This window comes from Athene noctua, chromosome 22 (genome assembly GCF_965140245.1).
Source record: "Athene noctua chromosome 22, bAthNoc1.hap1.1, whole genome shotgun sequence".
NCBI lineage: Eukaryota > Metazoa > Chordata > Aves > Strigiformes > Strigidae > Athene > Athene noctua.
The window spans coordinates 7,572,704-8,081,373 of NC_134058.1; the positions used below are offsets into that span (position 1 = coordinate 7,572,704).

General features: G+C 51.1%; 24 protein-coding genes and 1 long non-coding RNA gene across 51 annotated transcripts; 10 read left to right on the forward strand and 15 right to left on the reverse strand.

Moving 5' to 3' along the window:
- Positions 1-20,276: 20,276 nt before the first annotated feature.
- On the reverse strand, positions 20,277-25,116 carry KLHDC7A (kelch domain containing 7A). The gene is made up of 2 exons (XM_074924805.1): positions 22,323-25,116; positions 20,277-22,244 (listed from the first exon to the last, which is right to left on the reverse strand). Exons 1-2 carry the CDS (start codon positions 23,269-23,271, stop codon positions 20,863-20,865), a joined length of 2,331 nt encoding a protein of 776 aa, XP_074780906.1. The 5' UTR covers positions 23,272-25,116; the 3' UTR covers positions 20,277-20,862.
- A 3,233-nt stretch (positions 25,117-28,349) lies between these two features.
- Positions 28,350-66,609, reverse strand: IGSF21 (immunoglobin superfamily member 21). Of its 2 annotated transcripts, none has more exons than XM_074924807.1 (10): positions 66,367-66,609; positions 45,370-45,482; positions 37,780-37,901; positions 33,970-34,088; positions 33,629-33,744; positions 32,908-33,355; positions 29,536-29,621; positions 29,115-29,307; positions 28,981-29,019; positions 28,350-28,429 (listed from the first exon to the last, which is right to left on the reverse strand). In XM_074924807.1, the coding sequence occupies exons 1-10, from the start codon at positions 66,422-66,424 to the stop codon at positions 28,380-28,382; spliced, it is 1,344 nt and encodes a 447-aa protein (XP_074780908.1). In that variant the 5' UTR covers positions 66,425-66,609; the 3' UTR covers positions 28,350-28,379. The 2 variants fall into 2 exon arrangements, with proteins under 2 accessions (XP_074780908.1, XP_074780907.1); XM_074924806.1 differs by lacking the exon at positions 28,350-28,429 and adding an exon at positions 28,441-28,639 and having other exon boundaries at positions 66,367-66,606.
- A 58,599-nt stretch (positions 66,610-125,208) lies between these two features.
- Positions 125,209-146,237, reverse strand: ARHGEF10L (Rho guanine nucleotide exchange factor 10 like). 5 transcript variants are annotated; one of them, XM_074925081.1, is made up of 28 exons: positions 146,119-146,237; positions 141,255-141,339; positions 140,797-140,964; positions 140,641-140,668; positions 139,756-139,841; positions 139,547-139,630; positions 139,101-139,276; positions 138,521-138,637; positions 137,608-137,716; positions 136,175-136,281; positions 135,877-135,954; positions 135,601-135,780; positions 135,262-135,378; positions 135,078-135,170; positions 134,657-134,830; positions 133,894-134,039; positions 133,174-133,358; positions 132,962-133,077; positions 132,647-132,774; positions 132,461-132,561; positions 131,471-131,592; positions 131,110-131,196; positions 130,766-130,995; positions 130,507-130,661; positions 128,881-129,026; positions 127,308-127,482; positions 126,318-126,440; positions 125,209-126,226 (listed from the first exon to the last, which is right to left on the reverse strand). In XM_074925081.1, the coding sequence occupies exons 2-28, from the start codon at positions 141,289-141,291 to the stop codon at positions 125,742-125,744; spliced, it is 3,753 nt and encodes a 1,250-aa protein (XP_074781182.1). In that variant the 5' UTR covers positions 141,292-141,339; positions 146,119-146,237; the 3' UTR covers positions 125,209-125,741. The 5 variants fall into 5 exon arrangements, with proteins under 5 accessions (XP_074781182.1, XP_074781183.1, XP_074781184.1 ...); XM_074925082.1 differs by lacking the exon at positions 138,521-138,637; XM_074925083.1 differs by lacking the exons at positions 139,101-139,276; positions 139,547-139,630; positions 139,756-139,841; ... (2 more) ...; positions 141,255-141,339; positions 146,119-146,237 and adding an exon at positions 138,216-138,295 and having other exon boundaries at positions 138,521-138,555.
- Positions 146,238-151,728: 5,491 nt separating this feature from the next.
- Positions 151,729-163,926, forward strand: RCC2 (regulator of chromosome condensation 2). Its single transcript, XM_074925086.1, has 14 exons — positions 151,729-151,825; positions 153,725-153,862; positions 153,908-154,113; positions 156,412-156,505; positions 158,525-158,668; positions 158,808-158,939; positions 159,052-159,140; positions 159,443-159,557; positions 159,780-159,946; positions 161,177-161,357; positions 161,459-161,564; positions 161,693-161,765; positions 161,861-161,938; positions 162,392-163,926. Exons 2-14 carry the CDS (start codon positions 153,730-153,732, stop codon positions 162,494-162,496), a joined length of 1,623 nt encoding a protein of 540 aa, XP_074781187.1. The 5' UTR covers positions 151,729-151,825; positions 153,725-153,729; the 3' UTR covers positions 162,497-163,926.
- A 735-nt stretch (positions 163,927-164,661) lies between these two features.
- Positions 164,662-171,376, reverse strand: LOC141969149 (protein-arginine deiminase type-1-like). The gene is made up of 16 exons (XM_074924626.1): positions 171,106-171,376; positions 168,948-169,128; positions 168,805-168,877; positions 168,663-168,724; positions 168,450-168,567; positions 168,234-168,359; positions 167,781-167,959; positions 167,602-167,705; positions 167,419-167,530; positions 167,226-167,333; positions 166,855-167,003; positions 166,569-166,713; positions 166,392-166,485; positions 166,006-166,085; positions 165,090-165,218; positions 164,662-164,999 (listed from the first exon to the last, which is right to left on the reverse strand). The coding sequence occupies exons 1-16, from the start codon at positions 171,195-171,197 to the stop codon at positions 164,766-164,768; spliced, it is 1,986 nt and encodes a 661-aa protein (XP_074780727.1). The 5' UTR covers positions 171,198-171,376; the 3' UTR covers positions 164,662-164,765.
- Positions 171,377-172,788: 1,412 nt separating this feature from the next.
- On the reverse strand, positions 172,789-182,930 carry LOC141969207 (protein-arginine deiminase type-1-like). The gene is made up of 16 exons (XM_074924757.1): positions 182,839-182,930; positions 180,765-180,939; positions 180,218-180,287; positions 178,926-178,987; positions 178,105-178,222; positions 177,861-177,986; positions 177,079-177,254; positions 176,891-176,994; positions 176,506-176,629; positions 175,608-175,715; positions 175,369-175,520; positions 174,172-174,316; positions 173,763-173,856; positions 173,589-173,668; positions 173,132-173,257; positions 172,789-173,022 (listed from the first exon to the last, which is right to left on the reverse strand). The coding sequence occupies exons 1-16, from the start codon at positions 182,928-182,930 to the stop codon at positions 172,789-172,791; spliced, it is 1,986 nt and encodes a 661-aa protein (XP_074780858.1).
- Positions 182,931-188,678: 5,748 nt separating this feature from the next.
- Positions 188,679-198,982, forward strand: LOC141969214 (protein-arginine deiminase type-2-like). Of its 2 annotated transcripts, none has more exons than XM_074924766.1 (16): positions 188,679-188,770; positions 190,219-190,405; positions 190,486-190,555; positions 190,723-190,784; positions 190,868-190,985; positions 191,598-191,723; positions 192,481-192,659; positions 192,834-192,937; positions 193,113-193,224; positions 193,303-193,410; positions 195,365-195,516; positions 195,795-195,939; positions 197,032-197,140; positions 197,973-198,043; positions 198,216-198,344; positions 198,749-198,982. In XM_074924766.1, the coding sequence occupies exons 1-16, from the start codon at positions 188,679-188,681 to the stop codon at positions 198,980-198,982; spliced, it is 1,998 nt and encodes a 665-aa protein (XP_074780867.1). The 2 variants fall into 2 exon arrangements, with proteins under 2 accessions (XP_074780867.1, XP_074780868.1); XM_074924767.1 differs by having other exon boundaries at positions 197,032-197,125; positions 197,958-198,043.
- Positions 198,983-199,480: 498 nt separating this feature from the next.
- SDHB (succinate dehydrogenase complex iron sulfur subunit B) lies at positions 199,481-209,396 on the forward strand. 2 transcript variants are annotated; one of them, XM_074924800.1, is made up of 8 exons: positions 199,481-199,619; positions 200,482-200,609; positions 201,892-201,977; positions 203,997-204,133; positions 204,444-204,560; positions 206,747-206,848; positions 207,059-207,181; positions 209,171-209,396. In XM_074924800.1, the coding sequence occupies exons 1-8, from the start codon at positions 199,509-199,511 to the stop codon at positions 209,246-209,248; spliced, it is 882 nt and encodes a 293-aa protein (XP_074780901.1). In that variant the 5' UTR covers positions 199,481-199,508; the 3' UTR covers positions 209,249-209,396. The 2 variants fall into 2 exon arrangements, with proteins under 2 accessions (XP_074780901.1, XP_074780903.1); XM_074924802.1 differs by having other exon boundaries at positions 199,489-199,583.
- Positions 209,397-211,888: 2,492 nt separating this feature from the next.
- ATP13A2 (ATPase cation transporting 13A2) lies at positions 211,889-231,226 on the forward strand. Of its 4 annotated transcripts, none has more exons than XM_074924751.1 (29): positions 211,889-212,065; positions 218,016-218,089; positions 218,347-218,514; positions 218,938-218,996; positions 219,134-219,245; positions 219,356-219,432; positions 219,943-220,020; positions 220,286-220,355; positions 220,794-220,928; positions 221,636-221,702; positions 221,802-221,933; positions 222,680-222,847; positions 222,937-223,047; positions 223,159-223,205; positions 223,327-223,515; positions 223,597-223,803; positions 223,944-224,057; positions 225,075-225,231; positions 225,530-225,650; positions 225,858-225,982; positions 226,607-226,767; positions 227,227-227,307; positions 227,534-227,613; positions 228,519-228,671; positions 228,810-228,906; positions 229,035-229,258; positions 229,444-229,595; positions 229,678-229,850; positions 230,041-231,226. In XM_074924751.1, the coding sequence occupies exons 1-29, from the start codon at positions 212,056-212,058 to the stop codon at positions 230,209-230,211; spliced, it is 3,513 nt and encodes a 1,170-aa protein (XP_074780852.1). In that variant the 5' UTR covers positions 211,889-212,055; the 3' UTR covers positions 230,212-231,226. The 4 variants fall into 4 exon arrangements, with proteins under 4 accessions (XP_074780852.1, XP_074780850.1, XP_074780849.1 ...); XM_074924749.1 differs by having other exon boundaries at positions 211,892-212,065; positions 227,197-227,307; XM_074924748.1 differs by having other exon boundaries at positions 211,961-212,065; positions 219,353-219,432; positions 227,197-227,307.
- Positions 231,227-231,378: 152 nt separating this feature from the next.
- MFAP2 (microfibril associated protein 2) lies at positions 231,379-239,712 on the forward strand. Its single transcript, XM_074925134.1, has 10 exons — positions 231,379-231,567; positions 232,942-233,087; positions 236,386-236,474; positions 237,631-237,717; positions 238,176-238,202; positions 238,284-238,370; positions 238,590-238,631; positions 238,837-238,924; positions 239,034-239,107; positions 239,372-239,712. Exons 1-10 carry the CDS (start codon positions 231,478-231,480, stop codon positions 239,473-239,475), a joined length of 834 nt encoding a protein of 277 aa, XP_074781235.1. The 5' UTR covers positions 231,379-231,477; the 3' UTR covers positions 239,476-239,712.
- Positions 239,713-241,774: 2,062 nt separating this feature from the next.
- Positions 241,775-262,933, reverse strand: CROCC (ciliary rootlet coiled-coil, rootletin). Of its 3 annotated transcripts, none has more exons than XM_074924780.1 (36): positions 262,822-262,933; positions 261,501-261,643; positions 259,757-259,867; positions 258,729-258,914; positions 258,569-258,652; positions 258,393-258,484; positions 258,139-258,304; positions 257,563-257,669; positions 257,272-257,478; positions 257,071-257,167; positions 256,708-256,803; positions 256,464-256,610; positions 256,176-256,375; positions 255,743-255,904; positions 255,129-255,273; positions 254,014-254,382; positions 253,235-253,428; positions 253,015-253,142; positions 251,911-252,062; positions 251,716-251,817; positions 251,500-251,634; positions 250,834-250,965; positions 250,514-250,752; positions 249,851-250,010; positions 249,600-249,767; positions 248,772-249,108; positions 248,069-248,196; positions 247,874-247,994; positions 246,482-246,639; positions 246,199-246,402; positions 245,902-246,096; positions 245,659-245,808; positions 244,905-245,063; positions 243,823-243,954; positions 242,645-242,803; positions 241,775-242,547 (listed from the first exon to the last, which is right to left on the reverse strand). In XM_074924780.1, the coding sequence occupies exons 2-36, from the start codon at positions 261,537-261,539 to the stop codon at positions 242,497-242,499; spliced, it is 5,412 nt and encodes a 1,803-aa protein (XP_074780881.1). In that variant the 5' UTR covers positions 261,540-261,643; positions 262,822-262,933; the 3' UTR covers positions 241,775-242,496. The 3 variants fall into 3 exon arrangements, with proteins under 3 accessions (XP_074780881.1, XP_074780882.1, XP_074780883.1); XM_074924781.1 differs by lacking the exon at positions 262,822-262,933 and adding an exon at positions 261,968-262,011 and having other exon boundaries at positions 259,757-259,908; XM_074924782.1 differs by lacking the exons at positions 261,501-261,643; positions 262,822-262,933 and adding an exon at positions 261,968-261,979 and having other exon boundaries at positions 259,757-259,908.
- Positions 262,771-267,175, reverse strand: NECAP2 (NECAP endocytosis associated 2). Its single transcript, XM_074924783.1, has 8 exons — positions 267,054-267,175; positions 266,295-266,395; positions 266,086-266,190; positions 265,533-265,614; positions 264,848-264,956; positions 264,283-264,460; positions 264,089-264,173; positions 262,771-263,780 (listed from the first exon to the last, which is right to left on the reverse strand). Exons 1-8 carry the CDS (start codon positions 267,158-267,160, stop codon positions 263,732-263,734), a joined length of 816 nt encoding a protein of 271 aa, XP_074780884.1. The 5' UTR covers positions 267,161-267,175; the 3' UTR covers positions 262,771-263,731.
- Positions 267,176-268,047: 872 nt separating this feature from the next.
- On the reverse strand, positions 268,048-284,946 carry SZRD1 (SUZ RNA binding domain containing 1). Of its 2 annotated transcripts, XM_074925000.1 has the most exons (5): positions 284,611-284,946; positions 284,379-284,505; positions 272,847-272,896; positions 271,605-271,859; positions 268,048-270,260 (listed from the first exon to the last, which is right to left on the reverse strand). In XM_074925000.1, the coding sequence occupies exons 2-5, from the start codon at positions 284,397-284,399 to the stop codon at positions 270,158-270,160; spliced, it is 429 nt and encodes a 142-aa protein (XP_074781101.1). In that variant the 5' UTR covers positions 284,400-284,505; positions 284,611-284,946; the 3' UTR covers positions 268,048-270,157. The 2 variants fall into 2 exon arrangements, with proteins under 2 accessions (XP_074781101.1, XP_074781100.1); XM_074924999.1 differs by lacking the exons at positions 284,379-284,505; positions 284,611-284,946 and adding an exon at positions 282,781-282,889.
- A 295-nt stretch (positions 284,947-285,241) lies between these two features.
- On the forward strand, positions 285,242-333,811 carry FBXO42 (F-box protein 42). Its single transcript, XM_074924983.1, has 10 exons — positions 285,242-285,368; positions 300,828-301,094; positions 303,532-303,648; positions 310,379-310,513; positions 328,426-328,579; positions 329,631-329,741; positions 330,019-330,115; positions 331,148-331,204; positions 331,676-331,792; positions 332,566-333,811. Exons 2-10 carry the CDS (start codon positions 300,845-300,847, stop codon positions 333,661-333,663), a joined length of 2,136 nt encoding a protein of 711 aa, XP_074781084.1. The 5' UTR covers positions 285,242-285,368; positions 300,828-300,844; the 3' UTR covers positions 333,664-333,811.
- A 2,523-nt stretch (positions 333,812-336,334) lies between these two features.
- Positions 336,335-338,405, forward strand: CPLANE2 (ciliogenesis and planar polarity effector complex subunit 2). 2 transcript variants are annotated; one of them, XM_074924891.1, is made up of 6 exons: positions 336,335-336,371; positions 336,864-336,984; positions 337,081-337,233; positions 337,326-337,450; positions 337,556-337,695; positions 338,088-338,405. In XM_074924891.1, exons 2-6 carry the CDS (start codon positions 336,879-336,881, stop codon positions 338,314-338,316), a joined length of 753 nt encoding a protein of 250 aa, XP_074780992.1. In that variant the 5' UTR covers positions 336,335-336,371; positions 336,864-336,878; the 3' UTR covers positions 338,317-338,405. The 2 variants fall into 2 exon arrangements, with proteins under 2 accessions (XP_074780992.1, XP_074780991.1); XM_074924890.1 differs by having other exon boundaries at positions 337,361-337,450.
- Positions 338,406-339,509: 1,104 nt separating this feature from the next.
- Positions 339,510-352,935, forward strand: EPHA2 (EPH receptor A2). The gene is made up of 17 exons (XM_074925171.1): positions 339,510-339,672; positions 342,964-343,031; positions 343,633-344,296; positions 345,232-345,387; positions 345,503-345,835; positions 345,944-346,068; positions 346,287-346,446; positions 346,538-346,637; positions 346,754-346,809; positions 346,890-347,015; positions 347,105-347,287; positions 347,642-347,703; positions 347,816-348,025; positions 348,112-348,261; positions 348,854-349,047; positions 350,989-351,144; positions 352,106-352,935. Exons 1-17 carry the CDS (start codon positions 339,510-339,512, stop codon positions 352,209-352,211), a joined length of 3,012 nt encoding a protein of 1,003 aa, XP_074781272.1. The 3' UTR covers positions 352,212-352,935.
- Positions 352,936-354,783: 1,848 nt separating this feature from the next.
- LOC141969310 (chloride channel protein ClC-Kb-like) lies at positions 354,784-360,001 on the reverse strand. 3 transcript variants are annotated; one of them, XM_074924936.1, is made up of 19 exons: positions 359,596-360,001; positions 359,368-359,496; positions 359,135-359,263; positions 358,894-359,033; positions 358,703-358,780; positions 358,518-358,596; positions 358,297-358,422; positions 358,086-358,170; positions 357,904-358,005; positions 357,196-357,280; positions 356,926-357,102; positions 356,765-356,834; positions 356,194-356,304; positions 355,880-356,093; positions 355,656-355,789; positions 355,480-355,571; positions 355,300-355,383; positions 355,104-355,190; positions 354,784-355,014 (listed from the first exon to the last, which is right to left on the reverse strand). In XM_074924936.1, exons 1-19 carry the CDS (start codon positions 359,702-359,704, stop codon positions 354,976-354,978), a joined length of 2,070 nt encoding a protein of 689 aa, XP_074781037.1. In that variant the 5' UTR covers positions 359,705-360,001; the 3' UTR covers positions 354,784-354,975. The 3 variants fall into 3 exon arrangements, with proteins under 3 accessions (XP_074781037.1, XP_074781038.1, XP_074781039.1); XM_074924937.1 differs by lacking the exon at positions 357,904-358,005; XM_074924938.1 differs by lacking the exons at positions 358,518-358,596; positions 358,703-358,780; positions 358,894-359,033.
- Positions 360,002-360,133: 132 nt separating this feature from the next.
- On the forward strand, positions 360,134-361,703 carry HSPB7 (heat shock protein family B (small) member 7). Of its 2 annotated transcripts, none has more exons than XM_074924939.1 (3): positions 360,134-360,379; positions 360,623-360,759; positions 361,182-361,703. In XM_074924939.1, the coding sequence occupies exons 1-3, from the start codon at positions 360,253-360,255 to the stop codon at positions 361,365-361,367; spliced, it is 450 nt and encodes a 149-aa protein (XP_074781040.1). In that variant the 5' UTR covers positions 360,134-360,252; the 3' UTR covers positions 361,368-361,703. The 2 variants fall into 2 exon arrangements, with proteins under 2 accessions (XP_074781040.1, XP_074781042.1); XM_074924941.1 differs by having other exon boundaries at positions 360,137-360,379; positions 360,626-360,759.
- Positions 361,704-363,432: 1,729 nt separating this feature from the next.
- Positions 363,433-373,492, forward strand: ZBTB17 (zinc finger and BTB domain containing 17). Its single transcript, XM_074925075.1, has 17 exons — positions 363,433-363,539; positions 364,854-364,952; positions 365,431-365,548; positions 367,767-367,973; positions 368,142-368,330; positions 368,584-368,751; positions 368,888-369,010; positions 369,444-369,682; positions 369,767-369,909; positions 370,251-370,551; positions 370,658-370,745; positions 371,239-371,355; positions 371,472-371,592; positions 371,726-371,856; positions 372,032-372,247; positions 372,983-373,072; positions 373,167-373,492. Exons 2-17 carry the CDS (start codon positions 364,947-364,949, stop codon positions 373,451-373,453), a joined length of 2,544 nt encoding a protein of 847 aa, XP_074781176.1. The 5' UTR covers positions 363,433-363,539; positions 364,854-364,946; the 3' UTR covers positions 373,454-373,492.
- A 2,709-nt stretch (positions 373,493-376,201) lies between these two features.
- Positions 376,202-447,793, reverse strand: SPEN (spen family transcriptional repressor). Of its 5 annotated transcripts, none has more exons than XM_074925032.1 (15): positions 447,606-447,793; positions 425,448-425,768; positions 421,626-422,102; positions 400,759-400,916; positions 399,345-399,545; positions 398,338-398,489; positions 395,892-396,017; positions 395,198-395,311; positions 393,871-393,984; positions 392,075-392,175; positions 381,501-389,424; positions 380,505-380,918; positions 379,417-379,611; positions 378,288-378,446; positions 376,202-377,551 (listed from the first exon to the last, which is right to left on the reverse strand). In XM_074925032.1, exons 1-15 carry the CDS (start codon positions 447,686-447,688, stop codon positions 377,420-377,422), a joined length of 10,671 nt encoding a protein of 3,556 aa, XP_074781133.1. In that variant the 5' UTR covers positions 447,689-447,793; the 3' UTR covers positions 376,202-377,419. The 5 variants fall into 5 exon arrangements, with proteins under 5 accessions (XP_074781133.1, XP_074781132.1, XP_074781131.1 ...); XM_074925031.1 differs by having other exon boundaries at positions 376,203-377,551; positions 381,501-389,421; positions 400,759-400,919; XM_074925030.1 differs by having other exon boundaries at positions 376,203-377,551; positions 400,759-400,919.
- A 5,596-nt stretch (positions 447,794-453,389) lies between these two features.
- Positions 453,390-460,177, reverse strand: LOC141969365 (uncharacterized). Of its 2 annotated transcripts, XR_012635042.1 has the most exons (6): positions 459,608-460,177; positions 458,877-459,189; positions 456,242-456,292; positions 455,625-455,734; positions 454,640-454,915; positions 453,390-454,466 (listed from the first exon to the last, which is right to left on the reverse strand). It is a non-coding gene; the product is annotated as an uncharacterized LOC141969365 (long non-coding RNA). The 2 variants fall into 2 exon arrangements; XR_012635043.1 differs by lacking the exons at positions 458,877-459,189; positions 459,608-460,177 and adding an exon at positions 456,388-456,818.
- Positions 460,178-463,840: 3,663 nt separating this feature from the next.
- FBLIM1 (filamin binding LIM protein 1) lies at positions 463,841-468,394 on the reverse strand. Its single transcript, XM_074925035.1, has 9 exons — positions 468,382-468,394; positions 467,047-467,376; positions 466,059-466,267; positions 465,563-465,696; positions 465,364-465,475; positions 465,101-465,270; positions 464,845-465,023; positions 464,625-464,742; positions 463,841-464,350 (listed from the first exon to the last, which is right to left on the reverse strand). Exons 2-9 carry the CDS (start codon positions 467,070-467,072, stop codon positions 464,237-464,239), a joined length of 1,062 nt encoding a protein of 353 aa, XP_074781136.1. The 5' UTR covers positions 467,073-467,376; positions 468,382-468,394; the 3' UTR covers positions 463,841-464,236.
- A 986-nt stretch (positions 468,395-469,380) lies between these two features.
- TMEM82 (transmembrane protein 82) lies at positions 469,381-472,647 on the reverse strand. The gene is made up of 6 exons (XM_074924746.1): positions 472,411-472,647; positions 472,253-472,325; positions 471,852-472,026; positions 470,865-471,273; positions 469,932-470,119; positions 469,381-469,827 (listed from the first exon to the last, which is right to left on the reverse strand). The coding sequence occupies exons 1-6, from the start codon at positions 472,487-472,489 to the stop codon at positions 469,765-469,767; spliced, it is 987 nt and encodes a 328-aa protein (XP_074780847.1). The 5' UTR covers positions 472,490-472,647; the 3' UTR covers positions 469,381-469,764.
- SLC25A34 (solute carrier family 25 member 34) lies at positions 472,543-475,126 on the reverse strand. 2 transcript variants are annotated; one of them, XM_074924745.1, is made up of 5 exons: positions 474,610-475,126; positions 473,968-474,033; positions 473,436-473,588; positions 473,188-473,322; positions 472,543-472,759 (listed from the first exon to the last, which is right to left on the reverse strand). In XM_074924745.1, the coding sequence occupies exons 1-5, from the start codon at positions 475,096-475,098 to the stop codon at positions 472,655-472,657; spliced, it is 948 nt and encodes a 315-aa protein (XP_074780846.1). In that variant the 5' UTR covers positions 475,099-475,126; the 3' UTR covers positions 472,543-472,654. The 2 variants fall into 2 exon arrangements, with proteins under 2 accessions (XP_074780846.1, XP_074780845.1); XM_074924744.1 differs by lacking the exon at positions 472,543-472,759 and adding an exon at positions 472,866-473,095.
- A 1,038-nt stretch (positions 475,127-476,164) lies between these two features.
- Positions 476,165-505,779, reverse strand: PLEKHM2 (pleckstrin homology and RUN domain containing M2). Of its 4 annotated transcripts, XM_074924926.1 has the most exons (20): positions 505,645-505,779; positions 493,909-494,015; positions 493,662-493,771; positions 491,572-491,671; positions 490,932-491,019; positions 489,763-489,949; positions 487,704-487,763; positions 484,925-485,159; positions 482,575-483,354; positions 482,255-482,324; positions 482,081-482,171; positions 481,686-481,750; positions 481,233-481,321; positions 480,446-480,578; positions 480,165-480,355; positions 479,828-479,893; positions 479,174-479,333; positions 478,768-478,947; positions 478,566-478,682; positions 476,165-477,315 (listed from the first exon to the last, which is right to left on the reverse strand). In XM_074924926.1, exons 1-20 carry the CDS (start codon positions 505,702-505,704, stop codon positions 477,178-477,180), a joined length of 3,027 nt encoding a protein of 1,008 aa, XP_074781027.1. In that variant the 5' UTR covers positions 505,705-505,779; the 3' UTR covers positions 476,165-477,177. The 4 variants fall into 4 exon arrangements, with proteins under 4 accessions (XP_074781027.1, XP_074781028.1, XP_074781029.1 ...); XM_074924927.1 differs by lacking the exon at positions 487,704-487,763; XM_074924928.1 differs by lacking the exons at positions 493,662-493,771; positions 493,909-494,015; positions 505,645-505,779 and adding an exon at positions 492,092-492,457.
- Positions 505,780-508,670: the final 2,891 nt, after the last annotated feature.

The following is a 508,670-nucleotide window of genomic DNA, read 5'->3' on the forward strand; positions in this document are numbered from 1 at the left end:
TGGAGCCAGAGGCTTGAACAGTTTTGAGGTGCTGCAGTGAGGACATCAAACACCAGTTTACAGTGTCTTGGGTAGGAAACCAGCTGGAGCTGGGCTAGGGCAGTCAAACTAGTTGAGAGTAGCTGGTATACAAATGTCACATCTGTGGCTTTTTCCTCCCCCTGGTCTGTTGCTGGATCATGAAAGCCTCTGAGATGTTTGCCCTTAATTAAGCACACTGCCTGTTGAACAAACAACCGTTGAGCTCATGGGTCTCTCCTGGATTGCGCTGCGCAGCCTCCAGCTAAGGGGTGTGAGAGACGAACATCTATCAAATGAAATGGTTTCTGGTTCAGTCTCAGAGGTAGCTGGGGTTGGCTCCAAGTCACGGCCAGGGATGCATGGCAGGTACATGGCCACTGAAATGCAGTCCACCACGGTTAAGCATCATGGGTGCTGTGCTGCCACTCGAAACGCTGTTGTGTCCAGAGGAATCAACAGCAGAAGCTGTCGACAAGGATCTCTGAGACTGTGTGTGAGCTTATTTCATGCCCATGAACTCTAATGGCACAAAGAGGAGAAGCAGTCGCCGTGTTCACATCTGTTCTGCGGCTGCCCTGTGGAAATCAGCTGATTTATCTGTATGATAGAAGTTATATACGTAAATGAGAATAACTCCAGTCATTGTCTGTCTCGAATTTCTTTAAGCCATGATTCAGTAAGTAAGTACGTGTGCTTAGCTTGAAGTAAGCAGCACTACTTGTGAGCTTAGCGGAGTATTTGCAGGATTGGAGCAGAAAACCTGCCTAAAACCTGCTGCGGTGATGCAAGAGCACTGATTTGTGCTCAAGCACTTCATCACTAGCAAGGGACAAACACAAGACCTGTACTCAAAGCCTGTGGCGTAGACATTGATATTCAGGTAGTTTCATTAATGCCACAAGACCTGCTCTTTACGTAAGTACTTGTTGCTGTGTGGGTGTTTCAGCAGTCAGAGATTCTGAAGGAAGTCTTGTGTTGCTGCTTATGGGACAGACTTGCATGGGCCAGTTGTGATAAAAGCTCCGTGTCAGTGACTGGATATAGATCATGCATGTCACGAGGGCACACCATGTGATGAGGAGAAATAGCTCCATAGGAAAAGGTTGTCCCCCCTCTTGTTACTCAAGGCTATAAAAAGTAGTCCTGACCCAAGTTTTTCCTTGTGTGTAGCCTTTGGTCTGGTGTCTGGCTTGGATATATGGAGCTTGCATATACATAAGGGTAAAGAAGAGGAATAATTAGCAATCTGAAGATATTTATAATGACTTAGCTCTTCATCTCCTCTCCCTGCAGCCATGCATGTGACCCAGCCTCTGCACCGGATAGACTTGTTATTGTAGTGCCTTGGTCACGGTGGATGCTGCTGACACATGATGGAAAGATGTCAGGGAGACCATCAAAGCTGGTTTTTCACAAGGAGCCCTTGTCTGCATGGAGTCCTTTGGACTGACATGAAATGAATTTGGGTCAGCAGGGGGAAAGCCTTAAATGGGCAAGATAAATTAGAAAGCCTTCTGGTCATTAGACAAATTAGAGTAGTAGAAAAAACCCCATGAACACAGGGGCCTTTGCTAGATGATGAGGTGGGTTATTAGGCTGACACGTGCACAGGGATGCACATGATGGGGCGTAGAGGGATAACAGACCACGTCTTGCAGGCACTTGGGGTGGAGGCAGATGGGGTGAAGCCCCTCTCCCTGTGTGGTTTTAGGCAAAGCCCTTCCCTTCAAGAGAAAACACTGGGCATCGACAGCTAAACCCCTAAATTCCAGTATGTCTCTAAGTGTGGCCTCATGTGACTCCAGGAAACCTAATTTTATTATTTATGACCATATTTTCCACCTGGGTGCTGGAATATTTGCTTTTTCCTCCTACTCTGGGCATCTCTGTGTACTCTTGTCCACATCCAGCAGTAATGTCCATCTCAAGTCCACCCAAATAAGTGGGAAGACTGATTTTTATATACTTCTCAGCACACTACAGCTTTCTACCCTATTTCTGACCCCTTCCTCAGGGCCAGATCACTTTGCTGTGCATTTCTTAAGGTTCATATCCAGGCAATAAAATACTTTTCCCTCTAAAAAAAGTTAAAATGGGGAGAAAGATGTCTTTATATCTCCTGTTCAGTTGGAGAGCGTGAGATGCCCACACCTCCTGGATCCCTGTGTGAGATGCCCACACCTCCTGGATCCCTGTGTGAGATGCCCACACCTCCTGGATCCCTGTGTGAGATGCCCACACCTCCTGGATCCCTGTGTGAGATGCCCACACCTCCTGGATCCCTGTGTGAGATGCCCACACCTCCTGGATCCCTGTGTGAGATGCCCACACCTCCTGGATCCCTGTGTGAGATGCCCACACCTCCTGGATCCCTGTGTGAGGCTCTTTATTGCAGCATGCTGTTACACATATGGCTGGTGGAGATTGATTGTTGTAGACAAGATAAGGAGCAGAGTCTCAGGGGCTGTAAATTATAGCTGTGCTTGCAAACTGGCTGACTGGTGAAGCAGTGTACTCGAATATGTGAACTGGAGCCAGGCAGATTTATGCCGCAGCCTGAGGGTGCTGGATTTGCTCGCTTTTGCTCTGGTGTCACCAAGGCATGGCTAGGAGCAGAAGAAAAGCTCTTCAACAGCTCCCTGGCCTTTAAATTTCCAAGGTCAGCCATGTGCTGCCACCCTTGCTTGAATCCTGCTTTCACTTGGGTGGTTAGTGATAAATGTCAAGTGAAGAAGTTGCCAGCTGTGCTTTTGGGCAGGAAGGCTTTGTCCAGTGCAGGAAAAACCTTCTGGATGGTGCTCAGGATATAGGGCATAGTTATCCTTGTATAGGAGACCTTTTCCTTTGGTTAGGAGCAGAACTGCACTGCTTTATAGGGAAAAGGGTGGGAAAAAGCTGTCTATTCATGCAGGCTTTTAAATCCTGATTATTTTTGAGTGCTCTGCTGCTGTAGCTCCTGTGTAAGTACTGGGTCCCTCTGTGCTTGGAGGAAGAACTCTGTAAAGGAAGCAGAAGTAGATGTCTAACTGATGGATCACTTAAGAGTTAGCTGGTTAAGAAGTGCTCCAAGCAAGTTACTCCTTGTAGGCAGTAGTGCTGAGGCAACGCAGCTGCTGGTTTCCATAAGCATGGAACTCTCTAACCTTTAAAATACGTAGCTTGGTTAAATATAATACTGCTGGCATCACTTTCCCAGCTTGTAACATGCTTTTTCATCTCTTCAAACGATCTCACATTAAAGGCACACCAGGAGGCACATGTCCTCCCTGGGGGAGGATGGGGAGTTCTCTGAGCTATTTCAGATGCCACTGTTAGAAGCCTATATATAGATATTTTGGATCCTCCTGACATAAATGGTCCTCCTGTATCCAGCAGTGATTCTCCAGATCTGTCCTGTCACTGGTGGAGATTTGCAGTTGATGCTACAGTAGAAGCTGCTGGCCACAAGACCTTATGGATGTCAAGCTGGGTCTCCATAATCCTCAGGAAGAGAAGTTTGCCTCAAAAGCTTGGGGTTAGTAATAAAGATCAATGTTAGCTTAAGATCTATTGTGAAGTGGAGGGGTTTTAGAGGTCTGGGTGTCTAGATCTGGTACTGGAGTTGCTCATCTGACAGTTTAGAGCCTGGAAGCCAAAGGGTAGGTGGGACACTGGAGACGACTGTTTTAACAAGATGAGGTGACTCTCTCAATATAGCCTGTGTGTTGAGCTCAGAGCAAAGAAATAGCACAGCAGTTGCCTGACCACATACTCCTGAATAATCTGCAGGACCCCTTGACCCAAGGGAGGAGATGGGGATTTCTTTGCTTGCAAAAGCATTGATGTGGCTCCCACAGCTTGTGTTTGGCCAGCTCAGTGCAAATTTATCCCCACACCAGGCAGGTGTGTCTGCCCTCGGGAAGAGCTTACAGCACTGTGCACTGTCCTGCTCAAGCTCTTGTTTTGCAAACAAGTCAGGACTGAAGACAGAAGCTACAATATTTGGCTCCACTGCTCTCTTCCCCATCTGTATGCCCTTGTCTTCAAGAAAACACAACTGGACCTAAAACTTCTCCCTGGGCTTACCTTAAAAGCCACTTCATTGCAGCACTGAGAAGAGCTATTACTGCCTTCAGTGTTACTTCTGAAATTAGGAAAGTCTGTTGTATAGACACTCAAGGGAGTGCAGAAGGAGCTTATAGGAGCATCTCTTCTCTCTCCTGGTTCTCTTTAGGCTGCAGTCACTGTTCCTCCTGGCTTGCTGGAGCAGACCAAGATGTACTTTCCATCACTGCATCCTAGCCGGGGTTAACATGTCTACATAGCCTTGGCTAATGGGGTGATCTTGTTTGTAGCAGCTTATCTGAGGTTTCTTCTCTAGGCTGCTCTGAAGAGTCTTCTGCTTCTCTTTCCAGTGACCTCCTCTGCACTGGGCAAGCACAGAGACATGCCACAACCTGTCCTGACCCGCTGCTCTGCCAGAGGCTTGGTTTCCACTGGAGGTTCCTATCAAGCCATAAAAAAGCCAGTGTGACCGTTGCCTTCAAGATGACCAGTAACTTAATATTTGGGCCATTTCCTAGCCCTGGCAATTCAAAAGAGGAAGGATGTGAGGAGAGATGGCTTTAGAAATCTCCAGATGAGATGGGCTGGAGGTTTTTTCCTCCCTCTTGCCTTCCCCAGTATGTCACGAGATTTCCCCCTGTACCCCCCAACTATCCCAGGTGATACCATCTCTCCTTTCATGCTGCATAGAGATGCCCTTTGATTCTCATTTATCTGGCTGTGCCTCATCAATCTGCTAAGCTGCACTTTTCTCTAAGCTTTCCGTTCCTTGTATTTATTTTAGTGCTTGTTTTCCTTCTAGAGAACAACATTGTCTTATCTTTCCCCATGCAACAGCTTTGGAAGATGAGTGTAAGGGGTTAACTGTTTTCTGGCTGCTTAAAAATGAAAATACACAGAGAAATGAGCAGAGAGATACATCACACCAAGGAGGAGGAGTATTCCTGCATGCTCACTTAACAGCAGCAACTATTATCTTGTTCCTAAACATGGTTTTGAGTGGGTTGATAGGAAGAATATGCCACTGAGTAAGCACTGAGCCTTGTCAAATAGTGATTTCCAATACAATCTACATGATGGCAGACTAAGGCAAGCTATTGCCTGTGAAAAAGCTTATTAGTATGCTGTGAAGTGCTCTTTCTGACAACTTCTGGGCTGAACGGGGCTCTTGGGAAGGATGAAATCACATAACACACTGTACATGGAGTCTCATGGTCCTTTAAATCAGCCTTACCCTGCTAGAGGCAAGGGTCAGATCATAAATTGGCCAAAATCCACTGAAATGATGGCGGGTTTTTTACAGCTGTACTCTGCCCTTTCCTTTGTATATGGGCTGAAGAGCATTAAGAATTGAGTGTCCTTCTCCACCAGAGTGGAAGAGGGAATAAGGGTCTTGGTGTGCTCAAGCATTTGGGAGCTGTGGTGGGACACAAAAATTACTGTGTGGCTTAAAAGATTTTTTTGGCAATACAGTTTTATGGCCCAAACTGAGCCTCAAGGGTGTCCTTTTGTACCTTTAAGTTTTTCCTGTGGAAATACGCAATCCTTTTTCTAAGGTTTATTACTGCCACAGCAAACACTGGCTATAGTAAGATTGAAAGGAGAAAACTTCTGAAGGATCCAAGTTGCAAATAAAGTAGGAGAAAATGCAGATGGAAAAGCAAAAACATTATGTGTCCTCTGGTCTCACGCCGCTTAAAAATGGAAATAGTGGAGGGAGATGGGGGGGGGCTGGAAATCCCCCTTTTTGGTGTTTGCACTCACGTGAGGAGCCACTAGATGGCAAGAACACCCTGCCAGCAGCTGGGCTGCACTGCCAGGATGCTCAGAATGGTGAATTTTGGGGGGATCCTGAGCCACATTTGATGTCTGGATGTGTCTTCCCCTCCAGCGCTGTCTTTGAGTGCATCCAGCACATTGCTGCGACATTTCGCTTAGGGCTGTGGTATTTTTAGTGTCTTTAACAAGTGCATGGAAGGGCTGGGGCAAAGTGGTGGTTTAACTTCTCTGCTCAATCAAACTTATCTGGGCAGGCAGAAATTTTCATCTGATGCTGCACTTTGTCATAGTCACCGACAAAAAAGCTGCTTGAAGGAAGATGCTGAGATCCTGCAGGCTTGCTGTCACCGCTGCAGCAGGCAGAGGCTGCAGTGATGGAGGGATGGTCCGTGACTTGGCCAGTGGTCTCAGCAAACTTTAAAACCTCTTTTCATGCTTATCCCTGGGTTGCCCAGTTATTTTTCCTTTCCTCCTTCGACTATTTTTTATGTCTTAGGGGAAGATTCCCCGTTTAAATCACAAATGCCATGCTGCTAATGAATCTAGTCCTGGTAAAGGCTTTGGGAGCACCTGGGACAAGATGAAGGTCAAGAGGGTTGTGGCCTTCTGCAGGAGACCTCCTGACAGAGCTGGGCTGGCTTTATTCAGTGTTATACCCTGTTTATAAAGTCTAGTTCCCCTGAGGGAGGAAAAGAGCATCAGCCCAGGTCTTCCAGCCTTGTCTGCTGGCTCCAAAAGTCCCATGGCAGAGTGCTTCAAAAGTAAAAGAGTTTGGTTAAAAAAATGCCTTGAGATTGTTAGTTCTTTCTCTAGGCCCCGTGTTACTCTGGGAACAGGATCTCAAGCACTTCTGCATGTAGTGAACCACAGCGGGTATCTGCTTCTCTGGGGAAGGAAGACTTGTGGCTTTGTTTTTGCCAATGCCCCTTGCAGGAAAGTGTTCTGCAGCCCCCCCCCCCCCCCCCCCCCCCGAGGATACACTCCAAGCTGGGTCGCTCTTCTGCACCACCCTGTATCCCTGGGGAAACACAGGGATGCTCGGAGTTTGTTCTTTGTTTTCAGGACCACTGGGAGCAATTGAATTTTCAGGCATCTCCTCTTGAAGGCACATTCATTTTCCACCGAGTGCAAGCGCTGATGTGTGGAAGGGGATGGTGCAGGTTTATGTGTTTATAAACTACTGAAGACATCTCTGATCAGTGCTTCGTGCTTTTTATTGGCCATAAATTCCCACTACTGCATCACTTTATTGCACCATAAGCAGACAGGTGGCTGCCCCTTTTACAACCCTTAAAATACCCTGTTTCTCACCAGCTCTTGGCCTTCATCCTTTTACACGCCTCCAAGGGATGGAAATGCAGGTGTTGGCTTAAAGCAGATTCGTCCAAATGCTAATAAATGGCAACTGGGAGAAACCTCTGAGGGCTTGGTCTTGAACTGGGAGTGTATGGAGAAGAAAATGGGTTGCTGTACATGGAGGTGACAAACACCTGCACTGCTCAACTGCTTTGCCATCCCTCGTGTTGGCTGCGGGAGAGGGAGATGAGGTCATTGCAGAACTCGTGGGGCACCAGGGTTGGGAGGAGGGAAGCAAAGCAGCTGTGTTTGGGAGGGCTCCAGGTCTGAGAGAGGATTGTGGTGCCCATGGGGAGCAACCTGGGGGTTTGGGCTTCCCTGTGATGCATGTGAGACATCTGTCCTCCCCTGGCACTCATCTGTCAGGATCTCCAGGTAGCTGCTTAGCTGCTGGGCATCCAGCTGATACTAAATTACCTCTGCAAGCAGCAGTTCACTGGTGAGTGCAGAAAGGCTGCAGGTATGGATTTAAACTACTTCTGTAACTGATCTCTGAAGTCCGGTACTCGCTTTTAATGATTTCTCTAGCAGCCGCAGTTAGAGCTCTTGTTGAAGTGCTGCTTCTCTCTGTGCTGCACCGGGAGTTCATTATCTCGCTGGAGGGTAATGACTGAGACGAGGGAAGCAGCAGTGGGTGGTCTTGGGAGATGGAAACTGCCTGTGTGCCGGTAACTTCTACATCTTTCTAGCATCTGTCTGCTTCATGCTGTAGAGGCCACAGTCCCCCCTGAACTGATGCTCATTCAGGACTGCCCAGCATCTGGTGTTGGTTTTGGTGGGATGTGGCCCAGGGCCGTTATCAGTGGATGCTCTTCTCCTATTCTTCCTTTTATTATTGCTTTGGGAAGGGGGAGATAGAAAACCTGATGAACATCTCGCCCACCCCATAGTCTTCCCGATGTTTTTGTTGGGCAAAGGGCTCTCCAGCCGTCCCTGGGATGTGGCCAGCAAGCTGAGAGCATCCAGGCTGAGCAGTGGATGGTTGCCTCGGCCTGAAGGCAGCCCCTGGGTGCTGTCTGAAGAGAGGGGAAGCGCTTTTGGGAGCAGGTTGGGACGCGTTCTCGTTTCTAGTGGGAAGGAGAAGCTGCTGCTTGTGCAGGCTGCAGCCCAGGAGAGGTCAGCACAGTCCAAGGATTGGGAGGGGAGCAGGCAGGGGATGCCCGGGCAAGGAACTGGGAGAAGCGGGGACCACAGAGCACTCGCTGCTCCACCATCACTCAGAGCATCCCTTGCACCAACCTCAGTGGCACGAAGTGCGGGGCGGTGGCCTTGGTGACCACATCGGTACCTTAAGGATGGTTAAGATGAGGACTATCAGCTTTCCCTGGAGAGCTCCCCCATCCCTCTGGTCCTGTGATGAAATAATTCAGTGATGGGCAAAGATGTTAATTCATAGCAGAGGCGGTGTGGGGGAGCATGGTGATAGGAATGCTCAGCTGCTAGCTGATATTCTGCTAAACCAGCCAGCATAAGAGTTTCAAAATGCCACTACCTTCTAGCATCGTGGTTGTGACACTGGTGCTGTTAATTGCTAATTGCTGGGGAGTCCTCAGCTGCCCTGGATGAATCTTCTTGTGGTGCTGCCTGCCCCAGACAGTGCTTCCCTCTGCCAACTCCAGCAAAGCTTCAGGATGCAAATCTCAATCGCTGAAGCATCCAGCAGCAGGAGAGGGAGAAGGCTGGGAGAGAGATGTTTCCCATCTGTCTGCCGCCCGTCTGTCCTTCTGCAGGGTGGAGGGGTTGAGTGCAAAGGTGGCTCTTTCTTTTTCCTCCCCTGCAGAAATGGGAAGCACTGGTGCTGAGTTCGGGGCCTGAACAGATGGCTTGGACCATGCCAGACCTTCACACCAGTGCTGGCTGGCGAGGGCAGGGAAGTGACACAAACCAGTTGCTAATTAGTAATTAATCAGTGAACTGTGCTGAAAGCAGGAGGCTGCAGCAGATGACAGGGATGGGGAGGGGGGTGGACAAATGAATGGTGCCCCTGGGAAGATGCAGATCAGGTGTTTGTAGCCTCCACTGATAAACCAGACCTGGGATTTGCTGCTCCACATTTTCCTCCTGTCCTGCTGGGTGTTTGCCCAAGTGGCTGATTTTTAGGAGCACAGTCTGGGTCCCTTGCGCGGAGCTTCGGCAAAGACCTGGGGGCTGGTTTGGAGCAAACATCCTCCTGCTATGGCACCCATCCTTTCTCTGGGGTCATGTGTGAGGGTTGTCAGCAGCACAGAGGAAGTTTTCCTTCCTTTTGGTGAAGAGAAACCCTGAAGGCCACATCTGGGAATAGGAAATGAGTAAATAACTCCAGACATGACCATCCAGATAGAGGCACAGCCATTGCAGGTGCCTTAGTGGTGGAAGAAAGTGTTGGAGGTGGTTTTGCCCATGTCCAGCTTTCTCTGTGGAGCTCTTTCAGTGCTTGGTGAATCTCCGTGAGATATGCGTTAGCCTGTCAGGATGGAGATGGAAATATCTACCTTCCTCATGTCCTGGTGTAGCGCATTTGGAAATGCCTCACCCATTCAATTTCCTGCTCTGCTTCCAGCAGCTCATTTGCAAAGAAGGATGACAACCCTCCAAGGCTGGCTCTTGCTGCAAGCTGCTGGTTTGGGTACTCAGGGATGGAGCCGGTAATGGATGAGAGGGGGATGTAGCAGTGACCGGGTACCCTGACACCCCCTGAGCATCCACCCAGACCTTTTTCATGAGCAGTGGGGATGCAGAGCCACATCCTTACCCTGCAAAACTTCAGGTTAGCCTGGAGCCAGCTCAGCCTTTCTTCCACTCTTCAGGTTTTGGTTCTGGTGATGTTTCCCAAGAGGCAACTTTGCACCTTCCCCACAGCAGAGCAAGGAAAAATAAAGCGGAAGGATTGGTGCTGAGAAAGCAAAATGAAAAAAAGGCTGTAAAGAAGTGACTGGAGTGCTGAGGTAGCTCTGAGTGTTTTGCTGCTATTTAAGGGCAGAAGTGCCTTAAGGCATTTGGACAGGGCTGGTGATGCTCCTGCTGCTGGTGGCTATGGGGGCCCCTTCCTACATCTCTGCCCCAGCCAAAATTAATTTCTCCTTGGTCCAGAAGTAACTTTACACCAGAAGCTGCCTGGGCTCCCTGGTTCCCAGCTTTTGGAAGCCCTAGCAGCCCCCCCAGCCCAACAGGTAAGGGGCTAGGGAATAAAACATGAGGCCCCAAGGGATGAGATGAGGTTTTCAGGTCCCATTTACTGAGTCAAGTTGGGGACTCTCCATCTTTCAGGGCTCCTGAGATGCCAAAACTCTGTATCCATCGCTCTCCTGCATCTAGGTGGCTGTTTCTGGCCTTTTTTCTTGGGATTTGGTGGCTTGAATTGGCCAGGCTTTCTCTGGGGCAGGAGCAGACCACAAAAGTGTCAAATTCCCTTTTTTTCATTACCTGTAGTGTCTTTGTTCTGGAGCAGGAAAAAAAAAAAAAGAGGAATATCTCCCCAGCTGATGCAGTTACACAGTCAGTTAATCCAGTCAGTGCTGGGGTCGGTGTCAGAAGTCTGCAGTAATAGCCTAGAGTGACATATAAGCAAAAAGGGCAGCGACCTTGCGGTTCTGCTCTCCTGATTGGGGTCTGGGCTTTGCTCCCCACCCAGCTGCTAAATCACAGCGAGGTGCTGTGACTTACTGAGGATGCTGGAAGCAAACGGGGCCTGTTGCTCTCTGCCATCCACCTGGCTCACCCCAGATCATCTCCCATCTCCTCTCCCTGCATATGCTTACCCCAAATCTTGGCCCAGAATTTGTGTTTGTGGAAGTGGCTGCTGGCTGCAGGCTTCTCCCTGCCTGTCCTGGCAGGGAATTGCCCGTCTGCTGCCATTCTTTACCCATCCAAATAACCCTTGCAAGCAGTTGAATGCTGCAATGCGTCACTTTTTTAGCTCAGTGGCCCTTTTTACGAGCTGGATGTTCTGGGATAAAGGTGGGAAAGGTGGAAAACTTCCCCTATTCCACAGGGAACCAGCGGGCTGGTGGCTCAAAGGAGTTGGGATGGCTGCAAACGCCCTGGCTCGTGGGGAGCCACGCTGTTAGGCAGCCGTTTCTATGTTACTCCTGTTTATTATCTTTCAAGCCAATGCTCTGGAGAGCTAAGTTTCTTTCCCGATGCGGATTAAGGTATTTGCAGCACCTGGTGATGATAGAGTGGCTTAAACAGCCTGGTGCCCTCGCTTTGCTGATGGAAACATCAAGGCAGACAGGCCCCTGTTAATGAGTCACCCTGCCCTAACAAGCTCGTGTTTACAGGCTGGAGAAAGGGAAAAAAAAAAAAAAAAGAGAAAAGAAAGTCAGAAGAAAGTACAGCCATGCATCATCAAGACATGATTCTCCTTTATGAAGGGTTGGTTTTATTATGGGTGCTTTTCCCAGCCATCCCAACCTGCTATTTCAGCCTCGTCTATCATCCTAAATAAGGAAGGGAGGTTAAAAAAAAAAAAAAAAAAATTAGCTGGAAACAAAATACTTGTAATGGCTGCATTTTTAATTACAAATAAAAAGCTCTCCAAATAGGCCTATCATGCAGAAGTAAAAAATTTCGGATGCTTGGCTTGGTGCAGATGCTTTTCTTTGTGCAAATGGCTGTTAGGGCTTCATCTCTGCTTATTTGGTTGCAAAGAAAAGCGGGGAGAGCAGCTGCGTAGCAACCCGGGAGATCTCCACACAGCACATCTGGTCCCGGAGTGGCCGTATCTTCGCCTTGTCAGGCTGGCAGCCCTGGGCTGGGGGGCTCTGGGGGTGCAAACTGAGGGGGTTAAAGCTGATGTGAGGAGCAGGAGCTGGGGCATCCAACTGCCCAGGTGCATCTTCCTTGCTCCTGGGGACAGGCCCTGGGCAGGGCTGGAGGTTATGTGTCCCGCATGGGCGAGGAGGGTAGTAATGAAAATGGAGCAGGATGAGTGTCTGGGTACTAGAGAGATGCTGCCGAGCTGTGAAAGCTGCAGCCTCCTGGCTCCAGGTGTCAAAATTGGGTGCAGCAGGCAGGATGCTCCCCTGGAGTTGGTGCCTGTATCCATAGGGGATTGCTTTCCCAAGGCAGAGCATGCAAACGTGCTCTTCCCAGTCTGGGCAAGCTCAGGTTTCAGAACCCATGAAAAATTTTTACAACCTACAGCAGCGTGGAGTCAAACCTCCTTGAATTTAACTGTTATTTGAAGGAATCTGATTTCTAGATGGAACGTGCAGGGATGGTTTGGTGTTCCAGGTGTCCAGAATTCTCCATGTGTGCTTCTCTTCTGTATCTGTCAAATTATTTTTAATGAGGAGGTGCCAGTTAGTGGGTTTGTGGTGCAGGTATGACATTTCCAGGCTAGAGGGGGAGCGAAGGGTGAGTGTGATTGGTGATGGGGATGCTGGCATCTCACATCCACATCCTTGTGAAACTGTGCAAGGAGGGAGCGGGGGGGACAGGGTACCACAATAGCAGGGATGGAGGTGGCTGTGTTGGTGTTGGTCACCCAAAGCATCCTCCATCCTTGCTGGTGGGATGTCTGGGGCAAGATCCACGTATAAACAAATCCTCCAGGATGTGCCACATCCAAGCAGAGCGTCTGGAAAGGCCAGGCCAGAGACTTCGCAGCTGTGAATCGATAGCACATACTGGGGCTTGCAGAAAGTTTCAGTCTTAAATGAAATGTGATTAATTCACTGCAAATTCAAGCGGTGGAAAATCAGGAGGGCTTCCCTTTAACCTCACTGACTTCTTGAATTTCATGTTGATTTTCTCACCAGGAATTGGAAAGGAGGAAAAAGGAAGAATTTTTTTTTTTTTTTTTTAACCCGGTTTGATGAATAATTTGACCCACAGTAAGATAGACTTTGATGTTTTAGAACAGTTTGCAGTGGTAGCAGTGTCCTTTGGAAGTGAAAATGGTGATGATTTGTGATGGAAATGATATTTTGGTAAAGTTTCGGGGGGGGGGGGGGGGTTGAGGGGAAAACAAGAAAAGAGGCTTTGTTGTCACTGAACCAAGTGCAAACCTGTTTCCAGCCTGAGGTTTTTAATTCTCCCTGTGAATATTTTGATTGTTTCTCTACCACATGCTGTAAAAAAGCCCCTTCGCTGGCATTTTGTCCTGCTCTTACAGAGGGAGGCGTAAACCTGGATGCCTCCCACTGAAACTGAGGGGGTGGCGTGAAACCAGTGTACACCTTTTTACTGAAGATTTAAACAAAAAAGAAAAAACAACCAAAACCGAGCGGCAGAGTTGGGAAGCCTCAGCCATGAGCAAAATGATGGATCGAATTTGTGTGTCACTGAGATTCAGTGAACTGCTATTGTGTTGATTTTTCTAAAGATCTGCAGCCATCAGAGAAATGCAACATAATTACTGTCCTGTTTATCGACTGTGGGCACCGAAAATCCATCGCTGTGGCAAATTAACCCACTTGCTGCCAAAAATGGAGCCAAGATGAAACGCTCCTGCCTCCGCTTCTGATGGCTTTTAGCTCTCAGGCTACACCGGGATGTTATTCCCCACAACATCCAATCACTCAGTTCCTTCCTGACATGGAAGGCATGTCTATTGATTCATAATTATATTAATTTTATCTTTTTTTCAGCTTTCCAGCTCCTTTCTTAGCAGTGTCAGGTATCAATAGGTATTGCTATAAATGCAATGTCCCCACCACATCCTCCAGCATCTTCTTTCTCCCCCCAGGAGAGGAAGAGGAGAAGAGCTCCCCAAGTGTGTGCTGTTGGGAAGGGAAACCCAGGACAAAGCGGAGCTGCTGCAGGCTTGGGTTTTCCATGGGATGCCTGGGATGGAGCCAGTGTTCCCCCTCCTGGGACCCTTCCCGGAGCCTTGCTGGCTCTTGGCACCAGCCCTAAGCCCTTTATCAGCTGTGGCCAGTCTAAGCACCTTCGAGCTCGGCTGCATTACGGGCTGATGCCGAGGATGGTGTCATGCCTCCTGCCCACAGATAAGGTAGAAGAGTGGGTGGAGCGGGTGAAAAATCCTCCCAGGCCTGGAGCTGAGGTCTTAAACAGCAGGTATGGGGAGGTGACATGAAAAGGACGACAGTGGGGATGCAAAATGCCTGCAGGAGCTGGAGGAGTTGGAGGTGATGAAGCTAAGGGGTTTTCAAGCCGGGTGCTTTTCTGCTACAAGCATCACATTGACCTCGCGTGGCTTGCCAGTGAATTTCCTCGCTGTTATATACAGGGGCTGCCGGTGCAGCTGGTGCCTCCTAACCAGTAATGACGTCTTCAAAATCCCTCACTGAAACTAAGCTGGACTAAACCCGGGACTTGTGGCAATGGCAGCTACATTGGGGATCTGCAAAGGGTGGCTCCTGTGGGCTGTCTGGTGGGGTTGGTGACTCCAGACCTGCCATGAAGTTGGAGGATGTAGCTCACTGCAGGTGCGTGAGTCCCTGAGACCTCATTGGTCTTGTGTCCAGTCTGCTTTTTCCTGGAGCCGATGTTGGACATGGCCCTGGGCAGCCCCAACAACCTTTGCAAGCAAAGTAAGATGGGGATGGGGCCACAACATCCTTGCAATATTAACTAGGGACCGCAGCATCCCTGCAGTGTCAACCAGGGACTGCAGCATTAACCAGGGACTGCAGCATCCCCACAGCATTAACCAGGGACTGCAGCATCCCTGCAATGTTAACCAAGCTGCCTGTTCTGAGCTGTTTCGGAGGGAGACAGCCCCTTGTTTGGGCTTCTCTTGGCCATCTCATCCCTGCATGGCTGATATGCTTTGCTGCTCCCATCTGCCCTGGATCGCTCGTGGAATGGACGGCCCTCACGCTTGGCTCTGATGTGAGATAGCAGATGAGGCTGAATGGTCTTCCCAGCCACCCACACATGTGGCACAGTCTGCTCTGTCTCCTCTTAGCCTCACAAGGATGCTTCCAGCGTGATGCTGTCCTTTGCTTAAAGACACCATAAATTAAGCAGAAATTTAATGAAAGAACAACAGCAAGCTGGGAGGAGTCTGAGATCCTGAGCTGGAAGGATTTAAGGGATAGGCTTCACCTTGGCTTGAGATGGGGCATTTTGTTGGGTGATCCCTTGGCCATGAAGAAATCAAACATCCTGTACTGCTGTGGTGCCCATTGTCTCCTTGGGGCTGGATCCAGGATGACCTATGTCCTCCTTTCCACCATCCTTGATGGGTCTTGGTGGGGTGCCTTGTTGCCCCATGATTGGTTAAGGAGTTCTTGGGGGGCAAGGGGAGGCTCTTGTGGGCAGGGTTTGGGTGATGCAAATGCAGTGATCCATGGGAGGTGTGTTGCTGCTCGCTCCCTGAGCAGGCACTTCAAGCTGGGACTGAATAAAATACTAAATTTAAAATATCACTATTTCTTGGTGAAGGTAGGCAGCCCCGGCACCAGCATAAACCCTGCCCTGCCTTGCCAGGCAACTCATTTCAGGACAAAAAGGTAATTTCTTCCAGAAACCAAGCCTGGCATTCAGGAGGTGTGAATGGCACAAACCATGTTGATTTGGAGCATCTTGAGCATTGCCCAAAATCCTCCCCTTCAGAAAACTGTGATGAACTAAAAGATTATTTGCCCTGGTGGGAATTGAAGTATTTTGGGGGCAGTGACCTGGCACAGAGTCTGTTGTTCCCAAACCACATGCTCACCCCCTCCCTGTGTCCAGGACTTGTTGTAGGAAAGCAATGAACCAAAATAGCTGATATAATAATAAATCTGGTTTTATTCAGCTAGATGGTAGCTTCCTGAGAGGTAACATCTCCCCAGGTTGCCTTGGGGCGAGGGATTTGACCCCAGGGTTGGCACCTCTAAGGGATCTGGGGACATTTTTGGTAAGGTACATGAAAGAAAACTGAGAAGAGACCAGCTGCTGCTTTTTGCTTTGAAATCACTGCCCAGTGCTTTGTGCTTTTGGCTGAAAACTGTAACGGTTGAAAACTGTAAACACCCCTATCCTCCTTCTGCAGCTCGAGGAGTTTTCCCTTCTCCCCCTCTTTGGCTCTTCTGTAAATAAAAATGAGCTTTATTGATTTTATTTCAGTAACGGAGAAATAATTTGCCTTTGGCCTGAGCTTGCAGGATGCTAAACTCCAGCCAGGAGTGTGGTTTTGGGTTTTTTTTCCTCCTTTTATAGCGTTTCTGATCTGTGTTTATGATGCCAGTGCTGACACATCCTAAACTACAGCATGGCTATAACCCCCGGAAAAAACTCCCGGCGGGATTGAAATAGTGGTTGGCAAATGTTCCCTCCTCGCTGGAGCTTGTGAATCAAAAACCATCAACGGTTTAAGCAAAAGCTTGTGCTGAGGAGAGAGAACTTATGCTGGAGTCGATGTATATTTTATCACCGCGCTTATTCACTCGCAGCCCTTCTCCCTTCGAATGCCGTGCGGGTTTTAATTAAATAGTCATTGGCAAGGCTGTTATTCTAGCTTGGAAGGCCTCCAAATGGCCGTGTTTTTTCCCCAAAACGATCACAAGGGGATGTGCTCCCATCCCCCCTGTCCTCGCCAAGGTTTGTCTTCTGCAAATACTGCTAATTATGTTTGTCTGGCCGGACGCCGGCTCTGCGATAGCATCTTTCATTAGCACTGACCTCTCCGCGCTCGCAAGGAGCTGGCTGACGTTCCCAGAGTAGTTCCTTGTGGATGCTGCCAAGAAATGTCCCTTTGGCACCAGGCAGGCAGCTCTGGGTATTGCAAGCGGTGGGGTCTGCGGAGCGCTGCTTCGTTAGTGTCTGTTTGCAGACGAGGTTCTGCAGCTTGGGTGCAGCTCCCTGTCTACACAACTGGGTTGGTCCTGGTTGCAAACCAGAATGGAGAAAGGCTGAGGTTGGTGTCTCCAGGATCTGCTCTGCCAAGGGGTTGCTGGTGGCCATGTGTGGGTGGTCAGCTTGGGTTAGGTGCAGGAGGGGTGAAGAAATGAGTGGGAGAGGACAGAACATCTCTGCTTGGCTTTAAATATCGCATGGAGGCTCTCTTGATGGCAACGCAACCTGTAGAAGTGTAGAAGTTGCTGTAGGTAACTCTCTAGAGGGTCTAGGAGAAACCATGACCAGGGGTTGAGAGGTTCCACCTCCATTACCAGCACCTAGAGATGCTGCAGTGGGTCCTTCCCTTTCCCTGCCTTTAAATTCCCACCTGGCTCCTCAACCACTGATACTGAATTTGCTCCCACTTGTCAGGAACGAGATACTTAATTTGTCAGTTCGCTACGCTTAATATTTCTTTCATGTATCACATCGGTTTTAAATGCAAAACATGTCTGGATAAGCTCACTTTTTTGCTTTTTGGTTTTTTAATATTTTTTTTTTTCCCACCCTGCTGTAGCCGACACATTGAAGGTAACCGTGTTTAACTAATAAAAAAGATTTTAAAATGCTGGTTTTGCACTTCTTTAATTGACTTCCAATTTCCATTCGCATGCAGCCTGGCACATTGCAAAGGAAAAAAAAAGAGCACTGAGCAAATAAGAAATGCGTCACTCCCTGGTTTTTTATCATAATCAAAAATGTAAAAATTAAGAATCTGAATCAATGTACATTAAGCTATGTAATTGCCTAAATAAACATGGCGGGGGTAGATAATGGGTCTTCTTGATTAGAAAAAAATACCAAATTTAGTGCAAAGGTTATATTTGGTTGCAGAGCAGCACGGTTTAGTAGTCACACCCTTCTTTTGGGAGATAAACCAGTCATGGGGGGCTCAGAGGGCAGAGATGGGTCTAGGTGCTGGTGATGAAGAGCTCTCTGCTGGGGAGTATCCTTGGTGGCACCCTTGAGGGAATTGTAGGGATGGAAGAACTGCTAGTGGATGCTGGAAATTTGTTTTCCCAGCTCTCCCAAGGCCAGTGGTGGTTGTATTTTCCCTTCCCACACCCAGTCCTGGTGGTCCCTGACCCAGTGAGGGTCCTGGCTTGCAGTGACCAGTATTGCAGCAAGAGAAGAGGCTCCCTAGAGCAGGATCTTCCAGATAAACCCCCAGCCCTGCTGGGTTTATTGCAATCTCTAAGTATTTGTCATTACTTGAACTTGCTTGGGGTGGTTTGTAGCTCCATGGGGGCATGCTGTAGAGTTTTATTAGGATTCACTGTGTGCCTCCCAACACTTTTTCCTGTAAATTGTGGTAGCTTTGCCAACCCGATCGGTGAAAATAAATAATATCCTAATGTCGCAAGCTGCACTGAAACTACCTGATGGGCCTTATGGTCATCCTGAGAGCTGCAAGTCCATGATGTGAAGTTGTTGCCTGTTAGCAGAAACACAGAGGTGGGTGTCCAGCACAGTTGGAAATCAACGGCTGGCATCTGGTGGTAGTGGCAGGAGTTGGCTGGTGACACTGCTATTGCCACCACCCCTGCCAGCCCTCCAAAGGCTCCTCCCCTGCACAGGTATTTGGGAGCAAAAAAAATCATCCAGGTCTGAGTATCAGTTTGCATTTGTCCTTTCCCTTAACTGCAGCCAGTCATTTCACCTTCAACCACAGGATCGCTGCATGTTTTTTTGCTCCAAACCTGGTTGTCCTTCCCTGTAGAACAAGCAGTGCTCTGGCACAGGATGTCCTCTGTGCTTTTAATCTCCAAAATGCCTCCCCAGGCAAATCATGTTAATATTGGAGAGTGCAGGAGCTAGGGGAGAGCTGCCCACCCTTGGTCCTTGTTATTCATCGCTCACAGTCAGGCTGGGGAATGAAGAAAAGCTGCTGGGTTTTGAGGCTGGAGCCTGGCAGCAAGGAGTTAAAGAAAAGGTGAAATATTAAGAGGAAGCAAAGAGGCACCGTGAGAAGGGCAGGATCCCAGGAAAGCTTTACTGGGGATGAAAAAAAAAAAAAAAAAGCTGTCACCTGGAAGGGCTCCAGCTGCCCAGCTCCCACCCAGTCAGCGTGTCCTCTGCTCCCCAGCACACAGCCTGCTGTGGCCGGGATGCCGAAGGGCATGAAGCCAGAATGCTGATGTGGCCAAGAGGCTTTTGCAGGTTACAAAGGGTCTGAGCTGCTCAGGTGAAACATCCAGTACCTGGGTTTTGCCAGGGAAGAAACAGAAGTGTGTTGCAACATGCGTGAGTTTATCTTGTTGAGCTTGCAGCTCCGAGTGCTGGCTATGGAGGTAGCTAAATAACAAGGAGTTAATAATAATAATAACAATAATAAATAATAATGAGGTTTTTTGACTCGTAAAGTTTACCAGCCCAAGCACCCGCGCATAGAGAGATGCTGGGGTGCAGGAGTCTGCAGCCCTGGCATGTCGATGGGGTGGTCCTCCTGGGGTAGGAAGAGGTGGCCCCCGGGTGGATGAAAAAGGCTGGACCGTGACAGCTTTTAACACAGGGACAGGCTGCGTCACCGTCAGCAGAAGCAACATGCTACAGATAATAAGCAAACCTTGGAGGCAGGGTTAATTAACTCAGCCTCCCAAGGTTTCCTAACATGGGTGGATGTCACTGACCTTCGTAGGAAGCCCTTGAAGGCAGAAACATGAGGCTTCCAAGCAGTGACTGAGAGAAGTAATAAATACTTTCATGAGCACTGTAAGAGAACATTAACTTAAGCGCTCCTAAACCCTATGCAAGGTGTAAATGGTGATACCATGGACTGCTGCAGCACCTCTCTTACCTTCAGGTACATCCATGACTTCATACTCATGACATGCTGCCACTGAGGAGGCAGGTACAGGAGGGTTTTGTCTGTCTGGGAGCTGGTTTTGTCCATCTGGGGCTGACAGATGATGGATGACAAGTCGTTTGAGGGGAAGAAAATGCAATTACCCAAAGTAGGCTTTTGGCAGGACATGGAGACAGCAGAGTGAGGTCGGGGAAAAGGGGATGAAAGACTGGCTGCTCACATTCAGGGCCCTGGTTTGCTTTTGGTTGCCTCCTCAGAGATGTTGTCTGTGCAGTAATTAGCAATGTAAAACATGCATCGGCCTCTTTGTTCCCATTAGGCTTGGCTACGGCTTGAAATGATGCGCAACAGTAGCCCGTGGTTAATTTTACCAAATGTTCACTTTAATTTCATTTAATACCAGCTGTCTATAAATCTATGGTGCCTGTTTACATTGCATGCATATAAATATAAATAAATATATATATATATATATAAATAAAATTCTGTGCTGAAGAGAAGGTAGTGGTAGGAGCAGTGCACCCTCTGGCCCCCAGCCTCCAGCCCTGGGATGATATGTGAGCCTAAGGCTCAATGTTGACTTGATGCCGATGGAGTTGACTCTTGGGTGATACCTCCTTAGGGATACCTCCCTGCTGTGTTCCTCCACGTTAAAATCCCCTGTGTGTTGCATGTTCAGGTCAACACCATGTTAAACACCTGGTGCGTAAGGCAGCTACTTATTGGGTAGTGCACAGCTGGGAGCCTGCAGCGAGCCGTGGTTTATTTGCATCCAAGCAAGCACGCCTATGTTTAAATACCTCTAAGTAAATAAGTCCACCCAGCTCCTGCTTTGCTCTTCCTTGTGTCTTCAAGGCTGAGTTTACTGGCAGTATCCAAGGGCAGTTTGTCTCCTTCCTTACTTATGGGGACTGAAAGGAAACCTACTTGATGGTAGGTATGGGTAACACTGCCCTGGTAGTGTTGGTCCCATGCTATGTAGTCCAGTGTGGGCTGGTGGCTTCTTCTACTAGCTTTCACCATCATGTCATGTCTGAGCTAGCATATCACCACTGTTGCATGAGACCCCCAGCATGGATCCCTCAAACCTGCGTTTGGGCCATCCCTCCCTCTGGCAGCACCAGGACGGCCAGGTGGAGGCTGCCACGGGGTGATGGGAAGGGCTGCAGCTCCCTGGTCCCGAAGCGTGGTGAGATGTGGTCAGCCAAGAAGCGTATGTGGAAGTGTCGGCCAACACAGTGGACCAGGCTTCCCACCACGGCGCACTGGAAGCTGGATGGGTTGGGCATAGTGTAGGTGGCACACTCATACCATAGCTTGGCCTTGGCACTGCAGCGGTAGACACTGATGCCCGTGCTGCGGTGGATGTCAAAGCGGTAGATGAAGCCGTTGGAGCTCACCATCTCAGCCATCCTGTCCTTGCTGCTGACGACCGGGCTGACCCTCCAGCTGTCGGAGCGAGCAGAGTAACGCAGCAGCACGTAGCGCAAGGTGCCCCCCGTCACATAGATCTCCCCATCGCACACCGTGGCTGTGTGGGCCACGGCGAAGGTGTCATGGGGCAGGGGTGCGGTGAAGGTCCAGCGGTCCTGCCGGGGGTCGTAGCGCTCCACCGTGTAGAGGCACTCGCCGCCGATGGCGTAGAGGTGGCCGTCCAAGGCCACGAGCTTGCAGTGTGGCCGTGCTTGGTTCAGGGGGCAGATCTCCCTCCAGATGTTGGTCAAGGGGTCGTAGCAGAAGACACGGTTGGAGGGTCTTTGCATCCGACCCGCGCCCTCACAGCCTGCCACCACAAAGAGGTAGTTGAACATGCTGCACATGGCGCACCCCTGGGAGACCACTTCTGGCGGCACGTGGCAGAGGCGATGCCAGCAGTCCCCTCCATCATCGTAGTAGCAGAGGCGGCTGGTGTGGAGGCCAGGCTCCTGCACGTTGACATCTGCCACAGCCATATACATCTTCCCCTTCATCCTCCACCGCAGGATGAGCTCTCTCTCGCCAGCATTGAGATGTCCATAGATGGAGGGTGTCCTCAGCACCTGCAGGTAGTTGTCACTCATCACCTTGTAGGCAGCCTCCTGGAGATGGCTGAGCTTCTGCGCCTTGGCTGTGCAGAGCACCTCGTAGCAGTTTCCCAGGTCCAGGTGAGCGGGTGGTGGTATTTGGAAGAGGTCAGCACTGGCCACCAGCCCTGGCTGGGGGCTTGCAGGCAGTGTGCTGGCTGGTGCTGTGACCCCAGAACCCTCCATGGTCAGCTGGAGGTGGGGGCTGTTTGCAATCTGGAGGATGCTGTCTTTGCGGCCAGGAGATGGTGTCTCAGGGGAGATCCCCAAGCTTCCCGTAGGTGGTGGAACTGTGGCGGAGGTGGTGGGAGCCTGCACTGATGAAGCTGGGTCCAACTCCTGGGTTGCAAAGCTCTGCAGCTCTTTATTGACCTGCTCCAAGCTGCGGCGGCAGGATGTTCCTGGAGCAATGTAGGGGAGACACCTCTTCTTAGACACTGACTGGGAGATGGACTGGACGTAGTAGTCATAGACTTTACCTTTGAGCCCAGGGACCAGCTGCCCAGCCCCGTCCTTTGCCCGCCGCTCAGCGATGTAGTTCTCCTCCACCTGGATCTTTGCAACCGAGGAGAAAGAATAGGAGGCATCTGACCCTGCGTTGCTTGCCATCATCGTTAGACCCAGGTCCGAGGTGACGCTGAGGGTTTGGATTGTCCGGTTGCACACCTCAGCCTCCCGCTTCATCCCTCTGACAGCCAAATCCTGCTCCATGCTTTCAGCATGTCCATCCCCCGCCAGCTGGGCATTTGCAATCCTGGGGGAAAGCCCAGTGCCTGGGGCAAGTGTGTCGTCCTCACTGTGGCTGCTCAGTGTTTCAGCTGCATCCCCAGGGTCATAAGAGCTCAGCTCGCTTGCCATCTTACTTCCCAGCTCGCTTCCTAGCTCACTTCCCACCTTGCTTCCTGGCTTGTTTCCCAGATCACTTTCCAGCTCGATTCCTGGCTCACTTCCTAACTTACTTCCCTTCCCACTTCCCATCCTACTTCCCAGCTCACTTCCAAGCTCACTTCCTCTCCCGGCCATCCCTGCTCTCCCACGAGTCAGCCCCAGTTCAGAAACCATCTCCTCTCCTCCCTCCTCCGCCTCCTCACCCCTTGGCAGACTTGGATCCCCCTGGGGATCCGTACGCTGTGTCCCAGGGACACTCGCGTGACCGCTCACTTGTCTGTCCCCACCATCCCTCCTCGCCTCCCCACCAAACACCCTTCTCCGTCGCAGACCCGCTGCACCGTCCCCATCCCCATCCTGGGCAGCATTTTCCCTCTGCTCTCCTCCCGTATCAGCCGGTGGGATTTTGCCCCCGGCAAGCGAGCGGGACTTATAAAACCTGTACGCCAAAGTCAGGAGGAGTAGAGCGGCGGCGGAGAGGACCAGCTTGCCGGCCAGCTGCATGTCGGACTGCCAGAGCAGGGTTACCCGCTGGGGCATTTTTCCATGCCAGGAATGCGAAGACGATTAATGATTGCTGAGCAAGTCTGGAGTGTGGAGCTGAAGGTTTGGGGCAAGGTGACTTTGAGCGGGCAAAGCTGACTGGAGATTTCCGGACAAGTTTTGCATGTTTGGGATGGGCTGGGCTCCGGGGAAAAGGTGCAGCCCAGAACTGGCAGCACAGAGCCAGCTTTATTAGCCTGGTAAACAGAGAGGCTCAGAGAAAAGCAAGAGGAAGCACAAAAGGAGGAAAAGTATCTCCTCCGAGCAGCCTGATGGTGCTACCTCCTTGTTTCTTTTGCTATGTAAAAGAGATCATGCAATGCAAGTGAAAATAAATTGTTTTGTCCAGGAAAGTTCCCTCATCCCTTGGTGTAGGAGCGGGGAAGGGAGGGAGAAGCAGCCTAGGGCCGGGTAGACCTTTGGTCTGACACTGAGCGGCTGCTCTGTGGCAGAGGCAGGTGACTAACTCGGTAGCTTTCGTTTGCAGTGTTCTAGCTAACGAAGGGTGACGGGAAATAGCCTGAAAGCTTCTGGGGTCTCTTTGAGGTCAGCTTGGAAGTGGCAGGGAAATTAAGAGCTGGTGGAAAGGAGCTGAGGGCTTTGGGAGGGGGAAAAGTTCAGCACTGAAGAGAAAATTAAGGCAGGAGTTAAACTGCAGCTGGTGGCTGCCGTGTTCAGAGACCTGCGTCCGTGTGCATGGGGAGAGGGGTGAACTAAGGAAAGTAAACCAAAGTACTGGGACCAGGAAGAAATTTGGAATGGGAAGGGAGAGATGCGAGTCATCGGTTAGAAGTGATGTGCTGCTGCATGTGGGATGTCCATGGAGATTGGAGTCACTGTGGGGGAACTGAGGCACAGAGGATGCCAGACAGTGTCACACTAGTTTCTTTCCCCCCCTGGAACTGTGTCAGTGATGCATCTGGTCCTGATCTGAATTTCAAAGATTTAGGGGAATTGTTGTCCCTGTCATTCCCAAGGCAGCTGGGTCCCCGTGCCTGGACTGCGGCGGGGGTTGGGGGAGAGGAGGAGGCCTGGGGAATGACATCCCTCTGCAATCGCTGCTAAGCGAGCTGAATTCAAAGGGATAAAATTAATTTCCTTTTCCCTGAGGGGAATGTCTCGCATGCTGAGAGATGCATAAAGAAATGAGGCCTTACCAGGCGTCAAAGAAACAGCCAAAATGTGGGTGGGGGTGGGCGGCTGCTCCTGTTTGTATGCAGGGACTCACTCCCTGCTAGCTTGATCCCAGTCCGGTGGGATTTTCCAGAGGAATGAACCCAAGTGATGCTAAAACCACTCCTTGTGTGATGTGTGGGTGTGATGGGTCCCAGCTGCATGGGTCATGGGTGTGTGTGGTAGGAGGAGGTCTTGCCACGGGTCTTTAATGGGTGGTGGATGCTCATGAGCTCATACCCGGTGTCCACTGCCTCCCAAACCACCTCCCATGCAGCAGCTGATCTTCACCAGCCATTGCGTGAGCTTGGACACTGCTTTTTGTGATGGGGAGGAGCATCTGAACCTCCTTGGGGCACGTTCCCCACCATAACCAGCATCTGCAAGTGCCGAGATGTCCCCCTGCCAAAGCTGGGATGTTGAATTTCACCTGATGGCTTTGCACAGGGATTGTGGTAGTGCTGAAGGGATGGGGATGGTTGTATATCTGTCACTAGACTTGCCAGGGATGTTTGTTAGGTGGCGGACCACATGCTAAATAGCATAATACTTGTATATATATAGAAAGAGGCTGGTAAGGAAGCAGGGGGATAAACTCCCCATACTGGCTTGCCACTTGGGGACCCCTGTGCACATCCCTGTTATGAACAGGGAGAGCCCACCAGCAGTTTTTAGGGGGTTTGTTCAGCAAGTTGTCACCTTGTATGGGTGCAGCATGGGGAAATGCATCAAAGAAGAGGCTGGGGGAATGAGGATATTTAGAAAACAAGCCGGATTTTGGAGCAGGGCAAGAGCTGGTGTGATGCATCCCACAGGTGCATCTTGAGCTTGCACCAGGGGCCAAAGCAGAACCAGCCAAAACCCACCTAGTCGCTCTCTCCATCCCATGTGACATGGGGACCCAAAATCTACCACTGGAGGGCTTGATCTGGCCAAAACCTCCGTGAAAGGGGCATCCCTCCTGCCTGCAAACAGAGAGTCCTGAAGCCGAGGCTGGAACTGGTGTAACAGGGATGTGCATCGAGGCTGGGCACGTGTTTCAGGGCTCAGCTAATTGGCAAAGTGTCTGGCCACCTGTGCACGGCCATGACCCCCAGGTTCTTCATCTCTTACTGCCACGGTTTTTAATCTGCAAGTAGACCTGTGAAGATCCTTGCTTTCGTGCGCTGGGAAGTATGAATTATGCATGTACTTGGTGGCCCTGTGAACCCAGCCATGGCAGTATCTGTGCCCAGTAATGAGGTGGAGGAGGCCGGGGAAGCACTGAGCAAAGCCCACCATTTCTCCCGCCAGCATTCCCAGCCCCATCATGCTGGAGCATCCCTGGCTTTGTGCCCCTCACCCTAATATCCCAAAAGTCTGGGAGCCTGTGTCACACCCTTGAGAGACGCAGGGCTGGGCTGCCAAAACCCTGACTCTGGGTACGAGCCAGGATGAGTGTGATTATCCTTGTCACCTGTGGGGTTTTGTGAATGTTGGGAGCGCAAAACATGGAGCGTTGGGAGGGCAAAACAAGGAGTGCGGGGGGAGGTGAGGGTGTTTTTGGCAGGCAGAGTGCTCCGGGTGCTGTTGCCTTCACAAATGGCAGGATGGGGTGACCAGAGCACAACTGCTGAGCTTGAGCTGTGCGGGATGATGTTGGGAAGGAAGGATCCTCACGGCAAAAATGCAAGTCCAGTGTATAAATGTATATTTATCTATGCCTTGCGGTAAGAAGGACGAGGGGCCATGTAGAGGAGCAGGGGATGCAGCCGCAGCATCTCTGAGCAGCTCTGACGTCTCGGTGCTTGTGACTCTAATTGAATGTAATTGCCTCTTCCAAATTTTGCTAAAACCTTTTCAAAGTCCCCTGAAATTAGGGAACATCGATAACGCCGCTCCTTGGGGTTTTCAGCTCGCGTCATCCCTAAGAAGCACGATTAATTTTTTACAAGCTAATCATATCTCTTAGGCAGGTTGTCAGCCGCGGATCTGTCATCTCTCATCAATAATGAAAGAACCTGAGCAGCTCTTTCCCCCTCCAGCCTCCTGCATTATTCACTGCCAGGTCCTCGAACAACAGGGTGTGTGGTAGGGGGGGGTTATGGATTTAACTGATGTCCTTCGTTAATTACCTGTAGGAAGGTGCCCACAATGAGGAGAGGTTTCTGCATCCCCTCACTCATCGTTGTGGTTGTGCTGGTCCCAGCCTATAGCCTGATCCATCACCATGCCAGCATCCCTGGGGAAGGATCTCATGGAGGGGTGGATTTGGGACACAGGGCCCCTGAGCCCACCGGTCCCCTCACAGCCACTGGATGGGGAGATCCTGTCGCTCCTGAGATGGCATCTAGCAGAGCCGAATGATGGCGGCACTGCTGCTGTAATGCTCCTCATTTCCATGGTTCCGGGCTAAACCCACCACATTTGCATTTAAATGGAGGTTTGGGCGTCTGTAAATCCTCATTTTTTGAAGCGAGAAGGCCTAATGGTTGTTTAATCACGTTGGGATGAGGCTCCCAGAGCATCTCCAATCCAGATTGGAGGGTGAGAAGCATCCACGCCGTGGTGGTGGTGGGGTTCTGCCTGCTTGGTAGTGTGGGGGTAAACAGAGTCATGTGGGTTCCCCTAAAAAATAAAGGTTCCCCTAAAAAATAAAGGTTCCCTTCTCACCCAGAGAGGTGCAATGGGCTGGAGCAGTGAAAGCAGCTGGAGAGGAAGCAGGAGTTTGGGCAGCTGGTCTGAAGGGATCCAGATGCTCAGATGCTGTTGTTGGGATGAAAGTGAAGCCACTGATCCTCCTACATCCCAGCCAGCCCCAATCTGTCCCTGCGTTGCTTCCAGCCCAGATTATAAAACTGTGTGCTTTTGTGTCTGGGCAGAAACTCCTGAGCTGCTGTGTGTTTGTTCAGTCCTTTGAGGCTGAGAAAGCACTCGCAGAGAGGTTGGCAATGGAGCATGGTAGGGACTGAATCTGCTTAATAATAATTAATCATAATAGTAATAATAATGCTTAGCACTTGTACGGGGCTTTGGAAAGATGAAGCACCACACACTGCTGGCTAATCCTCTAGGATTAAGAGTTCCCGGAGGAAAAGGCAGGGGAGTGCCCCATCCACAGGCTCCTCTCCCCACCCCTTCCACTCCCCAGGGATCCTGGCGCTGGGCTGGATGCTCTCGAGGCACCAGAGGGAGGGAAAACCACCAGACAAGCCTCCGGCATCCCCCAGCACTGGGCGGGATTGGGACAAAACCATCAGGTTTTTGCAAAGAGCTGTCCTGCAGCAGGGTTAATGCTGTACCAGGATGTGCCCAGCGGCATGGGGTACCATAGGAATGGCCAGGATCTGGCTGTGCTGGACCATTATCTGTTTCCATGGCAACAATTAGCCAAGAGGGATGGAGAGGGGTGGCACAGACCAAATACAGGTGCAGCGCTTTAAACTCGGCTGGTGCCTCCACACCGGCGCTGCCTGACGGGACGTGTGCTGCTCGCTCATGTGTGAGCGCTGACATTTTGGTTTGGGAGCTGCCTGTCACTAGAGATTGACGGCCCAGCCCAGGACAAGTGTTGTGCATGGCACCCGGCTTCTAGCAAAGCCGATTTGCCCTGACCGAGGTCCAGATATGGCCGGTGATCCACAGCTTTTGGGCTCTCAGTGCCGCCGTCCGTGTGTGTGCAGGATGAGTGGAGCTTGTCCCCAGTGTCTTTCATGCTGGGGATACATGTGGTCCTTACCCTGAGGAGCTGAGACCTGAAGCAGCTCGGTGCAGTGGTAGTGGTGTAAATGGATTTTTTCCAGGGGAAATCTGGTCCTTGCATCATAGACAGGGCCCCTCCCCCTCCAAGACCTTGTAAAGCCTCTGGGTCCCCTAAGACAGTGCTGGGTACCCCAGTACAAGGTAAAAGATTAAGCACAGCCTTCTACCGGGGGAGATTTTTCTTTTTCCTTTTAATTAAATTGTCTGAGGAAGCCAAGACACAGACAGAAAGAGACTGAGACTGTAAATAGTATAGAAAAAAAAAAAAAAAAAAAAGAGAGAAAGAGAGAGAGAGAGAACTGATTGACGGAGGTGTAAATGCCGGGTGGAGCAGTACGGAGGAAGAGGAGGAGGAGGAGGAAGAGGCAGGCGAAGCTTCACGTTAGCTCCAGGATCACTGTTAGGGTGAGCGCCAAAACTAGTCTGAAGCCGCAGTGGCCGGTAAGTGAACCTAGGCAGGAGGAGAAAAGGGACGGGGAGTTTAGGGAGCCGCGTCTCGTCACTCGGGTTCAAAGCAGGATGGGATCACTACTGTTTTTTGGGGGGGGGATCCCCCTCCTAAACTTGCACTATAGAGCTTGTGCAGGGTAGGCAGCAGGTCGGGAATGCTTCGGGGAGCATCTGCGGGGCCTGTTTTGGTGCAAGGACATCCCTGCTGCCAAGGGCAAGGGCTTGGGGCGATGCAAGGAGAGATGGCCAAGAGCTTGGGGTGATGCAAGCAGAGATGCTCTCTGCACGGTCCTTCCCTCCCTGGGGAGTTTCGGTTGAAATACCAGTGCCATCACCACTCACCGTTGGAGTCCTCTGTTCCTCTGGGAATATTTGGGTTTTCTAATAGGAAAGAAGTAGCAGAGAAACAGTTTTACTGGGGGAGAGATGAGTGAGGGTTTGTGGAGGGATGGGTGACCTCTGTGGTGCTGCCATACCAAAAACGATGAGCCGGGTGTGGGTGTCGGTGGAGCCCAGGGGGTTCTGGGCGGTGCAGCGGTACATGGAGCCGTTGAGTTCGGCTGGCACCCGCTCCAGCACCAGCTCCTTGCCATCATGCTCAGCGCTGCCGTCGAGGAGCCGGCTCCCCACCCGTGTCCAGGTGAAGAGGGGCTCGGGGAAGACTTCATTCTGTGGGGAGATGGGGGGCTGTGAGATGGGTGTAGGGGATGAGCAAGCACTGTCTTGCACCTGGAGCAAGGACAGGGCACAGCAGAAATGCCCAGAGGTGCACCAGTGTGGGGAACATGATGCAACCCAAGACCACCAAGCCAACCCCATAAAGCACTGGTGCAGATTTAAGGCTGTGGGTCGGCACGGCATCACCCCACAGTGATGGGGATGGATGAGGATGCTGACCTGGAAGCCCTGCACCAAAATCCGCACAGTGTCTCCGACGCGGGCTCTTGTCGGGGTCATCGTGATCTTCGGGCCCTTGGGAGCAACTGCAAGGAAAGGGAATGACAAGGGATGTCATCCAAGGGTTTCCAGTGCCTGTGGGTGCCCTTGGCTGGGGTTAATGGTAGTTTGACAAACGATCATGGTAGGGGGGGGTTGCATGGCCTGTGCCAGCCACGGGTGGGGGTGCTGATGGCTGGGTGATTGATGGACAGGCTGATGGATGTCCAAATGACTGATAGACAGGTAGACAAGGACCCTGCAGGCAGATGAACGGGAAGACTGGGAGACTGATGGATGGCTGTAATGAGATGCACTGATGGTGAAGAACATATTTTCTAATCAAAACCCTCACTGCTCAGAAGCAGGGGTCAAGAGGGGTCAGGTTGGTTTGAAGCCAAGGAGATGGACACCTCAGAAAAGCATCCCCAGGACAAGGTGGCCTCGGTGAGTCGTGCACAAGTGCTGTTAGCATGGGAGACAGCCACAAAGCCTTGCTGGCACAAAATGCCGAAAAGCACAGCCCTGTAAAGAGGATGGGACCCCTTTTCCCATGCCAGACACCAGGTGCCCTTCCGTGCCGGGTCTGCTCTTCACTCCCAGCTGGGTTGGGGCTGTGTGGATGTCCTTCCTGGCCATGGGTGGGATGGGACAGGCCCAGGAGCTGCCTGGAGTCTTTGCATGGAAGGAGCCTTTTGCAGACTCAAAGGGGAAAATGGGAAGGAGGGAGGTTGTGCTTTGGCAAAAGCAGGTGCGTCTTCCTTTGTACCTTCAAGCACTGCTTCTAGGACAGGCTGAGCCTCGATGGCACCCCTGCATGACACAAAGGGACAAACAGCCACCAGAAAGCACATCGGTCTGCAGTGATGGACATTAGCCTCTGGAAAGGGCATCCACACCCCAGGATGCTCTGCACAGAGACACACCAGAGACCACGGTTGTGCACCTGGACATCAATGTCCATGCAGGATCCAGCCCTCCGGTGTTGGAGCAGGGGTGATAGGCTGCAGGTGATTACACCATGGTCTGTACCTAAATATCTTTTGGCACTGAAGCAAGTGGTTTGTCTTTGTTTCAGTATGACTTTTATTGAGAGGGTATATATAGCATATATATATTTCGATATAGGGAGGGGGTTAATGGGGGATGTGCCGTGATGGTGTCAAAAAACTAGCTGTGGATGGTGGTGGTGGGGCACCCAGTGCATAGGCCTGGAGGCATCTTAGGGGATGAGGAGGGCTGTGGATTCAGGGGGCAATGTGGGGTGAGCTTTGCTATTACAGGTATTGGAGTTACTGGGGACAAAGTAGCAAGTCATCAAGGTCTTGGCCTCATGGGGAGGTCCAGAGAGTGGGCACCTAAACCTGATGAGCTGCAGAAGATGTGAAAATGCAGGACTTTTAGGTTATTTTCTGTCCAGTCATATTCTGGGAAAGAGCTTTAATACTCAGTAGGGAGGAACAGATAATGAAGGGTTTTCTATTAGCAAGAGAGCGGCTGCCCTCCTTGTTGACTGCCAACCTCCTGTTGACCTCCTCATTGCCGCCAACCTCCCACTAATTGAGGTGGTTGATGAGCTGATGAGACAGAGCACCAGCACTGAGAGGCTTGTGCACACTGAAGCCCGTGCCAAAGATGGGTGGAAAGCCAACGAGGTGAAGCTCTCCAGGAGATGGTGCATCACTGCTGATGCAGCAAGCCAAGTGCCCTACTTGGCCAGGAGCAAAGCCCAGACCTCTCCATCCAGCTTGAGGGGAGGAAGGCTGGAGCAGCCTGCCCAGGAGGATGCCCTGAAGCTGGGGCAACCCCAGTGGAGAGCTCAGCCTCTTCTGACAGGGAACCAGGAGAAGGTAGGGGAGACCCAGCTTTAGCCAGAGGCAAGTTGCCCAGCCAGGGTGGGACACTGTGGGGCAAAAGGGAGGGACCTCCACTAACCAATCTGTTCACTGGCTCCCATGGTCCCTTGAGGAGTTTTTGCTCTTCTAGTGTCCTGGGCATGCTGGGAGCCAACAGGGAGGCCCTGGCTTCAATCCCACCACCCTATTGCCTCTGGGGCCTCACCAGCCCCACAGGCTGTCCCTGTGCAGGGGCCAGCCTGGCCCATCCCCAGCAATCCCCATGGGGATGAGTTGGGTGGTGATGGCCAACAAGGGTTGTGGCATGTCCTTGGATCTTCCAGGACTGGGTATAGGTGGCTGGAGGTGACAGCACTATGGGGTGAAGGTGTATGTGTCCTCTGCAACATGACCCTGGTCTAGAGGTGCTCGTCTGTCCCATCAATTCCCAGAGTTACACCTCATAGGAGGTAACATTAAGGGGCTGCCAACTTCCTCACCTGCCCTGCAGGCAACCAAGGTCTTTACCAAAGCCACCAAACACCAGATACCCCGACACCTTCCCCCCCCCCCCCCCCGCCCCTCATCCCTACACCCAGCACAACTCTGGCTCCCCCCCAAAACCAGGCCCTGGTTGTCCCCCCTGACCTGGTCCTGTGCCTCCCCCCTACATGCAAGCACCCATCTCCTTCTCACCAAGGGAGCTTCTCCTAGCACAGTCCCCCCAGACCTAAGGCTGTGCTCACATTACCCCTTGCCACTGACATTGCTGCCTTGCTCCGATACACCAGGAACCTCAATCCCCCCTTCCAGCCCCACCCATCACCCCAAATCCTCACTGCCTGAGTCCACAGCTCCCTCCCAACTCCAGCACTATGTCAACCCAGCAAACCCTACCCTAGAGCATCCCCCATGGCTGGGGGGCCCCCTGCACCCCCCCCCCCACATAGTCAGGGCTTGCTCCCCTTTACAAAGCACTCTGAGGCGATGAGGTCTTGGGGGTGCAGCAGCCCCACAGCCTCTTTCTTCACCTCCTCTATGCACGAGGGGCTCTGCACCTCATAGACTCCATGGACCACCCACCCCCCCAGCACCCCTATTGCTAACACCCAGCCCTGGCTCCCCCACTCCCCCAAACTGCCCTTGTCCTCCTGCTTCCTGCACCCCCTCCTGCCCCACACAGCCCCACATTCTCTGACTCCCCTACAACACAAATTAAACCTTTTCTCTTGCCTCATGGACACCCCCCAAAAACCCACTGCCCTCACCCTTACTTTTGGGGAGCCCCAACATCGCTTCCAACCATTGTGCAGCCCTACCTAGAACCCTGCTTTGGCTCACAGGTGCCTGAAAACCCCCCAAAGGAAAAGTGCAAAAAGTGGAGAAAAAAAGCCCCCCCCCAAAAAAAGGCAAAAAAAATGAAAAAAAAATAAATAAAAAAAAAAAGCAAAATGTGCAAAAAAGCCACACACACCCCCAATGTGGTGGCCATGCTTACCAAGTGTCACCTCGGACTGCATGGGCATGGACAGCGCTGGGTGCTTCACCTCACAGCTGAAGAGCGCCTCATTGTCGATTTGGGGGTTCAGGGTCCAGGTGAGGGTGGCCCGCGCCTCCACCGTCCCATCGCTGACAGGCGCGTGCGTGTGGCGGAAATAGTAGATGGGCTCCGCCACGTGCACCCATCGCGGGAATTCCCGGCTCACCACCGTTTCGGGGATGGTTTCGGTGACAGGATCCCGCTCGGCTGCCAGTCCCCGCGGGGGGTCCACAGTGGCCGTGAGTCGCCCGCCTCCTACCTCCGCTTCGGCCGCCAGCGATTTTGGCACCTTGGTGTCATCCAGGTCACGGTGAAGGAGGTTACGGGGTGCCCAGCTCCCGGCGCCGGCCGGCGGCTCCGGCAGTGGGGTGGCCTCGATGGGCTCCCCATCCCGCTTGAAGTACACCTGTGTGGGGACAAAAGGGAGGGTGAGCTCAGTGGGGACAGCCACCACCCTGGACATCCCCAGCATCTCACCCCTTGGGGACCTTTGGATGGAGCTTCTTCCCCAGGGCTCCACAGAAAGATTTTGTAGGGCATGATTTGGGTCGCAGGCAGCTATTTGCCTTATTTTGTTCCCCAAAGCAGCACATATATATTATGTATTTCATATATTTATATTTTTATGTTTTCTGGAGATATATATATATATGAAAGATAAAACCCCCCAGGGGCTCACCAGCGGGGCAGGCTTGCCACCAGAGACCACACACACCAGGGTGAAGTTCTGCGCCTGGTAGCGGCTGAAGGGCGCTGGCGTGTCGGCGGCGAGCACTGAGATGGACGTCGGAGGAGCTGCCAGGGAGCAGAGCCAGGGTGCTAGCACGGTGTCCTCGACCCTCACCCATCCCTGTCCCAATCCTTATCTCCATGCCCATCCTCATTCCCATGCCCATCATCTCCATCCTGATGTCCATCATCTCCATCCCAATCACCTCCATCCCTATCCCTGCTGCCCTCCACCCTGAGACCTCGCAGTTGTTTCCCCTCTGGTCCCACCCAGCCAGGGGCTGCACTCACCCATCACATTGAGGAATATATTCCCGGAGGCCAGGACCACTTTCTCCCGCGTGGCTCGGTCGTAAATCCCCACGTGACACTCATAGGGACCGTTGTCCGAAATGCGAACCTCGGGGAGGCTGGGGAGGAGAGATAGGGCTCACCGCTTGCTCCCTGCTCCATCCCAATCCCATTTTCCTGGGGGATGCAGCGGTCAGCATCCGGATATCAAGGCGTCGGATGGGGTTGCTTTTCACCAGCGACAGGGATCAATAAACTATTAATAACTGCAAAGGTTGCAGGAGAGAGCTGTGTAATGCGGTTTAGCAGCTGGAGTTTACGGGCACTGACAGCTCCTCGGGAGGGTAAGTAATTGCATTATTGAAAGGAGAAGTGTATGGGAGGTAAAGGCACTGGTGAGACAAAAAAACCCTCAAAGTACAGACCTTAAATGCCTGTGAAATGCTGATGTTATAGGCTCGGCACCGGACGTTACAGACTCCTTGGGCGAGGGAATGGCTGTAGCAAAGTGTGGTGGATAAAAAGCATAGAAAGCCCAAACTCCAAGCAAACCCGGAGTACACTTCAAGAGATATATTACCTATTTTTTTTCATACAGACAAAAAAAAATCAAGAGAGGAAGAGATGTGCAAAAGGATCGGTGCTACTGGAAGTGGAAAATTTCACACCGGCTGCAAAGGAGCCACTTTGCTGACTGGCAGCATCCTGCCTTGCTGGTCGGCAGCATCATCCCTCCTTGCCAGTTGGCAGCATCCCGCCTTGCTGGGTAGCAGCACCCCACCTTGACAGCCGGGAGCACCTCACCTTGCCAGCCACCAGCATCCCGCCTCACCAGCTGCCAGCATCCCACCATGGCAATAAGGATGAGGGCAATTCTCACACGGAGCACCTGGCAAGACACCCCCAGCTTAACCTCCCCCTTACTTCTCCAGCAAAACGCAGGCACACACCTCGCAGGGCTTCCCCAGCCAGGGGAAAAATCCGACACTGGTTTGCCAGATCCTTTCCAAAAGCCCCTTCCCACGCCTCCTCCTCGTTGTGAGAGCCCCCCACCAGCACAAACAAGCCCCCATCGAAGAAACAGTCACTTGGCAGCGCTTTTTAATGGCCGCAATGCTTTCAACTAAGCCTCTGCCATCTGTTCCAGCCTCTAATTACCCATGCATGGAGCGGGAAATTATCCACACCCTTCGTTAGCAACATGCAGGAGCAGTTTTGGTCCCTGCCAAGCTGGGGACCCTCTCCATCCTGGCGGCTGCCCCTCGCCATGAAGGACAAGGCCTTTGGGTTTGCATGTGGATTTGGGTGTAAAAGAGTCCTAATTCCGTCGGTTTGATGTTTCTACGATAGGTAGGAACGGGAGAGAGGGGACCCCCAGCCCTGCAAACTAAAACACTGTCCATCATGTCCTTTGCGTCCTCTAAGCATGCTGGAAATAAGGCAAAAATTATACAGATATTCATAAAGCAGTGCCTTACTCGACGAGGGTGGGTTTTTAATCAGAGGAGGGGAAAAAAAAAATCCAGGGTTGGATATCTCCCGGCTTTGCTCTTCACATCTGAGCAGGCGGCGTTCAAAGCCGGTATGAAAAGAGGCAGCCCCGGCAGCCCTCTGCGCCGTGCAGATAAGAGCTGCGCCGCCCGGGATAACGCTCCGTGGGACGGCACTGACGTGACCGTGCCATTACAAAGATTAAAAAATAAAAAAAAAAAGAAAAAGAAAAAGAAGAAAATACAGAAGGGTAAAATGAAAGGGAGAAAAGGGAGAGAAAAACTGAGTGGAAACAGCCAGGAAGCAACTGACCCATCATCAAACCCTTCCCAATATTGCTCCCTTTCCCCAGAGTCTGAAATAAGGCAGGACACCCCCCCCCCCCAAAAAAAAAAACCCAACCATCAAGCCAACAGTTCTTTCCATACCCTCCGAAAAATATCTCCTCTCTCCCCCAGGCAAGTTGCTGTTTTCCTCTGAAAAGAGGCAACTGCGTGAAAAGACTTTTACCACGAACATCCCCAGCTCCACAGACGATTTGCCGGTGCCGTGCCGACAATTACCGATGCTTTTAAGCACTTGGTCCTAGGGCGGTGAAATTTTCTGCTTGCAAATTCTATTAGTTCTACAATATGCGGTGAAAAGGAGAAAAATGGAGGGTTTTGAGCCAAAAAAAGCAGCTGCTTTGCCTCGCCGGGACAGTGCAATGTGCCATAACCGGGTGAACATGGCGTGTCCTTGTCCCTTGCTCAAGGGATGCTCATGATCTCTTGTTCTGTGCACAGGGGGATGTTTTATTCTGGTTTAATTCCCCAACTTTTCTGGTGCTCCCTGCTAAAGGAGAGCCATGGCTAAATTCAGCGCCGAGCAAAACTGCTGGGTTTATGGCAGGAAAGCAAGGTTGTTGAGTTAGGGAATGTGTAATCTCTTCGTGAAGCTGCCAAAATGTCCTCTAAACAATAATTAGTCATGTCAGAAATTTGTACAACATCCGAGCAAGCGGCTGAGCAGAGCCTGTGCTACGTGGGGAAACAAAACTCAAGGAGTGAAGCAGTCCCTGAGCATCTCCTGAACATCTCCCTGAGCAACCTCTGATCATTGCCTGAGCATCCTCTAACCATCCCCCTGGGCATCCCCGGACCCTCCTGCGCATCCTCTGAACATCTCCTGACCTTCCTGAGCATCCTCTGAGCAACCCCGAGCATCTGCTGATCCTCCTGAGAATCCTCTGAGCATCTCCTGAACATATCCTGAGCATCTCCTGAGCATGCCCTGCACACCCTCCTGAGCAACCCCTGAGCAACCCCTGAGCATCCCAAGCAACTCCCAAGCCTCCCCTAAGCAAGCTCCACGCATCCTCCTGAGCAACTCTTGAGCATCCTCTGAGCATCTCCTGAGCAATCCCTGATCATCTCCTCTCCAGCCCTGATTTCCTGCTGCTTCTCCACTCTATATTCACACTTATTCCCCTGCAGCCACCTAACACAACTGCTCTTGCTTACAATAAGAAATAGCTCTGAGTGTAGCAGAAAAAAAAAAAAAAAAAACAAAAAAAACAAAAAAGCCACCAAGAATTTAAGTTTGAAAGAATTTCACACTTGCACACATGTTCATCTGACAGGATGCTGAGCCCTTTCCAACCCATACACGGACATTTGCAGGTGCAAAGCATCACATCACATCAAGGAAACAACTGTATTCCCCACTATACACAGAATTTTTATTACCCCACGCTGGGAAAAACGAGCTTTGAAATCCGATTAGCAAATTCTAATTTAAAAAGGAAACAAAGACAAAAAAAATTGTGAAAAATAAATACTTCACCCCAGCCTCTTTGCCTTGAATTAAGTCTCCTCCTGACATTTTTTTCAGGCTCCAGTTTTGTTTTTATAACACCAGCAATAAAGCAAGTGTGTAATTAGTAATAAAGCTGACACTCCTGCAAGTGATTTCGCACTTGGAAGAAAAGCAAAGACAAGCTTCCACACCGCTTTTTGTTTTTATATATATATATATATTTTTTTTTTTCCCCTCCCAAGCCTTGTTTTCCTCTGCCCATTTTCACTGCTTGAAATCTGCACTGATGTCACCTTTTCCCTAGGGAGAAGCAGGATCATGGGGGCAGACCTCGGATATTTGGTGAGGGCACAGTAAGGGACGATAATTTCTTTGCAGTGCAGTGAATCTCCACAGACAGCCAAAGAGGACCTTAAGTATCATCAGAATACCCTCAACTGCCCCGAAATGGGAAACAATTCCTAAAAATAGGCATTAAAAAGCAGTCAGCATGCCAAAGATGACAATATCGGGGTGACTTACCGCACAGTGGACTGGTAGACCAGATCCTCCCTCTTCCGATAATTCTCCATGTGCGAGAAATTGGTGGAGAACATGGCATCGAAGGTGAAGATCTTCTGCTTGATGGTGCCACCGTCGGTGACCTGTAGAAAAAAAAACCCAACATATATGAGATCCCGTGGGCATGTTTGCAAATACACAAGCAGATTTGCACCCGTTTTTAAATTTTTAAAATAATTTTATTTTTTAGATTTTTACTTTAATTCTTTTTAATATTAATCAAGATTTAATAAATATTATTTATTTATTTATTTATTATGAGCCTGCCGAGATTAAAAGCAAAACCCAAGCGTTTCTGTCCAGTTATTGCGTAGCCAACTCCTATCTCCAGTGGCTCTCTGGGGTTGTAATTTTTAAGTGGAAAAAGGCTCTTTTTAGGACCGGGGAGGACTCGTTTCTTCCCAGTGCCTTCAGATTTATCTCCCTCTCTTGCAAGAAGCAAGGTTTAGTACAAAATTAAGGAGGAAAAGGCAGAGGAAAGCAATGCAGATGGGAGATGGGCATTTTGGGACTAGAACAGCTCAGATCAATCCATCAGAGGGCTAGAACAGTCTTTATAGTCTTTTTTTTTTTTTTTAAAGGCCAGGCACGGGAGAAAGGGATTTGGGTATTTACCCCCCAAAATCAGCATCTTTCAGAAGGACACCCCACTCTTTCCATCCAGCTTTCACTCCAAATTTTCTCTTTTCCCCCTTTTTTTTAATGGTAAAAAGGAAGAGGGAAAAAAAATAGCCGTCACTAAAACCAACTCTTCAAATTTATTCACCAGGGCTGAGGGTTTTATTGCAAAGAAAATACACGCTGGCACGGACGCGGAATAAAGAACTGCAAGAAGAATTATCGGAGTTGTAAATCTCCGGCCTTGGGAATGAGGGGAAGTTTTCAAGGACGCGTCCGATTTTTCCTGACTTTTATTTATGCCCTGGGGTGGGTTTGGGGAGAAACCTTGGAGCTGCTCCTGGATCAAGAAGCTCTTCATATATCAGGCTTTCCCAAGATTATTTTGGGGATGCAGCAGAGCGGTTGCTGCAAGGAGGGATGCTCAGGGCAAGGGGACGGGGAGCGGTGGAGGTGATGCCCGTGGACCAGGAGTTTGCAGCCACAGGAGTTCCCCAGCACATCTGGACAGATGTGGGCAAAGCAGGAAAGCACCAGATTAGATCTGATGATGGAAACAGGAAAATCACAGCTCAAAGCATCCCTCACACTACTGCTTGGCCCCCAGGACCCTTCGCATCCCCCTGAGGATGCGCAGCAAGGGAAGATGCCGCAGCCCAGTCACATCCTCAGGGGATTACAGGCAGTTAATAGGCTCCTATGAAAAGGCACATAGAATATAGTCTCTCTCCAGGGATTAGACCTACTTTCAGCCTTTTATCTGTGCCCTGGGTTCAATTTTTTTGGAGAGGAGCTACATATATAGTTGCTGGTAAACCCACAGGGATGCGGGAGCAGCCAAGACCAATGCTTCTTGCTGGGGAAAAAAAGGATAATTCGGTAGCATCTGATGTTGATGACCCCAAATTATGTGCCCACACTGAGGAGCAGGAGGAAAAGGGGCACAGGGAGAGGAAAAGGCACTTTTAAGAGACCGGAGCCAAGCTCAGTCAGCCCGAGGCTGCCTACTGCATTATTTATAAACCCCAGTAAAAATCTTATTCCTGACAAAAACCCAGCGATTGCCACTGCGCAGGGAGACATTAACCTCCTGCTCCTTCCCACTGTCACAGAGGCAGCCCCCTCCTGCCTCTCCCTCCATCACTCTCACCTCGCTGGTGACCTGGCAGTTTGCTGTCCCCAAAATATGCTGGTACCATTAATATTGCTGGAGCCTCTCACCAGGATGCTCGGTGAGTTAGATAAGTATCGGGGAGTGATGGATGGGGGACCAAGGGGATGGGGGGGAAGGGATTTTGGAGGACAAAGTGGGTTGTAAAGGGACAGGAGGTCTCTGTAGCACCTTGGACATCACTGGGCTCTGGTCCAGACTCCTCCAACCACCCTCGTCCTGGGGCTGAATTTACACCCTTTCTCCAAGCAAATGCAACAAGCCCTTGCTATGGCACGAGGGAAAACACCCTAAAGGGGCTGCAAGGGGTGACTGCAATGCTCAGCGTGTTTCAGGGGGTAGCACCCGGGTTTGCAGCATCCCCAGGCTGTGTCCAAGCCCACATTGCAGCTGTTGGGAGAAATAGATCATGCTGGAAAACCCCATTTTTAGCTTTTTTTTCCTGTGTCCCCCCCCAGTTTTAAGCATTTACCTTTAGCTCAGCTGACTGAAATCCCTCCTTCCTCCTCCAGAGCCTTCTGGAGCTCTCGGTCCTACCTTACTCAAATGCCACCACTGGCAAATCTGTCTTCCAAAAATAGAGAGTAGTTGACTTACTTGCCCAAACTGAGATGGTTTGATCCCAGAATGAGCATTGCAACCCATCTCCATCCCCCAAAAGGGAGCACCCATGCTGGTATTCCCCTTTCTGACATCACTAAACCACATGCACGATCAAATCATTATTGCAAGTGCGTCACATAATTTTGAGAGGTGCAGCCCGGGCTCCCCACTGTCTCCCTGGAGCCGGAGCGATGCCCTCACCCAGTGGTAATAGAGAGTTCAATAAACTGCGCTGATGCTTCTGACCTTCTCTCCCCCCCCGAGCATGAGGAATTAAAAGAGTTCCCTGTACTGACATTTAAATTATCATCTCCGAGGCATGGAGACAACCCAGCCGGCGTGTAGATGAATGGCACGAGTCAGACCTCTCGCAGTTACCGGCCCAAGATCTCTCCATCAGCAGCTTTGCTCCGATTTGAGAGAATTTCTCTGCAGCTGTAAAACTTGAGATTTTTCCCTAAAGGAAAACAGGTTTATAAGTCAGAGGCACAACCTGCTGTGAACTGGGTTGGCTTGAAAATTTGGAGGGAACTACAAATATCTGGGAGATGCTTTCCAGGAGTGAGAGGTAAAAAACAGCATCCAGGTGCCTCCATCCCAGCACTTCCCGGCCATCCTCAAACCAGCATCCCCAAATTTGCCGAGGCTCTGGGCTTTCCCAGCAGCGTCATACGGTGTAGGAAGGATTTGCAAGAGCCTCAGCACGTCGGGTGCCCTTTGCTTGGCTCCTCCACCCTGACTTCCCTCTCCCCTGGAGCCGAGGCTGCTACGAGCAGTGACTTTATCACTGTCACCAGCAACATTTCCCGCTCGGAGACACTGTGGGAGCCGCCGGACGGGGCTGTAACATCTCATTTCTCCTAATGGGCAGTGGCAGAGGAAGCCTCCGCAGGGACTGTGCTTTGTCACCATCGATCAGGCGGCTTTAAGCGGCACCGCCAACATCTGTAATGCATCAGCCCCCACTTGCTGTGGCCACAGGTTTTAAAGCCCCGCTGGACTTTGCTGGGCGGGGACCAGCCCGATGAGCCTCTCAATGGAACAAATGCTTTGTAATCCCTGTGCACCGAACCAGGGAACTTAAAAACAAGTTGTTGCATGAAGAGTGGGGGGAACAGCTTGCAGAAGGGATGAAGGAGATCCACAGGGACAGGGTGTATGTCCCCCTGCCTGCAAAGGCCACGTTAATGGGTGCTATGGGGAGAAGCACTCGTGCATGGGTGCTACGGAGAGCAATGCCCGCGCAGAGGTGCTGCAGACAGCGACACCAGCCACGGCTCTGAGTTATTCTCCTTCTTGCTAATTAGACTGAGCACCAAACTAATTAATCAAGGCAGAATGACTCCCCCCAGACCCGAGGGCTCCCCTCTATCCCCAGCTCTCTCTGCTGTACATCCCCAGGCCAAGCCCCTGGTCCCTGCCGGGCAGAGGGACTGTGAGCGTGGGAGTGCTGCTCTCCCCAGGGAATCACGCCTGGCCCTCGGCTGCCACCAAAAATCTGCAAAACACTTTTTTGCAATTACCATCATCTCATCCGAGCCCCCGGCTGTGTGTACAGGCTGGCTTCTGCCGGCTGCCTGCATCCCCCGCCACTGCCAGATGTCTGTACAGAGCCAGAACAGACTCAGAGGATTTTCCCTCCCTCTTCTGCTTCTGGGGTTTTTTTTGGTTTTGTTTTTTTTTTTTTGAGCTCTGCACTGCTGCAAAAAGTAATTTTCTCCCTCCCCAGCCCTTGCTGCGGTGTGGCAGTGACCATACTAATCAGGTCTTGAGCACGACCCCCGAGACGCCTGCGATGGGAGCCAGCGAGCAGCTTGACAGCTTCGTGTCTTCCTGGACTCATTACAAGCTCGTTTGCAAGGATGCCACCGCCCTCGTCTTCTGCAAGGGTTTTTGGGCGCTCGCCTAATGTGCAAGGGGTTCGGACCCATGTTTGCACATGTTCTTGGGCAAATCACACCTTCTGGAGATGAATTTACTGCGCAGGGGGGCGGTTGGATATTAATTAACACCTCTACAGATGGTGCATGTTCCTGTTTATGCCGTGAAAAATCCCCTTTGCTCATCTCAGGTCTCCTCGAGTCTCCTGCATTTCAAGCGACCCAGAGAGGCAGCTCATGCCGAGGGGCTTTCAGACCTGAGAAAAATGTTGTCCCTTGTTGTCACCCCTGCTCGCCATCCCTCAGCCACGGGAGCTCCTCAGCCTCCTGGGAGCTCCCAGGAGAGTTGCTGGAAAGGGGGCCTGGGGGTGCTGGTTTGCAGCTCAGTGCTTCTCAGTGGGGTTTTACCTGCCTGACCCGTGGTACGAAACTCCTTTACGCCTCACAGACTTCAGCCTCGGGGTGCACCCACCTCATGGGTTATAACCCCACCCCAATGGGTTACGCACGCACCCCACAGGTTACGCACCCACCTTGATGAATTACGCACCCACCTCATGGGTTATGCACCCACTCTGATGGGTTACACACACACCCCATGGGTTACGCACCCACCCCGTTGGGTTATGCACCCACGCCATGGGTTATGCACCCACCCCGACGGGTTACGCACTCTCTTGACAAGTTATGCATGCACACCAAGGGGTTACACATGCATCCCATACCCCGATGGGTTACGCATACACCTGGCAGGTTTTGTGTGCACCCCGATGGGTTATACCCACTCACAACAGGTTATGTGTGCACACTGATGGGTTATACATGCACCCAGATGAGTTATACCCACTCATGACAGGTTATGTGTGTACCCTGATGGGTTATACCCACTCACGACAGGTTATGTGTGCACCCTGATGGGTTATACCCGCTCATGACAGGTTACGTGTGCCCCCTGATGGGTTATACCCGCTCACAGAGGGTTATGTGTGCACCCTGATGGGTTATACCCGCTCATAACAGGTTATGCGTGCTCCCTGATGCACTATGCACACACCTCGATGGGTTATACATGCACCCTGACTGGTTGTGCACACACTCCATGGGTTACCCACGCTCCCAGTGGGTTATGCGCCCACCCCACAGGTTATTCTCACACCCTGATGGGTTATGCACGTTTCTGATGAGTAATGCACACACCCCAACAGGTTATGCATGCACCCCATGGGTCATGCATGCTCCTGATGAGTTGCACACGCACCCCATGGGTTATGCACCCACTCCACGAGTTATACACCCACCCCATGCCCTACACCAAACTGCTGCCATTGAGTTTGCTGCTGTGCTCCCCCTCTTTTGCCTTCCTCCTCCACAACCTGACAGGTATCCCTGGAGCAGCTCTGCATCCTAAAACTCAACTAGCTTGCTCTTCTCCCTGTAAAATAAACCAAGGGAAACGGGAGCCCCAGTGAGTCCCCACATCACCCCACTTCACTGCTCTGGTGCCATGCACAAAGATGGTGTTAGGATGATTTAAAATTGGTATAAATATAGTTCTGCAGGCCCAGCATCATCCAAGATCATTTGTCATCTCCTGCATGAAGGAGCTGTGACTGGGGGTTTGGGCAGCTGCAAAAGTCTGTGAATGAGACAAGATGGGGAGAAAGAAGGGGAAAACCCCATAAAATCAGGAGGCAATTTGGGAAATCCCAAGATGCTCTATGAAAACCCAATTTTCTGACTGTGGGAAACTCCCTGGGAAAAGAGAAAAAGGGAAGGGGGGGTGGGGTAAAAAACCTGGAAGAAAGGGGATTTGTGGTGATAAAAGCTGGGTTATTTTTTCCCCTCCCACTCTCTCTGTGGTTTCTCAGACCGTAATTCACTCGGCCGCCCTGGCGCGCCATCCTCTCACCGAGGGCTCCAGCATCCTTCTGCGCAGGGGGGGATTATGCAAATCCAGCCCCAGCTTGCGAGAAAGTGGGTTAATCCAATATTACTGAGTGGAAAAGGGAAGGAAAAACCTGGTGAGATGGCAGCGTCAGCGGAAGGAGCACTGTGCAAAAAGCTTCTTCCACAAAATAAGGGGGAGATGAAGCCAACTGCAAGCTACAATTTAGGGTTTGGGACAGGTTTTGGTTTATATTTTGATATTTCTCTGCTTGCATTCCCTACATACCTAAATACACATATTTCTAGCAAATAACAGCCAGGACTCAATGTGCATTCACAATGCTCTGGCAACTGAATATGTATCAGTCCGGAGAGCACCTTTTCCTATTTATAAACCTGCCTGGGTACAAAGAAGAACTTGAAGGCAGAGATGCTCCTTGTTCGGGGAGCAAAAGCAAGATGGTAAAACCAAGAAAAAATATCCTCTGGTGAAGGGTGGCTGCTTCATCAGATGCCACCAGCCCAATTAGCTCTTTCTTTGCCTCTTCCACAGGCAAATGTGCAAGCAAAAAGCTGAGTTATTCCCATCCTGGAAAACTGAGCTTTCTCTGATCAAACCAATGTGGGGGTTTTACTTGTGTTTGGCAGCTTATCTTGAAATTCCCCAGACAAAGACAAAATCACTGTTCTGGACGGTTATTTTTGAGGCTGGATCCAGGCTCGGTGCAGATGGGAGTGATGCTGGTAAGGGGAAAAGCTACAGCCTCCAAATCCCCCCTCCTGAAATAATACCAGATGCTCTAAGTCTTGCTTTGCTCCCGAGCAGCATCGTACATCCATGAGTATTTTGGAGATAGTGATGGGAAGGGGAAAGGTTTTTGGGGGAGCCTTGAAGAGCCCAGTGTGAAGAGCCCAGCAGCTCTCCCCAAGCTCTGAACACCCTCAATTTTGCATAATTTCCCATGCAGTATGAAAACCACCCTCTTTTTTGCATCATTTCACACCCAACACGCAAATCCTCTTTGCACAGCAGTGCTGACCTGAGTCCCTGGCTCCCAAACCCCGACCGGCACCAACCCTCAGCGCAAAGCTCCCAGCATTGAACTGAGCCTGCCAACCCCAAATCCACCCAGAAAACGTAACAAAATGCCTGGAGAAAGCCTCATGGAGCCCTCAGGATGATTGCATAGCCACTTTACATCTCTCCTGCCCAGGTTTTCAAAGGCCAGCCTGCCTGCCTGCTTCACTGAATCGATATTCCCATCAGCGAGAGCGCCGTCTGCCTTTCTCTCTGCCATCCAGCCTTGACCTTCTGTTGTACAGGAGTAAAGCAGCCGGGTGGCTTCATGTCCCCGTCCCCAAGGGCAGGGAAGAGGCACTGGCGCCACTTACCCGGTACCAGACGATCTCCCGCATCTTCCCATCCGTCTTGAAGTTGCATTTCAGGGTGACAGCATCTCCCACCACCACGGGCGGCAGCGGCTCAATGCTGACCGTCAGGTAGGCTGAAAAAGTTAAAAAAAGGAGAAAAAGAGATGTGAGCTGCTGGGGAAGAATGGGGAAGGGGATTAAAATACTGTTCTCAAATGGTGTTATGGTATTAAACGTTGGCTGCATCCCACACAGGGATAACGCATGGGCAAGTCCATCAGCGTGGCACCCTGAGCCCTTGCAGTGATGAATTTTGGCTGCTCCCAGTGCACCCAAAAAGTATAAACTGGGGAAAATCCTTCCTGACCTTATTAACCAGTTTATGGCACCAAAATATTTCTTCTCTCCCCAGCTTTGCAAAACTGCTCGTGTTTGCCCAAATAAACCCTGGGTGCTTAGGTTTTGAGGCTTGCCTTGGTCCATGCACAAAGCCCCAATCCCACTGGCAACCTTTCCTACCTGCAAACTCAAGTCCATCCTTTCTGCGAAGATATTGGCTTTGACTTTGTCTCCACCATCCTCTGCCCCACAGTGGTTCTCTCCCCACTGCAGACCAAGTTCCTCTGCCCTGTGCTTATTTTAAAATCCTCTAAATTCATCTTTTCTTATGGGAATGGGTCCAACGGATTATTCAGAGGATTTGCAACGCCCAACCTGTGGCTTTAGAGCCCAGCCTTGGCTGACAGCCTGCTTCTGCCCCATCTCCCCCACAGCTGGATGCAGGATTTATACTCATAGCAGGGAGGAAATCAGAGCATGGGCAGCTCCATCTGACCATTTTTTCCCTGTTTCCCCTCGATTTGTTGCAAAACTATTGCAGGAGCATGGAGCAGCCAGGGTCAGGAGGGCAGGCAATTGCATTTCTATTTTATTTTCCACTATTTCCTCCGGCTACTGGAAGATGTCAGATTGACAGCCCATCAGATACGAGCCTTTCTTTAGCATCCTTGCCCTGACAGCACCCATTTGACCCTGCCTGCAACCAGGGCACCTCAAAACAGCCCTTAACATACTGCAAAAATCCATTCTTTTTTAATTACTGCTTGTGTCAGGTAGAAAAGCAACATAGAAGAAATCCAGAGCACCTGGAAAATGGGAATGGGTTTGGAAATGGGGCTGCAGCAACAGACTCCTTTGCAGAAGATCCCCCAAAAGAGGGGAAGGTGATTTTCTGTGTCCCATCGCCAGCCATTTGAGGCTTGCATCACTTGTAAAACAAGTTGCTGGTGTTTTTGCAATAGATCTCAGCCACGACCTGCGGGAGAGCACGCTGCACGCACACGTGCCTGCTGCAATAGCAAGGCAGCGTGGCCCAGCATATTGAGCATGGGGCTCTCAAATTCAAGAAACCTTCTTTGTGCTGCTTTTTGCAGGGGTGCAAAAGCAGGTTTGCTGCTGCAATCATCTGGATGCAAGAAAATTTGGGCAAAAGTGGATTTTTGGGGTGGTGGTAAGTACTGGAGAGTGCTTTGCAGCGTCGCACAGCAGGTGCATGGGAGGCAGCAGCACTGAGGAGGGCTGGGGGCTAAATTAAGGCTTGTTTCCAGCCTTGAAATGGTGCACAGCAAGATAGATTTTAATATTGCACCTCTGCAACCCCAGCTCGATGCCTCTCTCCTTGCTGACGGCGACCCAAATCCTCGCCAGCAGCCACACTCATTCAGGGACGGCTTCTTTCCAGCCTCTCTCCTTGCCCAGACAGGGTTTATTTTAGCACGCTAAAGCGGGGATTAATTCCTTGCGGCTGCCAATGCAGCACGCGGTCCTCTCGAATTTGGGGCTTTGCTGATATAGAGAGGCAGCGATGAGAGAGGGAGGAGGAGGAGGAGGAGGAGGAGGAGGAGGAGGAGGAGGAGGAGGAGGGATGCGAGGAAGGTCAGGTGAGGTTTTGCAGCAGGTGCCCCAATTCCCCCTGCTTTGCTTTTGACATTTCCAAAAGCGAGATGAGCAACAGGCATGAAAGCAAAGGGAGGGGGATGAGCAAATGTTTTGCAGCACAGTGGCATCTGCCCAGAAGAAAATGGGGATGGATTCGTGCTGGGGATGGAGCCTTCACACATGCGGAAAAGCTCTGCCTCTTCATCAACCGGTGCTGGGAGCCTCCGGGTAAGATTACATCTCCCTCCAGCCCCCGGCACGGATCAACGGGGCGATTAAATAAAGCCGACGACAGAACCGATGGGTGACAAAGAGAGAGTTAAGATTGCATTTTCCCTCGCGCCCACGAATTATTGAGATACAGGAGTTCCTGGCTCATAACCACAGCATCTCTGGGTGGTTTTTCACCCCTCTTCCCATAACACTGTGTTTCAAGCCCTGAGCTGGAGCATCCCCATCCCAGTCCAGCCAGGCGTTTTGGTGTGGTGGTGCTGAGACTAGTTCTGGGGGGATGGGGAAGGACCCCACAGAGGGCTGATGCTGGAGCCCCAGCAATGCCTGGAAGGGGAGGGAAGGCAAAAACCTACTCACTCAAAGAGCAACAGCTGCTAAAATTCAAAGTAAAATCACCCCAGAAGATGGGGAAAAGGAGGGAAAGAGCATGAGTGAGAGGGTGAGCACAGAGAAACAGATGCAGAGTCCCTGGAGGAGCCAGCTCCCAAAATGCTAAGGATGTGTGTAGGGGAGAGGGAAAAAAAAGGCAGGCACCAAAAAAATAAAGCAGGAATCCAGATGGAGCCATCCAAAACCTGCAGTTTTGCTGTGTTTGACGTGTGACTCTCATCCATCGTCCCCCCTTCCCTTTGCTTTCCGACTGTGGAGGACAACAAAGTGTGACTAGTCCTCAAAGTCTCTGGTTTGGACCTTTTTTTTGGATTTACTGGGGAGAAGAAACCAGTGGTGACAGGTATTGCTGAATTTTAAGGACTATTTAAACAGGGCTGAACATCAGATCTGCACCTCCAAAGGAGGAGCCCAGCCCAACATCTCCATCATCCTCTGCATTAACAGCATCCCAAAGGCAGCTCTGAACCCCCAGGCTCCTTTCCTTCCCATTTGCTCTTTTTAAATAAGACATATTTCATAGCAAAAGCTGTGCCAGGCCACCCTCTGATTAGATTCTCACCTATGGAAATTCAGCCCTCTGATTAGATCGCATCCCTGGGGAGAAAAGAGTATTTTTGCTAGCAAGTGGTGGGAATTCTTGCAACATCCAGTTTAAGGGGAAAAAAAAAAAAAAAAAAAAACAAAGGGAGGGGGAAGGGAGAGATAAATGAAATGTCCTTTTAAATCAGGAGTGACACGTTAATAAAAGGAGCACATTGTAACATGCTCAGCGCTTTCAATTACAAAATAGCTGCGAGGGAGGAGGCAGGTTTCACCCCGGCCCTGCAAGTGGAGGACGTGGCTGGATGCTTCCACCAAGACGCTGGCAGAAAGCCCCATTTCTGCCCCATTTGAGCATCCCACTGAGGTTGTTCGCACACAAAAGCAGCCGGTCGCCCCATGGAAATCTCTTGGGATGCAGCACGTGTGGCTGAACCCCCCCCAAATAGGATGAGAACCCCCTGTCTTCTTGAGGAGGAGGAGGAAGAGAGTGGCTGGCTGGGTGGTTGGCAGCCACCCAAGGGCAACCCAACACAGCACCCCTGGGTGAAAACCTCAGGGTGATGGAACCTTTCAGTGTGCCCCAGCAGCACAAAGCAACCCCTCCACGCCTTCCCCACATGCATGACATTTTAAAAATCTACATCTAAATTAAAGATTAATTTATTAATATTGACCATCACTACCCTTCCCTGATTTCTCACCTCCCAGCACTTCCCAGAAAGGTAACGTCAAACCTATGATGGACTTTACCCCTTCGGGACATGTCCCCAGGGTTCAGCCTGTCCCCACCCTTGCCTTTGGGGATGGGCGTTTGGAGCACCTGTGGCGCTTCCAGGGATCAGAGTGGAGCGGTGCCTCAGGATGGAGCCGGAGAAGAGGACACATGGGGATGCAGCTGCCCCATCTACCCCCACTGTGTCCCCCCCATTCCTTCAGGTGCTGATACATCCCCCTCAGTGGAGGCGATGGGGAGAGATAATATTAACACATCATCATTTTAATCAGCCTGTGATTAGAGGGACTTAGACATAATTCACACCAACTCCTCCACCACCTTCCAGCATCCACTTTTCCAAGCCAGGGCCAGGATGGTATTTTGGGGTGCACATACAAGGAGTGGGGGAGGAGGGTACCACAACCCCCCTAACCAGCACAGGTCCAATTTTCATCATTTTCCATGATTTAAGGCATTTGTGGCTCGAGTTCCTTGCAAAAGAGCCAGCTGGGGTGATAAAGGATTGAAAACAACCCCCCCAAAAAAGTAGGGAGTGATCCTGCTCACCATTCTCAACCAGGGGAAGATAATGGCTGGCACTATGGGAGGTGCAAGGGTTGATGGCCATGCATGATGTCACCCACCACACGCCGGGGCTGAGGAGCATTAAGCAAACACACTTTGACTGGAAGCACTTTGCAACATCTTGTTCATTAAAGATTAAATGCCAGCAGTTGCTTCCATTCCCGTGAGCACAGCAAATACCTTCTCCCTTCCACCCCAGTTCTGGTGATGCCTTATTTATGGTGTTCCAGGACAATTTACAATTCTAATTTGTTTCAGCCTCTCCTTGCTGACACGGGAGGGGTCCAAGGGGCAAGAACCAGTGAAGGAGTCACATCTGTCCCAATGAAGAGTGTCCAAATTTTGCTGAATCTTGAGATTTCCCTCCTAGAAAGCTGTTGCATTGGGTTTTTTCTATTTTTTTTAATGGGGGAGTGTTTTAACACAGGTTTAACAACAGCAAGTAGAACGGGATATGACAGATGGAGCCAGCATCACTCTTCCAAAGAGGATGATCCTTTTGCAAAGGAAAAAATCGGTTGGGGGCAGCTTGTTTGTGTTTCTAAAGGCATGAACCGCTTGAATTTTCCTTGAATTTTCAGTTTTGTCTTCAAGAAAACCAAAAGCTGAGCACCAGCAGGGCTGAGCATCCCCAAACCCACTCAAAAAATGTGCTGGCTTTGGCAAAACAGGGGCTGTTTCGTGAAATAAACCCACGAAACCCAGCATCACCTGCCGCGAGGAAGAGCCCTGCTGGCAGAGAGCAAATTGTATTAATACTGTGTAAATAGGATATTAACGGGCCGACCAAACAATTAAAAGCCGGTAATTAAAATTCATCTTCCTTCACACCGCGGTGTATTAAAGTACAAACATTTAATTAGATGCCTCTTACCTCATCCATTTGCATAAGTGGGAGGAAACACCTTGCAGCTGTACTTCCAATTATTCTTTATGGGGGTTGCTGGACCAAACCAGCCCCTAAATCCTTATATATTGCAGAACCAGCAAGAAGACATATAGAATACAGGGAGGACATATGGAATATGGTTTGGTCCATTTTCCTCTAACTAAATAGGATTCAGTAGGCGCACTGAAGCTGACAGATCCTATGGATGCATCTTGTTAGCTCTTTGTAATGTAAATCAATAATTTTAATCAATACATTGATTGAGCACGGCCAGTTTGGCCTTTCAACCCTTTCTAAATCAAGATTAACTGAGAAACCACTTCACTGGGGCTGCTGGGAACCCTAAGGGGTCTGCTTCAGTTAGGACTTCATGATAAAAATGTGTCAAAAACACAAAATGATGAGCTTTACTGGTCAAATTTTATCAAGTCCCAATCCAAAGCTTTTTATAGTGCATAAGTATAATGCAAAACCCAACACCAGCTCCCAACTATTTCAATGCTGGTGCCAAAATCCAGTCGAGATGGGACTTTTGAAGCCTGTCCACAGCTTTTCTTTTTTCCTTAAATCCTGGCTTCCTCCTGGAAAAAAAAAATATATATCCTAGACAAAATGAAAAAGAAATAACGTCTAATTTTGTGTCATGCCATGGTACCCAGCAACACTTGTGTGCAGCTGTCCTAGCATCACAAAGAGCATCTTCAACACTGCGCAATCATGTAAGGGCTTCCCAAAGAGTTATGTCAATAAATCTTAAGAAAAATCAATTTTTAGACCAGTTTTGTCCTCATTATGAACACTACAGTCATTGTTACATTCTTAAGGGCACAGATTGGATCTTACACACTAGTACCTATAGCTAAGCCCTGGTATGGTGCAGCAACACCGTAGGCTGCAGAGAAACAAAGAGCGAGGCTCAAAATGGATCATGCTGGGCTAAAAACATGTTACAAATACTTTGGCTCCGTGGGGATTTTGTGCACATCAGCACAACCTCGGCACGGTAAATGGCCTTGGACACAGAAAGGGAGAGTTTGGGCCACTTTGGGCATGCAAATGCAATGGGTGATCTGGGTCATGGGAGCCTTGAGGTGCTGCAGTGTCTCCTTCTCCCTCTCCAGTGCCCATCTCCTGCCTCTTTTCCCTCTCCTCCTTACAGCATTTCCACCTTTCCCTCTCCCATTTCCTTCTATCACTACTCAAGCACCAGCTCTATCCATCACCAAGCGCAAGCTAATAAAATAGATGTAAACACCAGCTTTTTACAAGCTCATCGCCACCTTTGGTGCGTGTCTCCTGACAAACAAATCCATGGCAGATAGACCCATCCATATCAGCTACGCGGCTTGGGCACGGACTGAAACAAAACTCGCTTTAACGTCTTCATCGTGCCTTTTCTAAGAGAAGGCTCATCGGCAAGGCTGTTCCAGCTCACTGGAGCACAAGATGAGAAAGCCCATTTCTAGCTCAGCTTCTTTTACTCATGACGCCAAGTTAGTGCTTGTACTACATCTCCGTCAAGGCATTTGCCCAGAATCCTCATGAATTCAGTCGTTCCAGTAAAAAGATGGAAGTTTTGAGGCAAAACAACCAGAGCATTCAGCTGGAGCAAGCTCATGCCCTGCTACAAACACTCAGGATGACCTTGGATGCATCATTTGGATGCTCAGTGGATCCCTCAACCTAAAAATCAGGTGATTTCCCAGACAGAAACTCAGAGACACAACACTGGCAGCGTAAATTCTGAAGTCATGAAGCCAAGGGATGAATCCTGCTCACCCCAAGAGATGTGAGCCACTGCAAAGCCAAACCCATCAACTACAAAATGAGAGATGGTGAAGAAGTGCCAGTTTGGGGGTGAACGCAAGAAAAAGGAGGTTTGAAGGGAAGCAACAGGCACGGGGCAACTGGGAGCAGAGGGATTTTTGGGGTACCTTACTGGAATGAATGGGAAATATCTTCCATTTGGGTAATATTTCAACATCCCCAAGGCCGAAGACTGACATTACCCCTAGATGAGCATTTCTCTACATGCACACATGTGGAGAAAGATCAGAGACTCAACCAAAACTAACAGCCACTTGGGAAACACCCACCCAACCCCAAACCCCCATAAATCAACCCCAAAAAAGAGCAGTCAACATGAAGAAGATGGGTCTCACAGTCCCACACAGATTATCAGCAGGGTTGTGCTTGCTGCATTGATAAGTCTTCTTGATATATTGTATTTTATTAGCTGCTACCAGACCCGCCCTGCACAGGCTGGGAAGCCATGTACATAAATTATAGATTGAATATTTATCTCTTGCCGCCACGCAGACGTGAAGTATGTTTAGAAGCATTTACTCTAGCGCAGTAAAGTTTTATTTATAATTTCTCCCCCCCACGCTGCTGGCGTGCTCAGTGCATCACCGTAAAGCCAACAGCTTCCGACGCACACCTCCATGTCCTAACGATGCTGGAGGGGGGAAGGAGTAAGTATATTTTACTACCGCATCTTCACACTACTGATATTGCCATTAAAATATAATGTTTTAGCACAGCGCTGAAGCGCCCAGCTGCAGTTTATAGCTGCTAAAATGGGTGGCCGTGACCTGTGATGGGTCGTTGGGTTTGGTTTTTTTGGAAGGGGAGGATGTTTGTCATCATTATCATTGTTCCTTTATCCCCATTTAGGGTTATTTAAGGATTTGGCCATCCTGGGTACCTTTTTGGGATTTCAGAGTTTTAAACGATGTCTTGTCCTGGGAGAGGAGAGAGACCAAGTCAATCAGAGCCAAATTCCCCCCAAACCCAAGTAGCATCGCTGATTTGGAGCAATGGCTTTGCCGGCACCTCTTGGCCTCTCCCCAGCTGTGCAAGCAGCAACTGATGCCAAAATGAAGCCCCAAAACATCCTCAGGTCAACCAGGGCCTCTGATGCCCCGTTTTTTAAATTGAGATCGTGCTCTTAATTTGCATGTATGCATATATGCAAATAGGGGCTGATTGCCTGCAGCGCAGCCTGCCATTCATACTGTTTGAAAAAACCCACGCCAGCTACTTAAGGCAGACTCCTTGAAACCAATTGCACCCCAATATCATTCCCATCCCACGAGCCAAAGCCGTCAGATTTTGGCAAGACAAGGTGCAACGAGTGGGAGATGCCACCCATCCCCGTGCATGTTGCGTTGCACCAGCTCTAAGCACTCATCCCTCCCCCCTTGCCCCAAATTTTCCCTTCCCCAATTAAGCAAACCCAGTTCCTGCAGGATTTCTTGCTCTCCTGCAGATTTCCTCCACAGCAGCTGGATGTTCCTTAAAGCTTTCCACTCAAAACTGCTGCCACCCTCCAGCCTCAATACAGGGCAATAATTCCCTCCTCCATGCCACTTCTCCTAATAACTCCCAGGAGAGATTTGTTTTCTCCTTTTTCTAGTAGTACGTCATTTCAGATCCTAATTAACATTGAGACCTGCTAAAAACCCCCAAATCTTTCTTATTTTGTGCTGTTATCGCTTTACCAGCTCTCTCCCATAATGCACTCTAGACCACTCCTCCAAGCGTAGTAATTGTATGTATTTGTACCAAGACTTACAGCGGGGTCTTGTCTTTCCCCAGCAAATCCTGAGCTCACGGGACAAGAAATTCTCCTACAATCCCACTTTTGCAGAGCAGGAACATTCACTGGCCACCAATTTCAACGCAGCGCCTCTGGGATGGTGCAGTGTCCCCCCAAAAACCTTGCAATAGAGCACAGTGCCTCCCCGACACCTGGGCACGATGTGGGTTAATGTTCGGGGTTGGGATGCCCAGGTACCCTGCTGCAACCTTAGCAGCTTCCCCAGTGCTTGTGTGTGCTAAAAATTCACGCCCCCTCTGCTTTTTCATTACTTTTAGTCAAGCGGCACCACAGTGAGGGCGGCGGGATCTGCTAATCTCCAGCAAACCCCCCAGTGCAGATGCGGGGTTTAATCTGGAATTAAGTGTAACAGGAGGAGACACTGTATTGTAATTCCGCTCTGCAAAGGACTGGAAATGGGTGTTTTCCCCCACCAGCAAACTCCCAGACCCCCTTTTCCAGCAACAGGCTCAGCTTTCTATCCCGACACAGGAGAGATTCCCCATCAGCTGGATCCCTTCTGGCATCTCTCCCCATGTTGGCATCAGGAAGACACAACACCTGGATGCTGCCCCCAAGCATGGGAGATTATGAAAAACCTCACCTGGGATCAAGGGTCTTGTCTCCAGTCAGCATTGAAAGCGCCGCCGAGCAAAAACCATCCCAAAGATGCAATTTGGGAGTAAAAAAGCAAATTATTTGTACCCAGCCTGGTTTGTCAGAGTTCCAAACTGAAGATGATGGATCAGATACAGATGTTGAAACCTGGGAAAAAAGGTGCTGAGCCCCTGGCACAACCCAATCCACTTCTTGGGTGAACTGGGGAGGGACCTGCTGGCAGCAGCTGATGGTTTTGCCGCTGCTTTGCCCTCCGCTGGGGTGAAGATTACGTCACTGGCAGCTAATTATTTGAAACCATGGCTCGTGGTGTTAATCTAGTCTGGAGCATAATCCCAGCCAGGACTAATTAGTGGAGCTGGAAGCAGCTCGAAGGATGCCTTTTGGGGCGAGTTCAGCTCTGTGTCTCAGTTTCCCCACTTGCAAGGGGGAAAGCAAGATCCTTACAAACCCACCTGAGATCTAGCAAAAATCCCATCCTGCAGTAATAACAAGGGGTTATTAGAGATGCTGCTCCTCAAAAAATAAGAACAGTTTTGAATTTTTCCATCTGTAACCTCACCATCCTCCTTAAACCTTCTCTTCTTCCAGCTTTAGCAGAAGATACACAGGCTTGGGGTGGGTAGAAGAGGGAAAAAAAATTAATTTCACCAAAGAATAAGTATGAGGATTTAGGTTCAGATGATGCTGTTGGGTTTCCCACCAAGTTAAGAGTCGTGGTGAGGTGCTGGTGGGGTTTTGCCGTGCCAAGGTGGCCAACGTGGCCCAGGAGAAGTAGGTGACTGTGATCCAGATGATGAATTTGCTTATTTATTTCTCTATTTGCAGGAAATCCAGTTATCCCATATTTTTGATTGGTGACAAACAAGGCAGCCATCAATTCTCCCCCTCCCTCCCCAGCTGTCTGCTGTGAGCAATCTCTGCCCGCACCATCGATTCCTGCACTGGGTAACTGGAAAGGGATTATTATTATTATTATTTTTTCCTATTTTCCTTCTGAACAACTTCTCCACAGGCACAACCTCAGGCAGAAGAAGGGAAGAAATAAAGCCTGTTGACAGGCAGAAGTCCCAAGTGCTACAAAATCCACTTTTTTTTTTTTTTTTCAATTTAGAGTCTGATGTGCAGCTTTTTACCCGAAAAACAACCTTGGGGGAGCCTGGGGGAGCCAGATCAGCAGTGTCATTAGCTGAGTTGGGTGCTAAAAAGCAGTCAAAGCCACACTGCACCTTTTCTCCACTGAGGGATGAAGGGATGGATGGAGGGATGATGGAAGGGATGAAGGGATGAATGGAGAGAGGGAGGGAGGGAGGGACAGACAGACGAGTTGATGGAACAAGTACCTGTGTATGCTACATTATAACAGACATAACCTACAGCGATTTTCAGGTCTGGGCTTTGGTGCTGCCCAGAGACACGTCTCTCAGGTACCAATTTGGCTGAGGTGAGGGACAGCCATATCCTGATTTCACCCTCATCCCCTGGCACAGGTTTTTTGCCCTCTCCCTTGGTACCTCCCCCTGACTCAGCCTCCATCCGCTGCCTTTTCTCCTCCACCTCCACTACCCTTCTCACCGTACAAAGCAGGATTGCTAATCTGAAGCTACCCTCTTCTCCCCGATTTACGCTCCATGATTAATAATCCCTTTGCTCTCTCGGTAATGCCGCGCCGCTAATAAGATTAAAAAATATCTCCCTCTTACAGCACCGATTCATAACACTGATTTACCGTTACTTCACCGCTCTCACAGAGAGGATGCACATGGCTGTTACCTTAATCCCTATCCATCTCCACACCGTTGAGTAATAACTGCTAATTAATACCTTTCTGTCTCCCCAACTGCTTCCAGATATGCCTGGCTATCAATATTTGTCTGGCTTTTTGCTGCTGATCTCGAAGACTGATATAGCAAACTCCCAGCCTTGTTCACTACTTTACCTCTGCAGAGGGGATGTTGGCATTTTTTGGGGATCTTTTCCCCCAAAACAGGGGGGGGCCTCCTACCCTGGGCTTGACTGACCTGAAATGGTGTGAAACCAAAAAAATGGGGGGAGGGTTTTCCAAGCATCTTTTGACAGGGATGTGCTCATGTCCATCCATGACTCAAACACCTCCATGGGGTGACATCTCCCTGTGACCCCGCTTTCCTATGTCCATCCTTATTCCTGCAACCACCAGCTATTTCAGCAGCATGACTCCACATCCTTAAGCCCATTTGGATATGGAGCATCCTTAAATAAACCAAAGAGCCACATTTTTCACCTCATTGTGTATTTTCATCCTCTGCCAGGAGACCCTAGACTGGCCCTAAAGCCAACCCAAGCAGTCGGATGCTTTGGGAACAACAGCCACAGCAGCAAGTGCTTGGGAGGGAGGAGAAAAAAAAGACCCAGCAGAGCCTCTGATCTGATGAATGTGGCAGGGGAGGCCGATGCTCTGCTTTTAATAAAACATAACGAAGCGTAGGATCATAAAATATTTCCTTTAATTCAGTGCTCCCACGAGGGTGGGTAATAGAGGCTGGGTAATGCGGTAGGCTTTCCTCGCAGCTCGCCAGCGGGGAGAGCACTGCTGGGGTTGTTAAACAGCCCATTTGCAAACCCGTAAAGTGCTCTCCTTCCCATCCCCATCCTGTTTTGGATGTAGAAAGACAGGGGGGCTCTGCACACCCCTATAGAGCCAAAGCACATCCCTCATGCTGCGTGTTTCAGGGGGTCTCCAGCTCCCAGAGCTGCATCACTTCACCCTGCTGGAATGGGCTTTCCAGGGTGGAAAAAGGTCAAAAAGCAAATCAAGGAGAAATGTTCAACTCGCATCCTCAGCAAGTACACGGGTGTCTGAGCACATGCGTGTTGCATATATATAAAAAACCATATATATATATATATATATATATACACATTTCCAAGGCGGTGTGGCGTAAGTGATTAACATTCCCGCGTTAAAAATCTCTCTGCATCTGCTTTGTCCTACACCCGGCACTAAATATAACCATTCAATATGCTCTCTTCCTTCACAAGAGAGATAACATTGTTTAAATAAGCCCTTTCAATTTTAAAGAGTTGGGTTGTTTTCTCGAGGTGGGGAGCTTTTAGCAGATCAGGAGGTGGAGGAGGCTGGTCCATGCAAACAAACCCAGAGGCACGAGCATCCCTACCATCCAAGTGCCCAAATCCTGCCCCCTCCAAATCATTTCCCACCAAGAAGTCACCCAGATACGGTTTCCTGCTCTAAAAAAAAAAAAAAAAAAATTAAAAAATAAAGACACATTTCTAGAAGCAGAAGGGTTTAATTTGGAAACTAGGCTCGCCTGCACTTCCTTGAGCACCGCTTCTCTCCCACGCTGCTGCTATAATTACAGTGGCGTAAATTCGCTCTCCGTCAGGAGGAAACCCAACTATCTCCAGCCTGTTTGCATACATCAACTGCTTGCAAAGATCTTCCTTAGAGAAGGAAAAAAAAAAAAAAAAAAAAAGAGAAAGCCGTAATAACGCAACAAGCCACATATATAGCGTAAAAAGTGCCACCTGGGCAGCACTTACGGAAAATATCTCATTATCGAGTTGCAATGGGAGGATGGCCCCAGCAGAGTTGAAGAGCTGGAGGTTTTTCTCCATGAATGATGGTCTGTCTGGAAGCCGAACCAGCAGCATTATCATCCAGTCTTGCTCCTGATGGCTATACATCTTTTGCATCCATTCTGGGCAATATCTACCCATTATATGGTGCTTCTCCATCAGCAGATCTAGTCTGTTATCCATCCTACATGGAAAAAACCTTGCTCCCCAACAGCTTGCTGTATATATTTCGGGGTGCCGGGCAAGGCGAAGTTGCTCAAATCCTCCCACCCTGCTCTGAGTCACCACATCCTTCTGCAATACAACTTGGCAGGTATATCTTTAGGAGAAAAGCAGGAAAACCAGCCAAATTCAAACACCGGCTCTTGGGATGTTCTCAGTGCTGCAAGCAGGGTACAGGGTTGGGATGGCAAAGCCTGTGCGTGTGGTCCTCCTCTTCTAATAGCTTGTGCAGAAACTAAATCTGCAGGGAAGGGGGCTTTTCTGGGCTTAAAAATACAAAAAAGATGCTTGATGGAGGAGAAAAATTATCTCAGATCATGGTACATCAAGGGACTGCCTGAATTCAGGCTGGAAATCTTCCTAAGCATGACTTAGAGCCAAGCTTTGAACCCTGCTCTCCAGAGGTGCAAAGCTGGGATGGAAATCTAAATCACTTGGCTGTTAAAATCCCCTTTCAGGCCATTTCCAATCAAACCAAGGATTTTTTGTTGCAGAAGGAAAGACACAGCCAACAGCCAACTTGTCATAAAGAAGACTTGCTTATGAGAGGGCTCGCTGGGGTACAGGGAGCTCAGCTTGCCCTCATCACCCACCCACCCCCACCCCCCTGAAATTGGGGTGATTCTGGTGCTTTTGGTGATACCTTCTGGTATATTTTTTTCCCCTCGGGGGAAAGGAGCTGGAGCCTTTTTCTCCCTCTCTTGCTGTCATGGTCCATCTCAGCCCCCCAGTGAGGAACCAGCAGCTCCCAAAGCCATTGCTTGGCACCCATGACGATGACAACTGCCAGCCAAAATTGACTCTTTCATCATCTTCCTCTTTTCAAGTACTATCAGCACCAAGGGCAAAACACACCTTGGGGATCAGCCGGGTGTCCTCACCAGCACAAGCACCATCAAAAGCAATGCTGCTACCAGCAAATCCAGAGTTATCCATGAAACACATCCCCCAAAAAAGCATTTCCATGGATGGCAGTCCACCTAGAAACAAACCCAAGTGTGACCCACCATGTCCCCCCACCGCCCTGCATCTCTCCCATCACTTTGCTCCCCTGTGAAAAAGCAAACCCCCATCATGGAGTGTCTCTGCATTGTTCCATCCCATCCCCATAGAAATACACGTGCGAAGCGGATGCATCCCAAATGAGGGTTCTCCAGCTTCCATTTTCCCTGCTCTGGCCAAATAGGATGCTGTATCAGGATTTATCTACAAGCACAGGGAGGTGGAGCGAGGCTGAAATAACTGCTGCTAATCCCCTTCGTCCTCCCCTCCGAAGTATATTGTTGAAGGCATTATATAAACTGGAAATTATACAGAGGTTTGGACAGGAGACAAACCAAATCCCTGCCTCCCCTGCTCTGTTTTGCAATGCCTCTGAGACACCCAGTCTTCCAGCCAAGAAGGCTTTTGCAGATGGAGATGTGCTCCCAGCACCAGAAGAGACGAAATGTGTGGTCTGGAGGCTGGGAAGGGCTCAATGATGCCACATTTCCACCTCCACAACCCCTTTGAGTTGTAACATCCCTCCACTGGGAAATGTGTTTTTTCCTGACCTTCCCCAAACCTCCTTGGAGTGGAGGGCTAAACCTCTGCGAAGCCAGCAGCCAAAGTCTCTGCCGGGTGGTCTCCAGCAGGCAGTGCTTTGCTGAGGATACAGCCCAGCGCTGGAAAAACCTCCTTCCCTGCTTCAAACCTCCCTGCCAGCGCTGGCAGGACCCTATTAATGATAGTTTTGCTTCTAGCTGATAGAAGCTCTAATTGCATTTCAAAGGAGGGGCTCCAGGGCTGGCGTCTGTTGCAAACACACGTGTACCCCAGGTGTTAACCCTGCGAGACTGCAGGGGCGCAGCAAGAAGGGTCACCCCGAAAGGGCTCACAGTCAGCCCACTAGACAAGCACAAGAGGAAGGCTCTGATGCAGTGTTTAGGGGGCAGGAACCCCATTTCTCAGCCAGCTGAGAGTGGAAACCAGCAGGGCACGCACCTTCCCTGGTCCAAATAGATTTGCAGACCCTAAAAACCTAATTTTCTACAATAACTCCATAGAGGGAACCACAGTGGTGGGTTATTGTCCCTGCACTTTGCTATGAGCCCGCCTGCCCTTGGCATTCACGGTGAATCCAGTCCCAAAAGCGCTGAAAACAAGCCTGTGATTGACGGTTTATTTTAGGAAGGAGACGGGAAAAGTGGGAAGGAGATAATGCTGGGGAGAGATAATGTGAGCGCCAGTCATTAGTTAAAAACAAGCCCATCAGTACTCCAAGTGCCTCGGCAGAAAGCAAACAAAAGGGCAAAGAGAGCAGCTTGGCAAGGGAACAAAACCAGCCACATCAGCTGCATCCTCCCCGCTCGGCTCTTTGCAGCGGGATTTACGAGCGGGGAAGTTTGCAAGGCGAGAGCTGCACCTCCTGCCTCTGAAAAATAGGGGGTTGGGGGCTCCTTCCCTTGATTTTCCTCTTCGCTGATGTCTGAGCAGAGACTGACTTGGCATCAATTAAATCAGTTTTCTCTTAGAAAATAGGGGAAAAAAAAACAAAACAAAACCTTGAGAAAATCCCATCACCGGTGGGTCCCAATGGGGTGATGCTTCATCCTCCCTGTGCGTGGTCCCGGGCAGGTCCTGGTCAGCTCCATCCTTGCCAGGGTGAGGTTTTGGCTCCATTCCCACCATTCTGGAAGGCTTTTCCCTCGGCAAGTGCTGCAGGAGCCTTAGCTTGATCCTTGCCCCTGTCTCAGCCTCATTCCCGAACCATTAGCACATCTGGATTAAATAAAACCTGCTCTCATCCCGACACTGCGGAGAGCTTTTCATCAACAGATCTTAAACCACTTGTCGAAGTGCCGGTCAAGCATTCCCAGTCAAAGATTTTCTGACAGAAAAGACCATTTCTGCAATGAGAACCAGGAGAAAAAAAAAAAAAAAAAAAAAAAAGGCAGGTGGGGCACGTGAAGCCCTGAAACGTCTCCATGGGAAGGGGAAGCTTGTGAGAGTGTGGTTCACGTCATGTCTGAATGCTCCATAAAAACCCATCGATGCAGGAGCTGAGCTGCATTTCAATGTTGCTTGAGCCTGGACACCACGCCGGGGTAGACATTGCCTGGAAGTGCTTGGAGGCATCAGAGAAGCCACAGGGCATATACAAGGGCTGTGATGTATATAGCATATTGCATATAGCATTAGGCACCTTGCATTTAGCATGCTGCATACAGCCGGGGCTGCTTAGCTCAAGAAGCAAACCCAGGACCCATAACACAAGTCCTTATTTCAGCAGACAGGGGAGCAAAATCCCCAACCCAACTCCTACAGCATCCCTGGGCTTTTTGGGGGGGATGTGCTAATAATACCGAGGGATTACTTGTTGCAGCAAGGGAATCTGGGAGGCAAGTACCCCAAACCTGAGCTCTGACATATAGGGGAGCTTTGGAAACGCTCATGAACCAGCCACAATTTAATTCATGAGGGTTTCCACAGAGAAATGAAGCCCAGGATATCTCCTCACCGCGAAGATGCTTATTAGCTGGGAAAAGTACAAGGCAAAGGGAAGATCCTTGCCTGTGTTAAAAGCTTTTTTAAAGAGCTCTGGATTCAAACTGGCAGCTCTAAACCTCTACAAAACGCAGCTGGTGGGAAGAGAAAAATTGGGCTAATTGGGTAAGGGCAATTAGCACTGTTAGGAGGATTTTCAGAAGGGGCTTCGGCCGCCTGCGTGGCCTGGATTTACCCAGAGAGCAAAGCACATGCTTCATGGAAACACAGAATTCATGGAAATAGTAGGAAAGGATTAAAAAAGGAGGTGACCCTAAGCTGAATGCAAGATTTGTTGGGGAAAAAGCGTGAGTAGAGAAGGAGGGGGGAAGTGTGGGACAGCTTTCCGGGTCGGTGCTGTGCATTTGCAGGTGAATTAGAAAAAGATTTTGCTCCCACATGGTGCAGAGGATGCTCCTCCTTTCCCCTCACCCCCCCAGCACAAACTCCTACCAAAATCTCTTTTCTTTAAATGACCTCAGCAGAGATGCAAGCAGGTGGCTCTCATCACCCCAGCAAAAAGATGTACGCTGTTATTTTCCTACGGGAAGGATCAAAATGAGCTTTCCAGGCTTGCAAGGAGGAGCTGCCCTGAGGGTTGCCTGCAAGCTGGGAAAATCCCTTCGAGAAAAAGCCTCGGGGGGGTCCCTGAGAATGGAGAGGGGTGAGAAATTCAGCATGCTGATAAAAATGACAGCTGTAAGGGGATTTTTTCCAAGCTGTTTTTTGGCTTGGAGAAGCAGCACAGGGATATCCCTAAGGGCAGGTCCCTGCAAAGCCCAGCCCCAGCAAACTTGCCCTTTTGGGGCAAAGCCCAGAAAATCTGTAAGCAGCTTCAAATAAGAAGCTACACTTGAATTTTCCCCTTTTTTCCCATCACAGGAGTTGCCGTGGAGGGGAAATACAGAAGCTAAAGCAAACCACGCAGATAAGGACTATAGAAATATCTTGCCGAGATCAAAACTCGACATATTTAGCCCTCCCTTTCATGTTTGCAAAACACAGCTCTGATTTTACACGGCTGTAAAACAAACCCAGATGAACATTTTATGGGAACATATTTCAGGCCACAAGCTGAGTGCCGGCTAATCAGCCAGCCCTGATTTTGGCGATGCCAAGAAGCCATCGCCCGACTTGCAGATGGGGCTTCCCAGCTTTCCAAAACTGTGAGGGGGCCCGGGGCTACGGCTCCATCATTATCCGTGGTCCAGCCGCTCGCCTCCTCCGCATGCCCTCATTTTTTCATCTTGACGGCTCCTTAACCCACTTAGCCCTGCTCTAGGCAGCTTTTTCTGGCCAAGGGGAAAGATTGAGCTTGTTATAAGGAAAAAAGCCGTATTACAAGGGGTGATACTCCCCACAGGGACATGTAACACATTGGGAAGGATCCAGCTGACCTGCCACACAGCGAGGAAGCAAGCAGCTTCCTTTGGGTAAATAAAAGGGCTTTTCAGTCCAAGGTGACGGATGGAAACCCCCAAAACACTCCTGTGAAGGTGCAGATGCTTTCCAGGATGGGAAACGCTTCTGATAGATCCCCGGTGCTCTCCTCCATGCCGACAGCAGGACTTTGTTGCTGCTCCTGGATGCGGCAACGATGGGGGCAGGAGCCCGCAGAGCTGGCACCATGCAGTATATAAGGTGACAATAAAAATAGGCAAGATTCCCCCCAAAATGGCTGTGGAGACATAGAGCAGAGGCCGAGGGCAAACGTACTTGTAGGGAAGAGCAGCGGGAATTTGGGCACATGCCCCCCTGCATCTTCCCAGGCGACGTGGCCGGATCCTACTTGATCCCTTGCAAGTGAAGCGCTGGGACAGCGAGGGGATGGACCTCTGCGGGCACGTCCTCCCTCACCGCCACCCCGCCGGCAGCTCCAGCCAAGGATGCCGTCAGCCATGGAAAAGCCATCTGCCCACTGAATTTTGGGAGCAGCACTCGGTCTCCGCAGCCTTCTGCTGCCCAGACCAAAGGGAGGCATCAGGATGGGTGCACCCACCCCAGACAGGCTTTTTGCAGTGATTTTTTAGCCATTTGCTGAAAAAGCAGAGCGCAAATTGGCTTTTTTGGGACAATATTTCTCTGCCAAGGGCTAGAAGATACTTAAAGCAGCTGATGCTCAGGATACAGGAAGGCAGCAAAGTCCCAGCGTGGTTTTAAGAGCCAAAACCCGACTCATGGGTGTCCAAACCCAAGGGCTGCCCATCAGCCTGCCTGCGAGACCCTGCCAGACACTGGGATCCTCCTCCGGCATCACTTTATGATCCACAACCCCTTCCCCAGGGCCGCCAGCTTCCTCTAGAGCCCCCACAGAAAAACTTTTACCTCTTCCCCCCCCCCCCCCAAAAAAAATACACACTTCAAACACAGATTTACCCATAACCACTTGCCTGCTCCCACAAATGAGCAGCAGAAGAGCAATCGCCCGATTTGCCGCCATAAAAAATAAGAGGAAGGAAGGAAAAATGATCCACATGCTGGTGACAGAGAGCTTGTCCCTGGGGAAAAAGCGGGGGGACATGTTCCTTGAAAATTATCTACCCATGACCTTAAAACCATGGTGGAGGTGGAGAGGAGATGCAGGGGGGAAGCAGGACTGGCTTTAGCACAAGTTTCCCCCCACCCTGAGCCACACAGGTTTTATTATAAACCGTGTGTTCGGCAGTACGATGCCGGTGGGATGCTTGGGATGCACGGAGCAAACCGGGGAAGGGGGAAAAGAGCAGCAACCGCAGCCCGAGAGCAGATAAAACCCATCGGGGGATGGCAAAGAGGGATGCAGGAGAGGCATGGTGCCTTCCCAACCCCGGTTCAGCCAAATCCAAGCCGGGCTCTGGCTAGCCTCAGTGGTCATCCCCGGGGGATGATTTTGGAGCTGCTCGTGATGCCGGGGAAGAATCGACTCCTTTGTGTCAACCTCTCCCCGCTCAATCCCGCAGAGCGCGGCCGCCGCTCCCCCTCCCTGCGCCCTGCAGCAGCTGACGGCGGCTTTCCGGAGAGGAAAAAGTACATTATAAATAAAAAAAAATTTAAAAAAAAAAAAAAAAGGAGATATCAAGCAAGCTCTGCTCGTCTCTCCATCGCCCAGCGCTCGGCAAAGCCTCTCAGCCTCTGGAGACCCCCCAGGTTTTGCTGTGCTCATTAAAGAGTGGCCATCTGAGACCCCACAGTGGGTGATTTGGGGGGACACAGAGAGGGGGATGCGTGGGGAAAAGGGGGAAAGAAGAGGGAGATTGCCATCAACTGCACAAGAAATTCAATCGTACAGCTATCCCTCAGCCTCCGAGATGCGAGGAGGGGAAAGTTTCCTGCCCAGTTAATTTTCACCTCCTGGGAGCCTCGTTTTTGGGGACAGGGAAGGGGAGGCTCGTATTAAAACCTCTGCGGAGTGAAGCGGGGAGTCAAGAGGTGCATTTAGGAGCTCAAACAGCTGCAAACCCCTGGGACGGCAGGTTTGGGGGGCTGCTTCTCCCTGCTGGGTACCCCCAGGGTTTGGGGCATACATACCCAACATACCCAAAGGACAGGGGGGGCTGGGGTGCCTCTGGGTGCTGCAACACTCCCCCCCAAACAAAGCTGTAGCTCATGGGGGTCCCCAGCACACAGAAACCCCCCCCGCCCTTGCACGGAGTGAGCCCGGCTGGGACTCGCAGCCAAAGCCCGCGCACGGAGCAGCAGGGAAGGGGGCTCAGGGTGCCCCCCCGCGATGCTGGCTCAGGGGTGAGGGACGAGCATCCCCCCACCTTCTCACCCTGTACCCCATTACCAGGTCCAAAGCAGGTGTCTTTATCACAGCTGCCCTACTATCCGCTCCCTTGTTAATGGCTGCCCCACCAACGGCTCCAACACCAGTACCCTGCTGGTGGGTTTAAAACCAGTTCCCTGCCAGGGGGTGCCCCAATAACGGCTCCAACCCGGGTACCCCATTAACAAGTGCCCTATTACCGCCTCCAAAACCGGTGTCCTATTAACGGGTGCCCCATTACCGGGTCCAAACGGGGAGCCTGCCCCCCAGCCTGCACCATCTGGAGCCCCCCCCATCACCCCTCAAGCCCCGGGGAGGGGCAGAGCCCAGAGCCACCGCAGGCTTACCGGGGTGCAGGTGGGCACCCCGTTATTTCAGGGGCTGAGGGAATGGGTCCCTGTCCGCGGGGAAGGGGGGGGGATGACACTCACCCAGCGCCAGGTCGAGGAGGTCCCAGAGCAGCAGCCAGAGGGGCAGGGGACTCGTCATGATGTCCGCGGGGGGGGCAGCCCCATGGGGTTCACCGGCACCCCAGCCCCCTATTCGGGGGGCAGGCGGGCATCGCGCTGGAGGTGGGGTGGGGGGGTGGGGGGGTTCAACCCGGCTCCGTGTCCCCCCCGCCCCAGCTCCCGCCGCTGATCCCGTCGAGCTGCCGCCCTAAGCCGATTTATTGCAGCGGGAGCGGAGCGAGCTGGCGGCCGCCCACCCCCGTCCCCCCCCCGCTGCTGAGCCCGCCCCGGCCCGGCCCCCGGGAAGTGCTGGAGGGGGCGGGAGCGCTGGACGGGGGTGCGGGAGGGAGGGCGCGGGGCGGGGGGGGGCGAATGATGCGGAGGGGGATGCAGGAGGGGGTACAGGATGGAGAAGGGGATGCACGGTCAGGGAGGGGGGGTGAAGGACGGTGTCGGGGGAGGGGGGGTAACGCGGTATATGGAGGGGGTGCGCGGTGTTTGGGGGTGCGGGGTGGAGAAAGCGATGCACGGTCCGGGAGGGGGGAGCAGGACCGGTTGTGGGGTGTATGGGGTAGTAATGCGGTATGGGGAGGGGGGGCGCGGTTTATTGGGGGGGTGACGGGGCGCGGGAGGAGGGGGGCACTGTACGGGGGGTGCAGGGTGCGGGAGGAGGTGCGCGGTTTAAGGTGGGGGTGCGGGAAGGGGAGCGAGGCGTTTGGGAGGGTGCAGGAGGGGAAGGGCGATTTAGGGAGGGGGTCCACGGCAGTGGGGGGACATAGGAAGGATGCTGGGTGCAGGCAGGGAGGTAGGGTGCAGGCAGAAGTGTGGGGTGCAAGCAGGGGGAGGATGCAGGCAGGGATGTGGGGTGCAGGCAGGGATGTGGATTCCAGGAGAGGGTGGGATGCGGGCAGGGGGAGGGGATGCGGGCAGGCGGATGGGATGCAGGCAGCGATGTGGGGTGCTGGCACCAGGTAGCCAGAGGGAGCCGTGGGGCAGCACTTTCCATGTGACCCCCGTTCCTTCAGCAATTCCCCTCTCCCTGCCCCCCCAGCAGCAGGATCCAGCCCCGGAGCCATCCAGTCCCCGACAAAATCACCCACTGGCCAGGGATGTACATTCCTCCATGGCCCTGCTTTGCAGATGACCTTGTTTTCCTCCAACTCCCCAGATTTAATTCGTTCCTGGACATAGGGGAAGATGCGAGTATTATTTATGAAGAGCTCAGGTAGGGAGTGGGATGGCCTGGGGCTTGCAGACAGCCACGGCAGAAGAGATTGGGGGGCTGAAGGAAGATTTTCCTTGAGGTCGGAGGCCTCTTTCTGTTACTATTCCACCTTAGAAGCAGCGCTTCCCAAAACCACACCTCTTTTCTTTGCAAAATCAACTTTTTTGCAATTGTTTTGATTTTTTTCTGGTCCCGTGTGGTTAACTTGTCTCCCCAAGACCTTTTCTTACAGCCCTCAAACCCAGTTTAAACCTACAGCTTCCCAAAATCAAGCAAATGTTCCTCATCTCCAGCAGCACAAAGCCATCCCCATGCAAAAAAACCCAAACAACCCAGCATCCTCTTTTGGGGTTTATATTTGCCAAAAAAAGCTTTAGGGTAAAAGATTTCCCGGGAATGAAGATGGGGAACAGCCCCTGTGCTGAGACTTTGGCACAACCAGTGACACCAGTCTGACAAAAACTGGTGGGTTATGGCTTGTTTCTTAGATAACCAGCCTGAAAGCAATCAGGCTCTGAGTAGATCAGTGCTAAAAAAAAAAAAAAATTTAAATAAAATCAATTAGTTGCTGAAATTCCTTTGAGCGAGCTGGATTTTCTTTCCCTTTTCCCTCTGCCTTTCATCCACTGGGAAAAGCCACGCTTCGTTCTTGCACGGAGATGTCTGGAAATCAAATCTTGCTCTATTTGATCACGGATTTGAAAGACACCCCCCCAAGAGATATCGCCTTCTCTTTACTCTTCTGGGAATAGAATTGATAGGGTAGGAAAAACTGGCGCTTGCAGGGCCATATCCCAGCAAACCCAGTGGACCCTAAAAAAGCTTTAGCCTAACTAACCAGCCCCGAGGTAAAACTGAGTTCAGCCAAGCCAAGCACACGGCTGTTGTTTTAAAGCTGGTCTGCTGGGTTAACAGCCCTCGCTCGACCCAAATGGTGCTGTCAGCTTCTGTAAGAGCCGCTGCTCCGAGATGCCTCCACTGAGATGTGTTTTTTTTCCTCTTTTTTCTTTGCCGTGATGAGCCACAACCCTCCGGCTCCATTGCTCACCGTTGTCTTTTTCACTCCCATGCCAAACAAACTGGAATATTTTTCTTTGGAGGTGCATGGAGCAATTTTTTTTCCATCCTTGGATGCAGTAACCCATAGGTGAAGTGCATAAAGAGGTGAAGATTTTAGGCTGGGAAGTGGAGAAAGGTTGTCCAGAGAAAAGGGAAGTTTGATAGATGCACTCTGAGATACCTCCTTGCAAAATAAACATTCAAATTTAAAACAATCCTATGCCTTTTCAACCTGAATTTTGTCTCCTTGTAGCTCCAGCTCCGACTTTTTGCTGCACAGCCTTCCCCGAGAGCAAAAGTGATGACCCAATGGGAGAAGCATAAATTAAATATCCCAAAACATTTAGAGCAGGACTTGTTTTCCCATGGCAAAGCATCTTTGGCAGCCTCCAGATTTAGTATTTGAGCACAGGGAAACCCAGAGAGAAGCATGCGGGCCATCAGCTGGATCCCAGGACATTGAAGGAGACAGTAAGTGATGTAAATTGTTGGATAAAAATATTGCCGTTTGTACTGGGTGTCTGGCTTGGTTGGGTTTTGCCTGGGTTTTAATTTCGTGCGAAATCAGCGGCTGGTAAAAGCTACTCAGTTGACGGCCCTGGGGGTTTCGGTCCCCTGGAAAGGCATGAAATGAGCTGAGCCAATGGGGACCGATGCTCCTTTCCCAGCTAAACGCAGCCATCTGGACTGTGAGGGGGGTTATTCCATCTTTTTTTTTAATAAATAAGGGTTTTCCCGTGGCCCCATCCCATTGCCAAAAGCTAGATTGCTTCCTCCAGACATCATACCCTGAAAAAAAATCACTATTTTGGGATGGAGCTGTCATCCTCCTGTCCTTCTCATCCTTGTGAAGGATGGATCCAACCTGGAAAACTAGGTCCAAAGCCTCATCCCTGACATCCTTTGGGAGCAGCTTAAAATCCAGGGCAGAGCATTGCAGGCAAGCGTCCTCTGCCTGTCCTCCGTGACGCCGATCTGGCACAAAAAAGGCTCCAAAAGGCAAAATTTCTCAGCTCCTCTCTCCTGACCTTTCCAGAAGAAGCCCATGTACTAATTAGCCGAGTAATAACGTGGCGAGGATGCGATTCCTCATTAGCTTTTGAGAGATTCCCGGCTACATGACTGATACGCATCTACAAGAAAATTAACTTGGGTGTGAGGGCTCCGTAATCAAGATTAATGAGGAAACAGGCAAAGAGCAGCACGTGGCTCCCCTCTGCCCTTCATGGGGAGCTAAGCACCTCCCAAAATGGGGCAAATCCCAAATTGGGGGGATGCTTCTCAGCAAAGCAAGTTGGTGGAGAAAGTCCCCATTAAGCCTGGAAATAACCCAGATTTTCCCCTTAGGTGGGAAATCTCTATGTAACGCGTCCAGAATCTCAGCTGGTCCCTAACACCCGGCTCCTGCAACATCCCTAGTGCTGGAAAATACTTGCTCAGAGCTAAAATAATAAGTTAACGTGTGCGATAAAGGGTGACACGGAGAGTGCTCGTCTCTGGTCCCCCCTCTGTAGCATTCTGTTGCTTATGAGCTAAAACGACATCGATTCAACCCAAGAGCATCAGCACCCTTTGGCATCCCAGCGCCCACTCTCAGCCGCATCCCGTGGTCCCGATTGTGAAGCCACTGGGAGGGAGAGGAGATATTCCCCACATTGTCTGGAGAGCAAAACCTCTCCCATCTGCTTTGCCATTATCGAAGTGACGGTGCAAAGGGGTAATTAGCAGCAGGTCATTCCCATTAGCGTTATCCTTGGCTAATTACCCCATGGAAAAATGTACCCCGCTCCAGTGTTCCCAGACCCCAGCTCATCCCTCTTTGCATCCCCTGATGTCTTGAAACCTGGGGCAAAATTAAATCAAGTCACAGGTGGCTGACTTCAAATAATCCATTTTCCTCCTCACAAGCAGTTTTCCATCAAAAACAGAAATGCCAGCAGTCAAAAAGCAAAAAAACATCATCATGGGATGACCCAACACGCTGCATTTAACCCAAAACATTTTGCTACGCCGCAGTAGCCCAAAGTCTGGCTTTTCCCACCCGCAACATCCATTTTTCAACAATAAAAACCCATTGTAAAATGAAACAACCACGTTTCTGAAATGCAGCTTTTCTGGCACTCCTGCCAGAAGTTTTTCTTAGCAAAGCAGCTGGAGCCAAAGCGCCGTTTCCCTGGTTAAAAAATCTCATTGCGTTTATTTTTAGTGTATCATTGAGCGCTGAATGTCCTCAACTGAGCCTGCTCCAGCCAGGTAATGTGAAGTATCCAAGCCCTGTGATGAAGGAGGGAATTAAAGCAATTTTTTCAATGCTTTCTCCTCCCTTGACAAGCTGAGTGGTGGAAAAGCACGAGGAGCAAAAGAGCATCATCATTTTAGCAAGGGGCTTTTCACAGCATGCACGCAGTAATTAATAAACTATAATTAACACTCTCTGGCATCAATGCAGAAGGGCAGGAGCAAACCCCAGAGCCCCTAAACCCGCAGCCTGAATGTGCATAAACGTGCTTTTATCCCCAAATCTCTCAAAATTAAGGTATTATTCAACCCAGCCTCTTGCTTCAGCTCCACCATGCCTTGACTAATTCCCAGGGCTGCTGTTTGGAGCTATAATTATTCCATTATTATTTATGACAATGATTATAAATCCATGTTGGTGGGTAATACATTTTAAAAGTCCTTATTTCATTCATCTATGCACCGAAATGGAATCCTATAGCTAAATATATGGTCACACGAGAGGGAGAAATATCCTCTCTATATGGGCAAAATTCAGAATATAGATCCCCATATGTTCAGTCCTGTCCTTCTCCTGAGCCTGTGAGTCAATAGCAAGGCTGGATTTGCTGTTTTCCACCAAAATGAAGATCTGGGGGAGTGAAAAAAACCCTCATTCTTTAAAAACACTGCAGTATTTCATGCCTGTAAGTCAGTTAGGGAGGGTTTTGGGGCTTGAATGTCATGTTTTTAGAAAAATTGGGAGTATTTTGAAGAGATTAACGTGGCCTTTCTCTCCCTCCCTATAAATGGAGGGTTTCAGTTTTTCAGCTGGAAAGAACATTTTGTTACAGAAATCCCTTCACTTCTGCCTTAGAAAAAAAACAAAATTGAAACATTTCAGCTGCCTTTGAGACCAAATATCTCAGCCGCTCGTGTTTTTCCCCCAAACCCATGATTTGCCAGGAACCTTAATATTTTCTTTCTATCCTAGAATAACTCCTTTTCCCCAAATTTGTCCCCAAATTTATTTGCTGTGTTTGGGGGCTGTGCTGTAACCAGTGTACCTGATGCTCCTGCAGCATTTCCAAATTGGAAGGGAAAAAAATTGCTTTAACACCAACCACCATCGGAAATATTTTGGGTTTTTTAATAGTATGCTCATCCTCAAAACGCTTCGATCAGCCCACAACCCTAAATTTCCTCTGAACACCTCCAAGAAACATCTCCCATCGCTAAATGAATCCTCCTAGGAGCTATATAAATATAAAAGTGCACATGCATAGATATATATACATATAAGACGTTTGAGAGGACGTCTTCGCAGCTGTATAAATAGGCTGATGACAGCCACAGGGTGCATATAAATAAGATTAAAAGTTGCAGGCACCCTTTCCTTGGCTTTTTTCCCACCTCCATCCCCACACATCTTGCAGAGGGGATAGAAAATACCATTCTCCAGTCTCTCCCAAACCCCATTTTTGCACTAAAACGATTCTGTTTGCAAATAGATGGGTTAAATGGCCTCAAAACCCACTCAGTACCAGCCTCAAGGCTTTTTTTTTTTTTTTTCTTAGGCTGCTGGGGGTTACATCCATCCTCAATTTCACCAAATTAATTGCCACTGAACAATGTTATATACAGACAAAAATGCTTCTTTTCTCCCCTTTTTCCCCAATATTCCCAATTCAAAAAAACCCACTAATGCTCAGTCAGGGCCCCTCAGCCTTGAAAATGGGTTAAAAAAATATTAAGCATAAATTTTAGGATCTTTTCCTGATGCTGGCAGCCATGCTGAACAATCGCTTCAGTTTTTTCCCTGATGGGACTTGTATAAAAAAAGAAAATTACTATAAAAATGAGCAAGTGGAGAAATAAGAGCTGTCACTCGCTTCCCCCATCGTCCCTCTGTGTCTGGGACAAGGGGACAGGCGATCACACTGTGAAGTGATGCCCAAAACCCTGCTGGCTTTTGGGGTCCAAAAGCCCACAGTGTCCAGCGGATGGGGCACAGCACAGATGTCACGGCGTCTGTCCCGTTGGCTCCATCCCTCTTTCAAGCCCTTACAAATTTACAGCAAACCTCCCACCACAAGCTGGGTTTCCCTTGCAGTGACCAAATCCAGAGCAGCACCCTCTGTTCCATCAGCAGGTTGGAAGAAAACCACCCCAAAAGCTCAGGGTTTTTCAAAAAGAGCTAGCATGCCTTCCTGCTGCCTTCATCCTGAGCACCCCTCCTTGAACAAATAACAGGGAGTTGGAAACAGAGCATCTCTTCTTGAACAAATAACAGGGGGTTTGCAACAGAGCATCCCCCTGAAAAAAAATAATGGGAGTTTGCAATGGAGCGTCACCTTGATGAGCAAGTAACGAGGGGTTTGCAATGGAGAGTCCCTCTACTGAACAAATAGCAGGGGAGTTGCAATGAAACATGACCTTGGCGAACAAATAACGGGGGGTTTGCAACAGAGCATCACTTCGATGATCAAATAACGGGGAGTTTACAAGGAGCATCCCTCCACTGAACAAATAATGGAGGGTTTGCAATGGAGCAACCCTCTGCTGAACAAATAACAGGGAGTTTACAATGGATCATCCCTCTGTTGAACAAATAACGGGGAGGGGGGTTGCAAAGGAGCACCCCCCCTAGCAAAAAAATAACGAGGGATTTTCAATGGAGCATCCCTCTGGTGAACAAATAACAGGGGGGTTCACCAGCAATACCCAACACAAAGAGTGAGGGGAGGGTGGGAATACCCTCCCAAGCCGAGCTTGTCGCCGTCTTTAGCAACTGGAACAAATCCGAAGTGTCGACCGAGACTGTGTTAAGCATTCAGGGAGACAAATGCCAGGCCCGGGAATAAAGATCGGCTGCTCCCGTTTATTTCCATAAGGCAATAATAACCCACGCCTTTGCTTTATGAAGTCGAATTTGTTACGGTGGATGAGCTGTAAAAAATCGTGGAGTTGAGGGGGGAGGAAAAAATAGAGGCTATAAATAAATTTGTAATTTTAACATGCATTACCATGTAATTGAGAGGGTAAAGGATGGAGCCGGCACCGAGTTGGAGCTACCTACAGCCTCCCATGGGGTTTTTTGGCCAAGTTACGAGCCCCTGGGGATGGATCCTGTTTGAGTCTGATGGTGGCTTTGGCAGGGCATGGAGGAGCCCAGAAAAAGAGTAGGAAAAGGGGTAAACAATATTTCCCAGTTGTGACAAGGCACAGTGAGCTATTAGCAAGAAAGCAGCACCAAACAGCCAAGCCTCAAAGATCTTGTGCTGATGAGGAAGGTGGATTTGGGATTTAAACATATATATCTGTAATTTGGGGGCTGGGGAATAATTGCAAATTTATCCTCGAGACGCATTGAGGGCTCCAGGAGAGCACTGGGGATTGATTTCTGCTTGGAGAGAAGGGACTGAAGTGCTGGTGTGGGGATGTTGGGGATAAAATGGGGCCGGTACATGGATGCAGCATCCTTTGGGATGGCAGAATCGCGGGGAGGAGGGACAGTGGTCCCAAGTGTTTGCAGAGCCCCAGACTGATTCTGTAGAGCTGGCAACTGGTAGCTGTTAAAAAGACATAAATCTCCTTGTCTTAATGGTCAGGGCCACTTTCATGGGGGAATTTTTTAGTGCAAAGCCAGAAAAACCCAGATGCTGCTCCACACAATGGGGAAAAATCCTCTAAACATCTTTCCAGCCAGAAATCCAACGTGTTTCAAGCAGCAGCAGAAGACAGATGGACATGTAAACAGAGGGACAACCATCTTTTAAAAACAGAGGGCAGCTGTCCACCAGCTCAGGGCTGCTGCACGTGGCCATAAGCCATTGGGATTTTAATATATTTTGCTCAAATATATGTTGGGAGCATCTCCCCTGTTGCGGCTTCACTCACACTCACATTTTGAGGCTGTTTGCTTTGCAGATGGAGTGAGCAGTGACTTGGGGGGCACATGGACCTCCCTCCTCTCATGCTGTCCATCTTATTGTTTCATTTTTCCCTTCAGGCAGCAAAACCACCAGAGTCAGCAGAACCCAACCCCGCTGCCATCTCAGGCATTGAGATCTCTTTTTTCTTTTTTTTACTGATGTCCATCATTATCTCTTACAGAAGGCTGTCAGGTCTTTTTTGCATCTGGTGCCTTGCTCTGCAGTGCCTGAGCTTGCTTGTATTTTGGGGGCCTGATCTGGGGCTTATTCAACACCATTTGTGGGTTTATGGGACATTAATATATATATTTTAACTTATATTTTTGCATGGAAAAGTCATTTAATAAAACAGCTGTGTCTTGGGGAATAAGGGGAGCTCATACCCAGAGCAGTGTTTCCTCTCCAAATAGGAACCGAGGAGGGATGCTGATGGTAGCAGGAATCTTTCCAGCTCTGCCTGCACCCTCTTTTGACCTCAGCTCCACCGTGGATGCCCTAAATCTTGGGAAAAGCCAGGGCTATGAAGGCAGGTCTCACCGGGCCCCAGCCAAATGTGATAAGACAGGTTCCCTCCAGCCCTCTCCTGTCTCCCTGGCACGGCAGGAACAGGGGGGTGGCTGACTCCTGTCTCCCCCTTCTTCGTTTCCTCACCCGCAGCAAGGCAAATACATCCCCAATACATCTGCAGAGGGATTTCCATGGTGGAGGAGCTCGTCTCTGGGCAATCCTGGCTAGCACCGGGGCAGGCAGCATCTCGACACTTCTCATCGCCCAACTCCACAGGAGCAAACAGCAGCCGACGTCTGTTTAAACAGAGATGCCGTCGGGTGCGTCGCCTGGCTGTTTACACTCCTGCAAAAGCAATATCACCCAAGCCTCTCTTGGCTGTCATGTCGTTTCACATCTCACCCGTGCCTCCTAAAAATTCTCTTCGCATCCCGTATTACAAGGTTTACGTCCCTTTGCAGTTCAACTCCTAGCAACCATAGCTTGAAGGGATTGTCCTGGCCACCCAGCCTGACCTTTGCCAGGGGAAAAGATTGTATTTTTTCTAACAAATTCACTGAAATTCCTACGCACCTCTGCTCCAAGGCACCCTCTGTATTAACACCACCGGAACAGACCTACAGCAGCTGCATCATCCAGACTGTCCCCCTCCTCAGTCACTTCCAGCATCCCTATACCCACTTTGCTTTCACATAGCTTTACCTCCCCAGCCCATAAATCTGCAGGTTTGAAGCAACTATAAATTTTTTACATATTGTCAAGGGAGCTCTTACAATGTCTGTATCACCTTGGGCACGTAAGATGTTTTGTGGAGCGGCGAACATCCATTCATCTCGGAAGAGAACGTGTGTTTTCTGCTCTAGATGCTGACTTTAAGCACTGTCCATCACTCAGCAAGAAATACAGATAACAGACACCACACACCGATGCAAACAGGTGAAATTCAGGCACGGGGGAAGCTTTCAGCCAAGTTTTCCATTTAATTCCACAGGTTTGAGGCTCCTTCCCAAAGGTGTAAATGGCATTTGCTTGTTTGCATGCTTTTCACCCCCACCAGCAGCAATGTATTTGCTTTCTGCTTCGGAAGAAAGATGAATTATGCAATTTTTCCTGGCAGCTGGGTTAGCAGGCACAACCCCAAGCAGGAGAGCAGAAAAACCTCAGTTTTGACCCAAATTCAAGACATGTAGGTTGACTGCTTGACGTTCAGGTAAGCAAGACAAGCCCATGATGGGGACTGTAGCATCACTTTAGTGCATGCCCTTCTTAGTGGTGAGGGAGGAGTGAGGGAAAGGGACAAGATGTTTTTTGGCTCAAAAGCCTCAAAATGGGGTTTCTGAGATGGCACACCCAGTTGGCCCCAAATTTCAGGCTTTGGGCACAAGGAGGGACAAGGAGGAGTCACACAAGATGGGTTTACTTAGGGGAAATGGATTAAAACAAGCTGTCCGACAGTCCCGCTCTGGACCTGTTAAATACCTTATGGGATGGCTCATTGCTTACTGAGACTGAAGCAAAAAAGAAAATAAAAGTATGCTTTTTTTGGGGAAGCCCAAGGGGACTCGGTGGTTCACTGCTGCTGCACCAGAATATAGAAACTGCTGCCAAATCTGGGAGAAAAAAAAAAAAAAATCTTCTCACCCTGGGGGCTGCCCATCTCCTTTGCCCGCGGCAGATGCAAAAGCAGCCGGAGGATGAGCTCAGATGCGAAGCATCCGCGTGGCAGGCGTCAAAAATTCAGTGAGATGAATCACGCTCTGATCTCCAAGAGCATCCCATCACCACAGGTGCTCTCCTTCTTCATTAAGGCCACGTTAAGCAATGCATTTCAAGCGCAGCACAGGCCTTTCGAGCTTAAAAACAAGACCCCAAGTGCTTTCCGCACCGCCTGTCTACGTCTGCTCTGACTCCAGACGACTCCTTAGGGAGCACCAGGATGGTTTTGCTGCTTAAGATTTAGCAAAAAGGGGAAAATAATGGATTAAAAAAGAGATTCCGACTTCTCAAGCACCCCTGCCTTTTTTACTGTCAATATTTTTTAACGTGCTCTTCCATGATGGGTTTCCCCCCTCCTCCCATTGCTGCTTCACCTCCCAGCATCACAAGCGAGATGTAGCAATGCGGCTTGTGTATACTACTAAAAGATATTTAATAAATATGCAAATCACTCCCTGCATCTCCTCGGGCAGGTGAGGTGCGCGAATAGGCTGTAGTTAAGTATTAAATCCATCCACCGCCAAGTACCTGGAGAAGAGCAGAATAAACCAGAGCTGAAGTTTGCATGGAAACAGGGTAAAGAAATGCATCTGATGGTAGCAGGGAAGCTTTTCTCATTGAAAAACAAATCCAATACATAGTACCGTAGCACCCACCGGTCCAAATTTAAGTGAGCTGGAAGAGAAAACAGTTAAAACCACAGCGTATACTCTCATTGCGGACCAGACACATGAAATTTTCCTTTTATCAAGTCAAGTTTTCCCCGTTGGGTTTCTGCAGCATTTCTCAGCCCTTGACTTTTATTCCAGGACCGCTGGTACCTGATTTCTCATCTTTACCCTATTCTGTATTTTCCAGACCCATAATACACTTCCTACCAGGCTCTTCTCTTGGATAAATAAGTCCAATCTTCGTGATCGCTCTTCAGAGGCAAGTTTTTCCAAGGCAGGCAGACTTTATAAATGCTTCCCCCTAGGAATAAATCACTATTTTCCCCCGCAGGCTAACCGAAATAAATACAACACTGAGCAAACCTGGAGATGGGAACAGGCAAGCAAGTACGTGTTGGTGTCTTATCATGCTCTTGAGCACGCTGTTATTTTCCCTTATTTTTCACCCAAAACCTCCCAAACCCAAGGAAAGTTGTCATCCATACAGAGGGCAGGAATAGGAACACAGCTCAGATTTGAAGCCAGACCATCAATTTACAGGGTTATTCCATAAAATGCTGAAATCAGTTACCACACTTGGTATTTTTTCCCCTCTAAATATTAGGGCAAAGGTTGTAAGAAAATGCTTCCACCAACCCAGTATAAACACTGGACTTTCCAGCCTGCAAACTTCACAAGTATGATTCAAATGCCTTTTTATTCCCCCTTTCTTTGAAAGCACTGAGCTTTCCCCTTGCCAGCTACCTGCCTGCACACAAAGCCCTGCCAGATGGCCCATCGCTGCCTGCAGCCGGCTCCTGCCTGTACCTGCCGGCACTGGAGAGCAGACCCACACAGCCATGCTCCTGCCAGATTGCTCCTATGGGAGCAAACCCTAAAAAAAAACCCCTGATCTTCTAGAAAATCATAGAAGCAGCGATGCTTTGCATTGGGATGGAAACACATTTGTGCATCAGAGCTAGCAGCAATTTGGGAGAAGCCACATTTTGCATCACATGGGGCGAGGAACCTGAAAATGACCTCAAAAAAGAGCTAGACGTTTCCAGAGAAAAACAACAGTGTTGTCAAGACAGGAGGGGTTTGGTCGACTGGATGCACAACTCAGCATCAGCTCAAGCTGTGGTGCTGGCAGCCAAATATTGCAAGTGAAAATGTACAGAGTTGACCTTAAAGGATGCAAAATATCAGCCAGGTCCCGTGCATCTCCCCCACCAAGCAGAGAAACAACCAGTATTTTTGGTTTTTTTCAGAGCAAAAGAAAAAAAGTTATTTTTCACAAAAACTGTTTTAAAGAAAAATAAATTTGGGCGCTGCTTGGAGCTTTCTCTCCTTCTCTGGCCCTGGTAAAAAAGGAGCAGGAGTACCACATTCCCTGGTGCTTTTGAACAAACCCAGCAATAATAAATCAAAGCCAATCGCCACAACCTGCCGTGAAGCAACAAGGAGGCAAAAGGAAAAGAGCACGACCCAGCTCGTGCAGTGAAAAAGCCAAGAGGAGACGAGAGCCAGTTGTTTTGCTTGAGCTTGAGGTGACAGCCGAGAGAGAATTTTGCTTTTTTAAGGTTTTTCTGAGCCTTTCAGAGGAGACCTTGTCCTCCTCATGCACGTTTACAGGGAGCATCATGCTCAGCACCTGTCTCAATTCTGGGCACATCCACAACCCTGCCCAGCACACGACTATTTTCTTTGGAGACCTGACCTTGGTCGGTAACGGGCAGTTTTATGAAGAGGAAAAGTACCTTGAGGAATCTGCAGGAAACTGACTTTTAGCAAGGTTTTCTTTTGCTTTCTTTATTTATGAGCTCTTTGGAGATTTGGCTAGATATCTGCTCACAAAGGGGCAGCTTTAAGGGATGTTGCAACATGATGGCAAGCAAAGAGTCACAGACAACACCTGACCCGGATCCTTTCTGCTCCTTTACACCAGCAAAGGGATTCCTTCAAAATAAACCTTTTCCCAAGAGGATTTCCAGCTAAAGAAGTAGGGGGGGGAAAGGTACTATGGCTGGAAGAGGTGGGGATGAAAGACGTAGCAAAAAGCAAGAGAGAAGCAGCTGAATTTTAATGATATTTACTTTATTTAAAAGGGGGAAAAAAACCCCAAGCCCTAAACCTCAGGCATTTGCATCAAAGTGCCTGGCTGTAACACTGCCAGGAGAAGGCGGCTGGAAAAAGGCCACAAAAGGAGCTGCCCCTTTGCATTTCGGCTCCGTGCATGAGTTACGGTGCGCTTCCCGAGGACGCTGGGCTTATCACTCCCGATAAGCTTCTTTTTATAGGTCTGGCAGCAAGATGCGAGAAAGCAGTAATTAAATTTTCACGCGGAAGAAGGTTTCTGCTTTGCGCCCGCATTGGGAGAAGTCAGCATAAAACGTCAGGGTGGGCCAACAATGAGGGGATTGCAATTGTATTTAGGGCAAGGCAATAATACTAGAAAAATGTAACACTTCTCAGATCAAAAAACAAGTGAAAACCCCAGAGCACCTGCTTCCCCAGATATTAATCCAGCTGCCAACTTTTTACCCACCAAACATGCACAGAGACCCTGAGAAGTACACGAGTGGTGCAAACTCAACCGACATACACCAGGCAGAGACACTTGTAGCGAGGTAGTAAAGCCAATACATGCCTGAAAATCAGCTTGGAGATGTGGGTAGACCTGTCACGATCTTGAAAATGGGTCTGTTGAAGACTTCCAACCCCTCTAGAGAAGCTCAAGGACATGGGCAAGCAACAGGACGTGGTGACCTAGATGCTTCCCAGAGCTCTTCCTGTAGTCAACCCACCAAAGCCACTACTTCTATGAGCCTCCACCAATACCTGACACTACCAAATTTCATGGGTGACCACCACTGAGCTGCCATCGTGGCTGGTCCAGGTCTAGCCACCCCACATCCCAGGAGAAACGTCTTTTCCCAAGACACAAAGATGAAAAAGAGATTATGAAATACAGGGAGACCAACACAAGAAGAGCAGCGTCTCCTTCCACAATGAAACCCAAGGCCGACATAAGCCCATTAGTTCCAAAGAGACGAAAAGCAGGGGAGAACAAGGGATAATAAGTTATTTTCAGGTGGGAGATGCAATGTGATGCCCTACTTAAGCAGGTGCTTCATCAGCCAGAGGAAAGAACTTGACTCGTGTCTATTTTATGAGGTCTTTTACTCCATTCTGCTGAGTGCTTGGCTGTCTCAAGGCTCCAGACTTCCAGTCGTTAGAGGCATTTATCTCTATGCAATTTAATTAAAGTCTAGTGTTTAATGACACAATGTGCTGCTAATTATTTTTCACTGGTTGTCAGGAGGCTTTTTTTTTTTTTAGTGGTTGCAAAGCAAAATTTAATTATGGCAAAGAAAGCGTGGGGGTACTATCTTGAGGGCTTTTGGAAACAAAGAGATTTGGGTGGGCAAGTGGAGCATCTAGCCCTGCTCAGCAAGGACTAAGAACAAGAAATATTATCTGAAGAAAATCACCACCGCATAGGAACAAGAAATGGGGACCTGAGGTACACCCCTGGCTTTGTGCACTCTTACTTGGCCAACATGGCCATGGAGAGCCATGAATAAGCCAGCATGTGGATGCATCTTAAATTTCCATGTCATATTGGAGACATGGTCTATGGAGGTGCCATACCAAGGCAGCAAGCAGGAGTTCTGGGGTGAGGTAGAGCCTACAGAATGCAAACAGCTTGAGTCACCCCAAATCATAGCATGAAAACTGGAGACAAACTTTGTTCACGTAGGACAGGGGTCCTTGGATCAACACTGACAAATACTGACTTTTCTCCTTAAAATGGTTTCCCACTCAACAAGTCAAGTTCCCTCTTTCAAGCTCTCATTTTTTGGGGGAGAATCTGTTTGCATCTCAATCCGTTTCTTCTTTCAAGCCCCATTATTCCCCTGTTGGAGCCTTCATCATTTGTAGGCTACCAAACATGTTCACCGGTAATTTTAGCACTCCACAGTTTCGCCTCATCAGCAGAAGGGGGATTTGGGAATCCTGTTTTCCCCTCCCCGCCTCCAGACTTTGTCTGCTGGGAGATTTCCCCTCTCTAAGCCTCAGTTTCCCTGTAAAGTCGAGATAATGACGCATATTTATTTTGCAAATTGCTTTGATCTCCACTGTCGAAGGGTGTTCGGCAAGACTTAATTACATGTGTCACCACCAGCCTTTGCAGCACACATTGAAGTATCTTAAGCTGCCTAGCAATGCAGAGGAGATCTGTGCAGAGAGAATTAAATGTGCAATATGCTCATCTGAGAGCAGAGTTTTGCAGTTTTGAAGAGGGCTGATGAAGTTTTACAGTTGATAAGTAGCTTTGAGAAACTGCCCGGCATTTTTGCATACGTTATTATGGTTTTTCCCTTCGATATTAAAATATATCTGTTCGGCACTACACTTAGGAGTTGGCAGTGGGTCTAGAAGCAAGAGTTTCTTCTAGCAAGAAAACAAGCAGATCCCATTTTGCTGCAAATAAGCCCAACTTTTGAAAGTTAAACCCCCACTGGAAATTGTTATTTTCTTCAGATCTTTGAAACGCCTACGCGCTCGAATGGCAAAAGCAGCACACGGTGACACGCAATAATTACAGCTGGTCAAAACATGGAATTTCAATCCCAGGAGAAATTCTGACATCCTGAAATTTGTAGGTTTGTTCCAGCTGACGGAGAAGATATTATTTCAAAACTGCCCACGGATGCGGGGGGGTTTCTGTTTTGGAGTAGCATCTCCAGAAAAGTCTGGGTGATGTTACAAAACACTTTTTGCAGAGCTTTAATATTTTGTTAGCAGTGATGTGATACCAGCCGAGACGTTAGAAGTGTTGCAAAAGCATAAAATATTCATTAAATACCCCAAAATCCAGGTGATTGAGGGGAAGAACCTGCAACAAGCCAAGCTGGATGATGCATTTCCCCAGCAGCACGACCTTGACGAGATGAATATTGCAAAGACATCCAAGATCATTTGCATCCTTCTGCCCACGACTTTCCTCCTCATCAGCCATCTGCTACCCTTGAAGGGCTCACGCTCTTTGGGGAGAGGTTTAGTTTCCAAGGCTGGAAACAGTGAGAGGAGCTGGAATGAGAGCAGCAAAAAGTCCAGGAGGAATTTGGAGGTCAAGGATGGAGCCAACCCATCGTGCCCCAAACATCCTTTTCCTAAGGGCTTGCAGCAGACTTTGCACACACAATAGCAAAGAGAAAAGGAGGGAAAAGGCTCAAAATGGGGAAAAAACAAAAGGTGGTGGGGGGAATGAGGAAGGGAGGGGAGAAGCAAAACACTTCCCAGGGAGAAGCATCCCATCCCCAGTTCCCACCAGCATGGCAGTGGGCAGGTTAGCGAGTGGCACTGGCAAAAGCTGGGCGAGAATCACCGGTGCAATAATTTTGGGGAGAGGAGTGTGGCTTGAGAAACTCCTTGCCATCCTTTGTGGATCTGTAATGAACCTTTAAACACGCAAAAAAAAAAAACAAAACAAAAAAAACCAAAACAAAAACCAACCAAAAAAAACCAAAGAGGAAGGGAAGTGAAAAGCTCTCATTAAGGCTTTTGGCAGATCTGATTAGAGGTTTTAGAGCCCTTAACAACCGTTTAATTGGTAAATCCTCCAGCAGCCAAAAAAAGAGAAAGGGCTGGGCACAAAAGCAGACTGTTTTCCTTGTTGTTGTTGAACTGCTCCCTTCCTCCCCAGGGGAAAGGGCAGCACTAGGCAATGGCATTGCTAAAAAAAAAAAAAGAAATATCCAGCAGAAACTCCCCATTTCTCCCTTTGACCCTGCTGTCTCTGTAAGTGTTACATCAGACGTTGCATTTCTCCATCTCGTCAGGCCAAGATGCTTCATATTGCAGTAACAGAAAGGCCATCGAGCAAGGACCTCACCTAAAACCAGGTTTTTAGTGTTTGGGGGTAACATGGGCTGATGGTGAGGGTTGTGGCCGCATCTGCAAATGGCCAGTTGCAGCTCATTTCTGGTCCTGTTTCCAGCTCTCAGAAACTTTACAATAAAGTAAAATAATTCTAAAACCAGACAGAAATAACCAACCCACAGCCGTACAGCCTGAAAATGAGGCCAGCTCAAAGTTATCCTTCTGCACATCTCCTCTTGGAGATCGCCGGCACATTTCTTCTTCTCTTAATCTTTGGTAACCCGGAGAAATCAAACTTTTCCAAGGCTGCTGAGCAAGTCCCTCGTGCTGTGACTCATCCGTCAGCCTGATTTAGCTGCTCTCCCCCATGCACACCATGTACCCCAGCACACAGCAACTCGCCCCATTTTCCTATGACTCAGGGTCCCTCCACGTTTTGACGCTCCCTTTGCGACTCAACTCTCCGCAGCACCGCGTTGGCAGAAAAAACTGATCGAGGTCACTATGAGCAGACGCATGAAAGTCGGGGTTGTGGTGGTGTTCTCTGGAAAAGTGGGGTTTGCAAGGGAGCTCCCCATCTCCCTCTGCCTCCCCCCAAAACCACTGCAAGGCTGCAACAGCATCCTGGGCAGAGGGATCTCTTGCAGCAGGGTTTTCACTCCATCTCCTGCACAGCTCAAGCACCACCAGCTTTGACCTTTTATTTCCCCGATTCACGATCCTCTTTGCTATTTCAGCTCCATTTTACCATCTCTATCCTTTACAGCCCTATTCCCAGCTCACGCTGTGCCTTGCTGCAAGAGTATTGCCATCACCACGATCAAAACAATCTTTAGATTGGATGCTGCTTGAACCAGCATCACTAGAACCCAGGGACACACAGGTTTGCTGCTGGACCACAGCCGACGGGAGCAGCAGCAGAGCACCACGGCCGAGCATCCCTCCATGTTTCTACTCCTCCTTTGCCCTGGAAATATTTCCATGCAAACTGTTCTCCAGGGAATTTGGGAACCCCAGCTCCTCCCTGCCTCCTTTGACTTCAGTGTCATGCTGCCTGCCTTCACCAGAGTCCGTAACATTGCGCCGGGGATTAATTTGGCCCCGTGCCTTCATTTCCACCCTTGGCCTTGAATGTCCTTTGAGCTCCTCTTAAAAAGAGATTGATTAATATGAAATTACTCAAAGTCCTTTTAGCTAGCGCCAGTTTTGACACCAAGAAGGAAAGGGTAGGATGACTGTGCCCAAGTCAAACATTTGCCAGATTAATTCCTCTACTAGAAATTGTTTCAGATTTTGAGTATTTTTTTAAAAATCCATCATGCAGTAATTTTGTAATTAGCTTGGCATTGCTTGGGTGAGGGCACACCGATCTGATTTATGAGGAGGGAAAATATCTTAGGTAAATGTCTTTTTACATGCATCCTAGAACAAAGGGGAAGAAAGAAACCTGACTGGGTGCGGGAGACCTCTGCAAGCTAAGAAATGCCTCTTAAACTTCATCAGAGCATGGAGTTAGAGGAAATTTGGTCTTGGGTCTCTGAAAGCAGGCAGGGATGGGGTGTGGGCAGGATGGGCAGCAGTGCCTGTGCCCGCTGGCTGCTGGCCACAGCCTTGGGAAATTGCATTAGGGCTGCTGCTTCTTCTCCGCAGAACTGCTGCTAATGCATTAATGCTCCATTTAGGATCAGGGCCCATCGATTCCTCATCTCTGAATAACTAATTCAAGCCCCTGGTGGGTTAATATAATTTCTCCACACTTGGAAATCTTCCTATTACTAGCAGCTCTCTGCATCCCCATTTGTGTGATGAAGGCATCGGGGCTCAGCACCCCATCTCCCCTCCAGCTCTGCATCGCTGCCCTTTACTCCTGGCAGAGCATCATCGTTGCCAAGGGCTCGATGCCGAAAGTTTGAAGTCTCAAAACCCAGAAAGCCCAAACACTTCCTAAGGATGCTGAATCAGCAGGACACTTCTCCCCTGCAACACTTGCTCTCAATTTTGCTCAGGTTAATTAAAGGAAGAAGAAGATCCTATCTTTGGTGTTCTCAAATTTACAGTAACATAAGATCTGTCATCGCTCCAGCTCAAATTAGTTGCTTTGCTCATGCAAAAAAAAAAACAACCTAATTTTCTACAAAACTTCTCCTTTCCTGCTTTTCCATGTCAGCAATGTTAACCCTACCCCTTGCCCTGGCTTTGCTGGGGATGGATCACCTCATTCTGGGGAAAGTTAACTCTACCCCACAACACACACTACGTTGGCAGAAATCTCCCCAAAACGCTCACTTGCAGCATCCCGGCTGCTCACTGCATGCTGAGGAGCTTCCCACTCCCACAGCAAATCCTTTTCACTGGTGGGTGAAGCCATTCCCACCTTATCAAGTACTTTGCTACTCAGAGCATTATATAACCCCACAATAGTAAGATTTTTCCCGCCCCCATAGGATGCCTATAAATAAAGATAAGAGGGGGGGAATAATCCCATTACGACCTGGTGATGGATGCATCCACCTCCTGCACCCACATGCAGCTAAAACTCCCTGGTGGAAGAGAGAGGGGGTCCATGCTTGGCTTGAATTCAGCCCAGTGCATAAAAAAAACTCCCCAGGATTTCACTGCCATGAACTGGGTAAGAAGCGGCCCCCCAAAACTCTGCAAGCTTGGGTTCAGCTGCCTTTCTGCTCCCCAAGATGAAGTTGCATTGCCCACCCTGCTCAGGAGCTGTATCTGATGATAAGCATGGGAAAAAAAAACACCCAGAACCTTCCTATCTCTCCCAAATCCTCCTTCCGGAGCCAAAAAGCCTCTTTCTGAACCCCAAAAGCCTCACTCCAAACCCAAAACCACCCCAACATTGTCATGCAGTTGGTGGAGAAGCCATGAGAGAGAATGGGTAGATTGGGGGGGGGGGGGAAGACAAAAAAAAAAAAAAGATGGATTTGGCCTCTGGGAGGGTAAGGGGAGACAGGAGGAAGATGCTGAGGAAACCTTCGAAGCTAAATTTTGCATAAATTGGGGCTGAGCTGAACCAAGTCCACAGGGACACACTGCAGTATGTGACTTCATCCCAGACAGCAAAATTGCATTTATTTTGCCCCACTCCTTTGTATTTCTTTGGGATTCATTTATTTAAGGTTGAAATCCATAAATGGCATTTTTCTCCCCCTCCCTGCCCCTTCCTGTCTCCTCCTAAGTTGCTTTAATGTCCCAACGAGATTTATTCTGGCTACTTTCTCTCCTGTTACTGATGATCCTGGGCTTGGGAATTGTCACCAAAGGATTTGCTCTCCTTTCACTGCTCCACAAGCACAGCGGGCAAAAGTGGCTGGTAGAGGCAAAGAAATTCTTCCGACTTTAAAAAAATCCCATCTTTCCACAAATTACCGATGTCCCCCTGTTACTGAGGCCTCAAAGGTGGTTGCGGTCATCAATTCTGCAGTGATTTTCCCAATTTTCCTCCAATATCTGCTTTGGCATGTTATGTTTGGCAATGGAAGAGCACCAAAAGCTGCTACTGGTTGGTAATTCGGGGTAAAAATTCACATTTTAAAGGAAAAAATGCTAAGGCAAAGAGGGGGTTCAAACACAGCCAGTCCCGGCAAATCCTTTTAATAGAGACTCAACGTTGTCTTTAATGGAATTTAAAAAAAAAAATGTTGGGGAAAAACCATATAGGTGATAGAAAATAGTTCAGGGGTATAAATGTTGTGTATCTCCCAAATTTTGGGATAAAAGTGTCCCCACATCACTAAATGCCACTGGTTTCTGCTTCCTAAAGCCCAGCTTTGCCCCAGGAGGATGGGACTGGGGGAGCACTTTCTTCGCAGGGTATCGGTAAATGCTTCTGCTCTGAATCAGGTGGAATATTATAAAAACAATCTCCAAAAAGTCTGAAAGCTATTGAAAAATTATGGGTTTGATCAACGCATTTCACTGTAGCTTTAAGAATTTCATGCTTCCCTTCTCTCCCTTGCCTTTTTTTTTTTTTTTTTTTTAGTTTTTCAGAGAAAAAAAAAATCCTTAATTGTTTTGGTTTTTTATTTTTCCCCAAGTTTGGAAGGTCCCTCGACCTTCAACCTTCATTGCCCCCACGCTCCACCTCTTCCTCCCCCCGCAGCTACCAGGGTGATGCTGAGCCCATTAAGAGAGCCGCAGGCTGTAAATCATCCTGTTTCAGCCTGCTGAAATGCCTGGTCAAAAAGGGGGAAGACTGATGGAAGTCTTATTTAAACATTTTGGAAGTCATTTGGGGGCGTTTAAGTCTTTCTTCATTTGCCGTCGGTCCCTCTCCGGCAAGCTGAGGGCCTGAAAGGAAGACGGATAGCTGAAATAAAGCTTCTAATTGGCACCTTTTTCCCTGTCTTTGGCCAATTTTGAGGCTTAATCATGATGAATAAGAAGATGATGAGTGCTGAGAGGGTGCTGGGGCACGGGAGAAGGTGGCAGGGTGGGAGCATCCCCCTTCCATCCTAATTTCCCATATTTCCATTGGCACCTGCTGCCTTTTATCTGCCATGTATCAGTGGGGATACTGCATTTTGTTCCAAATCTCTACATCCCAGGGAAGGCAATATCTCACCAGGCATGAGCCGAAGTCTGCAAGCACCTTTGCACACTAAAAATCCTATTTTTTTATTTTTATTTTTAACAAGTCTTGGGAGATTCGGCTGAGCAAGCGTCTGGCAGGACATGGCAACAGGCTCCATCCTCAGTCTTGATCTGACACAAAATCCCAATGTGCCCATTCCTCGTTGGGACATTTTGTCATTTTGGGGTGGTTTTTATGGGAAAAAATGCAACATGCCACTATTTCCCAGGAGCTAAACCTCATGCAACCAATTTTCCACATGGATTCAGGGTGGATTTCCTTAAAATAAGCCTTTCTGCAAGCTCGCAGCAACCTCCCCCGATACATGGCAGCACCCCACACCTGCTTGCAAACCACAGCCAGATCTATGAATATTTTGGTTATTTTGGCTATTTCCAGGAAAAAAAAGAAAAAAAAAAAAAACAAAAATAACCAAAAACCAAAAAACCACACAATGCTTTGCTAGCATCCTTGCAGCTCCATCCCAAGAGTGCAGACGAGGCAGCACATTAAGAATTTTGGGGCTAAAGAGCAGGAAATCAGGGCTGAAAGCTGTAGGAACTGTTTCACCTAAAAAAAATCCCATCTGTTGGGTTCAGTCTCAATTTCTCAGGGATGAGCTGAGGTAGGGATGTGATTTTTGGGGCTGAGCATCACACTCTATCCCCAGACTGGTCCCCAAAACCCCTTCCTCCAAGCACAATATGCCCTTGGATGGCTTTGATCCCTCTCTTATTTTTTTTCTACACCATGCTATTGCTTGATTCACAGAGATTTGCACCAATTTTGCCATAAAACATTATTAACTCTGCTTGGGGAAAAAATAAACAAACGTTGATCTGTTGTTTAATTCAGCACCAAGCTGCGAGACCCCCTAACAGCTCAACAGCTCACCCCAGGATTTAATCTGAGGTTTCAAGAGCTCAGCCTTCTTTTTTTTTTTTTTTTGGCTTTTTAAGAATTACTTTTTATGAAAGTCGCTGCTGGTGTTTGGGAGGTCCCATCTCCCCGGGCTATGCAATGGGTTGAGATTTTTTTGCGTGTACCTCCCACCATGGGCACCAAAGGGGCATTGCAGAGCCCCTTTATCCCAGACAGCATCATTCAGGCTCTTATTTCAGGCTCAGCCACCCTCGTAACCCAATTTTTATTGGAATCCAGTGGTCCCTCCACCCCCTGATACCCTTAAGAGAAGCACAGCTTAATTCAACACCCATCCACATTGGGCAAATTGTTCAAGAACCAACATTTCTGGGCAACTCAAGAAAAAAAAACAGTTTCCCCTCCCTATCTCTGCACACACTGCTATGGAGCAGGGTGCAAAACTCCATGTAAAATATTAAAAAAATAGTCAATTTTGGTGTGCTGTGGGTGTTCTCAGCAGCTGGTGTAAATGTCCCCAAGTCCCACTGACTGCCAAGGAGCGACACCAATTTACACCCGCTGCGGGAACAGCTCCTCTATATTTACCACCTGCCTTTGGCAGATCGCAGTCTATCAATAAATACCAATAAATCCCAAATCCATAATAAATCAAAGTGGGCATTAGTCCCAATAAGAGGAACAGAAACTGGCTTTTATTTAATTTTGGATAGCAACGAGATGAGCCGAAGTTGTTCTTCATGGTGCAAATGCATCTGGGAACTGTTCCCTGAGTGAAGACAAAATGTGAAGAAAAAAAGAAAAAATCTGATTTATCTCATGCAAAAAAAAAATATTAGGGCTGGGCACAGAGGAAAAAAGCTCAGGAGCTGGTTATCTTTTCTTCAGGGAGGATTTTTCCACCTGCCCCTTGCAGGGTGACCTGTATTGCTATAAATTCCTTGGGGTACCTGTAATCTCCTGTGTGCAGCAGGCAGCACAAAGAAGTCTAGGGTTTTTTTGAGCAACGAATAACACCTATCCCAGGCAGATAACTGCCAAGTTCAGAAACTCACGCCCTGCAAACATGAAAATTGGATTTCACTGATGTCCTCAAAGAAAAAAAAAAAAAAATCAAAGCAAAATCCAGATTTCCCAGTCTCTCCAGAGGAAAACTCCTCCAAAAGCATCGGTTTAGGCTTTTCTGAAACGTCAGCTTATGTATTTCAAAACCAAATTGAAAACCCAAACGCTTCAAAGTGGGGGAAATAAATAAATAATGTGTTAAGGTTTTGAAAAAAAAAAAAAAAAAGATGAAACAAAACATTTTTGCTCTCTCTGGACCTTTCTTCCCCAAACAGGATTCTGGCAAAACCCTCACCATTTTTGCAACGTGTGGGGACTTTTTTTTTTTAATAGATTATAATTCAATTGAGATGTCTCCTGTTAGATGTACCAGCCCTCTGCCACCTCCATGGAAGTCTGTCTCCAAGGCTGGATTTGACATGAATTGCCTAGAGACCCAAACACGTCTTTAGAAACCAGCGCCTTGATTTTGCAAATCTGAATTCTAATATATTAACACACCTGAGGGATGCTTTTTAGAAATGGGATCTTCTCACAGCACCTGCATGAAGAGGGGGTGGGTCCAATGATGGGGACAAGCTCTGTCCCTTGATTTTTGCTCTGACTCCATGCCACCCAACAGTGGCCCCAGTGCTGCCCGCCATCAATACATACAATTTTGGGGTGAGATATGGCATTTCTCCTGCTGGCAGGTGACTATTTCCCAGCCTGTCAGGTGTAAATGAGATGTTCAACGCAACCTTCTCCATGAGCATCTTCTGGTGAGATGTCATTGCCTTGGAAACAGGCATCTTGCTGCTGTGACAGCAGCATTTCTCCTGGTGGAGAGTCCCACGCTTTCCCCAGCTGCCAGTACTCACAGCTGGAGTAGCTCCCACGGGTCCCACAGCCACCCCGGTGCTGACATCGGGGTCCTCCAAACACTTGGGGACAGCCCCAAACTCCTTGAGCTTTGACCAGCTGGGCTCTTCCATGACCTGGGGTCTGGAGACAGGACACCACCACATCACAGGGTCCTTTGTGGGAGGGGAACGGTTAAATTTTCCATGGTCCAAAGGCAACATTACCATTGAATATTCCCAGGAGATGCCAAGATGCACGTCTTGGCCATGCTTCTCATCCTGAACAACTCCACACACGCAACAGAGATGTGCAACTGCTTTTTGTTGCATCCCACCGGCCACATAGCACCGGCTTTCCTACGGGGCCAATTATCTCAGGGCAAGCGAGCAGAAGAGTCCTCCTGAAACGTTGATTGCAAAATCAATAGGCGTTTCATTTTAATTGAATTTCTGAGCTCTGGCAGGAAAACCAGAGCCGCTTCTGCCTCTCTTCTTGCACGGGGACTGTGGTGTAGACAGACAAACGGACCATCCCGTCACGGTCAGATGAGCCAATGACTCAAGTTGATCTGGTCTCTGGTGAGCCTAACAGCCTGTGAACTTGATGCTTTCATCAATGACAATAGTTTAGAGTCACCCAAATCTCACTTTTCTTCTCCTACCCCATCCTTTTTCTGTTCTCTTGCCACCAGCTTTGACACATCCAGTGAGTCCAGGCGCTTCTTGCAAGAAGAGGTAGAGCTGGGACAACCCATGAGTTATTTATTTTTTGAAGGCAGAATGAGGGGGTTTACATGATTTGATGGATGCACATGACCCAGGAGGGTCCAGCCAGTGGTATATCCCTTAAATAACCATCATCACTGGCTCTTGGCTCCAAAAGTTTCCAAGGAAATAGTCCTTGGTTATGTCAAAGAGGTTTTTGGAGGGATGCATTTTTGCTTTCCCCATACAAACCCTGTAGAGCATCCACCAGCATACCCAGACATCATTGCTGATGATATTACCAACTAAACGCCCGAATTTTCCTATCTGCATCTGCCTTCATGGACCAGCACGTGAAATTTTAGATGCATAAAGTGGATCGATACCAGCTTGTTTGACCGCCCGCATTAATTTGCAATTTGAATGCAGAAACTGCTCGTGCGTAGGCAAAAAGAGAAAGCAGAAAGCAGTTGGGGAGCAGCCCCTGGTGCTTTGAGGTCTTGGGGAGGGAGGGTGGAGAGATGTGAATGGCTATCAGGGAAGATGAGCAAGACCTCAACCAAACCCAACCTTAATTTGGGCTCTGGATTTAGCAAGGGCTGCTAAATGCCGCCATATTTTGTAGGAACACTACACAGCTCTGCATCCCCCCATCTCTGCTCTAATACCCATCAGTTCAGCAGGGCAAGGAAAACCGATGAGGAAGAACTCAGAACAAAGCAGCATTGCACAACTGCAAGCAAAAATGATGTGCAAATCCCCCTTTTTCTCTATTTTCTGTGTTTCCCACAGCACCAAAACCCAGGTTTTGGTGCAAAGCAGCCACTCAGTAGGAATTTCAGAGGAATATATATATATAACCCAAAGGGACATTATCCAATATCACCCTGCCTCTCTCCCCTTTCCAGGGCAAATGCACTTCATCAGTGCCTACAAAAAAGATGATTTGAGGTTGAGGGGGGTTTTTTTGAACCTCCAACCCCACAACCCCCATTAATTCTTCCTAAGGGAAACACATTTGCATGGCAGAGGTATCCTGTTTGGAAAAGCCAGACATCTACCTTCAGGCTTATAAAGAAATTAGAAGATGGAGAGATGTGAAAGGAGGCAAATAGACCCCAAAATAAAGTTTAAAAACTCCACTGGGCTAGTGATGAGTATGAGCTGCTCCGCATCCTCATTCCAGTTGCTCCTGTAAAGGGCTCTTTGTGGTCCATGTCCCCAGGAACATGGCTTCTGGGGCAGCCCCATGCACTTCAAGTTCTTTCCCCCCCTTATTTTAGAAATTTGACCCATTCACTAATTGCTTTATCACTGCAGAAATCAAGTTTTTGCAGCAAACTGGCCAAAAATGACGAATTCAGCTACTCCTGGGAATAGGAGATGCTGGGGAGATGGCTGCTGCTGCCAGGTGCTGAGATGGGTGACCCCAAAACTCAGCCATGTTTGCTTGTTAAATGGCCTTTTAAAAGGTATTTTGGAACTTGAATCTCCAAGGGATGCTCAATGAAAGTTAAACCAGGTCCCCCAGATATACCAAGTCCAAAGGGACTTGTGCGTGGAGGTGCCTTGGAAAGATTCACCCATCCCCACAGGGACAGCGACGAGCAGAGCCCATCCCTGCTGCAAAACTGCTTCACTCACACAAAAAAAAATAATATAATGACATTATAATTGTAAGTTAATTAAAGCAGAAGAGATCAAAGGCACTTTAGACAGATTAATGATACGATGAGTGCCAGAAATTTTCCCCGGTTTATGCATCAACTGCATAGCTAGTGCCTTTTTCCAGGCTCTGGTGCTTTCGTGCATGCCGGGTGGCTTTTTCATTCCCTGCCTAGTCCCCCCCCACCCTTTTTCCTTGCCTCTCTTGATGGATGAAGTATTTGAAGTCCTAACAGCTGCGGGGATTTGTGACGGAAAGAGAGGCGATATTCAAAGGATTATCAGGCGAAAAAATCAACTTGCTTTTTAAAAAAAAAAAAAAAAAGAGAGGGTTGGAGAAATTGCAGGCACACATGTAGAGATGTGTGTGTATATATATTTATATATAATTATTTTTTTATATATTTAGCTATATATATTTAGTTACATTCTTTTTATATTTATAAAGAAATAAAGACCAAAAGAAAAACAGGGAGGGCAAGTTCAGGAATAAGCCAACATCATACAAACTAAGGGGGAATGGGGTAGTCTTAGGGATATGAGCACAGCAACATGCAAAAAATAAAAAGGGTATTTTCAAGCTTTCAGCTCGTCACCCCTTGTTTTCTCTCTGTTGGCTGAAGGTGACGGTTTTCTCTTTCTTTTTCTCCCCATGGGATGCTCTTTTCTGTGTTGGGGTGGTGTGTGCACCCAGGGGACTGTGGGGAGAATTACAGGGAGGTGTCCCTAAAAATCTCATTTTCTCTCTGCCGTTGTCTCCAAGGACCACCACGTTTCTGCAGGGAAAAGCAAACTCAAACCCAGATTTAAAAAAAAAAAAAAAAAAAAAAAGGAAAAAAAAAAATCTCTATAAACATCCCCAAATTGGCAGTCCAAATTAAAATTTCCTGGGGAAGGAGAAAAATTCATCCTGGAAAACCACAGGAGAGCTGGTAAAATGCTCCAGCGCTTCCCCAAAACATCTCAGAAGGGGACAAAGACCAGAAAAACCATCTCTAGAAATATTTCTACCCTTGTCCCCAAAGGACATCCCTCCATCACAGGATGAGCAAGCGCTGGGGGAAGCCGACTTCTGTAATTGCTGTCTCTAAATGTCTACAGGCAAGGGCCTGACCAGGCAGCAAAAACCCGATGTCAGGTTCACCGTCTTTCACTGAGGTCATTTAAAAGAAGAAAATGGCATTTACATGCGATTTTAAGTAAAAACTCATTCAGACGTGTCAGCTAAATTGGCTTTCTGGGAATTTCTTCCTCTTCGGTGAGAGCAGATTGAGTCCTAGTGCTCCTATAATAACTCCTCAAATCCAGTTATATGTTTCAGCTGTTTTACACGTCTCCCATCCTCAAAATAGACTAAAATACATAAACCATAACTTTTGAACCACTGGTAATCTTGCAGATTTAATTCTGTCTCAAGGATGCTGCTGAGACGGGGGCTGAGCAAGAGCTCAGGGGTTTTTGACGTGACTACGCGCCTGATCAGCGTCATCATAAATCACTGCAAGCCATTCATTATCCCCCCAAATATTGTGAGCAGATTTGATGTCACCTCCACGCACCCGTCCATCACACCTACATAATCAGGACAGTTGATTGACGGCTCGGGATAAGGGAGTAAACAGATACACTGCAGATAGCGCTTTCCACCCGTAAAGTGTTTTTTTAAAATATATATTGAAGTGAACAAATAGCACAATGGTTTTAAGACAAAGGAAACAAGGAGATGGCTTATTCAGTGCCATCCTTCTCCCAAAGCTACTCCGCATCCATCTCTACCCAAAAAAACAGTTGGGTTTTGACAATGAGGTGGGCCACGGGACATTTTTCTCATTGGGGATGGAAGACCCTCTGAGCTGCTCTTCTGCAAGTGGTTTTCGCCAGGACATCCAAATAACAACCAGTGAAACATCTCAGAAGTGTTACAGGGGATTTAGATATGGGATTTAGGAGGTGTACTCCGGTCCATCACCATCAAGCCTTTAGATGTGCAGAGATGCATCACCTATAGGCAGCTGATGGCAATGGACAGGCTCTAAGGGATGGGGACAAGAATCATCCCAACATCTCCTTAACGCCAAGCCCTCTCTCCCAGCAATTAAACCCTAGAAACCACCATCAGGAGGAAGACTACCCAAAAATCCATGCACATCCAGCTCTGCCTTGCACAGTTCACTGCTGGGTTGCAAAGCAGCTGGAAGGACCCATAAAAGCAGCAACTGTAAATATTTTTGCTATTGCGAACAAAGCGACCACATTCTTCCAGAGAAGTGTCAACTGCTGATGTACCTTCTCCAGCCTAAGGCCCAGAAATTGGAGACCAAGGGACTTGATGAAGCCACAGGGCTGAGTATAGCACATCCTCACTCTGTAATTACAGTGTAGGTGCTTCACAGACCAAGAATAAAAAGAAAAATTCCTAGATCTTGATGGTCCTCTGTCACCAGCAATTAGCCGTGAAATCTTCCAGCAAAGCAGGTCACCTTCGCAACGATATTAAATAGCGCTTTTTTTTTTATTAAGGTCAGGACAGAGCAGATATGGGATTCAACCTTCCTCACCTGTCCAAACCTAGATATTAAGTAATTTTTATTCCATATATACCCAATGCAGATAAACCTGACTTGTCGAACTCACATTAACCAAATGCACATCTGAGATGGGACTGTCATGGTCCTCGATGCTCAGCATTCTCCCCTCCACCTGAGTGGTACTCACATGATGGGGCTTCACGTAAATCCCTGGTACAAGCCACTCTGGAAGCAAAATGAGCCTCCAAAGCCACAGGTTGCATTGTATCCCATCCTCAGAGCTCAACTTCAGGGGTGCCAGAGGGGTTTTCCTCACTCCAAAACACCCAGGAGCTTTGAGCTGACATTTCCCTGGCGCAGAAAAGCCAGAGAGCAGTGGATTCTCCCCACGAAAAAAAAAAAAAAAAAAAAAAAAACACCAAACCAAGGAATTAGCGGCTGTCGTGCAGATCATATTTTATATTTGTGTTCAGATAAACACAGATTTTGGCACCCTGCCCAGGCTGGTGAAAGCTTTTATCTCCCAAGAAACACCAGGGACCGGGTGAACTTTAAAAAAAAAAAAAAAAACCACAAAAAACATCATCATTTCCCACCTCCTCCTGCCACCTCCCTCCTCCAGCTGGGGAGCGTTGTTGTTTCTTTCTCTGTAGCAAGTTCATTGCTTAAAAATACCATTTTTTTTCCCCAGCTTTTTTATTTTTTTCCCCTTCTCTCCCCCCCCCCCCCCCAAATTCTTCATGCTAATTTATGGAAATCAAACAGCGCCTGTTCCCAGCCAGGGATAATAAAGGAGAGGTATTAAGAGAGGGAGGAAACACAGCAAAGGGGGGGCTGTAAATACTAATTGTTCTATAAGGAGAAGGCGGTTTATTTTCTTGTTAAAGGGAAGGTTATGTTTAATTAAATCTGCTTGTTCTCTGCTTTTAAATGAGCTCTGAGCCTCCATTATCAGGTGGGGGGAGGATGCTGTGATGTGCCCTCCTTCCCCAGGGACTGTAGTTGCAAGGGAGAACGGGGAGTGTGCTGGCTGGATCCTGGTTGTCCCAAGCATGTTGGTGCGTGGGTGATCACCCATATGTGAAAGGTGCTGGATTGGGTGTAGATTTGATGAAGTATTTTTTGCTGGGAAACTCGAGCAACCCCCATGCTTAAGCATCGTATTTCCCAAACATGCCACTTTTGGACCGCGCACCGGGATGCAAACATGCCCGAGGACCACTCAGAGAGGAGCATGGAGGCAAAGCCAGCCAGAAATTGGAGAAAAAGCTCCTTTGCCATCAAGTTTGGAGAGATGCAGACTATGAAAAGCTGGAGAAGCTCCAGAGACCCCATTTACACGTTTCAGTTGCTGCATCCCTGCTCAACCCAGTATCACCACTGCAGATGATGGTCCCTCCTCTCTCATCCTCCTCAAGTCTGGATTTGGGGGCGGTGGGTTTATACCTTTTATTCTCTTCCAGGTAATTAAATACATGCTGCTTGGTGCTGCGAGGCGAGGCATTCCTGCCCTCTCCGATAACATCTCGGATCGTTCAATTCTCATTGCTCCAATAATCCAGATCTAATTTGCTGGGAGCCTGGCGCCGAGTCTTTCGGCACTTCATTAGGGCACGTGAGCAGCATTTCATTACTGCAACCCCCGCCACCATCCTCAGCAAATTTCCCTTTGGAAAAGTCCAAAGTAAATTCCCAAGAGCTTTGGCTGATTTCCCAAACAGATTCTCAGTGGCATGGGGTGCAAAGTTTCCATTCTCCAGACCTGGATTTATCTTCGTGCTCCCACAGTTCAGGCTCAGTTCAAGCTTGTTTTAGCTTTTCCCAATGGGCCCAAGAATTACCACACTTTCATCAGGGAAATTTTTACTTCTTGAAGCTTTATGCATTCATCTGGACCCAGCGATTATTTCTGTAAATACATATTCCCATGGGCCAAGAGACCCTGTTCATAATCCGTGTGCAGCTCTTTCCCCCATCATCTATTTGAACCAGGCTCTGTTGTGCACAGAAAAGACTGAAAAACATCATTACAAGCATTTTCCTTCAGGAAAACCTCACCTTCATGGGGGTTTTTTTGGGTGGAAAACCAGGCAATTACATGGATGGGGGGAAATATTAAGGGAGAAGCTGCCTAGATTTGGGAGCATCAGAGAGGATAGAAAGTAAAATCAATCCCATATACAAATCGATCATTATGGGGGTTTGGGGAGAAAATTAGGGTAGGTTATCCTGCATATAAACCAATTACAGGGTATCCGCTGTGTGCCTTAGATGCAGCTGATTTAAGGGCTCATTGGGGTGTTGGATAAGATGAATCCCCGCTCCAGGCTCTTACAGCATCTCGTCTCCACAAGTGAAGGGACAGACAAGGCAAGGAGAAAGGAAGATGGAGCGATACGAAGGAGGGGGGAGTGAGCACGAGCGCAGGCTGGAGTTATTTATAGGACATGGTTTTCTGCGGGAGGAGATAGTGATGCCAAAAAGAGATGGTAAAAATAATCCCAGAGACAGGTGCTGCTGCCTTGGGGAGGAGGCTGCTACCCGTGACAGCTTGGGGGAAGTACAAGGTATTTTGGAAAGTCGGGGGGGGAATAAAAATTTACATTTCTCTACATCATCTCTCACGCATGTACAGAGAAACCCCATCCTTTGCAAACCTGTTGGGGGACAAAATTCGAGGCTGGACTTGGTGGACTTTCCTTCCTGCTGTAAAATTGGGGTGCACTGATGCTTTTGGCTCAGGTTTTAGGGAGTCAAGAGTCAGCCCCCTGAAACCCAGACAAAGGACCCAGGAGAGGATTAGACACAGGGCACAACAGCCTACCGAGTTCCACGAGAAGGGTAGGGAAAACCCCCCAGATTCAACTGTGATTCCCAGCGCACTGTGCCCCACAGATGGAAACCAGAGTCCTGAAAACCATTTACCATTTTCCACAGCCAAGCTTCTGGTAAAAACTGTATTATTAATAAAAACCCCAAAAACTTTATTAACTCAGCCTGCAAAGCTCTTACACTCTCCATGAGGGAAAAAAAACCCCAAACACCCACATTATTTTAAGAAAAAGATCCATTTTGTTTGGTATTTTGCCATCAGCAGCCCTCCCAGAGATATATTTGTGCTGCGTTATGGCTGCAGGTTTGACATGGGAAAGGGACAACCCCAGACCCAGGTTTGTCCTTCCGCATCCTCGTTGCATGGATGCAGCTGGCATTGAGATGACTCTTGTTTTTATACACATATATAAATATATATATACAATATATGACTATATAAAAATATATAAATAAAAATAGGGAAAAACACCAGAAACCTAGGAGGCGATTAATCACGCTGCATGAGGAGGGAGGCGGCACGCACTCCAGCTCCGAAGAGCCGCAATCGGATAATCAAGGCAAGCGCTGGCAGCGAAGTGGCATCTCGACATCTTGTTATTCCTTCCGCGACCTCCTCCCCTCCCCATTCTTCCTTTTTTTTTTTCCCTGCACGAATCCATCTCCTCGCCCTCTTTCCGGAGCAGCTTTCATCAACTTGTCACCCAGAGACAACAAGCCGGGCTGTGAGTGTGATAAAAAAAAAAAAAACATCAGCAAGAAGAGGGGGGGGAAAAAAATAAATAAATAAACACACCCAAATCTTGATGCTCCATCCCAATGACATGAAACCTGGGAAGATATCCCTAAGCTGGCAGCATTTTTGGCTGGAAGAGCTAACGGCAGCTTCTTGCACCAAAGTCAGCAAAGGCAAAAACAGAAGCAGGCAAGAATACGAGACAAGCCTTGCTGCAAGCGTGCAAGACATGATGGGCTCAGCTTGCATCAAAAAGAAAAAGCCAAGCCAGGCTCTAGCACATGCTGGGATGGAATTAATTTTGTTTGCAAAGTAAAACAACAAAAAACAACTTGCTTTTATTTTCCTTTCCTTATTTTCTGTTGGCCTGGGAAACGCAGAGGGATGAGGCCAGGAGGGATCTCCACTGCGTTGGCTGCACAGTCCCACGCCTTGGCTGACAAGGGGAGGACAAATGAGAGCGTTTAGGCAGTAATTAGGCAGTAATGACCTACTTGGAGGTCTCTACCGTGCAGGAAATAACCTGAGCCGGGAGTCGGGCAAAGCGAGCTTGAGTGTACTCAGCAATTTATCAGGTTATTGCTGGCTCGCGGGAACCAGCAACTGAGTCATTAACCCCATTATGGACTTCTGCTCCTCACAGATACCTCTTAAATAAAAAAGATTTTTTATGAAGTTCAAACCCACAGTTACCCTAAACTGGGAGCTTCTGGGCTCCTTTAGCCTCTTATAGCAAAGCAAAGGAGCATCACCACAGGCACTAGAGGATGCACAGCCACCTTTGCAGAGCCAGTGTGAAAAAAAAGGGGTCTTTAGCCCCAAAGCTCCAGCTTTTCTTCATGCCTGGTTAATGCACCCACCCCCTAAACAGAGCCTTTTTACAATACTTAAGCATCTTCCCATTGCTATATATAGACGTTCGTACTTAGACTGAAGGAATTGATTGTACTTCGGGGGAAGAACCACATCTTTGTCCAAGTTCCATATTTTTATACTGCCAAACTCATGCAATTTTAATGAGGGTTTTGGCATGCTGGCTGATCTGGAGCAAAAGCACATGTTGGCTCCTCAAATCCCTCTTTGTCAGGTATGGAGCTCACCTGGCTCCGAGAGACCCCCAAACCCAACTGGGAGATGCTCAACAAGGCTCTGGTTGCTGGTGAGGGTGTTGAATGAGATCCCATCCTCCTGCAAAGGAGCTGGAAATAACATGAGCCTGTGTGCGGTTTCTAGTAATCCTGGAGGTTTTTTTGGCAGGGAAGGCTGCAAAGACAAACCCCCATACTGTGACAGAAGCAAGTGTTTCCAAGCCAGGCACCAACAGAGCTTAGTTTCTGCTTTGAATCCAAGTTCAAGATTTTGCTTCCTTCCAGTTGACTCACTCCTCAAAGATGCCAGTAGGATACAGACAGTTTGCAAGCAGCAAGGGGAGCAGACCTTTAACACTGAATTTTTGGCCATCCAACCAAAAGAGAAACCCAAACCAGGCTTCACCTTTGCTATCTGAGATGTCTTTAGATAGTCACATCTGGGCCATGACCATGCTCTTAATAGTCAACCAGGAAAAAAGGAGATATTTGAGCAAGAAAGTAAAGAAAAAGGACACTAGTCCAAGATAACAGCACCCTAAGGGCACTTATTTCTCTCTGTTGATCCTTAAGAGAAGGTCCACAACCTGCTCTGGTACCAATATCTTCACTGCAGGGACCTAAACCCAGGCAGAGTGCGTCCTCCTCCCGCAGCATCCCCTTTCCCAAAGCTTCAGGGATCGGATCCCCACCAGGATTTAACAGAGTGTGGCCATCAGAGATGCCTGCAGTGCAGAGCAGCCTTAATTACCACTACACCTCATTTACTCTCCGGGGTGGTATCACCTTTGCAGCATCTCTGCAATGCCTCATCGCAGTGTTAACACACTGTGACTTACACAACATCTTCTCTGCCACGCTGCCGTGCTACACGCCCGTGTATTAACGCAACCGATCCAGTCCTCGACCTGTCACGACGTCTTAAAATCAACAGCAGGACTACTCCGGGTTGCACAAGACAGCCTGCAAATGGCGTGAATAATTCATGAGCAAGACGTGGAGAGCGATGCGACATCGCTGGCATGTGCGACGGGGATCCCGTGGGGTCCAGCAGCAGAGCTGGAGCAGAGCAGGATGAAAAGCACTTGGCAAATAGATCAGTTGCCAAAGAAGTATGGAAGGAAAAGATTAAACAATGATAAACTAATAAATATATATAATAAAGCAGGTTTTGGCATGGAGAAGTGTTCACACTGGTTCCCAGAGGTGCATCCTCGTGTCTGGAAGCAATGATCTGGGATGAGCAAAGCTTTCCCTTCTCACAGGGAAATCACTCTTATTTTTGTGGTATGATGAGAATCAAGTGTAGCAGCGGGGGGGGGGGGGGGGATGTTGCAAAAAACTCACCTAAACCCCAGAAATAAGGGGTGCTGCAGAGAGGAGAGACCCGGCACATGATGGGGCAGGACCTCAGGCAGCACAAGCCCTACACTGAGTGATTATTCACCAAAAATACGTTTCACCCTGAATGTTTCCTCCCCCCAAAACCATTTAAATCCACACGATGCAGAGCATGTAAAGCAAGCAACCATGCAAATCCCACCCACTCGAGACAGGAGGAAAACAGCCTTGGACAGGGGCTTTACCTCATGCTGCTTGTATTCAAGAGCCTCCCAGTTTAATTTCATTTTCCCCATTTTTTCAGCATCTGCAACCAGGAGGTTACATATAAAGCATCATTAATGACCACAGCGCAGGCAGGGATGGGGTTTGAATCACATCCCACAAGCATACCAGGGGCTACTTGGGTCCTCCTGAAGCCTCCAACTGTGTTAATGGGTTTATCCCTAAATTACAGAGGATTATTTCTCCCCTCCTTTCCTTCCCAGATGCCAAATAAGAGGCTGAGCAGGAGAGGGAGATGAACAAGGTCACCCAGGAGCCTTTCTAAGGGTTGAACATTAAATCAACGCTCTTGAGCTCGGTTGCACAAAGTTTTTTTAGGATGCTGGGACTTCGGGCAAAACACAAGCTGGTAGATCATTGAGTTACCCAGCTACACCTTTTTCAGGTGTATATCATAATCATAAAGAAAGCAGTTTCTGCTCTATGAGCACCAGGAAACCTCCTTCTGTTGGAAAAAAAAGGAAAGGAGAAAGAGTACTGTGGGCAAAGTCCCAGCGGAGGAGGTAAGTGCCTGGCTACCTCTTTGCCACAAACAGAAATGTCCCCAGGCTGGGACATAAATAATGGGGCTGGTTGTGCAACCAGGAGCCAGCAGCTCCCTGCAGCCTCCCTAGGACTTTCATCATCAGCACTGTCACCAAGGGAGATCAGAAGGCCATGGACAAGCCACATCACAGCTTTTGGGGTCATGAAAACCCCCTCATCAGCTGAAGCATCCCCAAGAAGAGGGCGAAGAGTTGCTCCTGAGACAACAGGTAAACCCAGACTTGCATTAAAAGACCATGACAGATGACGGGTTTGCAACAGTTAGAGGCACACCGGCTCCCAGACGTGTTTCTGCTCATTCCTGATTTCAATTTCCTCCCATCACCGGCTTCGTTTTCCAAAGCAAATCATTTGCAACTACAAAGCTGCTCCATTTTGACAATTTCAGAACATAAAAACCTATTGCAATCACTCCGAAACATCTTCAAAGCGGCGCTGCTGTCAGTCAATCACCCTTCCCTTACCTCCACAAAGGCAATCCACAGAAAAAAAGGTTCATCCAAAACCACTGACAGAATTTAAGCTGCTCTTCTGTCTCCCAAATCAAAAGATCTTTTATGAAAACTGAACCACTTATGAGTCTATATTTGAGGGGGGGGGGGGGGTGTATATCAAGGGGTCGTTTGGCTCTGTAGCTAAACTTCTCCTTGCGACCACAAAGACTAGAAAAAAACCCTATGGCTTAATAATCCCCCCAAACCTAGGTTTTTTCCCTCCTGACCATGTGCCATTTCATCTCAGCTCTCTGCTCCTGTGTTGGTGACGAAGAAAAACATCGGTCCCTGGAGCACCAGGCAGGTGTAGAACAGGCTGCAAGCAGAGCCAGTCACAATCAATCCAATCTCTTTTTTTTTTTGGTATGAAAAATTGTGTTAAGCTAAAATTTGCGCAGAATTGGGAACCCTCCACGCTTGTAATTACTTACTTTAATGTGCTGTTTGACAGCTCTCGTGATTACTGTAGTTTTAAGGCTCCCGGCATCTCATCATAGCGCGAGCAGCTCAAGCTTTGGGAAGAGAAATGCCAATTTCTCCCCCTTGTGATTGCGCAGAAAATCTTGGGAATTCAACCAAAATGTGCCCAAGCTAGAAGATAAACAGGGAGACCCTCCGCGTGCCACGATTCCTCCTGTTATCTCTGAGCCCAGCTAATTCTCACCAAGCCGTTGCTAAACCATTTACTGCGTGAAACGGCACGTCCAAAGGGACTGTTTAGTTCTTTCCCCTCTAACCAGATTAGGCAAAGCAGTTCTTGGGCATGCCAGTAATCCCAGTTGGCATTCACCAGGTCCGGCACCCCCTGTGCCAAGCTGGTGACCCACAGCCGATGACTTACTCCAGTTTTGAAAAGAGATATTTAAGGTTAAGAAAAAAAAACTTGCATCCCCAGCTCTGAGCATCGAAGCCAAGAGGAGCTTTGTGATCTCTCCAATGGGGCACCCAAACCCACTTCCCGAGTCCCCCGAGACCTCAATTTCTCCATCCAGATGGACAGAAGACCAAGCCACATGTCCACCACTTCAGTTCAAGCCCCTCCAAAGCCCCTGGCCCCTTGCAAAACCATTAATCCCTTATTTCTTTTTCAGAGCACCAGGAAAACCCCACCGGGGGTCCAGCAAAGCACAGCAGCATGGAAATATCCGTCTTTTCCCAAAATATACAGCCCCAGCAGGACCAGCAACAGCTTCATCTCATGCAACTCCCATTCCCCTGCCCCAGGCACGTGCAGACCTCCAGATAAAGATGTTTTCATATTTAAGAGTCTCCTTTGCCTTGTCTGCACTTTTCCTACTGATAATGAAAATGTATTTACATTGGTGGATTTTAATTTAATGAAACGATGCTTCCTTTTCCCTCTTTAAAAGCCTGGTTCTTACATTTATTTCCTGCCATCGCCTGGTAACACTTGAAGTGAGCAATTCAACCCGGGAACCAAGGACATTAGTATAAAACTCTTAAACTATAGGTAGGGGGGAAAGAAAAAAAAAAACAGACAACAATAGAAGATTGCAAGTTATATGGTACAAGCAAGGGAGTGCCAATAGAAATGCTCACGGTCAAGGGTGAGATGAGAAAGGCTGTCTATAAATTAACTCCACCTGTGTCTATATATACCTGTGCTGATGTAGCAGCAAGCAAAGTACACGGTGTTCTGGTGAAATGAAAGAGAAGACAAGGAAAGAAAAGTGCAGAGGGATAAGTGGGCAGTGACAGGGATAAATACGATGGAAACGGGTCCGGCAGCAATTCTGCCGTCCCTTCCCAGCATCTCCCAGCTCCAAGAGTTGGTGCGAGGATGGGAAATAAGAGTGAAAAAGTAGGTATAGAACACAGATATGGACAGAAGCTTTGGCAGACAGAGTAGATGGGGAGATGCTTTGGCACAAGAGGCAGCACGTCTCCTGGAGCAATAAAAATCACACCTGTCTCTGGAAACTCGTGCCTATTTTCCCTGCATAGCCTGAATTTGGGGTCTGCAAATTTGAAAAAAATCCTTCTGAGGAAGCAAATATCCAGCCTTGGATCTGGGAAACTCAAGCATTGGAAAGTCATCCCCCATCTCATCCCATCTCAGTGCTTGGAGGAAAGAAAATTGCACTGAAAAGCCAAGTTGTGGCACGCTTGGAGTGGGAGGTCAGTGGAGGACACACAGACAACATCAAAAAAGGGTGGTTACCCTTTCAGTAAATCAGGATTCTTATCTCAAAATATGGCCCCTAAGCCAGGCCGTGTAGCTTAGACATGTTTGGTGGTAGGTCCTCAACATACCCAGTTCCACACCAGCATCCTGCCATTTAATAGGCCAACTTTGCAGCTATTTCAGGAAAAACGGCCTGATTTCACTCAAGTCCTAAATGAGCACATCATGCCATAACGCCTCCATTAGCCAGCTTACAAATCCCTCAAAACTATCCCATTAATTACTCTTTCCTCCTGATTTATAGAAGCCCCGTGACTTTTCTGCTGCAAACCCACACCATTCCATTGCTTTCCATTTACCTTCACACCCATTAGCAAAATGAATTAAGCTTTTAGCCATGGTTCTAAATGGCACAACCGATTCCTGTTCGTCTACTCCCCGGGATGTTTTGTATTTAGGAGGAACCTAAATTTGCAGAAAATGCATCATTTTCCTCATTTGCAGAAAAAAAAAATATATTGGAGGTTGCATGGAATCTTTGTTTCCTTGCCCTGAGATGAGCTTCAGGGAAAAATTTTGCTCCATTGAACCTCCGCCAGCACCGGTGTTTCACCCACATTCAGGGTGGTGGGAATAGGGCAAAAAAGGGCTGATTTAAATTTTTTTTCCCCACATCTGGTTTGGTTTTTTTTTTTTTTTCACAAACTGGTGCAATGCAGCACAGTTGGCTCATGGGAGGCTGCACACAGGAGGCAGCCAAAGGGACATGATGCATCCTCAGAGAGCGGACACCAAGCAGCATTTCCCAGCTCCCAGATAAATGCTCTAATTACAGGGAACACTAATTAAACTGCTTCTTGGGCCAGAGGAAAGACGAAATAGAGCAGCGCCCAAAAACCAGGACATCACTGTCATGGGGAAGACCCCAAAAAGCAGGTCCGGACGTCAAACATGCCCCCAGGGATGTGTCCCCTATGCCAGGCACTGCAGCTGATGAATTTATCCCAGCAGCTCGGAAAAGCTCCGGACCAGGCTGGGATATATGGAGCAGCTCAAGCAGATGATTCAAATCCCCCCCTCAGTGGAACATGCAGCCAGTGCAAAACCCATCATAGTGAGGAAAGCCCGTGAGATAAGGCCAAAAAAACCCTTTCTGAAGCCCTACAAAGCACAAACCCTCCTGTACCAAAAGACATAATAAAAAAAAAATATTTTTCTTAAAAATCATAATTTCCAGAAGAGTGCAGGTTGAAATCACATTAGGAACATACCATGATTCCTTCAGTGCAGGAGGTGAAGAGATGCAGGACAAGCCCCAGCTTTCCTTCTCCAAAATCAGCATCTTGGCTCCTCCAGGCACAAGGTCACAACCAGACAAAGCAAACTGTAAAAATTAGGTTGAGTTGAACCACTTTTTTCTCTGGTTTAGGGGGAAAATAAAAAGGACCAGCAGCAAGAACCCACACAACCTCTCCAGCCCAGGAACCATCACAGGCACCACCTGCTCCTGATAAACTACAGGTGATGCCCCATCTGGAGCAAATAAACTTCTGCCTCCCCACTTACATTCGGCTGCAAAATTTAAGGGGAAACTGCAAAATTTAAGGGGAAACTGCAAAATTTATGGGGAAACTGCAAATATTATAGGGAAACTGCAAAAAGCAGCTCTTTCTTGCAGGAGCAAACCCATCCTTTTGCAAATGCCCCTTGGGGAAGGATTTCCAGCTCCTGCTGAGGTCAAACCCAGCACCTTAATCCAACCTAGGCTGAATTTAGCTCCTTGCCCCCCTATTCATGCTCTTCCCCTGTAACAAAACTCTCCTTCCTTATTGCATTTAAAAAAGATTAAGTTTAAAATGTTAGGGAGGGGGAAGCAGAATGGCATGACGGTGCACGTGTTCAAGGTGCCCATCGCATCTCTAAAAGGGGCAGATTTCGGTATTATAAAAATCTCAGTATTATAAAGGGGAGGAGGGAAAATACAGAATTATTTGGCAATAAATGGATTTTTCTCCTTGTGTCCTACTGCAAATCAAAGTATACCATATTGCAACATGCTGCTGAAATAAAGACAAGGTTTTAGCAGAGCCTGGGCCATCCTCAGCATGCCCAGTGCTTTATTAATAAAGATCTTTTTTTCATTTCCCCGGGCTGGCTCTGACTTGTGTCACCGCCTCAGTGACACCATGCAAATAGGAGAGGGATGTTCACATGGCGCGATGGATGGAAACAAATAGGTCAGGCTGTAAAACAAGGACTGGCTGTCACCTGGGCATGGGTACTTGCTCCCACGGTGCTTGCTTCATCTCTCAGCAGCTGCAAAGGAGCTGGATCTGGCCAAAATTTAAGCACTTAGTCCTTGCTAATCACAGCAGCAATGTTAGCATCACCACGGAGGTGCTTAAGTGCTTTGCTGGCTGGGTTTGAGTGGGTTTTTTCTGCATTTATGTGTCTTTTGGGAGTTCGGGTTTTTTTTTTTTTTTTCCCCTTGTATGTGTAATGGGAACATTACAGATGGGGTAAATATAGGGACAATTTAAAGCAAGTCATTAAGCAGAAAAGCCCTTAAAGTAAATAAATCCAGCGTGGGGGGATGAATCCAGCGGTAGGAGAAGCTCAGAGCAAGGTAAGGAAGGTAAAAACAGGTTGTTTGGGGGCTGAGATACACCTCAGCTACTAAATATACGCCCCAAAAGTGCTTATTTCATCCCACTGCAGCATCCTGTCCCATCAGGACTTGCACTGTTCTGTGTTGGGGTATTATAGACTTAGAGAGAGAGAAAAATGGCTTTTTTCTACTCCTTGCAGCTTTTCTCTTTTTCTCCTTCCTTGTTAAGGTCTCAGTTACAAATTTACTCAGAAAACGGGGGGAGGGTTTTTTTTATGCAGAGGACAGGCCAACTCATGAGCAGAGTGGAGAACCTCAGTATCCTCTTTTTTAACCCACAAAGGGTTAATCCATCTAAGAAAGGGAGAGGAAAAGGAAGTCAAATAAAGCCATTACATCCCATCCCCACCCAGCCTGGGCAAGGCGGATAAATGGGGGAAAATTGCAAGAAGGTGCATAATGACCCCGAGTTATTTCCGAGCGATTATGGAGGATAACAGTTATTACAGGCAAGAACGGGGAAGGTCAAACGGCCTGATCCTGGCACAACGCAGCCGTGCTGCTGTGCTTAGTGCCGTACAGCTGTTTTCACAGGGAATGGGGGATTTTGAGCCTCTGAAAATATCCTCTTGGTGAAGAGCAATTTTCTAAACCCCTGTTGGTGCGGGAAAAAACGAGCCTCGGTCATGCGAAGGGGAAAACTGCCTGAATTAAGGGTGTTTAGGGGCTTGTAGCGCTGGAAATGTGCTACCATGGACTGATGCTCTGCTACAGCATTTCCTGAGTGACCCTGGGCAAGTTCTTTAACCTCTGTTGCAGACCCGCTTCCGGCTGATTCAATAAAAATCATCATTTCTTTTCAATCAAATGCCTTTTCCTAGAGAAGATCTCAGCAAAGACACCAGTTTTTAACCTTTCCCTGGAGAAATATCTGAAAAGCTCACTGTATCCAAGCCCACGGAGCAAGATGCTGGGAGGATGCAGCCATGGGACAGGGATAAGCAGGGAAATAAGGGAAACCACAAGAGACATGAAATCTGGGAGCACCGACCTCCCTCCCCGTTCCTGCCAATGACACGTTATTCGGCTTCTCCCATGAGAGACAGTAATTTTTATGGTGGAGCACACTCGTCTCCCTATTATAGGAATAATTTAATTAACTTGGAGAAATGTAATTAATTTTAATTGTTCGTGATAATTCATTGTTTAATACGATATTAATAATTATTAAAAAAATCATAATGCCCAGTAACTGTCCTATAATGTGCTAATTAAACTCTCATATAGGAAGCACTTAATTTAAAGCACTGAGAAATTGTTTCTGGCCTCCAGAGCCTGAGTCAGTGACCCAAGAAGCTGGAGTGAGGCTAGAAGGGAGGTAGGGCTGCGCCCACCACACCCCCAACCCCAAATCCCCCTGCAGCCGTTGGGCTGGGCGGGGATGAACCTGGATACTCCTTTTCCCTGGGATTTTTGACTTCCTGAAATTATCTGCGTGGGGTTCATCCCTCTTCTCCAGCAGCTCTCTGCACCCCAAGAACAATGCTCTGTTGAACTTTGCAAGGTGGAAAATGGTTGTTTCCGCGTCCTCTGCTGTTCTCATAACCATCTTAAGTACTTAAATATACAATTTCCATCAAGGAATTACATGCTGCTGGCAGCCTTTTAAACCAGAGAAAGGACCCCCCGTGGAACTGTTTGCTTTCTTGGAGTGGTATCATCTTCGACGAAGGATTTGTCCTCTAATTGCACCATCTGTGCGTTGGGAAGATGCAATTGCATCCCTTGTTTTGCTAATTTTTTTCCTCTCTTTTTTTTTTTTTTTTTTTTTCCCTGCCTTGGAGAAAAGCTCTGCAATTTCAAGACCCAATTTCCCCCCCCAGCCCAGGGCTTGGATGCTCAGACTCGCCATGTCCCAATGTCCCCTCTGGTCCTAATGACCCCCCAGCCCAGAACTTTGGTGCTCAGACCCACCAGCCACAAGACTCCAACTTTAGGGTAGTTTAGTGGGAAATAGGTAATGTGTACCAAAGCAGCACCCAACAGGGTGTGGGACCCTGTTACACCAGCTGTGTGTGTGTCCCCCCCACACACATGATCCCCCTGTGTCACACACAGACCCACAAACCCATCAGGATGATCCCAAGCTGCGAGGCTAAAACAGGGACAGAAACAACAAATCTGGGTCAAGGAGGTGATACCTGCTGCCAGCTGGGCACACATTTACTCACAAAGTGCCTGGCTCATGATGGTGATTTGAAGATGGAGGAGTTGGGGGGCTTTGCTGCACTCTCAAGAGTCGGTGCTCCGAAAAGCATCAATTAAATCCTCAGTGGAGGTGTCAAAAAGCACCTCCATCCTCCCTCCCCCACAGCCCGCAGTGGCAAAGCTGCATTTTCCCGCATAGTGTGGTTAGGACCTCAAAAACCTTATTTTTTTACCCATTAAGGGCTTGATCTCTGAATATCTCTTACAAAAAAGAGCTGGGGGGGGCGGGGGGAACACACGCAACATCTCTTGTTCTTCCCACGATGTTTCAGATGTTTCAGTCACAGTGCCAGCGCAAAACCTTTGCTAAAAATACCTCCGCCTGCTTTGATGAGGCAGGAGACAGCGGCTCCCCGCGCCTTCGGCAGCCGTCATTAGCAGCTCGCATCTGCCTGGCTGGCAGCAAACGGCTCCTTTTCCATGCGGAGGTGTTTAAAAAAAAAAAAAAAATTAAAAAAAAAAAAAAAATAAATAAACCCGCGTCATTTGTTTTATTTGCCAGCCCCAGAGCAATGGGAGATCTGCTGCAAAGCACCTGTTTGCTGCTTTCCCATCTCCCTTGCAGGTGGGTTTTGAACAGCTTGGGAAGAAAAAAAGAGCATGTGGGAGAGGAAAGAGCTGCCTCTGTGTAAAATAGCAGGGGATGGAGCTAAGCAGGGGGAAAAAAAACCCTTAAACCAAGTGGGGTGGTGGAAAAGCAGGACCTTGGATATCTGCAAGCTGGAAGAGGCTCGTAGGCACCACCCAAGTCTCCATCTCGGCAGGCCCAAGGAGAAAAAAAATTATTTGTTGGACTAGACCAGTCTTCAACATGTCCCCAAGCAATCCACCATCCCACACTGCAAACTATTTATCTATTGCAAGGACAATTTTGGCGGAGCAGATCCTCATGGACGGTCGCCTCGAGAAGACAGCAATGGGCTGAGGACCAGCTGTCTGCAGAAGTCAGTTGCCCCCCTAAACATTCACAGCATCCTCCTATCCCTCCGACACATCAAGCAGCAATTAGCGCCAGAAGAAGAAGAAGTCTCGCCGTAATTAGTGTCATTTACTTAAAACACTCGACCTTGAGGAGGTTTCGCATCGATCTTAGCTCAGGCGTTGGAGGATTTGATAGCAGCGGCATCTCCCACGTGTGCATAAACCCCCCTGTCTTGCTACTAACCCTACAAAACCGTATTGAGCTACAAGCGTTGGGTCTCCAAATTAATTAGGGGGGTTTGTTTTGCTTGGGGAACAGGAAGAAAGTGGAAGCAGACGGCTGCTGGCCAGGCACCAGCGTTGCAAAGGGTACTCAGAGCCTTAATTACTCCTTTCCCTTAACCTCATTGCACCTTGAGGTATTTCAACATCCCTGTTGCTGGTGGTGGGGATTGATCGATCGTCCCTCCTTTGGCATCCAGACGGCCTGATTAATGTAAAACTAACCAGTTGCTTCCAACCCTGGGGAATTAATCACTTAAATGTGGGAATTACTCAATAAACTGTTCAAACCCACAATAAACCAAGCCATTAAAAATTAATCGCTTGACATCCCTGCCATATAAACATAGCTAATAAGGCTGGGGTAGGGAGTGGAGAGGGGGAAACTGTTCCAAATCACCTGTCTTTCCCCATTCTTGCCCTAAAAATATAATCAGAAAGCCCAGCAAAGGACTGATCTCATCCAGCCACGTTCACAGACTCAGCCAAGCCAAGGACCGGCAGCTCAACACCGATGAACCGGCTTCATCTCCCACAGGAGAAAGGCGAGGGGTTTTATTTTAAATCCCTTTCCTCCCATAATACATCTGACACTAATCAGGGTTCCAGCCCCATGGGAATCAATGATTAATGATGTTAAATATAGCAGGAGATTGCGAGGGTAAAATTAGGCACCATGCATAAAACATCACAGCTCCTTGTTAGATAGTCAAATTAGACTAATGGTTTGATGTTCACGCAGGCTCTGGCCCTGTAATTATGAATGGACCGGCTAACCTCCTCCCCAGCTGCACATGGCTCAGATGCTAGGGCTGAGAAATAGCCCTGGCTTGAGCCTTAATGAGAACACCACAATCATAATTAGAGCACAAGGGTATGCAAGGGTAGGGCTGAAGGTGGACCTGGACATCCTGAAGGTCGACGTTGTGGTGGGGACAACATTGTCCCACTGACCAGCCATTTTGCATCCCTGAGAGTCCACTGCTGCACGTGGTCCTGTGCCATGATGGGATGGCTGGGGTCGACATTGTTATGGGCTTGCCATGGGGTCAGCTTTGCTCTGGGTTGGCTCTGCCCAGCAGCATGGCCATCGATCCAACATCCCTGAGGCTTGGAGTGAGGGTTTGCACATGATCCCATACCCCAGTGGGGTGGTTGGAGTCAGCATCGTTATGGGTTGACTTTAGTCACGGGCATGTCCATCACTCCAACATCCCCTACCAGCATCGCAAGAGATTTTGCTCAGCATGATTTGCAAAAATACCCCCCAGCCTCGCAGATTTACACCATCATCTTCCACCCTTCTGGTCACTAATTAGCTCCAAGCAAAGCTATGAAGGATCCCAAACCCAGGAAAGAAGGAGTTCCTCCAAAACGAGTGCAAAGAACACAAATCTGGCTGTAATTAATCTCATTATCTAGGAAAGAGAGAGTCGTGAGCAGTTGCGTGGCTTGAAAGGGTTGTCAAAAATGGGAGTATGGGAGGGATAAGCCTTTGTGAGAGTTTAAGCTTGGACAACCACCAGCGTTAAAGCTGGTTTCAAAGGAGATCAGAGCGACAGGAAAATAAAGATGGGAGGAAACCAGCCTGGAGAAAGGAAATTCAATAGCGTCTTTTTCCATGGCCCTTTTGCATAAAAAGTGAGACAAAAATAGCCCAAAAAGGCCAAAGCAGCCACTCGTCACCGCCGCCACTGCATCGTTGCATCCCCTGCAAAGCCCAAGCAAGTGGCCAGGCGTGGGATGGGAGCACCCGCGCTCATCCTCCAGCCCAAAGGGCGGCATCCTGCCCCACAGAGCTGCACCAGGACCCCATCCAAAGCATTCTTCAGGAGAGGCATTTTGGGGCAAGAGAGCCTTTTCCAGCAAGCCAAAGGGGATGAGGTTGGATTCCACAACCCAGAGCAGGGCTTGGAGCTGGAATCTACTGACTGATACCCCCCAAAACCATTATAAACCAGTTAAACAAACATGGGACAGCGGATGCGTACGCCTCCCCAGGCTTCAGTGCACAGCAAGTCCCCTTCCAGCAAACAGCCATTTTGGGGGAAAAAAGGGGAAAATTCCCCCTCGTGGCACTGGCAGCAGCTGGCAGAGGAGAAAAAGCCCCCCGAAAGTTGCAGATGGCTATTTTGTGCCGTTTCAAAGATTGTCAATTGTTTGGAGAAGAGGAGATTATAGCCTGTCAGGCAACCTGAAACCAAGCCAGGCGGGATCTTTGCAGCCTTAAACTCCTGAAAACGAGTCAGCAGATTAAAGAAGGCAGTTACCAAAATAAAAAAAAAAAAAGCACTTTTTTCCCTCCCCCATCTGCAGAGAAGGGGGAGACAGAGTCTCAAACCCAATGCTGCCTCCATCATCCCCATGCTGGGGAATTAACACCAGCCTTGATGAGTTTTTTCCTATTGCCTTAGCATCTTTGTTTGCTCCTCTAGCTTTAATTGCAGAGCGTTGGAAGGAGGCAAAGCCACGATGCTCAGCCCTGAGATCAAGTTCCCATTAGCCTCTGGCCTGAACGTAGGTTAATAGGAAGGAGAAGGAGATATCAGGGGGGCAACCCAGGCACGCTTCAACCCCAAACGTGGGCGCAGCATCACCATTAGCAAAGGGCAAAGGATCCGGCCACTCGCAAATGAGGTTGTTTTTTTTTCCCCACCTCGAGCAGGATTTGACCTTCCCAGGCTTTCAAATCCCCTGCCGAGAAGGTGCCTGCCCTGCTGCATCCCAACTCAGCCTGGGCACATCCTCACCCCAGGCTCTCCATGCTTTCCTGGGGATTGCTTTTGTGTGTGTGCGTCCCCCCAACCTTTTAAAACCACTTTCCCCCCAAAGTTCCCACCACACAGCATGACCCGGTGTCACTGGCAGCATTTTGCTGCAGCGAAGGCGTTCGGCGTTCAGCGCCGACAGTGGATCAAAATGGTTTTGTCGAGGCGGACGGGAAAGGACATGTCCACTTGACAGATTGGGGTTTGTCGGAGGGGGGTTTTGGCTAACAACCTGAAAATTGTCATTTTTGACAAGGACTTCAAAAAAGCTCTGACACAAAGAGCGTTTAAGCCTTGTTTCTGCGAGAGGCTCCTGTGAGAGCACTTTTTCCCTCGCCACTCGCAGGCTACAATCCTATTAGGATGGTTTACATCCCTGAGCTGGGGATGAGACCACAGTGAGCAACCCAGGACCCCCAAATCCGCACCCAAGGGGGTTAACCCCACCACGCAAGGCACCGCGGTCCCCATCCCATCCTCCCTGATCAGGGCCATGCCCATCCCCTCTCCCCGCAGACCCCCAAAGCTCTGCCGCCCTTTGAATCAGCACCACGGTCCAAAAGCAAAGCCACGGCCACCGCCACTGCGCTCCCAGGGGACAGACAGATCCAACCCAGCGAGGAACGGCAACCGATTGACTCTTATTAAGAGTCCAATAATGTCTGGGAGATTGTAGCTTTGATAAGTACTCTGCTGCACAGCTGGGGTCAACTGCATTAGGAAAATGTAATTAGACTAATAAATTCTTGAGTTTTTTCTTCCTTGTCGGGGGTACCAGGAACTCACTGAGCCTTGTTAGCCAGGGAAGCCACAAATCCCTGTTACCAGCCAGGAGAGACTTGGCTTGGGTGGAATTAAGCCCTCAAATCCAGCGTTTTGGGGTTGCAAGCTCAGCAAACAGGGAGTTATCATGAAGATCTCCAGCCCAGTTCTCCAGCCTTACTGGTCCCAGTTGTGTCCATCCATGAGTGCAATGACCCCCCATGGGGTTAAAGCACAGGAGCTGGTCCTGCAGAAGACGCAACCAGTCCTGCCACAGATCCCCAAACATCTTTGCACCTCTTTGGGTGAGACCGCCAGGACCCTGGGTCACATCCGCACCCCCAGCAATAGAGGAGCTCACTGAGAGCCATGATGAAAGAGTTGGCTTCACCCTCCCCGTTGCCTCCCTTCCCATTTCCCAAACATCTGCCTGTAGCAAAGCTCCCCAAAAGCAGCAGCTACTTCTCAGCTCACCCAACTTCTCTTCTTGGCAACCTTTGCTGGCAGAGCCCTATCACCAAGAATAGCAGCGCATGCAGAGGTCCAGCTCTTGTATACAATGACGCCTGATTAAGGCAGCTGCCTAATATCCTACCCTGGGAAGGAGAAACTCTTCCCAGCAGCTCCAGCTCCCGTTGAAACAAGATGTGAAGCATCTCAGGTCCGTCTTTCCCTTCCCTGCATGCCCACTGGCACAGTGGATGGCGTCAGAAAGGTGTTTGCGTGGCAAGCGCATCCTCCAAAAGAGCAGCCAGGAGCACGACAGCCCATGGACTCTGCTCAGCATCCCCAGATCGCTGCTAAAAAAAGTGCAGGACGAGACCACACAAGTTGCATACGCTGCAGCTATTGCACCGTCCTCCAATCCCCTCCTTGCATGGAAGGTACTGAAGCAACTGCTTCATAGAGACATCATGAATCAGCCTTTAATATAGCGTACGTTGCATTATTTTTAGCCAGGGACACTATTGTATTGTGCTTGTGCGCAGGAATCAGACCATGAAATTGGCTGGATGCAGACTAGTCGTGTTTGTCAGCATGAACGAGCAAACAAGCAGCTGAGCCGTGCCAGGGTGAAATGTTAAAAGCATTTAAGTGCCATTTAATGGCACCTGATATTAGCAAGCTGGGCATTCAAAAAGATGCGTGGTTATTAAACGGCATCCTCGGCGGTTGGCCCCGATAGCCCCGGTCAAGTCAGGAGCAAGGGTTGCCCTAAAATTAACCTGCCAACCCAAATTCAGAGCCTGGCAGGGCGCCTATAGCAAGCCCACAATATACAGTGGCTGTAGGAAAGGCAGCGCTGCCCTCGCAGTGAAATACAGACAGCTATAAGCACCGGGCCCCTAGCTCAGCAAACCAGGGCATTGCAAGCAAGCGTGGGAGCAGGAAAACCTCTTTTTTAGGATAATTTAAGCCCCTGGGGCTGGATCACCCCCTTTGAGGTTGCAGTCACCACCAATGCAATTAGTAGTTGCTCAATCCCAGTGATACTGCGAGAGGCATCTCCCAGCCATGCAAGGGCTGGGGACAAAGCTAAAGCAGGGTGAAATATCCCTAATGAGCATCCAAGTTGGTCACGGAGACTTCAGCATCTTGATTTGTTGTCTAAAGAGGGAAGAAACTGGGGTTCCTTTCCTCCCCCCTCTGCAGTTTCAGAGGAAGAGGAGTTCGAAACCAAAATCCTGCTTGGAGGGCATCAAGCCAGGAGGAAAAACAAACCCATCCAAGACATCTGAAGAGGGCAATCACGGCTCTTCTCACAGCCCAAATTGTTAGTTTAGCAAATTACTTTTGAACAGCCCGTGTTTTGACATTTCTCAAGTGTTTTGCTTCCTTTCTGCCCAACCCAAGGTGACTGTTTCCAAGCTCAAACACTCGGCCAAGAGCAAAATCAGAACTTTGGAGCTTGGCTTCCCCTTGCTTTGAGAAGCAGCTGGTCAAGGCACCAAAAATGATGGGAATAGGGACAACCCCCCTCACCTCCATCCCTCCCTTGGAGCCACTTATGGGGCTGCAAAACCCACATTACCTGGGACAGGACAACCAGAGGAGAAAACCACCAGTGCACAGGATGGGAACTCATTTCTGCCTCTGTTCTGCACCAGTTACTGCACTTAATTAAATTAAGACCAGTAGAAGTCACAAGAGCTGGGGAAGGGTTATTATTGGCAGTCAGGTGTCCCTAAAAATTGATGGTGAGGATAAAATGAGAGCCATCAGCTAAGGTCACGCTGAAGATGCTCCTTCAATGCCTTATTTATGGCAGGAGTCAACTGGGAGCAGAGGTCAGGTCTGTCCCGCTGGCTCTGGCGTTAGTCACTTCATTAAGGTTTAGATACAAGTATTGAACTGCAGAGGCAATTAGCAGATGATATTTATTTTGCCTGCAGCAGAGGATGCTCTGAAATGCTCAGACCTAGCTGAAAAATGGGGGGAAAAGGTCAAGATTTAGTGTTTGGAGCCTCTATCTCCATCTGTGATGCTCTTGCAGTGGATCTGTATGGCAGCTTTGCTAAGCCTGAACCCAAACTCCGTTTCAAGCCTCACAAAAGCTTATTTCCTCTGCTCCGCTCCTCTCTGCTGTTATATTTGATGTCTCTCAGTCGCCGGCTCCCCAGGGGTAGAGCCTGGAGGAAAGCTTGCAAATGAACATGAAATTCTGGAGGGGTTTTTTTATCATCACTCCCAGGATCGAGATGGCTGCTCTCTGTGCCAGAGCCATGTAGCTGGGCTTTGATACCGAAAGCCGCAGCCCGGCGGGTCGCTAGCTCCCCTGCTTGCTTTAGAAGCCCGAGACAAAGATACCACAGGGGATATTTTGCGTCTGAAATTCATCTACATTTGCTCCCGGCGATGCCTGCGGCTGGTTTCAGTGGGCAGCACTAGGAGAGCACACTCACCCCGTGCAAGCTGCACTTGGCCTTGCCTTAACCCTAACAGCAGGCACAAAAGGCAGCAAGAACTGCAAAAGTGTTGAGCAAAGCTCCGGGTCATCCCTCAGCAAAGGGGATTTCGGTGTTCACAACACTGGGACTTGCAAACGCTGGTGATAGGGGTCAGCTTTTAACAAAACCTCTTCCAGTCTGGCTCCCCAGCTCTGATCCACCTAAAAACCAGCCTCTGCCTTTGCTCCTTCCCCCCTAAATTGCTCCTTGCCGTTTCCCACAGAGCAGTAATGCACCTCCACACAGGGAAACACCCCCATTGCCCACGAGGAGGTAAATTAAAAAATAAAAAGCTTGCCTTAAATGGGTTTTGGAAATGTCCCTGGCAGGGCAATGGCAAGATGAAGAGCCATTTGGGTGTCAGAAGCACGTTAAAGCTCAAATAAATACCTTGCTGAGATGCCAGCAGAGCTGATAGCTCAGCAGAGAAGGTGGAAGGATTTTTTTCCAAATTTTCCGAGGGTTTATTATCCCTTTTTTTCCTCTTTTCCTCAGCTCCCTTTGGGTTCAAACCTCAAATCCCAGCCTGGGTTGAGCCCCAGGTGCTTTTCTATCCCCAGCAAAAGCAACACATGTGGCACAGCTGAAGGAAATAGGGCATTTTGGGCGGGACATGGCTCCTTTGGAGAAGCAAAGCCCAGCTCAAGAGGGAGGATAAAGCCAGTTTTGAGGCAATTAGAGTGCGTTGAGCAGGGTCTGAATGCCATCCCGGCTAAGCTGGGCTCCGGGCTGGCAGCCAAACCCAAACCAAGTTAACACCGAGACACAGTGTGGCTTTTGCAAGCCTCCAAGCTGCCAAAATGCCTCCTAGGCAGGGTTGGGGGATGAACCCCAAATCCCACACCCCTTTGCTGTCCCTCTTGCAATGCCAAACACCACCACCCCCCCAGCCATGCTGCACGGATGCTGCCGCAGCATCTTTGCCCTTCAGCAATTGCAAAGGTGAGAAAATAAAGGTGTAGATGTAGAAATTGCTCCCCATCGCAGCTAAATCTCAAGGAATAAACAGCATCCTGGGGAATTTAAGCGTCCCCAGGTGAGCTGCCACCCAGCTCCTGTCTGCTAGCAAACCGAGATGCAACATGCCTACTTTGGCGATGCCCTGGGCAGGGGAAAGCTCTCGCTTGCCCAGCTGAGGACGCAGCCAGCCACCGGCTGGTTAAGCATTCGACAGCATCGGGATTATTACCTGCTGTTCAGTTGGGTTTAATCCTTCCAAATTGCCGAGAGAAAATTCACTTGGAGGAATTAAAAGGGCACAAATATTGCTTGTTAGCCGCAGGAGGTGACTCCATCCCGCTGCTCTCTGTCAGTGTGCATCCCCCCTCCCAGCTTTGTTTTGCTGAAGGGTTTTTTTATCCAAACACCCCCCGACAGTTTTTTTTACAAGCTGAAACGATGCAACCTGGGCATGGCTCGACGCTTGCAGCAGCCGGCCACACGTGTGAGGGAAAATAAACCGGAGATGCAGCTGCATTTTGAAATATCCTTTTATTTTTCAGCAGGGCAGCAAATCCCCCTGCGATACAGCTGAGTTTAGCATCCACCTGCAACAGGCTCTGCACCTTGGCACCCACCCTGCTGCATGCGATCCTTCCTCCTCCCTTACAAAGGCTTTACAGGAGCATCCAGTCACCCTTCTGGGGCATCACATTTTGCTACCCAGCTAGTTTAGAGCAAGAAGAGATTGGAAAAACCAGTTCTGCATCCCATCTTTTTTAAGCAGGCAGCCATTTCCCCGCCGGGAGAGCGTGCAAAGACCGCAGCCGTTAACCCTCCGCTTCAATTAAGAGAAGGGGGAGGATTTGCACGTCCAACCCCAGCAGCTTCAATCACGTCAGATAAGGGATGAGCGAAGGACGCCGGCTCCTTGAGTTGTTTTGAAGGGAAACGAGATTTAGGGGGTGAAATGATGCTCGTGGGCAGGTGTGTGAGCTCCGGTCCCAAAAGGCGCCGCATCCCGAGGGAGCCCAGAGCTGCAGAAGCATCCCAGTACCCAAAAGCTCCTCCACCAAGCTGGAGCAATTAATTCCTCTGATTTATCCAGCCCAGCTAACCTGGGAAAGCTATTCCCAGTGGGATTTTCCCAAGGATTTAGGGGATGCCCCTTACAGGCCATCCAGAATAGGCTTTTTCAGGCTCATAAGGAAGCCCATAACCTTATTTAAAAGTCACTTTTGCTTGTAATGGAGGCACTTACCCCTCAGATACATCATTCGCCTCACATGGGTTTTATTGCTGGTAATAACTCCCGAAAAGTCCTCGACAGATGGAAATTTTATTTGGCTAAATCATTGCAGTTTGAGTTACGGTAGGGAAGACACGGTGGGTGTGAACAGCTTGGGGGGGTCGGGGCTGTGACCCACCAAAGGAGCCAGACAAGGGCATAAATTAGGGATGCTGCAACTTTCCTGACCTATTTTTATAAGATTGAGGATGAGGGAGAGGAGAGAAAATGCTGTTTCTTCCTATTCAGCAGAGCTCCCATTGCAGGAAAAATAAGGAAAAAAGAAGGATTTTTTTTATTTTTTTTTCCCTAGTTAAACTAGTCTCTCTGTGCTCTTCTGCCTGGAAATGACAATTGCCAGCCTATTCATTTGTGCATTATGGCCATGGGATATATACATAGAGAGGGAGGTAGTGCTGCATAAGCCTTTCTAGCACTGCTTTACACATGTAAGCACACCTCAGATATGCTTTTTTTTAAAAAAAACCCCAGCTGGTTCCCATGTAAACCGCTCCAAATCCCCATTTCCCCGTGAGGAGGACACGTGTGACAATGCCCTTACCACCAGGATTGCAGCAAAAAGCAGGTTGGAGCCTCTGTTGCTGCAGAGGCCATCCCAAGGGGGGTTTATGGTCCAGATCCTGAAGAATTTGCACCAAATTTGGTGAATTTTGAAGGAATATATCCCAAATGGAGGGTTTTGCATAAATATATATAATTATAGATGTGTATATACCAGCTCCAGGCTCCTTGCCCTGAGGAGGATGGGGGAGAAGGACTGATTGAAAACCAGACCCAAGATGAACTTATTGCTGTAATTAAGGTCTAATTAGTGCAAAGAGAGCCTTGAAAATAAAGAGATAGGGTTGCACCCCCAAAAAACAGGGATAGAGGGAAATGTGGAGCCTCTGCTGTCCTATAGCCTGGAGAGGGTGCACTCAAACTGCAAGAAAAAAATAATAAAAAATATAACCAGAAAGGATTTTAATAGCAAGCAAATATCTTCATCCCTAAATTTCTTCCATGCCCAGCAAGGGGGAAATACCATCCTTCAGAGGGTGCTCAATGAGGTGGCATCCACCAAGCAGGGAGGGAAACTGAACCCAAGGGACTTCACTGCTTGCTGCAGCAAGAAAAACATTTACAGATCGGGTCTGGTTTGTCAAGTATTTATTGTTAAGCAAAGCTTATTTCATCCCGCCTGGCAGCCACTTGTTGTGTTTGATGGAATAATTTCCACTTCGAAAGCCCTCCGGTCACCACACTTCCTCAGGACTTAATAACCAAACACCTTCAGAAAGACCTTAACTTCATCCCATGGAAATAATATTCTTCTACCCTGCCGTGCATGCACATATATATACACACACATATAATTTTTTGTATATATGTATAGATATAAAATATATAATGCATATACATGCGGTATTTGAGCGCTCCTAAACTCAGAAGCAAGGAACGTTGCCAGGGATGCAGCACCCAGTGCAAACCCCCAGCCCTCTCCATCCCACCCCAGCTCCTGAACCCCACTTTTCTGCAGCAATTTAATTGCTTTCCTCTTTTAATTGCTCCTTTCAAGGCAGGTTTCTCATCCCAACTCTCAAGCGAGCCCATCTTCAGAGCGGTCTTGCCTTTGCAGCTCAAAGCAATTTCTTCTTTGCTCCTTTCCCCCCCGGGCTCCCACGCTGCTTGTTATGATGATTATTATTATTATTATAAATTTATTTCTATGGTTTTTTTCCACCCGCAGCTTGCAAGGAGGAGGGGGGGAAATCCATGAGGAATCAAACTGTCTTGATTAAAGGCGACAGAGGGGAATGATGGGCAGTGAGGGAGGGAATGGGCTTCGCTTGTGTCTCCTGGGGAAGAAGGGGGAAAGAACAGCAAAGCTGCTTTCCCTTTGCAAGTTCACAGCTGGACCACATACCCCTCCTAGAAACCTTTCAGATTTGATTTCTACACCCAAATATCAGGGAATAAAGGAAATTTCTCCTCCTATGGCTGTGGCCAGCTCAGGCACCTCATAACTCTGCTTATTCCCCACGCAGGTACCATCTGCTTGAAGGACACGGCTGCTACAGCCATGCTTTTTCCTTTGCAGTGGGACATCCAGTTTGCAGAGCAGGTTCTTTAAGATGAGGAAAAAAGCCACAGAGATCCCATCAACCACAGCCTGGCATGTCCATCCTCTCCAGGCACCTTTTTGGGACATAGCAACATGGCACATCTGTGGAGATGCAACCAGGGCTCCTCTTTGGGGGCATGCTACCATGGAAACCCTTGGAGATACCACCATGGCACCTTTGGGACATATCACCACAGCAGCCCTGGGAAATGGCACCAGGGCACCCTGTTGGGACACAAAACCACAGCATCCCTCGGACATGCTACCACAGCATCTTTGGGACATGCCACCACAGCAACCCTCAGAGATGCCACCATGGCACTTCTGAGACACATCAGCACGGCACACCCTGAGGACATGTCCTCCCCACAGCAGCTCTCCAGAGGAGCCAAGGGACCCCACCTAGCTCTCCCCATCTTTTCCCACAGTAAGAACTCATCCTGAGGGCCTACAACTGCCCTCCAGTCTGGTGGTCAGGCCACAGTCCCACCACAAGACCTGGACCACAGCACATCCATGGCCCTATGCCCACCTGCACCCCACTCCAAGGTGGAAAGCATAACCACACATAATTCATCCCCTGACCTTCAGCAAGGAGCACGACTGGAACATCTTTAATCTCCTGGCCAGTGGGAGCCACGTGGCGTCAGCCACCAGCCAGCCCAAACCAGGAGGAGTTTTTCAATCACTTGGAGGGGCTTTAGGACAAGGGGTGCTGATGGAGCCATGGCTCTCTGTCCTCTTTGCAACACAGATGAGGGCTGAAGGCTATCGGCCACCAAGGTCTGGGCAGGACTCGGTGGCAACCAAAGAGAATGGGGGAAGGTGGGAAAGAATAACTTAAACAGCAAAGAGCCTGATTTGGGTGGAGGCTTCTGCATCCTTAGGGGTTAAAAGCACAATGGAAGAGGCTCTCCATTGTCCATACCTGGGTTTGGACATGCTGGCACAGCAAAAGCCTCTTCTCCTCCTCCGTGGACCATTGCAAAAGCAACTACAAGGTTGCTTGCATGTGAGATGCTCTGTGCATGATGCATCCCCCCAGGACAAGGGTCATGAGCTTGTTTATCCTTAAACTTACCTGAAAGAAAAAAAACAACACCCCCCCCAACCAATTCTAACCTTCCAAGGTAGCAAAAAATCTCCATTTTAAGTCTTAACTACCCCTCCCAGCAAGTTCTCTGAAGCCAGGGGGCTGCTCCAAGCCCCTTAGCAGCATCTTTCAGAGAATAAGCAAAAAAAAAAAAAAAAAAAAAAAAAAAAAAATCTTTCTCAAACCAGAGCCCCAGGGTTTTATATATTCCCTTTTGTCAGCACAGTCGTTAAAGAGAGCCTTCTGCTAAATAGCATTTGCTGGGTGTTTGCAAACATCGTCTCCGACAAGCTCACCGGCTGCCCTGGCACATTAGCATCCGGGCGAGATAATGAGGCTGGAGGAAGGGATCGATACAGTGAATAACAGAATGAAAAGGGAAATAATAAATAAAAATAAAAATATAATACCGATAATAATAGGCAGCATCAGCATGGAAAGGTGAGTCTTGGTGGAGGACACCCATCCACAGCTTGTATGAGGGGGAACGGGCTCAAAAGCGTATTCTAAGGGGCACCAGCATAGAAGTGTTTGCATTCAATGCACATTGTGGTTGAAACAGAAAATATTTTCTACCTGTGCGTAGAAAAAGGTGACGACCATGCCCAGGGCTGTCCCCGAATGGGGTGGGATGGGGGTCAGACTGTACTTGGGTTAATAACACGGCAGCAACGAACCCCTTTGATGGTTCCCCTCTTCCTTCAGGAGTGCAATACCCACCGTTAGCAGGCAGCATGAGAAACATCTTCATCAGCTAAAGGACATTAATTTGGGACAAGGAAAAAAAAAACACATCTAAGGGAGTAAAGCCAAGCCTGTTCCCAGTGCTGTCAGGCCATGCACAGGGGGAAAACATCTGTAGTGGCATCTCCTCCAGGCTTCAAAAGCAGCAGCACTGCTCAGTGTAGCTTCCTGATTTGGGGGTATTTTAAGTGAAACTGTAGCTCAAGTGGCTGGTGAGCCCATAGGGACAGTGTCTAGGGTCCCACAAATTGATTTTATAACATCCTTTTGCTAAATAAAATGCAAACTCCACGGTTGGCATTACATCCAGAATTATTTTTTAACTGTGTGGTTGCAATCGCATAGCATGGGAACTCCCTACCCTGTCATGGAGTGATATCCCTTGAGAACCAGCTGCTTTCCCACATGCTGACCCCTAAAGGTGGCAAAAGTGCAAAGGAAAAGAGGAAAAACAGGTGGAAAAAGTCATGAGCTCCTCAACCCCCTTCCCACAGGCATCGCTGATGCACGTGAGGATGCTCATGCTGCTTCAGCTGCAGCGTGCCCCATGGCTGTCCAGAGATTTTGCCACCCTCTTCATGCCGTTTCACACAGCTGAGACAAGGAGAAAACTTAATCAGAAAAGACTTTAAGGGCAAAGAAAGAAAAACCTAGCAAAGCACATTTGATGGCTAATTAGAAAAATACTCAGAAATTGGTGCAAGGCGGATAATCCTCGCTCCCCAGCAGCAGGAGCCACGCCGTCCCATTTCAAGGTTGAACGGTCGGGAATATCAATCTGATAATTGTAATGCTACAAATGAAAATCAAATTGAAGCCAGTTAGAGGATCACATTATAAATTGATTTAGTCCTCGGACAAGTTTCCACCTCCCTGGCCCCAGGATTTGCTGCCGCGGATAGGGAGTGCTCTGTGTGCCAGAGATGCATCCTGCCCATTTTCCCTCCATCCTGCATCATTTCTGGGAGGGGGAAAAAAGGTCATTTTAGGGCTTCCTATTGCTTTTTGAGGATGTACAGCTCCAAGGGGGTATATTAACCCCTTGGGATGCTGTCCCTGAAGCAAGGGAAAGAGAACATTTGCACCTAAAGCCAAACCCAGTTATAAAATACTGCGAGGAAACACACCGATTCCTATAGGATTTATTTCCACGCTCCCAAAATCTCCTTTCCTCCAGAAACTGCGCGTACTCAGCTCCCCAAAACAGGGGATTTTTGTACCAAATATCCTTGATTCACAGTCAAAAAATGTCTATTTCAGCAAAATCCCCATTTTGGAGCAGCTGGCACCCACTGAGTGCTCCCACCACTACTTCTGCATCTCCACATGCCCCAATATATACAGATTCCTTCTTTATACAGGTAATAATATACATCATTTATATATATATTTTTATATATATATATATTCACACACAGACACACAGACGTCTTCGGCCAAAGAGCCAGCACCTCCAAAGCCCGCAGGGAGGTCACCGTTCCTGCCGTTAAAAACTCCCCTCTCCCCATGCACAAAGCTGTATTTCAGGGGGAAAAAAAAAAAAAGCTCATTTTTCAGTTTTTTCCTTCTTAATAAAAAATAAAGGGTGCTGCACTCAGTGCAAGACCACCCCCGGCAGCTTTTGGGTGGCTTTTTGAGGTAGGTGCCGGGTGGGGGGGGGTCCTGGGGTGCTATAGCATCAGTGGGACCTGCCAGATGAGCAGGGTGCTGTCGGCATCGCTGCCCCGGCGCGGTGACTCGGTGTTGAAGTTGCGGTAGCCCCGACCCCCCGAAATGATGGCCACCGAGGAGATCTCCTTGCGTGGGGTGTCACGGGCGCAGGGTCGGCTCCGCACCCAGACGTCGGGGTCGTCGGCCATCTCGTAGATGGAGCCGTCCTCCTCGGTGTGCGCCGGCGAGTCTCCGACCGGCGCTTCCCGCACCGACAGCAGCTGCCCAGGGAGGTGGGAGGTGGATCGGAGGCGATACTGTAATAAAATCCCTTTTTTTCTCATTTCCCGAGGTGGGGGGCCATCCAGTTCAGGGGGTTTCTCTTCCTGACCTTCCTCTTCCTCCTCCTGGTCACCTTTCAGCACATCGGGAGCCAGGGTGCTCAATGCAACCGCCAAAAACTCCACGGGGCCACCGTGCCCATTGAGGGACACCATGCCTTTTCCTGCCAAAAAAAAAAAAAAGTGGCTTTGCTAAAAACGAGCCCCAAAATAACGTTGCATCCACATAGGGATGGAGTTTTTTTGGGTGCTCACCTGTGATTTTGGGGATGCCCTCCAAGCGGGGCACAGGCAGCAGCACGATGATGCCCTGGTCAGTGCCCACCCAGAGCGAACCCTGGCAGATGAGGAGGCTGGTGACACGAACATGTTTTTGACCTGCAAGAGGAGAAAAAAAAAAAAGAGGGCGAGGGATGATTTTGCATCAATATCTTCCCAGATAACCCACCATCAGTGCATTTTTCATGGGGAACACACTTCAGAGCTTGCCCCAAAACCAAGCAGCATCTTTGCACGAAGGTTTCCGTGCCAGAGAGAGCGCTACAAATATAAATAAATAAAAAGAAGAGGAGGGGGGGAAGTAGTGAGACTTCTAATGGCAAATGAATATTTTATCGCCGGGACTTAGCGCTGCACGGCGTCGGACTCAGCGAAGCAATATATCTGCGGAGATACAACTCTGATTTCTCCGGGAGGACTTTATTAATGACCTGTCGAGTTAAAAAGGATGAGGGAGCGCAAGTTCAAAAACGCATTAATACCCAACGCTCACTCGCCCAGGAAGAAAAGGAAGTGATAAATATTTTAACATGCCCTAAGAAAAAAAAAAAAGAAAAAGTGACTTACATGAGTATCGTGCTTATAACTAATTACGCAATTATGTTGCTTGGTAGCTGGAACAAGGGGGGAGACAACCTGGCAAACCCAGGGTGGATAAGAGCTGGATGGGTGGATGCGGCTGGGAGATGGTGCTGGGAAAAAAGGGGGTGCACCGGGCAGTGACAGTGGGGTGCAGGCATGGATGAATGCATGGGTGCAAGGATGCACGCATAGCGATGAGGATAGGCACAGGGATGGGGTGCAAAGATGCATGAATGGGGATGCACATGGGTGCAAGGATGCACAGGCATGTGTAAGCACGGGGTGCACGGATGGGATGCATAAAGCAAAGCAGCACATCCGTGGGGTGATGCCCCGGTTTGCCCATTAATCACAATGAAGAGCCAGAGGGAAAGGGGAGCTCACCCGGGAGGACGAAGGTGGTCCTGGTGGCGATGTTGATCTCCTGCAGATGCTCCAGCGTTTCGGTGTGAAAGAGGCGGATGGAGGAGCCCGAGGCAAAGGCCATCCAGACCCCGCTGCCCGCCTTGATCATATGTGTGACACTGGCCTCCGCGTCCGGGTGGGCCTCGAATGTTTGCTGCCAAAAGGGGAATTGCAGAAAGGAAATCAAAGGGTTGCTCCCTAAAGTTGCCGCTAGCTCAGGCTCTCTCCAGGAGCTGCTTTAGGGCTGCAAAGCTGCACAGGGAGGGGACCAAAGTGACGCTGAGGTCCCATCCCTCCTCACCAGCTCCAGTCTGGGCAGAGGACACCAAAACCAACCCATCACCAAAGCCCTCTTGGGTTGGCTTTTTTTTGGGTAACACAGCCTTTCCCACCCCTCCAGGTTTTTTCTCTTTAAGACTCATTTGCTAGACTAGATACATCCGCAAAATCCATCCCAAGTTGGGACGAGACTTTCCTGCTTCTCTCCTACCCTAAAAATCAGCAATCAAAGGCTCAGCCGCCCCCCTGCAAGAGCTTATTTGGGGATCACAGGCTGGTCCATCTGCTTCCCAAGCTCCCTGCTGGAGCATCTTCCTATCAGACACAGGATGCAAACTGCAGGAAAAACACCTTTTTGCACCAAAAAAAAAAAAAAAATCATCACCCCTGCTGCAGATTTCCCAAAATAAAAACTCATCTTTAGCATCGAAGGATTAAACCACTGGGGGAGAAACCTGCATGCAGCAACTTCACCTTCATTTCTCCTATGGCTTTAAAATCTCACTTTTTTACTTCAAAATTTTAATTGCATTTAAAATAGGAAAAGAAAAAAAAAAAAATGAGGCGGTGTTGATCCCCTTCCCAAAGAGGACCAGCATAGAGCATCCCCCAAAAAACCTTGTACAAAATGGGGGCAGATAGAGACTTTTAGGTGATCTCCCCCCTTGTTCCCCACCCCACAAGGGGTTTATTCCCAAGTCCCTGGTCCCATCCAGGCAGACCCAGGACCATCAAATGCTATTTATACCATTCCCCAGCATCCCGCCTCCCCCCTCCGCTACTTTTTTCCTCCCCCATCACTTTTCTTCTGCAAAAATTCCCACCCGGCTCCTGTCATAAATAAAATCGGAGATGGAAAACGAACCCAGTCCCTGATGCATTATTCATTCCCGGCACTGCCGTTAGGCTGGATTTACGACAGCTAATACATGCAAACTAAGTTTGGGCACTAAATGTGAAAATTAAAGGTGGGAGAAAGGTGTTTGTTTGGTGGGTTTTTTTAAAAAAACAGGAACTATTCAGCATTCCCTGTTTATGCAGCTGCAGGAGATGTCTCCGCATCTTCCTCCTGTGACCTGGTATCAGGGGAAGGGTCCCAAAAGTGATGAAAGCCAGAAAAAAGCAGCAATAAAAGGGTTTTTTGGGCATTGCACAGCCAGCGATGTGCCTGTACATGTGCACCTTTTGGGGTTCAAACCATTGTGACCCCCCCAAAGCCAACGCTGTGGCCCTGCCGTGGATGCAGCGCAAGGGTCCCGGTGATGCTCCTTACCTGGGTGCAGAGGCTGGTGGCATCGAGGACAGTGACCTGGTTGGCACAGCTGGCCCAGAGGGTCTCATCCAGCGTCAGGAGAGCTCGCACGGGGCCGGTACCCACGGCCAGACGCGTGGGCTGCTCCGCCAGGTCCCACAGCCCCCCTAGAGCAGAGATGCCAGGATGGAGGGGGGGGCAAAAAGGTGCTCAGCAAAAAGTAAAAGCATCTTTTGATGCAGCTGAAGCCCCCCTAAAATGGTTGCTGGGGTCAGCTGCAAAGCCCTCGCGTCCCCAGGATGCCTCCAAGCACCTTAATGCCACAATCAAAAGAATGGGGGAAGGACACACCCCCAACTTCAACCCCCCCCAAAGCCCCTTTGCCCCAGTACAAACAGCTTTATAGCAGCAGACATCTGGCCACCTGCAACGCTCGGGTATGATCCTTGCTGCAAAAGCCAAAAACTCACTTTTTTTTTTTTTTTTTAATTTATTTCCTCTTGAAGCCACATTCCAGAGCTGATTCATCCAGGGCCGATCTGGAGTATCTCTGTGAACAGCATCCAATCTGGATTTGGATGAATTCACCACCAGCAGTGGCTGAGCAACTTCAATAGATAATTGCTCTCCTTTTCTTATTTCCAATGCATTTTTTAAAAAAATAAAACCATAGGATCAGAGGGATAAAAGAGCCCTTTGGGCGCTCGGACCTCTGCTCCCATCAGCAGGAGTTTGCAACCGAGCCGCCTTTCAGCAAATCCCAATTTTCACGTTAAAGCGAGCTATTTTGGGAAAGCTTTCTCCTTATAAAAAGATGGGGATAAGATTAAAAACCCCACCCTGCAGTCCTGCCAGCAGCTTGCTGCCTTCAACATGCATTTATGCAATGGAGATTAAACTAAAGCCACTTTATTAAATAGTTTGCACGGTTCCCATAAGGTGGGAAAGGGGATACGCAGTACCCCAAAATGCAATTTAAGTGGCGCCGGGTTGACTTGGGTGCTGCTCGCTGCAGGGTATCTCAGAGCAAATAAGGGGTTTTGTCCAAAAATAGGCCAATGGAACACATTATTTGAGGCTCTTTCCTACCCTCTAGCGATGAAGCAAAGGTATTTAACAGCCCAGGCGAGGAGTCCCCGGGGGAGGAAGGCTCTCAGCAAGCTGCAGCCTTGGCCTGAGCTGCAGCCAGGGAAAATAAACCCCAAACCAAGGTAATAAATGAGAGGGCTTTTGCATGGATGAAGTTTGCAGGGGGACAGCTCAGTTTATACTTCCAAAAAGGTGGGTTTTTGAAGGCAAAAGCTCCAAGTCCTTGTGCATCCTGGCAGTGGACTCTCCCTGTAGCCCCTGACCACAACCACCCTCCAAGCAAACCCTTTGCTGCAGCACCAACCCCTCACCAGGACTGTTTTCCACATATTTTCCCCCAAACCTCTTGCATTCATCCTGGCAATGTAAATTTATTTTTTTTTAACCCTTGGGCTGCAAGGGAGGGATGAAATAATGGGGAAAAAAAAGAAAAATAGTGCTTTTATCACCATTTTATCAGCCAGAACATCTTGCTAGTGTGAAAAACCACCTGTTCCATGTTTTTTAGGGTGTCCCACCAAGAAGCCTGTTCGAAAGCATGCGTGGGGGTGCCCTCACCATTGTTCCTGGGGTAGGCAGCCACGGTCCCATCCTGCAACCCCGCAAACAGGTACTCAGGGCTGTGCCTCAAGCAGAGGACAGGCTGCATGCCCGGGCTTTTGCAGGTCAGCAAGCACTGTGTCCCTGTGTCCACGCTGCCGTAGACCGCAATGCTGGGGAGGGAACAGGGAGGGGGAGATGCAGGAGATTGTGCCGGTGCTCGAGGTTTGGTGCTGGCGGTCGCACCGAGGGAGGGATGCAGAAGATGAGGGCTCACCTGCCATCTCGTAAGCCCAAGCACACGGTGGGATGTGGGGATGCAGGCTGCTGTTCAGTGGTCGGTCGGGGCTCCTGGGTGCCTGCCAGTTCCCCCTCATCCACCTCGGGGATGTACTCCATGCACAGCACCGGCGAAGCCACCGGGAAAGATTTCACCGTCCGTGGCACGGCACGGTTGAGGGAGAAAATCTCCACCTGCCCCCCTGCGCCTTCCTGCCCCCCCCCAACCTGTGGGGACCAGAAAATGGGTCTTAGCACCAGCCACGAGCACTGGAGAGGGGGTTTGGAGCCAGCGTGACCCAAACTCGGCAGGTTTTGCCCCGTTTTGGAGCGGTAGCTCACCCAGAGGTAGCCCTGTGGCAGCGAGGTGCTGACGGCGGAGAAGCCCAGCAGCGAGGACTGCACGGGGTTGTGCACTGCAGCGCCAAGCTGGGGGAGAGACGGGGGTACTGGGGGGTCCACAACACCCCCAAATTACCCCAATGCATGCAAGGTATTGCTGCACACCCCCAAAATAAGGATCCAGCCACAGCCCAGCCTGGTTTTGCAGTTTGCCAGGGTGAATTGCACCAATTTCTGCAACCAGCTTGGCCATCCCACCCAGTTCATCCACTATGGGATTTCTGCCTTTATTCCCCAAAATGATGGATGAAAAGGGGAAGGAGGTACTGAGGGGGCTGAAGAGGTTAGCTGTCACCCTTACCTGCAGATCAAGGGCCTTGGAGGAGAAGGCAGGCATGTGGCAGGAGAGGATGGGGCACCAGAAAGGAGCTTTGCTCTTCTTGTCTTCGTCAGGACAGAGCCAGCCCGGCTGGTTCTCCTCCCCTGCGGTGAGCAGAGGCGATTGAGGACAGCTGAGACACCCCCCAGCATCCCTCCCCTCCCCAATGGAACCTCAAAATTAGTAATTTGAAGTGCAGGGCTCTTATCTCCAACCCCAAACCACCATCATCTGGTGACCTGGGGCACAACTCTCTCCCTTCTTCTAAACTATTGCACCCCACCGCAGCGTGCAGCCAAGCAACCGCCTCGAGTAGAGGCAAAAAAAGCCCTAATAAACCAGGTAAGTTTATATATAAAGGGGGAAAAAAGGTACACCCTAATGTGTTTCTTCACATTAGGCTTTAATGTGTTTTTATTTCTAACTCATGGATACAGGATTATCCCCTAGGCATCCCAGATTTTAAAAAATCCACATAAACTGTTAAAAACAAGAGAATCAGAAATTGTTCCAGCCCGGGGGGATCCAAGCACTCAAATAGGATTGCAAATGATTATTTTTTTTTTCTTCCATTAAACTTTTTTTTTTTCTGCAGTGGCTGGTGGAGTTAAATAGGAATAGGGAAGCAGCAGGAGAGATGGCTCTTCCCTTGCTTATTCATCCAATTTCACAGAAAACGGGTCAGCTCCAACACCATCAGCACGGGAGCCAACAGAAATCCATCACCACACAATGCCAACCTGGAGATGCCACCCAAGAGCACCAAAATGCAAAGCATTTTGAGCCAGAACTCCTGATTCCCATAATTTCCAACGTGAAAACACCCAAAATGTTCTCCATCGTCTTGCTCTGAATTTCTGCTCCATTTCATGTCAGGATGCTCAGAGCGATGGAGCACCCCACCCCCTTACTCCAAATTTTGGCTTTTCAAAGCAAGGGTGATGGCAAGCAACACGTCACGGGGCTACTCACGCAGTCCTATCTTGGCCAAGTGCAGGCGGTTCACCCAGGAGATCTTGCTCAGGGGGTTTGGAGTGATGAAGACCACCATGACGCTGATGGGGCGGCCAGACCTGTGTAGGGAAAGAATCGCCAGGTTGGTCTTTAGCCTCCTCCTCCCCAGGGTGGGAAGAACCCACCCCTGATCCACAAACTCACTTGTCCGGCTTCCCGGGCAGCAGGAGACGGAGGCGGCACTTGTTGGCGGAGTGGATCTCCTCCTCCTTTACCTTCATCATCCTCTGCAGGGCCAAGCACCAGTCCTGAGCCACTGTCATGTTCAAGTTCTGGGGGAAAAGTCAGAAATCATGGAAGCGCCTCCAAAACAAGCCTGAATCATCCCCAAATTTCATCTGTGAGGCGCACAAGGATGAGATGTCCAGCTGTCCCCGAGGAACCGCATGGTTATTGCAAAGCACCTAAGCTTGGTTCTACCCAAATCCCGAGTTTGACCATGCTTTGCCCCGTAGATACCTGGTAGGTGCCATGCAAGGTGCTGATGAGAAGGGTGATCTGCTCCACCACCGCCAGGTCCTTCTGCAGGTCCTGCAGCTCCTGGAAGAGCCGCGGTGGCCCCAGGTAGACTTTATCTTGAGTAGGGAAATGGAGAAATGAGGTCAATGGAGAGTGCCCCATCCAACCCCACCAAAACCAGCCCAACACTGGATCAAAGGATGGGTGCTCACTGTGCGAAGCCTGCCCGGACGGCGCGTGCTTCTTGGCACCAGCATTGTGGATGACAATGTTGTCCTTGTCATAGGCGCCGCTCTCCTGCCCCACCTCCACCACCTGCACCTGCGGGAGGGCCGTGCTCCACTTCAGCACGTATTTGGGACCCAGGGGCACCAGGCTGCTAATTTCCAGCTGGCCTCTGCCGAGGGAGGATGCAAAAATATATATAAATAAATCAGCAGGCACCGTGGCTTGCCCTGCAAGCCCTTGCAAAATGCATTTTGCAAGGCAGGTCCCATTTGCAAGCCCACACCATGCCTGCACCCCCAAACATGGGGCACACAACCACAGCAGACCACACTCAGCACCTACCCTGGGTTCACTGGCCTGGAAGAGGGGAAAAAGAATTAATAAAGAGGTATTATGGGGAACTCAAGAAAGGTTTTTTCCATTTGCAGCATTAACCTCCACCGAGCCCTGAGGTCCCAGCAGGCTCCCAGACCCCACAGCACCAGGGGATGGAGGCTTTGCATGGAGGCATGCCAAAAACGTGAGGCAAATAAACCCTAACCCAGGTGGGTTCTCCCTCTGAAACAAGGTGAGGTGGTTTCAAAGGTCCTTGGGTTAGAGACAGAAAAACCCACTTAGCCCAATAACTGAGGTGGGGAAGGGGGGAGGTCGCTACGTCAGCACTTTGCAAAGTGATTTTGGGGTCAGCGGCCATCAGCACGTACTTGAAGTTGATGTTGGCGCAGACCAGCATGTCATTGAGCAGGAAAACTTTCCGTTCCTTCGACTTGATGAGCTGCCCCCGGTCGCCATACACCGTCTCTGTCAGCGTCTCACAGAGCAGGAGCTGCTGCTGCCCCGAGCTCAGCAGCTGCAAAGGGGATGGAGCAGGAAAGGGGCTCAGCCTGGGGGCTCTCACAAGCCTCCTGCCCCAAAATCTGGTTTCCTTTTTTCTTATTGCAAGGATTTTCCTCTGACCAGCCCCAAGTTCTCCAGACATGCAACATGCTTTGAGGCTGCACAATGAAATAATCCTTTGCACCCTGTATGTCCAACCACTGAGAGAGTAGAGCCCTGAAAGACCAACGTGGCCCCTTCACAGCCCCTTTTGGGTCTCTCTTCATCCCCTGGCCCTAAATCCTGATCCCAGGGCTGAGGCTGGTGGGTGCCCCACTGCAGTTTTTGCCACCATGGCCATCCCCAGCCCAGGATGTGTCGCAAGAGCTTCATTTAAGGTTGTTTTTTTCCACCAACGGTTGCAAAATCAGACACATGAGACAAAGCAGCTCGTCCTTGCTTTTGCCTGAAGGGGAATTTCCCTGTGTCAGCCTCCAGCTTTGTTTTCACTCAACATCCTTTCAGAGAAAAAACGGATCCTGGCTTCCTGAAACCCTCGATGCGGAGAGGAAGGTGGAAGATGCAGAGCTCAACCACCAGCTCCAAAACCCACCCATCATGAGGATGAGGAGGTGAGACTGAAGGACGCACCTTGTTGAGGCTGCTGCGGTCACTGATGCTCTTGCTGAGCTGCTGGATTTCAGCCACTTGGTCGGCCAAGCGCTTCTGCTCATTGAGCTTCTCCGCCAACGTCTCCAGCTCGGTGAGGGCCAGCTGGAGGGACAGGCGGTCCGCATGGCCCTTGGGGGTGTTTTTCAGCATATCCTGGGGTGGCAGAAGGGATGGGAGGCAAAAATCACCCCAGGAAAATCAGCCCTGTTGGGGACACTACAATTGGAAGTGCTTTCAGCACCTCCAAAATCAAAGCTTGGAGGATGATCCTTGGGATAGTCCCCAAAGCTGCAACCAAGCTGCTAACGCAGAAACGTGTCCCCTGCTAAACCCTTTCCTGCAGCACCCAAGCTGCAAAAAATAAGGTGCAAAGGTGGGTACAGGTACCCCTTGCCCCTACCTGCAGGAGCAGGATGAACTGAGGGAACCTCTGTATGGGCTTCACCATCAGCCCATAGAGTGTGACTCGGTCGGCACTGGCCATCTGCCTCTTCTGCAAAGGGAAGAAAAAAAAAAAAAAAGAGTAGTTTTCACCCACAGTGGTGACCAGCAGTACCACGTGCCTGTGTTTGGGTCCTTCTGACCTTGAGGAAGTCGAGGAAGGCAGGTTTGGTGAGACAAGCCTTCTTGATGAGGGACATGGCAGTGGTGAAGTTGTTGACGTAGTCACTGTAGACGTCCAGCACCATCGACTTGGAGAACTGGGGAGAGGGCAGGAGGAGAGCCACAATGGCGTGGGGCTCCCCCAAAAGTGGGGGGGTCAGCAAAACGTGGGAGTGCTTGTGTATTTCTGGAGTGATGCTGAGGATGCTGGTGGTACCCCAGATTGGGGTTACACCACTTAAATCCTCCAAACCCCCCCCTTATCATCAAGAGGGGTTCAGGGGGAAGTTTGTCAGTGATCCCCTGACTTTTCCTCCTACCGAGGCCACGAAGAGGTCCCCGATCTTCTCTGCTGAGTCCCACTCAGCCACGCGGGAGGCGAGGGCGATCTGGAACATGGAGTGGCACTGCAGGATCTCCTTCAGGCGAAAAAACACCACCTGACACTTCCTAGCGCTCAGCACCTTTGGCTCCATCTCCATCAGCGGGTTCCTGTAATCCTGTGGGAGATGCTGGTACATCAGCATCCCCACATCCCTGCACCCCACCCAGAAACACCCCACCCCACCCCCCAGAAAAAAAAGGGGGTCCCCCACCTGCAGGATGCGTTTCAAGGAGTCCACGTAGCTCCGCTCACTCTGCACGATGGAGCCCAGGATGTGCCTCCGAACCACCTGTAACGATGCCAGGGCTCAGCTTTGGTCCCCCTCGCTCCCAAATAATGGGATCGGGAGCAGGGGGGGACACACAATGCAGGCGTGGTGAGCTGCAGAAGTGCTGACATGGCAGCATCGCTTTCTGCTGACTCCCCTTTTTTTCCCTGCTTGCTCAATCATGGGACCAAGGGGAAGCCATGCCCCTTCCTCCCAAACCCCCAATCCACCCCACACCGACCTGCTGAGGGCTCAGTCCCTCAGGCATGGGGCCCAGCTCTGGTGGCGGGTGCTTCATGTCAGAGACAGTGACCTCCAAAAAACCCGTGTCCTCCTCCTCCGAGTCCCCTGCAGGAAAAGAAAAACAAAACCAAAAGCCAAAAAATCCCCAATTTTAGACGCTATTGGGTCTAAAGAAGAGCCCGTAGCCCCATCAGCTGCTTGGCTGAGGATGCATTCGGGTTTAGAGCTGCGACCAGAGATGGACCCCAGCGTCCTCCCAGCATCGCGTGTCCCTCCTGGAGCCCCAGCCACTGTCACCGGACACCGGCATGAGTCAGGCTGCGAGCAGAGACCGAGCCAGCTCCCAGCAGGGAGGGGACAAAAAGGGTCCCCGTCCCCAAAAAGCCACACTGGTTGGGGGAAAAGCTCCCTGTCCTCACTCCCAAGGGTGGGCACAAGCAGGGAAAATGGGGAAAAAGGAAGGCAAAAGCAGACGCAGAAGAAAATGGGGAAGGAGACAGGCGAGCACCCACCGGGCAGCGTGGTGATCCCTTACCCGAGGCCGAAGCAGCTGAGGAGGAGGAGGGTGAGCGAGCCAAGGCGGACTCGCAATGCAGGGACGGCCGCTTCTTCCACATGGCCGCAACGCCCCGCTACGGCCACCCCAGCCCCATCCCCGTCGCCTATAAACAGCCGGTAACAGGGAGGACCGGCCGGGCTGGAGGGGAGGGCGCTGGCAGCCGGGTGACCTTTTTCCTTCCCTAATTTTGGCAGAGAGGATCGCTGCCCTTGGCTGCCAGCTCTTCAAGCTCCTTCTCCCCATCTCCATGCCCTGGGGACGGGATGCTCTGCAGCACCCTGGGGATGGGATGCCTTCCAGCACCCCTGGGAACCCTCAAAAGCATTTAAGCCACAACCTCTGCAAAGTTAAGCTGAGTCGGGGACATGCAGTGAGGCCAGGACACACACGCCAGATCCCCCGGGCAGCCCCGGCCGAGGCCGCCCGCCAGGATCCTACCTCCCCCGCGATGCTCCAGGGAGACCCTCGAGCTCCAGCGGGCAGGCGGCCACTTTTCCGCCTCCACCGCCCTCCTTCTCCGCTCCCTATCCCCTACGTGACAGCAGGAAGGTTAGGAAAACACCCCAAAACCCGGTATTTCAGGGCAGATCCTGCTCTGTGTCCAAGGGGAGCAACCCATTGGTGCTGGCACGGTGGGTTCAGTGTCCTGATCCCAAAAGGACGTGGGTGCTTGGAGCAAGGAGCAAGCTGAACTGATGGAGCTTGCACAGGGATGCAAAGAGGGGGGGGGGGGGGGAACAAACCCAACGTAAAATGCAGAAAAGAAATCAGCAAAAGGAAAAGCTGAAAGCCATAAGGATTTCTTTAAAGAGGCCCTCAAGAAGACTTTTTTTCCCCCCTCTCAAAAGCAAGGTGGGGTTTTCCCCACTTACCCGGCACTTCTTTCCGGTGTAGGAAAGTCACCTTCCTCATCACCGCGATCTTGGTCTTCTCCAAACCATCCTTGGTGCCGCTTTTGGCTGCTTTCATCAGCTGCGTCATCTGGGCAGGGGGACAAGGGGGACCGGGAGGCTCGAGGCCGCACCAGGACCCCGTTTTGGGTCCGGATACAGCAGTGCCATCCCTTTGGGGTCATGCCCTCCGAGCATCATCCCCATTTTCTCACACAGCCCGACGGGGAGGAAGAGGAGACACATGGCTGAGGAAGAAGGATGCTCCAGCATCTCTCCTTCCTCTGCAGGGACACGGCCATGGGCAAGCAGGTGCAGGCAAAGCAGAAGCATGCAGCAAAAGCAAATGAGGGAGCAAAGGGAGGTGCAAGTGCATCCATCCCCTCCTTGCATTAGGGCTTTACATGAGAGAGAGCAAAGGGTGGGGGGTGTTGGCCTTTCACACCTCAAACCGCAGCATTTTTAGCCCAAGCTGACATTGGCATCACCTTCCCAGACCAAACTGGCCATAAACTGCCAACCTGGATGGTTTGGGGCTGGGAATGGCTTTGCACTAAGTTTCTACACCTCCCAAGAATCTCCTTCCCCACCTGATTTCCACCCTGTATCAGGGGAAAAACCTTCTCAGATCCATCTATCCCGCGGGCAACCTCGCTTCGTCCAAACGCCCCTTAAAAAAAACAAACACCCAAAAAGCAAATAGATCGGGCAGCTGAAGGACGGGGAGCTGCAAGACAGATGGACATGCAGCTTTGCGGTGCTTAACTCCATTTTTTTTTTTCTCTTCTGGGGATACAATGGGATGAATTCAGCCTGGATAAACTCCAGGAGGGCTTTTTTCCCCTCCCTGGGAAATTTGGGGGAAAAGGGACAAGCAACGGAGGAGGGACAGTACCTTCCAATCGTACTTCTGCTTCAGCTCCTGCATGTCTCTCCCCCCAACTCTTAAAGCCAGGATGTCCCTCTTAGTCCTGGCGTATCTCTCCTTTAGTCTATTCAGGTCTGGAGAAAGCTGAGCCCAAAGCAAACCAGGCAGGAGGAGAAGGCAGAGGAGGCGAGAAAAAGCAGAGAAGAGATCCAGGTAAGCAGCCAAAAAAAAAAAAAAAAAAAAGAGAGGAGGAGAAATCATCCCAAAGCAGCACAGTACAGGCAGCATCTTCCCAAAAATCTGTCTTTGCTTGAGCAGGTAAGGGAGCAAGCACAGGGAAAGGCAGCAGCCATGCTCCAGCAATGCCAAAATGCAAAAGGAAAGGAGAAAATAAAAAAAGGGGAAGGAAGAAAAAAAACAAGAAAGAAATGAAACCCCCAAAGTTTCAGCCTGGCTTTGCACTGGGTGACCCCAGGAACCGCAGCATCCTCTCCTTCACCATCTGCAGGAGCAGCTGGGCTTGATGCTCCAGTGCCTTTACACAAGTAAACCCAGGGGAAAAAAAAAAGGAAAATAACAATAATAAAAACATAAATTCAACCATTACCTTGGGCTGGAAGGATGCCCGCTGCTTGGCCGGCTCGGCCTCTGGCTTGGTTTCCTCGCCTGAATCCTCACTGTAGCTCTCAAACTCGCTGGAGCTCCAGCCCAAATCCTCGCCCGCCCGCGGCCCCTCGCCACGCTGCACCTCCTCGTAGATCAGGCCGTGCTCCGTCCCGGGGCCTAGCAAACAAAAAACAGCTCCTTTTCCTCCCTGAAAGGCAATTTCCCTGCCCCAGGGACACACAGGAGAAGCCCCAAATCCTCAGGGTCTTGCAACCCCTCTGGGAACACATCTGTCTTCATCTCTCCCAAATCCCAGGGGTTTTTCCCCCTTTGCATCCCCTTCTAGGATGAGCGTCTCCTTCCCAGAGCGTGCCTCAGTTTGCCCTGGTGGAAAATGGGCTCGTGGTCCCTGGGGAAGCAGGGAGGAGGGGCAAGGTCTGTCCCTACCGTCCTGCTCAGCATCGAGGGTTTCACAGGGGACATCATCATAGATCACATCATCCTCCACCGCCGGGAACTCGAAGCGCTCACCTTTGTGTGGGACAAAAAAAAAAAAACCCCAGGGACTCACAGGTCAGCACCCAAGGATCAAGCCAGGATGGAGAAATCCTTCCCAAACCTTGGCAGGGATTTTTTTTTCTGGCATTCTAACCCACCTTGGTGGCTGCTTCTCCTCTTCCAGGTCTGGGCACCGATGTGGGGGTCTCCACCAGCCTCCCCATTGCTCACCCCCACTGGCAGCCTGCAGGGAAGGGGGTCAAAGAGCACCCCAGGGTGCAAACCCCACAGGACTTGGTGCAAATCCCCCAGGATTGGGTGCACCCAAGCCCCTCACCTCCTAGCACCCCCAGTTCCTATTACCTGGGTTCACAAGCACAGAATAAAGACTATATTTGTGCCCCCTCCCCCCCCATCACATCTCTGCTCTTCATGGATTTGGGGGGTCCTGGGTTTTAGGGTCACGATAGCTCTTTTAAGTGGGTCCAGGCAACCCACACAGGGATGATGCTAAAGACTCAAAAATGGCTTTTTTTATCCTCAAGTCTGCATGCTGCTGCAGGGCAAGAGGATGCGCCAGCATCAGGGAGCACGGGGAGAGGGTCCCCAACCCTGGTGGGGGTCCTGCCCCTCTCACTGTGCCCTGTGCATGCTCTGCTGGGGGGGGGGGACAAGCCCTCCCTGCAGCCAAATTTGCATCTTTTCCCCCCAAATCTGCAGCTGGGGTGAACACCAGCCCCCTTCAAATACCCATCTCAGGGGATTTGTCCCTCATCTCCTTGGTCGGGGGGCTGGAGGAAGCCCCCACCACCCACTTAATCACAGACCCCGATGGCAGCTAAAGCCTCCACAGATCCCCAGGGCTGCACTCCAGAAGCTCAGGGCTCTGCTGCTTTCACAAGCAACCGGGAGAAGTTGGGGAAACTGAGGCACGGCACCAGGCTGCAACATGTCAAACAGAGGGGCGCAAACCCCCAAATTGTGCTTTCTCCTTCAAGTGACTCAAAACCCCCACAAAATCCCCCCCCCAACACCCCACATACCCTTCCTGGGTCTCTGGCACCAGCCCGTCTGTGGACAGAAAAAGCAAACAGAAACAACCTTGGCGCCTGGACTTACAGCGGTGCCACCCTGGGCACCCAAAGGGGACACAGTGGGGACATCAGAGATACTGGGGACCCCCCGCCTGCGCTCCTCACCGATGCCGGAGCTGGCAGCACGTCGCCTGCGAGGGGGTGCCCGGAGGACAGCTTCGCCGCCCGGCTCAGCCGCCGAATCCTCTTCCTCTTCCTCCTCTTCCTCGCTGTCCTCAAAGTCGAAGGCTTCGCCGAGGTCCTCCTCCCCGTGGGGCAGGGCGCTGGGGGTCTCTGGGGCGAGCAGAAGCCCTGTCACTCAGTGTCCCCACCCTCGCGGTGCTGCTGTACCCCAGAGGGATGGAGGGATGCAGGGGAGGGGACAGAAGAGAGCATCCCCCCAAAAAACCTGCAAGATGCAACAAGCCCTTCGTGTTTTCACAACCCCAAGAGGCTCCGATGGGGATGTGTGGGATGCCCCCAGGTGACGCACCCCCCTTGCTGCCCAAGGGTGGATGTCCCCGTCCGTCCCTCCCCCCCCCAAATAATAAAAAAACAAAACAGCTCGAGCGGATTGACAGTACCTACTGCAGGGTTGGGGGGCAGCTCAGACGAAGCCATGGCACGGGGGGTCTGGATGCTCCGCCTGGGCCCTTCCCCAAGGCTTTCCTGCAGGAGAGAAGGAGAAATGGGTTGAGAGGGGGAGATCAGCCCCCCGAATCCATCCCCAGGAGAGGAGGCAATGTGAGGAACCCCCAGGTGTGATGGATCCCGCTCCAGCAAAACTTTGCGGGGGAGCAGAAAAGCTGCTCCCAGGTCCCAGTTTGGCATGGCAAATCCAGCTCGTGCACGGTAAATCCACCCTGTGCATGGCAAATCCAGCCCCTGCATGGTAAATCCAGCTCCAAGCATCAAGTCTGAAGGTCTCGGAGGGTGGGAAGCACCAAGCATCCTCCTTCGATCAATGGCTCATCCGCTCCGGTAACCAGAGACGCCCGGCACGACGCCCTGAAAGGTCGCCAAGAGGAAGAGGAAGGACAGAGCAGGGACACCCCCCCCACACCCACACCCCCTGTGCCCAAGGGACGATGCAGCAGAGAAACAACACCCGAGAGGTTGCAACGAGCAAAACGGGACCAAACTTTGTTCATTTGGTCCTTCTGGAAGCAGAAACTGGCACATGACAGATGCCACCACCCTGTTCCGCAGAGCTGTGACCCCCTACCCCAGCGACCATTTCTCCCTCGCCTGGATCCTCATGTCCCCTGGGAGGTGGATATAGGGGATGCACAGACCCTGGATGATCCCCAAAATAAAGGATCTCTTTATTCCCCCTGTGCCAAAACCCCTCGGAGCTGCAGCACAGCGTGGGTGCACTTGCTCCACGTGGGTTTGCAGCCAGTCATACAGCTCCAGGGCCACATGTATATATATACATATATATAAGTAGGTCTAGAGCACAGCAGGAGGGAGTTGAGGTCTGGGATCACCTCCCAGATTTCCATTTATCCCTGGAAAACAAGTTATAAACCGCTTGAAATCACAGCACGTGCACAAGCCGATGCTGCAACCCAGCCAGGCTGCAAAGTGCTCAACAACCCCAACCCCATCCCGCTGCAATATCCCCCCTACAGCATCGAGCTAAAACCCATCCAACCCCTTCCCAGATATATATAAAAAACCCAAAATAAACTTCTTCTTCCCTTCCTTGTCCTGCATTGCCACCACAAATATCCTCTTCCAGCCACTTTTGCAACAAGCCTCCATAAACACATTAATAGGGATTTATCGGGGCGGGGGGAGGACCCAGGGACACTTTTTTTTTTCTCCTTGAACTCTTTTCCTGGCCCTCAAAACAGAAAGTGGTTGGCAGCCAAGGCTGCTCTCACATGTTGCCTAATCTGCTTCCCATTAGCATGGGTGCAGGCGATTCCCTTCTCTCCCTCTTTCGCAAGCTCCAGGTTTTATCCCTATGGATGCGATGCCAACCCAGCCATAAATCCACAAAAAAACCAGCCCCACCAGGAGATGCGATGGAGCCGAGTACCACAGGGGAAAAAAAGCCATATTTCTGCAGCGATGCCTCAAAAAAAAACCCCAAAACCCCAACGAAGTAAGGAGAAAATAGCAACACCTGGGTAGAATAAACCCAGAAAAGCGATGCTGATGGTTTTATCCAGAAACCAGTTTGTTCACTGGTTTGCTTCACTTTTCCAGTGATCTCATGGCTTCTGTGTTTGGAGAGGGAAGCGGGAGGATGATGCACAGCTGGGTCCTGTGGCTCCGTCCCGATTTTATCCCGCTAGCGAGGCAGAAGAAGGTCACTTCCCATTTTGACAGTTGACATAAGCTCCCATCCGCCCAATTTGTCCCATGGCTGGTTATTTTTCCGGCTGCAAGCACGCCTGCCACTGAAGAGACTTACCAGCTCTCCAAAACAACCGCCGCAACTTTTGATTTGGTCTTGCTAAATTTAAAAGAAAAAAAGAAAGAAAAGGCTCTTTTGCATAATTTTTCATAGCAAAACTGCTCTCAGGGGTAGGAGCATCCCAGAAGCAAAATGCATCCCATGAGATTGGGGAAAAGCTGGCAGGGACAAGCTGCCCTGCCAGGGAGATGCCCCCAAACCAGACTGGGATAGCAAAATGGGGATGCAGAATAATCCAAGGAGGAGGCAGGGATGCAATGTAATCCCAGAAGGATGTAGGGATACAATATCTTTGGAAATAAGGATTTAAAGCCTGCAGGAGCTGCTGGGTCCTCACCCTGCCACCAGTGAACAGCTTGAGGCAGCATCACGAGCCACGGTTCAGCCCCGTCTCCCTCCCAACACAGGCGGGGAGGAAAAATAAATAGAGCTCGATCTAAATAAAGGCAGAGAAGCAGGGCCATCTGCTAAACCCGGCCCGACCCTTTGCCTAGCAAGCTGGCAACTATTTGGCTTTATTTTGTTTATTTTTAGCTGCCACGATGGAGCGACAGGTCCCAGCTGGAGGGGACGGCTGCCAGGCCCAGGGGACAGGTCCCTGGTTAAAGCATCCTCTGCCCCATCTCACCAACCCCCTTTTTTCATAAATATAGGGGTTTTGAAGAAAAAAAATATTAAAAAAATATATCTGTAATATCACAGCAGGGATGCAGCCAGGATTTACACTGGGAATCCCTCCTGCTTGTCTCTGCATCCCCACCATGTTAATCTCTCCTTATAAATAACCCTGGCTCTATTTATAAGGGATGGGGGGTGGGGTAGAAATAAGAATTAGCTTTTATCTCCCAAGAATTTCCTCCAACTTCTTATTAACTCCTCCAGCCGACGGTCCCACATCCCAACTGCGGTTTCAAGGCATATTTCACCACCTGGATGATTTTCCACCATCACCTTGGCCAAAAAATAGAATTAATTCAGATTATTTCCAGTGTGCAGGATGCCAGGGAGGAGTGGCATGGTCCCTTGAGCAAAGCTTTTTCTCCCCCAAAGCCCAGTCCTTTAAAATAATATTTAAAAAAAAAAAAAAAAACACAAAAAAACCAGCAAATATTTGCTGCAATGTAGTGGGGTTTTTTCCTAGCCCTAACTGTGTCTGCGTGGTGTGTTATCAGTGTTTTAAGGGCCAAGTGGTTTATTTGCCAATTTTCTAAGAAATTAATTGCAGATATTTGAAGGCATCAGTGCAAGAATGAGGGCTCCAAAGAAGAGAAATTATCCTGATGAAAGATTATCCCACATCTTCAAAATTCCCCCAAATTGGGTGTTTTGATGCAGTTGTGGTTGGAGGTGGCAAAAAGGGGCGGCTTGTGGGAATGGAACAATAGCAAAAAGATGGAGTTTTCCCCTAAAAAAGTGCCAATTTTAAAAAAAATAATAATTTAAAGAGGGTTTTCATGGAAAAAAAGACAAAAGGGTGGGTTTTCCCCCTGGAAAAAAAGAATCCATGAAAATTCAAAATTCAAGTCATTTTTTTGATTATATTTTAAATAAACTCTTGCCAAAAGGCATCATCTTATAGGAAAAGCTTTTTCTGAACATGGTGTTTCCCTCTTTCACCTCAAAACGGTTCTTCTGGGCAAATATCCCACAAATATTCCAGCTAAAAACCCAAGACCTGGAAAACTGCCGCCGTTTTCCTTTTTATTTCCCTTTTCAACATCTCTGACGAACTGGAAAAAATCCACCCCTTGTCCAGCTCGCACCGTGAGAAGTGCAAATGCAGGGGAAAAAAAGGGGGGGGAAAAAGAATCAGTTTTAAAAAAAAAAAATCAGTTATAGCACTTGAATTAAAAAAAAGAGAGCCTGTTCTGCAAAGATTCCTTGCAAAGAGACTCAAAAAGCAACAAAAAAGCCTTATTTATTGCCCAAAACCTCCCCAATTCAATGCTTTCCAAAGCAATTGCAAAGTTCACCCACTGCAAAACTACCCTGGAAAGAAATTTGAAGGAAGAATTTTGAATCAGAAATAACAAGAAAAAAGTTTTTTAAAAAGGTTTTTTTTTCCCCATTAGTGTTTCCAGATCAAAATTTCCAACAATTTTGGTGTCTTCTTCATTGCAAAGCTCCAAATTAAAACCTCCCCCACCCTTTGCAAGTGATTTTTCCTCCTGCCAGTGCTCTGAGGTCACCATATTTTGGCTGAAAAGTGACTCGGAAATCAGCATCAGGTGGTGACACCGATGAATTAGGGATCACCCTCCCCAACATTCTTAATTTCTCTCCATTTTGCAAACACCTATTCAAGCACTGCATAAAATACTGCTTTTTTTCTACCCCACATATGCATCACTTTACTTTTTTTGCTGGTATTTTGGGGCAAAAACCTGCTCTTTGCAACCTGGCATCTCACTAAAACACACTTATTACATTAAAAAAGGAAAACCAAACTGGTACAAACAGAGGGAAAAAAAATATTGCAGCGACTCCAGTCCCTTTGCAACCCTTGCAGCATGCAATGCAACCTCACACGCCGATGCAACCCATGTCCAAAAAATTTTTTAAAAAAAATCACTAAAAGGGGGGAAATTGCCATTTTTTGCTGTCAAAATTATCCTGGGGGAAGCTCTTACGCCTTCACAAGAAATTACAGTTTCCTGCAGGTGCTGCAAATCCCAGCTGGGAAAACCCAGGAGGGATTTGCAACCGTCACAGTTTGCAAGAAAATAGGGTGAAAAAGCCCAGGAATGGGTGCAGAATAAGCTCGATACACCGCAGCCCACCTCCTCCCTCCCCACTGCTTCTTCTTCTTGCTTATATATTTTAAAGCAATTTTAAAAAATATGATATATATATATATATATATATAACAAAAGCCCTGATCGGCCCTGGCAGCGGCAGGGTGGTGAAGGGTGACCTCTTCCCCCTGCAAGAGGATGGAATAACCTATAGATATAGATTATAAATATATATATGGATGGATTTATGGGCAAGGAGGGGAGGGGAGATGGGTTTTTGCTGACCTGGGAAGGCCGCGTCTCCTCCGGCTTTGTATCCGCATCGGCCGAGCAGGCCCCCGGCGGGGAGGCAACGTCGGGAAAAAAAAAGCCAACCCTCAACCCGATGGGAATGAATCCCACCGTCGGCTGCAATGGGGTGCCCAGGGTGGGTGACACCCAGCTGGCACCCACCCCGACACCCCCAGATCCCAGCGGCCGAGGGCTCGCAGCCGGATGGGAGCCGCGGTCCAGCGGCTGCACCGAGGGATGCCGGGATTTTGGGCAGCATCTCCCCCGCCTCCCCCTCCTCCTCTTCTTCTTCTTCTTCCCAAGCAGCACTGATTTACACCCCTGGTGTCCCCAGTCCTAATAAATAACCCCCCAAGCAGGATTTGGCCCCCTCCTTGCCTTTTAACCCCCTGTGTGCCAGGGCGACCTATTAACCCTCTCGCCACCAAGAGCATCGCCCGTATAAAAACAGCCCCAGGATTTGCAGCAGGAGCTTTCAAAATATCCAGGCAAAGAGGATTTTCTCTGGGATATTTTACATCCAAGGCACTGGCTGCAAGGCCAGCAGTCCCAAGACACAGCTCCACATCCCCATTCAAGGGTATTTCCCCCACGACAGCTTTTCAGGCCCTAAACCCACCCCACCCACCCCCCAAAATACTCTCTACAGAAAAAAAAAAAAAAAAAGGTTAAAGCAGTGCAAGGACCCCACGCGTGCATTTATTTAAATGCAACATCCTCACTACAAAATGCACCCGTCTTACCTATCTCATCAATGTTTGGGACTGTGTTTTTCTTGCTGGGAAAGAGTTTTCTGTCGCCGTCACGGCTATACCTGCCGGCACACCCAGGTTGCTGCTACCCAGCCCTGCTGGAAAACACCCCTTGCAAATAAACTAAATAGCTGCCAGGTTTAATCCAGTTCAAAACCCGCCGAACAAGCCCGGCAAAAGGAAAAAAAAAAAAAAATCTCCCAGTGCCCTTCGGATGACTCGCAGGCAGCTAAAAAAACCCACCTTTTCCTTTGCGTAATGGTATTGCTGCCCTGCCAGGTATTGCTGCCCGTGGAGGTGCTGAGCCCTGCCAGGAAAACCTCACTGCAAGAAGGAACAGGACCCGAGCATCATGGTGGAGAGGACTTTATCCTCGCTGCCCCAATATGTGGAAGGGGGAGACCCTCCACAGCCCATTTCAGCCAAAGCATCTCCGCAGCAATCACGGAAATAGAAGTTCTTTTTCTGGTTTTTCAGGTCACATTTCAGTCATGAATCAACACTGCGTTCCCCACCCCAAAAACTTCACAGCAAGGAGTTAAAGACACACAAAAAGACAGTCAAAGACTGAGGGGCTGTTGCACCCCTAAAACAGCTCTGCAAAGGCCACAGCAAAGAGAAAAGGGAGCAAAGAGCACCCAAAGCAGCCACACCTTCGCAGGCTGATTCCATTTTTCTCTGCAGCCAAGCAGGCATCCATGGGGTGCAGGCAGCACCCAGCAGAAAGGTCCTGGTGCACCCACAACCAGGGCCTTGGGACCCGGGGCCGGCTCTGTATAGCCCTGCCATCCATCCACGTGGATGTATAGGGACTAACTAACCCTCCCGGTGAGTCAGTACTAGGTGGCGATTACAGTTTGCCAGCACGGTTGCGTTGGCAAAGGGGCTGAGTTTGTTCACATGCCGAATGACACGCACCAGGCACCCAACAGCGATTTGCAACCCCCCCCTTGCAAGGGTGCACCAATGTACCCCTGCATATTAGCCTCGCTGGCACCCATAGGGTGCCCCTGGCCCCAAAAAACTCACCATGTGCTCCGTAAAAATAGGGAGCAACGAGAGATTTGCTCGCTTGTGGCCGGCGTGTTGGCACCGGTGCGGGGCAGCGGCACTGACTCAGCCGGGGCTGGGTGCCGGCGTCAGCAGGGTTGGGCCACCCTGGGGTCCTGGGAGTGGAAACAACCCTCAAAAAGAAATAAGTTAAAAATAAATTAAAAATAAAGCATCACCCCATAGACCCTCTCCTCTGAAAGTCAAGGGGGCTCCTGGCTGCAGCAACCAAACCCTCCTTGCAAGGTGCAGGGCTGCATTTTCGCAGCAGGATTGCAAGCACCTGCAAGGGTAAAGGATGCTTTCCCAGCTCCTTGCTTGGAAACAATCTCATGCACCCCCTGCTTACATGCAGAGCAACCTCCATTTAGAAAAAAAAAAAAAAAAAAAAATCCATCAACTTCAGTAACGTGGTTTTATTCACCCACAAAAGATCAGGGATGCAGGATGGGGGTCACCCACCCGTAGTCACAGTGATTTAATCCTGCCTGACTGAGATATTGGTTTTTGCATCAAGGATCCAGACCTTCACTCCTCCAGGGAAAGACTCACAGGATATTTGGGCAAGCAAACAGCTTGTACCCCTGCTCAGCCCTTAAATAAGCAGCTGCCTCCTTCTCTCCTTGTGATGCTGATTGAACCCAACTGGTCTCATCCTGCACCGCCCCCTACAAAAGCCACCGACACTGCGGTTTAAAATGCAAACCCCAAGCCAAATCCTGCCCTAGCAAAAATTTAAAACCACTCCCCGTGCAGATTTACGCCCTCCCCATAAAGCTTTACAATATGTAAAGCAGCAGGAACTCAATAAACCTGTTTTTATGGGCGTGAATGGAGACTTTTTCAAAAAACTTTAAATAATTGGCATTTAAATATCTGTATATTTATTTATGTTATGTATATTGATGTGATGTGATGTGATACGGAGTAGAAGTGATGTGCATGGAGGGTGTTTATCTAAATACAACCATTCTGTGCAAAAATATCTATGTATTTATAGAGATCTATGTGGCTGGGGTGATGGAGCCGGTCCGGGGATGCCCTCTGCTGGCATCCTCCTGGGCAAGGCTTTGGGACACCTTCTCTAAGAGCTGTCCCGACTTCTCCACAGGTTTAGGGTCTTTTTTTTGGAAAAGACCTTGCAGGGAGGTGCCTAAAGCTGCTGTCTGTGGCATCTTGGCATTGCTAGAAACCCCGGACAAAGATGCAGTGCATGATGCAAGGACGACAGTGAGCAGCTGGGCTGGTTTTGCTCACTGGTATCCTGACCAAAAACCCCTCAGATGTGCACAAAGCTGCCCACTGCAAATATGCAAGCTCTTTTTAAACTCATCCTTTGCTTCTTCCACATCTCCCGGCCATGCGATTCCCAGCAAAACAGGGCTCTTGGCAGCAAAACCCTCCCGAGACTCCATCTGCCCGCAACACCCCGCCGGTCGGAGGTAAACCAGACCTTAAATTCCCCTCACTTGCACTAAATGCTTGGGAAAATTCAATGTATTGGAGGATAAACTCGCTTAAAAACTCTGGCGGTGCAACTGGGCTGCTAAAGAGCATGAAAAGGGAGTTGTTTGCACCCTCGCTGCAGGTAGGGCATGCAAATACCCCCAGCACCCATTCCCACACTGCACCCAGAGCCGCCCTCTCTCAGGGACAGGGTGACTTTTGCACAGGGTCTTACTGCAAACCCCCTTTTTCCAATTGCTACGGGTGTATCCCAAATATCCCCATCCCCAGGGATCCCCCAAATATATCATCGGCCGGGGATGCAAACCCCACGGCCAGATCCAGGACTGGGGAAGGCCGAGCAAGGCCAAGGTTATCCGAGGTGAGTCTCTCCCCATCCCAGACGCCCTCAGGAATTAACAGGTAAGACCAGTTTTTCCTTATCCCAAGAAAAACCAGTTTAACCCACAGCCTGATGCAACCTGCCGAATTTTTCCCATCCACCCTGTATAACCCAGGGGGGCATTTTGAGGGAAAAAAAAATACATTTTTAGGGCCAACCAGCTGCATTCCAGTCCTGGCAGCATTTTAATTACATCATGTTGCTATCGGTATCTTGGAAAACCCCTAAATAAACCAAGTTCCCCCCCCCCCTCCCCCCGCCAGCTCCTGGAAGCAATGCTTAATTTTTCATTTTTACCCGAATTAGGGTAAAAATCTGCAGAACGCCCCCCCCCCAATACCCCAAATTTTAAGAGAAAACCTGCCATTTATAGAGGCAAGCAGGTAAATGGGATGGGAATTTGGCCTGGGTGCTCGGGCTGCACGCTGAAACCCATCCCGGCAGCGAGGGGAATCGTCACCGCCAAATTATTCCTCCGCAGCAAAAGCCCTTTTAAAACCCCGGCGTTGCACCAGCTTTTTTTTTTTGGGTGCTGATGGTCCGAGGCCACGGTGCCTCTTTCCCTCCTTCCCAGGCGGATTTTTCTCCATCCAACCTCTGATCTCCCAAATCCAGCCAGAGCATTAGCAGGATGGGAGGTCTCCCCGCCGAGATGCTTCGCAGATGATTCAGTAAGTCATATATTCCTTTTTTTTTTTTTTTTAAATTCCGTTTAAACCACCAAGGAGCTTTATTTTTCTTAAATAACGCCAAGGTTTTGCCAGCAGCTTGGCTTTTTGCGCTGTTTTTGCAGAGGATGCCCACCAGCATTCCGTGGGCCCAGGTCCCCACACCGCAAACGCATCACGTACTGGGGTTGCATCACGTACTGCAAACACAATCAAAAATTGCAAATGAATCCAAAAATTGCAAATGAATCCTGTCCCGGTGTGCCTGGATGGGACAGCACGGGGACAGCAGAACTGAACCTCAAAGGAGGGTCGGAGTAAATGCACGAGGCTTCCCCTCCTGCAAAATCTCTCTTTGCAACAAAGGGAAGCTTCTCCTCGTCAAAAAAAAAAAAAAAAAATCTGCAATAAGAAGAGAGCGTGTCTTCCCCCTCCTGAAAAAAAAAATTAAAAAATTCTAATTTTTTGAGACAGAACGTTTCTTCCCTCTGGGATAAAACTTGCTTTGCAAGAAGGGGAGTGTGTCTGCTCCCGCAAAAATCTTGCTTTGCAGAAAGGGGAGGGAGTGCACCTTTCCTTTGCAAAAACTCTGTGCAATAAAGGCGATACGTGCATTTATTTCTTGGGGAAAATAAACACTTTGCAATAAAGGTGATATGTGCGTTTATTTCTTTAGGGGAAAAAAAAAGCCACTTTGCAATGGAGGCGATATGTGCGTTTATTTATTGGGGAAAAAAACCCGCTTTGCAATAAAGGCGATATGTGTATTTATTTCTCGGGGAAAAAAGCACTTTGCAATCAAGGAAATATGTGTATTTATTTCTTGGGGGGAAAGCACTTTGGAATAAAGGCTACATGTGCATTTATTTCTTGGGGAAAAAAAAACAACTTTTACAACTAGGGGAGCGAGCGCAAAAAATTCTTCTTTGCGATGAGAATTTTGTGCATTTTCTTTTACAAAAAAATAAATCCCTTAGCAAGAAGGGGAGCGTGTGCATCCTGGCTGCTGCAGAAGGGGAATCCCTTTGCACTATTTCTTTGCTCTCACCCTCCCCAAGTCTTCCTGTCCTAAAGATGGAGCTGTGTGTGCAGAGCTGGACTTTGCAGCCTCTTCCTCTCCAAAGCAAGATGATTTTTTTTTTTTTTTTTTCCCCTTTCCTGCCCATACATGTGTTTCTGTTTTGTATTGTAGCATTTGTTCTGGCGGCTCATATTTACATTTTAAGTGCATCTGGTGGGTGGGCGCTAAGGGAGGAAAGGGAAAAAAAAAAAAAAAAAAAAAAATTACCTCCTTTTTTCTGCAACAGGAAACACCACCAAAAATATTGCAAAGGCCCCGAGTTGTTGCTTTCTTTATGCTGCACCCTTCGCCCTAAAATCAGGTTTGCATTTGGGGGGGGGGGGGGGGCGAGGGGGGGGGGCAGGGAATTGGGGGGAGGAGGAGGAGGGGAAAGGGGATGGGGGGGGGCTTAAAAAGCCTAAAAAAAAAAAAAAAAAAAAAAGGCAGGCGGATCCACGTGGTTTAATGGGGCCAGACAGAGATCCCATTGTTCACCAGCAATAATAAAGGGGAAATTAAAAAAAAAAAAAAAGGGGGGGGGGCAGACGGAGGGAGAGGGATGGAGCCGGGGGGGCGGCCCCAGCCGCGCAGGGGGCTGGGATTTATCTTGCAGCCCCCCCCTCAAATATCATTCCCCCCCCCCCCGAAAAAAAAAAAAAAAGCCCCCCCCCAACAAACAAGCAAATAAAAAAGGCCAGAGGCAGCAGGAGCACAAGCGGGGCCCCCCCGAGATCAGGTGTGGGGGTGCGGGGGGGGGAGGAGGGGGGGGCCGGTACCCCCCCGGTGCGCAGCTCCCCCCACTTCCCTTTGGGGGGGGGCGGGGCGGGCTTTTTGTCTCCGGGCCGGTTTCTTGCCGTGCAGCCCCCCCGGTTTGTGATTCCCCTCCCGCAACCCCCCCTTTGCGAATCGTCCCTTGCAACCCCCCCCCTTCTTTGCACCCCCCCTCCCCGCGGAAACCTCCTTTACACCCTCCCCTCGTGCCCCCCCCGCGAATCGCCCCTTTGCAACCCCCCCATCCACCCCCCCCCTTTGCAAATAGTCTTTGTCGCCCCACCGCGCACCCCCCCCCTTTTGTAGCCCCCTGTGCGCCCCCCACAAACCCTTTCCAACCCCCCCGCAACCTCCCCCTTCCTCAAACCTCCCTTTGCACCACCACCCCCCCCCCCCGGCAAATCGTCTCCTTGCAATCCCCCCCCCCTTGTAAATCGTCCCTTTGCCAATTGCCCCTTTGCACCCCCACTTTTGCAAACCCCCCCCTTTGGCAAATTGCCCCTTTGCAACCCCACTTTTGCGCCCCCCCTCTACTCCTCCCTTTGCACCCCCCCTTTTAACCTCACTTTTACAACCCCCCCGTTTGCAAATCATCCCCTTGCACCCCCACTTTTACACACACCCCCTTTGCACCCCCCCTTTCAACCCCGTTTTTACACCCCCCCCTCCCTTTGCACCTCCCCTTGTCAACTCCCCCTTTGTACCCCCCTTTTCAGCTCCACTTTTACGACCCCCCCTTTGCAACCCCATTTTCGCACCCCCACTTCTACAAACCCCCCCCTTTGCACCCCCCCTTACACCCCTCCTTTACAAGTTTTCCCTTTGCACCCCCCTTCGCCACCCCACTTTTATGACCCCCCCCTTTGCAAATCGCCGCTTTGCACCCCCCCCTTTTCAACCCCACTTTTACAACCTCCCCTTTGCACCCCCCTTTTCTACCCCTCCCTTTGCACCCCCCCTTTGCAAGTCGCCCTTTTGCACCCCCACTTTTCAACTCAATTTTTACAACCCCCCCCTTTGCACCCCCCTTTCCTACCCCTCCCTTTTTAACCCCACTTTTACACCACCCCCCCCTTTGCACCCCCTTTTTGGTACCCCCCTTTGCAAACTGTCCCTTTTTAACCCCCCTTTTTCAACCCCACTTTTCCACACCCCCCCCGTGTACCCCCCTTTACACCCCTCCTTTACACCTTTTCCCTTCGCCACCCCACTTTTACGACCCCCCCGTTTGCAAATCGCCCCCTTCCCCCCCCATTTTCCCCCTTTTAAACTTTCTCCAAGTGCACTCAAGGGCCGGGGGGGGGGGGTGGGATGGGGGGGGGGGTCACCCCGCGCTCCCCTCTCCCCCCCCCCGCCCGCCCCCCGGGGGCTTTTGTGTCCCCCGGGTGTGGGGGGGCCGGGGGGGCCGGGCCGCGGGCGGGCGGGTGACACGGCCCGTCGCTGTCCCCAGGCGCCATGCCCCGGCGGAAAGCGGCGGGGCCGCCCTGGGAAGCGGCTCCGGGCAACGGGGCGGCGGCGGCGGCGGCGGGAGGGAGGCGGCGGCCCGGCCCCGCGGCGGCGGGAGGGAGGCGGCGGCCGCGGCCCGAGCGCGGCGGAGGAGGAGGAGGAGGTGGCGGAGGAGGAGGAGGAGGAGGAGGAGGAGGGAGCAGCGGAGGAAGCAGCGATGAAGAAGCGCCTCGGGAGCGGCGGCCGCGGGACGGCAGCCCCGGGGGGAGGCGGCCCGGCAGGCCCGGGGGGGCCGGGAGCGGAGCGGCCGCTGGAGGAGGAGGAGGAGGAGGAGGAGCGGCGAGGGGACAGAGCGTCGTGATCTGCGAGCCCGAGCACAGCAAGGAGCGCGTCGTGAGTGGGGCGGCGGGAGGGCACCCCCCGCTGCACCCCCCCATTACATCCCCCCAAGGCACCGCCCCAATGAACCCCCCAGTGAAACCCCCCACTGTACCCCCATTGCGCCCCCCAGTGAACCCCCATTGGACCCCTCCTTGAACCCCCCATTGCACCCCTGATGAACCACCCCGCATCCCTCCTTGAACCCCAATGAACCCCCCTAATGCGCCCCCCCAATGAACCCCCCATTGCACCCCCAATGAACCCCCCATTGCACCCCAATGAACCCCCCGTTGCACCCCCAATGAAGCCCCCCGCACCCCTCCTTGAACCTCAATGTGCTCCCCAATGAACCCCCCAATGTGCCCCCCCAGTGAATCCCCCCGTGCCCCTCCTTGAACCCCCCCCATTGCACCCCTCACCGCACCCCCAGTGGGCCCCAGCTGCACCCCCAGTGCACCCTGGCTTTGCACCCCCACATTGCACCTCTCTCCCCTTATTGCACCCCCACTGCACCCCTCATGCACCCCCTCTTACACCCCCACATCGCGACCCCCAGTGTACCCCAACTGCACCCCTCATTGCACCCCCACATCACCCCCCACTGCACCCCTTAACATTCCCTCTCACCGTGTCCCCGCTGCACCCCTTTAACGCCCCCCCCCCATTGTACCCCTAAATGCCCCCCGACACCCCAATGCACCCCCCCCCACCTCTTGGCGAACCCCTTCACTCCATGTCCCAGGCCCCCCCCCCCCCCGTTGTACCCCCAAACTGCACCCCCCCTGCCCCCTGATCTCAGACACCCCCCCAACTTCTTGCAAGCGCCGGCACATTTTGGGGTCCCAGAGCACCCCCCCCCATTTCCCGGCCCTTCTTTGCTTTGCAAGGGGAGCACTTGGCTTTGGGGGGGCACGGGGGCTTCTTCAGAGGGGTGACACTGCAGAATGTCCCCCCTGGGTCCCCCCGGGTCCCCCTCATCCCCAATGTCCCTGATGTCCCCAGTGTCCCCCACATCTCCCATGTCCCCAGTGTCCCCTGTCCCCCATGACCCCCATGTCCCTGATGGCCCCCACGTCCCCAGTGTCCCCCATGTCTCTGACGTCCTCCATGTCCCCCACATTTCCAATGTCCCTGGTGTTCCTGATGTCCCCCATGTCCCTGATGTCCCCCACAGCCGTGATGTCCTCCACGTCCATCACATCCCTAATGTCCCCCATGACCTGCATGTCCCCTGTGTCCCCAGTGTCCCCCATGTCCCTGATGTCCCCCACAGCCCTGATGTCCTCCACGTCCATCACATCCCTAATGTCCCCCATGACCTGCATGTCCCCTGTGTCCCCAGTGTCCCCTGTGTCCCCAGTGTCCCCCATGTCCCTGATGTCCCCCACAGCCCTGATGTCCTCCACGTCCATCACATCCCTAATGTCCCCCATGACCTGCATGTCCTCTGTGTCCCCAGTGTCCCCTGTGTCCCCAGTGTCCCCCATGTCCCTGATGTCCCCCACAGCCCTGATGTCCTCCACGTCCATCACATCCCTAATGTCCCCCATGACCTGCATGTCCCCTGTGTCCCCAGTGTCCCCTGTGTCCCCAGTGTCCCCCATGTCCCTGATGTCCCCCACAGCCCTGATGTCCTCCACGTCCATCACATCCCTAATGTCCCCCATGACCTGCATGTCCTCTGTGTCCCCAGTGTCCTCTGTGTCCCCAGTGTCCCCCATGTCCCTGATGTCCCCCACAGCCCTGATGTCCTCCACGTCCATCACATCCCTAATGTCCCCCATGACCTGCATGTCCCCTGTGTCCCCAGTGTCCCCTGTGTCCCCAGTGTCCCCCATGTCCCTGATGTCCCCCACAGCCCTGATGTCCTCCACGTCCATCACATCCCTAATGTCCCCCATGATCTGCATGTCCCCTGTGTCCCCAGTGTCCCCTGTGTCCCCAGTGTTCCCCATGTCCCTGATGTCCCCAACAGCCCTGATGTCCTCCACGTCCATCACATCCCTAATGTCCCCCATGACCTGCATGTCCCCTGTGTCCCCAGTGTCCCCTGTGTCCCCAGTGTCCCCTGTGTCCCTGATGTCCCCAACAGCCCTGATGACCTCCATGTCCATCACATCCCTAATGTCCCCCATGATCTGCATGTCCCCTGTGTCCCCAGTGTCCCCCATGTCCCTGATGTCCCCCACATCTCCAGTGTCCCCCATGTCTCTGATGTCCTCCACATCCATCACATCCCTAATGTCCCCCAGTGTCCCCCAGTGTCCCCCGTGTCCCCGATGTCCCCCTGACGGTGTTGGCTCCCCGCAGAAGCTGGAGGGTTCCCGGTGCCGGGGGCAGCTCCTCATCTTCGGAGCCACCAACTGGGACCTGATCGGCCGCAAAGAAGTGCCTAAGCAGCAAGGTGGGGGCACCCAGGGCATCACTGGGGGGGTGTTTTTGTGCATTTACGTTTAATTTATGTTTAATTTTTATTTATATTGAATTAATATTTGCGGGGTTTGTTTTTTTAAACCAGTTGCATATCGTAACCTGAGATGTGGAGCTGTGCTGGGGCTGCAGCAAAGCAAAATAAACGCGCTGCTTATTTTTTAGGTGTTTGTATTTTATTAATTTTTCTGCTTATTTTTATTCATTTACATTTAATTAATTGGGGGGGGGGGGGTGGTGTTACAGTTACATATCAGAATCTAGGCCAGAACTTGGGGGTGCACCAGGTCTCCTGCAAAGCAAAATAAACGCACTGCTTATTTTTTATGCCTTTAATTATTTTTTTTCTGCTTATTTTTAATGCATTAATATTTTACTATTATTTTTATCAATTAACATTTTTTTACAGTTGCAGAACATAATCTGGGCCAGAACTTGGGGCGTGCTGGATTTCCTGCAAAGCCAAATAAACACGCTGCTTATTTTTGATGCATTTATGTGCAGTGTTTTTTCTATGTATTTTAAATGCATTTAATTAATTTTTTATTAATTAATATTTTGGGGGTTGTTTTTTTATAGTTGAATGTTGTCATCAGGGCCATAACTTGGGGTGCACCAGATCTCCTGCAAAGCAAAATAAATGCGCTGCTTATTTTTGATGCATTTATATTTCATTATTTTTTCTGCCTATTTTTGTGTATTTAACATTTCATTATTTTTCTTAATTAATTAATTGGGCAACGGAGTTACAGTTGCATGTTAGAGCCTGGGCCAGAACTTGTGGGTGCGCTTGATCTTCTGCAAAGCAAAATAACCACGCTGCTTCCTTATTATGCTTTTATATTCAATTAATTTATTTCTGCTTATTTTTTATGCGTTTATATTTAATTAATTGTTATTTATTTATTAATTTGGGAGGCAGTTACAGTTGCATAGTGTACTCTTGGGCCAGAACTTGGGGGTGCCCTGGATCTACTGCAAAATAAAACAACAGTGCTGCTTACATTTTATGCATTTATATTTGGGGGGTTTTATGCATTTATATTTAATTTTAATTTTTATTAATTAATATTATTAATATTTTTTAGTGTGGGGTGGGGGTTTTTTTTTTACAGTTGTATATTTTAATCTGTTCCAGAACTTGGGGTATGCTGAGTCTTCTACAAAGCAAAATAACTGCGCTGCTTCCTTTTTATGCATTTATATTCAGGGGTTTTTTTTCTGCTTATTTTTTCTGCATTTATATTTAATTACATTTTTGTTTATTAATTTGGGGGGGCGGTTGCAGTTGTATATTGTAGCCTGGGCCAGAACCTGGGGGGCTCTGGATCTCCTGCAAAGCAAAACAACAACTCTGCTTCCTTTTTATGCATTTATTTTCAGTTATTTCTTCTGCTTATTTTTTAATGCATGTATATTTAATTATTATTTTTATTAATTAATATTTTCTCAGGGTTTCTTTTTTTTTACAGTCACATAGCATAATCTGGGCCAGAACTTGGGGTGCACTGGATCTCCTGCAAAGCAAAACAACAGCACTGCTTCCTTTTTATGCATTTATATTCAGTTATTTTTTCTGCATGTATATTTAATTATTTTTATTAATTAATATTTTTGGAGGGGGTATTTTTTACGGTTGCGTAGCGTGATCAGGGCCAGAACTTGGAGTGCACTGGATCTCCTGCAAAGCAAAACGGCAACGCTGCTTCCCTTTTATGCATTTGCATTCAGTTATTTTTTCTGCTTATTTTTTCTGCATGTATATTTAATTATTACTTTTATTAATTAATATATTTTGAGGTGGTCTTTTTTACAGTTGCATAGCATAATCAGGGCCAGAACTTAGGGTGTGCTGGATCCCCTGCGAAGCAAAATAACAGCGCTGCTTCATTTTCATGCATTTGCATTCAGTTCATTTTTTCTGCTTCGCTTTTACGCGTTTCTATTTAATAACTTTTTTTTTTTTTTTTTTTTTTTTTTGTTGTTGCTGCAGTTGCATATCGTAATCTGGGCCAGAACTTGTGGGGGCCGCACAGGTACGGGTGTCTCTCAGGTATTCAGGTGCGGAGCGTGGTGTCGGGACCCTGCGCTGCGCACAGCCTGCTCATCACCGCCGAGGGCAAGCTCTGGAGTTGGGGTGAGCGGCGAGGGGGGGAGCAACCCCCACAAAAAAAAAAAAAAAAAAAAAAAAAAAATCCCAATGTGATGCCAGGAGGCTTCGTCCTCTCGTTTTACTGCCAAAAAAAAAAAAAAAAAAAATCACGATTTTTGGCTAGGGCGCAATGAAAAAGGGCAACTGGGCCACGGGGACACGAAGCGGGTGGAAGCCCCGAAGCTCATCGAGGTGTTGGGGGGTGAAGCCATCGTGCTGGCAGCCTGCGGCCGGAACCACACCCTGGCACTTACAGGTATTAAGGGGGGGAACTCACTTTTTTTGGGGCTGAAATTGTCTGAAATGACCTCATTTTGCCCTAAAACACCACTCGTTTGTTTTGTTTTGGTTTTTTTTTTGCATGGCAGAGAGTGGCTCAGTGTTTGCCTTCGGCGAGAATAAAATGGGGCAGCTGGGGTTGGGGAACCAGACCGACGCTGTACCCAGCCCTACACAGGTATCACGGCGCCTTTCCCTGCTTCCCCTCATGTTTTTTTGGGGAAAACCCAGCAGATTTGGGGTTTTCTCATGGAAAAAAAAAATCCCTAGCAGAGCCCAAACCTCCTGAGGATGCAAGAGCATCCGTCTTAGGGGTGCTGCTTTATTTGGTGCAAATAAATGCAAAGAGGAATTTGAAATAAAACCCCAGATTTGAGGATTTTGTGGTTTCCCCTGGGAAATTCAGCTTTTTCCCTTTTTGCTTGTTTTTTTTTTCATTTTGTTTTTTTTTTTTAATGCCTTTTTCTGCTTCTCCTGCAGATCATGTACAACGGGCAGCCCATCACCAAGCTGGCCTGCGGGGCCGAGTTCAGCATGATCATGGATTGCAAAGGAAACCTCTACTCCTTTGGGTGCCCCGAGTACGGGCAGCTGGGTACGGTGCTGTTTTGGGGTGATTTGCTAAAATTTTGAGCTGTTACAGGATTGGGGGAGGGGAAAAGTTCCCTGCCTCAGTTTCCCCATCTGGGCAACCTTTACCTCCAGCAAAAAGAGCTGCAAATAAATAGGGTTTTGCAAGAGGAGAGGGGATTTCTGGCTTGGAAATAACGGGGGGCGGGCAGGGACACCCCGTTTTCATCCCGGTGCTTGTCCACAGGGCATAATTCGGATGGGAAGTTCATCGCCCGGGCGCAGCGGATAGAGTACGACTGCGAGCTGGTGCCACGCCGCGTGGCCATCTTCATCGAGAAGACCAAAGATGGGCAGATCCTGCCTGTCCCCAACGTGGTGGTGCGGGACGTGGCGTGCGGGGCCAACCACACGGTACGGGGGGGGGTGTGTTTGAACCCCTGAACCCCTGCGGCGGGAGAGGTTTGCACCTTGCTTTATGGGGTAAAGACCTGCAGGAGGATTTGAGGGTAAAGATTTGCAGCCTGCGTGGAAGGTTAGACATCTGCAGGGTGCCTGTAAGGGTAAAGATCTTCAGGGTGCATTTAAATATCAAAATTTGCAGCTTGTGTGTAAGGATAAATATTTGCAGCTTGCATTTAGGGATAGAAGTTTTGCAGCGTGCATTTATGGATAGAGATTTGCCTTGTGCATATAAAGATAAATACTTGCAGCGTGCATGTAAAGAGAAATACTTGGAGCGTGCATTTAAGAATAGAGGTTTGCAGGGTGAGTGTAAGGATAAAGATTTTCAGGGGCTTTTCAAGTATCAAAATTTGCAGTATGTGTATAAGGATAACTATTTGCAGCCTACATTTATGGGCCAAGATTTGCAGCGTGCATCTAAGTATAAAGATTTGCACTGTGCATATAAGGATAAATACTTGCAGCGTGCATTTAAGAATAGAGATTTGCAGGGTGAGTGTAAGGATAAAGATCTTCAGGGGCTTTTCAAGTATCAAAATTTGCAGTATGTGTATAAGGATAAATATTTGCAGCCTTCATTTAGGGATAAAAGTTTTGCGGTGTGAATTTATGGGTAGAGATTTGCATTGTTGCATATAAAGATAAATACTTGGCAGCGTGCATTTAAGAGTAGAGGTTTGCAGGGTGCGTGTAAGGATAAAGATCTTCGGGGGCTTTTTGAGTGTCAAAATTGGCAAGCATGTGTAAAAATCTGCAGCCTGCATTTAAGGGTAAAGTTTTACAGCGTGCATTTAATACAGAGATTTGCACTGTGCATATAAGGATAAATACTTGCAGCATGTGTTTAAGAATAGAGGTTTGCAGCATGCGTATCAGGATAAATATTTGCAGTGTGTGTTTAAGGATAAGTACTTGTAGCGTGCATTTAAGGCTAAAGATTTGCAGCCTGCGTTTAAGGGTTGAGGTTTGCAGCGTACATTTAAGGAGAAATATTTGCAGGGTGCATTTAAGGCTAAAAATTTGAAGTGTGGAATTAAGGATAAATATTTGCAGGGCGCATTTAGCATTTGCAGTGCACACGGCAGTGACCATTTATTGTGGCCGCTGCGGCTTTCCCTGCGCCGAGCTGGTCAGGTCTCAGCTGCTCATGGTTGCGGGGGGACATTTCTTGGCCCCCAGCTCGTCCTGGACTCGCAGAAGCGCGTTTTCTCCTGGGGGTTTGGGGGTTACGGGCGGCTGGGCCACGCCGAGCAGAAGGACGAGATGGTGCCTCGGCTGGTCAAGCTCTTCGACTTCCCGGGGCGCGGGGCGGCGCAGATCTACGCCGGCTACACGTGCTCCTTCGCCGTCAGCGAGACAGGTCAGGATTTTGGCTTTTTGAAGCAAATCCATCGTTATTTGGGGTGTTTTGAGGATGCTTGGGGGGTGCCGTAGCTTGATGGGTGATGTCGGGGTTTGCAGGCGGCTTGTTTTTTTGGGGTGCCACCAACACCTCCCGGGAGTCCACCATGTACCCCAAAGCTGTGCAGGACCTCTGTGGCTGGAAAATCCGCAGCCTGGCCTGTGGGTAAGTCCAAGCTCTGCCCTCCCTCCCCTCCAAACCCACCCCAATTTCCTGCTTTTTTGGGGTTCAGCCACCTGCAGGGTGGTTTGGGGGGGGGGCATGGGGTCACTCTGCCTTGCACCTCGCTGCAGGAAGAGCAGCATCATCGTGGCAGCAGATGAGAGCACCATCAGCTGGGGCCCCTCGCCCACCTTCGGGGAGCTGGTAAGGATTTACTGAGGCCCCCCAACCCCTTGACACCCCAAATTACCCCCCCACCCCACTGATCTTCCCCCCTGTCCATGGGATGCACTTGGCAGGGCTATGGGGACCACAAGCCCAAGTCCTCGACGGCCGCCCAGGAGGTGAAGACCCTGGATGGGATCTACACGGAGCAGGTGAGCGGGGGAGCACACTGGAGGGAGGGTGCGTGGATCCCCCCTTGAATAAACACGGCAGCCGATGCCGTATGCAACTTATTGCACCCATGGGATGCCAGAGGAAGGGCGTGTGGGCCCCCCCTTTAAATAAATACAGTGGCTGAGGCTGTGCACAGCTCATCACACCCGTGGGATGCTGGAGGGAGGGTGCGTGGACACCCCCCGCTTATATAAATCTGGCGACTGAGGCCGTACACAATTCATCACACCCGTGGGATGCTGGAGGGAGGGTGCATGGGGTTCCCCCCGCCCCTTAAATAGATTGAGCAGCTGAGGCTGTACACAACTCGTCACACCCATGGGATGCGAAACGTGGTCCCGGATAAAAGTAGGTGGGGGGGAAAAAGCAGCAGGGATGAGGCGCGTGGCCCCGTGCCTCAGTTTCCGCCCCCCCCTCTGCCCCCCTCCCAGGTGGCCATGGGCTATGCCCACTCGCTGGTGATCGCCCGCGACGAGACCGACGCCGAAAAAGAGAAACTCCGCAAGCTGCCCGAGTACAACCCCCGCACCATCTGAGGGGCTCCCCCCCCCACCGCCGGGACCCCCCCAAAACCCCGCTTTTCCAAGCCAGCCGTGGTTTTAACTACCTGTTCTCCCGTTTCCAAAGCCTTGGGGGGGGTTTTATTTTGCCCCCTCCTCCCCTCCCCACGGCTTTTTGAGTTCCCAACCGTAGCAGGATCTTTTGGCGCATCCAGGCTTGTTTTTTGGGGGTTGTTTTTTTAATTGTTTTAATTTTATTTGTATTTTTCTGCATCACTTTTTATTATTTCCCCTTTTTCTAGCCACAAATACCCCCAGCTGTGGGCTCGGGGTAAATTTGGGGACCTGAAAAGCAGCTGCAAAACGCCTCTTTTCCCCCAGTATTCCAGGTTTTTTGGCATTTTTCCCAAATACCCCCCATTTTGGGTGCTGTAGTTTTGGGGGTTCCCCCCCTCCTCCAGCATCCCTTTTTCCCAGCCGGATTCAGGATATCCCACGTTATCCCACATCCCCCAAGGGCCAAACCCCTCCCCAGCATCATGTTGGGGCTCCCCTCCCCGCTATCCCAGCCCTCGCCCACCCCAGGGAGATCTCAGGTATGAAGAGGGGAGCCCGAAAGCATCACGTAAGCTTTTTCTTGGAATTATTCTTAATTTGTTTTAACTATTATTAATTATTTCCGCCTGGTATCAGCCCAAAGTCCCTCCTACAACGCTGTGCACTGTGCTGGAGAAACGAGGTGCCTTTTAGAGCAGAGCCCAGCTCTGCCTCCACGCAACCCAAGGGTGACTTTTTTTTTTTTTTTTTTAATTTTTATCTTTGAATTTGTAGGGTTTATTCTGAATTTTTAATATTTTTTTGTAAGTCCTTTCCGCTCCCCTCCGAGGGGCCGCGCTGGGTGCTTGGGGGGTGGTGTTTGCCACATTCGCACCCATTTCGGGAGTTTTGCAGTAAAAAAAAAAAAAAGAAGGGTGGTTTTTTTTTTCATTTGAGTTGGGGTTGGGGGATATTTTGGGGTTTTTCGGGGGTGTGTTAGAAATAAAATATCCAGGACAGGGAGAGCAGCTGGGTGGAAAAGTCAAATATTCCACTTTTTTAGCAATACTAGTTTTTTAGGGGTTGTGGTATGAGCAGATGCTGCAACCCCAATAAAACGGGGTGGAAAAAAATCACCAAAAACCCACTTTTACCCCTCAAAAAAAGCATCATTTCAGTTCATCCTGCCCGCCAGCAAAGTATTTTTAGCCTGATGAAACTTCTCCCACCTTGGCTGCCACGTGCTGGCTGCGGGCAAGGGAAGGAGGAGGCTCGAGGAAAAAAATAATCCAAAACCACGAGGATCTCAAAACAACTCGTCCTTTAGCAGAGAGGGTCCTGGGTTAGTGCTGTAATTGTCTTCTTCATGGTTTGTTTTTTTTTTTATATTTCTTGGAGTAAATGTTTAAATAAACGACGTCATTGTGTAACCCCCTTTTGCTCCGCTTGCTTTATCCACCCCAATTTTTTTTTTTTTCATTTTTATTTATAATTATTAATTTTTCATTTAATTTTTATTTTTGCTTTTCCATTTATTTGACATTTTTTAAACTTGATTTTTAAATTTTAAAATTAAAAAAAATTAAATTTAATTCATTTAACCAAAGGGCTATGTGCAGGGGATGCTTTTTCCTCCCCATGATGCACACCCAGCATACCCCAAAGCCAATCCACAGCCATGGGAGGGCACCATCCTGCTGCCGACAGCATCCTCCATCCCAAAACAACCCCCCCACCCCATTATTTAATATTTTGCAGGCAGGGTACAAACCCAGAGCAGTACATACATTTAGGAGTATTTCAGTGCACTGTGGTTTTGTGCTTTTTTTGCACGGCTGTGCACGATTTTGTGCACGCATGTGGATTTTTGTGCACGCACCTGCCCTTAGGGTCACGCTCGCTCGCTTTTCCGCGGGCACGTGTGGTGGTTTTTGCAGGTGCATCACTGCAGCAAGACGGGAGGATTCTACAACCCCACTCACCCTTTCCCCCCCACCTCCTCACCTTTAACCATTTTAATTTGAACCGCTGTGCTGGCAGAGCAATACCCACGTACCGTACCACCACAAAGTGTCACCCAGAGATGAAAAAAACACCTTCCCGTCTAAAACAAACCTTCAAACCTTGCACCCAGCAAGAAGGGAGACCAGGAAAAACCTGCAGCCCTTTTTTATTTCAAAATAAAGCCAATGGCCACCACCGCTGAAGGCACTTTGCAAGAATGGGGAGAGGGATTTGGGGAGGAGGAACGTTTGGTGCTGAAGCTGCTTCAGGGCACCATGTGCCACCATTTGAAGGCGAAGGGCTTGCGCCGGACGTTGGTGCCGCAGTGGACCTCCCCGGAGAGGATGTGGTAGGAGAAATAGTCGTCGATGAAGGTGCAGGTGAGGCCCAGGGGCTCCAGCAGCGCCCGCACCCGCTGCTCCAGGCAGCACTGCCCACCCACCAGTGGTCCGAAGGGCTTGGGGATGCCCAAGTGCCTGCCCAGCACCAGCATGTTCACCTGCAGCACGGGGGTGCTGGTGAGGGTGCAAATCCCACCTCAGATTCATGCCCCAGGGGGTTGGGGCTGAGGGAGGATGCTGAGAGTTACCATGTCGGGGAAAAAGGCTTCGGCGCCGGAGGCCACGTCGCCATGGAAGAGCTGGGGGATGTCGAGGATGTCCGGCTCGGCCAGCCCCAGCGCCCGCTTCAGGATGTCCCTGTTCCAGCTGATGCAGCTCTGGTGGGAGCAGGGGGAGAGGTGTCAGTGGGGGACCAGGGGGAGGGATGGAGAGATGGGTGATTGGAGGGACAGAGGGACAGATGGGGGAATGGAAGGATGGACAGAAGGAGGGTGGGGATGGGTGGGGAGACAGGGACAAAGGGATGAGTGAGCAGATAGAGGGACAGAGGGATGGACAAAGGGACAGAGGGAGGGGTGGAGGGACATGGAGGGAGGGAAGGACACAGGGATGGGCAGAGAATTGGGTGGATGGACACAGGGATGGAGGAAGGGGTGAATTGACAGAGGGATGGACAGAGGGATGGGTGGATGGACACATGGAAAGGGAGGGAGGGACAGAGGGAGGGACAGAGGGAGGGAGGGACAGAGGGTTGGGTGGATGGACATGGATGGACAGAGGGATGAGTGGACACAGGAGTGGACAGGGATGGGTGAATGGACACAAGGATGGACATAGAGATGGATGGAGAGCAGGATGGAGGGACACAGGGATGGACAGAGATTGGAATGGGTGGAGGGATGGACAGAGGGATGGGTGGATGGATGGATGGATCTGGGATGGATGGACACGGGTGGACAGAGGGTGGAATGGGTGAAGAGATGGAGGGACAGCAGCAGAGGGGTGAAGGGATGGACAGAGGGATGGGTGGACAGATGGAGGGAGGGGTGGGTGGACAGACAGAGGGACAAAGGGGCAGGTGGATGGATGGATGACTGGACAGAGGGTTGGAGAAATGGAAGGACAGGGAAGGCTGGAAAGGAGCCCTCTGCCCCCCTGCCTCACCTGGACATAATTATTGAATTTCCGGAGGCCTTCGTTAGCCAGAATCTCGTTTATCGTGGGCTTGGGCACCCCCTCCAGTCCTGCAGCACAGATAACCCGCAGGAAGTCTTCCCCCAGCACGTGTGGGACGAGACTGCCAGGTCTGAGCCAGGAGCTCCCCCATTTCAGGGGTCGCGGGCAGTGAGCTCCATCCCAACCCAGGATATCAGATCTGTGCGGCTTTTTAATTAATTCTGCTTAGTTCTACCTCCCATCCTTTCTGCAGGCAGCACTTTCCAGCCATTAGCTGGGTTTCAGGGTGTTGTATATTTACCCGCCCTGTTGCATTTTGCAGGAAAAAGGGAAAATGAACCCATTGAGCCCCATTTTTCATCGCCCCCCCCTACCCTCGAACATTACTGCCTCGCCAAACCCCTCCTCTTGCTTCTCCTTCAGGAGCTGGTAGCAGGCGCTGGGGCTGGCCAGGAGCAGCCGAAAACTCTGGGGAGGGAGAAAGGGATGATTTGGGGGGGGGGGGAGTGTAGAATTTTCACCCCACTTTTTCCCTCCCTGGGACTTATTACCTTCCGATCAGGTGCAGGGACAAAGCTGAGAAACTCATCTACGTGGCCGACCTGGAGCCAGTCTGAAAATAGCTCCACCGGTGCCTGCACTTGTTGGGCGACCAGAAAATCCTTGACAGCTTTTGCCATCCTCCGGCCGCCGAATCTGAAGGGGCACAAGGGGAGGGCTGCCATTTTAGGGTGACCTATGGTGATGCTCTGCTTGCAACCAACCTCAAATGGTGCATAAAAATCCTTTTTTGGAGTTTTTTTTCCGTGCTCTTACCCCCTCCATCCTTCATCTCACCTGGGGAAGCTGCTGCCGATCAGGATGCGGCCCAAGGGGTACTCCTTGCCCCGCACTGTCACGGGGGGGCTCACCTCCAAATTCCCAAAGGAATCGAGGCTGGAAGCACCCTCTGGTGCTTGCCGGGCCACATAACCAAAATCAGGGCCCTGGATGGGGAAAAAAAAGGTGATAATGGTTTAAAAAAAAAAGTGAAAATGGCTTTTAAAAAAGCCTTAAGCACCTAAAAGTCCAGCGTGTCCAAATCACCCTCTGTGCTGGCTCTTCCCTTCCCAAAAAATACAAGGAAAAAAATAGATGTAATCTAATTTTTTATGGGTTTCTAAAGCTTTACGCCTTGCTGGGGGAGGGAGAAGGAAGGGGTAGGGTACCAGGATGCTCTTGACAGGGAAATCCTTCAGCCCCCGGTCGCGGGGCGAGTCGAAGACAACGGGGAAGGTCTTGTGGGGGGCTTGCACGTAGCCAAATTCAACCTCATCCTGGAGAAGAGATGGAGAAGATGAGGGGGAGCTCCCCCAGGAGCTGCTGCAGCAAGGATGGGGCTGGGCATCATCCTGCACCCACCTGGATCCAGCGGTCCTGGCGGTTCTCCAGCAGTGGGCAGACCGTGAGCGGACACTTGGCTTTCTCGGCCACGGCGCCCACGGCTGCCACGAAATCCTCGTTGTCATCCACGCTGGGGAGAAAAATGGGATATGGGAGCTGATCCAGCACCGGGCAGGATGAGGCCACCCACCCAGCACCCACCTGCAGACAAAGACCTCCAGCGGTGCTGCCGTGTTGGGGGTCATGATCCACGGAGCCACGCGGAAAACCACTGTGTCAGTGAATATCGGAGTCTCCAGCAAACCCTGGGGGGGGGGGACAGTTTTTGGGCTCTGCTCCCCCCAGTTATGACTCACCCCGACCCCCCCCACAGCCAGTACCTTCTCAGGGCTCTCCAGCAGCGTGATGTGGAAAGCCACCAGCCCGGAAAAGCCAACATCGGGGAAGGCGAGTCCCTCCACATAGAAGATGCTCTCCTCCTGATGCCGGCTGGGTTTGACAGTGTAGGCCAGCTTCGAGCCCCCCAGCACGTGCTTGTACTCCTCCAGCGCGATGCTGTCTGCAGGTATAAGCACCATGCAACCCTCTTAAACAGCCGATCTCTTTTCCGCAGCATTTCAGCCCTTTTTTTTTTTTTTCTAAAACCTTGCAAAAAAGGCAAGAGCATGCACAGGAGGAGAAAAATCACCCAGCCCATCAGATAAAACCCCACCATAGGATGTAGGTGGGATGCTGCAGAAGTGGTACCCGCTCTGCTGCAAGCATTTGGCTTGAACTGCAATAATTTGGGGTGTCTTTCCCCCCCTGCCCAAACCCCGGCATCGGGCACTCACTGCCGCCGTAGAAAACACCAACTTTATCAGCGTCGCCAAAGTCCACATGGAGCACGAGGCGGTGGCCGGTGAAGATGGTGCGGGGACCTCGGGTCCGCAGCACCATCTGTGACATGTCCTTCAGGTCTGGGGTGGAAAAGGGGTGTAAGAAAGGAAAAATTTTGGGGAAAAAAAAAATAGGAAAACGGGGGTTTCTTGTATGGGATGTGCTGGTACCGGCGTAGGAGCGGATGGCGGTGTCACGGTTATCTGGTGTCTCAGCTTTGGGATCGTCGCGGTCGCAGTTGACCAGCAGGATGGCCCCGTGGCCATCGGGACCCCATGTCCATGTCGTCTAGTTGGGGGGGACACACCGAAGCAGGGCTGGGAGTGTCAGCCATCACCCCACCCCCATTCCACAGTAGTCCCAGGGGCTCCCACCCTTTCTACCTTATCCAGCAGCGTCCTGCTCACCGCCCCGCTGCGGGTAGTGTCAGCATCCAGCGAGACCTCTGCGGGGAGAGGGATGCTGGCGGAGGGGGGGGCATCCCCACGGGTGCCACAGTTTGGGGGTTCCCCCCGTGCCACTTACCCACACAGGTGAGGTACAGCATGGCTCTGCCCACGGGCACCCCGCCAGCCTCCCTGAAATAAGAAATCCTGACCTGCAACAAGGAGTGGGTTCTCGTCACCGCGCAAAGAAGGGCCGGATCCCTCCGGCAGGCCAGCACCCACCTTTTCATCGCCCACGTCCTTGCTGAGAGCATCCATGGCCAGCAGCACCTCTGCACCGGCGGCCAGGGGCCATCGGCCCACACTGGAGGGCAACTTGACGCTCTGCGTCTCATGCACCACGTAGAGCTTCACACCCGGCGTCCCCTGAACGTGGAAGGCTATGGCATCTTTGGGTGCAGATCTGGGGAGGGGGGAAAAGTGCGGTGAGAGCCCGGGGTGGGGGGTATTGCTGGAATAATATAGTGTATGGCCTATAGGGGATGAAAATCCTGCCGTGTGTGAGGAATTTTGCAATGTCCAAGGAATTACTTGAGCCTGTCCAGAGAAGGGCAACGGAGCTGGGGCAGGGTCTGGAGCACAGGTCTGCTGGGGAGCGGCTGGGGGAACTGGGGGGGTTCAGTCTGGAGAAGAGCAGGCTGAGGGGAGACCTCCTGGCCCTCTGCAACTCCCTGCCAGGAGGGTGCAGAGAGGGGGGATGAGTCTCTGGAGCCAAGGAGCCAGCGCCAGGCCCCGAGGGAATGGCCTCAAGCTGCCCAGGGCAGGGTCAGGCTGGCTCTGAGGAAGGATTTCTGTGCAGAAGAGGCTGTTGGGCGTTGGAATGGGCTGCCCAGGGCAGGGGGGGAGTCCCCGGGATCCCTGGAGGGGTTGAAGAGTCGGGCTGAGCCAGCGCTGAGGGATCTGGTGGAGTTGAGAACTGTTAATGTTGGGTTGATGGTTGGACTGGATGATCTTCAAGGTCTTTTCCAACCTAGACAATGCTGTGATTCTGTGAATCCTGCAACGTGCAATTGCAGCAAGTCCTGCAAAACGCGAGGAATCCTGCAAAAGGCAATTGCAACGCATCTCGCCACGTGCAGCTGCAATAAAACCTTCAATACACAACAAATCCCGCAAAGCGCAGCTGCAACAAGTCCTGCAAAATGCACAGAATCCTGCATCGTGCGTCAAATCCTTCGATATGCAACAAATCCTACACAATGCGATTACAACAAATCCCGCAAAAGGCAATTGCAACAAATCCCGCAAAAGGTGATTACAACAAATCCCACCAGAGGCAACAAATCCTGCAAAAGGCAACGGCAACCAATCCCACAATATTAATTGCGACAAACCCTGCGATATGCACAAAATCTGGCAACATTCAGTCGCGTCAAATGATGCAAAATGCATCAAGTCCTGCAATATGAAATAGCAATAAATCCCGCAGTATTAATGGCAATAAACTCTGCAACGTGGCCCAAATCTTGCAACGTTCACTTGCAACAAAGCCTGCAAAATGCAACAAACCCCGCAAAATCCGATCGTGACAAATCCTGCAATATCCCATTGCAGCAAAACCTTGGAGCTCTTTGAGGGTTTGGGGTTTTTTTTTGATGTGGGGCCTCGCAAATATTCACATTTCACCCCACAGCAGCACCAGCCCTGACCAGCTGCAACCCCTTAAGAGTGAAGCAAAGCTGCAAGACTTGGGCAGGCTGCAGCTCGCGTCGCTCCGCCCGGGTGCAAGAGGCCACGGGCGATGGGCCAAGGAGCACAAATCCTGACCCGCAAGGAGGGAAATACGGATCCACACGGATCCATCTCCAGGGTGGAGGGGAAAAACCCACCCCGGGGCTCATGGGAGAGGATGGGGTGCTATTGGCAGTGAATTTGGATGCATTAAGGAAAATAAAACCCTGGGTTGCTACTTGAGCTGGGCTTTAAGGAAACGAAAAGCAAAACCTGCTGCTAAAAAGCACTTGAACTTGGGCTGAGGCCAACCAGGCAGATAAAACACCCAGTGCCCGGAGGTGACGCCCCGGTGGTTTCACTCTCCGCATTCCCCCGAAACTGGGAAATATTTCCGTTTTGCAGGAAGATGCAGCAGCCCCTGGCAGGGATGTGAAACTCAGCCTGGAGCATCGCTTAAAGCTGCTGGAGGGGGCTTTTGGCACCCCAAAAACTACAAAATCCCCCTTTAAGGTGCCACCACATCATGATTTGGTGCATCCCCTTTCTCCCGGGACTCGGCCTCCCCTAAGAAATCCTCCCCAAGCAGCAGCATCACCCCCACCCCACCCAGAGCTATTTTTATCAGCTTGATTAATGGGATAAAAGTGAGAAAACAAACAAAACCCCTCAGATTTTATTTTTTCCCCCCAGCGTCATGGCCGCTTACCCGCAGACATCCAGGGAGAGCTCAGTGCCCAGCACGCAGACGGTGCTGGTGGGACGCTGGGTGGAGAGCTGGACACGGCGCTGCTGGGCCATGCCGGCGGGCCCCTGCGGCACCCTTGGGTGCTGATGGGTGGCACGAGGGGATTTATAAAGCCTGACTGCTGGGAGGGGATTAACCAGAGCCCAGCTTAATCCCACCTCCAGGCTCCCAGCCTCTGGACTGGGTGTGTGAGGTGCCTGGCCGTGCTTTGCAGCAATGGAGCATGAATCAGTGCGGGGGGGAAAAGCACCGCAAGACACCCACGAGGGTTTTTATTTTCTCTTTAAGAAGCTCAGGGGTGGGTTTTCTTTTCCCCTCAGCACAAAGAGACGCTGATGTGACCAGTCACCCTTAAACCCACGCCGTAAAATATTCAGTGTGACACCCGAGCCGAGCTGGGGATGTGCCAGCGCCAGGCTCAGAGGGGTTTTATTTCTCCTTCTAAAGGGTTTTATTTGCCTAGCTGGAAAAATTGGCTTAAATTCTTATTTAAGCTGTATGCTTGCCCCATCCCCTGGGTTCTGCATGGGCCGGGGGGTCGGTGTGTCACCTGCGGTGGGGACAGCGGACTCTGTCGCGGCTTTAATCGTCTTTGTTTTAATTAAATCCTTGTCTCGGCGTGGGAGAGCCCTTTACCGATGCAGCTGTTCCCCCACCAACTCCCTGCGGGGTCATGCGCCGCTGGAATTTAATATTGCTCCTCGGGGCTGGGGAAACTCAGTAGAGCCGTAACTGCAGGGAAAATCGGGTTAGAAATCATCTTTTGGGGCAAAAGAGAGGTGCCCAGCAGGATGCATGACCCTGTTTGGGATAGTCCAGCACTGCTTGCAAACACGGCGTCACAGCAGTGGGTACTGGAGGAGGAGCTACACTTTTACACCTCAAAAAGTGTCGGTAGAAAAACAAATTGCTCGCCAAAAAAGTGGGTTTAGCCCCATAGCGGTTCTCAGGGTTGCAAAGGGTTAAGTGATGCCTGGGGCAGGGGACTGGTTTCGGTTCCTGGTGCTGCTTCGTCTGCTGGGTGAGGGCAGTGAGGGCAGGAGAGACGGGCAGGGGTGCCAGCTTGGCACGGGGAAACGACACGCTTTGTTTGCGATGAAAAGAGGGAGAGAAGGAGCAGTGGGGCCGCTGCAAAGGGAAAAGGAAATTGTTTTCGCTGGGGAAGGTGTAATATGATTTTGCACAAGGAAGGGGCTCTGCCTCCACGCCGTGCCCGGGCGAAGAGCCCATCTCCCAGCTGGGAGGTGAGTTTTTGGTTGATAAAGGGAATTTGAGAGGGGATTATTATCTACAAACCCAGGATAAGGGACTGTAAAGACTCTTTAGCAGGGGGATGGGGTCTCAAACCCTCACAGCAGCCTCCTCGCCACCGACACACATGCACCACACTCCTGAAGACACCCCATGTTGTCCCCATCCCACACGTTGTCCCCCCGCTCCCATAATAAACCCACGTGCTTAAAAAAAGGTTTTAAATGATATTTTCAACCCAACAGCTGAAAGGAAGGATGAAAGATGCAGAAGAGCTGCGCCCTGGTGTTAATGCAGCTTTAATGGTGAAACCCTTTATTTTGATGCATCTTCTGATGCACCCAATGAGCCTTCATTCTCTGGTTGCAGGAGCCGAGCCCATCCCCGGGTGCTTCAGGGCACCATGTGCCACCATTTGAAGGCGAAGGGCTTGCGCCGGACGTTGGTGCCGCAATGGACATCACCGGAGAGGACGTGGTAGGAGAAATAGTCGTCGATGAAGGTGCAGGTGAGGCCCAGGGGCTCCAGCAGCGCCCGCACCCGCTGCTCCAGGCAGCACTGCCCACCCACCAGTGGTCCGAAGGGCTTGGGGATGCCCAGGTGCCTGCCCAGCACCAGCATGTTCACCTGCAGCCGGACCAAAAAAAAATCAGGTTTTTCCATCCAAAAGGTGTGTTTGCATCAGGGGTGGATGGAAAAAGAAGGGTGGGAGGGGAGGAGGTGTCAGTGGTCTCACCATGTCCGGGAAGAAGGCATCCGCACGGGAGCCCCTCAGGATGAAGAGCTGGGGGATGTCGATGATGTCCTGCTCGCTCAGGCCCAGCTCCTGCTTCAGGAGGTCGCGGTTCCAGTCGATGCAGCGCTGCGGGGAGGGGCCACCTGGAATTGCCACCCCTGGCCATCCCAGGCTCCCAAATCCCACACATGGACTCCCGTGATCCCTATCACATCCTGTCCAGATCCTCGCCTGCTCCACTGCATCCCACCCCATCCCTCTGAGCAACCTCCTGGAGCTGTCCCCAACCCGAAAAACCTCTTTTTCCATTGGTTTTGACACCTCTGCAGTCCCCTGGGGCATCTCCCAGTGGGACAATGGGCTTGGGGTGACCCAGCACCCAAGAGTGTCCAGCTTCTTCATGGCTGCTCTTCTCCCCCTCCTGCTTTCATCCAAATCCATGACTGCAAAGACCCACCTGCACATGCTTGTTGTCGTTCTTCAACAACTCATCTTCCAGGATCTCATCGATGCTTCTCCTCTCGGTGCCCCTCAGCCCTGCATAGGGGTGGGAGCAGAGGGATAAGGGCACCAGTAAGGGGTGGGGGTGGCCCCTGCTACACTGTGGGGGTGCCCTCGTCCACTCCCTTACCGATGAGCTGCGTGGCTTCACCATGGCCCTGCCTCTGCTTCTCCTTGAAGAGCTTGTAGCAGGCGTTGGGGCTGGCCAAGAGGAGCCGGAAACCCTGCAAAAAAAATCCCGGAGAGGGGGGGTCACACTTTGCTGTTGGTGGGATATTTTATCCTCCTGTCCTGCTGAGAGACACCACACTGATCCCAAAGCCAGCCCCAGGCATGGCAGGGTGCCTGGGATGCCACCTTCACAGGGCTCAGGAGGCCACCCAGGGAAGTGCCATTTTCCAGGAAGCCACCCCAAAAGAAGGTGCATTATCCAGAACCCACAGGGAGGGTGAGAAATTGCAAAAAAACCTTTTTTTTTTTTTTTGGCATTTGCAGAAGACATCCCATGCAGGAGCAGGAACAGCTCCGGGGACTGGTACCTTCCTATCGTAAGCGGGGACGAAGGTGAGGAATTCATCCACGTGGCCCACGTTCAGCCACTCCGAGTAAATCTCCACCGGCGCCTGCACTTTCTGAGCATAAAGAAAATCCCTGACCGCCTTGGACATCCGCCGGCCGGAGGCCCTGGGGAGCAGAGGCAGGAGGAGAAAATGGGTGCCCATCGCACCCCTCCTCAAGATTTACCCCCATCCTTCCCCCAGACATCATGTCAAGGGGGGAAGATGCATCTGCACATCCCATTTTTATGGGAAATGCTGGGAAGAGTCTGGAAATAGTCCACATAATCTATATTATATTAATATATACAAATACATTATATATTAATATATCTACATTACATAGTTACATACAGTACATTAATATATGAAAAAGTATTACATTACTATACCTATATTATATACTTATATATTTATATTATATATATATTTATATATATCTAGGCCAAAGATGTCTATAGGCAATTGTGCATTGCATCCCCCGTTCTGCTTGGGCACCTTTGGATTTAATTTCCCCCGTCCTCATGAATCTTAAAACACTCCTTACACAGAGCTTTGCGCGGGGGTGAAGTTTTCTTAGACAGACAGCAGCAGGCTGGGAAAACATTAATTAAACTTCTAGTAATAAGGGATAATTATGGTCCCAGTGAGGCTGGGAAAATGCCATTTACTTGCCGCCACAACAGAAGCAAGTCCCCTGGCCTGCAGCAGGGCTGGGGTCGGGGCATCCCGTTTGTTATCCTGGATCAAACCCCATCTGGATTCATCCCCGTTGTTATTTCTCTGGAGAAAAAAACTCCTTTGTGGAGGATTTTGCAGGGCGCTGTTGTTCCCGCAGGGCTGCCTAGCACTGCCTGCCCAGAGCAAAACAATTTCCAGTTATTCAGGATTTTACCCTTTCCTGGATTCCCTGGCTTTTCCTTTACTGGGGAGAAAAAAGTAGCCTGGATGCTTACGGTGTTGTAGGATTGGAGCAAAAGCACCAGCAGTTTGGGAGGGAGTACAAATCAGAGCAGTGGCAGGATTTTATAAGGGATGAAGCAATAGCAGATTGACTTGCACATTAAATCTGGGATTTGATGGGAACCAGCCCCAAATTTCCACCCCAAAGGGTGCAAACCCTCCTCAGTGCATCCTTGTATCCCAGAGGAAGGGTTTCAGCCCCCCCCCGCATCTCACCAAGGCAGGGGGCTGCCAATCAGGATCCGGCCCAGGGGATACTCCTTCCCCCGCACCGTCACCGGCGGGCTGACGTCCAGGTTGCCGAAGGAGTCAAGGCTAGAGACGGCATTCCCGGGGGGCTCACGGGTCACGTAGCCAAAATCGGGGCCCTGGGGAAGAGGGGAGCAGTGACAGGGACCCCCTGGGCAAGGGGATTTTGCGGGGAAGAAAGCAGGGTTGGCAATGCAACGACGCACCAGGATCTTTTTAAAAGCAAAATCCTTCAAGCCTCTGTTCCTGGGCGAGTCAAAGACAACGGGGAAGATCTTGTGCGGCGCTTCCACATAGCCAAACTCCAGCTCATCCTGTTGTGGGAAGAAGAAGAAGAGGAGGAAAAGGAAAAAGAGGAGGAAGAGGAGAAAGGAGGAAGAGGAGGAAGGCTTCCTGGCAGGGTGATAGCCACCTCGGTGAGGCATGCGGTGAGGGTGGAGCAGGAAATGGGGCAAACCTGACAAAGCCCAACTGCTGCCCTTAACCCCAAGGGAGGCAGCTGTCTTGCTCTCCTTGGGGGTTGACACCCCACCTGGCACCGTAACACCTGGCACGGGTCACCCCTGGGGAAGACAGACGTGGCAACAATGGGCAAGGAAGTGGGACAGGGACAGCAGGGCTTGGGCATGCTGCGGGGAGCACATGGCACGTCCAGCCAGCGTGCACCGTATCCTCCTGGCAGTGCCCCACGGGGTCCCTCTTGAAATAGGGTCCTTCTTGTAATGCCCCATGGGGTCCCTCTTGCAGTGGGGACACCCTTGCAAAGGCCCACAGGGTCCTTTTCACAATGAGATCCTTCTTACAATGCCCCACAGGGTCCCTCTTGCAATGCTCTGTTAGGTCCCTCTTGTAACAGGGCCCCTCTTGCGCTGTCCCATGGGCTCTCTCTTGCAATGACCCGTTGGGTCCCTGGACATCTCTGTCTGTGCTGGTTGCCACTACCAGCAACATTTCCCCGTGTTTTAGTTCACGGTTGCCTGGTTCACCTCTTAGCACCTCAGCTAGTCCCTCCCAGGGGTGTCAGCAATGGGGGTGACACACTACATGCCCCAGGAGCCTCTAAGGGACCAGGAGAGATGCTTATTACAAGCATCAATGGATGACCTGGATCCAGCGGTCACTGCGTGTTTCCACCTCTGAGCAGATGGTCAGCTTGCAGTTGGCTTTCTTCAGTAGGACCTGGAGCCCTTCCAGAAAGACTTCGTTGGAGTCTGAGCCCCGCTGGATGCTGGAGGGAGAGGAAGGAGTGATCAGGAGAAGCTCCCCCAACTGTGCAGCCCATTCCTCTTTCCTATATGTGCTGGGTAATAGTCGTGCTTGAGGTTAGACCCTGGAGACGGTCTTCCAACCTTTCTCCTTGGGGTTGCAATGTCTGCAGCAGTGCCAGTGCCCAATCTGAGCATGTATAAATCCTGGCTCATGCTACAGCTGCTACATAGCAAGGAGAGTCCTCCAAGACAGGAGAGCAATGAATTGACCTCCCTCCTACCTGCAGACAAAAACCTCCATAGGCTGCTGAGTGTTGGGAGTCATTATCCAGGGTGCCACACGGAAAACCACCGTATCCGTGAAAATCGGGGTGCCCGGTGAATTCTGCAAGGGGTAAAAATGCCAGGGAGTGCGGTTAAAGCTGCCAAAGCTGGGGGATTGTGCAGGGATGGGGCAAACCCCACGTACCTGATGGGGGACCTCCAGCAAGCTGGCACTGAAGGAAACCAACCCGGAGAAGCCCACGTCAGGGAAAGCCAACCCTTCAACATAGAAGGTGTTTTCTCCACTGCCGACATGGTCCAGCACATAGGAGAGCTTGTCAGGCCCCAGCACGGGTTTGTAGTGGGGGTGTGAGTCACTCCCTGGAGAAACACCGAAATACCCAACCCAAGACGGGGTGACCAACCTGTCCACCGAGCTGGAAGGAGGCACCAGCGAGGAGGTGGCTGATGCCAGCGTGGTTTGCAGAGGAGCGGGTGTGCCTCCTCTTCTCTGGGGAACACACTTGATCTTCCTCCTACAAAGAGGACTCTATACCCTCAGGTCCAACCCTTTCAAGGTGCGTGGCTCGCATTAAGCATCTAATGATATACTTGAGTTCCCTGACCTGATTTTTGGCGGGGAGCTGCTGGGGATCCAGCCGCTGGGGTGTTCAAAGGCAAAATGTGCTGCCCGACAAGATGGGCTGCTTTGGTGGCTGGGTCATCACCTGCGCCAAAACGGTGCCGGGAGCCATGTGGGGGTTATCCGCCCCATGGGAATGTCAAAATTTCAGCAAGTCCGCTGAGAAAAGCCTGCCTTTATGCTTTTTCCTTTGATTTTTCCCATATAACCCCCTTTTCTACAACAGCAGAGGAGCTCCGGGGATAAATGAGCATTTCCAGCAACCAGAGGTGCCCACGGCGAATAAAAAAATTAGGCTTCACCCACCTCGGGATCATGCATGGAAAGAAGGAAGAAATACTCACAGATGGCGTGGAAAACCCGCACTTTATCTGCGTCTGACTCGGGGACATGCAGGACCACCTGGTACTCGGCAAAGATAGCGCTGGGCCCTTGAGTCCGCAACAGCATGACAGACATGTCCTGAAGGTCTGCGGTGGGGAAAAGATGGAGATGGGGGGATGCAGAGACAGGGGATGGAGGTGTTGCAAGTGGGAAACATCCCAGTGAGGTCTTCTGGGTCTCCTTGCTCTGCAGAGGGCACCTTACCTGCAGTGGTCCGTATGTCCACCTGACCGCTGTCTGTCCCCCCCTTGCCGGGGCTGTCCCGGTCACAGTTGACCAGCAGCACAGCACCTTGCCCATCCGGACCCCATGTCCACTTAGCCTAGAGGAGAAACACCCAAAGGGGATGGGAGTAAGATTTTCCCCATCCCATCCCCCTCCCGGACCAGGGAAAATCCCACTGCCACGGCCACACTTGGAGGACAACCTACCGCATGCAGTCAAGGCTGCTGGGGTGACAGCAGTGATGCTTTCAAGCCACAAAATTTCCTAACCTCAGCTTCTAGCAGGGCCAGCAACGACTGTTTCAAACAGATCTTATCTTCTAACAAGCCAGAAAGTATCTGCCAGGCCTCATCTGGACAACACTATGCCATTTCTAGAAAAGCATCTCATCTCCATGTACAATTTGCACTGCCGATCGGGGCGCAGCTAATTACCTGAGCTTAAGTGCTTGGGCATATGCAGATTTATTGCCAAAGGGGTAAATCTCTTGCTGTTTGCAAAACTTGCAGCTGACTCATTTAGTGGCATGTTTCAAGTCCAAAAAGGAAAAATAAAGGAGTATTTTGTCCTATATGAGCCTTGGATCTGGACTGGAGAGGCAGGAGATTTTGGCACTGAATAAGAATATAAAGTCTTTTCCACCCCAATTAGTAGGTTGAGAATTTGCTGTGTTATTTTCTCTAATTCAGACACCAGAGACACCACCCATGTCCTTCTCCCTCCTGGAGATTTTCAGGGAATAGACTGCAAGTGGCTGCACCCTGCGTTGACCCTCCATACATTGCAAAGCTTCTCATTACCTTGTCCTTCCCTTTGCTCTTCACTCTGCCATTACGGCTCAAGTCCACGTCCAGAGATACATCTGAAACATCAAGAGAGAAAAGGATACCACCTGGCAGGGGAACGAGCTCTTGGTTGCATTTTGGGCTTCTCCTCATCATGAGTCACCCACCATCACCCCCAACTTCACGCCCCAAAACTGCTCCAGACCCAACATCTCCATCAAAATGGTGATAGAAAAGCCAACCAATGGCTTTTTTATGGCTTTCTTCCTTCAGTCTCCAACTATCTTCTCATGTCTTGGTTCCCCCAGCAGGGACGTATTCACTTCATGGCGTATTTTGTATTTTCACCAATTTCATATTGACTGTAGCATTTTTCATGAAGCTGAAACATGGTGGAGACATGAAAGTGTTTTCACCATGATCAAGTGGACACCTAAATAATTACTAGACTTGATGCAACATTTGAGAAGGACTTTCCCTTACAGAGCTCTTCTTGGCCAAAATCTCTGCCTCTGCTGCAATGAAGTGGAGCTTGACCAGCAACTTTGATGCAGAGAGGAGGACGTGGCGAAGCTGGAAATGAAGCTCTAAATCTAAGCAAGTGAAGATCATTTGTAAGTCAAAAGCCCTGTGGACAGCAGTGGCCCTAGTTGGCTCCAGTAGGGCCCATCAGTCATGGGACGTGGGAAACCATCAACCTCTTCAGGTGCAATTTTGGGAAGCATATGCATTACTTAAGGACACAAGTCTGACTGTCATGTGAACACTTTAGAAAATCTCAAATTTAGGGTAATTAATCCATCCAAGTGGAAGGCTCTGCATCCAGACTGGTTGTCTAGACTCCCTTTGTAGTCAGCAGAGGAAAATAGCCATTTCAAGGGTATGATTCATCTCATCCTGAACTTCTAAAATAGGTCAGACAACTACACTTTGGTGCCTGTTCCTCTCCACTAGCTGCAACGGAGGTCAAGGAGGGGGACACCATCCAAAGTTAGGTGAGATGGTCTCCTTTGTATCCTCTTCCACCAACGCAATGGTCTTGGCAAGCGAAAGAGGATGCTCAGTGTGTGTGTGTTGGGTGGGGACACGGGCCAGCCTGTGTCTTTTTTGCACCATATAAGGCAACATAATAACATTTTAATTATTTCCCTCTTGCTTGTCAGCATCAGTCAACACCCAAAAGTTCATTGCACATTGCAGATGGACAGCCCGCGCCCCCCCACTTAACTCCCGTCCCATGAACTCAACTAGGTCTTGGCATCACAAAGGATTGGCCGGGTTTGACTGAGCGTTGTTGTAATACCTACCTACGCACGTGAGATACAACCAAGCCACCGAAAGCTCATTGCCTTCCCGTCCGTAGTATGAAATCTTAACCTGTGAAGATATCAGCAGATCGTGACCCAAGTCCCTTGTTCTGTCATGCTGAGTAGGTCTTTCCACTCATTAGGTTGACCAACCAATGCTATACAACAAGACTCTGGAGAGTTCATCCAAGCCATTCTCCATTAATCATAGTTCTGCCGAACCATTTCTGCCTGCTTCAGCACAAAAACAGGCATGAAAAAAAGCCATGGTTGCAGTATTTTTGCTGCCTGGCGTGGAGTTTATGACACCAGCTTTTGCAACCACCACTATCTCTTATTTAGGGTACAAATTGTGATGTCCTTCTCCTTCTTAGTTTCATTTTTTATAGATAATAATTACACAATTCTTTTTAAGTTTGAGTCTTCTCCATGGAAATGAACCTCATGTCAGCACTATCTAGAAATGCTTGAGCCTGCCCATAATCCTTCCTTCTTTCCTGGAAAATTTGACTGATTTCTCTGGGTTTGGTGCATAAAAAGCACTAACCTTATTGTCATTGACAGTCCTGCTGGTGACATCAATGGTCACTAAAACCTCTATATCAGGATCCAGGGGCCATCTGGAGTTAATCATGGGCTTTGTCATGGGGCTGTGGATGATGTGGACTGTAACCGCAGAGGTGGCATGGACATCAAATGACGTGGCACCTTTGGGGGTAGATCTGAAACAGAGAGCAGCATTGGGTTACAGACCAAGTTGTCCCTCCTGTTCTCCTCTGTGGAGCCAAATACTTGAACCTGGAATTAAAATCCAGCCTTAACTGGATGGAAAGGACTCAGAAACCAACTTCAGGTGATGAAACGCGTCGTCTGAATTTTATATGTATTATCTCTGTGGCAGTGTTGAGCAAGCAGAGGTCCTGCTGGAGCTTCAGCACGTACATCTGTGGTTAAGCCTAGACTGTGAATTGCTGAAGTTTAGGCATCAAACCTTCCTCCACAACAGTAAGAAAACCCCCAAAATTTCAGCATCCTGTGAGAAAACCCCAACAAAGAGCCAGGACAATTTTTGATATCAACCATGCCAGGAGATGGTTATCATGGGACCATACCTTGACCCAAGAGATGCCCTAACTGGAGCGGAGCCTGAATCCGAGCATGGAGAACCTGCACCCCACCTGCATGACATCCCTTGCCTTTGAAGTGCTGCCTACCTGCTCATTACAGCCCCAGCACCTCCATCCCAGGAGCACGAGTGCTCCGACCTGTCTGCCATCAGAAGCCAGCCTCCCCAGCCACATGTGAAAAGGGACAGGACAGTAAATTGTAACAGTGAGAAAAAAAAAATAATAAAAAAAAAAAAAAACAACACAGAAGAAATTCATTCACAGTGTTGTTTTTGGCATGGCATCCCTGGTGCCTACAGCAGCTTGTAAGGAGAGATTAAAGCATCATTCCACATGTCACCCCTCGTATTTAACATCATGCACTGTCGTAAATCCACCTGCAAGCTGTTGCATGCCATTGCATGCTGTAACTTCTCAAATTTGGGTCTATTTGACCTGATTTTATAGCCCTCACATGTAAGCATCACCACCAGTTTCCCATCATGCTCCATTTTCTGTCACAAAACAGCCCAAACCACAATCAAAGCTCGTCATCACCAACTTCCCCCCCAGCCACTGCTTTCCAGGAACAAAATGATCCCATTTTTTTTAGCTAGAAGAGCATTCACCATCTGCTTTTTTGGACCAAAGCTCAAATTTGCTACTGAGGAGCCAAATCAGCCCATTTTGGGTCTCAGGCTCCATGTTTAAATGGAAGTTTGCTTTGAGTCCAAATCCAGGGAAAAAAAATGCAAATAGGTTTTATATATTCCCATCTCACTGACAGAAAAATAACACTTCTTAGGGCAGGTAAAACTCAATCTGAAACTCTTTGGGGGGACAACAGCACATCCTGGCCCAGCTCCAACACACAACCCCAATAATTGCCCTGGATGCGATGCCGACTGGCTTGTCCTGTAGTCTCTATCATTATAAATGCAATTTATTAAATAATGACAATGTAACAGCAGGGTAAATACAGCCTCGTATCTGGCCAATAAAGCAACCCCCATATTTAATGCTGGAAAAATCTCTTTTTGTGCAATCACCCGTGCAAACCTGCTGGTGGATTTTTTCTGCCTGAGCCACACATTTTATTCTTTCCCCCATTTTAGCTCTGGCCAAGTTGCTTGTCTTGAATTGCTCTTGCCTAATGTTTTCACAGCCAGAAATAGATCTCACTTAGCCAGGGTGTGCATGGGTTTTGCCTGCAAATCGTCATGGCTCGGCTACGCTTTGACACCTTGCTTCTGCCGGAGCCAACATCCCTCGTCTGGGTGCAACTCCCTGTGGCACGTCATCCCCTAAACCAGACCCAGCAGGACATGTCCCCTGTGCACTGAACCAGCTTGACAAATCCTTGAATGAATTCATGGTATGGGCTCAAAATGAGCTCTGATTTTTCCCTCTACTAGTCATTTCTCCTATAAGCAAAGAGCAAAAACACCACTGGGCTCCCCCAAAACCCTTCAGCCTTATGGAAAACAATGAGGATACCCCAATTCCAAGCCTTACCGGCGCGTATCGAGGAAGACCTCGGTACCCAACACGCAGACGCCGTAGCTGGCGTGGCTGGTGGACATCTGCACAACGTGACGTTTGGGCATGATGTGCCGGGGACTGCGGCCGCATGCGAAGGAAGCTGCTGTCTGGCTTTGTAGGTAAACCAGCACGACTGGATTAAAAGGCAGGGGAATTTAACTCCTCCTTCCCTCGATGACGGGGTTTAGCCAGGGGACCCTGCCGTCTCCACCTCCACCACCCAGCAAGCTGCCGCCCCACGCGGGGAGATGGAGGTGATAAGGCAGCCCCTGGGGGGGACGGGCAGCTCTGGGGAGGGGACACAATGCAAAGGGGCAGGACAGGGTGGGTGACACCCAGCCCTGCCCTAGGATGCTCAGCAGTGAGCTCTTTCGGGGTTTATTCTCACCTTTTTCTTCCCTTACAGCTCCATATAAGGACTCCAAAGCTTAATGCATTAAACATTTCAACTCCTCCTGTTGCTCAGCGTGGTTGTTTAGGGTTATTACAATACTTGGTATCATTAAAATAAAGCATTTTCTTTAAAACGACCCAAATTTTCCATCTAGCCTCTCCTCAGGTGACTCACGGCCTCGGCTACCCCATTAGGGCAATGCCCGAATAAAGCCTAACAAAAGAAAATGTTTGTTCAGGTCAGTCCTTCCCATCATAACAATTCCCGAGAAGCGCAACGAGCAGAAACGGGTGCAGGGAAAACTGGTTATTTGGCAGGCAGGGAAGGGGAAAAAAAACAAACGACAACAAAACAACAAAACAACAAGAGGCTTTCAGTGGAAAGTTCTTGGTGTTTTGCTTGGACTTTGCGTTTCGGGGGAACTGGGGTTTTTTGGGCATGCAGCAAAGCTCCCATGGGAAACATCCCCATGGCTGGAAGACGTCTACTGGAGATAGCCATCTCTCTCCGGGCCATCCCAGGAGGCTTCACCTGCCTGTGAAGAGGGAAATGGGGTGAGATTAATCCTGCTGAAGCTGGGAAGGAGGTCTCCACTGCGCTCGGGGATGGAGGTGGTAGCTAAAATGGAGGAAAAAGGCAGCACGGGGATGGAGAACGCACCGACCGTCCTGTTGCCGCAAGGTTCATCCTTACAGCAAGGTGAACGAGAGGCGATGTGGTCATTAGAAATGCAACGGGCAAGAGAGGCCTGGAGCCAGGAGAGACCCAGTTTTGTGAGCAGCAGGACCCCCTGCAAGCCGAAAAGGTCAAAGCAGGCTCAGCGGGGCTAGAAGGACCGGTCCCTACCACTGCACCGAGCTGCACGTCCTCAGCTGGAGGAGCAGCAACCTGTGCGCACCTTCACCTGCAAGATCAAACCACCTGCTTTAAACATCCCCCAGCCAGTCTACATTAAAGGGCTCCTTCTGACTTTAATTGCAGCAGAAAAAAACCCAGCACCGTGTCTTGTACACGAGAGCGGCTTTAATAAGATCGTGGGAGCCTGCTGGGACAGCCAGGATGCTCAAGTGGGGAACGCTAGTGGCATTTCCAGGCTTTCCAGGACTTTGCCTTGCTTGAGATCTTAGATATAACCCTATTTTTTCAAAACCCAGCACAAGCCGATCTCCTAATATTCATAAACTTGTGAATTTGATGGATTTTTGAGCCTTCCCAGGGGAGGACAAGCCTTCACGCACCCCTAAAACCCTTCAGCTGGGGCAACACAGAGCCAGCAGGGTGGGTGAGGAGCTCGCTGCATCCTCTGAGGAAGAGACTGGCCATGGAAGCATCTCTATGAAGAGAACTGCAAGTTGGATTTCCCACTCATGGCTGCTGGTCACACTGGTTTGGACTGGGCATGGTGCTGAGCTTGCTGCCTGCTGTGATTTTAGCATCGTATCCTGCTCAGCTGGTTTGAGCCCTGTGCTGGACAGGGAACACACCTTAATCCCCACGGGGTCAGGCTGGTATGGTCTGTAATCTGGAGGGAGGTGGAGGATGGTGGTTTCAGGCTCCCAACAAGCATGAGGGCTTCAGCAGAGGGTTTGGGAGCATGTGCTTCTCCAAGCACACCCAGCATCACACCCATCCAGAAGGGATGGAGACACAGCGCTGAAACCTCATCTTCATTTTGGGTTTGGGATTTTTTTCGGCAAGTTTAGTCACGGCACAGTTTGAGCCACCACGGTCACTGCAGATGCTCGCTCAAGCCCAACGCACCTCGTCTTTGTTGGGTGGTACCTACACTTACCTATTCTTCCTCCTCCACCTGCTATTAGCTGGTGCACAGGGAGAATGACGATTTTAAGCCCATTCAGAGCTGAGTGTTTCTTCCTAATAATACCTTGTCCTGCAAAGGTGCTATTAAGATCCCTGGTACACGACGGATGGGATCCCGCCTCTCCATCAGATTGAGTGAGCTTGGTAGACCTCAGTTTTTGAGGCTTATTTCATCTTTTTCCCAATTTCAGCCTGTTTCTGATCATGATGGAGCAAGACCTGACCCCCCAGTGCTCCCCCAGGAACCCCACTAATAGCCCAGACCCCCTTGGGGTGTTTCTTCTCACCCATCCTGCATCACCACTCTGTCAAGGAAAGTTTGATAATCTCCCTAAACTGATAATTACACCTTATTTATTATTCTGCATGCGTAATTGCAGGCAGGAATTTTTAAGAGCCATGTCAGCCTAATTGCTTGCAACAGGGCAAGCATCGAACCAGTTATCAAGTCCCGCTCCAGTTTGCATGAGGGTTTATTTTCTATAGGTGCGTAGCTGTAACAGCACAGCAGGAGTATCCCAGGCAGGCACCAAGTCCCCTCCTGGGGACTTGCCTTCCCCATCCCACTTGGAAGCCAGGGAAGAAGGGCAGGAGGCTGGTTTGAACCAGCAAAAAATGCTTTTAAAGCCAGTAAAACCCAAGAGAGGTTGGTCCCCATCCTGGTAAATCACCCGTGGCCAGGACTCATCAGAGCCGGCTTTGCAACCACTTTCTCCTGGGTGAGAAAACACCAAAAATCCCCCTCGGTCATTTCTTCTCCCCAGAATAAAGCTGTCTGCCTGCTGGGAGACTTCATACCTGGCAATCCAAGAGCCAAGCACCCTGTAAAACTGCTTTTTCCCCGGGGCTGGAGCTGTGCACATACCCCTGCGCTCGTCCTGCCCACGTTCTCCCCCAGCTTTGCATGAGATTTGCTGCCCTATAAATATCTCCCTCGCTCGGGCGAGCTGGATGACTCCCCCAGGGAGAGCAATAAAGCCACAGGTGGGCTCAGCTTCACCCAAGATCCTTCATCCTCGCCAGTGGGTTGGTTTCGCCTCCTCGAAGCTGCCTGCCTCTTCCAAAATAAAGCCAGTGCAGGCAGGAATAGGCAGGAACAGGCAGTGCTTCGTGGCTCGATTGGGACAGGCACCTGTTTGCACCTCCTAAACGTGAAAGGTCAGCTTGAAAGGACTCCGGGGGGGGGGGGGGGGGGGGAACATTTCCCTCCTACTCCTTGCAATAAGGCACGTGCCTGCAGGAAGGGAGTGACAAAACCACCCCAAAACTCCTCACCAAGCACCCACAGAGCTCAAAACCCCTTCGTACCTACCAGCTCGGACCTCCTTGGGGAGAAGATGTTGGATGACGCGCACGTGAAAACCCTCAGGAATCATCTCGCTGGGGTTATTTGCAAGCTCTAGCACTGGGATCTGTTCCCAGGTCCTCGAAATTAGGGCAGGCAGAGATCCATCAGCAGCGGGGAAGTTTATGCAGAGCAGCTCCTAATCTGGCAGATCTGATTTTTAAAAAAAACTGAAGAACTCCTCTGACCAGATTGACTATAGCCACAAAACCACGAGCCTCCAGACATCTACATGTGTGTATATATATCTATATATATGTCCTGTGACGGTTTACCATGTCTAATCTCCCACCTGATAGCACAGAGCAGAGCCTGCAACACAAATAACACTTTTGCCTCCTGAAAAATCCCATTCTTACAGCATAAATCAAGGTTTATTCAGCAACTCGTGGAGGGAGTCACCCAGGCTTTCGCTGGGATGGGGCCAGGCAGGTCCTCGCACTTGTCCCCAGCACCGGACAGACACGAAGAGGATGCCTCAGCCACCTCTCTGCAGTGTGGTTGCCCCCATGACCAGTTAGAAATGTTCCAGCAGATTTTAAAAATCACAAGCGATGTGGTGACCTCGGGGCCTTTCTGTAAAATGGGAGGGATTTGGGGTTGGAGGGTTTTTTGAAGAAAAAGAGGATTTAAACAGCATGTGTTTTACTCACTGATAACTGAAATGGGGCACAGGAACTGGGAAGTGAAAATGGAAAAAGAGAAGCTGCTTTTTGAACATTTTCTTCCAAACTGATGGGTTTACAGCTCTATTTCCACAGGTCCCAGGAGTGCGCAAGGAGGTGAGGCCACCCTGGCCCATGCGAGGCCAGCTGCTGGCTCTGGTTTGGGGTAAAAAGAGGGAAAATAAGTCTCATACAGTGCTGGAGAACAGAGCCTGCTTGTGCAAACATGATGCAGTTTTGGTTTCCTTTCTTTTTATTCTTTTTAAATTCTCTCTCTTTCTGGTTCCTCTTTCACCAGTGTTTTTTACTACTGGCGGTTTAAACAGACAGGGGTTAAACAGATAAATCATGATGCTTCTCAGAAGGAGCATTTTCCAGCTGCCAGCTGGGGCAGCTCCTGAGTCAGGGTGTCGAGACCTGGGGTCATTTAACCCAAGCTCCTGGCAGTGCTGCCCTGACCACGATGCTCTACAAAAGGCACAGTCCGGAAGCAAAGTGGTTTAAATTTTTTCATATTCCTCAGGAAGAACATCTACAGCCTTTAATAGAATCTCCCAATTGTCACAATCTCATTTTTGCATGTGCAGTAAACCAGCAAAACTGCCTTCTTTTGTGTTCTCAGGTGTTTGCTCAGCAACGCAAAGTCCTCCCTCACATTTGTTCAGGTCGTGGAAAATAAAAACCAAAACAACAAACTAGAATCGACTTCAGATGGAAAACTGGATTTGAGCTTGTTTCCTACACCCCAGCCATGGAGGGAAGAGAGCACTAAAAAAGAAAAGCCCGAAAGGGATATAAATAGAGAACATCAACCTGAACATTTCTGCTCCTCACTAATTGCTTGTGGCTTTCAAAATCTGGGGCAGAAGTTTGGTTTTTAAAATGAATATTTAGCTGGATGTTAATAAATAATGCAAATGCCTGCGTAGGCAGCAATTGCTCCTGACATGCTCCGCTGTGGTGTGGGGTGACAAGCAGCAGGTTTGCCGTGCAAAACCACCTCTGATTTTCCCCTCATCAGCAACTGGCTCCCCAGCTTCCTTTTGAAAATAAGCAGAGAAAAAAAAAAGTAGAGTCCTGCTCTAGCCTAAGGGCTGGGAAATTGTGTTTCTTCCTCACAAGAGCAGCCAGAGCTTTTCCCTAGAAAGCAAAAAAAAAGAGCTGAAACCCAAAGAACTGCAAAATCACCTCTGTGTTGGGCTGCTTGTCCCTGTTTGGGGTCGGGGAGATGCTGGAGGGACGAGGAGTCGGGGACAGCTGGGGGAGCTCCTTGCACAGGGCTGGGAGCTGGCTGGGCTTCGGGCCAGCCGCCCTCCCTCGGAGATCATTTTCATGGGGCTTTAGAGGGTCCAATCCAACCGCCCCCTCCCTTCGAACCGGGGTTGGAGCTGCAGATTGGTCATCCCAAACTTTGCAAGCTCCAAAAGCCCATTGATTTGCTCCGGGGTCAGTCGAGGAGGAGGAGGAAGGCGTGCTGGGGAGGAAGGAGAAGCAGCTGGGTGCTGCCAGGGGGCTCAGTGCCACGCAGAGAGGGTGGGGAAGGGTGAGCGTGCCCATCGTTGGGGCATCGGGGCTGCTGCGTGGGGAGATGCCAGGGAATCGCACGCTCCGGCTGCAGCACGGGAACCGCATCGAGGCCCTGTGTGTGCTGGGCACCCGCATCTCTGCCGACGTCTATGGGTGAGTGGGGCACCTTAACTCTGCCCTTTCCTCCTCCATCTCCCCTTTACCCCTCGTTTTTCCTGCTGCAAATCCCCCCTCCTCACTTTCCCTTCTGGTCCCCCAAAACCCACAGCCTTGACACTGTGATTTAATGGAATTTATGGGCAAAATCCTCTTTGGGCTTTGCAAATCTGCACGAGTCCTGGGAAAGCTTCAAGCATCCGTGTTTGAATGACACGGTATTTACTCCGGGTTTAATCCATGCAGTCAACAGGTCCAGTGTCATCTCAGAAAGCTGCTGGAGAGCGGAGGGATGAGCAGGAGCCACGGGGATAGACTGCAAAGGAGGGGATGCAGCTGGGAGAGGGGAGGAAAACAAGATGTAGTGACTAAGTAGTGTCCTGGGAAAGCATACATGTCCCCACAAACACCAGCCCTGCTCCCCTAAAACAAACCGAAGGCTGCGCTTCAAGATAATTATTCCCTCAAAAGGAAAAAGTTTAAAAGCTCATTTCATGGTTAGTTCTGGACTTTGCTGCTTTTGCAAATCTCGCTCTTGATATTCAAGCCAAGCAGCACAGTTACAACTCATCTGGCATCTCTCCAGGTCAAATCTCCTCCCATTGGGATTCCCAAAACCCAGAAACAAGGAAACCAAACCAGTTTTTCCATGCATAATTAAATGTAATTTAACAATTTAAGAAACACCCAGGCAGCAGCAGCAAACGAGAGCTCAGATTTCCTCTCCCCTTGCCCCCCACCGATGCCGGTTTGGCGGGGCCATCAGCATCCAGAAACCCAATAAATGGTGCTGTAACAGTGATACAGCATGAGGTCTCAGGTGTCGGGAGAATACATGCTCAAAGGGAGCCTGCACCTCAGGAGCTGCAAGCAGCCCAAAAATAATAATTCCGGCAAGCTGGGGAAATTAGGGGAAAGGAGCCAGGAGAGGGGAAAGGGATGCATGGAGCATCCGGGAAGAGTAAGGACACACTGGACTGTGAGTGATGCAACACCAGCTGCTTTGGGGTTGGATAAAATCACCCCAAAAAATTAGAGTTTCCCATGGTAAAGTCTCTCAGCTGGGTTGCCACGCCGTTATGATGAGCTGTTAAATACCGGGTTTGCCTCGGTTGGAAAATAAACATGGATTTCTCCATTGAAGTGCAAACCTGAGTTTGGTTCCAGTGGCACTGAGTGCTTTGGCTGGGATGGGATTATTATAGATCATAATCTGCACCCATGGCTACAAAATAGACTCATTTTGCTAAAATAGCGTGTTCTGCCCTAAAAAAATGACACTTCAAGCATTCCCAGGCAGGGAGGAAAGGGAGAAAGGTGCCGGCGGTGAGCGTGAAGACGCCAGCGTGCCCAGTCTTGGCTGTGTTTTGGGCAGTGAAATTAATTGCAGTGAGAACCAGATGTTTTCGGTGCAAACCTCTAAAAATACAGACTGTTTTTGGCAGGGCGGCCCCGGCTGGGGCAGTTTCCTTCAGCGTGAAGCACACAGAGGGGGTGAGCGTGGAGGTGGCGTGCCGGGGCCAAGCAGAGGTCAGGTCAATCCCTGGCAGAGGGACGCGGTGGCCGCTGGATGAGGGGACTGTCCTGAGGTTCAGCATGAGCCGGGCCAGCACTGAGGTCAACGATAACAAGGTAAGAAGTGAAGTGCTGGGGTGTGGGACCTCCACAGAGAGAGAGCATCCTTCCCCAACCTGGGATTTGGGGATTTGCAGGTAACTGTCAGCTTTTACGCAGAGGGAGGGCAGCCCATCAACCAAGCCGGGGTCTTCCTCACAGGCATCGGTGAGTACGAAGGCTTCTACAATGCAGCAATCATACTCCTCAGTCCCTTGGAGTAGGGTGATGTAATGTAGGGGCAGAGATCGATCCAGATTTGCTGGGTCTGGGGGGCTTTTGCATCCCTCCAACCTCACCATACCCTGGGATGATGGTGGGGTCTGTCCATCCAGGAATCTCTCTGGATGTCGATGCGGACCGGGATGGCGTGGTGGAAAAGAACAACCCCAACAAGGTAATTCAACCTCTTCCACTGCACAGAAAGTCCACAGGCTTGCAAGAGCCTGAGCTTGCTAAAGCTCCAGTGGGGTTTTTTAGGCAAGCTGGACCTGGGGTTCTGAGGGACATGGGGCCATCCTGCTCGTCAGCTGTGACAAGGACTGCCCCTTCACACCGGCATCGGACTGCGATGACGAAAGGGTGTTCAGCAAAGAAGGTAACACAGCTTCAAAAAAAAAAATCATATAAAGCAAAAAATGCTCCATTTTTCCTGCTCTTTAACCTTTTTGGAGATGAACTTCTTCTTGGCAACCAGCTGTCCATGAGCTACTCTCCACCAAGCTGCTGAGTAAGCTTCCCACATGGGAATTTTTTTTTTAATGCCATAAAAACTAATTGCGATCAAGCAGGGGCATGAAGCATGGCCAGAAAAATAGCAGAGGTGCCACTGATGGCAGAGCTTGGCCCAGGGATGCTTTGCACGGGTGAAAGGAGCTCAGGGTGAGACAGCCAGAAATACACCCGCCTGTTCCTGGAAAACTAAAACCACACGGAGCCAGTGCCCATTGGCTTTTTTGAGGCCAGGGACCGGCTGTGCCAGGACTGTGGTGGCGGTGGGGGAAAGGGCATTTGTTTCAAAGCACAGGTCACAGGTTTGCTATGCTAGCAGGACCGCAGGTTGTTTTTCCAGCTTGCAAAAGCTGGTAGCAAGGGAAGAGCAGATTTCTTGGCATGAGAGATGCAAACCCCAGGAGTGAGCATGCAAGCAGGCCAGAGCTGCACGGTGAAATCATCCATCACACAATTATTTTTGTTGTTTGTGCCCCAGATTTGCTGGACATGTCTCGGATGGTCTTAAGGACTGAAGGGCCACAGCGCCTGCCCCGGGGGTACGAAATCGTTCTCTATATTCCTGTTTCTGATGCCGACAAAGTTGGGGTCTTTTATGTGCAGAGTAAGTCCTTCCTCACCTCTGCCTCTGCCCCTTCCTCCTCATTTGTGGTGCTTTTGAGATCCCTGCAAGCTCTTTTCTTTCCATCTCTGAACTTGTCCTCTCCATGCTCTTCAAATGGCACTTCTGAAGCAAATCATGCTCTCAGCATCCCTTCTCCAAATTTTTCTAGCATGGAATATTGTCTCTTCTCAATCAGTTGGAAAACTTTGGAGATTAACACAGGGTTATAAAGCCATTTAACCAAGGTCATCCAGCAAAGGAGTAGGAAAAAAAAAGCTATGTGTCCTGACACCCAGATGCTTTGTACGTGATGGCAACATGCTCTGCAACACATTTTCCCCTCCTTGTTCCCTGTTATGGGCACAGTGATTTATTCCCTGGGACCAGAAGCCCTCATCCAGCCCAGAAACATGCCAGTCAGTCTGTCAGCAGCAGGGCTGGTGGCATTGTCATCCCATGGCAGGTCAGAGGGGGCTGCAAAGGCAGAAACCCCATGAAAACATCTTCCTAATGACTGCTCCAACCAAGGAAAGGCCGAGACATTTTTCCTCACCTTTCTTCACCACAACTGCAAAATTACAAGCCCCTTAACTCCTGTTTTAAGGTATTTCTGCCAGATGAAGTTGTATCCACCCACAGAGGGGCAGAAGCTCCAGCACAGAGGGATTGTGGTCCCTCCTTGCACACAAGCAAAATAGGTTGGAAACCACCACTGGAACGTTGCTAATTGCCGACCTCCCCATTTCTCTTCTTGCAGATCCCTTCTTCGGGCAGCGCTACGTCCACGTGCTGGGCCGGAGGAAGCTGTACCACACCGTGCAGTACACCGGTGGGGTTGCTGAGCTCGACTTCTTTGTTGAGGGGCTCCGCTTTCCTGATGACACCTTCTCTGGGCTGGTCTCCATCCATGTCAGCCTCCTGGAGACACCGGTTCAGGTCTGGGGGCTCCAGGGAAGGGGTGCAGATGTGAGACTGCAACAGTCCAAGGGGCATGAATGGAGAGCAGTCCCCATGAATTTACCACAAAAATGGCCTCAGGTGTAGAGTGTTTGGGGGGAATAGTGATAAACAGGGTGTGGAAAGTCCCCGATTTCTGCTTGCCTCCCCCAGGGTATCCCCCATACACCAGTATTCACCGACACAGTAGTGTTCAGGGTAGCACCGTGGATCATGACCCCCAACACTTTGGCACCGGTGAACGTCTTTGTCTGCAGGTAATGGCCAAGGGATGACCCTTCCCAGTCGAATCAGCATCAGCCCCACAGTCTCCCTGGAGGTCACCCAGACAGGCTGGGGAGGTGATGGGCAGGGGGAAGGCAGCTGCCTGCAGGGGATATCCATCCTCCAGCAGCCCTTCACCCCCTTCTCTCCTGCCATCCACTTTCCCAGCATGAAGGACAACTATCTCTTCATCAAGGAGATAAAAAACCTGGTGAACAAGGCTGGCTGTGAGCTGAAGGTTTGCTTCGGCTACATCAACCGTAGGGACCGCTGGATGCAGGTAGGTGGGTACCAGAGACGGGGTAAAGCTTTCCCTCCCCGCTGATGTGCCCCATGTGTGTTTTCCTCCCTTCTTTAGGATGAGATTGAGTTTGGCTACATCCATGCTCCCCACAAAAGCTTTCCAGTGGTGCTGGACTCCCCTCAAAATACAGGGCTGGAGCAATTCCCCATCAAGAAGCTGCTGGTAAGACATGAGTGGATTCCTTCACTCTAAGTATCCCCGCAACGGGCTGGTTTTTCCTCTCTCTATACCTGTGAATATGCAGCAGCTCCTGAGCAGGAGAGGAAAGGAAGGCATGGAGAGGGATCAATTTACTTCCTCGGAAGAGAACAAGATGCCAAATGCCAAAAAACATCCCTGGGGGGGCTTCTTTGCCAAGGCAAAGGGCCAGCTGCAGGCAGGGCACACAGAGAATGCTGCCTGGGAGAGCAGTGACCCTGGCCAGGGCATTCTGGGAGAACCCAGCAGAGACAAGCATGGAAAAAAAAATAGATGGATTGAATGATGTCTTTGAGACATCACCATGCAGAAAGGGCAGGACACCCCCAAGTAGCCATCAAATCTCTGCGCCATACACCCAGCCAAGCCCTGGCAGCAGCAGCAGCCCTGGTCTTCTACAGTAACAGGTGAAAAGGGCAGCTCACTCTTTTTGCTGCACATCACTTCGAGGAAGGTTAAGTGCTTTCAAAAGCATTGAAATACATCATTTCTCATGCCTGAGATGAGTACATGCAGTCCCAGATTCATCAGGCAGGATGGGAATAGCACTCTGATCTGCTCCTTCACAAATAACCTGGGCAACCGCTCCTACCTGTCCTCTTTAGGAATTGCCTTGTTTCATATTTAGAGAAGCAATTTCAGCCTTTGGAGCTGCTGACACATTTTACTCCAGCTTCTGCTTTGAAGTCTCCCCTAATCCCCACTCCTATCTTTCCCATCTCATTTTCCAGCTGGGAATATTTAGCCAAATGCAACACACATTAGTCCTCCTCTCACCCCTGCCAAGCCCTAAGGCCCTGGGACCCCACACCAGGGAAAAAGGAGACAAGAGGGAATGAGCCCCTCAAAATCAATCTGGAACTGATAGGACTTGAATGTGATCCACAAACCTGAGACGAACAAGTGCCTTGACAGTCAAAACTGTACCGGCTCCATGGTTTATTAAACTAAAATAAGCTGAGAGCAGGTGTGTCATGCTTAGTCCCTCCTGCAGCACCCACAGAAAGGGTCTGACCCCTAGCCATCCTCCAGACAGGCACCCCAAAAATGCATGGAGAGCCTCGGGGACGGGTAACAGCAGCTCCCTGCTGCTCCAATCAACCTCAATTTGAAAAAAAAAAAAAAAAAAAAAGCAATTCCTACATCATAACCATGCACCCTCAGGCCTCCCCGTTCATTTTTGCTGACCTGTACGTTCAGTTTACTGCTAAGGAAACCAAACACCAACAAATGATGGGGACTTAATGCAAACCCAGCAGGTACCTGATCTTGTCCTAGGAGCTGCCATGAGCTCCATGTTGACTTGAACCGGAGAGCAAGGACAGGTTCAAGGCAGGATTTTTGACCCACCACTGTCATTTTTACCCTGTTTTTAACACTGCCATCTCTCCCTTGTACATTTGACACTGGCACATGACAACCAAGGATTAATTACCCTTGCATGCACAACACCTTAAATCTCAGATATACTCAGTCCTGAAAATCAGGGCTTAAATAGGATTTAAGTGAAGTATAGCCCTTAGGGTGACTCTTGTGCCTGGGATGAATTTACCCTCAGGGGCTGAAGTTCTTCTAGTTCGACAACAGCCATCCAGAAACTCAGCTTCCGGGCTACCCCAGCACCTAATTAGCTTAATGTGGACACTTAAACGCTGGCTGCAGGATAGTAGAGGAGAACCCTCCCTGGCTCAACACCGCAGCTCTGCCCCTGGCATTTGTCATTTACTCCTGAGCTCAGATGACTTAGCAGACCTTTATCTTCTTGCCTTTCCTTTAGCCTCTCCCCATTCATGGACAGCTTCATTCTCAATATTTTTACCCACTGGAGCAGGTCTGCGCCCAGCAGGAGGGATAAAAGTAAAGACATGGAGGCAGGGGGAACTTGGGACAAAGCCCACAGAGATTTCTCTTTCCCCAGGGCCCCGACTTTGGCTATGTGAGCAGAGAGCCCCTCTTTGAAGCCATCACCAGTCTTGACTCCTTCGGCAACCTGGAAGTCAGCCCACCTGTGATTGTGGCAGGGAAGGAGTATCCCCTGGGGAGGATCCTCATCGGCAGCAGCTTCCCCACGTAAGAGATGGGAAACCCACACGTTTGGGAACAAATGAACCCCAAGTGCCCCTAAATATAATCAAAAAAAAAAAAAAATCACATTAAGGGCCTTAATTAGCCATTCCCTGACCAGCTGCAAATCTGGGATTCTATGGAGTGCATGCACCCAACCTCTGCCTTCACATTTGCACCCTCCTCTCTTTCTTTCAGCTTGATAGCAATTTGTGTGTATGTATATATTGCTGCATAAATATTTATTCCCCTTATTCCCTCTCTTGGGGGTATTGTGCCCCCAGATCTGCAGGGAGGAGAATGACCAGAGTAGTACGGGATTTCCTCTACGCCCAGCAAGTGCAGGCTCCCGTGGAGCTCTACTCCGACTGGCTGTCCATGGGCCACGTCGATGAGTTTGTCACTTTTGTGCCCACCTCTGATGCAAAGGTACCCCAAAACCCCACGCCGCTCCGTGATTTCTCTTCTGAAATACTAATCCCGTTGGGGAACCTCTAGGGAAAACCCCAAAGTTCCTTTCCTTGACAGTCCCAGGCAGTTATTTGCTTGGGTTTTCACCCCTGTCCCCAACATGAGGGCTCTGAACACAAAAAGGGATTTGCTGAGCTAATAATCAACACAGATAGAACAAAAAAGGTGCCTGCAAAGGTAGTCCAAGAAATTTAAACCTCAATATTCATATGGCTGGCTAGGGCTGACAGCTGCTTAAGCATCTCCCAGATATTTTCAGAAGCTAGCTCTTTCTCCTATCCTAGTTTTTACTGCTCCTGACACGAGAGACTTCCCCCAGGGGAAACCATGCTTTGACCTGGATGGTTCAGAAAAGGAGTATTTATGCACAGACATCCCTCACAAACCCTAGATGCAGTGCTTTTGCCCTCCCCCAGGGCTGTGCTAAGCCCCTGTAAGAGATGCCATCCAGACCACAGCAAGCAGCCTCCTGCACTCCACCAAGGAGACCATTTCTGCTGGTGGAAAGCAAGACAGGACACACATGGGGCTCAGACCCTACAAATTCACAGTTCTCAGCTTTCCATAGGAATAGCTTAATGCCAATTTTTGGCATTTCCTAGGAAAGTCAGAGCATGACTATTCATTTACTCCATCCTCCCCCCACATTACAATGCCATCTCAGGAATGAAAAAATACCACCCTAGAGAGCAGCCACACTCTTCACTCCCCATCTCAGCTCACTCAAACCTTCAGCAACTCCCTTCCCAGGTGTTTATATATCCCACCCGGGGTGGACAGGCTTGGGCACAGCTACAGCCAAAAAAATTGCAGTTTTACCCCCTGTCCCAGCAGCAGTTTAACCTGTCAGTGATGGTTTGGTGGCCAACAGCATAAATCACTGCACCTCATTCAGGTATATCCCATCAGCACGGCATAAAAAAGGCACTAAATAACAGCAAACCCACCTAACCTTAATAGTTTAAGCTTGCAAAAATAAGTCCCTGAGGTCCCCCCAAGGCTTTGGATAAGGGACTTTTGGTGACCGCTCTCCCTCCCGTCTCACCCCAGCGATTTCGGATGCTGATGGCCAGCCCCGCGGCATGCTACAAGCTCTTTCGGGAGAAGCAGAAGGAGGGCCAGGGCGAAGCCACCATGTTCAAAGGCAAGGGGACAGCAGGTGGCTTTGGCCGAGCTTTGATGTCAGCTGAGACAGCCGGAGCTGCCCTGCAGAGCAGCCGGCCTGAGGGCGGCAGCGCCTGACCAACATGCGGGTATCGGGGGGGCGTGGGGACCTTTTCCCACCCAGTTGCCCTTCACGGCTGGCAAGCGGGATGCCTGCCCACCATAACCAGCCTCCTCAAACCCTATTTTGGGAAACTGAGTGGGACGGAAGAGATAAAGCCCTCTGCATGGAGGGGATGCTTGCTTGGTGGGATGGAGCATCTCTGTAAATGCCAGCAGAGCTCCAGCCCAGTGGGACAAACGAGGGCTCTCACTTCACCCCAAATTAGCGCCGTTTCTCCTTGCTTGTCCTTCCCTCCCTGCAACAATGTCACTATGGCTGGCAGTTTGGGCATCCTTTAATTGCAGTTTTGAACATTGTCCATCCGCAGTGGGGTTGGGGGAAGGTCTCCATACCTCTGCAGGTCCCTCTGGGTCACTGCCACATGCCCAGGACCCAGGTGTCCTCCAAACCAGGGGTGGCTTTCGTGGAGATGGCAGCTCTGGTTTTATGGAGCTGAGCGGAGAAATTTAGCAGATAGTGATTCCTGTGGGCAGAAGGATGGATGATACAACCTTTCCAATGCTCTCTCCAGTGGGCAAAGGTTTTCTTCTCACCCAGTTTCCCAATAAAGTAAGAACTGGGACTCCCAGAAGCCTTAACCCCAAGCTCAGGGAATCAGGATTTTGGGGACTTTTTCCATCACTATATGCCATCTTAAGCCAGGCTTCTGCTAGTACCACTTCATTTTGACAGGGATTTGCATTTGTAGGGTACCTGGGGACAGACACAAAACGGGTCACCATTAACAAGGTCCTTTCCAATGACATCCTGATGCAACAGAACCAATATGTCCAGGTAATAATCAATATTTCTCGTAATAATTGATATTTCTTGCAATAGCTGCCTCAAGGCAGTGCAAACCCTTAGGGAGGTGTTGCATTTTGGCTCTCCTCCTGCATGAGATGGTTTTGGGGACTGTGCCCACCTGTGTCCCCCACCTCGACCGGCTCTTCTCCGTCCCCTCCAGCGCTGCATTGACTGGAACAGGGATGTCCTCAAGAAGGAGCTGGGTTTGACAGAGGAGGACATCATCGACCTGCCGGCCCTCTTCAAGCTTGACAAGCAAGGCAAAGCCATGCCGTACTTCCCCAACATGGTGAGGGGGGTTCCTGCTCCTCAGGTCCTCTCCAAAAAACAGCTTATTCAGCCAGGATGAGTCCCCAAAATTGTCCCAAAAAAACAGTATTTACAGCTGCCCAGAAAATCTCTCCAGCCGGGCTCAGATAAGCCCAGGTCTACCATAACTTTGTGGCTGGGGTTAATCTGTGTAGCTTTGAGGCAGAAACCTTTCAAAGCGGAAAAATTGCAAGGTGTGAGGTGTGTTTTAATGATAAAAAGGGGGAAAACAATGCTGGATTTGGAGGCCTGGGGGAGGGTGGCTGCAAAAAATGGTGTCGATGTCCCATTTTGGGGTGAGGCTGATGGAGGAGAGTGACCAGTGACTTTCCTTTGGCTTCATCAATCCCGATGCTGCTGGGCTCCCCTTGTGTCACCCCACAGGTCACCATGATCATCCTGGCCAGGGACCTGGGCATCCCCAAACCCTTCGGCCCTGTGCTGGAGGGCGAATGCTGCCTGGAGCGGCAGACCCGCTCCCTCCTGGAGCCGCTGGGCCTACGCTGCCGCTTCCTCGAGGAGGTGGCCTCCTACCACGGCAGGTTTGGGGAGGTCCACTGTGGCACCAACGTCCAGCGGCAGCCTTTCGCCTTCAAATGGTGGCATGTAACGCCATAGCAGGGCCTCCTTCCCCCTCCACCCCTGCCCCAGTGGCGTTTTCAACGTGTGTTGCTTGCAATTCAGTTCATAAATAAATTTGCTGTGAGGAAAGAGACGTGGAATTAAATAATAACGGGTGATAATTGTGAGAGAAAGGGAGGCAATCCCTCAGGAAGAGTGAGGCAAGGGGGACGCCATTCCGGCCCTCGGCACCCACCATTTTGCCCTGCCCGATGTTGGGGCAGGTGGGAGGGTCTGGGCACCTCCCCTGCAAAAAAAATGAGGCTGGGAATTGATGGAGGGACGCACAATTCTCCCCCCTCTCCAAAAAGGGGGGATCCAGTGGCCTTGGCCCCGCCATCCCGCCTTGTGCCACAGGGCGCGCCACACGCAACATGGCGCCTCGCTTGCGGCCGCCGCCACTCCCAAGATGGCTGCCGCGTGGCCACGCCCCTTTTTCCTCTTACAGCGGCGCCCTATGGGCGCGCGGGCGGCTCCTTCCGCTTCCGGGGCGGGAGCGGGGTCGGAACTGCGCAACGCCAAGATGGCGGCGGCCGTAGTGGGAGTCTCCTTGAGGCGCGGTGTCTCCGCGCGGCTCCTGCGGGCCGGCCCGCGGCCGGCGAGGGGCCTAGAGCCCTCCTGCCCGGGCAGTCAGGTGGGGGGCTCCTCGGGGGAGGCGTGGCTGAGGGGTTGGGGGGAGATGGAGGGGCCGGAGGGGGTGTGAAGGGAGTTGGGGGCGGGTCTGGTGGGCGGGAGGGGCTGTGTGAGATCTGGGGATGGGCAAGAGGAGAGGGAGCTGAGGGGCAGGAGGGGGTCCAGGGTGCAGCACAGGGTGGGAAGTGGACTCAGAGTGGGTAAGAGAAGAGGAGCTGGGCTTGGAGGGGGGGAGGCAAGAACATGTATGTGGCGGAATGCTGGGGAGGGTCTGGGGGCAGAAAGGAGTGGGAAGGGGTCCGAGATGGATTTAGGGGGAGATAGAGGTTGGCAGGAGACTGAGGGACACGGGAGATTCGGAAGAGGGTGGGGGAGCAAAGTGGAAACAGGAGGAACAGGGATGTGGGGTAAATTGGGGAGGGGTAGGGGCAGGTGGCCTGGAGGGGAAAGAAGCTCCTGGGGGAATCCTGTGAGGAGGTGGTTTGTTGGCCTGGAGCTAGGTAGAGATGCGGCTGGGAGCTTCTGAGGGCAGTTTTGGGGCAGGGAGAGTCTTCAAGGCTCTGGAGGAGCGATTGTCTGCAGGCACTGCAGGAGCACCTGTGGGTTGTCCCTTAGTTTTAGGATTAACTTGTCTGCCTTGTGGAGGAGGGAGCCCCAGGACAGGGGTAGTTGAATGCACCAGGGCACCCTACTGTAGAAAATCTGTGGGAGGGCTTTCCCAAAACTATCTGAATGCCAAATACAAAGCAGTGATGGGTCCTGCAGCTCTCACCCCAAACATGTGGCCTCAAGTCATTTTTTTTTGCCTGGCTAAGAGCCACCCAAAGGGACCTAAGGGCTCTTCTCCTGTTGTTTGAATACAGATATGTCGGGGAGCGCAGACAGCAGCTGCGGTGGCACCCCGTATCAAGAAGTTTGCCATCTACAGATGGGATCCCGACAAGCCTGGGGACAAGCCCCGCATGCAGACATATGAAGTGGATTTGAATAAGTGAGTATCTCCCTTTAGGGAGAGGCTTTGCTGCCAGGCAGGTGCACTGGGGCTGTGTGTGCGTGCAGGTTATCTGACAAGCGATAATGGAGGGTGGTTGAGGAGCACTTGAGCTGACAGCTAAAGGTGTCAGCAGTCTCATTAAGCTTCAGGGACTGTTAAAATCTTGCTGGAGTGGCCAGGGAGGTGGTGCTCAGCCATGTTACAGAGCACCTTATCCTCACACCAGGTGAGATCAGTGTTAATTTTCTGATAAATCTTTGTATGATCACGTGGGATTGTTTTTCTCTCCCTTACCTGTTGGTGCTAAGTGTGACAAATAAAACTGTACCCTGAATGCCAGTGTCTCAATAGCTGTCAGCAGTAAAATGGTCACTTTGTGACTTTTGTGAGAGTTTGGGTCGAAGACTTCAAGGTGTTTGTGACTTTAATAAGCTTTATTTATATGGAAAATTCTGGGGCGTGTTCTGAAAGGAAGCTGTTTTACATATAGCTCACAGTCCCAAACCTGGGAGATAAGGTGGAAGCTTTATCGACTCTTCTCATAGTTTTCTTCATGCTTAGTTACTTATGATTTGCAGGTCATGTGGAACTTGTAGTAATCACCTGCATGCTTTGGTAGCTATGGCCAAGAAAGCTCTTAGTTCTCTGATTCTGCGAAGGGGTGCAGTTTTCCCTGTGGTGCAGAAACCTTTGCATGGGCACATGTGCCTTGATTTCCCTGAGCTTGAGGAATCACCTCAAGCCCTTTCTGAAAGCTTCAGATACAAAGCCACGCAGCTCCTGACTTGAGAAGCACATGACAGAGAACTCAAATTTGTGTGACTTGCATCACTTAATAACTTCTGGGTGTTGCCTTGTCTGCTGTATATAAAATTACATAAGTTGTCCAGGACTGTTTGTTTTTGTGTGCAGCATTGCGTGTTGTGACTAATGAGGATACGCAGACTTGTTAAAACCTGACCCAAAAGGAGAGAACTGGTAGCAAGGCACTTGGTCTTCAGTTGTGTTCTGAACTGTCTTCAGCTGAGCCAGATCTTCTGGGCATCAGCAAAAGGAAGGACTTCTCTCCCACCCTGACCCTGGGGTGTGCTGAGGCAAATGGGTCATGCTGCTGATCACGAGATCTCTATCTTGTTGCCTTGGATTGGCAAAAAAAAAAACCATATTCTTAACTGTAGTTGATCAAAGTCCTTTTAGGTTCTTAGGTTGCTAGAGATAAAGCACTAAGGCTGGAGGGGAGGAAATTATAGAGGTTCACCAACTTTGTTTTCTGTTACAGATGTGGGCCTATGGTGCTTGATGCTCTGATCAAGATTAAAAATGAGTTGGACTCCACTCTGACCTTCCGCAGATCATGTAGGGAAGGTAAGAAGGAATTTCCAGCCTGATAAACTGAAGATTGTCCTTGAAGACTGTTTGTTGCTGACAGTGTACATGTGACCACTAGAAAACTTCAGGGTAGATGGCAATGTACCACTCTCCCAGCTGCTGCGTATGAAATACCACAATGAATCAAGTAATAAAGTTAAAGCTCATATTCCCAGGGTGTAATCGCACAACACTGAGCTATGAGCAATATGCTTAAGCAGCCCCAGTCGTTCCTGTTTCTGTCCTAATCTTGTTCATCTTGCTGCCCTCCAGTGACGAACTGCATAGGGAAATATAGCAGAAGAGATTACAACAGCAGAATTGAGGGGGCAGAGGTGGCAAATGGGAATGAATTGTAGGGGCTGCTTTATCTAGTGCTGCTGTGAAATAAGAAAGGGTGTAACTGGAAGAGTGCTTATGACTTCTAGGAATAGCTTCAGGAATCTTTTTTTGGCCCTTTGACTAAGCTACCTGATTGATTGAGGAAAAAGCCATCTGGTGGTTTTACATGGCAGAGCGAGCGGCTGGTTCTCATGCAGGTACAAATGAGCACATCTCCTTAACTGCATTAAAACTTACCTGTCCGAGTGACTTTCCTTGTAAAAAAAAAAAAAAAAAAAAAAAAAATCCTAATTCAGGGGTAATGTTGGGATGCTGAGCTTAAAACGATAATTGTGGAAATGCAAGGAGGGAGAATGCCTTTACAGAATGATCTTTGATTTGTTTAGGTGGGTTTGCAAGTATGAGAAAGGTGTCTATAAAGATGTTTTGACTTGGATCTAAATGAAAAACACACTTTAGCGCAGCCGTTTCCTGTAGAATCTGCATAGCAGGTGGAGGAATTTCATATGGTGTGCTTGTTCTCAGTGTCTGATACTCAGATAGCCAACACTGTGGGAATTACTTGCCCCGAGTACTTTGAGAACCTGAAGACAGATTTTCAAGCTAGACTGGTTCAATCTTGCCCCTTTTATACCATGCAGGGGAAAAAAAAAAAAAACAAACCACAAAACAGTTCCTGTTGCATACTCAGGCCTGTGTCTGCAGCCCTGGTTCCCTCTCCAGTTGGCTGGAAAATACTTGTAACCATTCCTGGAGTGGGAGCAATAACCTCATTCCAGTGCCAGCATTTATCTGGCAGTGAGGGGCCAGTGCATCAGGTGCTGGGGCGGGCTAGCTTGTCGCTGTGAGGAGCGGTGGCATTCCTCTGACTCATATCAACTGATATGTGTCAAATCCTCTGACATTAAGAGTTTTGCCCTTTCAACATTTGCCTTGTTGATGTTTTAGGCATCACTCTGAATTGGATACCAGGCTCCTGCCCTGAGCAGTATATGCGACAGGTCTGCAGTGGTTTTTCTTGCAAACCTTGGCCTTTCCTGTGCTTCATCTGATCTTTCTATTACTGAGAGATCATTAGTGGTGTCATTTAATCCATTTGTTAAGCTATTTTTATGCTGTTTGTTCTGGTGAGTGTCTGTCCTCTCACCTTTGGGAGTTAATGAATGCAGTTTATGGCACCGCTCTACCCTGCTGCAGAAGCCACAGAAAGAAGCTTCTGTCTTAGGGACTTTGTTTTATGTCCTTGACCTTCAGGAATGCTTTTGACTGTAACTAGGGCTGATGGAGGATGCGCCTGGTTCCCATGTTACAATCTTAGCATTAGCTGCTTCGCATCGATATGAACTTGTGCTTCAAACTTACGAACAAAGCTGAGTGTCTTCCCCACCCTAAGTAACATGTAAAATTAATGAATGATGCGAAAGGGATGAAGTGTCCAAGCCACTTGTTTTCTGCTGTGGAAGGAAGTTCAGCACTGAGGATGTGTTTGAGCTTTAATGAAAATGACTCCTGTGTTTGTTCTTTATTTAAATTGCAACGTGTTTGGCCCAATGGCAAGTTCTGGCGTTTTTCTTGTCACGTACAGAGTTTCTTGAAGACAACCCGAGGGTATGTTTGGGGCCAAGAGGATAAGAGGGTAAATATCTAATACTTTACTTCTTTTCCCCCACTCAGGCATCTGTGGCTCTTGTGCTATGAACATTGCAGGTGGAAACACACTGGCCTGTATCAAAAGAATTGACCCCGATCTCAACAAGATCACTAAAATCTACCCTCTCCCCCACATGTATGTGGTGAAAGACCTTGTTCCCGTGAGTATCTGCCTCCCTCAGCTTGCGACCAAGGGTTCCAGGCAGTGTGGGGTTCAGATTGGCCTGGAAAGGGTAATGCTGGGAGGTGCCAACAAGATCGGGACTCACAATTCCCTTGTTACTCCTGCTGGTGTTCTCTGGCTTGGGTGGGTCTGAGCTTCACAGCAGTGACTAAATCTGTCCTCGTTTGGAGGAATGTGGCACGCTGAGGTAGAAAATGGCGCCTTCTGTTGGAGTGGTAGCACATGTTCAGTCTCTCATGCATCAATTTAGCTTAATAAATGTGACCTCTTTGCCTTTTGACTCCTAGGACTTGAGTAACTTCTATGCACAGTACAAATCTATCGAGCCTTACCTGAAGAAGAAGGATGAGTCGAAACAGGGCAAGGAGCAGTACCTGCAGTCCATAGAAGACCGTCAGAAACTGGTTACTGCTTCTTTTCTACTGTTGTAATCCCTTCCAGATAAGACCAGGGTTACAAGTTAACATGCAGTAGCTTCTAGTTCCTTTAATGACAAAGCTGTCTGGTGCAAAACCCGACGTGGGTGGAATGTGCTCCCTGAAATGCTGTGTCATGGCATGCCGGCATTGCTAGGGGTAACGTTTGCTAATGAAATGCAGTCGCGGTTGCGATGGGGCCTCTGAGCTCATTTCCACTGTCTGAGCTGCGAAACCGTGTGTGCTTGTAAAAACACTGTGAAGGCTACAGGCTTGTAATATTCCCGTGGAGATAAGGCACTGCAGTTTATGCCGGCGTGTAGCTCTGGGGCTCAGCACTGTCTTGTCTAGCTGCAGCATGCTGAGCTTGTGTTGCTGCTTGCTGGGTTTTACAGCCCTAAAAACTAATGGCCAAAGCTAAACCCTTTTGGATGAGGAGGTGCAAGCATGATATGTTAGTGCAAGTCTTCCGCTGTCTGTCTTGAGCACGGTGTTATTTTGAGGGGATTTTCTGGGAATGTGGTGGTGGTGGTTCAAAGTTTCTGCATAAAGCTGAAGGGTGGCTGAGGAGCCACGTGAACAGCTGGGACAGAAGAGCTTTTTAAAAAGCTTATAGTGTGGGTAAGTTCTTGTCTGGATTTCCTTGGCTGCCACAGTAAGTATCATTAAATCATCAGTTTCTCTTTGGCCTCTGACATGTTTTGATGGATCCATCACTCGCTTCCCAGTTCAAAGCTCGGCCTGTCAGTGCTCAGCTGGGATCGTTGCTGTGGGGCTGTCACTGAGCAGGCACAAAGTGGGCGAGCAGCCTAGATTTTGGCAAGTAGTAAAAGAGGTGAATATGAACAGCAAAGAGGAAGGCTGATTAAAGGGGATTCAGTGAAAACATGTGAGCTGCAGCCTAATTCTCTGCAGTGATCTTTGAAAGTTTTCCATTATGTGAAGTTAACGTCAGTGAATAGGCGGGTCATGTGCCCGTGATGTCGCAGCACCGTGCGACTGGTGCTGTGATGTCTTAACAACCGCAGGATTTTACAGTCTGAAAGAATCTCTATCCACGGGCAACCCTTCATGCGTTACATGATCCATGTGAAAAGACTAAAGGGACTTTCCCTTCACATAAAGCATAAAGTTTTCATAAAGCAGCATCCTTGAAATCACTTTCTCATTCAGGTAGAAATAAGCAAACCTAAAAGTGACTGCAAGAGCTGCCTGAATCTTTCTCACAGCTAATAAGCTTGCTTTTTTATCTTACTGCTGAAGCTTCTCTTGCTTTGAGAACAGCCTCTGTGCCGGAGAAACTTGGATACAGTGTCATCTGCAAAACTCCCGCCTTTTTCTTTCAATCACTTGAAATGTTACAATTAGAAATAAGACAAATTTAGGGTGTAAATTTAGTAGATCTCTTACAAGATCCCAGGAGTTCTGGCATCAGGTATCTTTCTGGACTAAATTTAATGAGACCTCTGTCCCAGAACAACTTTCAGATGTGTAAATTAAGCCAGACTGGAGCCCGTCTCTTAGCTTGGGGGGTTGACTGGGAGACTTGGGAGACCCTCTGTTCCTCGGAGTTTGTCTTCTACCCAGTGTCACTTCCACGTAGGTCTGTCTTTCCTCAGGCCTGAAATACAGAGGCCTTAAACTCTGTAAAAATGGTGAAGCGGTTAAAGACTTGCACCATTTCCATACTGTAAATGCTTGGGGATCCCCTCAAAGCACATGCTGAATTAGGAGCTCTTCTCCATTAGGCTGTTGGACAGACTTTGCTCTTTCTCTCCTGTAACGTGGCTTTAATTGGTTACGTATTTGTTCCTTTCCTTGGCCACTTACTGGGACATGCTGGAAGGGAGGAATGCAGGAAGATCAAGCAATTTTCACATTTTTCTTCAGTTTATGCTTTTTTTCCTGTGTTGCCACAAAACCCTAGCTTATTATATGGGTCAAGTTGGGAGGATTGTGTGCATCTTGTTTCAGAGGATGTGCATGTAGGAGTCACTTTCTTCCAGCAGCACTTCTTCAGCGTAAGGTTTTTGGAGCCACTCTGTTGTGGTAAGACACTAGAGGGGAAAGTGGTGAGGGGAGCATGTGCTCTTATAAATACCCTCTTTTAAAAAAAAAAAGTTTTGTCATGGGTTTCTGGAGTGGCTTGACTGTGGTCTCCCACCCCTGTGCAGGACGGCCTCTACGAGTGCATTCTGTGTGCCTGCTGCAGCACCAGCTGCCCCAGTTACTGGTGGAATGGGGACAAGTACTTGGGTCCTGCAGTATTGATGCAGGTAAGGACAGATGCCGTTTCTCACAGGGGGGGGCTGCTGAGGGACTCCCCATCTCAAAGCGGTACAAATATTTGCGAGCACAGGTGGGATAGTATTACGTAGTCCAGATCCTGGACCAGAATTCCTGAATTAGGTGGCGCTTTTAAAATCACGCACCGATTGCAACACCTTGGAGAAGCGTTTGGTGTGTCCAATGCCACTGATTTTCAGGCCTATCGCTGGATGATTGACTCCAGAGATGACTACACAGAGGAACGCCTGGCACAGCTTCAAGACCCATTTTCTCTCTACCGTTGTCACACTATCATGAATTGCACAAGGACTTGCCCTAAGGTATGTGTGTCCTGCGTACGTCCCTTCTTGGGTTACTGACTTGTTTCCAAACACCCTGCTTGAAACCAGTAGGAAAATACTCGCTTTGGCTTTTGGTTTCCTTGCCTTGAGTTGTTCAACCTGAAATAGTGAGTTCCCAGCAGTCGTGCTTATGACAGTGACTGTACAAAAGAATGTGGCAAGGTTTGTATTACACATATTTTCCTTGTGAGCAAGGCTGTGACTCTGAGAACCTGTGTTTCCAGGATTTAGGATGCTTTTTGTGTGAGGGACACTGCCAGAAACAGTACAGGGAAGTTTGTCCTGCCTCGTCCCATCAGTGGTGTGAGCTTTGGTTAATACATTTAACCCCCACACACAGTGCGGCCTTAAACTCCAACAGTAACAGCTATCCCTCACGTATTGTGCAACTTGGGTAATGGAGAAGACCACAGCAAGTTTCTCGGCACCTTTGGGGAACATGTTTTGTGCTGACATCCTGCTGTCAGGGCATTTCCCAGATGGTCTCTTCTCTCTGGTATTGCTTTCGAGAACTGAGCAAGCTTTCTCAAATCAGAGCGTGCTGCTTCCTCCTCGCTTTGTAATGACCTTGTGCCTGTTGTTGGGCAGATTATCAAGTTTTGCTCTCCTGCCAGCTGTGCTATTTTCTAGCCAGCCTTTGCTTGCACCTGGTGGTGGAGTAATCTTCCTTGAGCTGTGAAATACTGTAAAGGCAAATGTCTGAGTGGATCACGGATGTGGGGAAGATGAGATTCCTGAGATCTGAGTTGATGTGTTTGTCAGGAGTGCTGCATGCTGATTTTTGTGTGTATTTTTCTAAAGTGACTCACTGACTACAGACAATACCCCCCTTTGTATGGGGAGCTAGCTTGTGATCTGGTGTCAACCATGGTTCAGCTAAAGGTGAAGGTTTGACTTGGAGATCTGGCTGTGTGAAGAAATGTACGTAGTGTAGGGAAATGGTGCTTGCTGTCAAGTTTTGAGACACATCTATGGTTAATAATGCCTTTCCACTCACATGCTCTAAATCCTGGCTTTTGTCTTGATCAGCCCTGAAAGGCTGCATGGTGAGCTCTGCACCAGGGTAATTTCCTGGTCGTTCTCTGTCCCACAGTGCTGCTGCTGTAATCACGACAGCGCAGGGCAGCTGTGATCCCTCTCTCATTTTGAGATTAGGCATGCTTGGTTGGGTAGCAGTGCTGCAGGATTAAGGGCCTTTGCAACATGACATGTGTCTATATTGTGGAGAAACCTTCTTAGGAAAGCTTAGCTGGCTTTTGTGTGAGGAGCATTTTCCACCTTGTGATTTAGTGTTCTTGCTCACTTCTGGTGTCCTCCCATACACAACTATTTTGTTGTTTCAGACAAGGAGAAAAACCACCTCTCTTGTACTGTCACTGTCAAGCTTTTCCAAGGCACTTTCCTGCCTCCAGAAGTCATCTTGTAACACCCGTAAAAGTGTTGAATTCAGGCCTACTTGAGCTTTATTAAAAGTTCCTATCGCTCTGCCACTCATTCTTCTCTTTGATCCCGGCGTTGCTGATTAAAATGAATCCTCCAAAGTCAAATGAGTGTTTTTTCTTCGAGCAGTGGGAAGTGCTGCTGCTTCAGCCTCCAGGTAGAGGAGGTCAACTCCCAGCACTGCGTCTCTACTCCAGGCTGCCTTGTTCCTTCCTTGTAAATTGGGGCTGGAGTGGAGCAAACCTGCATCAGCACACCTTAACCGAGGGGCTCTGCGTACCATAATGCTCAGCCTGCCTGGAGCAGGCTGTTGAGAGCTGTCCCTCAGTCTCCTGTAACCTCCCAGCTTTAAGGAAGCACAATCTTAGGCTGGACTCCAGCTCTTAGAGGAAAAAAAGGGTGCTGAGCACCTCCTTTGCCAGCTATTTTTGAGTAGTGCGTATTTCTGAGTTTATTACGACTTAGATCGGGGGGAGGATGCTCTAACATGCTGATGTCCAGAGGAGCTAACAAATTTTTCTTTCTTAGGGTTTGAACCCTGGCAAAGCAATTGCTGAGATCAAGAAGATGATGGCAACTTACAAAGAGAAGGCAACTGCTGCATAATGCTGTTCCCTAACTGGAATCATAACACACAAACATGCTTTACCTGAAAGTAATTTATACATGATTTAACAAGAGAAGGTTCCAGCAAGGAGTTTGGCATTTTTCTCATAGGCTTGCATGTACAATAAATACTGTAAAGAACAAATAAGAGTTGTTAGTTTATTAACAATATTGAACATCTCTGGTTTGCAGTTTTTGAGTGTGTGGGCAGCTGGGTCACCTCTGAGGCTCTCCTGTGGGATGAGGATTTGAAAGGGGCTCTGCAGCAGAGATAAAGAGAGACAGAATTTCTGCAGTGACCTTGATCCCATGTCTTGAAAGAGTGCCTGTGTGGGAAGAGAGACCTGCGAGTAGGAAGCCCTGTGGCAATTAGCAAGAAAACAATAGAAGTGGCTGGGAAACGGGAATGTTGGAAGAATTTCACCCTGTTCTGAAATCCTCTGGGAGCTCCTTGGTGAGGAGCAAAGTGAGGACCTGGAGCTCCCAGGGTGCAGGCATGTGCCAAAATACCTGGTCGTGCCACTAGGAAAGGTGTCTTGCCACTGCCCTGCTGGGATGCTTATTCCAAGTCCTAAAGTAGATGAGATTTATTAGAACAGGGCTGAATCTTTCTCTTTGCTCTAGTACAAGTGTTTAACTCCAGATTTCTCAAATTTGTGATGTTGTTTGCAGTCTTAGGAGGTGGAGAGAAAGGAAATGCTTTCTGCTTTGCTGTTTGCTACGTTTAGACTGAAAAAAAAAATTTTTTTTGAAAACTTCTAGAAGTGTCATGATGCTGCTTCTGAGATGTGGTGTGGTAACCAGGATGCTGCCAGTGAGCAGCAGATTGGAAGACTGAGATGGCATAAAAGTTGTGTACAGCTCTGGAAAGGCTTACCCCCAAAGTGACCCTGTTTTCCTATACATTTATCTATATCCTGCAGTAAGGGAGCCTTGTGGCTGTGTCAAGAAGCCAAGCTGATGATGGTGCCTTAATTTCTGTTTGCAGAAATACTTTTCCTGGAGCTAATGCCTTCATTTCCAAGAGCTGCTGTGAGACAGCCCTCCCTAGGTCAGAGATTTTACACTTAAAATCCACGTGTGTGTTGGGCTGTTCTTCTATGTCACTGAATTCCCCCCATGTCACTGAGTTCCCCCCATTTTCTGTGTCTGGAGTGAGCTGTGGTTAAGGATGGGTGAGCGCCGGTCCTGTGTGCAGGTGCTGTGATGGAGAAGACCCCTCAGCTGATGTTAGGCAGCAGGGACGTGGTGTCACTCTCACGATACTGATATTTCTATATCTGTTGCATCCCTGCGCTTTGTAATCTCACCTCCAGATAAAATCCAAGGGGCTCCCCGCAACAGCTTGTATAAAAAGAGCTTTGTGATCCCCGTCCTCGCCTACTACTCCCTCCTCTTTAGTTAATGTGGTTTTTTGAGCACAAATGAACTGGTTTTTGCCTTGTTTTATCTAAAAGCTAGGCACACTTCCTGAGCGTTGGGTGGAAATGCAGGAGGGTGCTGAGGAGCCAAAAGCAGCCCCTTGCTGCCTTGGCAGTCGCTGCGCTAGATGAGGTTTTTTTCTGATCTGATCAGCAAAATCTGCTTCATCTTTGGCTTCGGGAGGAAGCACACGCCCTACCTGAGGCCCATCAGAAGAAAACATTGGCCTTAACTCCCCTCCTGTGAACGAAACAAAAACCTTTGTGCAAGGATGGGCTCAGTGGGGAAGGCAGTTGCTGGGGGGGATGCGGGGCAGGAGCAGCCCTTCTCGCAGTTACTGGTATTTCTGACTGGTTTTGCAGCAACTGGATCCCCACTTCAGGTGCAGGGGTCTGCTCCAGGGGTGTTATTTGGGCCTGCACCCAGTTACTGGCTTCAAAATTCCCTTTCCTGCAGCTTTCCAAGTGGGAGCCCTGCTGCAGTGGGAGCGTGCAGGGGGTGCAGCCAAGGGGGGAGAAAAGGGGGGGCTGCAAAGCCCCTTTTGGGGCAGAACATGGTGTGTTTTATTCCAAGATAGGGGGACACAAAGCCTTTCTTTAGGGCGGGGCCTAGTGCCTTTTCTTGCAAGATATGGGGGTGCAAAGCCCCATTGGGGGCTGAGCCCTGTGTGTTTCCTTACAAGATATGGGGGTGCAAACCCCCCTTTTTGGGGGCAGAACCTGGTGTATTTCCTTATAAGCTATGGGAGTGCAAAGCCCCATTGGGGGCTGAGCCCTGTGTGTTTCCTTACAAGATATGGGGGTGCAAACCCCCCTTTTTGGGGGCAGAACCTGGTGTATTTCCTTATAAGCTATGGGAGTGCAAAGCCCCATTTGGGGCAGAACGTGGTGTGTTTCCTCTCAGATACACGGGGTGCAAAGGCCCTTTTGAGAGCAGAACCCAGAACATTTTCTTGCAAGATACGGGGGTGCAAAGCCCCTTTTGGGGGTTGAGCCCTGAGCGTTTCCTTACAACATATGGGGGTGCAAAGCCCTTTTTGGGACAGAACCCTGTGCATTTCATGACAAGCTGTGTGGGTGCAAACCCCTTTTTGGGGCAGGACCCCGGTATTTTGTTTGTGGGGGGTGCAGATCCCCCCCTCGTGAGCGCTGTGCGCTGCCACGGAGGGGCTGCAAGACGGGGGGGTGTGGGGGGTGTGAGGGCAGCACTCGGGGTGTTTCTTTGCTTTTTTTGGGGGGGGGTGAGGGGGATGTGTGTGTGTGTGAAGGACTACAAGTCCCAGCAGCGCCCGCGGGCCGCCCTTCCGCCGAGCGCCGTGGAGCTGGGCGTGCGTGGGGCTCCGGCCCCGGGGTGCCCGCACCCCGGCCCGCGCGTGGCCGCCAGCCATGAGCTCAGGTCAGGGGACCCACGCGTGGGGGGGGGGGGGGAAGGCCGGGGGGGGGGGGGGGCGCGGTCTGCACAGTCCCCGTCCCTCGTCGTCCGTCCCCTGTCCCCCCCCTTCCCCGGCTTGCATCGGGGAGCTCCGGGGTTGCGCTCACCCCCCTCGGCCGTGCCCGTGCGGTGTGTTCTGCAGGAAGGAGCCGGGGGGGGGGGGGGGGGGGCTGCATGCAGGGCACAGAGAGGAGGGCAGCTTTAATTTGCTTTCATTTGCTTTATTTTGCTTTATTTTCCCCTCCAGCAAGGTTTGCAAAAGGAGGAGATGGGGATGGTGCAAAGCGGGGTGCTGCCCCCTCCCTGGCATCACAGATTTGGGGGATGGCTGAGCACGGGGGGGGGACGGGCAGCGCTGTCCCCCCGCCCACCCTGGGGTGCTGTGGGTCTGGAAAACGCTCTTTGAGGCCGCGGCTGAGCGGGTTCGTGCTTTTGCTGTGGCGGGATGTTGCAGCTTTCAGTTGGTGCAGAACTATTTTGCTTTTCATCCCGCTGAGACACGAGCTCTTGGCCCCGCTGCTGGCGGCATCGGCGCGTCAGACTCGGCGTTGAGGCGTGCGCCGATTAATCCGCGTGAAAAACATGGGGGGACGAAACCCAGGCGTCGCTTTGGGATGCTCCGAGAACTGCCAAACCCCGCAGCTGGAGCCCCGCGAGCCCGTCGCTCCGACTCCGCGTTTGGGGAAGCTCCGAGCTCGTCGGGGTCTGGAGCCGAGCGAAGCGTCCCCTTGGTCAGCGGCGCGGGGCTGGGGCTGGGCTTGAAGGTTGCAAAGGACGGCGTTGCCTTTCTGACCCCACGAGCGGAGCAATCCCGGGGATTTCTCCAGTCGCCAGCAGGGACAGGGAAGGGATCTGAGCCCTGTGCTCGGCACTGCTGAGGCCGCCCCTCGATTCCTGGGTTCAGTTTTGGGCCCCTCACCCCAAAAAGGCCATTGAATGACTCGAGCGTGGCCAGAGAAGGGCAACGGAGCTGGGGCAGGGTCTGGAGCACAGGTCTGCTGGGGAGCGGCTGGGGGAACTGGGGGGGTTCAGTCTGGAGAAGAGGAGGCTGAGGGGAGACCTCCTGGCCTTCTGCAACTCCCTGCCAGGAGGGGGCAGAGAGGGGGGATGAGTCTCTGGAGCCAAGGAGCCAGCGCCAGGCCCCGAGGGAATGGCCTCAAGCTGCCCAGGGCAGGGTCAGGCTGGCTCTGAGGAAGGATTTCTGTGCAGAAGGGGCTGTTGGGCGTTGGAATGGGCTGCCCAGGGCAGGGGGGGAGTCCCCATCCCTGGAGGGGTTGAAGAGTCGGGCTGACCCAGCGCTGAGGGATCTGGTGGAGTTGGGAACGGTCAGGGTGAGGTTCATGGTTGGACTGGAGGAGCTGCAAGGGCTTTTCCAACCCAGATGATTCTGTGATTCTGTGATAAAGGACGTCATGCGACGTTGGGTAAACGAACCCTGAATCAGCATCGCTTCCGACCATGGCTTGGCCTTACAGACCATTCGCAGGGTTGGATTTAGGTTCAGCCTTGTGCTCAGTGCGATATTGCATTGGAGAAAGTGCCCACAGCGCCCTGCATCCCTCGTGTCAGCAGCGTTTCTCATTCTGTGACACACGGAAGTGGTGCAGCCTGTGCAACCTTTGCCCGTTTCCTTTTGAATTTGCCCCAGAAAGCGCGGAGGAGTTTCTCAAGGGCAGCATGGGCACAAGAGGGGAAGGAGCTTTGTGGCAGGAAAGGCAGGAGTGTGACCGCACCGTGGCCCCTCGTAAGGCTCGTTGGGTGCCCAGACTGGGCTCTGTGGGGCTTGCCTGGCTGTGCCGCCGCCATGGTCCCTGTCACCACTGTCCCTGCCACCGTGGTGACCCCACTCGCCACCCCTCAGGCCCCCTTCACCCATCTTTTGCTCCAGCATAGTAGTAGTTGAGGGTTAAACCTCACCCCATTTTTATTTTCTTCCAGTGCTGCTTAATTTAAGAGTACCCAGGTTTAGTGCTGCCAGCCTGGCAGACTGGCTCAAGGGGTGGGAGATTCTCTAATCCTGGCTTAACACACCAAACAGTGATGATGGGCTGCGAGAAGCACAGCCCCTCTCTCCCTGAGGGAGGCAAGAGCCCTTTATTTAACCACAATTTGGGGAAAATGGGAGTTTTGGATATAAACGACCTTTTTTCCTCCCCCCTCACGAGTGGCTGCCCAAGGATGCTCCCTGAAGCCACCGGGCGTTTATCTCCAGCTTGGCAGGTGGTTTTGGCATACAGTGAGGTCTTGCAAAACTGAGTGCAGGAGAGGTCAGGGCGATGCCTGCCCAAGTAGGAGAGAAACCCGCCTTGCTGGAAGGGTTTGACCGCCCTTGCCTCAGCCGGTGTCGTCAGCACGTGGCAAAGAAAACGCTGGCTGTGCTGCTGGCTTCCTCCTCGTGGACAAACCTTCCCTACAAATCCAAACTGAAACCAGTTTGAGGTGGACAGGTCTACTGGGAGGGTGCCTCGCCTATGAGAACTTTATTTTCTCACCCATCTCAAGGGTCTGATGCACAAGAGTGATTTCCCTGGGGTTACCAGCAACGGCAGAGCCCGAATCCCTGTCTTCCACGTCCTCACCTTGCATCGAGCCAGTCTTGTCCTTTTGTTTCTTCCAGCCCTGGGGCGTTTTACTGGCTGCGCTCCCCCCCCAACAGCAGATGCTGCCATGTCTGGGTAGGACCAGACCTCCTGGTAGAACACGTTTGCTCCGGCTGCATGGCAAGCAGGACGACGTGTTTCTCTCTGGTTGGCTCACACGGACGGGTTGATGTTGGCTTCGTGGAAAGGGCAGGAGAGTCGACGCCATCTCATCCCAAGCCCTCGCTGGGTCTGGGCTTGCAGCTGGCTGGGACATCTCCCATCCCAAACTAGAGCCTGAAGGCTGCTCTGAAAGATCCTCACGAGTTAAATCTTGCCCTGCGTGCCCCAAATGTCATTTTCCTTTCCTCATCCCTCATTCCTTACTTCTGCCTCATCCTGATTTTCCATGCCCCTGTCTCCGAGGGCCCAGACTGACCTTGCCAGCCCCAATCCGTTGACCAGACAGCACCAGACCTTGCTGGCTGGAGCAGTAACCTCCCTGGGTGGACCTTCCTCTTCTTGCATGGAACATGAGGGAGGGAGGGATGGATGGGTGTGGGATGGATGGATGGATGGATGGATGGGAGATGGAGGGAGGGATGGATGGATGGATGGATGGGATATGGAGGGAGGGAGGGAGGGATGTGGGATGGGTAGATGGATGATATGGGAGGGATGGATGGATGGATGAATGGGTGGGTGGATGGATGGATGGATGGATGCTGCTGCCTGGGAAGCCCTGAGCATCCAACGGGGACCATGAGAGCAGAGGGAGATCTTCAAAGTCCCTTTGGGGTTTGTTTGCTTCAAGAAAGGTGCTTGTAAAAGCGCCGTGGCTGCAAAGGGAGCTTGTGGAGAAGGGCCTTGGGACCAACATGAGTCCGCTTTCAGTGTGTGTGTGCTGCTGGGGAGAAAGGCTGCGTCTCAGCATAAAATCCCGGGTCAAGTACAGGTACTGGTGTTTGCAGACAGTGGCTGCCAGGGCTGGGGCAGCTTTGCAGAGGGATGTTCACTGCCATGAGATTTGCAGGCTCAAGGTTTCCAGCTCCGCTTTCTGGTGTCAGAGGGTACAACCTCCCCTCCTGGGACCTGTGCTAGATGTCAGGTCATCCTGAGCATCTTTATCCCCAGTTTTCCCCAAACTTTGACAGCAGGGACACGTGGTGGTTCTCTAAAAGGTGCAAGACAGGGCACCAACTCTTCTCAGAGCCAGGCAAGGAGCTGGTGCTGGGACTTCAAGCAGCCTTCTGGCCACACAAACCTGGCATCAGCGGGGAATGGTGGCTCCCCTCTTCCCCCTGCCAGCCAGGCTGGTGCATCGCTGACCCTCCCTGAGTTTGCAGCCCCTCCCGGCCGTTCCCCTCCCCACAGTCCCCCTCTAGCAGCAGAGAGAGAAGCAAATCTTTTCCCCAGGGCTCTCCAGATGAGCTCAGGGGAAACCCCCCCCCCCAGCTTCGGGAGCGGGAGGAGGGGTGGCCGGGTGCCTCCACGCCGTGTTTGCCGACGAGGTGTGGCCGCTGCGCCGCGATTCAAACTGGTAGCGCAGCTTCGCGGCGCTCTGCCCTCCCCGCCGACTGCTTCCCGGACACGTCCTCCGGCGGGCAGGTGATGGCGGTTGTACCGATCCCATCCCACCCGGGGACGGCTCCGCTTGCGCAAGCGGCGGGGTAAGGCGCGGTGAGTCGAGGTGAGAGCCCGTTCTCGCTCGCTGTGTTCGGGGAGCAGCCGGGATGGGAGCGGGAGGGGAGAAAACCCACGGGGACGGAGATGGGGTTGGACAAGAGCTGCAGCTCTGCAGGACAGAGCCGGTTGCGGCCATGCTTGCGCTCCTCCAGGAGATTTACTGCTTATAGAGTCGAGAAAGTCCTAATACTTTTGCTGTTGCTCACAGCAGAGTTCAGGTGGAGAGGTGGGCTGTGCTTCTTGCTGCCCAGCCTGTTTTGGGGAGGTGCAGAAAGCAAACTGGGTTGTTTTCAGTTTGGTTTGATACTTCCCCCCTCCTGCAAACCCTTCAGACAGCGCTGGGGAAAAGCCTTTGTATGAGGCACCCCCTTGCCCTCTCCTCTGTTCTGCTCTCTTGAAGGGCAGCACATGCTCCTCCTCACCCTCCCGTGCCCGTTTCACCTGGAATCGATGCTTTTCGCAGGCTTTGACGCTGCCAGTGGGGAGATCTGGCGTCCCATCTCCTCGCGGGCCCTTGGCGAGCTTCACAGCCGTTCGTTTTGGCTCCTGGGAGGGTTTTTATTTTAATAAACCATCCCTTGGGCTCATCCCCCACTTCCTCAACCCAAAACTTCTCACTTGGAGTGGCACCGGCTGCATTCTGGGAGCTGGCTATCCACTGGGCCGCTTGGCAAGGTGGACACCCCGTCACTGGTGGTTGTCAAAACCAGAGGATGGTTTTAATTAATTACTTTTGTCACCTGCAGACGAGCTTTGGGGTCGGAGCAGGGAGTGGCAGGAATCCAGCCGGGGTAGCTTTTCCAGCAGAGGACGGGTGTACAGGCTCCCACCCAGCGTGTAAATCGTTAAGCCGGTCTGAGCGCCCTCCTAGAAACCTGAATCCAGCCCAGCCAGGAAGTTTTCTGCTTGTCCCAAGGGTGGGAACTAGCTCCTGGGTTCGTGTTTGTGCCAAGTGTTATCTCGTTGCTGCTGCTGCTTTAAGATCCTGGAGTTGGGACACGACGGCTTGTAATCCAGTGTGGATTTAGGGCATAAGTGGGTGCAGCTTCCTGGGACAGAGGGTGATGATCAAAAGCCCACCTGGGATGATTACAGCAATGCCTCCTGTGATCCCCGTCTCCCAGGCTGGGAATTGGGGTGCAGCGGAGACCGGCAGGAATTGGAGGTGCTGAGCCACGCTGGGCATTGTTAAACCTAGAAAAAGCAAATTTTGTGACCACATCCTCCGTGCAGGGGAAAACTCAAGGAGCAAACAAGCATGAAAAGGGGCTGGGAGAGCTCTCCCTGCGCTTGATCTGGCTCTACACCAGCCCTGCTCCCTTCCCCCGGCTGCTAAGCTGCTGGTTTTGTGCCAGCTTTTCTCCCCGGCCTCCTTTGGCATCGCTCGCGTGACCGTCACGTGCCGCGGGAGGGTGACCGGGCGGCGCTGGGGTACCCCATGCCCACGGCATCCCCCTGCGCGGCGGAGGTGGCCGAGCACCCCGGGTGGATGGCAGAGGGGACACCGAGTCCAGCCACCTTCCAGCAGTGATCTGGGGATGTCATCGCTGCCGCTGGGAGCCCATCACCGTGGTGGCATCTCCTAAATAACCCCTCAGATCAGCTCGCCTTACTTTTTTTTCTCCCCCCGCTGTTCTTTGACTTTGCAGACAGCAGCAGGCTGCTGGGGAACCAGCGGCCAGGGTACGGGACGCTGCAGCCAGACGCTGAGAAATCCCGCATGGTAGGTCTCCGAGGGCTTCGTTGTGGGGAGGAAGGCACGCTCGGGAAGGGGTGGCACAAAACCCACGGTATCTACAACACCCAGCACAAGACGGTGGTTTTCCAACCTCAAAGCTACTTGGTTGTCACCTGCCTGGTGTTAAATGACGCCAGGAATCTTAGGGCTTTTATCAGTGTAGGATTTAGATGCTTGATAATCTTAATTTCAGTTTATTTTATGAATAAGCATCTCTGTAAAAGTGACCTCCTTTCTTCTAGGAGGTCACGGGCTACCAGACCAAGACGTGGCGGGTGGCCCTGTGCCACGCTTGCTCTGTGCTGACGGCAGGGCTGCTTCTCGTCCTCTTCCACTGGAAGCCGAGCCTGGAGGTGCAGGCGAAGTGCAAGCCCTGCGCCCTCGGCCAGGCCGACTGGGTCATCATCAGAGTGAGTCCCCAGAAGTGTCCAGGGGTCTGGGTTTGGGCTCTGCCACTGCCTTCCCAGGGGGACCCTGGGCATGTTCCTTGCTGCTTGTCACCCTCCCCTCCCTAATTGTGTTTGACATCTCCTTTCATCAAGGAATGCGCTACCCCGGAGCCAAATTATTCCAGGAATAATTATTATTTTAATTATTTATTTTAATTAATTGAATAATTTTTATATTCCTGGAATAATTTTGTGCTTTCCTCTTCTTTAGCAGCCAGCCTGGCTTTGTGTTTCTCTTTATTGTCTCTGAATCCCAGCTGCCATCTGGGACGGTTGGCCGGGGACTCCCTGCCTGCCTGTGACGCTGTCCCCATTTGAAGGAGCAGGGGGGACATGCGGGGAGCTCCCCATTTCCCTCTGCTCAGACCCGTGCCTGTGTTGCAGGACCGATTCGGACAGTGCTTCACCACCCGCGTGCGCACGGAGACGCTGGGCGAGGGCAGGTGAGCTGGGCCCATGTCCCCGCGGTGATGCCAGCGGGCAGGGGCTCACCTGAGCTTTTGGCTTTGAGGGAGGGGGACGTTTGCAGCAGCGCTGGTGGACAGGGAGGGTCTGACCCTTGGTTTTCCACCCTGAGCAGCCTGGAGCAACACCCTGGGGCCAGGCTGGAGGACCGGAGAACCAGCATTGCCATCGGCGTGTCGGATGAGGAGGAGAGCCGGGACACCATCCAGCTCCATGACAAGGAAGAGGTAACACTAGCGACCCTTCCCACCTCCACCCCTTAATTCCTCTCCCTTGGCGGGGGCTCCCCTTGTGTCCCACCAACACCTTATTTTTAATATCCCGCTCTGCTCAGAAGAACATCTTGCGGTACTATCTCTTCGAGGGCATGCGCTACATCTGGATTGAACGGCGGCAGGCATTCTGCAAAGTCAGGTATTTTTTCTGTGCCTCCATGCCACAGCAAACCTCTCTGCATCTCTCTGCTGCTTATCTTGGCCCCTCAACCCCCCAAAATGGCCCTGACCCAGCTGGAAGTCACACAACCGTGCTGGAGCTTTTCTCCATGCTGCAAAGCCTTTGGAGACCATCCCCGGGGAGTTGGGTCAGGGAAGCTGCGCTGCCTCTCCCCCCCACCCCAAGTTGTTGTTATTGTCCGTCTTTGTGGGCAGAGGAAACCGGGTGAAGTAGTTTGGCAGCTGCCCCGTGCTGGGTTGGTCCCCATGGCGCTGTGCTGCTCGCGGCTCTCCAAACTGTGCCCCTTTTGTTCCCGCTCCTTGGCGCCCATGAGCTGTGTCAGAGGCCGAGGAACAAGATGCTCTCCCTTTCCTAAATGTTTTTTTTTGTCACCAAGGAGTTGGACAGGGTGTTTGTTCCACTGAGCCAGACTCCTGCTGATTTTGACTCCATTTTGCCTCTGTTTTTCTTTTCTCTCGGGCTTGCCAGTGTCTTGGATGAAGGCTGGACCTGCGCAGATCTCCACCTCTCCCAGGCTGGGCTTGACCAGCAAGACCACAACACCAGGTAGGGATCTACCAGCTTCGTGGGACACGCAGGGAGCACAGATGAGGGTTTTTCAGGGGCCACCAAATCCTGGAGCCTGGGATGTTTCTTGCATTCAGACCTCAAAACAGAGTACAGCTCGGTGGGCTGGATTGCCCTGGCTTGGCTTCTCCACGTAACGGGGCTCCCGTGGAGGTCTGGGCAGCGTGAGGGTTCCTTGGGTTGGAAATACGTCTCTTCCCTACCATGCATTTGCTTCCCCCGTGCTTTTCTCTCCTCTTTGCAGAAGGAAGATATACGGACCGAACCTGATCGAGGTGCCAGTCAAGTCCTACGCGAGGCTGTTGGTGGAGGAGGTGTGCATCGACGGGCCGTGCTTCCAAAGGGCGAGTTGTCCCAGGGCAGATCCTTCCCCTGCTCCACGTCCCTCGCTGCAAGTGCTTTGTGGGCCCTTCTTCTCTGACACAGAGAGGCCTTTAGGCAGCTTGGGCAGAAGTCAGAGAAGGCAGAGCTGGAACAGCTGTAGGGGGGACCCATCCTGCCTCTTAGCTCAGACAGGAGCTTTCCCAGGTAATTGCAGGGGTGGCTGAGCATCCTCAGGACTATCAAACATAAGCAGGGCTGCGGAGGACGGAGGGTTTGTAAGAAGTCTGCTGGCTCATCCACAGCCCCAAGGAAGGGCCAGCTTCTCCTCTGCAGAAGCTGTTGCTCCTCAAGGAGCCTGGAGGTCTGACAGTAGGCTGGAGGAAGTTCTCCCCTCCCAAAACCTTCTCTCTCTCCTTGTTCCTTTCCAGGTGCTCAATCCCTTCTACATCTTCCAAGTGTTCAGCATCGTGCTGTGGGTCTGTGATGCCTATTACTACTACGCTGCCTGCATCTTCCTCATCTCCACCATCTCCTTAGGGCTGTCCCTCTACGAGACGAGGAAGGTTGGTGGTGGGCTTATTTGTGACAAGCAGCTCTGGTGTAAGAGCCCATTTTCTGATGCTATTTGACATCTGTTCTGATGCTGAACTCCCTCTGAGCCCAGCTGGGGGAGGACAACCCTTACTCCAACAGTGGGGCAGGTTTCCTTTTCCTTTCTATGGGCCCAAGACTTTGACACCTGTTTTATGGATGCTGTGCTTTTTGAGCTGCCCTTGGGCGAGGTGCTGGAGCGAGGGCAGAGGAGGGCAACGAGGCTGGGGAAGGGCTGGAGAATCAATCCTGTGAGGAGCCAGTGAAGGAGCTGGGAGTGTTCAGTGTGAGGAGGAGGAGGCTGAGGGGAGCCCTCATCCCTCTCTGCAGCTCCTGACAGGACATTGCAGAGAGGCTGGGGCTGGGCTCTGCCCACAGGGAATTAGTGACAGAACAAGAGGGAACGGCTTGAAACTGTGACAGGGGAGGGTCAGACTGGGCATGAGGAAAAATGTTTCACAAAAGAGTGGTCAGAGAGTGGAACAGGCTGCCCAGGGAGGGGGGAGTCCCCATCCCTGGGGGTGTTTAAGGGCCGTTTGGATGAGCTGTGGGGGGATGTGGGCTAGGGGAGAACTTTGTCGTGTTGGGCTGAGGGTTGGACTCGATGATCCCCAGGGTCTTTTCCAGCCTGAATGATTCTGTAGTTCTGTGATTCTGTGACTGCTCCCTCCCTTCGCAGCAAAGCACCACACTGCAAACCATGGCCAAGATGTCAGTGGGGGTCCGAGTCCATCGCCCCAGCGGAGGTGAGCATGACACCAGCAAGGAGCGAGGGCTCCTGGCATGAAGCCGTTTGGGAGGGTGCTGGGATGACGTGTCTGAGCACGACTGCACTTTTTTTCCAGAGGAGATGGTGGTGAGCTCTGCAGACCTGGTGCCAGGCGATTGCATCAGCCTCCCCGTGGACGGGATGCTGGTCCCTTGTGACGCCGCACTGCTGACGGGCGAGTGCATGGTCAATGAGAGCATGCTGACGGGTGAGAGATCCAGCACCCCGTGGGCTGCACGCCTTCACCACCCTGTCTTTCACTGGGGATTTTGGGGGAGAGGACAAGCCTTGCATCTAAGAGGCCCTACAGCAGCCCCTTCCCATCCAGGCTGGTTGGATCCTGACCCCCCAGGGTGATAAGCAGGGACAGGGAAGGGATCTGAGCCCTGTGCTCGGCACTGGTGAGGCCGCCCCTTGATGAGTGGGTTCAATTTTGGGCCCCTCACCCCAAAAAGGCCACTGAATGACTCGAGCGTGTCCAGAGAAGGGCAACGGAGCTGGGGCAGGGTCTGGAGCACAGGTCTGCTGGGGAGCGGCTGGGGGAACTGGGGGGGTTCAGTCTGGAGAAGAGGAGGCTGAGGGGAGACCTCCTGGCCCTCTGCAACTCCCTGACAGGAGGGGGCAGAGAGGGGGGATGAGTCTCTGGAGCCAAGGAGCCAGCGCCAGGCCCCGAGGGAATGGCCTCAAGCTGCCCAGGGCAGGGTCAGGCTGGCTCTGAGGAAGGATTTCTGTGCAGAAGGGGCTGTTGGGCGTTGGAATGGGCTGCCCAGGGCAGGGGGGGAGTCCCCATCCCTGGGGGGGTTGAAGAGTCGGGCTGACCCAGAGCTGAGGGATCTGGGGCAGTTGGGAACGGTCAGGGTGAGGTTCATGGTTGGACTGGAGGAGCTTCAAGGGCTTTTCCAACCCAGATGATTCTGTGATTCTGTGAAACCTCCATTCTGTCCCTCACCGCAGGGGAGAGCGTGCCGGTGATGAAAACCCCCCTCCCAGCTGGCAGCCAGGCAGCCAGCACCATCTATTCCCCCGAGGAGCACAGGCGACACACCTTGTTCTGTGGGACTCAGGTCATCCAAGCCAAGTCCTACGTGGGCAGAGAAGTGCTGGCTGTGGTGACCCGCACAGGTAATGGTTTGAGGGGAAAAGCCGGGATTAAGCCACATCCTTCAGAGCGGTGGCTTTACATGTGCTTAATTTCTGGCCGTATCCTACAGGGTTTTGCACGGCCAAAGGGGATCTTATCAGCTCCATCCTCTACCCCAAACCCGTGAGCTTCAAGTTCTACAAGGATGCTGTGAAGTTTGTCCTGTTCCTCTCCATCCTGGGTACGTCTGAACATGGAGGCATGGCCAGGAGCAGCCAACTCCCTCTTAAATGGTTGAACCCACCCTTCATCTGCTTTGCTTTGTAATCAAGCCTGTTCTCCCTCTGCACAGCTTTTATTGGCACGCTGTACAGCATCCTCATCTTGGTTAAAAACCAGGTAGGGTTGTTGGAGCTGGTGAATCCTCGAGCTCAGGCTGGCACTGGGGCTGTCAGCCGATGCGGGTGGAGATGGACGAAGGTTCTCAGGACACCCACCCCTCTTCTTCCTCGCCTGCCAGGTCCCCGTGGGGCAAATCATCATACGTGCCCTCGACCTCGTCACTGTCATCGTGCCCCCCGCTCTGCCAGCTGCGATGACGGTGGGCACCATCTATGCCCAGAACAGGCTGAAGAAACAGGGCATCTTCTGCATCAGCCCTCCCCGTATCAACCTCTGCGGGAAGATCCGCCTGGTTTGCTTCGACAAGGTGAGTCTGGGGCAGCACTGCGGGATCACGGTGTCCAGCTTGGGGGGGGCTGGCCTGGACCCCACTGCGCTCTCCCTGCAGACAGGAACCCTGACAGAGGAAGGTCTGGATGTCTGGGGGGTGGTCCCGCTGGAGAACAACCACTTCATGCCCCTCATCCACGAGCCCCGCTGCCTGCCCGCCGGTCCCCTGCTCTACTCCCTGGCTGCCTGCCACACCGTCTCACTGCTGCGGGCACAGCCTGTCGGGGACCCCGTGGACCTCAAGATGGTGGAGTCTACGGGCTGGGTAAGACAATCAGTGGGCAAAGTTACGTATCTATAAAGAGAGAGGTGGCACACATCTTGCTCTGCCAGGAGAAGGGGGTGTGTAAAACCATCTGTGGGGTGGATGGGGCTTTGCCAGCTCAGCATCTGCCTTGGTTTCAGCACCTGGAAATGATGGAGGAGGAGGAAGGTGAGCTGCCCGCATTCCAGCAGTTTGGGACGAAGGTCTTGGCTGTGATGAAACCTCCGCCTGAGGAAGAACAACCACGAGACAGGGTAGGTCCCGTGGACCAGAGAGGCTGAGGTTCCCCAAGCCACTGGGTCTGTGCCCTTGTCATGACCCCGACTGGGAGCCCAGAGAATCGCAAGGGTTCTGTGATCCCCTCAGGTTAAATTAAGGTGAAATGACACCAAACAACTAGTTAAAATGTTTTACTAGCAGTAGAAAACAATGTAACTTGGAAAAAGATAATAAGCAATGTGGTCTCTTATAAATCTAAGAAGGAAAGGAAGGGGAAGGGGAAGGGGAAGGGGAAAGGGAAGGGAAAGGGAAAGGGAAAGGGAAAGGGAAAGGGAAAGGGAAAGGGAAAGGGAAAGGGAAAGGGAAAGGAAAAGGAAATCAAAGACATCCATACCCCCACACCTGGATCCAGCATTGTCTCAGGTCCAGTAATCCTGGGTGGTGGGTGCACACAGAGCAAAGTTTCTGTTGCCCTTTTAAGTTCCTCTTAATAGCTGATTAGCATACTAGATGAGGAAGGGGCAGGTATTCCACAAATTCACTTCAATGAGAGATGAGGAAAAAAGTGGAGCAGGGGTTCCAGTTGAGTCAGTGATCTTTGCCCAGCTTGGGTTTTTCCTCTGTTCTCAGAGATCTTTTCAGTCATGGATCACCTCTTATAGGTTCTTGTTACCACTTCAGTGGCAAGGTCCATTAGTCATTAGCAAGTCATTAGCAAGGCAGGCATGGTGTCTGGCTTGCTCTGTAGGGTTTAGCTCCGTCAGTGTCTCCCCCTTTGAGGCTTATCTAAGGAGTTTGTCAGTGCAACTGCAGGGGAGTGGGGGGTGCAGCCTTCAATACCTTCCCACTTCTTTGGGTGACATTCCTTTGACTAATCCAAAGGCCACAGCTTGTGCTTGAGATTTTCTTTGCCGATGAATGTTTGAGGCATTTCTTCCTTCAGTTCCTTACAGCCCTCAAAGGGTGGTTGTGCTTCCCAGCCCCCGGAGAGGTTGTACCTCCCCCAGAGAAGTTCCCACTTGGCCCCCACAGCTGCTCTCTCTCCTACACAGAAGCACCAGTCGCCCGTGGGGATCCTCCGGCGTTTCCCCTTCTCCTCCTCCTTGCAGAGGATGAGTGTCCTGGTGAAGGTGCCCGGTGAAGCCTCAGCCCACGTCTACGTCAAGGGTGCCCCGGAGATGGTGGCCAGCCTTTGCAGGAAGGAAACGGGTACGTGCTGGGGGGACAGTGGTTTGTTGTCTCTCCCCAGCTGAGAAGCAGCCGGTTCTGCATCCGTCTGCATCCCTGCAGCTCATCCCCACAAGGCATTACCCTCGGTGATGTGTGAGGCAGTTCCTACAGGCACTAGCTCCGGCCAGAAGACAGGGAAGGGGGTTGGAGTCTGGATGAGCACCCAGAGCCCTTCGGTCCTTTGGGAGCTCGAGCCCTGGCTCCCCTCACCAGGCCTACACAGCCCAGGTTCATTCAGGAACTGTTCTGACCTTGCTTTTCCCCTCGTGGCTGGCAGTGCCCGTGGATTTCTCCCAGATGCTGCGATACTACACCACGGACGGTTTCCGGGTCTTGGGTCTGGCTTGCAAACCCCTGAGCACAGTGACCACCTTTGAGGAGGCCCTGCAGCTCCCGAGGTTGGTGCCAACAACTTGTCTCTGTTCAGATCTTGTTTGCTCTGCCTCATGGGATGCTTTGCTGCCCTGCAGCCTGCAAGGAATTAAACCCTGACCCTAAAGCAGTGGCTGTTTGCCCCCCCAGATGGATTTTTAGCTGTTTATACCAATTGATCCTCTCTGCCCTGTGTTGAAGGCGGTGTTGAATGGCTCATTGTATCCCACCAGGGACACTGTGGAGAGCAGCCTGACCTTCCTGGGGTTCCTCGTCATGAAAAACGTCCTCAAGCCAGAGTCTGCACCCGTGATTCACCTCCTGAGGAACGCCAACATCCGCCCTGTCATGGTGACAGGTGACCCTGCGGAGGGGAATGAGGATGCTGGGCTCAGGGAGAAACTGGGACATGGACAACGTTGTGCAAGGGGTGAAGGGTTTCTCCACCAGAAATGAGTGGGAGACACGGCAAGGACTCCTGGGCTGTGGTTTTGTGCATCCTAGATACTTGTTCACACTGCCTTGCCGGTGGGCTCGCAGCAGGCAGGGTGTGGAAGGGTGCAGGCTGCTTTTTCATGGATGCAGCGTGAACCCACAGACCTGGGGTGGGCAGCTTAAACCACAAAACTGCTCATGGTTTCATCGCCGATCCCAGAAATGTCGGTATCTCGTGAGCACCCCGAATTGCACAGCTAATGGGGGGACGTGGAAGTCACCTTCGGGTGTTCTGCAGCAAGGCAAGCAGCACCACCAGGGGTTGAAGCTGCTGCCGTTCCCTGGGGTAGGGCAGAAATGAGATTTTGGAGCTCTCCTCCAAAACAGAGGGAAACAAAGAGCCCCTCAAAGTGGCTGTGGTGGCTGGGAGAGGGGACACGGCAGGTTTGAGCTGCTCTTCTTGGCTCGCAGCCATGCGAGCCTCTTGCCAGCGCCGGCTAGCCAACACCGCTGGCAGTTACTCAGCCCCGCCGCCTCTTTCTGCTAGGAGACAACATGCTGACGGCCGTGAACGTGGCCCGGAGCTGCCGCATGGTGGAGCCGAAGGAGCGGGTGATCTTCGTCACCGCCTCCCCGCCCAGCCACGACAAACCCGCCACTCTGAAATTCATCCTCGCCGAGCACTCCCAGGGCGAAGAGCAAGTGGAGGTGAGTCCCAAGGCAACGTTTTGGGGGGGTTTTGGAAAGCCCAAGCTGCTGGTCATCTTGCAGGACTGTCCTTTCCCAGCATCGTTAGCCTTAGGGGCAATTATGGGTGCAATTCTAACCCTTTATTAAATACCCACTTCAGGAGAGGATAACCTGCTCTTTTTTAATCCCTGGGAGCACATCAGCCTCCAAACACCCTCATCGGATGCAGCCAGCACTGTGCTGCTCAGGTTCTGCACAAAGGGCTCGGTCACACAAGCTTTTTATCCAGAATACCATCATTTATATGCCTGAAATCAAGGTTTAAGGGAAGCTGCTTTACCTCCTGCTCCGTGTGGGTTGAGGATGCTGGTTCAGATCGTTGCTCAGCAAGGATTTGAGCACGAGTCGAGGCCCTGCTGCAGAAAAAGGAGTCGTTTTCCTTGGCAGGGTCTGCACCCACGGGACAGCTGCTTCCAGCAGCCACAGCCCTGCCACTTCGCGCTGAATGGCAAATCCTTCGCCGTGGTTTGTGAGCACTTCGCTGACCTGCTGCCCAAGGTGAGTCTGGCAGCGGGGAATCCTCTGGCAAGGTTGACCTCACTGGGGTTTCATTCTGTAGCCTCACAGCTCCAAAATAAAATGCCCTGGGGTGGGTTTTTTTTGGCCGGTGCAGGTTGCCCTCTGCCTGGCTGAGCTGGTAAAGCTCAAAATAACCAGGCTCCTCCTGGGAGTGCAGGGGTGTGGGGGGCTGTGTTACAAACGCGTGGCCTTTCCCTGTTTGCAGATCCTTATCCGAGCCACCGTGTTTGCCCGCATGTCTCCTGACCAGAAGACTCAGCTGGTGTGCAGCCTGCAAGAGCTGAAGTAAGCCCCTCCAACCCCCAGGGATCACAGAATCATCTGGGTTGGAAAAGCCCCTGCAGCTCCTCCAGCCCAACCATGAACCTCACCCTGACCGTTCCCAACTGCCCCAGATCCCTCAGCGCTGGCTCAGCCCGACTCTTCAACCCCTCCAGGGATCCCGGGGACTCCCCCCCTGCCCTGGGCAGCCCATTCCAACGCCCAACAGCCCCTTCTGCACAGAAATCCTTCCTCAGAGCCAGCCTGACCCTGCCCTGGGCAGCTTGAGGCCATTCCCTCGGGGCCTGGCGCTGGCTCCTTGGCTCCAGAGACTCATCCCCCCTCTCTGCACCCTCCTGACAGGGAGTTGCAGAGGGCCAGGAGGTCTCCCCTCAGCCTCCTCTTCTCCAGACTGAACCCCCCCAGTTCCCCCAGCCGCTCCCCAGCAGACCTGTGCTCCAGACCCTGCCCCAGCTCCGTTGCCCTTCTCTGGACACGCTCGAGTCATTCAATGGCCTTTTTGGGGTGAGGGGCCCAAAACTGAACCCAGGAATCGAGGGGCGGCCTCACCAGGGCTGAGCACAGGGCTCAGATCCCTTCCCTGTCCCTGCTGGCCACGCTACTGCTGACACCAGCCAGGATGCCATTGGCCTTCTTGGCCCCCTGGGCACACTGCTGGCTCCTGTTCAGCCGGCTGTCAATCAACCCCGCCAGGTCCCTCTGACTGGCTGGATGGAGGACAGAGGAGGGCAAGAGGGTTAGTCCTCTGCCTGGAGACTTCTCTTGTGTGCCGGAGTGATTGGCAGCTGTGAAATTGCATCCTGCCCTCTCCCAGATGTGGGGTGGTCCTAAAGACAAGGGTGCAACCTTAAAGACCCAGGGCTTTTCCCCTGTCCTGTCGTGAAATACCGGATCCCTTCTCACTGCAGCTACTGTGTGGGGATGTGTGGGGACGGTGCCAACGACTGCGGGGCTCTGAAGGCGGCTGACGTGGGCATCTCGCTGTCGGAGGCAGAGGCATCGGTGGCCTCGCCGTTCACCTCCTGTGTGGCCAACATCGAGTGCGTGCCCACCGTCATCCGGTGAGCTGCCAGGAGCCTCGGGCTGCGGGGATAAAAATCAGGGGCGAGGGGGTCTCATGAGTGCCTCTGTCCCCTCTTTGGGACAATTCATGGGCAGGGTGTTGTGGCTGGTGGGTGAATCTCTCTTTCTCTCTGCAGGGAGGGCAGGTGCTCCCTGGTCACCTCCTTCGGTGTCTTTAAGTACATGGCCCTGTACAGCCTGGTGCAGTTTGTGTCCGTCCTGCTGCTCTACACGGTGAGTCCTGTGGTTGCCCGGGTGCCTGCAACACTCAGGGATGCCTTTGGGTCACCTTGTCCTGGCCGAGTTTTAACCTGTCCCTTTCCTAGCCCCCCCACTGAGAGCGAGTGGTTTCTCCTTCCCAGATCAACACCAACCTGAGCGATTTCCAGTTCCTCTTCTTTGACCTGATCATCACCACCACTGTGGCAGTGCTGATGGGTCGGACCGGTCCTGCCCAGGAGCTGGGAGTGGAGCGGCCCCAAGGGGCGCTGATCAGCGTCCTGGTGCTGGGCAGCCTCGTCCTCCAGACGGCTTTGCTCATCACCGTGCAAGTCCTTAGCTACTTCATCACCATCTCGCAGAGCTGGTAAGGGACCCGGCTTCACGTGGGTTTAGCAATGGGAACAGCGCAGAGGATTGCGCTCATCCTTAGCTTTGGCCAACTCTAGCTGGCATCAAGGACACACAGCAGCTCCCATACACTCACGGAAAACCCTTATTTAGACCCTCTCTTTGCCTCTGACCCTCTTCCTTCTCCCCTGCCCGGCTCAGGTACGTGCCACTGAACAGCACGGTGACGGCTCCCCAGAACCTGCCCAACTACGAGAACACAGTCCTCTTCTGTGTCACGGGTTTCCAGTACCTCATCCTGGCCGTCGCCATGTCCAAGGGGTACCCGTTTCGGGAGCCACTGTACACCAACGGTGAGGATGATGCTGGCCACGTGGATGAAGAGAGACACCAAAACTTCATCCTCCTTCTCACCCTCTTCCTTCTCGCCCTCAGTGCTATTCTTGGTAGTCCTCATCCTCCTTTTTGGCCTCATGATATGGTTGACCCTCTACCCCCTGGGCTTCCCCAAAACCCTGCTGAAGCTGCAGAGCATTGATGACTTGAATTTCAAGCTGCTGCTACTGGGGATAGCTGCCCTCAACTTCTTCACCGCCTTTGTGCTGGAGGTAGGGCAGCCCAGGGCGGGCACTGGGCACACAAGGGACGCGTGTTGTCCTTGTGGGTCCGTCCAAGCAACCCCTTTTCCAGGAGTTGTGGGCACGGAGGGTGCAGGGTTCACCTTGGCATCATCTCTGCCATCTCCTTGGGGTCCACAGTCGCCCCAAAAACCTGTTCTTCCCCCAATTTTTGCTGCAGACCGCCCTGGACCACGGCTTGCTCTCCTGCCTCCGCAAGCTGCGCCAAAAGAAAGCGTCCAAGAAGCTTTTCAAGAGGCTGGAGAAGGAGCTGAGCCAGCAGCAGCCACCCTGGCCGCCCCTTAATGAACCACTCTTCGCTACACCCAAGATGTCTATCGCCATGAGATAGCACGTGTGGGGCTTCCCTGCTGCCTGCTCTGCAGGCGAGCGCTGCCTGCCGGCCCTCAGACACTGTCACTTATTTATTTATCCTGGTAAATCGAGGGGTGCGGCAGGCAGGCTCTCATGGGGAGTCCCCCAGCATCGCAGCTGTGAATCCGCATGTGATGGTCCCGTAGCCGTGGCCAAAAGGAGGAGATGCTGGAGAAGCAAACTGGGGGAGAAAGTCCAGAAGAGGAGAAATGGTCCAGCTCAGCTCTTCCTCCAGGACCTCTCCCACTCACGTGCTGGCCTTGGATCCATCTCGCCACGCTGGGCTCTGGTACCATTTCACAGGGGGACGCCGCCTCCCTTTTACTGTTCTGGTTGGTCAAAACCACGAAGAAGAGAGTCCCTGATCTTCTCATGGCGAGGGCACCCACCCCACCCTCGCGTCTTTGCTCACTGTGAAAAAAAAAACAACCCTCTGCTTCCCCTCTGTGACCACCCTAGATGTGTAGGAACTGTTTACAGACCGCCCCGTCCCCGGCTTGCCAAGGATGCTGCTCAATCCCCAACACCCAGGGACCAGCCACGGGCACCCTTCCGCTTGTGATGCTCCTGAAGAGCACTTCTGCTTCCGGACGGGACCTTTGTAGCATTAAAAAACCCCCCGAATTTTTATTTTTTAACTCTACTCCAGTGCATCGAGGTGTAAGTGCAGTCAGGAGAATGACGTACCGCTTTCGGTTTCCATATGGTGCTGTCGTGAGTGTTGTCTAATAAATTAACACTATTTTCTTGACTGCTTGCTTGTGCTGCCTGGCATGGATGGACTGCTTGGGACAGGATGGTATCAACAGCGCGGGGGAGCGTCGGATGGAGTCAGGGAGCAGGTGAAAGAGCTTTTAGGGTCACCTCCTTCTCCATCTGGGCTGGAAGATGCTGTCCTCGATGCCTGAATGCAGAGAGTTGAGCCCAGGGACGGCACTGCTGGGATTTCAGCAGCGCAAACCCAGCATCAGCAAATAAATCATCCCCAAGCCTTTTTCCAGCTGGAATTTCCTAGAAAATAATAATAATTGCTGGAAAAACCCAGGTGTCCTCGCCAAGACTGCAAAACCTCGCTCCTTCCATGGAGAAAAAGCCGGTAGATGGAGATGCCGCGTACCGAAAGGGGAAGAGCTGATGCCCATGGAGGGGGGACGCGCTGTCTGCGTTGCCCTCCAAGGGTTTTTCAGCTGCCTCTGAGCTTGGCTCTGGGATTGAAGGCTGGTTCTTGTGGGGACCCGCCTGCATGGAAAGTCTAAACCCCTCCAAGCGCCAGCGGCGCCTCTCTGCCCTCCGGGAGCTGGGGATTAGATCAGGAAATGAGGCACAAGCAGAGGTAAGAGGTTTCCTGAAATCCTAGCCAAGACTTGACTTATTAAACCAGGCTTCCTGAGCTTAAAAAAAAAAAAAAAAAAACAAAAACCACCACACACAACCCTCCGAGATTTTTGCCTGTGCTTGGTAATTTTAAAAGCAAAAAGCACCCAGGTGTGAGGGACCTCTTTGCACTTCGTTTTTTCCATCACCCCCACCCCACACAGGGGTGTTTTGCTTGTCTGGTTTTTGCAGGGTGTTCGCAGCCTCAGGGGGGTGTGCAAAGTCCATTTAATTATTAACAGGCAGTTCCTGCCATTCGCTAGGGGTTAATAGGGCTGGGGACAAGGACAATGCTGGATTTTGGGGCAGGCAGAAGCTTTATGGAGCAGCTCTTAGATGTGTTTGGAGTCATGTGGATGGTTTTATCCATCCTCCAGGCTGGAAAACCCGAGTTTGATATGAGATGTGAGCACCTTAAAAAAAACCCTGCTTCTCCTCCTGGTCTCAAACTTGGGGTTTTTTTGCTCATTTTAAAAGAAATCAGGTCCCTCCTGGCTGCAGAAACACTCAGATCTCTGACTGTGGGCTTGGTGCAGTGGGTGCAATCCTGCCCCAGGGGTGAAAGAGCCCCATCTCCTCCCCATCACTCATCCCCCTGCATGCTGGAGAGCTTCTCCCTCCCTCCCAGCCCTCAAGCACCCTCCGTTTGCTCCCTTGCTGGTTTTAAACCTGCCTAAAATTTGCAGGTTTTTTTACCCGCCAGCGCCGAGCAGGGTGTTGCAGCGGGGCTCGGGGGTTTTAGGGGAGCATCCCCAGCCTCGCCGGGATGCAGCCGGCATCCCGTGTCCTCCGGAAAGCCGCCAGCGAGCCGGGGAAAAGAGGGCCCCACGGTCAGCAATGCTGCCTCTGCCGCCACACAGGGGCTGCAGATCTGCTCCAGCATCCTCAGCCTGGGTGGGAGAAAAGGGGATTTTTTTTTTTTTTTTCCCCTCCATCCTGGGATAAAGCTTTAACTCTGCTACGGGGTTGCAGCATCCTCGCTGCTCAGGGGGCAGATGGAACACAAATGCTGAGCTTGGAGGCAGGAGGGGTGATTGGGATCCCAGAATCCCAAAGTTTGTGGGTTTATCTTGGTTCCCACAAGAGCAGCTGAGATCACAGAGCAATGCCCTGACATGATCCTTTTATCTCACCCTCCAGCAGCACTAAACCCAGCCTAAACCACGCCGGCGTGCTCTGCGCTGTGCAAAACCCTCCTCCCTCCTTGGTTTTACAATCAATTTAAAATTAATCCAGCTGGAAGAAAAAAAACCCCTAACCCTGCCGACCGTTGCATCGATGTGTGCTTACTGATTTTTATTTTTTAAAAGTATTATTACTTTTCCCCCCCTAGCAGGCAGCAATTTGGGAGGAGGAAGGGGCCGGCTCAGGTGTGGCATTAGGACCCAGCGGATCCCCCATGTTGGAGGTAGGAGGTTTTTGGGTTTTTTTTAACTCTCATTTCGGAGTTTTTGAAAGCAGAGAGAAGAGACCAAGGCGGTGGGCAAGGGCAGAACCAGCACTAACACCCAGAGCGGTAAGGACCAGGCGAGAGACACCCCCCCATCCCAGCCCCCTGCATCAGGCAGGGATGCTGGGTCCCCCCCCAGCAGCAGATGGGGCTGAACCCCTTCTTTGGGGCTTTGCAAAGTCGCCTTAAAAACTCCATCGGTCGGGTCAGGCGAGCTCACAAAAGCTGTTTTCGACCTTTTAAACTCATAAAAAGAAAATCCACTTTATTTTTGGGGTGCTGAAGAGCCAGCAGCCGTGGGGGGGGACCCCATCTTTGCAGCCTGACCGCTGTTGTAGTAGATTTTTAATCACTTCAAAAAGTCTAAAAATACCCTAATGTCTGAAGGAAGCCGTATTTTTTTTTTTTTCCATCCTGGAAAGAGACTGTAAAAAAGGGATATTTTAATATTTCTATTTATTTTGCCCCCCTGGGGGAGGACGGGACCCTAATGAAAATGTGATGTGTGAAAACGGGGATGGGGGAAAGAAGTTTTTTTACCTTTGGTCGAGAGCCAAAAAAAATTTGAGTCCTTTCATATTCCCTTTGTTCTCCCACTCTCTGGCAACTGGAGAGCTTAAAAAAAAAAAAAAAAAAAAAAGAAAGGAAAAAGAAAAAAAAAAAAGCTGGGGGAGGGGGGAAAGGCTGGGGGAAGGTGGGGTTTAGCAGAATGAAAGAGAGAGACTGTGGTGTTCTTTCTTCGGGGTTGATTGTTCCCAGATGTGCAGTTGCAAAAACATCTGGCACAGTTGGAGTCGCCGGACCCCTGTGCGGAGGGGAGAGGAGCTGCCGGGGGGAGCACCTCGGGTCCTTCCCGGGGCATCTCACCCGGTTGCTTTGGTGGTAGGAAAAGCCAAAGGTGGGGAGGAAGGAGGAGGAGGAGGAGGAGGGTGGAGGTGGCCCCGTCCCCTCTTTGAAGACTTTGGGTTTAAGTAAAGTGTCACGACGACCCTCTGCATCTCGGCATCGCTCCCGGCTGGGTTTGGAGGTGGCGGCGGGGGCCTCGGTGTCCTCCGTCGGGGGGAGAAGACGTTGGCATCGCCTTCGGGAAAAGACGTGACCCGTCTGTCCCCGTTCCCCAGCCAAACCCTGCGAGCTCGGTCCAAGATCTCCGTGTTCGGGGGAAATTCAGGGGGAGTTAGACCTTGAGAGAGGCCTTGGGCGCATGCAGACTGCTTTGGGGTAAAAAAGGGGCTGGCAGGGCAGGTTAATACGTGTGGCCATGTCCTTGGGCTCGCTGGAGCAACGGGAGGATGGGGTGTGTGATGCCTCCAGAGGTGGGCATCCATCTGCCCCCCAGCCTTGCCCCAAGCTGGCCTGGGTGGGATACAGGTGCCAGCCCAGGGCAATTTGGGGCCGCAGGACATTGGCACCGGCATCCCGCGGGATCCCGGCATCTGGAGAACTGACAATGGTCAGGATGGGCATCTACAGCCCCTTTCTATTGCCTCAAGGTGCCCCCAAACCTCTGTAGCAGCCCTGTCCTGGCCAGGACCCAGCTGCTTTCCCAAACCCAAGGTCTGCCAGCAGCCACTAAGGCTTGATAAAGCCTCCCGGACCGCGGCCAAGCACCCGCCAAGCCCAGAGCTGCACGTTGATCTTGCTCATCCCTGCGCAATCCCTTTTATCCCAGGACATGTTTTGCCTCGGTTAAACCCGGGTCTGGGACTTCCTTTGCCATGGCAAGCAGATGGGGCTGGTGGGACGCCGGTCCCACCAAGATGCCGCCGTGGGTTGGTGATGGGGCACTGCTGGGTGCTTCATTTGGGGCCACCAAACTGCGTGTCGGCTGAGCTTGGTTATCTGATCAGGTAGGGACCAACTTTCTGGCTTTCCCAAAGCTGGGAAGGGTCTGGAAGTCAGTTGTCAACATCTCCAGTACCTGTGAGCCTGGGGATGGAGGAGGATGTGATGCCTAGAAGATGCAATTACAGTGGTGGTGCAAGGGCATGGTGGCTAGAAGGTGCCATGCTTTGGTGACAGTGCAGGACAAGGTCCCTAGAAGATGCTACATTTTGGTGATCTTGAGGGCACGGTGGCTAGAAGGTGCAACACTGTGGTGATGGCGCATGACGTGGTCCCTGGAAGGTGCTGTGCTTTGGAGATGGTGCAGAGTATGGTCCCTGGAAGGTTTGGTGATGGTGAGGACGTGGTCACTAGAAGGTGCCACAGTCTGGTGATGGTGCCCAGCCCCACTGACACCCCCCCACACACCCCCTTTCCCCAGTGTGGTCTTAAACCCAGCAGGGACCGTGCTGGGGCTGGAGCCGTGTCCTGGGGTGGGTGCCCTGGCTGCCCCCTGGTGTGGGGAGCTCGTGTTCCCCCTCAGCCGGGGCAAGATACCACTGGGGTTGGCTTATTTCCACCATGCCTCAGTTTCCCTGCTCCAGCAGCAGAGGCAGGAGGGGTTCCCCATCCTTGCAGCATCTCAGCCCGTTGGGAAAGCCAACAGGCTTTATCCCCAAGAGCCAAATGTGTTTGGTTGGATTTCAAAGGGTTTGGGGGGAACTCCTCTTTTTCCCCCCGATTTTCCCCCCTCGAGCTGGCTTGGGACGAGGGGGAAGGGCAGGCAGCATCCCTGCCAGCCCGCGGCGGGGAAGGGGCCCGGCTCACCGGCGGCACAGCCGGCCTTGGCCCGTCTCCCCGCCGGGGAAAGCAGACGCTCGACATGGAAATCGCCGCTTGGAAAGCGCGGAGGAGCCGTGAGCTCCCAAGGCTGCCAAGCCCCAGCGCCGGCGCGGGATTTTTCTTGAAAGCAGTTTTTCCTTCCTCAAATCTCCGCATCCCCTTGGATTTAGGGGATGCCCAAGGACACGCCATCATCCACCGGTGACAGGCACCCACAAAATAAGCCCTTGGCCGAGGAGCGGGGCTGAAAAGCCCAGGGAGGAGCCCCCAAACCTCCAGCTCATGGGTCCGTTATCACCAGGGGGGGTCCAGATGTCTCCCCCATGGTGGTGATTCAGACATCCCGGCATTTCACATCCCTGTCCTGCCCGCAGGATATTTCAGGGCTTGGTCCTTGCAATTCCCCCCCGGGAGTGCATGGTCAAGGCGGAAAGCCCAGCCTGCCTTTTTGTGGGGGAAGTTTGGGGTTTTTTTTTTTAGGGTTTGGGGTTGGTTTTTTGAGCCAGCCTCTGGGGGAATCTCGGGCAGAGATGCAAGGAGTGTCATGCTGAGCGGGGGGCAGAGAGGGGCTGCTGTAAGGGATGAGGAACGGAGGGGTGTGGGGATCCGTGTGCCCCCACCTCCTGCTATCCCCTGTGTGTTTCCCTCTACCCCATCCAGACTCCTCCGGCTGCATCCCGGCCTGCGCTGCTCCTCCATCGCTGCTGTCAGGATGAGAGCGGTGGGGCTCTTCTTGCTGTGTCTGCCAGGTGAGTGCCCCCTCCCCAGGGGTCCCCAAGGCAAGGTGACACCCCATTAAACCCCAGGAGCCGGCCACCACCCCTAATGATACCTGGGTTCATTCACCCATCTGGGGGAAGCATCACCTCATTGCCTGTTCTACCTCAAAGTTAACCCAAAATCGCAGCATAGGCTTGTATTTAGGCTGGGACTGACTCTAGGTTGGGGGGACACAGAGGGTACGGGGGGTCTGGCACTAAGCAAGTCCCTCTTGCTTCGGGGACATTGAGGTGGCACCATGAGGTGGCACAAAATTGGCACTTCGGGGCTGGGACTACATCCAGAGAAATTATATTTGTAACCCCCCGGGGGCCTGGCAAAGGCGGGATGGAAACAAGGAGGGAGGCGACGGACCCGGGAGCCTGGAGCCAGGAAAACTTTGGGCGAAACCAGCTCGGCACAAAGGCTAGTGAGCAGATGGAAAACATTAAGCAGGCGAGGCCAAGGGAGCCTGGGGAAGGAGGGGGGGGCAGCGTGGGGGGTAGTGGGTAGAAAAGATAAGTCCTGTCCCAGCATCATTCCCAGCAGTGCTTTGCTCACGGCTGCTGCCTCTTGCAAGGACACGGCGGGGGGGGGGGGTGCGGCGGCTGGATGGGCCATGGGGCATCACGGCTTGTCCCGGAGATGGGTCCCTGCTGTGCCCTGGGGATTGGGATGACCTGATCCCTCCCCTTGCACCCCCCCCCCGCCCCAACATTGTGATCACATCAACTTGTGCACGCTGGCATCTGAACCCCGTTTGCTCCCCTGGATCTGTGGCAGGATGTCAGGATGACACCCCAGGGTGTCAGCAAGGGCTGCAGGGGGTGTCAGGAGCACCCCTGGGCTCAGCTGGATGCTGGGTCCTTCGCCGGGTGCTGCAGGACATCGGGATCACCCGGGATCAGCCCCGCTGCGCCCGGATAATGTAGGAATTCTGTGCTGGTGCTGGTCCCCCGTCGGTGAGCACCCCATTCCCCTCTTGCCCCGGCAGCGTGCCCCTGAGGACAGCTCTGGGATGGTGCTGTGGGGGACGATGCCAAGCTGGAGAGGCGGAGGCAGAGCAGGGAACCCCGAATTCCCCGGGTTGGGGTGGCCCTGCCCCTCCTGGTGATGCTTCTGCCCCCGGCTCTGTCTCCCCAGCAGCGCTCCTGGTCCAGGGACAGTACAGCAGGTTTGAAGGCATCACCTACCCCGAGCCGGTGCAATATTCCCAGTACGACCAGCAAGCAGGTTAGAGCACCCTGAACTGGGAGACACTTCACCCACCGCTCTCCCCCCTCTTTTTCCTTTCTTTTCTGCTTTCTCTGGCCGAATACACCTCAGTCTGATGGCTCTTTCTGCTTCATTACTCTTTGTTCCACTCTTTTTGTCCTGCCCCTTAAATTTCCAACCTCCTCCTAACACCTTCCCACCTCCCCCCTTACACATGCCTCTCCTTTCCCCTTCCTCACCCTGCCAATTATTTATTAAGCCTTTATTAAGCTTTAAAAAACCCTGGTGGGATGTTGCCCAGGTTCATTCCTGGAGTAGTTGAAGGGTGTTTTCCCCTTGCTCAGACCAGCTGCAAAATTCTGGGGAGCTTGATGCAAAGTCCTGGCCCCACTGGGGTGTTTTTTTCTCCCTATAGTTAAAAAAAAAACCCAAACCACCCTCAGCCTCTGCTCTGTTTTCTGTTTTTATTTCCGCAGAAATTCAGGATTACTACGACTACCATGGTAAGTGGTTCCCCTGCGGGATGCCAGGGTGGGGAGGGGGTGGGGTTTTGGGGGATGCCTGCACTGTCCCTCTCCTTACAGATGTCACCCCCCGTGCCCCCGAGGAGCAGTTTCGGTACCAGTCCCAGCAGCAATCCCAGCAGGAAATCGTGCCGGCCCCGACCCCAGGTGGGTGGCAGCCACCAGCCCCCTCCCCACCCCACCAGACCTTGGGGGTCTCCATCCCTCCCCTGCACTGGTTGTGCTCCCCCTGGAGCAGTCTCACGGGTGCCAGCGCCAGGATGCTCCAGCCCTAAACCCAGGGAAAGGGCAACAAGATGATTTTGTTCCATCCCTAAATTTGAGATGCTTTTGCTCCATCCCTAAATTTGTTTCCCCGCCCTGCAGCTGCTGCTCCCGAGACTGAGCCCACGGAGCCAGGACCCCTCGGTGAGTGCCTCAGGCTGGGGGTTTCAACCTCCCTTTTAGCCCGGCTGGGGTGAGGCTGAGCTGCCACACTCACACCCAGGGGAAAAAACTAGGGGAGTGGGGGAAGGTGTCGAGCGGCTGCTAAGCCCATCCCCGGGGCATCAGGACTCCCTCCCATGGATTTCCCAGACCCCCATCAGAAACCAACTGCCTTTTGTGCTCGCAGACTGCCGGGAGGAGCAGTACCCCTGCACCAGGCTCTACTCCGTGCACAAGCCCTGCAAGCAGTGCCTGAACGAGATCTGCTTTTACAGGTGAGTGGGGAGGGAGGGGGGAGCTTCGCTGTCCCCGCCCCGTATTTTGGGGACTCCCTCTGCTTTCGCACTCAACCCCCCCCCCCATCTTTTTTTATACCCCATCCAGCCTCCGCCGGGTTTACGTGATCAACAAGGAGATTTGTGTCCGCACCGTGTGTGCCCACGAAGAGCTGCTGCGAGGTAAAGTGTGCGGGGGAGGAATTGGGTGGGTTGCACCCCCAAATTGGGGTCATCCCCATCCAGCTCACCCATGATGTGGGGAGAAAAAAAATCCCAGCTCCAGGAATCGTTGGGATCCCAAACTGGGATCCTGTTTTGAGGGGGCTGAGCCACCCCCTTGCAGCATCATGATGTCCCCATCAGATGGGGGGGTCCCTCGCTGCTTTCCATCTCCATGTATTTTTCCTACGTTTACAGATTATTTTTTTCCCACTCTCCCCGCAGCCGATCTCTGCCGTGACAAGTTTTCCAAGTGCGGGGTGATGGCCACCAGCGGGCTCTGCCAAACCGTGGTCGCATCCTGCGCCCGCAGCTGCGGCGGGTGCTGAGCTGGAGGGGACCCCCCTCCACCAGCCACATCCCGGGATCCCAACCCCTTCCCGTCCTCCTCTCCCGGGTATCCGTCCCGCTCCAGAGCCTCACCGTGGTGCTAAAGAAACTGTGCATGAAAGAGCATAAAAAAAAAAAAAGTCCATTTTTTTGTGCACATAATAACTAAAAAAAGGGGGGGAGGTTTATTATTTTTATTACTTACTTTATTATATTGTAAAGGGGGGGCGGTGCGAGCCCTCGCCACCCTGTTTTCTACGTAGAGTATCCAAGAGATAAAGCGTAAGGGTCTCTGCGGCTCCCGACTCATTTTTTTGCGGGGGGGAGTGGGGTGGGGTGGTGTATATTTCCAATTTTGGGGAAGGATTTCTCATTTTTGGGGGTGTTTTCCAATGATCGGAGCAATTCCCGACCATCCAGCCCTGTGCACAGGAGGAAGGGCTGGGGGGAGGTGTGTGATTTTGGGGTGCTTTAAGGTGTTTTGGTGCCTGTAAAACGTCTGATTTGGGGCCAGTTGGGGGGGGGGGTGTGAGTAGCATGGCTTGGAGGGGGCTTAATTTGGGTGGGTTCTCATAGAAAAAATATATAGGTTTATAGGTGTTTGGGGCAGATTTCTGGGTCTTACAGAAAATAATGGGGATTTTGGGGCTGGTTTTTGGGGTGTTGCCTGGTTTCCCTATAGAAAAAAGGGGAGGGTGGGTCTCTGCTGGGGTCCTGCGGTGTGTAGGGCTTGGATTCCCCTATAGAAAGAAGGGGAGAGGTTGGGGTTTGGTTCACATAGGTGGGGGCTTTAGGGGTTCAGCTTGGGGAGCTTCTTCAGGTCTCTTACAGGAAACTGTAGCGTAGCTCTCCTATATAGTGTGTTCTCACAGGGGGTGTAGCTCTTTTATACAGCACACGGCTCATACAGGTTACAGTTCTCTTAAGTAGGTCATATAGGGTGCAGTTCTTATATACTGGGCAGCTCTTACACAGCGTGTACAGCTCCCGTACATCCAGCTCTTTTATATAGTGGGCAGCTCCCGTATAGCCTACAGGTCTCATGTAAGTTCTGTCCAGTGAGCAACCCCTATGGCATGCAGCTCTCAGTATCCAGTTCTTATATAGTGTGCAGTTCCTATATGGTGTAGTTCCCCTATAGAATATGCAGCTCTCTTTATATGTATTTATATATATATTGTGCAGCTCTGTGTCACAGAATCATCTAGGTAGGAAAAGCCCTTGCAGCTCCTCCAGCCCAACCATGACCCTCCCCCTGACCGTTCCCAACTGCCCCAGATCCCTCAGCGCTGGCTCAGCCCGACTCTTCAACCCCTCCAGGGATCCCGGGGACTCCCCCCTGCCCTGGGCAGCCCATTCCAACGCCCAACAGCCCCTTCTGCACAGAAATCCTTCCTCAGAGCCAGCCTGACCCTGCCCTGGGCAGCTTGAGGCCATTCCCTCGGGGCCTGGCGCTGGCTCCTTGGCTCCAGAGACTCATCCCCCCTCTCTGCCCCCTCCTGTCAGGGGGTTGCAGAGGGCCAGGAGGTCTCCCCTCAGCCTCCTCTTCTCCAGACTGAACCCCCCAGTTCCCCCAGCCGCTCCCCAGCAGACCTGTGCTCCAGACCCTGCCCCAGCTCCGTTGCCCTTCTCTGGCCACGCTCGAGTCATTCAATGGCCTTTTTGGGGTGAGGGGCCCAAAACTGAACCCACTCAGCGAGGGGCGGCCTCAGCAGTGCCGAGCACAGGGCTCAGATCCCTTCCCTGTCCCTGCTGGCCACGCCAGTGCTGACACAAGCCAGGATGCCACTGGCCCCCTGGGCACACTGCTGGCTCCTGTTCAGCCGGCTGGCAGTCACCCCCCAGGGGTTGATACGCTGTATACCTGACATGGGGTGTGTTTCCCCTAGAGCAAACAGCTCCCTTTGTGGTGTGCAGCTCCTGTAGAGCCTGCATCCCCCTCTATACAGCTCTATAGCGTGTCTCTCTCTTAGCGTGGAGCTTGCAGGGTGCATTATATTCCCAATTCTCTTAGAGAAAGGAGTCCGGGGGGGCTCAGTGGTGAGTTTTCTCCCTCATCATCCTCCCCCATCCCCTCCCCAGCCCTGCACCACTCCAGGCCTTGGGGGCACAAGGGATTCATCCTTCCCTTGGGGTTCAAACCCCCCCAAAAAGGCTTAAAACAAGGAGAAGGGCACCCCATAAGGATGATGTTCATGGCTCCGGTGCATCCCTGCAGTCTCCTCCAAAGGGGGAGTGGTAATAATTATAATACTAATATTATTTTTATTATGTATGATTATTTATTAGTATATCTTAATTCATTATTATTATTTAGGGACCTGAATCAATCCTGGTGTCCCAACAGACACACATTTTGGGCATCCCCAAAATACCACACCCTGCACCCCCCCAAAAAAAACCCTCAGGGGTTGCCAGTTTAGGTTTATCCACATTTAATCGTGCTGGGACTGACAAGGTTTGGCCGTGCTTGAAGCCACCACCTCGATGCAGGTGGGTTTTCAGCTTGGCTCAGCCCCCAGACCTCAGGCTGCCCCATAGCACCAGTAAAAACCTCAAATTCCAAAAATAGTGGTATAAAATCCCTGCTATTTTCTAAAAAAAACCCACAGAATCATCAACCTGGAGTAGTTCTTTTGTTAGAAAAAGGTGAAAAGATTAGGATCTGGTGAGTGTTGGGGCTTGTCAGGGCTGGAGGAGAGTCATGTATCGGGGGAAATAAATCAGGGGGCTTGGCCAGTGCTGAGACAGGGGTCTCCTGGGGCTAAAAAAGGGAGTATTTCCAAACTTTTTGTTAAAAATTGCAATAGAAAAGTGGGAAAAAACACCCATTGGGCCCCAACCTGTATCAAAAATACATGAGCGCCATCACCTCTTCGGTAAAGTGCGGCTTTTAGCTTGAGAAAAGGGCATGATGAGACACAAGTCGATGTGGTGTTTGAGCACGGGGATGGGGAACGGCTCCCCCCCTCACCCGTGAGATGAGCTGCGCCGGTCTCTGCGGGTGGTGCGGAGGGTCCTTAGGTGCTGGTGGGGTGACGGTGGAGCTCCTGCCCCTTCAGCAGCGCCACCTGCAAGGCAGGGGGTGGCGGGGTGAGATGGGGGGGAGCGAGGAGGGGACACGGGTGTGTGTCCCCGTCCCACCTCGGGGTGTCCCCCCGCATTCACCTGCTCCTCCAGGTCGCGGACGTGGTGGCCGCGGTCACGAGCCTCCAGCACCCGCTGGGCTTGGAGCTGGGCGATGCGCAGGCGGTCCAGCCCCCGCTGCAGCTCCGGAGACGGCCCAGGGCTCGGCACAGACGGGTGCTCCAGCACCGACACCTGTGCCTGGGCAGGCGGGGGAGGCTGTCACCCCAAAACTGGGCACCCGCCCTCCCCAGGCTGGGAGGAGCCCCAAAAAGAGCCCAGCACCACCCTCCCGCAAGCACCAGCATCTCCCCAAGCTGGAAGCGCCCCAAAAAGGAGTCCAGTGCCATCCCAGTATCCTTCCAAGCTGGGAGGAGCCCCCCAAGGAGCCCAGCACCACCCCAATACAAGCACCGGCATCTCCCCAAGCTGGGAAACGCTCCAAAAGGAGACCAGTACCATCCCAGTATAAGCACCAGCACCTCCCTTCAAGCTGGGATGACCCAGCATCATCCCAGTACAGGCACCAGCACCTCCCCAAGATGGGATGAGCCCCACGAGGAGCACCATCCCAGTGCAAGCATCAGCATCTCCCCAAGCGAGAAGCACCCCAAAAGAGCCCAGTACCATCCCAGTATCCTTCTAAGCTGGAATGATCCCCCAGAAGAGCACAGCACAAGCACCTGCATCTTCCCAAGCTGGGAAATGCCCCAAAAGGAGACCAGCACCAGCACCTCCTTTCAAGCTGCGATGAGCCCAGCACCATCCCAGTGCAAGCACCACAACATCGTCCCAAAATGGAAGCAGCCCAAAAGTGAGCCCAGTGCCATCCCAGTATCCTTCCAAGCTGGGATGAGCCCCCAAATGAGCCCAGCACCATCCCAGTACAAGCTCCAGCATCTCCCCAGGCTGGGATGAGCCCCCAAGGAGCCCAGCACCATCCCAGTACAAGCTCCAGCATCTCCCCAGGCTGGGATGAGCCCCCAAGGAGCCCAGCACCACCCCAGTACAAGCACCAGCATCTCCCCAGGCTGGGATGAGCCCCCAAGGAGCCCAGCACCATCCCAGTACAAGCACCAGCATCTCCCCAAGCTGGGACGAGCCCCCAAGGAGCCCAGCACCATCCCAGTACAAGGCAGAGGTGCACCGCATGGTCGGGCAGCACCCAGGGGTGCCACCGCCTGCACCCATCGCCCCTGGGGGGGCCCAGGGCCACCCACCTGCAGCAGGTGGATGCGGTGCTGCGCCTGCGCCAGCTCCCGCTCGGCCGTGCCCAGCGAGCGCCCCAGCCGGCCCTTCTCCGCCGAGAGCCGCAGCGAGGCCTCCTGCGTCCGCAGCTTCTCCCGCTCCACCTGCGCCGCCGGAGGGACACAGAGACACGGGGTGCGGGGGGTGCAGCACCCCCAACCCCCACTGCACCCTCCCGCCAGCGGGTGGGACACGGAGATATGCACAGTGGGACGTACCAGACGTGAAATACAGAGATACAAGGGAGAAAGTACATACACACCATGGAAATACATATACGTAACATGTAAAATATGTCTATTTTACATACTCTGTAGATCAATATAAAAATGGAGATAAACTATATACTGCATATGTTTTGCATATAATATATATCACACTTAAAAGCTATGTAATACATCTAATATACATTTCACATGTGAAATATATAGCATAAATATAGCATAAAATAGAAATATCATAAAAAATAGATACACCATCAAATATATAGCACAAAATAGATATTTCACATGTAAAACGTATATAAAATATATATAAAATGTACCATCAAATATTTAGCACAAAATAGATATTTTACATGTAAAACATGTATTGTATATAAAATGTACCATCAAATATATAGCACAAAATAGATATTTTACATGTAAAACGTACATAAAATGTACCATCAAATATTTAGCACAAAATAGGTATTTCACATGTAAAACATGTATATAATATATATATAAAATGTAGCATAAAATACATAGCACAAAATATATATTTTACATGTAAAATACATTCTAAAATAGATAAATATATAAATACATTTTAAACATATAAAATGTATGTATTTCAAGTGCATATAGATGCTGTGCAGAGTGGAGCAGGACGCAGCACATATAATAAAATATATTTAATGCTTGGAAAATAACCGTGCACTGTTAATAAGCTGGGTTTAGGGCTTTATATTTGATTTGCACCCAGTTGTGGCCAAGGAGGGCTGCGAGTCCCGGCTGTGCTGGCACCCAGTAGTGACCCCAGGGGCACCCACGGGTGCCACCCGCCCTCTCACCTTGTCCAGGGTCTTCTTCAGGGCGCTCTTGTCCTTCTCGAGGCGGAGAGCGACGCGCTCGGCCTCCCGCTTCTCGCCCTGCGTGCGGGTCAGGGCGCGCTGCAGGCTGCCCACCCGCTCCTGCAGCCCCCCCTGCTCCTCCTGCCGCTGCCGCAGCGCCTGCGCCAGGCCGGGGGGTCAGCCCCGGCCCCCCAGGGGTGTGGGGAGGGGGCTGCGGGGGGGGAAAGAGGGTGCTACAGGGGGGGCAAGAGGGAAAGAGGGTGCTGGGGGGATATGGGGGCAAGAGGGCACTGCATGGGGGAAAGAGGGTGCTGCAGGTGGGGCAAGATGGGGCTGGAGGTATATGGGGGCAAGAGGGTGCTGCATGGGGGGCAAGAGTGCTGGGGGCTGCATGGGGGACAGAGGGTGCTATAGGGTGCTTTAAAGGGGGAAACATGGTGCTGGGGGCTGCATGGGGGCAATAGGATGCTGTATGAGAGGGTGAAAAGGATGCTGGTGTTATATGGGGGCAATAGGGTGCTATGGGGGGCTGGAAAAGGGTGGAGGGGGCTGCAGGGAGGGGGAAAGAGAGTGGAGGGGGGCTGCATGGGGAGGCTAAAGGGTACAGAAGGGTGCATGGGGGCAACAGGGTGCTGGTGGGGAGGGGGAGAAGGGTGCAGGGTGCTGCATGGGGGCAAAATATGCTTCATAGAGTGGGCAAAGGGTGTCACGTGGGGGAAAAGGACATGGGTGCCCCCCCCCCCCCGCCTCTCACCTCCTGCTGCTGTCGGACCTGCGCCTCCAGCTCCTCCTTGCTCCGCTGCAGGGCCTCCTGCTCCCCCCGCAGCGCCCGCAGCTGCTCCCACAGCGCTCCCTTCTCCTCCCGCGCCTCCGCCAGCGCCCGCCGCGCCACCTCCAGCCCCTCCTGGGACGGGAGGGCGAGAAACACACCCCTGGAGACCCCCCCTCAAAACGAAGGCCCCCCGGTGTCACCCCACCCAAGGGTGCTGGCTCCTACCTGCAGCGCCCGGCGGTCGAGCTCGCCGGCAGCCAGGGCGCTTTGGAGCTGCAGCAGCCGCTCGTGGACCACGGTGCCATCGGCCGAGGCCGGCACGTTCGGCTCATTGTCCTTCGAGCCACTGGCCGCCAACGCCGCGCTCAGCCTCTCCACGGCCAGCTGCGACGCGCCGGCACGCTGCTCACTCTCTGCTAGCTACACCCCCAAAACCAAGAGCCAAACGACATATAATCATGTTTTTTAAAAAAAAAATTATAAATCCACGCAATCGGGATTTCGAGGAACTGGTGCCGTTACCTGCTTCTGGAGAAGGTCAGCGCGGTCTTGCATGGCCCGTGCCTCCGCTTGCCGCTCGCCCAGGGCCAGCCGTGCCCGTTGCAACTCGCCCTCCAGCACCCGCAGCTGCAGCTCCAGGCGGGTGCTCCGGCTCTCCGCCGCCTCCAACCGCCGCTTGGCATCCTCCAGCTCGGCCTCGCCAGCTCGCACCGCGCTCACCCTCTCCTGCAAGGCCATAAATCCCCCTGGCATGAATGGGGGTGGTGACAGGAGCAGGATTTTGCCCCCCCATGGCGATGCCCACCTGGGCAGCTCGGCGCTGGCCCTCGGCGGCGTGCAGGCTCCGTTCCAGCGCCGCCACCTTCTCCCGCAGCGCCCTCCGCTCCCGCTCGCCTCGTCGCAGCGTCTCCTCCTGCAGCACCAGCGTGGCCTGGGCGCTGCTCAGCTCCCCGCAGCGACGTCCTGCCGGGGCCACACCACGGTCACCCACCCTACCGGGCTGTGCACAGGGAATGGGGGAGGTTTACCAGTTTTACTGGGGTTTGTGGGATGGGCATAGGGAGTTTCACCAATTTTATTGGGATTTATGGAGTCTGCCCAGGAGGTTTTATCCATTTTAGTGGGGTTTACAGGGGATGCACGGGGCATTTACCAGTTTAACTGGGTTTCCAGGGGAGGAGAGTTACCAGTTTTACTGGGGTTTATGGGGATGTAAGGTGGGTTTACCCATTTCATTGGGATCTATGGAGTCTGAACAGGGGGGTTTACCAGTTTTAGTGGGGTCTACGGGGGGTGCATAGGTCTTTTAGCAGCTTTACTGGGCTTTACAGCAGATACATGGGGAATTTACCAGTTTTACTGGGTTTACAGGGGATCCATGGAGGGAGTTTACCAGTTTTACTGGGGTTTATGGGGCAAGCACAGTCGGTTTACCAGTTTTACTGGGATTGACAGGAGTTCCATAGAGGGTTTTACCCATTTTACTGGGGTTTATGGGGCAAGCACAGGGGTTTTAACAGTTTTATTGGGCTTTACAGGGGATGAACAGGGCATTTACCAGTTTTACTGGGGTTTATAGGGCAAGCGCAGGGGGGGGGGTACCCATTTTATTGGTATTTATGGAGTCTACACAAGGGGTTTTACCAGTTTTATTGGGTTTACGGCGGGTACATTGGTCTTCTATCAGTTTTGCTGGGGTTTATGGGGCAAGCACAGGGGGTTTACCAGTTTTACTGGAGTCTACAAGGGATGCACGGGAGTTTTACCAGTTTTACTGGGATTTACAGGGGATCTATAGGGGGTTTAGCAGTTTTATTGGTGTTTACGGGATGTGTGTAGGTGTTTTACCAGTTTTACTGGGATTTACAGGAGACGGACAGAGCGTTTACCAGTTTTACTGGGATTTATGAGGGATGCATGGGGGCTTTTACTAGTTTTACTGGGGTTTCCTGGGCATGCACAGGGGGTTTTACTTGGGTTAATGGGGTTTGCATGGGAGGTTTTACCCATTTTACCAGCATTTTGGGGCCATGCACAGGGGGGAAATCCCACTGAGCATCCTGCAGTCTCAGGCAGCACCATCACTACCCCCTGTGCCTCAGTTTCCCCAAAAGTCCTCGCTTGCCAGCAAGGCTCCTGTCTGGGACAAATCACCCACAATTTAGGAGGGGATACACCCCAAAAAAACTCCCATCACCTTCCTCGCTTTCAGTGACCAGTTTCTGGAGCTGCTGTGCCCGGGCACCAGCACTGTCCCGCTCCTCCTCCACCTCTGCCAGCCGCCGGCCCAGGCTGCCCACCTGCACCCGCAGTTCCTCCTGGGGCGAGAAAACGGGGCAAGAAACGGGCTTTTTGGGGACGGTGGGGAGGGGAGGGGAAAGTGGGGCCGTACCCGCTCCCGCTGCGCATCCTGCAGCTCACGCAGGAAATCCCGCAGGGCTGCCCGCACCGCCTCGGGCTCGGCTGCCGCATCGGGGTCCGGAGATGAGCTGGGGCTCCCCGACCCCTCTGGTCCCCCACCTGTATGGGGACAAACTGGGTGATGTGGGGACAGTGGGGCGCAGCACCCAAGGGAGGGAGGAAGGCAGGCTGGAACGAGCAGGATGTGTTGCAGTGGGATGCACACATGGGATATGGGGGACCCCTGGGGATGTAAGAGATGGAGCAGGGGGGTACAGGGGACCCCCAGGGATAGAGCAGTGGGGTATGGAGGACCCCCAGGGATGCAAGGGACATAGCAACAGGGTGATGGGGTGCAAGGGATGGAGATACAGGGGATGGAGTAATGGGGTGATGGGGGACCCCCAGGGATGGAGCAATGAGGTATGGGGGACCCCAGGGGAGCAGGGAATGGAGGAATGGGGTACAGGGGACCCCCAAAGATGCAGAGGATGAAGCAATGGGGTATGAGGGACCCCCAGGGATGCAGGGGACAGAGCAATGAGCTGATGGGGTTGCAAGACCCGGAGCAACGGGATAAGGGGGACACCCAGGGACGCAGGGTGTGGAGCACTGCAGCGGGACACACTGCAGCAGGATGCATCCCTGTCCTCTAAGCAAGGGACAGGGCACTGGGGGGCCCCGGGGACTCTCACCCTTGCCCGGGGAGCCGGCCCGTGTCCGGCCAATGCCCATGGTACGGCGCAGGGCGGACTGGATGCCTCCCAGGCGGGTCTCAGCAGCCCGGCGCAGAGCCTCGCCGCGGGCCAGCTCAGCTTCCAGCCCCTGTGCCCGACCCTCGGCCGCGCTCAGGCGCAGGCTCAGCTCGGCCGCTTCGCCCCGCGCCGCCTCCACCTTCAGCTGCAGGTTGCGGGCATCGGCCAGGAGCTTCTTCTCGTTGCCTCGAGCCTCCTCCAGGCTGCGGGCCAGGTCCTTCTCCCGCTGCCGAAATTCACCCTCCACCTCTGCCAGCCGCTGCTGCAGGTGCTGGAGCTGAGGGGAGGGGGGAGCAGAAAGGGGGTGATGTAGGCAGTTGGGGTGCAGGGCACAGAGAGGTGGGGGGACGGGGATACAGGGGATGAAGCACAGAGTGATGGGGTGCAAGCGATGGAGTAATGGGGTGAGGGTGAACCCCCAGGGATGGAGTAGTGGGGTATGGGGACCCCCAGGGAAGCAAGGGACAGAGCAGTGGGGTGATGGGAACACTTCAGGAACACCAGGCCCAAAGCGAGGGGACAATGGGGATGCAAAGGACCCCCAGGGATGCAGGGCAGAGAGTGGTGGGGTGATGGGGACACCCAGAGACATGGGGTACCAGTTATGGGGTGACAAGGACGCGTGGGGACAACAGGCATCAGGCTGTGGGGTGAGGGACAGGGACACCTTGGTTACGCAGGGTGCCAAGCTGTGGGGTTATAGGGACACCTCGGGATGGGGGAGCACCGGAGCAATGGGGCACTGAGGAGTCTTGGGGACCCCCCCACCTCTTTCCTGGCAGCCTCTGTGCCAGCCTCGCTCTCTACAACCTTCTGCCTGAGGCCGAAGGCTTCGCGACGGTTCTCTTCCTCCCGCTGCTCCTCCAGGGCCACACGCGCCTGCAGCTCGCCCACCTCCTTGCTCCTTTTGTTGTTCTCGCTGTCCAGGTCCTTCACCTTCCCAAGGAGGAGACAGGGGGGGTTGGGGGCACCCCAAATGGGATGAGGGGTGGTGCGTGTCCCACCATCCTCCTCCTGACCTGCCGGCGCAGCTCCTGCAGCTCGCGGCGGGCGTCGAGGCGGGCGCGCTCCAGCTCCCGCAGGGTTGCCCGCAGCTCCGTCACCTCCCGGTCCGCAGCCGCCCGCCCGTCCTCCACCAGCGCCAGCTGCTGCTCCTTCTCCTCGCTGGCACGCTTCAGGCTGTGGGAGGGGGGAGAAGGGGCATCGCCCATCCCTGAACACCCAAGGGACCACAGCACCCCCTTGACCCGAGCGTTACCCCAATCTGGAGCATTCCCCTCTTCTGCATTGCCCAACTTGGGTACCCCTTTGTCCCAAAGCATCACCCCAACCCTTGCACCTCTTAACTTGAGCATCCCCTTGTCCTGAGCATCACCCCAACCCCGAGCACCCAACACGTGGCACCACCCCATGCACACCCTGACCCCAATCCTTGCCCCAACCCTGAGCATCACCCCACCCCCTGCACCCCACAATTCAAGCATCCCCTTGTCCTGAGCATCACCCGTACCCCGAGCATCACCTCAATCCCTGCATTTCCAACCTTTTCCTGAGCACCACCCTGACCCCGAGCACCCAAACCACTGCACCACCCCATGCATCCCCTGCCCCCGAGCACCCCCCCTCCCCTGCACCTCCCATCTCACGCATGCCCTTCTCCTGAGCATCTCCCCGACCCTCACCTGATGCGCTCGCCCTCGGCACGCCGCAGCGCCGCCCGCAGCTCCTCGTTGGAGCGCCGCAGGGCCTCCTTCTCCCTGGCCTCGTCGCCCAGGGCCCGCCGTGCCTCCTGCGCCTGCCGCCGCTGCGTCTCCAGGCCCTCCCGGCTCTCCCGGGCCTCCCGCTGCGCCTCCAGCAGGTCCCGCCGCCCCGCTGCCCGCGCCTCCGACACCAGCTGCAGCTGCGCCCGCGCCTCCTCCACCTGCAGCCGGGGCGGCTGGAGATTAGGGGGGTGGGCGAGACATTTGGGGGTGGGGCGAAGGGGTTTAGGGGGGGGATTCACCTCCCGCAGGGCACCATCCCGCTGCTTGGCTGCCGCCGTCGCTTGGTCACGGAGAGTCTTCGCCTCCCGCTCGTGGGCCACTGCCGTCTCCTCCACCTGTGCCCGCAGGTTGCGCAGCTCTGCTGCCAGGCTCTGGTGAGGGGGGGCGGGCACAGAGCCCTGAGCATCCCCCCCACAGCAGTGTGGGGGTGCCGGTGGGGGCAGATTGCAGTGAGGATGGAGATGAAGGTGCTTGGGTACCACACCCAAACATCCCTATCACCAGGGAGCTTGCAATGGGGAGATGAGGGGGTTTACACTTGGGGGGCTGCAAGAAGGGGGGGTCATTGAGGGGTGTCAAAAGCAGAGGGGGTGTAGGGAGTGGGGCTTGCAAAGCGGGAGTGGCCCTCAGGCATTGAGGACTGCAATAGAGGGGTGCCCAGGCATGGGGATTTGCAACTGAGGGGCCATAGGGGATACCCAGCCATGGGCATTTGGACCTGGGGGGGAGCTGGGGGGAGCATGGGGGACACCCAGGCATGGGGGTTTGCAATGGGGGGGCCACAGGGGATGCCCAGGCATGGGGGTTTGCAATGGTGAGCAGTGCCCAGGCATGGGGGCTTGTAGTAGGGGACATGTGGAGCTCTCTGCCATTTTAGGGGGGGCCCAGGACCCCCACCCACCCACCTGCTCCTTCTCCTGGTGGCTGGTGACCTCTCGCCGCTGCTGCTCGAGCTCGGCCGTGGCCTCGGCCAGGCTCTGCTGCAGCCCCTCCAGCGTCTCCGCCAGTGCCGCCCGCTCCTCCTCCTGCAGTGCCAGTGCCTGGGGGGGCAAAACGGCTCAGCCAGGGCAGGGGGACACCAGAGCTGGGACACAGGGAGGGGGGACACTGGGGACACCCACCTGCTGCTTCTCGCTCTCGCGCTGCCGCCGCATTGCTGCCAGCTCAGCCGCCAGCTCTTCCTGCTCCCGCGCCAGCCGGCCCCGCTCGGCCTCCAGCTCCTCCTGTGAACCCCAAAAGTTAGCACTGCCCTCCCCCCCCCCAAAAAAATCATCATTGCAGCCCAGAAATCAGTATTGCACCCCATCAGTGCCCACCTTCTCGCGCTGGAGGCGGTCGAGCTCATCACGGTGTGCATCACGGGCGCTCTGCAGGGCGACTGTCACCGCCGCCGTCTCGGCCGCCGCCACCGCCTGCCGTCGGGCCTGCAGCTCCTGCTCCCGCTCCAGCCGTGCCGTGCCCAGTTCCGCTGTGGGGACACCCCCCGTTAGCGGGGACGGGGGTTAAGCGATAGGAATAGGGACACGGGCGGGGAGGGAATGTGGTGGCAGAGGGCTTGACCTGGGCAGAGGTCATGACCCTGTTGAAGGTGGCTGGGGGTGGAGATGAAGATGGGGACAGATGGGTGTGAGGATGGAGATGGCCACGGGGATGATGATAGGGATGACAAAGAATAGGGATGGATAGGGATGAAGATAAGGATGCACAGGGAGGAAGATGAAGATGGGAATGGAGAGGAATAGGAGTGGATGCAGTTAAAGATGGAGATGAAGATGAGGATGTAGAGGAATAGGCCTGAATCGGGATGAAGATGGGGATAAGGAGACATGGGGAGGATGATTAAGATGAGGAACGGGGATGAAGAGGAACGGGGAGGAAGATTAAGATGAGGAACGGGGAGGAAGAGGAACGGGGAGGAAGATGAGGAACGGGGATGAAGAGGAACGGGGAGGAAGATTAAGATGAGGAACGGGGATGAAGAGGAACGGGGAGGAAGATTAAGATGAGGAACGGGGAGGAAGAGGAACGGGGAGGAAGATTAAGATGAGGAACGGGGAGGAAGAGGAACGGGGAGGAAGATTAAGATGAGGAACGGGGAGGAAGAGGAACGGGGAGGAAGATTAAGATGAGGAACGGGGAGGAAGAGGAACGGGGAGGAAGAGGAACGGGGAGGAAGAGGAACGGGGAGGAAGAGGAACGGGGAGGAAGAGGAACGGGGAGGAAGAGGAACGGGGAGGAAGAGGAACGGGGCTGGATGGGGATGAAGACGGGGTTGAGGAGGCATGGGGAAGAAGATGAGGATGGCCACGAAGAGGAATAGGGACGGATGCAGTTGAAGATGGGGATAAGAAGGCATGAGGAGGAAGATGAAGATGAGGACGGCCGGGGTGATAGGGACAGGGGGGGTCGGGAGCCCTCACCCTCCAGCGCCTCCTTAGCCTGGAGCAGGGTCCGGCCCTCGGCCTCCAGCTGCTGGTTGCGGGTGTCGAGCTGCGCCAGGCGCTGCTGCAGCTGGAAGATGCTGCTCTCCAGCCCCTCCTTCTCTGTCCTGCCGAAACGCCGCCAGCCTCGCTGCCGAAACTCGGGGTCCAGGGGTGGGGAGACACCCTCACCTCCCCCCCACCCCTCAGCAGCACCCACCTGAGCCCGGCCGCCTCCTGGGCCTGATCCTGCCCCTGGCGCTGGGCAGCGGCGAGCTGGACGGCCAGGCTGGCCCCCTCCTTGGCCAGTCCCTCGCGGGCCCGGCTCAGCCGCAGCAGCTCCCGCCGCAGCCGCTCCTGCTCCCCCCGCGCCTGCGCCAGCGCCTCGCCCGCCGCGCTCTGCTCCTGCACCGCCTGCGGGACACCCCGTCACCCCCACACCCACCATGGCCCTCCCAGTCACCCCCCACAGCCTCCCAGTTAACTTGTACATAATCCAACCCACCCCTTCCAGTTATCCATGCACTCTCCCCATCCCTCCCAGTTACCCCATGCACCTTCCCAGTTCCCCTGTGCACCCTCCCCATCCCTCCCAGTTACCCCATGCACCTTCCCAGTTCCCCTGTGCACCCTCCCCATCCCTCCCAGTTACCCCATGCACCTTCCCAGTTGCCCCAGGCACCCTCCCCATCCCTCCCAGTTGACCCTGGCACCCTCCCAGTTGCCTCATGCACCCTCCACATCCCACCCAGTCACCCCCTGCACCCTCCCCACCCATCCCAGTTACCTCCTACAGCCTCCCAGATACCCCAGGCACCCTCACCACCCCTCCCAATTACCCCATGCATGCTCCCCATCCCTCCGAGTTGACCCTGACACCCTCCCAGTTACCTCCTGCACCCTCCACACTACTCCCTGTTACACTTGGCACTGTTCCAATTGCCCCGTGCACCCTCCACATCCCTCCCAGTTACCCCCAGCACCCTCCCAGTTGCCCACCTGCCCCAGGTGCTGGCGCAGGCGCAGGTGCTGGCCCCGCAGCACCCGCAGCTCTGCCCGCAGCCCCCGGCAGCCCTCCTCGGCCACCCTGCGCGCCCGCTCCAGGCCCTGCCGCTCGGCCGCCCCGGCCCGACGCCCGCGCTCCAGCCGTCCCCGCAGCAGCGCCAGCTCCTGCCCCAGCTCCCGCGTCCGGATGCGGCCGCTCTCCCGCTCCTCTTCCAGCCGCGCCAGGCTCCGGCTCAGCTCCGTCTTCTCCCGCGCCAGCCCGGCCGCCAGCTCGCTCGTCTTGGCCAGGGCGTCCCGCAGCCGCCCCTCCTCTGCCGCCGCTGCCCGCTGTGCCGCTGCCAGCTCCCCGCAGCTGCCCTGCGCCTGCCGGGCGGCCGCGGGCGATGGGAGCTGGACAGACTCTGCACCCGCTGCAGCACCGAACGCACAGGGGCACCCAGTGCATGGGGGGGGGCACCCACTGCTTACAGGTTGCACACAGTGCATGGGCTGCGCCTGTTGCTTGCAGGTTGCACCCATTGCTTGGGGATGCGCCTGTTGCTTAGGGGCTGCACCTATTGCTTAGCATTTGGGGTTGCACCCACTGCATGGGGGTGGCACCCAGTACACAGGAGTTGCACCTGCTGTGCGGGGATGCACTTGTTGCTTAGGGGTTGCACCCAGGGCATGGGGATGCGCCTGTTGCTTTGGGAGGGGGATAAACCTGCTGCATGGGCCTGCACTCACCACACGGGCTGCGCCTGTTGCTTACAGGTTACACCTGTTGCTTGGGGGTTGCACCTGCTGCACGAGGTTGTGCCCATTGCTTAGGGTCTGGGGTTGCACCCACTGCATGGGGAGGGGGGTACACCTGCTGCACGGGCGGGCACCCACCGCACGGGCTGTGCTCGTTGCTTACAGGTTGCACCCACCGCATGGGAGGGCTGAACCTGCTGCATGGCGGAGGGTTAAACCTGGTGCATATGGGGCCCAGGGGTTGCACCTGCTGCTTGAGGTAGCGCCTGCACCTACTACCGAGGGGTGCACCTACTACCGAGGGGTGCACCCGCTGCGTGGCACTTACACGCTACAGAGGGGTGCACTGGGGCGGGGGGATCGGGAGGACCCACCTTGCCCAGGGCCTCGGCCAGTGCCTCCCGCTCGCCCCGCGCCACCTCGGCCTCCAGCACCGCCCGGTTCAGCGCCTCCCGCACCTCCAGCAGCTCCCGCTGCGCCCCGGCCCGCTGCGCCTCCAGCTCCTCCACCTGCTGCTGGCTGACAGCCCCCACGGGGGCACCCACGGAGGGGGGGGCAGATTGCAGCACCCACCATTTTACAGCACCCCACTTGGGGCAGGGGCTGCAGCACCCATGGAAGTTTTGTACCTCACCCACTAGAGGGACGGGGGACGGGCAGCACCCTCCTTGTGGGGGGGGGGGCTTCAGGGGACCCACTTGAGGGTGTTGCAACATCCACTGAGATGCTGCAGCACCCACTCAGGGTGGGAGGGGAAGTTGCAACACCCAATTTGGGGAGGGCGGAGAGGTGGGAGCACCCACATCGAGGGTCTTCAGGGGACCGACTTGGGGGGGATTTCAGGGACCCACTGAGATTCTGCAGCACCCACTTGGTGGGGGGGTGCAGCACCCAACTGAGGCGGGCAGAGGAAGGTGGCAGCACTCAGATTTGGTGGGAGGTTGCAGGGGACCCACTGTGGTCTTGCAGCACCCACCCGTGCCCCCACCTGCTCTCCAGCTGCTGGCGGGCGGCCTCGGCGGCGCGGGCGGCCTCGGCCCGGGCATCCTCCAGCCCCTCGCCCCGGTGCTGCAGCTGCGCCCGCTCCTGCTGCAGGGCACCCGCCCGCTGCTGCTCCCCTGCCAGCGCCTCCTCCGCCTGCAGCCGCTCCCTGCCAGACAGACAGACGGACACAAGTGGGCAGAGGGGTGGGGTGATGCTCGCAGGTGGGTGCATCAGGATTGAGGGGCGTGTAGGGATGCAGAGGAACAGAAAGACAGAGATAAGGGTGCAGGGATGGACGGACGGACAGGGCGAGGTGCAGTGGGACAGACGCAGACAGGCAGGCAGGATCCATGGGGATTAATGTTCAGGGACGGACGCACAACAAGCCAGGGGGATGGACGGACGGACGCACGACCAGCCAGGGGGATGGTGGGTACCTGAGCAGGACCTCGGCCTCGGCGCGCAGGCGGGTCACCTCACGCTGGGCCTCATCCTGCGCCCGCCGGCAGCTCCCGGCCTCGGCGTTGAGCTCTTCCAGCCGCCGCTCCAGGGCCTCCAGCCGCTTCTCGCTGTCCCCCAGCTCCTGCCGCAGGCTCCCGGCCACCTCCCGGCTGGCTTCTGCCTGGCTCTGAGCATCCTGGGAGTGGGAAAAAGGGGGTGGTCAGCCTTCCTCATCCTCATCTTCATCCTTCTCCTCCCCCCGCAGAGCCCTCCCCAGCGCTCACCTGCAGCTGGAGGCGGCGGCGGCGCAGGGCAGCGTGTATGGCGGTGGTGGCAGCGCTGGGCGAGAGGCTGCGGCGAGGGGATGTGGGGGAACACGGGGGGGACTCCGGGGGAAGCGGTGGCTGCTCGGGGTCATCTGCCAGCACTGCCTGAGAGAGGAGGGGGAGACCCCCCCCTGTCACCAGAGGGAGAACGAGATGGAGAAAGGGGAAAAAACTGAGGCAGGAAAGGGGGAAAACCCAGCACCTGGGTGACATCCTTCAGCGTCTGACGGAGCAGCTCCACCTCGGAGCGCAAAGCCTCCACCTCCGCAGGCGATGGCTCCCGAGCGCGCGAGGCCTCCTGCAAAACCCCCGTCGAGGCCTCAGGCAGGGCCAGCAGGTGCTGCACGGCGCACCCCAGCACCCGCGGCAGCCGGGCACACACCGGGCGCTGCCCCCCAGCACACAGAGTTTGACACGCACCGTGCCCCGGCACCCATCACCTCCTAGTGTGCGCTGTGCTGCACCCGGCAGCATCCCTCGACGCCCTGGCACCCGCTGCGGGGTGCAGCCTGCCCCGGCGTGCAGCCCACCACCACCCCCAAAACTGCGCATGCCCTGCACTCACCAGGTTCTGCAGCTGCAGGGTCAGCGCCTCCACCTCACGCTCCTTCTCCCCATCCTCAGCCCGCAGGCGCTCCAGGGCTGCCGCCAGCTCCGCCAGCCTGCGGCGAGACACCGGGCAGCAGCAGGGACGCCCCCCCACCCCTCTGACCCACCCCCTCCCAAAAAAAAAAACCACAAAAAGACACCCCTTAACCCGTGGTACCTGGCACCAAGGGCAACTTTCTCCAGGTCGGCGTCCCGCGCCCGCGCCGTCAGCTGCTCCTCCAGCTGCGCCAGCCGCAGCGCCTGCGTCTCCCGCGCGGCGCCCGCCCGGCTCTCGGCCAGCCGCAGGTTGGCAGCCAGGTGAAGGCAGGCGGCATGCGCAGCCCTGCCCGTCCGCGAGGCCTCGTGGCCCAGCTCCGCCAGATCCCTGTGTTGGGAGAGGCAGGATTGGACCTGGCCATCCTTGGGGAACTCAAGGGACCCCCCCCACCCACACCAGGACTCCACTGACCTCTCGGTGGCAGCTTTTATCTCCCCAAAGTGCCGCCTGAAAGCCACCACCTGCCTCCAGAGGGTCAGGAGCCGGCTGTGCTCGTTGCTGAAGTAGGTGTTGAAGGACTGTTTGGGGCACACGGAGCTGCATCGGTGCCAGCTGGGTACCCGCCAGGTTTGGGGGACCCTCCCCATGCAGCCACCTCTGCCTTGTAGCTCCCCCAGGCAGCACCCCCTCTCCTCATGCTGCCCCCATCTCTCTCCCCTTGATCCCCCAATCTCCATACAACACCCCCATCACTCCCACAATTCTCCACAGCCAGCAGCCCCCCACCCCAATTCCCTGCCACCCTGCACAGAGAGGGCCGGCGGACACATCCCCCTGCCCAGCATCACCCTCCCATCACGTGCCTCATCCCCTGCACCCCCAAATTCTTCTCTGTACAACATCCCCTGTGACCCCACATCCCTCTCAGTGAGCCTGCATCCCTCCCCACATCCTTTTCCATTCCACACCCCCGCATCCCTCTGCCTCAAATCCCTCTCCCCGTCACCCCCCAGGCCCCCATCACATTCCCAGGGACCCCCCCCAAACCTCCTCCTCGCGCCTCCATTCTGCCTCCCGCTGCTCCAGCTCATCCCGTGCCCGTGCCCAGTCAGCCGTCAGCTTGCGGATGTCCTCGCTCAGTGCTGCGTTGGCCACGTTGGCTTGTTCCAGCTGCTCCCGCAGCATCGAGTTCACCTGCACCAGGCTGCTGCTCCTGGGATTGGGGGGGTGTGTGTGTGTCATGCATGGCTGGAGCATCACCCTCAGGGGGGTCCTGCAGCTCCCCAGGGACCCCTGCTCACCTCTGCTGCTCCTCTTCCAGCCGGATCAGGGCGTTCTCCAGCTCGTTGGTGCTCTCCTCCTCCGGTAGCGAGCTGCTCACCTCCAGCTGACTCTGCAAGTACATCAGCCCACTCGCCATCACCCCAATTTGGGGGGATTCAGCACAGGGAAGACCCCCCCCAAAACCAGCGCTCACCGTCAGCCTCTCCTGCTCCAGCTCCGTCGCCTTCTCCAGCAGCTGCTGCTCCACTTCGCCACATTTCTTCTTATATTGCAACACCTGGACAGAGGGGATGGGGTGGGTGACACTGAGGTGGGTCCCCAAAATGTCCCTGTGTCCCCTAAGAAGGATTTACCTTGGCTTGGAGCTTCTGCACCAGCTGGGCTTGCCGCTGCTGGCCCTCCTGGTACGCCTGCAGCTTGCGCTTGTAGGCAGCTTGTTCCTCCTCCAGCAGCCGCCGCAGCTCGATGTTGTGCTGCGCCAAGCTCCGGCTCTCCGCCGCTTCCCGCTCTCCCGTCTCCAGCCGCAGGGTTTGCTCCAGCTGGGATGGGATGTGGGATTTCCCCGGATATCCCCCACCCCCGACACCCATCAGGATGTTAAATCCACCACCCCAACACCCACTGAGCATCCCCCAACTTTACCCGCAACACCCCATCCTAGACAAAGCCAGTTTGGGACAATCCTACAGCAAACCCCCATACAGCCAAAGCTGAGACACCCCCCCCAAATTTGATATCCCCTGCTCTTTGCATGCACAGGGTGGGGATGAATAGGAAAATTTGGGTGTGCTTTTAAAAATAACCCAACTTTGAATCTAGGAGTTTGGCAAAGCACCATCCTGGCTTGCATGGGATTAGCCGATGCTAAAGGATCCTTAGGCACGGAGGTGGTGATTCCCTTTGGGATATTTTCCCGATATTTGCTTTTATTTTGCAAACAACCAGGCACAAATAGGGGTGCTGCTCCCCAAAAAACCCTTTAGATTCAGATCTCCCCAGGAGCCATGTTCAGCATCTGGCTGCTGCCCAAAGCCCTTTTTAATTCCCCCGTTGCCACGGTAAAGGGATGCAAAGAAGAAGGATGCCCACAGGGGGCGGGGGGGGGGGGGGGGGGGGGAGTGGAACTTGCTTCCCGAAAAAGCAGCTGGATAAATAAAACAGGGATGGGGACGCTCTGTGCATCCCGCAGGACAAGCCCCAGCATGCCAGGACAGGCCTGGACAAGCCAGGTGTGCTGCAGCGAAACTCCCATCGCAGGGATGTTGCAAGACACCACAACGTGTCCCACTCCGAGCACAGGGAACGCCAAGGTCACACCTCACAGCGCCTTGATTTTGGGGTCCAAACGGGTGGGTTTGGGTTAACCCAGTTGGGGACTTACCCGCTCGCTGATGGCGTTGTACTTGATGGCCAACTCATCGCGCTCGGCCCGGCTCTGAGCCAGCAAGTCCTCGACACGTGACAGCTCCTGCTGCAGGATGCGGTTTTCCTCCTGGAGGGACAGCAGCGAGGACATGGCCCCCGCGACAGCCGCTGCGGGACGGGGACGGGGCTCAGGCCGGCTCCAGAAAGCAGCGGGATGGGAATCCAGCTCTGGGTCAGGGATCTGGCCCCGGGATGGAGCCAAGACGCCCTTTGCTAGCAAGAGCTGCTTTGTTCCTTCAGCAGGGAAGGGGGCTGGGCTGAGCCTTCCCCACGCGCTCAGCCAAGGCCACAAAAAGCCCTTTTTCCCCCTCCCCCAGTTGCAAATGCTGCACCCCCTGCGACTCAGATACGCTGAGCAATGCAGTTGGCAACGGCAAAACTCAACTACAGTTCTGAAGTTGGGGTCACAAGATCACTGGAAATTTACAGTTGCGATCACAAAACCGCGGGAAATTTGTAGCCGCAATTACAAGGGTGCTGCAGATCTGCGCTGGCGATCGCAAGATCACTGCAGGTTTGAAGCTGCGATCGTGAAACGGCTGCAGGTTTGCTTCTGCAATCACAAAATCGCTGCAAAATTGCAGTTGTGATCACAAGACCGCTACAGAATCGTGTTTGCAATTGCAAGGCCACTACAGATTTGCAGCTGCGGACCCGAGTGCTGCACATTTAGAGTTGCAACCGCAAAATCACTGTAAATTTGTGTTTGTGACCACAAAAGCGCTGCAGGTTTATAGTTGCAATTGCAAAACCACTACAGAATTGTTTGCAATTGCAAGATGCTACAGATTTATAGTGGCAATCACTAAATCGCTGCAGATTTGCAGTTGCTATCACAAAACTGCTGCAGCTTTATAGCTGCAACCACAAAGCCTCTGCACATGTGTTTGCGATCACAAAACCGCTGCAGATTTAGTCGCAATCACTTAACTGCTGCAAATTTGTGTTCGTAATTGCAAATCCACTGCAGATTTATAGTCACGATGAGAACATCGCTGCAAATTTGCACTTGCAATCCCACAACCGCTGCAGATTTAGAGCTGCAAGCGCAAAACTACCACAATTTGGTGATGATCACCAAGCCGCTGCAAATTTGTGCTTCTGGTCACAAAACTTGCGGCAGAGTTGCGGCTGCGGCCACAAAACTTGCGGCAGAGTTGCGGCTGCGGCCACAAAACTTGCGGCAGAGTTGCGGCTGCGGCCACAAAACTTGCGGCAGATTTACAGTTGCTTTCACAAAACTGTGGCAGATTTACAGTTGCTTTCACAAAACTGCGGCAGATTTACAGTTGCTTTCACAAAACTGCGGCAGAGTTGCAGCTGCAGCCACAAAACCGCGGCAGAGTTGCAGTTGCTTTCACAACCCCCCGGCAGATTTATGTTTGGCATCACAAAACATCTGCAAATTTGCGCCTGCGATCACAAACCCGCTGCCAATCCGCAGTCATAACAACCAAACCACTGCGATTTTACAGCGGCGAGCGCAGCCCCGCCGCCGCTTTGCAATCTGCAGCCCCAAACGCACCGTTGCACCGCAAACCACGGCTGCAGAAGGGCCGTTTGCACCGCAAACCACCGCTGCAGAAGGGCCGTTTGCAATCGCAAACCCGCCGCCCCCCCCGTCGTGGCTCCGTGGCCCTTCCCGCGAGAGCCGCCACCAGTTCCCGCGGTGGAGGGGGGGGATGGACACCGACACCCACCTCAACCACAGCCTCCCCCGGGGGCTCCGCTTCACTCATGGGCCCCTCAGGGGGTGCGCCGAGCCCCTCGCACCCCCTCGCCGCGGCCTCCCTGCTCCCAAGCCCCTTCCCGGGATTTTTGGGGCTCCGTTTTGGCTCGTCGCCTGCGGGCGGAAAGCGGATGTGTGGCCGGCGTTAGCCCCAAATCCTCGCCTTCCCCTCCCAGCGTGACGGCGGGGCCGGGGACCCTCCTCTTCCTGGCCGCTTCGGGGGTCCCAACGCCTCCAGCGAGGCTTCAAGCTGCAACATTTTAGCATCCACCACCAAAAATATCCCCCAGAAACTCCCCGGGCCAAGCAGGGCTTTGGTAAATAAAACCAACCCCTGAGGCTCTCAGCGAGAGGGGAATGAGCAAAATCAAGGAAAATATAAAAAAATAGCAGTGCCCGGCGCTTCCCCGTGCCCCAAATCAGTGGAAATGTGCTTACTTTGCTGTGCTGTCCCCCCCCCCGGCAGGATGGTGCTGGTTCCCACCAGGGAAAGGAGCTTCTTGGAGAGAGAAAGCCAGCCTTTTCGTTAAGCCGTGGCCCTCGTTAAGCTCATTAAAGCCCAGGGGTTTGCTCTGGCAGGAAAAGCTTCGGGGTGGAGCGTGCCAGCGTTGCTACGGGGCAAAGCGGCATTAACCCCCCCCCCGCCCCGCGGGATGAGTCCCCCCCCTCCTCCGCCAGAGCCTCCGCAGGCACCCCAGGGCAGGAAATTTTACCCCCTGGAGTAATTAAGGACTTTTTGCCCTTAAAAGCCGCCGGTAAATCCCCAAGCTAAGCTCAAACCCCGCCCCACCAGGGGCTGGAGGCATGCTGTCCCCAAAATAAATCATGGCTCCGACCCCGAGCCACCCTCCGGAGAGGGTTGGGGTCTTCCAGCCGCTCTCTTCCCCAAGAAAAAGGGCCCTTTTTCCTGCCCAAAAGCCACAGATTAACGGCAAGGGGGGAGACGGCGCTGGGACAAGCAGATGGGATCGAGGATTTAGGGCATCTCAGGTTGCTCCGGCTAGTGGGAGCTGCCTCGAGGCTCCCCCCTTGCTTTGGGATCGCAAGAAACCCTCTTTTTTCCCTCATTTCTTTCCTTACCTTCCCCTCGCCGAGTCCTTCACAACCATAAAACCAGCGCTAAGCAACAAGCGTCTGTTGTGCTTCGCTGACTGACACTCCTCGGCACCAGCAAGGAGGGGGAACCACAAAAGCTCATTACAGCCCCTCCAAGCCCACACTGGGGGCTAAAAAGATTCATATTTGGCATCAAAAACATTTTATTATTTGCTTTGAAGTGTTACATCTCTCACCTGGGTTTGCGCGCTCGCTGCCAGGCACAGTTAAGCTCTGAAACCAAAATGCTCATCAAATTGGAGATGAAAAGAATAAAAATCCAAGGCACTGAAAAAATGTAAGCAGGACTTTGTACACCGAAAGGCCTTAATATAAATAGGTAAGAAAATATTTATTTGTTTAAAGAGGAATCTCAACGCCAGCTCTGTCAAAGAGACCAACTCCATTCTGTCCTTCATTGCATATATCACTTAATAAAAAGTCCGCAGAAAGAAGTAAAAACCTCTCTTCAAAACAGAGGAGGAAAAAAACCAAAACAAACTTCCCAGAGCAAGAAATCAGGAATTTCAGCATCAAAACGCGGTGGTCCGGCTCCCACACCGCACAGTTAAACGCTCAGAAAAGAACTGGAGCGATGCTTGGCATCTCAGCAGAACGTTGGGTCTGGATTTTGCAGGCGAGGTGTCTCCAGGAGGATGCTCCCCACCGAGGGATGAATTTATCCAGCCCAAATACGCGAGGAGGAAGCGGAGGAGTCTCCAAGGAGGCTCTAGAGCATGAACCTTTAGTGAAAATTACCTTAATTAGGGCAGCACTGCAAGCGAGAGTCCTTCTGCTCTGAGCACTCGCACGCCCTCTCGTTATCCAGGAGAGGTGCCGAAGCCAACAGCTTTTTTTTTTTGTGGAAAGGAGAAGCCTCAGAGGTTTGCTGCAATCTGGGCAGAAAATAAAAGGCCCCCGATAGAGAGGGTGCTGGTGCGGAGAGTTTTAAGGCACGTGTTCTTTTGCCCTCTGGCACTTATTTCAGCATTTCAATGCCGGGGATTTAAGGGCAAGAGCGGGGTGTCCCGAAGCCCCAGTTTTGGTCCTGAAGGAATCTCGATGATTCCAGCACCCGCACAGGGAAAAGCGGACAAGGGGCTTGGATCAGAACTGAACCCAGCCTGCATTTGCCTGAGTCTGGCTAGAAGCTGATCTGGAAAGAGAGAAAAAGAGGGGGAAAAATTGATTTTAGACATTAAAAGGGACTGTGGCATGTGGGAAGGGAGCTGGGCAGGCAGAAACAGGTCCTCTGGGGTCACCTCAAAACTCTCCCCACCGCACAGAGCAGCAGGGGAAGACAGGGCATGGCACTGCGAGGAAGAGGAAGGCAGCACCCACAGACCTGCACTGAACTTGGGGAATTTGCAACACATGCTGTTCAGAGCCCCTTTTAAATTCCAAACGGGTTTTCAGCAAAACAAGTGGGATTTGGATCACCCACAACCCCCCACATGGCCTCACCCTGAAGCTTTGGCAAAGTCTCCCCAGACATCGGCGGCGGCTGCGGCGGGAGCAGCAGCGGGCTGCGGCCAGGACAAGAGGGAGTCTGTCGGTGGGCAGGAAAGTCAGAAAGAGAGACAACAAACACCCAGAGTTATTTTCCACTCTTATAGGAGTCTAAAGAGCTTCACAGTTGTTGCTGTATGACCACAGACCTGTGATGGGGGTGCCCGGGAGCTGGGCGGGCTCAGAGAGCGACGATGGCCGCTCTCCAGAAGGATAAACCGGAGCGGAAGATTTTCCTCCAGGAGGCGGTGGGAGCAAGCTCAGGCCCCCAGGACCTGCAGGACGTGGTCTGGCATTCCCCGCTGTTCCTTCCTTTTTCTTCATATTCTGAAAGGAGAGGGAAACTTGGGTGGTGCCACGTTTAAATGCAGAGCCGGAGCGCGATTTCTCCCAGCTGCAGCTCGCACAAAGCCAAATCGCTTTATTCTGGGGGAAAACACGGCTGCACGGTGACATCGCACAGCTGGCGCAGCAAAAGTGCTCAAACCAAGGATGGCTTTTAACTCACAAATCCCCACCATGAACCCACAGACCCGGTTCTGTAGCCAAGAACCATAACACAACCCCTCTGCAAATCACTGCACGCAGCGTTATCACAAAGGGCTCTGCTCTGGGCTTCCCCCTGCACAGGGATTGTGGGGCGAAGCCACTGCTCTCTCTTGTGCCATCCCAAAGGAAAGGTTGGCGGTGGATTTAGCTGGAAAAGCCCCTCACCGCAATGTTGAGTTTGATGGTTTGTCCCTCCTTGAAGCCCAGATCCAGTTTGGGTCCCTGATCAGGGTTCTCAGCCTGTTTGGCCAGCTCGCTCTGCTGCCTCACCCACCTGCAGGAAGGAAATAAGCAGAAAAGGGCACATGAACAACCAGCCTGAGGCTCTCCTGGACAAATCCTGCCCAGGATCATCCCCTCTGCCTGGCAGCAGCTCTTTAAAGGTGCTGGATGTGATCCGAGACCTTGTCTGCCAGAGTAACGTGCCAGGGGAATGATTCCTACCAGCGGCTGTCAGTGCTCGAGCTGCACCAACCATCCCATGCCAGCAGCACATCCCATCCTCCCCACAGCCACCACCTGCCAGCAGCTGGAGCAGCATCCCGGTCCCTCAGGAGCAGCCCCTTACTGGTGGCACGCAAAGAGGAGGACAGGAATTAAGAAATTTGCCCAGTTTTGGACTGGGAAGCCCAGTTTGGGACTCTGCTAATACAGACTGGGAAATATTTGAGAGAGGGAGAGCTGCCTGCACAAAGGCTGCGCAGATGAACAGGCGTTTCCACCTCTTTAGACCACGCTTGCCTGCCCAAGTGCGACAGGAGCTCACAGCTTCCTCTCCCCCAGCATTTCTGGCGTACATCCGCAAAAAAAATGTCAAGCTGAGAGGACGCAGGGCGAGGCACAAACTCACTTAAAATGGTCTTGGAGAGCCACGTTGAAGTCAAAAGCATCCCCACGGTCAACAAAGCCAACTCCGATGAAAGCACGTCGGCCTGAGGAAGAGTAAGGGTGGGAATCACAAAGCAGCAGAGGAAGAGGGAGGGGAGAGGCCTTCCCACACACCCTCGTGCCTGCCACCTCCTCCAGCTGGCACTGGGACTCCAGAGACTGAGATACGGGACTGGAGATATCTTTGGCTTGTTGGCTGCATGTAGAGGCTTAGTAAAACCAGTTTTTTAAATTAATGTAAACAAGTCAAAGCGGAGGTTGGCATCATGGCAACAATCCCGCACAGAGAGGCGTCCTCACGCTAACACCGAGCAGTGAGATTAAACTGTTTTTATTCCCGGTGAAGGACAGAGCACGGCTGGTGTGTGGGAGCAAGAGAATTCGTCCTTTTGCCACTGTACACAGGGAATATTTAGCCCTTGAAAGCAGGAATCATTCACAAATAAGAGCAGCAAGGACACTGAAGACTTTCTGAGGCGATTCCCCCAGCCTGTCCCCTGTGTGATGGGACGTACCGTTCCCATCTTCGATCCGGATGACAAAATATCTGCTGGAGTCCGTCACGCTCTCCACAGCGATGCCAGGGAACTGCTCCACTGGCGCCTGGGCAAAAAGCTCTCCTGAAAAAGGGAAATGGGAGCGGGTTAACACCAACACGTAGCAGCTCTGCGCCAATTTCCTCCCCACGAAGAGGCATGGAGCTGTCGCCTCCCCTCCTCCTTACCCGAGGTCTTGTCTTCCAGCTTAATGTAAGCGATCTTGCCCTTGGCCGTGATCCGCAGCCTGCCGCTCCATGCCGGCTGGTCCAGCTGCCACTCTGCAGCTCTGAAGAAAGAGGAAACAGCGACGGATGTCTGAGCTGCTTTCCCAGACAACAGCACCGACCTATTTTAATGCCCCCATAATGCATCACGGAGCTCATCTGCTTGATTCTCCTCCTTAATGGTACCAAAGCGGCTCAAGAACCTGCTTGCACCCGCGCTTGCTGCAGGAGGTAGATTCATCAAAATGTGTCTCTCGTTTCACCCCAAACCAGCTGCCTCCGTGCAAACCCGGGCGTCAGGTCCCAGCAGGGACCAGGCGAGAATTGCACAAGAGGTTTCACTTCCCTTTCCACGGATCTCCAGCTCAGAAGCAATTTCTTGAAGGTGCTGAGCTGCCTTAGCTACAGCCTGCCTCTGCTAGAACAGCCTTATCATTTAATGATAGTCCAGGCCGAGGAGTGATGGGAGAGGAGCCCCAAAACACACGGAGGGATGGAGATCCCCGGCTGGGGAGCGGAACGGGGGGCGGATACTTCATGAGGGCCAGGCCGTGCTGCCCCACAGCGAGGGACAGGCCCATGGGGAGGGAACCCCACACACCCCCACGACAGAGGGACAGACACCCCATGGGGAGGGAGGGGACAGACGCCACGTAACCCAAGAGGGGACAGGAGCAGCGCGCAGCGGGACAGGGCCCACGGGGGAGGGTCAGACCCCACCTGTAGCCGCGGTTGGAGGCCCGCGGCGGCACCCGGTAGACGTGTACGGCCGGCTTCACGCACAGCACCGCCTCGTACTCCTCCTCCTCCGCTGCCATGGCCGCCATCGCGGCGGAACTCCGCCCGCCGCCGCTCTGGGACCCCGCCTCGATGGTACGGCCCGCCCCCACGGCGCCGCCCCCTTCCCCCGGGCGGGACCGAGGGGGAGCGGAGCGGGGGGAGGCGCTTCCGCACCCGCCGCCGCGGCGCCCCCTGGCGGGCGGGAGGCTCCACTGCAGGGAAGAGGAGGGGGAACTGGTCCCAGCGGGCTGACGGAACTGGGAACCAGTACGCGGTGGCGGAGCGGCTGCACAGCGCCCGGTTGCGGCCAGCTCCCAGCCCAGCCCCGTCAAGGCACACCGCCAGGCGGGCGTGCTGCTGCAGCACCTTTCCTCCCCACTTCGCAACTCCAACTCACTAAAAGTCAGATTTATTTTTTTTTTCCCCGATTCCACATTAAAATATTTAAAGAATTAAAAGGGAGTCAGGGCTTGTAGGAGCTGCCAGCACACCCTGAGCCCTCTTCGCCTCAGGGAGAGGCAGTCCCTCAGCCTGTGCCCACCTTCTCTGATGGTTACTGAGCACAACGCCTGAGCAGGGAGACCAGCACAATGCAAAAAACTAAATAAAATAAATAAAAATCACTTCTATACCCTCCACGGCAAGAAGCAACACAGTCCCAGTTTACACCTGGGTTGGGAAACTACATCTTCCCTCCAAGCACTGCCATTTCCCCCCCCTCCTTGGGCCACATCTCCAAAATGAGCCTAAAAATGGGGCAAAATTTCCCCTTTTTGGGTTAATACTGGCACAATTACAGCCGAATGCTCCCAGATTTTACCTTCCTGACGCATTTTTAAACATCTACTCGTGCTGGGAGTTTAAGCTGCCACTGAAACATCCTTCTTGCAGCAGCCCCTGCGAGAGACAGGGACAAAGGAGAAAAAGTAAGTCGTTAAAAGTTTAAAGACATTTATTTAAAATACAATTTATAAAACAGTTTTCTCTTCGGCGCACATTTTGGGGTGAAAACACATGGTATCGTGTTTATCCTCCACCTTCCCGGGACAAAGGGGCTTCCCGCAGGAACGCCGCCGAACCCTGCCCGCGGGCCGGACGTATCCTGGTCACCGGGACGGAGGAGCCGGGAGATTTCAGTGCCTGAACTGGAGATTTTGGTGCCAGAGGCGGTGGTCATTTTAACACTGGTCAACTACACCAAGAACCGGTGGATTTGGGGTTTTTTTGGCCATTAAAAGCTATTTTTAATAATTAAGGAAAGGCGCGGTGACTACGGTTATTGCTGACGTCCTTCTCCCCTCCCACTCTCCCCCAGGGACTCATCCTGACTACCAGAGGGGGGGGGTAATAAAATATAAGACATCCCCCAAAAAAATAGCTTCAGCAGTTGGGGATGCCCAGGGACAATGCTCGCCACCTCGCCACCGCCCTTGGTGCTTTAATCAGCTAATTAACGCTCTAGCAGATTCTTTTTAAACACAGGTAGGTTTATTTTACCGTTTTTGTTTTTTTAAGCCTTATTTCCATACACGTCTTTTTGTACGGTCACTTCCCTTCGCATAGAAGACGTCAAGATTTGCTCGTTTACCCTTGAACCTACTGAGCACGAAGTGGCAGGGAAGGCTGCACCCGTACAGAATAATCCGCTGAGAACCAGAAATGGTTTTCTAGGTACCATCCCCTCCAAGAAGAGCATTTAGTGTTCATCTAATCCCTTGATATTAAGTGATATTAAGGTAGGTCAGCTTCGTCCAGAGGGGAAACACCCGCATTCTTGCGGATCACCAGCCTCTCCCTGTCCTCTTCCTGGGAGCCAGAGGAGGAAAATCCCTTCCCTGAAGCCTCACGCGGAGCCAGCTGCCACCAGGAAGACAGGGGGAATCATCCAGACTTTATCCAACGCCGGTTTTGTTCCCGACATCTCTGATTTCCAGAGGCAAACACAGCTCGTACCGTGACCAAGAGATCGACTGGAGCCTTCACTGCATGGTTAAGCCGCTGCTCGGGTTCAGACCCTCGGGACACCCCGCACTCCCTGTTGCTACGCCAGCCTCCTGACGAGCGCAGACCTCACGGAGCGGGGCTCCTCGCCACCTATTTATTTCAGAGTGGAGCGGCGCCGGCTGTTCTCCTGGCGACGGAGCCCTGGTTCTTCGCCGCCTGGCGCTCTCTGCCGCAAACAGCAGGCGGGCAGCAAGCATTTTCACGGGATCGGTCTACATTCCCTTCTCCCCAAATACAAAAAGAAAACAAAAAAAAGAAAACAAAAAAAGGATGTATTTTAAGCTTTTCCTCCAAGCCAGCAGAAAATACTAGCCAAGCTTTAACAGGTGCAAAACGTAAACGAGGTCATCGGACTCCGCCGGCTCCCAAGGCGATCAGAAAGGCCAGGTATGAGGGAGTCCGCTTCCACGTGCTTGGCAGTGGTAGAAATAGAGAACAAGAAACAAGAGTTTGCCAAACCCGAGCCATTAAAGTTGCAGAAATTCATTGAAACTCCTTTTCAAACATGTAACTACCTCTCTCAATTAAAACAAACAGTTAAAACCCTTCCCATGCACTCCGTTGAGCTGATATACAGAAAACAAACAAGAAAAAAATAAAATAAAAGAGATCCTTTGAAACAGAACTTGCTCTTAAAGTGATGAGGACAACATGCGTGTCTGGGGAGGCTTCCCATTTTTTTTTTTTTCCTTAAATGCCAGGTTATGAGTACAACAAACGTTATTGCTGGCGCTAGCTTCAACCCAAGTGGCACACACACAACTCCCTGCACCCGTCCGAGTCCTTTACACCCTCCCCTCCCTCGTTGTCCCCTTTCCTTTGACAGTGACTTGGGGACAGCCCTTCTCGGTTTGCCGGTCACAGTGGGTGGAGAGGGGAGGTCACAGTGCGTGGGGTTGAAGGTCACAGTGGGCAGAGCAAAGGGGATCACAGTGCAAATAAACCAGGTAGTTCCCTTTGCTCAAGTCCGTTTGTCCGTCACGGCAGTGCGACCCGTGGCGGCGGACCCTGCCTTCCGCAGCAGCATCTCTCGCCCGCGTTTATCTGCGTTGTTTGAAGCCTTGTGAGCCATCGGGACCCAGGGGTTGTCTGATCACATTATTGGGCTGTCTGGTGTCTTCTGGTTGAGAGATCCTCGGCGGCCTGCAACGAGAAAGGAGATCAGAGGCGGAAGCAACACGGCTGCGTAATGCTGAGCACCTTCAACTAATCTTCACAGAACCATCTGGGTTGGAAAAGCCCTTGCAGCTCCTCCAGTCCAACCATGAACCTCACCCTGACCGTTCCCAACTCCACCAGATCCCTCAGCGCTGGCTCAGCCCGACTCTTCAACCCCTCCAGGGATCCCGGGGACTCCCCCCTGCCCTGGGCAGCCCATTCCAACGCCCAACAGCCCCTTCTGCACAGAAATCCTTCCTCAGAGCCAGCCTGACCCTGCCCTGGGCAGCTTGAGGCCATTCCCTCGGGGCCTGGCACTGGGGCCTTGGCTCCAGAGACTCATCCCCCCTCTCTGCCCCCTCCTGGCAGGGAGTTGCAGAAGGCCAGGAGGTCTCCCCTCAGCCTCCTCTTCTCCAGACTGAACCCCCCCAGTTCCCCCAGCCGCTCCCCAGCAGACCTGTGCTCCAGACCCTGCCCCAGCTCCGTTGCCCTTCTCTGGCCACGCTCGAGTCATTCAATGGCCTTTTTGGGGTGAGGGGCCCAAAACTGAACCCACTAATTGAGAGGTGGCCTCAACAGTGCCAAGTCCAGGGCTCAGATCCCTTCCCTGTCCCTGCTGGCCATGCTAGTGCTGATACAAGCCAGGATACCACTGATCTTCTTGGCCAAATAATAATATATTCCTCCATACTCGCCTCAGTGGTAAGTCACTGCCACAGGACAAGCGGCACATGTCGCTGCCTGGGATGGGGAACACGACCAAAAATTTAACTAGCACTTCATTTCTTCCCAAAAAGTAGGCAAGAACCATGCTGCAAATAGAAGGGCGAGCACAGAGCCTTCAAATAACCTGCATTCGTTTGCGAGTGCTTAAGCTGGACTTTCCCACCCACACCTGGCAGCTCCCATAAGTCAAAAACCTCAGGAAAGACAACGGTATGTCCCACCAAGATAACTGGTTGCCTGCACTCCTCTTTATACCCCCAGCACGCTCTTCCAAGAGTCTAAGATAACCTTCATGGCCTTATCAGGTACTTGTGCTTCCCTCAGTTCCCATATACTTGAGATTTAAGATTCTTCCCTCTCTAACAAAGCTCTTCTTTCTCCTTGCTGGCCTCACTTCACTCTTCAAGGAGCTCGTCCACCTCCTTCTGATGTTTGACATCCTCTGGTGTTTGAGCGGAGTGCAGACAAAGCTGCTGTGGCATAACCCGCTATCTAGAATGGGGTTCCACACCTACCTAGAACACCCCCACCCCCACCCCCAATCCAGAACAGGTTCCTCACCTATCTAGAACATTCCCCCCCTATCCAGAACAGGTTCCTCACCTATCTAGAACAGGCTTTTCCTGCTCTTCTTCAGGGCTTGCGCTGCCCAATATTCGTTTCCTGGCTTCGGCGTATTCCGCTTCCCTCTGCGCTAGGGATTTCACGGGGAAGGCCGGTCTGCTGGCGGAGTTGGGATTGCTGAGCACGCCGTTGGTTGTCGGCCTCTTCAAGATGCGGATCTGCGGGGGAGGACCCGCAGGAAGGCTGTCGTCCTGAATCACGATCGGCACTTTAGGAGGAGACTTTGACTTTCTACTGTTTAAAAGAAAAAAAACATTGGGTTGGCACTTGTTTTCTATGGCAGCCACGTTTTTTCGTTCTGCATGTGAATTCCTCCCAGTCAGATGTCATTCCCATGATTAAGAGGCAGCCTGTAATAATTAAAGACCTTGTTATATTTGTAACCCTAAACGAGAATGGCAGGCAAGTTTGCAGGAGGTTAGCTCAGCAAGGGACTGAAAAATCAGTCCCTGCTGTGTCTGACATCTTTAAACTCGACCAAAGGAAAGGGAAGCAGACACTGGGCAAAAGTTTTAGCACTTCAATTTGAAGATATCAGTAATAAGCACCTTGATTCCATTTCCTGCAAGGACTTTCAGGGCTCCTCTCACCAGGATACCCAGCCTTCCACTCCAACCTTGCCATTTCACTCCTCAGAGCCAGCCTTGGCTCCATTTGTATTTTTTTTATGATCCCTTCTCTGTGCGGAAGTCCCAGAGAAGCAGTAACACGATTCTTTAAATGGTCCACTAAGGATCAAAGAGGAAAAAAAACCCAACCCAACCAACAACAAAAGACTTGTCAGAAATGATTAGAAATATTTCTGCTAGAAGAGAATATCACACACCCCCACCCCAACCCAAAGTAAGCAGGAAAAGAAAGTCCTACTGACGCAAGACACAGCAAGCCAGTTGAGGGCCATGAGTTGGGATTACCTGACTCACCCATTTCTTCCTTTGAGTGTCTTTTTCTTAAATGGCTTCCCCATAGCTGTAGCTACATCCAGTCTGGAAGACCCGGCTCTGAAATAAAATCACTCTCAAGAAGCTTTCCGCTACCCTGCTACAGATCGAAAGGGCCATCTAGTGGCATGATTACAGAGATCTCTATTTCTGAACTCAAACCCAGCGCTCTCTGCTCTGTTTGAAGCTGTTTCCCCACTGTTCCCACTCCCCAGGCCTTCAGATGTCCAACAGCACCTCAGGAAAATAGTTTTTTTACCAAATCACATAGCATTGTTACCTTTCCTTCTGCGTGATCTTCAGCTTCTTTTCCAACCGTCTGTCTATTTCCTAGAAAGGAAGGAGATAAAAATAAAAACCTGAAGGCTCATCTTGGAGACTGGAGTTTGAGCCTGTCTGTGCACGCGTTTAATTTCACTCTTCTGCACAGCGATACTATAAAGGGGGCAAGAGAGAGCACGCGTCTCCATCTGAGGATGACTTGCAAATCAAGAGGCAGAGAAAAGCAAAGCCACCACGTATATTCTATGTAGCCATTAATACACCTACAGCAGGCTGTGGATTTTGCATATCGTGGCGAGAGGGCAGCCGCGAGGCACTCATCTTTCATTTTAAGGATTTCATCTGGCAAGAAAGCTCTATTAAGGGTAAAGAGCCACGGGAATACGCAGCAAGGTATTCCCAGATCCCAGCAGGAACCGGCGCCAAACCTCTCGGGCAGAGAAGCAGCAGCAGCCGCTGGCCGGGGCGATCCGCATCAGCCTACACGCTTGATTTCAGTGGGGCAGCTCAGCCCCAGAGCCTGCAGCCATTTGGAGGACTAGCCGGCAGGGCCACATTCCTGCTGCTTGCTGCAATAATCCTCCTTCACAAAAAAGTCCCTGCCCTGCCCGACGTGCACCCAAGGACTCATCGGAGCAGAGCAGAGCCTTATTGCACTTCTCCTTCCCTTTGCAACATCGCTGCCGAGTCATCAATCGGCGGAAAGACGTATTAATCACCCCTGAATGCCAACAGAGCGCGGCTTTAAGCATGTCAACTTCTGTCCAAGGCTTGCATCTACCTTAGCAAAGGTGTTTACATTTTGCAATTGGAGCAATTATACAGAGACATCTTGCTAAACAGAAAAATAAAGTCAACTTTCAGCCTCAGTCTCTCTTTAGGTAACCTTCCTCAACCTCGCTGATATCTTTAGATTCCCACGGCTGCTGATGCTATTAAAAGAGCCTACGAAACAGCGATGTGTTTTATTTCATCATCAATGAAAAGGGAAAAAAAAAAATCTACCTGTGAGTGTCCTAGTTTCACCAGCTGATAACTGGCAATACTGAAGGAAATTCCAAGCTTCTGGCAGGATGCAGCTGCTCTACTTTTCAGGCGGGTTTGCTTAACTACGCTGAAAGCTCACTGCCAGTGGAGCCTACCCTGCTGTCAAAAACCATAGCAGGCCCAACCCGGTGAAGAAACTGGTTTGCATGGCAATTCCTTGATGCCCCAGTAAGCAGGGAATGAATGCAAGTTTCTACAAGATGCCAAACCACTGTGTTTGCTCTTGGTCATGCAGCTACACAGGCCAACAGCCCACTGTAGCCACCATCTAGAAGGTAATAGTTTTAAACTGGTTTGGGAAAACAAAAGGTGGGTGGGAGGTTGAGTTTTCTACCAAATTCTGTGATTTGTAAGAACAAAGGCAGCCAGGGGCTTCACGCAGCATGGAGCTGAAGGCCAGGTCACAGCTAGAGCCTCCCGTTGAGGCCAAATGCACCTGCAGTTTCCTTCCTCTTCAAGAGGACTGGGAGGAAAATCCCATCCCAATGCTGCGGGGGATGGGGAAAAAAAAATGTGCATCAGCTGCCTCCTGCCTGCAAAGACAGAGGAACAGCCAGCCAGGAATAGGCAGCAGGGAAACGGATATCCCGGCAAGGATGGAGACGTTGTAGAGTGGCTGGTGGCAAACAATGAAAGTCAAATTAAGGGGAAGGGGTGAGCTCATCAGCCTGCACCACGCCAGAGAGGTTATATCCTGCTGTAGAAGAGTCCTTAAAACACTTTTTCAAACTGAAATAGTTAACCACGCCTAGCCAGGGCCCCCTGGAAGTGGTGGAATGGAAGGAAGTTTCCTTAAATATCCCTTATTAAATACTTCAGCACGTGGGGAAGAGGAATGACAGGAAGATGGGGCGGAGGTGGGGGGAAAGCACGTTCAAGATCATCTCATTCCGTTTAGCGTTCGGCGCCGTGCAGCGACTACGAAGCCGGTTACGGGTCAGAGCCACAGCGCTGAACTAGGGCAGACAAGCACGGCTGCCTGCAGTGAGGACTCTGGGGCACAAAAATATGACAAGCCACACGGTAGCCACGAGGAAGGCTCCTTTCTCTGACCTCTCTCCTTCCTGGAAGAGGAGAGATGGCTTTGACAAAAGCCACATTTCTGCATTCCTGGTGGCTTTGCAGGTCAGTCCTAGGGCTAAAGTTGCGGTCCATACATTGGACTGCAGGATCCTGTAATTGCAAAGCGTCAGTTCGACCTCAGCATCTGAAAAACACTCTGATTAATGCGACTGTCACTCTGACCCCCAGCACGGCTGGACAGCTCTTCATACCCTCACACGCGCCGGACTGCATCCTCTGACGTCAGAACCCAAAACATCCCCTTCCAGAAAAAAAACAAAACCACTATAGTTCTTAAATCTGCTCACACACAAACTTATTCCAAGGAATCCCTCAAAAATCTGCCATCATGACACCCCCTCTCCAAATGAGCCCTTTACAGTCCCTGTTTCACTCCTTGCTACTCCTGTACAGACCACTTTTTGCAAAATACTTGGTATTTTTGCCTCTTATCCCTCCCTTGTCAGTGGATGCTAAGCAAACGTGCGTGGTCCTGGTTCATATCCACCACACACAGGCTCAACAGCTGCCCCATGCCTGGGGAGCTCCTCACTAAGAAGCAGAGTAACAGGCAGCTAAAATATCCTCTAAGTTATAACGTCAGCAGCTGTTAGAACCACTGTGTACTCTCCAAAACAAGAGACTTCCTCCACACGTAGAAATCCTGGCAGAATAATATAAAACAATCATCCCCACCAAATATACACGTATCACTCTCACTCCATCCAAACAACTGTTAGTCTTGCACGATCCTCATTGTTCCCAGCACTGCTGAGAGGATTCCAGCTGCCTGCAGATATCCACTGAACTCTTGGGGAGAAAAAGTCTTCCTCTTTGTTCAAAGTGGATGGCTAAGTGTAGAAAAGCAGCTCCCCACCCCACACACACCTCCTGATGTGCTTGCTTTTAAATGCAGGGATTGACCCCATCTTTTCTCAGCAGAAGCCACAGGACTGCTTAAAGACTCTTGGTGTTTAAGACTGCTATGGCTGGAATTGTAGGTGTGGAGGTGTGTGAACATGGGGAGCATTCCCAATTCAAATGGGCAGCCCTTAATCACGCTGCAAAAACAACCCAAGACATTAGCAGCCTCACAGAGCTAGCAGTTCGTGACGGGGATCACGCTGCATGAATTTACAAGCTCAAGAAGCAGAAACACCTTGACAGAGCTTATTCTTAATAAAAGAAAAAACCCCAGCGGCTGCTTTCCACAGATCTGTTTGTCTGCTGATGTCATTCCCTTTCCACTGCTCTGTCACATTGTCACTGAGCTGTGTGGGTAACGAGATAAAATTAGGACCTGACTTACAGGGCAAGTGCCAGAAGCACTACAACAACCCAAAGGCACAAGCTCACAGGAGAAGCAATTAGACCTGGCATTCGAGGACATCGTGCTGCACGTACCCAGTAGCTGGGCAGGTCACACCATACAAAAACCAGTTATTAATCTTAGGAAGCTCTCCTATCTTTCATTTCCCACGAAACTTATTTATATAACCAAAAACTAAGCCTCATTCTCACCCCCGTTCAAAACACCCTCCCCAAAGATTAGTAAAGAATCTCTACAAACTATTTTTAGTGCTATTATGTCTAGATACTAAAAAGGACCCAAACAAACAGCATGAAGAAGACACTGTTCTTTGACATTTAAGCTGCATTTGTAGATGAGGACGTAATGGAAACTGAACTCCAGCCCCATCACAGCCATCCGTCCTACCCTCTAGGCCTGGGGAAAATAGCAATGCATAAAAGGATCAATAAAATACCTCTGGGAGAGCGATTAGACACAAAGACACAAACCTGCCACTTAGATCTGACACGCCTATGCTCTTTGACCCTGAACAAGAACCCCACTGACACAGCTGACAATTCTGAGATGTTACTGGCAGGTTGGAGATAGATGTTCCCCCCCAACACCCAGAAACGTGCCCTTTGGGAAGGGATGCTCCTTTGGAGGTCGGCTCCACATGAGGTGTAGGCACATTCCCAAGCAAACCCAGTTCTCCAGCATACTGCAAAGCAGAGAGAGGCCGGAGTCAGCCCAAGCTGTTGTCTAAAGAGCTTTGTTGGAATAACTGTAATGCGTCGGACACGTATAAGGAATTATCCTTCCCATCGTTGCCAGCAAAGACTCTCTAAATAGACTAAATAACAGCAGCTCCAAGCTCTGCTGATAAGGGAAGGAAGCAACAAGAAAACTGCTGGCTATTTTTTATTTCAAGTTTAGTGAGCAGCCACGACTGAATGTTTGATGGAAAGCAGAGACTTGGACTTCCTACACATCCCTTACAGTAGGAGGATATTTCCCCCTCCACCTCCAGAAGTAGGTTACCTTGCAGAAATCAAGGAGATACCTACCAGCCCTCCTGCCAGAGCACAGGCTAGTGTCCAGTAAAGGAAGCTGTGCTCTCCTAGATATCTGATAACCTTTCAAATATGCAGCTCTAGAAAACCATTAACCACATTCTTTGATGTATTTACTGGCGATCACTCCTGAACACAACCTTCCAACCTTTGCTAACTCAAATAATGTGTAAGATCAAACCCAGAAAGAGGGAATTTAGACTAGAGTTGCACCCTCCCATGCTAACACTAAAACCAAAATCTCATCTGCTTATTAAAAGCACCATCAGATACTCTGGCATTTTCTGAATGACAGGAGATAAACTTCAAGGCCTGGTTAACATTCATTTCTTTAGGAAAAAAAAAGAGATTTTAACATCTGAGGTTGCCAGAGCTGTTCACAGGTACCCAAAAACATACAGCTGCAGATACCAAACTCACTGCTTCACTGAAAACACCGTGAAGTAAGAGCAGAAGTAGATAATCCTAAAGTATCTCCAAGCTGACTCCTCATTAGCTATCTATTTCTTTCCTCTGAAGATAAATTAATCTTCTATTAATTACTGGAACATTCCAATTCCTGAGGCTATTGGGAATCAGACTGCTCCATTAATTAATTCTCCAGGTTACTCCACTTATGTTAAATCCTGGCAGTGGACCATACCCAAGAAAGCCACAGATGCTTTTAAGCTGTGCTGGCGTTTACATCTTCCATAGGTAGATAACACTTCTCGGCAGCTAGGATATTGAGAAACAAGACACGAGAGTATTTTTGGGAACAAGCCTGGCAGGCGCCACATGGTCTTCCCAGCACAGACATGTTACAGGGCCGGGGGGGAAGCATTTGGGAGGGCTGCAGCTCCTTCCTCCCACCTTTCACACCTCCTGCGGCGGACAGGTCGCACAGACGCTCCTCAGAGATCCATACTGGGAATATATTTACACCCCTTATCAATCTAGAAAAAAAAAAAATAGAAGCAAATATCTAGCAAAAGCCCTCTGTGTGTTGTTTCACAAACATCTCTTCACCCAGATGATCACCCTTGCCTTCTGCACCCACGTCCTTGTGTGGGCTCTGTGAGCACATCCAGTTGCTCGTCAAGGTCTGTGAGAGCAGTACGACGCAGGGCCTGCTCCTGAGCGACCCGGGCAGGGCCACGCAGGACCTGCTGTGGTATCCTAAAACAAACACTCACTTCATGGTGTTACAGTACCTGTTCATTCCCAACCTACAAACATCACTTCCCTCGTCAAACTGTCTCTGCCTAAGCAACACTGAGCAGCAGGAACAGAAACTTCCATTTCCCGGTTTTTCCTCCCAGTTACAAACACCTAAAGCAAATATTCAGCAGAAGTTTTACAAAAATCATTTTGGTCTGTGAAGTCAAAAACCTGTCCTTACAGCTCAGACACCAAAAATCAGCAGTTATCCTCATGGGTTTCCTCCAGGGTTCAGTTCCTGCACACCAAAACCTTGTTCATTTCTCCTTTGATCCCACGAGTAGTTAGCGGACCAGAGGTCACAGCACTACACTCTGAAATATTTCCCTTTTGACTTCTCTGTACTTCGATCATATTTAGCAACTAGCTAAAAGCAATACTAGCCAAAACCTTTATAACCAGCAAACACGCTGCCTTTGCTAGAGGATGAAATCCAAGGCGGGCAGCCCTTTCTGCCACTCAGACCCTGACCAATTTAGAGACAACAGAAATGAGGTTTTTTGCAAACCTCAGGTGACCGATTTTCACCAAGACCTGTGACACAAGCAGGTGACAATCCCCATCCCCACACGAGGGACAAAGTTCAGTCACACGTTCGGCTGCTCACATCCTCCCCAGGCAGCCGGTAATCAGATAAGGGGGATTTTTCCCTTTCTGGTAGTGATCAGTGAAGCAAGGCACAGTCTAACTATGGGATTTAGACTCTGGACTGTGGCAGGGGAAGTTTTAAGTGCCAGAGAGGAGGCTGTAGGCAGCAGCTGGGATCTAACTGCCCTGCAAACTGTCCATCAGCCAACTGAAGTGGAAAAGCAAGACACTTAAATAGATGGGGTTTCTTTTATAACTGTTTGCCAGACTAATGTTTTATCTTCACAGGCTCTGACTTGAGATAAGTTACTAATTAAGAAGACACTGATATACTCAAATTCTAGTTAGTGAAGGAATAAGCAATCCATCCAGCTGGAGAGTGCCAATTAAGGGCTGAGGATTACCTGTGACCCTGGACATGGGGCTTCCACTCCAGTTTTGGGGCCCAGCTTCCCACCTGACATTTAATTACTAGTTTAACCAGATAGACTGTTGTGTCACAAACAGACCTCTCCTTTGTGATTTCCCTCTTCCCTAAAGCCAGCTAGACCACACAAAAGAAAAACAAGCCATGCACTAAGTCATATTAGTGTTTACTAACCCAGACTGGGTCTTTGAAGCCCAGCGCTTCGATCCTCACTCATAACCTGGACAACTCATCTGTTATTCACACACTTGATTTTCCACCTGTAACTCACAGACAAGCAAAACCTTCCCATTTCACAGACATTTTGAAGATTTAATTAGATAACACAGATCTAATGCACCAGCATTAAGACTGTGGTGCCTGCAGGACTCCTGGTGTAGGTGAAGCTGCCGGAGCAGAGGGCATCTGCCTGGCATATGGTCACTCAGGGGGTGGCACATACCCAAGGAGCTGCTCCTTATTCCATCAAGCACTGGCTAATTCTGATGACACAGAATGCTAAAAGACAAACAGAAGTCACGTTAAAGAAAAAAAAAAAATGCTTGAGGATCTCTTTTACAGCTACTTGACTGACCAAAGCAAAGTGGAAGATCTGCATCAGGTTTTGGGGGGGTTTTACCTCAACCTAATGAGATTTTGGCACTGCTGGTTTTGGAAGGCAGATCTGTAAGAGATAAATGAAGCGAGATTACAACTGGGAGGCCATGGCACCTCTGGTCAGCCCACAACTGCCTCTTGCTGGAAATCACCTTCTTTAAGACCTCAAGTAGAAGCTCACAACCTTAACACCAAAACCTACAAGCACAAAAAAGGACCAGTACTGAAACTCTGATGTCCTTTCTGACCTAACAAACACCTGCTGGGTGGAATACTAAAAAAAATTACACACCAAGAAGCAGGCAATGAATCTCAGAAGCCCACCATGGATCTCCTGCTACGTCACTGCTGTTTCCTCAGAGATGTGCTAAAGGGTCTAAAAAAAAATAACAACTCAGGTTTTCAACTGTGTGAAGTATTAGGAGGAGAGTACATGTTTAAAGCTGCTCCTTGGCATCTCTTACATTTTATTGGATATTCCTCTTGAGTTCTGACCAAGGCTGTCATGTCTGACACCTTCACACTGGGATCCATCACATGCTACCTCAGACCTACACCAAATAAGATATAGGTGGAAGAAGAAAATAAAGGGGGATTCCTTAAGACAAAAAAACCCCTGCGATGACAGGAGCAGGCCAGCTCATCATCTTTTCCTGCCCACAATTTTTCCTCTTGCATTCGACAGAATACCCAGCTTGTTCAGGCATTTGCCAGGCTCCTCTGCCTGATGAGTACCCTGGGGTTTGAGGTGCAGAGAACAGCAGGCGTGCCTGAAATCTCTTTCAACAGCCAACAAGTGAGTTGGTCACACTGCCTGCTCTACAGCAGAGCCTCTTCCTGCCCCCTCTTCCTCTTTTCTCAACTTGCCTACCTCCGGTAGCTTTGATTTCTGTAGCAGTACCAAGAACCTACAGTCTCTGACTGCACCAGCATCCATTTGGTCCATGAAAAGCAATGTTGGGCTCTCCTCCGCTCCATCCCACTCATTTTTTCGCTTCCTGTGGCCACCACCAGCAGCAGAGAGTCTCCTTCCTGTCGGGCAGGGTTTGAAAATGACCTTTCTAAACCCCAACAGATGCCAGAAGGCAGCTCCCATCTCTTCTCTTACGTAAGAAGAGCTCCTGCCGCAGACAGCTCACTTTTCTTGTTGCTCCAATTGCTTTTGCAGACATCCAAAGCCCAGACAACTGCAAAAGCAGCTGCAAGCATGGTGGCAGCTCCTCAAGAAATCTCTGCTCAGAGGCAAAGCACCACCAAGGTGACGAACAGAAATTCTCAGTAGCTTGGACTACAAAAGGACATGAGAAAGGACAGGTGACAGATGTTTTTCCTACTAAGGGCTTTAAAAGAACACCTAAAAGGCACAAGGACAAAGAATAAAGACAGCCAATGGCTGGGATTTGAGCAGCCCTACAATTTTAAACCATTACTTAAGGCCACAGCTATCATCAGCTCCTAAGACACAAGCTATGCCCCTTCATGGAACAATTTAACAAGTGCCGGAATTAACTTTGCTGCCCAGCACGAGGCTTCCTACAACTGCAGTCTCACAGCACTGGCAAGAGGAGAGGGCGAGTGCTTCGCTTATGCTGCCAGCCTGCTGCTGGCACCTCTCACACTGCTTGGCGAGGGCATTGAGTTACAGGCTCTATTTTGCTACTCCCTTTCTGGTCAGCTGTAACACAATCTCCTGACCAGAATCAAATTCGGTCTTCTCACCAAGTCATTGTTATGAAGCCCTTCTGCCCTCTGGTCATTAACGAGCCTGATGAACTTATTAAAACAGGAGTTTGCTTGGCACACACGGTTTCCTTTCTCTCATCACACTGTTGTGAATACCCCGCAGATCACCCGCCCACACTCCTTCTAAAATAATGATTTTATTTTGCAAGCGCGACACGCAGAAGTGCTTCAGAGTCTCTCAGCATGAGAGACGTGATGAAAACTTCAGCTATACAGCCGGTTATTAAAAGCAGGCGAGAACTTCAGCTACAACACTGGAAGCCACACTAGGCCATGCTAAGAGTCCCCATATTGCGTCCTAACGAAGCAGCACGTTCATCTCGAGCAAGGGGGAGAAAGGGCTGTTGATGTGCACCCCCAGCTTCCCCACTACACCCCGCGACGGGCTGCCCACCCGCCTCTCTTCAGAGGCCCTGCGAGGGCTAATGTGACGGTGGAGAGACACGTTTTGTCAGAGCCCCTCAGGAGAGGAAGCAAGGTACCAGCCATCCTCCCAGCACCTACCACATGCTCCTCGGCAGCAGGAGCTTTGTTCCGGGCTCAGCCGCGACCCACACTGACCAGTCGCTGCCGCCCTGCCCGCAGACCCGTAAGGCCGGGGAGAGAAACGGATGGTTTGGAGAGCGAGTGGAAAACGGGGGCGGAAGGACGGGCAGGGAGCGGCTCCCTGCGGCAGTCCCGGCACCGGGGGACAGAGATGAGGCAAGCAGGAGGGGCTGGAGCCGGGCTGCAGTCCCCCACGCCGAGCGAGGCCGAGGTCCCTTTAAGAGGCCTAGCAGGCGATCGCAGCTTGCCGCCGCACCGGCCGCACCCCACCGCCTCCTCCAAGCGCCTCCAGCGCCGCCTTCCCCTCTCCCCCCACCGCCCCCGGCCCGTCCGCGCCGTCACAAGCAGCCTCCCTCACCCCGCTATCGGCCGCCTCCTCCCAGCTCTCGGCGACCTCCTCATCTTCCATTTTAATTCCCCTCCGCCGCCACCGCCAGCCCGCGCCTCGCGCATGCGCGCGCCGCCCGCCGCCCCCCAGCGCGCCTGCGCCGCCCCCTCCTACCGGCCCGCGCCCGGCGCGCATGCGCACTGCGGGGACAGGGCGGCAGGCCGGGCACAGAGCGCATGCGCGGGGCGCCGCTGCGGGCGGCCACGTGCGGCGGGGCGGGCACGCACCCCCTGGCGGCCGGGAGGACCGGCCGAAGGGACGGGGTGGGGGCACACACGTGTGTGTGTGTGACACTTGCACACTCATCCCCCCACCGCGGAGCCAGCGCTTGATCCTCAAGAGCACACACCAAGCCACAGCAGCGCGCGAAAGGCCTCAGCACCACGTACGGTTCCATGCGCCAACAGCTGGGTGGTTTGGGGGCATTTTTCCTTGATTTAAGGGTTACTGGCCAAAGCAGCCCCCCTGATTTTAGCAAATCTTGTCCATTAATGCATCCCTTCTGCAGGCATCGAGGTGTCTGTGTGTCCTCCCATCACCCCAATTTGCATCACCTTTCACTCAAATCCTCAGCTACTCTCCTGAGGGGCAGGAGGGACAGTTTTTCAGCTCCAACTTTTAAAAACAGCTAGATTTCCCCAAAATAAACCTAATCTATTAGGTTTATCTAATTTGTAGCCAGAATATTCACCACACCAATGTATTACTCTGGGTTTTGAGTGATACAAAGGTATCTGGGGTGAAGGCTGCATTGACTTTTGCTCACTGCAAAATTAAATGCCCCTTCCAGCATCCTGGAAAAAAAAAAAAAAAAAGATCGGACAGGGAGTTACAGAAACTGCCCTTAAATCCTTAAACTTTCCCCTAAACACCCCACCCGAGAGCCGCAGCTTACCGGCAGGGGGCGACCAGCTTCTTAAAAAAAAAAAAAAAAAATTACTCCGCTAAAAGAAATCCTGACACAAACACTGCTGTTTGCCCTCTGCAGCCCTACCGGGTCTCCCCTTCCTCTGCCAAACTCAAAATCTGGGCAGGGAACTGCCGGGCACCCTCGCAGCTGAGTTTTGGGGGGCTGTTTAATTGAAAGCGGAGATGCTGTTGCGCTCTTGCGGGATGTACAGTGCTCAAGGCAGATTTATATCCTGGGATTTCAACATTTTTTGGCAACACAGAGGGGTGGGAGACAGCATCTCCCAGTGCAGGGCTGACGGGGGCAGTGTGGATGGGACGAAAGGGTGCTGCAACCTCAGGTTGTTCCTATCCATCCTCTGGGATTTTTCCAGAAGGAAACAGGAACACTGTTTTTAAGCAGCCAGTGCCTGGCATTGTTGGCTCAAACCGTAGCCTATTCAGCATCCCAGTAGCATTATTCTCGGACGTTTCCCTCCATCCTGCCAGTTTTGCCCATGCTGTAAGAAATCCCATTCCCAGCCATGGCACGGAGCATCCCACCGAGCTCTGTTTGAGACCAAGCATCCCACAAAACCGTGCAGAAACATCGCAGATCTTTTGGGAATGTGACCTTAATGGTAGTATATGCACACCTGGGTGGACGCTGGGTTACTTACATACTTGTGGACAAATTCCATGTTGCTTTTCAGGTAATCCCAGCCCTCCACAAGGCATCTGGGGCATCCGATTCAGCAAGGGACATGCCTGGGATGCTGAGCAACAACTTCTGGCGTAGATGCAAGTCTGCAGAAGACAGAGAGGATGGCAGTGCCCCTTCCCCAGAGAAATAATGTCACCCCACAACTCGGCAGCACAACACGCAGACCTGGTGTGCCCAGACGTACGTACCCCCACGGGGAAGGGCTCCAGCAGCACCAAGGGCTCCCTCCTTTCCTCGCCTCTGTGGCGAAACAGGCACCCACTGTCCTTCAGGCACAGGGACAAGTCCCATCTCCTCTCCCTGCTGGGGCCATTCCCACCTCTTCTCCTGCCTCAGGAGGTGGCCGGGCCTTGGGGGAGAGGCAGGACTTGGTAGGGCTGTGGCAGGTGGCGAGGGGGACCCTGGCCCTGCAGGCAGGGAGGGTCCCCGGGCCCCAAGCAGTGCCTCCCCGGGGAGTGGCTGAGGAGGGGAGCCCGGGAAAGGACGAGGCCTGCGAGGCGGCCGAGGAGGAGAAGGAGCCGCCCTGCCACCTTCTCCTCAAAGCCGACCTCCCCAACATGGCGGTCTCGCTCGCCCGCCCGCCCCTTCCAACATGGCGGCGGGACGGCGCGAGAGCCCCTGGCCGGACCCTCCCAACATGGCGGCGTCCCCCCGCCAGAGAAAGGCCTCTGCGCTATGGAGGAGGGGGCGGGAGAATTGACCTTCCCATCATGGCGCGCGTCGCCATGTGACGCCGGTCTCCCCGCCTCCTCCGCGATCATGTGACGCGGGGCCGGCCCGCGCTTGCGCAGTCCGTTCTCCGCCGCGGCCGGAGCGGCGGCGGCGGCGGCGGAGGGAAGGGAAGATGGCGGCGCCGGTTCGAGCCGTCACCCGGGCGACGCGGCGGCCCCGGCACCTGCAGCCCTGAGGGCCCGGCCCAGCCGCGGCGGGCGGTGGCCGGCGGCAGGTGAGCGGCCCCGCGGTGCGGCTTCCCGGGTGGGGAGGGATGGGAGCGGCGGGGAGCAGCGTCCCTTCCCCGGGGAGCGGGGCGGCGGGCCCGCCCCACCAGGCCCCTTAAGGCGGGACAGGCCTCGCCTGGAGCGGACCCCTCGTTTGAGGGCTTGAGGGGGGGGACTTGAGCTCCTCTTTTCCCCCTTTACCTCTTTTTGGGGGGGTTTTCCTGTTGAGGGCAGAGCCACCGGGGTGTTGTCCCCCTACCCCCCGAGGGCTGCTTGTCCCTGTGAGGGTGGGGAGGCCCCTTACCTGCCCGCGGAGGGCAGCAGCAGCCCCAGGACGGGGGGACAAGGTGAAGACAGACCCGGGTCTTCCTTTGTGCTGGGGGTGGGCAAAACCTGCCCTTCCCCAAAAGTCCAAGTTTCTCCCCAAAAATCATCGCTGGCACTGGGCAGCGCCAAGGTGTAAGTTGTTGGGGGGGGGACGACGGGTGCTGCCGGCTGTGTGGAGGCTGCGGGGTGCTGTGGCTGCCCCGAAGGCTCACGTCTCCTACGTATAAAAACAAAGGTGAGGCTCAGTCTCCAGTTGTTCTCCAAATAACTGTGAATCCACATCCCGACTCACATCTGCTTTCGTGCCTCGCGTGCTGCTCACCTTATGTGTGTGTGTGTATTTGTTTTGGTCCTGAAAGTGTTATGTTAAATCAGTAGTGGTGGCAAGTTTGGCGTTAATCAGCCCGACAGGGTTTGGAGTATTACTCCCCATTGTCTTCACTGCTAATCTCTTGTCGGTGATTTGAGAATGGCTTGCTTTATTGTTATATTTTTTTGTCACAACGGGGCTGGTCTGAGCAGACACTGCAGGGACTCGTCTTGATATGCGGGTCTCACGCGGGAGGATTATCTCATGCTGCCTGCAAGATGCTGGCCAAACCTCTCCGGGGTGAAGTGTCTTGCTTCAAGCCTGTTTGGATTTTCAAATAGGGCAGGGAATTTCTTAGGAGCCACAAGAGCAGGAGCAGAGTCTTGGTATCTTGCTCTTAATAATCTAAACTCTAATTAATGCTCAGAGGAAGAACAAAAGAGAAGTCATGCAAACTGAAATGCTTGTCTGCAGTATGGTGAATGTTTGTTACGTGAGGACTGTCTTCTGTTTGTAAGATAACCCAGTTGATCACTGGGGATGTTGTTTGTATTAAAATGGTTTTAATTATCACTGGAGAGACTGGCTCATGCTTCAGGTCAGCAGCTGGAAGTCATCCCCTTTACTAAAGGGGACATGAATTAAAATAAATTACACTTGAGATGCCGCTGACCTAAATTTGTAACCTGGGTGTAACAATGTCTTTAGCCAGTCCGCCCTTCAAGAGCGACGGATCCCAAAGCCTGGATCGATCCACTGCCTCGCAGGTGGCTTCGTGAAGCCCCGATTTGGTGATGAAGCTGCAGCGTCCTAATGAACTGCTTTATATCACAACACAGCAGTCCCAGCTCAGGCTTGGCCCTTCTAGAGAGCCAAATCTCTGAGCGGGATGTTAATTCAAGAGTTAAGAGACTCGCTGCTATTGCCTCATTTCCGTAGCCATGTGTGTTCCCACCATCATCTCTCCTTCCTTTTCCTTATGCTTGTGCCAGAGAAAGGCTGAATACCGGTGGCTTTCCCTTAGGTTGTGTCCCTCAGGTTTGCCTGTGGTTGGTCTTGCCCTGGTGTCAGAATTGGGAGAAAGAGATCAAGATCTTGGGCAGGATTCTGGGATATTTCCAAGACAGGATGATGCCTCTCTTTCAGAGGGAAAAATTGCAGTTGTTTCTGCACTGGGTTCAGTCATGTTCACTAGGGCTTTTGTATCTGCATGCTTCTAGCAGAAGCAGAATCGCATCCAGCAGTTGTTTTCGCATAATGAAGATGCTTGTGCGTGTTTTTCCTGCTGTATTACCTGGTATTTTAACTGATGGGTGACTCCGCCCGAGCAGCATTTTTTCCATGGTGGCAAGTGAAGCACTTGGGTTTGAAAGGCATAGTATGGTTTTAATATTGCGCTGGTTTACTCTCGTGGACTTCTAAGGGCAGTACGTGTAATTTGAAATTTTTAATTTGAGTTTACTAGAGCCTTTAGTCTCTGGGACTCAAATTTTCTCTGTGTTTGGCTGTTGGAGAAGGCCTAGAAGAAATCTCGCTTGCAGAACAAATGTTACCATCCTGCCTGTGGTTGGTATAAAGATTGGGATGGTTTATTGCTGCTGTTGAACGTGGGGATTTCAAGTCACCTGTATTGCTAACTGCTGCATCAGGCGCCTTCTGGAGGGGGGTGTTGGTTCCCAAGTATAGTGAGGATGTGCTCAACTGCCCTGTCCTTAATCTCAGGACATTTAGGGTATATATATATATCTTCACCTTTAACAGGAGTGACACCAGCTGTAGCTTTGGGGTAGGAAGATGGGCATGGTCTGTTCTTTGTGCATTCCCAGCACACAAGTGATTTGTAAAGGTCTGTTTTCAGGGCTTCAAAAAGGCGTTAGGTTTCAGCGCAGCCTGCTTTGCCTGCTGCCAATTCCAGCCACTTCCACAGGATGTGAGCGAGTGCTGCTGGAAAAGGCTTCCCACTTTCTGTGTAAACAGAGCTGTGCCTTCTGAGGGAAGTTATTTTTCCCTGTGTATTTAGTCATGGCAGGCTTTGTTGTAAAACATCGATTCAGGCTTTGCACTAATAAATTTTCTAAAGGTTGAACATAAAGAACCTTCAAGCCCTTGGGCTTTTGAAATGCAGCATCTTGTGAGGGTGTCTGCGAGGGCTTATAAAACGTGTTAGAGCCAGGGCTGGGCTCAGATTTGGTCCAAATCTAGATAAAAGCCTGTGAAAAGAGGACTCTGGTGGCCCAATAACATGCTCGATGGGTGTTTCTCCCGGTAAGAGCTCCTTTTGGAGTATGTTTTCTGACCTGAGTGGGACTGTCTGCAGTTCGTGACGTCCCCGAGAGATGCATCAAGGTATCTGGGCTCTGCTGCCATTAACAGCTAATGCAGCTTTTTGATGTAGTTTAGAAATTCAGGTCAAAATCCCTTTTGAACTTGCTTGTGTCTTAGATTAAAGGAGAGTGGGGTGACACATCCTCATCGAAAACTGTGGCTTGTGTTGATCAAGATGCAGAAAATGTGGATCTTGCCTTCAGGAGCTTGCTATTTCAAGAGCTGCAAATGTTCTCCTAGAGCTTTTAATTCACATCAGACCGTGCTGTGGACTGTATTCGCTTTCCCATTTCTATGGCAATTTTTAAAATTTTAAAATATTTATCTTTGCTAGCTGAACACCTACTGAAACATCTGTGACTTAACAATGTTCAGGCAACGGTGATTTGCAGCCCAGACATGCTGTATCTCTTCAGATGTTTCAGACTCATTTTGAAACATTTGTCTGGCTTATTTTGTTCTGTGCCTGTTTTGTGATGATGTGGGGTTTTGAAGGCTTAAGTTAAGTTGGTAGAGTTACTTGTATTTATTTGGGGCTCCTCGTTAGGTTAATATTGATGTGCTGTGGTAACACTCCCTTCTGCTGCTGGTCTTGTCAAACCTCAGATCAGTGGTGACAGCCTCGTCAGTGCTCTGAGATGTGTTTAAGGGTACCCCAACTCTCCACAGCAAGATGTGTTTGGTGAAAGGATGTTTTTATTTGAGTTGGTTGTGAAGGGACGATGTTAGGAGATGTCCTGCTGCTGGGCTGCCTTCTTGTACCAGAGGTGTAGAAGCAAGAGGCTGTCACTGAATGCTGCAGGTCCTTACCAAAAATACACAATAACCTTAGCAAAATCCATTTTGTGATACCTGTTCTGCCGAAGCAAAACTCCTTGTGAAGCTGCAGAAACTACTACTTTTGTCCTTACTGACTGTCTGCAAGTGACACATTTCAGCAGGTGAAAGATTGTCTCTGGTTTGCAGAGTGGTTTGGGGTTTGGGGGATAAAAAGTAGCTCATAACTGTAAAAATCTTGCTGTTAAGTCAGAGTGACTGCGGGAAGAAACTGTGTGTCCTGAAACTTTTTACATCAGGGAATCTGTGATACATATTAATCGTTACAGTTGGCTTTTTATCATGCTGGAGAGCCTGCAACAATACCGAGTGATTTCTCTCTGTGCTTTAATGAAGGATCACGAACCCCTTAGGTGCAGTTATCCTTGCAGTGAGGGGGCTGAGCGTGTGCAGGGTATCAAGCCTGTTTAAAAAAGAATAATTCTGCAACAGTGAAAACTTTTCAGTGAATCTGTTTTTTCTTATCGCTGGTGTCGGATGTGCATCAGATCCTTTTGCCAGCACGCAAAGGCACCTGCACAGAACACCTTAAACTAGAAAACCAAACAGCAGCTACTTCTGTACCATTGTTGTCGCATCCATTCTGCAATTATTTTGTTCAATTCCTCTGTCGAGCAGTCACCTTTAATCTATTCTGTTGAATGCATGCTCTTCCTGCATTTGTTTTTAGGCCAACTATTTTCTTTCCCCGTCGTGAGCACTGCTGGTGACTCCTGCGAACCTCCCGGACCTTCAGGTTTCGGAGCCGTGGTGACCTGTTCTGCAGACACAGACATATGTTGTGGCTCGGGAGGGGACACAAGGGACGCTTTAGCCTGCTCTGAACCTGGCTCTTGGATGCTGTGAAATCCCTGGGGTTTCATAATACGTGGTTTGCCTTGCTCTCGTGCTCGGTGTGATGCCAGTCTGTGATTATCAGTTAGGAAGGGGTGTCTGTTGGGGTGGCAGGAGCGCTCTCTTTTGGGATGTTAACGAAGGGAGATCTTGGGCTGCTGGGGGAAGCTCAGTTTTTGATTAAGAGATAGGGATGAATTTGAAATTAGCACAATTTCCCTGAACTTTTATTTGTTAATTTAATGTGGATTTGACTCTCTTTTTTGGTCTTCTCTTTCTTAGTATTTAACACCTAGTATTTTTAAGTCTGACTAAACAGCGAGACTTGAGATCTGGCATATAGGATAGAAAGATAATCCTTGCTTTTCTCAGTGGTAATGCACCCCAAATCTGCAGTGCTTTTGCTTCTCAGCCTTTTTCATTAGCTGGAAAATAAAAAAAACCTATAAAAAGAAAAGCAAATTCTCAAAATATGTGGAAACAGCAGCAAATCCTCATCCAGCCTGCTGCATGGGTCAAACTAGCTCTTGTGAAACCTATTTTGAATTGCTTGGTTGTATTTTCCTGTAGGTGGCTCAGTTGCTTATGAGGTCTGCTTGGTGGTGGTGTCGGTGCTGTTTGCAACCCCTCATGCTGAGGCATCTGGGTTTTCCCTGGGGCTTTAGCCCTATTTCTTTGTCCTTTAAAGCCCTGGTGTCAGAGGGGACATGGAGCAGTCCTTCCTGTTTTATAATAATAGGGTTGCAGTCGCTATCACCCTGTGGGCTCTTTTGCACACTTGTATCGCCGAAGAGGAAAGTATCCTTCCCTTCCCATTTGCTTTACTTCCCGAAAGATTTAAAGGAATTCTCTGTTGCTCGCTTTAAATGACATCGCTCTTTGCTGGGAGCTGGTTGGGATTTTTCCCCACCAAGATGCTGGTTTATGGGAGAAATGTGTTTAGCAGAAGCTTTGGTGCTGGGAGAAGAGCTCTCGCAGTGTGGCTGCCAACACCATATTGACAGTGAATAAAAGAGACGCAGTCTAGACTGCCAGTCACTGAGCTGATGATGGCTCCGCAGGATTTTGAGCGACTAGAAGACACACTGCCTCGAAGCCAGTCCCGCCTCGAAGCCAGTGTTTGCCTCTTTGCGGTCTCTGGCACACACGTCTTGTGCTCGTGGAGCCATAGGCACTGTCTCTCCATCCGCGTTGCGCAGAGTGATGAGGGGGTACGTAGTCTTATATTTGCAGAGATTGATGGGTGTTTGCCCTCCCTAGTTAATATCTTCTGCTAAAAAAGCCCAGTGATGAATTCAGCCACATCCTGAATTCGTATGCTCAAGCCCTCAACATAGGTGTCAAGGCAAGCGCTGGAAGCTCTGTGCTTGCTTTTCATGAATCTTACTCTTTTCAATCACCCTTTTATGTTTTGATTAGCGTATCTTTGTTTCCAGCTCACCCGTCAAAAATAAAACAGAGCTCTCGGCACTATCTGCATATTCATCTTAACTCGGGAGAGGCGGTGGCCTAATTTCTTCAGCATAGGTCAGGCAGCCAGAAACCTCCAGTATTGTAATCCCAGTGCTGTTGAGGACTTGCTTGACCTCGGCTTCTCGGTGCTTTTGTTCGTTTACCTATAAAATGGGGTTAATTACCGCTGTAGCACTTACGAGCCAGGCGCTGGGACACCCACCAGTGCTGCACTTTTGTAATGTGTGAAGCCTTTTAAGGTTGTGTTGGGCAGGTAGGTGGCCAGAGGGTTTTCTGGCTGGGTGGATCTCTGTTGATATAAACTCTTTTTTTTTTTTTTTTTTTTCCCAGCGCTGAGAGAGAGGGAAAATACTTTCTGTATTGTTGCAGTCAGTGTTTAGCAAACAGATCTGCCTTTAAATTCTCTTTGGTGTGATCCAGCCCTGCTCCTGGGCAATATTTGCTAGATGGTTAACTCCATAGTTGGCAGCTTTCATCAAAGGCTTTCCACTAGGAATTACACGAACTAGTTTGGAGGTGGCATACAAATTTATTCGATGTGATTAGGCGAGTGGACATTGCAAAAACACGCTTTTATTGTGTTAGACACACAATACATGTTACGGCCGAGCAGTTCGTCTGCTAGGAGTTAAGATCAGGAGGGGAACGTCATTTGCAGTGCTTGTACGCTGATAATGTCCGTGTCGAGATGGTATTAGATATCTTGGTGCCCTGCTTGCTAACAAAGATAAAAACATTGCATCAGCACGCTGCTGCAAAGTCAGCAGTCCCTCTGAAAGCCATGGATATCGATTTAAATTAAACGTTGGCTACCAAGCTTACGCTAATACATGGCTTTTTCCAGCGCATCCTTTCTTTGGCCTGAAAGTCAGTACCCTTGAGCTTGTCTTCACTTGAGATGAAATGTCTCAGGGCTGCTTGTGACTTCCGTTTCTTAGTGGATAGAGGAACGTTGTGGTTTGTGAATTTAGGCTACAGAATAACTTTGTTTATTGCAAAAATGAAATTCTTCCATATCCTTCCTCCTTCATGTGCATGTGCTAAGCCAGAGACCACGTCGCCGGGGGGGAACCAGAGGCTTGAATGTGAGCACCTGCATGACAAGTTGCCCCACTGGTAAACCCTGACCTTGACCTAGTGTGTGTTTAATTTTCCTCAGCTCTAAAACTTCATTCTTTGTTCCCACAGCAAAACCTTAAGCCTGAATTTTGTAGCGAAGTTGGAAACTTAAATCTTGACTGGTGGTCCTACTGCTTAAAGCAACAAGAGGCTGCCTGATTTACATGGACAGCATTGCAGCGTGGGTATTAACGCTGATTAGTTGAGTCTCTTGAAGTGCTGGTAATTTCTGAAGGAAGTTGTGGGCAGTAGTGTGTGTCTGTCTCTCAATGGGCTTTTGCCAGGGTTGGTTTTCTTGGAAACAAGGCTTACACAGTTTACTTTTCCCCCTCACGCTAATTCCTGTTGCCCCTTTTCTACCTAATTCAATGAAAGGATAAAGGTCTCAAAGACCCTGAATTCCCCCCAAGTTTCACAGGATGGGAAAGACCCTGGGAGTGCCCTTGCTGAAGACAAGAAAGCTCCAAATCCTTGAGACCAGAGGAGCTACTGGGGAGGAAAATGGTCCAACACCCCCAGCACCATTGCAGCAGGTGGTGGAGGCTCAACCAGGAGTGATGTATCAGTAGGAAATGACATTTTACTGCTTCCCGAGCTGCCTGTTTTGCTGGCTGAGCTGGAGGAGGTGGATGTGATCCAGGGCTTTCCCGGCCAAGGAAGTCGTGCGCCGGGTCGGACTCTGACACTTGCTGCGGGCTGCTTTCCTGTGGCAGTGTTTGCTTTGACACGTGGGCACCTCGGGGACTGCGGTTTCCTCCGCGTGGGCAGCAGCTTTAGTGGGAATTGTGCTGGGAGCAGCTGTTTCGATTCATTGGGTTATACTGTGCAAAGAAAAGATTTTATTTTTTAAAAAATCCCAACCACAATGAATAAGCATCTCGTGCAGTCTGTCAAAAAATCAGGAATTAAGTCCCTCAATACATTTGAGTACCTCCTAGTTTTGTTAGCAAAACTTACTCTCCAAGGTATTTCCATGCTTTATGTGTAACTGTTTTGCCTGGACAGGTTTTCTGGGCTGTTTGGACACAGAAATGGGCATTGGGCTCTCTGGAAATGTAACCACAGAAGTGATGTTGTGTTTGCAGACTTATTTTTTGCACAGTCAAAACTAGTCTGGCTTTTAGATCAGTAGCATGTGTTTTCCTCGTGGTTCAGCTGTAAATTTGCTTTCATTTGCCTGAAACCTATATACAGATTAACCAGTTTTAGTCGTTCTGGTAGGTTTAAGAGATGTCTGTAGAAAGTAAGGAGTGCTGTGTCATTTTTACAGGCTGTCCTCAAAAATAATTAAACTGCAGCTTTCCAAGTGCTGCCCGTGAGCTCCAGAGCTGCTGCACTATCTTGACGAACGAGGGAGGTGACAATTATTTCCAGAATCTGTTGTCATGTGTTTGCTTGGTGTTATTGAGCAGGAGTTTCTGCCAATAAATCATCACAGATTTGGATAGGTACTGAAAATCGCATCGGATACTTTTATCCAGACAGCTACTGTGCAAACTGTTTATCCTCAGACAGTGTGTTAAACAGCAGAAACATCTGCACATTTTCTTGTAAAATTCTCTATTTTCAAGTCTCAAAGCCTTTTAGGTGCTTGTTTTGGGATCGTTCTCATTTTCTGGCTAGCATGCAGTTTTACCTTCATTTTGAAATGAATCATGATTTGTTTTGCTAGAAAAAGTTCAGGCAAAAATAATTTTAATAGTGTGAAGGGAGCCAGTAGAGGGAGTGTGTGAGCCCAAAATAATATTTATGGCCCTACAAAATTTAGAGTGATTTCAGTAGAGCGGATGAATCGTAAGAATAAACCTAGACACGGTCCAGCTGATTACTGCATCTGAGCAATGGTTTTCAAACAGACCGAATTTGGGTCTGAGTTACTGGAATGATCCCTTCTGTGTTTGGAGGACCCCAGCTAGGGTTGATATTCAGACTTAGTAATTTTCGGTTTGGTTGGAGGGATGTAATGGTGTTGAGCAGTTACTGAGATTTCGGAGTTGGAGGCGTGCACATGGAGGCTGGAATTTTTATCAGGGAATCCCAAAGAGCACGGTGCCCCATGTACGGATGCCTGGCCCACCCAGATCACCTGTTAACCTAAGGATAAATATATTTAATGCCCAGTGTGATTAAACTGGCCAACAGCATGAGTGTGAGCTCAAATGGTACCTAAATAAGTAATAAAACAGCTTCTTTTGTGCTGCTAATGCTTATCAAGCCAGGCTTCAACAGGTTTTAAACAACTTAAGCTGTTCTAAAGGTGATAACGGTGTCGAAAGAAACTCGAAAGTCTTCAAATCCCGTTTGTTACAGATGCATTTTGGGGGTTTTGTTGGAGGCTGGAGATCTCAGCTTGTTTAGCAGCGTTCTGCAGGAATATTTGGAGATGGACTTTATGCCTTTCCTTTTTGGTCTGATTCTTGATTTGTTAATATTTTATTAAGCTTTTAGGCCAATTCTGAGGTTTTGTCCTGTTTATTCCATCAGCAAATTCGAATAACAGGTTTTGCTGTTTACACCTGAAGTGTGGTGTCATTAAACTGTTTCCTTTTGCTCTGATGAACTGTACACTAACGACAAGTGCATAAAATGTGTGCTACCTAGGTTTGTATTCCTGTAATAAATCCAGAATAAACCCCAAATTCTCTTTCTCATTTTCAACATTTTAATTTTGTAGGAAGATAGATTAGGCAGAATTTATTTTTAGGTTGCTGTGCTGTTTGCACAATAAATCTTGCTGTGTAATGTTGCTACTTTCTTTTTTCTGAAAGCTTAGAATAAAAATGAGTAGGAATATGGAATAGCTGAGGGTCAACTTATCAGAGTGGGAGGGATTTCTGGTAACTCTAAACCTTTTTATTATAATAATATCAATTAAAATTCAGTTGCAATCATGCTCTTTCATTACAGTATGGTGCAGGTTATATAGCACTGTAAAATGAAGTCACGTAATTTTGTTTCTGGAGTCTCTATAAAAATACTGGTTTAACAAGCAAAACATGCAGCAGGGAGGTAGTACTGAAAGATACATATTTGAATTTTCAAGCTCGCAGATGGAATTTAGGAAACCTTTACTTTCATAGATGAAACTAGGCCTTATGTGAAAGGAAAAAAACAATTTCCTGTTGAAAGGCAGATAAAGGAAAAAAAAAGGGGGGGGGGGGGGGAAGCTGTGCTTCAAAGAACTTATAATTGCCTGTTTTGCAGGGATAAGAAGAAAAGCGTGGTGCAGGTATCCCCGAGGTCTTGCTCATTTGTCTGGGCGCAGTGCTCCTGCTGCAGCACAGACAGGATATTGCTCATCGTTTGGTTTCCTAGAGGCTTTGTTTTCTTTTTTTGACTAAAATCTGGTTTTTTCCCATTGAACCTGTCTAGCAGTTGATTTTCAAATTCATCAGCTCTAACTGATGCAAGTTTTGGAGGACTGGAAATGGTGTCTTGTTTAACGGTGTTTATCCCTAACCCAAATCCTGTGGCTCCCGCAGACCTTTTTCTCCTTGTGCCATTACTTTCATAAAATAGTGTGCTTCTGGCAAGGAAGCAGTGCTTTATTTTTCCTCTTGCATCACTAGAAAAGAGCTCGGGACTTCTATAGGGCAGCTGACAGTAGCAAAAGCTGAACTGGGAGATGGGAGCTGCCATCGCAGTCCTGGATGGCACGGCTGCATGAGACAAACGAGAAAATATCATGCAAAAATAATCCTTCCGAATACATATAGGATTTTCTTCAAGGAAAGCAGCCTAATATGTCTGTCTGATGGAATAGGCTTTTTCTTTTTTTAAACTGGGTAAGAGAACAAGCCTGAAAGGTCTAAATGTGTCCATAAAAGCTACCCTGCCGTGCCAATGGGGCTGTTGACAAGCAGAATAAGCAGTTGCAAAGTATGAGGAAGAGTCTGGAGTGGGTTAGAGGCAGTTGCTATCTTCCACCCCTAAATTAACGCTAGAGCTTCTGATTGCCAAGTGCAATTAACCGTTCTGTTCTGCAGAGTCCCTTTCTCCTTCCAGCCGAAGCAGTCAGCCAGCCAGGGCTGGGTCCTTTCACACACCTTTATTTTTTTTTTTTTCCTGGGTGAGAACATAGCTTCTACGACTATGTTTGGAGAGAATTTTTTGTGGCATGTGAAAATGAGCATTCCCTTATGTGTAATGTGCTCTGACTCAGTACTATTGCACAGCCTCTTATTTTCATTCAAGAACTTTCCCTTGGAGGCTTTTTTTTTCCCCTCTAAAATCTGTTGACTTTTTTTAAACAACAAAAAAAAGCCAGGTCAAAAACCCTGCGGGTTCAAGCACTTCTTAAAACAGCTGAGAGTTGCGGAGAAGAGGAGATAGCTCAGGATGGGAACCACTGATGCCACCCATGCCTGTGAACTGGGGTCCATGGGACCAGGAGAGATGCCTGCAGGTAGGAAAACCTTGGGTCAAGAGGGGTTTTCCAGGAGCAGGCTGGCTGCCTGATGTTGCTACTGGGCTTTGAGAAGTGCTTAAACCTGATGAGTTTTGTTGCCTGTATTTAATATTTGTCATCTGTTTGTTCCACTGCAGTGGATAATTACAATAGCAAGGTCTTAAATAATTTTAGGAGGGGAGAGAGGGAAAACCGAAGGGCTCTGAAAGGAGTTATAAAATGTCTTGCCAACTGGCAGTGAGACAGCTTTTAGGAAGGGCCAGGCAAATTTGATCAGCACTGGCAGAGCTCTGTTTCGATTGCCCTTCTAGCATTTCTTTACATGTTATTGTAAGCAGCTGCAGTTCTTCCTTGGTAGGGCTTTAGGCTAATTTCTGAATGCTGTAAAACGTTTCTGCTGCTGGAATAGAAAGGCACTTCTCTGGGACCAGGAGGGCTGTAGGATGCAAAAAAAGTGTATGATGCTTCAGGGGGCTCATGTTGGCCTTCACAGCGATCGATCCAAACAGAACAGGGCTCCTGGATCCGTCCTGACGAGTTAATTGAATCGCATGTACTTTTGGACAAGACTTGACTGCTTAAATACCTCCGCTGCGGCTTTTTGAGTGCTTGGAGATTAATTTTAGCTTGTGTACAAACTGAAGCCCACTCAGTGCAAGCAGAGAGCACCTGAAGAGTCAGGATGAATGAGAAAGCACCTACTGCATTTCCCGCCCCCCCAAAGTGCAAATGGGACAGAAACACTCTGTTCTGATCTTTGAATAACCAGTAAAAACATGGGCATAGGATTTTCTCCTGTGGACCTGCTGAATAATTGGTAATAGGAGCTGGCTGGGATGCTTCAGCTCTCTCTTACCAACTGCTGGGTTTCTATTTTCCTTTCTTGATGTTGGAGCAGGGTTATAGGACAGGACTTTTGCTGCTTTGCAGTCCGGGGGTGGTTATTCCCAGCCCGCTGTTCCTGTGCCATAAGAGCAAAATCTGCATCCGTGGCAGGTCAAGCTTGAAGGGTTATTTTGATGGCAACTCGCCTTTTGGGAGTTTAATTTATTGCTAGTCATGTTTTCCTTAAGAAAAACAGCACAGCGTGGGTGTGAAAACTTGGAGGATGGATATTTCTTATGCTCAAATGTTTAGAAAATTAGTATCTAGCAAAGTAGATGCATTTGAGTATTTATAATATTATCAAGTGGCCTGGTAAGACCAGACAAAACTCGGGGCAGCTTCTCCATCCTCAGATCTGCACAAGCATGTGCTGTTTGAACCATCAAGGGGTTCCCCTGCTCCTCCTGCCTTTTTTTAAAATGGGCCTTAGAGATGCTTTTCTAACCCCCAAGTTGTTCGGTGCCTGTGATTCACTTGGTGTTCTATGGTGTTCCCAAGCCGGCTCCAGAGGATCAAAACTGGGATTTAATAATTGGAAAAAAACCCTTGCTAGCTGGGTGTTCATTCCTGTGCTTCTCATCTGACTTCCTTCAGCAGGTTTTGGACATTATTTAAAGGGTAAATAAAAGCTGTTGGGAAACACACATAATCTTTGCTTCTAAACCATAATAACACCACAGATGTCTTGTGTGAACCTGTCAAGCTGAGGCTTATGTTTGGTGTTGTCACCCGCAGGTGTCCCATTGTACCTGATCTGGATGCAAATGCTCTTCTGTTTGGTTTTCTAGCACATTTTTAAGGTGTGAAACACTTTCTGCTCTGCCTGGGTAGACGTGGTGCTCTGTGTTTTCCCAAGCTGTGAGATAGGGTCTGACCCCCCTTCCTCCAACCTCCCCAGCTCAAGCAAAACTGCATCCCGTGGTTGGAGTACCGGCAGCCTGTGGCTTCCTGCCATGCCCTGTCAGGATGGAAATCGGCACATGCACTTCGTGATGATAGATGCTTTCACTTGGAGGAGACCCAACCCTCTGTTTTTTAATTATTTTTTTTAGCGCAGTTCCACTTTTTCTTTTTTTTTTTAGCTTTCCATTTCTTAATCTTTGGGAATTTGTGTATTATCTGCTGCGTAATGCAGTTTGCTGGCAGCAGCAGCAGTGCTTGTGTCAAAGTGTTTGGGTTTCAGCATTTCTCTGTCATAACATTGACTGTAAGAAGGATTTCTGACATGGGAAAACGTGCTGAGCATCTGTTAGGATGATAAATGTAAGTTCAATTTTGACGTGGTTTCTACTGAAGATTGACAGCCCTATGGATTTTTCTGAAGCTGCTTCATCGGGGAATGTGACAAAAGTGGAGAGGAGTGCTGTCAAACGTAATTTTTCTGAGCATGAATTAGTTGTCATGGCAAGCTTTTCTCCTCTACATCTCCGCTGTCTGCTATTCCCATGGCTCTTTGGCTCAGTATATGCTGGGATGGGAAAACCTTGGGTTTAGCTGGGGAAGACAGCGGAGTTTGCATCGCTGGAAGCCTGTGACAGCAACTTAGTTTATTCCCAATATCTTAAATTCTTTCCACCAGTATTTGCTGCAATACTAAGAGTTTGGTAAAAATAAGATACTATATACTTGTATTTAAATATACTGGGCCAAAAGACATGTCTTCCCTCTTGAGGAGCAGGTCTTGCTTCCTGGGCTCGCTGCAGGTGGGATTTGTTCCATGGGCTGTGGTGATCTGTATCCCATCATCCTGGTCCATCTGGGGATGGCCGGGCACCCTCTGCCTCCTGGAGTTGGGAGAATCTCAGGTTGAGTGATGCAGGAGCTGAGGGCTTGCCCTGTTTTGGGTCCTTTGTTACAACCTGCTGTGCGAGGAAAGGATAAAAAGGGAACTTGTGGCTGCAGTTTTTGGAAAAGAAAGTACTTGTGTCGTCCTCAAGAGCTGTATTGGTTTGAGCCATCAGTGCAGGTGTAATCATCGAGCAGTTGCATCCCTTGGTCTTCACCCGGCAGCACTGTAAGGGAAAACTGTCACCACTCTCCCCAAAACAGGTCGGCTGTTTCCTAGGAAATAGGGTTCAGGGACTTGTTTTGCAGCAACAGACATGGGTTTATCTGCACACTGTGCCAACTGGCAGAGTTGGATGCAGACGCTCGTTAAGATGGATTTATTTCATGATGTATTCCTGTCACCGGTACGTTACCTTATGCTTAAGATGCTCTGAATAACTGGAGATGCAATATTCAGTATTCCAGCCTTTCATCAGCAGTAAATCCTGTGGGAGTTATTTCTTTCCTGACCTACTGCCAGCAAGAACTGTGTGCAAGTATTTAATAAAAAAAAAAAAGGGGGGGGGGGGGGGGGGGGGAGTTGTTAAGGGAGAATGGGATGGGGATTTTTTTCCCCAGTGCTTGCTGCTGAGTTGCTTGGGGTAAAGCAGGCTTGCTGGCAAAACTGGTTTCACAGGGGAGGAGGGGCTGCAAAGCTGTCGCTTCCATCCTGTCTGCCTTGAGTTGTTCTCCATGCAGTGGGGATCCCTTTCCCCCTTGCTGCCTGGCCCCACAGTGCAAACCAATGGGGCCACCAGTGCAGCAATGTGATGCCTTCTTGTGTTCGGTGAGGGAGAAGGAGTTTGAGAGGCTGCAATTCCTCCAGCCGTGGGTTGGGTTTTTTTCCCTTTCTGGTACCGTATGTAGACAGCAGTAGGGCTGGGAGCAGTGAGAGATGAAGTGGCCTGGGAAAATGCTGCGCCGATGGACAACTTGTTCGTAAACTGTGCTCAGCCTCTTCAAAGCTTTGCAAAAACCACGTCCTTGACTTGGAGTTGGCTGGGGTAGAGCTTAACATAGACTTTTGGTATAACATACATGACTTGCAGATGCATTTCTGATGCTGTTAATTTTCTTTGTGACTTTACTGTTGTCTTTTTTCTTGTTTTTCCCATCTTGAAGCTTTGAAGTGGAATGCCATGGCCAGTTCCTCGGACAGTGAAGATGACGGTTTCATGGCCGTGGATCCAGAAGACACTGTGGTTGAAGGAACGATGGAGCAAGATGATGAGCCACATGCTGAGCTGGAGGTCGAGGAGACCAGGCATAACAGATCAATGTTGGAGCTCCCAGAAGAGGTTTTAGAATATATCCTCTCCTTCCTTTCGCCCTATCAGGAGCACAAAACTGCTGCCCTTGTCTGCAAACAGTGGTATCGACTGATCAAAGGTACAAATAGCTGTAATGAGAGTGCATTTTTTTAGTTGTGGGAGTTGTATCCCAGCTGCTTTTTGCTTTCATTTAGACTCGCCTGTTTTCCCTTCAAACTCAGAAACGTGACTTCTGCAAAATGCCAGAAAAATAGCTACAGCCATCAGGTCACTTGCTTTGCTCAGGGCGTTGCTGCTAATGGTGCAGAATTGAGCCCCTCAGCCTCTTCTGTAGTTTAAAAGAGTGAAACCCAAAAAAACCCACAACAGAGCAGCTCACTTATGTTGCTTTTGAATGTTCCCTGTGCACTGCTGGCGTGCAGCGCTGTTGACCTTGCATTCAGGCTTCCTCTCCACCACACAGCAGCCCCTGTTGCCATCGTCCCATGTCTAATGTGACTGTAATTGTGCTTCGTTTGCGTCTTGCTCAGTAATTAACGTTCCCAAAGCTTATGCTTTTGACTGGAAACAAAACCATGTCTGGTTCTTACAGCTCTGCTGAAGATAAATGGTATATAAAATCTACATTAATGTACATCTACATATTCAGACTTCCTGAAAGAGTAGCCCTGAGATACAGATACTTCACTTTGCCTCTGTGCAGCATTAATTCTGGAGCCTTATGGGGATATTTTAATGCTAGATATATATGATATGACAAATAGGTAGGTAAAATTTGGACAAGGATACAAGCAAAGCTATCTGTGTTGGTATTTTTTTGAATACATTGGATGTTTTCTGTTATGTTTCCATCGGGGACACTCACTTTGATTGCAAGCTTTGTTAAAAAACAGGCAGCTTAGGAGGAGACCACAGTTAAATCAGTAGGAAATGAGGCACGCTGCTGCATGAGGGTAACTTGTTTCTTCTGGAAAACGTAGAGCGGGTGTCAGGTGAGAAACGCCTTTGGCAGGCGTGTGGGGTGATGTCTAATTTGTGGACTTCTCTGCACATGTGAAAGCATTGCTCAGATTCCAGGCATTTTCTGCTTTGCCCAGAGTTTCACAGGCTGGAGGCTTTAAAAAAAAAAAGCCCATTACTACTTCAGAAGTGAGCATTGCACAAAATTGCTCTTTTTGCATAATTTTGGGTCAGCAGCAGCTCGTGCCCCTGGTAAAAGGGTGTTTTTTTGTGTCCACGGCCCTTGAGTTGCTGCTTGGGCACACTTTCTCACGCGTGCTTGTTCCTGGAGTCGCCTTAAGAGATGCAAAGGATACAGCTGGAATGAACAAGCACCTGGTGATTCACCCCAAAAGAGACTGTGGGAAACATCCCTAGAGTGGAGGGGAGGGATGAGCAGCCCGAGGCGCAACGTGGCCTCAGAGTGAGTTGTCCAAGTCTCTGGTCTCAGGGGATGAGTGGTGCTGGGCAGCCATGGCATTTTTGTGGCAATTATAGGGGAAAAAAAAAAAAAGGCGAGAGTAATTTCTAACCTGCACATTGTAAAGCAGAGAGGTCACTCGAGGTAAACGCCTGGTTTGTTTTCTTCTGTTTAATTTTTCCTGTTTGTCAGGATACATCTGCTATGAAATCCTATAGCTCAGATTACATTTCCCGCATGACTTTTGGGGACCAGCTGCTTGAGGACCCTGGGCTTTGCTTTTTTTTAAAAATATTTCCTGCCTTATATGCCAGAGCATGATTTCTTGCTGCGGGTGTTCCTGACAACGGGACTTTCAGTAAGCAAATCCTCAGGGAAAAAGTCTTGGCAGGTTGTGGCATCCTCAGTGCGAGGGCTGCCATAGCATAGCGGATGCCACCAAGCATCTGCTGAGCTACTGCAGTTGTAAGTCTTTGCCAGACCCTTTTCCTTCCACAGGGAGCAGTCTCTGGCCCCTCTCAGCACACACACAGACACATGTACTCCACACGCAGAATTAATTGCAGCTCCGGGGCTGGCCTGCTCTGTGGAGGAGCTGTTGTTGGCCAGATCTGCTCCCTCATGCGGCTAAGGAGGAATACTTTCACCTAAGACACACTGACTTTTATCACTGATGTCTCCTCTTATATTTATTTGAGATTCCTGTGCAGTAGCTGCATGTACGCTCTTCAAAATTCATTACTGCACGTTCTCAAAGGTCCGTTAAGGGAAGGACAGCTGCTCCTCTGGGGGTGTGATTAGGGGACAGCAGGCTTGTATTGCAGCAAAGAGGGTTGAAAACCAGCTCTGCAAAGGCATCACACGTGCTTACCTCTCACAAAGGCTTTGCTTTACCAAGCTAGAGCTGACAGATATTGGAAATGTAGTGAATCAGTTAGGTGAATGCTGCTGATTTTTCCACATTTGCAGAGTCCCTATTCTTTATTCTCTTTAATCCTCCGAATCTCCACCAGCGTATTTATAATCTAAATACAGGGTTTCTTTATAATTGCTGTCACGCTGCTTGTGCAACTGTGCAGGCACAGTTTGTTCCTAACATGCCCCAAATTTTGCTGACATCTTCTTTTTTCCCCAGGTGTGGCCCATCAGTGTTATCACGGCTTTATCAAAGCGGTGCAAGAAGGAAATATTCAGTGGGAGAGTCGCACTTATCCCTACCCTGGCACCCCCATCACACAACGCTTCTCACACAGTAAGTAGCAGCTGGGAAAAGCTCTGCTCACCTAATTTGTGACAGGAAGCTGCAGCCGAGGGGTTTGTGCTGCATTGCTGGGGATTTAGCAGTGCCACAAGTGCCCGTCGCTGCAGCAGAATTTCGACCAGTCGTTGTAAGACGCAGCTCTGCCAACACAAACACTTTGCACAAAGAGTAGGGGATGCAGTAGCTGCTCGTTGTGGTTATTGGCTCATTGCTCCTAGGAGATGTTAATGGGCCTGGGGTGGGATTTTTGCTTTCTGGTTTTGCAGATTTAACGTGCAGACTTCTTTCCACGGCTTCCTTTGAGTCTGAGCATTGTGTCCTATTCAATAGAAACCTCACTTAGATGCTAGACTTAAGTCATTACCATCAAAGCCAATGAGTTTGCATGCCTGCAGCACTCGGGGATGTACGCTGGCTGCTTTTACAGCAGATCATCTACATCTGTAATACAATTTGTAGGGGGCTGAGTGTGGCTTGCTTCAAAATCAAACACTGAGCTGCACGCGAGGAGTGTATTTGCTGATAGAAGTAAGCGATCCAGTTGACAACACTGCTTAATGTAGAGGTGAATTTTTGCCCTGCTTCCAAGTTTCTGGAAGAGAACAGGAAAAAGCATTCATGTTGAGGAAAGATTCTTAAATAAAACTTGTTATTTGTGCTGCAATAGCACTGAGCTGCCTCAGCCTGCTCTGCCAGGTAACATAGTCAAATGTGACAGAAATTGAGTCTTTGTGGCTTTGACACTGGGCCTGGGCCCTCTGGAAGGTGGTTCTTCTGGGGAGAAAATTTCATTTTTCTAAAGGTAAATAAACATGGTGTAAGCAGTGCGATTCCAAGAGCAAGCAGACGTAAAATTTTCATATTCCCAAGTAATAATTTATGAAGCAGCCTCCTGCCAAGACAAGTCCAGGAGACACTGCGGGAAGCTCTGGTGAAGTCATTGTGCTCTTCAAAGATTTCCTTATCCTCCTAAGGAATAAAAAAGGCACCACTGTTCATAGCTCATTTTTAAGTGACCGTGTTAGTAAAGTGCTTATCAGTGACTTGCAGATTTGCCTGTGTTTTCCCCTCAATTTTTGCAGCCTTTTTGCAATTGGTGAGGTTTAAGTCTTGCTAGAAATTACCTGAAAAAGGCCCAAATATTGCACCAGGGACTTGCTGTGTGCTCTTTATTCTGCTGCCCACTGGGGTCTTCCTCTGAGCGTGTCACTGTTATATTCGATCCAGAATGAGTTGTCTTACTAAAGCCCTTGCCCTTGGAGCATGTAATCTGTATTAGTCTCACTATTTGACAGTGTCCCGACTCTGGTCAGCCCTTGGTCGCTACAGAAGCATTATTAATGCAATTCGTGTGCAAAAAGCTAATCTAGATTAACATGTTTGCTGACTTAAATTGATTTTTTTTTTTAAGCAGTTCTTCAGATCTGTGATATTTGCTTTCCCTACAACAGTGTTGCATGTTTGTGGGTGGATTCCAATATGAAACTGAAGCTACAAATGATTAATTGCAGAAATTCACACTGAATCTGTAAAGCTATGATCTACAATACTAAGATGTGGTGAGCCGAGGTGAAGTAAAAACAGAACGTTTGGGGAGGGGGGAGTGAGAGAGGACTCTCAAACACCTTTTTTTAGGGATGAGTGATTTGCCAGGTATTGTGGGAAGACGTCATCTACCAGGCATGAGTCGTTTGAAGTCAACAGGCAGTGGTAGCTGGCATCAAAGACGTAGCTAGGGCTATCTCTTTTCCAAGATTTATTGGAAATATCCCAGAAGTGCTCATATGGAGCATAAAAGGAGAAGCAAAAGAATTTTAAATAGTTAAAGGTCACTATGTCTTCTATCAATTCTGAAGGGAGTGATAGAAAAGCTGTTTGATAAGGAATAAGTAATGGAAGTTACTGTCATCTCGTGGGGTGGGAGTATTTGGCAAGTCCTTTGATCAGACAACTGATAACAAACTTTATGGATGGGCTGTAGGTTTTCTGAAGGATTTGATTGAAGCTGCAGAACATCAGACGATATCAAAGATCCTGGTTTTTAGATACGAATGTACAGGAAGAAATACTTCATGCTTGGGTGTATATATAACATTATACACCAGGTGTAATGTTTGCAGTAGTCATCTAATTCTTTTTTAGCCCTAATGTATGAGCCTACAAATACCATAGCAGGGCGATGACTCATGTAGTTGAATAACTGGCCACAATCAGAAAGCGATGTCAGAAGGCGCAGGAATGCAGAAACAGAAAAGCAGCAGAGGAATGCCGACCGTTGTGCCAGAAATATTGATCCTTTGATGGAAGAGTGACTAATTTTAAGTACTGATTATTTTTTTTTCCATGCAGTCTGGGGAGCATGGCACCAGCATGATGACTAATTAAAGCAATTTTGTGGGTTTACTCGTGAGAGGCAAGGGAGAGGTAAAAGCTGGAATGTTGTTTGTTTTACAGGATGGGCTGCTTTTCCACCAGAGCTACGGCTCTTCACATCACTGCCTTTTGGCTGCACCAAGTCCTTGCACTGCAAGGAGTATTTTAGAATATAAAATAGTATTTTAGAGAATAAGGAGATAGATGTGGGATTATTTTTTTTCTTTTCCCCTGCTGAAGATGTGGAGAGCTGGGCTTTCTGAGGTTTGATGCGTTTTTATCGTGCTGCAACTTGCAGCGGAGTTGGTGTAAACATCCGTGCCAGCCAGCAGGACGGGGCGCTTTCATCTGCAGCCCTGCCTCCTCCTCGGCGCCGCCATCCTGCCGGCGCTCGTGCCAGGCGCGGTTGGGCACAGAGAAGTTACCTCCAAAACCCAGCCCCGCGTTGGGGGAAGCAGTGCCAGCAGCTCAACGAACGATGCTCACAGCATCAGCTTGGCAGGGTCCTACTGGGAACGCCGATACTGAGGGCTGTCAACCTTTAGCCACAAAGCCACGGTGCTGTTTTGAGCAGGACTGCATAGCAATGGGATTTCAATACGTTTTTTTTTTCCCCTCCCTCTCTCCGATGGGGAATATGACCTTTGAACTTGGATAGGTTACTTTATTTGATGTCCTCAAAGTTTAAAAAGTCAGTGCCCTTTAATTATCACAAAGGACATGTGCTTTGCATTCAGTTTTCCCTTTCCAGTTAATCTTTATTTCAGTTATCTCACACTCCAGGTGAAAGTTTCTGATGCTTTGCTGTGCAGCACAGAAGGGAAATGGGAACATGTTCAAATTAAGCTGGCTTTGCAGTCTGTTTGGGTATCGGTGTCTTCAAACATCAGAAATGCTTATTCTCTTCATTTCCAGTCATGAAGATATGCCACTTCTGTAGTACTAACACTCTTGGACATGCTGAATTTTGCTGGGATTTAAGGGCTTTAAAAAAATCCAAAATCCTGAAAATCCATCTAGTGGTCTCCAGCTGCTTGTTTTCCACACAAAAAAGGCACCAAGGACTTGCACCCTCATCCCCTGATTTATTCTACACCTTTGCAAGGCTGGTTTAAACTGGAGTTTTCACATGTGTGCTTTTTTTGTATTTTTATTTTTTTCTTACCCAAACTCATCTGTCTCCCTCAGCTTCAGAAGCTTTAAATGGCTTGCTAATAAGAAGTAGGAAAGCACAGTTTTAAATTATTTTGGTCTAGGATTAAAATACATGCCATGTGGACGTCATGGTGCCTGGCGGGCTGGCCTGGTTTTTAAATCCAAATAGAGGAGAAGAATGCTGCCACCTCCCCTCAAAAATAATAAATGAGCTGTGCTGGTGTGTGAAAGCTGTGACTGCCAGGGGTAAGGAGGTAAGAGGCTCTCAACCTGTCATGGTTTAGGTAGAGATTAGATTGCTGAGGAAACTAAACCTTTCAAGAAAGGTTAAGGAGTAAAACCACAGCATTGCTTTGCACCAGGTTTTAATTGCACATACTTCAGGTGCGAAGCACTGGCTGGTGTCTTCCTGGCAGGAGCAGCCTACGAGGGGTCTTAACATGTAAAAATGATAAAGGGTTAAATCTTAATAAGTAGGTAAAGCTATAAAAATGCTCTTGATCATTATTTCTTAATTCTGTCCCAGGTAAATCCACTACACCACTATTTATAGATCCTGCACCCTGGCCAGAGCTCCGAAGCGATGTGCCGTGGTGGCTTGGTGTGTGTTTTATTAGTTTGGCAAGACCTGGGCTGAGATGAAGACAGTTCAGTTGCACGTAAAGACGTTGCGTGGACGCACGTAGGAGAGACCTGGGTGGTCTCACCCCATGAGCACACCCTGTGTCTCCAGCTCCCCCAATCCTGCTGTGTGGTCAGCAGAGTGCCCAGGACTTGTCCCTAAAAGCCAAGGGCATGGGGGCTGCCGGCTTTTCAATAGGGGATCTGCGTGACAGGGCTCGGGTCAGACAATGGGACCCTCGGCGAAGGCCACCGGGCGTCCCCGCGTCCCCCGCCGAGCCGCGGTATTGTCTGCGGGCGCTTGAATGCGCCGGTTTACGGCGTCGCCCTTCATTCAGGGCGGCGAGATGAATATCGCTGGCGTACGTACGGGTGGGCTGCCTTAAAGAGCTCTTTCGCGCTGGGACTGCCTACCTCCAGCCAGCAGAATCGGGGCTGTGGGGATGGATCATTGGAAACCAGAGACCTGCTTGTGCTGGTCTGGAGCAAAGCTGGAAGCAGGGACTTCTCGTAGGGATTTGCTCTGAATCGTTCTCTCTTGCTACCAGAAGTAGGTTGTCAGCCTTTCACTCCAGATGCTCCTTTATTTAGGCTTTTTTTCTTCTATCTTGCGTGCTAATCCTTCATCTTATCGCTTTCCTTGTGCTGGTTATTTACGACGGCACACAATCCTCAACCTGAAGATGCTCCGCGGAGCAGCTCCTGCATAATCCCCAGTGCTTCCCACCTCTGTCTCAGACCCAGGGCCAGATGCTGCCCTGCGCCACAGGCTGCCTGCCTGAACTTTGACTTTTCCTCTTGCTTTTTGTGTTGAGCAATATATCGCTTGTCACTGCGAGGGCAATGACTCCTGCTCCCTCCGAGCCCTGGCTGATACCCTTCAGTGTTCCCAGAGCGTAAAACACTGTGGCTTTCTACTCTGCACTGGTACATGTGTACGTCAGTATGATTTATTGCGGGTTTTCCCCTTGCTAGACTTGATAATAAATGCTCAAGGAATCGCTGGGAGGCCTTGCTCATGTTGAAAGGGTCAATATTAGTTTTTTATGACTTGTTTTGAAGGTATTTATGTATGAAGTTGGGCTTTGCAGAGATGCTTTGGTTCTGACCAGGATTCAGGCAGCGAGTCCTCTTTGAGACGAGTGCTGGTGCTCACCTGGCTGGTGCTAAAGGACTTGCATGCAGGATTTAGTGTTCCAGGACTGTGTGTGCTGCTGAATTCCTGGTGTCTGGAGACCATTAAATAGGTCCTGGGAGATGCAGTAATGAACAGAGCAACACCTCAACAGGTAGATTGCGGCTTCAGTAGCAAGCTTGCCCTTCCTGTCAGTCACACTGTACACTTTTTACCAAAATTCTGGGGGAAGAAAGGGGAGGATTTTACAGAAAACCCAGGAATGGGAGTTTTTCCAGGCTGTGTCAGGTCAAGGGAGGGCTGCATTTCAAACACGTTGTTGCACGGGAGCAGACGGTGCCTGGCTGATCAGGGCGTGCAGGTGCAGAAGAACCTGCTGCCCCATCACCTCAACCAGCCCAGGAGCTGAAGTTGCCTTCGCTCCTTGATCCTTGACTCGCAAGATGAGGAGCTGATGTGAGTTTGTCCAGCAAAGCTGCTGTCAGAGGACGAGCTTGCTCTTCGGCGTTGCCATCATGCTCTCCTCCTGCTTCTTTTGAGTTAAGGTGTGGAGGAGATGCTGCTGCTTTGCAGGGATCTCAAGAATGGGAAAGGTGAGGGGTCATGGTATGAAATCAAGAGGGCTCATTGCATTTGATGAAGGAAATTCAGAAATTAGGAAATCCTCTTTGTCATTGCAGGAGTTTAACTTTCTGAACACGTTTGAATCTTGCTCATTCTCTGAAGCAGATAAGCTGAGCAAGTCTTCTCTGCTCTATCTTATGTTTAATTTACTTCTTGTCAAAGATGCCTGGGTACCAAGGGACACTAACTGCCAAAGGCAGCCACTTGCATTTTTTTTTTCTTGCTGCAGAGTTTGCTTTGGGGCCAAAAGCTCTTTATTTCCCTGAGTATCTTTGAGGGGTTGTCAAGTGTTGTGTTCCCGCCCCATTCCCCATGTCACTGCCTGATCCTTTCCCACAAGGAGCAAAGGGAATGCTCACAAAATCCGTGCATTTCAGTGGTGCTTTTCTGTGATGAGATAAGGTGAAATGCTGTCAGATTTGGAAAAAGAGAATAAGCAACCAGGTCTAAGTACACAGGCTGGTTCCTTAGTCTTAATTTGGCAGCCCTGTAAACCATATGCACTAGCTTAGAGAAGGTAAATGTGCTGAGTGTGTTAATCGTAGCTAATCTAATTAACTATGAGCTTCTAAGGCAGCTTTCTTTGCACTTTCAGGAGCAGCTCTGCTTGAGGGCATAATCATCTCAGAAGGTTCTCGCTGGAGGGTTACACTGGTCAGGGATACCCCTAAGCTGGTCTCTGGTTTTACTGAAGCTGGAGCAGCCTGTCTGCTTTTGTGAAACCCAGCGGGGAGAAGAGAATCATCTTTCTTCCCACCCAAAAACACAAAGGTCAGAGAACTGGCTAATCTGAGTTTTCTTTTTTTTTTCTAGGTGCATGTTACTATGACGCGAACCAGTCAATGTACGTGTTCGGTGGCTGCACGCAGAGCAGTTGTAACGCCGCCTTCAACGACCTCTGGAGACTTGACCTGAACAGCAAGGAGTGGATCCGGCCCCTGGCATCAGGTGAGAGCTGGCAGATGTGCAACTCCTCTACCACTTCATCAAAACTTACCTTCTCCCCAGGGCTGGTCTGATTCTCTTATTTCCTCATGTGGTTTATCATTATCAAGAGGGAACGGCTTTAAACTGCAGCAGGGGAGGCTCAGACTGGACCTGAGGAAAAAATGTTTCCCGGAAAGAGCGGTCAGAGAGTGGAATAGGCTGCCCAGGAAAGGGGGAGGCCCCATCCCTGGCTGTGTTTAAGGGCCGTTTCGATGAGCTGTGGGGGGATGTGGGGTAGGGGAGAACTTTGTAGAGTCGGGCTGACTCGATGATCCCAAAGGTCTTTTCCAACCTGAATGATTCTGTGATTATTGTCTGGTTTCCAGGTGGTTTTGCCACAGAACATGCGTGTTCTCGTGCTTGCAGCACCACACTGAACTGTTTCTCTTGGTCTGGAGCAGCTGCTTGGTGCTGCTTCATGCCACGCAAGATGAGTGACATTTACCTGTGGCCACAAGAGCCTGCACTGATATAAGTTGTTGTCCCAAAGCTGAGATATTTATTTTTTTTTAATAACTTTAGTAGATGCCACTTCAGGTATTTTGAGGAGTGGAGGAGACATGCCTGTGCGGGCTACCCACAGCAACCGAGAGAGCGTGGGAAACCAGGTACATTCCTGCAGTCCACGCGCTCTGAGCAGGGCAGGAAAACGCCACAAATGATTTCCCACACTGTTTTTTGTACTCAAAACGTCACACACAGTGCACTTGTTTTCCATATATTTCTGAATTTGACTAAAATAACTTTTAACAAAAGCAGAAGAATTGGGGGAAGCTCTTGGTGGCGGGAGGGGGGTTGTCAGTATGAAGCCATTTCAGCAAAAGCCTTACATTTAGCCAAGAGTATAGGAAGAAAAAAAGGAACTCAGCATCCACCCAGGACTCCTTGCTGGCTAGTCTGCTTGGGTGCAGACTCCCTCTCACCCTGTGGTTGAAGTATTGTGGATTACTCAGTTATTGTTTCAAGTCATATTTTCTTGTCTGAAGCTTTTTTTTAATATGAAAGTCCTTCAAAATCCAGATGTTTTTGCGTACTGGTGTTATCTGGGAATTGGTCGGATGTCACTTTGAAATGTTAACGTGTAACTTGGTGCTTGATGACTGCTATCAAGCAGATATAAGCCTTAATACTAACTCTTAAAAAGTAACTCTTAATATTTTGATTTGATCTTTGTGTCTGCACATTGACTGCATGATGCTTACAGGTGAGAATTAAGCAGTTGTGAACTTAAAATGGAGGAAAAAACCAAACCATAGCCTACGCATATGTGGAAACAGGCTCTTGCTCTTCCTCCTTCTTTGCCGTAGCGCTCTCCCTCTGCTCAGGGGTGGAGAAGAGGCCATGGGTAGCATAAACAGGATACTGGGCGATGCAGACCTCTGCTCTGACCCAGGACATCTATTCTTACAGCCCAGCGAGTTCTTCCGTCGGATTGAATGCGGGGCACGACTCGCAGTCGTGTTAACGAGTCCAGCCGTCGGCACCCAGCTCTGCTCAGTCACTCTCTTGGTATTTTGCAAAGTCAAATTCCCACTGCCTTACTAACAAATAACACTTTTAAAAGAACGAGTCCTGTGGGAATATGTGTCAGAGTTAAGTCCCATGGGAAGATCCCCCGAGGAGATATTTCTGCATGCTGTCATGAACGTGTGTAGTGAGATGGGATCGCAACTGAAACTTCAGGCAGTCTCACCAAACAGAGAGCGCTCTTGTTCCTCCGTCTTCAGAGGAGATGAGTCACCCCGTGCTTGTGCCGGTGGTAGTTTCTTACACATAGCTGCTTTTTTTTTTTTTTTTTTTTTCTTGGTGCCCTTAACCCAAGGGTTGGCACCCGCTGCCTGGGAAAGAATAGTGACTGGAGGGGGCAAAAGCAGAGAGCTTTGAAACTTGGGAGTCAGACGTAAATAAGGCAGGAGGGATTTTTTTTTTTTTTTTTTTTTAAAAAAAAAAAGAAGAGCTGACATTGATTGATTAACACTTGCTCTGTGTGCAGGCTAATTGCTTGTGGAGGTTGAGGAGGAGTTCCCACACCTGGCCCTACAGACTCTATAGGGTAGGTCTTGCTCTAGAATAAGGCAGTGGCTTTTTCACAATGCCAGTTCTTGTTCGGAGAGGTTTGATCACGTTCTACATGTGCCCTCATTAAGCATGAGCATCTTATCTAATGAGACCTGGACAGGACTACCTAAGGGAACATGAGTGTGGTGCCAGGGCCATACTAAATGCTTTGGACATGGCTCAGGTGAGCTGAAACAGCTTCATCCTCTTCCCCTCTCTGAAGGGCTTTTCCAGGAGAAAACACCCTTTTTTGTTGTTGTTTGTTCAAACCTGTTTTCATTTGGGTTTTCTTACTTGCAGGCATTAGATGACATCAGAGCTGGGTAGTTCATCCTCAGCCTGAGCTGCTGCACTCCATCTAGGAGTACATATTTAGCCTTCAAAGAAATAATTGGCCTGTGTTTCTTTAGTCTTGGAGACGGAGGAGGGAGATAATTGCTTCAAAAAAACCTAATTTTTGAGGTTTCAAAGTATTTTTTTTTGCTTAGATCTAAAACAATGGCATTGACTTTCTACTTATTAGGCTGGAGCAGAACAAGAGAGTTAAAGCCTCACTTTTATGTAGTGCTTTTTACTGGTGGGGCTTAATGCTCTACAAAGGAGGGTGTAAGGCAGCAGGATCTCTATTTTAAGAACGTGCACAGGAATGTCTCTAAACTCTTCTCCCTCAAGCTTTTCTGGCCACTTTGGAGCTACTTTCCACCTCCTCCACTCCCACATACTTGGGAGTCTTGATGGAGCAGGAGGGGAGTGATAATTAATGGCCTGTATTATGTGGGAAGCCTGCAATGTTATCCCAGGGTAGGTGGTCCCTGGGAGGCAGGTGCCTTTCTCCGTGTGTTGGGGATGCTTTCTTTGCCTTTATTTGCATAATTAATCTAGGCACTGCTTTGACTTTTAGCCTATCTGCCGGAGAACCTGATGGAGGACTGGAGGTGGTTTACGCTGGAGTCTGTTTATCCAGCTAGAGGCAAGGGATAGTCTCAACTCCTCTGTAACTCAAGCTGCAGCACGCTGCTCTTACAGCGAGGGTGCAGGCAGGATGGCTTCAGCAGCGCTAGTCCTCTGGTGCTCTCCAGAAACAAGCTCTCGTGCAGCTGAAACGGCCAGGAAAGAAACCAAAACCCATTTGAAATGGGGACTCCCAGGATTTAATGCAGTGGGTGATGCAGGAGCTGCACAGATTCCCGTGGTGAGGGCTTTGGCATGAGGCTGCTGACACCTGGACGTGGCTAACCCAGGATTTGGCCCTGGATCTGCTGTGCCGGTGGCAGGGAAATTTTTTTCCTATTTCCATGCAGGTCTGTGAAACACTCTTGATGAGATCCCTTCCACCTCTGCGATGAAAACTGCTGGCAGGTCCTAGGAGAGGCCACCTCAGCCATCAGCACTGACCCAGGCCCTTTGCCGTCGTCTGTGTCTCCTCTTCACATCATCCTCAAGCTGCAAGGGATAATTTATAGGCAGAATTGAGAGGATATCCCCAGGCAGTTATCCTTCTGGCCTGCCTGTGCTATTTCAGACTGTTTCTGCAGACTTTCTCCCTTCCTGTATTTGTTAGTTTATATTCCTCAGGAGCCCTGCACTTGGCCTCTGTCTGCCAGAACCATACACTGAACTGGGAAATACCCTTTTTTAAATTGGAGAGAAGAATGTCAGTAGATTTGCCCATGCTCCCAGGGGCTTATGGGACAGAGGTGGAAAGCTTTTCTCTATAAAACTGAGCCTTTTATTGTGCTTATAAAGAAAAGAATGGCGATATAAAGACCAGGTCTTTGCAGCGAGAGGAACACTAGCTGAAGTCCTATGGGATCTGTGCATCCTCTCTGTTTCTGCTTTATCATCCTCAGCCAAGTGTCATCCTCCACTTTGCTACCATCTTCCCTACAGCTACCTGGGAAGGCAAAATGCTGGAAAGACCCCAGTCTGCCCCTTGACACAGTGTGTTTTCCCACTGCCAGGCTGTGATATCCCACTCTGATATCAGGGGAGTTCAGGAGACTTGCGGCTCCACTTTTCCTGTTTGCTGTGAAAAGGCTCGCTGTGCAGCTGGCCCCACGTCCACCCTTCCGCCGGGGGGGTAAAACTCCCCAGTACTTGTTTCCTGGTGTTTTTGTCTCCCTGCAGTCATTTGCTGGGGAGATGGGAAAGCTTCTCGTCTCTTTCTCAGGATTTCAGGGTAAAAACAGGCTTGGAGACCAAACTCATTCATTAGATGCTCTGATCCTCTCTGCCCATGTCCACACTGTCAAGACGTAGTCACATCAGAGCAGCTGATCCTCCCTGCTTTAGTCTGAAAATAAGTAGAGACCTTCAGCCTGAAGTTTGCACTTAAAAGCTCCTGGGTAGCCTTAACACGACGCAATAAGTGTGCAAAAAACCTTCTCCCATGTTGGTTTGTCTTGGCTCAGTTCTTCCCGCAGGTCCCCTCCATGCTTTGAGTGGGAGCCACGGAGTTTGAGGATCGGGTTTCCCCTTGTGAGCTGAGGGGAAGGTGCCTTTGATGGTGTTGTGTCAACAAAACTAACAGCCCAAAGGAGGTAAGAGAGACTCTGCTGTCACCTGCCTGGGGTGGTTGTATAAGATGTGGTCACTGTGCGGTGGGAGGCTCTCTTGGCTAAAAGAGAAACCTGCCCGTTAGTCGTCGAGTGAAGCAGAGCGGTTTGCCCTTGACAAAGCTGTGCAAAAACCTTGCCCCAAGCAAAAAACAAAAATCCCTGTTCTCATCATCTCCTTCTAGAAAACAGTGGCAAGTTTTCAAAACAGTTGGAAGTTTCATGCTGGTCCTGATCCTGTTTGGGGCCTCCTTCATGATTTGGGGAGCTGAAAGGAGCTGGGAGCCATGGCGCAGGACTGGACTTTCCAAGGAAGGGACCCGGTCGTGCAGCTGAGAGCCAGCAGACATCCAGCCCTCTGCATCCGCAAATCGGTGTGACACCTTCATGCATGGTGTAAATAACTTGCAGGACTCATGGTCCAAAGGATTCATGGAGTTTCTAAAGAGTGAAGAATTGTTAGAGTAGTGGAAACCATCTCATATTTGGATTTAAAACCTACCGTGTCCGAAGATCTCCTGAGATTGTGCCGTTTGTTCAGTCCTTGGTTGTCTTTTGCATCATCTTTTTTTCTGAATAGCAGTAACCAGCTGAGACCCGTTACTGAAATACTCTGCCATGACCTCCTGTTGCAGTTCTTCTGTCCCCATTGCAGCGTGACTTGCCCTGTGGTAATGCAGCGAGTGATCCAAGGCACATCCTTGCTTTGGGGATTAAAATAAACTTGTAAAATCCTGACCTGACCATGCCAGTAGCCTCTCTAGAGCAGCATTTCTCAGTTTGTAGACTGCTGCTGGTCCCCGAGACACCATTTGCAAGATGTTTTTTAGCAAAACAAACACGTTCCCACGTACGCAAAGAAGGAAACCAGGAGAAGCAGGTTTTGAAAATAAACTCAAAATTTAGCCCAACTTATTTCCACTTACAGCCCTTGAGGGGAGGGCTGCAAAATGGTCTTTGTGTACCTGTGTGGTTCTGAACTCGGTGTGGTGTCGAAGGGCTCTTTTTAATTGAAGGCACGCCTAACTTTTAATAAAAATCTTGGGATCACCTTGAGCACACTGAAGCCGTGTCGTAGCTGCTGGCCTCCTGGGAATCAAAAGGAGTGAAAAGCTGATACCTGGCACAGAATAATGACTCTAATTATGACTGCAGCTACTGACTGCGGGTGTCTGATACTTCAAAGTAGAACAGGTTAATGAAACCGATGGAAATCCCTCACAATACATAGGGTGTCTTTCTGCTGTTGTAGTATTGAACAAAGCCTGAAAGAGAGGAAAGCTTTTCTCCAGCTCTTTTCCTGATCTGGTTTGTTTCTTCCTTATTGCCTTTTGAATTTAGTAGCAGTAGGATGTATTTTGCCTTCCCAGGGCTAAAATTTTCCATGTTATTAAAAAATCCCTGGCTTTCCCACCGTGATCAAAATGCTCTTTGAGCCCTCAAGCCCAGAGTGACTTGACCTCATTGGAAACTCTGTCTTTATTCTGGTGAGTCTGCTCCCTGCCCAGAGCTTGCTTATCACACAGCCAATTTCTGCCCTTCTGAAAGAAAAACACAAGTTTCTAGGCTTTGTTCTATACCATCCTTTGGGATGGATGCTGTCACAGGAGGACTTGCTTAGAATTGCTTTCTCTGATTTAAATATATTGAGGGTTTTTTCCCCTCTTTGGGCTCACAGGTTTACAAGGAGATGAGTAACCACTTCCGTAAGGTGGTTAGTAGCCTTTGGCAGCTGGTGATGTCTTGTCAGGCTGGGAGTGAGAAGGAGCGCTGAAGGATGGAGCCTCTCTGCAATTTAAGCAGAAGAATTAAGAAATAAAAAGGCAAAGAGCATCTTTTGAAGAAGAATCCTGGTAACTAGAGAAATCTAGCTGGTGGTATGCACAGAAATGATGCAAAGCACAACACGCCAAGGTCATTCTGTTACAGGTACACGGGGCAGTAGCCTGCTGCTCCCAGGTGAAAACTGCACTTGTGCAAACCTTAAACAATTTATATTGCAAAACGCAACGTTGCAGGGAGTGGGACCTGGATTTGCTGCATTTGGAAATGGCAAGCTACGCCCTGCTCGCCGAAGGAAACAATGTCCTTGAATATAGAGTTCAAACTTCACTGCCCTTCCAGAGAGTGAGACCAGAGCTTGTTTGGCAGGCTCTGAGCTGTGGCTTCGCAGAGCTCAGGTGTTTCTCGGTGCCTTTCAGTCCCTTGGTTAAGCTGTGCAAGGCAGACAGGATGCTAATTTGTTCCTTTCTTTGCTTGGGTGGTTTTGAAAAATGTCTCTAATGAAATTTGTGTTCTTAAATATGAAATATTTCAAGGGCAAGAGATGAAAAATTAGCAGGTGAAGGTTTTAGGGTTTGGGTTTTTTATTTTCAGAAGCTGTCGTGCCTCGTTGAGAAAGTACTGCTGGTGCATGGAGGGCTGGTTTCTAGGAGATTAATCCATCGCTGCTTGGGTTCAATAGGATTGCTCTGCCCCAGCGATTAGATGCCTAATCTGAGCGGGTTTAGGTTTACAGCACGCATCTACCCTCCCTTTGATTTGCCAGGCCCAGTCCTCCTCTGTTCTCATGGCCTCTCTGGCTGTTTGCATTTAACCTCTGAAAGCTTTTTGTCGTCTGAATCCATCCTCTGAATCGTGCTCCTTCAGCGTCACTCGTTGTGTGCGGCGTGGCTCTTGCCCCTGGGAAAGGACACCCTGTCACAACTGACCCAGCAGTGTTGCATGAATTTAACCAGGGACACAGAGGTAGAAAACGCATGTGCAATCTGCTGTTTGCAAGCATCTATCCTGCAAATGCCTTTGCTAAACCCAAGGAAAAGCCAGAAGACTCCCCTCTTCTTCCTGGGGGTCTGTGTGGCTCTTGGAGGCTTTCTGCCTAGGAATCTGCTCTCTGTAAAAAAGGGCACCTGCTTGGAGAGACCAGTTATTTAAATACTTCAGAGGTAAAGCCCTTAAACTCTTTAGCCAGTCAGTGTGATGGGAAATGGATGTGGGCTACTGCTACTAGGGTGAAAAATACACCCCAGCCTCCTATTCTTCAGCACTGCATCTAAAAAACATCTCGCTGCACGGTTTCCTCTGTTTCTCCCTCCCCCTGCTCATGCCTGGCTGCAGTCTGCCCCTTATCCCAGCTGGCGTTGAACAAGTCTATCCTTATCAACGCACCAGAGCCGAGTTCCTGTGGCATTTCCAATTGCTCCTAATATCTGTAGAGGTCATAAAGTCACTCCATAACTTCATTCCTCTCTTACAGCTCGCGGGTGGGGAGCAGAGTCTGTTTGGCAATTAAAATAAGGAGTGACTGGTCCTCACCTTGTCCGCAGGGACGCTGGGATGCTGCTGCTGTTGCATCTCCAGCATCAGCGTGTGCGGCATCACAGGAATGTGGTGCTGGAGGCGGGCAGGAGTTGCTTTGAAGAAGCCAGCCCGCCTGCACGTGGAGGTGGGAACAGGCCCAGGGCTCGGGGCCGGCAGCAGCAGAGCCAGCTTGCTGCTAATGAGCTGTCACGGGGGTGCTGAGACTCGGTAAAGGTGATTTTACAGCAGCAGAACAAAGCAACTGGTGTCTTCTCTCTCTCATTCCCTGCTCTTGCTGTGCTTTGTTAGTTGGAAGTTCAGCAAATTTTTATCTGCAGATGAGACCTGGCAAGGGAAAACCAGTCCCTGCTGTGGGAAAATTGCTCCTTGGAGCTATGGCTCGCCTGTTTTCGTCAGCAGTCAGCAAGGCATGTCTCTCTGACCGTCACGCTTCCGCAGGGAAAGATGCTTTCCCTCTTGGATGCCCTCCTGTCCTGCCTCGGACACTTGGGCCTGACATGAAAGGAACATGTTGCGGGGGGAGCATGGAGAGCAAAGTGCAACAGAGGAGGCTGGGAGAGAAGTGACTCAAAGCGAAATGGATGTTTTAAGTGATGGTCTGGTTTTCCTCTTGCCTCTGTACGGGTCTAGGGACTTGTGCTTCCCTTTAAGGCAAGGGAAGAGCTGGGCATCTTTATATTGGTGCAGAAATGGAGTCAGGAAGGGGGAGATCCTGTGCATCTGTTCATCCTTGAGCCCATGGGTTTGTTTTAGTCCATAGGATGCTGGATCTCTTTGATATCTCTGACATGGGGAGCCTGGGGCTCCATGTAGGCTGAAAAAAAAAAGAAAGCCCAGCCCTGAAAGAAGTGATCTGATTTTTTCTTCCCCTTCCCTGTTGCATTCCACAGCTTGCTGGCTGCCACCCTTTCTTGCTCGTGTTCAGGAGACACCCAGCTGGTCAGAAGGAGTTTTTCAGGAGCACTTATTCAAAAGGGAGCTGGTGGCCTCGCCATGGTAAAACCAGCAAGCCTGCTCATCTAATAGAGCAAGAGACTTGATAAGGAATGGGTTTGGTAATGCTGTTGTTTCCTGGATGATGAGAGGTAGAGGGATTTATTCAGGATTTTAAATCTGGCCATACGGTATTTGTGTCTCCAGAAGCTTTTCTCAGTGTGGAACAGCCCTTCTTAAGACACTCTCAGCACGGATCAAGCAGAAAGGCATGAAAAATAGCTTGTTGCTTTAACCTTGTCAGATTTAGATTCTTAGAGAGAAGCTCCCTGGGCGCAAATCTCTCCAGAGATTAACGGAGGAATTTTTCCCACTATTGCATTTATCAGCCTCCAGGATGGATGCAGAGAATTTTTAGCCTCCCTGGTCCCCATGTGTGATGCACAAAGGTAGCCTCGAGCAGGGACGGGGCAGCTGGCTTTCTAGGGCTCCTGATGCACGCTGCTTTTCAGCATCATCAGTAGTACATGCTCATTTTAAACATGACCCTCAGGCCATCTGAAAATACTGCTGACAAGCATGCTGTACCAAAATTGGGGAAAACTATTTGCAGCCCTGTTGGTAAATAAGAAGTCCATGATCTGCAAAAATAGGTTTACTGGGATTGGGAGTCCTTATATAGACAAATAAGTAGTTGTGTCTTGTTGAGGGTGCTGAGCATCCGGTAGCTCTGAGTTTGGAAACTTCCGAAGGTCTCTCACATCTGAGATATGGGTGCTTTGCTGTTGAAGCGATAAACAGAAATCTCACTCCTGCAGTAGTTCTTCCTCCACCTTGGAAAGCCAGCACTTAGAGAATGATTTGCTTTTTCACGGTCTCAAAAGTGCAGGCCTGTAGTCTTTCAAACTGGTACTTCTCTAAGCAAGAGGGGTTTTTTTTCTATAAGGACTTTTTTCCTTTCAGGGGTCTGACTTTTTCCTAACTCTTGATTTCGTAGCCCTGTGGAAAATTTAATTTCTTGTGGATATCTGCTCATCTGAGTTTGGCTGACTTGAGCCAAGGTATTTGCAAGCTGTCGGGTGGCTGTGAGAGCAGCCAAAGCATCTGTGAAACCTTCTATTTTATTTCCTTTTCAGGAAAGAAGGCTTAAAAATATGCAAACGGGCGCCTCAGCCACACATACTGATTGTTTACATTGGTGTTGTCTCAGATATAATTAATGCATTGCACCAGGGAGGAAGCTGATAGCCTGAACCCGCTCCTGCCTGGGGCTGGTGCCGTCATCCCAGGTGCTGCCCTCAGCGAGAGGCTCGGGAGCTTCCGAGGTGTGATGGAGCTTGGTTTGACCACGACCTCCCTGATTGTTTTTATATCAAGTTATTCCTTTCCCCTCCTGGGACTGTTGCAAAGCCTTCCCTCCTCGGCAGGCTCATTTCACCTTCGGGGGCAGTTCCGTTTTGGGGTCAGTGAAATAAAAGCCCGTTATCCCGTGGCTGGATGTGTCTTGGCGGCCGGACAGGAGCTCAGAGGAGCCTTGGAGAATTTTTTTGGGCAGCCTGTGCTGACACCTATCGGCAACGGCTCCTTCCACGCCAGCCCCACGTCCTGCTGCTGCGTTTCCCTTCTGGAAGCTCACGCTGCTCTCAGGCCTTTGCCTTAAGGTCCCTGTCCACCAAGATAACACACTAAATACTCAAGATTGAACACCCAATATTCACTTTTCAGGGTAGACCCTAGCCAGCACGACACACTTTCAGAGACTTTAAATCCTTATGCTGTGTAGCCTGATTTTACATCTCTCACCAAAGCATCTGCTGCAAAATCTCCTTAAAGCTGGTAAGCACGCGGAATGACGAAGCACTAGCTCATGCTTGTCTGCAGTCCAAAAGGTGAATATTTATTCCTGACATGAAATATTTAGCGAGTTTGGCATTAAGCGCTGGATTTACTGGAATGAGGGAGAAAAGCACACTCCTTCTGTGAGCAAATATAGTGCAGGAACCAACGGCTTGAAAATGAAAATAAGGGGGGAAAGAGCAAGTGAGAGAAGGGCTGGTTAAAAGGAAAATGAAAAGAACCAGACAGAATATCCCTTTGTGTGTTGTACTGGGGCTTTCAATAGGTAGATGTCTGGCTTTCAGTAAGTAGCTGCATTTTCTTTGCAGCAAATTATGAGCTGAGCCTAGCCCTGCTCTTCCCAACACTGAACTTTTTGCACTTACTCAAGTAGACTTTTCTGCCTGTGCCCACAGGATGGTTGAGGTTTTTTAGCCCCATGGTAGCTGTAGCCTCACCAAATTACACAGCAGCTATTTCCTGAAGCACCAGTAATTTCAGGGTTCTCCGTCTGCAGTGCCTCTGCCGCCTCCCTCACGCTGTGGCAAACGAAACAGGAGCGTGACTCGAGTGAAAAGTGTGGAGCTCAGCAGAGCCAGGCCATGCTCCTCCGCTAACCCACACATACCTTGGTCCCTTCCCTACAATTACCCACTTATTGCGGCGTTGTGTAGTCTGATACAGCAATTTCCATCTCTCCGTTTGCCTCCTGGAGGGAAGACAAGTTGCAGGAGCTGATCAACCCTTTCTCTCCAAGCGCCGAGCTCTTTAATTAGCATCGGAGCTGTTTTGTGTAGGATGGCAAACTGTTACTCAAATCACTTGAAAGTCTGCAGGGTACAGTATCACTTAAGGGTGAGGGGAAGAAAAGAAAAAAAAAACCAACCAAACAAAAAAAAAACAAGTATTAAAGCAGAGAGAGGTGGATCGCTGGCTGGCATTTTGCTTCCACCCACTTGGAGGGAAAGGCAGCTTTTGCAACAGCAGCACCCTTTCCAGTAGGGCCAAATTTGCATTTCCCAAAACTGGGTGACATGATTGCAAAGGGGAATACGGGGTGACCTCACCATGAGAAGTATTAGACATCTTGGAGTGATGCTGCTGGTGGGAAACACTCAGGATGGACCCTAATAAAACATTTCCTGCAGCATGGAGGTGCATGAATTGCAGTGATGCTTGTTTGCAACTATTAAGAGATAAAGGGGCAAAGCCCCGGGGCCTTCTGGCACTCTTATCTCGTCACTGTTTGCTCAACTTGCTGTGTAAGGACATTTTTGCCAAGCATTAGCACAGTGACTCAGTAATCCTGTTGCACAGGGTTCAGAGGGCACTGCCTCTCCTTTTCAACAGCTTTATCGGGCTCCGAGTTGTGGCAGGTAAGAATTTCCCGGGTAAAAAAAAATAAGAATGACTGTGACATTGCAAAAGCTTGGAGGTGACTTATCCTCCCCGGCGGGGATTTCTGTCTCCACCTTGTAAAGATTGCAAGAAACCAGACCTTTGGTTCGACGCCGTGGGTTTGACTGGGCTTGTACCATAAGCCTGTGTCATTATAGGGTGGAAATTCAACCCTGAGAGCGCGGTGGAAACTTTTTCTGTGTGTAAACATCAGGAGGGCTGCTGTGGTTTGGTTACATACCCCTACAACTTGCAAAAAAAACCCTCTACAGTGGTGCACGTTTCCCCCCTGCTACCTGAGAGGTGTTTTGCAGGCAGCAGATGCATGTGCCTGTAAAGGTTTTGTCTCCCTGTTGGGGAGACAAATGTGAACTTGTTCAATTCTTCCTTAAACTCTTGCAAAGCTGAATTCCTGTCTACTTCTGAGCAAGGAATTTTTTTTTTAAGCCAAATTTGAGGGAACACTAAATCACATGTGGCTTTGGTAAGGGAAAATGATACTTTCCTGGCTCTTAGAAAGCTTTAAGGTTTAGACAGACCCAGTCAAAGCCGATCTTGAAAACATTCAGAATCCCAGTTCCCCATTTTGAATGTCTTGAGGATAAAACCAGGTGAATGTCAGATGCTGGATCTGAGGCAGCTTGACCAGCGAGTCCTAAATGTCAGGATTTGTCTGAGGGAAAGAGCTGGTGTGCAACGTGCCGTGGAGGTGTCCGTCCTTCTCACAGGAGCTCTCCTTCGGCATCTCCCAGATCTGATGCTGGGATTGTCAGGCTGCTCAGCCTCTGCCGCTCGCGCCGTGTTCTGGCCTCTGAACCGCAGCTCACCAGCGTGTCGTCTTTCCTCTCCGAAACCTCGCAAACTGCTGGCAGGGGAAAAGCTTTTGGGCAAATATGCAGACTGCTGGAAAAATCTTGGCTGGCCTGAGAAGCAGAGGGATTTATTATTTTTTCCTTCTCTGGTTTCCCATCGAAGGGGAACATCTGGGGATTTCACACTGTCATGCAAGTTTGGGATGGACCTTTGTGTGATGGAGTGTAGTCGAGGTAATCCCTCAGCTGGGGTAGGTGACAGTGCTGGGGTGGACAAGGTTTCCAGATTAAGACCCATAATTTGGCATCTTTAAGTCTCTGCCAGCCTAAAAACCAGGCTAATAAATCCAGACTGAGCATCAAGCTGGCTGCTGCTGGTCTGTCAGCGCAGGAGGTTTCACCCTCTGCCAAGCTGCTGGGGAGAGTCCAAGCTCTCCATTTCACATGCTGCTCCCCCAGAGATGTACGCGGTTTAAAACAGCCCCTGCGGCAAGGAAAGGTCTGAGATGGGGCTTCTGTAAGTCAGAGGCAGAATTGCAGTAAGTCCAACCCATCCTTTTGGCCTCACTTCTGCTGTGACATCTGGGTCAATTTTTTTTTTTTTTTCCCTTCTTAAGAGGAATTTGCTTCTTACCACTTATTTTTGACTCTCCCTAAGCAACACAAGCTCTTCGGGGTAAAACCCCGCACAACTTCTGGTTCTTCTGCAGATGAGTTATACTAAAACAGTCTGACTTTGCAGAGGTACAAACCATCTGGGAAACACCAGCACTGGTCACCAGCAAATGTTGCTTTTTGTACCTGACTGTGCAGGTTCAGCATCTCCCTCTGGCTTTTTCTTTGGGATTATAATGTGCTCCGCTGATAATGTACCCACCAAATTAAGCACATCCTTGCGATAGGACGTAATTTGTTGAACAAATGTAACTTGCTCACAGGGAGAGGCCAGCTTTGGCAGGCAGCTGCTGTGTTTCCAGTGAGGCTTGAGCCGCAGCGGAGCAGGACCATCGCCTTGCTCCTTGTTTTGCTGGTGCAGGTAGTGGCTGTTAGCCCCAAGCTCTTCCCCAGGATGGTTTCCTATGCCTTTGGTGTGCAGATTGTGGGCAGCTTTTGAACCTGAGAGCTTGGCTTCCTTTGCACATCGAAATCCACTGGCTGCTGAACGAGCTCACTTTAATTTCTTGGCTTTGAAATTGGAAAACGCGGCTGCGGGCCTGTTTATCCTGTCACTTCACGTAAATCCAATTGGCTGGCGATGACTCGGATCAGCTCGCTGGAGTTGTAGCATTGTCTCTTACTGGAGCTAAAGCAGCTTGAGAAATCCATCAGATCCTAGCAATAACGGCCCCTGGTTGTTATTAGTAGCTCTCATCCTACTCCAGAAATCCACTGTAAGACAATTCTCCAAAATATATCCCCTCGACACAACTCCAGAAGTCTTTCCATATCTTAATGGTGCAAACCCTTGGCTCCATTTCAGCATGTTGCTTTTACAATATTTTCCCAAACGTTATTGATCTGAACTGATCCTTTCATCTGGGTAATCCCATCAAATCATGCGCCGCATGATTTCCACCCCCCCCCCAAAACCCCCTTAATTTTTATTTCAAGCTCCACTTGGTATTCATTTTTGGAGTCGCTCGGGGCTGCGCCTGCTGTAGGTAAAAGGCTCGTCTGGAAATTCATGTTACACGTGCCCTTACAGCCAGGCTTTTCTTTTGTGGTCGCTGAGCTCTGTGTGTGCTGCTCCAGTTGCATTAGAGGGCTGAATAAATGGGCTTTAAAAAATGCTTATAAGGACAGATCCTAAATAGATAGCATCCAGAGCTCATGTCAGAAGCGATCAGAGGCTGGCATTTCTCTTCCAAACAGCCGTGGAAGCCGGAGATCTTTGTTTGTTTGTTTTTTGTAAAGTATGTATCTGCTTTGCGAGCCAGGAAAATCCATCAACTGAAAAAAAAAAATAGCTTGGACCAGCTTTTAGCTACTCATCCCAACAGAATAAACAGCGTCAGCTGTAAAGAGATGTTGCGTTCTATGTTTAGGAGTAGTTAAGTGTGCTACACACCCTCGATGTGCTTGAATTTTTATCCCCAAGGAAAGATAATCTGATTTGGGCTGGATGGTGTTATCAGGGTGCAGAGCTTAGAAACCCAGCCAGGAAGAGTCCTCTCTGTGCTCTGACCAAGGGAGCAGTTGAAACCAGAGCAATTAGCTAACGATGCTCCTGTGCAGGCACTTCAGGTGGTGGCAAGGAACAGAAGCCGTTTCATTTACAAGCGTAATCCTGGAGAGGAAGAAGCCCTCCCATGTCAAATATGTTCCTGTGAGTCTTTGAAACGCCGCTCGGCACCTCTAAAGAGCTCGGACTTTGAGCAGGTCGTTGCGGGGCCCCACGTAATTGAGTCGTGTCCCTTTGATGTCCCTGCACTCCTCCACATACTTGAGACCTGAAGTCACAAAGGCTGCCGGTCGCCTTCCCCCTTCGCCTGGGCAGGGCCCGCATTGCTCTGACTCCCTCGAGATGCTCCTGCCCTTCCCGGCGACGGTGGGCAGCAGCACCCAGCAGCTCTCCCCTGCTTTAGAGAGAAGTGAAATTAATTCTCCAGGTTTCAGCCACTCTTTGTTTTCTACTCAAACACAAGATCACTGAAGCCCTCTCTGGTACAACAAGATTGTGGTGCATCTGTTTTGCAGAGAGCATCTGAACACAATTCTCTAGTTGGAAGAGGGTTTGAGAGGCCAACTCTTCTTTGACTTGTAAAATTCAGATTTTTTCCTGCATTGCAGAATGAAACTGCTCCTTTACACCCGTGCAACATCCAAGAACAGGCAAAGCTTCCTGAATAACCAGGGCTGGCCTCTGCCCTGGGCTGTTTACATGTTGTTGACTCACTTGGGAACCGTCTCAGTGTCTGAGGCCAGGGTTGACCTTCAGGTTACAGCAGTAGGAAGGTAGCTTTTCTCACTGCACCATCCCAGACCTTTCTGAGCAAAGTACCAATCTGTTTCTGCATCCTGGGATGACTCTAGCTAACCTTTCTCATTTAAAAAGAACCCAGTTTAAACCCAGCACCTTTCACCCCGTGCTGCCCTGTGGTGTCCTCAGTGGAGAAGCCCAGCCAGGCAATTCTCTGCAAGTCAGGTAGAAATGTGTCTAGCAGTCTAGTTTGTGATGCCAGGCTTGGGAGAGCAACTTTCTGCTCTGCCAGGGAAATATTTAAGCTGGCAACTTGCTGGTGTGGATTAATGAATTGTACACAGCCACAAAACAAGCCAGAAAAACTGGAATTTGGGAACAAAGAGCAAACAAATGTGACCCTTTACTGTCACTCTTGTCTTTAAGGAGACCTTGGGTATAGCTCTGGCCACGCTATATGTGTGCCCCAGCACAAGAATTGTTTCCTGCGCAACTTTATTCCCCTTCTCCCCCACAGCCATATACCTGAAAGCAGCAGCAGCAGCAAAATGTGCTTTGTCCCTGGAGAAAGGCTCAGGGACCCTGCAGCCTCTCCTCTGCGTCTGGCTGGGGGTTGCTTTTTGGCTGGGCTCTTACCACCCACCACCTGGAACCCATCGCAGTCAAATTGCTTTTCTCAGCTGCAGCATCTTAAAATAGCTGCTCTGGTTTCTTTTAAAAATAGTCACTGTTCTGCATGTCATTACCTGCTAAAAATGTTTCTCAAAGTCCTATTAGGACATTGGAGGAGAGAGGTCGGTTTGGTGTATGAGCCTTTTTGGAGAGGGTGACGGTGCTTCTGTGGCCACGTGCTCACCCTTGCCCTTGAGCTGCCCCCGGTTCCCGCATCCGTGTTTTTCGGATGATGTATTTACGATTATTTTGAAAGCGTGACTGCAGAGGTGGAGGAATCTGCCTGGTGCTGGTGACAGCTGTGGGAAGGAGGATGCTCAGACACGTCGGCCTTGGCTGGAGAGGCTTTAGCCTTTCCTGCGAAGCCAGTCAGCACCTAACACACCTGCAAGGTAGTGACACAGCTTGCTGGAGCAGGCAGGGTTTGTATTTTTGCAGCGGACCGTGGCCCGTTTCCTGACATAAACTCAAAGGCATCCCATCCTTTGATGACTACCCTCACAAAGGGGCTCTTTGCATTGAAGTCACTCTTGCTCCGAGCTGGGTAAGGAGCGATGGGGTGGCCGAGGCACAGACCCCAGGCAGCGGGGTCGTAACGGAGCAGCGGTGGGTTGAGAGGTGAGCTCGGCGCTTTGCTACGCTGCAGGAAAGCCTTTGGCACACACAGCCTGTCCCGAGCACAGCGTATCACAACGGCACCGAGCCCCAGAGGTCGTGGCATCTTGTTTGTTCACACACCAGTCCTGCTCAGGTGGTCCCTGGCCCCTGCGGAGCCTTTGGTGCCTCAAACAAACCAAACAAAAGGTCTCTTCATAATTTTTTCGAGCAACACTTCATTCTGCAGGCTCGACGAGTGACTGCTCATTCACACTCCAAAGTGTTCAGGGTTTAATCGTGCTGCTTGGCGAAAAATGGGGTTCGGTGCTCACGGCCGTTCATGAGTACCTGAGCGATCCGCCACGAGCGACTCCGGATGCGTTAGAATTGGTATTTGTTCTCCCTCCTTCCTTGGGGGAGAAGTTAGTAGGTATTTGGAGGTAATTATTGCTTTTATTCAGTGCTAAAGCAATAATTTCAAGGGATACGTTCAAAAGCTAGCAATTTCCTGCCAGTGAGTGACAGATGTTTTGCCATACATGAGATGTGCTTTCAGGCTCCTACTAATTACGACGACACAAATTGGCAGTAGTTTTCTTCCCAGGCTCCCAACTCTAATTTTGTCTTCTTTTCTGCTTTTTTTGTTGGTTTTTTTTTTTTTTTTCAAAGGTGGAGTCTCTGTGCTGTTACACTTCAGTAAAACTGATGCAGGGTTTGGTGCTTGTGTTCAGGCATGATTTCCTAACCTTCTCCTTCTCTACCCCTACCCAGGTTCATACCCCTCACCCAAGGCTGGGGCCACACTGGTGGTTTACAAGGACTTGCTTGTGCTTTTTGGTGGGTGGACACGGCCGAGCCCTTACCCCCTGCACCAGCCAGAGAGGTTCTTCGATGAAATCCATACATACTCACCCTCCAAAAACTGGTAAGAGCACATCTGGATTCGAAACCCAGGCTTTGATCCTGTAAAAATGCGTCTGTAATGCAGCTGGAGGAATGCCGGAGGGTGTCTCTGAGCCCGCCTGGGAAGCTGTGCATGGTCCTGGTTTCCTAGGTGTGTCTAATCCTGGTGTGTCTGCGATGCTCTTAGTGAAACAAACAAAAAAAAAAAAAAAACCAAGGCAAAAAAACCACAAGAGCACACTGGAGACGTGGGCATGCTGCTGTCTGGCACCTCTTGGGTGGTGGTTGCTTCCGTATGGCTCTCAATTTATACCTAAAATATGCCAGACTGTGTTCCCATCCAGCCAGGTGGGAAATCTGGATGTGAAGGTTTTAAACGCTTAATTGATTTGGCTGCAAGACAGTGAGGTCTTTGCGGAAAGCAGGAGATAAAGCCTTAACTCCTGGAGGTCTGGCTTTTAGCAGTGGTCCTAAACTCAAACCACAGTTGGCCCTCCAAGGGAGGTGTGATAAAGCAGGTATCTGCACATTTAAGTGATCTCTCTGCCTTTACAGCTCCTGGAGTCTTAATGAAGAATCCAGCAGTGACCGTGGAGGTGGCAGGAATTTTCCTTTCCCCTTTCAAACACCGTTCAGCTGGTTTCAGACCAGACTTTCTCACTGATGCTTGTGTGTGAGAAAGGAGCAAATGCTGTATCAAAGCGGAGATGGTTCCTGCTCCTCTTTCATTGAGAACTTTTCATCATCAAAAGTGTCAATTATCCAATGCACTTTCGGGCAGTGTCATTAGAACGCTGTAATTAAACCGCGTTGGAAATAATACAGGGCGAACTTAATTGAAAGGGGGGCAATATTTCCAACTTAGCCCTGTGACTTTGTCATGCTTTAAAAATGTTTAGCACATTAGTATTTCTAATTAGATTCATTATTATTTGGCTCTTTGGAGGTTTTCCCTGAGGTTTTCCTCTGTAACGTGTTCTTGAGGACTTTGCTGGCCCCTGGGATTTTTCTTCTTGCCATTCATCTAGCACTTTCCGACCAGCTGGTGAACGTCTTCCTCCTCCTTTCCCTAGGTGGAACTGCATCGTGACCACCCACGGCCCCCCTCCCATGGCAGGACACTCCTCCTGTGTCATCGAAGACAAAATGATTGTCTTTGGGGGTTCACTGGGATCTCGACAAATGTAAGTCTGGGGTGAGGGTGTCTGACAAGTGCTCCTGCAAGTGGGGAGTGGGTTGTGGTGGTCCCGGGGTAGCTCATACCGTTTTGGAAGGAAATCTCCACAGGGTTTTGGGGTCTGCCTGCTGCCTGAGCATACCCTTCCCCTCTCGCAGTGAATCCCCTTGAGGCTCCAGCCTGGAAAAAAAAACAAGTCTGACCCAAAACTCTGCCCAGAACCCATGTTTCAAATGCCCAGAGGCCTGATTGTATCGCCAATGCTTGTCATCTCATCCTTGCAGGAGCAATGACGTCTGGGTGCTGGATCTCGAGCAGTGGGCTTGGTCCAAGCCCAACATCTCTGGGCCCAGCCCTCACCCGCGAGGTGGCCAATCTCAGGTGAGAGTCCTTCCCTAGCTCAGCACCAACACACGCTGCCAAAGATAAAGCAGACAGAGCTTCATTTCCAGCTTCCAGGCAGCTCTCAGCAGTTTGTCTGAAAGCTAGCACCCCATTTCCAGGTTATCTTTGCAGCCTTTGCCCGGCGGGCCCTTGTTTTCCCTCGCCATCTGTTCTGTGAGACTGCACGTTTAATCTCCCTAACGCTTAGGCAGGTACCATGCCATGCCTTGCACATGACTCAGAACTCTAATGAGCATTTCTAGAAAACAAATTGCTGTTTTAACCCAGCGATCGTCCCCCGTGGCGTTTAAGATCAATGAAGTGTTATCACGAGTTGGTTTGGCTCAGGGCCCTTTTGATTACTTCGCTCTTCTGATTCTCAGTTCGAGTGACTCTGGATTGTACCCGCTCAAAGCACCGCTCTGGCAGCACCTGTTTTATTGCCTGCCTGGAGCAGGGAGCTCGTGGGAGTCCCCCGCCTTGATGCAGGTGTCTCCATCCCTGCCTTCCCTCCGTGGTCCCCAGGAAGATGGTCAGTGGTTCATCTCAGCCTAGCAGGGCACCCAGAAGAGATCAGATGGGTCATGGTTGGAAGGTTCCTTTCCATCCACTGGAAAAAGAGACTAAGGGAGCAGCTCACCCACAACCAGCATCTAACAAGTAATTGCTGCAAGCACGTGCCCTCCCACACAATCCTGCCACCCTTATTTGAAGCGGGGCGTCAAGTCCTCTGCGCTTTGGCCTAGCTTTGGGTAGGGTAGTTGCTCTCCTCTGGAAGAGAAACTGGTTTGTGAGTCGTTTGGGACAAGGCAGTGGTGTGAACCCTGCACCCCACTTTGCCTCAGGCCCAGTAAAACCTGCTCTCAACCCCAGCTCCACTCCTCATCCAGGGGCAGACAAAATTCGTCAGCGTCTATGTAGCTGAGAAGCCATAACCTGGCTCTGCCTGTGCTTGGAGGCCTTGCCAAAATCACAGGGAACAGCTTTGTGTCCTTCCTGGTCTGAAATGCTGTTCTTTGTCCCCTCCAGATTGTAATAGACAACGAAACCATTTTAATCCTCGGTGGCTGTGGTGGTCCCAACGCAGTAAGTATCCGGGGGGGAGCGTGGGCATGAACCACACGCGTCTGGCTGTAACTGTGAGCCCTGGGTCTGGACTGGGGAGAGGACGGACCCTGCACGTTACCCAGGTGGCATTTTATTCTGCAAATCTGGGCACCCACGTGGTAGATTTTCCAGAGAAGCTGTCTGGCTATGGCTAAAGCTGCTTTAATTAAGAAAAAAGCACCCCAGGCGCTGAGCAGCTCGCCAAGATTAATTGAGCCTTGGAAGAATTAGCCCTGATTTTATACTGGATAGAAGACAGAGATGAAGGATTTGTCCGTGGCCATAGTAGGGTGTGGTCACTGCTGGGCGGTCAGATCCTGATCTGGGTCACCGTTCCTCTGTCTGCAGCAGGAAAGCGCTGCTCCTACCTCTGATGGGATGATCTCAGCAGCAAACCAGGCTCCCAAATCTCAAACCGGACTCCTAAATCTGTCATGCTTTTCTTTGCAGCTGTTTAAAGACGCCTGGTTACTGCACATGCATGCGAACCCCTGGACGTGGCAGCCGCTCAAGGTGGAGAACGAAGACCACGGAGCCCCGGAGCTGTGGTGCCATCCTGCCTGCAGGGTACGGACGCAGTGGAGTCTCTGCTCTCTCATATCCGTCCTTTGATCTTTATTGCCTGTCCAGAATGCTCCATAATGGCCAAGAAAGCCAACAGCATCCTGGCTTGTATCAGCAATAGTGTGACCAGCAGAAGCAGGGAGGTGACAGTCCCTCTGTGCTCTGCACTGGTGAGGCCACACCTGGAGGGTTGTGTCCAGGTTTGGGCACCTCAATCCGAGAGAGATCTCGAGGGGCTGGAGCGAGGGCAGAGGAGGGCAACGAGGCTGGGGAAGGGCTGGGAGAATCAATCCTGTGAGGAGCCAGGGAAGGAGCTGGGAGTGTTCAGTGTGAGGAGGAGGAGGCTGAGGGGAGCCCTCATCCCTCTCTGCAGCTCCTGACAGGACATTGCAGAGAGGCTGGGGCTGGGCTCTGCCCACAGGGAATTAGTGACAGAACAAGAGGGAACGGCTTGAAACTGTGACAGGGGAGGGTCAGACTGGACATGAGGGAAAAATGTTTCACAAAAGAGTGGTCAGAGAGTGGAACAGGCTGCCCAGGGAGGGGGGAGTCCCCATCCCTGGGGGTGTTTAAGGGCCATTGGGATGAGCTGTGGGGGGATGTGGGGTAGGGGAGAACTTTGTAGAGTCGGGCTGAGGGTTGGACTCGCTGATCCCAAGGGTTTTTTCCAACCGGAATGATTCTGTGATTCTGTGATAATCCTTTTTTTCCCCCAGTACAGCACAAAGAGTCACCCTGCCATTTGCAACCTGTTACCTCCTCTTCTCCTCTTCCAGGTGGGACAGTGCGTTGTGGTCTTTAGCCAAGCTCCCAGCGGGAGAGCTCCGCTGAGTCCCAGCTTGAACTCTCGCCCCTCTCCCATCAGTGCCACGCCGCCTGCCCTGGTCCCTGAAACGCGGGAATATCGTTCTCAGTCTCCCGTCAGGAACACGGACGAAGCTCCCTGCGTCAACGGCCGCTGGGGCACCTTGCGACCCAGAGCGCAGAGACAAACGCCCTCGGGATCCCGGGAAGGCAGCCTCTCCCCGGCCAGAGGGGACAGTTCCCCTGTTCTCAACGGTGGGAGTTTGTCACCCGGAGCCACAGCGGCCGGCGGAGCCTCCTTGGACAGCCCCGTGCAGGTCGTGTCGCCCAGCACACCTTCGGCGGCTGAAGGATACGACCTCAAAGTGGGGCTCGCCCTGGCGCCACGACGAGGATCGCTGCCGGAGCAGAAAGACCTGCGTTTGGGATCCGTCGACTTGAACTGGGAACAGAAACCAGCTTCCATCCTCTGCCAGATGGACGGGGTGGAGGGCAGGACGGTCGGCACTGGCATGAGGAACCCCCCCGAGCAGACCAACGGCATCCACACACCGCCCCACGTCGCCAGCTCCCTCCCGGGGGCCGTCTCCCCCAGCGCGCTCCGGAGGAGCTTGGAGGCCGTCAAAGCTCTCTCTTCCAAAGGCTCCTCGGCTTCTGCGGCATTGAGCCCTCCCCTGGCTTCTTCCCCGGGGTCCCCGGGCACTGAGACGGGCTCGGCGGCGCGTCCAGGCTCTACCCAAGGCGACGGCCATTCCTTACCTCCCATCGCTCGCCGCCTGGGCCACCACCCTCCCCAGTCCCTCAACGTGGGGAAGCCTTTATACCAGAGCATGAACTGCAAACCCATGCAGATGTACGTGCTGGACATTAAAGACACCAAGGAGAAAGGACGAGTCAAATGGAAAGTGTTCAACAGCAGTTCGGTGGTGGGGCCGCCCGAAACCAGTTTACACACAGTGGTGCAAGGCCGAGGGGAGTTAATCATATTCGGTGGCCTCATGGACAAGAAACAAAACGTGAAATACTATCCCAAAACAAATGCCTTGTACTTTGTGCGAGCAAAAAGATAATGCGGCCTGAGCCCTTCGCCACCATCACCTTCTCCCCTCCCTCCCCGCGGCTCTTCCCTCTCCTTTCCAAGCCCTTAACTCTGTCACACAAGCGTTCCAACTGTGAATTTGGGAGCAAGAAACCAATAAAGTCCAAGCAAAACCTCCAGCGCTGCCCCGCCGGTTCCCAGTAAGGTCCCAGTTAAGCGAATTGTGTTTACAGGCGGGGAAGGACCCACACCGCTGTGATCCAAGCCAAGGATTTGGGGTGAGCACGTAGGGAAATCTGCCATCCAGTGTCCTCTTGAGGTTGGTTTTTATTTTCCAGGGGTTTGAGAGGTTTCGTATCTCTCCAAAACTCCTCGCGGGATGTGAGTAAAAGGGGTTTTATACGAACAAACCAAATACCGGCAGGCAGGAGGCTGTTGGCTTGCGCGCACTGATTATTTCCGTGCTTGACTCCGTAAGGAAAGCAACAGCAATACCCCACCAGGAATCTTCCAGTGCTGCAAACCTTTGCTCGACACAAACATGATGCCTTTTTTTTTTGCCTCTCACCCCTTTGGACTGCCAGTCTCATTCCTGTCCTCCATCCAGGACCATGAGAAGGAAGAAAGGACAGGGTTTTTGCATCAAGATGCCAAAAATATTAAGAATTAGCTGCGCGTTAGCATCCTCCCCTCCCTGCCCTGTGCTGGATCAAGCTGGATCAGGCTCCAGGATCAGTCCTGATCCCTTCTGATCAGCAAAAAAAACCTTTAAAAGTCCCATTATTCCCCAACACCAAGAAAGCTGGCTGCCCATTCCCTGCTAGACATGAAGGTTTCATTTCACTCAACAGCTTTACCCATTCAAGGCTGAACCAGCACCTTGTAGCCTGGGACCAGGGTCCTTTTTTTCTAGTCAAAAGGGTGAATATTGGTAAATTTGAGGGCGTGAGCAGCCCTGATAGCAGTAACTGCACCTCATCTTTGCACGTGCCTCCTTCTGCAAAGACCTAAACAAATAAAAATCCGAAGGGATTGAACCTGTGCGTCCTTCTGGGACAACCTCCCCCCTTCCCTTTCCCCTCGAGATGATGGGGGGGTGGGAAAAATGGGCGGATTCTGCCAGGTTTTGGTCAACAACCTCCAGCAGCCAAAAAGGAGGGAACCCTCCCCAAACCGGCAGTGCCATGACGTGGCCCCTTTCCCTTCTTTTCTCCCCCCCCTCTTCTCCCCGTCTGTCCCCACTGAGCTTTTTGCCGGTCAGAGCCTTAAATCGCATCCCAGCCGCGTGGGGATGGGGAGGGTTTTGCTTCGTCTGCGGCTTTTCCACCTCTGTAAATATTTTCCACCTCGTTAAATCCAGCCTCTCCCGCTCCAGTCCCAAACGTATTTGATTTGTCCTAAGGGAAGGCAAAATGCAGTTTTTACCCCTAAAACCTCAGGAGCACCTAGGGTGATCTATGAAATATTTCTTCTCTGCTTTAAGCTTCACCATGGGGAAGGCGATCGGGGCTTCGGCATTGATTACCCCCTCCCCTTTGCATGTCTCTTGTCATCCACCCCCCACCCCCCCCACCCCAAAAAAAAAAAAAAGTCAAAAAAGGGATGGACGGTGCGTCGGCGTTGGGTTGACATCCTTCTCCTCGCACGGAGCATCCCTCGAGGGGTGTTTTCCCAACGTTTCCATCATCTCCATCCTCAACCAGTCCCAAAATGCCCCCAACTGGCCCCAAACCCACCGAGGGGCTGGAGCCGTCCCTCCTCCGCCCCCCTCAGTCGCGGAAAGGCATGTTCTGCGCCGTTAATGATGAATTCAGCCCAAATTTTGACACACGCACCCCCCCACCCCCTGCGCCGTGAGCTGCTGGTGCTGTGAGCGAGGTGTGTCCCCCCCTCCTGCGACTCAGGTGTCCCCCCACATTGTTGTCCCAGGCTCGGCCAAGCGTAGGAATGAAAAGCGATTTTCGGTCATATTTAAAATCTTGTGTACATTTTGGGGGGGGTGGGGGGGTGGGGTGTTAATGGGTTCCTCCTCCTCCCCCCCCCCCCCCCCCCCATCCCAATGAATTTTTAGCGGTTTAACAAATAAAAAGGAAAAGAAATGGATGGTTGGTCCTTTTGGGGAGGGGGTTGGGGGGTGGAAATGCTGTGGAGGGAAACACCCGTGCTGCTCTCCCAGCGAGTTTGGGGGTGAAAGGAGGGATTTGGGGTCTTTTGGGGTATTAAAAGGCCATATTTCTACCAGGGGATGTTAGAGCAAGAAACAGAGAGGGGAAAAAAGGGGGGCACAAGTTTGGGGGGAGCAAAAAAGGGGGTAGTGCTGGGAAGTGGGGACCCCAAAGCCTGGGGGGCTAGAAATTGGGGATGGGGACCCCCAAATCCGGCCAGCACTGGAAACTGGGGACCCCAAAGCCGGGGGGGTGGGGGGGTGGGTGTTGGAAACGGGGCTCCCACGGGCGGGGGTGGCTGGAAATTGCGGACCCCGGAGAGGGCAGCGCTGGGCGCAGGCCACGGCGTCGTGCCAGGACAGGCCCCGAGCGGCCCCCAAATGGCCCCGAGGGGCCCGGGGCACCCACAGCCTACAGGGACCCCCCACCTCCATCAGCTTGGGGGGGCGAAAACCCTGCCCTGCGCCGGGGCGGCCCCTTCCGCACCGCCTGCGCATGCGCCGCAGCGAGGGGGCGGGGCGCAGGCGGTACCACGCCCTCTAATGACGTCATCGCGGGGCGGAAGCGGGCGCAGGTGAGGCGGCGGGGCCGCGCCTTAAAGGGGCCGCGGGCGGGGCGGGGGGACCCCGTGGAGGGGTTCAAGGACACAATGGAGGGGTGCAGGAGCCCGGGGGGGGCGAAGAGATGCTGAAACCCCAGGGGGGTGTCAGAGACCCCAGAGGGGGGGCATGCAGGGTCCCCGGGGAGGGATCAGGGACCTCACAGGAGGATGCTGGGACCCCAAGGGGGGTGTCAGGGACACTGGGGGGGGATCAGGGACCCCAGGGAGGGGTCAGGGACCCCAGAGGGGTGCTGGGACCCCAAGGGGGGTGTCAGGGACACTGGGGGCGGTCAGGGACCTCATGGGGGGGTCAGAGACCTCACAGGAGGATGCTGTGACCCCAAGGGGGGGTCGGAGACACTGGTGGGGGGGGTTAGAAGGGGTCACCCTCCCCCAAGCTGCAGGGTGCAGTGACCCCCTACGGAAAAAGTTCTGGTGGGGGGTGGATCTTCTGTGTACCCCCAGGTTTCGGGGGGGTGCATGGCGGCGCGGGGGGGCTCGGTGCTGGAGCCGGGCTGGCTCCTGTCCCCCGCTGGCCGTCCCTACCTGGACTCCATCCTGCAGAAGAACCAGCGGCGCGTGTTCGGTGAGCCCACACACCCTGCCTCCCCCCGCCTCAAAACGGGGTGCCAACACCCCAAAAAAAAACCAAATCACCACACCCGCTCCCCCACTTCTAAAGGTCTGCTGGAGCACCCAGCGCTGCCCCCCAGCTTGGCCGCCCCCATCGTCACCTACAAACTCTTCGTCTCCGGCAAAAGCGGCGTCGGCAAGACGGCCTTGGTGGCCACGTTGGGGGGGACCCCCGTGTCCCCTGTCCACCACGAGACCCTGGGTATGTCATGGGTGGGGGGACACAGGCAGCACCCCCAGTGTCCCCTGGGGGGGACTGTCTGTCAGTGTGTGTGTCCCCCACACACAACCCAGGCATAGAGGTCACCACCGTCTACTGGCCGGCCAAGCCGCGGGCCAGCGGCCGCCCCGTCATCTTCCAGCTCCATTTTTGGGATTGCGGGGACAGCGCCCTGAAAAAATTTGAGCATCTCCTGCCTGTAAGTTCACCGGGGGTGGGGGGACACACAAGTTTTGGGGACACACACACGCACACAGAGGACACCCCCCCGGTGATGGTGGTCGCCCTCCCGCTGCCTTCCCAGGCTTGTAAGGAGGAAGCAGACGCCATCCTCTTCCTCTTCTCCTTCACCGACCGCTCGTCCTTCGAGGAGCTGCCAGCCCAGATGAGCCGCGTGGTCGGCCCCGACGAAGAAAACCTCGTTAAGGTGGTCGTCGGCACCAAGTATCCTTCTCGGGGGGGCCCTTGGAGATGTCCGCATCACCCCACAAGCGGGTTTGCACCCCCATATTTCGCACCACTTGGCATCTCAGTAGGCTGAGAACGTGCACGCTTCATTACACCAATGGGTTCAGAGCTTCCCCTTATTTTTAGGGAGTTTTCCCCCCACCAGGGTGGGTTTTTCTGGGTTTTGGTGTCTCCCTTGACCATGTGTCCCCCACACACAAGCAGGTTTGCACCCCCATGTATTACACCACTCAGCACCTTGGTGGGCTGAGAACATTCACACTTCGTTCCACCGATGGATTGGCCCCTCCCACTTTTTTTATGGGGTTTTGAGGGGATTTTCAGACTGTTGGTGTCTCCCTTGACCACGTGTGTCCACCCTGCACCAGATTCGACCTGTCCCCACAGGCGGATGTGACAGAGGGGGACGTGACGGCCTTTGAGGGGACCTGGGGGGTGCCAGTGCTGCGGGCGGGCAGCAGGCCAGGGGCCGGGGGGGGGCGCGGGGGGCTGGCCCGGGTCGCCCCCCTCCTCGATGCCCTGGTGGAGAGTCTCTGGCGTCGAGACCAAATCACCGCCGGCATCGCCCCGGGGGATGAGGGGTCCCCCCCGGGCTGAACGCCCCTGTCGTGGGGCAGGTTTGGGGGGGCCTCTGCGGCATCGGGGGGTCCCTCAGCGCAGCTTCTGCTCCCCCCCCCCCCCATTAAACCGTGCTGCCAGCCCGTATCTGTGATGGGGGAGCTGCTGGGGGGGGGAAGGTGGTTTTTGACCAAAATCCGCTTTCTTTCCACTAAAAAGATCCTGGGGTGCCCTGACTCATCCAAATTGGGGTGCTGGGGGGAGTGGGGGATTCGGGGGGGTGGGGCATTTTGGGGGGGATGGGGGTGCTGCAGGTGCTGGGGGATTTGGGGGGATGGGGGTGCTGGGGATGATGCAGGTTTTGGGGTGCTGGGGGACTTGGGGGGATTTGAGGTGCGTGGGGGTGCTGAGGGATTTGGGGTACTGGGGGAGTCGGGGGGATTTGGGGTGCTGGGGGTGCTGGGGAAGACGCAGGATTTGGGGTGCTGCGGGATCATGGGCATGTTACAGGATTTGGGGTGCTGGGGGGGATTGGGGGTGCTGCAGGATGTGGGGTGCTGCGGGGTGCTGGGGGATTTGGGGTGCTTGGGAGTGCCGGGGCCCGATCCAGCCCCCCAAGCTGGACCCAGACTCCGCTCCCCGGCGTGGCAGAAAACCGGCATTATTTTTAGGCCGGAAAAAGCCGATTTCTGGTCCGGCCTCTTTCCGTCCCAGAGGACGCGGGACCCGGGGAAGGGGGGGGGGGGGGGAAGGCAGCATCGCCCCCCCAAACCAGCCACCCCCCACCCGGTGTCCCGTGTCCCCCCCACTTTCCAACTGGTGGGCGGAGGGAGGGGCCGGTAGTAGCCGCTTGGCCCCGCCCCCTGCCCTCATTGGCTGCCGGCCCCCCCCCTTCCCACGCCGTTTAATGAATGAAAGGGGAAGGGGGTGGCGGGGGGCGCGTTAACCCCTTCGGGGCCGGAGCGGGGGGGGCGCACACGGTGCTGCGGGACGGATCCGGCCCCACGCACCGAGCCCCGCGGGACGGATCCAGACACCCCCCCCCAAAAAAACCCATGTGTGCTGCCTCATGGGGGGTCCCAGCCCCCCTCTTTCCCCACGCCCCCCCCCCCCCCCCACCCTGCCCACTTCTCATCCTCAAGCTCGGGCCCTCCCAGTCCCATACTGGTGGGTACTGGGAGCGGCTCCTGTCCCTTTAAGAGCGGGCGTGGCCGGGTGACATCACTCGGGACATGAATGAACAGGAGCGGAGTGCTCAGCCCCACACACCCCACAGAGCTGCCTGCGGGGTGCACCCCGGGTCCCCCCCAAACCCCCCCCCCGCCATGGCGGGCACCCCCCCGACCTTCACCCTCCTCTTCCTCACCGCCATCACCCACCTGGCAGCCGAGGAAGGTGAGTTCCACGCTGGGGGGGGGGGGGCACCCCAAAACCCACTTGTTGGGGTGCGGCGGGGGGGTAGGGGGGCGCGCGAAGGTGTGTGGTGGTTTTGGGGTAGGTTTGAGCGGTTTGGGGGGGCTGAGAGGTTTGGGGGGGGGCTGGGGAGCTCCACCAAAAGAAAGGATGAAGGGGGGTGTCCCCCCCCCCAAAAAAAAAAGGGGGCGCCCATGGGTGCGGCGGCGAATCACCGGCTGGTGGGGCGCATTTTGGGGGAGAAAAAGTTAAAATGAAGGTGGGAAAGTTCAAAAGGGAGAGGAAGTTAAAAAGGGGGAGGAGAGAGTTAAAAGGGGGGGGAGATAAAGTGGGGGGAAAGAGTCTGAAATGGGGAGGGAGCTAAAGTGGGGAGCAAAAAGCTAAAATAGGAGGAAAAAAAGCTAAAATGGGGGGAAAACCAAGAGTTTTAGGCAACTTTTTCCATGCAGAGCGTCCGGCTCGTGCACTGGGGCTGAATCCTGCTGGGTGCCCCCCAAAAGAAGTCTGACAGTGTTTAGGACCGAGGGGATTAAAAAAAAAAAAAACAAAAAACACCCTAAAAAAAGAGGAAAGTCACCCTAAAATGAAGCGTTTCCCATGGCCGGCGATGGGCCGGGCAGGATCCGGCCCGGGGAGCTGGAAAACAATGTCAGGAAAACCCCAAAAAGTGCTGGGAAAAACAAGCAGCGTCCTGACCTCCACCTCGCAACGCTTCCCCGACCGATTTTTGGGCTCAGTTTGGGGGCGTTTGGGTAAAAAAAAGGGTAAAAAAAATACTTTTTTTTTTTCTTTTTTTTTTTTTTTTTTTAATTGAGGTTTGTAAAAACTCCGGCTGAAGGGTTTAATCTGTCGCTTTTTGAGGGAAAGGTGGAAGGATCCGGCCCCAAATCGGAGGCTGGGGGATGGTTTGGGATGGCAAATACCCCCCCTAAAAAATAATAATGGGGTAAGAAACCCTAAAATGAGGGGGGTTTAAGTGCTGGAGGGAAGGCAGGGGGGGTGACCCCTGTGGCAGGGACCCCCAACCGCCTCCACGCGGCTGCGGGATTTGAGGCACATTCCTGAAGTGCCGATTCCCGGGAGGGATCCTTGGGGACATCGGGATTTTGGGGGCAATAAATGCAGAAAAGGGGAAAGTGTAGAGAGAGTAGCGGGATTTGAGGGGGCTTGGAAGGGGGGCGGGTGCTTCCCGTTGTTTGGAAAGGGTGAAATCCAGTGGGATGGGGAGGTTGGGGGGTGCTGGGTGCCCCGGCTGGATCCTGCGCTGCCCAGTCTGAGGTTTGGGGTGTCCCCGAGGGCAGGGAGGGGGTTAAGGGGGGGTGCAGAGGGACAGGGATGCAAGTGGGGGGTGCAGTGTGGTGATGGCACCAGCAGCGGCCACGCGGATGGGGACAGTGACAGCGACAGGGCAGGGACTGTGGACGGTCATGGGGACAGCGGTGGAGACGGTGGTGGCCGTGAAGGCATTGATGGCCATGGCCATGGGAGTGGGGGTGGCCATGGGATGGCGATGGTCATGTTGTTGGCCATGGCCATGTTGACAATGGTGCTGGAGGTGGTGGTGGCCATGGAGTTGGCCATGGAGTTGGCCATGGAGATGGTCATGGCCACAGTGGAGATGTTGATGGTGGTGACAATGACGATGGCAATAGCAGTGGCCGAGGGGGTGCAGGTGGCAGCAGGGATGGGGGTGCAGATGCCGATGGTGATGGCACCAAATGTGCCAACAGCACCGGTGGCCCCGGGCGTGGGTGCGCCCTTGGGTGCTGCACCCCTTGACTCAACAGCCACAGTCCCGGGTTTCTCCCCTGACTCACCCCCACCACAGCCCCCGGGGGGGTGGGGGACACCCTGCAGAGAACCCACCAACTCAGCTCATGTGCCAGCCTCCCGCCGGCTTTCCGCTCTCCGGAGGCACGCGGGGGGATTTCCAGCCGCAGGAAAGCCGGGATATCCGCCCCGGCATCCTTCCTGACCCCGGGCATGGCGGGGGGGGGACACAGCGGAGCCACGTGTGTGTCCCCAACCATGTTCTTGGGGTTTCCCACCCCCCTAGACTTTCCCCTCTTGGGGCATGTCACGAGCACACCCATTCTCAGTGGAGGCAGTTGAAGGGGGGGGGGGATCCATCCCCGAAACTCCACCACCCCGTTGGGATCCATCCCGCCGGCGTGAACTCGGGCGTCCGGGCGCATTCCTGGGGGGTGATTCACCGGAGTGGGGGGGCCACCAGTCAGCACTTCCCTCCCGGCCCTCAGCGGCCTCCTCTTCCTCTCCCGGGCTGGATTTGGCCACCGCCCTCGCTGGGGCGGCCGACAAGCCACGGCAAGTCCACCCGGCCTCGGCACCGTGCAGAGCTCTGCCTCGGTTTCCCCTCTTTCAGGGGGCAGGGGGTGTCCCTGGGGGTCTTCTCGTGTGGGTCCAAAGGGAATCTATTGGGACTGGGAGTATCTCGGGCTCTAAGGGACACCTGTGGGTCCCGGGAGGGTTTGCAGGTCCTGGGGACATCCATGAGTCATGGGGACATCTGTGGGAATTGGGTGCTTCTGTGGGTCCTGGGGGACATCTGTGGGTCCCAGAGATGTACACATGGGTCCTGGGGAACATCCATGGGTCCTGGGGGACATCCATGGGTCTCAGGGATATACACGTGGGTCCTGGGGGACATTCATGGGTCCTGGAGGGCATCTGTGGGTCCCAGAGGCACCTGTAGGTCCCAGGGTCCTGGAGGGGACATCTGTGGGTCCTGGGGGATATCCATGTGTCCCAGTGATATACACGTGGGTCGTGGAGGACATATGTGGGTCCCAGGGATGTACACATGGGTCCTAAGGGATGTCTGTGGGTCCTGGGGGACATCTGTGGGTCCCAGAGGCATCTGTGAGTCCCAGAGATGTACACATGGGTCCTGGGGAACATTCATGGGTCCTGGGGGACATCCATGGGTCTCAGGGATATACATGTGGGTCCTGGGGGACATCCATGGGTCCTGGAGGGCATCTGTGGGTCCCAGAGTCATCTGTGGGTCCCAGGGTCCTGGAGGGGACATCTGTGGGTCCTAGGGGACATTTGTGGGTCCCAGGGATGTACATATGAGTCCGGGGGGGGCATCTGCATGTCCCAGAGGCATCTGGTGGGTCCCAGGGACATCCATGGGTCCGAGGGGTGTATTGGTGGCACCTGCAGGCCATGGGGCCATCCATGGGTCCTGGCGGCATCTCCCAGGCTTCGTGCCGTCCCCTCACCACTAACACCCCCCTCCTCTCCCCCCAGTCGTCCTGCTGGACTTCGCCAAGGCGCAGGGGGAGCTGGGCTGGCTCACCCAGCCCTACGGCAAAGGGGTGAGCACCCGCGGACCCAGGCGCCGAGAGCCCACACCGGGGATGGGGACGGGGACATCCAAGGGGAACCTCCGTGGGGATGGGGACGTCCATGGGGACCTGGTTGGGGATGGAGACCTCTGTGGGGATGGGGACATCTATTGGGATGGGGTCAAGGGCATCCTTGGGCACCTCCGTGGGGATCTGGCTGGGGATGGGGACCTCCGTTGGGAGGGGACATCCATGGGGATGGGGGCAGGGGTGTCCATGGGGACCTCTTTGCGGATGGGGACAGGGACCTCCATGAGGGATGGGGACCCACATGGGGGATAGGGGTGGGGACATCCATGGGAGTGGGAACAGGGGGCATCCAGGGGGATGGGGACACCCATGGAGATGGGGTTGGGGACATCCAGAGGGCTGGGGATATTCACTGGGATGGAGACCTCCATTGGGATGGGGTTGGGGTCCTCCATGGGCACAGGGGCACTCATGGGGACGGAGACAGGGACATCCATGGGGATGAGGACGAGCACCTTCATGGAGACCGGGGGCACCACCCACGCTGCCTCAGTTTCCCCCCATAGCACTGTTTTCTCTCTCTCGGGGTGGGGGGGCGCAGTGGGACCTGCTGCAGAACGTGCTGAACGACTCCTTGATCTACATCTACTCGGTGTGCAACGTGCTGGAGGGCGAGCAGGAGAACTGGCTCCGCACCAACTGGATCTACCGCGGGGTGGCCCAACGCATCTTCATCGAACTCCAATTCACCGTCCGCGACTGCAACAGCTTCCCCACCGCCGGCGGCGGCTCCTGCAAGGAGACCTTCAACCTCTACTACGCCGAATCCGACGTGGATTACGGCACCAACTTCCAGAAGAGACAGTTCAAGAAGATCGACACCATCGCTCCGGATGAAATCACCGTCCAGGATGATTTTGCTTCCCGGAATGTTAAACTCAACGTTGAGGTGCGATCGGTGGGACCTCTCCGTCGGAAAGGTTTCTACTTGGCTTTCCAAGATTTGGGAGCTTGCGTGGCGTTGCTTTCCGTGCGGATTTATTACAAGAGGTGCCCGGCTGTTTTACGGGGAATGGCTCGTTTCCCCGAAACGGTGGCCGGCGTCGATTCGCAGACCTTGGCCGAGGTGCGGGGAACGTGTGTGGAGGAGGCGGTGGCTGACCAAGCTCCGGCGCTGCATTGCAACGCCGACGGCGAGTGGCTGGTGCCCATCGGGGAGTGCCTGTGCCGGGCTGGCTATGAGAAAGTGGGAGAAAGTTGCCAAGGTAGAGCTTGAGGGGGGGTAAATTGGGTTTGGGGAGGGGGACTGAGGACGTACCAGCTCGGTGCATGCCAGGGGATAGAAAGGAGTGGTGGAGAAATGAGGTGTTGGCCCCGAAATTCTCCATCCTGGATCCTCAGCCTCGAGCATCACCAGTGCAGTGAGCACGGCAGGGCTCAGAGGGAGAGGGGTGGGCTGGGGGGAGTCCTGCCGCCATTGTAGGCATGGAGCTGCAAAATAAGGTGAAATACCCTAAAATCCCCACTCTGGGTTGGAGGGATGAGGTGTTAGCCCCAAAATTCCCCATCCTGGATCCCCAGCCTTGAGCATCACTAGTGCAGTGAGTGCAGGAGGGCTCAGCCAGGAGAGGGGGGGCCGCGGGGAAGGGTCCCAGTAATAATGGAAGCTGCAAAAATAAGGTGAAATTCTCTAAAGTCCCTGCTTTGGGTGGGAGAAATGAGGTGTTGGCACCAAAATTCCCCATCCTGGATCCTCAACCTTGAGCATCACCAGTGCAATGAGCGCGGCAGGGCTCAGCCAGGAGGGGGGCTTGGGGGGAGGTCTTGTCACCTCTGTGGGCACAAAGCTGCAAAATAAGGTGAAATACCCTAAAATCCTCACTCTGGGTCAGAAGAATGAGGTGGCAGCACTGAAATCCTCCATCCTGGATCCTTGACCCAGAGCATCACTAGTGCAGTGAGTGTAGGCGGGCTCAGCTGGGAGAGGGGGTGCCGGCGGGGGGGGGGGGGCGGGGGGAGGGCGTCCCTATAATAAAGAAGCTGCAAAATAAGGGGAAATACCCAAAAATCCCCACTCTGGGTGCTTGGGGAGTCGGGGGGGGAGGTGACCCTCTAAAACCCAACCCTGAGTGAGGATGCTGTGGGTGAGGAGGGGGCATTGGGGGTCTCACCGGTGTCACTGTGTGTGTGTCCCCCCCAGCTTGCCCCCCCGGCTCCTTCAAGGCCGCGGTGTCCCCGAGCGGCTGCCAGCCCTGCCCGCCCCACACCCTGCCCTCTCCTGCCGCCGCCGCCGCCTGCCCCTGCCAGGACGGCTTCTTCCGCGCCCCCGCTGACCCCCCCGACGACCCCTGCACCCGTAAGTGACCATTTTTTTTTTTGTGGGGGGGGGGGGGGTGGAAACTGAGGCACGGTGTAGCCACCCCGCCTCCGACACCTCTCTCTGCTCTCTGTCCCCCCCCACTCCTCTCCAGGTCCCCCCTCGCCCCCTCAAGGTGTCACAGCCGTGGGGCTGGGGGCCACAGTGCAGCTACGCTGGTCCCCCCCCGCCGACCCCGGTGGCCGCGGGGATGTCACCTACAGCGTCACCTGCGAGCAGTGCTGGCCCGAGAGCGGGGAGTGCCGTCCCTGTGACGGGGGGGTGCGCTACTCGCAGCCCCCCCGGGGGTTGACAGGGACGGGGGTCACCGTCACCGACCTGGAGCCACACGTCAACTACACCTTCACCGTCGAAGCCCGGAATGGGGTGTCATCCTACAGCCACCACCGTAGCGTGGCCACCACCACCATCAGCGTCAACCAGACGGGTAAGGGGCCACCAGCATCTCCTACACCTTCCCTCCATCATGGGGACACCTCCATGATGTCACATCCCTAATGGGGACACCTCCGTGACAACCCTGTCCCCACGGCAGAGCCACCCCGGGTGACGTCGGTGAGCCTGGATGGACGGACGGCCACCAGCTTGGTCCTCTCCTGGACGGTGCCACCGCGGCAGCAGAGTCGGGTCTGGAAGTACGAGGTCACCTACAGCAAGAAGGTCCGTCTGGTGTCAGGGCTTCAGCCCACCAGCCCCAAATCCATCCCCCCCACCTGTGTCACCTCCATCCACGTCACCTCCATTCTTGCCCCCATCCGTGTCACCCCCTCCATCCGTGTCACCCCCTCCATCCGTGTCACCTCCATCCACGTCACCCCCCCCATCTGTGTCACCTCCACCCACATCATCTCCATCCTTGCCCCCACCCATGTCCCCAGGTGGATGAGAACAGCTACTCGGTGCTGCGCTGCGAGGGCAACTCTGTCACCCTCCCCAAGTTGTCCCCTGCCACCGCCTACGTGGTGCGGGTCCAGGCGCTCACCCCAGACGGCCACGGCGCCTACAGCCCCCAGCACGAGTTTGAGACCCTGCCTGAGGGTGAGGACCAAAGGGGCCGGGCAGGATTTTGGGGTGGGGGGGTCCAAGGGGTGCATGGTTCACCCCAGACCCCCCCAAATTGTCCCTGCAGGTGCCGAGGCCATGGCATCCACCGCCGTCATCAGCGGCTCCGTTGCTGGTGTCTTCTTCGTCCTCCTCCTCTTGGCTGCTCTACTCTATGTTCTCCGTCGGTAAGGAGATAAGAACCCCCCAAACCTCCCCCTAAAACCCTGCAGTAACATTTTTCCACCACTAAAGATGGATGAGGAATGATTTTTTGGGGGGGAAAAATGGTGTTTTTCCCCAGGAAAAAGAGGTCACGGCCACGCCAGTCCGCTGAGGACGTCTACTTCTCCAAGTCAGGTGAGAAATGGGATGGTGGGGTCAGTGGGGATGGGTGGGGGGTGACATGGGTGCTGACCCCCACCATCGTCACCCCACAGACCAGCTGAAGCCCCTCAAGACCTACGTTGACCCCCACACCTACGAAGACCCCAACCAAGCCATGCTGAAGTTCACCACCGAGATCCCTCCATCCTTCATCACCCGACAGAAGGTCATCGGTGCCGGTAGGTTCTCAGGTGGCTTCGTCACCCCAAAGACACCCCAAAATTGGACCAGGGTGGGGGGTTTAATCATCCCCCCTTCCTCTGAGCAGGTGAATTTGGGGAGGTCTACAAAGGCACCCTGAAGCGTGGTAAGAAGGAGGTGCCGGTGGCCATCAAGACCTTGAAGGTGGGCTACACGGAGAAGCAACGGGTGGACTTCTTGAGCGAAGCCACAATCATGGGACAGTTCTGCCACCACAACATCATCCGCCTGGAAGGGGTCGTCTCCAAGTGTGAGTTGTGTTCCCCCCCCCTCAAAAAAAAACCCCAATTTCCCTGCAAAACACCCCAGAGAAACACTATATAAAAATAGGGTGTTTTGAGCAACAATGCATGGGGGGGGTGGGGCTTTTGGGGGGAGGGTTGGGCGGGGTTTTTTTGTTTTGGGGGGTTGAGGATGTTTCAGTTTTGGGGGAGGTTGAGAGGTTTTTTGGGGTTTGTTGGTTTTTTTGTTTGATTGGGGTGGATGGGTGGGCTTTTTGGTGGGTTGCATTGTTCTGGGGGGTTGGGGATTTTTTTGGGGGGTGAGGGTTTTGGGGGATGTGTTTGGGTTTTCTTGACTCATTTTGGATCTTTTTTTGGTACAGACAAGCCTTTCATGATCATCACGGAGTACATGGAGAACGGCGCGCTGGATAAATTCCTGCGGGTAAGTGAAGTGTGGTGGCAACGTCCCACCCCGGGGCAAAAAACCCACCAAAAACTCCCACAGGAGGTGGGACGAGAGATGGATTTAAGACTGGATTTTCCCCTTTTTCCAGGAAAAAGAGGGGGAATTTGGTGTCATCCAGCTGGTGGGGATGTTGAGGGGCATTGCCGCCGGCATGAAGTACTTGGCCAACATGAATTATGTCCACCGGGATCTGGCCGCCCGGAACATCTTGGTGAACAGCAACCTGGTGTGCAAAGTGTCCGATTTTGGGCTCTCAAGGGTGTTGGAAGATGACCCTGAAGCCACCTACACCACCAGCGTAAGTGCCACCAAGACGGGGTGGTTGGCCAACTGGGGTTGGATTTATTTGGGGGGGTTGCAGTGTTGACCCCAATGTTGCCATAGGGTGGGAAGATCCCCATCCGTTGGACGGCCCCCGAAGCCATCTCCTACCGCAAGTTCACCTCAGCCAGCGACGTCTGGAGCTACGGCATCGTCATGTGGGAGGTGATGTCCTACGGCGAGCGCCCGTACTGGGAGCTCTCAAACCATGAGGTGAGCACCCGCCCTCCTCCACCACCAGTTTTGGGCCCCTCACCCCAAAAAGGCCATTGAATGACTCGAGCGTGGCCAGAGAAGGGCAACGGAGCTGGGGCAGGGTCTGGAGCACAGGTCTGCTGGGGAGCGGCTGGGGGAACTGGGGGGGTTCAGTCTGGAGAAGAGGAGGCTGAGGGGAGACCTCCTGGCCCTCTGCAACCCCCTGCCAGGAGGGTGCAGAGAGGGGGGATGAGTCTCTGGAGCCAAGGCCCCAGCGCCAGGCCCCGAGGGAATGGCCTCAAGCTGCCCAGGGCAGGGTCAGGCTGGCTCTGAGGAAGGATTTCTGTGCAGAAGGGGCTGCTGGGCGTTGGAATGGGCTGCCCAGGGCAGGGGGGGAGTCCCCGGGATCCCTGGAGGGGTTGAAGAGTCGGGCTGAGCCAGCGCTGAGGGATCTGGTGGAGTTGGGAACGGTCAGGGTGAGGGTCATGGTTGGGCTGGAGGAGCTGCAAGGGCTTTTCCTACCTAGATGATTCTGCTATTTTTTTGGGGGGGCGGGAGGGTTGTTCTTGTGAACGGACAGCGCGGCTCAACCTCCTCCTGCTCCTCACAGGTGATGAAGGCCATCAACGAGGGCTTCCGCCTCCCCGCCCCGCTGGATTGCCCCTCGGCCATCTACCAGCTGATGATGCAGTGCTGGCAGCAGGAGCGCGCCCGACGCCCCAAGTTCGCCGACATCGTCAGCATCCTCGACAAACTCATCCGCGCCCCCGAGTCCCTCAAGGCTTTGGCCGACTTCGACCCCCGGTGAGCAGCGGGGCGAGACGGGCCGGGGCACGGGGGGGCGAGGAAAGGGGAGCGATTTGCGGCAGCACGTGCTGCATCATGCAAGGGGGCATCTTGGCGTTTTTGCATTGCTTTTTTTCATCTTTGCTTTTTTTTTTTTGCGTTGTTTTGGGCAGTTTGGCATTCTTGCCCTCCTTTTTGCACCTTGGTATTCTACTTTTTTTTCATATTTGATTTTTTTTTTCATTGTTTTTTGTGGTTTTGCATGCTTCCACTCCTCTTTGCACTTTGGCATTCTTGCGCTTTCTTCATATTTGCAATTTTCTGCATATTTTTGGGGCAGTTTTGCAGTCTTGCACTCCTTTTTGCACTTTCGCATTCTTGCACTTTCTTAATCTTCGCATTTTTTTACATTTTTTGGGCAGTTTTGCATTTTTGCACTCCTGTTTGCACCTTGGCCGTTCTTGCGCTTTTTTGCATCTTGCTTTTTTTTTCATCATTTTTTGTCTCTCTGCATTCTTGCACTTTTTTTCATCTTTGCATTATCGCACTTTACTGCTTCTTTGCGTTCTTGAACTTTTCCATCTTTGCATTCTTCTATTGATTTCTGCATCTTTGCATTCTCACACTCTTTTTTGCACCATTCACATCCTCGTGTCACTTTTTGCCTCTCTTCATTCTCCCACCCTTTATTGCATCTTTACATTTTTGCATTGGTTTTTGCCTCTCTGCGTTCTTGCACACTCCTTACGCATCTGTGCTTTCCTTTAATTGATATTGCCATTTTTTGTTCTTGCACTCTTTTCTACATATTTTCATTTTTACTGGTTTTGCAGTTTTGCATTCTTGCGTTCTTTTCTGATTCTTCGCATCTGTGCTTTTTATTTTTTTATTATTTTTTTTTCCATTTGGTATTTTCACATTGTTTCTTGCTTTTTAGCATCTTTGCCTCAGTTTTTGCATTTCCACTTTTTGCGTTACTCTGAATCTTCACATCTCTGCATTCTTTTTTACATCTGTGCACTTTCGCATCGCCTCTCACTTTTTTTGCACTATTTGCATTATAATTTTGGTTTCCTGCATTCCGTCTTGCACTGCCTTTTTGCCGTTACGTTTTGCCTCTTTGCACTGGGGCGTTGTTTAGTGCATCTCCACACCTTCTGTGTTGCTTTTTTGCAGTTGTGCTTTTTTTTGCCACTCTATTTCAGTGTAATTTTTTGCATCCTTCCATTCCTGCATCATTTTTCGTAGCTTTCAATTTTTATATTAATTTTTGCATCTTTCCATTCCTGGAACATTTTTTCCTCTTTCAATCTCTGCATTATTTTTTGCATCCTTGCATTTTTTTCATTCTCTCTTTCATCCTTCCATTTTTGCATCATTTTTTTGCATCTTTGCGTTTCTACATTATTTTTTGCATCCTTTCATTTCTGCGTGATTTTTGCATCCTTCCATTTTGGCATCTTTTTTGCATCTTTGCATTTCTGCATTAGTGTTTGCACCATTTTCATTTCTGCATTATTTTTGCATCCTTGCATTCTCATATTCCCTTTTCCATCTCTCCATTTCTGCATCAGTTTTGCATCCTTCCATTTTCGCATCATTTTTTTGCACCCTTGAATTTCTGCATCTTTTTTTTTTTTCGCATCTTTGCATTTCTGCATTACTTTTTGCACCGTTTTGTTTCTGCATTATTTTTGCATCTTTGCATTTTTGCATTCCCTTTTCCATCTTTCCCTTTCTGCACCATTTTTTGCACCATTTCATTTTTTGCATTTTCTTTTTCATCCTTCCATCTTCGCATTTTTTTCATCCTTTCATTTCTACACCCTTTTTTTTTTTTTTCACCTTTGCGTTTCCACATCTGTTCTCGATCCTCTCATTTCTGCATTGTTTTGCCCATCCTCCCATTTCTGCGCCGGTTTTTGTGCCCCCCCTTTCCTCACACCCTGTGCCCCCCAGGGTCTCCATCCGCCTGCCCAGCACCAGCGGCTCCGAGGGCGTCCCCTTCCGCTCCGTCCCCGAGTGGCTGGAGTCCATCCGCATGCCCCAGTACACGGAGCACTTCATGGCCTCGGGCTACAGCACCATCGAGAAGGTCCTGCAGATGACCAGCGAGTGAGTCCCCTTGGTGGCCCCATACTGGCCCCTCGGTGTCCCCACACTTCCCCCATGCCCCTTTGGTATTGCCATATTGTCCCCATACTGTCCCCATGGTATCCCCATGCTGTCCCTGCGATGTGTCCCTGTGGTGTCCCCTTAGTGTCCCCATATTGTACCCTTAATATTCCTATACTGTCCCCATACTGTCCCCATATCATCCCCATGCTGTCCCTATGCTATGTCACCATGCTGTCCCCTTGATATTCCCATATTGTCCCCATGGTGTCCCCATAGTGTCCCCTTGATACTCCCATACTGTCCCCATGGTGCCCCTTTGGTGTTCCCATATTGTCCTCATGCTGTCCCTGTGGTGTGTCCCCATAGTGTCCCCTTGGTGTCTCCATAGTGTCCCCTTGATACTCCCATACTGTCCCCATGGCATCCCCATACCATCCCCATGCTGTCCCTGTGGTGTGTCCCCTTGGTGTCCCTATACTGTCCCTATACCATCCCTATGGTGTGTCCCCATGGTGTCCCCATACCATCCCCATCCTGTCCCTGTGGTGTGTCTCCGTGGTGTCCCCATGGTGTCCCCCCCCCAGCTCCCGTGGGGACAGGGACGTGCTGGGAAAGGAAGCCATTTCCGTGGCGTTGGCGTGCCTGGCCCAAGGGACGGGATAAAATTAGACGTTCCCTGGCCAGGATCTGGCCAGAGAGGTCGGGATGAGCCGTGTCCATCTGTCTGTCCCCTGGGAATAGCCGGGAGGGGGTGGGGGGATGAGGCACTGGCGGGCCCCCCAAAACCAGGATGGAGCTGGATCCGTCCCCACAGGATGCCCAAGGGATGCCCCCCCCCCCCCCCCCCCCCCCCCACACACACACACACACACAAACCCCGCTCCCACCCGGACCTTTTTTAGGCTCTTTCCACCCCAATAAACCTTATTTTTATCTCTCCCCCCCCCCTTATTTCCAGTGACATCAAGAAAATCGGGGTGCGTCTGCCGGGGCACCAGAAGCGCATCGCCTACAGCCTGCTGGGGCTGCAGGAGCAGGTCGGTGCTGGGGGGGTCCCCATTTAACCCCCCAGCACCCCCGAAGTACTTGAAAGCAACCAAATGAAGACACCCCCCCCTCCTCCCCGAGGGGTTTATTTATTATTTCTATTATTATTAAGGGTTTTTTTTATAGTATTATTATTATTATCCTCCGGGGTTGGGGACGAAACGGGTGTCACCTCCATCCTTCCACCACCACCCCCCATGCCCAAAAATATGAAAATTAAATTTCAAGTTCATTTCGGGCTGGGAGGGGAGTGTGTTTTAGCAGATTTTTCCTCTCTTTTTTTTCCCACATTTCAAGAAAAAAAAGGGCTCAGCCCAAAACTGGCTTATTTTTGCTGTTTTCTCCCTATTTATTCCTCTCCCACCGGGTTTTGGGGTGTTTTTTATTTTTCCCCTTTAAGGCTGATCTGCCAGTGTTACCTTTTCCTTTTATTTTTTAACCTAATTTATTCTATTTTTGTATATTTATTGCAAAGAAGCAAAGGTCATGTCAGATTTGGGAGAGCAAAAAGGGGGAAAACTGAAAGAAAAAAAAAAAACACAAAAACCCGGATCCCTTTTTTTTTTTTTCTCCTTTTTTTTTTTTCATGGATTTTTGGAGGTTTGGGGGATTTTTTGTGGGGTTTTGATTCAAATAAAATATGCTTCTTTTTTTTGTTTTTCTATAATATTGGCATTTCCCACTGGCTTGCTGAGATTGCAGAAATTTGGGGGGCAAAGAGGTATGGGGGGGGATTTTTCCCTCGGTTTTAAGGGGGTTTAAGGGTGTTTTTAGGTGGTTTTAAATGATTTGTAAGGAGTTTTTAAGGGGTTTAAGGGCTTTTAGGGTTGTTTTTAAGGGGTTTTAGGGATGTTTCTAAAGGGGGGCTCTAAGGGGGAGTTTTAGGAGTTGAAGGTGGGGGGTTTTTTGAAGGGTTTGAAGGGTTTTTAAAGGGTTTAGGGGGTTGTTAAGAGGGTTTTTAAGAGGTTTTAAGGATTTTTAAGGGGTTTTAATGCTATTTTAAAAGACTTTTTTAAGGGGGAGTTGAAGAAGTTGAAGGGGGGGGGTTAAGGGGTTTAAGGGAGGTTTTAAGGGGTTGCACACAGTTCGAGGAGCGTTTCCCATGCAGGGCCTCTTGTCCTCAGCAAAACCCACGAGGAATTTGGCCTTTTTCTCACCCGCCGCACCCCCAAAGCCAAACCCAAGCCACGGCGGCAGCAGGCCCGGCCGCCTGGTGCCTGCAAATAACTGGGTGGAAAAAAGCCGGAAAAAGGAGCGGGGCGGGGGGGGGGGGAATGCCCAAAACCATAAACAAGGAGAGGGGGGGTTAGGGGGGGCCAACATCTTGCTGCGAAAGCTGCCATTTGGGTGGTTTTCACCTTCTTTTGGTGTGTCTGGGCCTGTGGATGCCCCGTGCATGGCACGAGTTTGCCGGTCTCAGCCCTGTCACCGCCCTCGGTCCCGGCTCAAAGTCCAGCAGCACCCAGGGAGGAGCCAGCGGGGGGGGGACACACACACACCCCGGATTTGGGTGCGTGGTGGCACCCAGCAGCACCTTATCGCTGTTTGCCTGTGGCGGAGCCGGATAAGGGTGATGGGGAAACTGAGGCACGGGGCACGCGGGACCTTTGGGTGCCCCCTCTCACCACTGCCTGCCTCGGTTCCGGCGAGACTCCTGTCCTCATCCCCATGGGAGCAGGAGTGGGGTGACAGGCAGGGATGGGGGCATCACCCGTGGGTGCTGTGAGTGCGACGGTCCCCATGGGGGGGGTGGGTGCTGTGGTCCCATCACCCTACGGCCTCCTCGCCCATTGAGCAGCCTCATGGGCCATGAAGGTGCTGTGGACCCCCTCCCCATGGTCCGAGCACCCTCCATGGGGCACATGGGTGCTGTGGACCCCACTGAGCACCCTCCATGGATGACATGGGTGCTGTGGATCCTGTGTCCCAAAATCACCCTTCACGGGTGCTGTGGACCCCCTCCCCATGGTCCCCTCACCCCACCCAGCACCCTCCATGGGGCACAGGGTGCTGCAGCCCGTCCCTGCTCCCAGCAGACTCACCCCCACCCCAGCACCCATCCCAGTGCCTCGCCCATCACCTGCCCCGCTTTTGGGGTGTCTCCCCTGGCGCTGACCCCGCTTCACCTCTCCTCCGGCTGGGCCCGGGCATGCCCACCTCACCCAACCTGCCCTGCCGAGTTTAATTATCCCAGCAGGCTTAATTATGTCTTCGTTAGCGTCCACCACACCCTTTGCTCCCCCTCTCCCCCTAAAAAACACTGCAGCCTAGTTTGGGGGGGCACTAAAGAGCTGGGCCCTCAAACTGCCCCCCCCCCCCCCCCCCCCGCCATTTCCCCCCAGGATCTTGGGGTCGCAAAACACCCACCACCCTCATGAATTGCAATAATTAAGGATAATTATGCACTGATAATTATAGGGGAGGGTGGGGCAGAGATTGGGGTGCTTCGATGCATGTCCCGGGGCTGGGCACAGTTTTGGGGTGATTTGGGGTGGTTTGAGTGCTGCTGTGGGGTACGGGGGGGTGTGTGACACCACCCCCCCAGACACAAAATGAATCTGTGGGGCTGAGGAAGAGGAAGCACTGCGGGACTGATGTATTTAATGCAAGAGCACAGTTTGCTGGAGAACCGCCCCCCAATTCCCAGACATCTGGGTTTCCCCGGGGGGGCGGGGTGACCCACATCACTTTGGGGGGGGGGTGGGTAGGACCGCCCCCCTCCCTTTCCATGGGTGACATCCCGGGGGATGGGGGGAGGTCCCTTGCAGTCCTCAAAAGTCATCACTTGGGGTTAGCGAGCTCCTCGATCGCTCTCCGCAGCTGCAAGGGGACAGAGGAGGTGGGGAGCAGCTTGTCCCCTCCTTGTCCCTTCCCCCCCCTTGTCACCCCTTTGTGCGCCCCCCCTTTACCTCCACGCGGCTGACAGCTCCCACCAGCTCCCCGCAGCGGGTGACGAAGACGCGCTGCAGCTTCAGCAGCTCGAAGAGGTGATGGGCCTTGGGGAGGTGACAACGAGGACACGTGAGGACAAAGCCAGCCCTGCCGCATCCCCTCACCGCGACACACAATTTGGGGGGGGTGTTTGGAGTGGTCCCCCCCTCAAACCTGGTGCAGGGAGGTCCACGGTGAGAGCTGGAGGATGATGGGCTCAATGGTGCAGCTGTCCCCAAGTGTCCCCGCAGTGGCCAACTTGGGGAAGGTGACATGTTAATTTTTTGGCTGGAAAAACAGCTTTTTGGGGGTGGGGGGTGGGCTCATCCCCCCTCACCCCCCGCCCCCATTTACCTTCTCCCCTTGAGGGGCCTGGGGATGCTCGTGGGTCTGGAGGAAGGTGACCAGCTGGGTTCTGCTGACGGTGCCCACCAGCGTGGGTGACCCTGGGGGACAGGGACAAGCCTGGTGATGTCTGTGTGTGTGTCCCCCGCGGGTCACAGTGACACCCCTCATCCCCCACGTCCCACCTGTGCTCTCCACCACCGGGTATTCGCCATCGGCAGAGGCATCCAAGGCCACCAGCACCTCCTCAAAGCCATCACCCATGGCCAAGGCCACCACCCGGCGCTCCATGAACTCCTCCACCACCACTTGGTAAGACCTGGTGAGCCATAAACCCCTCAAATTTCCATCAGTCGCCTCAAAATATGTTGCTTTTTTTTTTGGAGGGGGGTGTGCGTGGAGGCCTTACGCCATGTGCCGGCTGCGGATGGGGGGTAGGTAGGGCAGCTTCTTGACGATGATGGTGCCGTCATAGAAAGACGGTTGATGCTTCTGGGTGATGGCGTTGGCCACCAGCACGGCCAGGACGACGGGGAGGACGTGGCCCAGGTGACCGGTGGCCTCACACACCAGTAAAGCCGTGGAGATGGCGTGGGTCACCGAGCCCGAAAAGGCGGCTGCACCTGTGGTGGAGACGGGGGCAGGGGGGGTCGGTGTATGAGTGGTGGGTGTTCCCCACCCATGGGTGTCCCCCCCCCAGCCTGCCCTTCCCCAGTGACTCACCAGCCAGGGCGTAGCCACCCGGGATAATGGGGTGCAGGTCTCCCTCTGAACGGAGGCCTCGGGGGAAGAGCAGGGCCACCATCTCCCCCAGCAAGCGCCCAATGGCAGCTCCTAAAATGGGGGGGGGGGGGGGGGGGGGGGGAAGATAGAGAGACCCCAGGAGCCCCCCCCACCCCCAGGAATGGTGCAGCTAGACATGACCATCCTTCTGCAGCCAGCCTGGGGCTGAATGCAGCCCCCCAACTTACAGGGCTCGATACAACCCCTGTACCCCACCCGCAGACTGGGTGTAGCCCCCCTGCCAGGGCTGGATACAACTCCCACACTCCCCCAGCCTGGATGTACCCCCACTCCCTGGGTTGAATAAAATCCCTGTAGCCCCCCCACCCAAGACTGGCTGTATCGCCCCCCACCCAGGCTGGATAAAACCCCTTGTACCCCCTCCAGACTGGATGGACCCCCCTAGGGCTGCATGCACGCCCTGTACCCCCCCTTCAAGGGCTAGATGCACCCTCAGGGATGATTACCCCCCACCCCCCCTCAGTCCAGGCCAGCAGACACCCCGACTCACCATAGATGAAGATGGGCATGAAGTAGCCGGCGGGCAGGGGCAGGGTGGTGGCCAGGATCAGCATCCAGAACTGGGGGGGCAGAGGTGGGGGGTCATCCCCATGGGGACCCTATCTCGGGGAGTGGGGACACAGGGACTGGGGGGGGGGGGGGCATGGCTACCTTCATCAGCAGGAAGAAGGCCAAGGTGCCAAAGATGGTGGTGGAGGGGTGACACCACTCCTGCCAGAGCCCCCGGGGGTCCACGCTGGGGGGGTCGGCCACCGAGGAGGTGTTGGGGACCAGCGTGCCCCAAGTGCGGTTGTCGAAGAGGGAGGTGAGATACTCCTTCATGGTGAGCTGGAAGGACAGACAGACAGACAGACATCCTGAGCACCCGCTGGCATGTGTTGGGGTGCCCTGGGGAGCCTCGCTCCCCCCCCCCCAACTCACCCTGGAGGCCATCAGCTGCCCCAGCCCGGGCGGGAAGGTGACGGAGGCGAGGGCCAGCACCACCAGCACCGTGTAGACGGGCTTGCTGGAGGGGGGGAGAGGTGGGGCTGGGACAGATGGACGGATGGGGTACGTGGAGGGGGACATAAGGACACCCAGGATGTACGGGGTGGATGGGCAGGGTGCATGGCGGGGGACACAGGGACGCCCAGGGTGGGCGGGGGGACACATGGACAATCAAGGTGAGTGGGGTGGACACGCAGGGTGTGTGTGGGGGACACACAGACGTGCAGGGTGCATGGGGGGGGACACACAGACGCGCAGGGTGCCTGAGGGGACACACATGGATGCACACAGTGCATGGGGGGGACACACAGACACACAGGGTGTATGGGAGGACACACAGACATGCAGGGTAGACATGGAGGCTGCACAGCATGGACACACAGGGTGCATGGCGGGGGACACACGGACACACAGGGTCGGCGGGGAGGCTGCATGGCACGGACACACGGACACGCACGGTGCCTGGCGGGGGACACACAGACATGCAGCGTGCGTGAGGGGACACACAGATGTGCAGGGTAGAGGCGGAGGCCGCACAGCACGGACACACAGACACACAGGGTGCATGGAGGGCACACGCAGGCTGCACGCAGCGGACACACGGACACGCAGGGTGCAGACAGACAGACGCCCGGTACAGACTCGGTGGCCAGCAGCTTGGCCGTGAGCCAGTTCTCCTTGACCGCCGCCAGCAGCCAGCGCTGGCAGAAGAGGTAGGCGCAGCCCAAGAGCCCGCAGACGGCCCTGTGGAGGAGAGGGCAGGCAGGGGGTACAGGTGGGGTACAGTGAGGTACAGGCAGGGGTACAGGCAGGGCCCTCCTTACCCCAAAATGGCAAAAAAAAAGGTCTCCAGGAGGTCAAAGGGGAAATCAATCTTGAGGTCACTCTTAAAAACAGCAGCAATGGTTTCTGGAGTGGGGAGGTAGAGGAATGAGTGCATGGTTTTGGGGCTGGGCACCCCAAAAATGCTACAGGTCCACCACCACCCCGGGGTGGGGGGGGAAAGGGGGACACATCCTGCCCACCCTGCCTTGCCTTGCTCGCTGTTGAAGACGGCGAGGAGGCGAAACATGAAGGCGCCGCAGGTCGCAGCGAAAAAACCTCGCCAGTAATCCCGCACAGCGAAGTGGGAGGACATCACCTCGATGCTGAAAAGCACCCCTGGAAAAAATTGGGGGGGGGGGGGGGAGCGAGTTGGGGGTGTCTTTAGGAGGGCAGTTTGGGGGTCCTGAGGGTGGGGTGGGGACAGTCCTCACCGCTGATGGGAGCCCCAAAAACTGTGGCCACCCCGACGGCTTGTGCTGCCACCAGCATCTCGTTCTGCTTGAACTTGTTCTGCGGGGCAGGGGGGGTTACCATAACCCCAATTTTTTTTTTTTTCGGGGGGAGGGGGTGTAAAATAACAACCCTCCTAATTTAGGGGTGAGGGCAGCATCCCCACCTCATACTCCCTTGTGACTGAGGTCCGCATCTTCCCCAGATACGCCGCGGCCATGGCCGAGAGGTGGACGAAGGGCCCCTGGGTGATGAGGAGGGGGGACATGGCGCTGAGCGTCCCCCCCCCACCACCCCAGCGCTGACTAAAACCGCTGGCGATGCCAGGATCTGGGATGGCGGGGGGGAATCCCTCACCACTTTGCCGAGGAAAATGGTGCTGCCACACGCCAAGGTGCAGGTCAACCCCACCACCTTGGCTCCAAAATTCTGGATGGCCAGGTAGTCCTCCAGCACCACGCCGGTCAGGATGGTCTTCAGCTCCGGGATGCCAGAGCCTGGGCCAGTGTTGGGGGGGGAATATCCACATTTTCAGGGTCCTCCTGCTACGGGAGGGGAGTTTTGGGGAGCTGGGGAGGTTGGGGTGCAGCTGGCTCACCTCCTGAGTGCGGAGTGATGCTCTGGGAGAAGCCGGTGGAGAAGGCCGCCAGCGCCGTGGGGTATATGGTCCATGAGAGGTACTTGAGCACTAAGATGTCACCGACCTCTTGGTAAAGCCACCGGTGGGCTGGAGAAGCAGCAGCGAGAGGGAGATGTCCCCCTAGCCCAAAGATAACCCCCCCACTCTGTCCTAACACCAGGCGAACCCCCCCAGGGGAGCCCCACATTTACCCTCGTACAGCCTGGAGACGACAAGGTCCATCATGAAGCTGATGGTGGCCATGAGGACCCCCAGGATGAAGAGGAAATACCAGTCCTCCCCGACACGGAAAAGCTGCCGCTTCACCCACTCCAGGCACCCTGCCGGGGGGGGGAGAGGGGGGGGGAAATGGGGTAGTCACCCCCAAAAAACACCCCCTTACACCCAAGGTCCCCCCCTTTGGGTTGGGGGGGTCTCACCTCGGAGCCTCCTCCGGGCTTCAGGGCAGGGTCTCCAGCTCTGCTGCGACACCAGCACCCTCTCCTCCTCCTTCTCTCCCCGCAGCCCCCCGGGAACGGGGTGCTCCATCCCAGGGATATTTTGGGGGACAGGACCCCCCGCCTTTTTCAGCACCCCCTCGCCGGTCCTCCTGCCTCAGCCTCTGCTGCCAGACTGAGTTTGCAAACGAGCTCATTAAAAACGACCTTGACGAAGCCGCCGGACCCGCTCTGGCCGGAGCGAGCCGGGTTTTTCCCCCCCCGCCGCCACCTCCAAGCTCCCAGTCCCCAAGTACATCCCGGGGTAGGGAGTATTTAATAAGTATTTTAATTAATTATCATTATTATTCCTTAATAATAGGCAGGAACGCCAGCATCGCATTCCATGGCGTTGAGAGTGGGGGGGATGGAGAGGGGAAAAATTTCCACCGTCTCCGGCGCAAGACCTAAATTTAGCTCGATTTATGAGAGGTCTGGCAGGCGGCCGGGAGCCTTAACGAGGCTTTAAAAAGCTCGTCAAGCTGCCCCCCCCCGATATAACCCCGCTTCGCCTTCTGCAGGAGGAGGACGAGGAAGGGGGCTGCGCTCTTCCTCCCCGGCGGGAGCTGGGGATCCGAGATTTTGGGGGGGAAGCGGTGGATGAACGTGAAATCCTCGTCTGCTTTCCGATCGGAGCGCAGCTTTCACCGGTCGGCGTCGCCCGCCGGCACTATGGAACTTTTTGGGAGCTTTGTCCGGCCCCGTGGTGAGACCTTGGGGTTCTCAGGTGAGTTTGGGGGAGGGGGGACCCCCATTTTTAAGGCTGGGACATGGGGTGAAGGTGGGGTTAGTCATGCCTCTTCTCCCCCCACGCTGGCACGTCCCCTCCTGGAGGGTTTGGGCAAGAGTTGGAGCTGTGGGAGAGACATTTAGGGGGGACCCTGCCCAAAATGTGACCGTGACCCTGAGAGGTGTTTTGGAGGAGGGGGGGACCCCACTAAACCGTAGCGGTGACCCCGCTCCTTGCCAGCAGCTCGTCCCGGCAACACCGGCACAGTGAAGACCTTGGGCAACACCTATCAGTTCACGGTGGATGTCAGCGACTTCGCCCCTGAGGACATCATCGTCACCACCTCCAACAACCAGATCGAGGTGCACGCCGAGAAGGTGGGAGCTCCCTCCCTTCCTTTTTCACCCCCAAAGTCTGCAGAACCCCAAAATCCTCAGCTGGGGGACATGGAGACACCCCCACCCCCCCTCCAACTTCCTAATGGCCCTGGCTGTAACCCCGGTGAGGTTTAATTCACCATTTCCCTGTCTTTTCACCCTGTATTTTGTAGGAGCAAATCCCATGAGGCCCAACAAACTCATGCCTTGTAATCACCCTTCTCCCAGGGGGGTAGCAACAAAAACCAGCACCTTTCTCTCCCCGCCAGTGCCACCCACATCCTGCCCGTCCCCTTGGGGAGATAAATATTACCACTACACACAAGGCGTGACCACCAACCTCACCCAAGGGGAGGGAAAAATGAGCCCCTGTCCTGCCTGCACCCCAAAACTGCCCCTTTTTCACCCATTTTTTTCCCCAGCTGGCTGCGGACGGCACTGTCATGAACACCTTCACCCACAAATGTCAGCTGCCCGAAGACGTGGACCCCACATCGGTGTCATCCTCACTGGGGGACGATGGCACATTGACCATCCGGGCTCAGCGACAGCCCGCCAAGCACACCGACCACGTCCAGCAAACCTTCCGGACTGAGATCAAGATCTGAGGGGCTGGGGGTCCAATTTCCCCTCCCCTTATTAATTATTTGGGTGATTTGGGAAGGAGGTGGGACGTGGGGTAGGGAACGGGAACGCTCCCCTGTGGGGTCAGACCCATGCCGAGGGGCTGGCGTGGAGAGACACATCCTGTCACCCACCAGAGAAATTCCGGAGGGAAGTCTCGGCTCCGGGCTCCGGCAGTTTTTAGCCAGTGAGGATTGATGGGGAAGATCCAGCATGCCAAGAGCCCCGCCGGGAGCGAGGAGCAAGGTTCCCTTCCCCAACCCTCCGCCAGAGCTTGTCTCTGTATATACAGCCTGTGATAAATTATTGAGAATGCCTGACTGCTGCCTCCTCAGTTTTTTAATGTTTTCTTGATGCTTTTCCCCCAGAAGGGCTACAGGTTCAGTCCCGAGGGGTGTCTCAGTAAGGGGTACTGTGAGCATTTCCTCCTCCTGACAAAAACACGGACAAGGAGCCATCCCAGCTCCCCTCCAGTGCCTGTGGCCCCGTTTATTTCCAGTCCGAGGTGACTCATTTCTTCCCCGCCGCTCTATTTCTGAGCCATTCCCTCAGCTGTTCAGCCGCCAGCCCACCTGGAAGGTCACCAAATCCTCCTCCTCCTCTCGTCCACCCGCACCCATCACCCTTGGGGAAGCCCCAAGCAGCAGCAAGAGGCAGGACAATGGTCCCAGCCTGGCTGCCAACCCCAAGGGCTTCATTTTAGGGGACCAAAAGCTCCCCAGATCCCCACCAAGGGCCCGGCTCCATCTCCCCATGTGTACAAACAACAGCGAGGCACCCGTCCAGGGTGAGTGGCTGTTTATAGCTACCACACACCGCCCAGCTTGTGTTGCTGCACAAACTTTGAGGTCATCTCGTCCCTGCTTGTCCGCTAACAACTCATGACTTGCATAAACACACCTGCAGCACTGGTGACACACACACAAACGCCTCCTCCATCATCTCCTCGGGCAGTTTGTCTATCGGGTCACTCTGGGGACTCCCTGCCACAGGACGCTGTGAGGAACAAAGTTTGAAAGTTATTAAAAAACCTCTTAATGGCTATAAAAGCCCCCAGCACAGCTTAGGAAATCGGAGCCATGGAGGCAGGGAGCAGCGGTGATGTCCTGCCGTTAATCCTCTGCAATGGGATGTGTCTGCCCTGCCCCAAAATGCCAGCCTGGGCGCCCAGGGTGCCCCAGCACCCAGGAAGCCACCCGCCGCGGTCACAGATTGCCATCTAGTGGTGACAGGCTAGTGGGTGGCCCTCACCCACAAAGCTCCAGCAAAAGGAGAAAGTTAAAAAGCCCTTTTTCTCCCCAGAACCACCTGGTTTTGCACAGGAAAGATTTATGAGCCATGGAGCTGGTGAAGGGACAGCTCAGAGCCCCAGCACCAAACCCACAGCAGCTTGACCCCACTACAGGCTCATTTTTGGCAGTCAGGCCACGAAATCTGGACTTAGGGGAAAACAGGTTGATGGGAATTTAACATTTGTGGGGCTGCCTGCTGCCTGCACCTGCCCAAACTCACTGCTACCCTCCAGCGCACACCACTGAACAGCTGCCTTCAGAGCCGCACAGGCCTCCTCATGCCACCTGGCCCTGCACACCTGCAAGGGGAGGTTTGCCCACACAAAGGGCCCACCTTAGACAACATCTACAGCTTTTTGAGCAGTGCTGGCCCGCTGGGACCACACCACCAGGCTCGCTCCCTGTGGGGACGCCCAGCCGCCATCATGGTGGCTGCCTGACACCTTGGCCAACTGGGGTGTGGGCAACCTCGGAACGGGGACAGAAGCCCTCAGGGGCAGACAGCATGGAGGAACAGGGCCCTCTGCTCCTCACGGAGCCACAGGGCCAGCCCCGAGACCAAGCAACCCCTAGAAACTCCCGACGCGCCCCCGCCCGCCACCCTCGCACTGTCATGGCGGCGCTCCTAAGGCGGGGGGGGCGGAACAGAAGGCGGTATCACGTGATCACCGCCACCGCCCCGTCTGCGCATGCGCAATCGCCGGGCCGCGCCGCGTCGCGAATGCGCGGTGGCCCCGTCGGTGGGCGGAGAGGGGCGACGCCGCTTCCGCCCGGCGTCAAGATGGCGGCGCCCTTTGTCTGGTCCGTGTCACGGTGAGCGCTGCGGGCGGTGGTGTGAGGCTCCCACCCGGCCCGGCATGGCAGGTAGCGGCACGGGGCGCGGCGGGGAGCCCGGGGAGGGGCTGGGAGAGGGCTGGCGGGCCTGAGGAGGGGCCTTGCGGGGGTCACGGGGGCTGGGAGGGGAAGGGGGCTGCGGCCCAGCTCGCTGCCTGCGGGGTCCCCCCCAGAGGAAGCTGTTTTTGAGGCGCACTCCGGTGTGTGCCCCCCGATCTTTTGAGAGGAGGCTGCGTGGGGGTCCCCCCCATCCCCTTAGCACTCGAGGGAGGGCTGTGGCAGCTCATCCCCCCTGGATTTGCACCCTGTACTCCCTCCTCAGGCCTAGGGCAGCTGTCGTGAGGGGAGCGGGGGGGCTGCTGGTGCCCTCGCCAGCTCATCCGGGTGTCCATGTCCTCTGTGGGAGAACGTGTGTCCCTCCACGGAGCCGTGGGGTGATTTGAGGCGAGGCCGGGAGCAAAGCTCTTTCCTCCCCCTACGTGTGGGGCAGCCGCCACCCCCTCAGGACGCAGTGGGACATCTGTGAGGGTCGCAGCCCTGACAGCTGACACCGCCCCGACACCGCTGAGTTGTCTGCCTGCGCGTCAAGGACGTCGTCAGCAGAAGAGCGGAGAAAACTTCAAAGCATCATGCAGCAGCTCAAGGAAAAAAGGGTTTTTCTCATCTTCTGGCATATTTTTTTGGCATGATGACATCCTGTACTGGTTGTACGTGCCCTCTGCGGGCGTCGCTTTTTGGACACGGATGACGTGTTATGTGGACAAACCACGTTTCCTTAATTGCATTTCTACATTAGAAGCTTCTGCTAAAATTTCAGAGATTGGGCAGCATACCCAAGGCAGGATTTTTGTGAGAAGATGAAGGTTTTGGAGTTCATCATCCAGGCACTGCAGAAATGGGCGGTTTTCACGGCCGAGCTCGAGGTCTGGCGATGTCTCAGTGGCTCCGCTGGCTCCCTGCCTGCTGCAGCCCAGGGCTCCGGTTACCTGCGGGCAGCCCTGCCTGCACGAGCCTATCCCTGGGCCTGAAAACTAAATAACCGAGGGCTCTGCAGGGTGTCTGTTCACTGGGGGTGGTCCAGCCTGTCTCTGCTCATCTCTCTCCTCGTGTCTTTCTCCTTTTAGTTCCTTTTCAACAAGTTATTTTCCTGCTTGTCATTCCCCCCCACCCCTTACAGCAGAATGTGAACTTACCTTACAGTTTTACTGCTGACCACAAACTCCAGAGCTCTTCTCTGTTTCGTAATTTATGTTATTGGCACGTCTGTACCTTGAATGCTCTGGTTAGATCAGCTCTTAACTTTTTTTCTTTTTTTTTTTTTTTTTTTAACTGAAAATATTGCAGAATCAGTTAGTGGAAATGAGGACAGACTTCTCTTCGCAGAGACTGAAGGGATTAGGGCTGCTTTGTTCCCCGAGCTGACACACAAGAAGGGTGATGACGGTAAGCAGAAAGTAAACTCCCTCTTCCTTTTTATCTTCTCGGCATAAGAATGGGTGGCTGGATGGTGACAGCATTGAAAGGCGATGTTTAAACCGCTATTTTTTTCCAATTTGTTGAGGCTTTGGGGTTTTTTTGATAGGTAGACACTTGGGTGGCAAGTACAGGCAGAGGTTAATGTCTTTAATAAGCAAGAGAGCTTAACAGAGCTCGTGTGGGAAGCTCCCTGGGACTGTCGCTGCTGTATTTTATCTCTGCGTGCGTCGGTGTTCTTATAACAAAGCTTTTCCATGATTAATCGGGTAATGAGAGACTCAACAGCCGTGTCAGGGAGAGGGCAGGAGGGGAAATGGCGCTTCTGTGCCTCCGATGAGGTGAAATTGGTGGGTGCCCGGTCCTGGGTTGGTAGCGCCGGACCTTGGTGCCTTCCACACACAAGGTTTGGGTTTTTAAATGGAGCTTTTTGTCCTGTTTCTCCTAGGATGGCTGCGTAGAGACTGACTTGAGTACTGGGAAGGGGGAAAACTGTGAAGGAGAGCTGCATCCATCTCGCCTGCAGCATTGGTCCCCTGGATATCTCCACTCCTGGCAGCGCAGGGGTGAGTTCAGGCACTGATCCTGGCTTATCTTTGTTTGTCAGGCGAAAACTCTGTGTGTCAGAGCTCCTCAGACAGCACTGCTGCCTTAAACAGCCAACGGCGATGGGTTTGTGCGAACGGGAGCTGATTTATTTAGCCATCGGGTGGACCAGCAATGCCTGATTTGGCATTTTCCCTCCCCGGATCCATCCCCATTTCAGCGCATCCCATTTGATCTCAACACCGGAGCTTCAAACTGGCCCTGCCCGAGTGGTGGCAAGGAGCCAGGGTGGTGTTTCTGGTGCACCGTGGGATTTTTGATCCAGATATTTGGGATTTTTAAGGCTTGGAGTCAGGGATTTTAATATACAAAGGTGATCTGAGCTGCTGGAGGACGTCGGACGCTGGGTTCAGGCGGAGGGTGACACGCAGCTCGTCCCAACCTCTGTCCTGCTGCGCTCACGTGCTCCGATGAAGCTCTAACGTGGTGTCATGGAGGAAACCACAGAGAAGAGGAGGCTTACTGGGAAGCGTTGAGTTTTTTGAGTTTTTACTTCCATCGCAAAGCTGGGGTGCAAAGCTGAGGCGAGTCCAATCGGGGATAAAAATCATCATTCAGATGTAAAGTCCCTCCTACAAATTACTGAAAATAGCCTTTTTTGTGTGCATCAAACCATCGTGATTTCTCAGGTCCTGCTGCACAGAGCTTTCCAAGCATGGAACGCAGCGTTGTTTGTCCTGCTGGGAAAATCCTCCCCTTTTTTTCCAGAGCTTCCTTTGCAAACCCTATAGGGTCATACGTATGCGGGGGTTTAGATGGATTTTGATACAAATACTGATTTTTCTGGCTCTCCAGGGATGTATTTTGTATAAGGGATGTATAAAAAGTACCCCGTGTTTTGGAGAGCTGGGGGAAAGTTGTGGTGGCGAGTTAACTGCAAAGACAAACGGCGCCTTTTGGGAGTGAAACTCTCTGCGCGTGATCCGATGCTGTCGGAGGTTTCTGGGCTCCTCATCCCCTCTGGAAATGATTTTGGAAGCCGAATCGATCCTTGAGTGGAAGATCTTTCCTCGAGGCCGTTGCTAGCACCCGCAGCAGACAGGAGGAGGCTCCCTCTGCCCGCGGTGCTCGCCGGCTGCGTGTGGAGGAAGGGATGTGCTCGCTGCTGCCTGGAAGCGACCCGGTTTTGTGGATCCAAACCTGTTGTTTTCCCTTTAACTGAGACTCCCTGGTACTGTTTTTAAGACCTGGTAAAGTGGAAAAGCAGCTGCTATGGGCTGGAAAACGTTAGAGAGACACCAAGCATAGACTTAGCATCGAAACCAAGAGTGTTTCCGTGGCTGTAACTTTGTTTCTTCCAACATCCAGAGCTTTAGCAACGTCCTGGCCTGTTGAACAATAACTGTGGATAGTCCGTGTTTGCTTTCTCCTCCTTCCTTGCTCATCGCTTGCTGGGCAAGTGATGAAACAATCCCTTTAGCCCACGGAGGAATCATTTTCTGAAAACAAAGCGGAGTGCAAACCCTTCATTCTCTACACTGTGCCCTGCGGGTGCAGCCCAGAAGAAAACCCAGCGCGTGGCAGCAGATCGAGCTCGCAGCACCCCTCAACCTTTGCCGACGAGGACCTCGTTCAAAAATGGGCTTTTACAGTGTTTCCAGGAGTTTGCAGCATTCCTCTGAGAAAGTTGCACTTTGAGCAGGGAGAATTCCCTCCAAACACACAATAAAAGATAAAAATCCCTCGGTATCGTGATGTGAGCACCTAAAATGAGCAGGAGCTTGAAGATTTTTGAACATTTTCCGTGCTGCGCCCTCAGCGGGAGCGCCTGCTCACCAGAGGGACCGTGGACTTGTGTTTGCAGAGGCATCAGGGTTCCTGCTCGCAGCTTGGGCCGGCTGAAGAGGAATAAATGTATTTTAAATACTGTTAGGATGGCAAAAAAATATATTGACTGTTCAGTGAACTCTTTCTCCAGCCCTGTGTTGACACTGCAGCTGCAACAGGAGAGGTTTTGGGGGTTGTCTGTGGTGGGGGAGGCAGGTGGCTGTAGCGAGGAGCTGAAATTAGGCTTTTCAGGCCACATTTTTTAATGAACAGGGCAATCAGGCTGTGGTTGATCCGTGACTTTGTGATCTGTCCTGCTTCGTGGCCCTTTCTGAGGCGGCATTAGGGGTTCGGCACCCGCCTCACTTCCCTCCCCGGGGTTTGTTTGGTTTTTTTGTTTTCTCCCCACAGCCATGGAATTCCCCCAGCATAGCAAACAAGTCCTGGAACAGCTGAACCAGCAGCGGCAGCTGGGTTTGCTGTGCGACTGCACCTTCGTGGTGGACGGCATCAACTTCAAGGCCCACAAAGCCGTGCTGGCAGCGTGCAGCGAGTATTTCAGGATGCTTTTTGTTGACCAGAAGGACGTGGTGCACCTCGACATCAGCAATGCAGCGGGTAGGCAGGGGGTTGTCCGATATCCCTCCGAGATGCTTAAATGAAGCGGTTTGGTGCCTGGGGTTTGAGGGAGGCTCTTCAGCCTGTTATTTGGTGCACTGCGGGCTTTTCAAAATTGTGTGGCCAAGAGGTGAAAGCTTATTTCTGGTTGCATCGCCTCCCTGGCAGGTTTGGGTCAGGTTTTGGAGTTCATGTACACTGCTAAGCTGAGCCTAAACCCTGACAACGTGGAAGACGTGATGGCCGTGGCGGGTTTCCTCCAGATGCAGGAGATTGTCAGCGCTTGCAACGCTCTCAAGTCCCTCTCCATGCCAGCAGAAAGCCCCACCGAGAGCCAGGAGCACCCTGCCGAGATTGGTACGTAACCTCCTTGCTCTCCCTCATCCGAGGAGACTCAGAATTGCCCCATGAAGCAGCCACATGCTCTGGCCACCAGCCAAATCCACGTCCTGGGTACACCTGGGATGTCTGGATGGGGTTTGATCCTCACGCGGCACCAGCAGTTGAAGAACTGTCATTTCCTTGAATCTTTCTGGGGTGTGGGAATCCTTCTTCTCACAGCCCCTGCCTGGGCCCCAAATGCTGGATCGATTTGTTTCTTCCCTCACAGGGACTGACAAGGCAACTGTCGAGGACAAGAAGGTGGCAGAACCACTGGGTGATCTCGACAAAACAAAACCAGTTCCTCCCGACCTGGAGGGCAAGGAAGAGACGCCAGCTGCCGCAGCAGCAGCAGCACAGCCCGAGGTGCAGGCAGAGCAGCTGGGTGGCCAAAAAGGTGAGCCACCATGGGACACCACCTGAAATCCCACTCTCACCCCCAAAACGCACCCTGTCCTGCAGCCAGACTCTGCTGCCTGCAGCCTGCCTGTCTCCTCGCGCGTGCCTGAGACACTCTGTTGTTTCTGGGGCAGGTGCTGCCATCCAGGAGGGCCCCAACGCCGAATTCACCAGCCACTTGCAGCCAGCGGAGAGCGTGGTTGGCGGCGGCAGCCCCACGGCGAAGGGCAGTGTCTCTCAGGGCACCGAAACGGGAGGTGTGTTCATGGGCGAGGGTGGGGGCGAGGGCTTTGCTGTCTGCCCCTTCCCTCCAGGAGGGCTCAGCAAGGGTTGGACCCTTGTTTTCCGTGCAAATAATTTGGTTAGTGTGAGTTTTGCTGTGCAAACGCTGTCTCCTGCGAGTCGCAAAGCTCATGGGAGCAAGTTTCCTTGGGCCAGAGCTAGGAGAGGTTGGGAAATGCTCCTCTCTCTGTGCTAGCTTTTGGATTTTAGGGCTAATGACTTGCAAATCCAAACTGACTCCAGGCACCTGTGTCGTGTGATGGAGTACCAGGGTTTTCCGGAGTACAGTAGGGCAGGTTTAATCCCCACCGCCTTAAACACAGGCTTAGAGTTAGGACATACAGGCGGGGTTTGTGTCTCTGATGCTGCTCCCGATCTTTAGCGTCCCCGTTTTATAACTGCTGACAGAGATGAAGCTGGAGGGGAAGGAGGAAGAGGGGGAGGTGACAGCAGAGGAGGAAGAGGAAGCTAAAATCCCTGAGGAAGAGCAGCCCCGGTTAGAAAACGGAGAAAACGCTGAAGATAACGAATCAGGGAGCACCGACTCTGGACAGGAAAACTCGGGTGAAACCCGTCTACTGCGTTCGGGTACTTACAGCGACAGGACCGAGACGAAAGCCTACGGCTCCGTCACACACAAGTGTGAGGTGAGGCCGGGCGTGGGCCCCCGCGGGGGGATCTCCGGTCCCTCGGGGCCACCGCAGCGTCACCGGCCGCGTCTCTGTCCCTAGGACTGCGGGAAGGAGTTCACCCACACCGGCAATTTCAAGCGGCACATCCGTATCCACACCGGCGAGAAACCGTTTTCCTGCAGGGAGTGTAACAAAGCTTTCTCCGACCCAGCTGCCTGCAAAGCCCATGAGAAAACGCACAGGTACGGCCACGAGGCCGGTGGGGGAAGGTTTGGATGAGGCTGTAAGGGTGTAAGGACTCAACCTCTCCTCTGGAGAGGCTGGCGCTGCAGGGTTGGAGACTCCCAGCAGCTCATTTGGATGGTGCCAGCCATAAAAAGATGCCAGAAGCACCTAAAAAACGGGAATTTTGCTACCAAAGAACAAATCTTTGTGCGTTGGGGTGGGAGGGGACGGGAGCTGCCCCGGTCCTTCCCTTTCGTGTTGCGTCAGGACGTCCTGGGGGACCCGGAGGGGCTGAGCTGGGGCGGTGGGGCTCGGCTCTGCACACCGGTTCCACACCATGACCTCGTTTCCTCTGCAGCCCCTTGAAGCCCTACGGCTGTGAGGAGTGTGGGAAGAGCTACCGCCTCATCAGCCTGCTGAACCTCCACAAGAAACGGCACACGGGGGAGGCCAAGTACCGCTGCGACGACTGCGGCAAGCTCTTCACCACCTCTGGCAACCTCAAACGGCACCAGCTGGTCCACAGCGGGGAGAAACCCTACCAGTGTGACTACTGCGGGCGCTCCTTCTCCGATCCCACCTCAAAAATGCGGCACCTGGAGACCCACGACACCAACAAGGAGCATAAGTGTCCCCACTGCGACAAGAAATTCAACCAGGTGAGTAGGGTGGGGGGAAAGAGCCGGACCCACGGCGGTTCGGGTCCTTCCAGAGGGAAATGGGGGGGATGAGGGGGGGTCTCTGTATCCCTCTCCCTGTCGCCAGGTGGGGAATTTGAAGGCTCACTTGAAGATTCACATCGCGGACGGGCCCCTGAAGTGTCGGGAGTGCGGCAAACAGTTCACCACTTCAGGTAGCATGGGGTGGGTAGGTGGTGAGGTGCAAGCGACGGGGGTTTGGCTGGTTTGGGGGGGGTCAGGGACCGCTCCAGGGGTGTTCAGAACCCAGAGGAAGGATTTAATCCTGGGCACAGGAGGGTTTAATCCTTTTAACTGTGGTGCCGTGGTTGTGGCGCATGAATTTCTCCCTGTGCAGGGCTGGGCTGGCGTCCCCCATGGGATCACACCGGGGGTGTCTCCTCCCATCTCTCCAAACTGCTGCAGAGCCCGGGGGGGTGTCTGGATGAGCCCGGAAGAGTCTTCCCATCCCCACAGCTGCTTGTTCTGGCCGTCCCCACCACCACGTTACCCCCTGACCCTCGGCTCCAGGCATCAGCGCTCCCTGCCCCGTGGGGACGCGATGGGCTTTCCCCAGGGGGCTACAGGGGTGCTGGGAAGGATGGAGGGAGGGTGCTGGGGTCACCGTGCAGCCCCCCCAACCCAGGGCTGAGCCTCATCTGCTCTCAGGGAACCTGAAACGGCACCTCCGGATCCACAGCGGGGAGAAACCCTACGTCTGTGTCCACTGCCAGCGCCAATTCGCCGACCCCGGGGCGCTGCAGCGACATGTCCGCATCCACACGGGTAGGGACGCAGCTCTGCTCTTGCTCCCTCCACCCTTCAGGGGATGCTGGGGGGAGCCTCGGGCTCCCCATCCCTGGGTTATTGATCCCCACGCGCTTTTCCCTCTCCTCCCCCAGGAGAGAAGCCGTGCCAGTGCTTGATCTGCGGGAAAGCCTTCACCCAGGCGAGCTCCCTCATCGCCCACGTGCGCCAGCACACGGGGGAGAAGCCCTACGTCTGCGAACGCTGCGGCAAGAGGTGAGGGGATGCCCCAGGAATTTCAGGGGGCACCTCTGCTCCCCGCTCCGTGGACAGGTGATGGAACACAGAGCAGGGATGTGTCAGGGGATCATGGTGACCCATCGTGTGTGTGTGTGTGTGTCCCCACAAGGTTCGTGCAGTCCAGCCAACTGGCCAACCACATCCGCCACCACGATAATATCCGACCCCACAAATGCAGCGTCTGCAACAAAGCTTTCGTCAACGTGGGGGATCTCTCCAAGCACATCATTATCCACACCGGTGGGTACCGTCACAGCACCCTGCCTCGCCCCCCAGACCTTTAAGCACCCCCCTGGCCTTTAACCAACCCCCCCCAAAATCTTTAAGCACCCCCCAAACCTTTAACTACCTCTTCAGTCTTTAACCACCACCCCCTAAACCTTCAACCACCCCCAATTCCTGACCTCGTCCCCAGGGGAGAAGCCGTTCCTGTGCGACAAGTGTGGCCGCGGGTTCAACCGGGTGGACAACCTGCGCTCCCACGTGAAGACGGTGCATCAGGGCAAGGCGGGCATCAAAATCCTCGAGCCGGAGGAAGGCGACGAGGTCAACATCGTCACGGTGGCTTCCGATGACATGGTGACGCTGGCCACCGAGGCGCTGGCCGCCACCGCTGTCACGCAGCTCACGGGTGAGCCGGGAGCTCCCAGAGCCGTCCCAAAAGCGAGGTTTAACCGTGGGGTGCAGGTTTAGGGGTCCTAGAGCCGTCCCAAAAGCGAGGTTTAACCGTGAGGTGCAGGTTAGGGGTCCCAGAGCCGTCCCAAAAGCGAGGTTTAAGCGTGGGGTGCAGGTTGGGGGTCCCAGAGCTGTCCCAAAAGCGAGGTGTAAGCGTGGGGTGCAGGTTGGGGGTCCCAGAGCTGTCCCAAAAGCGAGGTGTAAGCGTGGGGTGCAGGTTGGGGGTCCCAGAGCTGTCCCAAAAGCGAGGTGTAAGCGTGGGGTGCAGGTTGGGGGTCCCAGAGCTGTCCCAAAAGCGAGGTGTAAGCGTGGGGTGCAGGTTGGGGGTCCCAGAGCCGTCCCAAAAGCGAGGTTTAAGCGTGGGGTGCAGGTTTAGGGGTCCTAGAGCCGTCCCAAAAGCGAGGTTTAAGCGTGGGGTGCAGGTTTAGGGGTCCTAGAGCCGTCCCAAAAGTGAGGTTTAACCGTGGGGCGCAGGTTGGGGGTCCCAGAGCCGTCCCAAAAGCGAGGTTTAACCGTGGGGTGCAGGTTGGGGGTCAGCACATCCCTGGGCTGCAGCACCCTTTACCAGAGCCTGAGTCCAGGAACATCCCGGCCTGGCTGGAGCCCCCTCCCCAACCCCTGTCCTGCTCCAGCTGGGGTGATCTGACACCCGCCCCCCCTTGCCATCACCTTCCCTCCTCTCCCCCCACAGTGGTCCCCGTGGCAGCCGCGGTGACGGCGGACGAGACCGAAGCACTTAAAGCCGAGATCACCAAAGCGGTGAAACAAGTACAGGAAGCAGGTGAGAAGGGGAAGGGGCAAGGCGTGGGGGTTGGCTCAGCTGCCTCCTTGCTTCCCTTTTTAATTTTCAATTTTATTTTATTTTTTTTTAACAGACCCCAACACCCAGATCCTTTACGCCTGCGATTCCTGCGGAGAAAAATTCCTGGACGCCAGCAGCCTGGCGCAGCACGTCCGCATCCACACGGCTCAGGCCCTCGTCATGTTCCAGGCCGACACGGACTTTTACCAGCAGTACGGCCCGGCCGGCGCCTGGCAGGCAGAGCAGGTCATCCCCGCCGGGGAGCTGCTCTTCCGCACCCGCGACGCCCCCCCAGAGCCCCCCGCCGCCCCCCTGGCCCCCGCGCCAGGTGCTGGGGAGGGTCAGTCCCCCGCCGAGTGACTTCTCCCCCCTCCTCTCTATTTAAAAAAAAAAAAAAAAAAAAAAAAAAAAAAAAAAAAGCTGCTTGGAAATGGTGTAAAAAGTGTATTTCTGGAAGGAGATGGAATAAATTGCAATATTTTCTAATGGCTGATGGTGTGGGGGGGGTGTTGCTGCAGGCAATTTGTGCCCCTGCTACTTCCCAGATGATGTGTTGGGGTGAAGGAGCCCACCAGGAATTAGTGAAATATTTAATCACTAATGGGGGTGCAATCCTTTGAAAATGAGGGTAAGTGCAATGCTAAAGTTAAAAAAGGTGGTTTAGGGTTTTACCCCCCCTGAGCGGCCAAGTGGGGGGCCTTGGGGTAAAAACCCTGGTCCTGCTGCCGGGGGCTGGAGGCAGAGGGGAGCACGGCTTGGGTTAAAAAAAAGGACAAAAAGGTGCTGCTGGCACCCCAGGGTCAGGGGGTGTGAGCCTGGCCTTCTCCTGGCCCCCCCACTCCAGGGTCTAGCCCCCCCCAGGCCCTGCTGAGATGGTGGGTGGGCACAGGGGGTCTGGAGATGGGTGTCTGTTTGTCTCTTGCCCCCCCCCCCAGCCCTGTTCCCCCACCCAGGTGGGTGGGAATTTGGGGGGCGGGGGGCAGCACAGGCTCCAGCCGTGTCCCCCCCACTGCAGTGCTGGGCTGAGGGGGCCGTGTGTCCCCAACATGGGGGGGGGCACAGGGACCCTGTGGGGCTCTGCAGGGGCAAGGGGCCAGTTCCAGGTTCTTTTTTTGGGGTGCCCCAGGGCAGGACAAGGGGCACAAACCCACCGGGGGGGTGCGCGCACGGTTCGTGGGGACCCTGAAGGTGGGATCAGGCCTGAACCCCCCACCCCCCCCCAGTGCTCTGGGGTGGGATGGGGGACAGACACGTGGACAGACACACGGACAAATGGATGTGGAGCCAGCCAGGACTTGGGGCAGGATCAGCCCCTTTAGCGCCCCCCCCCCCCATGTCCATGTGTCCGTCTGTCTGTCTGCACCCCCATCTGTGTGCCTGGAGGCAGGATTGGGGCAGGACAGACAGACACACCGCAGCTGGGGGGGGAACAGGACATGCTCAAAGGGGCTGAGCCTGCCCACAGGGGGGGTGGGGGGGTGTGAAATTGGTGGTTTTCAAGCAGGTATTGGGGGAAAAAAACCCCAAACCCCAACATTTTGGAGGGTTTGTGCCAGGGGGTGCAGGAGGCAGCTGGACCTGCCACCGTCCGTGTGTCCATCCACCTGTCCCACCGCCCGTGTGTCTGCCTGTACGTGCAATTGTCCGTGTGTCCATCTGGCTGTGCACCTGTCCGTGTGTCTGTCCCACTCCCATTACCCCACCCGGGAGGGGGGGGAGGACAGATCAGGCCACCCGGACAGACAGACACTCCCATGTCCAGCTGGACAGACGGACAATTGTCCAGACGGTTGGCCACGCAGCCAGACACACGGATGGGGGCACTGCACAGCTGCACAGCCAGACGGACAGACGGACACTTGTACACCCAGACGGGACACTCATCTCCTCCGCCCCACCCCCTCCGGCACAAGCTTCCCAAAAATGGACTTTTTGCCTCAAAAGCCCTGCTCTGAAAACCAGCAATGTCACACCCTGCCACCTGTCCGTGCACCCCCCCAGCCGTGTGTCTGGAGCTGGGATTGGGCCCCGGAGGGGTGATGGTCACGGGGACAGACAGACAGATGGACACACGGCTGGGGTTTTGAGCAGGTCCTTTGGGACCAAAAAAAAGTCAATTTTCGAGGGGTTTTTGCCAGACAAAGCCCCCAGTGCCCCAGGTGGGGTAACGAGGGTGGCACAGACACACGGACAGTGCATACCCAGATGGACAGACAGACCCAACACTGCTCCTCCCACCCAACTGCTCCACCCCCCCAGGAAAAAAACAAAACAGATATTTTGCCCCAAAAGATCCTGCTCCAAAAACCAGCAATTTTGCACCCCCACCCAGGATCAGGCCCTTTACCCTCCCATGGTCCATGTGTCCGTCTGTCTGTCCATACCCCCCCTCTCCACCCCAACCCTGGGGCACTAGGGGGGGGTCCCAGGCCCCATCCTGACCCTGTGTCCCCCCCTCCACAGCCCTGGGGGGGTGTCCCCAGGGGGTAGGATGGGACCAGGCTCTCACCCTCCCACCTTCATCCTGGGGTGCCGGCAGCACCTTTTTGTCCTTTTTTTAACCCAAACCGGGCCGCCCTCTGCCGCCAGCCCCGCTCAACCTCGGCACAGGGCAGCGGGGTGTCCCTCGCCCCAGTCTTTAACCCCAAACCCCCACTGGTGGGGTGCAAGCCCCCAGAGTTTCTCATAAATCTTCTTTTTTACCATATCTTCTTCATTTTAACCCATTTGCACCACCACTGGTGCTTAACCCAGGGTTTCGGTGGCTCCCACAGGCTCCTGGTGTCGCTTCCCTCCTGCACCTGAGCCCGGCCTGCTTTTGGGTGGAAAAGCAGTGAAAAACATGAAGTCTGGCTCTTGGTTTTTCAAGGATGGCGAATATCAAAATTCAGGGATATTTTCCAAGTAGTTGGCGCGTATCAAAATTAAAAGCGGGGAAAAAATTGCAACTTAGTTTTTCCACAAATATTTACAACACATGAGGAAAAAGAAACAGATTTGATTTACTTTGATGAAAATTATCTTTTTTTTTTTTTTTTTTTTAACAGAAGGTTGGTGACGACTCCTGGGGGAGCCCCCAAACCTCCTCCCGCTCCCCCCACCCCATCCCGAGCGGCCGAGGGACGAGATGTGGGCGCCGAGGTGTTTTGTATTTTTTAATAAAGTTTGTAATCCAATGGACACACAAAACAAAACTGCGCTGAGAAAAAAACAGTTCCATAAATTAATAAGTGTTAGGGAAGGCGAAGGGGGGGAAGGGGGGGTCGAAAGTCTTTTGTACAAGTGTATAACACTTCCACAGCTCATGAGACGAGGGGGGGTCATGTTTAAATGAAGCGCACTTACAAATGAGTGACAATACAAAGTCTGAGTATGAAAATAAGATTTTCTCTGAAAACACATTTTTGGCACAGATTAAAAAAAAATGTATGTTGTGGGGATTTGATTTTTTTTTTTTTAAAGTCAGTATTATATATATTTATATATATTATATATATATTTATATATACACACACCCACTGAGTTCTGCATATCCCACCAGGAAGGAAAATAGCTCTCCCTTTTGTTTTTTTGTTTTTTTTTGTTTGTTTTGTTTTGTATTTTCTCTTTTTTTTTTTTTTTTTTTTTCAGTGTAAACTGTACATCCCAGATGAAGAGAAGACGGCTGCAGCAGGGGCAAGTGGAGGAGAGGAAGGTTCACATCCAGAAAAAATAAAACCAAAAAAGAAAAAAAAAAAAGAAAAAAAAAACAACCAATAAAATAAAATAAAAAAAAGATAATGTGTGAAATGATCCTTGACCCACAAATTTCAGCAGAAGTCCCCAGGTCCTGCGTTTAGTCCACGGTGCATGTTAATGTGTGTCAAGACATCCAGAACGTCACAGCGTGTCTCCAACTGTGCAAAGGTCCGAGTCACTAATTTAGTGCAAAGGCAGTTCAGGTTCTTTTTTATTTTTTTCCTTTTTTTTTTGTTAAAAAAAATAAGCCATCCTTTATCTTTTCCCCAAAAGGAGGCACAGAAACCCAATACCAGTCCGCCTGCTGAGTGCATCAGTTGTCCGTAAGCTAAAGCAATATGTAAACATACAGGGCAGCAGAACCGCTCCCCAGCAACAGTTTGATCGAGGCCGGTTAGGGCAGGAGGCTGGTAGTCTGGCAGCATTTTCTTGTTTCATTACTTTCTCTCTCTCTTTTTATTTATTTTTATTTTAATTTTTTTTTTTTGTGGTTTTTGTGGGCTTTTTTTTTTTTTTTTTTTTTTGCTGCAGGGCCTTGGAAAAAAAAAAACCAACAACTAAAAATAAAGTCAGTAAGCGGTAAACAGCTCATACCGACGCGATGACAATCATCAGGTGAGGAGAGATGTTGGAGATGCTGGCGAGGAGGTCCGGGGCTAGGCGGGACAGGTGGCTTTCTGAAAATTCGCAGGGTGGGAAGATCTGCAGAACATAGGCAGGCTGCGAGGGAGAAGAGAAACACAAATGAGACAAACAGGGGTGAGGCCTGGCCTAAAATTTTTTTAAAACGGGACATTCAGAGGATTTTTTTGGTGCTTAAAGGCTCATACATGCTTTGTTTAAAAAAGGTTGTTCAGCAGCCTCAGGTGTGGTTCCCAAGGTGGGGAGTTTTTCCACACCAGACACTAAGAGCTGGCTGGTTTTACTGCAGAAGAGAAAACAATTCCCATTAATGATCATTTCAGCGGTTGCTCCGAGCGCTGACCGCTCATCCTGGGCTGTTTGTACCCAGGGAACAGATCAAACTAGATTCGAGGCAGCAACGCATCAGGAATAAATGGTCTGCATCACCAAACCCAAATGCTTTTTTGTATTTGTGCAGCCAAGAGCAAAAAGACACCTGGAAAAATCAGGGTATGATACAACGACTCTACTTCCAGCACAGCAAAAAGAGCTGGAAAATGGGTTTGGTTTGTTTTCAGCCAAAGATGCTGGGCTGTGAACAAACCCAGCATACATTTGTTTTGGTTTTTTGGCTTTGCAGTTCATCTTCCGTTGATTATATTAACTATACTGGTGTGTTTCGATTGGTAAGATCAAAACAGTAACCGTGAGGGGTTTAATACTAAAACCAGGCAGCTCAACTACAATCTCAAGCCAAGACCTGGCAGGGAAGGCTGTACTGTCCCACCACTGATCGATTCTATTTCTCTACGGCGTTTGAGAGTGCCAATACCTGATTAGAGCCAGGGTTGGGAACGTTGATGATCCCTGCAGCTTGCTTAGCCTGCAGGTAGCTGATAAACGCAGCCTTCAGCGACTCCGTCTGATTCACTACGTCTTCCTGGTCTCGGCCACAGGGCAAGGCCAGCAGTAGGCAGTAATCGCTCTCCACCTGGAAAGAAAATACAGTAATTAAGTCAAATGTTTGCTGGGAACAGGCCCATTCCTGACACACGTTATCTGCAGTGGAAAATCCTCTCTTTGAACTCCTTCAAAGTTGCAAAAGACTCGCCGAAAGCTCAGCCGGCCTAGGAGGTGGTGAGGAGGACTCAAAACTGATTTCCACGGCCGCCTGAATTCCACCTTCCACCTTACTGAGACGTGTTGGAGCCAGCAGGAATTTGTTCCAGGGATGAGGGATGGGCGGCTTCAAAGCTTTCCCAACTCTGCCATTCCCTTTCCTATGAGTGCAGAGCAATACCCAGTGCTCCCCGCTGGCCATCTGTATTTCACACTCCCTGGGATGAAGGAATCACACAGATGCTACCAGAATCCTGAAATAATCTGACACAAGCAACGAGAGCCGAGGTTTCTGGGAGAAGCCGTGGGATTAATAAATAAATCTTATATATGTGTAATATATATAAATCCTGCAAGGAGCGACTGAAGGAACTGGGAGTGTTCAGTGTGAGGAGGAGGAGGCTGAGGGGAGCCCTCATCCCTCTCTGCAGCTCCTGACAGGACATTGCAGAGAGGCTGGGGCTGGGCTCTGCCCACAGGGAATTAGTGACAGAACAAGAGGGAACGGCTTGAAACTGTGACAGGGGAGGGTCAGACTGGACATGAGGAAAAAAAGTTTCCCAGAAAGAGTGGTCAGAGAGTGGAACAGGCTGCCCAGGGAGGGGGGGAGTCCCCATCCCTGGGGGTGTTTAAGGGCCGTTTGGATGAGCTGTGGGGGGATGTGGGGTAGGGGAGAACTTTGTCGTGTCGGCATGAGGATTGGACTCGATGATCCCGAGGGGCTTTTCCAACCTGAATGATTCTGTGATTATCTGTCACACGGCTGGTGTGAACAGCCCAGCTTTCAGCACACAGATATTAGCTCTTCCCAAACGCACCCTCAGCCCGTCCCCAGCCCTCACCATCATCCTACGTGCGACGCCCTCCAGCTGCGACGCCTCCAGCCGCATGCGCTGAGCGATCCGCAGCGGGGGGCCTCCCTCGGGCGCCGGCAGGGACCGGTGCGCCAAGACGTTGTTACCGGAGACAAAGTGGAGCTGAACAGCGGCTGTGTCATTTTTTAGAGCCAAAAGGCCCTGCCAGACAATCGGGTATTTCTGGAAAGAGAGGGAGAATAAATATTAAATGCAAATGAAGGAGAGGGGGATCTTAAATCCCATCCAAGCTGCTTGTTTGCCTCCGATACCTCCCAGGTTAATTAAGAGACCACCACTTTGCTGTAAGGACTCAGTACAGATATAACATCTTATCCCCCCTTGTACGCATCGGTTCGGGCTCAGGTCAGCTCCTGCTACATCAGTAACTCAGTCCTTTTTCTTGCACTTAAGGTGCCCGGATAGCTCCCTTCATCGTAACATCAGAGCACTTCCCAATCTTTCAGCTTCCCACACAGCACGAGGCGGATCGGGGCTGTTACCAAACGTTATTTTCTCTTTTACAAATGGGGGAATTGAGAAACAGCAGCAGCAGGAGAGTTGCTGAAGGTTATACGGGAAATACTAAGTGCTGAATGCAACTCCGGGTTCCTCATTGGTGCCTGTTCCTCACTATCTCTCTCCTCTTCTTCAGTCTCTGGGCTCTGGGAGAGTGTTTTTCTTTTTCTTTATATTAAATACACCACCTGACCATGAAGAAAACCTTCTCAAGAAACAGATGACTGTACAAATGTTGCAGCACTGCCTGCTTGAGCTTGCAGGCTGTTGAAACAAGAAATGAGTGGAGCAGGGGTTGCTCTGCATGAACAGCACCTTACTGCGAAGCTCTAGGAAATGCAGGGTAAATGTGAACATGGCTAAAATTCACCGGGGACAGAAACCAGCCCAGAAAGCAGACAGACGGTCGACTGCCTTCACATCTGAAACATCTGATGCAAGAGAGGTCAAGTTTTGGTGCCAGAAGTGAGATGAGGTTATGCAGAACCTGATTATTTCTCCCCAGACCAGGAGCACAAGGCTGCTCGGCCGGAAGGAGATGGCAGAATGATACTCACCGTTAGAAGCTGAACCATATCCACAGGTCTCTGCGAAACGGGGTGAGGAGACGGCTCTTGTTTGAGAGCAGACTGGGGCTCAGGGCGATTGAGGGGCAGCCCTGGCGGGGCCCCGGCCCCCGACGTCGTGGGGATAAACATGGATTGTTTGGGGACCGCCTGAGGTTGGTGCGGTGACGGAAGCTCCTGTTTCATCGAAATGGCAACGGGTGAAGGGTAGGAGGTCTGGCCTGTGTCCGCTTGTGCCCTCTGAAGGTGGACGTGAGGGTCAATCTGTGCCGCATGCCTATTTACAGGGGGGTGGTGACTCTGTTCGGGTCCTGCTGCTGGCGGGCCCTTGGGATCCTGGGGGATTTGAGGGGTCTTGCTGCGCACTGGCTGGCTGGGGTGTGAGTGCTCGCCCTCTGGTAGACCCTGGGACGCAGGCAGCAGGGGAAAAAGGAAAGATTTTTTAGGCTGTGGGCACACCAGAGCTCATTAATTCAACAACAAGGCTGCCATGGTTGCTGACAGAGAAATGGGCGTCTCCACATCACAGCACCAGCCATGATGGTGCCCCCCTTCCAACGCCACCCCACCAGCCTCTTGCACCCAAGGGTTGAAACCACATTCCCTGAATCCTGCCCCAAGCCCAGCCTTAGCCACGCCATCCCTCCGAGGATGTCTGACCTATGTGCCACCTTGACGCTGATAATTCTCCCCCCTGACACCTCTATGTCTAGAAACCTGTAGGTTGCTTCACACCTTCTGGTTTGAGACCTAGAGTAGTTAAAAAAATGAGTTATTTTAGCTTCCTCTAATGCTGAGCAGTGTTCAAACTCTGTTTCCCAAACTAAAATAGCTCTCCTTGTGCTATGAACTCAAGTAGGGTTTGGAGACTAACCACGGAGAGCTAAACTCTGGTCCTGTGGCCACGCAAAGCTGCGCTGGGGCTGTAATTAGCTCGAAGCGCTCCAGATTTCAGGTAGAAGGAGAAGAAATGGGTTTATTTCTCACCTGGGATGGGGTCATGCTGCGAGAAGGCAGCCCGATCGGCGAGGCACCCGGGAACTGAGGATGCCCGAGCTGTGCTGCCGTGTGGTAATTCCTCATGTCGCCGTACACGGACCGATAATCATGAAAGGAGCTCCCTGCGGGGTGCATGATCTGCACCCCGTGCGGTACCACCACTGGCTGCGTCAGAGGCAGTCCTGGCAGCTGGCTGCTGGAGGGGACACTGAGGAGCCGGGGCTCGCTGTGAGGAGAGTGTGCCATCTTGCCTTCGGACGATTTTGGCGTCTCTTTTCCAGGCTGCGGGGTCTTACTGACGGGGGGAGTTTTCACAGCCCCTTCAGGTGTTCGGGATTGTCTGGTTTCCGAGTGGTGCTCGCCCACGGCGGCCATGTGCGGGTGCATGATCATCCTCACATCCCGGGGAACGTTGTACTGGTCAAGCCTGATGCTCGTGGGGTGCATGCGGTAATCCGGCTGCATCACCAGCACGTCGGACTGAACGGGGGCCGGTCCTCGGCACACCGTGGTGTGGTGGTAGTGCATCTCCTCCTCGGGGGGATGCTGAGAAGACAGAGGAGGCATGACGATGTCTCGTATTGGAGCGGGCTGGGGGGTGCTGGATCGCTGCGGTTTGATCTCTATCTGGGGTTGCAGAGCAGCTCTGGGGGAGTGGAGCGCTTCTGGGCGGATGCCATAAGGGATGCTGGAGAGAGGAGGGGTGTTCATCCTCACCTCGCCTTGGGACAGATGGCCCAGGGACACAGTCTGCGTTACGCTGTGAGGGGGCATGATAACAGATTGCTCAGGATGCATGCTGGAGATGTACTGAGGAACGGGAATTCCCGGCGCCAGCATGACTGGGGTACTGCTCGATAAAGCCGGAGACGAGGTGCTGCCGGGGTGACAAGCCCGGGGGAATGGCGATGGCGAGTGCCCGCTGGTACGCGGCGAGTGCGGCTCCTGTTTGGTGACCCCTAGGTGGGAAATAGCCCGGTCGGTCGGGGTGCTGGGTCCCGAGCTGACATGGTTGGCTTCTGAATGCATTTTCCCCGAGAGGGAAGGGTGGTGAGGACTGACCCCAGGGCTCAAGTTGGAGGGTTGCAGAGTCTTGGTCTCCACTTTCAGAGCAGCTGGATCGGACAGTTTTTTGTTCACAACCATCTGGTTATGTACGAGTACAGGTGGAGTGTTTACAGTCTGCGTGAGGACTTTACCAGGCTGAGACGCTGGAGTCGGGACAGAAAGGTGGGACGAGTCCGACTTCTCCAGCACAGTGCGCTCTTGTTTAATGGAGGAGATGACGGGCGACGTATTATAAGGTTGTGTTCCTAGTACCAAAGAAGAATGGGTGGAAACAGTCCCGTAGCCCGCCGAGGTCTGGGAGCCTTTTGGCGTTGGCTGAGATGGCGTGATAGGTTCCTGTTTAATCTGAGACTTGGATACAGATTGCTGAAATTCTATGTCGACAGCGCTGGCTGGGGGAATCTGGCTGATCTTGGCACTGATTCGCTGAGGGCCTTCCGTCTTCTGCCCCGAGTAACTCAGAAGCACTACGCCTTCTGAGGTGTTCACCCGCAGCCCCGGACTGGACCCACTCTCTACAGACCTCTCCTCAATAATAGACATCGATCCCGGATGAAACCTACTGTTATCGTTTGTGCTTGATCTCTGCTTAAATTTTGGCGAGGGAGCGTTGACGAGACACGTCTGGGTTTGGGGAGCTTGCTTCACCAAGGTGATCCTTGGAGCCTCCTCCAGATCCACACTGTGGGGCATCCTGCTTATAACAGAAGTGGCTTTGGGAGCAATCACAGTGCTTATCTTCTCCTTCTCGCCGAACACCGGTGCTTCGGCTACCGGAGGGTCCAAGGCATTGGTGACGGGAACTGCCGGCTTCTCCTCTGAAACCGGCTTTATGGCCTCGACAGCAGGGTGGAGGGGTGCCTCCTCCAAACACGGCGCGCTCACCGGCTCGGCATGCGTCGTCGTCACGTGCGTGGAGGTTATGCTTGTTGCTGAGACATACTTGGGCTCCATAAGTATCTTCCTCAAAGTGCTGGAGTTTGTTTCGATATCTGACGCTTTAGTATCCGGTGGGAGAGCGGGTGGGGGCGTGGAACGGGCACGGGGCTCCTCGTGCCTTACCATCCACTCCGGCACTTTGGCGGCACTGGAGTGAAGGGGGACGATGGCGGTGGGCAGCGGGGTGGGCAGTTTGGCCGTGGGGACAGCAGGAAGGGCCGCGTTTGGGGCGCTCGGTGGCGTGATGGGCGTGTTCTCCATGGGCGACCGGATCTTGAACCCGCTCTGACTCCCCTCATCGAGAGGGACTGGCGGGGTGGCAAGTTCCAGAGGAGCCGGAGCAGGCACTTTCGGAGAGGTGCTGCTCTCGCCAACGGCTTCATGCGCCACGACGACAACATCAGCGGCCGCAGCCTTGCTGGCGTCGGAAGCGCTTGGCTCCACAGATGCCACGGGTTTTGTTTGCTTTTCCTCCTTCACGGCTTCTTCAGGTTTTGTCTTAACTTCATTGGCAGGGGGCGACTTGCTCTGCACCCTCTCCGGCTCAAAGGTGTTGACTTCGGCGGCGTCACCCTTTCTGCCTGTGCTCCTTTTGCGCCTCTGCCGTGTGGTTTTCTGACGGCCCTTCTCCTTCCGAGCAACTTCAGCCTCCTGCAAGGTCTCAGCCTCCTGGGCAGAGTTGGAAGACTCGCTGAAGCTGACTTCAGGCTCCTTGCTCTCTGTCTCTATCGCTGACGGAGCAGAGCCAGGAACCGGCTGCACTGTGGGCTCGACAGCTGCCTCGGTTTCCAGGATATTATTCACTGCCTGATCCGTCTCAGGCTCCATCTCCTCCCGAGGCGATGGTAGCACCAAGGGCTCCGCAGGGATTTCAGCTTCTGATTCAGCGGGATACGTTGGGGGTGCAGGAAAGCTTTCTGGCTCTCCAGAAATATCATTGATGATGGAGCCAATGGCCGCTGCCAGCTCCGTTTCACTAGCCTGATGAGCAGGTTTATCTCCTTCCTCCTCCTGACGAACTTCAGGCACATCTGCCGTCGGTTCTTTGTAGGCAGCAATTGACGGAGGAGTTTCGGTGAGTTTTGCAATATTCTCCACGGCCTGCTCCAGTTCAATCTGTTTTGCTAACTGGGCAGCTTCAGGGGATTGTTTTGGTTCCCGCATCACCTCTTTTTCCGTTTCTGGGAATGAATCTTCTACCTCATTCTTAGCAAAATGGGGTGGCAAGATGTCCTCTTTTTGGGGGCTCTTCATTTTGGCCGGTGACACCGCCACCGGCTCCACCTCCTCCTCAGTCGGCCGCAAGGCGCCCTTGACTTCATCCACGTTGAGGCGTATTTCTACATTTTTGAGACACACAGACGCTTTATCTACAACGGTTTTGGTATTTTTATACCTTCCCCTTTTGGATTTCGTAACCTTTTCTGGCACCGGCTTCTTCTCAATGATCTCAACCGTGGGGATTTCTAGTTGGTTTTTCTCCACATCCAATTCTTTTCTGTCACGTTTCTGCTCGCTCGCTGCCAGCTCTTTCTCAGTGGCTTTTGCTTTATTGCTGTTGTCACTAACGCTTGATTCCTGACCACTTCTTTCAGCAGCATCTTCAGACTCAGCCAAAGTATCGGCTTTCAGTTCATTCTTCCCTTTTTTCCCCTGTTGGCTGGTAGCAGCTGATGAGTGACTGTGTGTTAGCTTCTGGGATCTAGGAGACCTCCAGCCTTCTGCAGGCTTAGGAGCTTCCACAGCATCTTTAGTTTCAGCCTCTTCCACCTCCTGCTGTACCGGTTCTGTCTTTATTGGAGAGATGTCCTCCTCCGGCTTACGGCGTGTTTTTGGAGGTCTTCCCCTCCTCGGGGTTGTAGGAACCGCTGTCACCGTTTCCTGCGGTTCCTTTTCCCCTCTCTTCCTGGTGGATCTAGTGACCTCCACGGAGTCCTTCACTGGAGATGGCCCTTCATTGTCCCCCGTGGTAGCGTAGACTGACCTCACGTTTCTGCGCCTGGTGCGGCCTATTGGCAAGCTTGGCTCCACATTTTCTGGCTCTGCAGCAGAACTAGGGGATTTAGCAGCATTCCTTGAAACCTTCTCCGCCTCCACTTTCAATTCCGAAAGCTTCTGCGTCTCCCCACGAGGAGAGCTTGACCTTTTGAGTTTTTCCCGGTCAATTCTTTCACTCTTCCTCGTGACGGGCTTTTCCGTCACATTAGCTGCAGCTGATTGCACGGGAGTCTTGGAGCGTTTACTCTTGTAGGACTTTTTATCTTTTACAACAACCGGAGGCTCGACTTCCATATCATTGTCGGAAACAGGCGGCAGGACCTCAGCAGCCGCCTCCACCTTTTGACTCGCAGTAGCATCAGCATTGGCAGAAGGCACAGGATTTTCTTCTTTCAGCTCGGTGGCCTCATCAGACTTCTGAATTAGCTTGGGCGGAGGCGGTATCAGCTGGGCAGCTTCGGGTTCTGGGTCTACACTGATGTCTGCTGGGGAAAACGAGGCTCCGGGAGTAGGAGGCTTGGTATCCAAGTATGAAGGATGCTCTGTTGCCACAGCATCTTCCTCCAGTGCCAAGGTTGTAGCAACAACTTCTTTACTAGCTTCTATGACTGGCAGGGGCTCGGTTTGCTCAGGTGGTTCGATTTTGACAGGAGCAGTAAGTTCAGGAAAAGGTTTTTGTTCCTCTGCTGCAGAAGCAGGTTCAGATATTTTTTCTTCTTTTACAGAAGCTGTTTCCACCACTACCTTTTCGTTCGCTACCTTCTCAGAAGTGACTGGTGCCTGTTCCTGTGGTAGGACAGCGACTGAAGAGGGACCAACCACTGAGTAAGTTTTATGTTCTGGTTCTTTACTATCAGGAACCGTTTCTGGTGTTTTTGGCCGGTTTTCTTTATCTTCCTGTTTTTCCACTTCTTTTGGTTTCTGATCTTTCTCCTTTTCTTTCTGCTGCATTCGTGTCAGTTCAATAAATCTGCTGTGGAAGAGAACCACCGGTTCTTGCACCAAATCAGCTGCACTGTTAGTGCCATCAGAGGAAGACTGTCTCCCGTACAATCTACCAGAAATGAAGTCGAGATCATCATCTTTTCTCTCTAAATGCTGCAGGCGCTTGGAGTCCTGCTCAAAGATTGAACTGTGCAAAAACCGAGAAGCAAACAGCTCCTGTCTCTCTTGTTCCTCCTCTTTATGATCTTCTTTCTTATCGTCCAATTTGCCACCTTCTGAATCAGTCCTGATTTTTTTCTTTTTCATATACCAAGATGGAATAGGTCTCGGAGCTGAGTCAACCTTCTCTTTGTCTTTATTGTTTCTAAAACTAGCAAATCTTGAATCCCAATCTAGAAAGGACCAATTTTCTTCTCTGGACGAAGAGAGAGATTTAGCTCTTTCAAGCAAGGCCTTTGTGTCTGGTGTGATTGTCTTGTCCAATGCAAAAGAGTAAAATTTGTTTCTTTCTAAGGGAGTTGACAGTCTTTCCTCTCTTTCACGTAACTTCTCTTCTCTGTCTCTTAATAAAAAAGACAACCTGGAGCTCTCTAACAAGGAGGAGGCTTTCGGGGAATGGGGTTTGTTCTCACTGTCATCATCTGAATCGGAAGGCACCTCCCCGGGTTCCAGGTCCCGGACAGACCGCTTGCGTATGCTGTCTCTTTTGACGATGCTGCTTGGAAAGCTGATGTCAACCCTACCAGGCTCCTGCTTCACTTGTGTTTCCCACCTACTCGAGTCATCTTCAGAACTCAGCACGGACAGTTTTATTTTAGCCATTTCTGCCATCTGCTCCCTTCTGCTGGAATCGTAAGGATTGAATTTCAGTGAGTCCTCCCTGACAGTCATGTTGGAGTACGAAAGACCCTTTTCTTCTATTTTAGGTGACTCTTTGGTTTCCTTTAAGGGCATTAGCCTCGGAGAATCGAGCGTGTCGTCATCTTCGTGGAAAGGGAAGTGTCTGATACTAGGGGAACAGGACGTCCTTTCAGAATCCTCACTCACCTGACGAGAACTTCTGTAGTTTCTTTCTCTTTTGGTGCTAATTTCAAAATCAAACTGGTCAGTCTTTTTCCTTTTACTTGGTGGAGAGTCATCGGTGACGTCTTGCGGAGGTTTTCCCACCTCATGGACCAAGCTCCGTCTTTCATATTCATCGACATCTTTCTTTGGACTGCCAAACTTCTCAGACTTTGCTATCTCCATTTCCAGCTGCTGTTTTAACCTGCGACTCTGCTCCATTTGTTTCCTGTAACTTTGCGTGTGGTCGATGTCAATGCCAATTTTCTCCTCCGTATCAGCTGACTGAGGTTTCTCTTGGCCAACTTTATGGTCAGGTGTGTCTTCAGGAAGGCCAGAGTAATTCTTCCTTGCATCCTCTCTCTCTGTTCCTTGGTCATCTAGCAGCTGTACCGGTTTATGCTGGGGTTTTACTGGATTCAGTTTTTTAGAAGAGAGTTCCTGAACTTCCACTGGTTCCTCAGCTGCCTCCATTAGCCTCGCCTGAAGATCCAGGGTGGGACGCACGCCAATCCCAACATTAAGAGTCTCCTGAATTTCTTTGGGACTAGTAACAGGAATAAGTCTTTCCAGTTTGAGTTTTTTGGATTCCCTTTTAAGCATCTCCTTCCTCAGGGGTTTTCTCTCCAATTCTCCTTCCCTTAACATAGTTGCTTCTCTAGACGAAGCCGTTGCATCAAGTTGCTTTTTCAAAACCATGCGTGCATCTTCCTCATCTTGGCTGCTTCTCTTTACTTCCAGCTTTTGCCTGTCAGGCTTCAGATTTGCATCAGCAAAACGTCTTTTACGAGCCTCCAACTTGTCTAAATCTACCGCGTTGGCCCCTTCAGAAGTTTGCTCTGTCTTCAAGTGCTTTTTGGGTTTCAGTTTTCCCTCCTTATCCACCACTTCTACATGACTGGCAAGGGCTTTCTCTTTTTGTACCTTGGTTCTGACAGGTTCCAGTTTAGACTGCTCAGACTTGGTTTGCTCAGCCTGAGATGTCTGTGTTTTTTGTTCCAGAAGTGGGGACTTCATAGTGTCATTATCAAGCTTTGCTCTCAGTTTTTCCAAAGCGGGCTGATCAATAACTTTCCCTTCCTTTTCTTTTACTCGGGTCAGCACAACACAGGGCATTAGTTCCAAGCGGTTTTTAGCTGTCCCTTCCTTGTCACCTCTCTCTTTACTTTGTTTGCTGTTGCCCTTCAGTTTTTCAGGGCTGGGCTCTCTCTCATTCTCTTGATCTGTTTCAGAAGACTGAGAGCTGGGTGAATGGATTTTTGCTTTTCGTTTTTGCTTGTCAGTTTTCTCCTTTTCTATTTTTTCCGGCTTTTCCTTTCTCACCAAGCGTTTCTCCTTGTCGACTCTCTCCTGGTCGAAAGCACGCTCTTTCTCTGTTTTTTCATTTTTTGTGTAACGTTCCACGCGGGCTTTATCGAGCTTGTCGTATCGTGGAGGAGACAGCGAGCTGCAGCTGCCGCTGCGATCCGATGACCTGCTGTAAATCCTCCTCTCGGAATCGCTCTGCAGCCTTTCCGACTGCGAGGGCGAGGCTCCAGGGCTCTGCGGACGCCTGGAGTGCGTCGGAGACTGGCTCCGTTCAATCGGTCTCCGTTCATGGTCTCTGTCCCGATCGGATTCAAACCGTTCCCTCTCCCTCTCCCTCTCCCGCTGCCTGTAACTGTACTCCCTTATGTCTTGCTCGTACGGATCGCCCCTGTAATCCCTGTACTCGCGCGGGTCGTCGTAGTATCGTGGGTCGTAGTAGTCTCCTTGGTAGGGATCCCACTCTGCGTAGAACTCTCTGCCTCGAGCCGGGTATTCTCGACGAGGATCCTCAGGATATGTCCCTGGAGTCCGAACAGTCTCGTAGTAAGTACGATCAGGGGCATATTCATAAGATCCTCTTCTTTCATCCCTGCTAAAGATAAGAATAAACAGGTTAGTTTTCCTTCTCAATCAACACACTGCATTACTCTGTTCTTTTGTTACGTAGGGGAATCATTTTATGATAATTTCTTTACATATGCACATCAAGGCAACTGTAGACAGCTGCATACCAAGATCATAGAATCACAGAATCATTCACACTGGAAAAGCCCCTCGGGATCATCGAGTCCAACCCTCAGCCCAACTCTACGAAGTTCTCCCTACCCCACATCCCCCACAGCTCATCCAAACGGCCCTTAAACACACCCAGGGATGGGGACTCCACCCCCTCCCTGGGCAGCCTGTTCCACTCTCTGACCACTCTTGCTGGGAAACATTTTTTCCTCATATCCAGTCTAAATTTAACAACAACAAATGGGTGCACAGTGGATGAACTACTTTGTCAGCTTATCAAATACCATATGCAGTTAATTGGTCATTTCCTGACAGCTCTGCTAAGTATCTCTTCACAAGCCTCACTTCTGCTTCATTTTTGCCAGATTCAAATACTGCATTAAATTAAGGTAAAACCTACACAGCACCTGTGCACCCACACACAGTCTGTCACGGTGAAGACCACCCCATCCCACAAACCTGAGACAGTCTCCACCTACCTCTGAAAACATGAGACAAGTGAAAAACTCAAGGCCGGAACCTCTCCATTACTAAGCAGTAAAGTGGTAGTACAATTTCTTTAAAAATCCTAAACCCTGTAGTGATAATTTAATTCCAAAATTAGCTCTTTCACTGCATGACATGCTGACATTGCCTATTTACAGACCAAGTTGACAAAAAAAATTCAGGTTGTTTATGAGATTAGGTGAATTCACAGGAAGCATTCAGCAAAATAAGTCAAGCAATTAACATTCTCATCTCAATACCTCCAAACAGCAAAAATAAGCCATTTATAACTCTGAACATGCCTCTTTGGCAGAGGGGTGGCATAGAGCTGGTGCTCCAATTCTCCACCATTACAGAGTGCTTTGCACACTCTATTTCACACACATTTATTTGGCTTCACAGTTTATGGTTTATGTTAAAAGCTGAGAGCTTTGACATTTTAGAAAATGTACAAAAGTGAAAAAGAACACAAAGACACAAAACATGGAAGACAAAAGCCTCATTCTGCAAGCGAAGTGGGATGTTGTGAAAGGCAGCTGTGAAGTTAAAAAAATTAATCATGGTTTTTGTTCCCGTTTTGGTAGGGTTTTTTTCCTTTGGGTTGTATTTAGCCTGGCTATAACTACAACCCTAAGAGAACCTGGATAGTACAAATATTAGCATCATTGCAAGAGATCACAAACTGCCAGGAGGAGCTTGGAGGAGGACCAGAAGATGCAGAATTACGAGACTCACTGCAGAGCTCACTCGATCACTCTGTGATTCATTAGTCTTAAGTATCTTGTAATAACTATGTGAGCATAAGGACAGAAAAGGAAAAACAAGACTAACGTGTACCCAAGTATACGTTGTTCTAGAAATCAGAATTATAAAGACAAGCTCAGCAGACTCCTGTTTGTAAGAAGACATTTGATAACGCACTTCTCTTTTCTGAATATGGTGTAGTTCAGAGGAAATCATTGCTGACTGCCTGATGGCATACCACAACATCTGGCCAGGACTGGGGAACACACACATTTATTTTCATTATGCAGATCCTGATTGCCAATTTCCAAACTCTCCTCACTTTTAAATCTAGCAATTTTGCATGTATTTTAGACCAATCTATTTTGTTGCAAAAAAACAATGAGTTTATCTACCTCACATGGGCTTATTCACAGGTAAACCAGAACCCTAACACTTAAGCCAGCCTCTGAAGGTAATAAAAAACATGGATGGATTATTCAGCCACTGGAGGAAAAAAAAAGCACAAAATGCAGAGTGCTTCTGTGCCAGGCTGCTCTCAGCCAAGGTCTGCAGAGATAAGTGGCCATACAGGGGGAACACAAGCCGTTGCAGCATGTGCAAAATGGCCAGACACTGTCATGACAGATGCTGCAGAAGGGCACCAACACAGAACACATTTTTCATGTCAAATAGCAAAAAAAAAAAAAAAAAAAAATTGCAGCCTCACTTGTGTTTTATTATTTTATGAAGTTAACAAACTAAACTGTTGAAAAGAGGTAGGTGAAAGACTAAATTTTACTCTCTGCTCAGATGAACAGCAGTAGTTTATCAGACTCTATATACACCTGTTAACATATACATTTGTCTCGAGGGTACAGGAAGGCATTACCCACAAGCTATTCTTTGCATTCCTAAGAAATGATGAACGACTCACAACTGTGTCCTGGTGACCCAGCACAGTAACCAGATACTAAATATATAGATCACACAGATAGCCGAAACCTCCACCTAAGTATTAATTTCAGTAACTAACTACACTTCAGATGTGAGATATCCTGCCTGCTTTAATCTGCACAGTAAATCCAACCACCTAAATTTGTTTTTTAAAAAAAATGAAAAGGTGAAAGACATTAAAAATATGCTAAAATGTTGTTAATAAATCTTTAAATAGAAGGTTTAAGTTGAGAGGAACAAAACTAAGTGTTTGTTTAGTAATTAAGGCCTGAAGGAAGTTTAATTGCACTTAAAACAACACTGAGAAAACAAAAGACTGTAATAAAGATATTGACACATGCCTTCTTTCTGCCAGCATTTCATAAAAGTCTCTGATATCTTGACCCGTTTTCTCCATGGAATGATAAAATGCCAACTGACTTTCTCGATTTGCAAAGTCCACCTGAAAAATAAAGCATAAATCATCTTCAGTGAGAGAAACAGCCCATTTTCACAACATTTCACTGTCTTCTGCAGTCTAAAGACGGGAGCAGAACTGAAACTGGGGATGATACTATTTAACAAAAAAACGTCAAATGGTTCTCAGGACTGGCCCTACACTCTCCAGGAATAAAGACCTTTCTCTCTCAACTTGGTGTAGCTGCGTGGAGCTATGTAACTACCTCCTCGCTGAGTTATGTTGTTGTAGCTGCCAGACCAGAGGCTTCTGTTCAGTAAACCAGCAGGAAAAATACACATTATTATCGTGGTATTGACGTTTTTAATACTACGACTCCAATTACAGTTCCAAAGTCCCTTTTATGTCAACGCAGTGCTACAGCAGGTCAGTATTATTAATCTATCTCAGACTCCACGCTATTTGCCTGGAGTCATACAGCAAGGGACAGGAAAGGAACCAAGCCTCCTGAATTGCAGCTCCTATTTTAGCCACTCAAAGAGTGGATGTTTTTCTAGCCAACGGTGACACTATCAAGAAGTTAATGGCAAGAGCTGATGCAAAAAACTGAGGATTAGAATGGATTCAACTACATAATGCAATTCACATAATGCAATATTTTTAACATTCTAGTTCTTTTTCTTTTTTTTTTTTTTTCTTTTTTTTTTTTTTTTTTTTAAATCAGCCTAGACATTTGTATAAACACAGCAGTGGAGCACAGACATACATGCACCAAGGGTGTTGCTTGTTCCAAAGTCACTAAGTAGCAAGACCCACGAACACAAGACACAAACTTTTAAATGACCACACGTTTTACTGCATATAAGACTAGTTATAGTCAACCACCACGCTTAGAAACTGCAGTATATCCAACTCCTAACCCCAACAGGTGTGAAGTTGCTAGGTTAATAACACACACCAGATGAGAGATCATGCTTGAAATCATTATCCACTCTTTAGGAGAGAAGAAAGGAGGAGGAGGAAGATAATTCAGAGGGTTGGCTGACATCTTATGTCCCCAATTAGTGGAACTGATGGGACAGTCGTAACAGGTATTACCACATTCACCCAAATCCAAGACATCCCCATAAATGTTAAGTGTTGCTCCAGGAAAAAGTATTTTCTCTCTATTTTTTTAAGTAGTGTTTTTTAATTTATTTTTTTAAATCTGTTACAAGGAAGGAGCTGTCCTTGCAAGAGCAGATTGCATGCTCGGGTTGCCACAGCCCACAACTATGGTGCGTGAGCCAGCGCAGATCGCCTCGGCCAGGTCAGGAGCCTGGACATCAGCAGGGAGCAGCTGAAACGCAGCGATGTGTTATCCCGGAGGAACTCACACCCCTCAGATTTCACTTTTTTAACATGAAAACGGACAGAAGTTTGCCTTGGATTCGGGTAAATGAGGCAGTAACATGGACACCAACACTCAGAAGCTTAGAGAGACAAGTTCAGTGAAACAAACGGCAGAATACTGGAAAAGGCTTTATAAGTAACAGTTCAAGATACCCTAACATCTTGATAAGCCGAGTATATAAAAAAAAATAGTTTAAGCCTTTGGTGTCTGGGACATACGTGTCCCACTAAGTATTCCTTTTGTCTGGCAGTCTGCAAATGCCAGCATTTAAGGGGTAAGGCCTAAATACAATTTGTTTCTCTTTTTTTTTTTTTGTTTTGTTTTGTTTTGGAGGTCATTCTGCACACCTTAATTTTATTCCCACCGATTTTCCTCCCCTTGGTCTCTTTTACAGCTGCTTGTGCATATTCAATCTCATTGTAGAGAACCAGGGCCATGCCTTTTAAGCGGTCAAACACCACCTGTAAAAAACAAAAAAACAAAACAAAAACCAAATAAGAGCCTCATCCACAGGACTTAATGTCAGTCCCAACAAAATCCTAAGTCATGAGGATACCAGTAAGGAAATAATTTTTAGCAAGATAAATTTCCAGGCTTTTCTGATGAGGCGTATTGTAATGAAGAGACAATAAAAGGACACGGGACTGCTTTGAATTGTGGATATTGTGGCTTGAGGTATATTATGCCTTTATTTTGTTTTTCTGTATTTTACTTTTTTTCTTTGGTGACTGAGTTTTGTAGTTTCTCTTTACTTTTAGTTTTTTGAAAAATTACCAATGTGTTTTAGGGGGGAAAAAAGGTAAAGGGAACATTTAATCCCAAATGGATACAGGTTTTGTTATCACAGTCTGCAGTACCACTTGTCAGTTGCTGAACTCCCAATTTTCAAATATTAGCTTCCTTTAGCAACGTTCATTTATTATTCAAGCAACAACAGCTACAATTAAGAATGTCAAAGCTGCAACACAAACCCACAAAAATCCTTTAAGGAGGCAAGACCCTGATCCTGTGAAGATTCACACACGTTGCTTAACTTTGAGCACATCGATGTCCAACAGAAAAACACGGGACAATTCACATGCTTAAGTTTAAGCACGTGCACAAATCACTAGCACTGACCCACAGCGGGGCAGGTAATGCCCTCCCACTGTGTGACACGGGTGTGTGGCACCATCATTGACTTTCTCTCTTCTTTCACATACTTTTGTCAGTGTGACTATCCTAACTGATTTTAAAAAGTAATTTTTTAGCCTGATTTAAAAAAAAAAAAAAAAAAGAAAAAGAAAAAAGAGTTATATCTAATTATGTAATTAGCATGCATGAGTGTAACTACATAATTAGACTGCTGTTCCTCCAGTGTTAGCCTTCTAAAGGAATTTTGCTGGGGAGAGACTGTACTGCACAAGAGCAACAAATGGTTTCCAATACTCATTATCTCGGCTCATACAAAATACTTTTTTTTTTTTTTTTTTCCCCAAAAACATCAGAAACAACTGCTCTACATATCAGATCAACAGGATGCAAAGCTACAGAGCCCTGCTGGTCAGATTACACCCCAGAGAGGATTTCTCTACCTAAACTATAAAGCCCTGGACAGTTGGGGTTGAAAGGACAGGATGGGAAGAAAGGAAGACAGTAACAACTTCAAACCACACACCAAAGCCTCCCACCTACCTTTACCACAGGCCCGTATCGGCAGAAATGTCGAGTTAAATACTGATCCGTAACGTTTGTAGAAAGCCCATCTAACCACACGCAGTTTGTAGGCATGCTCTTTCCAAAACCCAGCTGAACACAAAAGGGCAAAACTTCCATCAGTACAATTCACAAGCATTGAACTAACTGAACAGAGCACGCCTAATTACAGAGTTATTGGAAGAAAGCTAGTCATTTGTACAGATTTTCTAAAATTAGCATCTTGCACAGGTGCAAGCAAGACAAAAATCAAATAGCAATTAATGAAAATAATTCCGCATGCTTAAACAAATACAGTGTTTGACAACATTTGTTTTTTCTACAATTTGAATGCATCTGAAAAGTGACAGGTTGACAGCTCTGGGGACTGACAGCCTCTGTTCATCATCGGTACCCGTATGGCTTCCCAGCACAGCCTCTCCAGACACAGACCTCCAGGGCCAGGGAATGTCAGTCTCCAAGGCTACTCAATCCTGGGGCTCCGTGCTGAGACAGCCAACAAAAATGCAGGTTAATCCCAATTACGGTGGTGGTTGAAAGCATCACGTTCTCATCTGTCCTACGCATTAAAAACCATCGTACTTCCATAAACTATGCTGCTGCAAGATATCCCATGATGCTGTAAATGAAAGTAACATGAAGAAGGATACAGCCCACAGGAGGATTTCTTTACCTTGAGCCGGTTATTTCCAAGATATTCCCCATCCATCTTCTTAATTGCTTTGCACACACTTGCAATATCACAGTACTGCAGGAATGCATACTGAGGAACACCGTTCACTTTCTTAATGTCGATATCCTGGGGAAAAACACAGAACAGAACAATCGACAGTCAGCAACAGGCTAAAAAGGGTATTCAGCAGTGTCAGTTAGATCTAAGTGACTTTTTTTTTTTTTTTTTTGAGAGAGACACACATGGCACAGCAAACACTCTTTAATCAATATTTTCTTCAGAGAGAGGATTTAAACAATAGCAGACTGCTAAAAACTTCACTGTTCTGCTGTATCTCACTCAATGGCGGAACCAAAACCTTACTGACACAGGGGAAAGCTCTTTGTAATGCAGATTTAAAATTCAACACTGCAGAAGTAAGTCTGACCTGATCAACAAACAGTAGCTTTAGTTTGTTAATATTATGTCAAGCAGAGACAGCTCAGAATCAAAGAAATACAGATTAATTTTCGCTCGCAAAGGCTCAAGAGAAAACAACTTGCTCCAATTCTCATTTCTGAGCCAAGAGGCAAGCGGGGTTTCTTTTCCAAATAAACATGAGCCATCCTGTTCCTAGAAACAGAAAGTGATGCTGGACTCTTCTCTTGAACCAACTTGGCACTGATATGGCAAAGGCAAAAAAGATCCTTAACTTCTAAGCCAAGCCAACACAGGCCCATTCAAAAGTGCAGTCACAAGAAAGATATGAAAGCCTAATAAAGGTTGATTTTAATCAATTTAAAAAAAAACAGCAAGCTTGGAGTTGACACTTGGTTAACATTCAAGCTCAGCACTAGTACTGGCAAATGTACTGAAACTCGCTGAACAAACTCATGATATTATGATTCATTCCGAGCTGAAAATAGAAAGGTGGAGTGTTTCGTTTTATTTGTTTAAATAGCACAAGCTTCCTTTGTGAGCTACATGCCAACACCAGCACACAAATTTAAGCACAAACATTCCAATATGCAGGACAGACTAATTTCATGGTTAATAAATTTAGGGACAAGGCAGCAGTTTGATATGGTCTCACCCAAGAGCTCTTTATCTAGGAAAACAGAAGTAAACAGGGAGATTTACACAACTGTTAAGACTACTACAGCCCTGGCCTAATGATTTAAGTGGAATACTAATAGAGGAGTACATTTCCAAGAGTCTGAAGTAGCACTATTGCAACCGTGGCAAATTATACCTGACCACTCACCCTGGGCAAGCAATTCTTTCTGACAAGCAAATAAAATACCATTACTTTGCTCGTTATCCACCGGAAAGGTTATAAAGCGGGTCCCTTTTCCACCTGAGCTTGTAAGTTTTCATGAAAACTGTACAAGGCAGCACTGCTGCTAAATTCTGACCGATTAATAATGTTGACAGGACAGCACTATTTCACAGCAAAGCCAATTTACAAGACAGTGCACTACTGTTGATAAGCATCTTTATCAGGACAGCTCTGCTGGTATAACATTAGAAAAGGGTTTAAGCCGCAGACACTGCATGAATTCATAAATCAGTGTTGATGTCAAGGATACAGCGGAGGCTGGATGCACAAGAGCTGCCAGACATCATAAAATGTAAATTTTATATTTGTCCACATCATATATGGAAGCACGCCTCCCCTTCTTTTTGAGGGGAAGTACGTATGGGGTTCCTGGTATGTGTGACTGATACCTCAACGGTTACAAAAATATTCCAGAGCAGAACAAATAAGGCACAGCATGTTGATGAGCAGCCACAGCTACCAGTGAGTACATAAAGTATCCGCGCTGAAGTCCAAATTCAATTATTTAAACTGACTGTGGATAGTTACTTTACTTTTCTGGAAGGTTTCTCTTAAATGCAATATTGATAAGACTTGCAGCTTGAGAGAGGAGAGGGGGATGACTGCTGCTCTGTCTCGTTCAGATGTGCCTGCTCAGCTGAAAACCCAAATCCCGCATGTGTCATCACTAATCCATCTGCTCCAGGCCTCTTCTGCCCTATTGTCAGGGCACAGACTGCACAGCTGATGGCTACTTCCACATGCAGCAACTAAAACCTTTGTTTCAGAGATCAACAGGAAACTGAGACTTCACAGAGTTGTACCGATTCCGAATGAAGATAACACCAGGCATATTTACATCCCAACGACCTAGTAAAGCTCTTAGGCTCCAGGCTAGCAGAAGACACATTCCTGGTAAATGCTCTTAGGGCTGTTTCTACTGCTAGGTTATCTACCCATGTGCTAAAATTTCACTCTGAACACAAAGAAAAGCTTTCAGATATATTCTAGCAAGATGAACGACTCAGATTATTAAACACTGAATTATCTGGCATCGACACTACAATTTACCACTATTCATAGCATTTTACAGGTCTGTACAGAAAGAACAAGCAACGACACCCTACACAGTACAGGGAATTCACATACCACTATTCCACCAAAGCGCTGAAAGATGTTGCGAAGGTCATGGTAGGTGGTTGTTTTCTCCAGGTTGCCGATGAAGAGAGTTCTTGTTGCTTTTGGGTGAAACTCATCTATCCTTTCATCCAAAGGACGAAATTCATTCTCACTTTCTGTTTCTAGAAGCAAATGAGAGCAAGAAATTTGTAATGCACCGAGGTGTTTTTCATGTGGGTTCAGTTCACGTTGATTTGTTTGTTCAAGTCTACTTCCTGACGAGCAGATATGATCTGAATGAGAGTAACCGATGTCTCTGACAAAAATACGCAGTACTACACTTGTGAATTCTGTTATTTACATGGAATTTGAAACCTCTGCATCATACCACTGGGTGAGTGCTAGGGAATTTGAGCATCCTCAGGTGAAAGGTGGCTGCATTCTCCAACTGCTTCTCTAGAAATTTACCCTTTTAGTAAGTATTAATGCTTGAATGCATGAATTTGAATAAGGTTTCACTGTACGGGGGTGGGGGAACAGTAAGTGAAAGACGTTTGTTTTCACAAATCCACTTTTAAACAAGCAACTGAAGTACAGACTAACGACCACGTGTTCATTTTCACCGGTCGGTCACCTGGGCTATGCTGCCTTAGCCTCAAAAATGCAGACATCGTTAGCTGTTTTAATTAAAAGCAGAGAAAAGAAGCCTGTGAGGATCAGTGCTGTGCTTATACTACCCACTGGCTTCTGCTCCACTGAGACATGGAAGATGAGATTGTTTCTTCCAGCAGCCAGCAATCCCACTGTTTGAGAGGATGGCAGGTTTCCTTCTCTGAGGTTTCAGACTGGAACTCTCTCCCTGTTTGACCTAAGAGCATCCACTCTTCTTGCTCTGGAATTTATCCTGGCATTTTTCCCAGTTTCTTTAAATTAGGCTTCTGCAGAAAGGCAGTTTTAACATTTCTTACTCATATGCTGCCTCTTTACAAGAGCCCAGAGGGGTCACGTGTCCAGTGTGAGAAGTGTGTGGGCCTTACCTGGTCCTATCCAGGCCGTGACTTCAATCTGCATGCCAAAGAAAAGTTTTCCTTTTGAGGCATTTAGTGCTTTTTCCTGGTCTTCCTGCTGTCGGAAGAACACCAGTCCATACCGTTCCTCAGAAGCCCCATGAATCTGCACCGACGTCACCTTTCCGTACTTCTTGAATTCGTGGAAAAGTCCATCTTTAAGGCTTGTATCTAAACCAACAAATAAACATCAGTACTATAAAAACATGCATTTTACCAATTTAACAGCACCATAAAAGACCTGAAGAAATCTGATCTTCCTTCAGAAATGTGACTTCTCCCAGTTTAACCTGAATCTCAGTGTTCACAGAAGTGCCTTTTTAATTCTGGATGTTAATTCTGCCAATGCCAAAAGCTTCTGGCTGATCTTTCTCTCTGCCTTGATTTCTGAACCCAAGAAACTACACACACAAGGTTTTACATTGCTAAAGCTGGCAGTGTATGGTTATTACTTCTAAGAGACATCCCATTCAAGATGAAGAAGAAACAGACAGTGTTATTTCATTAATAATACCACTGCATAGAGCAGTTTTCCAAAGCTGGGATGAGGCACCTGGAATGGAGATCAAAGTTACAGAGCATTCAGTTCAGTCAATTCGGAAAGATAACTAAGTAGATTCATCAGATTTTGTAAAATCTGACTCACTACCACACCATCTGCTTGGGATCTGTGGGGTATTTACCTCAGTGTCACGTCACTTCAAAAAATATTACAGAAATAAAATCAATAGAAAGAATATTAACAGTGTGAGGTATGCTGCTCACAAAGTTAAGACATATTAGTTTAATTCAGCCAGTGCCTTTGTATCCATGAATTATGTTACAACTGGTTTACAAATGATCCCATGCTGTTTTTTTCTATGGGATCTCTCCCGCATTCAGCACAGGGAACAGAGAGTGATCACGTGCACTCCTCAGTGAGTGGTTTCTTGCATTATTTACCATGCAATATTCAATGCCATTACTAATATGCTCATGGGTGTTTTACAGCGCTCAACACTGCAACAGAAAACCCTGAAGTTTTTGTATTAAAAAAGAAACCGAAGCAGGGCGAGAATAAATGGTCCAAGTGAAAAATTTGAGATGCCTCAGGTTTTTCCCCGGGGAAATCCACGTTACTGTTTCAAAGCACCAGCTCCAGTAGCTCTAAGTGCTCAAGCTCAGGGACTCAAGTTCGGGACCTGCAGGATTCCTCACAGATGGTCACTAATTAAGCAATTTTTCCACTGTCACACAATAACCGAGGCAGAAGCAGAGAGAGAATCCCGTTCTCAGAGGCAGCACATGGCTGCTATGTCAAAGACACGATCGAGGTTATTTAACCAGTCCCTAGCCTGCTTCCTATTCCTTTTTTTCCCTATTTCACTTTCCGAAGTGAATTTACCTGTTGAGCGCACTGGAAGATTTTGAACCTTGATCCCAAAACTTTTCCGGGGTTCATCTTTCTCCAGAGATGGAAGCAGCTGGGACGCAGGCGCTGGGACAGCTGTCGACTGAACTGACCGTGCTGGGGACTCGTCGCTTGAGCTGCTGCTGGAGTCACTGCTACGAAGAGCAGAAGGAAAGGACAGATGAGCGCACAGTGACAGCAAAGCGACCAGAGGGCACAGGTATTTTATTTAAAAAAAGAAAAATGTTGGGAGTTTTTGCTCATCTACAGACCTTCGTCTCCCCTCTGCCCGATGCAGAAAAACCTGTTTCTGTAACACAGTCCAGTTGTACACAGGAATTTAGAGTCATTCTACAAATATTCTCCTGCAAAGCCCTCAGAGGAGACAGTCACGGAAACGGAATATGGGTAAAATGTCACATAGATCCTGTTACGCGCTGTGACAATGGTGGAGATTTAATTAAGCGTAATACAATGTTGTATCAGCTCAGGAGCTGTGTGGGAAGACTGGAGAAATACAGTGAGGCCACACAGGTCTGCCGAGGCCTAAGAATCCCTCCCAACACTCTCACGTACAAAAAAAGAATTATCATGCTCTTGGGCACCGCTGTCAATCCGAGAGCTGGCCCTACAGTTCTCCTTTTTGTCTCTTGCATATCTTAAAAAAAAGATCTGTACCTCTGATGATTCAAAAATTTCTTGTGAAAATATCATGACAAGTATTTTTGGTCAATAACCTGAGCAGATGTGTATGAACTAGCAAACGCTATTTGCAGGCTCAGCCTCAACAGCCAACTTCAGGGTATGAGGAATTCAGACCCAAGAACATCTTTTATAAACAATAATTATGGTAGAACAGGATTTGCATATTAGATCATACAGGGAGTCAATCTAGTCCACCAACTCTTGACGGTGCAGATTGTTAGATGCTTCACAGGAGAGTAAGAAATACAGAGAATAATGTTATTAAAGCTTGCCCAGTGGGGACACGTCATCTTCTTCAGTGGCTGATTTCTTCCCCGAGGCATGAGGGCTTATAACATCGCTAAAAATAATTTTGTCTGACATAACCCTGGAGACTCTCATTCTCCATTACACGAGCAGCCTTCTAAAAAATTCTGTTGGAATTTTAACTCTGAGGCTGGAGGGGGGAGATCTGCCATGTACAAAAATAATCCTGTCAAGATTTAAATTTGCTGCTTTCGATTGAATTTTTATGTTCTTCTCCACATCATATCAGAAGAACAACAAGCAACGGGGTTTTTTTTTCTTACCTTAAATTATTTCATAGGCTTCTTATATTCCCTCTTTACATTAAACCATTTAATATTTTTGCTAGTCTTTTCTCAGGGAAACCATTTCAGGCTTCTAATCATTTTCATGATTTGATTTTGTGACCTCTTCTACTACACTCTTTTGTGGGGTATGCAGTTTATGTAACGCCAGGGTAACAGTGCCAGAGTCATTTTTCTTAAAACATTCCAGAAAAACGGGGTTTTTTTTCCTGAACATCTTGGTGTAACAAGAGCTGTGGCACATTACCAAAAGCCCCTGGGCTCTGTCCCCATTATATTTGGAGGCAGAGAAGAGACAATCTCTGTCCCCAAATGCTTACAAACAATTGAAGGATATAAAAGCACGCCAGACCAAAACAAAACCAAACAAAAAGGTCAAAAACACAGAAGTAATAATAAACATGAGAAACTCTCCTCCCAGTCTCACCCTCTCATTACAACCCTCTCATCCAGTCGACATGGAGCCGCTTCACACATTGGTGCCTTTCCCACACATTCTCCTCCTACTCCTCCATCCCCAGAGGAGGAAGTTCAGTGTCGCTTTGGGAGAGGAGAAAATAAAGCCATGCCAGAAAAGGAGTGAAAAACTGAGCCCTTCCTCCTGCCCTCCACTTCCAAGGCTGGCTGTGCTATACGCTCGCCAAGGGGCAGCTGCCCTGCACCACCCAACCTGTTATTTCATATACAGTAACATTTCCCCTTCCAATCTACAGTCCCTTGTGTTTCTCAGCTCCTACCACCAAGAAGCCTGTTCACAGCCTCATTTTTTCTTCCAAATTTGTAAAATGCCTTTCTTTTTGCCTCACCTGTACTTGTGCAACCTGCTTTCATGCTCCCTTCATTAATAAACTAGTTCATTGCTGAAAGCGAAGCACGCTGCAGTTCACTCTTCATCTTTTGCCCATTTATCCCACTCCCTCTGCCTCCGACCTTCCTGCTAACTCTGTCAATGCTGGATCACCTCAAGTCCTCATTACACTGAAGTTCTTCTCTACAGCATTTTGGGAAAAGGAGGACAAACCTAGCCCCACATGAACAGGCCTTCAGGAGTCTCAAGGGGTAACATCAGCAATCACCTACGACTATGAAATAAATCGGCAGATAATAAAAAAAACTTAGTTTAATACACAAATATAGTCAGAGTATGTGTGTGGGGAGAATCTGAAAATAATTCCCAAGCTAAGAGCAGTACCGCGTGGTTTACCATTCCCCTGGGAAAGGCTAAAATAAGATTTTAGGGCTGCAGCAAGCCTCTGCCCTGTACACAATTTTACTTTCCTTTCTCATGTCTTGATGCTTGGTATTATGATAAACTATATGCTTTCTAAAGCATCTTAAATATTCTACTTTGTTAAGATTGTATCTTTTAAGTGAGAAGCAGCATTGAACTTCTATTTAAGCAGTGCTTTAAAATGGAAACAGGCTATTTTTAGTGCGCTTTTTTTTTTTTTTTTTAAATGAGGATGTTTAAAATATGGAGCATACTGTTAAAATCACAGCATTCCACTGGGGAAAAAAAGATAATCTCGGGGTAATACTGTAAGACATACAAGCAATGAAACAGCAATCTAACAGGGTGATAAATTCTACGACAGGGGTTTGAATTCCATGCAACTTTGGGAAACAAAGATCCTGCTGACAATTGCCACTTCCCCAGGGAGTTTTAGGGATATATGTCCCTAAGCAAATCAAGACTTTCTCAGAACATTCCAAGGGGGGGGGGGGGGGGGAAGTATTTCCTGACTCTGTTTTTAGAAAGCGGAAAAAATGGTAGCAAGAACAATTCTCCTTTCTTTAGGGAAAGCCTCGTCACTTTTCCAACTGAAGAAATGTGGATATAATAATTCAAAAGTAAGTCAAAGGTTTTATGTTCAGTGAATAGGAGAATGATGGAAGAGTTAATTATAGCTGCTGTGTCATCCAGTTACAGCACACAGCAGAATCAAAATAAAGCATTTGACAGTGAATTATATGTAGTCTCAAGCAGAAAAACAGAACTCCCTTTCAATTACTCTGGCTTTAAAAATATAGGAAACTAAACCATGTAAACTGCACAAGGGTATGTTCCCAGAATATTAAAATGAGAATATGGCTTTCCTTTTCCCTGTGAGTAATTTTGAAAACAACTGTCCTTTGCCAACTTGCAGAAAATACGTTATTAAAAATTCTTTGAGTGAAAAGTTAGCTCAAAAGGCTTTTAAGAAAAACAAGCTAGGGAAAGTCTAACATGTGAATATAACAGGTTAAAACAAGAGCTCTGATAACCTCCTTCTTGAAAGTATTTCAAGTAATCAATAGGTCTTGAAGCAGGCCAAAAACAGCATAAAGAAAATGGCTTTGTAACTTAATTTCGCACTTCCACTAACAGTATTAAGCCCACGATGATTTTTTCCAGAAGCAGAGCGTGCTCTGGCACACAGCCTTTTCCCTACACGGGAAAACCTGCTCTTCAACATCCATGTAAACTCAGCAGAGCAGAATGCCAGCACACAGAAAAACTAATCTCCTGAGCTGTCACAACACACGCGTTGCACGGAGAGGGAGCCTGTGCTGGGAATTTGCTTTTTTAAACATCTTGGGCTTACAGCTTCAGTTGCCTCTTTGGTGGTTTGCAGACTTTTTCTGGTGACGTCTGCTCATTTATGAAGAACTTGAGCAGTTAACCAGGACAGATTTCAGATGTTCTTTTGTCCAGTCCAGATAGCTTCTAAAATCAGTTTCATTCCGGCTTTTATCATGGCATCACAGCAATGTACAATAGAGATTTTTGCTTTTACTGTCAGCAAAATCAGATGGAAAGCCTGAACTATAAAGGAGACTGTTCTTATTTAATAACGAGGTGGACATGAAATCCTTCTCTTACATACGCACTCTACTACTAAAGATTAGTTTACAAGCCCTATAAAAATATTAACCTGCCGCCTTCTAATTGTCTACAAGTATATAAGGATGAGTGTGTTCTTACTCATGGTATTTATCTATGTATCTCATTTTCTATTAATCAAGATAAAATCTGCTTGTAATACAGTCTAAGTTTTATCCATATTGGCTGAGTCCCAAAGACTCAACACGTAAGAATTTGGCAATGGGGTTCAGATCACAAAAATGAGCCCCAAATATGCCCAGTTTCAGCACGCTGCAGGCTAATTTGGCACAGAGAATTTTCCTTTTCTAACTGCAAAGATGACATTTCAAATCCTGGTGTAGGCATCCTATATAACCAGTCCTCATTTCCACAGAAATACCTCATTTTCAAGTAATTGCATTTTGCAGTTCTAGTAACTAACTATGAAGTTACGCTCCTTTATGTATGAAAAATGAAAGCACTTGAGTGAAGAATACAAAGCGAGCCGTTCTCTTTGTTCCCCAGCAAAAAGGAGATAAAAGAGAGACTCCAAACCAGTCGATGTAACAGGATACCCGCTGCTTTTCGTCAATGGCAGCTGCGCTGAATCAAGGGATCTCACAACCTGCCCTACCCTTTTGCAATTTTAAAATGTGGGACAATTGTCATTTCTGTGAATTGATTTGAGAACGGTGAGTCAGCTGCAAGGCTGGTGACTACCCTGGTTACGGCAAGCAGGAAACAGCGCAGCCTTCATGGAAAATAAAGCAGAAAGAAGAAGCATTAACAGACACTGCGGGCGATGTGCTGCCAAACTTCAGGTTTAAGAAACAGTAAAACAAAAACAGCCTCTGATTGTTGGAGCAAGTTAAAAATCAAGCCACCTAAAACTGGTTGAAACCTTTTTCATTTTTCAAGGCAATATGCCAAGTTTCAGCAGGGAAAAAAGCAAAAATGAGTAATTTTTTTTTTTTTTTTAAATAGTTGCCTTCAAAAAATGTTTAACTAGAACTGGTAAATGATCCAGGATTCCTTTTACAGAAATATGCAGAGTGATTATTTCTTTTCCTGCCAAAATTAACTGAAATCAGGAACTCTGCCTAGATCAGCTATGATTCAATACCCTGTCAAAATAATCTCCAAGTAAAGATTATCTCCTAGACAGATCTATTCAGGACAACCTCCTGCAGCACCAGTCCCAGCTGACGGCAGGTTATTCTCACGGCTGATGTCAGCAGCAGATTCCCAAGTCAGGTCAGGAAATCCAAAGTTAACGTACAGTCATCTCTGAACAGAAGCAACAGGAACCCTTTTTTTTCTCATCCCTCCCTTTCCAGATCCAAGTTAAGTCACTGTAGATGATCTCTATGCAAAAAGCACCAGCTGCAAAAGGCAGCTAGCAAGAGCGCTGTATGCTCAGCTCTACCTAGAAGATACAAATCCTTGTGATACTTTATATATCAGTAACAGGCTTAGGAAACAAACTGCCAGTTAGATTTCTTGGACCTGGGAAAACAGCACCAGAAAATCGGTGAAAGTATCCAGAATGCACCAATGCGTTGCTTGGAAAAAAAGAATTTAAAAGACCTGATTACTGCCATCCAACATCCAGCAAAAAAATATGATGCTAACTGCTTAAAAAAGAAAACCCTTAAAAAATGCACCATATTCCATTCTAGCTATAGATTAAAGGATCTCTGCCTGTGAAACACTTGGACTGCTTTTCTGCATGAAAAATGATATATTGAAATAATATATGCACAGGTCTATTACAGGCTGCTATTTCTGCCCTACTACTAAATACTACATGAATCTAAAAAGGTATTTAACCAGAATTTCCTCCACTCTCTACACATGTGCAGGTCAAAAAACACACATCAAATTACATGTACTGTAATAAGAACAGCGAGTTCTTCCACCCCTTCCCACAAAACTCAGACAGCACCAGGTTATTCCAGCAATCTGAATGACTGCTCTGCCACATTCAGGGAGGAATAACCACGATGAAAATTCAAGAGGTCTGGGCAGAGGGTTAGCAGCTTTTTGTCGGGAGTTGATTCCAACGCTGATCTAAATATGCAAGTGAGCAGAAGGTAGTTTTCTACGCACAATGCATCCTGCATAATACCAGTCCACATCAGTGTATTTGTAAGGAAAAAAAAATAATTTCTCACATCTGTGGAAATAAATACAGGGGCGGTTTTTTTCCTAGTTAAAAGGAGCTGTTGAACCTGAAGTTAAAGGTATCATAAAACTCAGTCAAACATCTAAAGTTTGTTTGTATGAAGAGATCAAGAGGTAACAAGTCGTTACCATATTCTGCAGACTGCAGGTGAGCAGCTGAAGGGGCTCAGCCCACAGGCACTTACCACAAAGACCTTGAACCCTGTTCTTCCATTTCATAACAAGGCTTTACATTTTAAATCAGTATCTAGCAGATGCTGACTGCTCGGTGTGAAAGGGTGGAGAAAGCAAGCTGGGGAGCAGAGGGCTACACCTAATGTTCTCTTGCTGTAATTACCCTGTGCCCATCACCCAGGCCTCCCGTACCTCTGGAGCTCATGGTGAAAAGCACGCCGGGATGCAACAGCATGACATTCTTGGCACCCTTTCAAGGCACTGAGAACTTGCCACCCAAGGAACATGTCACACACTGAAGTATTTAACAACACACTGCTATGATAAAACAATCTACTGCAGGGGAAAAAAAAAAAAACAAACAAAAACAAAAACCCAACCTACTGCATGGAAGTGGAAACCAGTCACAAAAAGCACACAACAAATTAAAAAAAAAAAATAAAACAAAAAAAACATTTACTGCTCTGAAGAGAAGTCATGAAATACTGCAGACAAGTGGAATTAGGACATCCTCTTTCCCTTAACTTCTTCTGTTTTACCACGCCCAGAAAGGAGACTTAAATCTCCTGCTGAGCTGGAATCCTAAATCGAAAGAAATGACATTAAATGATGTTTAAAGGCCATGGGAAAGCAATACAACCATGACAACTCAATGTCTTTCAGCTGGCCAACTAACACGGGCTGTTTGCAGTATTTTTTTAGTCGTTGACTAGAAATTTTTTTAAGATACAGTCTCGAGATAATATTTACTATACATTTAACCCACGTCCAGTGACTGGCTTATTAACATCACATTTACATTTCTGTGACAGGCCATACTAATATATTTACTTTAGTTATTTTTTCATGATGTCTGACACCTGATCTTTGATGAGAAACAGCAGGCTGAAATGAATCATGGAAAAGATGAAGACATTGTTCAGAAGGACAGAGGACTACTCCCACTCCCAGAACCACCTTTCCTGGAGCCACCACATGCTCTGAGAGCTTCAAGACAGCCGTGAGGTCCTTTTAATTCTTCCCTGCAACTGAATAATCCATTACGATCACTAAAAATATGTATGTTTATATTAATCCCTGTCTGGCTGATGGAGACTGTGCCCAACCCACAGTCGGTTGTTACCACCTTGCTCCTCGACCTACTTCTCTCTGTCCTCAGGCCTGAACTTCGTGCAGCCAAGAATAAAAAACACTAAGCTGGAAGAAAATAAAATGTCTTGGTTACAAACACATCAGCCTATCTACATAGCAAACAGCTGACTCAGCAACCACAGCAGCTTACTACCGCCAGGAAGACGCTAGTTAAGCCCCCTGCTCCCTGCGCTGGCTGTTAACTCAGCCATGGATGGGCTTGTTGTTGAACCTGGGAGCAGCTGGAGTTGCCTGCCTCCCCAGCCACCACCTTTTCAAAACACGGATGCTCCCATGGAACGTTGGGACCGCTCACGCTCAGAAATGAAACTCTGGGAAGCCAGAGGAAATGCTTTCTCAGCAAACGGCCACGGTGACGGAGCTCAGTGCTGGGAAAGATTAAAGTCATCGAGGCCTTGAGGGTGAAGTACAAAGCCAGCTCTTTGGCGTAGCTTTCCCACTATTAAACCTCCACCGATGCAAAGAGGGAAGAAAGAGGGTGGGTGTGAGAATGCACGAGCCCAAAGAGCCTCTATTTTTCAACATTACCTTCATCAAGGAAAGCCTTGGGTCAAGAAGCAGCCCCTCTGAGAAGTCCCACTGCAGCCACCCCAAACTCCCACCTCCTCCGACGACATGGGGCTTCAGCCAAATTATTTCAAGCCCCACCAGGGCTTTCCAGCAGAAGAGCTGCCACTCAAGGCTGCCAGCACCAATAAGCCTGCGATTGCAGTGGCTTTTAAAAGAAAATGGTGGGGCAGAGTTCACCACTACGACGGAGGAATGGCTTGTTCAGTCTAGAAGAAAAATTGCTTTCAACCCTTTGGCCAAAATTAGCGTAATACTGTTAAAGTAAACAGCTTTTTCCAGCTATCTGCAGACAATCTAAATTAGTATTTTGCAACTGTCACCTCACAGCATATGAAATCTTTAAAAAAAAAAAAAAAAAAGAAGTAGCTTAGTTCAAGAGGTAGGTATGTCTTAACATCCCTGCACTGCAGATGGAAATATAAGGTAAGAAGAGGCCAAGGGCTTTGCCCAAGGTCATTCAATGAATCACTGAGGGAGCAGGCTGAGGAACTCGATATCCTGGCTCGTGGGAGGCCAAATCTTTTCAAAATACCAAGAAAGTAACATTTAAAGGCAGTCTCCTAAACAACAACTGCACTGCTTTCATGAAGGGATCTACTATGCATCTTAATAAAAACAAACTAAAACCCTACTCCAAGTACTGTCTATAAGCCAGGAGAGTGAAACGCCATTTAAATACAATCACTACTGTATCCAAGTATGCTACTACATGTTTACTTCAGGAGTAAAAAGCAACTTCTTTTGTCCTTAAAAGCACTGTCAAATGATTTCCTGGGAATAAACACTTCTTAATACAATTATAAAAGCATTCGGACTTAACTATACTGACATCATGTTGAGAACTGGACATTTTTCAGAAGAAAAGCCTTTTTCATACATAAGCTAAAACCAAAAAAGCACCAGCTCTGATTCATCCCCGGGTTATTTCAGTCTTGCAGAGGTATAAATGTTTTTTTAACATAAAGCTGCTGGTAGATCACGGCAAACAGACCTGCAGAATTAATTCCGTCTTCACGTTTTAGAAAATCATCACACCTTGCCTTAAAAACACCCAAGCTGGCACTGTTTTTATGCCCTACATCCCTGACAGCTCTCATTTGTCTGCCATCTGGCCCCACACGTGCCCCATCGACTCCACCCTTGGCTGCTCCTTACCTTCTGCTCCCCGCGGCCGCTCTCCCTGCCTGTGTGGGCAGCAAGCCCCTAACCTTGTGCTCTGCCCTGCCAAAAGGTGGGTGAGATCATCACCTCCCTCTTCAAGGCACTGGTTTTTTTAACATTACACAAAATGCCATTTGTTGAAATTCTCAATTTGGAGCGGTTTTGAAACGGTGCATGCTCTCTTATAAACAAATAGAATTGTTCTTCGGATGGGAGTCGTGATGAAAGGCATGCCAAGATACAGAGCTGATAAACAATGCCTCTTAAGTAAAATTGGGAACATGCAAAGCTTAATATAGAAATTCCATTTATGGCAGATAACGCTGTGGAAGTTTAGTACTTCTAAACATTGTCAAAAGGGCAAAATCTAAAGGAAAATGGACAGAGCGACTCTATATCTCCATCAGAAATAAGTACATTTATTAAGGGTGTTTTTCAAACAAAATTCCTATAGCCTTGCACCTTCTATTGCCTTTGAAAGAAACACCAAAGAGATGAAGGGAAGAATAATTTTGGAGGCTTTTTTAAATACCCTTTTTTATGCCAACTACAGCAACTGGAAGATTCACACAAGCGCTTTGTCAAACTGGAACGGTAGCTGTTATTCTCACGTAAAGGACTACTTAAAATGGAAGGCCTGGGAAAAAAAATGTCATTTCTGTGATCTCAGGCAGCATACATTATAAAAGAGAAGACATTTGATGAGTTGTATGCTAAGGATTAATTTGCCATTTAAAAATGCAGAGAACAGATGGATCTCTTGGCTAGGACTATATTTGGGAATTACTTCATTTTCTGCCCACATGCAAATAAAAATACAACTAAAAGTAGAACTTTCTGTGCAATTTCGCATGGGTAGAAAACACTTAAGTCATGAAATAAAATCAAAAATACAATCTTTATATGAAACAGGTAAAGTGCCACAGCCTAGTGAATGTACATCACGTTGGTGGCAAAAATGTGTTTTTACACTTGTGAAGCAACTATATAGAGTATTCCAGCCTTAAAAATTAAAAAAAAAAAAAAAAAACCAAACACAAAAGCAGTATCATATGACAGATTAGTCCTCATGTTCATCTCTTAAGAGTAACTTCTGAAAAGCACCCTTACTGTAATTTAATTTAGCAGTATTTGTTATCACTTAGTGATTAAACCTCCACGTGGTCAGAAGTCCAGAGACTCTCCTTCCCAAAAAATCCCGGGACAGTTCCATCACACCAAGGACCGTAAAGCAAGGGTGAGGACTTGGGTATTTGTGGGAAAATGCAAAAGTAGGGAAAAATGCAAAAGAAAAATGCCTTACGTGCTCACAACTCCCCAGACTGACTTGCCTTTATATCCCTGGCCTCCATGCCACATGGCAGCAGCAGCACATAGTTACCAGGGCTGGGAAAGGAGGAGTAGCATGAGGCAATTCAGCTGGTACGCTGGAGATTATAGGACAGCAGAAAAGTCCTCTGAGGAATTCCCACACACAAAGCCTACGTGCCCCACCTGCGTGCTTCCCTTACGGGATTTAGTGCTTACGGAAAGCAGACTCTAAAACCTCCAAACCATAGCAGTGCAGCAAGGCACAGTCTGTAAGCCACACATACAGTATTAATTAAGCATCTTTTTTCACACGTGATTTCTAGAAGTTACAGGGAAACTGCATATTAAAAAGTAAAACCAACATAAACTCCTTCTGAAATAACTTTTAGATAGCATCTATTTGTTTCTCCTCTAACAACACAACCAGCCATTCCTCATTTCCCTCCGCCTCAAAACAAACAAACAGCAAATTTACAAGCCAACATCTACCCAGCAAAGTCCTGACCAGGGCAGGATGTCTTCAGCGTATTCCCAGACTCCAAAACAGGGATAAACACAGCCCCACACACGTTTAGAAAACCAAGAGGAATAGAAAATTTGTACTAACCCGATAGCTTCCTTTCTGTGACTATGCATCCTTCACAATCCAGACAACAGGACATACCAGGCAGTAAACAAACATTGAAGGGAGGGACTAACTTCAAAGCAACTGTGTAAATCTTACATAATTTGAGGGTTTGAGATCTTGCAGCAACCTCTTACCAAACGAGGTGTCAGATGATACAAGGAGGTCAAACCTGTAGCAGCCGGAATAAGTAGGGCACTTTGCATCTCTCCATCAGCCCAGCCCGGCACCATTTGTCCATGGGGACCCGGTGCTGTTCATTCTTGGGAATTCACTTTCAGGAGAACAGTGCCTTTCTTTCACATGTTATCGCACTCGAAAAGCTTTCTATGCTCAAACGGACGGAAGATAATAAAATTCGTGAATGCTGTTGTTGCCAGGATCTGCTGGAGAAGTGCCTTAATTATTCCCCTTTCTCAAATGTTTGATGAGGCTTTTGTATTTTTCCCCAGATATAAAAATGATGATTTCTGGGCAAACGTGGAAAATACAAAGCAACTGTGGAAGAAATGAAGTGATGGCCCTTAAAACCACTTCCCTCTTGTAGGAAGGATTCTCCAAAAGGTACTTTTGCTGCCATCCCAGATTTCTAGGTGTCTTCTAGCCAAAACCATTGCTTAGAGCTAAATAAAGCAACTGCACACTGAACCCTGAATATTTTTCAAAGGAAAGTGTTTGAAAGGCTCCATGTCTCATTCCTCCAAACAGGAGAGAGGACTCGTGGCTGGAATGAGATGCAGTGTTTGTTTCTGAAACTCAGCGAGCATCAGGAAAGGAGAGAATAGCTCCTCTACCTTTGTCCCAGGATTCTTGCAAGAAGGACGGATTCGCAGAGAAGTCTGGTTTCTTAATGCCACACCCACCAAAAGTGCTATTTTTGTTCTTGTAGTAGGCACTTAATAATGCAAGGTTGTCAGTAATACGGCCTCTACACAGTGCACATCTCCCTCTTCCTCCCTTTGGAAACTCAGCTTTTCCTTCCCTTAAAGATTCTGAAAAATGAGGACTACGTCCTGGCACATACAAATTGTGTCTCCTCTATACAACATCAAAGTCCTCACTTTGAGTCTGTGATTTTCCACTCGTAAACGTGCTGCATTCTCCTCTCTGAGCGGCATCACCAGCTGACCATAATGATCTGGAGAGGGATATCTAATCTCTCGCTAAGAAGCTTTCACGCTTAAAACCTTGATACCATCATTAGTGGTTTCGGCACTTGCAACGTCGCAGACGGACTACGCTTGATGTCTGGACTTTAAGGGCAAACCTAAGTGCATCAGTTACACAGTTAATTCAATGGGCAAAGATAAGGCATGATATTCTCTTTTTTTTTCCCCCGGTAAGGTTTGTTTACTGTTAATTCACATCCTTGTGGCCTTAGTTTAAGTACAGAATGTTCTACCTAAAGCTGGTTTTAAGGTGAATGCCCAGGTCTCACAAACACACTTTGGAGAGAGCTGTCCTCCCAACCCTTAGGTTTTAAGGGGAAGGTTCTCCTCCCAAAGATATTACAGTACCCGCATCCATGCCTGTGGCAGAGCCAGAAACATCCTCTTTTGGGGAAAAAAAAAAAAAAAAAGCCAAAACGCTGTATTTGCAAAAGTCCGACCTTTAAGATGTGAAGGGATGCTCCACCCACGCTTTAATGGAAACTGTATGACTGAACACAGGCAGCGGCTGGATTTTTCCTTTGATCATCGTAACGACTGGAATTTTTTCAGGAAGCACTCAATACAGCCTTCCTCTTTTACTATTAATCCCTCCACGTGAATATTCATTAGTAATTATTAAATTGCCTATTTTCCAAAGGTCTTTAGGACGGGAATCCTCTCCCCCACCTTTTGCTGCCTATAATGTATGTGTCTCCATCTGAGCTGTCTAGACTCCCCTCATCATCAGTGCAGACAAGCAGGCACTTCTACACCATGATCCCTCTAATCTATTTTAGCCGTGATTCACATATGAGTTTTATTTCTCTTGAAGGAGAATCTGGACCATTCATGCAGAGGGAGGCACCCAACACAGCCTATTGCACTACACTGTTTCCCTGTTTTGTTTGGCTTTTTCGGGGTTTGATTTTGCTCTGCTCTTTTGGCATAGAGCAGAAGAGAACAGGAGGCAGATTTCTTCCTGCCTTCAGGATCCCTCAGACTAAGCCTGGCTTCAGAGAAGTAGCACAGGCAGCTTCAACTTCCCTGACCTCAGCTAATTCCTTCCCTCAGCCTACTCAAGATGATTAAGCAAAATACTGGGAAGGAAATCAAAGCCTTAGAAACACCATTAGAAGTGACCATTTTGTCAACACACACGCGCACAACCCCAAAGTCAAACTCAATCCACCAAAAACACCAGACCTTCCTTGGGCTGCAGCACGCCCACAGGAAGAAAATCAATTTTTAGCAGCTCCCGTGGGCTTAACGAACGGCCCCAAACCAGCAAAACTCAGGAGAACATCTCCCCTGACACTGGTGGGCGCAATACCTCCCATACAGCTCAGTTTTTTCCCATTGTTCCTAAAAAAGGTTAGGAAGAGCTGAAATTGCCAAACCTCACACCAGATACCGGCTCCCACAGACCTGCAGCTGTCCACAGGTGACTTAGAAATGTTATTTTTAAAACATGCCAGGTCCTCCTCCTGCAGCAGAGGATAAGGCAAGTTCACACGAGGGTCTGGATTTAGCTGCCAGAAATTCTCAAATCTGATAGCAAAGACTCTGATCTAATTGCAAGCATCCTTTATAGCATTAAAAAAAAAAATCTCTTTAACAGAATGCAAAACAATAGTAATTTGAGATTATCAGTATAGTTATAAATGTAACAAAACAGAGATACTTCTCTAGGACCCCCTTCCCTTTGCATCCATCCCCAACACAATGCATTTTTAAGACTCCCTTCCTGAAATCAATTTGGAAAAAGATGGCAATCTTTTTCTGCCTGCAGAGGCAAAGAAATCAAACACACTTTGAAAAAGCAGCAGCAGCAGTAGTAGTTAAGCTTTTGGACCCCGCTACAGAAACAAAGACTGACAGACCAGATTTAGAGAAACACCTACTTCTGCAGATTTAGGAAGAGGCTTAATTGCTTTGTCATTTAGAGCCAGCAATTACCATTACTGGGAGTACTGCGGGGGACAGGGGGAGGGTTATTAATTGCCGCAAATTGTCCATGCTTTTTTGAGCAGTGCATGCAAAGAAAATTGTGTATAAAATAATAAAAAAAAAACCTCACTTAATGATGTTTTAGAAGATTTTATTGTATATTAATCTAAGTGACGAGGGGTGGGTTCTTTCGGAGGGGCTAGCAACGCTGAAAATTCTATTTTTTCACAACTGTGTCCTACCTGCCTTCTATCACGGCAGTGATGGTGGTAAGATGTGGGGCAGGCTCCACAAAGTTTCCCCTTTCGGGGGCTTTTTGGGGAAAGTGGTGCTAACTTCTAGAGTGGGCAGAGCATCGGGTACTGAAGGAAGATTTCAAAATTAAAAAGTGACCTAAAACTCAAAGGTCGAGACGGAGAGCCCAGTGAGCTCCCTCAGACGTTGCTTTTACACAGGCGCTGCTGCTTCACTGCATAACCGCGGCGCTTTCCTGCGCTGTGTGAGAAAAAATCTCCACGCAAGAGCGAAAGCCGTTCCAGCGCTAGGGTTTGGGGCTTTTTCATTTGAAAAAAAAAAAAAAAAAAGGTTTTGTAGAAAGCGGAGGTATTTTTAACCGCCGGGTTTCCAGGGCGGCGGAGGGGCGGCGCGGGCGGCCCCGCCCTGAGGGCGGCGCGGCGGCGGGCCCGGCCGGCTCCCGCCGGTTCAGACCGGTTCTCGGGCACAAACAACCGCCCCCCCCCCCCCCCCACGCCGCTCGCTGAGGCGGCCGCCGGCCCGGGGCTGCGGGTCCCTTCGCCGCACCACCACCACCACCACCACCCCCCCCCCGCGACGGCCCCGCGGCGAGGAGGCCAGCCGCCCTTCCCTCAGAAACACCCGGGTGAGGCGGCCCCGCGGCCCCGGCCGCCTCGTCTCCGCCGACACCCCCCCGCTGCCCGCGACCGGGCCGCCATTACAGCGCCGGGCCGCGCTCCCGCCGCCACCAGAGGCTATGAGGTGATTTAAAGCGGCGGATTTTCAGAGCGAGATAAAAATCTATTATGCAACGCACATTTTTAATAGATTACTCTAGAGTATACAGATGAGGTAATGCGAGTTGGCGCCCTCCCCCAGCCGCTCTGTCAGCAGCTCGGCGGCGGCGGGGCTCGGGCGGGAGCACGGCTTCTCCCCCTGGGCTGAGGTGACCGATGGGCTGTCGCCGGTTCCCTTCCCAAGGGGACACAGACACCATTTGCTCGCCAGCTGCGAGGAGATCTTGGAGCCCGGGAGATGTATTGCTGCTTCTTTTCCACAGGAGGATCTACTTATGTGTAGATGTGCGTGTGCGTGCATGTACAGGTAGCTTCTTGCGGCGGAGTGTATAAAGGTTTGCTTTCTATTTTTTAATCTCTTCAGCACAAAAATATCTCCTCTCTTCAAAGCTATCTGAAAATTTTCTGCCTGTTCTCCATTTCAAGAAACTTGATAACTCCCAAGGGTAAAAAAAAAAAAGTTTAAGAGGATGGTCTAGGTTATATTTAGATGAGAAGCAGCACAGGCTGACATGAACAGTAACACAAGAAAGAACAAAGTGAAAGCGCTCGACAGTCGGTAACAAGAACATGAGAATACCTGAGTTGGATTTTTTAATTTTCCTTTCCCTAATTCACATTTCCCTTTACAGACAGAACATCAAAGCAGCACAGGGCTTTAGTGAACAAAAGGTAAAGATTGGGTGTTTCACCTGACTCTTACAGGATTTACTGTTGCTTTTGTGGTAATCGAAAGGGAGGCTTCCTACTCCATGCTTTTTTTTTTTTTTTTTTTTTTTAAATCTTAGCCTAATTCTTTTCCCCATGCAAATAGGAGCGTGCTGAACCCTATCGTTCTACCAGAAGAGATTAAAAATATCCAGGTGATCTCTACAGTGCAATATTTATGTGGAATTATTTAACATCAGCAAAGGCCATCTCACAGATTCTTAAATAAAGACAGAACAGCTACATTTAACCTCATTCTTTCCGATTTTTCAGCTGTCCCCAGCAGAGGCATCTCTCAACCCACTCAAAAACCCTAAATCCCATTCTAAGTCAGTGATTCATCACTTGCTGGCAGACAAACTAAGCGGAAAAGAGGAGAGGAAGACAATGGTAGGGAAAGGTTTGCATTATGTAATGAAACTAAAATTCACTTATTTCTACTTTCACTTCAGTTGTTTAAACAGACTAAAAGTCCCCAACAAAACAAAACACACCATAGCCTCCATGGGAGGTTTCAGGGAGCCTGTTTTTCCCATGATTAAAATTCCCTTGGCAGTATTTTTCATCTGTTTATTTAGAATCATTGAATCACTTAGGTTGGAAAAGACCCTTAAAATCATCAAGTTCAATATTAAGACACATAACAGATATGTATCCTTTCCAACTGTAACTCACTGCTCCAGAAAGAATTTCATCACAGAAAAATCTAAAATTAAAATCAAGCTCTCATTACTTTAAGCCTTGCCCACTTCTCATTAGAGCTTTAGGGTATACCTATCACAATTATTGAAAAAAAAAAAAAAATTTCAGACTTCTATATGTGCAACTTCTTACCATTGCTTTAATTCCAAACTACAGGAATGACTATGCTCTCCTAAATCCTGGTGAAAATAGTCACTTTGCATTTAAGCTGAATTTGTTTTTTTAATTCCAGAGCAAGATCTATTTTACATTACAAGCTATAGGAAATCATTCATCTAACTAGTAAATCCTCTAGCATCCTCGACATCATACAACTGAATAAGCACTCAAAAAATAAATTTTAAAAGTATCTGTAGATTTACACACGCATTTGTGTTCGCTCTTTCCCATTCTGGATTTCGTTCATCGACCTAAATCCTTTCTCAACAAGGTACTTCACCACATGCCCAGCTTTTAAGAGCAAAATGTCCCACTGCTCAGTGCCATGTGGTTCAGTACAGTGCTGCAGCAAAGCTTTAAAAATAATCACAAACACATGGAACAGTAAGAAACATGTCGAGCCACTTGACATTACAAAACTGAATAAAAAAGCACACTTTTTTTTTTTAGCGCATTAGAACACCTCGACAAGCAGCACAGAAATGACCGTTTTCTACCAAAAAACGGGGTATTCAGGAGGTTGGGACAGGCACCAAAAAAAAAAAAAAATCTGGTTTGCTTCCTAAGGGGTCCCACAGCTTCCACACACGTTCAGCTTCTTCTGTGACAGAGCAGAGAGAATACGTTTGCTAATATATTATTTGTGGTGCACATTCCAGTCAACAAAATGGAGAAATAAAGGTTTTCGGTGGCAGAAAATTCAAGCATCATTTCCAAGAGTTTTTTACCGTTTCAAGGTGATAAAAAACCCCAACGATCCTTTTCCATAAGATGGGTGGGAACAAGCAGTCTCACGTTAAAGAAACGTCAAAAACGCAAACTCTTCCCTCAGATCCGCACACAGGCAACGGCACCTGAGACAGGAGCTCCCGTGGAAAGCACCACCAGCTTCCCCACCTCAGCCCGGTCTGCAACTGCCAAGAGCCCACAAAATACAAATAAAGCCCTCCTTTTACCATGTTCTTTTTGGTCTTATCTTCTAAATTACTCCTTTGCAGCTCCTGTTACAAATCCCCTGTAAAGGCCTCCAAATACATGTTTGAAGTGAAGCTTAGCTGAGATCCAATGCAACCAACTCCAAAGTTTTATGAAATAAAGGCTTTTTTGGGGGTGTTTTTCTTTGGTTGTTTTTTTAAAACAATCTGCAGAGCATCTTCACATTACTGTCCAGAAAAATAATCTCCATTTATTGAAAGCTGTATTTACTTCACAGCTCTCTGAAAACCACAGGGAGTGGAGTCCAAACTTCTCCTTCGCTGCCTTTCTGCTCGTTTCTCACAGCACCTGAAGGACGATGGTGCCACGCACAAAATTCTCACAATGTGTTTAACACCCACGAGTTTCAGAAGGCTCCAGTGTTTGTCCCCACACATTCCCAGTAGCGTGGGTAAGAGACCCACCTCTCTAAGTGAACACCACTTGTTTTTGCCTTTTCCACCCTGCTAGTTGAGACACAGACAGGACGAGACTTGAGCGACAAAGTTCTTCAGGACGTACAATTCCAGAAGAATTCAGTGTCATAAAGACCTTAATAATTTCACAGCATCACCAAATCATTTCCACTTACAATAAAGAAGATCTCCAGTTTACTAAAATCCCCGAGAACTACTACGGAAATTGCAAGAAGTAATTTCTTCTCAGATAACAAACTGTCCTTAGTTATTCCAGGTAAATCCCGCTCTAGAAATTAAAAATAGATATGGAATTTGATCAATCAATCCAGGGATGACACAGCCAGAATTTACTACCCAGGATATGGAGATGAAAATAAATTTCTGCCTGGTCTGTGTTCTGGACAGCAAGTGAGAGCACCTTACCCCTCAGTAAAAAGGGGGCAAAGGTAGCTCTTGCTCACCACAGGGTACCAGGGGTTCACATATTTATATCACTAAATTCAAAATGTGTTAAAAATTAAACAGAAGAGTCCACTTGTGCTTTTAAAGACTTCAAGGCCAGGTGGGGTTTTGCTTTAGAAAGTAAGGATACAGTTAAATGTTTATTAATAGCGGACTCATTGCTTAGAAATATGTAAAACTTCTTTCCGAGCCTTCAAAATGAAATATACTATCCACCAGATTCCATTACTTGCTCTACTGAATTTGAATTTACTGTATTAGTAAGAAAAAAAATGTTTATTTCCCTTTCCTCACAGAGTATCATCTAGTTTTCCATTACAACAACTAGAAATTGCCGAGAAAATGAAATGCTAAAGCACAGCAGATGCTGCTTATCTTCTGATTACATCTTAAAACTTTGTTCCAGCAGGATCATATTTAGTCCTCTCAAATTCAGAGCAGTATTTCATCCCATCTTGACATCCCAACAATGACATTTTATAAATATTACGAGTTTCTTGGACTCCCTTCTACCCATTCTGCAAAGAGCAAAGGAACACCAGAAGACAGATTTTTTATTTTTTTTTTTCCTGCTTGGGATTTTTTTTTTTTAAACCTTAAATGTAACCAGTCCTCTTTTCAATTCATCTTCTCTTTGGAGACCTCTGGAAGTCTCACCAATTTTTTTAAGCTGCAGTAAGTGTGAAAATCTTTGACAAAGGGTTGTGCTTATCTAAGTGTTAAGATCTCCTTAAGAGAGAGGTGTTAGAAATAAACAAACAAGCCTTTAAAGCAGTCTGAAAGGCATCTCATATTCTCCCCTTGCCTCTCTTGCCTGCTCTCCAGCCAAGACAGGACCTGGATTTCTAAATCCAGGAGTAGAAAACAATAATTAAATGAAGCAAATAAATCTTTGCACAGTTCTTTAGACATCAGGAGTGTATGTGGGGAAATGAGGAGAAACTAACTTCCTCATCTTCACTTCTGCACACTCTCCCCAGTGTCAGCCTGTCTAACCCTTCCACAAGGTCCAATGTTCAAGCAAGTAAAATCTTATGAGAATAATTACCTCGATTAGAGAGTTACCAGTGGTTCAATTCCATTCACAGTAATAATCCAACACTACGTATTTATTATACTGATAAATATATTTACTTAATGAATATTTTCAGTTTTGGCAAAGAACTGGTATGCAAAGGAAACACTTCCAACTCTGCCAACCCTTCTCAGTGTAAAACACCTACAGGTACAATGGTTTCCACTCTTAGGGTGAATTTACTGTTAGAAAGGTAAATATCTGAGAGGCATTTCAACACGAATTTTCAAATTAGTGAAAGAAATCCGGTGATTACCTCTAGCCATTCCCCCCCCCCCCAGCTGCCATGTAGTTTATAAAGCCACACAAATACAGAACTACCACAGCTATTACAGAACCAAACACACAGGCATATCACTAGGAAACTTGATTTTTTTTTTTTTTTTAATTCTACAATTTTTGCTGTGAGGCAACGGGGGAAAAAATGGAAAGGCAATGTATCAACCTTTTAAATGTTAGCAGCAACAGGGAACGAGAGGAAACTGAATACCACTCATCATTTCCCAAAATATTTTCCAATGTGTCCTGTAAAAAGTGGCTGACCTTAAAATTTGCTTATTCCCTCACTTAAGCAAATAAAAGTGTCACCCAGTTCTGCAAGCACACAGGGACAAGTCTCCAAGGCCTCATGTTGGTACATCCCCCACTTTGCCTACTTAGCGCCTTATGGATGCTGCACAGATCCACTATGGAAAATAATTAACAACATCCACAGCATTCCCCTCGGATCTGCTTCGTGCCAACTTAGCCTTTTTACATTTCACGCCGGTTTATTTCTACATCAGTGAATAACGTTTTGCCATGAAACGTCTTATACTTTCACTGACCGGGTTCACAACTCCTCGCCACACCTCAGAAAACAAAACCCCTGGGGATGGTGGTTTTGGGTCGGGCAACAACCCACTGCGACCTTACCTGTCGCTGCTGGTACTGCTGCTGCTGCTGATGGAGTCGCTGCTGGAAGATCTGCTCCTGGATCCGCTGCCGCTGGGGGAGCGGGTGGGTCTGGACGCCTGGCTGGCCAGCCGCTGCGGGGACTGGGTCCTGGACTGGGACGAATGCGGCGACCGACTCCTGCTGTGCTGGTAATTCCTCTCTGGCCTTCTGCCTCGTACCTCCCGTGTAATATCATCCCTGTAGATATCCCTGTGTACCACACTGGGCAATGTAAACTGCTCCCGGGCCCTAGGTTCGTAACGGGGGTCGTGAGCATCAAAACGGTTTGGACTTCGACTCCGAGAAGTATAATAGAGCCCGTGTTGTAAAGTCCGCTCTCGAGGATCTCTATAGTAATCCTGATCGTAATGTCTTGTCCGATCAAATCCTCCCGTCCCCCGCTCATGGTGTCCATAGGCACTATGTTCATAAGCACGCTCCCTGTTATCTGAAGCCCTGCATTTAGGAAGGGGGAAAAATACTTCATCAGAAAGGGGCAAGCACAACTAAAAGCAAATCATGCAAACATTCACATCAGCACTGAACTTATTTTTGCGGCTGCTTCTCCACTAAACAGCAATAACCTATCAAGCAAACACTGACGAACTTAAAAACATTTTACTTGACTCCGAAGTTATATTTGTATACAATAAAGCTGAGCAATCATTTTGTTTTAATCACATTATCAGGCTTTCATGACCAGCATCTTGCCTGCACAGGAAAAAAAATACTGCTCTCCAGCGCAGAATCCTCGTTTAATTTGTATTTGTTTTTTTCTTTTTCTTTTAAATTCAGTAAAGAAAAAAAACTTTGTGGACATCATAATTAACTTTTTTCCCCCTCCTCCATTTTTGCTTAAGAGCTTCAAAAATTGTTTTGGAATCTGGTAATTCCTGGAGCTCTTCTCATTATCCTTCTGCAAAAATGGCATCGCAAGTTGGGCTGTAGCCATGAAAGCCTCCGTGCAAAGCATGACCCAGAGGTAAGAAGCTGCTTTCAAAAGGGGTAGCATAACCCAGAGAAGACCCAGAAAATTTAAGGTTTTCTTGTTGCTGCTCTAAAGTATTTCATCCTCTTAGAGGGAATTTGCTTTTATCAGACTGCTACACTCGATTCTCATCAAAGCTGCATACACTAAAGAAACATCTTGATTACTAATGTCAGAATACTTAAAACTGCAAGGGTGCAGGCCCCCAAAAGATACTAAGAACCTACACAAGGAGCATAAATTAAATTTTTCAGTAGGTGTTTTTGTTTGTTGAGACTGCTATTGTTACTGCAATCACAGAATTTCTATCTTCACAAGCACACTGCTTTCAAGTAGCTAAGGCCCGTTTTGTTTCAGTGTTTCAAACATTTTGTATGTCAATTGAGAAAGGCTCTATATCCTAAGAAAGTTAGTGTGATCTCTCAAATAAAGAGATAGTAAAACTGACAGGTAAAGTTAAAAGAACATTACAAATAGTTTAGTAGTCCAATTTAGACAAGCACCAGAACGGTATGTCTAAGTTATGTCCGCAAAATGAAAGATCAAGAATGATTACGTTGAATGTTTAAAAAGTATTTGCAAAATTCTAAATATGTCAGGGTAGCCAAAGTTAATTTAAAAATTTAATTATCCATCTTATGAAGGACATTTCAACCTTTTTTTCTTTTCCAGCCTTCTATCTTGGATTGTTCCTTCAGAATCAATTATTACCCACTTCAGTCCCCTGAATCCTAATAACCCAATTTCTGCCTTGTGCTTCCTCCTCCTCTCCTGCATCACAGATCTGTCTTCTATTTAAAATGTCAGAAATATTTCAGGTATCTTTTATAAACTGAAAGTGGGATTTGAACCTTTTTCGATTAGCATCTCAGGACGATCCTTCCATTCTTTCTCCAATGAATCACTACATCCTTAATCCTCTAAATATATTCAACCTCTGTTGTTAAACTGTAACTCGTTTTCAAGCTTTCTAAAGAATGCTAGCTCATGTTTTGCCTGCATTTTTTCTCTCAAATTATATATAAGAAACTACCTCACCAGTGCAACAGAATGTCATTAACTTATATATCTGCTTGAAATTCATTGTTGCCTTTCTATTTTCTTTATCTCTTGCTCGCAACAATGGCATTTTGAAAGAAAATTTCAGGATCTGGCACAGAAACATGTCTCTTTTCTTTTTCCCCCCTTTTGAAGGACCAAGACCAACAATTTTATAAACGATTGCATTTAGCATCCTATAAAGTGTTAATCAGTGAAAGCTGATTTAATGAGGTAAGAGAAAAAGCAGTATTTTCTAGAGGGTTACTGCTACATAGCTGACATAAAAGAACAAAGTCCTTATCCATGAAAAGGACACAGAAGACAGACAGAGGAGCTAGCAGAGCTGAAAATCTAATGGCTACAGTGCTTTTTCGATTTATCTATTAGTACTAAGTACTACTGGAGTTAGTGGAAAGAGAGGGTTTGACTTGGGTTAGGAGAGGGGCTAATATACACAGGGCAGGACATACCAACCTTTTCCAAGTGTGGAAACACGACCTATATTCCCAATTAAATCTAGGGAGAGAATTGTGAACATAACTTCCCCAATTTTGGCCCCTCTTATAGGGGTAATCCACCTTCTTAATGGGCAAGGGTGTCAAATGATATTTTAGATGAACCAACAAGGAGAAAAAAAAAAAATCTTAGTGACAAGACAAAAAAAAAATTCCACTGGAAGGAAGTAGTCCCAGACTGAAACCATAACTCTGAAACCCCCAGACTTCTTTCTTGAGACAGTAGGCACTTAAATAGATCCATTATTTTAACTTCCAGCCCTATGTCTGAATCAAGCAGCTGGTAGAAGATCACTCAATGCACGAGGGCACTCATCGCTGCTGGCCAGCAGGCATCCTCTAGCCGCCTTTGTAACCATCCAGCCCAGTCATTTTTCACTGGCGTATCCACAAATTGGTATTAGTACCACGTCCTTAAAACTAAAGTATGTTTAATGTGGAGTAGCAAAGAGCTTTTTAAGAGACTAGATAGTAATCCACTCCCCATGGCTACTGGCGTCTTGACTGTATACCATCCAATAAATTCAAGGCAGTAGTTCTTATCCCAGCATTAAAAAAACACTATAATTTCCAAAATTTAGTAATGTCCATCATCTCTTTTTGCCAATACCATCAGAAAGAATAATCCCAATAACTTGGAAATTATGTAGATCCAAAATGGAAACATCACAAGCTGCCTTCGGTCTTCTCCATCCAAGCGTTATTTCCATGGCTAAGTGTTGTCTGTAGAATCCAAGGGGCCGCATCATTAAAGTCTACTAGAAATTTTGTGGTGACAATCCAATTAACATACCAACTGCGTATAGTGAGAACTGAGAACTAGGCATCAAGCTTTCAAAGAATTTTAGGTTCTAGTATTCCGAAGATACTCCATAGAGAACTTCACCACATGTTGTAGAGTAAGATAGCTCCATCTGGCAGCAGGGATACATCCGAGCAAGGCCTTAATATTATCCAAGAAATGGAATCATTACTTCTAGAAAAGAGTAACTCCAATAACGATGCTGGCCAAAGGAAATCTTCCATCTTAAAACCACCTTATTTCAAGTGTAGATATCCAACCAGCTGCAGACAACATCCTCTATGGATCCACAAGGTACCAGCCACTGGGATAGAAATCACTTCCGTCTCCAACCCAAAATAGGAAACACAGATAATTCCCAAAATTTTAAATCCATCTGGGGGCCCTAGATAAGAGTTTGTGTTTCTCACCATATCAAATACAAAATACCTGCCTAGAGAAACCTTGGAACTTACCCATCAAGTCTCCGCTCATAACGTCCTTCCCGTGCATGAAGTGATGGTGGGGGGCCGTAAGTGGGCCCCCCACCACCTCCTCTGAACCCAGAAACCTCTCTACTACGAGATGCTATGGAAACTGTATCATCCAATCCCCGAGCAGCACTGGGAATGGTTCCTGGTTCATTATAATCCGTCCGTAGGTCTCTATCTCCCATTTTGTTGACAGAGTTGTGTGCCTTCTGCGCACTTTTGATGTCCACAAAATCCACAAACGCTGCCACTCCACCTTCCGACCCCCTCTTAGGGAGTATTTTGACACTTTCGACACGTCCATATCTGGAAGAAAAGCAAAGCAGAGCACGTATATTAGTGTTGGCAGGAAAAAAACCCCACATTTAGTAACATCGCCTCCTGCAAAATCCAAATCGGTTTCAAACCGTTCACCTTTCCCATACGGCAGGAAAATCAATCTCAAAGCACGGCAGAGGTTGGAAGACGCCTTTTCAAAAAGAGGGAAAAAGTCATTTGTAGAGGGGAAAAAGCATTTAAACTTTCCATCACTGTATTTAAAACTCCTCTCTTTGGTTTGCCTACCATGAGATCACCCTTTTTTATAATAACAGCAAGAGCAGCTGAAGAAATAGAAAGGTATTCACAATTAGAGCAGCCCTTCTCATTTTTAATCTGACGAGCACGACATAATTAAAACTGTGTCACAACAAGTAAAAATACAGACATCCCAACAATTTCTTAAGAAAAAAAAATGACCTTGACACAGCAATTCCACTACTCCAATCTATATTTAATCCATTCATCACTAAACCAAGAGTCTTCGTTCTGATCCTTGCTCCTGCTTTCAAACCCATTTATTTACAACAGCCTCGCAGGATACTTTGGACACAGGCACCCCTGGACCAGGGTGCTTCTGGGGTTCAACTTTACATCCCCACTACGGACTAAGCCGCACCACAGGCACACTGAGGAAAGCTGACGGGAACGTGACGCCACCCTACTTAATGTATGTTAAGTAATTGCAACACAGGCACTTGCGGATGAGTAAATGTCTGCATGAAAGAAAAAAAATAAATGTCTGTGCACACAAGAAACTTGCATCAACTCACAGCAGAAAGAATAAAACGGGAAGTATGAACACAGCAACATTTTAAAACAGCCACAAACTGCAGGTCGCAGTTTGGTTGCTCATTTCTCTCAGCCAAGAGATTTTGAGCAAAACGGGTAAGGACTTTTCACTGCAGTTGTTAATCCATGACAAAAAGAGGCAAAAAGCCTATTTAAATGTCTGATGGGAAAAGGACACACAAATAAAAAACTAATCAAGAAATATCTGTAAACTCAATGAAGAATTATTGCAAAAAATTTTCTGCTCATAAAGGCAGCCCAATGCTGAGCCAATGTAAACGGATCTTAAACAAGAAAAGCTGTTTTCATGTCTACACATAGGAAAAAGGTAATACAACTGCCTCTCCGAGGAGCAAATGCTGTCAGAACCCACACCTGACTCTGTTTTATGCATGGCTTTCCATACACCTTAAAATTCCGTTATTGTTGCTGGATGACTAATCCTTAAACATGATTTGAAAACCTGCCTCGCTGACTGCTGGCTTCTCATTTCATCCTGACCTACTACACTTTATATATAATCTGGTTTGGATTTAGGTCTTATTTTTCACTGGTTTATTCCCCACCGAATACAGTGCACTGTCCATTGAGGAATATATGAGCAAACAAGAGCATCTTTCAAGTCGGAAAGCGCCTTGTTAGGCATGAAAAGGCCAAGCCACACACAGGATGCATTCTTGCCTCTAAGCTACCCATAGCAGATCTTGCCACCTTTGTACTCGTGGGTACAGCACGGTGACATTAATTCTCAGGAGTTTCCTAACCTGTGATACCAAAGTGATGCACTGGTTAGTTTTTATTCTAATTAAAAGCTGCAAGGAGCAAATAATGGCGAATGGTACTGCAGGGAAGATACTTCTCCAAGTTTGCATTCTTCTGAAGCTGGATATGGTTATCTTGCCTTCAAGGCAAGATTTAAGAAGACCAGAGAAGTAGAGCATATGGTTAATAAAAACCCTGTGAGGGAAAATGGCCTAATTGGATGTGGCACATGTGAAGAGAGAAGAAACAGGAAAAGAAGAAGGGGGAAGGAAAACAGGGAAGAGCCTATCTGAAAAACCGTTCATGCCATGAATGAACATGACAAAATCCTAGTTACCATCAATCACCCTTCAACATGCGCTTTAGTGCTGGTTCTCTGCAGACTACAAAGGAAAGATGTAGCAGCACAGAGTACTCCAACTCTCATATCCATTGAGGTCTTCTCAATAATGTAGATACAGAAGTGACTGGTTAGAACACGTACTTTCCCTTTGCTCCCTGTTTACATACTCAGCTTTGGCAACATGAGCCCACACTTTGGCTACAGCCTTTAGGGGGGGCGGGGCAGAAATAGTATCTTAGCACGCCTCAAAAAAACCCTAAAATCCTAACTGACCTCCTGACTGCAGTCACCACAGCCATCTTCACATGAAGCGCTGCTGCCAGTTACATCAGAAACAGGCTCTGAAAGACTTCCCGCTCACCACTCTGACAATTCTTTTATTTTCTAATGCTGAAATCATAACATGTATGTGTGATTACAACACACTGACAGACCTCAATTATTTTTCTTTTGCTGCAGAAGATCTGGAATGTGTTAAAACATTCAAATATTTGAGACAACGCTGCCCAGAAGGTGCAGAAGATACAGAACACTGACATAATCTGATCCCCACGTACCAACAAAATCACCCAACAAACACACAACTCTTGCAAACGGAGCTTAATTTTTGTACTGGGTACTTTGTACTTGTGTACTTTGCATTGCCATTAATTTAAAAAAAAAAATTTTTTTCCTAAAGAAATGGATGGAGAAGGCTACTACTGTATTCCACTGCAGCCACTGTCCTAAATCACCCCACTCGGAGACGGCACATTTTAAACCATCCGTTATCCAGATACGTAAATATACGCTGGGCTTTGGTGCCCTGCACCGTACCCTTGACGAGCCCCGAGGATAATCTGTGACAATCGTCTTTGCTGAAAGCGAGGGGGGAGGAGAAAGGGAGCAGAAGGGGGGGGATGAAAGAAAACTGAGACGGAGAGAGCCCCGAGCATCCAAGGACAGCTGCTGGGAGAGGAAGGTTTGCATTTTCCTTGCCCCAACGTGGTCCTGTGATTACACACATCCTTCGGTCCCCCACCGTGAAGATTAATCTGTCTACTGATCTGACCCAGCCCCACCCATTGGCGTCTCTCCGAGCTGCTCCCGTCTTGGCAGATGCTGCCGGGAGGAGGACCGCATCGAGGGGAGAGGAGGGGAGATCTGCAGTGCTGCATCACCAGACGAGTTTACTGCAGCAGAATAATACATTACAAGGGGAAAAAAAAAAAAAACACACAACAAAAAAACCCCCACGATACTTTGTGGAGGGCCAGGGGGGAGGAGAGGCAGCGGTAACACCGCGTTTTATTACGCAGATCACAAGTTAAGGCAAGATGGATGCGAACGCGCTCTGAGTGGTGACCTTTGTCCGGACCCCGAGGGCTGGGAAGAGGGGACAAAAGACAAGGGGAGGCATCGCCGCGACCTTTGGTAATGTTCGCAGAGGAGCTCCTCTCAACCTTCACCTCGTATCTTTATACCTGCGCATCAGCCTTTTCCAAGAAGGCTGCGTTTTGCAATCACCGGCAGACCAAACAGAAAACAAAGAGGCGCGTTTGCTCGGCTCCAAATCTGCAGACCCTAATGAAAACAAGGCATTTTAGTGCCTCTTCCCATCCACAACTGATGCTGATTAATCATTAGCTCCATGTTGTAAGGAAGGTGGCCAAGGCCGTATTTTCGGAGGGGTTTACAGTTCAACCAGAAGCAGAGGAGACGAGGACATGCGAGAGCTGTTATGTCACCGAGCCCCTCCACCAGCACAGCGTGATCGCAGCACCCAGCTGTAAACACAAATCTAGCGGCCCTTTCAGGAAAAAAAAAAAAAAGTTGCTCGATAATCACTGCTCGAACAAAGCCATGCTAATCCAGCTTTTCAGACAAAGAAAAGGAATTCATAATTTAAGCATTATCGGTTTATTCACTGTAGATCAAAGCACCTCTATAATCAAGCAGCTGAAATGTCTCTGGGCTCTTGGCATGGCTGCTCGGCATGTTTCTCTCGCTCTCCAGCCCTTCCTCCTCCCCAGCTCTTCCTCCTGTACCAGCAGACAGCGCGGCCAGGTTGGGAAACTCAGCCTCCACCAATGCAAGGCCGAGCTGGTTCCTCCTCCCCAGGGGCAACGTGTCACCCAGACACAGTCAAAGTCATCCCTCACCCTACAACTTTCCCTACACAGGGGTACTGGCACCCTCAGCACTCTCACCTTTCCATTTCTAATTAACCAAAATTTAATTTAAAAATTAAAACATTCATTTTTCTGCAGAGCCTCTGCTATTCCCAAGCAAAAGCATTTTACACAAAGGATGGACTAGGAAGAAGTTGGCCAGCAAATGTTTGGTAAGCAAATGTTACCATTTAGCTGCAATATTTGATAAACTGATTAGGATCTTTACAAGATGATATATACACGATAGAAAAAGGTAGGTTGAAACCAGGGATATTCCCTTTTTTGATTTAAACCCCATCCCACTTCAAATCATATTACTTCCCTGTTTCTCATGTTGAGCTCCCCCCACGCTCGTGCAGACCTTTTTTACCCAACCATTTTCATTACTGCAGAATTCTGCAGGTCAGCTACATCTCAGTCTAAAAAACTCCCCTGTATTTTTATTTAGATGCCGGCACAATGCTACGCTCCAGATACTACCAAATGCAAGACACATTGCAAGATCAGAAATAATGCATTGTTTTTGTGCTTGTTTCTGCACCGCTCATTAAGAGCATGATTTGACAAGACGTCCTGATACAGCAGGACATCTGAATATTTTGGATTCACTTGGATTCACTTTGACTAAAGCCAGATATCTTTAGCCATCTAAAAAGCACAGATGACTTTTCCGTGCTGCGCTCAAACTCCCTCCTCCTCCATTATTATATAACCCCGGCAAGCCCCGGCCTGCATTATTCAGTAAAACGCTCGCACAGCTTGAAGCTTTTCTTGGCCAATCACATTCTTCGTGCTTTGTTGTTATTTCATAACAAAATAATGTGACCTGAAATAATACTTATCCAGATGTCTGCGCCTCTTCTCCTTATTCTAACTGCAAAGCAGTCCAAATACCCCATGCTAGGGGCTACTCTAGTCCTGCTTCCCCCTGCACAAAGCAGATCTGCTCCCAATACAGGGAAATGCAAGATGTGCAAATACTAAAGCTGCCATAAAGCAGGTTGCCACCACCAGCTCTGCAGGGGATGTTAGCCAGGCTGCTGATGTCTGCTGAACTCCGGTAACACCAGTTCTGGGGTCTCCTGCTATCATGGACATTAATTTCACAGCTTAAGAACTTGGCACGCCACAAGAGCACACACATCTCCTTCTCATCCGCGTTAATATGCAAAATAACCCGCTGAAGAGCAGCAAAACTCACTGCACTTTCAGTCTTACCAGCAGCAGGACACCAAGCCATGGTGACAGCTACCCTGAAGAAATCCTGCTCAGAGTTAAGCGCCAGCTTCCAGCATCACCAGCTCACGACATGACCAGCACAGCCAGCGTCTCCCTCCCATAGCACTAACAAAAGCAGTGTTTCACATTCACCGCTGTAAAAGGTCCTGAGCCAGCAACACAAAGGGACTTGTGTCTTTACACAGGCACTTGCAAAGAATAAGGCACTGTAACTGATCACAACATGGGCACTAATATAATAAATTGTGCCATATAATAAGTTATAACATGCTTGGCCTAAGAAAACTAAATACCACCACGTTCCATGCTTCATATTCATTATAGCCACATACTTTACTTGACATGAAAAATATTTACATACTTCAAATTATTTTTAGAAAGGGAGTTTCATATCAAGAGTGATACAAGATGGTATTTCACCACGTTCAGAACTCAGCAGCAAAAGTCTTGGAATTACACTCTACTTCAAGGATCAGTTCAAAATCTGACAACGTCATCCTGTACCTAGCATGGAAGGAAGACTTGAGAGATTACAGATACAGAAGAACAAAAGAATCTAAACAGAAAGTACTCAAAAATGCACAGGCTGCAATATTGGGTTTGGATCCTACCATAAATACAGTACCTCACACATCAACGCTTGTGCACAGGGCTGGGATGAAAATAATGCATGTTAATTGAAATGTATCTTGATAGAAACAACAAACAGAATTCCAGAGTCCTGGAAAACAACACTTAAAATCAACTTTAACAAATGGGGGGGGGGGGGGGCGCCCAATGACGACTGTCACCCAATAAGCCACAATCACTTGTCTTTGTGGGACTGCCACTCAACCCCTGGAGAATTTGTCAAACGATATCACAAATGCTTAACGACAAATATGGCAACGTACACATGGCCGCTGGCCTTCGCCAGCAGCTGTGCTTGAGGGAGGCCAAACGCAGTATTTACTACGAACAACTCAGCACGACGTCTCATTGCTTGAGGGCCTGATCCAAAGCTGGCTGAAGGCAGGAGCCTTCATCCCCAAGGGCACCAGAGCATGCTCTGCACAGAGCTAGCACATTGCAAGGCTCAGGACACCAGAAATCCCTCACATCAACGCACACGCGTTTCAGTTCTGTCTTGAAAATTGAAAACTAGCTGTTCAGGATTGTGGTGAAAATACTGTGAGTGTTTGTCTAATATACATGCACGCATACTTTGAAGAGCCCGACAGGACCATTTTGTAATGCTCCTCTAAACACCTGATCTTCCCCCAGTTTTCTAAAGAAGTAAGTTTAAGTGACAGAACTCACTAGGACAAGGGTATCAGCACAAAGGCTGCCAGCAACGTATGGATCACTTCCAGCAGCCTCTAGAGGAGATTCAATGTATGGTATTGGCTCTCCTTATCTCCAGCTGCTACATCACGTTAAAGACAGCTAAAAATAAAACAAATTAAATGCTTCTTTCTCTGCACAAAATCAGAGAATTGTTTAGGTTGGAAAAAACCTTTAAGAAAATCAAGTCTAACCATCAACCTAGCACTGCCCTAAACCACTAAACCATGTCCCTAAGCACCACGTCTACCCATCTTTTAAATACCTCCAGGGATGGTGATTCTACCACTTCCCTGTGCAGCCTGTTCCAATGCTTGACAACCCCTTCAGTGAAGAAATTTTTTCCTAATATCCAATTTAAACCTCCACTGGCACAATTTGATGATGTTTCCGCTCGTCCTATCACTTGTTACTTAGGAGAAGAAACCAACCCCCTCTCAGGTAGTTGTAGGGAATGACAAGGTCTCCCCTCAGCCTCCTTTTCTTCAGACTAAACCCCCCCAGTTCCCTCAGCCACTCCCCATCAGACCTGTGCTCCAGACCCTGCACCAACCTCACCGCCCTTCTCTGGACATGCTTGAGCACCTCAATGTCCTTCCTGTAGTGAGGAGCCCAAAACTGAACTCGGTAATCAAGGGGCAGCCTCACCAGTGCCGAGTACAGGGGGATGATCCCTTCCCTGTCCCTGCTGGCCACGCTAGTGCTGATATAAGCCAGGATGTTATTATTGGCCTTCTCAGCCACCTGGGCACACCACCAGCTCATATTCAGCTGGCCAGCAACCAACACGCCCAGGTCCTTTTCCTCCAGGCAGTTTTCCAGCCACTCTGCCCCAAGCCTGTAGCGTTGCCTGGGGTTGTTGTGACCCAAGAGGGTCACAGGCACGACCCAGCACTGAGCCTTGCTGAACCTCACACAACTAGCCCGGGCCCATCGCTCCAGCCTGTCCAGATCCCTCTGTAGAGCCCTCCTACCCTCAAGCATTCCCACCCAACTGGGTGTCATCTGCAAACTCACTGAGGGTGCACTCAATCCCCTCATCCAGACCACTGATAAAGATACTAAACAGAACTGGTCCCAGCACTGAGCCCTAGGAATACCACTTGTGACTGGCCACCAACCAGACTGAACTCCATTCACCACAGCTCTTTGGGCCCAGCCATCAGCCAGCTTTTTATCCAGTGAAGAGTACGCACGTCCAAGCCATGAGCAGCCAGTTTCTCCAAGAGAATGCTGTGGGAAATGGTGTCAAAGGCATTACAAAAGTCTAGGTAGACAACATCCAGAGCCATTCCCTCATCCAATAAGTGGGTCACCTTGTCATAGGAAATCAGGTTAGTCAAGCAAGACCTGCCTTTCATAAATCCACGGTGACTGGGCCTGATCACCTAGTTGTCCTGTACATGCCACATGATGGCACTCCAGATGATCTGCTCCATAACCTTTCCTGGCACCCAGGTCAGGCTGACAGGCCAGTAGTTGCCCAGATCCTCCTTCCAGCACTTTGCTAACCTCTAGTTAACTGGGACCTCCCAGTTAGCCAGGGCTGCTGATAAATGATGGGAAGTGGCCGGTTCAGTACTTCCACCAGCTCCCTTAGTGCCGTTGGGTGGGTTCTATCCAGCCCTGTAGACTCGTGTGTGTCTCAGTGGTGTGGCAGGTTGCTAACCATCTCCCCTTGGATTATGGGGGCTTCATTCTGTTCCCTGTCCCTGTCTTCCAGCTCAGAGAACAACTGGACTTACTATTAAAGACAGAAGTATAGAACACATTAAGTACCTTAGCCTTTCCTCAGGTGTTTGTCACTGTGTTTTCCCCCCACATCCAATGAAGGATGGTAATTCTCCTTAGTCCTCCTTTTGTTGCTACCGTATTTATAGAAACAGTTTTACTGCCTTTTTCAGCAGTAGCCAGATTAAGTTCTAGCTGGGCTTCGACCCTTCTAATTTTCTCCCTGCATAACCTCATGACATCCTTGTAGTCCTTCTGAGTTGCCTGCCCCTCCTTCCAAAGGTCATAAACTCTCCTTTTTTTCCTGAGTTCTAGCCAAAGCTCTATGTTCAGCCCGGCCAGTCTTCTTCCCCAGCAGCTCATCTTTCGGCACACGGCAACGGCCTGCTCCTGCACCTTTCAAGATTTCCTACTTGAAGAATGTCCAGCTTTCCTGGACTCTTCTGCCCTTCAGGACTGCCTCCCAAGGGACTCTGGCAACCAGGCTCTTAAGCAGGCCAAAGGCTGCCTCTGGAAGTCCAAGGGAGCAGTTCTGCTGCCCCCCCTCCTTATTCTCTAGCATTTCATCATCACTGTGCCTAAGATGGCCTCCAACCATCACATCGCCCACAAATCCTTTTCTGTTCGCAAACAACAGGCCCAGCGGGACGCCTTACCCTGTTGGCTCCCTCACCAGCTATGTCAGGAAGGTCTCTTCCAGAAACTCCAGCAACCTCCTAGACTCTTTCCTCTCTGCTGCATTGTATTTTCAGCAGATATCTGGAAAGTGAAGCCCCATGAGAACAAGGGCTAGCGATCACGAGACTTCTCCCAGCTGCTTATAGAGTATTCCATCTACCACTTCATCCTGGTCAGGTGGTCTACAACAGATTCTCATCATGGTATCTACGTTGTTGGCCTTCCCCCTGATTCTTACCCATCAACACTCAACCCTACTGTCACCATCATTAAGCTTTAGACAATCAAAACACTCCCTAACATACAGGGCCACCCCACCACCTCTCACTCCTTGCCTATCCCTTCTGCGGAGTTGTTGTGGGCTTTTTTCATTCAGGTTGGAAAAGACCCTTGGGATCATCAAGTCCAACTATCAGCCCTACTCTACAAAGTTCTCCCCTATATATTTATATAAGTTTATAGCCATTCACTGCAGCACTCCAGTTGTGTGAGTCATCCCATCATGTTTCCCTGATAGCAACTATATCATGGTTTTCCTGCTGCACAATGGCTTCCAGCTCCTCCTGTTTGTTACCCACACTACAGGCATTGGTATAGGTAAATTGTTTTTTTCTATAACGATAAACGATCGTGAGTGGTCAGGATAGCATTCTGGATGATCATGAGTAGGAAAGCTCATCAGTGAGTGATAAATCCACATAATGTAAGGCTCTGAAAACCTTTACCTTCCCAAAGCTAGGCAAAATAAAAGCTCCTCGTATCACAAGGAGCACTGGTTTTCAAGCCATACCGAGAACAGACCTTGTGACAGCAATGATTCAGAAACATGCCCTAATTACTGAGCTCCCATAATTTTCTAGATTGCAATCTGAAATGTTTTAAAACCTGTTTAGAGTGATCTTTATTGGCTCCGAGACCTTTGGGGGGAGAAAAACAACACTCTTCAGGGCATTCTCTGCAGCTCTCCTCCTAGCAATAAAGACCTTCAGGGAAACCTCAAAATTCAGGAGCAGAAACCATCAGCCAGGGTACAGAGCCCAGTCAGACCGCTTACATGACTGGGGTGAGTCCTCACCACGACACTCGTGACTCTCCCCTCCTGCCCCACTGCCCAAATTACTCAAACCAAGACCACTCTTAGCCTTTGCAGCTCCCTTTAGGCCCAACAGCATTCAACGGGAAATCTCTCAACTCCCAACTACAAACAGGGGTTTTGTTAATGAGATACAGCACGTGTTCCTGCCACGCACTGCAAACAGCTAGGGCTTTGTCTACACTCGTAATCCCTCCCTAAGAGATGACAAAGTAGGAAATTAAAAAGCTAGCATAGGCACATTCACTGATACTTCTGATACCTCTGTTATTTAAGAGTAACATGCTCGACATTATCAGATAGTCCAGCAGATAACTCTGTGCTGAAATAAGCGCTCGCTTCTTGCTTTACAGCTCAGCTGAATGTCCATTTTAAGACACAAAGTAAGAGTGATTCCTAATTAAGACATTTGATTTATTGCGAAGTCACCATTTGGATACTGCTGAAGTATTAATATACAAATGAAATTGTTATGTACCACCAAAGAGGAAAGGAACAGCGTATTTCAAACGGTTTATTCGTGGTTGCTACTGTTGGTAGCAACTACCTGTTTCAATAGTCAACACAGCAGGAAATTTTTCTGCAACTCCCATGACAAAAAAATGTTGCTGCAGATAAACTGTTCTAGTACACACGCATCAGGTTAAACTTGACTATAGATAAATCCGCTCCTTGAGATACAGATCAGTTCCAATGCAACACCCCCACAACACAAAACAGCATTCAGAAGGAGCCCTAACAACATTTCAACCTGACGAAGATGACAGAAGGGGAGACAAATCCATGCTTTGGGCACTGGGATTGCATGAAGCTGTAAGAGTGAAAAAACGCCCCAGCTTGTCCTGAGCAACATCCAGCCGGGCTGTATTTAATATCCTCGTCCAAGTCAGCAGTTCCGCTGCCTGCAACGTCAGGCAAACCCAGCGTTGCATCAGACTGTCTGCAGGCTGCAGTCAGAAGGAAAATCTTGACTGAACTGCAATGAAGGGCTTAACGCAAAATTACCCAGTTAAAGCTGTGTAAATGTAGCTGAACAATACAAGTTTCTCATTTGCACAGCCACCTCAGCCAGCCAGAAAAGAGGCAGAAGCTCTGTTATTAAGGAACTTTTCCTAGTTGTCACTTCTGTTCAATTAAGGAAAAGTATGCAAGCATCCATAGCAGGGCTTATTGGTATATACGTTATTAAAAAAAAAAAAAAAAAATCAAAGTGGCTTTGTGAGCAGAAATAATGAAGACTCATTTCTTATGGATGCATGTCTCGAGGTCGAATTCTCCGGTGTCCAATAACCGCCAGCTCCCACTGCAGCTTTTCCCACGGTCCGGAACACCTCTCTCCCATGTGGATTCTTTAATGTCTAATAAGGGCTGCACTCTAGCTGCAGCTTTTCTCTCCATGGGGCCACTAATCAGGTCTCTCTCCTCTATTAAAACTGCTTATTTTCACGAAACTCAAAGGAACTGTTGTATCTCTGAGACTGTGAGTACCCCCTTCACCCTGAAGTACAGCTGAAACTGGCTAACGGGTTTAAAATTGATTAGGGAGGATACATATGCGTGGCAAGATCCCATCAATCTTGCTCTCCACGCAGATGAGAAAAAATACAACTGTTTGTAGAAGCCTGAAGAGGTTACAAAAATTTGTAGAAACTCTGCATGTTCAGCTGTGTTGTATCAAGTATGATGCACTGTGATTCTTTATCCTCCAACCTACGCAGATGTGCGGTATCACGTTACTACATGCTAGACACAGAGCCGCTAAATTCCATCTCCAGGGCATTTTTCCTTCCAGCTTAAAGCATAATCTGCAGATTTGCTTCAAAAATACCGGTGGCGATAGGCTACATTAAATGCTTTCTGCTTTAGGAATTGCTCAAGCCTGTTCTTTTGTGTGACTGATTTCAGGATTTGTTTGGATTTGATTTTCAGAACGCGCTGCATCGCAACTGTAGGGGAATCTCTTGATTAATCAAGTTTCTCAGTCTTACATGAAAGAGTAATTCCCCATCTCAGTTTTGCTTCTCCAAGCCCTGCTTTGCATGTATTCGGCAGCAGATGGAGGAAAATGCAGAGTCATAACATTATGGTCTCCCAGCCATGCTGTGGAGTACTTTAAATATGTATCATCTTAAGGCTTTGTAAGTCTTGGTGCTCACTGGTTCATACTTCTCCACTAAAACACAAACTTTACAACCTCTTCTTCAAGGTTTTGTACGTTTTCCAGAAAATGGTATTTCAGAAAAAAATAAAGTTTATCCGTCTGCAGTCTCTCAGACCATCCCAAGTGACTGGACTGTTCTTCCCCCTCAAACCACAACTTGGTTTGACCAAGTGACCGGCTTCATTTCAGCCAATAGGTTGGACAACTTGAATTTTGTATCTGATAGAAAGCAGCCATGGATCCAAGGACTCACAGTCAAGTCACCAACACCAAAAGCTCACCTACTCCTAAAAGGTTACAATCTCGAAAACGGGAAGGAATAAAGTCCCACCACCCTGAAAAAAAAAGTCAGTTCCCAGCCAGTCCAGCCTCATCCACAAAACCCTGTATTTAAGCTGGCCAGCCACTCCCATACTGCCACACCAAGCAGTCACCCAAATACAGATGGGCAAATATTATTGCGCTGGTTCGCAACTCACCGCTACCATCACCTTGGAGAAAGTGCTTGTTCCTGTGACTAAACCAACTGGCAGTACAACACTCGGCGCGAGCCAGGTGTCAGCCCAAGGAAACTAATATTCCCTGCTGACAGTAAGAGCCAGGCACACACTCAGGTGTTCTGTCTGCAGTGACTACCAGCGCTCCAGGCAGTTTCTCCATAGGTGAGAGCTTAAAACTTGCCCCAACTGAGCTCCTAGCCAGCCAGATTTTAATGGCTTTTCTTTTGATGCAACTCAAAGTCAAGGTTTTGCAAAGCCGAGCTGCAAACAGTCTAGCTTGAATTTCATCGCAATGTCAGGTGAGGGTTCTCACCTCAGTTTTATGAGCTGACCTAAAGGAGGTCAGAGAATTCAGCAGACCCTTACCACAGTGTATGGGTACTACCAGACCAACAGGGCTCCTCCCGCGGCTCAAGGACACATCGTACCATCCACACCACCACCGGGTACAGCACCGGAACCGCCAGGAAAGCCGCTTCCTAATTTTATGCTGTTTCGGTGATCGGATTCATCTTTAAATGCTTGTTTTCAAAAATTAGTCTGTCACAAGCTAGGTAAGAGCATGAATTGCCAGCACAACCAAGAGACCATAATCTTTGAACGGACATAGAGAAAGAGATGCTTCCTGAGCTCAGCTGCTGCCAAAAACCAGCCCATCTCACTGTACCCACAACCAGCGTATCATCTACACCATCAGTGTTAAAGCCATTTTTATTTTTTAAATGTGGCAAAGCTTCTCTGCTACTAATAGTTCAAACAAGTTGTTTCAGAGTTAAGGAAAAGACCAAAGGTTTATTTAGACTTTGACTACAATGAGGTTACTGTGCAGATTGTTAGCTGTCTGGATGAGTATTTAGCTGGCTTTCCAAGAGCAGTGTCTCACACACACAAGCACAGATCCCCTGAAATTAAATCAGATGTTGGTTACATATACAAGGGAGATACTTATCCATCCTGCGCTTTTATTCTCTTCACAGTTAGGATGCTAATGAGGCCGGAAGACTTTTTTTTCCCCTCCAAAGACGACTACTTTAAACATACAACTCGGCAATTTATTTTTCTTATTTTTCCCTATTAACTATTACAGGTGACCCACAGCTGCCACAGAGAGTCTAAAGAGGGAACATTTAAATAAGCCTCTATGCGTTTTTTGGCAGCCGTCACTATTAATGAGGACGGGAGGTATTCACACCAGCAGCAAGAGCAGATGGATCACAGCTCGGTGCTTTGTGCCACGCGGAAGCAGTGAGCATCTCACCAAAGATGCGCACACTGCAGTTGGGGAAATCTGCAACAGGGACATTAAGTTACTCTCAATGAATCCCATGGAAAGAAGACACAACCATCTCAGTTTTGTACCTGAAGAAAAAACTGAAGGCCATTCACCACTTGCTTAAAAAAAAAAAAAAAGTAATTTACAACCTGGCAGTAGTCTTTTAATTGAGCTAAAAAAATAATTTCAAACCCAGCTTTGACTGGGCACCTGACTACCTATGTAACAAGAACTCGGTTTGAACCAATTTCCCACCCCATCAGGGGATAACAGAAGACATGCAAGCTCTTCTATTTGGACAGAGGGATATCCAAGAGGAATACACATACAAGTTAGCACTGTCTTCATCTGGAGAGAGCGCCACTGGGTATCCAACAGACAGCAGTTAAGATCATCTATTCACACTCCTTCCAGAGATGTTTGGACTTATCTGGCTTTTCAGTATTGAGATGAGAGCACATTCGGGGCATTTTGATCAGATTTGGAAGGTCACACTTCAGATCTAAGTGTGCTTAAAAAAAAAGAAAGTGCTTTCAGCTTTAAGTTGCTAAGTTTAATTAAAAAGGGGAAGAGAAAGCAAGCAAAAAAAGCTCCCTTTTGCTCTTAAAAGAAGCCCAAGACTTTAACCAGAAAGTGGTCATTAAAACAGACAACCGCTCTGCTCCCGTGATTAGTTTGTCTGAGCAGAAAAACTGATGTTCCCTTCACGTCTGAATTCTGCTCCATTCTCACCGTGAATGTTTGGACCTCGGACAAGGCATGAATATACAAAGTACAGTAGAGAGCCAGCCACATGCAATGCTACAGGACACACTTCCAAAGAATCCGTCCTGAGAAGGATGTTGTTTTAACTGAATTCAGAGCCACTGCCTTAATATTCAATCTATCCTGCTAACAGATCAGATTTCAGCAGGCCCAGGAATATATCCTGGTATATTTATGAAAAGTCTATAACAACGTTTATTCTTTTACTGAAGGACATTATCTTCATACTGCAGGATTTTACAGATTGCACAGGATGATTACAGTGTTAGTAAGTTAAACAATAACTATGGAAATGCAGAAACCAAAGCACAGTTGCAGTGTTTTATTCATCATACAGAAGTCTTCATCACATCTTAATATATTACTGCAGAACAGTGTTAGGAGATGTTTTTTCAGACTCACGGAGACCAGAGCTGCCATTACTCACCACCAGGCAGACAGAAAGGCAAAACCTCCTGCACTACTCCAGCATGTACAACCGCCAGGTGGGAAACGCTACTGACTTGGGCAATGAAAAAAAGCAGCTTTTGTCTGATTTTCATTAACTGTTCAAGTAGTCTTCAGAACACTACAAAGACTCATGCAAAGGTAAGCCATGAGGCTGGTTGTACACTGTGAATTTCCATCTTCAGGCTCACATTCCTCCCATGAGATTTCTAAATCGGCATGCCGAAGATGCAGCTAAACTCCAAATCTTATTATGGAGAGTAATCATATTTTCTAGTTTATTCCTCAGTTCATTGTTTAGGAATGTTTGCCCTTGCAGTCTTTGGTTTCAGGGTGTTCTCAGACCTCAGCAAGTTCACTGAACTTAATAAAAAACACAAGCAAAACATCTCACAAGTGCTTATTTTTGGTAGCTACCAAAACCAGAACGTATCCACCCCACTAGCAGCTTAACAACTTACACCCTTGTTGCCAGCAACTCTCCCAAAATCCTGTGGAGTCTAAAACCAACCGAGAGGGGTGACCCTCAGTTTTACACCTTTCCGAACATCTTCAGAAGACTTTGTTTTGATATTATTTCTCAGGTGCATCTTCACGTGCAGAAGGCATCTCCTCCTGTTCTTCACAATCTGACACCAGCGTGAAACCACCACAACAGCAAGACAGCCTGCAGTTGCGACACATCAGTTCACGAAAACAAAACTCCCAAGGAGCCCCAGGTTTATCCTGACTCACCGACTCATCCAAAATCTGCCACCTGCCCTCTACTCATTTGGATATTTACTTCCTTTTTTATGAAAAGCCAGCTAGCGCTTCTTCGCCCTCAGCAAAGACAAGGACCTAATTTTGGACACACCTTAAGACGGCAATAAGGTCATTTGCCGGAGAACTTGGCATGACTTTCTGTCCTATGAAAAGCAAGGAGGGGAAAAAAAAAAACAATCAACAAAGCTATCACAAAACAAATTTAAGCCTTTTCTTATCCCCTGTTCTAACTTGACGAATGGATTTAATACTTCCGTAAGCCTCGCAAGGATTGCTAAGTTCTCAACGTGTATGTCTGCTTTCTTACAGCCTGCAAGAAAGGGCCCTAGGTTTATTTTATCGCTGCACTGAAGGAATTTAGAGTAAGGACAAGAAATACCAAAAGCCAACATCACTTTGGAGCTGCTAGCAACAACAGAAGCTGCTCTCAAGAAATCACAGATAAACACAGCCAGGACCTTTGATGAAACTTCAGAGAAGAAACAATGCCAGAAAGGCTCAGAGGATGACAGAATTTTGTAACCAAGTGACATCAACTTATCTAACACAGCTCAGCGTATAACAACACTTAATAGAAGCTTAGTCCGAATCTATGCTCTTTGTGGCTTTTCATTAAGTTTCTTTGAAATAATTATAGAGGCATTTCCTTGGCCAGAGTGGCGTCAACAAGCTGCCACCTCAAGTGCATGCAAAGAGCAGAATCCGGAGCAGCCAGAGGAGTCATGAATCTTAAACTGTTGAGGAGCCGTCCTCTGTGTGACTCAAGTCTTGGGGGAAGAAGGTGGCTGCAGACAAACACTGCTCACTAACACCCCGGTACACTGCAGCCGTGATGCCTGTGCTGCTTTATGGCACTCGTTCTGTCAGTATTAGGAATAGAATTATTAAAGAAGATCTAACGGAAACAAAGATGCAAGCCACCACCAGAACCAGCACCACCATCTCCTCAATTAGCTACCCAACTGATGAACCTACTCTCAGTGCAAGGCCACCTTTCACCAGGAACTGACCAAGACTCGAGGAGGCAGGTGCCTTCCACACCTTTCCCGCCCTCCTGATTCCGGACATTCAATTTAATCCCCCAACCAAACGTCCTCCCATAATCTTCTTCAGTTTTATAGTCTGCAAAACTAAGATTACCTTACTGAAGATATTTATAAAACAGAACAAAACCAAGTCCTGATACTGCCCGATATTCCAGACATTGCTTCAGCAAAGCAGAAGCATAAATTTTACCTTCCCCCTCCCTTCAAATGTCTAAACTGAAAAAGCTCGTACCTACTCTATGAAAATACTGTCACTTAAAAATTACACAAATCGAGAAAGAAAACAGGAGTAGTTCATTCTGTAGCCTTTCTTCTGGATTTTCCTAAAATAAAAATGCATCTGGATAGAGATCTCTATATGCAAAACTAATTTAGTATAACCATCCATGTGTTTGCATCCTAAGTGATATCCAAGAGCTGTTATTCAATTACAAGCAATAAAAGCCTGAGACCATATCTGAGAGGTTTTCTAGTAAAACTACAGCACTACTACTTTCAACTCAAGCCTGTTCCCGCAGAAAGGCACTGCAAGACCTGCCGGTGTCAGATGTGGGAAAAAGGCACCAGAAATGGTGCTGTCCTAGCAGCCACCATCCTAAACAGGCACAGAGGTTTTTGCTTCTCGGTGCTCCAAGCCAGCACTCCAGCAATCCTCACTGCTCTCCCCCGCACACAGTCTGTACAAGAGCTGACCAAAATCCCTCTACTCCACCTTAGCCCATCAGGGTGACAAACAGAGCAAAAAGCCTGGAGATTTCACTTTCCCAGGCTGAATTTACACTCCCAGCCATCAAGACAAAACATTTCCTTGTAAAATGACCAAATGTTTTCTAGAAGTTATTGAAAACAATCATGTGCTCGCTGTTATGACAGTTTTTTGCAGAGCAACTTCTCAGAGCACTTGTGTTTGAAGCGCAGACCACTTCTCCAGAAGATATCCCTATGCATCATCCTCAAAACCAGAAATCAGAACAAGGTGAAGCCAGACAAAAGCCTATTTTCCCCCCAAAAAAACCCTTAACAGTTATTTGTCTTCTCCAACACAGCTCTGATCTGCAACTTACTTCTAACAATTTTAAAGGAGCACATTTGATTCCTGAAATCCGGGGCTTCTCCTGGAGTTGGTTGCCACTCTGAACGTCTTAATTCTCCCACAGAATAGGAGATAGCATACCAAAGTCACATGGTTCAGAATTAAGAGGCTTTTACTCCTCTTTGCCCTTTAAAACACCAATAAAGGGACAAAGCCATATTCTTTCAGATAACTGGAAGAAAAACACAGAGGGGAAAAAAAAATATGGAAGGCCAGCACTTGTGCTGGGGACAACTGTTACTATATTTAGTTGCCTTGTTCTGCAAGCTGCCGAGCATCTGTTTCAATGATGGTGAATGACTTTTTTCTTGCTAGTCAAGACAGCATTAATTAGGTGAACCCAAATGATTGCTACCACTGCTTCCCTGAGCACCGAGCTCTCCTCTCGCATACCCTAACAGAGATTTGCTGCTTATTCCATCCTAACAGCAGACCTCCAATCCTGGCACCAATTGCTTTTGTATTCGGGAATGCCTTAATAACTCAGTTGAAAGAAAATACAGCAAATTAGAAATAAGTTTTAAAAAAGGGAGCATCTGTATAGAAGTACAGAAAGCCCGTACCAATTTCAACTTGTTAAAATGCACAGAAAAATCATTTATTTTGCCATCCCTTGAATATCAAGACAATAGATTTAAAAAAAAAAAACCTGGCTTTGAAGGAAAAAAATAACACTGCTCATGTAAGCCAGCTCTTCTTGAGATCAGCTCTAATATTCCCTAATTTCAGAGGGGAATTCGTAACCAGAAAGCGTTATTTCAATTCACGCTAAACAAAACCAAGGAGCGTTTTGAAAAAAAAAAAAAAAAATACATACCCTTTCTGCAAAACGCCTCTTTCATCTTAATTCATTCCTTACAAGAATTAACTGTGAGACTGCAAACCCAGGCAAGGTTCCCACAGTAACTGGTTAACTGAAGGGGGGAGAGGAAGCAGCAAACCCCTCACACTGAATACGCCTGTTGGATTTTAAGTTTTAGGAGCCTTCCTTGAATTTTTGCTTCTTTAGAAACAAAATGGTTGTGTTTCTCAAACTTGCCCCTAGCAGAGACCATGCAACAGCAAGACTGCTTGCTTATAGGCTTTTAATATGGAAATGACAGTATTTCCTAAGCAAAGTGGAAAAACAAACATTCCCATGGGTTGCACAGAGGCTTCGGGGGTAACAGTATTGCTGGTAGCACCACAGCTGAGATTTTAGGCGATATTTCCCCAAATTCTTTCTCCTGCTCCCGCCTCTCCGCACGCTCTTCACCCTATTCTCAGGCTGGGGGATGGGTGGGAACTGGGTTTCGCCAAGCCCAGCTCCATCTGAACAGACTTTCTCACCAAACTAAACCGTCCTTTCCAAGGAGGGAACCTTCCACATCCCACCTCCAGGCTCAGGCAGCCGCCTTCCCTGTGGATATACCCACCACGCCATGCAATCCTTGTGTAACGTGTCCCTTCCCCCAGGCGAGTACCAGCATACAAAGAAAGCCTTGCTCCATTGTCCACCTACAGCACCTATACACTGAGCCCGAAACCCGGCTCGACACAGACGCCTTTACCCCTTTTACACCCATAAATATTTAAGTTTCCATCCCCAAAAGGGCTAGGGAGGCAGCATGTCATTCCCCCCACATTTTAACTGCGCTTACTTGTGCGTTTGGGTGAGGCTGATCTCACGCAAATCCCGGTTAAAAATCAGTTTTTAAAAACGGTGAGAATTTGCGGGGGGGGGGTGGGGGTGTTGTGTTGCCTGGCTGCAAATCTCCTTCCCAAACCTCCGACTGGAACTCACAAAGGTAAAAACAACCAAAAAAAGGTAATTAACAATTCAGCGCCTGCCATTTTTTCCCATCTATCTCTAAGCAACAGTACCATAGCAACTTTTTTCCTGCTTTAATACATCTTACAAAAGGAGGCGGACTGGACAAAATAAGACCCAGGAATGTCAAATTTCCACTTCTGAGTGCCTATTCCTTCAGCTAGCTATGCCTGGAATTAAACAAACAACCCCGGAGCGGGTCTTCCCTCCCCAAAACCCCTTTGTACAACGCTGGGTCACGTAACCTGGACCGACGGACAACACCAACCCCCCCGAACGCAGAACCCCCATCCCGCGCCGGCAGGGATGGACCCGCGATTCTGGGCTCCGGGGACAAAATGAGGTGAAGCTCAACGAAACCAGGCCAGTTTCTGAGTGCTGAGGATGCCGAGGTGGGGTTTAGCTGCGGCTGCGGCTCAGGCCAGGAGGCTGGAGGGGACCCCCGGAGTGACCCAGGCTGCCCCCCCCCCCCCCGCCCCAACCGGGGCCCCGCCGCCATTTTAGAGCCCGGTTGGCAGCACCCGCGCTCGCCGGGGCCGCTTGGCCACCGGGGCGGGGGGCTGCGAGCCCCCCCGGACCCCTCCGCAGCGGCGGGCGAGCAGGAGCCGGGGCAGAGGCGGCGGGGACCTTCCTTCTCCTCCCCCCCCCCCCGCCACCGGTGTCACCGCATCTATTTTTCCCATGGTGACTCATTATTAAAGACGCTCCGTCATTTTTCCAACTCAGGAAGATTAAAGGAAGCTTCAAAATATTTTTTTTTTTAAAGGGGGCGAAGAAAACTGGCTGGAGGGGCCGTGAGCTGAGCAGCCACCCTAGGCTCGTTACCTTCTTTTTCTCCTACTTAAAAAAAAAAAAAAAGAAGAAAAAAAGCTTCCAGCGTGGGGTGCCGGGCATCAACTTTGTGCGAGAGCATTTCCCGAGGAAAAAGGTGTTGCTGAGGCGGCAGGGTAGAAGCCGCCGCCTCCTCCTCCTCCTCCTCCTCCCCGCATGAAAAAAACGAAGGGAGGAGGGAAAAAATACAACCATGCAAACAGCTACTACTTCCTTATGAGCAGGACTAATCTATACAACCAAAAAAAGGAAAGAATAAAAAACAAAACACAATATAATGAGTCCAGAGCGCTTCCCGCGTGGAGGGATCCGGTGTTTTCTTCGTGGGTTTGTGCGGGGTTTTTTTAATTATTATTTTTAAGAGTCACGGTTTTGCAGCTGCAGGCACTTCGGTTCCCACCGTTCTCCGCACCTGGGGGGGGGGAACGTAGCATCCTCAGGGCCGAGGTGGCTCCAGATGGAGAAAAAGACAGTAAAAAGAGGGGAAAATAAAAAGAGAACACTCCAAACGTTGTGTTAAAAAAAAAAAAAAAAGCAGCAATGGAGAAGCAAGATGGCCAGGCTCAAGGCTGCCTCCGAGACTCCGCGCACCCCGCTCGGCATGAAATCCACTCCGTGCAGAAAGCCGAGCTTGGACACGCTGCTCCTCTGTCTTTTCGTGGTTTATTTTTAGTCGTTATTGTGATTATTATCTTTTTCTCCGCTCCGGCAGGTCTCCCCGCGGATCTGTGCACGCCGCCAGTCCTCTGCGGACGATCCTCGCCATGGCGCGGGGGTTATTTACAGCGATTTTGTTTTCCTCCTCCTCCTCCTCCTCTCCACAGGCCGCGGGAGCCACCGTCCCCCCGCATTCCTCCCCACCACCACTTTTTTTTTTTTTTTAACGGGTTTTTATTCCTTGTTTTCCTCAAACCGAGGAGGAGAGCCGCCGAAAGGGCCTCCCCGGGGGGAGGGTGGGGAGCCCGACCCGAGGGCGCGGGAAGGACCGGCGGACCCCCCCACCCCCAGCTCCCCACTCACCGCTTGAAGTGCTCGATGATCTTCTCCTCACGCACGTTCTCCGGCAAGTTGCCCACCCAGAGGTGCCTGGTTTCCCGGACCATGCTGCGCGGCGCGGGGCGAGCCCGCCGCCCCTGCCCCGGCTCCCGGCCGCTGCCTCCCCCCTCGCAGCGCTGCCGGCCGCCGCTCGCCGCCCGCCGCCTCCTCCTCCTCCTCCTCCGCCTCCTCCTCGCCGCCCTCCGCCTCTTCCGCCGCGGGGCCCTGCCGCCCTCAGCGCCGCCGGCTGCCTCCCCCCGCGGCGGCGGCGGCGGACGACACCATCCCCTCCGGGGGGGCCCCCTGGCTGGCGGGCCGGCTGGCGGGCGGCGGGCTCCCCCTCCGCCGCGGGTTTTCTTCCTCCCTGTCTCCCCCCGCCGCGGCCCTCGCTCGCTCGCTCCCGCTTCCTCCTCCTCCTCCTCCGTCAGCGGCAGCGCGGCGCCCCCCCCCGCCGCCGCCTCCTCCTTCCCCCCCTCCGCGCTCCCGCTCCTCTGGCGGCTCCGCTCGCTCTTCCCCCCCCCCTCCCCTCCCCTTCCCTTCCCCGCGCCTCTCGCACCGCCACACGGGGGCCCCCGCGCAGGCGCACTGCGCCCCGGGGCGCGCGCCGCGGACCCGCCGGCGGAGGCGGAGCGCGGGCGCGTAACGCCCCGCCCCGTGCGCGGTGGGGGGGGTACGGCGGGACTGCGCCTGCGCGGCCGCGAGAGGGCGGCGAGGCGGTAAGGGGGGGGGCAGCGATAGGAAACGGAAAGGGGGAGCACTGCGAAATGGGGGGGTGCACCGCGAAATGTGAGGGATGTGAGAAATAGAGGGGGTGCACTGCAGAAGAGGGGTGCTAGGCAAAAAATAACTGGGAAAAACCGGGGTGCCTGCTAAAAAATAAAGGGGGGGGGGCACCGCGAAATGCGAAACTGTGAGAAAAATAAAGGGGGTGCATTGCAAAAAAAGGGGTGCTAGGCAAAAAAATAAAGGGGGTGCGCTGCGAAATGAGTGGGCTGTGCGAGAAATAAAGGGGGGCTGCACTGCAAAAAAAACCCGGGGTGCCTGGCAAAAAATAAAGGGGGGGCACCGCAAAATGAGAGGGCTGTGAGAAATGAAGGGGGTGCACTGCAAAAAAGGGGTGCTAGGCACAAAAATAAAGGGGGGCGCTGCAAAAAAACGAGGTGCCAGGCAAAAAAATAAAGGGACTGCGCTGCAAAAATCGGGATGTTAAGGCAAAAAATAAAGGGGGTACACCACAAAATGATGGGCTGTGCAAGAAATAAAGGGGGGCTGCACTGCAAAAATAAAGGAGGTGCACTGCAAACAAACAGTGCTGTGCAAAACAAAGGGGGTGCATTACAAAATGAGGGGGTGCTATGCAAAATAAAGAGGGACTGCAAAAATCAGGGTGCTAGGCAAAAAATAAAGGGGGTGTTCACTGTAAAAATGAGGCGGTGCCAGGCAAAAAAAAGGGGTTACATTGCAGAAAATGGGGGTTGCAATGCAAAAAACAAAGTGGGGCTGCACTGGGATAAAAAGGCATTGCACTGCAAAATGAGGGAGTGCTATACAAAAGGTAAAGGGGGGCTTCGTTGCAAAAAACGGGGTGCTAGGCAAAAAATAAAGGGCTGCACTGCAAAAATAAAGGGGGTGTATTGCAAAAAACGGGGTGCTAGGCAAAAAATAAAGGGGGTCTGCACTGCAAAATGAGTGGGCTGTCCGAAAGATAAAGGGGGTCTGCACTGCAAAAAAAACAGGGTGCTAGGCAAAAAATAAAGGGAGTGCACTGCAAAAAATAAAGGGAGGTTGCAATGAAAAAATAAAAGGGGGCTGTACTGCCAAAAAATAAAGGGGGTGCATTGCAAAATGAGGGGGTGCTATGCAAAAGGTAAATAAAGGGGAACCACCCTGCCAAAAATGGGGTGTTATGCAAAAAATAAAGGGGGGTTTCATTGCAAAAATGAGCCGGTGCGAGCCAAAAAATAAAGGGGTTACCTTGCAAAAAATATAGGGGTTACCCCCAAGCAAAAGAAAACCCAGCTCACTGCAATCTGCAGGAGGGAGCAAGTAAAAAATTAATTTAGGTCCCTGCGCTGCCAGGCCGTGTGGGAGCCTATAGCTCCGTGTAGGGCTCCAAAGTTCAGGGCTATAGGCAACCCTGAGCCGGGGCTGGCGGCAGCGAACAGGGCCAGAGGTCACCGAATCCTCCCGGCTGGCCAAAATATTTCCCTCCACCAAAATGCGGAGGCCAACGTCACCCCGAGAACGGCGCGAGTGACACTCCTTGCGAGTATCACCCAGCTTGCAGAAGGGAACCGACTCGCGTGTTGCACCCCGTCCCTGCCCGAAAGGCAGCTCTGCAACGTGGAGTTAAACATTTTTCAACCCAGCAGGTCTTGTTTTCCACCAAAATGTGCCTCTGCGTGGCTAAAAACACCTTTCTATACCCAAAAAGGAAAATACCCAACCAATTACTGCCGTGAGATTCTGAGCAGTTCGAGGTCAGGATAAAACCAAACACACACCCAGGGCCACGAGTCCTTTTGGGGCTTTTTGAAGCCAGTCAGCTGCTTTCACTGCAGACTGTGCACCGATATTTCAGTATTTGCCTTGGCCAAAGCCTCCTGACGGCGCTTTTCTATTGATTAAAACCACGTTTTATTTGTCAGGGCGAAGCAGCTTTTCTGCCTTTGCCACCCAGTGCAGCCAGACCCTGCCCAGGGCCGCTGTAACCTTCTGGCAACAAGTCCACCTCAACAACTGGTCAAAGTCATCAAGCTATAGGTGGCTTAACAAACATGCAAATCTCTTGATTTAATCGGACCTCTGACGCACATCGACTTGAGCCTTGGCAGACCCGAGTCTTATCCCCAGCTCTACCACTGCTGGGTGGCTGCGAGCCCATCCCTTCACAGCCCTGTGCCTCAGTTTCCCCAGTGATGACGGGCATTACGCTGCTCTGCCAAACTGAGATCTACTGATTAATAAAAAAAAAAAAAACACCCAACTCTTTGCACGCAAACCGTCTATTATTTAAAACATGTGACAGAGCCACGTGCACACAAGAAATGCACTGCCAACACGCTCCACCAGCACTTTCTTTGTGGAAATGGGCTTAGTTTTATGTTTTAACTGGTCAGAAGCCCAAAGAGCGGCCGCTACATGTCGATGCCTTTAACAGGGTCTACAGGCATCCATTTCGGAGAGGAAGAAACCCAAACCACGCATCAAACAGCTTTTCGATGCTGAATTCTCCCCTCTCCGATGGCGCGTGCTTGCTGCGACAGTGTTTCCAACTGTTCCTCCCCTCCTTCCCTGCTAGGGCGGCACCTCCAAGGGACACGAGAAAACCATGCCAGCTCCCAGGTCCTTCAGAAGAAACCTCACACACGGCCATCTCGCAGGCAGGCTGGCCAGGAGGGACAACCACGGATTGCAAACAAAGCCATCGACTGTTGACAGACAGTTGAAACGAGTGCTTGAAGGGCTCCATTTACAAAAAAAACAGCTGGAGGAGCAGCACAAAGCCCGGCCCGTGACGCAAAACGAAGCTCTGGACCATCCCAGTACTTTTCAAACGCTTTGGGGGGAAACTGCTCCCGGTTGCAACACACAACCACACTCAGGCGATGCCGCTGTAACCAGATCCCTCCAACTTGCTTGAAGATTTTAAAGAACACAGACCCGGGCTAGAGATCAGAGCGAGCATAACCTTCCTCTCAGCAGGCCAAAGGGGCCTTGATGAAGGACCCATCTTATGTGGCAGCGACCAACACCGTCCTTGTCACCGCAGAAGGGACGCATGTTCATGCCAGCCCACTGTCCTGCCACTGCTGACAACACAATGAGCATCCAGAGGCAAGACATGGACACGCGCCACCGCCTGCTACCCTTCCCAGAGGGACGAACAGCTGAGGAACAGCAGGCTTCAGCTGCTCTCCCATCGCCCGATGGCCCTCGGCCTTCGGGACACGCGAGGGCAGGATCCGGTGTGCCGCACGGCGCAACTGAAATTACTCATGCCCGTGCGGTGGGTGTAGCCAAGAACCCAGCTATCTCCGGGCATCTCGGCTAACCCCGCAGTTAAAACATTTGGACGTTTCTTATCAGCACTTGGAGAGGATTAAAATGCCAGGCCATATATTAATGAGGGAACAGGTTATAAACCCATCGCAGCTTGAACACCATGTTCACATCAAGAAAAGCAAAGCAAGAACAGGACAGATCAAAAGAAAGCCATTAAAGGCGTGAGAAAATGGTGCTGCCGTATAAGGAGCTAATAAAGTTAGCAGCTCTCCAGCTTGGAGTTAAAAAAAAAAAAAAAAAAAAAGAGAACAGGAAGATCAGAAAACATCACTGGGGTCCACACAAACGGCCAGAGACAGCCTTACTTCAAGGAGTAATTGACAGTAGAAGTGAGTAGACAACGCTTGAAAAGGCAAGTTTGTACATTTTTAACGCGGCATCTTACACAAGCGGTGGAGCTCACTGCCACGTGTCGCCAGGACCGCTTGCCAAACAGTTAAAAAAGCAAAGATTAGATACCGAACAAGGACAGCAACCAGAGCTATATTTGCTAAGGCCGTAACTTCCTCTACTTGGTTCTGGCTTAGCGCTAGCTCCGAGTTTTGTGCTTGCAGCGGCACAGCTGGAGGTGGGGAAGGGAGGCCCTGCGCCTCTCCCTGACGTTGGGGACACCGGCCAGCTACACCCACCGGGGACTCGCAGAGATTAGAGCGGTCGCATGAGCGGCACGCAGTGATTATCCCCACCAGTGTCCAGTATGCATCCAGCTTGCTTTGTTTTTTACAAAAAAACAGTAGGTGACCCAGACAAGAGCCCTCAGACGCCACCAGAGACACTCAGAGCGTTTCTTTGTTTGAGTCGGCCAGCTCCAGCCACCATCTTGTCATTATAAAACATATTTACGTGCCTTTCCTGCTCATTTACTATATTTATTAAAATGACAGTATGGCAGCTGAATATCAAATTGCCAGCTAGGCTTTTATCTCATTTTTAAGCCAGCCTGAATTACTGGCCTAATTTTATTGCTTACCCATTAGGTTTTATGCAATGGATAATTTTCTCCAAGAAGGAACGGGTGCTGTTTGATATTTGGGCTCATTTGTTGCCAAGTCAGAGGATATTGGCTTACACACTGATAATGCTTTGAACACGAAGCCTGGTTCTGGATCCTAAGCAACACAAAGTATAGGATTTGTATTAATAAAACTATTGTTTTCAGTTCTTTCCTCTTTGAAGGTTCGTGCTCCAGATCTTCACAATGAGATGACTCTGTCCAGAAAACTCCCTTCATGTTTTTGAAACCCAGTATTTAGTAATTTATTTTCTAATGGCTCTTCCCTGCTGGACTTCATGGTGGTGGTGTTCTTATCCCCACAGTACCAGGGATGAGAGCTGCCACAAAATACCTCCCCTGTAGCCGGTGGCTTTGCACCAGTTACCTTCTGCAGCACAGTAAACACAGCTCAGGAGCCCCCTGGAATTCAGTTTACACTGAACCCATTTGTACATATATAAAAGCACACTTCTGTTTTCAAAATACACAAAAACAGACATTTCTTCAGCAGCAGAGTACAGTGGGATTGCTGAGCCATGCAACCAAAACACCATGTGCCATCACAAGACTGCAAAAGAGCTTACTCTTGCTTACAGCATAGTAAATATATTAGAATTCATACCTTTTTTTTTTTTTGCTTGTTGGGAAAAATTAGAAATATCACAGTGCCAGCTTCTGCCCTGCTTCCCCTTGCCCCCCAGCTTGTGTGCGACCATATACTGAAGAACTGTACCTGCTCACCTTACAAGGGCTTTTCCCAAACAAGGAGCATTTCACCAGCTAGACAGAGAGGACTTCGGCCTTCCAGGCTGCAAAATATTACATTTTAGGGGAAAAACAAAGAAATAAAGCCCAAAAAAGCCAGCCCCGTGTGATTTGATACTAGAACATGACAACTGCAAAGGATGTAAATCTCCTAGGACTGGATAGATCACCGTATCCTGTACTGTCATTTTTAATACCCAATTGTAGTATTACCTCTACATAAAGGGCCGGCGTGCAACGCCTAGGAAAAATCACAGAAATGACACTGGAGATGTTGCAGGACAAGGTTTTAACGTAAAGCCCACCGTCTAAACCTGTGAGCTAAATGCTGCTCTTCCCCATATTCCTCATCAGATTGATTGGCACACCCAGCACAAAATAAACACCGAGCCAGTCAGGCATCAGAGCTTTTGTTTCATCGTACACCAATTTCATACCAAAGCAACTTTGATGGTGTTTTAAACAGAGCAGACTGAACATGCGGTTGTGTGGTTATCGCTCTTTCACTTCAGAAAAAGCACAAAGAAAGATCCTTGTGCATCAAGACCTGCTGCGCTCAAAAACCTCTCCAGCAATACAGAGCAGGAGAACAGTTCCTCGGCTAGTTTTGGCTTTCGTTTTACCTCTGCTGATCTCACAATGCAGCTTTTTAACTCTTCGGGATAATAGGAAGGCTTGAAAGACTGCGGCTTCCCCCCTTATGGAGGAGGAGCGGAGGATTCTATCTCTCACTTACGTTTTGGCACTGGAAATTCAGGTTTTGTTTAGCTTGGAAGTCTCAGGGATGTAGTTCTAGTAACTCTTCAGTCCAAAGCAGAGGGTGGCGAAAAGTTCAGCGCTCACAAGGTAATTCTCACTTGTTTGTCCAAAACTGCCAAAGAAAAGTAATTCCAAGTCCCACAGGGTGTGCCAACCTGAAAAATGTGGAAACATCCCGCCCAGCCAGCTTCTTGGTACACCAGACCTCCATGCCAGCGCAGGCCTCTGATGAGCACGAGGCGGATCTCCAAACCAACACATCCCTAGTGAGAGAACAACATTAATATCCCTGTCCACGCTGGATTATTTCAAGTACAGACAAGGCTTTAGGCACAGGAGCTACTGACAATTTTCACATGTACCACACACTAACTTTCCCCGGCTCTCCACCACAGGGAGCACGGTATGAAATCTGGCCTGGACACCTCATACTTACCCTCTGCTAAATTTTTGCCAGAAAAACACAGTCATAGCTGCTCTACAAATCACTGCAGCAAGAAGGCTGTCTCATTGGCAGTGAAATCACTGCATTTCTCATGAGGTGTTGCTCCAGCTTAGCAGGGCAGGGCCTCTCCACTGGTCAGCCAGAGGCATTCGTGCAATACTGTTGCCAATATTCTCATTAAGGGAGGCTAACGAGAAGGCTCCCATACCCAACACTCCTTGTGCACTAATGATCGCCGGGACTCTGTGCCTTGAAGTCATGTGTGACCTAGAAGAGACCAGCACCAGGTGCTTTTTATTACCTTTTGCAACACAACAAAAGAAATTGCACCCAGTAAGGAAGCATTTTCCTTCTTCCTGGTGAGTGAGCACAACTTTGAGAAATCAAGTAATAAAACTGCAGCATCTCACGGGACCAAGTTCACAGGAAAAAAAAAAAAAAAAAAAATAGTTCAAGGGGACCCTGATCTTCACCAACACAATTTAGGATGTTGCAACGCTCCCTCCGACGTTTGCCCGTTGCATTTGCCTGAGGAAATTAGGAGTAATACACTATCGCGTGTAGGGCTGTTGGCTTGTAGGGGAAGGGGCCCCACAGTTTTACTCCCTGGAGGCAACTGTTCTCCCCACCCCTTTTGTGTGTGTTTTTTTTTTTTTCAAATGTGCCACACATCAGCACAATGCTGACAACTGCATTGTATATTTTCTGCCTATGCAGCAGTTCAAGAGCATACAACTCTGGAAGGTTTTTTGAAAGGGGAAAGGGGGAGGGAGCTGTCCTTTGCTATACTGTTCTAATTGCACGGCTCGCTCTTCTATGTGACCACAGGGAAGGGAAAAACCACTTAAGGTTTAAAAACGGTACTATTTTTAGCATCCAAAAGGGTCAAACTCAAGTCTTCTCACAAGATACAGTGGAGCTTAGAGTAGAAGCTACCACAGGCAAGAGAAAAAAAAAGAAAAAAACCACAACAAACCACCAGGGTTTCTTCTGTGGCATTGGAAGTGACCCCAGAAAACAGCTCATCTGTCCTCGCTTACAGTTGTTACTGTCTCTATGGTTCCACACCTGCCAGTGCAGAGATACCTGCAGTGAAAAAGGAAAATGGAGGGAAGGGGATCAAAAGCTGGACTGTCAGTTTTTCCACCTGCCAGCAGCAGCTCGAAGGAGCTTCAGTGGCACTACTCCAAAGAGCAGCGAGCAGAGCACATAACCAGCCTTCACAAATGAAGGTAATAGTTAATATCTCACACGCACATGCATTATACTGATAGGACTGGCAAACACAGCTTCCTTTAAAAATAAGGATGACTAATCCCGAGCAGTTTTTATTTTTTTTTAAAGGCCACAAGGCAGAGCTTTTTCCAGAAGCACCAGCCTTTGCTTTTGTGAAATAGTAAGTGGTGGGAAGGGGAAGCCCTGGGATCTACTCATGCTATCCAGACAGAAGTAACCACGGAAACATTGTGGGTTTCTGTGGCCCATGTACAACACACACTTACACAACCAGAGCACTGTGCCTTACGCTCCTCCACAAGGCCAGATCCAGCTGCTCAGACAGCTCTTAGATCTCTGTATGTTTACAATACTTACAAGGAAAGTATCTGCTGTGGAGAGGGGTTACACACACAATCCTGTATTTCCCTGGGAAGGAAAAAAAGAAAAAAAAAAAAAAAGGCATAAGAGATAAGACAGCTTTCACCCATAATATGGTCACATCCTCTTGCGCTACCTCCTACCTCAGTCAGGAAAGGGATCTGCTGGAAAAAAGCAGTGTGTAGAGTACTGTAAGTGAAGAAGAGCATCTGCATCAGCTCGGTGGGCCCAGGCCCTCAAGCAAGGTCATTCTGGCTCACAGGGAGGCACATTAGCACTAGCAAGCCTGCTTTAATGCAAAGCTGTGGTCAAACCACAGCCAAGCCAGCACTAAAGGAGGTCACTTGGGGACTACAAAAAGCTAATGAATTAAAAAAAAAACCAAACCAAAACAACACCAAATCTACAAGCAGATGTTTACTGACAAGCAGGCGAGTCCACAGCTTCGCTCTGGTAAGCTGCATGGTCGTCTGCACGGAGCAGGCAGAGAAACAACAGCCCAGTTCCCAGGACACAGCAAAATTCTCTGCATCTACAGAGAACACTGACCAGATTCAGGTTACAGCTTCTAGACAGCCCCACCTACCAACCTCCCCCCCCCCCAGCTTTGCAGCCCTAAGCCCCACCAAATTCATCATCCTTTTAAGCACTCAGAAATAGAGATCTGCCACCAACATGATTTTTGGTGGTGGCACCATTAAAATACTTACCCACCTCACAGCCAAGGGCTGTGAAAACTTAAATTTGTGAATGTTTGCAAATTATTTTGAAAACCTTCGAAGGAAGGTGCTGTAGGATGTAGAAATCCTTCCCATTATTAATAAAATGGAGCTATTGTTCCAGCTCTAATCAAGACTTGTCTCCAGCTGGGCAATTTTAAAACGCAATTCAAAACACACACACACACACACAAAAAAAAAAAAAAAAAAAAAAAAAAGATCATGAGGAAGCTTCAACCCACAGGCTACCAAGGAAAAAAAAAAAGAATTATTGAAAGAGCAAGCTGTTCTTTAAGGGGAGGGGGGAAAGAAAATAAAAAATAATAACCCTGCTATTTAAAATGAATTCCAGTCGGGAGCATGTCAGGGCAAGAGGGGAAAGCCTCCCTCCCACTGCCTGGGAAAGGTCACTTCTGCCATCAGTGCCCTCCCTACGCCAGATCAAGGCTGCAGCAGTGCGTGTGAGTGAGCAACCCCATTGCTGTGAGCCCAGCCTCATCCATCTCCATCAGAAGACAGCTCTGCTTTTAATTTATTTAGCAAAAGGGGAGGAAGAAAAAAGATTAAAAAAACCAAACCAAAACAACAACAAAAAAACCCCTTGCAAACACCTCCCAGCACCCTTTTCAAGAATAGGGAAATCTAGCAAGGGGGAGAGGCTTGGAAAAAAGGCTGCCAGCCGGGGAGGGAAGGCAGGGAGAGGTGGTGCATCCTCTGCATCCTCCTCCTCCTCCTCCTCCTCCTCCCCCGGCGGCAGGGACCACGCCTGCCCGGCTGCGGCAAAGGCTCCGCAGTGGGTGCTCCCCTCCCCCGTAGAAACTTCTGGAATAAGCAGCCAAGCTGGGGAGAGAAGAGAAACCTTTATACCCGCAGAGGAAAAAAAAAAAAAAAAAAAAAAAAAAGAGCGCGCAAGCAATAGGGCACATAATAAAAGGGAGAGGATTGCACAAGGATGGGGTGTGTGCAGAGGGAAAAAATAGATTTATATAAAAATTAAGCCATGAGTGGCTTTGGCAGCCTCGGCTCGGCAGGGTTTTGCAGCCTGCTTGGCTTTAAATAAAACGCCCCAACACAAAGCACAAAAAAAAAAATGGTGGTGTTGGGAGCGCTAGATGGTGGGATAAAGGAGCTGATCCCTCCTCCCGGATCTACAGCAAAGCCTGCTATTTCAGTTGAACTAATTTGTCCTCTCTTTTTGTTGCAATGAATTGTCTGATCCGGACTATTTGACTGCATTTACAGCTTCACTTACTGGGGTTTGTTTTTGTGTGCTGCCTTTTTTTTTTTTATTCTCTTTTATTGTTGTTTTTCTGGGTGTATTTTTTTCCTCTTTTAATTTAAAAAAAATCCTCCCCAAATCTCCCAAGGAAAATCTGCATCTCTGTGGAACAAACAAAACATTCAGGCACAAACTTCCACCATGGACTGTAAAAAAGAGATGGGTTGCTTTTTGTTCTTTTTTTTTTTTATGGCATTTTTTTCTCCAGCTTTTAGGATATATTGTAGTAGAAAGCCAATGGAGGAAAACAAAGGTAATATATATATATATATAAAATCAAACATATATGGGCCAAAGTTACAGTTGATTATATATAAGTAAATCATAAGTGGTTTAGGTGTGTGGGTTTATTTTATATTCTGTAATCAGTCCCTGGAAAAAGGAGATACACATATATATAGAAATATGTAGTGAATATATAGAACTATTTCTATATATGTAGAAATAAAAGAGCATCTGTATGGGCCTATATCTGTAATTCCAGGAAAAAACAGCAGTATTTTAGGCATGTGGTTTCTATACAAAGAAGGGGCAATGTTATAATGTAACCTGTAGCAACACTGCGGTGCATAAAAAAGGTAACGTAAAAAAAAAAAAAAAAAAAAAAAGAAGAAGAAAGAAGCATAGGTAGTACCTTGGCTGCAGCTTCCAGCAACGAGCATTTGGATGTTACGGGGTTATTTTTTTTTTTTACGGCATTACCACGTCTGATCACACCAAGTATATGCTTTTAATTAATGGAATGGCGGGCAGGTTGTCGTGGGGAGCAAGGCAAGCGGCGACGGCTTCTTCCCTGCACCACTCCGGCTCGGAAGATAAATCAATCCTCGGGTGTTCTGGGGTTGTTGGTTTGTTTTTTTTTGTTGTTGTTGGGTTTGGGGGTTTTATTAAGTGCATTTGGGTATTTTCCATGCTGTGAGGAGAGCGGAAGGTGGTGGCTTCAACCCCTGCAAAGGAGAAAAGCGGTGGAAAAGGAAGTATTAGGCATAAAACTACACACCTTGGGGTGCATGTCGTGAAGATGAGCGGGGGGGGGGGGCGCGTGGAAAGCGCAATTCTGGGCCAAAAACCTTCATGCTATGAGGAAAAAAAAATTAAAATTCAGGGGTCAGTGCCGGCGAGTTGCGCCGTGAGGGGAATGAGGGGACGATGGTGCTGGAGGGGGGGGCTGAGGCAGCGATGGCGGCGACAGTGGAGGCGGGGGGGGGGAGGCCGAGGCCTCCGCCACCTCCGTGGCCGAGGGGAAATGCGCATTTCTGGGCATTTTCGCATCCTTCTGCAAAAGCTCCCAAGGAGAAAAGGGCGGGGGGGGGGAGTGTGGGGGGGTGGAGGTCAGGTTTCACCCGCAGCGCTTTCGCTGCCCACCTGGAGGGGATACGCGCGTCAGGAGGAGCCCCTCCGCCGTGCTCCTGGCACGGCTCAAGCCCACGCTCGCCGCCCCGGCCCCGCAGCCGCGCATCGTCCGTCCTTCCCCCCGCTGCCCGCCCGGCGCCATTTTGTCGCCTCGGCGCCACTCGCCGTGGCCCCGCCGGGCGGCCATTTTGTGAAGCGAGCGGCGGGACAGCTCCTGCAGTACCGCGGGTGAGGCGGCGCTGTGGAGCCGGAGGCGGCGGGGCCGGGCCCAGGGGCCGCCTCCTCCTCCCCCTTTTGTCAGGCAAATGCCCTCCCTTTTCTCGTTTATTTCTCTTTTTCTTTACAAAACATGGTGCCTTTAAAACGCCGGTTGGAGGCCGATCACCTCAGGAAGATTCAGCCTCGGGGGAAGCATTCCGATAAAAAACCTTAAAGTATATTTTCCCGGCTGGGCTGTGAGGGAAAGTTTAGCCCCACGGAGAATGTATTTATTCTTAGGAGCTGTTCCCTGTTCCTTCTCCTCCCTCGAGCTTTTTTCGCAATGATAAATTGCCGAGGTCAATAAGCCACCTTGACAAACGCGATAACCTCTGCGAGAAAAAACTTTTTTTTTTTTTTCCAAAAATAACTCTCCTAGCCTAATGAGCTCTAATGGACGCTCCAGCAAAATAAAGATCTAACGTAAACTGCTTGAAGCCAGGTGTGGGTGAAAATTGTTAATTTTGGGGAAATAGGTCTGTGGGATGCTGTAATTGCTGCTGATACGGTGAAGGAAAGCTGGGGTATAAAATGTCAAAGCCCCACTTACAGGCATGTGCCGTGCGTTTATTTTCAGAAATGAGGTGGATTGGTTTGGTGTTGTTCTTTTTAAATTTATTTTTTCGATTAATAACCCAGTGTATCGCTTGCAGCCTGGTAACACACTTGCGTAACCGGCTGCATCGATTTCACCTCACGTTATTGAAAACATGGCATGCTTTAAAAATAAATCGTGGCGTTGGGTGTTTCAGTTTTGCGGGGAAAATGGGGGAAAAGGGAGGATATTGCATTAATTTTTTAATGTATCCTGCCTGTACTGCCTAATGAAGCTGGAGAAATTCAGGGCTTGGGCTGCTCCCAGAGTAATCCCTGCTGGTTCCCCCCCCTCTCCCGTTACCCAGCAGGATCAGACCACTCATTGCAGAAACGTTGGGGTTTTAGATTGTGGTGAAGATGGAAAAGGGCAGAAAATGGGTCCGAATGCTCTGTGGGGAAGGACAACGCTGCAACAAGCCGCCTGGGGTAGGGTTACAATTAACCTGGGTCGACCAAAAGAAAAACCCATTTCTCCTCCAGCTCTCTCAGTCCCATCTGAAAAAACAAAACCCAGCATCATCAGTGCTAAGCACCCAACCCTTTGCCCAGCACCTTTTCCAGCCAGCAAAGCCCCAGCAGGTGCTTCAGCCTCAGTTTCCCTTCCTGCAGCATTTCCCTCTCCGCAGCCGGCTCCTTCCCGGCACCTTGGAGGCAGTGATGGCAGAGCGAAGGCATGCAAGGAATCCAGCTCATCTCTCCCCCTCTGCTTTTCACATTTCTCACGGCTGATGGGGGGGATGCCCGGGAAAAGCACTTTCCAGCCCGTTTCCCTCATGCTGAGCCAAAATCTTCGACTTGCAAACAAAATATGCAAAAAGACCTTATTTATTATGCAGTAACACCTTGACCACTGATGTAAAAACGCTATGGCTGTGGCTGTCAGCTCCTCCTTTAATTCAAAAAGCTCTCTTTAAAAACAGGCAGTCCTCTGAGTTGCAAGGAAGATAACCTTCGGTGTTTTTTAATGGGATACACCGGTTGTATTCCTGAGAACAAATAGGGCTCACAGCAGGGTACGGTATCAGATGCCTTCGCTGGGAAAGCCCGAGGAAATTTTATCCCCGGGCCGCACCCAGCCTGAAGTGAAGAAATATTTGCATTTGCTTCTCCTTGGAGGGCAGCCAGGTCCCTCCCCGCTCTCCTTGGCCTGCCAAGAGGGATTGCAAGAAAAGACGGGTTTATTGCAGCAGCCGAGGGAAGGGCAGGGCCAGCCCGTGCGATTTGTACGAGTACGATCCTCTTTGCCCTTTTGCACTGCCGCTGGAAGAAGACGGGAGAGACCTCGAGTAGGTTTTATGCCTGGGTGGTCTTGGGGGGGCTCTGCAAGGCTTTGGGGGGCTCCCAGGGCAGAGCAGGATCTTCATGTTGCTCGTGTTTGCTTTGTGTTTGTTTTGGTTTTGCTGGCAGATCTGGGTGCTTGCAAAAGCGCCTGCAGTGGGGCAAGGAGCCCAGGGATGGGCTGAGCCATTGCAGCCGATGTGGGCTTGCTTGGCAGCAGGATGGGACCTGGCTCCCACAGCCTCACTCCCGCAAAATCTCCTCCACGCTGCTCGGCCGACACTGGAAATTCCTCGAGATCCTCCTGGGGGAAAACACTGGGCCGTGCTTTTCAGGCTTAGCGATGCTCCCTGTGCCTCAACTTGTAATGCTTAGCCAAGAAGAAAACAGCTTCAATCAGTCTTTTATTCTCTTACCTCCCTGTCCATCCATCCCTGTCCCTTGCCAGTCTCCACTCCTGGAAAAATATGCCTAATGTGACCACTTCTGTGTCCCTTTGCTGCACCATCAAACTCTCCAACTGTGCCTTGTCCTTCTCCTTACCCTCCAGGGTCTTCTCCCAGGGCTTCACGTCGATAAAATCCTTTCCCTGCCTACCACCAGCCAAAAATTGCCACAGTCCTGGTGCACCCATCCTGGCTTGCTCTGCAGGGGAACTAGCCGACCCCTCCTCACCATTAGCTCTGCAGAGGGGTAGTGTAGCTTGCTGAGCACCCATGGGTGCTGCACAGGGGGCTTAAGCCAGCGTGTAATGCAATAACTCATCCAAAGCGCTGCTCAGCATCAGCATTGCCATGATCCCCGAAAACCTCTCTTGCAAAAATACCCGTATCGCCAAAAAACAGGCAGCCCTTTGCTCTCTGGGGCTTCCCTTCACCGCTCTCTTTGCCACTGCCAAGCCTGCCCACATCTTTTTACTTTTTTAGCATTGTTTTTGCTGCCTGTTTTTCTCCAAAGAGTGAGAGGGTTTGGAAAGCGAGAGCTGACTTTGAGCCTGGGACTTCCCCAGCGTGGGACACGGGGTCCGCACCCAGCCAGACCCAAAGCCACCTACTTAAGTGACTGGGCAGACCACAACTTTACATTAACATCCTATTTATAAATAAGTTTATAGCTAATTATGACCTGATGGATGTGCCGTGGACGCACATTAACGAACATTGAGTAATAGGCTTTGTAGATGGGGAGAGCTGGCAGGAAATAGTTTCAGGGTTGGTGTGATTAATCAGCCAGCCCGCCAGACTGCAGTGCATACCTTAACCATACATTAACCCCTTCATTCATAAATACAGCACATGCTGGAGAGCCATTGTACAACGCAACCTAGAAGCATATGGCTGCTGGTTTCTATCAGCTCCCTTTTTTCATCAGGAAAGCATTAAACATCATCTCAGATGCTCTTGCTATTTTCTGCTCTCGATTTGTGGCTTTTTAAGCACTTTCGGTTAAAAAGAAAACCCCTCTTTCTCCAGCTGGTTTGCAACGCCCTCACAAACAAAACCGCTAAGCACCGGTGACATCAGTTGCACAGATGTTGGGCACACAGAGAAATGGTCTCATTTGTGCTGGTTTGGGGCTTGGACTGAGAAAAGATCAAAAACCTTCTGATGGCAGAGCCATGTTGTATTGGATAACGTGTAAAAATGGGGCTGTTGGTCTTTCCTGGCATCCCCGGCTGTCGGATGTAAGAGACACGGATACAGGAGACGGGTTTAGCTGGAGATTTTCTGCTTGATGGAGGAATTTGTGCTCTGGCTGCCCTCTGCCGGCTCTGGGACTTGGTTGAGATGGAGCCCAGACAGTGCAGCCTGTCCGCAAAAAAAACCCCACAACCCACCACCGAACACCCTCTCATCAGCACCACGGCACCTCACAAAATCCCAAGTCCAAAATGACCCTCCGCTCTCCCCCAGGCATCAACAGATCAGCAGTGTTATCACCCTGAGCAACCCGACTCTTGCCATGCCTATAAAATCTAAAAAGTGGCTTGGGTTTTTTTTCTTATTTTTAAACTTGCGTTTTATGGGTTTGGAATGCAGGGCGGATGAAAGAAACGAGGGGTTTTTAACTTGGGGCTTTATTTAACTGCAAGTAACTAAATCAGTGCCTGCTCTCTGTGTCACCACAGCGAGAAATGTTTAAGTGAAACCCCAAAGAAGCTTGAGAAGAAAGAAAAAGCACCCAAGGAAACCAAACCGGCCTCAGAAAAGGAGTTTTAAAAAAGAAATAAATGAACAGAACCTCAGTTCCTCCACCACCACTGCTCTGCCAGGGCTTTTTATGTTCGTAACAAGCACAGAGCTGTGCTGGGACACTATATCCGTGCTTCTCCACCTGGCCAGCCCAGTAGGTTGGGGTCTCAGGTACACGTTGGTGATGGAAACTCCAGTCCTGCAGCAATTTGGGGGTGCAATGGGCACCCGACACTGGTTGCAGGGTGCATCCCAGAAGGTGCACCCCCCCTTTTTGGTGTCCCATGGTGGAAGACGGAGGTTGAGCCGCAGGGTTTTAGCAGGACGACTCGTTTCGCCAGCGGACGTGGCAGGACTTGCAGAGGAGGTGATCGTCCAGCGGGTAGCACCCGTTCTCCGTTGGCTCCGGTGACAGGGGTGTCCCACAGCTCTGGGGATGAAAGAGGAAAGAGAAGCTATGTTTTAGGGGTCCCTGTGCTGTGTTGCATCCCATCTTTCCTGCAAAACCCACCAGCACTTGGAAAAACCAGTGAATTACATCAAAAGCAATCCTGGCCAAACGCATCATCCTGTTCACCTGATTTATTTATTTCTAGCCCTCCCTGGCTCTAAAACAACCCTGGGTGCTGCGAGCCCTGTGGCTGCACTTTGCAAAGCCTCAGTGCCAAACCCCTCAGTTTTCGGGGGTCCCATCGGGGCCGTACCTCGCAGCGGTAGCAGCTCTCATGGAAACTGCGTCCCAGGCACTCGATCTTGTAGGTGTCTTTGTCCTCATGGGGGATGATGGGGTGCTCGCAGGCACTGCAAACCGCGGCGTATTTCCTGATGGGAGCAAACAGGGGTGGCGTGAGCCCTGGGGGGTGACAGGGACAAGCCGAACCCACCCAATGGGGGGGATGCTCCCCCTTTGCCACACTCCCCAACCTGTAAAAGTCAGCCACGCAGTACACCTCGTCCCGCTCGCCCACAGCAAAGCTCTCGGCGCCGATGGCCCGGCTGCAGGCGGTGCAGGAGAAGCAGCCGGGGTGGTAGCCCTTGCCCAGGGCACGGACGACGCGCTCTGCGATCAGCCCCTGGCACTTGGCGCATTTCTCCAGCGTGACCTGGGGTTTGGGGGGACACGCTGTGAGATGCCAGCTCCCCCGGAGGGTGCCGGTTGTCCCTGAGGGAGGACGGGTACCTGGTAGCAGGCGTCACATGTGGGGCGCCCATCTTTTTGATAGTAGCGCTGGCCGGCCAGGAGCCGGTGGCAGGTCCGGCAGGTGAAGCAGTCGGCGTGGTACTGCTTCCGCATCGCCTCCACCGTCGGCTCCCGGGGTCCCACGGCTTTGTGGCAGAAGGCGCAGATGTCTGCAGGAGGAAGGGAGAGAGGTTCAGTGCTGCGTGCCTCGGTTTCCCCAACAGGAGATGAGCCCACACTGCACAGCTGGGTCCCCCCCTTACCCCTGGAGCTGTCCCTCTCCGGGTACCCGTTTGCATCCTGCCACTGCAGCTTGCCTGCTTGCTCCTGGCAAAATTTGGGTGGCCTCAATTCGGCGGGACAGGTGGCAGGGGCCTGGTGAGAGGGGAAAGGCAAAGGCACATGACATTTATGCTCTTGCAGGTGGGAAAACTGAAGATGATTGCACCCCATCATCCTCACCTGGAGGGTGGCGGGTGCTGCAAGGTCCAGTTGCTGCAGCGCCGGACCCAGTGCCTCTGCAGATAAGGGCTGGGGTGCTTCAGAGAGGATGAGGACCGGTGAAGATGAAGGCACAGGGGCCACTGAGCGGGTTTCTGTGGTGAAAACCAGACGTGGTGGGTTTAAAGGGGCAACAACGTGCAATAACACCCCGTTGCAGTAACACCCCAACAGCTTTGCAGCAGCGTTCGCCGACCTGCCCCAAAAGCAAACGCCGTCGCGGCCGAGCCGACAAACAGCACCGATAAGCACCCGGCGATGGAGAGCAAACACAGCCCTCCCTCAGCAGCCGGATCTGTCCCGGGATGGGTGCAGGGATTTGGGGAATAACCGCCCCAGAAAACCCACATCCCCTCCTGCCTGCACACACATCCTTTAGCAAAGCATCTCCAGAGCATCCTCAGCACCATCACCATCCTCCCGGCATCACTCGCAGCCCCCCACGGACACCCCTCACCTCCGTTGGGCAACGCGGGGGCTTGCGGTGGTGGGGTCCGGGGGCGATGGGTGCCCGGGACCTCGGCTCTGTCAGGCTGCAGCTCCCTTTGGGTTTTCCCCTTGGTGACCACCTCCCTCCGCGGTGGCACCAGGGTGATGAAGACTGATGAAGCGATCCTCTTCTCTGCTTTCCCCGGCAGCATGGTGGAAGCCACGGAGGGGCCGGACCTGGGTTCAGTTTTGGGGAAAATAAGATAAAAAAGGAGCAAAACCCACGGGTGTACCAGCAGCTCCTGCAGCCGCGCTGCCCTTGGCCTCAACCCGCCTCCTTTCTCATCCTCCCGGAAAGGGAGAAGGAATGAACTTCCCCATCCCACGTCACAGCAATAAATGGTCTCGTGCCTAGAAGGACACAGGGTAAAGGGTCCACGAGAAGCAGCATCTGAAATCACCCTTTTTCATGCCTCTGTGACCAAAACCCTGCCCTTTTGTAAGTATTTTAACCCCCTTTATTTCCTCTTATTGCCCCCACCTGGGATTAAACTCGCTGGGAAAACCCACCTTTCCTCTTAAAAACACAGTTGTAATAGGATATGCTTTTGCAATCCCTTTTTTGAGGTGTTTCTAGGTCCCTTGGCTCCCCATTCTTCCCTCCCCACTTCCCCCCATTTCCCCACTAATCAGTCCCAGCTCGGAGTATTCCCCGCTTTATTTTGCAGATAGGGAAACTGAGGCACGATGCCATGAATCGCTGTGTCCCTGTCACTGCAACAGCCCCTGAGCATCGCCCAGTGGCGCAGGCAGGATGCGCCCGACCCCGATAAACCCTGCTCGGGAAGGAAAAGGGCTGTTTATTCAGCTTCCACACGGGAAAAGCAGCCGGGGCGAAGCTTCCCCTTCCCAAATGGGATGGTTTGGAGTGAGGGGGAGCCCCGAGGCTTTAGCCACGGTGCTGCACTGGTGAAGCAGGATCCATCCCCAAGATGAATCGGTAGCCTGAAAAATACCTGTGTGATGAGTTTCCTGGTCTCATGCCCCAGCACGGGGTGTCTCTGCTCCTCCAAAATCCTGCTCACGGGTGTCGGTGCATCCTTTGGGGGGGCGGCCAGTCTCCCCGCAGTGGGTGAAAAGCTTTGGGATGTGCACGCTGGTGACTTCAGCCTCTGACTCAAGCAGGGGAAGGGATTAAAAAGGAAAAAACCCCAAGCAGCTTCTCTCCCTCCTTCCCTCCCTCCCCTCCGGCAAAACCCCAAACGGGCTCCGGCGCTGCCAGCCTTCGCCCAGCCGCTCAAATCCTCGCCCGCAGGAGCTGCTGGTTTTCCTCCTTCCCGGCCAAGCTGCAGAAAATAGGGGGGAAAAGAAGTAATAATCATAAAAAACAACGCAAAAAAGAAAAAAAAAATCTCCAGAGCTAATGGGAACCATGTGCTCGTTGCATTCCTCTTTGTGCTGGGGCTGATGGGATCCCGGCGGCCCCATCGCGGCACCCCCAGTTCCCCCCCCAGCCGGGGCCCATCAGGGTGGTTAAGGCTTGAGGGGTGCATTAATGGGGTTCACTTCTGCCCTTTTTTAATGGGGTGTCCTCCCATATAGCCCCATCCTGTTTTGAGATGGCCAAGGCCATGCCGGGAAGGGCCCCCCTGGTTTCCTGCAAGCATCACCCCAAAATCTCCTGGGGTGGGAGCCCTGGTGGGACCAACAGAGACAGGGACACTTCTGGGGCACCCACACATACCCCCCAAAATTGGGATGGGGCATGGCCCTCCTACAGCTGTCCCCTGCCCTGGAGACCTCTTGGAGGGTGCTCTCTGAGGATGCCCAAGGGAGAAGGGACGGGGTGGGGGGACACAGCCCTTGGTGTCCCCTTGTCCCTTACTCGGGGGGTGGCCTTGCAGCCCCCCTGCAATCCGTTGTCACCCACTGTCCCCTCCCTGGGGGTGCCCTGTCCCCTATGTGGCCCCACCATGTGTGTTCCCCCCCCACCTGGTGGCCCTCCGTCCCCTCCCTGGGGGTGTCCCCAATCCTGTACCTGGGGATGTCCCCCGTCCCCTACACGGGGGCGGCTCTTGGTCCCCTTGTCCCATCCCAGGATGCCTTTACAATCTTCACCCCATTACTTGGAGGGCCCCGTGTCCCATCTTGGGGTGTCCCCAATCCCATACCTGGGGTGTCCCGTACCTGGGGGTGGCCCCTGTCCCCTACCTGGGGGGGGTCGGTCCTGCCTAGGCAGGAGTGGGGGAGATCCTCTAATCAGGGCGGTGGGGGGGTCGCCTGCCCGGGGGTGGCCCTGCAGCCCCGCCTGCCCCTCGACGGGTGGCCCCGTCCCTGTCCCTGTCCCCTACCTGAGGAGCCTCGGCGGGTCCCTCCGTGCGCTCCGCGGACGCGCCCTGCCCGGCGCGGCGGGGGCAGCGGGGAGGCAGAGCCGCCCGGCATCACCGCCCCTTCCTCCCTCCTCCTCCTCCTCCTCCTTCCTTCCTCCTCCCCCCCGCCTGCCCCACAGCCCCGGGCAGAGGAAGGAGGGGGGGGGGGGGCATATGTCCTTACGGTTCCCCATGCACCCCGGGGTGCCCTATATGTTCTCAGGGTGCCCCGTGTGCCCCCTGACAGCCCCACGCACCCCAGGGTGCTCCGTGGGACCTCAGGGTGCCCCGCACGTCCTCAGGGGTGCCCCATCCGCCCCTGGGTGACCCATGGCCCCACAAGTGCTCCATGTGCTCTGGCATGACCCATGCACTCCCACCCACCCCCCCCAGGTTGTCCCACGGACCTCCCTGATTGCCCCAACACCCCCAGGGTGCCCCATGTGCCTGGAGGTGGCCCCAAGTACCATCCCATACACCCTCAGGGTGCCTGTGTACTCCTGTATAGCCTCAGGTGGCCCCTTAAGCCCCCATACAGCCGCTGGGTGCCCCATATACCACCCCAGATGCCCCCTAGAGCTCCATACACCCCCAGAATGCCCCATACTGCCTCTGTACACCCTCAGGACACCCGTGTGCCCCCATACAGCCCCAGGATACCCCATACTCTCTCCTGCTCCCCCCACGCAGGGCTGGGGGGAGTGGGGGTGGTGTGTCCTTGCCCAGGCAAGCAGCCACCACCGGGGCCTCCCTCCCTGCCCAAACTGCGCCCCACCTGCGCAGGGCTTGTTGCCCTATGGCACAGCACGGCCGGCTGCAGCCAGGTGGGGAAACCGAGGCACAGGAACACCTCCCAGCTGAAGGGTCACGCCCTCTGTGCCTCGGTTTCCCTTCCCAGGGAGGAACCACACTGCCCACCTCCTCCGAAAAGCTGCACCGTGGCCATCCCCGAGCCCCTCTCTGGCACAACAGGACCCCAGCTTGTTCCACCCACAGACTTTGCTGGAAAAAAACTTTATTTTCCAAGATTTACAAGCCCCCAGAGGCTCCTGCACTGTAACAGTGCGGCCCTGCAGCCACGGAGGACGGGGACATCTGTCAGCATTCTGTGTCCCCGACAGGACCGGGGAGCAAGCCCCCAGCAGTGCCACAATGTCACGGGGTCCCCCCAAAAACCAGGAGCCACGTGAGCCTCCCCCCAACCTCCCCCATGCTGTGGGATGGGGTCGAGCACCTTCTGGGACCCCTTTTTCCTTCATCCCCATGGGGGATCTGCGATGAGAAGGATTTGGGGGGCACCTGTATTTTGGGGAGCCAGGCAAAGCCACCCTGAGTTTCTGATGCCCGGTTACACCCCGCAGCTTATCAAGATGTCTCCTCCGATCCCGATGCCAACCGCCTGCCTGGCCGAGGCCGCTGGGTGAAATCCTACAGGAGATGGAAGGAGAGAAGCAGCAAGGCCCCTCACCATGGCCTTGGGGCTGCCGCCAGCCCCTCACCCCGGCATCGGGACGGTGGGTCCCCCCTCTCACCTGCCGCCGACACACCTCCAGCATGACGCCGGCGCGGAGCAGGCACCAGAGCTCTCCCAGCAGCGAGATGAAGACGTGGAGGATGTCAGTCCAACGGCCAACGGTGAGGAGGAGGATGAAGAGGCCGCCCATCCGTACCAGCACCGTCTGGTAAACCAGCTGCCCACCGGCGCTCTGCCGCGACTCCTCTGCAAGGACGCGGTGTCAGGGCGGCTGCTGCGGGGGGGACCCTGTGCCCTCCCCAGCCCCGCCACCCGGGGACACCATGGATTTTAGGGATGCTATAGTGTGGCTTTGCATACAGCCCCAGGATGTCCTGTACTGCCCCACATACACCCTATACAGCCCCAGGTAGCCCCCTGTGCCCCTAAACAGCCCCAGATACCCCACTGAGGCCCTATACAGCCCCAGGATGCCCCATACAGTTCCATACACCCCCCAGGATGGCCCCTGTGCCCCCATACAACTCCACATACCCTCAGCATGCTCCATACAGCTCCCTATAGCCCCAGGGATGCTCCATGTGCCTTGAGGGTGCCCCATACACCCCCCAGGATTCTCCACGTTCCCCTGTACAGCCCCAGGTGCCCCTATATAGCCTCAGGATGCCCCATACAGTTCCATACACCCCCCAGGATGCCCCCCCGTGCCCCTATACAGCCCCAGATGCCCCCTGTGCCTCCATACAGTTCCATACACCCCTAGAATACCCCCTGTACTCCCATACAACCCCATGTACCCCCAGAATGCCCCATACAGCTCCATATAGCCCCAGGATGCTCCATGTGCCTTGAGGGTGCCCCATAGACTCCCCCCATACACCCTCCAGGATACCCCACGTTCCGCTATACAGCCCCAGGATGCCCCATACTGGGACATACCCCCTCACCCCCTAAAAAACCCACATAACTGGGGGTTTGGTCCCCTTCTCACCTTGCATGTAGATGACCAGCAGCGTGTAGCAGATGGTGAGCGGTGTCCAGAAGCGGACGGCCTCTGCCGTGGAGAGGAAATCCCGGTTGATGAGCGCCACGGCAGCCAGATCGGCCACGGCAAAGGTGATGGCCAAAGCATTCCGGAGCAGCCGGGGGATGCCGTGACCGGCGGCCAGGAGGAGGATGCAGACGCCGCAGTAACGCGCTCGGCTGTGCAGCTCGTAGAGGGTGCAGACGTGACGAGCCAGGCGCCGGGCGTAGGCAGCCAGCAGCCCTGCCAGCCCCGCCGCCAGCACCAGGTTGCAGGTTCCATGGGGAGCCCCTTCCAGCAAGAAGCTGAGGCCGCAGGACACCCCGCAGCCCAGCGAGTACTGGCACAGCAGGTAGAGCTGGCTGCTGTGGGCGCCCTGCGAGAGCGGGACGGCACCGTCAGCCGCCGCGGAGGTTGCCGAGCCGCGCGGGGATGCGTGGCTGCGAAGCGATGCGCGGCTTCCTCCGTGCTGCGCCCTCCCCGTAACCCCCACGGGTGCTGCGAGCAGCGAGGGGCTGCCACGGCATGCACGCATGCAAAGCGATGCGGGGTTCCCTCCACGCCAGCCATCCTCATCCTCCCCGCAGGGGTTGCGGGGGGACGCGTAGGCTCCTCCACACCGCGCTGTCGTACACCCCAGGGGTGCTGTAAGCAGCAGGGAGATGCATTATTTCAAGCACGCCACAGCCTTCAACCTCCCTGCGGGTGTTACAAGGCGTCAGGGGGATGCACGGTCACGACGACCGGCTTTTTCTGTGCTGCAGCCCCCCCCAACCCCGCAGGTGTTGCACACAGCGAGGGGACACGTGGCTGCAAAGCCACACGTGGGCTCCTCCGCGCCGCAGCCCCTCGAGCCCCCGTGATCGTTGCAAATCCCCGAGGGACACACGGTTCCGCGGCTCCCTCCATGCCGCCGCCCCGCTGTGCCTCAGTTTCCCCCATCCCGTCTCTCACCTTGCTGAGGGAGAGGACGGTGGACGCGGCGCGCAGGGAGAACTCCAGCACCACCAGCGCGGCCACGCGGGAGCCCACCAGCGCCAACACACCCGTCAGCACCACCACGTGCAGCGGGTCCAGCACCCGCCGCTGCGCCCGGATCGCTTCCTTCTCCTCCTGCCTCTCCGGGTCACTGGGGACAGTGAGGGGGGATGATGAACGGGATGGGGTGTCCTCTTCCTCCTCCACCAGCCCAAAATGGGGCGACAGCCTCGGGGATCTCCCCCCGCCCTGCTCGGGCCACCTGCCAGCACCCATGGGTGCTGAGAGCCGCCCCTGCTAGTGAACCCCAGAAGCAGCTCCCAAAAGCAGCTCCCCAGAACAAATCCCCCCGCGGAGGAGGAAGGGCTGGTGCTTACTTCAGGCACTGGATGTAGAGATAAACCTTCAGGAGGCTGCAGAGCACTGAGACGGCGCAGGCACCCACCAACCCTGCGAGGGAAAAGGCAGCAGCGGGTCACTGGTGTCCCCCAGGCTGTCCCTGGGCTGTCCCCATGCCACCCTGGGGGGCTCTCACCTTGCAGGAGGGCATCCAGCAGCGCCCAGCCCCACGCCAGCCCGGGCAACGCCGGCAGCCAGGACCCCAGAGAAAACATTTTCAGTGGAGAGGAGCCACAACATAGCCAGGCCCCGGCTCCAAAGTCCGTGGGGCGGCAGCAGGGAGCGGCCTCCCTGGCTAGTAAATCATTGCCGGGGCAAGTGAGGGCAGCTGGAGCCCCGGATGGAGGAACTGAGCTCCAGCTGCTCCGCAGAGGGGAAAATTAGGGTGGTGGGTGGGATGCTGTGATGGGATGCACATGGAGTGGCTCAGGGATCACCAGCAGCTTTAATCCCCCCGCCCTGCCATCACCGTTGTCCTCTCCAGCCTGATGCATCGTGACGTTTCAGGTCTCAGCTTTGCAAGGCAAGAAACCCCCCATGCCCTACACCCCTCTTTGCACCAGCCCAAAGACCCCGAAACGACGCCAAAAATAGAAAAACCCCTTTTATTAAGACCGCAGCGGGGCCGGGAGCCCGTCCTACGGCCCTGGGGGCTGCTGGTGCTGCACCATCTTCCTGAGCTCGTCCCAAAAGAAGAGGCTGAGGACGGTGTGAGGGCCGAGGCGGAGGTAGACGGCGCCGATGCCCTTGTACAAGCCCAGCAGCCCCTCTTTGCTGGAGATTTGCAGGATGCAATCCAAAAAACCCCGGTACAGCTTGCCCTGGGGAGAGAGGAGCCGGCTGCGCACCCCTGCCGGATGCAATCCCAGGAAAAGCCGTGTCTCCCCCGTCCCTCTTTCCCGAATGGCCTTACCGTGCCGTCGGCGTCCACCGGCTGGTTGTAGAGACGGGTGCTGATCACGTCGAAGGGCGTCATTGTCACTGCCACGGCCACGCCGCTCACCATGCCGCCCGCCAGCACCGCGGCCCAGCTGCCCTCCCCAAACCACTGCGGGAAGCGCCGGCTGTCAGCTCTTGCCCCCGCAAAAAAAAAAAACAAAACAAAAAACGGGGAACGCGGGGGCTGGCGGTGGCCAGATTTGATGCGGCGCTCCTCCTCACCTGGCGCTCGCAGACCCAGTCCTTGGCCGAGGTGAAGGTGGCGAGCTGCGCGGCCGAGCCCACCGCCACGCGGGGCACGGCGCCCGTCACCCCCCGCCACAGCCCCGCCACCCCGTGCTGCTTGTAGATGCTCTCGAAAGCTGCGGAGATGCTCTGGGGAAGAGAGGAAATTTGGGAAAAATGGGAACGGTGCATCTCACCCCAGCAAAATTTCCCACCCTGGCAAAATTTCCTACCCCGGTGTGTAAAACCCCATCACTCGTCGGTGGCATGAAGCCACTGTGGCTCTGGTCGGGTGACACCAGCCCCAAGGGGTGTCTGGATCTGGTGTCACAGCTCCGTGTCCCTGTCACCCCCTCCCCATCCTCGTGCCGTTATTTATAGCATCTATACGGGGCCGGGCTGCCAAACAGCAGCTTTAAATACCCGGTGGCCAAAATAGCATCATCCCTGCTGGGTCCCAGTGCGTGCGTGGCCAAGATGCCACCAAATCCTGTCCCCCTCCCACCCCTTCCACCCAGTCCCCGCTCACCTCGTGGTTGTGCTGGTGGCCCACAGCCACCGTTGCCAGCGTCTGGGCTTGGAGGTGGGTCTTGACCTGGGGGGGGGACAGCGCCCGGGCAAAAACCTTTCAAGCCCCCGTTAGGATGGGCTGTGGCTCCCCCCATCTCTTCTTACAGCTTTGGGGGGCGTTTTAAGCCCCTCCAGCAGATGTGGGGTGCCCAGATGTGTTGCCAAATGGCACCTCCAGACTTTGAACCCCATTTCCCCTCTTCCCGCCCCCCCCGCAGGGCAAAGGGCCCCATGAACATTTACTGAAGCTGTCTCCCCCCCCTTTGAACCCTGCTACCCCCAAAACAGGTCAGACCCCCTAAAAGGAGAGGGAAAACACCTTAATTTCCTTATGAGGGAGTTCTCCCCTTGGGTTTCCAGGAGGGGGAGGATCTGGGGGGAGAAAGGGGGGGGGGTGGGAAAGAGCGTGCACAAAGCAGCCCCGCAGGTTTTGGGGGTGAAGCGAAGCAGGGGGAGAAAGGACGCACCGAGCCGGCGTTTATAGGATGCGGCGAAGCTCTGGATTGGCCAAAGCTTTTTTTTTTTTTTTTTTGGGGGGGGGAGGGTGTCCTCGAAATCCCCCCGACCAACGCGAGGGTTTCTGGGGCAGAGCGGCACTCACCAGGTACGCGGGGCTGCCCACGAAAGCTCCCACCGCCCCGGCCACGGCCCCGGCGGCCACGGTACCGCCGGGATACCCGGTCCAGCCGGCGTCCTCGGCGCAGGAATAGCAATAAAACCGGACGCCGTTCATCAGCCCCTGGTAGAGGAGGCCGGCGGCCAGGCCCTTCTGCAGCCCCCGCAGGCCGTCGGCCCGGCACACGGCCCCCACCGCCCGCAGCACCCCCCGGTAGGGCCGGGGGTAGGTGCCGGGGGGCTGCAGCTCGCCCTGGAGCTGTAACCGCGTCTTGACCACTTCCAGCGGGTTGGTGAGGACACAGGCCAAGCAACCGGCCGCCGCTCCCAGCACCAAATCCACGGCCGGGGGTACCCCCCCAGCAGGGGAGCCCCGTGTGACGCTGCGGTTGTTTTGGGGGGGATAAGGGAATTCATGCAGGGAAGCTGGGGGGGGCCCAGGGAAGGGTGCGAGGGCCCCAGCGCCCGCCGCCATGCAGCACCTGCCCGTGGGGATGGCCCCAGGCTCCACCTCCCCCCCCCCACTGCAGGGGAAAAAAAAAAAAAAAAAAGGGGGAGCGAGCGCCGCCTCCTGCAAACCGACACCCCCCCCCCCAATCTGAAGCCACCCCGCAATTTGGGGAAGGGATATGGGGCAAAGGTCAGGCCTGGGGGTGCGGTAATCCCCCCCCCCCCCAGCACCAACGCCAAATCCCAGCCGGGAGTCCTCGTCTCACGTGACTTGGTGGAGCCCCGGCGCAAATAGGGAAAAAATGGGCCGTTTCGGGAAAAAAAAAAAAAAAAAAGGCGCGATAAAATTGAAATAAAAGCTGAGGAAGGGAGGTTTCAGGGACACACATGCAGCCATCTGCTCCCCCCCCAGCTAGACAAACTCCGGGGGGGGGAGGGACTGACCAGCTCCTTGCGCTTGTGGCTTCGGTTCAGGGGGCTGGGGGGGGTCTCAGCCCGTTACCAAAATGCTTTGGAATTGGAGCTTCCCAGGCCAAAAAAAAGCTGCAGGGGAGGGGGGGGAGAGGGGCGCCACTGTGCATCCTCTTTTGCCCCCCCCCCCAATTCCTATTTTTAGGGCTGTGCAGTGACACACACCCCCCCTTGCGACCCGGGTTTACACCATGGCATAGCCATGGCTGAGCCGCTTCCGTGATTACTGGGGGTATGGGGGGGAATCCCTACTCTCCCCCCCCTCCCCAAATCCCCCCTGTTCAATCCTCAAAGGCGAGGGAGGGGTTCTGGGGAAGGTGGGTGAGGCTGGGGCTGGCCCTGGGGTGTTTATTCCATGTCTAGACTGGGATGTCTCCAGGATCCAGGGATAATCAGGGCCGGAGCGTCAGGACAGATAATTTGAAGCCGTGAACGTGCTCCGCCGCTGGGTTAACGCCGCTGGGGTTCAGGGAGAAGCTGGGGGTGCACAGCCTCCCCTTCTTCAGCTTAAATTTCACCTTCTCCCTGCCCCAAAGCGAAGCCACAGACTCCAACATCACGGAGGGGGGGGGAACAGGAACAGCAGCCCCCGGCCCTGGAATCTGGTGTAGGGCCAAAGCTGAGCTACCAATGAATATTTATTTGGGGAGAGGGGAAGGAAGCAGATGTATATACATATACATTCAGTCACGTACGTTTCCTCTCAGAAAAAGGCCCCGTGAACATATATTACATGAGAAGGTCTCCGGATTATTATTATTTAAAAGCTAGGGTGGTGCCCCAAAGGGCTCGCTGCAGAGGGCAAGCGGCAACGGGTCCTCGCTGGCCTCAGATGCTTTGAGCTGAGCAGACGGGGACGTTTGGTGGCAGCCCTGTGACGACGTCCCTTCGGACACCTGAAGAACATGGACTCGCTCTCTTCTCTCCCCTGGCGCACGGCGCCAGCGTCCAAACCTCAAACCAGCTTCTGAGATCTCCCAAAACCGTGCTGCGATATTTGAAGAGCAAATTTTTGGCCCTGGTCCTTCTTCCTTAGCTTCAAATCTCATCGACAGGCTGGGGAGTGGTTTCAGTGATGGCTGGAGGCCCCCGGGCGAGATCTCCGGGCGCTGGGAGATGCCAGGAGGAGGAGGAGGCGGCGCAGCGGTGTACCCGGTGATTGTATTAGTGAGGAGAAAACATGCACGGTAGCGATTTCGTGTTCCCGTGTCCCGCGCCCCTGCCCTGTTCCAAAATGAACAAGTCCTCAGTCCCGCTCCCCGCCGCAACGGGGGGATGCTCATCCCCAGCCCACCCCGCTCCCTCACTACTAGTGGGATATTTATTCCGTGAAAGGCAAATTATTTTGCCCTGTGGCTGGAGGGCGCAGGCTCGCCTGGGCAGGGTAAGCAGCCGAGCTCGGCCTCGCCTCCAGCGCGCTGGAGCGTCCGGTGTCTCCCCAAAACGCGCTGGGCCTCCCCGACTCGGCGGAGAGCATGGTGGGGATGGGGTGCAGGGCCCACGCCTGCAGGCACGTTCCCGGTGGGCCCCGAGCGCCGGCAGGAGGGTTTGGGGTGCCAGCTGGCTGCGGGGCAGCTGGATACGGGCGCTGAGGCCCCCGTCAGCCGTCCTTCCGCCCCCAGCCCGGGCAGGGTTAACACCAGGGGTCCCGCTCCGCTCGCCCGCGGCAGAGGCTGTCGCTGCGCTGCCAGGCGCTGTCGATGAGGCTCTGAGCGTCTTCACATTTCTTCTTGATGGCGGCGTCCAGAATGGCCTTGTGCAGGAGGTCGATCTGAAACACATGTGCGGGGCAGTCAGGAGGGGAACGAAAACCAGCTGCTTCTCCCCCTTGCTGTAAAATGACCTCAAAAACAGACGGGAAAGGTGCTCGTGTCATAAGGTCTGCAGATGACACCCAGCTGGGTGGGAGTGTTGATCTGCTCGAGGGTAGGGAGGCTCTGCAGAGAGACCTGGACAGGCTGGAGCGATGGGCTGAGCCCAACTGGGGGAGTTTCACTGAGGGCAAATGCTGGGGGCTGCCCTTGGGCCACAACAACCCCCAGCAGGGCTACAGGCTTGGGGAGGAGTGGCTGGAGAGCTGCCAGTCAGAGAGGGACCTGGGGGGGTGATTGACAGATGGCTGAACAGGAGCCAGCAGTGTGCCCAGGGGGCCAAGAAGGCCAATGGCATCCTGGCTGGTGTCAGCACTGGCGTGGCCAGCAGGGACAGGGAAGGGATCTGAGCCCTGTGCTCGGCCCTGATGAGGCCGCCCCTCGATGAGTGGGTTCAGTTTTGGGCCCCTCACCCCAAAAAGGCCATTGAATGACTCGAGCGTGGCCAGAGAAGGGCAACGGAGCTGGGGCAGGGTCTGGAGCACAGGTCTGCTGGGGAGCGGCTGGGGGAACTGGGGGGGTTCAGTCTGGAGAAGAGGAGGCTGAGGGGAGACCTCCTGGCCCTCTGCAACTCCCTGCCAGGAGGGTGCAGAGAGGGGGGATGAGTCTCTGGAGCCAAGGCCCCAGCGCCAGGCCCCAAGGGAATGGCCTCAAGCTGCCCAGGGCAGGGTCAGGCTGGCTCTGAGGAAGGATTTCTGTGCAGAAGGGGCTGTTGGGCGTTGGAATGGGCTGCCCAGGGCAGGGGGGGTCCCCGGGATCCCTGGAGGGGTTGAAGAGTCGGGCTGAGCCAGCGCTGAGGGATCTGGGGGAGTTGGGAACGGTCAGGGTGAGGTTCGTGGTTGGACTGGAGGAGCTTCAAGGGCTTTTCCAACCCAGATGATTCTGTGATTCTGTGATGTTTATGGCTGAGGGAGGGGGGATGGGGTTGACCCAGGTTCCTCCCCATTCCTCTCGCCAGCCCCAGATGCTCAGGGGCCTTGCCAGGGCACTCAGGCTCTGGATCCCACATCCCGTGGTTATACAGACACAGAGGAGCTCTGTGGCTCTCCTGCCCTCCATGGGAAAGCTGGGTTCACCCACACCTTCCTCCAAGGGCCCCACTTCCCTTCCTCACCGGGGGAAGCACTGCGACGCAGCCTTCCACACTCACCTGGTAGATGTTCCTCCACGCGGCGTTCAGCGCCGAGAGGAACCTCTCCAGTTCTGTAGTGCAACTAAAATAGAGGACCCAGGGGGGCAGGAACTGCTTGCTGTCCTGAGCAAACTCCTAAACACCAAGAGAGAGGCTGGGTGTTACCACCGCGGTCCTTGTCCGGGCCCTGGGCTGGTCGGTCCCGTAGCACCACGCTCACCAGGATACAGTACTCCTTGCCGGCCTCCGTGGAGACGGCGGTGATGTCCGTCAGCTCCACAGTGCCCAGCGAGCGGAAGAAGCTTGTCTGACAGTCCTCGTGGCAGGTGAAAGCCTTCTCATCCGTCAGCACGAGGCAGCAGGGGACACACGGCGTAGGGGCAACACCCTGGGGAATCACCTGCACAGAGCAGGGAAACAGGGGCGGTGTGTTAAAATCTGGCACGAAGGAGCCCTGTCTCCGTGGGGTGCCCTGTGGGGAAGCCTGCCCAGCTCGGGAGAAAACCACCCGCTCCATCGCTGCCAGACGCCCCCGCCGCCACCTGGGCTGTGCCCCAAAGGGGCTCCTGGGCACAGAGGAGGGTGTGGGTGCCCCTGTGCGTGTTGGGGGGCTGTCCCCGGCTCACCCCTTTGGAGACAGCCTGGCAGAAGTACTGCATCCAGTCCGCCATGTCCTCCTCGTTCTCGGCGCTCAGCTCCAGGGAGGGCCGGTCCGTCAGGATCACCTGGAAGGAGTGGGGCCGGTCGGTGGTGTTGGAGCGCCGGCACCCCCCGCACTGCTCGCCGCTGGGAGAGAGGGGGAGGATGGAGATCAGCGGGACCTGACAGCAGCCTGGAAACAGCCTCCGTCGCCCTCCCTGCGCTGCCTGTCACTCCTTCTCCCCCACAAGCTCTCGTTTCCCATCTGTGACATCCCCTGTGGTCGCTCTGAGGACGGCCTCCCGCGCTGCACGTGGGGGCAGAGCCGGCGCTGAGCACGGTGGGTTTGTGGAGGTCACCCAGTGTGGCTCTCTTGAGGAGGGGTACCTCAACCTTACAGAGGCCAGTTCCCCATCGAAGGGTGGGCTTGGCACACAAAAACCAGGAGGAAATGAGCCCATCTCCAGCTACACGCGCCAGAGCCAAAGCAAAGGGGTGTCTGCACCCAGCCAGGAGCAAGCGGGGAGTCCTGTGGCACAGCCTAGATCACAATTTGCCCCAAACCCCCCCGAATGTCCCAGGGAGCTCCTGAGCCCCAGATCCCTGCCGAGTCGGGGTGCCACGTCCCGCCAGCCGCTTACCCCATGTTGATGGAGAGCAGAGGGGTGACGTCCGTGCGGTCGGGGTACTGGTACAGGATCCCGTTGCTGCCGTTTGGGAAGATGAGAGAGGTGGGAACTGGTGTCAGCTCGGCCCTGGCAACTGCCCAAACACCCATGGCCACTCCTGCCCTGCCCTCCACCCGTGGGGTGACGTTCCTGCTGCTGGGCAGCCCCAACTGGTGGCTTTGGCCTCTTAAGTGACAAGATGGCTACTCCCTCCATCTCCCAAAGAGCTCCTGGGCAGCAAACTGGTCCCAGCACCTTCTGCGACAAGCCCTGGCTGACCCCAGTCCCCACCCACGGCCCCGGCGCCCACCTGAGCACCACGAAGCAGGTTTTCCACTGCTCCTTGCCCAGGTAGGATGTCCCCGCCTTGTAGTGCAGGACGCCGTCCTTGGTGACCGTGTTGTCTGCGGAGGTGTAGCTACTGTTGGCAGGTCCCAGCGCCTCGTCCATGGGGTCTTCCCAGTGAACGAGGCCGTAGAAACGCACCACCACGTCGCAGGCCTGCGAGAATCAGGTGGAGAAAGTCAACGGAAGGGAGACTCCCCCGAGGCTCCGCCAAGGTGGAGAGATGTCGGTGATGCCCAAACTCACCTCGCACTTGGACTCCTGGGCCACAAACTTGGCAAGTGCCAGTTTCTCCATGGTGGCATCCGTGAGGATACTGGGGTACGGGGGCTCCCGGCACCCTTTGATCATGGCTGACTTCAAGGAGACCAAGAAGAACCTGAGAGGGAGACAGGGATCTCTGACGAGGCCGGGGCAAGCAGCCCTCATCTCCCTCACGCGCTCTGATGCCAAGGGGAGGCTCCCTTCACTGTGGGCCTCTGGTCTTCCAGACCAAGGGGTCTTGAAATCAACCTACAGACCAAAGGTGACGGGGGTTGCAAAGTCTGAGCTCCAGAAGGGAAGGAGATGGGTGGGACTGAGAGATGGACACCCATCCCATCCCAGATCCCAGTATGACCACGCAGGCCCGAACGAGGTCACCTCCCTGAGCCGACAACACACAGAGAGACCCGGGGACGTGTCTTGAAACTCAAGACCTTGTCCCTGCACATCCCAAGTGACACAAAGGACACGTAGCCTGTGTTGCTCAGAGCCCTGAGGCTGTCAGCCTGAGGGACAGGGCGACTGCTGCGTGTATCCAGGGAGGACACTTCAGGTTAATCCACGCTCAAGGCATTTCCAGCTGCCTGCAGGGTTTAGCCGGCAGCATCAAACCCAACCCCAAGCCCTCACTGGTGGCAGGACTTTGTCGTGAAGGGCTGTCACCAGAGTCTCTTGTGCTCTGCAAGTCACACAGGGAGTCCGAGGTGCGGGGCAGAAGTCCCACACCCGGGAGGAACGTGCCACGGTTTGCTGCCTGCTCCCTGCTTACTCGGTGAGAGCCACGTCTGCGGTGTCAAGCAGGAACTGCTTCCTCCGATTGGTGCACACCAGCGTCACCGTCTGCTGATCCAGCCCAACCTGTGCCATGGACGGTAGGTAGAGAAACCGGTAGTTAAGGAAACCAGGCGGGGGACGAGGGGTGGCGAAGCAGGACTGAACTGGGCTTCTGGCCCCAGGGAGAAGGTCAGTGGTCACTCTGCTGCCCATGCGAAGGTGCAATCAAGCTGGGGACCACAGAGGTGCCATTTGAGGGGGGATCCCTTCTAACTCTCCCAGTCTCAAAGTTTCACTGGCCGAAAGACTCCCTGGGGGACAAAGCGCCCCACAAAACCACCCCACCATGATGCTCCTGACACCCCCGTGGGCACAGGGGTGAGGACCAACCCCCAAACTCCCCTCCTCGTGCCCCCAGGAGGGCCAACCCGACCCAGGCTCCACTCACCGAAATGTAGTCCAGCTCATTGTAGGAAACTGCCTCCTCCACCATGTACGGTTTCTCCGCTGCCCCTGGCACAGACACGAAGAGCCACATGAAGGGGGGGTGAAGGAGCCCAGTGCCACCCGGATCTGGGCCGCTGCACAGTGGCAGCGACAGATCTGCCAACCATGCCATGTCCTGAGCAGCAAGGAGCCACAGGGCACATGTCCCAGGGCTTCTCGGGGGACAAATCAACCTGAGCTCACTACTGTGACTGCCACCGTGCCAAGGGACACGAGGGAACTGGCAGGAGCTGGCAGGGAAGGTAGTGAGCTCTGTTGCCCTGATTTATGGACAGGCATGGATCAAGCAAGCCTCCTTCCCTGGAGCTGAGCACAGAGGCTATGGGGATGGGATACCTTTCCGGATCAGGTACACGTAGCAATCCGTCAGCAGGACGTAGATCAGCTGCAGATTCCCCTCCATGTGCCCCGTGCTCATTCGGATCATCTGTGTGGAGAGTAAAGAGCTCTCAGCTCACGATGCAGGCCCAGAGCTGGCCCTTCGTGGGAGATCCATGGTGACCACCTTACCCTGAACAGCTGTTCCTCGTTCTCCCGGAAGACGTGGATCATCAACAGGAGGAGATGGTTGTTATCCACCCTGTGAAGACAGAGAGAGCAGAGGATGGACACAGATGTGGGCCTGGGTGAGTCCAGGAAGGGTAATCCCCTTTCCTCATTGAACTTGTCTGTGATTTGGGCACCTGTTGGCCCCCAAGACCTCCTCCTGACCCCTTCATCCTGGAAGAGGACAGTCTTTGCCCTCCAAACCGAGGACAAAGGAAAAAGTGACAGCTTGAGGTCAAGACTGTTTGGAAGATGCTCTCTCTGCTGAGCAAACCCAGCCTCACCTGAACTCGGAGGGATGGGTCAGCTCCGAAGGGCTGCCCTGCCCTTCCTCCACGCCAGAGTCCTCAGCACTGCTCGGGGAAGGGCTGGGCTGCTCCTTCTTCGGCTCGCAGAGAGCCTGGGGGTCGGCAGTTTCTGTCTGGAGCATTTGGGGTTCATCACTCCCCCCTCCAGTCTCCTCTACTGCCCCAAGTGCTTCTCGCTCTCTCCTTTCTTCTTCTTCAGGAGCCTCAGGGCTACCAGAAACATGTGGCGGTTGGCCAGGCCCTGGAGGGTCATGGTGGCCACCACCTGGTGCAGCAGCGTTTGGACTCTCGACGGTAAAGCGGTAGAAGTCCATGGGGGCTGAAATCCCCTCACTAAAGTCGCCAGAGGACGATCCATCCGGGGTCTCCCCTGGCGTGCCAGTCCGAAAGGACTGCCCGGGGGGCTCCAGGGGGGCGTTCCAGCCGCTGGGGTCCAGCTGCCCGTTGAGTCTGTCCATCACCTTGCTCAGCGGCTGCCCCACGCTCTCCATGGACGTGTCCTTCATCTCGGGGATGCGTAAGGCCAGCTGGCTCAGGGTCGAGCGCTCCCGACCCTCCTCCTGCGCGCCTGGGCTTGGCTCACCCGCCGGGGCAGTGGGACCCTCGTCTCTCTGTGGGTCTTCTCTGTCGCTCAGCCCGTTCACACCGCTGTCTCCGCTGGCCTGCTGGGTCTCGGGCACCAGGGGCGCAGTGCTGTTCACCGCCTCCTCGGGTTTTGCTTTTTTTTTCTTGCCTGTTTTCTTCTTCTTGGCTAACCTGCATGGTGAGAAACCCATCAATCATCTGTGCCTGCTTAGACTCCTGCAATACAGAGAGGGGTCCCACCCTTTCCCAGCCACCTTCCTTTGCAGTTTTCCCTACTGCAGAGAAATCCTTCTATCAAGGACATCGCTCAGTGTGCAGCCACATAGAGGCCCTGTCTCCATGCCAGCCATCATAAGAAAAGCAGGGATGGACACTGTTTCCTCCCTATCCAAAAAAGAAAAGAGGCATCGGCTGCTGGATGCAGCATCTTGGGCTTCTGTTGGCTGCAAAGGGGATCACAAAAGGATGTGGAGCTCAAGTGATGTGGGAGAAATCCCTGCGTGAGAGCAAGATGCTGGGAAAGGAGAAGGTTTCAAGAGGATGTGGGAATGCCCTGTCCCTGCCTGCCAGAAGAGGGAGATGCAGGGTCCAGCCAACAGCACACCGGCATGTGGAAGTGTTCAGGCCTCCCATGGCACCCGAACTGCTGCCAGGTCACTTGGGTTTGGGAACGAGCGCGGTGCTCCCCTTCCCTCCTGTCTGCCCGAGAGCGGGGTGTGACATAACCCAGCTCCTCTGCTCCTCCCAGGAAAAACAGGGTGCAGGAACAAACCACAGGCCTGATGGGCTGGCTGTGGGGTGCCCCCATCCCTGGGTGTGAGCAGACAGAGCCTGGAGCACTCTGTCTGGGTTAAGGGCTCCGAGGGACCCCTGGGGATCTCCTCTGCAAGAGTCAAACACAGGCCAGCAGGTCTGCGGAGGCATCTCCCTCAACAGGTTTAGCCACAGCTCTTTGACAAAGAGGAAGGACAGGAGGGAAGATCTGAGACCCAGAGTTGCCGCAAACCTGCCACCAGCTGGAGAAAGCTTAAGATAAAAGCTCAGGGCTTCCTCTGAGCTCTCTGATACAGGCTGTCGGGCAAAGGTGTTTATGTCGAGCCAGCCTGTAGATCTACAGATCCAAGAACCAGCCCTGTTGACATCTACAGAGCATCAGCTGGTGTCTGGAGGTATAAAACCACTTTCTCATGATTTTATGAAGGCTACACCACAGATGCTGTCTCTGTGAAGGGCCTAGAGAAATGATCCTATGAGGAGCAACTGAAGGAGCTGGGAGTGTTCAGTGCGAGGAGGAGGAGGCTGAGGGGAGCCCTCATCCCTCTCTGCAGCTCCTGACAGGACATTGCAGAGAGGCTGGGGCTGGGCTCTGCCCACAGGGAATTAGTGACAGAACAAGAGGGAACGGCTTGAAACTGTGACAGGGGAGGGTCAGACTGGACATGAGGAAAATGTTTCCCAGAAAGAGTGGTCAGAGAGTGGAATAGGCTGCCCAGGGAGGGGGGAGTCCCCATCCCTGGGTGTGTTTAAGGGCCGTTTGGATGAGCTGTGGGGGGATGTGGGCTAGGGGAGAACTTCATAGAGTCGGGCTGAGGGTTGGACTCGATGATCCCGAGGGTCTTTTCCAGCCTGAATGATTCTGTGATTCTGTGCTGGGCTAGAAGGGGGGGGGGGCACATCATCAACCTCTGGTGACAGATGACACTCAGGGGCATGTTTCCAAGTCAGGCAGCCCTGCTCCTACCTGATGACCTCCAGCTCCGTGCAGCTCTCAGACTGGTCTGTTCCTTCAGGGGTGGCTTCTGCCTTCTCCTGGGAAGCTGTGTGCACCGGCGTGGTCTCGGTGGAAGACTGCACGTCAGCTTTCTCCTCGTTGAAGGGGTTGTAGCGCTGTGTCGGGCTCTTCACAGAGGCCTTGCTGCCATTCACCTCCGAGGCAGTGGAGCGCGGGCAGCTGAGCGTGTCTGTGAGGTCTCCGTCTGCAAAGACAAGAAGGGAAGAGCGAGATTAACGTCAGCTTGGGCACCTGGATCAAGGCAAATCAAGCAAAGCTGCACGCGCGGGGCTGGGGGCACTGCACGGTCACCATACTGCTTGCAGGTGACCCCATCCTGGGCCAGCTTAGCTTCAGAGATTGCTGCGGGCAGCAGGCTCCTCGCCAGGAGGGCCAGCGGGGCCAGTGCGTGACCCAGCGTCGCTCTGCAATTTAGACAACGCCTGGAAATAACAGCTCAGTCACTCTGCAGCCAGATTAAGAAGTAGAGGTAGTGTCCTCGGAGAGGAACTTGGGTGGTGGGGCCCACGGCGCTCCTTAGCAAGGTGACAGTGAGCTAACGAGGCTGCTGCGCTGCATTGCTGCTTCTCCCCTGTGACGGGGTCTTAGGAAGATGCTCGCTCGGCTAGAAGGGCAGAAAGGGAGTCAGCGATCCTTATGGAGCTGGCTGCTTCCCTCCGCTTGCACGAGACACACATGGGGGACTGGAAATGCGGGGGGACACGCACAGCATTCACCGGGGTCTGAGAACAGCAGGCGGCACAGACAGGCTTGGCCCGTGTTAGTCTCGAGAGAGAAAAGGAGCAGCAGAGAAGGGCTACAGGAATCATGCTCAGAGTTATCCATCCACACGGTTAAACGGAAGGTTACCCATGCCCTTCTCTTCTCCAGCACCCTTCATTTCCAAAGCCAGCTAGAAACCTCTTGCCAGGAGGGAGGACACCCCTTCTGAAGGAAACTGCAGCCCCTGCAGACTGACTCGGGGGCGTAGGTTTTGAGTAGGAAAATGAAACCTCTCATAAAAAATAAAAAAAACAACACTAATAAAGGCAGTTTTGTGACGGCCGATTTCAAAATGCTGCTTTGTCCCTGCTGAAATGCCTGCCCTGCAGCAGGGAGGGTGTGAGCTCTGTCAAGGAAAGTCAATCGGGTGGATTTTTAATGTCTACATTAAAGGGAAAATAAACCGTTTAAAAGCTGTTTCAGTCCCAGCCTTCTAGCCTGCATCACCAAAACGAACGTCACTTCTTTTGCCTAAACCCTGCTGGTTCTGTTGAGACAAAACGATCTTTGTCCAAAATACAGAACTTTACCCCAAAATGCATTTGCTGAAAATGGGAAACTGCTCCAACTTTCTTAACCCCTCGCTCTGTGTACAAACAGCAAAGAATGCATCAGTGAGTTAACCCGGCAGGGGGCTGGGATGAAAAGATGAAAACTTTGCTACAGCTGAGGTTTGCTCAGCACCCAGGAACCCAGCGCGGAGCAGCAGTGGATCACGATGACCCTGCACGTGGGAGATGTGCACGCCTCTGAAACCCGGAGGGATCTGCCCCCAGCATCCCCTGGCTTCTCCCAGCCTGCACCCAACACCCACGGTTAAGTTGTTTGCTGGGTGTTGGGTTTGGAAACGTGGTTTGTACCCTCTGGGTGCACGCTCAAGCTTCAGGGACACATTAAACCATCTCTGTGGGCATCTCTGTGCGTGGGGTAAGAAAGAAGATGAAAGGGAGCATGTTAGAGCCCAAGAGCAATCCACATGGAATTCAGGCAGAATTTCCCCAAATATTCAGGTGGTACCAGCCAAGGCAATTCAGACCCAAGGTTCCACCCAATTTTTAGCTGAAAGGACAGAGTGTGGGTGTATTTCCTCCGGGGGTAAAGCAGAGAGGTCTCCTACTCCTGTGACGTGCAAAGGATACGCACAGGGACTGCATGTGGAGGAAGGAGAACAAGTTCCTCTAAAATGGGCACATGCTCTTGACCATAAAGGTCAGACATAGCTGACGAGTTGGTTTTAGAAAAAAGGTGTAGTGACCCAAACTGAGCACAGCCATGTGCTGGATGTTGTGGCTTTGAGAGAGGGGTTTTGATATGGGACAGCAGGGTCCAAAGAAAACAACCTTGGACCTCTCAAATTAATCCCTGCAAAGATCCCAAAATTGAAGAAAGCAGAATTAATTCAGCTGTTTTCCAGGGAATCGATGAAGGTGGATGAGTTTTTCAATCAGCTTTACCCCAAGGAGGAAATCTACTACTGCATAATGTCACGCTCATTTTGGAAGGCTGCTGATCCTGCCTGCCAGCTTTGTGGCGCGGCTGATTTTGCAGATTTTCTTTTATAATATTTATAAAAAAATAAAGGGTCCTTTATCAACACAGGCTGTAATGTATCGAGCAGCCACAGAACCACACTCAAAACTCCAGCCTTGCGTCTGCTATCCCGCGTGCTGGGGCAGACATGTCTAGAAGACACGGAGGCATCATGAGAGGCAGGAAAACATCCCTCCGCTCCGGGATATAGGCCCAGGTGAGCGTGCCTGCATACGCCAGGAGCTGGGAAGGACAGATGAGACACACAACCTCCCACCTTGGGGGACCTTTTTCGCTCCGTTCTGTCTCTACTGAATTCCATCAAGATGTGGTGGTTGCTTGTTAAAAGAAATGAACCAGGGAGCATGCAGCAAGCTTCAGGTGGCAGCAATGCAGAGAGAAAAATAAAATGTTGTAATAGATGAGTATGTCCCACCTTCCCAGTCTCTGCTGGGCATGGTCTGCATTGCTGGAAAGACATCTCCAAAATCATAATCTACAAAAACGAGGGATAAAACTCAGGATTAGAAATACAAGTAGTGGGGAGGGAGGGGGGACAGGGGCGAGTGTGAAGGGGATTTGGGGAGGGAGATGGGAAAGAAACAAAACAATCTTCCACCAGTATTTGAAACGCATGAGAAAATAGTTAGGGAACATGGATGCAAATGGAAACTGGCTGCTCTAACGGTTGTTCCTGCTGGATGTTTGTGTTGTGGGAGCTACAATGGGACCAGTGAAGGATGAAGGCCTCATTATGCAAGCTGCTGGAAAGCTAAACCAGAGCAATCAGTGGCATGTACCTAATCAGGGATCCCTTTTGTGAATGAATTTACTCTGTGCCTCAGTTTCCCCACTTCACACCACCCATATATTCTGTGTTGTTTGACTCATTAATGTTGCAAAGCCAGGGGTCTGATTAAAGGGAAGAACTTGTCCTCTGATCCTAAAATCCCCAGTTCCACCTACACTCCCAGGGCAGCAAGATGCTCCTGTTGAAATGACGAGCAGTGAAACAGTTACTGAAGTGAAATTCCTCCGCAGGGGAGGAAGAACAGCAATTCCTGCCCTCCTGGGCTGCACTGCCACCGACCTGGTCCCACAGCAGAGGACCAGGTATTTCCACATCAGCACCAACCCTTCCACACAGGGGGAAACTGAGACACAGATCACAACCGCTGCCCGGGCACACAGAATAGCTTGTGATGATGCCAAAACCAAAACATAGCTCCAAAATGTCCTGGATCTCTACTCCAAACCCCTCTTCTCTTGAGCTTTAAGCTCCCATCCATCAGACAGGCTGGAGAGCGTAGCCAAACCCAAATGACTCCCCTTGCCCAGTCAATAGGGACAGTCGGGAGATGTGCTGGCACCAAGATGCTGGGGGAGCAACAGGAATACAAGCCCAGGGGGTGCAGCAAGCTCTGAAACGGCTGCTTAAGCCAAAGTTTCTTCTTGTGACTTTTATTGCCAGGCTCCTCAGGTCGTCTCCAACCCAACTGGGATGCTGAAGGGTAAGTGAGTCCCCAAAAGCAAACCCTTCACGCTTACAGCACGAGCACAGATGCTGCAGGTCAGCCCAAAACAGTGCTGTGCTTCAAAACCCTTTGCTGAAAGGATGCTAACATCCATCCCGGACTGTTCCTTCTCAGAATCTTTAATATCTGCAGTTTTTGTCTTGCACATAAAAGGCAACTGGCGGAGTCCTGTCTCGGAGGGAACCCATAGGTGGACTCAGTCCTGAATTCACTGCGTCCCATTAATGGCATCGCCCCATCCATTCCAGAATCCCCTGATCTCAGTTTGTTCAAACTGACAGCAAAAAAGGAACAGAGCCAATGTGTTTTGGATTAAGAACAGCAGCAGCAGATCTGCTCCTTCAGGTGAACATGCTGCGTGAGGATAAGAGCTCCCTGCTTCAGCCTGAAGCAGGATAAGGGGGCAGGCACAAGGTACGTGTCTTCTCAGTTCATCAGGAACAACATCCAGCTGTCCGTGACAGGGATAAGGGTAAATGTGACAACTCATCAGGCTGCTCAAGTTAAGATGCATAGAGGGAAAACCAGCACCTCTGAGACCACTGGCTGCCTTTCCCTCAGACTGCGGACATGGAGAAAAGACTGTGGAAACTATTCCCCACCACCTCCAGCATACTTGGGAGTGTCTGGATTGCAAACCCAGCAGTTAAAAAGGGTCCTCTGCAGCCCTGCATACCTGCTCTGAACGAGACACCATGTTCAGATACTGGCACAGCTGTCACTCCCTGTGGACATTTCTCAAGTTCTTGCAAAAACACACACCCCAGGATGGCAACACAGCCTGAGGTGACCAGCAGAGCAAGTCCTTCTCTCCTGGTCCAAGGCAAAGGGGCTGTCCAGAGCTTAAATCCCAGCACCTCCCAGGGCAAGATGGGAGAGACTCACAGCTGGGTCTCTCACTTTGGCTTCTTTCAGCCCATGATTTACTACCACATCTGTTTCCAAAAAAAAACCACTGACCTTCACTGGATGGAGCGATGGCGCTGTCATCCCACTCCAGGTTGGTGGAGGTGACCGAGTTGAAGGAGTTGAGGGACAGGCTGTCCGAGCCGTGGACGGAGCTGGGCAGACGGTCCTCAAAGTCCAGCAGGTACTGAGGTTTGTAGTAATCTGGCATGTATGGGGCCAGATCCAGGTAAGGAGCATCCTGCAGAGAAGAGAGCGTGGGGTGAGTCAGGCTCTGAGTCACTGTACACAGCTATTAGTGCAGCCGTAACCATCCTTGAACGTCCTCTGACTGTCCACTCCTGCTGCCTTTCAGAGGAAACCCGGCGGCTCCGCTGCGACACCGGGGTTAGCCAGCAGCTTTGTGTTTGCCTGGAGAGACGCCAGCATTTCAACTCCTTTATCCCCATCAATCTGCCCCACAGCTGGCTTCCCCACACCTGCCTTGCTCCTCTTCTGACCCGTGCAGAGGAATGACTGAGCAATAGGAATAAAACCTGCTGCTGGATCGCCAAAGACCCAGCTTAAAGCCTTTCCTAAAAATGGCAGCTTCACATTTTCAGCTGAAGACCAACAAGAATCACAGAATCATTCAGGTTGGAAAAGACCCTCGGGATCATCGAGTCCAACCCTCAGCCCGACTCTATGAAGTTCTCCCCTACCCCACATCCCCCCACAGCTCATCCAAACGGCCCTTAAACACACCCAGGGATGGGGACTCCCCCCTCCCTGGGCAGCCTATTCCACTCTCTGACCACTCCTTCTGGGAAAAGCTTTTTCCTCATGTCCAGTCTGACCCTCCCCTGTCACAGTTTCAAGCCGTTCCCTCTTGTTCTGTCACTAATTCCCTGTGGGCAGAGCCCAGCCCCAGCCTCTCTGCAATGTCCTGTCAGGAGCTGCAGAGAGGGATGAGGGCTCCCCTCAGCCTCCTCCTCCTCACACTGAACACTCCCAGCTCCTTCACTGGCTCCTCACAGGATTGATTCTCCAGCCCTTCCCCAGCCTCGTTGCCCTCCTCTGCCCTCGCTCCAGCCCCTCGAGATCTCTCTGGGATTGAGGTGCCCAAACCTGGACACAACCCTCCAGGTGTGGCCTCACCAGTGCAGAGCACAGGGGGACACCCGGGACTCCCCCTGCTCCACATACCTGCTCCCCCAGAGCCAAGACAAACATAAACCACTCACCAGATCCAAGTCAAAGCGGATGAACTCCAGCCCGGACACCAGTGTTAAGAACAAGGTCAGATGATCGTGACTGCAAACCAGGGCGTTCCTGCAGCATGGATAAAACAAAAGAGCTTTAGAGATGTGGGAGAGAGAAGAAACAGCTACAACTGCCCTTCTGTGTTCTTGGTGGCGTGTCTCTGAGCTGCCGTACAAACAGCCCCAGAGCTGTGAGCCTGCTGTTTGCCTCCTAAGAGTGATGGCAGAGCTTAAGGGCAGACATGTGTGGCTCAGAGCAGTCAGGAATCCACTATGTGCTGTCCCTGAACCGAGCTACAGCCAGATTTCCAGGCATCCACCCGAGCTGGGACCCTGGACAAGAGCTCAGCAGCTTCTTGGAAAACATAGAAGAATATAAAGGGCACGTCTGGGACTGGGAGTAAAAGCAGTAACTAGGAGACGTGCTTGCAGACCCTCTTATATAGGACAGTGAGTCCACATCTGAGACCTTTAAATTAATCCTGAAAAAGCTCTGCAAAACCCACAAGGAAAAAAATCAGACCCTGGTCAACTGCTTGTTTCCCACAGGCAAATTAGGGATGGCTTCTGACAAGAAGGGATGCCAACCAGTGCCCAGATGAGAAGGAGCCAGGATACTCACTTGACATAGTACTTGTGCAACAGGCTGAGGTTCTCCTGAAACAGCCTCAAATAGCTCTCCAAGGAGTTTTCATTGAGGGCTAGGTACAGCCATGCCCGGCCTGAAAACAAAGCAACAGAGAGATTTATATGTGGGAAAGTGCCTGAGAAGTGAAGCAAGGCTGGAAATAATCAAAAATCAGTTAAAACACGTCAGATTGTACATTCATGTCATTTCAGGGGAGCAGCTGACCGTTGGGAAAATCTGTGGGGAGAAATGTCAGCAGGAAATGAAGGGGCAGATTCATGATTTGGAGGGGGAACGGGAATAAGAGACTGCGTGGTAGCTGGTTGAGAAGCAGACACACAACTATGTCTCTCCAGCAAGATGGGAGCCCTGCTGGCATTTCCAGCAGGGATCAGGAGACAGGAGAGACAGAGGGAGAATCGCTCTAAATCAGTGGGGGTGCAATTTGAGAAATTACACAAATTCTGGTGCAGAGAGAGGTGACGGTGGAGTCTGTGCTCGGCTCTGCTCTCACCGGTACATGGCTTGGGAGATGAAGGGTGTTGAGATAATCAGGCAGAGAGGAGGTGTCTGCACACCATCCTGCATCAAAAGTGGCCTCAATGGTCCCAAACATCCACTACAGACAATTCATAGCAGGGGAGAAGCAGCATCGGGCAAATGACAGCTCCAGAGAGACCTTCTGGGGCAAGAGGTGACGCCTCCCATTTGCCAGAAACCCTTCCCAAGAGCACAGCCCAGCAGATCGCTTTGGTTTCACGGCAGCAGGAGCAAGGCCACGTTTGTAGTGTGCTGGGTCAAGCTCTGGCTGGCTGGAGGGTCCCAGAGAGTGGTGGTCAGTGGAGCTAAATCCAGCTGGCGGCCGGTCACAAGTGGTGTCCTCAGGGCTTGGTGTTGGGACCGTTTCTGTTCAACATCTCTACTGATGATCTGGGTAAGGACACAGAGTGTGTCACCAGTGAGTTTGCAGATGGCACCAAGTGAAGCGGCAGTGTCGATCTGCATGAGGTCAGGGAGGCTCTACAGAGAGACTGGGATAGATTGGATCGGTGGCCAACGTCAACGGGATGAGCTTCAACAAGGGCAAGTGCCAGGTCCTGCCCTTGGGCCACAACCACCCCCTGCATGGCTACAGGCTCAGGGAGGGGTGGCTGGAGCTGTCTGGAGGAGAAGGATCAGGGGGGTCTCATTGACAAGCAGCTGAACATGAGCCAGCAGTGTGCCCGGGTGACCAAGAAAGCCAACAGCATCCTGGCTTGTATCAGCAATAGTGTGACCAGCAGAAGCAGGGAGGTGACAGTCCCCCTGTGCTCTGCACTGGGGAGGCCACACCTGGAGGGTTGTGTCCAGGTTTGGGCACCTCAATCCCAGAGAGATCTCGAGGGGCTGGAGCGAGGGCAGAGGAGGGCAACGAGGCTGGGGAAGGGCCTGGAGAATCAATCCTGTGAGGAGCCAGTGAAGGAGCTGGGAGTGTTCAGTGTGAGGAGGAGGAGGCTGAGGGGAGCCCTCATCCCTCTCTGCAGCTCCTGACAGGACATTGCAGAGAGGCTGGGGCTGGGCTCTGCCCACAGGGAATTAGTGACAGAACAAGAGGGAACGGCTGGAAACTGTGACAGGGGAGGCTCAGACTGGACATGAGGAAAAAACTTTACCCAGAAGGAGTGGTCAGAGAGTGGAATAGGCTGCCCAGGGAGGGGGGAGTCCCCATCCCTGGGTGTGTTTAAGGGCCGTTTGGATGAGCTGTGGGGGGATGTGGGGTAGAGGAGAACTTTGTCATGTCGGGCTGAGGGTTGGACTCGATGACCCCAAGGGTCTTTTCCAACCTGAATGATTCTGTGATCTCTGACCCAGCAACACCCAGTCCTGAGGCATGGTAAAATTATTTCTAGAGCCAGCATGCCAGGACTCTCACCTCCTCAGCCAAGGTGAGCCAGACTTAGTGGGGAGCTGCCCACTGGCTCCCTCAGCCTGCCTGCAGCCCCAGCTGGCATCAAGTGGCCAACATAACTCGCCTGGGTCTCCTGCCAGATATCCCTGAACCGAGGTTTGCTCACAGAGCCAGGGCAGCATCTGCAAATACTTACTGCGTCCCAAGTTGGTGGCCACATGTTGAAGCACTTCTATCTGTTTGATGGCTTCCCGGCGGGTGAAGTGAACGACCAGCACCCAGTAGCCCGAGGAAAGATCTTGCAGGCTGGGAGGAGAAAGAAGGCCAGAAAAAGGCTAAACAAGGGCTTTGTTATCTCCATCCCAATTAACACCTAGATGGCTTCTCCGGGCTGAGGCTGCACGCTAGGCAGAGCACAGTGAAAAGGGCAGGTCCACACTTACCCATAGAGCAGAGCATGGTCCAGGTGTTCACAGAGCCGCTGCAGAACCTTGTCGTGGTTTCTGATGGCTGGTGTCTCGTCTTCACAGGCAGCAAAGTAGCTCTGCAGCTGCAAAAGGAAGAGATGGGAGAGCTGAAACACCCTTCGACAGCCCATTGCGGAGATGCCGACACTCACAGCCAGCATTAAATAGCTTTTTTTAAATGTCTCAGCTTGTTAAACTTTGATGCAGGTTACTTACAGGGTGTAACAATTGGTTTTAAGAGTACCCTGAAGGCAGTAACTCACAGGGAAGAACCTCACCCACAAAGATCCGTGCACTTTTCAGAGCCTCAGTCTTGTAGCACACATGCTCTGTGCTAAATCCATGCGAAACCTCAGTGCAGTTTCAGCATCCCAGGAAGAGACAGAAGTTTTTCTTGTAACAGGCATCTCGAGTAACTGCCCCAATGCTGGGCATTGATGCCAGGCAGCCAAGAGCTGCCCCAAACTTTCAAACACAGGCTGGTACAGATTGCCTGGCTGCACAGCAGCACTCGGAGGGTGCAGAGGACAGAGGCATGTGCATACGGGGCAACGGCAGTTCAGTTAATCCCGAATCCTTTACCTCTCCTGGGGTGAGGCGACATCGCTACCACACACCACGTAGCAGCACATAGCTGCTGCTTTCTCAAAAATCAGGACAGCTTGATTCACCCTCAGTTAACCCATTCACAACTGCAAAGTTAACTCTGTGGTCAGTGCTGGCCCCGTGCTCTGCTGACAGCAGCCCCGGAGGCCCCACACAGTGTAAATTGCTCTTCTGCTTCTGCAAAACCACACGCCAGAAATCCTAGAAATCCCCTTACACCCAAATCCTATATCCCTTCCCAGCTGAGCCACCGGCCTCCTCCTGTCCCTAGAGATTACAGGTCTATTTAGGTCCCCGTCACACACATACTTGGCATTCAGGCAGGGAGATTACACACCCGGGATGTAATCTCAGCTGTATATGCCATGTTTATTTGCTCTGGCTGGTGACAAGTGAGCACGGTTCAGCTGAGCCACGAGACGCATCACCCATCTGTATATTATCTTAGTGACCCAATATGTCTTTGCCAAACATCACCAGCTAGACAGCAGATTTGAAAAATAAAAACTTGACAGTATTGGGCTTGTCGAGTCTGACCTGTCCCTAGAAACTGGTTTCTCCTCCTGAATTAGAGGCAGAGAAGCTCCTTTAGAAAATCATCCAGTCTCGATGTAAAAGTTATCAAGGGGGACAGAGAACACCTCACAGCCCCTGGGGAACTGTTCCCAACAACCCTCTTAAAAATATGCACAAATCTAGCTCCAACACCCTCCTGGCTTGAAGACCGTGACTCTTTCTGGAGCTCTTAGGTAAGACAGGAGAACCAGGCGTGTTCCTGCACAGAGCTAGTCCCAGCCTTTACGTGGGAAGGAACTGCTGAGCCCAAAGAACTGTGGCCAAATTCCCTCATCTGATCACACAGCGCAGTTCAGCCTGTCCCTGTCCCGTCAAGTCCAGAAGGTAAATCCCCTGCGTAAGGAAATATGCAATAATGTTTTGTTTGCAGAGCCACCCGTGGGTGCTCTGGTGATGTATAGACTTTTCCACAACACCCAGGTGAGACTCAAAGCATTTCAGCTCAGCAGCTCTTACCCATTTTTGGGGAGAAGGCTCTCCCAGAAGATTTACACTATTAGTAGGCAGCTCAGACCCAAGCAGGGAGAAGAATGCCCTAAAATCCCTCTATTCAGGAACTATTTCAGGAGCTACCTGCAGCCAGTGCTTTAAGCTCCCTCCTGCAGCAAGGACACTAGAGGAAGAAACAAAGTCTTAATTTAGTCACATCCCTCTGAGAATAAATAGATGGAGCCATGGGGGATGTTGTCCAAGAGCTGTCTGGAGCTCACTAAAACATTCAGTTTTCAGGGAAACCGAGGCAGGAAGCAAAGTCCCCGCCATATGGGTCATGATCCCGGATTTGAAGGCAGAAATTCCTGGCTTGTCCCAACGAGGCTGCTGCCTCTGCAGAGAGCCGGGGTACCCTCAGATGAGGTTCCTGTCCTGGGTGTTTCTGCAGGCTCTGTGCTGGCTTGAGGAAATGCAGCTGTGGGAGACAGCTGGGGGAAAACAAAAATAACCAGGCCCTACATTAGTGTACCACTGAAAACGAGGAGCCACTCAGCCAGCTCTGCACACACAGCTCAGGGAGGTCCTGTGGAGGGAACCTGGAGCCTGTCTGTGTCACCAACTGGAGGGATTCCTCACGACAGACAGACTCCAAGCCTGAGCAGCAAGAGATGAGCAAATAAAAACATTTCCTCTTTTTTTCTTTCCTTCCTTCTCCAAAAATAACTTCAGATCTTTGTTACAGTCCTTTCTGCAACCAGTTTACAGCTCCCAGCCCTCTCTGTTGCCACACGGACCAACCTGCTCCCATCACCAGAGGATGCAAACCGTTAGCAAATGGCGGTTGTCTCATCTCAACGTCTCCAAACATTGAGAAGCACCAGGGAATTACTGAAAAATGGATTTTTCTTCCTTAGAAAAGCCAAATCTTCCCCCTGTGAAGGGATCTAGGTTTTGAAGGGCTCGTTCTGCATTATTTATAAGGCTTGGTGTTACTCTGAGCTGCTCTGCAAGAAGCACGCAACCTCCTGCCCTGCACTGCACCCCCTTCCTGGGGAGGCTGCTGGAAAACGCAGCCCCACAGCGATATCCAGAGAAAACCTACCCCAAAAGGCTCAAGTCTGCCCCTCTGCAACATCAGCAGCCAGAGGACGAGCTGGCGTGACCGAGCTTTGCTCAGAGTCATGAGGCCACACCAGCCCCGTGCACGTGGGACCCTGCGAGCGGGAAGCACACACTCAGCAGTTTTGGGTTTGGATTCGGGCGCTCTGAGTCACGGCAGTTTAGGAGCTGTTGGTCACAGGGAAGCACGCCAAGGGCTCACTCCTACCCGCAGGGACAAAGATGTGCCACCATGTTCCCTGTATGGTGCTGCATCGAGGGGTGGTGCCGTTTCCAACACGACCAACGGCTTACAGCCCCAAGGAAAAGACGTGCACAGCTCGCTGGAGCACAACTAGCCCCAAAAAGGGATCAGCCAGGCGAATCCCCACACGTGTCCAGGGAGGAAACAAGCCAGAACAAGCCTTGGGATCTCCTGGGTGGAGTCACTCCTACAGGGAGGGTGGGGAAAGGTGAGACTTGCAAAAGCTGATGAGGAGGTGTTTTCAGCTTGGGAAGAGGAGTGAAGACACACATGGAGGAAAGGTACAATGTTGCATCATTTCCCCATGGCCCACTGGCCTGCTCCAAGATCCACCTAGCTGAAAATCTGTAGGAATTATGACCACAAGCATCCCAGGACAGAGGCACAGACCATGGATGATCCCAGCACCTGGCCCTAATCGTGCAGCACAGGCAGAAATGATGTGACACTGCCCTGAAAAATTGTCATTTGTATGGAGTGTTTACTCCTCTCCTGTAAATCGCTATAAAACACTAACGAATAATTTGAAACCAACCTCTCCCTAATCACGGCGTGGCAGGCGGACCTGTCTGGGAGGTGGTTGACCAAACTTGATGAAGCATCCACAAAGCAGCTCCCTGACATACCAGGGCAGCGAGCTGGGCTGGGGCTGGGGAAAAGGAGGCAAGAAAAAGGTTAAAAAGCATTAACCAAATGTGATGCTGGTTATGTGTGGGTTTTCCAGAGAGATGCTCTTCCCCTCGTCTCCTCTGCGCTCCAAAACCAGAAGGAAGTGTTGAAGGCTGGCTTGGACAGAGGACTCATGTGGGGCACGGTGAACGCCTTGAGCCCTGACTCAGGGTTATTTATAGACATTCCTGTGGCCAAAATAAGCGCCGTTGGCATGCAGAAGGCATCCCCGCCATTCACCGAGACCACTCTGCAGCCCCAACTGGGTCTGAGCACCAGTGTTGCGACAGCACAGGACAAAACCTGCTTCGGTGAACTGGTTATGAAAGCCAAAACGTTCGAGGCTGGCGAGTTAAACACCCTTGAGAACAAAGTTGAGCACAAGGACGTTTGTCCAAAGGGAACAGGGAGCTGGTTTGCACGGTAAGGTAACATGGGGTTTGTGCTCCTTACAATCACACCTCATCCCCATGGAGGAGAAGGTGTTAATCACAATTTTTTTTTTTTTTTTCAGTGATACACCACACCCCATGCTGGCATGCAAAGGAAAGGATACTCCTTATAACTTACTAATTGCACCAGTTCTCAATGAGTGTGAAGCCTTCCAGGCCCATTTGCAGAGCTCCTGTGTTGCAAGGGATGCCAACAAACGATCGGGGAGGCTGTAAAGCCCATTCTCCAACTCTAATCATTCTTGTGGTGCTCCTTTGAAATCTCTCCAGTATTTCTAAAACCTTATTGAAATACAGTCTCCTGACCTGTTCACGGCTGGCCACAACCCAACTGAGTCTCCATCTCCCCACTGTAAATCTGGCCCACAGATGTTTCACAAGCAGCTTTCCAACACCAAGTTCATTTCCCTTGTTGTGCTTGGTATTTCCCTGGCAGGAAAAACACAGCAAAAGAAAAGCAAACACTCCTTGCATTCCCCCAGCTCCCTAACTGCCGCACTTTCTGCATGGGAAAGGTGAGAGGCGCTTCAAAACCCACTTTCCCACTCACAGCACATGGGCTGGCGAGGGCTTTTCCCCTGCTCCAGGAATGCAAAACAAAACCAGTACCACAAAGCAGCAAGCAGACAGCCAGAACCTAACTGCCACAGCCTTTTCCTGGCTTGGTTCCTGTCCTCTCACTGTCTTCCCCAGCGGCTGGAAAGACACTTTCTCCAACCTATCAAGGAGGTTTTCTTTGAGGGCAGTATTTTGTGAGCCATCCAGGCAGGCAGCTGAAGACACAAACCCTTTGCTAGACACAACCCCCTTCCCCAGCCTGCTCCCAGCATCTGCTTTCCCACCACGCTGCACTGGTGGATTGGACAAGGATGGTGGCACGTTACCTGCTGGATTACACAGCCAGAATAACCCTTACACAGCAAGAGCAAACCTGTATGGTTTCCTGTGAATGCAGGTTGCAAAGCTGTCTAGCAATGAGATTAAAAAAATGGTGATTAAGAAGCCAGCTCTGGGTCTTGGCACTCAGTCTGGGCCTGCACCTGGAGCTGAGCACTCTCAGGAGAAAGCCTGGAGCTCCAGGGAGCACCAAAAAAAGGTGTCAGGTGATTGTCCTTGTCCCAAACAAGTGATGGCAGCTCAACCCCAAGGGAAGAGGCAATGGGAAGGGACAGGACAGATACATAAGAAGATAAATAAGCAACCAGCACTCTCATACCTGCTCACGGGAGTACAGACATTCAGTGGCAAATGGATAAAAAATAGCAAATGGCTGAACTACTCTGCCTGGAAAACTCCTAGCCTTCTATGCCACCCATAAAAGCAGGCTGAATTTTAAGGGAGGGGTGTTATTCTCTCTTGTCCACTTATATAACACAAAGCCCTAAAACTTCAACTCCAGCAGGATGTTTTGGAAGTTGTGTATGTGACCTGACTCAACATTTCTTACAACAAGCTTCCAAACCAGCACCGGGCTCAGCGCCCAGCTTCTCATCCTGGACTCGGTACGCCTCGCCTGGGTCTTGTGGCTTTCCCGATGGAATATACGGGCACGCTCAGAGCATCAGCACGTTGAAGGCACCACAAGTGACGCTGGGGCAGCCTGGAGAGAAACAGAGCATGCTCGTGACATGCAAAGACAGGAGCCTGAAACAGGCCAAGCTGAAACCCACAGCAAAGATGCTCTGTGGCTGCAAACGCCTCACAATCCAGTGCCAGCAAGGCTGTCACCTCCTGGGACACGTACACTCATCAGCCCTCACAGCCCTGAGGCTTTTCCAGGGCTTTCCTTCATTCTTTCTAAGCAGCAGACCTTGCAGTTGGCTGGGCCCGTGCGTGGCTCAGCCAAGGAGAGGACTTTTTCCAGTGGTGACACCTTGCAAGTCGCAGGGAGCATCCTGTTCCTCTGCCACGGCGAGCAAAGCCCATGGAGCAAGGGACAGGCATGGAGCTGGCTGCTGGGGAACAGGATCTCTGCACTGAGACAGACGGAAAGGTCACACGCTCGGCATGACAGAAAAAACAGACTTCACAGGAAGAAAAACACGAGTTCAGTTGGTAAACACACCAAAAAACAAGTGAGCACTGGGTGCTTGTGACCTGTAAGTCTTGGTAACGGTGCTGCTCTCCCAAATAGCTGCTGCTTACTCTCACACCGGGCATTTGCTGCTTTGACTCTTCCCCATCGAGCGAGTCCTGCAGTTATTTTGGTTACTCCTCTTGGACCAGGATATCAGAAGTGGGGAAAGCTGAAATCACTCAACAGCCACTGAAATTGTGCAATCAGAGGCAGAGAGGCTCAGAGGCATCGCTTCAGCTCCTCGTACAAAACCCACTGCCAAAATTCAGCCTCCTAAACCGGCTGCTCTTCCAGCGAAACGCTTTCTGTTAGCGGTAGGAGAACAAACGGGATTTTTTTTCTCCCCAAAAGGCTATCATAGCCTCGTCCACCAGCAGATCCAGAGCTGATTTTGAGAAATGCCTCCCCTGGATATAAAGAGACAAACATCAGTTTAGGTACCTGCAGAATCCAATCCCCTTGCAACTGCAGATGCCGAACCTCGTATTATCACTAAAACCGTGCCAGGATGAGGCAGTAGGAATTTCCAAAGAGATAAAGCTTGAAATACTCAAGCAACCCAAGAAATACACAGCTGCACTCCGCAGAACCACAGCAAACAGCTTTGTTCGCTTGGCAGTGGCAAAGCCCGTAGAGGACCTCCACAATAGGCAGTGTCAGAGTTGCAAGTACTCACAGACTTCTTAAAAGCACCTGAGCAACCCTTGTGTCTTCAGAGCTGACTTACAAGATCTATGAGACTGCTGCTAGGTTCAGCCACAGGCTTCTGGAGGTCTGCTAAACCTGGTACACCCAGCAAAGGGACATGCCAGGACCACCAAGGGGAGTGACGTGCATGTACCAACATTGATCCCTGCTGCGGGCTTCCCACAGCAACAAGGGATGTGGCCTGAAGCAAACACGAGTGAGAGGAAATACCCTGGCAGGGATAAAAACCCCTGTGGTCTTAGAGCCAGCGAGGTGCCCCTCAACGGGAAGCAGAAGGCAAATTGTGATTTGGCTATTTTCACATCTCCCAGAATTGATGCCTTTGTGTCATGGCAGCTGGGCTAAATAAATCCACCCAGCCAGAGATGAGCACATTCCCTACGTGATTTGAGGAGGGATGCTCCACTCCAGCACTACCTGCACCTCTCCAGGACATGGGGGCACTAAGCCATCCTCAAATCTCCCCTCCCTCACTGTGCAGGAGAAGCAGAGATGTTGCAAGGCAGAGCTCAGGGAGCCTGAGAGACTGCAGAGGCATTTCAATGGTATAGGGCTAAAAATCTGATCCGGAAACAGGCAGAAAAGGCACATGAATTCACTGTGGGGGAAGTGGAAACCTTCCCCAAGTCATGCACAAACGGAGCAGAGCCAGGGCTTTTGGCAAGAACTCCTGCAACATCGACAAAAACCACCGCTCAACCTGATTGACATGCACCAAGAATCAGCTGCTCTGGAGTTCATGGGAATGTGTGTCCTTCAAAGCCAGCAGAAAAGCCTGAAAAACAGAGAAGAGCCCCAAAATCTTGAATTCTGATCTCTTTTCTGATTTTTCATTTAGTTCCCGGAATTGCCAACAACGAGCACTGTTTAAAAGACTTTGCATTTTCACCATCTAATCACGAGCAGGACAGCAATAAATCTCACCCTTCAATGTTCAGGAGGGCATGGAAATCCAACAAGAGAACACAAAACATCCAGGCTGCCAGCTTCAGCATGGACGATGTCACCTGCGATAGCCCTTAGCTACCAGGAGATGGTTGGCCACGGATGGCTAGGACACTGCTGGCATTTCCAGCATGCTTATCATGGCAAGAGTTCAACTGGGAGGCACCAGCTCTCATCCTGCTGCTGCCACTCACAGTAACATCTGCTAGAGGAAAATAAGCACCTGAGTGAACAGCCTGCACCCCACTGAGAGAGGATGCACAGGAAGCCATGACTGCTCGCTGAGCCATAACATGCCCATCTCCAGCCTTCTCCCTCAATAAAGCCCTATTCCTTAAAACAAAAAAAAAAAAGGGTTATACAGCAATTTGCACAGTAATCTGTGCTGGAGGACAGCCCTCTTGGCGAAAAGCAGGGTGAGGGTGCACTAGATCAGAAAGGGGAAAAGAAACGGTCATGAGACAGAAGTAATGAGCTCTGTGGCATCACTGTCCGTGTGTGCAGGAAACAGCACGCTCTGAATTAATTTACATCTCCCATGGAGGACAGAGAGGACAAGGAGGAGATGGAAAATCAACACCACACTCAGAGTTCCCTTGGATGTGTGTTGGAATTGAAGCGGGGACCCAGCTTGCCAGTGCTGAGCTTCCCCAACCTCCCTTGAAGCCACCAAGAGCAAAAGCCTCTTGACATCTCTGCAGCTGGAAAGGCCAATTTTGTCTAGTTCAGACATTTTGCCTCTCTTTGCAGTCGAGGCCTGACCTCACACCTCTAATCTCACACCTCTGCTGTCAACAGCAAAGCTACCACTGATGTCTGAGATACAGGTGAAGCAGACAAACAGTCCAGACCTGGCACTTGGGTATCACAGAGAAACCCACAGGTTTGTAATTACCCTCTCCAAGCAAGTTTGCAACCCTACCTTTTCTAGCTGTGCTCCATTTCCCATTTCTAGGAAAATAAGAGAGAAACAATCCCGTTTCCCAAAGGCTTGAGCAATTCGCTTGGAATTGAAGCACTTTTTTGCTGTTGATTTATAGAGTATTTACCCGCTGCTTGTGCTCTGATCCCTCCTACTCCTGAAATTCAGAAGCATCCTGGAGAAACTCAAATCACAGCCAGGCAAAGTCACAGCCACAGGTTTCTGCGGCACAAACTCTGCTCAGGGCTGTGCTGAGGCTCGTTGCCTTCCCCATCCGAGTCAGAAAGAAGCTGACAACCATCTGGATGGTTTTCCCTGGGTCACCTGGTGAAAATAAGGTATTTTTTCTGCTGCTGCTACTCAAAGCCTGACATCATAACCAGGTACCTCAGCCTTCAGTGGTGACTTGTCCCAGTCTACCCAGTCTCGAAGTGGGGTTTAGTCCTGGCTGCCTTCTATAATAACTGACTGGACAAAGAGTCCACAAACTCCTCTTTGAGGCTGAAGCTGAGAAAAGACAATTTATCTTCATCTGGCCAAAAAGCGGTGTGGAGAGTTGTGCACATCATCCCAAACAGATCCAAACCCTCCACTCTACAACTCAGACTTGCAATGATGGCAAAAGTAAGCAGCAAGCAGCCTTCACAGCTAGGAAGCTTTTGAAATCAGAGGCGAGATAGTTGGAAAACTCCTCCCTGCCCCATGACACAATCTCAGCCACGAGGAGTTAGTCAAAACGGGTCCAGAGGTAGGGAGAGGAGGATGAAAGAGAGCAGGATTTCCCAGCACGCAGTCAGGGTGTGGGAAGGGTGTACCTGCTCCCCTAACCTACTACCTCACTCTTCCCACTAATGCAGAGAAAAGGAAAAATATCAAGGACTTGAGGGTTGAAGTTAGACAGGGAAGTGGGAAAAATTAGCAGCTCCATAGCTGAGGGGGAGCGACATCCCTGAGGAAGAACTGCATCCCAGGGGTAAAAAGGAGAGGTGTGCCAGCACTGGACTTTCGCCATGCAGTTGAGTCAGGTTTTGATGGGATGGTATAAAAGTCTGTCAGCCTGAAGTCTCACGCAGATTCCTACGTTTCCCAGAGTTTTCTCACTCTGAACAGGAAAGCAAAAGGGGCAGCATTACAAAAAAACCCAAATCCTTCTTCACCATTGGACTAAGACAGGAGTTGGCAGAGACTGAGGCAGGTCTAGGCAGAGGTGTGTTGGCAGAGCTGTAGTTGATGAGTCCTGTTCAAGTACAATAATAATTAAAATAAACTCCATGAATTTTCTGAATGCAAATGAATGATGTCCAACAAATCCTGTGTGGGAAGTAGTATAGTATATCCTTATACACATGGGGAAACTGAGGCAGTAGTGCTGCAGAGCATTGTAAGAGGGCTTGGAGCAGACAGAACATCCACTGATTTCCAGGTAGATTAAAGGTTATCTTTAATTTTTAGAGGACAGAAAGCTGAGAGACCAGGCGACAAGGTCATCCATGGAAGAAAAGAGACAGGCTGGGAGAGGTTTGCACATCCATCCCACATCCCAGAGGCGATGTCAGGCCATCCCTTCCTTAATATTGCCAGGGGTTAACTCGTGATGGTCTTCATAAGACAAGCTTTCATGGATGAATCTGTGTCAGGACACACTGCAGACACCAGGAAAACTCCTATTCCATAAGGCAGCACAAACCCAACAACTGCCAAAACGTGAGTCCAGAAAGCCTCCTTTCCCCCAAAATTTGGGATGAAAACTGAAACAAGACGCCCTTTACCTGCTCAAACAGAGCTTGAGTTCTTCCTCAGAGATGGCTGGGGCTCACATGTGGACCAGGACACGTGGCCCAACCCAAAACTTCCAGCATGTCTTTACAACTCACTCCTGTGACCGCCCCAGACTCCAGTCCAGTCCCCTTCGTACCAGCACACGGATGCTCCCCCCCAAAGGGATGGGCTTTAAAAAACACCCTCAGCGGCAGCAGATGCTGAGGGGCAAGGAGAAACGAGGGGCAAGGAGCAGAAGGATAGGGTGAGAGATGAGGTGTGACGGGACATGTCTTCAGAGCCTCATTTTTAGGACAAGGCCAACCCATGGCGTACACCTGCCTGGAGGGAGGACCTCTGGAAAGGTTTCACCTGGATTCACACAGAGCCCCCCACCATACAGCTCCAGGAAAATGGATCCCCCAGTCCTGTCCACAGGAGAAAGAAACCCTTTGAAAAGGGGGAGCCCCAGGGGGGTAACCCCAGTATATCCTGACTGGCAGAGACAGAGGTTCCTGGGGGTGACCCTGGCAGGGTCCCTTTGGCAGGGTGAGCCAGGGGGTGACCCCAAACACCCAGGGGTGCCTCTGGGGTGTCCCACGGCACCAGCAAAAAGGATGCCTCCAACCTCACATCCCCAGCGCAGGGAGTCTCTAGGGACATCCCCAAACCCACACAGAGGAACCCCTAAAGGCGTCCCCTGCCTCTAGGGTGTCCTTGACCCCATTACCCCCGGCCCAAAGGGTCCCCCAGTGTCTCCAAGGTGTCCCCAGCCGCCTACATTGGTGTGGAGGGTCCCCAGGGACTGTCCCTCAGCCCCCACATTTCTGGTGCTCGTGTGAGTCTGGGAGGTCCCCAGGAACGTCCCACAGCCAGAGGCAGAGGCAGTCCCCAGGGACACCCCAAGGCTGAGGGGTCCCCAGGGCTGTCCCTAGGCCCGTCCCCAGCCCCACAGTCACAGCACTGGGGGTCCCCAGGCCTGTCCCCAGCCCCACAGTCACAGCACTGGGGGTCCCCAGGCCTGTCCCCAGCCCCACAGTCACAGCACTGGGGGTCCCCAGGCCTGTCCCCAGCCCCAGTCACAGCACTGGGGGTCCCCAGGCCTGTCCCCAGTCCCACAGTCACAGCACTGGGGGTCCCCAGCCTCACACCCCTGTCAGATTTCGGGAGCGGGGTGTCTCCAGGGCCGCCCCCCGCCGCCCACCTTCTTGACGGAGAGGGAGATGTTCTCCAGGATGCGGTCCTTCACCTCCGCCGGCTCCATGGCGCCGCCGCCCGCCGTTGCCGCCGCCGCCGCCCGCCGCCGCGCCCGCCCGGCGGAGGCCGAGCCCCGGCCCGTCCGCCGGGCCCGCTCGCCGCCCCGCCGCCCCCCGCCGGCCGGCTCCGTCCTGCCGGCTGCCCCGGCCCGGCCCCGGCCCGGCCCGCCGGCTGCGGGGTGGCGGCCTCGGCCGCCTCTCAGCGCGCCATGGCCGCGCCGGGGCCCCCCGCGGCGGGCGCGGAGGCGAACGGGGCCCCGCGGGGAGGAGGAGGAGGAGGGAGCGGAGCGGGGCCGCACTCGTGACGGGCACCGCGCTCCGCCAGGAACTGAGGTCAGGAGGGAGGGACGGGAACGGCGCTGCCCGCCCCCGGCACCGGCACCGGGGACCGCCCCGCCGGGAGCCGCCTCCCGCCCCCAATGGCGCCTGTGGGCCCCCACGGAGGCGGCGGGAGCCGGGGGGGGAATGGCGCTGGGTGGCTCGAGAGGCCGTGAGGGGCGAGAGGGGAGAAAGCGCTGGGGACAGTGAGGGGACGGAGGGGAGATGGCGCTGGGTCCCCCATGATCCAGTGAGGGGACACGAGGGGAGATGGCGTTGGGGACAGCGAGGGGACACGAGGGGAGATGGCGTTGGGGACAGTGAGGGGACACAAAGGGAGATGGCGTTGGGGACAGCAAGGGGACACAAAGGGAGATGGCGTTGGGGACAGCGAGGGGACACGAGGGGAGATGGCGTTGGGGACAGCGAGGGGACACAAAGGGAGATGGCGTTGGGGACAGTGAGGGGACACAAAGGGAGATGGCGTTGGGGACAGCGAGGGGACACAAAGGGAGATGGCGTTGGGGACAGTGAGGGGACACAAAGGGAGATGGTGTTGGGGACAGCGAGGGGACACAAAGGGAGATGGCGTTGGGGACAGTGAGGGGACACAAAGGGAGATGGTGTTGGGGACAGCAAGGGGACACAAAGGGAGATGGCGTTGGGGACAGTGAGGGGACATGAGGGGAGATGGCGTTGGGGACAGTGAGGGGACACAAAGGGAGATGGCGTTGGGGACAGCGAGGGGACACAAAGGGAGATGGCGTTGGGGACAGTGAGGGGACATGAGGGGAGATACCGTTGGGTCTGTCTCAGCCCAGGGTTCAGCAAGGGGATATGAGGGGGGTGAGGGGAGATGGTGTTGAGTCCCTCACAGCCCCCTGAGGGGACACGAGGGGACAACAGTGTTGGGTGTCTGTGGAGAGGACATGCGGTGGGTCAGCAGGCCCCAGTTTGGGGACACCAGGCGAGGCGGCCACTGGCCACCCAGCCCTCCTAGCCAGGGCCCGGCCTGCAGCTTTGCTGTGCTTCAGGGTGCTGGCAAGGGCAGAAAAGAGAAATATTTGGCAGTGTGATGGAAAAAATGGGGGGGGCCTGCATGGCACCCCCACACCGAGGGCTTCAGCAACCCCTGAGACGAAGAGGGCATCCACCTCGGGTAAGGTTGATGTGCTTGGTGGTCCGGCACCTTGGAGCCAAAATTTGGCCAAGTGATGCTCAAGCCCAAACCTCCATTGCTGGAAAAAGCTCCTAAAATACCCAAATACAGGCCCCAGTAGACATCGCAGGACAGAGCTAGGAGTTGGTGCAAAGGCTTAATGGAGGGAGGGTTTTAAAGAAATAAAATTACTAATAAACCCTCCTCCTGAGATCCAGGTGAAAGGCCCTCAGTCTGGGGCTGTCCCTCAGGGCTGGCTCATCACCCTCACAACCTTCATCCCTGATAACTGAAAATGGAACTAGAAGTAAAAGCAATTAGGAAAGGAAAAGCCAGCAGCTCTCAGGAGCGCCTTCCCCGCACCATTGCCACCCCTTCCTCTGTAAATAACCTGCTGGCAGGGAAGGGAAGGGCTGAGCAAGGACTTGGACTGAGAAAACACACCAGGCCAAGCCTTGCTCTTTCCCCACAGTTGCGGGAACGGCCCAGCCAGTTTAACAGCTTTGGAAACTGTGGGAGAAACTCCCAGGGAAGGGAACAGAGCACAGCTCGTTAGTGCTTGGGTTCAAACTGAGCCAAACCATGAAACTCCTTTTCTCAGCTCCCCTCTCTGACCTCTCAGCTGGAGAAGAATTGTTGTGCTGAGCAGGATCCCAACGAGGATCAGAGCTTGTCTTAGCACCGGGGGAAGAAGGTAAACACCTCTCCTGTTGAAGTGGGGGGAGATTTGAGGGAAACCCCACTAAAATGCACACACAGCTACTGAGGAGCAGTCCTGAGCATGAAACACTTAACCCTGACAAGTCACTGGAGACCAGCAAGCTGAAGGCAGCCCCTTTCAAAGTAGCCCAGCAGATCCAATGCACCGTTTTATTCTTTACTGGTGAATTTTAGGATTTAAAGCACGCTCAGGATATAAAGAAAACAACTGGTACAGCCCCAGCCAGTAGGTAAGCGCGTCCATTTGCGTTCTTCACTGCTCTGGAGGCACCAGATGCAGCGTTTACACCTGTATAATCCCATGGTAAGGCAGACTTCCCTGTCTCCTACAGTCTTCCTGGATGTTTTGAATGCCCCAAGTCTTTGTTTTACTCCAAGTTGAACGAGTTGGTTGTAATCCCTTAAAGCACCCACCACACAATTAAGGATTTACATGGAAAACTCCCTGCTCTCAGCATTTAAAGACAGCTTGGGAGGCACCACCCCACTCCCACCACATCCTGGTCTGCTTCCTACCCTCTTCCTAAGGGGGTTTTAACTCTTCGCTCAGTGTTTGCAGCCTGAAGTTAGCGTGAGGAACATTACCCATGAACAGAGGAGCCGTCAGGCGCTTGTCGTAGCTGGACAGTGAGGAAGAGGATGAGTCACAGAAGTGTATCGCATCTCCTGCAGCAAAGTGTGCTCACGGCAAGATACCATCCTCCTAAGACACATTCCTTACCATGCAGTGCCTGTTACTTCAGTTATGTTGCCAGCGATCCGGAATGAAATTAAAGA

Excerpts from the sequence above, each read along its gene's own strand:
- CROCC (XM_074924780.1), bottom strand. The coding sequence starts at position 261,539 with ATGAGTGAAGCGGAGCCCCCGGGGGAGGCTGTGGTTGAG. Across the intron at positions 257,168-257,271 it reads AAAGTTGCCCTTGGTGCCAG|GCTGGCGGAGCTGGCGGCAG; the intron begins GTACCACGGGTT and ends GTCTCGCCGCAG. Across the intron at positions 242,548-242,644 it reads TCCGCGACCTGGAGGAGCAG|GTGGCGCTGCTGAAGGGGCA; the intron begins GTGAATGCGGGG and ends CCTGCCTTGCAG.
- LOC141969310 (XM_074924936.1), bottom strand. The coding sequence starts at position 359,704 with ATGGAGCACCCCGTTCCCGGGGGGCTGCGGGGAGAGAAGGAGGAGGAG. Across the intron at positions 356,094-356,193 it reads GGGTGGCTACGCCCTGGCTG|GTGCAGCCGCCTTTTCGGGC; the intron begins GTGAGTCACTGG and ends TCTCCACCACAG. Across the intron at positions 355,015-355,103 it reads GAGCTGTCAGCCGCGTGGAG|CTGCGGAGAGCGATCGAGGA; the intron begins GTAAAGGGGGGG and ends GTCCCCTTGCAG.
- LOC141969149 (XM_074924626.1), bottom strand. The coding sequence starts at position 171,197 with ATGGCCCAGCAGCGCCGTGTCCAGCTCTCCACCCAGCGTCCCACCAGC. Across the intron at positions 168,360-168,449 it reads CGCCATCCGCTCCTACGCCG|ACCTGAAGGACATGTCACAG; the intron begins GTACCAGCACAT and ends TTTCCACCCCAG. Across the intron at positions 166,486-166,568 it reads TCCCTGCACCTGATCGGAAG|AGTTTTCGGCTGCTCCTGGC; the intron begins GTAATAAGTCCC and ends CTCCCTCCCCAG.
- SZRD1 (XM_074924999.1), bottom strand. The coding sequence starts at position 282,831 with ATGGAAGATGAGGAGGTCGCCGAGAGCTGGGAGGAGGCGGCCGATAGC. Across the intron at positions 272,897-282,780 it reads AGGAGGCGGCCGATAGCGGG|GAAATAGACAGACGGTTGGA; the intron begins GTGAGGGAGGCT and ends CTTCCTTTCTAG. Across the intron at positions 270,261-271,604 it reads GAAAAGCCTGTTCTAGATAG|GCCGCCGAGGATCTCTCAAC; the intron begins GTGAGGAACCTG and ends TTCTCGTTGCAG.
- ZBTB17 (XM_074925075.1), top strand. Across the intron at positions 371,593-371,725 it reads TGCGAACGCTGCGGCAAGAG|GTTCGTGCAGTCCAGCCAAC; the intron begins GTGAGGGGATGC and ends TGTCCCCACAAG. Across the intron at positions 373,073-373,166 it reads GAAACAAGTACAGGAAGCAG|ACCCCAACACCCAGATCCTT; the intron begins GTGAGAAGGGGA and ends TTTTTTTAACAG.
- LOC141969214 (XM_074924766.1), top strand. The coding sequence starts at position 188,679 with ATGCCAGGGAATCGCACGCTCCGGCTGCAGCACGGGAACCGCATCGAG. Across the intron at positions 188,771-190,218 it reads ATCTCTGCCGACGTCTATGG|GGCGGCCCCGGCTGGGGCAG; the intron begins GTGAGTGGGGCA and ends TGTTTTTGGCAG. Across the intron at positions 193,225-193,302 it reads GTAGGGACCGCTGGATGCAG|GATGAGATTGAGTTTGGCTA; the intron begins GTAGGTGGGTAC and ends TCCCTTCTTTAG.
- EPHA2 (XM_074925171.1), top strand. The coding sequence starts at position 339,510 with ATGAATGAACAGGAGCGGAGTGCTCAGCCCCACACACCCCACAGAGCT. Across the intron at positions 346,069-346,286 it reads AGGTCACCTACAGCAAGAAG|GTGGATGAGAACAGCTACTC; the intron begins GTCCGTCTGGTG and ends CCATGTCCCCAG. Across the intron at positions 346,447-346,537 it reads GTTTGAGACCCTGCCTGAGG|GTGCCGAGGCCATGGCATCC; the intron begins GTGAGGACCAAA and ends TTGTCCCTGCAG.
- NECAP2 (XM_074924783.1), bottom strand. The coding sequence starts at position 267,160 with ATGGCGGCCATGGCAGCGGAGGAGGAGGAGTACGAGGCGGTGCTGTGC. Across the intron at positions 266,396-267,053 it reads GCCTCCAACCGCGGCTACAG|AGCTGCAGAGTGGCAGCTGG; the intron begins GTGGGGTCTGAC and ends CTCTTTCTTCAG. Across the intron at positions 264,957-265,532 it reads GCTCTCCAAGACCATTTTAA|GTGGGTGAGGCAGCAGAGCG; the intron begins GTGAGTTTGTGC and ends TCCTTCCTGCAG.
- SDHB (XM_074924800.1), top strand. The coding sequence starts at position 199,509 with ATGGCGGCGGCCGTAGTGGGAGTCTCCTTGAGGCGCGGTGTCTCCGCG. Across the intron at positions 200,610-201,891 it reads TATGAAGTGGATTTGAATAA|ATGTGGGCCTATGGTGCTTG; the intron begins GTGAGTATCTCC and ends TTTCTGTTACAG. Across the intron at positions 204,134-204,443 it reads TGGTGAAAGACCTTGTTCCC|GACTTGAGTAACTTCTATGC; the intron begins GTGAGTATCTGC and ends TTTGACTCCTAG.
- ATP13A2 (XM_074924748.1), top strand. Across the intron at positions 227,308-227,533 it reads TCGCTGACCTGCTGCCCAAG|ATCCTTATCCGAGCCACCGT; the intron begins GTGAGTCTGGCA and ends CCCTGTTTGCAG. Across the intron at positions 229,259-229,443 it reads ATCACCATCTCGCAGAGCTG|GTACGTGCCACTGAACAGCA; the intron begins GTAAGGGACCCG and ends TGCCCGGCTCAG.
- CPLANE2 (XM_074924890.1), top strand. The coding sequence starts at position 336,340 with ATGACGTCATCGCGGGGCGGAAGCGGGCGCAG. Across the intron at positions 336,372-336,863 it reads CGGGGCGGAAGCGGGCGCAG|GTTTCGGGGGGGTGCATGGC; the intron begins GTGAGGCGGCGG and ends GTGTACCCCCAG. Across the intron at positions 337,696-338,087 it reads AAGGTGGTCGTCGGCACCAA|ATTCGACCTGTCCCCACAGG; the intron begins GTATCCTTCTCG and ends ACCCTGCACCAG.
- HSPB7 (XM_074924939.1), top strand. The coding sequence starts at position 360,253 with ATGAACGTGAAATCCTCGTCTGCTTTCCGATCGGAGCGCAGCTTTCAC. Across the intron at positions 360,380-360,622 it reads TGAGACCTTGGGGTTCTCAG|CAGCTCGTCCCGGCAACACC; the intron begins GTGAGTTTGGGG and ends GCTCCTTGCCAG. Across the intron at positions 360,760-361,181 it reads TCGAGGTGCACGCCGAGAAG|CTGGCTGCGGACGGCACTGT; the intron begins GTGGGAGCTCCC and ends TTTTTTCCCCAG.
- TMEM82 (XM_074924746.1), bottom strand. The coding sequence starts at position 472,489 with ATGTTTTCTCTGGGGTCCTGGCTGCCGGCGTTGCCCGGGCTGGCGTGG. Across the intron at positions 472,326-472,410 it reads GCTGGATGCCCTCCTGCAAG|GGTTGGTGGGTGCCTGCGCC; the intron begins GTGAGAGCCCCC and ends TTTCCCTCGCAG. Across the intron at positions 470,120-470,864 it reads GCTGGTCATCTACATGCAAG|AGGAGTCGCGGCAGAGCGCC; the intron begins GTGAGAAGGGGA and ends GCGTCCTTGCAG.
- SLC25A34 (XM_074924744.1), bottom strand. The coding sequence starts at position 475,098 with ATGGCGGCGGGCGCTGGGGCCCTCGCACCCTTCCCTGGGCCCCCCCCA. Across the intron at positions 474,034-474,609 it reads TGGGCAGCCCCGCGTACCTG|GTCAAGACCCACCTCCAAGC; the intron begins GTGAGTGCCGCT and ends TCCCCCCCCCAG. Across the intron at positions 473,589-473,967 it reads GCCACCAGCACAACCACGAG|AGCATCTCCGCAGCTTTCGA; the intron begins GTGAGCGGGGAC and ends TCTCTTCCCCAG.
- PLEKHM2 (XM_074924926.1), bottom strand. The coding sequence starts at position 505,704 with ATGGAGCCGGCGGAGGTGAAGGACCGCATCCTGGAGAACATCTCCCTC. Across the intron at positions 494,016-505,644 it reads TCTCCCTCTCCGTCAAGAAG|CTGCAGAGCTACTTTGCTGC; the intron begins GTGGGCGGCGGG and ends TTCCTTTTGCAG. Across the intron at positions 478,948-479,173 it reads GCCAGGCTGTCTCCAAAGGG|GTGATTCCCCAGGGTGTTGC; the intron begins GTGAGCCGGGGA and ends TGCTCTGTGCAG.
- IGSF21 (XM_074924806.1), bottom strand. The coding sequence starts at position 66,424 with ATGACGAGTCCCCTGCCCCTCTGGCTGCTGCTCTGGGACCTCCTCGAC. Across the intron at positions 29,622-32,907 it reads GCAGTCCGAGGTGACACTTG|TTGCTCCCAAGGGCCCGAAG; the intron begins GTAAGCATGGCC and ends CTTTCCTTGCAG. Across the intron at positions 29,308-29,535 it reads TTTTGGTGCAGGGCTTCCAG|AATGAAGTCTTCCCCGAGCC; the intron begins GTCAGCATCCTC and ends ATCTCCCCACAG.
- RCC2 (XM_074925086.1), top strand. The coding sequence starts at position 153,730 with ATGCCCCGGCGGAAAGCGGCGGGGCCGCCCTGGGAAGCGGCTCCGGGC. Across the intron at positions 156,506-158,524 it reads AGAAGTGCCTAAGCAGCAAG|TTGCATATCGTAATCTGGGC; the intron begins GTGGGGGCACCC and ends TTGTTGCTGCAG. Across the intron at positions 161,939-162,391 it reads ATGGGATCTACACGGAGCAG|GTGGCCATGGGCTATGCCCA; the intron begins GTGAGCGGGGGA and ends CCCCCCTCCCAG.
- KLHDC7A (XM_074924805.1), bottom strand. The coding sequence starts at position 23,271 with ATGCCCCAGCGGGTAACCCTGCTCTGGCAGTCCGACATGCAGCTGGCC. Across the intron at positions 22,245-22,322 it reads GCTGGTCCCTGGGCTCAAAG|GAACATCCTGCCGCCGCAGC; the intron begins GTAAAGTCTATG and ends ACATTGCTCCAG.
- SPEN (XM_074925030.1), bottom strand. The coding sequence starts at position 447,688 with ATGGTCCGGGAAACCAGGCACCTCTGGGTGGGCAACTTGCCGGAGAAC. Across the intron at positions 422,103-425,447 it reads TATGAGCGGAGACTTGATGG|GGCTTCAGATAACAGGGAGC; the intron begins GTAAGTTCCAAG and ends TCCTAAATGCAG. Across the intron at positions 377,552-378,287 it reads CCAACCCTGGCTCTAATCAG|CCTGCCTATGTTCTGCAGAT; the intron begins GTATTGGCACTC and ends TCTCCCTCGCAG.
- MFAP2 (XM_074925134.1), top strand. The coding sequence starts at position 231,478 with ATGGAAAGTCTAAACCCCTCCAAGCGCCAGCGGCGCCTCTCTGCCCTC. Across the intron at positions 238,632-238,836 it reads CACGGAGCCAGGACCCCTCG|ACTGCCGGGAGGAGCAGTAC; the intron begins GTGAGTGCCTCA and ends TTGTGCTCGCAG. Across the intron at positions 238,925-239,033 it reads AACGAGATCTGCTTTTACAG|CCTCCGCCGGGTTTACGTGA; the intron begins GTGAGTGGGGAG and ends TACCCCATCCAG.
- FBLIM1 (XM_074925035.1), bottom strand. The coding sequence starts at position 467,072 with ATGAGACCAGGAAACTCATCACACAG. Across the intron at positions 466,268-467,046 it reads CCAGGAAACTCATCACACAG|GTCCGGCCCCTCCGTGGCTT; the intron begins GTATTTTTCAGG and ends AACTGAACCCAG. Across the intron at positions 464,351-464,624 it reads AGAGCTGCTACCGCTGCGAG|AGCTGTGGGACACCCCTGTC; the intron begins GTACGGCCCCGA and ends TTTCATCCCCAG.
- FBXO42 (XM_074924983.1), top strand. The coding sequence starts at position 300,845 with ATGGCCAGTTCCTCGGACAGTGAAGATGACGGTTTCATGGCCGTGGAT. Across the intron at positions 301,095-303,531 it reads GTGGTATCGACTGATCAAAG|GTGTGGCCCATCAGTGTTAT; the intron begins GTACAAATAGCT and ends TTTTTTCCCCAG. Across the intron at positions 330,116-331,147 it reads CGCGAGGTGGCCAATCTCAG|ATTGTAATAGACAACGAAAC; the intron begins GTGAGAGTCCTT and ends TGTCCCCTCCAG.
- LOC141969207 (XM_074924757.1), bottom strand. The coding sequence starts at position 182,930 with ATGCCCAAACGTCACGTTGTGCAGATGTCCACCAGCCACGCCAGCTAC. Across the intron at positions 176,630-176,890 it reads ATGGAGGTTTTTGTCTGCAG|CATCCAGCGGGGCTCAGACT; the intron begins GTAGGAGGGAGG and ends CTCTCCCTCCAG. Across the intron at positions 175,716-176,505 it reads GCAGTGACCGCTGGATCCAG|GATGAGCTGGAGTTTGGCTA; the intron begins GTCATCCATTGA and ends TTCCCACAACAG.
- ARHGEF10L (XM_074925081.1), bottom strand. The coding sequence starts at position 141,291 with ATGGCTTCGTCTGAGCTGCCCCCCAACCCTGCAGTAG. Across the intron at positions 139,631-139,755 it reads GAGGAGAAGCAGCCACCAAG|GTGAGCGCTTCGAGTTCCCG; the intron begins GTGGGTTAGAAT and ends TCCCACACAAAG. Across the intron at positions 132,775-132,961 it reads CCTTGCATGGCACCTACCAG|AACTTGAACATGACAGTGGC; the intron begins GTATCTACGGGG and ends CTTTTCCCCCAG.